The 538,468-nt window shown below is 40.3% G+C and overlaps 1 protein-coding gene across 7 annotated transcripts; it reads right to left on the bottom strand.

Moving 5' to 3' along the window:
• Positions 1-197,405: 197,405 nt before the first annotated feature.
• On the bottom strand, positions 197,406-467,892 carry BBX (BBX high mobility group box domain containing). Of its 7 annotated transcripts, none has more exons than XM_028110530.2 (18): positions 467,771-467,892; positions 464,508-464,580; positions 358,016-358,089; positions 297,128-297,298; positions 291,602-291,841; positions 280,367-280,562; positions 273,055-273,122; positions 260,377-260,457; positions 255,579-255,653; positions 247,378-247,458; positions 231,667-232,675; positions 230,532-230,670; positions 227,085-227,233; positions 215,369-215,458; positions 213,937-213,996; positions 206,683-206,880; positions 204,293-204,479; positions 197,406-199,891 (listed from the first exon to the last, which is right to left on the bottom strand). In XM_028110530.2, the coding sequence occupies exons 4-18, from the start codon at positions 297,287-297,289 to the stop codon at positions 199,804-199,806; spliced, it is 2,823 nt and encodes a 940-aa protein (XP_027966331.1). In that variant the 5' UTR covers positions 297,290-297,298; positions 358,016-358,089; positions 464,508-464,580; positions 467,771-467,892; the 3' UTR covers positions 197,406-199,803. The 7 variants fall into 7 exon arrangements, with proteins under 7 accessions (XP_027966331.1, XP_027966338.1, XP_087880529.1 ...); XM_028110537.2 differs by having other exon boundaries at positions 206,692-206,880; XM_088024403.1 differs by lacking the exon at positions 467,771-467,892 and adding an exon at positions 467,240-467,256.
• Positions 467,893-538,468: the final 70,576 nt, after the last annotated feature.

The raw sequence follows: 538,468 nt of genomic DNA, 5'->3' as shown, positions 1-538,468 counted from the left end.
CCAGGGCATTTCATTGCTAAATGTTCCCACATATGCCTATAAAAGACAAAGACCACGCTTTTTAAAAACAGTGATGAAGCATTATTATACCTCTCTAAAAATCATCAGATCCCCTTAAAATCGATACGAATATGTCCCTAATATGATCACATATCCATTGAGTATTTATATATCCCTGATTATCCTATAAGTAGGCTCTTTTGTACTCACTCTCCCTCTCTCCTTTTTATTTCTTCCTATTTCCCTTGCTGAGGATCCAAATCAAGTGCATAGTCTTCTTCCCTATTTTAATGTCCCAACAATGATAGGAGAATTGACTCGAAGAGCAATAACACTGCTGTGTGGCCAACTAACATTGCCTTACATTTTTCACCTCTTTTCTCATAAAGAACTGCCAGCCGGGGGTGGGGCGGGGGTGGATAAGAGGAAAAGAAAACCTACACGGTATCAATAAGTTTACCCTTGAGACTTAGTCACTTTCTTAGACGGTGTTTTCACAACACATTTTTTAGGCATTCTGCTTAGATTTTAAGATGTTTGGGCAAAAATCAAACTTCCCTCTGGCTTTTATTCAGCACCACCTTCCAACACACACACATACACAAATGCAGGAAGTGATTTCTATGACGGGGTTAATTTCCCATTTACTAGGAGCAGGGAGCTCTTTCTCCAGAATATGATCAACTTAGAGGTGTTAGTGTATGAGTTTAATAATATTTTTGGTAACTTAGAAAGGAGGAAATAACCCATGAGTCATGAAAAACCTGAAAAGATTATTCTGGTGTTTGTTTATCTTGAACTAAATTTGCAGGGAAATAAAATCACTCTGGCAGCTAAAACTGCAAACTCACATTCTTTTGTATGAATTAATTATACTTAACTGCTCTGTAATGTCCTGATTAATTATTTCCTGTTCCAGTCGGTTGATTGTGCATTTTTGATACAAAACCTGCATCATGATGAGAATCTTGGACCTATTTCTCATGTTGCTTGAGGCCCCCTGTAGAGCTGATTTGAAAAAGTAGCTGCAAAGGAAGCTCATGTCCTCACTGGCACCCGAGGAGGGCCAAGTCAGCACAGGCAGGGACAGCACAGGGTATTTTGGGCCCAGGGTACAGGACCCCCACTTACATACAGGCAGCAGGGAGATGGAGGATTTAATGCTGCACTATTTGTGAGAAGCATAACTGTCACCTTGCACAAACACTGAGTACCTACTTGTTTGTATTCATTCTCTGTTGTGTCCAGAGTGATGGAGCCATAGGGGAGGAACACTTTTCCCTTCTTCCTTTCTAGGTTCTTTGGTGGGTCTAATAATTAAATTGGCAAATTAACAGGAGGAAAAAAAAGTTAATTTCATATATATGGGAACCCCAAAGATATGAGGCTTTCAGACAGTCAGGCAATTGAGACTCATAGGCAATCTGAGCTAAGGAGAAGGGGTTAAGGTTTCGGGACTTTGAAGGGGAGAAAGACAATTCACAGAAAGCCGGGAAGAGCAAATGCTTGGTACACACATGTTTGCATGCCATGCAGGTGAGTCTTTCTGATATAAAAAGTTATTTCTGGGAATCGGGAATAGCTCCCTTCCTGGTACAGGCCCTCTACCTAAATTATTTTAAGCAGTCAAGGGACAGGGAAAGGAAGGAAGGAAGGAAGGAAGGAAGGAAGGAAGGAAGGAAGGAAGGAGGGAGGAAGGGAGGGGGGGGAGGGAAGGAAGGAAGGAAGGAAGGAAGGAGGAAAGAAAGAAGGGAAGGGAGGGAAGGAGAAAGAAAAAAACAACTCTTTCTGAGTCTATTAGGACTTGATTGCCTTCAGCTCAAAATCGTCTACATGCCAAAATGGTGTGTTTTGGCGTCCCATATTCTGCTCCATCTCAGGGCTGTAGAAAGCAGGGTGGATTGCCAAGTAGGTCCTGGAGACAGAAAAGGCTGAGTATTATCAGTTTCTTACTGCTGCTTCAACAAATGACCCCAACCCTAGTGGTGTCACACAACACAAGTTGATTATCTTATAGTTCTGTATGTCAGAAATCCTACTACCTCTTGATAGTATCAAGAGGTCAGCAGGGCTGTGTTTCTTTTAAAGACCCCATGGGGCAGTCTGTTTCCTTGCCTTTTCCAGCCTCTAGAGGCTGCCACCCACCTTGGCTGGCGTCTCCTCCCTCCATCTTCAAAGCCAGCAAAGCACCGTCTTCCACTTCTCTCTCTGACTTCTTGCTTCTGTCCATGCATCTCTCTCTCACCTCCCTGGCTTCCCATCTTCCCGCATAAGGACCCTTGTGATTACACTGGGTTCCGAAAACCCACAGCAAACCCACCCCACCCCCTGTCTCCAAATCATCAGTCATGTCAGTCCCTTGGCTGTGTAAGGTACATGGTCGCATAGACATCTTCGGGGGGCTATTATTCTGCCTTTCGCACTGAGTATCCAGAGTCTGAAGGAGCCCATGTAGGTCAGACCCGAGCTTGTCGTGGCAGATGGCACAGGCACCAACCAGCAAAAGGGTGGAGCAGAAGTCAGCAGGTATGAGTTCTTATCTTGGAGGGGTGACTTAGACTACACACCCAAGCCACCCTGCTTTTTACTTGATAAAAGGTTGATTTGCATTCAGCCTGCCCTAAAACCATAGAACTGTTAACTACAACAATCCAAGATACTAAATTATCTTGTAAATGTGAACAGAGGACAGCAGAAAGGTGACACCAAGAACCCAAACAATGGGAACGCCATAGAGGTACATTACTGAAATCAGCCAAAAAGTTGGTTTTTTTTTTTTTTCTTTTTTTGAAGCTATGCAGTAAATGGGTTAATCCCAAGCTCCAGTTAGCATTCACACATTTGAAGGAAGAGTATGAGGGTCAGGAAGGTCAATAAGCTTTGGAGCCGAAAGACACAAAGAGGTCAGGGTAGGCCGAGCCCCCACCTTGCCCCTCTACCCTGACAAACCCACTGAGCCTGTCCCCAACAAGAGATGGACACTTCAGACACAGGGCCCAAGGTCCCTTAAGTCCTCAAGTTGTGTAACTCACTGCTCTTTCCTCTGATCCCAAGCTCTCCATGAAACCCTGGGATAATTGGGCTTCCCAGGGAGCCCCCCATGCAGGGAGAGGATGAGCTGTCAATCTCTGGTCTGCTTGCCGGATCAACTCTGTTTCTCATAGAAAATTAACAAACTGGCATGCTGGCTTGTATATATTAATGCCTTGGGAGTGTAGCTAGCATGAATCAGCACCTCAAAGCTGTCAATCTCCAGTCTGCGTGACAGATAGACACTCTAATTTCTCATGGAAATGAGCAAACAGCTCTGCCAGTTTATATTTATTAATGCCTTGTGAGTTTAGTTAGCATGAGTCAGTATCTAAACTCAGATCAGCTCAGGGGTCCCTGCAAGAGTTAAGCTGTAGTAAATTCCCCAAGATTTTCCTCTAACCTAAAAAGTTCCACCCTACCACCTGCCCCCCACCCTCATCCCACTTCCCACCCCTCATCCTGGGCCATTTCCTTACCCATATCCAAGGGGTCCACTTACACAGAGGACAGTGTGAAAGGCTGCCCCTGGAGTTGTGCAGCCCTGCCCTGAATAATTCCCAAGGACCTTCTGAGGTTTCGCTTCAATGCTGCTCCATTAAAGCCTCTCAGAACCCCTCAGTGCTCTCCAGGCCCTCCTGGTTTACTTCAGAGGATCCTACAGTTCCCTTCTTGTACTCATCACACTCATTGAGCATCTGTCTTCCCCACCAGGAAGTGCACCAGGTTCCCCTTCCTCCTCCTAGATGCCCAGGGCCCAGCACAGCACCTGACACAGAGGAGGTGCTCAATAAGTAACTGTTGGCCAAATAAATAGATGCTGCCCTGACCTCCCTTCTTCTGCCTCCTTTCTGCCACCACAGAGTGGAAAATGGATGCTCACACACCAAAAGATTCAGGAGGAGATACTATAAATTAAGGGAAAGGTCACTTTCAAGATAAGACAGAGAATGCCTTTGTGGAGTTAACAGAAGGCTGTCTTCCCAGGAGCAATGGAGAGACAGCCGCTGAGGACAGACTGTGACAGGACAATGCCGCCGCCGTGACAGGGCCACAATGAGGCATCGCTAACAAACAGCCAGACATTTCTATTTGAATGTCCTGACATTACCACAACTAAGCATGTCCCAAAGCAAGCTCCGAGTCTTTCCAATCTGGACTCCCCAGTGTTCCTATTTCTGGGTGTTTCCTAGGATCATTACTATGGAATTGTTTAAGATTCCTGTCTATGTAAAGTTCGTACCAGTTACTAAACCAACAAAACTCATTTGGGTTTCTAATAGTACTGCAGCCTTAATTCCAAATCCACTGTGTCACACACCTGGGCAACTACAATAGTGTCTTGAGTCGGCTTCCGGTGTCTGGTCTCTCACATTTTCTCCACCTATCCTGTGCCTTAAATTAATAAAAGGAAAACAACAACAACAACGACGACGACACTTTTCTGACCTCAACTCCTCTCTTTTCTGAAGCTCCCAGGGGCTCTCGGACTCCACATTGGGAGAAGACTGGCCTCTGAGGCCCTGCCCGGGTGCCCCGTGCCCCCATCCTCGGGGCTCTGCCGTCTCACATCCGGAGCCCCCATCTGTCATTCTCAGGCCACAGCTGCTCCTCCTCTAGGGCGGGCACAGCCCATCCCTCTCCCTGTAGATGTCCATGCTTCTCCTGCCCCCACGCTTCCCTTCTGCCTGGGCTGTCCTCCCTTCGCTGCCCCCTGCTGTAAACCCCACCTATCACTGACAGCCCAGCTGAAGTCCCAAGGCCCTTATGGAAGTGTCCTCGATTATTTCAACCCACACTCGGAGACTCCCAGAGCAGAAGCACGTGTCGAGAGGACTTAGACCTCCGCTCAGGAAATTGAGGCTGGTGGAGGCCAACCTCGCTCCCTCTCTGAAGACGCCGCTTCTCTTTCCTATTCCTCACGGCACCTACTCATCAGCTGCCTGTGTTCTTACTGCTTCCCATCTCCCTTATGGGGAGGTTGGCTTCAGGAGGGCAAAGGAATCTATTAGGCTTTTCCTGTAGCAACCTCAGTGTCTCATTCTGTGGTGGGTTTAAAAGGCACTCAACAAATACTTGCACGGGAAGAAATTCAGAGAAAGTGGGTTGTGGTGGGTACGAGTGCAGCAGTCCCTGGTATCTGCAGGGGACATGTTCCAAGACCCCCAGTAGAAGCCTGAAACCACAGGTAGTGCAAATCCCACATACACTGTGTTTTTTCTTGTACATACACACCTATGATCTTATAGATTAAGCACAGCAAGAGATTAACAGCAATAACTAATAAAATAGAACAGTTATAACAATATACTGTAATCAAAGTTATGTGAACATGTGGCCTCTCTCTCTCAAAATACCTTATTGTACTATACTCATCGTTCTCGAGATGACGTGAGATGACAAGGTACCTACGTGATGAGATGAAGTGAGGTGAATGACACAGGCATTGTGATGTGATGTTAGGCTATTAGTGACCTCCTGATGATACGTCAGAAGGAGATCATCTGTCTCGGGACCATGGTACCAGGATAACTGAAACCACAAAGAGTGAAACTGTGGGAGGGTGGGGTGTGGGGGGAATACTCTATAAGGAAATTAAAGTAAAGGAGAAAGAATTCCATTATGGTTATTTCCAATCAGTGCCAGGTGACAAGATGGCCTAATTCTCAGTGACCCAGAGCACTTTTGAATGATTAGGTAGCCTAGTCTGACATACCTCTCCTATGGAGCTGATCCCTCAGTACCTGTGAAAGCTGACAGCTGGAGGCTATTTGCTGAACAGACTTCTCCCAAGCTGGGCAGTGTAGTAGGTTAAATAATAGCTCTCCCAAAAGGTATGTCCGCCTCCTAAATCCCATAATCTGGGGTTATGACCTGCTTTGGGAAAAGAGTCTTTGCATATGAAATTAAGTTAAAGACCTTGAGATGAGATCATCCTGGATTACCCAGGTAGGCCCTACATCCAATGACAAGTGTCCACTTAAGGGACAAAAGAGCAGAGGAGACAGAGAAGAGAAGGCCATGTGAAGACAGAAGCAGAGACTGGAGTGATGCAGTCACTGGCCAAGGAACACCTGGAGCCACCCAAAGCTGGAAGAGGCAAGGAAGGATTCTCCCCTAGAGTCTTTAGAAGGAGTCTGGCCCTGCTGCCATCTTGATTTCTGCCTTCTGGCCTCCAGTAGCCTGAGAAAATAAATAAATGTCTCTTGCTTTAAGCTAACTGGTCCTTGGGAATTTGTTTCAGCAGCCTTAGGACACAAATATAAGGGAACCTGGAAAGTGCACCTGTCTTTCCACCCTGTCCACAAAAACATTAGTGGAGTAGTCAAGCATAAAAAGGTCATTGTTACTTGAAATGATGAGTGTTGGGATAGTTTCCCCAGAGTGTGCAGTGCACTCAAAGGAGAAGCACTTGTCCAATCAGTACTGGAATGGGGGTGGGGCAAAAGGAAGGGGCAAAGGGAGACAAGGCAAAGGAAGATATTCACAGAAGGCTTCTGGAAGGAGGAGACCCTTAACCGAGCCTTGACGGATGCAGAGTTAGCTGGGTGAAGAAGCTGGAGGAGATGTCCCCCGGGTGACACAGTACAGTGATCACTGTCAGAGATCACTGTCAGATCACTGTACAGTAGAAGTGCAGAGGCTACACATCTAGGTCTTTGAGGGGTCAGGTCTCTGAGGGCTTTCTAGACCACATGAAGAAGGACAGGCTTTTCTCTTACAGGTGATTGTGAACTGGGGCAGTAGCAGGGCTTGTCTCAGTAGGCGTGTACATTCCTTAGTTGTCACAATGATTAGGGGGTTTCTCCTGGCACTTAGTAGCCTGCATCCAGGGACATTTAACATCCTACAGTGTCAGTGGACTGTCCAGCACAATGAAGAATTTCTTGTCCCTCCCAAACTTTCAAAAGAGTCACATTATCTTGAGAAAAACTGCTGGTATTAATACAAAACCACTGAAGGGGTTTGAACAGGGAAGTGACCTGACGGGGAAATGCAGACAGGTCGTGTGGTGCAATGGGAGGGTCAGATTCAGAAGGATGCGAGTGATGGCCTGAGAAAAATTAGGAGGCCACAGTCTGAGGACAGTGAAGGTGTGGTGAAGAAATGAAGACCCGAACCAGCAGCAGCAGGAGGGATGGCAGGAGGAGAAGGAAGGAGGGCACTGGGAGGCAAATTCAAGAGACATTTAGGTAAAAAATGCAGAATTTGTATTTGAATATGAGACTGAATCTCAGATTTCTAGTTCAGAGGTGTCATTAACAGATATTCAGAATAAAAAGAGAGTTACTGGATCACCATTCAATTTGGAACTCCTTGATATTGAGTTGCCTATGAGATAGTGAAGCAGAAATGCCCATTAGGCAATTGAAACTTAACATTCAAAGGATGATGTGAGCGTTGCAATCTCTGAGTATTTTCAAACAGACTAGCAGAAGGTGGTTTTCCTAAGTGGACAATTTGAAGCCTGGAAAATTACTAGTCTAACCCTAAATGGATTGGGTGCTTACAATTCCATGCCATTTCACAAGAATTTGATTCCCTTTTTATTTAAAAGACAAAACAAACTCTTGACCTTCGAATGAAGGGCTTTGTTTGAGCTCAGATTAGTTTACAAAGGAAGATAACCGCTCAGGTGCTCAGGGTTCATGCCTCATGTGTAACAAGGAACTAGACTGGTTTTATGAAAAAAACAGTTGGAGGAAACAAAGCATTAGAGTGGTTTAGACAACTAAGACTGGAGTAAATGTTGACTCGTGGCCTTTGAAAGAGGATTCTAGACTAAAGAAGGTGGTATTTCATTTTTCAAAAATTGTTCTTTGTTGTGCTACTTGGAGCACTTGAGATATTTCTATTAGCTTATGTTTGATTGTAAAAATAATTTCACTATTTTGCTTCAGTTTAGTGGGGGTAAAATTTCCAGTACTGTTCATTTTCTTTAGCTACTTGTAGTCCATGAGAGCAACCCAAAGTTCTAGGAGTTCCTTTCACCTCTCAATCTGGTAGCTTTATATAAAATCCATGAAGGCAGGGACCAAATCTGTCTGGTTGACCACTGAACCTCCAACAGCCAGCATACTACCATGCACATAGTAGGCACCCAGCAAATACCTGATTAAACAAACAAACACAAAAGCTTTCATTCCAGGGAGTGAGGGAGATGGGCCTTAAACCACTAACTACAGCAGTAATTCCTGAGTTGTTTGTTTGTTTTTTGTTTTTGTTTTTGTTTTTAGCATTTTACATATTTATTTATTTGAGAGAGAGCGGGGAAGGAGCAGAGGGAGAGGGACAAGCAGACTCCTCACTGAGCTCAGAGTCTGATGCAGGGCTTGATCTCATGACCCTAAGGTCATGACCTGAGCTGAAATCCAGAGTCCGATGCTTAACCGACTGAGCTACGCAGGTGCCCCCTGAATTGCTTTCTGATGAAGACCTCCAAGGGAAAAACAGGCAGCTCTGCAAAAGGACAATCAGTGCGATTGATCTTTTCTGAGGAGAAGAAGGTTGAAGAAGAGTCACTCGAACTGTACTCTAAAGGCTAAGACAGGAAGCCGGAGAAGCAGAGGAAGTGGACTTTGAAGTCCTAGGACTATGGACAACAGAGATGAGTGATGTAAATAGGAGACTAGGAAAGAGAGAGGTTGGGCCCTGCCAGCCTCAATTTCCTGAGCTATAAAGAGAGGCTGCACTCTGAGGTCTAAGTCCTTTCAACACTCAGTTCTGCTCTGTGAGCCTCCATATGTGAGTTGAAATAATCAAGAAAAGTTGCATAAAGGCCTTGGGACATCAGTTGGTCTGTGAAGATAGATCTCTTGGTGGAAATACTCTAAGCAAAATTACAGGATCAGAAAAGAGCATGGGCCTTCTAGACAGAGAAGGATATGACTTGCCTGTCTAAGAAGGAGAGGAGAAATTTAGAAATAAAAGAAGAGAAAGATTTATGGTAGAAAATATTAGGCCAAATTATTTACCAGGAATAGATGACCTCATATAATCTCACAGAACTCTCTGAGATTGGGACTGTACTCTTATTGTCCTAATTTTTCCATTGAGAACACTGAGGCACAGAGAAGCAGAAGAACATGCCCAAAGACACATGACAATCAATTCCTGGCAGGGCCAGGAATGTGATGTGGGCAATCTCACTCCCCACCAGGAGGGCAGAGACATAGGGTCACAAGTAACCAGTGAGGTTCATTTCTTATGACAGTCCTGTAAGGTCCCTCACAGCGTGATCTAGGTGTTTTGTTTTTTAAGATTCATTTATTTATTTGAGAGAGAGAGAGAGAGAGAACATGAATGGGGGAGGGACAGAGGGAGAGGGAGAGAATCCGAAGCAGACTCCCCACTGTGTGTGGAACCTGACGCAGGGCTTGATCCCATGACCCAGAGATCATGACCTGAGCTGAAATCAAGAGTTAGACACTTAGCCAATGAGCCACCCAGATGCCCTGATCTAGGTTTTTACTTTCTTTCCCTCCAATAATTTTATAAGCCCTGTGAGTGCAGGAAGACTCTATCATGGTCCCTATAATTCTTTATAGTTCTAGATCCTGGACAAGGACTCAACCCTACATTTTGATTGGAGAGGAATCTATTATATACTTGTGCCTGCCCTATGCAGGACTCGACTCCCTTCTGTCCATGTGTCACTGCCAGCCTTGACCTGAGTTAAGGTCAGCCTATGAGCTTAAGATTAATTAGTGATGGACCTAGATGGTATCTAGTAGATATTCAGAGAAAATCATCAGCCAATAGCAGTACAGAGGCCAAATGACCTACTGAAAGAACACAGCAAGCAGGAACTATAAAGCAGAAAAAAACAGAGTGAAGTCAATAAAGAGTTAAAGACGTTGAAATAGGAAGTAGTTGAATTCCCGTCATAGAAAATACTAGGATAGAGAAGGTGTGACTCCTAGCATGGCCAGGGTCACAGATGTGTGACCTGCACAGTTTCATAGCCCTGAGCTCAGAAAAGCCCCCAACTTGCTATTTTTGTCTTAAAATTCTTAATAACTTTTAAACAAGGGACTCTGAATTCTTATTTTGTGCTGGACCATGCAAGTTATGATAAGGAAGGTGATCGCAATGACAGCAATACCTACTATTCAGAAAAGGAAAAGCAACAGAGTGGGGGACTTGGGCAGACTTGAGATCTAGAGGTGCTAATCTTGTCCCTTCCAGGCGTCTCCATCCTCAATTCTCCAGGCCTACCAAGAACGGCCTGTGCAGGATTCTGTCCACTGCCTCCAGGGTAGTCTGCTTAGAACACAAGCCACTTCATTCTATTTAAAACCCTCCAATACTCCCAATTCCCTAAGGACAATGCCCCATGGGATCATGAACTTGACACTCCGATCCATCTATCCTCATCTCAGACACAAGGGCAGGCTTGGAGCAATTCCTTTGGAGCACTCTCTATAAGAGATAACAAAATATAACCAGGCACCAAATTGTTGCCGGAGAAATATCTCCTCTCAGAGATTACTGCATGTGTTTGAAAAGCTTAGGATACTTGGACAGGAGCTGATCAGGGGGATTGTGGGAATCCACCCCTCTGGGCTGGTGGGAAGAGGATGAGACCCCTGAGGGGTACACTGGAGGAATAACAGATGATGGCTAGAATGAGATCTGAGGTTGGTTGATAGGGACAATATGAAGTAGGAAGATCTAGCTACCATAAAACCTCTGTTTAGCTGAGTTGGATGTGATGTTTGGGGTCAGAGCTAAATTGTGACAGGGGAGCAATTGAGCACAGCCTCCTCTTCTGCCCTTTTTCCAGGCAGAGCTCAGCTTCTCATGTAAACAAATGTTGAGTAAATATTTAAAGAATGAAGTTTTAAAGGGTGCCAAGTATTAGACTGTAGGGCTAGACAACACATTTCAGTCCAGCGTTGCTCACCTTTTACTCTTCCTTCTCTCTCTGTCTGCCTGCCTCTCTTTGTCTTTCTCTATTTCCCACCCTTTTCTCAGCTCCTGGAAAATACTATATCAGGGATTTCACAGAGGCTCTTTTCTCTGCCTAGAAAGCAGTTTCCTTCCTTTGCATTTGTGCTCTGATCAGCCATGGGCATAGTGGCAGGATCAGGTAGACAGAGGCAGTTGTATGGATGGCAGGTACAACGCAAAATAGACTTCTCTTTAACTCCAAAAGGAAGACTTTAGGACTGCAAAGAAGTATTAAAAAAAAAAAAAAGATGGAATCTGGGTTTTTATTATGAGGCGTCTTGATGGACTGCAAGCCTCTCAATGATTAAGATTATGTCTCCTCATAATATCTCTGCCCTCTGGAGGGGAGCAAAATTTCCCATCCCAAAATGTGTCTCCTTGGCATGCAGATTATTTTTAAGAAACAGAAGACTCAGGAAGAATCTTTAACATTCCTCCTAACTGCCTAAAAGAATTTAGGTAGAAGAGCTGCTCTAGGAACGGAGATATTGCCATAGATACTGACATTATGGTATGAGCTAGGGGTGGTAGATGGGGAGGAACCTGGCAAGTCCTCTCTGTCTTTCGTTGGTTCTGAGTGGCCCAGCAAGCATTTGTTTCCCAAACATTTACTCTTTTTCATCTTCTTATGAATGGTCTTCCTTCTCTTTGAAGTTCTACACCCCTCCCCCCTTCTCCTTAGCTCTGGATGGCATATAAGCCTCAGTTGCCTGACTGCCTGTGGGCTTCATAGTCTTATGGACCCTGCACATATGTGAATAAATTTGATTTTCTCCTGTTAATTTGTCTCATGCCAACTTAATTCTTAGACCACTCAAAAGAACCTTGAAGGGTAGAGTGAAATCTTTCCTCCCCAACACTTCTCATTCACACCCACCCTGACCCTTCACGTAGTGCTAAAGAACACAGACTGAAGAATTAACTGCCCCTGTTGGAGTCCTGGCCTCACCAGTGAGTGTTTATGTGTCCCTGGACATGTACACACACACACACACACACACACACACACACACACACACATATTTATCTATAAAGTTGGGATAACAGTAGTACAGTATCAACTATAGAGCCAATAGGATTAAATGAGATAATTCATTACCTGACACCATAACTGCATAAAACATTTTAATTATTAGTGCAGTGGCTGACACTTTGTATTATTTTGAACACTCAACCCAATAAGTACTTAATAGATGTTCCTTGCATTGAATCGAATGCTAAATCCCCTGCTAAGCTCTTATCACTGCACCCATAACTCTCTCTAACATAACTCTTGTCAGAATCCTATCTGAAGTCAAGATAAGAATGAAAAGAATAGTCCAAATTTTCCATTCCTACACCCCATAAAATATTTTGAATTGCAAACAGAAACAGAATGTTTTCTGATGAAATACTCTTTATATTTTCTTGAAAGACTCTTTTAAAATATTCATCTACTATACTTAAAAAGAGGTCCAGTTTGCAAAGCAGGTGAAAGATATTATGAAGTTCTCTGCTGAGCAGTAGAGGAGTGTCAGATCATGGGAATTTATCATGTGCAGTTCATGAGGCCCCAGGGTCATGATGTTGCCATTTAAACATTAGCAAGAATAGCACTGAAAGCAAAGCTGACATGTAAGAATGAGTGGACCCCAGTGCTGCCTTTTGTTCTCTCAGAAAAATCATAGCATATTAACTGGAGCTACTCCTGATTCTTCCTCAGTGGCTGCCATATCAGTCTGAACCCATTCTCCTTTAGTCCTCTAGATGGCTTATTTGATTATAATGGAATGAATTTTAACAGGGCCCTTCCTTCCCTCCTTCCTTCCTTCCTTCCTTCCTTCCTTCCTTCCTTCCTTCCTTCCTTCCTTCCTTCCCTCCCTCCCTCCCTCCTTCCCTCCCTCCCTCCCTCCTTCCTTCCTTCCTTCCTTCCTTCCTTCCTTCCTTCCTTCCTTCCTTCCTTCCTTTTCCCTTTCCTTTATTAATTAACTCAAGAATATTTAAGGCCATCTACCATGGGCCAGGCAATAAATCATACTGATCTGATACTTAGCCTCACGAATCTTCCTGTCAAACATGGAAAGTAGACACTAAATGTTAGTAAATTAGAAGTTGCCATGAGAGTGAGAAGACAGTCTGGAAGATGAGTGAAAGCCTCCTGAAGAAATAACTTTCCTCTGAGATCTGAAAGATGACTAGTCCAGCTAGGAGACGCTGGCTAGGAAAAGAAATGTGTGGGAGTCAGCAAGGCAGTGAGAGAGGGCTATGGGAGCTCCTCAGAGGTCCCCATGGCCTATACCCACAGCTTTTCTAGGGACTCCCTCAGCCCTTCACTTCTACTGCACCTGTACTAGGGATGACTTTGCTTTCGTGATTTGTGGGGATGTTGTGCCCCACTGTGGACTTGATAATGGCCAGAGACCACTCCCAATTTGCACACATAGTAGTCCAGTCTCCGAAGAGCAGAGCAGTCTGCCCCAGACTCACAGTTCCAAGAGGCATAGCTGGAATTGAAATGCAGGGCTTTCTGTCTCTAAACCATGAGCTCATAGCACAATACTAAGGTAACCCCCAGTGGGCCTGTCTTAGGTAAATCTTCCCACCTGAAAATACCACCTTCATACCGATGCCTGAAATTCCACCACCAGAGAAAAGATAATACCTTAGAACAGAATGTGATCCTTTCCCCATGCTCATCTTTTAAAAACAAACACTGAGCAAACTTTGGAATGTTGAAAATGCCCACGATAAAGAAAAGGGGACCAGAATCTTCTTAAAGTTGTCCTTACTGTTTAAACCATGAATAACTTCCCTATCTTGAGTTCTTCTATACCTTCAACAAATACATCGTAAAAAATTAAAATTATTTTAAAGAGCAAATACTCCTTGGGAGGGGTACCCTATTAAGTCAGTAACATTTAAGAGTATATATGTTAATTGGGAAATTTTCACTGTAACAAGAGAAATGAGAGTATACAATTTATGGCTGCCCACCAAAGTTTGAAATGGAGAGGGAGAGAATAAAATGCTAAATATAAATATCATATTCTTTAGGACTTTACCTTGTACCACCTCTTCTAAGTTACTAGAAAACGTTCCGTATTCCTCAAGCCTAGCTCACATTTCCACCAGACATTCGTTCAAAATGTTCTGTGTGAAGTATCTTCTTAATTCTTATTTCACCTCCTCTAAGAAACGTTTGTAGATCTCCTTTGTCAGAAACAATTTGTGCCCCTCTTTCTGACCATACTGTCTGGTGATCTTTCTGTTATTAAGCCCTTATTGCATTAATATCTGTCCTAAAGTTAATTAGGCATTCATCTGTTTCCCCTTTGAAATTGTAAATTCTCAGGAATCCTAGCTCATCAGTTTACGTATCTCCCACAGGGCCCAACTTACTGCTGTGTACATAGTAGGGGCTTAATAAATGTTTAAAGACTTGAAATGAAAATATATTCTTCCTAGCTCAAGTAAATCTTTGGTAGGAATTTCTCCATAAACAGCCCTGTTGAAGAGTTTTTCAGCTTGAGCCATTTGCAGTATTGCTTTGGCCTTCATGAATTTTCTTTGATAGAAAAAAATAAGTAACCCAAATGCTCTTTCCTGTGGTAAGAGTCATAACTTCAAGAGACAGAGCTGTTCATAGGCAAACATTTTGAATTCTGTACTATGTTCAGAGCCAATTAGGAGCAATTGGATTTATGAATTTTTTATTTTCCTGATTGATTTTCTATTTAGTTTCTCCTGAATAATTACTTAAAAATCTTTCCATAACATTCACCCTTTTTGTTGATTTCTAGCCCTAGAGAACCAACCTTTCAGCAATTATACAAACCCTTCACACAGTTTTTTTTTTTTTTTTGGCTTCCACTTCTTTTAAAGTAGTTTATTGAAATCCTCTCCAGATAAAAACCTTGAAATCATTAAGCAGATCACTGTTCAGAACCACGTTAATTCTTCTATTTTTCACCTTAAAGGAGATGACTAGTGGACAGCTTGGAATAGCAATGAGGTATGGTATTTATAATACCTCTTCCATGATGAATAACTAATTTATCCAAAATCCTATTACTCGAACATTTCAATTATGGTTAGAATAAGGTCTCTGATTTGGATCCTCTTTCATTTAGAAATGGCCTCCTTCCCTGGGGACCTTCAGAGCTTCTGAGGCCAGCTGGTGATGAGGCCTGAATTTGAACACTGCAAAGTTAGGAATGTGAGCAAGAGCTCTTTAAAGCTCTTTCCCGGTTTAAAATGGCCTGTGAGGTCTGGGGCTTTGCCCACCTTCATTTTGTCCAGGGATTTCAGCACCTGTCCTAAGGATCTTCCCCCAGCCCTAAACACTGCCACAATTGTCCTGGATGGCTTCAGTATCTACAGAGAATTGGACTTTGTCAACCCCTAGAGCCATTCAACTACGAAGGGCTCATACTCTGGGAATCCCTTCTGACCACAGCCTCCCTTGGCCTGGCCTTGGCTCCCAGGAGTCCTCATCACAGCAGCCATTATTACTTTCTCACTCGTAGAGGAAGAGCTGTAGGGTCTTCGTGCTGGCCGGGCCCTTTGAGAGCATCCTGCTCAGGGATTTGAGCTTAGGAACTCTTTTCTCAAATGAAATCATACATGAATGCCCCATAAAAGAGAACACAGCTGCTCTGACCAAAGCATGCATATAGACCCCAACCACTCATTATGTCTTAGGTTGTGGTTTTATAGATCACACAGTGGAGGCTTAAACATGTGGGATCTTAAATAAATTTGGTCAGTGGTCTTGGACTTTTATTCCTATTGGTAAGGCAGAACCTTGGCCCCCAGCCAAATCCCCAGTCACCAGCATCTCTTTTTAATATTCTTGGGAGGCTTCAGAGAGTTTTTTGCTCATATGATCAAGACTGAAATTGTTCATCTCCCCAGTGGGTCCCTTGTGATGTCTCCAATTTGTTCCCCCCTCCTCCTGTCCTTGTTGACCTCCTGGGCTCCAGGCAGTGTGCCCCCAATTCCCACAGGCATTGCTACTGCCTATGCAGGCACTGCTCAGCTTCGGGGAGTACCAATGCTGGGGCCGTGGAGATGGGGACTGCTTGAGGTTGACTTCCTCCTTTATGCATTCCATTCTGTGAAAAGGGTACCTAAACAAGTTCATCTCTTAGAGAATAATTCATGAAAACAGCTTTTTGTATTTACTCACAGCCCTCTCTGTCCAATGACCTGAATACTGAGCCAGTAGAAGGCTGGGGTGAGGACACATCGGTATTACTGAGAACTAAGGCTTTGGTTCTGGGTCTGGCTTGTCAACTGGGTTCTGCCCTCTAAGATGAGTCACCATATTCAGGCTCTTCAGTTTCTCAGGCCAATCATTTCTCCCAGCAGTTTGCTTGCAGTGGTGGGTAAGGCATAGACATAAGCTGGGCCATCTTTTCTGGCCCCATCTCTGCACTCTTCTCTACTCACTCTTGCCCCTAAAACACACAGTACAAACAAAATTTGTAAGGAACTTAATTTAAATTTGATTGGTTTTCACCAAAATGAGAGATCAAGGTATTTTGAGAGAAATTTCTAAAAGTGAAAATTTATCATGGGTATGAATCCATGAGAACTGATCTGAACAATTAATTTTAAAATTTTGATCGAGCAAACCAATCATCATGCAGGATCTAAAGAGAGCACAAAGATTTACCTAAAGACCAGGAAATATGAGAGCTGAACACACACGCACACACACACACACACACACACACACATTTCCCTAAACCAGAAAGGAAAAGGAAAGACCTTTTCCATTCCCATTCTCTCCCCTTAGGTTGGCTTAAGACTGCTCCTTGTGAAATACACACACGCACACACACACACACACACACACACACATACTGGTCTCTGCCCCCAGTTCCTGACAAGGGCTCCTGAAACCCTTATAAATCCCTAAGTAAGAAGAGCCTGAGGAGCATCTCTTGTTCTAGTGAGGTGACTTCGGGTGGGCTCCTAGATGGGAGCTGGTCACCAGAAAGATCAAGGTGTGATCAGAAGCTTGGAATTTTCAGTCCTATCCCCCATTCTTCAGAAGGGGGAGAGGGCTGGAAATGGAGTTAATAACTGATCATGTCTATGTAATGAAGCCTCCATAAAATCCCAATAGTGTGAGGTTCAGAAAGCTTCCAAGTGGGTGAACACATCTATGTACCAGAAGGGTGATACACTCCAACTCCCCAGGGACAGAAGCTCTTGCACTCCAAAAACTCCCAGACCTCACCCTATGTGTCTCTTCATCTGGCTGTTCACCCATATCCTTTAGCATATCCTTTAATAAACTGGTAAACATACATAAGTGTTTCCTTGAGTTCTGTGAGCTGTTCTAGCAAAATGTTGAAACCAAAGGGGAGGAGGTCACGGGAATCTCTAGTTTGTAACCAAGTTGGACAGAAGTTGTGGTTAACCTAGGAACCCACTACTTGAGAGTGGCACATCAAGGGGGAGAGGGGACAGTCTTGTGGGACTGAGCCCTGAACCTGGGGCATCTGACACTATCTTCAGGTAGACAGTGTCAGAATTGAGTTAAACTGTAGGACACCCAGCTGGGGTCATAGAATCACGGGGGTGGCGTGGGGGAAACCCACACAACTGGTGCCAGAAGGGTTGTCAGTGTGGAAGTCCTGTCAGAGTAAGGCAGAAACACAGGAGGAGGATCGGAGGTTTTTTCCTACACGTTACTCATGGTGTGGTCCACAGACCAGCCACATCGGCATCATCAGGAGCTGGTCAGAATGCAGAATCTCAGAGCCCACTCCCGAACTGCTGAGCCCGAACCCGCACGTTAACGATGAGGGAGATCTGTACACACTTTAAAGTTGTAAAAGCACTTCTCTGGACAATACATCCACTTGCACATATAGAAACTCTGTCTCAGATCCCTTCAGGGTCCACATGTGGAGGAGGTGCAAGAGGAACAAAGTCCTGGGAACTTGGAAAGGAACAGGAGAAAAGGGGATGAAGAGGGAGGCTGGGAGTGTTTGAGGGAGAAACAAACTTCGTACTTCTCTCTTTTGCCAAAGATTGGCTCTGGGCACCAGCCTTTAGAGTTGCAGCCAAGAAAAACATCATCCAACTATCCAGTTTCAAATAGGAACTGCAGGTTTTCTCCAACTCCAGAGTGAGGCTGAGATCAGGGACCCTGGCCCAGCCAACTGGGACTCCAGCTTCCTGATTCCTGGCAGATCACAGCGCCGGAAGTACTGTTAAGAAACCAACAACAGGCTTGTGAAAGAATAAGACATAGTCACTGTTGTTTTCCTTTGAATGGAATCAGTGAATGCTCTGCCGCAAGATTTATTTCCAGCTTGACAACATTCAAGACATGTAGGTGGGGGAAGAAAAGCCTAACTTTAGTAGGTAAAGATGACATAGCCCGAGATTTTTTCTGTTTAAACCTCCTTATGCTAAGGCAGTTAGAGATCTGCAGAAGAGAAGCCGGTAAGTAACTGGCTTTGCAAAATAATGCTAACTCATTTGCAGAAGATGGGTAAAGATCAGTCCTAGAACGTTTGAAAACGAGTCATATCTCTGGGCTCTTCCATTCCTAGACATGCTGTCCTCATGATGAATTTCTCACTGGGAAAGCATAAGATAATGGCATTGCAGGAATGGGGGCAAACCTGGACAGGCGTGGTTCTGCTGCGCCTTCTCTGGCTCACACTCTGTCCAGCGAAGAGATCAGTCAGGGATGAAAGTCCGGCTGCACACACACCCTGCGTTCACACCCTTCTCTGGAGAAATACCACTACCCCATATCTTTTTCTTTTCCACTCAGAGAATCTGTCTTGGTGACCCAGGAAATCCAGAGCTTGCAGACAGATGCTGTGCTGCAGACACAGGGCCTCCACTTGGCCAAACAGATGCCTGTGACAATACAGAATTAGAAGTGGATTCAGAGCAATGTGTCTCACTCGCCACTCTCAGAGCTCTGGAGACAGGCTGCTATTAATCACTCCAGCCACATCTATCAGGCGGTTCTCATTTGGCCACGGCTTATAGTCACAGATGCACAGCGAGGGTCTCCTGTTAAATCAAATCCAACAGCTCTATGAAAAGGATGACACAGGTGAATGGGGGACAAAAGTGTACAGTCTTAGCCATGTGTCCACACGATTGAAAATGTGGGGAAAGGAAATGTCTGTGGACCACCGAATGCCAGATTTTTCATCTCTCTCTCTCTCTCTCTCTCTCTCTCTATATATATATATATATATACACACATATATATATATATGCAATATATATATATCACACAGTATTAAAGAAGTTAGTATAGAAACTCAGGTCTAGGAGAATGGCAGAAATAATCAGAATAGAGAGGAAGATGAGTAATAGGGAACTGAGTCAGAGGGCATAGAGAAGATGAAAAGAGAAAGAAGGAAAAAGAGAGGGAGAAAAAGAATAAGAGGGAAAGGCCAGGAGCAGAAAGCAAACTGCCTTCCTAACCAAAGTTCCTAGGCTGGACTCCTACTTACAGGCCACTTTGTCATTTATAGGTTGGTGAGCTGGTACTAGTCACACAACCACACTCTCTCTCTTTTTTTTCCCCCTTTAAATTTGTTATTGTTATGTTAATCACAATGCCTTACATCATTAGTTTTTGATGTAGTGTTCCACGCTTCATTGTTTGCGTATAACACCCAGTGCTCCATGCAGAACGTGCCCTCTTTAATACCCATCACCAGGCTAACCCATCCCCCACCCCCTCCCCTCTAGAACCCTCAGTTTGTTTCTCAGAGTCCATAGTCTCTCATGGTTCGTCTCCCCCTCCAATTTCCCCCCCTTCATTCTTCCCCTCCTGCTATCTTCTTTTTTTTTCTTAACATATACTGCATTATTTGTTTCAGAAGTACAGATCTGTGATTCAACAGTCTTGCACAATTCACAGCGCTCACCATAGCACATACCCTCCCCAATGTCTATCACCCAGCCACCCCATCCCTCCCACCCCCCACCACTCCAGCAACCCTCAGTTTATTTCCAGAGATTAAGAATTCCTCATATCAGTGAGGTCATATGATACATGTCTTTCTCTGATTCACTTATTTCACTCAGCATAACACCCTCTAGTTCTATACACATCGTTGCAAATGGCAAGATCCCGTTCCTTTTGATGGCTGCATAATATTCCAGTGTGTGTGTGTGTGTGTGTGTGTGTGTGTGTGTGTGTGTGTGTGTACCACATTTTCTTTATCCATTCATCTGTCGATGGACGTCTTGGCTCTTTCCACAGTTTGGCTATTGTAACCACACTCTCTTAATCTGTAAAGCAAGGGCAGCAATGTCCAGCTAACTGCTTCACTGGCTTGCTGTCAGGATCAAATAAGGATCTCTGTGCAAAGTCCTGCAAAATTAGAAGCGCTATAGGAACAAACAGAAGTTCTTCCAATGGTGTTCAAAGGCTGGACGAGAATCAGAAGACCAGGTCCCCAGTATAAAGTGAAGGACAACATCTACCAAATGGTGAACAGGGCAAGGAATCCCTGCTTCAGCTTAGGAGCCAACCTGTGAGAACCTGCAAGTGTTGAGTCAGTTGGCTTACCTCTCCCTCTGTGGGGTTGATTGCGGAGGGAGGGAGGGAGAGGTAAGCCACTGACTCCTGTCCTTTGCTCCAACCAGGTGGTAAGAGCAGAGAGCCAAGCCTGCCAGCTGTCTTTCCACTGAGATTTCAAAGAGTGCAGACCTTCCCCCCTCCCAAATCCTGTGTGGGAATTAGGAGGAATCACCTTCTTTCTTCCTGGGCCAGGAGCATATCACTGAGTTGTCTGATGTTTGTGTTTTATGTTTTTATTAATGACAGCCTGGGAAACCAGCTCCAAGTGAAAAATGTAGTGAATGTTGGGGGGCAGGGCAAGGCGTGGAGATCTGGGAGGAAGGAAATAGAAAGTTTGGATGTTAATCCCATGCAAGGGATTTTTGTGACACAGTTCAGAAATCGAGGCATACTGAAGAAATTTTTAGTGAAATAAAGTCCAGGAAAAAGAAATCAGAGAGGAATAAATTAGTTGGAAAAGACTCTCTTGTGTTTTTTTGTAGGGCAGAGTACCAGAAAGGGGGAAGCCTAATTTAAGCAGTTTCTTTGAAGTCAGAACCATGGAGGAATTTTTGACAATGAAGTTGATGGGAGTGTTGTTTGGCCTGAACTAGAAATAAGGCCTGACTGAGTCTACTACCTGCCCAACCAAAGAAGAACACAGAGCTGCAATTGTGAATATCCATCTATTTAGTGTGCGCACCAAGAGTTCAGATTTTTTGGTGGTGCTGGCTGAGAGGTACTGGGAAAGATGCTATGGAATGAAGGAGAAAAACCCGGGGTCAAAAGTGTGCTCCTGAGAGGAGGAAGCAGAAAACATACCTTTGCTTTTCCTTCCTCCCTTGGGAGGTTATAGGGTGCTGAATGGTATCCTCAAACATATGGTTACATCCCAATTCCTGGAACATGAGCATAGAACCTCATTTGGGGAAAGGGTCTTTGTGCACATGACTAAGTCAAGGATCTTGAGATGAGGAGATCATCATCCTGGATTGTCTGGGGGCGGTGGGGGGGACTTAAATGCAATCACTAGAGGGAGGCCAAGAGAGATTAAAGAGACGTGCAGAAGAGAAGTCAATGTGAAGGTCGTGGTAGAGATTGGAGTCACACAGCTTTAAGCAAAGGGAGGCCTGGAGCCACCAACCCTGGAGAAGGCAAGGAACAATTCTCCCCTAGAGCTTCTGGAGGGAGCTTGACCTTGCCACCACCTTGACTTCAGACTCCGGGCCTCCAATCCATTTGTATTGTTTTAAGTCACCAAGTTTGTGGTAAACTATGACAGTAGCCATTGGAAACTAGTACAGGTGGAATAGGAAAAAGTTACCCAGCAGCAGAAACAACTTTAAGTCTTTTGATATCCCTCTTTGGTCCAGGACAAGGTCCATTTGCCAGAATCAGGAGGCCGCGGTATTGACCAGAACGCACTCTGTGCAGATCCTGGTGGGCAGTTTCAGCGCCGAGGAGACCACACCACGCTTGCTCTCCACGGTAGTGCTCACTGACACAGGACCAATGGAGAGACGTGAAGGCCACATGCCCGCGTGTAAAGAATGGACACATAAAACAGGAGATGTACATCCAGCCTCTCATCAAATCCCCAGCAAGCCTGGGAGATGGAAATGGCAGCTCCAGTAGTTCACCGTGGGAGGAGGATTCAAACCCTCCCACCTGGGTTTGAATCCCAGCTCCCCCATTCGTTGGCTGTGTAACCTGCACCTGCCCCCGCCCGCCCCCACTCCAGTTTCTTCATCTGTAGAATGGAAGTGAGGAAAGCTACCTCACAGCCTTGTTGATGAGATGCTTAAGGCAGTTCACAAAGCCCTTGGCTCCCTGAAGGGGCTTGGCAAATGGCTGTTGCTATCACCACCCAAGATCTAAGGGCAGTAAGACCGGTCTGTCTGACCTGGGGAGACTTGATCCTTCTGGAGCCTGAGGCTACCTCATCATGCAGGGCTCAGCCTGTTCAAGTGAAGGTCCCACATCTGTGCCGGGCCTTGCCTGCTGTGCGCAGGACCTCCCTTTCTATGCTCCCCAAACCACAAGGGCTAGAAACCTGTGAACTATTTCTCAGACTTCCCTGTCAGCATGGTTCCAGTTTAGAAGCCACCCATGGGAGACACAGGCATGAGAGCAGGGATTCTTTTTTTGGCTCCAGCTTTCGTGGCAGCAGTCTGGTAGCAGTGGCAGAGGCGGCCCGGGCAGCGGAGGGATCCCACGGGGCAGCGGGGGTTGTAGGCAGTAGGGGTTGTAGGCAGTAGGGGTTGTAGGCAGTAGGGGTTGTAGGCAGTAGGGGTTGTAGGCAGTAGGAGTGCGAGGCCCGGGGCCGGGGCGGGGGGGGGGGGGGGGGGGGCGCTGTGGGGCTGTGGGGCTGGTGGCCTGACTGTAGTGCTGGGCCTCTGGGGAACATGACTCCTCCCATCCTCACTTTGGCTCCCTCCCTTCCAACAACTTGGCAACTTTACTCCCTGTATGAAATCCCTCTTTGCTCGAAATACCTACAATGACTTCCATTTCCCTGACTGAATCTGTCACCAGAACATCAGTCCTCTGCAGGGGCACAGGTGCCAAAGAATGGAGATGTTAGGGCCCCCAGAAGGCTTTCTCTACAGGAAATACCACCTAACATGTTCAGTTAGAGATAAGCCTTAAAATGAAAATATGCCAGGGAAAGCTATCCTTTTGGCTCAAATACGTTCAGGGGATCATTGATTGTATTAGAATCTGTCAGTAGAGAAAGTTTTGTAACTGAGGATGACGGAAAAGAGTGCAAACAGCACAAAGGCAGAGAGAGGAAGCTGGGTGAAAGGGAAAAGAGAGAAAATCCCTCAGAATGAGGAAAAAATACCACTAGGGAAAAGTATATGTTTGCCCAGGTAGTCCTGACTACCGCTTGACTTTTTTTTCATTTTTTAGATTGTGGCAAAATATACATAACACACAACGCACCATTTCAGCCATTTTCAAGTGCATAGTTCAGTGGCATTAAATACATTTACAGGGTTGTGACAGGCATCACTGTCATCCATCTCCAGAACTTGTACATCCTACCAAACTGGAACTCCATCCTGTACCATACAATGACTCTCCATTTCCCCCTCTCTCAGGCCCTGGCTGTCACTATTCTACTTTCTGTCTGTATGAATTTTACTACCCCAGGAATCACATACAAGTTGAATCATATAATATTTGCTGTTTCGTGTCTGGCTTTTGTCACTTAGCACAATGTCTTCCTTGTTAAGGCTGAATAATATTCCATTATATGTGTGAACCACATTCTGTTTATCTACACATTTGTCAATGGACACTTCCATCTTTGGTTATTTCAAATAATGCTGCTGTGAACACTGATGTACAAATGTCTCTTCAATCTGCTTCCAATTCTTTCGGGTAGAAAAATTCTACCTAAAAGTAGATTAGTTGGGTCACGTGGTTATTCTAGACTTAAATTTTTTTTGAAGAACTGTCACACTGTTTTCCATAGCACCTGCAACATTTTACATTCCCACCAGCAATGCACAAAATTTCCAACTTCTCTACATCCTTGCTAACATGTTATTGTCTATATTTTTTAAAAAAATAATAGCTATCCTATTGGATGTGAAGTGGTATCTTGTGCTTTTGATTTGCATTTCCCTAATGATTAGTGATGTTGAACATCTGTTCATGGGCTTATTAGCCATTTGTATATTTTCCTTAAAGAATGTAACTGGACTTTTTACAGGAATTAAAAGGAGAATAAAGGGACTTATGTCTGCAGAAAGAAAAGAAAGTGGACCCCTCTCCCCACATGAGCTTCAGAGACTATGAAAAACAATTTTTTAAAGAATGTGTGAGATCACATTCCTTACATATACTGAGTGCAAATGAATGCAGATGGAACTTTTCTGCCTAGTCAAATAAACTTAATCAGAAAGCAGATTCCAATATAAATTCAAACAAGTTGTAAAACAAAATGCATAAGAGCACGTCAAGTTCTATTGAAGGAAGCATAAAACCCTATAAAAATAAAATTCCCCTTTGTCATTCAAATTTCAATTTATATGTGTCTTGTCTTCAGACAATAGGAAGTTGCATTTTAGGCTCATGGACTAGGGAGGAAGGGCAAATATGAAGGGAACGGCAAATCGGTGAAAAGAATAAAAAGAATTGCTTACTGGTCTCTGTCTTTCACATCACACTTGATGCCCACACAAGTGATACTCAGAACTGTGCAGGATAGAATGTTCTCTGGGCACAGTGAGGAGGTGGATCACATACTCCTGTTTGCTAAGGACATTTGTCTGAATTGGGCGTGTGGGAGAGTGTCTGTCTACAAACCTAGACACAAAAGGGATCTTATTTGCTTTCATAATTCCTTTTCCCCTCCCTCTTCATATTTTTACGCTAAAGCGTGTGCAAGGTATTCAAGCATCTGGGTCATGATTCACCATTACTCTCTCTAGCTTTTGTTAAACTTTGTGCCATCCACAAAAGAATAGCAATGAAATTAATTAATGCCAAGTTTGTTGGGATCTATATTGATTGCATCAAGTTTCTATCTCAATGTTTTTGACCAAAAAAAAAAAAAAGGCACTGATGCTAACAGCTAATGGAGTGGCTGTTACTTAGCAGATGTTCGATATGTATGAATGAATGAACACTTGGAAATCTGAGCCCCCATCATTTCTTCCCTGAATTGTTATAATTGCTTCCTAATTGCTCTCCTTGCATACCACCTAGTTGCTGTCCACCAGATCATATAACTGGAAGTCATCTTTACCACTCCTAACTCAAGCCTCACTAGCCATCCACAGTCGGGGGCTGTTGTATTGCCTTCAAACTAAAAGTACAACATTTCTGTCCTCTCCAAACTCCCTGCCACAGTTGAGCAGTTGAGTTCCAGCTCCGATTAACTGTACCTGGATTTTTTAATAGCCCTCTTTCCAACAAACTCTCTTCATTTTAATACAGCCACTGACATTCCAACACAGTGATCTTCCTTTGACATCAGGAATAACATTTCTAGAAACATAGGTCACAGCAATTAGAAGTCCATGTAACAGAAACAATAGGCATGAATATATGAAAAATATATGAACAATGATGTTGCATCATAATTTGTAATATTAAGAATTGTAAACAGGGCGCCTAGGTGGCTCAGTCAGCTGAGCACCCGACTCTTGATTTCAGGTCAGGTCATGATCTCAGGGTCGTGAGTTTGAGCCCCGCATCAGGCTCCATGCTGGGGTGGAGCCTGTTTGGGATTCTCTCTCTCTCTCCCTAGCTCTCTCTCTGCCCCTCCCCCACTCAAGCACTCTCTCTCCCCCCTCCAAAAAAAGGAATTACAAACAAACCAAATATCAACCTATGTAAGAATTAAAGAAATTGTCTCTAAAATGGAGTACTATGACAAAGAAGTAGGTAGGCCTACATGAACTAGTATAGGAAGGTGTCCACAACAGTGTTATCTTCAAAAGAAAAGCTGCAGATGAAAGACAGTAGAATAGAGAGACATGGAGCATTTTGTACAATGTGTAAATATGTATTGTGTAGGAAAGACTTAACAAAGCAGGCCTGACTATAATCCTCTGAAAGTTCTGCTTATCAGGTTGGGTCTTGGCTGGCATCTGGAAACTTGGAATTCGGGAGGGGTCCTGCCATTCCCAACTCATAAAAGCGGCTTCCTATGCCTAAACTGCTTGTACAACCTACGTGGTTTATACTGAACTCCTGCTTTCCTTCTGGGAGTCAGAAATTGTGCTATGTATCAGTTAGAGGCTCCCCGTGTGACCAGCCCTATAAAAACCCGGGACACGGAGTCTCTAAAGAGCTTCCCCCACAGACAACATTTCACATGTGCCATCATAACTCCTCGCTGGTGGAATTAAGCGTGTCCTGTGTGGGAGAGACCCCGGGAAGCTTGTGCCTGGCTTCTCTCAGAGTTTGCCCTGTGCACCTTCCCCCTGTGTTGATCTTGCTCTAAATCTTTTCACTGTAAATAAGTCTTGTGAATATGATTATATGCTAAGTCCCGTGAGTCCTCCTGGTAAATCATAGAACTTGGGGGTGCTCTTGGGGACCCCCCACACAAATACATAGCTTTATTTATATATGTGTAGGAAAAAGTCTGGAATCACTGAGGATTCTTTATTTTTAGTAGGAGGTTGAAATTGTCATTTTACCTCTTACTATATATTTAATGTTATGGGAATACAACTGAGTTTTAATCACGTGTATGTGTGTCTTCTGTGATTGGCCATGTTGTAATGATTGCTTACATGTATGTCCCCACATCATGATGAGTCCTTTTGGGGCTGGGGTCTGGTCTCTGTTTTTGGAACGTCTCCTATGACTAGCAGTGGGCAAACCACACAGTAGGCGACAAAAATGAGATGATGCTAACTACATTTGAAAGAAAAGCAAACAGAAGGACATAGAGATGATTTAGAAATAAACTAAAAAGAGTATTTGCATGGAGAATCTCCTTTCAAGTTTCAGATTTTCAGTACCTTTGATTTCCCAGGTTACTTCAAGTCTCCCCAATTTTTACCCCTGTTTGGAAGAGATAAGGAAAAGCCAAAAATAAAGGGAAAAAAAGAGATATCATTAGATGAGAATAGAAAAATAACTACAATTTAAATTTCTTCACTCCAGAGGCAAGCAGCTAGCCCTTTCATTTAGCAGAGTTTATCCAAAAGAGGACAGTATGACTTCTTTCTCAAAAAAATCTCTTTTGGTAGCATGACTGCTATATCAGAGAAGGACATCAGATGTGCAGTAGTTAGGATATGAAACAAATGTGGAAACCTTTTACATTTTCCTCCTCTTGAATGTGCAGTTTTGTAAGAATGATTAAATACCTGAGTGACCGTGGGGTACCACTGTGTGAGGATAAGCTAACTCAATTGTTTATTCATTGCCTCGGGCTATCCTAATACACAACTGTTTTGTTTTGTTTTGTTTTGTTTCACCGGGTACATAAAAGTAAACTATCATAGATTCAAATTCTGGCGCCAATTTCTGAAGACTTGTCAGGGTGTAGATGTTGAGGAGATATAAATAATTAAGGAAACATACAGGAATATCCGACTACTGAGTAAAAAGTGGGTTGCGTCCAGGATCCTTTGTTTTGAGTTTTAAACTCTGTCTTTACTTGGAGCCTATAATTCAAGCTGGCGCTGAGTTAGTAATTTCTAAATTTTTTCTTGCTTAATCATAGACATACCATATATTACATAGACAGTGACAAGTTGAGATGGCACAGAAATGCATACTTCACATGTGTATGAATATTTTATCTCCATGTTACAGCCAACCTGTGAAGTCGTCCCACTTGAAAATTGAGTATATTCAAGCGGTCAGGCAGGCTCTGTCCAGGATCTAAGAATAATTTGAGGCACCCAAAACCATAATTTAAAAACCATTAAATTCCTCTCTGAGCTACTGCTACCATGGGCTTCCAGCCACAGCCTTGAATAGGTTTTTATCCTGGTGAAATATCAGAGCCTGTTTTACATGCTGAAGCTTTGTAAAAAGGTGAATCCATCTACTCTGGTTACAGAAAGTCAGAGTTCCCTTGACATTTTCATTACTAATAGCCATTTTTCAAACTAAATTCCCACTTCATTTGATTCTCAGTGGTCATAAATGGTTGTCAGAACTTGCCCAGGGTTCATCTAGATACTCTTTTAAGATATTCTTATTAGCAAGTTAGACAGATTTCTTCCATATGCCATAATATACAGCCCACATGTGCTCAGATGCAAAAGTGTGTGTGTGTGTGTGTGTGTGTGTGTGTGTGTGTGTGTGTGAAATCATGTCAGATCTCAATGACAGGTGGCTTCTTTTTTTAAAAAGGGGGTGAAGGAAAGTTGCCTGTGCAGATTTTGGCCAATTTCCCCCTGTATTTTATGTATAGGTTTAACTGATTAATGAGAAACAAAGGCTTAAAGTCAAATACCTGGATTTAGAACTTAATGCAATGCAAAGTCATTGAATTAATGATCTGAGTAAAGCTCAACAGGCAGTGAGTAACGCATATATTTTGGGGACTAGCATTCCGGGCAAAGGAAGTAAGAAGTGCAAAGACCATGTCGCCAGAGTGGAAGAAAATAGCAGACAAATTATACAGAAAGGTCCCAAGGGGCCAGATTTTATAAGACTGTGAAGCCGTTGTGAAGACTTAGGCTTTACTCCGCATGAGGTGGAAAGCCACTGGAAGGAGGGTTTTAAGCAAAGGAGTGACCTGATCTGATTTAACTTTAGCTGCATCACTTTGCTACATTGATTAGACCACAGAGCAGCACAGGTGGAAGATGAAAGATGTCAGGAGCTCCTACAAGAGATGTTGGCATCTTATTGCAGTATGGAAGCAGGAGAGGTAGCAGGATGGCTGGTAGAATGAAGGGTGGGAGAGAAGGAGAAGTTTTGGTCAAGAACAACTAGAAGAATGAATCTGGCATTACTAAGTCTTTTTCATCTAATTTATTTTCAGTGAGCTCTCTAGCTTTTCATTTTCCTAGAATTATAAAGACACAGCCTCAGTGACCAATGGGCTGGCAGTCCTAAAAAGGGCAATTCCAGGGGTGTGTCTAGGGCCTGGCCCAGAACCGCCAAGCTCCAATCAATCCGAACCTGGTCCTGTGGTGCACCCAAGACACCAAGGATTGGTGAGGGAGACAGGAGTCTCATTACTAGTAAGGAACTGAGGCATTTCCCAGGAGAGCAGTTTCCCCAAGAGAAAAGAGAGCATGAGAAACCAGACCAATGACAACACTTCAATAGGAGGGGAGGAGAACTTTCAGAATCAGCATGTGCAGTGTCTGACCCCCAGGTTCTTCCCCAGCCTGGACCGCCACTGACTTCTTCCTGGGCCCCAGAGAGAGAGAAAGATGTGAATAAAGCTCAGTGAGTTTCCACCAAATCTCTGTAGGGCTCCTGGCTTGGGCTCTATCCCACTGGGGCCTTCTTGTCAAAGTGCGACACTGGCCTATGCCTCCTTCTCCCCACCACCTCACAGGGCTACCTGGGGTCCACCAAGAAGAAGAAAAACAAGTGCAGGGCACCCCCTGGGAACTCCCAGAAACCCATGATGGTAACCACACTGTAGGCAGGGAGCCTACGTTTGGCGCTAGAAATAACACCAATGAAGCACAGTTGTAAGTCTTCAACTTCATGGTGATTTCTTGGGCTAGGAAAAGCCTGCCTGCCCCCCTCCACTCAACTTGGGAGAAGATGGGCAGCCTACCCCCAGCTGGGAGAGCCCCTGGCATGGCCAGGGTAGCTATCGCCAGAGGCTAAATTTTAGAACCAAAGGGATGGTGGAGATCCACACCCAGCGGGGGAGTCTTCAAAAGAGCAAACACAGACTAGGGTGTTTTTAACCTTTTTTGAAAGTGCAACTCTACTATAATTAAATTAATTTTTTTTTCCTCCTTGAGTAAGGATTAAGTTGCAAAGTGAGAGCAACAATGATGTTGGAATGAGATGAGGAGAATGTGGGCTCAGGGCACACTGAGTCTCTGCTCTGGTCCTAGCAGCCATGGGACACCCAAGCCTTAAGATTCATGACCTCAGTGATATGCATAAATATGGAGTGGGAGAGTTAGTAGACAGGACTCCTATGTCCCAAAACCTCCAAAATGCTTCCACCTGCTCCCAGGATCATAAAATGCTTCTCATGGAATATGCTATTTTCCCTTCTTCAGATAGATAAAGGAAGGTTTAAACTGCTTCTAGAAAACATTCATCTGGAAGCATAAATAACAAATGGCTCCTTACTGGATGTTGGAATGGTCCATGAAAGGAAGAGATGTAACCCTCTGGAGCAAATTGGGGTCAGCCAGTTCAAGTTCCAACTTCAATCCCCAACTTCCTTTTTTTTTTTTTTAAGATCTATTTATTTTGGTGAGGGGCGGGGAGGTGCAGAGAGGAGGGGGAGAGAGAGAATCTCAAGGAGACTCCCCACTGAGCGCAGAGCCCAACACAGGGCTCAATCTCACGACCCTGAGATCATGACCTGAGTGGAAATCAAGAGTCAGAGGCTTAACCGACTGAGCCACCCAGGAGCCCCTTCAATCCCCAACTTCTGAAGATCTTGGGCAAAATATTCAACCCAGCACAGGGGATCTCAGCCTTAACTGTACATTAAATTCACCTGGGGAAACTTTTAAAATCCCAATACCTGGGCATCATGCCAGACCAACCAAATCAGAATCTGTACGGGTGGGACCAAGGATCAGTATGTTTCTAAAGCTCTCCAGGTGATTTCAATGCATAGCCACTGACAAGAACTATTAGTCCTCAGGCTCCCCCACCAAGGCAACTAAAACAATCTCCACAGGGCCACATTTTACAAAAACTCCTGAGTGCTTACCATATGCAGTTAGGGATGATAAACATAGACTCTCATTAGTAATGAGGTTATCATGCTTAACTCATTAGGCTGTTGTCAGGATTATGCAAGATAACATATGTAATGCTCTAAGCGTAGTGCTTGATTCTTAATAAGCATTTAATAAATGATAGGTATTATTATCTTAATTATCATTATTGTTGCTATTATTATTAGATACCACACAGGGAGAAAAGAATGCAGGGAGGGAGACTGGAGGTCATAAATGCAAACTTAGAGACATTCTAGGTTGGCCAAATCTAACTCCATTGACTTTTGTGTTAGGCTGTGCATGGTCCGGTAGACCAGAACCATGATGTGGAGGCTTGTCTAGAAACATCGCAAAACTGAGAGCCAAGCCCTGATCTTTGACTATAGGCTCCACCCATCCTGCCACCTTGTGTGACTTTGTTCTAGAAGAGGTTAAGGAAGGGAGCACACGACCTGGGTCTGGTCTGGAACAGGAAAGGGATGTTCGAGAAGCCTAGCCAGACTGGCCACTCTTTGGCTTTGCAAACATACCTCCACACAACCCACTGGGTACAGCCGTGGAATTGAATTTGAGGAGACAGTTGATTGGTAAAAGGCTGAGACACCTGTGACTGCTGGCTCTGCCTAGTGCTGTAAGTGATCCCTAAGAGGGATTTGTAAGAGGACAAGAGAGCAGAGGTCAGTCACCTGGGAGATGCTGGGTTTACAGGGACCTCCTTCTTCCACCCAGGGATTCCACCCCCTCTCATTTCGACTCCCTGTCCCCCTAACCAGTGTGTGGGCTTTCTAAACGTCTCCTTGAAATCAGGCAGAGCGACCACCTACCCACTATTGTTTGCCTGGACGACCTCTGAACCCCACATACTTCATCCAAATATTGGGCCAGTAAAACATTCTTTGAAGTCAGCGACATGAATGACGGACTCCTTGGACAACCGCCTCAAATTCAGTGGAAGGAGGCCATTCAGCAGCCAGATTGCCCAAGAAACTCCCAGAGCGCCACCTCCTCTGAGGTGGGACTTTCTTCAACAGACCAGTGTTTCGATGTGGGAAGGGGTCTTCAAATGCCATTGGCTCAGTTGGAAGAAACTCTTTTTTTTTTAAAGATTTTATTTACAAGCAGGGGGAGCAGCAGAAGGAGAGGGAGAAGCAGGCTCCCCACGAGCAGGGAGCCCCATGCGGGTTTCAATCCCAGGACCCCGAGATCACGACCTGAGCCTGAGGTAGACTCTTAACCGCCTGAGCCACCCAGGCACCTCAGAAGAAACTCTTAAGGAAAGAATGGAATTGTCCTGCCCTGGCCCCCTGTAAATAAAACCTTTCTACAGCGAAGACACCAGCTTGTTCGCCGACTCAAATTGTGGCGAGGGGGCAAAAGCTGCTCACGATCTGAAAGGCCCAACGTAGGCCCCAGCCCCAGCCGCACGCTCGCAGGAGGTGCTCCGTTTAACGACTATTCACTAGGCGATTACTAGGAATTAATTCAGTAGAGAAGATAATCAATAGATGGCCCACTGAGAGCGGTCCATTAAGGTAGAACGGCTCATCTCTTCAGGTGTGATAAATAGTGCATTTAGAGTATTCAATACCTTAATAAAGGTTGTAATTAAATGAGGCCACTTGGCATCTTAATAACTGCATGCTTGCAAAGATTTAAACTTCAGACGGAGGCACACAGTAACATTCGTAATCCCTTGAATGGGTTTCCTTTCTAGAGGAGAGAAAATAATGTCTGACTCTTCTCCTGAGAAGCTGACAGGGCAGATCTGTCCCCAGATCTTTACAGAGTTAAAAGGAAGAGGTGACTTTGAGCGCCCGCCACTGCGTCTTTTGTTCTCAGTGTTTCCCCACGAGCTTAATTATTAGCATCGTCCTAGTGGGAAGAAGGCAGGCCAGAAGAGGCCTGGGGGACAGTGGTGCAGGGACTCTGTGGCCCCAGCAGGATGCAAATCCGCGGATATACAAATGACTTCACAGAAGTACAGTAAGGCTTCCCAGACCAAATCATCTCCATGTCTGTGGCTTATTATTAAAAGAGAAGCTCTTGCCACCGTTTGTCCTTTTGCCCTCCCTCATCCTTTCTAGAGTTTGCGTGCGAGTGTGAATGCGCACGCGCGCATGCATGCACCCACACGTGCATTTAAAATCCAATTTTTTCCTTTCCCTGTAGGTTCTGAACAAAAATTTTTCAATGCAAATTTCAGATATGTATTATAATCACAAGTCATCTGTTCAGCAGCTTGCAAAACAGATGCATTTTGTTCATTTCCATCCCATCCAGGAGATGTGTGTCAACTGCTGACCTCGTCAGACCTCCCCCAGGGTTGAGGATTATGAGTCTAAGAAGAGATTCAGTAAAAGGAAGAAAGAAAATGCTTTCATGTTCACACTTCTTTGTGTAAATGCACTCTGCCTTTGATCCTAACCTATGGACAGTGTTTATGGACGATCACATGCTAATCAGTCCCATCCTGGGAAGCATCTCGTCCTATGGACACACAGTGAAACTGTCAAAATGCAGCGAGCCCTGTCTCTGCCATCCCGCCCCTACCCAATCCCAGTGTGCCCCCAGTCGCTGCTACTCTACATTCTGAGTGTTATATTTAGCAATCTCTAGTAGAGATCACAGATTTTGAGAGTGAAACAAAATGCTTGTGGAGACCATAAGGGAGGCTTTTAAGCTTCAACTGTTATTAAGTTTAACTTGATGTTAGATGAAAATATCTTGCTTTGTGGGCTGGTGAGAGGGACATATATATTCGTACTGGCCCAGTTCTCCTCTGAGTCTTTGGGTGCAGTGCTGTCCCAAGCCACAGAGGGGAAAGGAGCCTTTACAGACCTTCTCTCAGCTTCCCCTCGGCCCTGGGTTGAGCCTGGAAGAAGAGATTTTAACCATGCCAATGGACTGATGACCCAACCACAGAGGTCAACAGAGCAAGTCTTCTGCACTTCACATAAAGATCAAATCCTGCACTTTTATGTAATATATAGTGACTGACCGGTGTCTGCAGGACATTTAGCTCTTTAGAGTTAAAAGAAAACAAAAGGATGCTTCTGGTGAGCTGCCTTTGTGCAAAGTGTTGAAAATTTACTCCTCTGGGCCATGCCTTGGTCTCACCATATTCCTCAAGGTGGACAAAACCCCATGCCTGGAAGGGCTCACTGGTGGTGTGGGGAGCTCGGGCAGGGCTGCGGAGCCCAGTTGTCCCCTGGACTGGGTGCCCTCGTGGGGCCTCTGACTCCCTGAGCTGCACTGGGATGGGACTGAATGTACCCAGCGCTGGGAAGAGAAAGGGTGAGCCCCGGGAGTCAGGGTTGGTTGGGCAGGCCTTAGCCAGAATGGAGAAGTGAGAGGCAGGCATCTAAATCCTGGGCCCACCCAGAATCTCTGCAGGAAGAGCCCACTCAAGAGCCTAGAGCTGCATGACAGATGTACCCCTCTGTCCATTCCAGACTGTGACCTCATGGCAAAGCAGGTTTTAGGGATTGAAGACTGCCGATTTTGCAGCCTCAGCTGTCAGAAGAGGTCTCATACGATGATCACAGTTGTCTGAAAGCTTCTCCTGCCTTTGAGGTCAGAGCAGCTCAGGAAGCTTGCCCAACCCCACCCTCATCAGCTTGCCCAATTCCTCACTGCCACTGTGGAAGACATCAGAATCCAAGTCCCTGGTGCCCTCACTCATTTGTTCAACAAATAATTACTAGGTGCTTAGAATGTACCAGGCCCTGCATTAGATGCTGGGGATACAGGGCTAAGTAAGAAAGATATTAACTCCTGGACGTTAATGTCTAGCAAGGGAGACCGGATCCTAAATAAATAATTACATAAGTAATAGATCATTTTAAGTGGGTAATTGGATCGAGTGCAATGCCATCATCTTCCAAGGGCTCAGCCAGGCACAGGACTGTTGACAAGCTTTCCAAAGGAACTCTGACTTAATTTAGAGAATTTCAAATGTACGTGTAGAGGCAGAAGGACTTGTAAGACCATCTGGTTTCCCTATGCCTAGTGCACAGATGAGTTCATTGGTATATAGAGTCAAGAGGAAACATGCCCAGGGTCACATGGCTTATTGAGCCCTCGAATTTGTTTGAGAACCAAACCACATGCAAGAGAATACAATGTATAGCCTAACATACACTTTATAATTATATTAGTAGATAGCAAGAACCAGAGGGTTGGAAAGTCCTGAGTCACATGCTTGTGTTTCTGATTCTGGAGTGCCATTTCTGCAAAACCATAAGAACCTTGAGCTCGGTTGGAGTCCTGGGAATTCCCTTCAAACAAAATGACGAAACTGCTCAGTAATGGCCTGACTCACAAGTTGCTGGGAAACTAATGTCTCCACCCAAGTCTTTGTTCCACTCCTCCATTAAGCCTGCATCTTCCTGGTAAAGTGGATTTCTTGGTGTCAGAGTGATAAAAGCATTCTTCCTTGCCCCACCTTTTTCTTGGAGACACATAACTCACCTTCAGGTGAAGTATACAGGTGTGTTTTATTTCCTCAAGCTAGACTTGAGCTAACTAGGAGGAAATTCCCAATGTGTATCCAGGTTACCTCCAAAACAAATACCTAGTGTACTTTTTGAGGACTCTGCCCCCATCCAAGAGGTCTGGTATTACCAGGCTGGCTGGGAAATCCCCCGGGGCTGCTTTGCTGGAGCTGACAGGAAATTTCATAACACTTCCTCCTTTGATGGTTTCCAGAGACCACTTACTAGGGCTGAGTACTTCTGTGAACCCATTATTTTCACAAGATGATTTAAACTGAGCTTTGGTAGGACTGTTTGAAGATACTTTTAATGTAGTGGTTAAAATTGGATGATGTTACAATCCCAGTGAAGCTTATACTGGCAGAGGAGTGATTTAAATATTTAAAGTATTTAAGTTGTTTAGGCTGTAAAAATTGTGCATTGAAATCGTGTGAATCTGGTGGATTTCCCCTGGCAGTCACCCTCTGTTTCGGTCTCAGAGATCACCTTTATGTCACAGTTTCACTCCAGCAATAGAGACCCTGATCCTGGGGCTGTTGGAACAAGAGTATCAAAGGGACACATTTCAGATTTCTGTCTCCTATTTCTCTGGAGCCCAGGTGAATGCTCAGGTATTTTGCTGCCACTAAGGGAACTCACCCAAGAAGCCAACCTCTTTTATTTCCTCTCCCGAGTCACCCATGGAATAGTTATTATCTAAGGGTAATGGCAGTAAAATTTTGCATAAGGGCAGCTTGCCCACTGGGCACCAATGTCGCCTAATAGCCGCACATAGCTAGAGTGAAGCAAACCTTGCAGCTAAGGTAGCAGATACAGACTCTAATTAGAAATGTAAAAGATTTTGAAATGGGCAAAATTACTGGGTGTCCTGTCTAGGGGTCATCCCCATCTGTCATTGTTCTTGAGCTATTTCACAGTCATCAGTTGTAGAAAACTAATGACAATGCAAGTGATTCTTATCCATAGAAATGCAAACAAATTGTGTCTACTTGAATGCAGTTGATTATTGCCCTGGTGGATACTCACTAGTTTTTCATGTACTTATTTCAGTATTCCTGATTGTTTATATATATGTCTGTTCTGGATTCACCTTTGAAACCAGTTGTAACATCTTTTTGACTTTCTCATGAATTAATGAGTTAAGTGAAATCTTTGACACGTGTTCGTTCTTTATTTGTATGTGTTATGATTTAAACTATCTAAAAATATTAGCCTTTAAGATAAAGGTAAGCTCAGACTCACGCAATATAGCTGTGGAAATGTTTCTTTTATATGGACTCTGATGATTATAAAGTAAAAAATTATAAGAAGTTCACTTCCACAAACTGCCTAAGACAATAGCAGAAAAGGACATTAAAATGACTGAAATACTAAAAGAGCTCTGTCAGTTTTAGGTTCCAACAGACAGAAAAGGCAAGCTCAAGTGGCCATTTCAGTGGGTCTAGAGGATGGTATCCACACTCTGGCTGGGGCTTCTGGTCATCCTTTCCCATGTCATGACCATACCCTCTGGAGTGTTTGCAAGTCCAAAAAAGGTACTCCAACATGAGGCAACTTTATGGACCACTTCCTATCACAGAATTATGTCCCCATTAAATGTTGCCTGCCCAAGAACTCATAGCTACTATAGGAGAGCAAAGTTGGCCACTCCCAAATTTGTCTCCTTGGCATTTGGATTATTTTAGGCTGAATATTTTTAAGAAATAGAAGGCTCAGAAAGAACCTTTGACCTTCCCCTAATTGCCTGAAAGAATTTACACGGAAGACCTGCTACAATATGGGAGCTAACACCATAGATAACTACAGTACAGTATGAACAAGGGGTAGTAGACAGGGAGGGTCCTAGCAACGTCTGTTTATTAAAATTACTGTGTCCCATTATTTCTGGATGGCCCAGCAAATATTTTTTTACCAAACATTTATTCTTTTTCAACTTCTTGTGAATTGTTCTCCTTCTCTTTGAAGTTCCAGGGCCTCCCCTCTTTTCTTTTCTTTTTTTTTTTAAGATTTATTTATTTATTTTAGAGAGGGAGAGAAAGTGGGGGGGAGAGAGCACACAAGCAAGCAGGAGGGGAAGGGAGAAGGAGAGAGAATCTCAAGCAGCAGACTCTGTGCTCAGAGCCTGACACAGGGCTCGATCTCACAACCCTGAGATCACGACCTGAGCTGAAACCAAGAGTCAGATGCTTAACTGACTGTGCCACCCAGGCATCCCCCTCCCCTCTTTTCTTTAGCTCTGGATAGCATATAAGCCTCAATTGCCTGACTGCCTGTGGCTTCATGTTCTTATGGAGCTCCCTGCCAGACACACAATTAAATTTGTTTTTCTCTTCTTAATCTACTTTCTGTCATCTTAATTATTCAACCAGTCAAAAGAACTAAGAGGGACAGGGGAAATTTTCACTTCCCCAACACTGCATAAAACCTGTCAGGCTACCCAGAGGAAGCACCTTCTTTGACAAAAATAAATAACCCAAGACCTATGTTGGAGACAACACAATGACCTGATCAGACATAGGTTCCTCTTTTTTCTCTGTCATCTCAGGTTCACTTTTGTTTACCAAAATGAAAAAAATAAGGAAAAGAAGAAGTGCAACAAGCACACAACCTAGGCTGTAAGCTATTGCATTTATTCTTGGTTTGTTCTCACCTGACTTTAGGAAAAATCTATTTACTATGGAGAAAATTTAAGGATTCTCACCTTCAGGTTTGATGTTAAAATCCAAGGAAGACATTATTTATTTCACAAAAGAGAAAGGAATACCAAACAGTAGGATCCCATTTTTATTTAAATATATAAATATATATTATATATTTATTATATATATTTGTACAATATATATTTAAATGTCTGCAAGAATATATGAAAAAATCAAATATCTCTGGTGAATTACAGGTAATTTTTATTTATTATTATTTATTAATTGATTGACTTTTTTGTTAACTCATTTTTTTTAAATTTCCTACAATAAACCTGAATTACATTTATAACATGAGGAAAAAAAATAAAAATAGATAAACTGAATTTAGTATGCAGGTCTTTTGATTAGCAAGAAAGAATATGCAAGCCTTATTTAGCAAGAAAGAGACTTATGTGGGTTACTTTCAGTAATGGACTTTTTTTTTTTTCCCAAAAGGAGAACACTCCATCAAGTTGTCTCATCAGCTGGACTCTCATCACTCTGGACCCGGAGTTTTGAAGACCAGGATATAGAGCATATCTCCCTGAGACTTACTTCAGTTAAACAGGAAAATCCTCAGGGAGCTGCAGCCCTCGGAAATGATTGATGTTATGACTCAGAATTTACCATAGATCTATGATTTTTGAACAGTAGGGAAATTCTTTTCAGGTTGTGTTCATCCTTAAAAGTTGCTCTCTGCTGACCAGTGAAGGAGGAGGTTTCAAAACCTTTCACATACTGCAAAGTTCAAAGAGAGTTGAAGCTCAGAGACAGAGAGATTGAGAATTTTTTGCAATTAATATAAAAATTTCTGGGATTAAGGAAATGACCAATTTGCAACAAATTGATATCTAAGTGAAAATACAAGAGGACTGGCAAAAGATAGAAAATAAGCATGGCAATCCCCAAGAAAGAAGAGGGACAGAGATATTTTACTGTTTCTTAGGAAGAAGGGATTGGATTTTAATATCACAATCACACCGTATACTTTATGTTGAACGTTCCATAACTGGGTCCCCAGCAAGAGCTTATATTCTAGAAAAGTTGAAACTTTCAGAATGCCTGGTGGACCCATGGGCAAACTTCAAGCTATCATTCATATGGGGGACCAAAGAGTTTCATGGCGTGGAAAATTGATTAAACATTCTGAGGAGGACCACTAGACTCTGGATCTAAAAATCCCTAAGCCAGAGAAAAACAAAGGTTACCTCTTAACACCCTTCTCCCATCTGGCCCAGGGTGTACAGGATGGGGCAAAATTCTCTACAAGCGAAACAGAAGAGTTGGGGGCAGAGCTCACTCAGGCATGAAATTTCAATGGTTGATGCCAGATTGGCTGCCAAGCCAGCCCTGGCTGGACCAGTTCCATAAGGGAGGGAAAGCTGTGAGACAAAGAGCCTTCCTAATTATAAGGAAACACATAAACAAAGAATCTAACAGCCCAAGACAGCACAGTTGTGAAAACTTAAAGAATGCTTTGGAGGAGGGATACCTGGCTGGCTCAGTCAGAAGAGCGTGCGGCTCTTGATCTCAGGGTGGTAAATTTGAGCCCCACGTTGGGTATAGAGATTACTTAAATAAATAAATAAATAAATAATTTTTTTAAAGAATACTTTGGAGGGAATATCTTCCCTTTCACTTCAGGCAGAGAAGTTTGCTATGGGAAAGAGTAAAGACGATGATGACACATTGCAGACCCAGAGAGAATTTGTAACAAAACAGGCAGTAGAGGATGTTGGGGCCCCAGGGCCTCTGCAGGGACTTCTGTAGCAGTGAAGTGAGGGCCTTTTTCCTCTGGCCTGTAGTATGGTGGGCAGTCACAGGGAGCATGTTATGGCTGTCGCTGTCACTTGTGTGGCATGCTATAGATCTGCCCTGGGATCAAAGAGGCAATTAGCGAGGGGTGAAGACCCTGGAGCTCTATCTGGGGACAAGCCAGGGAGTTACTCTTTTATTTCTCTTAGAAAGACTGAATTGTGGTGTGGTCTGGGCGAACACCTTTTCAGCTAGTGGCTTTGATTACTCTCAATTGATATATTCTGTTGACACTCAGAAATTATATAATAAAATAATTTCTTCATGTAGTATTGGACATCTTAGCTAGATGTATCCAACGGAACATTTCTGTGAGCTTTCTAGGGCCACATTCAAATGGGAGTGTCAGGAAGATAAATTAGAATCACCTTTAGGAAAGCAATTTAATAATAATACAACTCATGAGTTTTAAAGTATTTTTATTCTTTGCCCAGTAATTCCACTTTTTGAAACATCCTAAAGAAATAATGCTAAGTGCAAAGATAAAGGCACAAAGATGTTTATTATCATGTTACATATAAGAGTCAAAAACTTCTATCAGTCTAAATGTTTAAAAATTAGAGATTGGTGAATTATGAAAATGCACATTATGGATGCAACAGAACTATTAAAATGGTGGTGATAAAGAGGTTTTTTTTATCATTAGGTTATGTCTGTGATATAATTTTAAGAGGGAAAAGAAAGCTAGTGAGTTTTAACATACAATGTAAATTCTCAGCTACATAAATAATATGCATTATGTATAGGAATAAGAAATAGATGATTAAAAATTATCTCAGTGATAAGATTACATTTGATTTTTATTACTTTCCCTTTCTTTTTTTATACTTTATTTTTCAAGTTTCTACATAAGCAAATAATTTATAATCATATGTGTGTGTGTGCATGTGCAGATATACTTCTATGTACACATGCACACACGTATATTTGGTGCCTTGACAGGAAAGCAGTCCACCCTTGCAAAACGGCTGTCACAAGTTTTCCAGGCCTCACGTTCTTATTGCTTTCCCTTTTCTAGCTTGCATAAGAGTTGTAGATCTATTTTTTCTATTCCTTTTAGTCTCCCTCACCATGAAAAACCACATATCCACCACATACACAATGCACACAAACACAAACACACTGTTGGAGCGGAAACAATTTTATCGACCCTTCAAGGCTCTGTTGGCTGGTCTAAGAATTAAGTTGGCATGAGACAGATTAACAGGAGAAAACCAAATTTAATTACATATGTATAGGGTCCATAAGAATATGAGGCCCACAGGCAGTCAAGGCAATTGAGACTTATATGCCATCCAGAGCTAAGGAGAAGGGGGGCAGGGAGTTAGGACTTCAAAGGGAAGGAATCAGCTCACTGGAAGGTGAAAAAGAGTAAATGTTTGGTTAAAAAAGAAGAAGAAAAAGCAGTTTGCTGGGCAAACTGTACAGAATCAACGGGGCATGGGGAGGAATTTTAACAGACTTGTAAGGTTCCTCCTTGTCTCCCACTGCCGGTTCATATTACCCTGGAGTCACCTATGGTGATAGCTCCCTTCCTGGAATAGATCCTCCATGTAAATTCTTTTAGGCATTTAGGGGCAGATCATGGGGTCTTCCTGAGTCTTCTGTTCCTTAAAAATATTCAGCCTAAAATAATTCACATGTCAAAAAGACACATTTTGGGGGGGGCAGTTTTGCTCCCCTACAACACCCACATACATGACCAAAATCTTTGTGGACAGGGACCTGAGATTAAATAGTATCGAGTATATAAAATGCCTTCTCTAAATGCTTTCTCTCTCTCTCTTTCCCTTACTTTCTTCCTTCCTCCCTTTTTTTAAAAAACTTTTCTCCTGAGTATCATTTCTCTACTCAGCAGTGCCCAGAGAGAAGGAGTAAGACAGGCATGGGGGAAGGGACAAGGCAAGCAGATTTCCTTGGCAAGATTAGAGTGGTTTGTGTCAGCGAGCAATGAGCCAAAAAACTGCTGAGATGGGGTCCAGGGTGTGTTGGAGAAGAGCCTGGGAGGCAGATAGCTTGGATTCGATGAGACAGGCCATTTGGATCTCCAGTAGTTTCCCCAGCAGGGAACACCAACATTCCAGAGAAGACTGACTGTAAGGAAGGCCCAGGGCCAAGGTGCAGGGCCAGCCTGGGAGCCTGTCCTCACCTTCAGAGTGCCAGGAAACATGGGATTGGCACAGAGTTCTTCTTTTTCTGTGGGGTCGAATGGGCTATTTTCTCTCCCCTTTCCCAATATACTGGCTTCACACAAAACTATTCAGATTCAAATGCCTCTGGCTTCAGCCGTTATGTAAGTGAGGTAGGCCAAGTGTGATGAAACACAGAGCGATAGGAACTGTGGCCTACCGGGAAATGTTTGCTCCCTGAAGCGGCCCAGCACACTTTCATGCCAGCACTTTTGCTCAGCAGGTATGAGGCTAAGAGTTGCAGGTCTTCTCATTTTTCCAGGGAAGCTGAAATTCCAGAGAAGTTTAGAATTCTCAGTGTGTGTGTGTGTGTGTGTGTGTGTGTGTGTGTGTGTGTGTGTGTGTGTGTGAGAGAGAGAGAGAGAGAGAGAGAGAGAGAGAGAGATCTCAATTTTTTAAATGTTGGCTCAATTTTAAAAAAACAAAAACCAAAAATGTAACACAGTGTAGACCAAATATAACATGTTTGCTGACTGGATTTAATCTATGGGCCATTGGTTTGGGAATCTCTGAAATAAAACCATGTAAGTCTGTCTCCTTCCTTCCCTTATGACTGGTAAGAAATATTGTGTCTCTTGTAAAAAGACAAATATTTAGTTCCTATTGTGTGCACAGCATACCATGAGATACCATGAGAAATACTAAGCTGTTCTCTGCTTTCTAGGAGCTTAAAATATTGTTGAGGCAACAAGATATTCACTCAGGAAAGTCGGGTAATAGTGTTATGCAGAGTTATGATATCAAGGCCTATATTGGTAAGATAAGATATACCAAAGTCACTGGAAAAAGGAAGAATGGCTTTTAGATCTGTATCAAAACTTGCCTATAGTAAAACCAGTGGTGTGAAGGTATCTAGTGTATTATTCACTTTTATATTCCCAGAACTTGGCACTTAGTAAATGACATTCAACAAATATTTCTTGAATAAAAGGATAAAATTAATGAGTCATAGAAAGGAAAAAATCAGTCTTGTGAACTAAAAGAAATGGGAGAAAAGGGAAGCTAATATTTTTACCACTGATGACAATATCCAGTGGAAAGACACTGACTTTGGGGACCAGAGCATATGGTCACCACGGTTCCCATTCCTGTTGGGGAGAAGGGGTGTATAACCAGTCTCACTATAAGCCATGTTAAACAATTCACATGGCTATTTTTCTTCTTTGCTAAAGTGTCAGTCAACCTCCTAATGACCAATTAAGCTTCCTTGACATCTCGATGCAGGGAGCAAGAGATCTTGGCTAGAGGATCCACAGGGTCTGCTCTTGTGAATGACTGTGTTTCTCTGTAATAGGCATTCTGAGTTACAGAGGACTGAAGAGTTTGGTTAGCAGGACTGTCTTCCTGGGCCAGATGCCACTCTTTGGGATCCTGTCTTAGCAACTACAACTGACCTTCCTTGCTGGTGCCTGTAATTCATCATCCCTTTACTCCTAGAACTGGCATCAAGGAATAAGGGCCTAAATGAGCAAAACATACAGAACACACCGTTGTAGATCAAAGAAGAGAGCAAGCATTTCGTTTTGAGTCATGAAGGGAAGGCTCAGAATGGAAGGGGCTTCAGGAATGGGTCTTAAAAAAATGAATCTGTTTTTGGAAAGGTGAAGGGGAATGGGGAAAAGATAACATGGCAGGTGGAGATAAAACCAGCACGCTCTATCAGAACGTTTGTTTTGGAGGAGTATGAGAGAGAAAGTCGGTTGGGTCCACTCAAAAGCCAGGCCAAAGGGCTCCAAATTTATCCAACAGATTTACGGGGGTAGAAACTAAAGTTCTGAGAAAATGAACAATGGATGAAATTGGTGTTTTGTTTAGATCTTCCCCAACGCTTCCCATGAATGTGTGCTGATTGCAAATACCTGATGTTTGGTCTCCAGGAGGCAGGTGGACAATTCGAGTACACAATGGTCCTTGGTGTCCTGGAACAAGCTCAGACAAGACAAAGGCAACATGAGGAACACTACAGTGAACTCAGACCCCATTGTTATTTTTTTTAAGATTTTAAGGCTTTAAGGCTTTGGTCACAGGAAGTCTGATTTCAGAACCAGCCCTCTGAGTATTTCAGTCTTACTGGTTCTGTCTCAATACCTGGGGAAAGTTATTAATCTTGCAGTATTTGTGCACAGGTGTCTAGTTTTAGTTTTCTTTCCCTTCCCTAAGAAGACAGGAATGGGCAGAGGAGCCAATCAAGCCTCGAGGGGGCCTGGACCCGAGGCCAGCTCTATTCCACCCCTCTTTGCAACACTGGAAAACAAACAACTCCCCTCACAGCCTCAGGGAAATATGACATCTCTGCTCCATGTTGTACAGGAGGAGGGACTGAAGCATCAAAGCTATGGCTATAAATATCCACATTAATGAGGGAGGACTCCTAAATGAATCCATTTTATGGGTTTGTCATACATCAGGTTAATATGATTCTGACAAATAATTATATTCACAACTGGACAGGGATGGAGAACGGTGTTGTTCCTTTTGATTGTTACAGCAGAGCCTTCCGGCCAAGGAAAGGGTGATGACGCCAACACTGAAGTGCAGAGCGAAACTGTAAGGATTTGTGGCATTTAGACAAAGGAGCTCATGGCTCTGCACCCACCCTGGCTCAGGCAGGGGGATTATCATTGTCTGATTCCTTAATGAGCAGAGCAGCTCATCGATTACTGTACAGTTAGACAGGGTGTGGAGACAGGAGGACGGGGCGTGGGGCAGAATGGAATAATGATGTGGCTGTTCTTGTTTTTTCACATCGACTATAAGGGTTCTCATGGGGAAGGACATATACACTGGGTGAGCTCTGAAAACAGGGTTTTGGTTTGCATATGTCAAACTGTGATGGCAGCTTCTTGTTTGACTAGAAGGATGGTTGTTCTCCCTTGGGTTAATTACAGTGGGCTCTGAGGGGAAAGGTCTTCTTACTGAAGAAGGGGAAAAAGAGACCCTGGGTGGCTGTGACATTTGTCATCATCTAGTTGTGTTGCCCAGAAGTCCTGGCGCTGTGTTCTGGGCTGGAGGGCTGGGCCTCCCAGGAAGACTGACCCCAAGGGAGACATTCACATTCATGGGCCTTTGTTCAGCCACAGGGGGCTTCTTTCCACCACTCTGAGCTGTTTACTGCCTGAGGGCATCATCCCCAGGGTGGGGGGGGGTGTGCAGAGAGGCTGACGTTCAGCCCTGGCTCTGTTCACCCAGTCTTGCCACCTGGAGGAAGGGGGCATTTTCTAATCTGAATAAAGGTGCTGTATGGGTTCACAGTGGCCCTCAGCTCACCCAGCATGAGTCAAAGACCCACTGCCTAGGCAGTCAGGGCACCTAAGGGGACACCTTTACTTTACCTTTCTATTGCTCCAAAGCAACTACCATTTGCCCTCCAGATTCTCATTCCTTGTCAAGCTCAGCCTCCTCCCTGTGACATCAAAAAAGAGGAAAACCAAACTCATAGATACAGAGAACACATTGGTGTTTGCCAGAGATGGGGAGTAGAGAGGTGGGGGGAATGGGTGAATGGTCAAAAGGTATAAACTTGCAATTATAAGATAGACAAGTCCTGGGGATATAATGTATAGCATGGTGACTGTAGTTAATAATACTGTATCACTTTTCGGCCTTTGGGCTAAGATTAAATGTGTAGTTAACAATACTGTATCATTTATCTATCTATCTATTTATTTATTTATTTTTAAAAAGAGTATTTAGAGAGAGAGAGACAGAGTGTGCATGAGTGGGGGGAGGGGCGGAGGGAGAGGGAGAGACAGCATTTCAAGCAGACTCCTCACTGAGAGTAGAGCCTGACACAAGGCTCAGTCTCACGACCCTGAGATCATGACCGGACCCAAAATCAAAAGTTGTACGCATAACCCACTGAGCCATCCAGGGACTAACTATTGTACATTTAAAAGTTACTGTAGGAGTAGATCTTAAAAGTTCTCATCACAAAAAAAAAAAAGTTAGTGACTGCGTACGGTGATGGCTGTTAACCAAACTTCCTGTAGGTAGACATACATCAAATAACCATGCTGCACACTTAAAATTAATACCATGTTATATATAAATTATATGTCGATAAACATTTTACAAATTTTAAAAAGAGAGTGAGAAACGAGACATGCAGGCACGACCCTACTAAGAACAGAATTCCATGTGGCCCTGAGCTGATGTTGTTGGTACTGTTTGTTTTCACCAGTTAAGAACGTTTCCTCACTAGCTCCCTTTCCCGCTGCATCTCTCTCCTCCCCGGTAACTTGTCAGCCAGGAACTGGCAGTGAGATGTTTCTTCACATGTCCACACTACAGTCCTCTTCCCACAACGAGGTCAACCTGGACTCCGTACAGACTGAACCTTAGAGAAGCTGCTTTAGCAAGAAAACAACTTGGATGCTGTCTCTCACCCATCAATCAAAACTGACAGTGGAGTCTTCAGCGTGGTGTTTTTCTTCCTAACATCCTCTGAAGCCGTTCTGGGTCAAATGGTTTCGCTGACTTCTCATTAAGATAACTGTGATGACTTCTGCATGAATGCATGCCAGAATATTGTCATGAGGAAAAAGTCTCTGTTTTTCAGGACAGCTGCTCCTTCCTCCCTTCCAAAAATGTTGCCAGTAGCGTGGGATTCTCTCCAGGCCACTGAGCACTGGCCCAGGGACCCTCTGTCAGGTCCCCAGTCCCCGTGTGCTCCATCCTTCCTTCTGCCACCACCCAGCTGAGCAGGAGGCCTTTGGCTTGGGTGGAGCATCCCAGAAAACAGAGAAAGGCCCTCTGAAGGTCAGCCCTCGAACCTGGTTTTGGAGAACATGTCTTCTTCCTTTTTGTCTTTCCCAGGATCAAGAAAGGATAAGGCCATATATTTTTCTGAACAGCACACAGCATAAGAGAAAATCATTTTTTTTCCAGCTAAGCCTCCCGCTGGGCTCCCCGGCCAACTTTCTGCAGCTCATAAAATAAACACAATTCCCATTTATCCCCCCAGCTCCAACTCCATCATTACTTGGCTCCGGACAAATGGGCAGGTGGTGCTGCACAACAGGAATTGGATGAGCTCTTTTCTCCTTCCTGCACAGAAGAAGGAGGTTTAACACAAAATCTTTTCTATTAGTGAATGGCAGGGCAGATAACTGGGAACGTTCGTGTGAATTTCATCATGGAGAAAAGCATGGAGGCGATAATTAGAATAGTCTTGCTGTCTCTGAAAAGGCAAGGCTGCAACCTGCCACGTCGACCATCTCATGCAAGGTCCAGATTGGCTTCATTCGCGTTGGTGGTATAGTGGTGAGCATAGCTGCCTTCCAGATTGGCTTCATTAGATGGAGATGTGCAGACATGTGCTGGGGAGGTGGGGGGGGCAGGGAGCAAGGGGGTAACAATGTGGGGTGTGGAAGGCAGACCTCTCAACAGTGATACAAAGCTCTATTAGAAAGTATTACTGGGAGACCTGGGTGGCTCAGTTGGTTAAGCATCTGCCTTCAGCTCAGGTGATGGGATCGAGTGCCTCCTCGGGCTCCCTGCTCCACGGGGAGCCTGCTTCTCCTCCTCCCTTTGCAGCTCCCCTGCTTGTGCTGTTGTGCTTTTTCTCTCCCTGTGTCAAATAAAGAAATAAAATCTTATAAAAAAAAGAAAGTATTACCTACTTTGTTTCTTTTTAAATATTGAAACTTTCAGGGAACTTCTATGAAGGAGCCTCAGGACAGGAAAAACATATAAACAAATGTACATTTTCTGTAAAGTTAATAGAACTTTAGTGCCCTCACTTTCTCAGGCTTCCGTGAGCGCCGAGAGTTTCTGGGAGTTGTAGAATGTTCTAGGTGAGGAGGTGAGACCAGGTTATAATGAGAAAGTATTTCTGGATAAGCACATGCCAACTTCAAAGTGGCTGAAGCTGCCAGCCTTTATGTAGTAGAGAGGTGCCAATGAGGTGGCAGTGCCTGGGGAATGGTCACTTCTTTAACATCTGCTGGCCCCGAGGCATGGCCTGAGGCTGGAAGAGGAACCAGGGGATGCTGAGGGCTGCCTTGCAATCAATGTCAAATGTGAAGCTTCCTGGGGGAGTGTGAGTGTGCAGGGTTAGTGTCCATTGGGAAACCATGTCTCCTCCTCGGCAAGCTTCAGAACTTTCTGTCTGATATTAATGGCTGTTCTGGGGCCTTATCTAGCTGTGCACATGTAGTGTATCTGATCCAGTGAGTACCTATTAGATGACCTTAAATACTAAGAAGACAATCCATACCTGTAGGGGCACCACGAATAGCCCTGGACTTGGAATGCCAAAATCCAACCTGACCTTTCCTGAAGGTCCCTATTCCCACTATTTGCTGGGGGAAGGATGCAATGACCCAGGCCAGGATGATCCTTCTAAATAGGGTTGGATTTCCTTAGAGGAATCTACATATAAAACTGTTAAGTCAGAATTTGTGAAGGGTCTGAAATATTTCTCTTACTTGCAAGCTAACAAGTTAGACTGCCACCATTTTATTGATATGTACCACAATATATACTTTTATTTATATACGTATTTATATACACATATCTACACAAATATATATAAATTTAACAGATACACACAGACAGAGGGAGGTAATGAGATCTCTGGGTCAAAGACAAAGTCCATTTATTACCCTCAGCAAATGCAGCATGTTGGAAAAATATCCCCCAAGGGCTGTGCAGTGAGGGCCAACTGGTGCCCACACCTGCAGTGGGGTGCATTATTGGAGAAGACTCCCACAATTGGAAAACTATGATCTTGTATAGGACCGCTGGTGACCTGCATATCCTCGCCTCTGGAGAGAGAAAAACCTTAACTATAATCTGGAATTTAAGCTAATCTTCAGGTAGTGAAGGGGAGATATTATCTTTCCTACCTCGAGACATCTCCAGGGAGGGAGATGTCGCTAAGCTTTCGTATCCTGGAATGTCTCCTAATACAAACATTCTTAATTTGGCTGCAAATGTCTTTGCTCAGAGGACCCAGATAGTTCAGAAATATGAGATATTTGCGGAGAATTGTCTCTCAACAAAAACATGTAGGTAAGATAAAAACCCCCTCCCTCAATAAAAATCTCTTTAGGTATACATAGACTTTCAGGAACATTTTATATAATTATACCACCTCATATAGTGGTATTTTAGGGGGATAGAAATAGGGCAGTAAAGGGCAACCACATGTGGGAAACAACATTCTATTAGGGACATAGGAGCCCAGGTGTTCCAAGCTATGAGCATCAGTAACATGAACAGCAGTCAGGGGAATGACAATAAAGATGACATAAAGTGAGTGGGCATCAGCCCAGAGGCCAGCTCAATGGAAGATAAGAGATAAACTCCCTCTTTCTTATAGGACTCTCAAAGAATGGGACTCTTGAGGCATAGGGGTCTTACACTTAGAGTACAAGGGTACACATGTTTTCTGCAAGGTGTCACTGGCTGGCTGAGTTCTCCTTGGCCTACAGAGAGGCTGGCCCATCCCAACCAGAGGAAGCCTAGGCCCTGAAAGTCTTGGCTCTTCACTCCTCTTCTTTGGACCAAAATGCTTTTGACTTGTCTTCGCATGACTCTTTGGTGGATAATTCTCTCCCTAGGCTTCCCAAAAAGGAAGACAGAGGGTTTGTTTTTCTTGAAGGTGTGTAGGAACTCTGCCCCCAGAAGAAAGCCCTCATTGACAGTGCTGTTGAGCAACTCATCAGCACCCCATGGTCTCACTGTGGGCTGACTCTCTCCTGCCTGACTCTGGCAAGGGCCTCATATTTTCAAGTTGCAGTTTGGCTTTCCAGTTTCTACCCCATGGCACACCCACTTCTTCCCTGCCTCCCTCTACCCAAGCAAAAGATTGTTTAAATCTCTATTGCAGGTCAGGGAGAAAGTCATATCATGAGTTATGAGAATTAGGCTACTCTTAGTTTGAACCCTATGAAATTATTTTCCTGAAGGTCAAAAAACTGTTAAAGATTGGCAATGTCAAAAAAAAGATTGGCAATGTCATGATTCACTTACTGGTTCTTCCTGCCTAAGGCAGTGTAGGTACACCTCACATCAATTCCCCAAGTCCACTAGACTCATTTGATGCCCATGATTCCAAAAACTGCTCAGACATGGATGACTCTCAAGTGTGCATCTCCAATTCCAGCTCGTCTTCTGGCCCACTGGACATCCCCATTTGGATGTGACAAATGCGCCTCCAATCTAACATCTCCAGGGGCACCTGAGTGTCTCAGTCGGTTAAGCAACTGACTCTTGGTTTCAGCTCAGGTCCTGATCTCAGGGTCATGAGATGGAGCCCACGTTGGGCTCTGCGCTCAGCAGGGAGTCTGCTTCTCTCCTCTCTCTCTCTCTCTCTCTCTCTCTCTCTCTGCTCCTCCTCCCCACCCCCCGCTCACACACGTTCTCTCTCTCTCTCTTTCAAATAAATAAGTACATCTTTTTAAAAAAATATCTAACTTGTCCAAAATGAAATTACCTTCCTCTTCTCAGACCTGTTCATTCTATATTCCTTATGGCAAATGGCTCCACTGTCTGCCCAAAGTCACGAAGATCTACCCAGAGAACATGCTTGGCTGCTTTCTCCTTAGTCTCTACCTCCAGCCGGTAGACACATACATTACTATCTCCTTGATGGCAGTTAATCAACTTCCCCACTGCCCTCTTCTAAGCCTTCAGAATTTCTTATTTGCCCTCTAGCAACAACAACAACCTCTTCATTGTTTTCCCTGCCTCCAATTTTTTCCCACCTTCAGTGATGTGAAATCCTTCAATGAGATTTATCCCTTATGGCCCACAACACTTTGTATCTCATGGTTTTCAAAGGAGGATGGGATCTAGCAGTATCGTCCCTTTCCAGTTATTTGGGGTTTCTCACTGACCAGGATATTACTGACACTTAGCTGGCAAGGGCCAGGACTGCTAAATCATCCTGAATGGGAGAAGCAGTTTTAGCCGATGAGGTGTTGTCCCATCCCGATACCAACAGTTCTTGAGCTGAAATAACACGGATGGTCTGCTGGCCACTCCCTCAGTCTGATTTCTGCCTACTCAGACTCCTTAACTTTGTGCTGGAACCATCGCAAACGGGGCAGTTCTTGGAGGTGCCTATTATCTCATGCCTCTGTCTTTGCCTCCCCAACCCCAGCCTAGCCCCACTCACTAACTTCTTAATTTAGCAGCTCTGTCTTGCCTATTTACCCTTTAAGAACTCCTCTCAGATGTTAGAGGTCTGGGATTCCCTCCCCAGCCTGGGGCTGGAGCCTGGCCTCCAAAGCACCTTGCACTTCCCTCTCCGCTAGTGGGTTTCTCCCACTCCACGGTGAGGCCTGACGGGCAAGGCAAGCTGGTTTATTCCGAGCACGGAACTAACAGATTGTAGCTTCTCAAAGAATTTTTAAAACTATAGAATAGCTTCCATTTTTTGTCAAGATCTTTTAAATCCGAATATTAATACATCTGATTGGTAAAAATTCAAATAGTACAAGAAAGAGAGACCAGGAGGCATAGTCGATAAGGTTACCTGAGTTTGAATCCAGGCTTTACTGCTTAACACGTCAGGAGGTAATAACAGAGCACTACTGCACAGTGATGAATTGTAAGTGCTCTAGAGGCCTTAAGTACCAGCTCCATCCCCTGTTAGTTGTGTGACTTTGGGCATCTTGACATCTCTCGGCTTCAGTTTATACAAAGGTAAACTAAAAAAACTGAAATCTGCTCTATGTGTGTTTGGCTGATTAAATGAGATGATACATACCAAACACTTAGAACATTGCCTGGCACAGAGAAAATAATAAATGTTAACAATATTATTATAAACAATAGCAAGAGTATTATAAAAGGGTATATATTAAAGATTACAGCTTCCTTTACCCATGACAATCATTACTCATATTGTCCTATGTACTATTCCAGAAACGTTACACAGATACCCAGTGTTTACGAGTTTTCAAAAAGAATAGGAGCAAATTATGCATTTCTGATTTTTCCTCATTTACAAATATGCTAGAGACCTATGCCTAATAGCATGTGTAGATCTAACTCATTGTTTTAATGGCTTCATTATATAACAGTTCCATGATTTATTTACCAGTTTCATAATCTTTTGACCAGCTTCCCAAACTGTTGATAATTATTTCCACTTGTTTGCTTTTGCCGTGAAATTTTTTTGTTGAGTAAGCACATTTAGCAGAAATACTTGTCTTCCCCTTAACAGAAGGCAGTCTCAACTTTCTCTCCAAAACTGCAAGGCTTTTGGTCACCTGGCTTCCTCAGGTTCTCCTACATTGCCCTTTGTTGATGGACTAAAGATGCAAATGACCTGGGGTTATCTTGTCTCTCCCTTGACTCTCTCAAGCCCCATAGGCTTTATAGTCTTTGGGATCCACACAGCCTGAATTTTCATCAGTAAATATGTCAGGCAACTGATGACCACTGTTCAAAATGATTGAAGAAGACAATTCAGGTGATATAAACAAACTTTGTTTAACGCTTCATGAAGTGGACACTGTCCATTTGGAGAACTGCAAAATGGGGTAGAAGGCGGAAGTTTTTTTAGAATCAAGAAAAAGGAACAAGGAAGTAAATACAGAGCCCAGAGTTGGCTTGGTGTTTGGGGACTGGCTGACTGGATCTCACAAACACGTAAATGTTGCCTACGTTTTGGGTTGCTGATGTGGCACCCCAGGCAGAAGTTGCTCCTTCTTGGGCCAAGACATTTATTTCAACGCTATTGTTGAAAAACAATGTGGATCCTATAAACTCAGAGATGCTGCAGCTGGGCAGAAGCAGGGGGAACGTACTCCTTTATCTTTCCAGATGGGGAAAATGATTCACAACTGTCAGAAATCTGATAAAAATTTTGGAAGTACATGCAATCAGTTATATAAATGATAACTCACAGTTCTATTTGCTCTGTGACAACTAAAAAAATGGCTACATGTTCAACAATATGGAAAATAAATACACATGCCTGTAATACCTAAGCGATTGTCCCCACTCCCTCCCGCTCCTACAAATATTCTGCTCACCTTGTGCCTGTGGTTGGAATTGGAAGGTGAGGGGGCTGGAGGTAGGAAGGAAGGTCCAGATGGAAGAAGTGGGAAAATCTCAGTGAGAAATGCCCCCCTGTGTCCCAGTTTCACCCGGAGCAGCTTCTGCCTGGAGTTCTACCACAGAAAGTGTTCAGAAAGGAGGTCAAAGAGGAAAAACTCCTTTGTGAAGCTCTCCAGGGGTAGACGTTTCTGAAAAGCTGGTTGTGTTTCTTCCCCATCATGCAGGCCCACCATCATCCGCTTCCAAGCCACACAAAAACTGAGGCAATAAACCCGCTTCACCATAGTTTCTGGAATCCAGGCTTCTCTTCGGAGACAAACAGCTTAAAATAATGCAGTTCCCCTCTGAAAGATTTGTTCGTCTTGACCCCGTGCTTTACTGTCATTTGGAGAAGCAAAGGCAGGAGTCAAGACCATGTTCTTGGCATCTATCTTCTGAAGATACTGTGCCACGCAAGGGACCGAGGAGAGCAAGACAGAAACATCCTGCATTTGCCCCGAAGGAACAGCTCATCATTCTACTGTATTTTGTACAGAATCAGCCATTTTTCAATCAGATTGCTCCTGCTTTCATTTCTGCGCAGTTAAGTTGGCTAAACAGAAAGACTAGCCTATTCACCTGGAAATGCCAGATGTACTTTTTCTTAAATCCTGGAATGCCTGTCACCGAACAAGGCCAAGCTTCCATCTAGAAGGTTCTGCCCGGCGCCTATGCCAGGTGCTGCACCTGGGCTGCCGGGCCCCACCGCCTCTCTACTCTTCAGCAAGCCAGCGTGGAGCGGTGCGAAGAGCGTGGGGCTTAGAGACTGTTTCTAGCAACTTTCCTTACTGGCTCTGAGACTTCACTTCTCGTCGTCTGCATTAGCGTTAGCTATTATCATTAACATTTCTTAGTGACCAAATGTCACCAGCAGGAAGGCACTATTATCTCCTCACTGCTCCACACTGTGCGTCCACAGATGAGCTTCATCTTCATCACCTGGAAGTTTATTAGAAATGCAGAGTCTCAGGCCTCACCCCCGCATTCCCTGAATCAGATTCTGCACTTCCGCAAGATCCCCAGGACGTTCCCCGGCACGGTCAGGTTTTAGAGGCCCTGCAGTCTAGTTAGTCCATGCCTCCTGTCTCCCGGAAAGGGCCAGCCACCCCCTCTGCTTTATTCCGAAGAACAATCTCTCCTAACGTTGTCCTTGTGATGATCATGCTTCCTACAGCCCCAAACTAGACCTGTGGTCACATCAATATGGATTTTCTTGCTGGGTACAAGGGGACAGATTCCTTGACATTGAATTTTATCATCATCATATTTCATAACTATTTTGCTTTCTTCTTCCTGAAAAGGGTGGAGCATTATTTTTAAAAAGCCCACCTCTCTAGTCTAGTCATGGGTAAGTCTGTGTGGTGGCTTTTCATAAGCTTTTCTGTCAAAAGGTTTCTTTAAAGGGAAAAAAAAGATTTCCTACAGATACCCCAGAGGAACACGCTCCCTTCCTGCCTTGCTTCTGCGGGTCCGGCACTGCACTGATGGAGCTTGTCCACGTGACAGCCTGCTCCCCCCTTCAGTGACCCTCAGGGGCGCTGCCTATTAAAGGCTTGTTTCTTCCTGCTGCACGTGGAGGACATCAGGCCATTTGCAACGGCGGTTTTTGAACACGCCCCGCCATGTATACTTGCCAGAGAGCAGCAACTCTTCACCGGGACCGACTGAATCAGAGGCAGAGCAGCTGCTGCTCCCAAAGCCCGGGATCCCGGGTGGGGGGCCTCTGGTTATCCTCATGGCACCACGGGGATCCTGTTTAGAAACGACAGCCCCACCTGGGTTGTGAGCTATGGCACTAGATGTTAACGCAAAGAGACCACACGTTTATTTTGGTAATAATTTTTTATTTTCCAGTTTTCTATCCCCCAAAATGTCCAGCAGGAGTGGTCTTCATCACCCTTGGCATCCTTGCACAAGAGTTGTACAAGTATGTGGGCTGTGTGGGATTGCTCTGAGGCCACTGGAATCAAGGGAGCTGTGGGTTCTGGAGTTAGTGAGCTGCTTAGCTGGGATTGGGTAGTTTGCAACTAACAGAAACCCAACTCAAACCAGCTCAGGTGAGCTCAGCAACTGCGAAGAGTGCTGGGGGGTTCATAGGTAGAAGGCAGGGTTGCAGAACCAGGGTGTTAGTGACTCTACGTGACTTCAGTGCTTCCAGAATTTCTTCTTTGTTCCGCACGCATGCTGACTGCACGTAGCTCGTGCCTCATTTTTTCTCTACTATGTCCCTAGGGAGCCAGCCAACTAGTAGCCTGTTTTTGTACACCTTCAGCTCCACACGTGGCAAGCTAAAAATGGCTTTAAATTTTTTAAAGGCTTGTAAAACAGCAAACAAAGAATGCTATGAGACAGGACCCAGTGTGGACTGCGAAGCCGAAAATATTTATTAGGCGGCCCTTTACAGAAAATATTTCCTGACTCCTGGCAGGAAAGCGACCGGCTCTCACCCCCTCCACCAATTCCAGCAGAAATGTCCTGGGGAAATGTGCACATCCTTGAGGCAGGCAAGGTGGCAAGGGACGTCAGGGGACTCTGACTGACCAGGCTTGAGTCCTGTGACCCCTGGGTACTTGAAGGCAGGACAGGAGATCCCTCAAGAAAAAGCAGGCTGCAGTTCCCCAAAGAAAAGCAAAAAATTGGCCAAGCAAAACAACAGATACCCCATAGGAAACAGATGGCACTCTCAAAAGAGGGTTATTTCTGAAGGTGGGGACATTGGTGAGGGATGGAGAAGGCTGGGACTCGAAACAGGGTGAAACAGAGCCCTGAAGGGCTAGGGAAGGAACCAGCAACTAAATCTACGGGAGTGGCGACTGTGACATTGGTCACAGGGCTGAGGGAGCTGAGAGAACACAGCAATGGCCCACACTGGAGCCCGACCTGATGTGACAGGGAGGAAGTTCACACTGTCCTGCCTTCCAGGCTCCCGCCCATGCCTCCCATTGGCCAAATCCAACCAGAACAGGAGGCCATGTCCTAGCTCAGCCTCCCTGGCACAGAGCGTGGTGCAGAGGACTGGGTCCGAAGGAGCAAACGGAGAAAATGCAGACACAAAGTGCACACAGAGAGCAAGTTTGTACTCTGATTCCTCTCGGGGCTGGCCTCACGGGCTCACTACCTGTGCGGTCATAGAGGCCTGGGCGTGGAAGGACCCACGCTTGGTCCCATGCTCTGCTGTCACTGTCTTGAAATTCTTAATAATGTTTAAAGGAAGGACGTGCGGGTGGCTCAGTCGTTAAGTGTCTGCCTTCAGCTCAGGTCATGATCCCAGAGTCCTGGGATCGAGCCCCACATCGGGCTCCTTGCTCTGCGGGAGGCCTACTTCTCCCCCTCCCACTCCCCCTGCTTGTGTTCGCTCTCTCGCTGTCTCTCTCTCTCTCTCTCAAATAAATAAATAATTTTAAAAAAATAATGTTCAAACAAGGGGACCTGCACTTTCTTTTTTGCCCTTGGCTCCACCAATCTCATAGCCTTGACTCTATTCTTAGGACTGTGTGATTCAACCAGCCAGTCACTTTATCTCTTCTGACTTTCCAGTTTCCTGATCTATAAAATGATCTTAACAACATTTTCCTCTCAGGGTTGAAGAGCAAATGAGATTTGTATGTAAAGGGCCTGCTTGAGAGAGTGAGCCGTCAACAAAGACAATTTCTTTCCTTCCCTCAAAGTGCTCTTTCTCCCATTTTCCTGAGGGATGGACTTTGGCAGCTTTGGGCGGGCAAGTCAGGAAAGAGCATGCTCTAAAATGCAAGAAACAAGTCCGGATAACCCAGCTAAAAAGAACACCGGCCTTATTTTAGGCCATAAGCTGATCAGAAGGGAAGGAGTGACAGAGGAAGGGAGGGCTCATTGGTGGTTTTGGCTGCTAGTCATTCAGAGATAGTTAGGAAAAAAAAAACAAAACAAAACCTTAAAAATCCCCTAGTTCCCTTGCTAGATTTTGAGGAAACTGAAGGTCATAAATATCAAAAAACTTGCCCAAGGTCAGAGACATAGTGCATAGCAGAGCTGGACCCCAACCCAGGACATCTAGGGCCTGGTTCAGTGAGCTCTAGACTGACTCCTGTTAAATTAATTAAACAAGGACACCATTAGACTGTGAGGGTCTAACGCCATGGTGGCCTACATAGACAAACCAAAAACCCAAGCCTGTAAATGCCTCAAGGTCACAAAATCACAACACTAAGGACAACCAATCACAAACAGGCAACTAGGCTTTAAGCTACAACCAATCAATAATTTCCTGTTTTTTGCTTCTGCACATTTTCTAGATAAGTCTTTGCCCTGGCTCCTGATTGCAGAGAGCTCCTGACCACTTCAGGTCTGGCATTGCCCCATTCGAATAGAGAAGTGTTCGAATAAAATCATAAAACATTTAATATGCCTCGGTTTATTTTTTTATACAAGTTTTTTTTAAGATTTTTACTTATTTATTGGAGAGAGAGAGAGAAAGAGAGCGTGTGAGAGAGAGACCCACAAGCACAGGGGGAGTGGGAAAGGGAGAAGCAGACTCCCCGCTAAGCAGGGAGCCCGATGCGGGGTTCCATCCCAGGACCCTGGGATCATGACCTGAGCCAAAGGCAGCCACTTAACCAACTGAGCCCCTCAGGCGCCCTCAGTTTATCTTTTAGCACAACATACTCACACTCGCACCGGACAATGGACATGGTTTGACTTATAGAGAAGGCTTGGGAATTATTACCAAATTTGTTGTGATCCAAATAGTCCTTTACAATATGCCTTTTCTCCTTCCTCCACCCCTGAAATCTCCTCCCTCTTTCTTCCTCTGCACTTCCAATTTAAAGAAACTCAGGGATTGTGGTTTTTTTTCCTCCTTAGGGACACATAATAAATAGCATCATGGGTGCCACAGGCCTCCAGGTGAAGGGCCTCGGGACTGAGGAAGCCCACGGCAGGATGCCCTGAACACACCACAGCACTTAATGGAATCCAGATGAAAATTTCATTTTCTGCACATAATGACTGGGTTCTAAAATATTCAATGTTTTGTGAGTCTAATTAAGGTGAAATAATTCTGTGCTAACTTGAGTCATAAATTTTCTACCTGCTTCTATTCCTAAAGGCTTTTTGCAATTCTCGTGAGAGTATTCTTTTTTTTTTTTTTTTTTAAATACAGAATTGTCTTATATCCCACAGAAAGCTTTAATCTGGTGAGGACAGTTTGTTTCTCCTGGCAACATCGGAGATACTAGATGAACAGGGGTCAGCTGGGAAGTTTGAAGAGAAGCCTTGGTAACCTGTTAAACAAAACTGGGAATTCTCTGAAGAATGTTGAGCAAAGATACTACAGTTTGAAGTGAATAGGAAGGGTTTTGTTCGCAGGCTCTGCCTTGCTGTTGGATTCAAAGAGTGTTCAGCCCCAGAAAAGATCATCAATGTCTTACTTGGAAATTAAACACACACACAAAAGGCTTCTTTACTGCCCATGTTGAGTTTTGCTTAACTGCGGAAAAGTTCATCAAGCCTGAAAATATGTATCTTTGCCTTTGATCCAAAGCAAGTGCAACAGAGGAACAAAGATATACCTTCTGTCTTTGGGAGAATGAATTGTCAAGGATTTTGCTTCAGAAAGATCAACAAAAGACCCACATTTTCTGCAGAGTTAGATCTCCCAGTTTGGGCTATGGATTGCAAGTCGGGTCCTGTGTCTCCTTCGTGCTCGCCTTTATCCCTGGTCCATGTTTGTGACCTCAGGCAAGGCACTTAAGCTCTTTGTACCTTTATTCCGCCATTTGAAAATCAGGGATAATACTTGCCGCCTACTTAACCTCAAAGGGATATGTGAGGATTAGCCAGTTAAAGTTTGTCAAATGCTTGGAAATCAATGGAGGGAAAAATCTATATGCGTATAAAGTATCATTATCATTCCCCTCTGTCTACCTTTTCTCTCTCTCCCTTTTGCTATCCTAGGAGACTTAGTGAGCATTACTTTAGGTCTTATTTTTGGTTGCTATTGTACAAAATAACCATATCCTATTATTAAATGATTTGCTTGAAATAGGTCCTTTCTATACCATCGAGGGAAGGTTTCCAAACCAAAGCATCCTAGACTATCAAAAGGTCACACCTGGCAAGGTTTCCTTTGAGTTTATCTTTAGAATCCTGTAGAGAGGAAAAATTTTAAGGCAAAATAGTATAATTTGGAAAAAAATGTCAATTAGTGATTCAAAGCTAGTGAAGAATAAAAACAGTCAACCTAGAGCCCTTGTTAAAATCCTTAAAGAAATTCACCCTTTGACCAAAACAATAACAATACTTTATATATCACAAATATTGCCCCTCTGATTCTTAACAACCACCTGTAAGATGAGTATAACACAATTTGGTCATACTAGACTCGCTTAAGTGATTTTTCCCAAAGTAGTTAGCAATGAGTGGCAATGCTAGGACTAGACTCCAAATTTCTGGATCTTCCAGTTCCAAGGGCAGTAGATTGTCCCACTACACCTTGCTGTTATCCTTCGATTGTGGCTCAAACGATGTTAAAGTCCAAATATTGTTGCTCTAATATTCCAATATGTGTTTTGTTTTTTTTTTCCCCACACCGGCCAACAACTCCATTCTGACACCATCTCCCTGGAGATAGCATCAGATCTCACAACGTAAGCATTCAGTCCTACAAGTCTGCTCCCTCACTTGAGATGCCAGGGGCAAGTCCGCTTCTGACAATCTGCTATAGCTCGGAGGTTCCAAAGACCTCCTCCTTTGGTTTGATTAATATGCTAGAGCAGCTCACAGAAGTCAGAGAAACACTTTACTGACCACATTGCCAGTTCACAATAAAAGGACATACTAGCTCAGGAGCTGCCAGGTGGCAGACTTGTATAGGGAAAGGTAATGGGGAGGGGCAGAAAGCTTCTGTTCCCCTGCCAAGCACGCCACTCTCCCTGCATCTCCCCGTGTTTGCCAACCAGGAAGCTTTCTGATCCCGTCCTTTGGGGTTTTTATGGAGGCTTCAGTACATAGATATGATTGATTAAATCTTTGGCCTTTGGTGATTGAACTCAATCTCAGCCCCTCTCCCCCTCCCTGTAGCCGTAATCACCTCCAATTACGTGGTTGATTCCCCTGGAAACCAGCCCTCATCCTTTGGTTACTTAGGGGCTTTCTAAAAGTCACCTCATTAACAAAAGACACCTTTACTGATGTCATCACTTAGGAAATTCCAAGGGTTCTAGGAGTGCTGTGCCAGGAACAGTGGACAATAACCAAACATATATTTCTTATTATAAATTACAGTATCACAGGTATCTTTTCCTTCCACAGACCATTTGAACTTGTGCAACATATCTAATCTAATGAAGAACCTGCGGACAGGCTGGAATAGAATGCCCTTTCCCAAACCACTTCCTGTGTCCTGTGGGATCACATGATGCCAAAAGCTCACTCTCTCATTCTACCCATGCTGTTGCTCTGTCATGTCAGGTGTGGAGGAAGCAACCAGCCTATCAGGAATAAGTGGTAAGCCCTAATGCAGAGATGGAAAATAGTTATCATTGTTAAAAAATAAAATTCATCTAAGTAAATCTTAAAGATCTTATTAGCTTTATTCAACAAGTCACGAGTCAGGCAGCATCCAATATACCAGACAGAAAGGAGCTCCATGGAGATGTATAAAATGAAAGACTTTTAGAGGCAGAAAGGAGCAAGATCAAAGAAGTTATACTAGGCAAAAAAAAAAAAAAAAAAAAAAAGGATTGGTTATTGTAAAGTTACTTTCTTTAGAAGATGACAGGGGTCTATCAAGCATTTTACTTAACTAGTGCTCATCAGGCAATTGCTGATTGATTGATTTAAGATTCCATTTTTGGGAGAGCTGAAACTGTAATTAAGTCTTGGTTTGGACACTTGGAGCTTAGCATAAGCAACTCCATTTTGGGCCTGTTGTTTTGTTTTTAATATCATCTTGTGGGATAATGAATGTTGTCTTATGCTGACCAGATCCTTCTTTCAAAACCAAGGTCATCATTCCCCCAGATTCTGGGGAACTCTTGGCTAAGTTCCTCTCCAAGAACTTGCAGGAGTCCAAGAGGATTGCCCCTACCAAGGTCACCCTCTCTTCCTTGTGGCAAGATGTTTAAGTTGGCGGGGTGGTGGTGGGGGGCATGGTTTGTGAAGGTACAGTACCCCTGCCTCAGGGCAGGACAACGTCAAAGGACCGTCTGCTGTTCCAGAACTCCTCTTAAACTTGGTTGGGGCTTTTGTTGTAATTTCATGACAATTCAATTTCTTCCTAGTCCCAGCCCTTTTCCTCGCTCACCCCTTAATGGTTATTGTTCCTGAGAGCACTCTCTCAATAAACCTCTTGCACATAATTCTAAGAATTTCAGAATCTGTTTCCTAGGGAACTTGACCTGCCACAGATGGTACCAGAAGGGGCTCAAGAAAGCAGATTTCAGCCAGGTGGCAATGATGACTCCGTAACTGGTGGGAGATGAAGCATTAATAGCCCTTATCATATACTTTTATGATCATTAAAACTTTCATTAAAACTTTCACCAGTGGTGAATTGGGATGGGATACTGATGGAAGCCAATTGTACCAGCAAGTACAATATTTCTGGCATTTGAGAGTTTTGTGGTAAGTAGTAATTATAAGGACTTTGGAACTGGCCCCTATTGCTAGGGGCCATCCATGCGTTAGAGGATGTCAACGAAAGACTGAAGGCAACTAACCACCAATATAAGCAAAGTGTGAACTCTAGAGGGCCTCCTTGGCAACATTTAAAGAGACTCCCATCTTCAACAAGACAGCAGAAAAATCTGAGTATCAGGGCCAAGATTTAAGTATAAGAGTAGTGGAGTTCCATGGAGTTTGAAATTTCACCTTGGCACGTCTCCTACACTAAGCTCATGGCCCTGTTTGGGAGGGAGGGGTACCCTGAGATTCAGGATTAAGACTCTAAACCCTCAGATTCCACTGGACTATCTGGGCCTAGAAGAAAAGGGGAGGTATTCCTTTATATCAAAGCCTCAGTCTTCCTTCTTAGTTGAAGATGATGCAGAAGACTCTACCTTGCAAGGTAACATGCACCCCTCATAATCTACCCTGCCTCCTCTTATAATCACCAGAAGAACAGTTTAGGGTCAAGTCACAATCTTCCCATATGGGAAAGTTCTGGGATTACAAACTGAGGAACGGAATTATATACCTAAGGAGCTGAAGGATGTAGCCAACATTTACTGGCAAGGGACAGCAGAATGAATGGACTGGATTCTAGGGGGAGCTGGATTAAAGGGGATGGAATGTAAAGTTGGATGAAGACTAGTTTATCAATACTGGAGCACTTGCCCTTGATGCAGGATTTAAGAACCTAGTAAGAACCTCTAGAGACATGCCAACATTGCAGTGGCCAGTGATGAAGGAAGGGATGGGAAGGCTGAGGGAGAATGGGCATATTGGCATGGCTATATCATGCAATGTCAGAAAACCTGTTAGCTTATTGTTTTCTGTGAGAGACGTCAGAGGACCTTCCATTTACCAAAGAAAATGGGATTCTCTGGGGACACCAGCATTGTCATTACCTTTGTGGTGACTGACCTTTATAGACCAGGACTGATTTTGGAGGAGGCTATTGCAGAACTGGCTCTCCAATAGCAAAATGCTGACAGATTCCTGAAAAAAATAGAGTCCAGCTGGTAACACTTAACTATCAAAAGTAAAGTGAGCTTAATTATTGTAAAGAGTGGCAAGGTTGGGGCAAGGAGGCATGACTCATATAGTGCTATGGAGATTGTTAATGGAATACAGCATTTCCAGGGTCAAGACAGAATGATCAGGCAACAGTTATTTATCAATCTATACAACAAAAAGAAACAAAGGGTAACGGCTACTGCTCCAACAAAATGTCAAAATCCCTTCTAAGTTTCTGGATCTGATCTAGTTGTCAACCCAGAGCCCATCAAATGAAAGAAAGGCTGGGTCTCATGAAAATAAAAAGGACCCCGCAAGATCATGGCAAGTACTATTGTAATGATTCTCCCAGTCCTTCTCCAGAGGGATCTATCACCACCTGCCTAGGAACACTGTACTCGGGAAAGGCGAATGAATACTCAAACATTTCAAGAATTGTGAGTTGACATTAATACTCGGTTCACAGTAGGCCAGCTGAGCATCAGGTCCATAAACTCTTGGTCATTCCTCCAGTCCCTGAATATACAACTGGAATAAGGAGCTGACAGACATCTATATTGGTCCCTTAGTCTTTGCTATTTACCACACTCTCCCTGCTTAATTCACCAGTCTTGTACCTACAAAAACCTGATTGATCCTGCAGTAGTAAGACAGTGGACCACCACAATCAATCAAGTGGTAGCCCCAATTATGGCTGCTGTACCAAAAGTGGTATCTTTGCTGGAGCAGATTAGTATGGTTTCTAGTACATGGCATGTAGCCACTGATCCGCATATAAGATAAACAATAGTACCTACTTAAGGTCTTACCCCAGGGCTAAATTAACTCTCTCCCTCTCTCATAATATAGTGACCGGCCTGTTTGGGCATTTCAGAGAACCAGACATATGTCCTTTTTGTTGGTGACATCATGTTAATCAGGTCAAATAAACATGAAGTGGCAAGTATTTTGGAGGCCTTGGTAAGACACATGTGCTGCAGAAGGTGGGAGCTGTATCTAATGAAGATCCAGGGAGCTACCACATCAATGACATTTTCATTGGTCTAGTGACTTGGGTCGTGCCAAGACATCTTCTTCCAGGTAAAGAACAAAACATTGTATATTGGCCTTTCTACTGCTAAGGAGGGAGCACAAAGCCTGGTAGACCTTGTTAGGTTCTGGTTGTAGTGCATGTTTGGTAATAATGCTCTCGCCGAATATTTATTGCTCTGTTCAAAACATAGCGAAAAACAGTAATTATTTTATTCATAGTTTCTGTGAGGCAGGAATCCAGGAAGGTCTCAGCTGGGTGGATCTGGCTTGGGTCTCCCATGTATTGTAGTGAACAGTGGTTGGACTTAGAATAGTGGTTTGCGGGTGGCAGAGTAGGGGTAATGGAGGGGATAGTAAGAGGGAAGGGAGGGCTGGAATAGTTGGAACCTGGCGAACCTCTCTCTCCCTCTCTTCGTATAGTCTCAGCATATTTCCAGTCTCTCCATGAAGACTAGGTTGGGCTTCCTCACAGCATAGTGGTTGGCTCCAAAAGCATTCTCAGAAGGCCAAGTAGAGGGGCACCTGGGTGGCTCAGTCAGTTAAGTGTCCCGACTCGATTTCAGCTCAGGTCATGATCTCAGGTTCATGAGATCAAGCCGTGTCAGGCTCTGTGCTCAGCAGGGAGTCTGCTTGAGATTCTCCCTCTGCCCCCTCCCCCTGCTCGTGCTCACTCTCTCTCTCTCTCTCTCTCAAATAAATAAATAAATAAATAAATAAAATCTTTCAAAAAATGAAAAGAAGGCCAAGTAGAAGTTGCATAGTCTTTTCTAAGCTAGTCCAAAAATCATGCATTACTTCTGCTGCTCCCCATTGGTTGGAGCTGTCACAAACTCCCACCAGGATTCAGGGCAGGAGACATAGACACCACCTCTTGATGGGAGGAGTGTCAAAGGATTTGGGGATCATGTTTTTAAGATTCCATACTGTGATAAATTGAAATTAGCATCAATTTTAGAGAAGCCTGGGCATGTGTGTTGGCTGCGCTACTATCTACACGTGGATTATTTTTAATTGAAGTATAGCTGACACACAATGTTGTGTCCATTTCAGGTGTAGTAACTCTGGATGTTATGCTATGCTCACAAGGGTGGCTACCATCTGTCAGCATACAATGCTACTACAGTACTATTGCCTATATTCCCCATGCCAGATTTTTCTCTTTTCGCTTTAGTTACTTCAACAGCAACATGGAGGAAGCAATTCTTTTTTAGTCAAACTCCACTGGATGCAAGGAATAGAGACTCACTCGTGTTACCCAGGGTTGCCAGGAAAAACCAGACCAAGGGTAGAAATGGTGGCTGCCCCAGAAATGGAAATGGAGGTCACCGAGTCCCACTCTAGTCCTCTTGTATTTATCTGACCTGGCTACTCTTTTCTTTTCAGTTTTTCCCTCCTCCTCCCTGCTCACCTTCTGCTGTCTCTGTCCTTTCCTTATCACTTCTCACGATTCCTAGTTGTTGCTCTCTTAGGACTTGAGCTAGCGTCACAGTCTTCTCTCTACATCAAGACATTTCAACATTAGCTCTTGCCACTGTCTTACTTTTTAGGAATTTACCAGTTCAAATTCCTAGGAGTGTGATAACTTTCTGGTCTCATACTGGATTATCTGTTTGGGTCACTTTTCTTGTTTGCTTAGCAACCACTCTTGTATAAAGAGACACTCAGCCCTTAACAATTTTAGCCTGGAGGACAAGACGGTCAATCGTCAGTCATGGTTACATATTCATCAGCATAGTCCAGTACAGATGTTGACCTCCAAGGATTGTGGTGTGGCTCAATCAACATAAGAAAAGTAAAAGGTAGTGTAAAATGTACAGTTATTTAAGAAGATGTGATATTATGTTTTATTGTATTCATTTAAAGACTTTATTTTTTAAGTAATCTTTACACCCAACATGGGGTTCGAACTCACGAGTCGCACGTTCCAGCAACTGAGCCAGCCAGGCGCCCCTATTATGTTTTAAACATACATTCAAATGTATCCCCAGATTCATTAAGAATCAATACATCAAGTTAACATCCTCACTAATTTTCTAGCAGATATATTTACAGATTAATGTTTTGTTTCCATAAATGATGCTTGCAAGTGCTCTTCCCCAATACCAGCTACATGCTAGCTATGTCAGGATCTCTGAGTTGAAACAGCTTCTTTCAAGTTTCAAGAAATTAGGTATGCAAATGAATGCCATGCTAATATATAGATTTTAGCGTTATATCTTCTTGGGTTCTCTTTAAAAGGGGGGAAACAAATTATTCTTCGTTTGGTAATAAAGCATTGAAATGCATCTGCTTCTAACTTCATGTGGTGTCTGCTCAAATCTGTATTGGAAAATTACACTGTAAATGCTTTGTAGGCTTTTTTCCCACTCATTTTCAGTCTCACACAGTCTCTCACTTCTTAATCAATTCCTATTTTCTCAACACAGACTGCATTGCCACCAAGCTATCAAATTATATATATATATATATATATATATATATATATCTCAGAATGAAAAGAAAAAACTTAGCCAAACAAACAAGTGTGGAACCTTTTGTACCTGCACCATCACACTAAGGCATTCATCCCTCTGCCAGTGGCGGCTGAAATTCAGATAGGCACCCAATCCGCTGATTGCAATTCTTTAATTCAAGATTAAAAAGAAAAAAAAGTCTAAAATGAATTTCCTTTCCCTTGTCTTCAGGAAAGCCCGCAAATACCAAATCCAATTATGAGAGAGATTTAATTTCCCTTTTGGTATATGACACAGCACAACAATGATCTGTGGATGTTTAAAGAAAGTCATAAAGAAGAATTCTACTGGTTCACACCAGATAAAGTCCCCATGAAATGATGCCTCGGTTGGCGTCATCTGCTGACATTCATGCATGATTCAGCACCTCTAGACAACAATTTGAGGGAATCTGTTTTTCCAGTACAAGCCAGACTCTGTCTTTTTGCTAGAAATGGAAAGGATCAGAATTCCCAGCTTTTAAGGCTGGCTGCCTCCCGTGACACCCAGCACCCAGAAGCAATCCAGAGACTCTTCTGGGTGTTTCTCCGCACACTGCTCCGTAGCATCCCAGCGATGGGGCATCCAGGTGATTGACGGATTTCTCACTTGTCCTCTGGCTGCTTCTGCATCTGCCGAGACAGCCTCTGTGTTTATATGCGTGATTAGGCTGAGAATTCTTGGGTCAACCACCCACAGACTGTATCAAAAATGATCAGTCTTATTTGACTGTCTTAACATTTTGGCTATTTTAGTTGTTAAGGCAACCAGATCTGATGAAGTATTCACTCATCAATTTGATGTTCGACAATCATCTGCCATGGTTCTAAAGTTGGAGGGGCAAAAAAGAATAATAAAAATCAACTGTCAAAACAGTTAATCCAAAATAGTCAATCTGATCATGATTTTCTTCTTGACACCAGAGAGCATTGCTTCTCCTTTCCTTCCCCCCGCCCCCGCCCCACCTCCTCTTCTTCTCCTGAGATCTGTCCCTCCCACAAACAGTTTCTTTCCTCCAGTTATGTTGATGAACAGCAGAGAAGGGAGATATTTTAGGTTCACAAAGTCTTATATTTTCCTAAAACGCTTCTGTTTCTTTTGTTTTGATGTTTGATGATTTTTTTTTTTTTTCTGTTCAATAGTCCCGAAAGGACAGATATATTGAATGTATGGAGAATGTTTATCTTAGTGGAGAATTTAGGCAGGAATGTCCTTTGCTTTCCCTTTCAAGATGTATTTTCCTTTTCTGGGAGCACAGCTCCAAAGCCAGGGACAGGCAGCTGGCTTGCACAGTCCCTTCCTGTCCCTGAGCCTGCTCCAACCTTCTTGGAACAGGACAGCTCCAAGTCTGGCCCTGGTGTGGGATGTGGCTGGCTTTCCAAGTTGGGAAATGTGTTAGTAATTACTTTTTACTGCTGTCTTTATTTGAATTTCCAGACTTCTCCCCCCGCCTTCTCTCAGCCTGTTTTTCCCCACCCAGCTTTCCACCTCATTCTGACTGCTAATTTAACCCTGGCTGCCTTCCTCCAGAAACATTTGACCTTGCGCAAGAACTTGGCATGAGTTTCTCTCCTCCTACTTCCCCAGAAGGGAAGCGCTGGGCTAGGGTAATTAGCATCAGCAGGCAACTCTGCCCGACCACCAGCCTGCGTCCTCTGGGTCCCGCCCGGTTCAACAGTAGCCCCCTTTTTCTGGGCAAAAGGGCAGTGGCCAGTAGTTGCCAGTTGCCAGGAGACCTTGTTTAACATTTTGCTTCAAGATGGTGTTACCAGGGATGTGGACTTAGCCAATTACCTCCTTTAACGAGGTAACAACCTATAGGGGAAAAATGCAGAAGCATGGAAACCTCTGTAGGTCACACATCCCTTCTTTGGATTTGAAAGAATTCTATTGGTTTTTCTTATCAAGAAAGGTTATTCTGTTTCAACTGATAATCTAGAAAGGTTTATATGGAAACTAAGATGGTTTAACCTGCTTAACTTTACAATCACTAAAGAAATGCCCACTTACTCTTTCTGTTGGTAAGATGATTACATACACTTTTATCTCCCTATTAATTAAGTCCCTAAGGACAAATACCGGGTATAGTTTCATAAACGAAATACCAGCATATATGTACTTGAAAACAATACTACTTCGGTCCTTGAAAAAGGCCCACAATTCCACATTCACTCATTCAGTCCCACCTTCCCTTATTACACTGAATGAGCAAGGTTTTGTGGTATATGTTTGTGAATGTATACTACTGGACTTTATAGAACAGGACTATCTTTGTAAAATGACCCGGCTTATAGGGATTCATTATAGAGCTACAAATCAGTTGGGTGGAGATGGCGATAGAACTTATGGAGAGGGACATTGACAATACTCAAAGTAGCACATTCTATACAACCAGGCCTATGAAGTGCGAGAGAAATAGTACAAGATACATATATTTTGTACATATGTACAAAACACATGCAACAAAATTGCGGATAAGCCGTCCCATCCCTCTGTTTACTGGCCAGGGGGAGGTAGTAATTGTATGCACGGGTCCAAGGGGTGAGACCTCTGCGTATTAGGAGATGCACATCCAGAGATGGGATTTCTCCCTTTTGTTGCCACCTCTCAGATTAATGAGAACTGGCACTGTTTTCCAACAATGAGATTCTTCCTGCCCCCACTGAAGAGGACTAGTTCCTTAATTAAGCTTGGATTTTCAGTAACGAAGTACACTACATATGGCCAAAAAGAGGATGTGAAAGCAAAAGCATGTGGCTCTGGAGCTGAAGCCCTGGCTTGAGCTGTGGGCCTGCCAAGGTATTTTTAATAAGGTAAAATCTTGACTGTTATACAAATATACAGAGAACACACGGCAAAATTCATTTGCCCTATTAATGAGGGAGGCAGTAGGATTGTAAAATTGGTTCAAGAATTGGAAGGACTAAAACTGTATCTATAGATAGAAAGATAGATTGAAATGATCTTCAGAATTACATTTTATACTGGATATGGAAATCATTTGCACTTTCACGACAAAGATTCAGAAGTTAGGAGGGGCACCTGGCTGGCTCAGTCGGTAGAGCATGTGACCCTCGAGCTCAGGGTCGTTCAAGCCCCACATTGGGCGTAGAGCTTACTACAAAACAAACAAACAAACAAACAATTCACAAGTTCACCTGTAACTTCACAGAGGCAATAGCAAATAGCAAGTCAAACAAAGGTACAAACTCCTAGAAAACTAACACTCTGTGGGCTCCAATTAGATAAAGCTCCAGTATGATGTCAAAGGACACACAGGCATCTGTTTGCCTTATTTGCAGGACTGGGGTAATTTTTCCAAACAGGACTTAAGGTAAATTCTACCTCAGCTCTCTGAACTGCAATGTCTTTATTTGAAAATCAAGAATAAGAACACTTACCTTTCAGGATCGCTGCAAGTCTTGAATGAAATTATATATCTAAAGCACAGCCCACAATACCTCCATAAATGACAATTCCCTTTTCTCCATCTATTCCTTTTATTCCAAATTAATTGACGTTTTGCCAATCAGATCTCTTTCAATTGGCCCTTCCATATAATATTACCAAAATAATGATAACTGATGGTTATAATGATGACCCTGAAATTCTTTACAGCCTTCTGTGTCATTACAGTTAAAAGTATGTGTTTAGCATAGTATTAAAGCTAAGGGCAATTTATTATGTTCTACTTTTTAAAAAACTCTTTATCCGTGGACCTTGACTCAGTTAAAACAAAATATCCAGTTAACCAAAACCATATTTTCCAGATTATTGAGCATAAAGGAGAATTCTAACAAGTATTTTTACCTGGAACACCAATTTGAATCCAGAAGTGCCTGTCTTAAGTGGTAGATTTGAACAAACACCCTCTAAATTTTCTTCCAACTCAAAGATTTTATAATCAGTAGAAAAAGATACCTGAGAAAAAATAATATACACAAAGGAAGAAGCCCATGATTTTAGTTCTCAGAAAAAATACGATTGTATACTAAATATAATAACTGTGGGGATGGTACTTTTATTTCTTTAAAAACATGTCATTAGGGACAATTTCAAATATATAGAAAATAATAAAACACTCAGATACCCACCACCCAGATTTAACATATCTTACTGTTTGTCATGTCTCTTAGAGATTTTTTAAATAAAAAAAAAAAATAAGGTAACAGCTACATTCCTCTCTTCACCCTCCAATCTCTCCCTTTGCCCACCTCCCACCCCCCCAAAGATAATCTTATCCTGAAGTAGATCTATATCCTTATGGCAACACTGTACACCCATAACAGCGTACAGCATTATTTTGTGAGAGTTTAGACTTTACTCGAGTGGAATCATATGTTAAGTGTCATTTTTTGGCTTCTTTTTTTTTTTTCCACTCAACTTTGAGTTTTTAAACTTTATCTGTATAGATATATCGAGATCTACTTTACTTTGTATTCCAAAATGTAATTATCCTACAATTTGTTGAACTATTTCTTCACTGAATTATTATCTCCAATTTTTTGCTGGAATGACTTTGCAAAATCTATCTTGGTATATACAAAGAATTTCCTCGATTATAAGGAACGTACACTTTCTACCTTAATAGATATTGCCAAATTGCCCTCCAAAGGGATTCTACTGATTTCTATGTCTACTAGCATGAATATTTTCCTACAATTATGGACATTTGAATTGCCTTTTCAAAGAAGTGACTGGTCATAAGCTGTGCCCATTTTTCTATTGGATTGTTTCTTTTTTCATAATTGATTTGTAAGTGTGTACGTGTGTGTGTGTAAAATCCTTTGATGGTTATATGCATTAAAAATATTTTATTCTATTATAGATTTGTATTTTCACTTAGTTCATGTGATATATATTCTTTTAACTTGAATGTCATCAATTTCTCTCTCTTGAGGGGCAGCATAGAGCAGTGACTCTGGAGCCAGAATGCCCGGGATCACCTCCCACCTGTTCCATGTACCACACACTCAGGTTGAGGTAGTTAATAGGGTCTCCATGCCTCAGTCTTTTATGTAGATCATAAGGATAACTGCCTCATGGGGTTCTCACGAGGATCACATGACTTAGAATATACAATGGACACAGAATATTGTGTGGGACATCAAATAGCACAACAAATTTTGGCTTATTGTTATTATTTTACTGTGTGGTTTGTGTTTTGTGTCTCACTTAAGAAATATTTATATGCCCTGATAAAAAAATATTAAATTTTCTATTAAAAGTTTTAAAATGTTGCTTCTACATTGATCCATCTGAAATTTATTTTTAAATTTCAGTAAGAAGTAAGAAGGTAAGAAGGATAGTTTTTCCTCACACGAATAGTCCTTTTTTTAGCAGTTATTTATTGATAGCTCATCTCTACCTCATAATGCTACCTCTGTCATGAACACCTTAAATATCCATGGCCTGACTATGGGTTCTTGATTTGTTCTCACAGTCTGTTTGTCAATACTATGGTGCTTTAATTGCTGTAGTTTTATAGAACACCTGCAGATATGGTAGTATGGGTCTTTCCTCCTTATTCTTTTTCACAGTTGCCTTGACCAATCCTGGCCTTTTCTCTTCCATGTGAATTTTAGAATCAGGTTGCCAAGGTCTATGAAAAATCCCACTGCTTCCCTTTGATTTTGAGGAAATTTTAATTACAAAGCTGGAGGTCATCCTAAGAAAGCTCATTTGTATGATTAGTAGGTTAAGAAGAACGAGCCCCAGACTAAAATTTGAAGATTTGGGTTAGAATACCTAACTATATAAGATTCTTTGGGTAAGCCCATTTATAACTCAGGGCTTCAGTTTCCACCCCTGTAGAAGAGGCTGGCCCATGATCATACAATAGCATACCTAGAACAATACCACTCAGAAAGTAATTCCTAGAACAGCTGCCTCAGCATCGCCTGGGAGCTTTATTAGAATTGCAATTAGAATCAGAATCTCTGAGGATGGAGCCCAGGAATCTATGTTTAACAAGTGTCCCAGGTGATTTTTACATATTGTGTGATAGTTAATTTTGTGTCTCAACTTGGTTAGGCCATTGTCTCCAGATATCTGGTCAAGCAATATTTTAGATGTTTCTGTACACAAATTTTTTTAGGGAATATTTTAGATGAGATTAACATTTAAATATATAAACTTGGAGTAAAGCAGATGACCCTCTATAATGTGGGTGGGCCTTATCCAATCAGTTGAAGGCTTTAATAGAAAAAAGACTGGCTTTCCCTTAGGAAGAGAATTCTACCCGCAAATCATCTTTGGACTCAAACTGCAACTCTTCCATGGGTCTCAGATCTGCCAGCCCACCCTGCAGATTTTAGACTTGCCAAACCTCCATAATCACATGAGTCAATTTCTTAAAATAAATCTCTCTCAGATAGATAGATATAGATCTCTCTCTCTCTATATTATATGTTATTTATATCTCTTTCTCTATTGGTTCTGTTTCTCTGGAAAACCCAGACTAATACATGTGGTAAAAAGTCTGAGAAGCTCATCCTCCAGAGCACCTAACATAACTCCATTCTTTTATGTATGATTTGTCCAGATTCACCCGTTTGTGAAGAGCTATGTCTATAATGTAGGTCACAGGACATTCAGTTTGATGTGTATTCTGCTGTGCTGCGCTTGTTAAGGAAAACACCTTGTAAAAAAAATAAACTGTTTACAGTGAGTGGGTGAGTTAAGGAGAGCAGAAATTTTATTTTCACTGTGAATTAATTTGAGTTCCATTTAAGAAAGGAGCTCACTTGGTAATTCATTTATAAATTTCTATCTGCTTGACAGAAAAAGCAGCAGCAGGGAACTGAAATATTAGGGTTAAAGACCATTTAAAACTGAATCAGACATGAAAATAAACTATCTCCGAAATAAAAATCAAAGACAATATAAGCTGCTTCTAGCAAAATATTTTATTACCCTATACAATTGAAAACGTGCATGTGTAAAGTGGGGCCATAGACATAGTGTGGACAAAAGCTGTGTATGCTCATCACTTGGGCCTAGAAAGCATTCTGTGGGAGAAATTAACCACTCGGGCCCTGGGGGTGTGAGAGACCCATATCCCAATAAGGGGGAATGAGTAAACACAGCTCTAGACTTCATCCACTTCCTAGTGACATACCCTGACATGGGGAGAACCGCACAAAAAGATCTAGGGTTAGATCATAGGAAAAATTTCCATAGTGTAAGCACTTCGAGATAATGGAATGTACTCTGCATGACCCGAATCTAAATTCCTACCCAACAAGCCAGTGACCTTGGGATCCCTCCCGGGTCCAACACTTTATGTTTCTAAATGTAGGAACCTATCGCTCTCAGAGAGATTTTGCTGACTTGCACTCAATAATGGATCAGGCCTTAGCGAGTAATCAGTGGATTTAGAAAAGGGGAAACAAAAAAGAGCATCTTTCCGATCAGCAGATCTGTTTTCTCCCTATGTGAAGCACAAAATACACAAAACCATGACTACTTCTAACAACAGGGAGAGTTTACAGAAAGTGGAAACTAATCCTCTCATGTGGAATATCAGCTTGGACACACAGACATTTATAATCCTTTATCTCGACTGAGAAGTCTTTGGTGCTTTCAAGTGGCTCTGGGTTGTCTGAGGCTGACCTGGGGGCTTGTTAGAAATTGAGCATCTCCTCTGGCATCACTCTTGCTCGGGTGGGGAGCCCATACTGAGGCACTGGGGGAGGCTCCAGGAACATGACATGAATATTTATAAGAGAGAATGTATTAATAGAGCTTAAAGAACCCCTATCCCCAACCCTCCCAGAGACAACAGAAATGTCCAAGGGAGATATCAGACTAGAATTTTTTAAGCTACTGATATTTTAAAATCTATTATTTTTAAATGGCACCTCTCCTCTTGGCATCTGAACGAGGAATTTCAAATACACACTGCCCATTCCCTGCCTTTATCAGTTGTCTTCTTAGGGACCCTGTTGGGAAACTTTCTTTTGAGTGTTTCAGCCCTGATTCTCTAAAGAGAAGCCAGTATGTTTCAGAAATGCATATGCTGTCATTAAAATAGCTGTCCCTTCTCCCAGAGTACCTCCCATAAAAGCAGTCTAATTCTCTACCCAAAATGTAGTTCAGCCTTTATTCCACAAAGCCAATTTGTTTATGTTTCCAAGTTCAATCACAGTCTATTTGCAAGACCTATTTAGAATCAGAGTCACATCGCCAGAAATGATCATGCTCTAATTTCCTTATTAGAGAGATTCTTGTTGCATCTGGCAGCTTGATTTGAGTACTCCCAGGGTCTGGAGCGACATGTTCTTAACCTCCTTTCCCGACTTTGTTCTTCATTCCTTTTGTTCCCCCCCCACCGCCCCCAAAATACAAATATCAAGCCAGAGAGGAACAGTTCTTGACACTGTTGCTTAGATGGAGGAAATAAGAGACTGCCACCTTCTTACCTGTCAAGACATGAACAAGATTGAGCTACTCATAATATCTGCAGGAGAGGAAGGAAGGAAGTGTCCACAAAACACACTGTGACAAGAAAGAGGCTTTAGGATTCGGGGAAAAGGTTGATCATTTCAAAGGACTTGGAACGGTATTTTCTGGATAATTGAAGCAGAATTAAAGCTGAAAGCCTTTGCAGCATTTGAGAAACCCACTTTTTCTCACAAAATTTTCTTTATAAAATAGGTGAATCCATCTTCTTGACATAGCAAGATGCATCTTTTCGAGGTAATTTAACAGTTCTCTAACAATGCAGTGTCTTGAAGTGTCTCTGTGTCTGTATCAGTCAGTGAAATCTTACTCATCCTTTAAAGTCTGGTTCAAATGTTATTTTGTGAAGCTCTCCCCCATGTCTCACTGTTTTCTTAATGTAACCCAGTCATTTGTTATGTATAGTATTATAGATTTCACTAGTCTAAGCCGAGGATGCTATGGAAACTGCAAAGATGCTCCCATCTTGCTTGTAATGGTGGTTAAAATAATGTCATATCATAAGATGAGCCCTATACCAGATTATCAATTGCTCAGAGACCTTGCCTTCCAAGTCTCTCAAATTAAATGAGACTGAGAAGCAACACGGTCTACTAATAACTGTCAAATAAATATGTAAAACTTGTCACTCAGCACTAAGCTTACAGAGAATCAAGCAAACTAACATGTTCCAGATCTTTGAACTGGACAATTCGACCCCTCCTTGAGGTCATGTAATAATTTTTATGAATACCCATTCTCATACAAGCTCTTCACTCATGCTTCCAAATCTCTTTGGGATTCCTCCATCATTCACCCATCCTTTCTTTTTCTTTCATCTACTATTGAAATACTACATCCTCCATAAATTTTCTTTAAACACACTCTGCTCCATCAATAGATGAATGGATAAAGAAGATGTGAGGGATGTGTGTATGTGTGTGTGTGTGTGTGTGTGTGTGTGTAGTTCAGCTAAAAAAAGGATGCGATCTTACCATTTACAGCAATATGGACGAACCTAGAGGATATCATGTTAAGTGAAATAAGTAAGACAGAGAAAGACAAATACCCCATGATTTTACTTATCTGTGGAATATAAAAAACAAAGCAAACAAGCAAATAAAAAAACAGAACATACCTATAAATACAGACAAAATGAGTGGAGAAGAGTGGGAGATACAGGCTTCCAGTTACAAAATGAGTAAGTCATGGAAATAAAGGTGCAGCACAGGGAATATAGTCAATGATATTAGAGTAGTGTTGTGTGGTGGCAGATGGTAGCTATGTGCAGAGATGTTAAACCCTATGTTGTACACCTGAAACTAATGTGACATTGTGTGTCAACTACACTCAAAAAAAAAAAAAAATGCGCACTTGCTAATTGCCCACCCAATATTCATTCATTTTCCCCTTTTCTTCTTACCGACTGAATCTTGAATTTATTCAAGGTTTATGTGTCCAATTTAAAACAACTTTCCAGACTCCCAGCAATTAGGAATGGCCATATGATCCAGTTCTGGCTAAGATGATTAAAAAGAAATTCACAGGTACAACTCATAGGAACTTTTCAGAGGCCATTTCTTCTGGTGTGCTCTTAGCCACTTTACCTTGGTTTTCTTTTCTTCTTCTTCTTCTTCTTCTTCTTCTTCTTCTTCTTCTTCTTCTTCTTAAGATTTATTTATTTGAGAGAGAGTAGGGGGAGGGGCAGAGGGAGAGAGAGAATCCTCAAACAGACCCCTGCTCAGAGCCTGATGCAGGACTCGAACTCATGACCCCAGATCATGACCTGAGCCAAAACCAAGAGTCTGACTGAGCCACCCGGGTGTCCCTCTTTTCCCCTTCTTCTTGCCTAAGACCTAGACTTAGTGTCTAGAAATACAGCAGCCATGTACAATGTTAAGGTAGATGAAATAGTAAGAATAAAATAATCTGGACCCTTGATGACTTTGCTGGTTCATGCCTGTCTTGGACTGCCAATTCTGATCTTCCCTGGCATGAGACCAGTATAATCTTTTCCTGTATAAGCAACCTTTCGTTGGTCTTCGTTGCTTACAGCGGGGAGCAATCCTGACAAGTAATGCCCTTCTTAGCCAATGGAGAGGCCCAGAGTAAATCTGCCTGAGACTTTCCTTGTCCAAACACACAACTCCTACAGCTCATAGATCGGTCACCCCCCGACAACCTCCTCTTACAACAATGCTTAACAGGCATTTCAGAAAACCTGGCAACCTATATCAATGAAATTCCCAGAGATTATCGAGCCCTCTTATTTTTAGCCATTTTTTGGATTGCCAAATAAAATATTTTTGCTTGCTAAATCTAGCAACCCTACCATTTTTTGGGGAAAACTATCTAAAATGCTTTACATGCTTTCCAAATATCTTGAACATTTTGTAATTTTAATATTTGCTGCATGTTTCTGTGATTATAACATTCTGCGTTCTATACAATGTTCTTTATTAATGTTTACTCATGTGTTTCCTCTATATTAAATGGTTTCAATCTGCTAAGTTGATGTTTGTATGCACGCACATGCACGCGCGCGCGCGCGCACACACACGCACACACACACACACACACACACTTTTCCCTCTTGCCAGTTGGCACTGCTTTAACTCCAGAATGCCTGGCTATGGCGTCTTGACCCTGCCTATCCAATTTACTCTTCCACATCTGCTTTTAATGTGACTATGTTAGGATTTTGTCTAAAATAAAAATAAATCCTAATTATTTAAAGGACAAATTATCAATAAAAATGACCGACTTCGTGATATTCATTTTGACTACTTGGAGAAATGTTTCTGGCCTCCTGGTTCTTGATTGTGTTTGGTTGCAATACCTGTATATCCAAATGATCTCTTGATAAGAGAAGTGTTACTATGTAACATAGTCTCTTCAAATATTTGCCCATTCTCTGTGTGTGTAGATGCATGTACATCCCTGCATGTGCACGCTCACACACGCACATGCGCAAACACACACACCTTTAGTTGTTGTTTGTTAGCTTTTATGCCCTGGGAGTCTATCCATCTGAACACTGTGCTAGTGTTTAGGTTCCTAGATGACCTAGATGGCAGGGAATAATTTTATTGATTTCACTTGACACCCAGCATTACTCATCAGCTGGGCTTAATCAGTGCTCTCTGTTGGTGTTAATTCTCTATATATTCTCGCTCCTCAAGCAAGGATGGCAGCATAAGCATAGCCAAGGAGTTTGGTAGAAATGCAGAATCAAAAACCCCTCCCCAGATCTACCGAATCCAAATCTACATTTTTAACAAGATCCCCAGACGAGTCCTATGCACATAGAAGTTTGAGAAGCACTGATACAGAGCAATGGTTCTCAGACTTTTGTGCATCAGAATCACCTGGAGAGCTCACCGAAATACAGGGGTCTGGGCACTCCTTGCAGAAATTCAGATTCAGTAGTCTTGGGTGGAGTCTGAGAATTTGCATTTCTAACAAGACAGTGCTAATACTGCTTGCTGTTGGAGACCGAGGCCCAGTCTTTCTGAGAACCACTGCCCTAAAGGAAACTGAAGGGCAGAATTGTCAAAAATGCCATGACTTAATAACCAGAAAGCCTGCATTTTAGCTTTTCTTCTTCAAATAACAAGCTGTGTGACCTTGAGAAGGTCTTTTTGCTTCCTCTCTCGTTTTCTCATTGGTAAATAAGATAATTTGAGGATCAGCTCAAGCACAGCCCTTGTCTCCTTGGCATCTGTTTATATGTCTGGTGTCTCCCCTCTGCACTGTCAGCTCCTTGAAACCAGGAACCACATTTTAATTATTGTTTTATCCCCAGTGAGACCATAGAAGTCTCTTAGCTGAATGAGTGAATAAATGAGCAAATAAAGAAATGAATCCAAGATATGAGATACAAGTTGTGAAAGCATTTTAAAAATGAAAGGTATTATTATTGTTGTATATGGTACCTAGTTCTTTAAGATTGTTGATTTAACTACTATAGTTATAAAGACACTAATAATAATAATAATAAACAGCAACAACTAACATTCATATGGTGAAAATATTGCACTAGATGCAAAAACTAATAATTGAGGAAGAAGACTATCCAAGATATTGAACCCAGTAGGCATGGCAACCATAAGCTACCAGGAGGCATGATTTGATGTGTCTGGGGAGATGGGGATTGGAGCAATTAAACCAGACTCAAGGACAACCAAAATGCTAGCAAATTCATAGCCAACATCTATTTCAAGGGTGGTACTACTGCTTGGGTGAGTCAGAAGATTTCTTGGAAAAGTACACTGCAATGTCAAGCTTAGCAATTTAGCTTTCTTTGTGAGGGGGTTGCAGGGGTGAGCGGTAATGGGAGTGTCAAGATGAATTCATGTTTCCCTGCATCCCAGTTCCTTGTATGACCTCAAAACTTTAAGCCAGGCCTATGCCCCAACTCTCATTCCACAAGGCCTGGTAACTGCAAGGGACTCCACCTGGCTTAGAATCCTTCAGCTCCTAGTGGGCCAAGGACATGGGGTGTGATACTAGGAAAGGGAATTTCCAACTTCTTTGTTACCTTAGAAACTGGTAAGGTTTCCCTGTAGGCCACAGCCTTACTATGTCTGATTGCAACAAAAGCAAGAAGCAAATATTTCTGCCCATGCCAAGAGAATAATGCTCTTAGAAAGAAAGATTGGATCAACAGCTTTATATGTACGAAGAGCAGTTGAATGTGATCAGGGAGCAGAATATCATTTTATTAAGAGAGAGTAGATGCCTTTGTTACTTGAAAACTCAAATTTGTTTCCCCAAGAAGTTTTCATTTTCTTCTGCTGTGCACATCTGTCACCTACTTTCTTGCATTGATTTTTTTTTTAAAGAAAAAAATACAACGTACAACTGGTCTATGGTGCGATGGGGTTTAATGAATGTTTGGGAAGTATTTTGAGTTTCTTTGATGAAAGATGTTGGCTGCCACTTGTGGTCTTACTGCACAATTTTCCTGGTGGTTGTTAAGGTTTTAAAGTGAAATAAAAATTCAATTGGATCTGAAACACTGCTGATGGGTGAGTTTTTATTCAATAATTTACAGAAAATAGCACATTAGAATCACCTAAGCACAAGAGTGTATCTGTAACGTTGCTAAACTATAACCCAATATAGCAGCAGCAGATTTAAAAAAAAAAAAAAAGGTAACAAAGCCCTGAAAGAGGGTATTAGCTTTCTACCAAAGGATAATTTTAATGCCAGTGTGGGTTCCTGAAAGATACACCAATAAAATTGCCAGGAGTCAGCACCTGGTGTTTTAGGCAATTTCCATGGGAAAGTTGACGATGGCTACTCCCTGAAACTGCATTTGAGATCAGCAAGGAACAGAATGTTTAAACAGAGCCAAATGTGGGTATAGCAGACACAAACATCGAAGTATTTGTGTATGCAAATTAATTTAAACATTTGGTAGGCTTCACATTATTGTGAATGGCTTTTCTTTCTCTCTGATGACACAGAAATACCATACCCTCCAAGTCCTCACACTTCCCGGACCACTGCCTAGGCTTCCTGAGAGGATGCTGACTCTTATTCAAAGCACAGTCCTAACGAGCTTGGTTAGATGGTTGTTAAACCCACAGCATATTACAGGCCAGAAATTAGATAAGGGAGTGTGGTGACTCCAGAAAGAGCCCTGGTCTCCCCAAGGAGTGACGCAGACATGCTCGCCAGGAATTTCACTCAGCAGTCAATTCAGTCTCTGTGGTCACCATACACAGTATCTGCCCAGGTTGCTTAGGTGGCTAGGCGAGCCATCTGGCCCATCAGTCAGCGATTCGGGAACTCCTTGTCCTCTGCTCGTGTCCTGTGTGTGGCACTGTCCTATCGTTCCAGTGAAATTCCTATCTTTCTGGAGTTACATCCTGTCGATACACCTGCTGGGCAGGACATAGCCCACCACATTGTAGTGTAGGTGGTGCGTGGTCTGAATGCTCACGAGCCTTGAGAGCAATTGAGGAGCGGCCATCTTTCAAGGATCAATAGATCCTTGAAATAGGTTTGGTGCTGAGACTCTGGGTGTGTAGACTCTGGGTTCAAATCCTCATTTCCTAGCAGACTGCTCATTAAGTAACCCTGACCAGTTACTCATTCTGCCCGAGCCTCAGTTTCCTCATCTATAAAATGTCAATTGTAACGGGACCTAACTCAAAGGGTTGTTAAGGGGACAGCATGAGATCACATAGGAGACTCACCACTCAGCACATTTACAAAGATTGACACAGGAGGCACTTAGCGCTAGAAGAGGCCTTGACAGTTAATTTATCCTGATACCTCATTTTTAAAATGAGTTCCAGAAAGGTTAAGTGTAATGGCCAAATATTGGCAGAAATATTGGCAGGAAATGTGATGAAAGAAAAGAAAAACAATTGCATAACTGGTCTATGCCAGGAACATCATCTCTACTATTATTTTTGATCCCCAAAAAGTTCTCTGACATGTTGTTATCTCTTTTTTTTTTTTTTTGGAACAAAAAGCTCAGAGAGTTTCAGCAAGTGGTCAAAGGTCACACGGCTGGTACCTGCTGGACCTGAGAGGCAAAGCTGGGTTTGCCTGACCCCAAAGTCCACGTCCATTCCTCTTGACTGCTCTGTCTCAACATGGAAGGCAGGATTCCTATTTTTAGGCAACCTGGCTATAAAGTACTTAAAATTAATCAGAACATTCCTGAGCTATCACTGGGGGAGATTTCATTGTACCACAGAGGTACACAATGGGACAGGCACTTTTCAGCCGAAATCCCAATATTAAAATGTGTCTTCCTAGCAAAGGCAGAGAAATGGGGCTCTTTTCACATCCTTCCTTCATGCGGCAGAGAATGCTAATAGAAGAGAGGAGCACAAACAGGGCATGGAGAGCATCGTTGGGGCAGACAGCGCCGTAGAGACATGTAAACAATCCCAGAGAGAGGCATTTCTTGGCAATTAGAGGTGGGTATATTGCAGGAAGCATCAGAAGAGCCAATCTTGGTAGCAATGAACAGACAAAGGCTGTATTTAAAGGGAAAGCCGAGGAATTACGTGAGCAGAGCTGGAGAAAACTGCAGTGTAGTCACAGGGCCCCAACCAGAGCACAGTCTGCCTGTGGCAAAAATAGCAAGAATCAGCCGAATCTGAGAGCAGAGGAGTCCTGACCCAGTGGAGGGAGAGGCTTGCCCTGTAGTCCCAGAAGAAACTGGAACTCTGTGCTGGCTCACCATGGATCTTTTGCAGAGACCGCTGTCCTCTGTCACGTGGAACTCGAGGTCAGACCTCTGGGTTGGAATCCCAGCCTCACCATCTGCCAACTGTATGACCTTGAGCAAGTTACCTACCTCTCTGAGTAGCCCAGTTTCCGCATTTCTAACATGGCTTGAAAAACTGTGCCCGCCTCATAGGATTATGGGGAGGGTTAAATGAATATATCTGTGCCTGGACAGTGCTTGGAATAACTGCTGGCCCATATTGAAAGCTCAGTAAATCGTAGCCGTTATTATGACTTCAGGGGTTACTTGGAGGCTAAGATGAGCTAGGATTCATGCTGGCATACAGTAAATACCGGAAAAAGGGAGACTGTTACGCTTGCATGTATTTAACATTCACAGGCTTGCTAGACATAAAATGTTGATTCATAAAATCTCAGATTAACCCATTCAGGACAGTTGTAAGTAGATATCTGGTCCCAGTAGACTCGACACGACCTATGCCACCAAGATTCTAGTAACAGAGCAGGCAACTGGGAAAGGGCTACTTCCCAACCCCTTCCACCCACTGTGGAGAAGGCTGGTCCAAAAAAAGATTTCTGGGCATTGCCTACGATATGATCCACTAATATCAGATTATGATGCAGTTTCTTTTTCTGAAGACATCGGCAGCAAAAGGACACCAACCACAAAGCAGGATTCAGCATTCGCTTCTGAGAAATCATATGAATTAAAGGTCAGCATCGTATGTATATGGCACCATACCCTCTCCCATGAACCTTTTCCAAAATTCTCCCGAAGAGAGTAAGCACTGACGTGCTGCTTTATTGCAGAAAAGGGGGGCTGGGGGAGGGAACCCTTAATAATGCAAACAGAAGGCACTTTATTTCAAAGGATCATAGTTGATCCTAATGGGCAAAAGCTAAGAAAAGTGAGATTCATGAGAAGAAGCAGGAAAATATACTGGCCATCTTTGCACCAGTCAATTGAGATTCAGAACGAGGTTCACCCAAGGGCCACCCTCTGCCTGGTGATTTACATGGTACGCGTGAAGTAATAAAGCAGCCGTAGGGGAGAACTCACTAAAAAAACATTGCTTCCTCTGCTGCCTGACTGGCGTGGGGAGAGCGACTCGATGCCATCTGCAGAGAAAGCAGGAGAATGGGGTGTGTGTGTGGAGGCGGTCTGGGAGAAGCAGGTTGACACGTCTTCGCCTCTATCCAAGAGGTTTTGAAATTATCCGAAAACAAAAGAAGACCTGGACCCCTGAGGTCCATGATAAATAAAGCAATATGCAACTTAGTGACAAATACAACCCGCCGCCCAAGGAAAGTGTGTTGTTTGTGACCAGCACTTCAAACCTCCTGAATCATCTGCCCAAAGGCAAGGCATTTGTGATCCTAAATAACCCAGTCTTAAAATGTCCAGGGTGAAATTTATTTTTTTCTTAAAAGAAGCAACTTTGTATTCTCAGGCTGTGTTTACGTGCCTGTGCCATACCGGGACCAGATATGACGACATGACATGTCAATGCCATTGAACCAAATCAAATAAGAAGTCTCCTTGGTGAGATGGCGTGTTGGATTTCAGCTACACTCCCTTCTCAGGACCTTCGCCCGAGTGAGACAGTGGTGTGGCCGGCCAGCCAGCCAGCCAGCCAGTCAGGTGGTCTGCCATTCAGTCAGTCTATCTACGACACCTTCTAGAAGATTCTGCAGGGTGCAGTCTGGAGCCAGTGGAAACCTGATTTAAAGTGGCTACCAGATGACCAGCCTGGAGCCACTCTCTCCCAACACAGAGAACTTGAGGGCTGTGTGTTGTTAGTTTGACACGACCATCAGCCCCTTTGTTTCCTCTTGGCAGGAAAAGTATAAGTGAAATTTGTGCAAATCCCCCTTTTGACATAATGAAGCATGCCATAAACTGAAAATCTTAGGACCCAATTATAAAGGCCAAATTGCTATTTTACTCACTAAGATAAATAGCTATGGTCTCAGCCATTTGCCCTTGGTAATTTTCCTTATCTCGTGGATTCCTCACACTAAGTCCATGAGGAAAGTATTTGTTCTGGTCACGGATCTATCTGTTGGTTGCAGGCAACAGAAGCTCAATTCAGCTCAAAAAAAAAAACAAAAAAAAAAACAGGAAGAAAAGAGGGTTGGGGATTACTGTAAGGTTGAGGTACAGTCTCATCAGATCTAGGAAAAACTGAACAAATCAGGCTTTAGGACAGACCAGACAAAAATGAGGTAGTTCTGGCATCTGTCATTCTCTATTTCCATCCCTCCCTTGGGTCAGTGCCCACCCTGGTCTGAACATACTCCATTTGGAGTATGATCAGAGTACAAAAATGACCAATTATCAGGAACTACAGTGAGGGTCCTATTGCCAGAGAAAAGGATTCGAGCAAAGCATCACTCCCAAACAATTCAAGTAGACCATTACTATCTCCATCCAGCCCCTAAGGAAACTGAGGCCCAGGAAAGTGAGAAGGGCTTAGTCACACAGCCAGCAGGTGGCTCCAGGCTTCTGAGAGCATGGCTGTTGTCTGCAGATGGACCTACGCTGCAATCTTATAGCTCACTTGGTTGTGGGATCCTGGGCAGGTTTAACCTCTTGGTACTTCAACTTCTTCACCATCAAAATCGGCTCACGTCAAAGGTTGGTTTTTAGGATTATATGAGATGAGATCCTCTATTTCAGTCATCTATTTTTGTGCCTGGAAGATAGCAGCATGTGAAAGACAGCAACTGCTTTCCTGTGGAACCCTATCCTGGGCTGCGATACAGTTCACCGTGGACCGTTAGTGGTCTTTTGTCGTCCTTCCTCCAGTCTATGGGCTGCCACTCCCAAAGACTGCCACCAAGACTGCCAGGTCCTTTGACCAGGTCTCATTTCTCTTGAATCCCACCCTGGACTGGCTGAACGCATGGGCCATCTCTCCAAATTCCAGTTCACAAGTCACTCTCTTCCCTGCAAATCCATGAAGGACCATGCACCATCTTGGTATTTTATTGTGTCTTTCTCAGGGCTATCTGCTTCTTAAGGGCACCAACCTGGTTTTTTCCCCTCTTTTCCCTTCTGTCTCTCTTTCATGCAGCTCCACCTGGAGGTCAGTGGCTCGAGTTCGTCATGAAGACAAATTCATCACAGCAGAAAAATGCCCCGTCCATGCAGAGAGGGCTGTTCAACTTCAGAGGACTCCAGATGAAGGGAAGGAATCGTAAATTCTACTTCTTGGGTGTGTTATCATGGGATTTCTGTCTTCGGGGTGGGAGCACGGGCAGGGAGGGAGGATGACTCACAATAGTCATCCTACAAACTTCTCCCCATTACATGTGAAGTCTGGATCTCAACAATGGTGCTCAGAAATCTCCTAAAGGGGAACCCTCCTACACTGTTGGTGGGAATGCAAGCCGGTGCAGCCACTCTGGAAAACAGTATGGAGGTTCCTCAGAAAGTCGAAAATAGAGCTATGCTATGACTCAGCAATTGCACTACTGGGTATTTACCCCAAAGATACAAATGTAGTGATCCGAAGTGGCACCTGCACCCCAATGTTTATAGCAGCAATATCCGCAATAGCCAAACTATGGAAAGACCCTAGATGTCCATCGACAGATGAATGGATAAAGAAGATATGGTATATATATATATATATATATATATATATATATATATATACACACAATGGAATATTATGCAGCCATCAAAAAATGAAATCTTGCCATTTGCAATGATATGGATGGAACTAGAGGGTATTATGCTAAGTGAAATAAGTCAATCAGAGAAAAACAAGTATCATATGATCTCACTGATATGAGGAATTTGAGAAACAAGACAGAGGATCATAGGAGAAGGGAGGGAAAAATGAAACCAGATGAAACCAGAGAGGGAGACAAACCATAAGAGACTCTTAATCTCAGGAAACAAACTGAGGGTTGCTGGAGTGGTGGGGGGTGGGAGGGATGGGGTGGCTGGGTGATGAACATTAGGGAGGGTATGTGCTATGGTGAGTGCTGTGAATTGTGTAAGACTGATGAATCACAGACCTGTACCCCTGAAACAAATAATACATTATATGTTAATAAAAAAATTAAAAAAGAAAAGAAATCTCCTAGACAGGGTACTAACTTTGAGGAGAGATAACCCTCTCATAAGGATGCAGAGATAACAGAAACAGGAAAGAAAAGGCAACTCACATTTGACAAATACTGTCTTGTGTCTGCACTTTACACACAGTAATTTATTCCCCCAGCAACCCGGCAAGGTGGGGAATCTTATTCCAGTTTTCCAGATAAGGAAAACTGAAGTGAAGAACCTTAGGCAATGTGCTTAGTCAGGGAGGTGCTAGAACCCAGCAAGGGGGTGGCTGCAGAGAAGATAGCAGGTCAGTCTTGCTTTCAAAAACTGTTCATTTCCCTTTTTCATGTTTTAGGCAACCCCGCTTGACCACCATTAACTGGGAGAGAAGACTGGTTCCTAAGGGAACTGGCTGAGCAGAGCAGAAAGAAGGAATGGAGTTGTTTGGGAACAAAGCCCTAGTTGACCATCACTGAAAAAGAAAGATTTGCACCACTTAGTGTGGAACCATGGAAAGACCATTCTAATAAGTACAAAATGGTTCGCACATGGGCTTTTGGATCAGACTGAACCCTTGCTCTATCTTTATGATACGACCTTGAGCAGGTTACTTACCCTTGCTAAGTCTCAGTTTCCCATTTGTTAAAAAGAACAATAATAGTAGCACCCACCTCATACAACCACTGTAAAGATTAAATGCAACAGCTTACGTAGAGCATTCCTTGCTTAGGAAAACGCCTGGTATATAGCCAAGTACTCAAAAATGTTAACTATTATCAATAGTGGATAATCTTAAATAAATGGGGATTTCTTTGTCACGGAAATTGCTACAAGGATGATATATAAGATGTCCCTCCCTAATGAAGAGATGTGAGTCATTTACAAATAGGACACATTTGTATGTAGACAATAAAGTGATAATATCATTTAATGCAGTTTGTTCCTCTAAGAAGTTTGAACGTACTACTCCCCATTGATGCTGAACCCCACCCCCTTACTTGTTTACATCATTAAATTGCTCAGCAACCCCGCTTCTAGCCTTAACATAGAGATAAAACATCTCCTCAAGGATGGGATGGCAGTGCCTGGCTGGCTCAGTTGGAACAGCATCCAACTTTTGATCTCAGGGTCATGAGTTCAAGCCCCATGTTTGGTGTAGAGATCACTTAAACAAACTTCAAAAAAACATTTAAAAAAGGAATAGCACGAAGTGCCACACACCTTAAATATACTACTACCATATTAGAGATTAAACATAAAAATCACATGATTTTGACTTTCTGCAAATTCGGATGATTCTTCCTAGCCCGTGTCTGAGGTGAGAGCTGACCGACCACAGTAGCTTGGTGTGTTGGTGGAAGGGTGAGGAGCATCTTGGGAAGGGTTGAGTCTGAGCTCTTGTTTCCAGAGCCCTATCTCATCATTAATCCAGCACTTTCTCTTCCCTGCCTTTCAGACCTTGCTTAGCTCAACAATGAGAGAGGGAAGAAGGCGATAGTGATGCTCTGCCTACATAGAAAAAGACAGAAACGTTTACATTTTATGTTTTCAAAGGACGTGGACACAGTCCTTGTCTCAGTTACTCTGTGGGGCACAGAAATCCTGGGCCTACGACACACCTACAACACCCTGAAATTCCATCAGTATCAATATCCCCTATTCTCATCTTTTTGATATCAGCCCTTCCTATCAGTCAATTTTATGATTGACTACTGAGACCTCAGCTAGGTTTTCCAACATGAATTTTTGAGAGCTGATCACTTGGATTCTACAGCAAAGACTCCAAAATTGTTCTCCTTTTCAGGTAGAGTCCTTTCCATGGTATATTCTCCTTCTTTCTGTCTCTTTCTCTCCACCTTGTCCCCCTGAATACTGGACTTAGGATTAGAAGACCCAGCTCCAGACTTAGCTCGGATCTAGTTTCCAGCCTCATTTGTTTTGGGCCCTGACTAAATCACTTTACCATTCTGAGCGTCTATTTCTCTATATGCCCAATGAGGTAGCTGTACTAGGTAAATGCCAAAGTCCTTCCCAGCTTCAAAATTTCTAACCTTTCATCCATCTAAGAAGGACTTTCAACTTTGGAAAGAATGTAAAGGTCACAACAGGCTAACAGCCACACTGTAGCAAGAAGGAAAAAAATAGGTACATTGCAAACATCATTCAAGACACTGAAGGGTGATTGATGCAAAGAAATTAGATAAGCTAAAATTCCTAAGTGAGCTTATACTCACTTTCCCAAGGAGCATTTGCCCATTGTGGGTGCAGGCTGAAGACTGGATTTGGGCCAAGCAGGACCCTACTGGGGGAAAAGAGAAAACAGTAGAACTTTTGGTGAATGTGTGGGACTGGAGTAATGGCTTAGAAAACAGAAAAGTGCCAAATACAAGACTTATTCCCCTTGAGGTCTGGGATGGTGGGGAAGGCTTATGTGTACTGAACCAGAAAGAGAGAATAAATTTTTTTCTAGTCTAGTCCCAGTGCCTGGGAGACAAAGTCTCACTAGAAATAAAGGTTTGCAATGAATGCACAACAGTTCTTTCCTTTAAACCATTTGCCAGATTCTGAACCGATGTGAAATGGAAGTCTATAACATAGGCTCAAAACCTCTGAAGAGCAGAACCATTAAAGCTGAGGAGACAGGGACCTTCTAAGCTCCCCATTGAAAGCCCAAAGATGCCCTTTGCAAAAAAAAGAAGTGAATAGGCTTATTTACTAAAATTTACTAAAAGTGGCAACCCAATCTCACACCCAGCTTACTCCCTACCTGTCTGCCTACCAGAGGAAGAGAGGAGCCCTTAATGGTAGAGGATTTCATCTGAGCATTCTGGCATTTTTTTTGTTTTGTTTTTGGGTTCCCAATTTCTATAGCACAATTCAAAATTACTACATGAGAAGAGAATGGAAGATGTGATTGATAATCAAAAGGAAAAAATCAAGTAATAGAAGCAGAGCCAGAGATAATTTAAATGCAGTAATTAGCAGAAAAGTATTTTAAAACAATTAAGATTATTATATTTAAAAATAGAGGGGGAAATGAATGAAAAAATTAAGATTTTCAATGGAGAATTGAAATTGCTAAAAAAAAATCAAATAGGTATTCTAGAACTGAAAAAATACATTACCTAAGCTGAAGAATTAATTAAATAAGTTTAACAGCACGTAGAACACAGAATTTTTACTTCAAAGACCAGATTATTAAAAAAAAAAAAAAAGGGGGCGCCTGGGTGGCTCAGTCGTTAAGCGTCTGCCTTCGGCTCAGGTCATGGTCCCAGGGTCCTGGGATCGAGCCCCATATCAGGCTCCCTGCTCCGCGGGAAGCCTGCTTCTCCCTCTCCCACTCCCCCTGCTTGTCCTCCCTTTCTCACTGTGTCTCTCTCTGTCAAATAAATAAATAAAATCTTTAAAAAAAAAAAAAAACACCCAAACTGAAACACAAAAGGAGGGGAAAAGAGTGAAAAGAACAGAATAAAATATAAGAGACATGTGGTACACAGTAAAAAAAAAAAATGCAATATTATGTATAATTGAAGTCCCAGAAGGAGAGGAGAAGGGGACTAAAAAAAAGCAATTGTAGAGATAACCGAGAACTTTCCAAAACTGATCAAATATATCCACTCACAAATTCAAGAACAGGGGACACTAAGAATAATAAAAACAATGAAAACCACATTTAGGGACATCATATTCAAAGTGCTGAGAATTAAAGACAAAGAAGAAAATCTGAAAAGAATCAAAGAACAAAAAAGAGACACATACCCTTCAAAGTAACAAGAAGACTGATAGCTGACTTTTCAGTAGAAACTATGGAAGCCAGAAGATAATGCTTTAACATCATTAGACCTGAAAGGAAACTGCAACACCAAGTAAAATTATATCAAGTGAAAATGTACTTCAACAGGGCGCCTGGATGGCTCAGTTGGTTAAGCGACTGCCTTCAGCTCAGGTCATGATCCTGGAGTCCCGGGATCGAGTCCCGCATCGGGCTCCCTGCTGCTCAGCGGGGAGTCTGCTTCTCCCTCTGACCCTCCCCTCTCTCATGTGCTCTCTCTCTCTCTCATTCTCGCTCTCTCAAATAAATAAATAAATAAAATCTTAAAAAAAAAAAGAAAATGTACTTCAACAGTTAAGCCAAAATAAAGATATTTCCCAACAAACAAACATTGACAGAGTTTGTCTCTAAGATTTACTAAAGAAAAACTTTCAGGTGGAAGGAAAATAATCCTAGATGGAAATAGTAAACTTTGGAAAGGAATAAGGAGCTCTAAAAAGAATAAATATGTGTATAATTCTTTTTAAATATTGACTGTTTAAAACAAAAATAAGGCAAGATTTGTGAGAACACAATGTAGGAGTCAAATGTTAAGTAGCGTCACAAAGAATGGGAGGAGCTAAATGACGTTACTCTATTGTAAGTTTCTTGAATTACTTGTGAAGTGGCAAAAATGTTGGCTTACAATATATATTGAGAAGCTAGAAAGGCATGATAACTTTCCACGATAAAAGCTACAAGAAAATCCAGAATGGATAACAAAAAGATCCTAGAGGAGAAAAATGGAAAATAAATACTTCAAAAGCAGGTAGGAAAGGAGGCATAGAAGAACAAAGAATAAATGGGGAAAATAGAAAAAATAGCAAGTAGAATTAAATAAACTATTTCAGTAATTACAGAAATACATGGACTAAGCACTCCAATCAAAAAAGAAAGAATGGATTTTTTTAAACATAAGACTCCATTATAGGCTCTTTACAATAAAGAGATTTTGAAGTTTAATATATTTATCTGGGAGGAGTAAGTAAAGGGCTTTGGAGATGAAGTGCCCCAGGTTTGAGTTCTAGCATCTAGTTATAAACTAAACCTAGGCAAGTTCTCTGAGCCTCTGCTCCCTTATCTATAATAAGAGTAACAATACTTACTAGATGGGGGTTTCGAGAGAATAAATAAAATCAATGAGAAAAACCAGGACAGCAACTAGAAAACCCTCAATTAGTGATAGGTATTATTGTTCCTCTCATTACCACCACCCACGATCCCAGTCTCTCTTGAGCCAGCACTGTCAGTTACTAGCCCCATGACCTTGAGTAAGTACTTAAATTCCCTACACCTTGGTTTTCTCACCTATAGAATGGGTACCTCTCAGAACTGTGAAAATAAAATGAGGTCATCTGTTAAGACACTTAGCATATTGCCTGGAACATGAGTGCCCTCTACACAGCAGCTCGGGGGACTATTAAAACATGTATCAGATAATGTCAATCACTTGCTCAAAAGCTTTCAGTGTCTTCCCACTGCACATAGAGTAAAAGCCAAAAACTTTACAATCACCTATCATGTCCCTTAAGATCCCTTACCTCCCTGAGCTCATCGGTGAGCTAACCGCTTGCTTATTCCACTGACTTCGAGCAGACCCATCTCCTCACACTTCCTCAAACTAGTCAGTTATGCTGCTGTCCCGGGGTTATTATACTGATAGAGTCTTCCTCCTAGGGAGTTCTTCCCTCTGCAATCACCACCCCAGCCCTCAGATCAGCGTGGCTTTGCCCCTTTGCCCCCGGGTGGGTCTTGCTCAAATGCATTCTTCCGTGAAGATATATGGGACTACCCTATGTCAGACTGTACCTCCCTCTTTTACCCACCACACTTCCCTGTCTTACTGCCTTGGTTTACTCTTTCCCTTAGAAGAAATCACCACTTAATATTCTTTCCCATTCAAATTCTTTATTAGCTTGTTGTATGTTTTCTCCCATGCTAATATAAGCCCGTGAAGGCAGGGATTTTTGTCTTTGACCATTACTGTAACCCATAGCACCTAGACAACTATCTGGCACAGAGTAGGCACTTAAGGAAGACTTATTAAGTGAAAGAATTTAAAAATTAGTGACCATTTTTATTATTTACGTGTCTGATCATTTTCTCCTCTTCTTCCTTCTTTAGTAACCATCGGTAGTATTGAGCCAGGTCTTCACCGATGACATAGCTCAGCTTAGTCCTCACTTCCTCCAGGCAGTCTCCCTTGAATTTCCCATGTCAGTTCCTCCTGTTTTGCCTCTCCCAACGTTGATCTCTGTTGTGTGATTATTTGGTTTAAGTCTATCTTTTCCCCATTGGTAAAGACTTCATCGATTATTGCTTGCCTCTGTATTCCCAACACTTAGTACAGTGCTTGGCACATACAAAATACTCAACAAATAATGAATAAATAATGGAATGAATGAATGATCAGAATGAGCTCTTGATTTATTTTGCCTGCTGTAAAACCTATTTTGCATATTACTTGACCCCTCTGGCTGTGCTGTGTTTAGTGTTTGTTCATGATCAGTAAGCTTTGGCATGTTTAATGTGCCATTCCCTCACTGACACTGAACTGTGTAACTTAAGCTAAGCTGGGCTCTGGTCGGTATTCACAAACATTTCTCATTAGTTTGTATTCAGAGTAAAAGATGAAAGAGCAATAGGTTGCCAGTTAGCAAAAATTCATTTGCTATTGTGCAGATCTGTGAAAGCATCCAATTAATATTACACATGAATATTTCACAATAAGAAGGATCCTGGAAATTAGTCTAGTAATAAAAAGAACAAAGTGAAGATAGATGCATTCTTCTTTACTGGAATGGAGAGATTATGGCAACCATAGTGTAGGCTAGAGGGAGGAATGGTCATTTATTGGGAGCCTGTCACATGCCAGATTCCATTCAAGATACTTTGTATTTATGATCCCATCGGGTCCCAACTGTGAGTGTGGTGGAAATGAAAAAATGCCAGCGAATATGGACATGTATGTACGTATGTGTGCTTCTATGTGTCCATATTTATGGGTATTGAAATTAACAGGCTCTAGTCCTGTCTCTGCTTCACATTAGCTGCTCAAGCTGGAGCAGGTCAGTTCGTGCCCCTGGGCTTCAGTTCCCGCATTTGTAAAGTGCAGATCATAAGGCCTATCTCACAGAGCTAGTATTAAGATCAAATAAAATAATAGATGTGAACATTCTTTGAAATATTGAAAGCAAATGTGTGTGTGCGTGTGCACGTGTGTGGTGTTATAAGGATCAAAGCAACAATTTCTCTCTTTGGATATCAAAATATTTTTCCTGGTGAAAGCTACATGTGGGATGAAGCCATATTGTATCAGCTTATTACCCATTCACTTATTGCAATTCAATCTAATAAATATATTAAATACTTGCGACGTGCCAGACTCCACAAGGCCATGGAGAATAAAATGAACTAAACATGATCCTGCCTCAAGCAGTTCACACTCGAAAGGAGAAAGCATATAGATATAAAAATAACTAGAAGATTCAAGGTGGAATATGCATAATTCTATAGATATTAAGAAATCACACCCAGGAACTGATACAATAAATAGATATTGAATAAGAGCTGTGGGCCAGACACTGTTCTAGAACCCAACAAAAGAGTGGAGAAGCGAAATTTTTTTAAAAGCCTGTTTTCACGGGGCTTCCGTTCTCATGTGTGAAAAGGAAGAATAAGCTCATAACCCAAAGGATAAACAAACCAATCTCAGGTCACTACCGTGCTGCAAATAAAATAGGGTAGAGTGATCATGAGTTCTGGAAAAGCAGTGGTCAGCTAGGGGTTCTGTTGTCTGAGCTGAGGCGGAGGCAGCTTTGAGGAGAGCAGGCGCTGGGACTCTGTGGGCTGGGCGCTCAGAAGGAAGCCTCTGCATAAAAGCGTGCTCTGCCCAGACGGAGGGAAATAAGAGAGTAGAGGAGAGAGGAGCAAGGGTGGATCCTGGCCAGACCAGACTACAGACCAGACACCCCATTCTGGTCCTGGTGAAGAACTGGGGCTGTAAGTGAAGCACAATGCGGAGGCAAGGAAGCCTTTAGAAAGAGAAGGGATGGGATCTGGTTTACATTTTAAAGAGCAGTCTGGTTGCTCTGGGGAGGGGGGGGCGGAAAGACGGGATTTTTGCAATCCAGATAGAGGATACGGAATGGTGACTTGTAACTAAGCTAGAGGCCGGCTAGATGTAGGGAAAGGGACAGATGCATGATATCTTTTGGTGGCAAGCCAACAAGAATTTGAAGGGGAGGAAAAAGGTTGTTTCTAAATGAAGAACACTTTGGTGTCTATCTTTAGTTCAAAATCCTTTTATGTCAAACAATACATTAATTCTATAAATATACCTAATGTACATTTAAGCTACTATTAAAATTCTTTGGCTCTCTAAATATAGTACATGCTTATTAAAGAAATTATAAAAAAGAGAAAAGCAAAAATTAAGAAAAGTGATATAAATACATATATAATATAAAATTTGCTATATATATTTCTAAGACTGGAATGCCTACATTTTCCCCCAGAACTATGATTTGATCTTGTGTTTCTGAGGCAGTTGTGCAATATCAGATTGTGCCTTTTTTTCTGTAGCATCTTTTGAAAACTGAAAACCATTTAACAACTTCAACACAAATACTATGTGTGGACATTTCTTCATACATGGGAGATGACTTCCCCCCACTGGGGCAAATGGGCCTGAGAACGCCCAGTAGTCCTAGCACGTCGGGGGCTGGATGGTGCACACTTCCATCTCACCAAGGCCTTAACTATAACGCCATCAGACAGATTGCCGTAAATCCATCCCCATCCGTGCTCACACGGGGGTGGAGGGAGGTTGCCGCTATTTACAGCAACCATTGTCTGAGCTAGGACTGAGTAACGCAGTCCCTCGGGGAAAATAGGCTGGAAACCTTTGTCAAGGGGCAGTCAAGCCCTGTAAGGTTGTAAGGTGGAAGCGGCCCGCGTGCACCCTGCATCGACAGGAGAGCCCCCTGATGATTGTTTGCGTTTGGGGTCCCCTCTGTTTAAACACTTAAGGAGTCCATGGAGGTAAGGAATGGGCGGGAGCTAGTCCTTGGGGGGCAGGCCGGGGAAGGAGTCTTGTAGACAGCCGTGGGAGCACCGGGTCAGGAGGTACCCGGCCACTCCCCACGTCGTGCGGATCGCAGGCTGGGTGACGCCGCGGCCAGCCCGCGGGCCTGAAATGTGGCAGGCAGCCGCTCGCGGCAGCATCCTCTCCCCTGCAACGCGCAGTAATGGATCTGTGCATCCTAAAAGAGGAAGATAATTCCGGGTTTAGCTTATAAATAGCTGGTTGTACGCTCGCCCTGCGAAGCACTGATTGAGAGAGCCGAGCTGACTATTGATCTAATTTTAACTTACATTTTAGCATTCACCCTCTTCGCCTCCCCCCAGTTGTTCCGGGCGGTGGAGCTCGGGCCACGACTCTCATGCGGCCGCCAGGGGGCGGACCACTCGCGTCCCCGCCTCCCTGCCCGTCTGGCCTCTGTTTACGCAGACATACAATGCCGGCCTTTATTGGGTTTGAAAAATAGGAGTTTGATTTTCCTGCGCCGGGATGACCTCATCACTCATGAAAGTCAGAGGAAAACGGGGAATTGGATGACAGGCAGTCAGGAAAATAAAGGTTGCATTTCACCCCCTCCCACGTCACCACCTACACAGAGCACTGGGGCTGTACTTCTGTTTTAAAAAAACACTTTGCGGAAGTCGAGGAGTGGGGGAGGGAGGGGGGAGGAGAGGAATGTTAAATTCCTCTTGGTACCCGGGCACCGGGTGTTCTGCGCCTTCTGTTTACGAGGTTAATATCACCTATGCTCTGCCTCCAAGGGCTCTGTACTGAACTGTCACCAAATGCTGGGGCTCCAACACTCTCTAGGAAAGAGTGCCTTGACTTTCAAATATTATTAGTTATTCCTGGGCGCCTGGATGGGTCAGTCCTTAAGCGTCTGCCTTCGGCTCAGGTCATGATCCCAGGGTCCTGGGATGGAGCCCAGCTCAGTGGGAAGCCTGCTTGTTCCTCTCCCACTCCCCCTGCTTGTGTTCCTGCTCTTGCTATCTCTCTCTCTCTCTCTTTCTCTCTGTCAAATAAATAAATAAATAAATAAATAAATAAATAAATAAATGAAATCTTAAAAAAAATATTATTAGTTATTCCTAAACATGATTCTTCTTGCCGAGGTGTAAATAATGGTCATCACCAATTTTATACTGCTAGCTTGGAAATTTCAGACGTGCATATGGCTTCACATGAATAGTGTGGGAAAGTGAAATTGATCACATTTTTGTTACCACATTTTGGGACCACGAAGTATAGTAGGGTCAAGTATATGTGGAAACAGAAGACCAAATAAGATGCCCCCCACCCCCGCCAAAAAATTCCCCAGACCTAGGTCTTTCCTTCTGGGGTTGAGTGAAACATATTGATAGAAGCTAATGTTTATCAAGCACTTGCTATGTGTCAGGCATCCTACCAGCCATTTTACATGTGTTGCCTCATTATAAATCCTTAAGGCAACCTATCAGTCACGTTCATGTTCTATAGTTATCCCCATTCTATAATTAAAGAAATTGAGGGGAGATTACTGGCCCAACGCCAGGTAGCTAGCAAAGGGCAGCCTCGGTAGTGAGTGACCCCAGAGCCCTTGCTCTTGAGCACCATGCTATATGCCTTGAAGACATGTCTACCGTTGGCAAAGTCTTAAACTTTCTGCATCCCTAAGCAAAGAAGAGTATGTGTGAACACAGGATAGCGACTCTCAAATGAGGCCTGCCTGGGCCAAACCAAAAGACACTTCATTGGGGAAGCTCTTGAAAAAGTGAAAAATGAACAAAGACATTCTCATCTGAAGAATAGCTTATAAGCTGGAAATAACGTGGCCAGAAGGAGACTTTCCCTAAAGGGTCTTCCCTTGGCCAGTCATTCAACAAAGATTTGCCCCCTGTGGCCAGGCCATGATGGTGGGCACTGGGCTCCTAGAGGCAGAAAATAGACACGGTGAATCCCATCATGGAAACTCATAAAGAAGGAGATTGTAAGTAAGTGAACAACAATACACATAATTATGATATGTGATGATTGTAAAAGGGACATGACTGATTTGGATTTGGGGAGGGAGAGAAAGGCCGGCCTGTCTGAGGAAATGATGTTCAAGTGGAGAGCTACATGGTGAGTGGGAATTATCCAGGCAGGAGATGGGAACGAGCACATGACAGACAGACAGGGAAGGCTTTGGGGAGGAAATGTGATGAATGAGAGAGGAGTCTGCAGAGCTCAGAGAAGGTCTCGTAAACCCAAGCGAGGATTTCGAACATTATCTTAAATGCAATGGGAAGACCTCTTGATGAGTTTGAGGCATGAGAGTGAAGTGATTTGATTTCTGTTTTAGGAAGAATACTTTGGGATGGGGAGAATGGGTGGAGATGGGGCAAGGGGACAGGCGTGGGGACACCATCAGGAAGTTAGTGCAGTGGCTCAGGGGGAAGACGACAGCAGCTAGGACAAGACCTGCCATACTGAACATGGAGAGAAACGGATGAACTATTTGCAGGCTTGGTGACAGATGGATTCCTCAGGAGAACTGAGGAACAGGGAGGGGTTGGGGGCCTCTCTCGGTTTCCGGCCTGAGGCACCGGAGTGAATGAGGCATCCTTTACACAGCCAACAGACACGAAACGAGGAGTCAACTGGGGCAACAACTGGTCTGGGTCTCTCTTATTTGAAGAGCAAGGCCGCTGTCCATCCAGACGGCAAGGAGACTTCCAAAGGAAGCCTCGGGTGATTTGTCATTTCCTCGTGGAAATGACCTTTTTGTTGTTATCTCCACAGTCTAAAAGGTAAGTCTTAATACTGTTGTAAGTAAAATGGAATAAGAAAACAAGGAAACAGTGATATATATTTTTCTTTTGTTATAAAACCGGGAGTGTGTGAGCTCCAAAGAATTCTTTGGGATGGGTTGAAGAGCCAACCAGCAACAGCTCTTGGTTGCAGTAGAATTCGCAGGGTTACCCAGCAGCCCTACGGTTTCCAGGCCCACATATGAAGAGAATCATGGAGCATCAGAGTTGGAAATGATCGCACTACACCTGTTAGGAAACTAAAGATCCAGAGAGATGAAGTGACTTGTCCAAAATTACACAGCAAATCTGCAAGTGAACAGGGAAAAAAATAGATCTCGGTTCTTTCCTGTGCCACTCTTCCTCTCGAGGGTTAAGACTTTCTCTTAGACACACAAGCCTCTCATAAGGAGAGATTACTGGACTACTGTTACACTTTCATTCCAAATTCCGTGAGATGTGCACACCTCTAGAGTCTTCCTACCATTCTGCAATTCTTCAGATCAAGAACCCCAAATTCCCACCTCATAGTTTGGCATCTGGCCAGGCAGTGCTGTCCGAAATACCAGCTCCCGGCAACAGATCATTCTTTCCTGAAGGGCGGGGATGGATTATTTATTTCCTTTCGGGGCACCAGTAGGATGCACTCTTGCCTTTGTGGGAGGCTCCCAATTATAAAGGAGGAATGGGTCACCTGCTATGCCCAGACCCTCTACCTACAGAGATCTGCTAAGTTAATGAAGTAAACACTAGCTGCTCCTCTCTTTCCCCATTCTATTTTCTTGTCTTCTTTCTTTGGAAATTTTAGAATTGGACTGGAACTGAAAATTATTATGTTATGCTAAAGAGGCACTTCTGCTTTAGAGTCATGGAAGTGTCTGGTATTTTTCCTAATGTATGTGGAAATGTGAGATGCAATCAGTTGACCGACCAGTTTGACTTATCAAGAATACAAATATGTTTCAAGGTTGCTGTTACCAAAGCAAAGCAAGGAAGATGAAAATGGTTGAAATCCCTTTCTCTATCACACCATCTTGAAATGAAGTTTCTCACAGTTATGATTAGTAGGGGAATTGAATAATTATGAATCCTAAGTGTTAAGTATAAACAGTCCTAACTGCTGAGATTCACTAATTCCTTTTATTTTTTTTCTTCACTATATTTTTATTACGGTAGAATTCACATAACATAAAATTAACCATTTTAAGTATAAGTAAAGTAAAGGCACTGAGTTCAACTACCTCCTCTATCTATATTCCAAACATTTTCATCACCCCCAAAGAATACTGTTTCCACTGTACTCTTGAACGAGCAAAGCAAAGAGCCCTGAAGTCTCATCTGAGGGCTACGATTAAGTCACTCAAATTTGATCCTAGGCAAATCACCAATCATTTCTGGACCTCAGTTCCATCATTTAGAAAATAGGGAAGTTTGATTAAGATGACCAATTCCTTTTAATCTCTTCAAGTGGTAAATATTTATGTGTGTATACATCTTTTTCCCCCGGTTTTATTGAGATATGATTGATATGCAGCACTGTGTAAGTTTAAGGTGTACAGCATAATGATTTCAAGTGGTAACTATTATTGTTTTTATTTATACAATGTTCTTCTGAAATACTTATTTTATTTATTTATTTATTTATTTATTTTTAGAGAGGGAGAGAATGGGAGGGTGGGTGTCGCGGGGCAGAGGCAGAGGGAGAGAGAGAATCTCAAGCAGGCTCCATCCCTGGAGCCCAACGTGGGGCTCCATCTCATGACCTTGAGATCATGACCTGAGCTGAAACCAAGAGTCAGACACTCAACTAACTGAGCCACCCAGAATTTCCAGAATTACCACAGTCTCTTTCTATTACAAGGCCAGTAATATTTAATGTCAGTAATTTTCCTAAAGAAGAATACACTACACTCCAAACTCTGATTTGCAGAAAAGCATCTGATGGCATTTCTCAGCAGAGATTGACATTTATGCAAGAGAAAACAGCCATAATGGTTTTTCAAATAAACAACTAGGTGAAAACAATGGCATGAGGAGATGGTTATGAATCATTCCTGTAACGCAGAGTTTAATCAGAGGGCTATCCATAATTTAATCAAATCACTTAAATGCTAAAAGCTGCTTTAGTATTCAGTGATAGTTCCTTTAAACAATTCTTCCCACGTTGACTAAAGGAGGTTTAATTTTAGAATTTATACTTTTCTGGATTTTTTTATTATTTCTACAGTGCATATATGTGACTTTCATTAAGAGAAAAAAAAAGGAAAAGCATTAAAGAAAATTCATCCCGTATAACAAAGACTACCTCAAAACCAGAGGATTGTTGCATCATGGATGGATGCTCCTTTGATATTAATCTCCAACAAAAGTCATTTGAGGCAAGATGCCTGTAAGAACAGGGAGGGCCAGCCATGTAAACAATAGGAGGAGCTTGAGAGTTAGGAATGCTTTAATCAGGCTGCTCTTAAATAGGAAAAAAAGTTTTTTTCTTTGAAAATTAACAGTGATTTGGGATTTGTACACTAAGATATACACTGAAATGACACTTCTTTGAGTTATTTCTCCAGTAGGCGCTGGCCTTTTGCTGGCTCTGAACATAGGCATTAAACTGAGGGATGTCTATCAGGGAGGAGGCATCCAGTTTGTAACTATGGAATACAATGACTTTACTGTCCTAATTAGATGTATAGTCCATGGCCTTGACCTTGTTAGGAAACAGTGACTCTAACTGCACGCCAGCCAGCAAGAACATTGATAACCCAACTCTGTGAGAGCAGACCTTTCCCAACCAGACATAGGCCAGGGATGGCAGTTTCCTTCTGGAGGTTATAAGCAAATGAATTATTAAGAACAACTCTCTCAATAAACAAATAGAAGCCTTCTTTTTTTTTTTTTCTTTTCATGCCACTTATCTGGCCTTGCAAGCTGTTCATTGATGAGAAAACGTCTTGAACAATAAGGTTTTCGGGAGGTCCCATTCTTTTCACGGCCATCTTGATGGTCTCTGATGTGCTCAAGCATAAACATGGTACTTTCACCATCTCTGCCTGCTGTGCACACATGTCCTGTCTCTTTTTGGTAAGGAATTGAATATAGCACATATATGCACTGCTCAGCTTGATACTAATTAAGAAAGAAGACTGGTACTGAAAATGTTTAAAACCTTTTTTCTATTGTATTCAGACGAAAACACCTTTCCCACTCTTCAGCCATCTGACTTGCCACTTCCTTTTATGCCTTCCGTTTGGAGCTGTGGTTCCCCATGCTTTTCCTGTAGAAACCCACACAGGCATGGGCCACCCACTCTCCGGATCCAGAGTTAAGACAAGCTGCCTTCCTCCTCTCCTGCTTCTGTCCCTCCCTGAAAGCACGCTGGAATGGTTGGGAGTGAGGGAGCCCCACACGGGGCCTGAACTCACCACCCTGAGATCAAGACCTGAGCTGAGATTGAGAGTCAGACGCTTAACCGACTGAGCCACCCAGGCGCCCCTGTGACCTTTTCTTTTAGCCAGTCTGAATCATCACTGAGCCAGAATAGATGTACAGATAGATAGAAAAATAACTTTTAAAAATGGTTGATTTCTAACGGAAGTGTAAATTGGTATGAACTTTCTAAAGGGTGTTAACAGCCTTAAAATGTGAATATCCTATGTCCCAGCAATTCCTTAACTGTGAATTTATCTTGTGGAAATAATTAGAGATGTGTGAAAAGATACATGTGCAAGACTGTTCATCAAATTTATTTATAACACCAAAAAACTGGAAGAGCCTTCATGGCCAACAATAAGCTCCTAGTTAGGTAAAATATGTACATTTACATGAAGGAATGCTGCATCGACATTAGAAAGTCTGTTGTAGAAGACTATATATTGGCAGGGACAAATGTTCTGGACATACAGTCCAGTGAAAATAGCAGATTACAAAACAGTATATTATAAAAATACTATTCGTATATAAATATAACAATTGGACTGAGGTGTACCAATGCAAATATTTTTAAAATATTTGCCATGTTCTCAGAACTTCTTTGAATCTTCCCATCTACCCAGAGCATGCATCTTAATTTTTGCCTATCCTTGTTTAAACCTTATTAGTCTAGTCTGCTGATTTGTTTAATCTAATCTGGTTCCTAAAGTCTGAGGCCCTCTCGGTTGACTATTCTGTTAAAATTTAATATTATTAGCAGTCACTGTTCATAGTTCCAAGCTTCCTGTCTATGAACACTGTCCATCCTACCATCGACAACTCTGAGCATAGCAGGGAAGAAAGAGAAATCCTCTTTTTGTGCCTGCCTGAGAGTATCAGTAGTGGGTGGATGACCTGGTCTTGATCTGATGCCACTTTATTTTTGTCGCATCTGCTGCTCTGGAGTCTCCGTGTAAACTATCCGGGTGGTTTCCTGAGGACACATTTTGTTTCCCACTGATCTCCTCACAGATACCTCCTTTACCACAGAGGGGCGGCTGTGTCCCTTTGGCCCCCACCCAGGAGGCTCTACACCTCCTGTCTGCTAATGTGTGCTCCCATCCGGCACTGGGGTCTTCCTCTGTGCTTTCTGAGAGTTACAGAGAGCTGAGAGAGGTGTGCCCTCTTCCTCCTCTCTCCTCCAGGAACACTACAAAATCTCTTTGAGTCCTACTAGCATAGATTACCCCCTAGAGCCTCTGCCTTCCAAAATCACCTGAGGAGTAGGAACCCTCAATCTCGAAGCAGGACATAAGAAGCAGCTCCCTTGCCCCCTGAGGTGGTGGCTGGTGTAGTGGGGATGGGATGGGATGGTGTAAGGGCCATGGAGCAGGAAACGTTGACTTGTCATCCCTAAAGGGCTTCAGAAGACCATCCTCAGAATTCCTGCCAGGATTCCCTCTATTAAAATAAATTATTAAAGTATATGTAAATAAGACAGTTGCTTCATTATAAATATAGTTTGATGCATCCCTTCATGTGATCATCACACCCAAGATACAGAACATTTTCATCTGTCCCAAAAGTCTCCTCTTGCCCCTTCAAAGTGAATTCCTGCTCCCCATTTGGCAGCTGTTGATTTGCTTTTTATTCCTTGAGATTTGTTAGTATGTCATATAAGTGGTATAATGCAGCACATACTTTTTTGTGTCTGGCTAAGCCTAATGTGTCTGAGATTCACCTATGGTATCACTGTGGCTTGTTTCTTTTCTCTGGTGAATAGTATTCCGTTATATGAATATATCAAAACTTACTCATCCATTTACTTTATAGATATTTGGGTTATTTCCAGTTTTGAGTTATTACAAATAACGCTGCTGTAAACATCCATGTACAAATCTTTATGTGGATCTATACCCTAATTTCTCTTAGGAAAATACCTAGGAGTGAAGTGACTGGATCATATGACAGTGTACATATAATGGTAAACAACTGCCAAACTCTTTTCCAAAGTTGTTATGTAATTTTTCAATCCCACCAGAAGTGCGTAAAAATTCCAATTCCTCCATTGTTGCCAACACTTATTTTTGTCAGTCTTTATCATTTTAACCTCTTTAGAGAAAGTACAGTGGTTTCCCACTGTGGTTTTAATCGGCATTTGCTGAGAAATAGTGATGTTGGGGATCTTTTTTGTGCTTATTAGCCATGTGTATGTCTTCTTTGGCAAAGTATCTGTTCAAATCTATTGTTCATTCTTTAAAAATAAACATTTTATTTTGTAATAGTTTTTTTTATTTACAGAAATATTGCCATGATAGTACACAGAATTCCTCTATACCACACACCCAGTTTCCTCTACTGTTAACACCTTAGTTAGTATGGTGCATTTGTTACAACCAATACTGATATGTAATTATTAGCTAAAGTTCATGCCGTATTCCGATTTCCTTTCTTTTCCCCTAACGTCCCCCCCACCGCATCCTCTACGCCCCATCCAGGACACCATACTAAATGTAGTCATCATATCTCCTTAGGCTCATCTAGACTGTGTCTGTTTTTCAGACTTTCCTTGCTTTTGATGATCTTGACAGTTTGGTTGGCTCTTTTAAGGAATGTCTCTCAATTGGAGTTTGGAGTCTTTCACATGGTGAGACCTGAGTTGTGGGGTTTTTTTGGGAAAAGACCACAGAAGTAAAGCGCCATTCTCATCACATTATATCAAGGGCACGTGTTATCAACACGACTGATCACTCTTGGGTTAACCTTGATCACATGCTAAGGTTATGTTTGTCAGGCTCCTCCACTGTACAGTTACTCTTTTTTTTTTTCTTCTTCCCATAATGTATTCTTTGGGAGGAAGTCACTATGCACAGCTCACACTTAAAAGATGGGGGGAAAATACTTACCTCCCTGAGGTAAGACACCTGAATAAATAATTTAGAATACTTCTATATGAGAAATTTGCCTATCTGCTTATTTATTTACTTATTCAATCATTTACTTATACCAATATGGACTCATTAGTATTTACTTGAGAATTTGGATTATAACCTGATACTACATGATACATTTTGATGCTCAGATTGCTCCAGCTTTGGCCCCTGGGAATTCTTTCAGTTAGCTCCTGTGTCCATCTGACATTTCCCCATCATTGTCTTTTTTCAAGCACTTCCTTTCCAGAGCTGTAAGATGCTATCTAGGAGAAAAGATTTGACAAGTTAATCAATTTGTATTTTCTCCTACCCACGTGCTTGCAAGGTCCCAATCCCCCCCCACTCTGCAGCTGCCATGTCCTTCACACATGGCCCTCCCACAGACGCCATCTTTGTTTAGAGGACATAGGGCAGCATATGTGGAGGAATGGTGTGCATAAGGAAAGAAGCTGACCGAAACCGGGAGCCCTGTGATAGCACTCACTGTAAGATTGTTCGTGTTGAGGCACCAGTGTGTCCTATAAGAACTATATAAAGTGCATGGTATGCAGAGCTCCCTAAAGCGAAGTGTGAACAGTGGTTTACCAAGTGGAGGAATTAACACATGTAAGTCAATAGCACTCACTGTAAGATTGTTCGTGTTGAGGCACCAATGTGTCCTGTAAGAACTATATAAAGTGCGTGGTATGTAGAGCTCCCTAAAGCGAAGTGTGAACAGTGGTTTACCAAGTGGAGGAGTTAACACATGTAAGTCGATAGCACTCACTGTAAGATTGTTCGTGTTGAGGCACCAATGTGTCCTGTAAGAACTATATAAAGTGCGTGGTATGCAGAGCTCCCTAAAGCGAAGTGTGAACAGTGGTTTACCAAGTGGCGGAATTAACACATGTAAGTCAACCCAAACAAGTGACTGCCCATTCTGTTTTTAAAAACCTCTTGCAATTGGAGGGCCTCAGCCAACTCTTCTATTGTTTTGCTGATTTCCATTGTTTCGAGTCTGGTGGCTCTGTATCACCGGCCAGAGGACTATAGCCCACTGGCCGAACCCGGCTCACTGATTGTTTTTGTCAGTACAATTTTACTGGACACAGCCACTCGTTCATTTGGGCATGATTTATGGCTACTTTCACGCTCAAATGGCAGACTTGAGTACATGTAGTTGCAAAGGCTAAAGAAATATTTCTCTGGCTCTTTATAGAGAAAGTTTCCTGACCACTGCTCTATTTCATGACTAGCCGAAATTGTACACAACCACAGAGGGCCATTTTCCTGAGTTATAGCCTCCGGGGAGACAGAGAATTCCCCCATCAGAGCCATCTCTACAAATAAAGTTCACATGAGAAGTCTTAAATACCCACTTGTAAAATTAAATAACCCTGTTTATCTAATCCCTTTGACTTAACCTTCTCTCTCTTATCTGGAACCAAAATTTACAATTCTCACACATGCTTAATTGCTAAGCAGGCTCACAAGTTAGGAATACATTTGCAAAAGCCTAAAGAGTTGACCAAAAATTTTTTTAAAAAATTCAGAAGCAAGACAAACTTTCTCCTTCACCAAATGCCCTCACACATTGAGAGAAGTTAGAATGCACCTAGATGCCTCAGAGGGCTCAGATCATCTCCACTTTTCTGCTCCCCTAAATTCACAACATTGTGATGATCTGCAGAAATGCTTTGGGCGGTCTATATAGGCACTGGGTACAACAAGGGCTTCCAAAATAAAATGTAAATTGGGTTCTAATGAAGAACTAGCTATCACAAAATCATGAAGTGATCAGGGAACTTTTCTGTTGTTTTTGCTTGACCCGGGAGAGTTTTAATTTATTTATTTTTTGTCTATGTACATATTTATAAAAAAAGAAAGGGAGGAAAGGAGGGAGGGAGAGAGAGGGAGGGAGGGAAGGAGGAAAGAAAGAAAGAGAAAGAAGAAAGAAAGAAGAAAGAAAGAAAGAAAGAAAGAAAGAAAGAAAGAAAGAAAGAAAGAGAAAGAAAGAAAGAAAAAGAAAAAGAAAGAAAGAAAGAAAGAAAGAAAGAAAGAAAGAAAGAAAGAAAGAAAGAAAGAAAGAAAGAAAGAAAGAAAGAAAGAAAAGAGAGAAGGAAAGAAAGAAAGAAAAGAGAGAAAAGAAAGACTACTGAAAATGGCTACGAGCACTTTAAAGAAAGGGCTAAGCCTCCAGGTAGATATCCTAACTTGAGGACAAAGTGATTACCAGAGAATTCTGTTACCAGAAGCTAGCCGAAGGTGTGAAGGTGTGCTTGTCTTTGTGGACCCGTGGTGCCTTCTAGCGGAAAGTGAGTCTCGTCTGGCCTCGATTGCTGGTTCAGCCACCCATGTTTCTATGAACAGGAGCAAATTCTGTAGTCTCTCTGAGCCTAACCTATAAGATAGAGGTTGTGTCTGCCTTGCAGAGTTCCTGTAAGGATATAAAATGATAGGTGTACAATGTATGGCAATTGATAAATGACGGTTTTCATGACTATTATTCTTTCCAGGACATTGTACAGCTACAGACTTCAAGAGTCGGAGTGTCAGAGTGAAGAGAGATGAGACAGACCACAGGCATTCTGGAACAATCACTGTGATCCTCTTCTCCAAGAAGGCCTTTAATGTTTATCGCTTGCCTGGACCTGGAGAAGGTTAGAGAGAGCCCTGCCGCCATCCCCGTCCCTCTCCCCTTCCTTTTCTGCCTCTGCACAGAAAGCCAGTGACCTCTGTGACAAATTGTATACATCTCGGAGGAAATGCAGATCTTGTTGTAATGAAGGCTCAGACCACAGAGAATTCTCAGGCATGCGACACCCTGGCGGGGCCCTGCTGGAGGCAAAAAGTCCATTTTCCCTAGCTACAAAGAAACAGACAATTTAGGATGAAAGTCAGACCTTTACTTGGTTTCTCTTCTGATTTCCTTCCCAGCTGATGGACCTTTGGTTTAATCCTAGAAGTGCCCAAGGAGGTCCACGTCCTATTCATCTTCCTCTAGAAGGTCAGGAAGGAGCCCGAGGTCATGGATTCTAGGCTGTGCCAGAGGCCAGTCCAGGGAAGGAGGCAGCAAGGAAGATAAACCGCAGGGCTGACTCCCCAGCCAGGCTGGCATCAAGCAGGCGTGGAGGAGGTGATGCGAGAAGGGAGAGTGGGCATGGGGAGAGTACATTAGTTTCCTGGGGCTGCCATGACCAAGACCCACAAACCGGGTGGCTTCAAACAGCAGACATATATTGTCTCACAGTTCTGGAGGCTAGCAGTCTGAAATCAAGTTGTCAGCAGGACCACCCTCCCTCTGAAAACTGTAGAGGAGAATCCTTCCCCGAGGCTTCTATCTTCAGCTGTTTGTGGGCAATCCTTGGCGCTCCGCGGCTTGTAGACACATCACTTTGGCCTCCGCCTCCGCGTCCCACGGCGCTCTGCTCCAGGGTCTTCGTATCCCTCCACGCACATCTCTGCATATTTTCTCTTTGTAGAACAACCAGTCACAGCGGGCAGGGCTTACCCTATTCCATTATGACCTCCTCTTAACTGGGTTACATCTGCAAAGACACAATTCCCAAATAGTCAGAAGATCTGCAACCCCAGAATCTGCACCCTTGAGCCAGCCTGAGAGTGGCAGCCTTTGGTAAAAAAAAAACAATAAGAGCTTTGCTTTTTTACCAGCCACTTTCACTATATGGTGAATAGATTCCAGACTTTTTTTGGAGTTAAGATATGGATAAAGTGGGTGCCTGGGTGGCTCAGTTGGTTAAGCGACTGCCTTCGGCTCAGGTCATGATCCTGGAGTCCCGGGATCGAGTCCCGCATTGGGCTCCCTGCTCAGCAGGGAGTCTGCTTCTCCCTCTGACCCTCCCCCATCTCATGTGCTTTCTCTCTCATTCTCTCTGTCTCTCAAATAAATAAATAAAATATTTTTAAAAAAAAGATATGGATAAAGTAAAGGAAAAAGAGAAGGCTTGAGGGACTTGATGTAGGAAGAGAGGAAAGGGGATTAGAAGAGGATGTTGGGAATCTCAGGACGGAAAGCCTTCCCTCTACTCTGTTTGGCCAACAACTGGCCCCGGGACGCGAAGCCTTTATATGTGGAAGCCAAGAGAAACCTCATTCCACTGTGTAATTTGAAGTCACACTGCAGTGTTGCCTCTATCCCCACACCTGCCGGCAAGTTGGCGCGGTTGGTCCTGCAGGCCAGGCTCGGACCTTCCAGTCCTCCACGACTTGCAGGGCACAAACAGGTCCCCTGAGTCAGAACACCACTCCCCCGAGCTGATCCTGACGGACGCTTGCTCACTGATGTGGAAAGGTGATAGTGACTCCCCATGAGTAAGAGGGCCTGTCCTGCCCTACCGTTTACCAAGCAGGGTAAGCAGTAGAAGCTTGGGGCATCGGACTGGGGATAAGCCTTGTTTACGTAGCAGGGAGCGGGAGAGGGAGTGCTATAGCTCACATTCCCTGCACACCGTCGGCCCCAGAACTTTTATTGTAAATAACAGTTGGAAGGGGCAGCAGTTGAGGAAAGGGTGGTCAGTCCAACTCAGATACCTCACCTTTGTAATATCTGAAGATGCTCTCTCCCCCGGAACTCAATGAAAGCAGTCAAAAGGAAAACTAAGGGTTATGGAACCAGGCAGTGAAATGAAATTATCCATGCTCCACTAAATGCATAACAAGCTACAAATAACACCGAACTGAATCCTTGGTGTACCTCTGATGCTTCCTAGTAGAAAGGTCCTGGCCTTCCGTGTATTTGAAGGAGCCCCTTGGCCCCTCTTCTTCAGTCTTTTGTCAACATTGCTTAAGGATTTAGCTTCCTGGATGGCTACTGGCCCTTTTGTAGAGGAGAAATATATAGGGATCTATTCAAGACATGAGTCATTGGCCTTGTGCAAAGTAGAGACGGGAGGGTATCCCAGGAGGAGATAATGAAAGGACTAAATAGATTTTGCATTCCCAGGAGGAACAGCAACATTAAAGTTTTATGTAAATGGGCAAAGGACATGGGACAAGGAAGGAATACCATGACCACGCACAGGAGGGGCTAGGCTGGCATGTCGATGTCCGTGTCCCTCCGGGAAAGAAACTTCTAGGGAGGAGGGGAAGGAGTGCATAATCAGCCCTGTATTTCTATGCTTTGGGCTTAGGACACTGGGATATGGTTCTGTTTTCCACCGCTGATAAATTGATGTATGGATTATGAGTTGAACTTGAACAAGCAGAATTATAAAATTTTGGATTGGCTTTGCTTCCAAGCTGACGCATGGTGGTGGGATTTCTCCAATTGGAAGTGTGCTAACTAACATCACACGGCAGTGAAGCCCCAACGCAGGACCTCAGACTCCCTGGGTTTGAATGCTTGCCCTGCCACTGGCTAGCCACAGGACTCCAGTCAAATGTAAGGATCTTATCTGTTCCTTAGTCACAAAGGATTTCCCTATAAAAAGGGGATAAGAATAATACCTACCTCTAAGTGTTGTCAAATGGGATTAATTAATTAAACAGAATAGTGCCTGGAACTTAGTAAAGACTCAGTAAGTACCACTAATAAGAAAAAAGTAATTAGCAAAAAATTGCCTTCAGGGTCTGACTTGATTCTGGCTTTAGTTTGAGGTCTCATCCTACATTTTCTCCTGATCCTTTTCTAAATGCTATACTGGTCCATATTCTTCAATGTTCCATCACAACTCCTGCCAGATGAGTCAGGTCTCTATAAAAGGGATGAGTTAAATTTCAGAGAATGTGCTTGCATTTGTTCATAGTTCAGAATTTTCAAGTTTGGTTTGTGTGTTTTCAGCTGTGTTCCCCTGTACCCAGCTATTTCTGTCTCTTTGCGCTACTGCATAGATTTGGGCAAATTTTATGTGTTCAGGAGGAGGGTCTTTTCTCAAGTTCTTCAAGATGTCTGCTTATAGCTTCCTGGAAATACCTTTGCCTACTTTCCCTGCTTTGGTGGAATGGGTTTGTGGACTCTCCTAGCTTTTGGTGGGAGAGAAAAACTTCCAGGATGAATTCAACCAAAAAGCCCCCCACTACTTAGAGGTCACTTCCTCTCTGTGTACTTCTGGTCTTGTACTATTCTTTTCCTCTCTTCCCACTCTACCCCTCTGCTCTATCCATCTCTCAGCTCTTTCAATGTAACAAAAATGTCCACAGACAGCAGTGCCAAAAGTGTTACTGTTTAAAGAGTTGGTGTCCCCTTGTCTGTGCTTTAAATGCAGTGTGATTTGATGAGTGCATGAGGCTATGTCAAACATCGCTTCTTTTAGCTTCTCCCAAAGTCTGAATTTCCATGATTAAAACCCTTCCCCTGGTTTAAGGCATCTTCTCCCCAAGATGCCTGTAAAAATGCAAATGCATTCTTGGGAAAGGTAATTCACTGGCAACATCCCCATGGTTTGTCAGATTCCCACTTGATACAGTGTGGCAGCAGGGTCCCAAGGGCACCAAATCAGTCTATGAAGGAAGGAGAGGTATGATGCCGTAAGAAGAAAAATCCTTCCGCCAATCTCCATCCAGCCAAGGGAGTGGGCTGCAGAGGGGCTGGCCACAGACAGTCCTACAGGTCTGGGACTGTGGCAGTATTCTACCATCAGATGGGGAAATGGGCCAGACAGCGGCAAAGGGCAAATTGGAAAACACCAAAGATACACTCCATTTTTTGGCAGAAACCTCCATGAGGTTTAGTTTTCATTGTAATTTCTAAAAGGCATGCTTTATGTTTTAGGAACTTTCTAATTTTTTTACAACTTGGAAGAACATGTTTTCATTAAGTAACACTATGCCAAAGATGACATTACTCAGGTTGTTAAAGTTGATGTGCAGACATTTCCTTGAAATGGATATACTTTATTCCTTTCCTTTGCTTGCTTGTACAAGCCCTGAGCTGGGCACAGCCCTGGGACTCCAACAGTTCCTTTCTTGCTGGGGTTTGTAATTCGTTTCTTTTTCTGGTTCTTTCCTCCTTATTGGTACTCTCGCTGGCTCTTCTGCATAGAGCATGGTTGGTTCTCTGTATCCTTCCTAAGAAAACCATTTAACCCCAAATTGTATTATTGAGCATTGTGACTTCTACTTTGATTAGAATGAAGCCGATGACAAAGGAGCAAGTTTATGGGGCTGATGTGAAATTCACCTGGGACACAGAATAATTAAGCAAATATAACACAATCCCTTTTGAAATCCTCTTTAAGATTTTGCAGATCTCTGTTTTCAGGTAATTTGAGAGGTCCTTTCCCCTCTTTTTCTTTTCTTTTCTTTTAAAAAGAAGGCAGCAGGGGCAGAGTGGGAAACCCTGAACTTTGGACCTAGACAGACACAAATTCAAACCAGCTCTGCCTTTTGCTTGGAGTTAGTTAGCTGGACAAGTTTTATCAACTCTCTCAGCTGCACCCAGTCAGCATGAGTAGAAATTGCTATGTTTCAGAGTTGTAGGGATTAGAAGTAATTATGAAATTCTAAGGCTGTTTTGAGGAATAAATAAATTAACATATGTCAAATAATTAGCAAAGTGCCTAGAAAAAGCAAAAGCTTTATAAATGCCATGTATTCTTACTAGTATTATTAATAAAAATTATAAGATATAATTTGCCAAACATTGGAATATTAAGCCAAACAATGGAATATTATTCAGTGCTAAAAAGAAATAAGTTTATGGTGAAAAGACGTGAAAGAAACTTGAATGAAAATCACTAAGTGAAAGAAGCCAATAGGAAAAGGCTATATTCTGTATGATGCCAACTCCATGGCATGCTGGGAAAGGCAAAACTGTGGAAGCAGTGAAGAGACCAGGGGTTGCTAGAGGTTGAGGGTGGTGGGGACAGGGAGTGGCATGGGCAGAGGGATGAATGGGAAAAGCACAGAAGATTTTTAGGGCAGTGAAAATACTCCGAATGATACTGCAATGACCATGTTTGGAGAGGGAAGATCTTACTCTATCCTTTAAGATCATTTTAGCTGGCTTAAGAATTAAATTGACAGGAGACAGATTAATAGGAGAAAATAAAATTTAATTAAGTACCTACCGGGGCTCCTAAGAATATTGAGGCCCACAGTTTGTCAGGCAATTGAGGCTTATATGCCATTCAGGACTAAGGAGAAGGGGTGGGGTCTGGGACTTCAAGGGAAAGGAAGATAATTCGCAGAAAGATGGAAGAGTAAATGTTTGGTAAACACATGTTGGCTGGGCCAGACAAAGAAGATGGGACTCAGAGAGGAATTCCACTGCTAGTTACTGTTACACTGTAGGTATCTCTGGCTATAACTCCCTTCCTGAAGCAGCCCTTGTGTCTAAATTCTTTTAGGCAGTTAAGGGAAGGTCAAAGGTTCTTCCTGAGCCTTCTCTTTCTTAAAAATAGCCTAAAATCATCCACATGCCAAAGAGAAATATTTTGGCCAATTTTGCCAAATATTTAGCCAATTTTGCTCCTGTTAAAAAACAAAATCCAACTGAGTAAATTTGAAGATCGAATTGGCTTTACTAAGCCATGCATGAATCAGACAGCATCCCATCTAACAAGTACAGAAATGCTTCAAAGGGCTATAGAAAAAGGAAAGTTTTTACAGGCAGAACAAGGAAGTCATAAACAGAAAAAAAAAAAAGATTAATTCAGGGCAGGTCACCTTTCTCTGGGGACAAAAGGGTCTTATGAGGTGGATTACCTCATCTCTCTCCGAGGGATAGAGAGGACCCATGTGACCGATGTTGGGGCGGAAGAATTTCCCGTCCCTTCAAGATCCTTCTAATCAGACTAAGAATCAAATTGACACAAGATAGATTCACAGGGTAAAATCCAAAATTTAATTTTATACATATGAGGAATGCACATAGACATGGAAATTCCAAAGAGTCAGGCTATTTGGTAAAAACATGTTGGCTGAGCCACTCAGAAACAATGGGACACAGAGGACTTTGATGGAACAGACCGTGCCAGGTTCCTCCCCATCTACCACCCCTAGTTCATATCATAATGTCCGTATCTATGGTGATAGCTCTCTTCTTGGAGCAGCTCCTCTATCTAAATTCTTTTACGTAGTTGTGAGGGGAGGTAAAGAGCTTTTCCTGAATCTGCTGGGTTTTCATTGCTTTTTACCTCAAAACAATCTTCACGCCAAAGTGGCCCATCTTGGAGCAACCTGCCCTTGACCCCTACACAGATTACCTTATTGGTGTTGGCCAGAAAATTCCTCACTGATCAGTTAAGACTACATTTCTGGAGAGGTTAGATATTAAGCTCTGGTTTGGTCACTTCACCTAAGTGATGCCACCTTGGGGCTGGGCTTTTCTTTTTAACATTTCCCTACAATGGTTGCTTCCGAACAAGCTCACAAAACAATACCAAGAGTGAACCCTAAGACAAACTATGGACTCTGGGTGATGATGATGTATAATGTTAATGCAGGCTCATTAATTGTAACGAATGTACCTCTCAGATGGGGGGTGTCAATCATGGGGAGGCTGTGCATGTGTGGGGGCAGGAGGAATATGGGAGGTCTCTATACCTCCCTCTCAATCTTGCTGTGAACCTAAAATTGCTCTAAAAAAAATTAGTCTTAAAAAAGAATTAAGTCAGAAAAGAAACAGAGAAAAACAATTGAGCAGGGAGAAGTCAAGTTGTATCCTTTCCCACTTTGAGTGAAGGTCTTGACCTTCATAACTCTGGACAGTCAGCAGTGGAAGAAAGACGGGGGCTGCCCAAGGCAGGGAAGACACACCTTGGAGGAAAATGACAGGTAGCGAGGAGAAAGCACAGGCTTCCAGGCAGCTGCAGTGTAACAGCATCAGGGAATAGCTTGAAAGTGGGAGATGCTATTATCATAAAAGCATACAAACAGGAAGTGGTGAAGTATTCATTGTTTTAAAGTCACTTAGTAACATGTGCCTTCTTGTCTGATTATGGAAGTAATATATGTTCATGTTGAAAAATTAGAATTTACAGGAAAACACAAAGACTAAAATGAAAATCTGTAACAGAGAGAGGGCCATTCATCATTTAGAGTAAGTCCTTGAAGTTTAAGGACATATACATATATATTTTTTTAACTTTTTTTCTTCTACAAATTTGGGCTTACTTTACAAAAGTAGCAAACCTAACTTTTCACTTAGCTATATAATGTGAACATTGTCCCATGTCATTAAATATTCTTCTAGTATATCTTTTCTTTAAAGTATTATTAAAAATCTTAAACATAGTTAAAAATATATAGAGAGTTGAATAATGAATATCCAGGTACCCATCACCCAGATTCAACACCTAACAACTCATCACCAGTTTTCTCTCATCTACTTCTCCCACCCAACCCTTGGACTCTTCTGAAGCAAATTCCAGATACTTTGGAATTTTATCTATAAATATTTCTGAAAGTATGTATCCCTAGAAGGCATGGGATTTTTTAGAAATATAATTACAATAATATTATCACATCTAAAAATTTAGTAATAATTCCTTAATAATCATCAAATTGCATTCAGTGTTCACTTTTTCCTGATTGTCATATTATATTTTAACTGTTTGAATCAGGTTTGGGGTGTGTGAGAGATTAGGCACAAACCCTGAGTTTAATTTGAAGCATTGATGTGAATTCACAATATATTTTTATCTAAAACCATTAGATATTGGTAAATATTAGTGGATATCTAAATTTCTAAAAACTCTGTACACTGAAAAGGCCCAGAAACAATGACTGACCCAGAAGCAAAGAACACTTCGAACACCAAGATTATAGTCTCTGAATGCTACTTTCCACTAAAAGAAACTAGAGTTTCTTGGAGAAATTCCAGATTTCAGGCCCAGGGCAAAAAATAAATAAGATGAGCCTGAAACTTCATACATGAGAAAGCAAAGAAAGTGTGCAAAAACACTGGGGCCATGCCTGAAGGGTTTCCAGTAACTGGGACAGGCTCCCATCAACAACATGATCATTTAAAAAGGATAACATTCATAAGGATAACTTCACTACATTGAAATGCATCAAATATATGTAAATCCATGAGTTCAAAGTGATGCAGCTCCAACTGCAGAGTATTCATAGGTAACTGTGAAAGATGCTAGGAAACAAGCTTTATTTGGGTAATAAGCAATTTAAAAGAAAGTATCAAGTATTCATCTGGTCTTTCCCTCACAAGTTATATCCTAAGATAAATAGTTAATGAGGGAAAGTTTCTCACAAAGAAGCTCATAAAAGTAGAAAAATGGTAGAATTAGAATAGCACCATTTTGTAGCACTAATCATTTAATGACTCTAACATCGTCAAAGAATGAAGGAACTCAAACAAAACAAACTACATATAACATTTATTTGTATGTAATTATTCATTTCTTCTCCAAGCTTGCTGTGATTTCCTGGCATGCCACACTGACTTTGAACTTGGCCATGAGACTGCCTTTGATTAATGGAATGTGAGCAAACCTGACATATGCTATCTCCAAACAGAAGCAGACCCATCTGCATGGTTTGGCTCTGCCCTTCTCGAGCTTCTGTCCTTAACCATGGAAACAGTGAGCATCAGGTAGCAGCTGCTTCCTCACCCTGGATGCCAGAGTGAGAAGACATGACAGGAAAACCTGGACTTGCCCACAGCCTGGAGGAGAGAAGAGCTGATCTGCAAACCCAGGGAGCAAGAAATACTATTAATATTAATATTGATAGCATTAGTCATAGTAAGCCACTGAGATTTGGGAAGTTTGCTAGAGAAGTAGTTTTGCCAAAAATATCAAACCTGACTCAGAGCAAGTTTCCATACTCAGCAATGACAGGAAATACAGGGGACACAGCAACATGTTAAATGACATCATGGGGTTCACTCAACTACGTCCTGTGAGAAACCCTATGCGACAAAAACCCTATGAGTTTTTTTTTACCAAAAAAAAAAAAAAATGCAGAGAGTAAAAAAAGAGATGGAAGAGGAAATTACAGATGAAAGGGACTTAAAAGACATTCAGCCAATTGCACTGTATATTTTAATTTAATCAACAGCATTTGATAGACACCCCTAGATCCAAGAGTGGCCAAAGGGTGACTACTTGCAGGTGGAGGATGGAGGGTTATGGACAGAATTATATCGTAGGCTGGGTGTCCACACCCATGCCTCCCCCGCCCCTTGTGGTGGCACGGAGTTGAGTGTGCAGAGAAGGACGGTGAGCCAGAGACCTCATCTGTACACTTATTCCAGTCCTACCGTGTTGGGGGTTTGCCAGATCTAAAGAGATTTCAAGATGGTCTTCTACAGGCAGGGGGAATCAGGGGAGAGCTTCTGAGCATGCGCGGGCCATGATGCAGTTTAGGAAGGTAACTTCCGCAGCCCCGAGGAGGATGGATCGATGTGGGTGGGAAGGGATGCAAGCAGCTCGGCTCAGAGGCCCTCGCAGTAACATGAACTGTCGTCGGTGAGGAGGCCGCTGGGCTGGAGATGGAAACAGAAACACAGAGAAATCCAAACACCATTAAGCCGTATGGTGACAGAATCTCCACTTGCAAAAAAGTGCAGTTACCGCTCCCATATTTCCGGGTCATGAAATGATGTTGGCAGCTACAGTCAAGAATCAGCTTAGAAAAGTTGGACTCTGAGAAACAAACTGAGGGTTCTAGAGGGGAGGGGGGTGGGGGGATGGGTTAGCGTGGTGATGGCTATTAAGGAGGGCACGTTCTGCGTGGAGCACTGGGTGTTATACGCAAACAATGAATCATGGGACACTACATCAAAAACTAATGATGTAATGTATGGTGATTAACATAACATAATAAAATAAAATTTAAAAAAAACCACACACAGCGAATTACCATACACTGTTATGTCCTCTTTCTAGATAATTAAGGTGAAAATCATATATTTTCTTGAAATATTTTTTACAAAATTATTGGAAATTAAGACTTATTTCTCAAAAAAAAAAAAAAAAGGTTGGATTTCATACCTACATCTGGCTTTACAGGAGGAAAGTTGGCGCAGGAGTGGAAGAGAGGGTGGCGCCCTGACAGAGCGCTTTCACAGCTGGCTGTGCAGCCTGGTGAGGGAAAGCTAACCGTGAAATTACGGGGACCAAGACGAAGAACTTTTCAGCAAAGGAGATGGAGGCAGAAGGGGGTGTGGCAAAATTGAGGAAGGAAGCAGGGTAGTTATTCGTAGCTGTTCTTCTGTTATAACTCCGAAATATGTGTGCTTAAAGACTGAATAGAAAGTAATTGATTTGAAATAGAAAAGAATTAAAGCTTGGAAATATGGAAACATGAGAAATGACCCTGAATTAGATGTGTTTAAAATGGTTTTTAGGGCTTTCTTTGGTCCATATAAGTCACCTTAATGAAACATTTTAATAAAACATTGTGAAAAAAGTAGCCATTGGACTTTTTGGAGGAAAATAGTCCTACGGATTCAAGGCAGACTGTATGACTGAAAATTAGGAAAATTATTGCAGAGCTCCAAAAGGCAACTCTTACCTCAGTGTGGGAGCTGAATTCTGTCTGACAGAGGGTATTTAGAGCTCCCTACCTGTCCCAAGTCAGCTTTCCTAGATGCAGAGCCTGAGGTGACCAAAGGCAATTCTCTAGGGAAGTGAACAGCCAGCAGTAGTCGTCAGCCCACACTGCAGATCTGGGGGACAGATGTGCCAGCCCTGAGGGCAGATCTGAGTTGGGCATTGAAGGATTCTCTGTACCACCTAATTTCCTTCCAGCTAGAGACACAGCACAGAACAGCAAATGAGGTGCTTCCAGCAAGCTGGAAAACAGTGAAGCAGCTAGGACAGAGAAAAGAAGCCCTGGGATGGAGGTAGCATACGTGGACAAAGATGTCTCTCTCACCGAAGTTGTGAGATCTGGAGCAAGTGACTCAGCTCTTCCCCCCCCCCTTTCTAAAAGATTTTATTTATTTATTTGACAGAGAGAGAGCACAAGTAGGAGGAGTGGCAGGCAAGGGAGAGGGAGAAGCAGGCTCCCCACTGACCAAGGAGCCCGACGCCGGGCTCTATCCCAACACCCTGGGATCATGACCTGAACTGAAGGCAGACGCTTAATCGACAGCCACCCAGGCGCCCCATGACTCAGCCCCTTTATGCTTGTTTCTCAATTCATGAGATTGGAAAAATAAAAATGCCTGTTTTGAGTCCCATTAGAAAATAAATGTGATATACATAGAAGATATATTTAAATATGATATATTGGTGAATCATATATTCATTTTTTATATTAATAGAAAGAGGTCTGGGATGCTGTCCACCAAGGTTAACTATAAGTTATCCACGAGGGAGGGGTATTGTGGTAGTTACAGAGAGGAGTATACAGCATGGCAAAGAGCAGAGACTTTGGGGGCCAGGTCGTTTTTGGACACAGGGAAAGTTGCTTAGCCTCTCTGTGCCTCAGTTTCCTGTAGATTAGGATAAGTAAAAACTGACCTGAGAAGCTTGCTTTGAGCATTAGAAGAGCTAACATATGAAATCATTTATAGCAGTGCCTAGCCCATGGTAAAGACAATGTAAGTATTAGATGTTTTTATGGTTTTATCTTGCTTATTCCTGCTTTATAATTTTTCTACAATGACTACATATTGATTTTACAATGAGAAAAATGTATAAAACCTAAAAAAAAAAAAAAAGGTTCTTTGGAACATAGGAACTGCTAATAACTGGAAGGCATTTTAATTAATTTCCATTCTAAGTGGAAATAGAATAATGAAAACTGTTAAAGCAACACATCAAACAGAGAACGAGAGCCATAAGCTTCCCACTGCTCCGCTCCAAAAAGGAGGGTCTTAGGCCTGAGGTTTGTGTATTCGGCGCCACTACCTTTCTCCAGACAGCACAGCCGCGGGTGCCCGAGGTCCCGCGTCTGCTTTGTTCACAGCCAACTCGCGGTAGATGCCACGTGAATATTTCAGCCATCAGTGGTGGGGGTAACCTTGCTTTGTTATCCAAGCTGGGCAGGGCTTCTTCTTCTTTTTTTTTTTTTTTAAGAGTGGAAAGAGGTAACAGCTGCTACCTCATTCACCGTGGACAAATGAATACCAAATCGGTGAATCAGCTACAGCTCTGGACAGAGGCTGAGCCCCGTGGACAACGAAGCCCCCCTGAGACCAGACACCTCCGTGCCAGTTTCCGCAGGCATGGCCACGGGCAAGCTCAGCGCCCTCCCCCCCCCCCGGCCCCGCCCCGCCATCCTGGGTGGCTCCGGCATCAGGGGTGGGCTCAGGATTACCAATGGCTGCTTCAGCAAGAATATTCAGGAGACTGAGAAGGGCCAATACTGAAGAAATGTATTATCTGAATTGTTCAGTTCCCCGGGAAGTTTCCTCTTACTGCTTGGGAAGAATGAGGAAATGGCAGTGCACCACACACACACACACACACACACACACACACACACACACACACACACACACGTTGTAGGTCAAATTATCATCAAGGAGCCAGTAGGACACCTCTTAAAATGGGCTGCTGCAATCACGCTTTCAATCCAGTCCCTACACTTTGCAGGTAATTGCAAGCCAGGGGCAAGCCACAAATACCATTAAACACAGGCATTATCGGTCCTGATGCCCACAAGCGCCATTATAATAATGAACTACCAATATACTCAGATTCCTTGATCACACGGACTATACATTTCATAAGAACTTTTAAAGTCCACTAACGGAGGAATTCTCCACACTCTAAGATTTCTTTGGAGACTAGAGGAGTTCAGAGGGATAAATTTAATTGAGGTAAAACAAAAAAATGGTAATGGATTTATTCTAAATTTAGAGAGCAGGAAGATTTTTTCCTTTTCGGTTCAGCTCTTTTCCTCTTTCTTTCTGTTTCTTTCCAGTGAGTCTATTAGCCTGACTCCCTTAGACCTTATTGGCAAATGGAAATAAATTGTAGGCACCCACCCAAGCATTTTGAGGTAATTTAAAGCTGGAATGTGTACATATTGATCAAAATGGCATCCTGCCCTTGTTGATGAGGCCCCTGGCAGATGGACCTTGGAAAACTGAGCAAAAATATACCATAAACTGTAGAATAACTGAACATTTAAGTACATATCACAAATAAAACAATACAGTTTCTATCAGAGGAGATTACTCCTCATAGAGCCACCAGACTGCTCTAAGGTATTAGGCATGAAAATATGAGATGATAGGCAACTTGCTTTATTTCCATATTTTAACAAACTTCAACAAGACTTTGAGAGATCATTTAAAACAACATAGCCTGAGTTGGAGTGGGGACCCATTAAGGCAAATGTTTTGCTAAGAAATACAGATTTTGAGACAGAAATCAAGGTATAGGCAAACCATGCTTCTCTGAGTAAAGCATAAGTGGCAGAGTCTCCAGGAAAAAGTGCTACTTAACATATTTTATAAATGCTCAGGAAGAGGGAGTGCAGAAGAGAAAATTCCTTCAAGGATACAAAGACAAAGGTTTTTAGGTAGTTTAATAGTACATTAAAGTAAACAACTGGCTCTGTAGGGGACATAATGTGACATTTGATCTTCTGGTTGGGTAACTCAAGAGGAAAGGCCTTTAAGAAAAAAAGAGAACAAAAATTACTTATAAAATTATAGACTCTCACATGATCTGTCCAAATAATTAATATTTAGCATCTTTTATGTGCAGAGTACACGCACGCACGTTCTGGAAAGCGAGGAAGTTGCATTATAAAGTACCCCAAGGACGTGGGTCCATTTTGTTGCTAAAGTCAAAAAGGGAAATGAGCTTACTTGTCACTAGAATGAGAATTAGAAACAAAATGGAAAATATTGTTCAGCCTTTGCACAAAATCATGTTGTGTACACATCTGACAAACAGAGTCAACTTTGGACACGCGGAAATGTAGAGAAGCACCTGAGGGAGAATCTAGTGGGAGGAAGAGAGCATCTTCACCTGTGTGGATACACCTGCACCTTGAACACTCAGCTTGGAGAGACGGACATTCATTCAAAGAAATCCCGAGGCATATTAAAGAGTTCACGTGGACCTAATCTCTAGCCTTCCTTTCTTGTCAAATTTCTTAAATAATGTATATATTTCACATTTCCAATTTTGATTTCCCCCCCTCTATTTCATTCTTCAATCATTTCATCAAGTATCAGCACTCATTGCTCTGGAGAAATGACTCTTTCAACAGGAATCACCAATTTCCTAATTCCAAATCCAATAGAAAATTTTTTCTTCTCATTTACTTGATCTTTTCTCCCTTGGCCATTCCCTTCTTAAAATTCTCTCCTCCCACAGCTCCCAGGATGCCCCCCTTCCTGGCTTTCTTTCTGTCTCCTTGATTATTTCTTGTTTCACTAATTCCTCTCCTCTATTTGCCCCTTCAGTTAAGTTATCCTTGCCTCCAGGATATCCTCAAGCTGCATGGCTGCCCATGATCTGAACCATGCCAAGACGTCAGTGACAACCTTCTCTACTCATTTCCAAAATTCTTCGCTCTCCCCATCATCTCTACTCTGGGCTCTAGATCCATATTTTCAGTCCCCACTAGGACATCCCAGTTGTCTGTCCCTTACAAAGAAAGACAACATGCCTAAAGTCAAACTCAAGGTTCTCCCTGCACCCCTAACCTACTCTTCCTCGATCTCTGTCCCAGTGAATGGAACCACTGCCAGAGCCCTTACTGGCACACACTGGGACTTGGGTGAATTGCAAAAAGGCACCCTTCCCTAGACTGGTTCAGACCTACACTAGATTGGACCATGGTACTCAGGGAAGACTTTAACTCTCACTCCCCTTCTGTGGGATGTCTTTGTGGAGTGTGCACACTGCACCGCAGTATGCAGTCGGTAGTCCCCCCACCTCCTGATCACTCAGAGTTGTACTCGCAGAGTCATTATCTCTGTAAGTGCTCACGCATTGGAGTTCCGTTCATTTTATATCAGAAATATCTGTACTATATGAAAAAAAAAAGCTTTTGCCTAATAGACCAGTGTCTCCATTCATACAGTATATATTAACAAGGTTTAATGTCTTCCTCCTTTGTTGAAATAAATAAGCATCAGTAGAAGTTCTAATATTTTTGTCTTAGTCTGCCTTAATGCTGTAACAAAGTACCATAGGCTGGATGGCTTAAATAACAAATATTAATTTCTTATAGTTCTGGATCTGAGATCAGGGTATCAGTACGTTCAAGTTCTTGGGCTGGCCCCTCTTCTGGGTTGCTAACTGCTGATTTCCCATTGTGTCCTCACACGACAGACAGAGAGCAGAAGGAAGCTCTCTCACTACTCTCAGAGAGGCGCGAAGCCCATTCATCAGGGCTTCACCCTCATAAGCTCATCCTTCTTTCCTCCCAAAGACCCCACTTCCGAATATAATCACACTGTGGGTAGGGTTTCAACATACAGACTTTGGGGGGACACAAACATTCAGTCCACAACATTTTTCTTCCCTTGGTGCAGTAGATCATTCACCAGTATAGACTTATACCACTTTGAAGACTACTGATGATCGGGTTCAAACTCTATAGCATAATGTACGAGACCTTTAACAACTGACTGTAGAAAGCCTTCCCAGCCCCATGTTCCATTCCTCTATGGTTGCTCCACCTGGAGCACAGTATTTGGTGCGTGTTGGGTGGATCCACATGGCTTTCTGCCTCTGTACATTTGCCCATGCCATGGCTTTACCTGGAATCTCCTTACCCTTCCTTTCCCTAGTGCACTTTTCCCTGTCTTTCAAGGCTTCACGCAAAGATTACTTACTTTGTCAAATTTCCTTCATCCTTCTCCCACCCTCTCCCACCCCAACCTCCACCCAGGGAAAAGTTACTACTTCCCTCTACTGTGACCCCTAGTTCCTTCTACATGAAATATGTACAAAAAGCCTTTCATGTTAGTTGGTTAGTTTTTTTTTTTTTAATGACTTTCTCTTCCGCTACGTTTCACTCTCTCTGAAATAGATGTCTTACTCAGCCTTGTATACCATAGGCTTAGGATTGTTTGACGCATTATAGGTGCTTGTAAAGGTTGAATAGATGAACAAAATGAATGAATGAATATGCTTAATTAAAGTTCTCTTCAAATATACTGGGCTTTCCCAGGAAGCAGAACGTTTTCTTTCCCTGGTCCAGGCAGAGGCTGGTAGAAGGAATTCAAACATTGACTAGATGTGTAGTCTAGATATGCTTTAACATACCTGAGCAAAACGTGGGGGCCAACAAGCAGCTTCCAACTTCAAAATACATCATCCTCCCCCACCCCAGTAGCACACCTTCAGTGTTAGCAGAAAGTATTGAGGTCTTATACATCTGCTGCTTAATTTTGCCAGACACTAAATATACTAAAAGTACTTCTGTCTCCTAATTCTATTGTTCATTGCAGTGGTTTTGAAATATGTCCACAAATCCTTTGCTGCCCTCCCTCCCTTCAAGGACAGAGCCTAATTCTCCTCGTTCAAAATATGGGCTGGACTTTCTGACTCACTTCTAAGAAATAAAACCAGGTGTAGAGGATGGTATAAGGCTTCAGAATCCAGAATTTTAGATTACAAAAGGTACTGTGGTTTCTTCCTCATTTGCTTGCATTCTCTTGGATTATTTGCTATGGGGAGGTTAGCTGCTATGTCAGGACATTCCAGTTCCTTACAGAGATGTGTGTGAAACTTCAGAATCCTGCCAACAGCCATGTGATGAACCATCTTGGAAACAGATCCTCTGGCCCTAGTCAAGCCTTCAGATGACTGCAGCCCTAGAACATTTTGACTGAAACTTGATGAGAAACCCTGAATCAAAGCCAGACCCCAGAAACTCTGCGAGGTAATAAATGTTTGTTGCTTTAAGCTGATAAACTTTGGGGGTCATTTTTTACACAGCAAAATATAACAAATACATGCATCGAGATTTTTTATTTTGAACAACTCCCAGAATATTAGAAATAGGCTCTCATTCACTCGACAATCCTCTGGAAAAGAAACCATTAAGGGGGAAAAGAAAAGAATATTTTCCAAGGCAGAAAGTAAATTTATGGAACTCATTAACCCCTGAGGTATAATAATGTGAATGTATTCCTACATTCAAGAAGGGCTTAGCTCTATTTATGAATGAAATTCATTTATTCATTCACTCCTGAGTCACTTAAGAGCCCCTATTCTGTGTCAGTCACTGTGCCTGATGATGGTAGAATCCTACTTGGTTATTAAGGAAAATGATTTTTGCTCAGAGGAGGCATCTGTAGTCCTCTGAGTTTGAAGTAATGGCAGACATCCACGCCCTCCTTCAAACTCCACCAGAATGGCCCTCTCAGAGAGGAACTGGGATGTGAAGCACGGAACTCGGAGAGGATTAATTATGCCCTCCTAGTTAAGGTTTTTGAGTTGATCACTCACTGACTTCTAATGATAAACCCATCATTTTTATCTCTGCAGCATCAAGTAGAGTTCTTTTCATTTTCAGAGACAAAGTGTGCCCTCTCCACAGAGAGCGGCAGACATGAAAAGGAAAGGTGCATATGAAAGAAAATCAGTAGAATTGAAAACCTAGAGTCTCATCATGCTTTTCCCAGCCAGAAATTTTCAGACACTTTAACAGGAAACTTGTGGCACAGATGGAAAATGAATTTCGTCTAAGTTAAGCAAAGTAAACGAGAAAAAAAAAAAACCTCAAAGATCACAAAGCTGTGTAAGAGGTACTCGAAGGACCCTGATTATATAAATGCTTATAAGCTCTGGGTGTTTTCATACAGTGCTATTAAGAAACCTGTAATTAAGGTGTTGGAGGTTTTCTTAAACACACACACACTCACAGAAAAATCAATCCCTTCTTATAAAAAACAGTGGTAGGTGTGTGGAGCAGTTTCTTTGCCCCAGGAAGGAACTGTGCTTCACATGGAAATGCAACCCCCCCCCCCCCTCAAATCAAGTCAATGTAACCTATGGAAAAATGTAATTTGCTGTACCACCGAGAGCTCAAAGGCAGCAACACCTCCCTGGGAGCCCTCCATCTCTCCTACAAACTCCATTCAAAGATGTATGGGAAACCCTGTCACTGAGCTGAGGAAATGTGTTTTCTTATCCAGAGCTGTGGAGAGCATCTGTGTGATGCTCCTGTCACCATCTAACCGGGTAGGTGTGCAAGCCGCCTTCCTGCAGCTTCTCTGGGGTGAAGCCGCCGAGCCTCAGCTGGGCGAGGTTTCACGCAGGGCACAAATGCAACCTTGACGTTTTTTTAGCACAGCCAGGGCCAAACTGCCAGAGCTCTTTTCCCAGTGCTGAATCACAATTAAAGTGTGTGAATAATTTAGACCCGCTGTCATCAGAAAAAGCAGTTCAGACCATGGTAAACGTTAGTAACTCAGACTCAACCAAAAACATGTGATATGGGGAGACCTAAAATTCCATATAATTTCTTTAGGAAATGACTCTCAGAGTGTGGCCCCTGGGCCAGCAGCATCTGGAACTCAATACAAATGAAAATTCCCAGGCCCCACTCTAGACCTCCGGAAGCAAAACTCTGGAAATGGACCCAACGGTCTATAGTTTCACCAGCCTTCCAGGATTCTCGTGTATGTTGAAGTGTGAGAACCACTGCCTTAGAAGTATGAGTCATGATCCCATTCTGCAGCTATTTGCAGAATAATACAAATGGTAGAGGAGAACCTACTTGGTTGTTTCCTAAGGTTATAAAGGAATTCGATTTTCAGACTTTCAGGTGAAAACTTATGGCTTCTTGTCTTCCCTAACTAGCTTCAGGAGCTATGGTGAAAATCTAAGGGTACTTCTCCTGATTTGTTAGGCTGATAGCTCCTGTGATTTGTGAGGCCTGGGTCGGTTAATCTAGAACCTTCTAAAAGGCCTCACGAGTCTAGCTGATCACATTTCACATTGGAGTAATGCCTACCTAGAGGTGAGGGACAATCAGGCAGATCTGCTGCAGTGTTAAGATTGTGTCACTGTGTTTTGACTGTGAAAGTCACGATGGCCCACACACAGGAAAATTCTGTCCAGCAATGAACAGTCACTTCCAGGCATCACAGAACAGCACTGGTTTCAGGACACAGACAGGAAGAGAACTGTGATATCACAGCATCATGCCTTCCTGTCACTCAAATGTCACTTAGAAAATGTGGGCTTCCTTCAGAATTAAAAAGGAGGAGGACCCACCCCTTCCACTTATATAAAATAGCCTCTCAATTCAAGGCTTTCACAGCTATTAAGCTAATGTTAGTACACGGCTTCTTGACTTACAACTTCTAAGAACTAACTAACTGCATGTGTACGATTATTATAAGCAACAGGAAGCAAAAATGCCAGTGCACACAAAAACCACAAATCAAATATGTCATTGTTCTCCTTGACATGCTTACTCTGTTCCACAGAGGTCATTAGTCCCAGGAAACTGATCTGTAATTTCTTGAATCATAATGATCCAGTGACACAGCTCTGAATGTGAGATAGTTTATTCTCCCAATGTTTAGTAAAAGAGATTTCTACAATCACGTCTCTTCTATAATGGTAGTCAGAAATGACTAAAAACATGGTTCGGAGATCTTTTGAGGTGCCACATAACATAATACGTAACTATCATTCTGGTTTTTACAGGGTTATTTTTCTAAAAGAAGATTCCAGAATGTCTTGTAGTGGTAATTACTATGAACATATAGGAAGACTTGTTCCTCCCTAAAGGTAAGGAAGTGGTGGAGGACTCCATACCAGAAGAGAAGCTCCCAGGGACACTCCCCAACCCTGGTTCTACAAAAGATTCTCAGCCATATCAAAGAGATCATTATCTCACTATTCCTAGAACAGGCCTGGAAGAAAAAACAGTATTTAAAACTCCTGGCCTGATTTTCTCAACAACATTACGATTTCTATAAATGCTATCACCATGATGCCCCAAACTGCAGGCATCTCAGGAAATCCTCTATTTTAGCCCCCATGTCTACAGTGGTAGAAGTGCAGCAGTTTCCAAAAGCATCTCAATTTCTGTCCTGTTCTCATGCAGTGGGTAACATTATTATTTGATTAATGCAACAGTAATTCTCAGCACCCCTCCCAGCTTTATCCTGATCCACCTTCTACCATAGGGGCTGAAAAAGTAAAATGATTTGCTTTCCCAGATTCCCTTTCAGCCAGGAGTGAGTAAGCATGTGACCCAGATCCCGCTAATGAGCCCAAAAGAGGCTTTTGGAAAAGCTTGTGGGATAATACAAAAGCCTTTGGTTTTACCCATTCCTTCTTACATACAATACTGGTGTTGGAACATTATGCCCCAACTGTAGTGGCAATCATGTGACCTTGAGGATAAAAGCAATTTCGGTGAGAATAGTCAAGGAACAGATGGAAAAGAACCTGAGTCTCTAGAGATGTCACTGAGTCATGGGATTGCCCCTGGAACTACCTACTTTGAACTCACTGAGATGTAAAATAATCAAATGCCCTCACTGATTAAGATATCAAGTGGCTTAGCTATTATTGGCAACCCAAGTCATTGCTATTTCAAAAAATATGCCATGGATCAGAAATTGTGCTTTAATTTGGGGTTTAGAAAATAACAATGTACATGGCTCATCAATAAGTTATATCAAAATTTCACCTGGAAGAACTTCCATATGTGTTCCTTTCTCCCCATTCATGCTGTCACCTTACTTGGTATGGGGATCAAAACTTGTCATTGGGGACTGATGTTTATGTCCTCCCAACATTTATATGCTGAATCCCCAGCCCCAAATATGATAGCATTTGAAGCTGGGGCCTTTGGGAGGGAATCAGAGTTAGAGGAGCTAATGAGGGTGGGGCCTTGGTCCCATGGGATTAGTGCCCCTGTAAGAACAGACACCAGAGAGCTTGCTCTCTCTCTCCCCACCGTATGAAGACACAGCAAGATGGCAGACATCTATAAGCCAGAAAGAGACACTTCATCAGACATCAGCCATGCTGGCACCCTGATCTCTGACTTCCAGCTTCCAGAACTGTGAGAAAATAAATATTTATTGTTCAAGGCACCCCATCCATGAGAGTTTGTATGACAGCCTGACGAGAATCATACACATGCTTTGGCCTATGAATCTTTTTATAAGTAAGTTTAGTATTAATTTTTCTTTTGGAGATGTTACAGGCAACAAATTAAGAAAAAATGAAACAATATTTTTTATCAGTTTGTATATATCAGGAGGTTTAATTCTTACCTTCCTTATAGATAATAACAATTATTGTTGTTGACACTGTTGTTACAGATGAGGAAACCAAAATCTGAAAGGTTAAGTAATAAAATGTCCAAGGTCTCTCTGATAAGGGTCAGAGGTAGATCAGCTCTGTGATCTGTCTTATGGCAATGACTCTATTTTTTCCTCCTCATCTAATCAGAAAGGATGCTGTATTTTGTCAAATGCATCAGTTGAGAGGATCATATGGTTCTTGTCTTTTCTTTTATTAATGTGCCCTATCACTTTGATTGATTTGTGATGAATGTTGAACCACCCTTGCCTCCCAGGAATAAATCCCACCTGGTCATGGTGGATAATCCTTTTAATGTACTGTTGGATCCTACTGGCTAAGATCTTGGTCAGTATTTTGGCATCCATGTTCATCAGGGATATTGATCTGTAATTCTCCTTTTTGATGGGGTCTTTGTCTGGTTTTGGGATCAAGGTAATGTTGTCCTCATGAAATGAGTTTGGAAGTTTTCCTTCTATTTCTATTTTTTGAAACAGCTTCAGTAGAATAGATATTATTTCTTCTTTAAATGTTTGGTAGCATTCCCCTGGGAAGCCATCTGGTCCTGGACTCTTGTTTTTTGGGAGATTTTTGATTACTGCCGCAATTTCCTTGCTGGTTATTGGTCTATTCTGATTGTCTATTTCTTCCTGTTTCAGTCTTGGTAGTTTATAAGTTTCCAGGAATGCATCCATTTCTTCCAGATTGCTTAATTTGTTGGCATATAGTTGCTGGTAATAATTTCTAATAATTGTTTCTATTTTCCTCCTCATCTAAACCATCTTTCTCCCACATTCTTAGAGAACTTGGCTTGTTCCATTCATGAAACTCTTTAAATGGTCATTCAGTATCAGTATTTCTATATAAGAAAAGTCTGTACATAATCATTGGCAACATAATGAATACAGAGCCAAAAGGTTACTGCTTTACATTCCTCCTTCCTTTTCACAGCGGGAGACCTGGATGCCAAGGACTCTGAACCTGAGACCTTAGGTCTGAACACTGAGGAACCAACAGCTGAAGTGCCCGGTGCTTGATGAGGAACTTACACTCCTGTTATGAAAAGTATACGTTCAGAATCATTATTCTTAGTTAGGGTTTTTATAACAAAAACTATATTTAAGTAAAGATTGATGAAGATCTTTAATTAAAATTACAAAGTAACACGTTAGTGGGTGACTAAGGTTAAAAGTTGGGAATGAAATATTTTGCAAAATTGAGTCATTTTCTCACCATTTAAGATGATAGGGTATAAAATAATATGTCCTTGAATAAGACTGTGAGTAGAAATTTGCCATGTCAGAGATTCTGTAAAACTCTTGTTGCACTAAGGACATTTCACAGATATTAATTGTTGTTATCACTTATTAAAAACACCAGTGATGAGCTCATTAGATATAGTGTCCAATCTAAATCTTAGTAAAAAAAAAATAGCTAATGAAAAACAAGTTTTCAGGAAAATACCTCAAAATTATTATCTGCTAAGCTAATCTAGAAGGCTTAATGAATATTTAAATATATACTTATTAAGTATATTTATCATATAATAACAATTGCACTTAGAAAAGATAAAACTCAACATATCTTTTGTCTCATTTCTTTACAAACCATTGGTATCATTTTAGGTAGGCGAACCTAAGAAAGGAATTAAAAAAAAAAAAAAACATTTAACTCGAACACTCTGGTACTTTTTAAAAACCACCTTGCCCTTGTTCTGGCTGCCTAAAAATAAAAATGATTTAGAAGCAAGAAGGTTTGAAACAATCTTTAAGTCAAGTAGTATATAAAAGAAATTATAGGGGGTAACATGTTCTATGCTATGTGGGAACAAGTATATAAAAATGTCAAAATAATAGCAATAAAAAGACTATAAACTTCATCCTCATGTCCAGTCAGGAAATGAAAGATCTTTGTACAGCCTGTGCTTTGAAAAAGTTAAAGTGCCATATGAGTTAAAGACATTGCAGAGGCAGGTCATTACTCCTTCTCAGAAAGGATAAGGGGAGAAATGCAGACAACATAAAAGTGGTTGTTTTAGAACTTTCTTTCCTTTCCTTTATACATGGGCTTTCATGGGGAAAATAAAAGGCAGACAGGTTTTACGCTCATGTGTCTTTGGGTGTGGGCTAGCTCTGGACAAAAGGCCAGTGGACTCACACATCCTCCTTCATCATGTTTCTTGTACTTTTCTTTCTCTTTGCTGCTGTGCCCCCTCCCTCTGCATGATTCCAAGGTAGAGGGTCCCTCAGTGTAGTCCCCATCTCTACCTGCCCCCAGGAAGCACCCCTATGCCCTCATCTTCTCTTTCCCTGACCTTCCCTACCAGCATTCACCTGCCCTGAACTCCATTCTCAAGAGTCTTGCTAGGTAACTTGTCAACTGGATAAACAATACACACAAAAATGCTTCTCACTGATAAATGCCCGACCTGGAAGACATCTCCTTTTAATGCTTCATGCCATCAGGAAAATGGCATAGACATTTCTGGCAAAGCTGCCAAGAGAGGAAAACTCTGTGGGCCTTTGAAATTTTTCCTGTTAAACATTTTTACCCATATTCCTAAACTCTCTCTAACTCAAGCAAGACTACGTCTTCCTAGGCTTAGTCTCACTTCCTGATTCCAACAGGAAAGTCCATAAAACACTAGGTTTTATATTCGGAGATCTCCCTACCTTGAAGATGCCTTCATTTATACTTCATGTATATATACATACGTATACATATATATCATTTATACATAATTAATAGATATATATATTAACTACTAGTTTAATAAATTGAGCCTTTGGACTTGGTAGGAATTTTATCTATGTGATTGTATTTATTTTCTACTGCAGCACAACCAATTACCACAGAGTTACTTAAAGCAACAACCACTTACTAGCCCATAGTCCTGTAGGTCAGAAGTCGGGGCAGGCTCAGCTGAGCTCTCTGCTTAGATTGTCACAGAGCTAAAATCAAGGTGTCAGTCCCGCCTGGCTCTTTATTTGGAGCCTCTGGGGAAGAATCACTCCCAAACTCATTCAGATAGTTGGCAAAATTCAGTTTCTTCTGGTTATCAGACTGAGGTCTCTATGTCGTTGGTGGCTGTCACGTAGGGACACTCTCAACCGCTTAGCAGTCACTCTCAGGTCCTTGTGCTGAGGGTCCCTTCATCTTGACAGCACCTTCACATTCATTCCCCAGCTTCCAAGATCCCTGACTTCTTCTGCCAGCCGCCAGAGGAAACTCCCTCTCTTTATAGGGTTCGTGTGATTAGGTTGGCTCATTTGGATGACCTCCTTATCTTAAAGGTCAACTGATTAGCAACTGTAGTTACATGTTGCCATGGAAGATAACAGAACAACACGAGTATCATTGGGGGCAAAGTTCATGGGGACCATCTTGGAATTCTGCCAACCACAGTGATCTTCTAGAAATGTGCTTATAATGCTTTAACAGTCATCTTTGTTTTTGCCCTTTTTTATAGGTGATTTATATACATGTCTTAGCTGTCTCCAGCAGAAAGATAACTCCTTAGGGCAGAGAAGTTTTTTTTTTCTCAATAAATTACACTGGAAGAGAGATAGCTGAAACAAACAAAAAAGTAACCTATAAAGAGGGTGCTGAATTTGTTATGTCTAATCAGACAGCAAAGAGATAAGTTGCAATTTAGGTAGGGGATTTAGAATTTTGTCCATGGAAATTAAATTAAATAATAAGTTGAAAATGTGGGTGAGGATGGAACTTGAAAGACAAACAAGAGGCCATATATGATAGGTTGGGTATGAAACTACATTTTATCCCAGCTGAAAACTGCAAGCTTGAAGTCTGCCAGAGATAAAACCACTCAAGCCAGATTGTAAGAAGGGACTCAGAGGGCATGACCCTGAGGCTCAGCTAGCACCATCCTTGAAGTAATATCTGGATGCTGATCCCAGACCATATCCATTACCCTGACCCAGACCAGTAACCTCCGTCATGGGCCTAAGTTTTCAATATGCAAGCACAGCAGACTCTCTCTCTCCCCACACACCTTCTTTTTTTCCAGCTTTATTGACTTATAATTGAGAAATAAAACTATATATTTAAAGTATGCCACATGATGATTTGAAATATGTAGGGATGCCTGGGTGTCTCAGTCTGTTAAGCATCTGCCTGGGGTTCAGGTCATGATCCCATGGTCCTGGGATCAAGTCCCATGTTGGGCTCCTTGCTCAGTGGGGAGCCTGCTTCTCCCTCTGCCCCAGCTCCCACTGCTTGTGCTCACTCACTTGCTCTCTGATAAATAAATAAATAAAATCTTAAAAAAAAGAAATATGTCTACTTTGAGAAATGATTAGCACAATCAGGTTAATTAACACATCCATCACCTCATATAGTTACTTTTTGTGTATGTGAGAACTCTGAAGATCTATTCTTTAGTAAATTTTGAGTATGCAATTCAGTACTGTTGATTATAGTCAACATGCAGTACATTAATTCCCATAACTTATTCATCTTATAACTCAAAGCTCTACCCTTTGACCAACATATCTCCCCAATTCTCCCATCCTCCCAGCCCTTGGCAACCACCATTCTACTATCTGTTTCTATGTTTTTATGAGTTTGGCTTCTTTTTTTTTTAGATTCCACATAGAAGTGAGATCATATAGTATTTGTCTTTCTCTGTCACACACAGCAGGCTCCTGATGATAATCTACTCCCTCTAGCTAGATAACTGTGTATGCGAATCCAGGAGGCATAAATTCAAATAGAGTTGATCTTTTGGTGTAAGCTGTTTTGTAGTTATTGTGCTGTTTTATATATGCTTTATCTGTCGTAAGCTTTTCGAAATGGATAAGAGAAACTGTTTTATTAAATTAATAAACTACTTTATCAAATTTACACGAGTTTTATAAAGATTACAAATATCTTGCATGTTAGGTTTGTAATTTTGTCTTATTAGGTGTTTGAAATAGAGAATCAGTTTATCAAATTGGCAATGATAGTTTGAAATGTCTAAGAAAACCTAGCTAATGAAGTTTCTAAGTAGTGCTGATATTTGAGAGATTTAAGGCATCAAATTTATAAGTTAAGTTAGCATTCGTTAAATAACAAAGTGTTTAAAAGTGTAACACAGTATTAGATTTGCAAGTATAGTAACAAGATTTGTGAGTTAAAAGGAAAGGCTTATAGGGTGCCTGGGTGGCTCAGTCGTTAAGTGTCTGCCTTCGGCTCAGGTCATGATCCCAGGGTCCTGGGACCGAGTTCCACATCAGGCTCCCTGCTCGGCAGGAAGCCTGCTTCTCCCTCTCCTACTCCCTCCGCTTGTGTTCCTCTCTCTGTGTCAAATAAATAAATAAAATCTAAAAAAAAAAGAAAGGCTTATAAAACTAGGGAAAAATGTATACCTTTTATGAACTGAATAATTAACACAAACATAAGAAACTATAAATATTTTTGTACAAACACCTTTTGAGATAACTCAGTTACCATTATTAAACACTGAAGAGCAATAAAACCGTAATGAAGATCAATCGTAGTAGCTACTATCTATTATGCACCAACTGCATGTCAGTTCTGTGATATATGCTGAGTCTGTTCATTTATTTGTTTTTGAAGATGAGAGATAATATAAACAAAGTACCTTGCTCCTTAAGAGTGTGTTGAAGTGAGCTGAAAATGTTTTTAAATGTGAAAATATTACCTTACATACTAGTTGGAATTCCTTTGATCACAAGTAACAGAAAACTGAAGTCAAAGCATTTTAATAATAATAATAGTAAATAATAATAATAATAATAGCAACAAGAAGAAGAAAAAAGGGATTTAGTGGTTCAAGTAATTTAAGGAGTCCAAAGATAGAGGAAGTACACCACTCAGATCTCCCTTCCAAAAAGAATAAGCTGCCTACATGTGAGGAGTGCAGGTAACTGATAGCCACGGGCATGCAGGGTCCCCCACAGTCTTGAACTGGGACCATATTCTTTTCGGACAGCCCCAGGAATAAGCACAGCAGGGCAGTCAGGGCCTGGGCATTTCTGCCCAATGTGGGAAGCCTCCCGCAAGCAATCTTTATTCCAAAGCTCCCTGTTGTATTGACCCAGACTTTGTAAAATCTGCATCTGGGCATAGGCTCGCCTGCCCAATCCTGGCCCCCTCAACCCTGCTTTCATAGGCGTCAGACCCATATCAAAGGGCTAAAGACTTTTACTGCCCAATACAATTCCTCCACCTTTACCTTCACCTGGTATTACCCGGATAAGTCTTGGGCACTGGTAATCCTCTTGCGTCTACTTACCGGAGGACCTGAATGGTCCCGCTTTCTTTGTCTCTCTGCCCTGCCCTCCAGAGTAACAGATTAGCCCTAAGACTGCCGCTGTTCACGAGAGCATCATGGCCACAAGCATCACCTGTCGCTAACTGCTTCTTTGTCCACGAACTGTGGAAGAAGGGAGCATCTTTCTTTGTAACATTCAGGAGAGAGAGAATCATTTTCTTCTCCAGAGGCTACCCATCAAACATCTCCTTTCTGTCCCTTTGAAACCCTTTGAATCGTCATCTTATCCCAGCCACATGACTAGAGCCCATTCCTAGAGCTACTACGAGATCAATTCCAACCAATCTGCAAGGCTGGGGAGCTCTGGGTCCCATTGGAAAGGGGACAGAGAGAAAAAAATGCCAGAGAGACAACCACGACATTTTCCTGTGATGCTTATTTTAATGTTGTTTCTCCTAGGAAGAAGAAACAATTCATATTACCCAGACCAGTAAACTTTGGAAATTCACTCTTACTGTAGTCCACTGATTCATGCAGCTGACCTAATATGAGACCACAGTCAAGGCTGGCTGCACAAAATACTTACTTCTATGAACAACACCTATGCAGGATCCTTATTTTACAATTACTAGGGAAACGACCCTTTTGCACCATTAACAAACTCTATATTTTTTTTTCACTGATTTTGAGCCCCAGACCATTATTCAGTTTTTCTATTTTCTTCTGGAGTAAATAATATGTCTCTATTTACTTTATTCCTCAAAAATACTCTACTGGTTTCAGTTATTTGCAGCTGTTTTATGAAAAAACAGTCACGTACCAGTTAGGTTCTTAGTTCCAGATTAAAAGGGTAAGGATCCTTGAATACTACCTAACATTCCATCACAGAACTAGTCACATGAGGACACTGCTGTGACCAACAGTGGGCACAGACACTGGAGCATAAATGACGTACCACCCAGTAATAAAAAATGGAATGGATTCTGTAGAATTCTCTCTTCTTCGTGTCATTGGGTCCCCATTCAAACAGGGGCCAGTGTGTCTGATTAGCAGGGCTCTGGCTGCAAGGGAAGTGGTAGGTAGAGATTACATATCAGTTTCGGCTTCTAGAATGGGAAGTAAGCTCTGCCTCACAAGGTAGAAGATTCCAGATACTGGATTCTTCGCATTTGTTTGTGTCTCATATATGATCCTCAGAAGGATTTTATGAGAGTTTTCCTTAGTATCAACCTTCTACAAGAAAAGAATACACTGGTGTTCAAATGTCTTAGGCAAGCCAAGTGTCAGGCACAACTGTCAACAATCTTACTCAGTCTGGACTTCTTTGGGGAAGCTGGTTGCCATATTAATGATAACATCTGTATTTCCTTTTTGTTATGTTAGTAAGACAAAAATATATTGCCTTTATTAATGCTGAACCCATAGACTTTCACAGGGTCCTCGCCACCATTTCTATAAACATTCATCTCAGGAAGATTAAATTCAACTCGGCAAATGTTTATTCAGCTCATAATAAATGGAAGATCTTGTGCTAGGCACTGGGGAAGACGAATTTGTCTTAAATTGTCACTGTGGTGACTACTTAGTTGTTATTTTAATACCATCATCATAGAAGAATTGGGCATTAACTATTCATGATCTACTTTTATATTTCACTGTCAATTTCCCATTATTTCCAATTCTACAGAAGAGCTCCAAAATCTCCACAATACGTTTTTAGAGGTTAATCTTCACTACAATTTCTCTCTTGTTCATATTACGAATATTGTCTTGGAATCCAAGCAATACATATGCATTTGAATATAAGATGCAACTGTTAAAGATGTTAATTATTTATAAACCAAATTTATTACCATTATTCTGTTGACAAAAGAACATTAGAAATTCACAAATGTAAGTATGTGTTGCGGGGATATACTGTTTATGCTTGCTTTAGCACTAACGTGATACTTAGTAGGTGTTAACAGCAGAGGATCCTTATGAGAAAACATCGATCAGAGCTCTGTTTCAATGCTGGAGCCTGCTGCCATCCTGTACTATTTGAACTGGATAAAAAGGTAAAGATCATGACTCATCTTTAAATTGAGTTTTGAATTGAGTCTCATTGTCATTTTCATATATTTGTCACTTTGTGATTCATTCCAATTTCCCCCAAAACAATTCTAAGAATACTTTTCATGTTATACCCTCTCATCCTTTCATTGTTCCATCTGAAATCAAGTCTTTGTCACACTTCATCACAGGGGGGATGAGGTCATACTTTATACTTTAATTTCAAGAGTGGTTAGCTGTTAGCTGGAATAAGTTAGTAGTAGCGATAGAAGTAGTAGTTAAGACTTAGGTCTCTGAAGTCAAGCCTGGGTTTCTCCCCACTGGCCATGTAATTTTAGGTGATGATATAACCTCATAAGCCTTAGCGTTCATGTCTACAGAGGAGCTAACAATAACACTTCCCATGAATGACAGCCGGTGGGATGACATGACATACTCTATTTAAGACACATGTCATACCACCCAGTAATTCCAATCCTAGATATTTACTCAAGAGAAATATGCCACCTCAAAAACCTATACACGAATAGAGTTTTTTAAAGCAGATTTATTCATGATTATGATTGCCCAAACTGGAAATGACCCTAATGTCCATCACCCGCTCAATGGCTAAACAAAATATGGTATATCTCTACTATGGAATACTATTCAGCAATGAAAAGGAATGGACAGCTGAAATGACACGAGTGACTCTTAAAAGTATTACACTAAGTGAAAGAAGACAAGCTCAAAAGTTACAGGCTAATATGACTGCACAAATGTGCCATTCTGGGAATGGCAAAACTCAGTAGTGGTCACCAGACTCTAGAGGTGGGAATGGGAGTCTGACCACAAAAGGGCATAAGTGAGCTTTTTGTTTTTGTTGTTGTTGTTGTTGTTTCAAAGGTTTTATTTATTTGACAGAGAGAGATAGTGAGAGCAGGAACACAAGCACGGGGAGTGGGAAAGGGAGAAGCAGGCTTCCCGCTGAGCAGGGAGCCCAACGCAGGGCTCGATCCCAGGACCCTGGGATCCTGACCTGAGCCAAAGGCAGACGCGTAACGACTGAGCCACCCAGGTGTCCCAATAAGTGAGCTTTCTGAAGTGATGAAAATATTCTATATTTTGAGTGATTGGGTGGTGGTGGTACAATTGTATGCATTTGTCAGAATTCAAAGAACTGTATACTTAAAAGGGTGCATTTTACTCTGTGTAACTTGTGCCTCAATAACCTGATTTTTAATATCACTAATGAACGATTCAACATTGATTAAAATAGTTTTTAAACTTCTTGAACAATGTGCTTGGCACTAAGTAAGCCCTTAATGTTAGTTATTATTGTCATTACTATAATTACTATTACTGTGGTCATTATTAGTGTCTAAGTTGACAATGGTATGGGAAAACTAATAAATTAGGGACAGTTTTATTTATTGTAGAACATAGATTAAGATTTGGTGTATTTAAGAGTCCAGAATCTGGGTTGTTTCTATAGTACCAATATTTTATGTCAATAAAGCAGAAGGTCTTAGGTGCAATGTTGCCAAACAACAGTGATCATCACAAATAGGTTTTGTTGATTAGATATGAGCTGGATACTTAGAGTGTTCTGTGTAATGCCAACTTTGAGCGAGACCAGAGAGAAAAGCCTCTGAGGGTTTACCAGGTCCTTTTCCATGGGTAAGATTCACCCATCTAGGACCTCAATTTTTCTCAGTTCACTCAGAGTTGACAAGGTGATAGGAGACTGATTTACATTAACTAATCTCATAAGGCATTGATGTATAAAGGCGACATCACTCACCAACAGAATTATTACTGCCCCTTCTCTGGTCATCACAGTTTCTCCTTATGGGGAGATCTAGAGGGAAGCCCGATACAAATCAGCTTCCTATGGGGGCAGGGGGTCCACACAAGGGTGAGCAATTAGTCCTACAGGACATAGAATCCAGGGCATTGTAAAAGCCTCATCAACCATTTCTGTTGCCATAATTCACCAGAACCAATATCTTTGTTTATTGAACAGTGTGGAAAAAAAAAACAGTAAAATCTTGTCAGCAACTCTCTTTTCCACAGATTCCATGCTCCCTGCTTTTCAGTCTTCCTTCAGCTCTGGTGCATTACCTCTGACAGAAGCAAGCTTTCTTGGTTACCATCACAACCTGTTTCTTCCCCCTGAGATTTTTGCCTTTATTGACTTTGGTATCCCCAAGTCACCTCTGCCCCACATGGAGAGGTATTATCTAATGTTACTCTTGCAGGTGATCTCTTCCTTTCTTGAATTGCTTTGACTAGTTTCACAAAGAATGTTTTGGTTATCTATTGCCCCATAACAAACCATCCCAAAATTTAGTGGTGTAAAATAACAGCATCTTGTTATTAGTTAACCTGGTTTGGGAGGTTGACTAAGTTCAGTCAGGTGGTTTTCACTCAGGGTGTCTCCTGCACTTGTAGTCACATGATGGCTGATGCTAGAATATTCTGAATGCTCACTCCTCACATGTCAGACTGGGAAAATTCAGACAGCTGGAGTTTGGAACTTCTAGAGGCCCCTAGCATGTTTCTTTATGTTTCTGTGTCTCTTCATATGGTCTGTCCAGCACAACAGCTTCAGAGAAGCTGGACATTTCACGGGGCAGCTCAGGGTTCTGAAGGCTCATGTCATAAGTGAGAGAAAGCCAGGCAGAAGCCAGACCGCCATTTACTACCCTGACCCAGAGGTCACATAGGGTCACTTCTGCTGCACTCCGTTAGTCAAGACATTCACAAAGACGAGGACATAGACTCCGCCTCTTGGTGAAGATGTGGCAAGGTTCTGGAGGTGCTTGTGGGATTTGGAAATATGATCTCAGAGAGTTTTGGAAGATGCAATCTATCACAAAAGATAACCTTAATTTTTAGCTATCAGAGAGTTGAGGGTATTGTATTATATCAACCAAATGCCTATCTTCAGGAGCACTGAATGCTAGACGTAGGGCCCCCATTCTGCAGCTCCTCTCCACAGCCCTGGGAGGTGGGCAATGCAAGGGACAGAGACCGCCCGTGAATAGATGGGGATACCAAGATAGTTTAAAAATTGATAAATTTCTCCCAAAATATAATACGGAAATATTTTGGGATCTTTGACTCTAACCTAGATTGTTGAATGAAATCAGTGATTAAAAGAGAAGAATACACTACAAGTATTTCTATTAAACAACCACTTGAGTCAGAGGCATGTCTCACATATATGTCAGGAAGGAAATACGCTTGTTTCTGCATTGTTAGGGCCTTCTTTTTTTTTTTAAGAATTTATTTATTTATTTGAGAGAGAGAGAATGAGAGAGAGAGAGAGCACAAGAGGGGGGAGGGTCAGAGGGAGAAGCAGACTCCCTGCTGGGCAGGGAGCCTGATATGGGACTCGATCCTGGGACTCCAGGATTACAACCTGAGCCAAAGGCAGTTGTTCAACCAACAACAACCAGGTGTTGTTAGGGCCTTCTTAGCAAATGTCAGTGGGAACTGGCTAAAAGATAGTACACAGAAATTATATGTTATATGATAACTAGATAGCTAGTAAGAGACTTACTTCCCAGGATTATGTGGTTACATGTCGGCGGTGGAGGTGAGGCACAGGACCCAAAGCCTTGGAGACATTCCAGAGCTTGTAAATTCAGAGATGACTGTCTTCTCTCTCCCCTGTTGACATTTGTTTATATTTCAAAGGGTAGCAATTCAGGATCTTCTCCTTCTCTTCCCAAGGGAACTTTACTTTCATTAGGGAGATTAAATTTATTTCCCACCCATAGGCGGGAAAATATTATACAAGCTCCCAGATTCATATTTTTGGGGGGTTGGGAGGTTCCTCACCACAATACAGACCCTCATCTGTGTAGAATGATAGTCTGCTCTCATCACATCACTCCAACCTGAAAAACTGACAGAGGGGAACAGATGAGTAAGGAGTAATGATCTATCCCAGCCCAGGAAATCTCATGTCTGTATGAATATAGAAATTAAAAACCTATCAATGCAAAAACAGTACAAAATAATTAAATATATCTATTCAGGTACATTATTTCTTAATTCTCTTTATTAATATATTAGTTATATATATAGAGATACATATATATATATGTATGTATTTAGTGTTGCATTTGTTTTGACCACAGAAAGCGTTAGAATTCACTGGATTTTGTTGTTTTTTTTTTAAGATTTTATTTATTTATTCGTCAGAGAGAATCGGGGGGAGAGCCGATGTGGGACTCAATCCCAAGACCCTGGGATCATGACCTGACCCAAAGGCAGACGCTTAACCGACTGCGCCACCCAGGTGCCCCGAATTCACTGGGCTTTTTAAGTGATGTGTAGGGGAGGAAAAATTCCCCTCTACCTTCTTTGGGCCTAAAGATTGCATTTATATAAGACAGAGTAGCAGGAGAAGAGCACACAAATATTACTGAATTTTCTCATGTCCATGGTCGCCTTCACAAGAGGATGAAGTTTCAAAGAAGTGACCAGAGCAGGAAGCTGTTACACCTTCTAGACAAAGAAACAACAAAATGAATGTAAACAAAGAATTGGTGAGACAAAGGGGTTTGGCCCAGAAACAGTAATTGGCAAAGAAGTAACTAGGAAGATAAGGATTAGGTTTATTTGTACAGATTACTGGCCCCAAATTCCCTGTCTCTGTTGATAGGAATGTCTTCCTTCTTCCTCGTACAGGGAGGGCACCTTTCATATGGGAGGTTTATTTCAGTGTAGTATGTCCTGAACCCCATCATTCTGGAAGTCTTAATCCATGGGTCTATGACTAGGGGTCCCAAAGTCTTCTTGACTGGTCCTCCCATGAGGTAGAGAAGCCTTAATTCCCAGAGAAGACAGGTACAGACTCAACAGGGATCATAGGTACCTCTTCTGTGTCAATATAGCATGAGATTAAAAGTTTGATAGAGGCAGAAATTTTGCATTTGTCTCTTCCACAATGCCTTTTTTTAAAGATTTTATTTATTTATTTGGAAGCGAGAGAGAGAGAGAGAGCACAAGGGGGCAGGGCAGAGGGAGAGGGAGAAGAAGACTCCCCACTGAGCAGGGAGACTGATGTGTGGTTCAACCCCAAGACCCTGGGATCATGACCCCAGCTGAAGGCAGACACCCAATGGACTAAGCCACCCAGGTGGCCCCACAATGTGTTTTTAGTAATACTGGTTGAACTGAATGCCATTAATCCACAAAGATCCAACGTAAAGACAGTGAAACTTTCTGGCCTGTTCAGTTCAGTTGGCATCTTACCATTTATTTGTCCTAGAGACTGCAGCTCAGAAATGGAGGATTTTACAGTATTGATGTCAATGGGCAAAAGCCTATCACTTGCTCCCCACTCCCACCCCCCACTTTTTCAGGCCTACCTTTAGAGCATGGCAGAAATCCCAAAGATTGAAAATCTTTGCATGCAGCCACTACATTTTCTCTAATCGTTAAAACTAAGCCACTGAGATTGTGTCAATCTCACTTTTTCCAGGTTTTCATGCACAGTGTGGATGGGCGCTGCAGATGTGCGGTGGCCTGAGGCCGGACTGACCCAGAGTTGTTTCACGTCTGAGATAACTCAGCAGGGCAGCGGGCACAGCCGCTTCGCAAGTCCTGACACGGGGCCTCCACCTGATACACATCCCAGAGGAGAGAGACTGTCTGAGGAAGTGAAACTTGGCTGCACTGAGAAGGCCGATCATCTGCTGATTCTAAAGCTAACATGCAAGCTGCCCCCTAGCAAATGACGGACTTCCGGGCAGGGAAGCCTGATTAAGGAGCAATTCTCAGAACAGCGCTGATTCCCAAATCAATTACCACACCTCTCACGTACACTTAGTTTTTCTCCCTCTTAGCTCAGTTCTCACCTTCCGAGCTCCGGGGACGCTGCTGGGCCGAGGTCAGGGAACGCGGCCGCTGGGCTCGGAGCTGCATGCTCAGGCCACCGCCGAGGGGCAGGTGACACTGGTGAGCTTACAGAGCAAATGGGAACGGCGCTGTAATTGGTCTCCAGTATTTACCTTCACAGTTCCCTTTGATTAGGATATGTGCACAGCAAGAAGAGAGTCTGAAAGTCATCCCACAAAGGAAGATAGATACTATTCACATGTGTCTGAGAAGTTAAATATACTCGCAGAAGTATTTACACCCCCATATTCCCAGCCAAGGTAGTTGTTCCCAAGGACGGTAATCAGCAGTTACAATGTAAAGACGGGAAAGGAAACATCCACATTACAACTTTATTTCAATGACCTAAGGATTTTCTCAAAGGTAGCATTTATCTACATTCCCATTTAGCCCTCGTTGAAGTCGCTCATTAACAAATACAAAAAGAAAATGAAAAAGGAAGCAACAGAAGCCTTTTTATTTTTTTCAGGGCAGCTGGAGAGACTGTGTCTCCCTTAGGAGCCACACTTAGTGAGGAAACACTCTTAGCTCCTTTTCTCTTTTATTAATGTATTCAAACATATTTGTTGAACTCCCATCCACTGCTGCGGGAAATGAAAATTGGTACAACCACTTTGGAAAACTGTTTGATGAGTTCTATGAAAGGTGAAAAATATGCAAAACCTATGATGCATCATTTTTTTTCTTATGTTAAAAAACGAAATTCAACCAAGTAAATTTGAAGATCTAATTAGCTTTATTAAATAATTCATGAGTGGGGCAGCATCCCATCTCGCGAGTTTCGGGAGCTTTGCTGAGCTGCAGAAGAGGAAGTTTTTGAAGGCAGAGGGCCTTGGGGGGGTTGTTAGCAAGGAACGCATTTTTTTTTTGTTGTTTGTTTGTTTGTTTGGATATATATATGTATATACATATATACATATATATATATATATTTTTTTTTTTTACAAAGAATGCATTGTTTTTGGTGAAGTCACCCTCCCGAGGAGGGAAGGGGTGTCTCAGGGATTACCCCAGGAAATTTCAGTTTGGCTGGTTAGAGGGTACGTTCCTGAGGAGTTTGAAACTGTCGTTAGTTTAGGTACCAAATCTTGGTGACATGGGGCTTTAACATAAATGACTCCATTTGTGGCCTGTGGTTTTCTTTTTAACACTTAGAAATGCAAGTACATATGCAACAAAACACATGTGTAAGAATGTTCATAACAAATACATTCATAATAGTCCCAAATTGGAGACCAATATTCCCAAAAATGGTGGACTGGATAAATAATGACATATTTACACAATGGAATACTATCAAGCCAGGAGAACAAACCAACACAGACATACACACAAAAATTCTTGAATGAATCTTCCAAAAGTAATGTTTTAGTTAAGAAGCAATGCAAAAGAATTCAAACCTCATTATGCCATTTATATAAAGTTTATTTATAGGCAAAACTAATGTGTGGTGTTAGGAGTTAACAGAGCTGTCAACTTTGGGGGAAGGGCAACAATGGAGGAGCACACAGGGAGCATGTCTGGGGTCCTGGAAACGTATTATTCTTTGATCTGGGTACTAGTTCCATGGGTGTGTTTACTGTTCGCTATCAGAAAATTAGCTGAGCTGTCGATGTGTGATTCATGTCATTTTCTGCGTTGTGTAATCCTTAATAAAAAAGTTTACATAAAAAAAATTGTGTTGTGTGTCAGGTGTTGAGTACCAGAAAAGAATACTGTCCTAAGACAGTTTTCACCCTCTAGGAGCTCACAAGCTTGAGGGAGGAGACAGACATTCAAGGAGATGATGCTGAATGACAGGTAGCATAGGAATCCCCAGGGCAAGGGTCTTGAAGTGGATAAGAGCAGAGAAGTCAGGAGAGCTTCTGAAGGGAGGCGAAGGTCACCCGATGCCGAAAGATTACTCAGAACGAGCCCATCATTAAAGAAGGCAAGGTGGCTTCACAGAGGAAAGGGAAGCAGGCACAGGCCCCAGGATCCCAGTGAAAAGCAAGCATACAAAGGAGCCTATTTGGTCTCTTAAAAGAGGGGTAAAAAATCTTACAAGGTCTCTGACTCATTTCAGCTCATAGAGGAAGAAAATCCACCAGTTTCTACCTGAGAAATGAGACCACATACATTAACACAACTTACCAGGAAATTCTTTTGCCCAAGAAGCTAAGACAGTCACTGATCAGAAAATACGGTCTCGAGCACTGGTTATAGTCAGTTGGTCTGGAAAGGTGCAATGAAGTGAGAGGCACCAACAGGATGTTTGGCTTGCAGTAGCCACAAGAAAGAAGGACTGGGAACTTCCTGCTGTCAAAGGTTTAAAGGAGTGTTGATCCCTCAAGGGTTTAGTCAGTTTGAAAGGTTGACACTGTGAGCCTACAGTGGAGGAATAACTATTTTCCTTCTACCCTTCTAGCCTGAAACCCCCTATAATAAGAGACAAGTTAACAAGAGAAAAACAAATGTATTAATACGTATACCTCCTGTATACATGGGAGATACCAGAGAAAAGAGCAACGCTCCAAGATGGCCCATGCCACCACCTTGAATACCATCTTTAGCTAAAAGACCAAAAGAAAGATGTTGGGGGAAGGGAAGGCCAGTTATGAGAAGTTACTAGGCAAAGCACATAAACAAGGGTAAGATCGTTATGTAGATTTAAGCCTGTGCCTTCTCCACTGATAAGTTTCTGGTGATCTAGGTCATATACCTCTTCCTGGTACAGAGGGACATGCCCTTACAAAAGGAGGTTTCCTTTATAAGTATAAATTTTCCTACAAAAGGGTAACATCTACCTTGTTTTCAAAGCTTCTCTGTGTCTATTTCTCAGAATAATCCTTATACCAAAGAGGCATATTTTGGGGTGGCATATTTTGCTTCCTTTCAAGCCTATAAGGGATATAACACCATATCCAAAAGTTCTTCTCCTTTCCTTACTGTTAAAGTAACCGGTGAGGCTCAAAATGGAGGCACTCATGCTAAGTCCCTTGGGAGCAAACGAAAACTAAGTTCCTCTGTTAGGCTTTCCCAGAAAAGGAAGGCCTAGGTCAACCAATCAGGACTTGCCTGCTCAGGACAAGTTACCTGACCCAGTTCCAAGATTTCCCTTGGCTCTGTAGAAGAAAAGTAACCTTGCTTTAACCAAACATCAAATGCCCAGTATTACTTCCTTGTTCTTACTCGCTTTGGTTACAGATGTTTCTTGCCTTTTACAGCTTTGTAGAGCTTTTCTCTATCCGCTAGATTGGATGTTGCCCGATTCATGAATCACTGGATAAAAGCCTACTAGATCAGTAAGTTGGCTGTGGGAAATTTTCTTTTAGCATGACTAAGAAATTGCTTTTCTTCTTATCGCTAACTGTTCCCCCATGTTTACACAGAAATAGGAACCAAGGACTTGAGGTTTGCAGGATTTCTTTAAAGTCAACCAGCTCAAGCCTTTCTAAAAACAAAAGGCATTCTTCATTAGGAACATCTTGGGCACTTGCAGTAAATTGCTGTCTCTCTGCTTTTTTATTTATACTTGAATTAACCAATCTCTTGTATGGGTGACCCCGGCTTGTTCTCTAGAGCCACCACTTGCTGATTTGGTTTCAGAAGACTGTGGGATGAGCAGCTCATTGTGAGGGACCAAGAACCTCCTACCCACTGTGCTTGTTAACAGACTTCAACTCAAAGCCTAGAAATTGAGGTTTTAACATTCTTAGCTCAAGAAAAAGGAAGTATTTAAAAATAATTTAAAATAAAGTGCTCTATTAAAGTACTCACAGACTAGGCTCTGCACTCCAACATAATAAGGTTTCCTTCTTGCAAGCTATAGAGTCATGCCCCTCAACCTCTTCTTTCAGTGACTTAATTCAAGAAGCTAGAATATTTGACAAAATCCTTTAATTCTTCTCATGTGTCTCCTCCCACCATAAGCCTTAAGGCACTGAGGCAAATTAAGTCCCAGGGATCGATCGCCTGTGTATCTCATAGTTCTCCAAAATAGTTATGCAATATGTTCCTGGATCAGAGCCATATATTAAAAGGAACAAACTATAACACCAAGAAGGAGACAGGAGTTGCAAAATCCTTTCTCTAGAGGAGAGATCATAAACTGGAATCCTGGGATATGGCAGAGGGAGGGGTGAGAGATGCAAAAAGCAAATCTGAGTCAGGCACTAAAATCCAGCCCACTAATACTTAAGATGGAGCAAGCTCAAAAGAAATCCAGAAGTGAAAAGTTATGGTGCTCAAGAACAAAAGCATATCAGGATCACAAGCAGGAGAAGCTGAGAGATCTATTGAGCCCAGGAAAATTCATTGGAAATACTCTACCGTGGTTGTCTTCCTCCTGGGCCCGTGCCTTGACTGGTGCTGAGAGACTTCTCACATTCATCATGACATGGTCGTTAAAGGCAGAAGAGCATGCAGGGTCTGGTTGTTGTGATTGCCTGCCCAGGGCTTTTCCTGGTCAGTGAGGTCTTTGGTGTCATAGGGTCCCACCAGCCCAACAAATATTTAATTGGAAAAACTGGTTAGATGTTAGTTTCAGCAACATATAGACTGAATAAACTGAAATCCTCCATCTACCAAACACCTTCAAACACGAGATAAACATAAATAAACATCCTTATAATTTTTTTATCTGAGAATACCTAAAGTAAAGGAAATTCCCAGTGGCCAAAAACAAAGAGAAACAACTAGAAACCAGAGTAGTAAGTAGGTACATGAGTTGATGCTGTGGCCACTGTGGAGATGAAATGGCACCTATTTCTATTACCTAGGGCTTACATACGGAGGGGAGGAAAAGTAATTTTCCCTCTACACTTCTGAGTTCTTAGCTGAAACCCCCATAATAAAAGACAAATTAACAAGAGAAAAAATGTTTATTAACATGTATAGCTCATGTACACATAGGAGACACCCAGGGGGAAATGAGCAAGTCAAAAAGGTGGCTTTGATTTCAGGATTAATACTATCTTGATAGAAAAAAGTGAAGGGTCATAAGTTAAGGGAGAGTAAATGATCTTTAGGAAAGATGGATGGGCCCTTTGAAGAAGAGATGGGAGGTAGGATAGTTTGTGACAAAGTTTGCCTGGGTATGACATCAACCTTTCCTCTCCTGTGATGAGTCAGTCTTCCCTGGTTGATTGAACTCCTGAGAGTAGATCTGTGACAACTGAGCTCTTTTTGGAAGATCTGTCTTTAGGCAGATAAGGGGAGTTCAGAGAAACCCTCTCCTTGCATTTAGTATTTTTCAAGAGCCTGCAGGAGAAAGGGAAGGAATGAAGGAGCAAGGGAGGGAGGGAGCGGAGGGAGGGAGGGAGGAAGGAAGGAAGGAAGGAAGGAAGGAAGGAAGGAAGGAAGGAAGGAAGGAAGGAAGAAGGAAGGAAGGAAGTGGATTCTTTCTGTCTGAGTCACTCATTCCAATGCTATATATCTCCTGTTCAGAACAGAAGATTGTACCAGGTTCTCTTATTCACCTGGTGCCTATTTCCCAAATTTGTAGCCACTGAACTAGAAAGTGATAAGAAAAAGGCCCTGGAATACTGACCTTGTTAACTTAATCTTGGTCCTATGGTGATGGCAAACACCCAACTCAGATCACATGGCATCTAGCAGTAGTATGGATGTTTACACATATTGTAACAGTTAAGCAGAATAATTCCTGTGTTCCTATTGTGATAGTAATCACTCCGTGTGAACCTAACATGCTCAAGGCACAATAATAGGTTCAATTTCCCTATAAAAAATTACACATGTAAGGCAAAATACACTCTAACACTATTTTAGCAATCTCAACACTAACATTTATATATGGGCACTTACAGATGTACCAAAATAGATCATAGTAATGGAATGAAATGCACCTCTTCCTGATAACAGATATAAATCAGTAGAGCTAACTGGTGAAGTGAAATGGTTTGAGAGTCCCAGCAGTTATTCTTGCTGGGTGTCAAGATGGGAATGTTGATTTACATTAGGAATATGGGAAGAAAGAATAAAATAGTTTCCATAAACATTAATTCTCCGGGGCAAAACTTTATTCTCTGGCAGAAAAAAAAAAAAAAATGAGACATAACCCCCACTCATTTCTACTGAAAAAGAGATCAATGCAATTGAACTAAAAACTGGTTCTCAGCCCTGGCTGCAAGTTAAAATCCTCTGGGGAAATTTTTTTAAATGCCAGGGTCCCCAGCAAATTCATTAAATCAAAATATGTGGGGGTAAAATCTGGCATTGAGAGTCGAGAACTACAGGACTTAAGTGAACAGAAAATTTCAAATTACCTAATTTGGTGATTTTCAAAATAATTATTTTTAAATTGTTGGAGACTTCTCTTCAAACCCAATTAAAGCAAACTAATTAAGTACATAAATTTGGGCTGCGCTTGCTTAATCAAGGTTGGAAAGGCAGTGTTGGGGTTGAAGGGGGTGTCCCAACTTATGTCCGCTCACACATTCTATCCTTCTTCCTGTCCTCCAAGACCCTTAGGGGTTCTGGCCTCCCTGACGTTTAAAAAGTTCTCATCTGAAAGATTCAAATGTTTTCACATGAAAATTAGGAAGATGTTGCTTTTTAGTACCTAGAAATGGATTAATAGTCTTCTTAGATATCTATAAAGAAAAATACCACAGTGAGTGCCTATAAAAGATTATAAAATATCTTACAAAAAACATTGGTTTCAGTACAAAGCCAGTGGGATGGATGAGATGAATTCACATGGTTCTATTTTCACATCCCCATTTCTACCAATCAGCTTGTCTTCTTGCCAACTTTTCCAGTAGAGGAACACTGAGGCTACCATTGAAAAAGATTTTTTAAAAATATGAATATGGTAGCTTAAGCTGTTAATTACAGTTGCTGTGTAATGATTCATTTATGATAATTAATGTACTAATTCTTTGTACTTGTGCCCTCAAGCAATTCTGTGAAGGGCGCATTTTAAAATTCAACGAACACAAATAACAGGCAGTAACTGTCCAAGCGGTACCATTTAAGTGTTATTTCGTGAATTATAATATTTCAATTCCATTCATTTAAAAGGATTAGCTTCCAAGGTATGGTTGTATTCTGATCCTATTTCATATTAATTACTCTTGCAATACCAATAACATCTGAGTTTGTACAGCATCTTTCACAGGATCTTTCTTCATAGTGAAAGCAAGAGCGTGAGAAAGAGAGATAGGAAGCACTCTAGTTCTTTGCTTTTGTTTGTTTGTTTTTAAGAGAGGCAGAGTGGGGGGGAGGGGCAGAGGGAGAAGGAGAGGGAACCTTAAGCAGGCTCCACACCCAATGTGAGCCCAGCAAGGGGCTTGATCACACAACCCTGAGATCATGACCTGAGCCAATATTAAGAGTCAACGCTTAACCAACTGAGCAGCCCAGGTGCCCCGGACGTACTCGAGCTCAATTAAACTCAACAACTATTTATGGAATGCCCACTGTGTGCTGGACACTGAGACAGATACAAAGACATGTCCAGCATGGTCAGTGGTCCAAAGCAAGCTAATGGGCCCTATGATGTAACAGCTCTAATTTATCGAGCACCTACGATGGACCAGATTCACGTATCTTTCCCTTAATTTTCTTGATGATGGTGCAGGGTAGGAATTATCATTTCTATTTTACAGATGAGGAAAGATTAAGAACTTACCCATAGCCACCCCACTAGTATTTAGCAGAGCTGGAATTTGACCCCAGGGGTGAGTTGCTGGAAAATTCTGCCTTTCCCTAGTAGAATACATAATCAAGAGACTTCGGCAAAATTGCAAAGTAGGCAAAGTTTGCCTTTGGTTTCCCTTCCATCCCCATGTTGTATGATCACCTTTCTCCCCTGAAGTCTTTCCCCCCCGCTACTTGTTTCCCAGTACTTTCTTCGCTGTTCTCGAGATTCCAAGCACAATATAGAAACAATCCTTTTAGACATGCCCTCTCCACTAAGTCTCTTCTACTCTAAGCCAGCGTAGTCCAATAAAACATTCCATAATAACAGAAATGTTCTATATCTGCACTGTCCAATATGGTAACCACATGCGGCTACTTAGCACCTGAAATGTGGCTGGTGTGACTGGGAAACTGAGTTGTTGACTTTATTTTAATTAATTTAAGTTTGAATTTAAGTTTAAGTAGCCACACATAGCAAGTGTCTCTCACAGCTGACAACACAGCTCCAAACCTCCTCAGCTCCCTCTGTGTTTAAAACATTCCTTATCTGCGTTTGCCTTTTTTCAGAGGCTGTTCATCTAGGACACTGTGTTACTTACCACATCTAATACATTAATGGTGATTAATTTGTACATGCACTTCCCCAAAAATGGTTGCATTTGAAAAGAGGCCTTCTGGATATGAAAATGAGAATTTTCAGATGCGATGAAAAGACATGAAGGATATTTTGTTTTGTTTTGTTTTTTATCAAAAGGACCTTTAAGTTTCATTAATAGCCAGATATTAAGCCTACGTATTTCTGGTCACATTCAGCCTTTATGATAATCAAGCAATTTGTATCACATACCCTGTCACGGAACTCAGATGTTTTCATCTGTTTTTCCAAAGTACTTTGATTGATGTATATTTTGTTCTGTTTTCTGCTTCCTTTCCATACTGGAACCCAAAAAGTTAACAGCACCTGGAGTACCCAGTTTCGTGAAAAATACTGCTGCCAGGAGCCCAAAGGCAAAAGCCACAACCTGTCCCACCCCCATAGCAGGTGCCTGGGAGGTGCTCAAAAGGCTACAATAGGCTCTCCACCCCAGTTACTGCATTTTTCCCCAGAGTTACAAAATTGAAGGTTTTCAGAGTAGAAAATTGAGAAGGAGCCAAGTGTGTAGCTGAGACACAAAAGCAGACAATAAGGGCTGACCTTATCTAATCAAGGGACTCTGGGAAAAGAGGGAAAGGCATAGTGCTGGGGGAAGGTGGATCACAAATCAGAGCAGAAGCTAAAATCCACCAAATAGGACAAGCTCAAATCACACTTCAGGTGGAGGGGACTGGCTCAAAGGGGCTTAGAAAATAATATAAGTTCTGGAAGTTGATTCTGAGGGTCCTTTGCTTTCTGGAAGGTTTTTCCATGTGACACCCACATGGTCACCCAGCCTTACCTAATCTTGGAGCAAAATGACAGGAGGATGCTTGAGGATTTGCCTCATCCTAATACACCCCTTCCTCCATGTGTACAAATTTAGTGCCAATTTCTGAATAGGCCATGTGTTCTTGGCCTTTAACTTCGGGAAACTGACATGGTAGGTGTGGAACAATAGGAAATATATATATTGGTCTCTGCCCCTGATTGCTGCTCATCTTTGGTCTTTGACCCCAGTTCCTGACACAGAACTCCTAACTGCCTTGGAATTTTTTTTGTTCCAATGAGGTGACTCTTGGTGGGACCCTGGAGGGGGGTGGTCACCAGAAAGACCAAATCATGGTCGAAGCTTGAAACTTTCAGCCCCACCCCTATTCTCCCGAAAGGGGAGGAAGCTAGAGATTGAGTTAAGATTGATTATGCCTAGGTGATGAAGCCTCCACAAAAGTCCTGAAAGTATGGAGTTCTGAGAGCTTCTGGTTGCTGAATATATTCGCATGCTGGGAGGATGGTCCACCCCAACTCCACGGGGACAGAAGCTCTTGCACGTGAGATGCTTCCACCCCTCACCTTATGTATCTCTTTATCTGGCTGTTCAACTGTATCCTTTATTAGACTCTTTGTAATAAACAGGTAAATGTAAGGAAGTATTTTCCTGAGTTCTCCAAGGAGAAGATTGTGGGAAGCTCTATTTGTGGATTGTAGGACCCTCCATTTGTAGTCAGTTGGTCAGAAATACAGGTGATAGTCTGGGACTTGCTATTGGTGTCTGGAGCGGGTGCCGTCCTATGAGTCTGAGCTCTTCACCTATGGGGTCCACACTACCCGCAGGTAGATAGTGTCAGAACTGACTTGGATTATAGGGCACTCAGCTGGTGTCAGAGAATCACCCATTGTGGGGATAAACCCCACACATCTGCGATGTGAGAGGAAAGGAAGGTACAGGAGTATCTGCCAGACAGCAAGTCAAGCAAGGCTGGCACCCACAGAAAACAGCTGAGCAGATTCTTAAAACAAATACCTATGCTTTTTCACTGAAAAACAACCTAGGGAAAAACCACGCTTGGAGGTATCATCAGTGTTCATTCTCAGAAACGTTCCGATTCTCTGATTCACGACCCTCACGCCTTCACTCTGGGTTCCTCCCTGAAGAACCCCATGTCTCTTGATTCTTACTGAAAGTAGAGGACTGCCCTCCGAGGAGAGCATTAAGGGTTTGTGTTTCTATCCATCAGAGCCTCTCCCTCTGGGTGCACAGCATCACAGCTTTCCGTCCACAGGTGCGAGGGAGCATGCCTCCTAATTTAGGTAAGTCAAAGAAAATCTCCTTCAGGGGGTTTGCCACCATTCATTTTCTACCTCTGGAAGATGACTGTCATCAGGGTTCCGGTGGGCAGCCCGTGCTTTGCCTTCAGGACCAGGGGCGAGAGGACCGGACGTTCCTCGACTGAGGCTGTTTCTTGCGGGGGGCCGGGGCGGGGGGGGGGGGGGGGGAGGCGTCGGGCAGCCCTTGGAACCGATGACTCTGTCGCGCTCACCGCTCTAACCCTTCAGGTTCCTTCCTGCGTACATATGAAAGGGAGCTTATTCTCCCTGACAGAGCCTTTCTGATTTGACAGAAGGGTGTAAGGTATATTCACTCAAGTGAGAAAAAAAGGAAATTGAGGTCTGTTTGTATTTCCTGTAGGCCATAAGCTTCCTAAGTGGGGACTGTCACATTTTTACTCCTTAGTGGACTGTAACCATAGCATAATATTCTGCATCTAATTTGTCCTTTCATTAATTTGACTGGAGCCATGATAGTGACCACTGGCCTAATTCGAGGGAGTCGCCCTGGGCGTGTAGGCTTAAACATAAGTCTGGAGGGGGCAGCGCACTTTACAAAAGACAGGACTGCTCTGTTCGCTGCTCCGCTCTGTAGTTCCTGCTTTGCATTTCTCATTTCCTCCAGAAGTCAGGCCCAAGGAGGCCCCGCATGGAACCCATCGGCAAGGCGGGTGCCCACAACCAGAAGAAGACAGGGAGGGGGCAAACTTTCCATCATGCTCATTCATTGTTTCAGGATATGAGGGGGGGACCAGCTTTATCAATGGATCCCTTTTTTAAATTATGAAATAATTTGCACACACATATATGAATACGTATGTGTGTGTGTATGTGTGTATGTGTGTGTGTGTATTTTTACTCAAAAGACATTATTCTCAGAAAGGTCACAAGTGTTTAAGAACCCTCACCAAATTTATAATCTACTTAATGGTGAATCTTCAAACTAACATCCTCCACTTTTAACTAATTTTCCAAGCTCTTTCAAGGGCGCGCATGATAAGCTTCTGTCAACACCTGGGGGAGCGCTCCTGCTGTCTAGGCCCACCCCAACTGCAAGGCCCAAAGCAGCAGGAGATATAATTTTCACACCTCAGAGAGTTTATTTCCTGTTTTCAGAAGCCATCTCCTGCCCCCAGTTTTCTCGGAACAACTCATTATATAAAAAGGGACTTCAGGAACAAATGGTTAAGCAGGAAGATTAGTTGTCCTCATGTTTGCATGGTGTTATAGGCACCGCTTAATTTTTCTGGTACAAAGTACAACTAACATTTGAGTCTGTCTCACCATGGAGAAATAGAGATTACTGTTATTACTGAAAATAATTCATTGTGGTGTCTTTCCACAGCCCGGTTGCTTAATCCATCCAAGTTCATCTAAGGACCGCCCCCCCATGACAACCCCAGCCAACATGGCTTTCTTCCTGCCCTCGTGTTTTATTACATATAAGTGAAGTCTCATTTGCATGATGCTTGGTATATTTTTGCCAAGAGGAGAAAAAAAAAAGACAAACATGTTGAAGACAGAGACTGAATTATATACAGTATTTCTTTAGCCCACTCATCATCTAAAACAACGTTAGGTATGTAGGGGCCCTCCATAAATATTTGCTAAAAGGAAACTAGAAGCAAATGTTAAGTCAAACTTGAACCCATGAATCACTGTGGCTGTTGATCACCTTTTACAAAGAATTAAAATACTTTCATAACTAATGCCTTCAATCACTGAGACGCCATTTTTCTGATTTCTGCACCCGCCATTCACCCATCTATTTCTCAAAGAGGCTTTTCACCAAAAAGTCTGGGCTCAGAAGGAAATCATACAGTGTACTTCTAGATCAGTTTGGCGGTAGATTTTTTCAATGACAATGTCCAAATTTTTCCCATTTGGAAACAATGAGATACTTCTCCAGTTCACAAACCCACTTGTGACCATAAAAATAAAAAGAGTGACTGCTCACTGATCATTTTGGAAGAGACAACTGTCATTTTTCTGTATTATGTTTTGTGGCAGTTTCCTGGTCAACTCAATAGCCTTCCCCTGGTACCATCTTGTGCCTTCTGCACTGTGACCAAGAGGAAGTACCTTCCTAGGTTTACCTCATTGTTAAATCCAAACATACTGAGCTACATGACCCTCCTGAAGGGCGAGGACTAGGTCTCTTTCATCCTGTGTTTGAGGGTCCTATTATTTAACATGCTTTATCTCAGTTCTCGCCACAATCTAACAAGTAGTTGTGTTTACATCCCTTTTAGAGATGAGCTATCTCAGGAATGGGTAATTTAACCTCTTGACTCAAAGTTCTAAACATATGTATACATGAAGGTGAAAAATTTTCCCTCCCTTTCTCCCTATCTACTCAGTTCCTCTCTCCTAGACCCCGGGCCACTTGGTGTTGGTTTCTGTGTATCCCTCCAGAGTTCATTCATGCATAAAAAGTGAAGAGTGAATGAAGAGTTTTATCCCCCTTATTTATTAAAAAAAAAAAAAGTCAGGGCACCTGGGTGGCTCAGTTGGTTAAGTGTCCAGCTCTTGATTTCAGCTCAGGTCATGGTCTCAGAGTCATGAGATCAAGCCCTGCATTGGGCTCTGCACTGGGCGTGGAGCCTGCTTAAGATTCTCTCTCCTCTGCCCCTCCCTCCTCTCTAAAAAATAAAAACAAAAAATAAATAAATAATTAAAAATAATGAAGAAAAATGTCATTATGCTACCATGCATTTTGTGCCTTTATAGGAGGAATCTGAATCCAGTTCTATCAGACTTCAAAGCTCAAGATTTCTCCACACTGCAAGACCACTTTCATAAGGAGGGAGAGCTAGAAAAACATCTTGGATTCCTCTGCAGCTGGTCTTCTGGTCCCAGCTTTGCTAAGTCCTCAGGCTCTAGGATTGATGATGAGTGCTGAGAGGGTCCTGTAAAATTAGTTAAACTTTTAGCTTGTTGGTTTTAAGGTTTACATTAGGTAAAAGCAGGAGAAGAAAAAGAAAAGATCCATGATCCAGAACATTTTCTGACCATGAGATCTTCTGCAGCCTGCATTCCAGTTCAAAATGTTTCTTTATATGAGGAACAGCATGTTTTACTGGTGGTAGGATATCCAGGGTGAGAATTACAAGCCTGGCCCAGGCTGCCCCTGGGAGTTGGGCCTGTGGAATAGGAGAAAAAGGGATTCAATTCTTACCAAGCCCCTAGTAGACAAGGAGCCCAAAGGGGGCCGTTTGAAATGCAAATGGCTCGTATCTCTCTTTTTCTTCCAATCAGGTACTTTTTACCTTTACTTTCACAAGAAAAGTCCAAACTGCTCCTTATGGTAGCACCCAGAGCTCTTGTGAATGCCGCCCTTGATTTCTTTCGGGCTTCCTGCCTCGTGGCGACCGCACACAGCACAGCCCAAGCATCGTGTTAAAGTTGCCCTCGTGGCTGGCAATGTTCTGCTATCGCCTTTCCCATTTATTCTTCAAGACCCAGATCAGGCCTCAACTTCTCCAGAAAACCTTTTTGGACACCCCTATTCTGGATGTGTCGTCCATCCTGTGTGTGCCCACTGAAACTTTGCTAAGTATTTCAGCTGTTTCCCCTACCAGCCTGGGAGACCAATCCTAGCATTTAGTAGGTGGTTTTGTTAAGGTTGTAGAGTGTAATGGTTGCGAGCGAGCATGAGCCCTGCGATGAGAGTTCCTGGGGTAGTGTTTCATCTGTCACTCCTAGGTCGTGAGAGCTTGGGAGGAGTTACTTACCCCCTCTGTCCTTCATTTTATTCATTTGTAACATTAAATGAATAGAAGCAACCACATGGCTTGTTCTGATAATTAAATGATATGGTACAATTAAGTGCTTAGCACAGCATAGAAAGAAAGTCATTAGCTTGTTCATTTAGTTGCTTACATTTTTTGTCTTCCCCACCCCTCAACCCCACTGGCACGTAAGCTCTGGGAATGCAAGACGTTTGTCTGGTCTGTTCACTGCTGTATCCCCAGCACCTAGAACAACATCTAGGAGCCCAGGGCAACCTTGCAGACTATTTGTATGAATGGCTGTATCAGTGAATGACATGGGAGTTAGTCATAACATGTTCAAGCCACGGCAGTCCAGCCAGTGTCCTACAGAAGTGAAAGTACCAATCCTCCTAGCATGGTCTTTAAATATATTAGATACACAACAAATATTGGTGCTTTGTCCTTTCCATTGTCAGCCACAGCCTCTTGCATGAGAATGAGACCCTTTGGCAATATCCGCTCTGGACTTGGGTGACAGTGACAAATATGAGTACAAATATCAGCAATGGTGATCTCTCTTTCAGCTGTGCACATACACAGCCTTGCTGTAAACAGTGACAGTCATAACGACCCTTTCAAAACAACTCACGCAAAGCGACTTCCTAGTTATCACTCTCATCTCTGCAGATACTAGAATCCAAGTCTTTGTAGAGTTTATAACCAACCAGAAATTCATATTTTGTAGTCCCTGACATCATCATTTAACAAACAGGGACTTGACATTTTCAATATGAGAAATTTACTGTGACTCCTTTTTTTGTGTAGAAGAAATTTTTAAAACATCTCAAGTAAGGAGGACATTATGTACTAAAAATTGGCGGGGGGTGGTTTGAGGGCTTTTTTTTCTTTTATATAAATGGAGTTTAGGAGACATTGCTAAATTCATCAAAATTTGAATTTATTTTTGCTCAAGCTAGCCGTCAGTGCAATGTAGAGAGAACAGGGAAACCAGGCGTCATTACTACTCGTTGTGCTCCTATCTGGCTAGGTGACTTTGAACGTTCACTACATTTCTCACCACACAGGCAGGGGGTATTGAGCAGGTGATCTCCAAAATCTTCCCAGCCCTAGCCTTCTGGGTATTTCCAGCTGATGTTGCCCTAACAAATCTATAAGGGATAAACCAATCAGGGGATGACTTCCCGATTTGACTCCATGCAAAACACAGCAAAGGTTAATAAGAGGTGGTCTTTGCACTGAAAAACTGGAACACACTCCAATTTGATGATATTTAAGAATGATGGGGTTAGATGGGACAGATTTTGAAAGTAAAGCAAGTCCCTGTCCCATTGCTTTGACTTTCTTTTAAATACACAATTTAATTTGCTTTAAAAGATTGTAAAAAAAAAAATCATGCTAATGAAGACTTGAAATTTTTCATGGTTATCATAGGGAAGGGGAACAGTAGTGGTGGTGGAAAAAGATGGTAGTCGGATGGGTTGAAAGGATCTATGGGAGACACCTGGGTGGCTCAGTCAGTTAAGCGTCTGCCTTGGGCTCAGGTCATGGTCCCAGGGTCCTGGGGGGGAGTCAGGCATAAGACTCCCTGCTCAGTGGGGAGTCTGCGTCTCCTCCTGTCTACCCCTACTCCTGCTTGTACTCTCTTCCTGACAAATAAGTAAATATTTAAAAAAAAAAAAGAAAGGATTGATGGTCAGCTCTGTGACGCCGAATGCATTCCTTACTCTTGCTCACCCTGTTTCCCAGCATCTTCCTCAGTGATAAGAGCATAATGCCCTTCCTGACACCTCGTACATCTTGGAGGAAGATCACATTTTTAATAAGTTCAAAGAAATGCTTTGAAATGGTAAAATCTACAACCATGCATTTAATCATTCTAAAATCTACACAGCAGACTAAGGATGAATAACAACATGGGTGACATGAACCTTGTTCATAATTCAGATGTACTAAAACATAATTTATTTTCTACCACTAAATTTAATGTCTATTTCAAGCCTAGAAACCTCCTCTCAGTCACTCTTGTGCTTCCTTCCTACAGCGATGAATGTAAATTCTGGGGGTTCACAGAGAACCAAGGTGTGGGTTTGGGAAGGGTGGATGGCACCTGGTTTCAAGAGTCTCCACATGGATGTCTGCTAGGGCATCCCCTTGTCCTCTGTTGTTGACCCACACCAGTTGCCGGTGATATACCTTTCTCTCCGACTGGTACCTTTGGACTCCATGAGTCTCCCCACTATCTCTGCACGTATTTGGAGGTGTGGGAATTTTTCTGGGAGACTGCATAAAGACCCTCTTCCTTTCACTGTAGCCCCTCTCTGCGGTCTTCCTGTTCCTGGTCTCAATCCGCTATTCTCATCTGTCACCCAGTTCTAAGATTGTCTCTCAGGTTCCTAGTTATTAACAAGAAGGAAACATCTGTCTTCTCCTTTCTGGCCTCTTTACAGGGTTTGGGGAAACCCCTCCCAGTCCCCAGAGAAGACTCCTTCCCTTATCATCACTTATAATATTCTCCTTCTCAAAGATTTTGTGTTTCCTCAAAGTGCTCATCATCCCGCAAGGGCTTAGGTTTGCCCTGCTCACCCTCCCTCTCCTGCCTGCCCTCCACTGAGTCACATCCTCCTTTGAAATAATGAGCAGAACCGTCTGGGTACCTGAAGGGATGGAGAGAGCAGTGCAAGACACTGACAGAGCCGTGGGAATGTCAGTTAATAAGAAATATAAAACTTAAAATATTTTATAAAAGTTAATATCCCACTAGTGCTACCAACAATAATAATGGATGTGTAGAAATACATCTGGATTAGTTGGAGTTTGAGACAGTCCACAGAAAATGGAAGGAAGGAAGGGAAGGAGGCAGGGAGGGAGGGAGAGAGGAAGATTTCCAATAGTGAGGAGAGGAAAAAATAACACACGGTTTATAGCATGGCTACTCGTGAGCCTTATTAGATTCTCTGGGAGCAGCATCATTTTGTCACGTGACTTTCCTGCCTCTCTCCCCGTAATGAGCCCTACTCTGGGGCTGGTCAGTAGCAGGAAGGAAGGGCCTGCCCCGTGCCCTCCACCCTCCGGTGTCCAGGTCGATGCAGGCCAGTGCCCTGGGCTGATGAGCAAGTGTTCACCTCCTGCACTCCACCCCCGCCTCCCAGGTCCCCTCCAGTCCCACCACTCCTGCTAACCTGCCAGGCTGCATTTTAAATTACCGTCTTTGACAAATGTCCAGGTGGATCTATTGAATCAATGAATGTGATGAGCTGAACGCAAGGCAATGGCAATTCTGGGGCCTCCCTTGAGATAATTGGTGATACCATGGGGTGTTAGGAATCTCAGCCTGAAAATCGTTACTTTGAAGGGAGGGAGGACAACTGAACGATTTCTTCCATTAAAATGTATAAAATTTAAATAATGTCCCTTTTCTCCATGCCCATCAACCTTTTTTATGTACTGAAAAGTCTAAGTATTTATTAACTTCTATTTACAGAATTCATTATAGCTGCGTTCAGCCAGGGCACTCACATATTTTAACAACATATGGTGCTTTAGAAATAGCATCATATAAAAATAATTAGGAAATAATTGTGTTTTCATTTTCAAGAAACAAGGTACTACCAAGCTTAATAAAACAACCAAAAAGGGGCACCTGGGTGGCTCAGTCTGTTAAGCATCCGCCTTCAGCTGAGGTCATGATCCCAGGGTCCTGAGATCGAGACCTGAGTCAGGCTCTTAGCTCAGTGAGGAGACTGCTTCTCCTTCTCCCTCTGCAGTTTCCCCTGCTTGTGCACTCTCTCACTCTCTCTTTCTGTCCAATAAATAAATAAAATCTTTTAAAAAAATAACCAAAACTCTGGTTCTTGCATGAGGGCCCACGATCAATAGGTCTACGTTAGTTAGATCAGCAAGCTACAGCGGACATTATGTCACATGGAAAAACAAGAGTTGTTCACGTTAGGGGCATCACTAGCTAGACCACCTCAACTGGCCAGTGTTGTTGGAGGGGGCAGAGAAAGGTTCTTCAAAAGTCTGCTTCTAGCCATGTTCCAGCCACTTCTGTGAAGCCAGTCATGGAGATAAGTGAAATCCCCGTCCAGACTCTTGTGACTGGGAGGGTCAGCTTCTAAGGTGTCTCGAGGAGATGTCAGGGATTGGTGGAAGTGGGGGGAAGAGAAAGTGGCCAGACTTTCTAGAAGTTTCTCTCCCTCATTTTTGCCGTATAGATAGTTGGAAGTGATACTGTCTCTGTCTTATCTAGAGTGCTATGAAACACAGCCTCAGCCTCTTCCTCCCAACAGATTCTTAGAGAGATGTTCTGGAACTGCCCCTCCGTGTGTTTATTCATGGCCATTTCCCACAAAAACCTCAAGTGATGGAGAAGATGCTCTATCTCTCCTCCCCATCCCCTTCATCATTATGCTTTGTTACTCAGCTAACACAATTTTTGGAGATGTCTGAGAAAAAAGCCAACAAAGGACTCTAATTTGAGATTCTACCATGCAGAGAAAACTGTTTTTCCTAGGGAATGTGGGCTTCTACCAATTTATGCAATCATCTAGTTTTCAAAGGTCTTGAGGAAATCACATTTCATATACATTGAAATGCTTCAGATTTACTTCTACTGCTTTTGTATCAGCACTAACAGTCTTACCAGTCCCTTTTAATGTGACTTAAGAAAAAAAAAAAAAGATGAGATCTTTAAAACTGCTGAACCCCCCCCCCCGTGACTAGCCACAAACTTTGTACTATGGATGTTGTATTTTCCCTTTTATGCCTTCAAATAGACTGTTAGCCTCTGCCTTATCACCACTTTGCAACAGCAGTTAAAAGGCAGGGAGGGAGGATGACGCCAACCACGTGGAACGGTGTGGCTGACGCCCCGAGATCCCCCAGGGTAGTGGAAGGAGCCAGGGTGAACAGGTGGGGAGGCTGCTGGGGGCTCTCCCCTGCCCTTCCCCCTGCTTCCCCTTGTGCTGGCTATTTTGTGTTGCAGACCGGATGTGAAAATGTCCACATCTCTAAAATTAAATTATAGACCGTATGGGGCAATCGGCATACCTTTGTGTCCATTTTGCATCCTAGAACCTGAGAAACATCTGTAATGTTTATAGGGTTTTTGTTGTTGTTGTTAAATGACAATAAATGTATAGTGTATATACCGCGTTGTAACTTGCTTTTTTGGTTGTTGGCAAATGCCTCTTTATGTCCATAAATGAGTACAGACATCATAATGGTTGGTGACTGCAAAATATTTCATTGTATGGATCTGTAACGATGTATTGAAGCAGTCTTCAACTGGTGGACACTTGGGGTGGTCGCACGCTGGGCTATAGGCATGCGTCTCATTCCCAGGCTCAGGTCCCTTGGCCTGCCTCTGGGTTCAGTCACAACTACAACAGAGAGTGTCAGAAGATCTCAGACTTACCTGGTGCTGATTCCCTGGGGTCAAGTCAGCAAGGGAAATTTTCCCAACACTAAAGGAGCCTGAAGTAAAAGAGAGAGAGAGAGAGAGAGAGAGAGAGAGAGAGAGAGTGTTGTCACCCTGCCCCCAGGCAACGTTCAACCAAGGGAGACAGAATGGATGAATGAATGCTCCAGCCCCCTGCCCTTCTGAGTGATGCCCCTGAGGGCACAGCAGGGCTGAGTCCCGGTAGCCGGAGCCATCCACCGCCTTATATTTGTTTTCCCTTCTTCCCGAACTCTCTCCCTCTGGCTTCTCGGGATTAACTTGGAAATCAACTTCCTGTATCCGGGCAAGTCCCACTTTCAGACTCCGAACCCAAACAGGGACTGTGATAAACGGCGATGCACAGGATGTCCTTGAATGTACATCTCTGACATCGATCTAATTATTTCCTTAGGATAAATTCCTAGAACGTACACTGCTGACTCAAAGGGCATAGACTTTCTAAAACAAGCTCAAGCTAGGGCTCTGTTTAACAGAGTTCCTAACTGTAAGGGGATTGATTTTATTTTATTTGCCTGTGCCTGTTCCATCCCAGAGCTATCATGAAGCCAACTCTTCCATCAAGCAGCGAAGCACTGATTCTAACTTCCTATCGTCTTTTAAGCCACCCCCTCCAGAAGCTCTGGAAATTCCTGCCTTTTGCTGTCCTAAAGTCATGATGAATGGAATAACTGGAATGCACTCCCACTGTTTTCCAAGTAGACACCTCACTTTATTGCTTGGTAGTTATTAAGAATGAGTAGTAATTTTTCTGCTGAAAGACGACGTATGGGGAGAGGAAAAAATAAGAAAAACATTCACTCATCATTTAAGCCACAAGGAAATAAAACCAACCACCAGGTAAAATGTCTGTTTCTCAAACAACTCAATCTTGGTATCACTAGCGGCAGTGAATCTCTTAATTATAGGTAGTAAAGTCTCCGGATTTTACTTTTCACCCCGCATCGATGGGCAGGCGTGTGTGAGACGCGCTTACAGTCGTACAGAAGGAACGCCGTCCGCGGGTACCGTGGTGGGACAGCAGCGTGCTCTCGTTAGCGAGGGGACGGAGGAAAGACTGTCAGCGCCAAATCTGGATAAGCCACAGCCTTCCCACGAGGGGGACTGGTGAGCATATGTTTGCATGTATAATTTATATAAACACATATGTGATTATTTTTAAAAATAAGTGAACTATTCATAAATCATTTAAAGAGGCAATGTACCTTTCTGACATCCTTCGGGCAGGCTATTTTATGTATTTTTCCTTTTTCTGAACAAAGGAAAGCTTGATTTGACTTTTAAAGGCAAGTAGGACATCACATGGCAGAGTCTAACGTCTACTCCACTCATCCTTTCTTCCCCAACTGCATTTCAAAACCCCCCAGTTCTTCAGGAAGTCTATTTTTAAGTGGCATATAGAATCTTTCTCTTGGCAAACACTTGCAGGTTCTGCCCTCTTGGATGGCTTCCCTAAAAAGAAAAAGGGGTGAGGGGGAACCCTTCCTTGGCTGTGTTTGCCACCAACATCAATAACCGCAGCAAGGCATCCTGATGGCTATTTATTCTGTCATAATTACTACCACCAAACTTACATGATTACAGCGTTAGTAATTCTGTTGATTATAAATAGCACTAATGCTGTAATCCATCAGCAAAGACTGGCAGCGTTATGGAGACACGGTCCATACACACACGGAGAGTTGTACCTTTGAGGATTATAATTTAAACATTTCCCATTCCCCCATGGCCTCTCTTTCTAATCTGCCCGATAAAGGCTTCGTTGAAACACTACTACCTTTCTCCCTGCTCAGTGTCTCTGTGGTCTTCCTGAAAGTCCTTCATGCAGTCGAGGCTGTGTTTTGTGTTCCAAAGAGAATCCCTTGATAGTATATGGGCCTGGTAATGTCCTGGTTTCTTGAATTTGCTAAAAGCAGGGGCACTGGATTGTGAAAGCCCACTAGAGCCAATTCTATTTCTATTTTCACGGTGATCTAGCTTCCTTTTGGCAAAGAGTCCTATTGAGTGAATTCTTGTAGCGTTGGACCCTTCTCTGTTGTTTTGCTTCGTTCTTATTTTTTTAGGGAGGAGGGGAAAGGGTACAATTAGGCCCTTACTCAAGGCACCCACATACCATACAGGCAATCTGCATTTATTGAGTCAGTTTCTGTTTTCAAAATGTATGGCAAGGGGTCACCTGTGTGAAGAGAATTTCCCTGTAAAACAATGTGCCTCTGTCCTTCCCCAGAGCATGCTCCCTCTCTGTGGAATGACGCTTTCATTTAAAATGGTGTGTATTGAATAACTTTGACATATTTGCTGTTTTCAGCTGTCTGTCTGATTCTTGGGAGCACTTAAAAATAAAAAACATAAACCTTTATCAATTCAGAACTAGCTAAATGTTTAATGTGGTGGTAACATTTAGTAACAAAGGGAAGTGTGTTTTTGGCAATTCTCTGGCTCACAGCATGAATGTGTATGAGTCTGTCTGTATGTATAAAAACTTATTTGATTCATCCTAAGGTGGGTTTAAAAAGACCAAAAGTAAAACAAACAAACAAACAAAGACCAAAGGTATATAAATTGGCACCCTCATCATTGAGACTACAGTGTGATATTTTACAAATTCATTTTCTGCTCACATTCAGATGTGGTGGCCCCACATCTTGAAGTTTTCAAGGATAATCAAAATTTCAGATATTCTGTTCAGATGTTAGATCACTTACTCTGATTTGAGGGCACAGAACAGATATCACCTGAGGTAAGGACTGAAGAGTGGAGACTTGTAAAACATGATAAAAATACACAAAATGTAGGAAAGCCTTATCCCAACCTTCATTTCAAGCTACGTATTTGTTACATCAGGAAGAGTTTTGAAGCAAATAAATCTTTCGATTGGATCCTAAATTTACTGCAAGTTAAATTTATGTTCTGCTTTATCTTCGAACCACTCTGCCCTTATAGGTAGTAAAGTCTCCAGATTTTACTTTTCACCCCGCATCGATGTGCGTGGTGAAGCCTGTCAGTAACTAGCCATCTTGCATATTCCCAACTTAAAAGAGACAAAAAGTGGTGGATAATCGGTATTGTAATTTTATTTTAAAGGGACAAAGAAAAGTCAGCACTATGTGGAGCTTATTTGAAGCATGAATTAATCTTCAAAACAAATAAAATCAATCTTCCTCTTTGTCTTGATCCTGCCTCAAAAAGAATGTGGACCCTCCAAGGTTACTGCACATTTCCGAATAGCAACGGACTTCAATTCTTACAAATCTCAAGTAGGAAGGTTCTGATTGCACTTTCTGGTAATTTCTATAACTATGAAAAGACTTTTCCCGAGGCCCAGCAATTTGGGTGAAAAGTAGAACAGATCCAGTGGCTCAAATGGTGGCTTGGTTTTCATGGAGACCAGGTCATGGCAGTAAGTTGTCTTTCATTCCGTGTTCACTCCACTTGAAGATCTCATGACTTGAAAGAGGGATGAATTCAATGGATTCCAGTACTTCCAGAATGCCTATGTGTCCCTGGAGAGAAGTGGAAGACTATGGTCAAAAAGCCTTTGGTGAGAGTCACACATTACTGACTTCTTTTTATAATTTGAGGTCTTGCTCTATGCGGGGCTTATCTTCAAATCTGAATGACCATGAGGAGACTTTATTATAAATGTAAACACTCCAGAAGGCACAGCTTGCCCAGAAGGCAGGCAGGTCAGGCTGTTTTTCTTCACTGATTTGGTTCAATCCTCTGGTGGCTCAGATATAACTTAAGCGTGATTAAACTTTAGAACAAGCTGCCAGGAGGACTGTGAAATATTCATCCCTAAAATTAGGAGAGACAACCGCTTGGCTCAGATGGTTTACCCAGGCAAAGGTTTGGGCTGGATTAGTGATTTCTAAATGCTGGTCCCCAGGCCAGACCTTCATGCTAACACCATTCCTCAGCAAAATGAGAAAAATATAAGCGATGTATCATGTTTTTCCATAAGTCAGATTTATTCCATTTTAATTATAGATTATATCTGTAATATGATCTCCTTTGCTTTTAGCACCATATTGTTGCTAGTAGCTGGCAATTAATTTTCTCATGCCTTAGCTTAGAAAAATAAGAAGTAAGCAACCCTCTATCAATCCCAATTGTTTTTTAAGTTTTAATGGGCCTTGAAATTCAAAATTCTGGGAACCATTGGTCTAGATAATTTTCATTCAACAAATGTTCATTTATCTGCCTGTTCTTATGTCATTAAAAAAAACAACAACAACTTTGTCCCACAGGAGAATGAAAATAATAAATTCAACTAACATTCATTGCACACAACACCACGCTAAGTGCTTTGCTTTACATATACTATTTTATTTAATCCTTGCAACACCCCTCAGACAAAGACACGCAACTAAAAGCAGTGGGGGTGGGTTAGCACCAGGCCACCCCTGGCACAGGATTTCATAACTGATCTGCTTTTTCACCCTCCCTAGAAAACACACTATTAATGGTAGTTCCAGGGAGGTGGGATGATACCATGATACTTTAAGCTTTAAATGTATTGTTTTTTCATGAAACTGAAGCTTGAATGGTGGAGTGGATAGGTCATGACAATGAAAACAAAAAATAAGGCTGATGCTAGAAGCACCGGTGGGATTTTTGATGTATAGAACACATCCCATCAGTCCATTTTCAGGTAATCAGAGACCATTTGTCCAGACGGTCCAATCTTCCTATCCCGCCAATCCGCTCACACCCCCCTCTGCCTCACGTGGTGTTTGTCTGGGGCCCTGTGATTCACGAGCACCTCTGCATATGCGGAAGCTCTAACCACGGTGTGAATAGGCATCGGCATCTACTTAATGATGATGGCTAATCATAGAATAGGCATCGGTATCTACTTAATGATGATGGCTAAGCAAAGAAATAATACTTTGCTTTTGATTGGGCCACTTTAATCTTAATTCTGAATTCAAAATCAAGGGTAGGAACATGGGTCTCTGCCAAGGCCACTTGGAACTACAGTCCAATCCTTGAGTCACTGAGTCCTAAACTAGTAACTTAGGTCATCATTTCAATGCGGTTTTCACAGGTAGAGATTTAAGAGATTTGGTTTTTTTCTTTTTCTGCAGAAACAGGGCAGTGCTCAGGAAGTCACTTTGATTCGGGCACAACAGGGGAGTAAATCACCTTTACGTTCCCTGACTAAGTTGTCCCCTATGGGAGGCGGTGGGGCTCAAGGTCCCTAGAAGACAATCAGTTAGCTGTTGCCATGTGCTGAATTGTGAACACCCACCCCCCCAAATTCATATGTTGAAGCCCTAATCCCCAGTGTGAGGATGTTTGAAGATGGAGCCTTTGGGAGGTAATAAGGTTTAAATGAGGTCATGGGGGGCTGCCTCATGGTGGGATTAGTGCTTTGATAAGAAGAGAAGGAAACATCAGAACTCTCTCTTCACCGTGTGAGGACCCAGCGAGAAGGCGGCTGTCTGCAAGCCAGGAAGAGAGCCTTCACCAGAACCCAGCCATACTGGCACCTCCATCACAGACCTCCAGAACAGTGAGGAAACAAGTGTCTGTTGTTGAAGCCCCCAGCATCTGGTATTTTGTTGTGGTAGCGGAGCTAAGACCACTGGCCTTAGCACTGTGGGCAGATAACTCAGTTGTGGTGGAAGAGAATTGTAACCAGCACTTTTTTTTTTTTTTTAAGTCTGAAAGAGGAAAAGCAATCTGATGCCAAGATACATGGGTCTTTAGGGAGGCGAAGGGAGAAAGTTTGTGTGCATGGGGGCAGATGCCTGACACGATTAGGACCTGTGCAGAGAGCTGTGACTCTAGCAAGTCAAAAAAGGGAGAGTCATCTCTGGTTATCCCTGGCACTGAGAGCATCTAGTCCATCCTAGAAAGCAAAGGCCAGGCCAGTGATGGCTCAGCTACTGTGATAGGTCACCTGTGGGGCCAGCTCTCATTGGAGCCAATGGGCAGTAGCACAAAGCAATGGCAGTAATGGTGGCAGAGGCCTTCCGGAGTGCTCTACAATAACCGTGCTGAGTCGTCCTGTGTCCTGTGTAGCTTGCAGCCTGGGGCAAGTCAGTGAGGGGAACACTCAAAAGGAAGGGAACAGATCTGCTGACCATCTGGCATAGGGAGTCCTAAGCTGATATGTATTTTTTTAATTAGAGAAATAGAGAAAATATCCACCTATATTTGTACCATTAGTTGGAGCTCTTAAGATAAAAATAAAGGGGAAAAAAGGCTTCTTTTTGTAGGAAAATCATTAACTCTGCACTTTGGAAGGGCTCTGAGAGAGGTGGTATCACATGGTTCTCAGGAGCACGGGCCTGGCACCTCATCACCTGGGTTGGAACCCCATCCCACGAATTTACCAGCTGCATCACTGTAAGCAAATTGCCTTATCTCCATGTGTTTCATCTATTAAATGGATGAAATGATAATGTCTTCCCTCAGGAGTTATGGTGAGTATTAAAGCATAAAATATTTAGAACTGTACCTTGTACAAAATAAGTTCTTATTATTATCAGTTCCGAACTTAATATTTTATAGAACAGCTTCCCAAGACTCAGAAGTAAATTCCCCCGAGGTCACAAAGCACATTAGGATCATTAGTGTTTAATAGCATATGTTAGTTAGGGTGACCAACCAGCCCAGTTTTCCCAAACCTATCCCGATTTTAGCATTGAAAGTCCTGCATTCACGGCAAACTGGGATGATTAGTCACTCTTCAGTGAGGAGGATGAAATCACATGAAGTGGAATCAGCTGAAGGAGGTCATGACCATGGAAGAGATTTTCTTCTGGAAGGAGCAATGTTACTACTGAGGCTGTAACTCCAAATCCAGTGCCTGGTGCAAGACTCTGATAACCATTAAGAAAGAATCTGTTGAGTTGTATATGACTATGTAAGGCAGAGGTTGTCCAGTGATGTGTTAGTTTGGTGGTCAGGAATTTTCCAGACAGGCTTTCTATGCTCTGGGGAAATTCCAGCAGTGCAGATGTGGTCTGGTCTCATAAGCTGAAGGTCTGTCCTGATATTTACAGAATGGAGTTCTGAATAATAATCTAAAATTGCATTTGTAGAGCATTTATCTCAAAGGAGTTCAGTGTTCTTGGCAGTCATTATTTAATTAATCCTCAAACTGTCTCTATGCGACACAGAGCAGGCAGGTGTAATTATCTCTGTTTTGCAGATTACATGACTTGTAGTTATGCCTGGTTATAAGGTACATTGGAAAGAGATGTTCCACTCTGATAATAGATTTGATTTGGTTCCCATTCTTTCCAGTGAGCCTTAGGCTTGATGGGACTCTAGGGAACCCTAAATGAACACCATAAACAATGACTGTCCATCTCTCTTTGCATGTTACATGCTGTATTTGGGCAACCCATTAAACGGCCAACAGGCAGGAAGCTCAGCCATGACACAATCAGTAGGTCAAGCCTCCAGAAGTCAGTTAACCCTCCATCCACTCCCAGCGTGAAAAATTTTCATGCCATGTCTTTGTGCAAATGGTGAGACCTTTACTGATTGGTTAAATGATGGATTAGTAATTGGGAATTGCCGCACAACTCAGCCCACAGCCTCGCCTTGGAGCAGTCAGTCCAAACAGGAAAGAGATAAACGAGGAAATGAATTGATTTCCCCATCGGAAGCGGTGGGCTGACACACCTGGAGCTACGAATAACAAAAGGCCGAGAGTCCACGCACCCTGAACTGTTCAGGCACGTCCAGCTGCGCTCTGTGCAACAGTGCCAGACTGAGGTTGGTGACCTCCTACAGTTCACACACTGAAGCCTAACCCCAGTGCGATAGCATCAAGAGGTGGGGCCTTTGGGAGGTGATTGGGATGAGGGCCCATATGAAAGGCCCCAGAGAGCTTTCTTGCCCTTTCTGCCATGTGAGGTTATAATGAGAAAACCAGGAAGAGGACTGTCACCAGACACTGAATCGGCTTGCACCTTGATCTTGGACTTCAGCCTCCAGAGCTGTGAGAGAGAAATGCTTGCTGTTTAAGCCACCCACACAGTCTATGGTATTTCAGTTATAACGGCCCGAACTGACCAAGATGACCCAATGCATTTAATCCTCACCAATAAGGCAGGAGTTAATTTTTCAGTTAGGGAAACTGAGGCCAGAGAAGTTAAATGATTTCCTGAAGGTTACAAAACAAGTGTCAGAACTGGGATTTGAACCAAGCATGCTGCCTTCCGAGACTTTGGACTTAACCATTCTTCTAGAGGGAAAGCGAAGACCAAACATGAAGAGTAACCTCCTCCTTAGGAAGCAAAACTTGCATCCTGCCTAAATGATAAACCTGGTGGCTGCTCGACCTTTGACCCACCGTTACCTCCTCTAATTGGGGGTGTGACGGGCAGGGAGAAAGTCGTGACTATCTAACCTGAGACCAGGAGAAGTGACGATCATGGTCACAGCTTCGGATCTGCCAGCATGGAAGGCCTTTCTGGGCTTAACTACTTCCCCAAACACGTCATTCTGGCTAATCAGAAATCAATATGACTCTTCTATGCCCAACGCCTCCACATATATCAGGTTTGCCCGCAGGGGTGCAAGTTTATCTCTTATTGAGAACACGGCTGCAGCACTTCAAGTCTGTCCATCGCGCTCGTCACAGGGAGGAAGAGTGGGGGAAATCCAGAAATGAGGAAAGACTAGAGACACTCAGATCAGAAGGAGAAAGGCTGTTCCACTTCGGAATATTTTGCATTAGTTCCAAAGGGCTAAAGCTGTCACTGTGGGTCCAAGGCACACTCCAGAGTCAAGCGGCCCCTAAAAGCAATTGTGGCCATGGGTACAGCGCCTCATGAGCACAGAGCATTTGCAGACAATGAAAAGCACATTGACAAAAACTAGTTTTATGACGATCCTTAATCATTACAGGATGACATCATCAGCAGGTTCTCAAATCAAGCCCCATAGGCAAGTCCAATCAGTAGTTTCTTTTGTGAAACTTTGGAAGTTGTCATCAATTTCCTGGGGTGAGAACAATTCAGTGCAACTGGTTTCCATGTCTGTTTTACTTTTAGAACACAAGCATGTCACCTGCCAACTTGGACATCACTCTCAGGCAGCCAAAAATATTTGAGTGTCAGCAACCTTCAATCTTACTTAAGCTGCCTTGTTAAAAAAATTACTACGTTTCGGGGCACCTGGGTGGCTCAGTTGATTAGGCATCCGACTCTTGATTTCAGCTCAGGGCTTGATCTCAGGGTCGTAAGTACAAGCCCTGCACTGGGCTCCACACTGGGAATGGAGCCTACTTAAAGAAAATAATAATTATAATTATAAAGATAACCAAGTTTGAAAGACCATGAGAACAGAGCATTAAGCCAAGCTCAGGGCCCCGTTGGCCAATGAAGCTGGCCCCATCAGGGCCCTTTGGAGGGCCTGCCTTGCTTCCCTCTGGTAGGCTCAGCTCACCCATCAGGATGCCCTTCTGCTTCTACTGCAATCTGAGGCCCTCCCTGTTTGCCTCTATATGGCTGGGGCGTACTTAGTCCCTGGAACCCCCACACGGTGCCCCAACTGCCCTTCCCTACTTCCCCAGCCTCCAAGAACCTCAACTGGCAGCCAGGCCCACTCCCAGAACTTGCTCTGTGGGAGAGGCAGGTCCATTTCAGGTTCTTGGTGTTGTTAGCAGCAACAGGATTAGATCCGTGTACAAAACTGGCGTCGACATTTGGCCTTGCTTTCAGAAACTCTGGGCACATTCCTGTAAGCACCACTTAAGGAGGACTCTCCGAGAATTACCCACAATGGGAACAGGGCTTCAAGGAAAGAGCCAGCACCCATTCAAGAAGCGACGGCTGCTCCATTACCAAGATGGAGCTGTCACAAAGATGCCGGTACGGGAATACCTAGTGGGCTCTTTAAACCTCCTGCAAAGGCATGTCAGCGCTCAGGTTTAAATGCCGCGTTCATCTGTCTCTGCTCTGTGACTGCATGAAATGAAGGGGAAGGTATAACTGAATATGTGTTTGTTGAATCAGCTTCTGTGAAAAGAGAGATAACAAATGTGAGTCAGAAAGTGAAAGGAATAGGTCTTGCAAATAGAAAGCAGCATCATGCTTTTTTCCGGGGATGGAACAGGGAGCTGAGTCACATGGACAGGATGGAGCTGGGTAAGCTGCTTTCCTGCAGAGGAACGAGGGCGATAAGGACTCACGCCTGGAACTCATTATTGTATGTGTAGGAAGAAGGGAATTGATACCCTTTCTAGTTTGGTAATGAAGAGGATTAAGAATGTGCTTTCAGAACTCTGTGGGCTCTCTCTTATTTTCTGTGGCAATAGGAACGGATATAGATGAACCGGGTTCCATCTTCCTACCACATAAAAATGAGAAACAACAAAATTTCTTAATTTTATCAGATGATATGACTTAAGCATATTCAGATAATCTGAGATGGGGTCTATTATTTTGATATGATACATGAAAGCATGTAATCGATTTCTACTAAAAAGAAACTGTCACCCGAGGCATGGTGTTCACTCAAAAAACGGAGACAAGAGCCCATGGGAAAGTTCCAGCCTGACAGGGCCACACTGACTCCAGCACACTGAGGAAGATGCCGAGCGGGGAGTCAGCAGTGTGCCCTACCACCCTTACCCTGAGCGCTCCTCTGGGTCCTGTTTCATTTTGCTTTGTTTGCGTTTGGGTTTTTTGGGGTTTTTCTGTGGGCTTTTTTTGTTCTTTTGTTTTTGGGTTTTTGTTTTTTTTTGTATTTTGACCTACCTCTGGCTACATTGTCCTTGATCTTGAAACTCTCTCAAGTGTCCACTTTCATTCCTCTGACTCTAGACTCCTTTCTGGTGGATGGCAGTGTCCTGATTCACCCCAGGTTCTGCACTCACTCGGGCGGGGTCACCTGCAGCTTCCAGGTCCATCAGCTCTGGACTTGAATGTCCTTGGACAGCCTCACGGGATGGTGGGTTTCCGCCTGTACCTTGTCTCCCATCAGCTCTCCCTCACCTACCCGCCATCCCACCCCACCACTGGTCTCTGCCACACTTGTGGTTTTCCCTCCGCCTCCGGTTCAGCTTCTACCAAACACACAGAGATCATGGATAAATATTGAACAAAAGCAGGAAAATTATTTTCTACTTCTCCTCGGGATAGTTTTTCTAAAAAGTAATATTTTTTGTGAATCCTGGATCCTATGAGTGCTACATGTAGAAGTGCTTTGAACACTATAAAGTGCTGTCCAAACATTAGCTGTTATGTTCCATCTAAAGGAACCCTTCTGTAATGGCAAGTAGCTTTCACAAGGGACCTATTTACTTGCTCTAGGTTTTTGGTTTTCAATAACATTCTTAAAATTCAAACACCACTTTACTATTTGAAAGTTCCCTTTATCCCTATTTTTAATCATATTGATCTTAAAGAATTCCACTCAGAGTACATCCCTATTGTGTGAAATTACAAAGCAGTCACTCCAGAGTCCCAGTGAGCCCTCACAGGCAAAACTATATGCCAAATACACTGTTACAACTTTCAAAAAACCTCCCTAGGATAACTTCTACCAGATATCTCTGTTAGACACAAAGCCAGCCCTGATGTGGGGTTCCCAGGACATGTATGTGGAGAAATACACCCATGGGCCTTTAAAGATATCTACCCAATACTCTATTTCAGTGACATATCAACAAAAAGTAAACATTTTTTCTCAAATCGTTTTTGTGCATAGTGTCTTTACTGATCCAGTGTGATACATGATAACAATGTAAGATTTAATTCTAAATCAAGGTTTTATAAGCTCTTTAGTAATGGGCATTGACTTCAAATGAGCCTGTTTCATCTACAATGTTTTATAGCGCTTCCATGTTATAGGCAGTAACACATTTGTTTGTTTAGCTTCCCCATGTTTGTTCAACACTTTGTTAGCTTCTTACAAGGACCTCAGTAAAGTCTGGGTAGAACAAATTGAAAAATATCTGGGAACGCAATTTTATGAGCCTGTTGTTGTCTTTTTTAAGTACACCGTTTAAGAAGATACTCATAGCCCTGCAAATACTGTATGTGCTAACAACTAGAGCTGTTGTTGGTGTAATAGTTAAGTCCGTAAGAGCATTTTTTAAATCTTTTTAAAGTTTTTACTTATTTATTTATTTATTTTAGAGAGAACAAGAGAGATAGAGAGAGAGAGAGAGAGCTCAAGCCAGGGGAGGGGCAGAGTGGGAGGAAGAGGGAAAGAATCCTAAGCAGACTCCGTGCTGAGCGAGATGCCCAATGCGGGGCTCAATCTCACAACTCCGAGATCATGACCCGAGCCGAAGCCAAGAGTCAGACGCTCAAGTGAGAACCACCTAGGCACCCCCAGTAAGAGCATTTAGAATGAGGTCGCTCTAAACATTTGGCTGTTAGTGTTATGCTACCTTTGTGTTTAGCGTAAGATTTTCCACATCTATCCTTGATATGAACATTTAAAAATACGTGTTTCTAAGAAAGAAGTCTGCCAGATTTAATAATTCTCAACCTTAATCGCACATTAGAGTCCCCAGGGGAGCTTTCAAAACTGTAAGCGTCCAGGCCCTGTCAAAGACTAAATTCCATGCCTTTAGATCGTAGTTCTCAAAGTGCGGTCCCTGAACCAAGAACTTGAGCATCCCCTGGGCGCTTGTTAGGAATGCACATTCTCAGGCCTACCCCAGACCTACTGGATCAGAACCCTGGGGGTGAGACATCGGTGTTGAACAAGCTCTCCTGGTGACTCCAATGTTGACATTCAAGAACCATTGCTGCAGGTACAAACATTCATCTTTTTCAAAAGCTCCCCGAGATTAAAATAGGTAGGCAGGGTGGAGACTCACTGGGATAGTAGTGCTATATGACTTCAGAGGCATAAAAATAAAAAATAAAAAATAAACGAAGAAATTGCTTGAACAGAAAAACTCATAAGACTTCTATGTTTAGGGGAGCTGCCCCCTCCACCCCAAATGTACCTCTGTGGAGAAATCCAGCCAGTGTAGTTTGTTGAGGTCATGCTTAGTGATTGGAGTCGACATGGCCATTTCCCTGGAGGGGACATTACCCTTGGCTTCGGCACGCAGCTCCGCTCCTCCTGGCCTGGACGGCGGTGACGGTGATAGGACGACGGAGCAGGGATTCGGGACCCGACCGCCAGCTCAGATAGATTAAAGCCCTTCCTGGACAGAGAGTGTGTTAGACCAGATGGCTGAATTTGGGGTTTCAGGTACATGGTTTTTTACATGAACTTTTACCTAATACATTTCATTGAAATAAATATTTTAAGTGATTGTCTCAAAGGACATTTGGGTAAATACATAATTATGACAAACGAATAAGCTTTGTCACTTCATCACTTTGCCACTTCATCAAGCATTCAGATGGGATAAAATACATCATTTTCAATATTCCTTTCAAAACTCTCCTGAGGAGTGGCTCTTTAAGAGGCCGATAATAGGCATGTGGAAAAATATTGATTTGAGTCCATTTTATAGCTGACGTTGCCTACAATTAATTCTCCCTACTAAATTAAATTCTTGGTCATTAGATGCCTTAAAAAATAAAAGACGTATTTAATTTTCCCTCTGGTTCAGTTAAATATAGATATCCTCAAGGATGTGGATGGTTGAATAGTTAAACCTTTGGCAGGCACGTTAGGGTTAAATAACTTCATTGAAATCACTTCCTTCAGAAAGAAAGGAAGCCTCATATTTGCACCCGGTACAATATATTTTAAGAATTATTTAAAATAGATTTATCTCAGAAGAGAGTAAGAAAAAAAGGTATTAGATTCAAAGTCAGCTCACTGCGGTAAAAACTTCCTAAATTGAAACCTTCTCATTAGTCTTCAACCAGAAGGCCGCCTCCTGCCTTGTACTCTCCTTGCATGTTGATGAGACTTCATTTAGTGCCTTTTTTAATTCTACTTCGTGTCCGGAAAAGATATCCTCTGATACTTGAATCATTTCTGCTATGTCCCTCTCTAAACACCGCTAGGGGCATGAAACCCAGCCCTCCTGACACCAAGAGTGCTTCCTATTTTTGTTGTGAAGGTGAGAAAGGTTCTCAGACTGGCCCTCTCTCGGCCTCTCTATTCCCCACATCTGTCTTGCTTCTGGCCCGGGTCGCGTAGACCATGTCTAATCCCTCCACAAATATACTAACGCTTCACATATTTGGAAAATTGCTGCCAATGTGAAATTCTACTAAGACAAATGAGAAGTTTTCTGCTGGGACCTAAGGAAGGAACTGCATAAGTACATGACTGGAACAACAGGACTCAACAGCCCAGATACTTTAGCTCCAATATACAGAAGAGAAAGTTGAGGCTGAACACCACGAATGAGCCCAGAGCTCACAATGCCAGTCACTGGTGGGACCAAGGCTCGACCCAGATCATTTTACCCCAAGTTCTGCTCCTTTTCCACCTCTCCATGATGCCACCCTCAAGTCTGTTACTATCTTTTGGAACTTCTAATGTAATGGACAGGTTTGTTGTCTTTGCATACGGTGAACTGTTCACCTGTCTTCCCTTGCCTCTCCTATTAGGACGTGATTTTTTTTTAAAGATTTTTATTTATTTATTGAGAGAGAGAGAGAATGGTAGAGAGAGAGCATGAGAGGGAAGAAGGTCAGAGGGAGAAGCAGACTCCCCGCTGAGCAGGGAGCCCGATGCGGGACTCGATCCCGGGACTCCAGGATCGTGACCTGAGCCGAAGGCAGTCGCTTAACCAACTGAGCCACCCAGGCGCCCCCCCTTTTTTTTTAAAGATTTTTATTTATTTATTGAGAGTGGACGTGATTTTTTTTTTAATGACAGAGATCATATCTTTAATTTAGTCTAATATTTCCCATAGTATCACACACACTGAGATGCATAAAAAGTATTTCCTGATGTGAAATGAAAAGTCAAATATATTTTAACATTTGTCTATAGAAGCAACATTAGAAAAAAGAAGAAGTCGTCTCAATACAGCAATATAAATCTTTTTTTTTTAAAGTGTGGTATTGCATTCCATATAGTTGCTGGTGCCAAGGATATGTCTTAGTTATAAGCTTGGATCACGTGTGTTTCTTTTTCCTGAAGAGACGAATGCTTCAAGCATCATACTAACAAATGCCTAAATATTTTGCATTTTCCCACTCCCTTGATTAAACATGCACCTGATCAGTTTCTCTGCTTCGGATTTTTTTCCCTCTCTAGAGCTGTCTATAAACTCCTTCCATGCTACTCTTTCTACATAATAAAATGAGTCTCCTGGCCTCCAGAGTTAATTGCATACTCCTTGGCACGGTTTAGGGAGGCAGGATCTTGCTCATTTATCTCACTCGGCTCCCACACGGGACTTGGCGCCTTCTCCAGCCCCTCCAAGTTCTCCTGCCCAGTGCTTGCCACACTCTCCCTCCCAGCCTGCAAAACTATGGAATATTAGTAGTTCCTTATATGACAAGACTTAAAGATAAAGCGTGGTTCAACCAGGACTGTGATGACCTGAAAAACACATTTGTTTTGTTTTGTTTTGTTTACTGAAGGTTCTACTTATATTTGTTTTTATAATTCCCTCTTTTGAGTAGATTAGCTTTGTTTGTTTATTTTTGGTTCTCTTCTAACTATTAGAATATTTTCAAAAGACAATCTTCAAACAATAGACGAATCTGGTTCTTAATATGACTCGAAACCCTGAAAGGAACACATTTCAATTCCTGGTTATTCCTTACACAGGAGAGTATTGGCAAAGGAACTGTCATGGAGTCATTTCCGGATGAGCCTGTTGGCTAGGCACGATGCTTAATTCTATGTGTCAAGTTGACTAAGCAAAGGGATGCCCAGATAGCTGGTAACACATTATTTCTGGGTGTGTCTGTGAGGGTGTCTGTAGGAGAGTTCAGCATTTGTATCAGTAGACTGAGTGAAGAAGATCCTCAACACCAAAGCAATGAAGGCTCGAATAAAACCAAAAGGCAGAAGAAGGGCAAGTTTGTTCTCTTTGCTTGAGCTGGCATATCCATCTTGTCTTGCCCTCAGACATGGGTGCTCCTGGTTCTCAGGCCTTTGGACTCAGGCTGAATTATACCACCAGCTTTTCTGGTTCTCCAGCTTGCAGATGGCAGACTGGGACTTCTCGGCTTCCATAATCATATTAGCCAATTCCTGCAATAAACCTCTCTCTCTCTACATACATACACAGACACATCCTATTGGTTCTGTCTCTCTAGAGAACCCTGAAAATACACTACGAGAAGTCTACTGACCTGGCTCCTTATGCACATGGTGTTTTTTCCTTGAACCAAATGGTGATGTTAAGGAGAATAATGAAGAAAAGAATGATAGCTATTTTTTAAAAAAAAATTTATGTATTTATTGAGAGAGAGACAGTGTGAGCAGAAAGGGCAGAGGGAGAGAGAGAATCTCAAGCAGGCTCTATGTTGAGTGGGGAGCCTGACACAGGGCTCAATCTCACGACCCTGTGATCATGACCTGAGCAAAAACCAAGAGTCAAATGCTCAACCAACTGAGCCACCCAGACGCCCTGAATGATAGCTAATATTTACTGAGAGCTTACTATATGCCAGGCATCACTCTCAGCTCTTTGCTTGTATCATCTCACCTCCCTCCCTCTACGGTCCTATGACATGGGTGCAATCTGTATCAGAAGACTGAGGCTCAGAGAGGTTAAGTAGCTTATCCAGGGTCACAGAGCTGGGAAATGGTAGAACAGTACTTAGATCCACACAGTCTGGCCCAAAGCCCTGGCTTTTAACCACCACGAGACTTTGCTGCCTCAACCTCAAGGGTTTGTGAAAACCCACTTTGGATAGATCATACATGACTTTCCATTCGTATCAGTCTGTCGTCGAGACTGAAGGCTCTGGGCTGACTCTCCGTACTTACGTGCACAGAAGCAAAACCAGATTCTGCCGCGGTTCTCTCCCTGGCTATATATGGGAAGCATCCGTGGGCTCTGCCAGCCGATTTCTCAAAATAAAGATGGTGGATCCTGGAGATTCTGATTAAGGTGGTCTGCGCTAAAGTGCCAATGTCAGTAGTTTTTAAAAGCTAGGGATTTTAATGAGAACCAGTGTGGGTCCAGGAGGCTACCAGTCAATGCACGGACCAAGACTTCAACTTAATGGAGGAGGAGTCCCTAGCTGCACTCTCAGAGAGCAGACTGTACTCCAGAGGTGAGAGAGCCCCAGGACACCCCACCCCACCTCCACTCTCTAGCCTCCATTTCACAACCAGGCGTTAACTCCATTTTAGAGCCTGTGTTGCTGGCCAGAGGAACAAAGAGAAGCGTGCAGGAGCGGCATCGAGCTTTCAGTCAGTGTCCACGTCCCGGCTGCACCCTAAGCCCTGGCAAAGGCCCGGTAGGCAGGTGTAATCAGAGTGTCCCAGGGGATATTCAGAGCAGAGCCCTCAGCAAGCACAGCTTCTAAATTTGTCCTCGAGAATGATTAATCTGTTTAAGCAAATTCCTGGAGCATAATTAAGATGCTCTAATCAAGGAAGGAGATTGTTATGCAGCGACCTCGGGCACTGATTTGGTGGAAGGAACTCCTGACCAGAAGGCCTCGATAACCTAGTGGAAGTAGTGAAGGTGACGGGGTGGGCTTGGCCGGCCAGGTGGGAGAAGCAGGCGGCCTGGAGGCTGAGACTGTCGAAGGAGAGAAGTCTGGGAAGGCAGAGGGGTCGACGGACAGAATGCTGCTGAAGGTCAAGGGCAATGAGCTGTGAGGTCCCACCTCCAGATGTTGGGGTTCAGGTTATGAATGGCCTTGGGGACAGCAGCAGTGTCTGTGGAAGTGGATGCTCTTCCAGAAGGAACAGCCCAAGGGAGGTGAGAATTGGCTTCTTGGTCCCTGGGGGTTTCAGGGCTTGGTCCCTTGTGGGGTGTTAGAAAAAGGGCCCTGGGGTGGGGGGGTAGGGCTGCTTCTCCAGCTTGCATCTCTCTCCGTGGGGAGTGGAGTTAGATGATGAGGGCCCAGATCATGTCTCTAGGCCCTGATGAGTGACAGTGACGTTTCATCTCCCAAATAACCAACCCCCCGCCCCAGGTCCAGCACCACTATGGCATCTGCCTCATCCCCAGTCGGCCTGGGCACGGAGTTAGCACTGCCTCACACATATTCTCAAAGGGACACACCAACTCCCCACCGGCCCCAGGTCCCAAACTGCAGTGACAGGTGATTCTTCCCTCTCCTCTCCCCAGAATAGAGAAGGGAGTAACCTGGAGAGCACGGGCCCCGCCCGCAGGCCCGGGCATGGGTGGGGGAGGCGCAGGAGAGGAGGAAGGAAAGAAGCCTGGGGAGAGCAAAACAGGCAGGGTGGGGGAGCGAACCGCTGTCCGGTCATCTCATCACTGGCCCGGCTCTGCCCCTCACAGCGCCGGACCCCCGCCACCTTTCTTTCCCCCGTGCCGTCACTCTGCCCCTCTGCCCAGCACCGAGGATGTCTTGCTAGCCTCCTCCTTCCAACCAGCTGCCCCAGCTCAGGCCCAAGTCCCTGAGGAAAACGTCCAGCTCTCAGTCGGTGCTCTCCTTTCCTTTTTAACCCGTGTGAGGCCCATCAAATTAAGTGCTCTTGACATCAGGCTCTTAAAACAGAACCGGCTCAGAGGGCTACATGGTCCGAATAGAAAAGATGGTGAGGAGTTCCTCCCGGCCCCTTCCCTGGTCCCTCTCAGCCTCGGGCTGCCGCTGGTGTGGAGGGTCCCTGTGGGGCAAGCAAGGGGTCGGGGGAGTGAGGCGGGGGCACCCCCGGTACAGAGGATGGTATCAACACAGGCCCCTCGGCCTCTGCGAGCACCTGCTCAGTGGCTCAGCTCCCCACTGGGGGAATTACCTCCCCGCCACCCAAGACATTAGGACACAGCTTCTGAATTTAGAGGCCCGGCTAAGCAGAGGGAAATGCAGTGAAGTGTGTGAGGCCAGCGTCAACAGGCTAGAGATGAGTTTTTTAGGAATTCAAGGTAGATGCTCGCCAGGAAGGGCACAGGAGAGCTTCACTCCAGAGAAGAGGCACATCTTGCTCTGGAGGCAGAGGTGGATGGAGGTGGTGGCTGGAGGCTCCACACGGGACGAAGCTTGCCCTCCCAGGGTGAGATTAGCAGGAACAAGTATGGCGGCCAGCTCGGTAGATCTCTAAGATCCCAGGCCTCCCTGCCCTCCCCACGGCTGGAGTTCATCTCTCTTCCCCAGTGCAAGGGCCCCTTTGAGTAGCTGACACAGTCCTGATTCTTATTCAAATGTTTCCTGAGGTTTGTTGACTAATATCGAAGACAGATTCCAGCTCCCTAAAGAGTACAGCTATGGAACAATGTCAACAGCATTAATGCTTGACAAACACAAGATATGTTTAACTCAAATATTTAAATACAAACGCTTTGTTGTGGTGCCGAGTATAGATGAAAATGCTTTTATCTGCCCAGAGCTAGCGAGAGGTATCAACATTATTAAATAACCACGAACATTTTCCCCTGGAAAAATCCATCGGGTGCCCCCTGTGCTGACCCCAATTTTTTTCTAAATTAGGTGTGTGTTGACTCTGTATTTTTTCCCCCTCCAGGGGGACAGCTTGTCTCCCGAAGGATGCATCTCCCCGGGACTGACGGGCCCTGGTCACCAGACAGCCGCTGAGTGTGGAGAGGCAGGGCATATGTGTGGCCTGCCCAGCAGGTTCCGGCTCTGCCCTGCCCTTCAGGCTGACGGCCGAGCTCCTCTCAAGGTCAGAGCCCGGTGCACTCAGCTGAGCAAAACATATGGTCCCTCCTCAGGAGCCTTTGATCTTCTGGGCTGGAACTGACTGAAAAGTACCACGTTACAACACCCTTCCTCTTCAGGCCAGACACACCAAATGGGGACACCCAACTGAGACTTTCAGAGGCCTGGAACGTGAAAAAAAATGGGGTTTCTCCCCCAGCCTGTGTTTCAAAATAATATACTATGATGTAAAAATATGTCAAGACTCCTTTGATGCCATCGGTGAACCCGTGATATCCCATGCCAGGTACTTTCGTCTGCTGGTCTAGTCCACTTCCCACCTCTCTCCACCCTGCTCTGTGTCCTGGGAGGCTACAGGAACCGACTCGTCCCCCAGACTTTCTTCCTCTGGGCTCCAGATGGGTTTGGCTCATGGGGAACAGAGCAGGAGACTAGATGGAGGAAGGAGAGTGAAGGTTGCCTCTACACCTGACCGTGTCTCTCTCTCACCTGCCCTCCCCACTTGTCTTCAAGTCCAAGTTATCTTTCCAGGACCGGGACCCCTCAGGCCTGGGGGGCCCGGGGGGAGAAGGGTTACAGGGCTTACTGCTACCAGCCCAAGGACCCTTCTTCTGTGGTTTCCCTACACCTTGGTGAAGAGTCTCCTTACTAAACTCAAAGTTGCCCAACTCCACCGTGTCATCTAGTTCCTGCTGGGACTTAATGAATAGAATAGCAAGTGTCAAATTAGCATTTTACTAATTTTTTTTAAAATGTTACTTTTGGCTCCCCGAATTTGTTGATGCCTTAAGAATAGGCCAAGTTTTTTTTTTTTTTTAAGATTTTATTTATTTGAGAGAGCGAGAGCAAGAGAGCACAAGCAGGGGGAGACGCAGAGGGAGAAGGAGAGAGAAGCAGGCTCCCTGCTCAGCAGGGAGCCTGAGAGATGTTGACCTTGATCCCAGGACCCTGGGATCATGACCTGAGCTGAAGGCAGACGCTTAATGACTGAGCCACCCAGGCGCCTGAGAATAGACAGAACAGACGGAGCGGTTCAAGTGAGGGCCAGTGTGCAGTGCAAACAGGTCTCGAATCTCGCGGGCAAGAGCGTCTGCCCCTGCATCGTTGCAGCGCGGCAGACACACTCGAGTCTAGAAAGCCCGGGGCAGCCGGTGTAGAACAGGATGGGGATGTTAGAAGACAAAAGGGTCCACACTTTTCCCACAAAAATTCAAAAAGTGATTACGATCTCTAATTTAGTATTGCTGAAGATCCTAATTTTACGATGAAAGCCCAAATAAATAGAAGTAACTGGGATGTTAGCATTGCCAGCTGGACCTTTATAAAGAGCCCAAAATGTAGTAAAGAAGTAGGATTATCAGATTTTGTAACGGTTGTGCTCACTTGGAAATCCATCCGTGCCTTCTCTCTCTTCATGCCGCGGTCTTCCTGTTTCCTGCAGAAACAAAAGAGAGGCTATTTGTTCCCCTCTCTGCGGTGAAAGTCAGTTCGGCCTGCACTATGGCTTCTGAATGCACAGATCAGACACAGAGGTCAGATGGCTCGTCCCATTATAGGCTTCATAAGTCCCCTCCTCTGGGAAGCTTTCCTGGCTCCCTCCACGGTGCCCCTCAGGCATTAAAAAGATTATTTTACATTCTAATTCTCCGGTTTCTTGTCTGAGGAACCTCCCAACAGATTGTGATTTTTGTTGAGGCAGACATGAGGCCTTTGCTCCCGTCTCCCACACACAGCTCAAGCCCCCGTTTTCAGGAGGCTTAGTAAATATTTGCTGAGTGGATGGGTAAATAAATTCGGGAGAGAGTAAAGGTCTATCACCTCTCAAAACAGATTCATGCTTCTCAGATTTTTTTTTTCCAAGCTCTAATAAATGTTGTATTACTTCCAAACCTAATGTGAAATGGGTGTCAAAATTGTGGCCAAGTTTGTGAGTCATCTCTCCACATCTACAGGATGAAAGCAGGTTAAATCAAACAGGGCAAGATAACCACCCTCCCTCGGAGAGGCATCAGGACTTTCTGATGAGTATGCTTGTAAAAACATTCTTTTATATCTGGAACCAAGGTGGGGCACCTGGGTAAAATGGGGTAGCTGTCCTTCCACAGAGGAGAACTTATTTCTATTTTCATTTAGATGCAGTATTTCCCAGACTTTTTTGTATATGGGCCAATTCAGGAAAAGGAAGAGCTTATTAATGATTTATTTTTTCCATCCAAGTAGTAAGGAAAAAAAGAAACCCTCACTTTATTGAGTCCCAAAGGAAGAAAGTTGTAGGAAAAAGACCTTTTTTTCCCCCGTATAATTTACCTACTTCATTAGAGAGAAGAATGTCAATGAGAAAATCAACGTGGATTTTCAGCCACTAAACTGCTCCTCTTAGGCGATGTTTGTGAAGTAGATACATGGAGGAGACTTTCCAGTTTTTTGTTTAATTAATAGACTTTATTGTTTACACAGCTTTAAGTTTTGTAGAAAAACTGAGCGGGGACACCTGGGTGGCTCAGGTGGTTAAAGCATCTGCCTTTGGCTCAGGTCATGATCTCTGGGTCCTGGGATCGAGCCCCGTTTTGGGTTCCCTGCTCAGGAGGGAGTCTGCTTCTCCCTCTCCATCTGCCGCTCCCTCTGCTTGTGCTCTCTCTCTCAAATAAATAAATAAAACATTAAAAAAAAAAAAAAACTGAGCCGAAAGCAGAGAATACACACATAAACTGTCGCTCTCTCCGCCCTCCCCACACAGGTCCCTCGATCTTCACCTTTGGCGGCTGTGGGCCAGTACTGACAGCATTACTCACTAAAGTTCATCCTTTGCATAAAAGCTCACTTTTTGTGGTACACATTCAATAGGTTTTAACAAACGTATGATGTCACTTATCACCCATTACAGCATCATACAGAATGGTTTCACCATCTAAAAATGCCCCGTTTCATCTACTCACCCCTTTCCCAACCAAACTTTCACTGTCTCCATAGTTTTGCCGTTTCCAGAATGTCATTAGTTGAAATCATACAGTATGTAGCCTCTTCCAATAGACTTCTTTCCCTTAGCAATATGTATTTAAGCTTCCTCCATGTCTTTTTCAGGCTTGAGAATTCAGGTTTTTTGGGGTTTTTTGTTTGTTTATTTGTTTTTAGCACAGAATAATATATTTCATTGTATGGTTATACCACAGTTTGTTTATCCCTTGGCCTATTGAGGGGCATCTTGGTCGCTTCCAGTTTGAGGCGTTTATTTATTTCTATAAACATTCACATGCAGCTCTTTGTATGGACGTAAATTGTCCACTCATTTGGGTAAATACCTAGGGGGACAAGTGTTGGATTTTATGGTAAGCCTGTTTAGTTTCGTAAGGAACCGTCAAACTGTTCCAAAGTGGCGGTACCATTTTGTACTCCCGCCAGCGATGAGTGAGAGTTCCAGTTGCCCCACATCCTTGTCAGCATTTGGGATTGTTGGTATTTGGGATTTGGGCCATGCTAGTAGGAAGCTAGTGGTACCTCATGTTAATTTGCAAGTCCCTAATGATGTAGGATGGTAATCATCTTATCATATGCTTATTTGCCATCTGTCTATCTTCCTTTGTGAGGTGTCTGTTCAGATCTTTTGCCTTATTAATTGGGTTATTTTCTTCTTAAATTTTAAGTTTTTTGGTTTTTTTGTATAGTTTGGATACACATCCTTTATCAGATATGTATTTGCAAGTATTTTCTCCCAGTCTACGGCTTGTCTTTTACTCTCTTAAAGCATTCTAACTTTTTAACCATTACATTTGTAAATCACATTTTAAAGTTTACACAGTTTGTTCAAATGCAGTATCTCACTGCATCCACAAAATGCCCCCGGGCAGTAGATGTTGTAGTGCCCACATTAGAGATATGGAAATAAAGAGGTGAGGTGGTTTGATTCTGGTCGTACGGGGGCTCAGGGAGGAGTGGGGGAAAAGGTCTGCCCCATCAGTGGGGTTTCGGGTTGTCTGCTGTGTGTGGGCACTGTGCCCGCTGGGTGTTACAGAGCTGTGCAAAATGGCTCCCCCTCCTCTCAACTTGGCTCTGATGGGAATATCTGTTTTCTGTTTGTGCTGGCTGTGAAGATTTATATTAAAGAGGACCTGGTTTTCAGAGGCCCTGCATCTGGCAGTCCCCATCCCACATTCCTCACGTGGGGGGTCCTCCCCTACCAGTTCTCAGCCTTCATCTTGGGGGGCCTGTAGTCCACGTCCCCTTGGGGAGCAGCTACTTTGAGACAAGAGATTCCAAAATGTCCCGCCCGACCCCCGGAGTCCAAGGCGATTGTCCTAGAGACTCCCTCTCCTCTTTTGGCGAACAAGCAAACAGCTACAAACAATACTAGAACACAGAAGTGAAGCCCTCTGTCTTTGGGAACTGTCGGGCTGCACGTTGGCTCAGGGGTGCACACATGTGCTACGGTTGCTGACCCCCATCTTACTCTACAGTCTAACGTCCTGGGAGGATGGTACCACACCTCGAGACTCAAGGGCACAGTAGGCAGCCGCATAAACCCTCTCAGGGTACCGCTGGTGTCACAAAGGAATCATGCCGATTAACTCTGCATTGTGGATCATCCCGAGGACGTCATCCAATGCAGGGACCCACCTGCAAACTTCTACCCACCTGCAGGTCCAGGTCGGATTGGGGCCTCTGAGCATCTCATCTTTCCTGAGCCTAGAGATTTAAAGTCCCCTTTCTCCCAGTTCTTGCTGAATCGGTTTAAATAGAGACAACATTAACAATACAAAGAATTTAATGGAGTGGGTAATGGTATGGGTGATGTCAACAGGAATTTGGCAGTATCTGTGAGGACAATCTGAGAGGAATAATCAGGAGTTGACAACCCTTCTTTCAGAAAGCAAAATTGCCTGGTTCTAGTTATACCAGTTGTTAGTGGTTTCCCTGCCTGAAAAAAAAAAAAAAAGTCACAGTAACTTCAATGGAGTTGTTTACACAAGTGGAAAAATCTGACTCCTTGATAACATGTTTCAGTTGTAAACCCCCTTGATGACACTCAAGGGCCTTCCAGTAAGAGAGAAATTTCCCTGAAACTAAAGAGAAGTTATCTGGAAACAGGTGCCCTTCCTCCATAAGGTTATTTATGTTCATTGGGCTAATGGTTTTTGTCCAGTAATACATTTAAATTGCTTTTCATTTTACAGTCATGCTTCACTATCACATTTCAGAAAGTCACTTCCCTTCCTCTGTGCAGCCAGCAATTTCCTCAAGTAGGCGATGACAGCATTGTCCTTTCGAAGTCATTTGAAATAGACCCGATCTCATCCATCTCAGGAGAATATGCTCTGGCTGATCATCATAGCCAAGTGGAAAATGCAAATGAATGAACTCAGGCCGTCAGGTGGCTCTGTCCTCTCTCGGGTTCCCTGGAGGCCTCCTGGCAGGGCGATGGTTCGCCTATTGATCTGGGAAGGAGCCAGACATTCTGTCTCTGACAGTATGTGAGAAGTCGGTCCCCAACTCGGGTTTAGGAAGTGCAGGAAGGTTAGAGGAGATGATTTATAAACTGATGATTTAGACACTGAGTTCCACTTACCTGGTTTGGATGTCAAGGAAAAAATGGCCCCAGAGAAAGGTATACGACATTGTTGCGTGAAACTGGCAGCTCCTGGGCAATTGGGAAAACTTGTAATTTTAAAACTGGAAAATGTGGATTAGGCTGTGTCATGAATCTGAAGCACATATAATTCTATTTAAACATGTTGGGCATAAGTGCCTCAGAAGTGCCATAAAAATACTAGCTTTATTTTTTATTTTTTTATTTTTTTAAGATTTTATTTATTTATTTGAGAGAGAGAGAATGAGAGAGAGAGAGAGAGAGAGAGAGAGCACACGAGAGGGGGGAGGGCCAGAGGGAGAAGCAGACTCCCCACTGAGCAGGGAGCCCGATGCGGGACTCGATCCCGGGACTCCAGGATCATGACCTGAGCTGAAGGCAGCCGCCTAACCAACTGAGCCACCCAGTCGCCCCTAGCTTTATTTTTAAACACAGGTAAAGAGGGGAGGAGGAGAAGTCCCCGTTTGTTGCTTTTATTTTGTGTCCTGGGGCCACAAGAAGGTCTTGTTTACATGTGCTGGGGGGCAAGGGCAGGCCACCCCAAGTTGGGCCACTGTGCCATGAAGATTATTTTGAGTTAAAAAGCAATCAATAGGGCATCTGGGTGGCTCAGTCGGTTAAGCATTTGACTCTTGATTTCGGCTCAGGTCGTCATCTCAGGGTCACGAGATGGAGCTCGGCGGCGTGGGGCTCTGGGCTCAGCAGGGAGTCTGCTTGAGATTCTTTCCCTCCCTTTCCTTCTGCACCCCCCCCACACACATGCACGCGCTTTCTCTCTAAAAAATAAATAAATCTATTAAAAAAAGCAATCAAAACCCAGCAGATTTAGGAAAAGTTCCTTACCTCTCCCTCAAATGCCTAAAAAGAATTTAGAGGACCTGCTCCAGGAAGAGATCTATCACCGTAGGTAACCTCCGTTATCATATGAACTAGGTGTGGCCCCCGGGGAGGAATCTGACAAGGACTGCTCCATCCAAGTCCTCCAAAGTCCTATTGTTTCTGAGTGGCCCAGCAAACGTATTTACCATTTACTCTTTTTCATCTTCCCGTGAATTGCTCTCCTTTCCTACGAAGTCCCAAACGCCTCCCTGCTTCTCCTTAGATCAAGATGACAGCTCGACCGTGCTTTGCCTGTCTTTGGATATTTCCATCTCTGCATCTCTCCGTCCCCATAGGTACGCTATTAAATTTGATGTACTCCTGTTAATCTGTCTCATGTCAATTTCTCAGTCCGGACTAGAAAGGGGACAGGACGTTCTTGCTCCCCAGCACATGAAACGGATCACTCTTCTGCCTGATTTTCAAACTGAGAGCTATGCACGTGTATGGTAAGTTCTGAAGGTAAATGGCTCAAGCTAATAGGAGGTTAACGTTGACATTCAAAAGTTTTAACCTTAATATAAAATGGACTAGGAAGAAAAGGGACCAGGAAACATGAATCGTGTTGCTAATCTGCAGCAGGTTAGTCTCAGAAACCTCATCTCTTGTTTCGAGACTTGGAGGATTGTCCCAGCAGCCAGCACTCCTCAGCAGGGAAAGGAGATCCGTGGGGGGAGAACGGTTCCCTGCTCCAGGACTGGGGCGTCTTCCAGGGTCCTGCCCGCTGTGCCGTCTTGCCGCCTGGTTGGCTCTGCCTTGTCTTTGACTGCCAGCGAAAAGCCTGCTCTTCCCCAGGAAATAGTATTCATCAGCTAATTTATGACTCCGTTCCCTTGCACTACCAATTACTGATGCTGCTCTCTGCAGTAGGCTCAAACGCTGGGACAGATTCTATCTAAAATAGATCTTGGGCTGAGGAGCAGGTGGTGGTGGCGGCAGGCTAGAATGTCACCCAAAGGCAACTCGGAAGAGAAAAGTGCACACCCGGACCAGAAAACCATTTGTTTCTTAAAAGAAGGCATATGGAATATTGGATGTGTGGGTAGGAGTGAAAGAGGAACCCAAAAAAAGTAATTCACATGGATAAATGTTCATATATAAAAGATGTTGGTCTGATTCTAGTTTGAACGGTGTCCTAGGGAGGATGGTGGCATGCTTAAGAGTGGACCCTCTGCATCCCCCTTGGAATTTCGGGTGCCCTATCGGGTGGGCTTGTACGGGTGAAGACACTCATTGTTCCTGTGGCTTTAGCCAGGTCCTCAGCACAACTAGGTCCTTAAGAAATGTTGCTCCATAGTAACCCACTCATGGAAAGTCACATCTTTGGGAAGTGGGGAGAGGAAGACCAATGAAGCCCTTTGGCAACACAGATCTCATTGGCAGTCTTTGGGGGAGGGGGGCACAAGCAGATGCCTGATGAACTCCAAATTAAACTCTTGAAATTCCTAAAACTTTTCTGAATTCATGCATAAATTACAGTGCAGTTTGCAGCCCTAAGAGAGATCATCTTGCTTTTTAAAGCAGATACTTTCGGAATGGAAAGAATTCCTTTAACTATCAATCCCTAAAAAGGGGACGGGGGTTGATTTGGCCATACTGAGATGAATATTTAGTTTAAAAAGTAGCTCCACCGCCTTCAGTGAAGGACTCCCCAAGGGGAAGTAATCCTCCAGTCCTAGACAAGAATAGGTACTTCCTTCTAGTAAAGCCCTTAATTTTTATTTTAAGGTTTACTTATGTCTTTGAGAGAGACACAGAGAGAGCATGAGCAGGGGGACGGGGGTGGGGGCGACAGAGGGGGAGAGAGAAGCAGACTCCCCGCTGAGCAGAGAGCCTGTGCGGGGCTTGATCCCAGGACCCCGGGATGATGACCTGAGTCGAAGGAAGACGCTTAACCGACTGAGCCACCCAGGCACCCCGGGAAAGTCCTTTTTAATGACTGAGGATTAGCAAATAAAAGTCTCACATGCACACAGACCCCAACTGAAATAGTGGCAACACATCAAAAACTAGAATCTTTCACAACAGTTCTTTCTTGCTTCAGTCATTCACCTCAGTCATGAAATCCTTACAGATTATTCTCAGTGAAGAAGAAAGGGACACCTAATACAGCTTTTGTGTGTGAAGGGTGCAAAAGCAGGGAGGTGTGCCATTGCTGAAGAAAAATGCAACAATTGGAAAAATTTCACCTCAGCAATACGCAAGACCTGAGACTAAGATTGAGGAAAGGAGACAGCCAAGGGAGAAGGAAAAGAAAGAGAATCACACTCTCTGGCTATGAGAATTACCTCTAACTCTTAAGGCCAAATGCTGAAACCGTGCTGCTTGACCTTACCATTTCAAATATTCCTAGGCTGTGCCGAGGCTGAGCTGATGTGCTATATAATTGCTCAGGGGTCCCGGAGTCAACACAGCTGGGATGTTCCATGCCCCAGCACACACTTAAAAGAAATACACTGCATCATGGATCTTCCCCAAAGACTGTTTCTCATTCTTGTCATTCTCCACGATCTGTGGCCTTGTCTTAGCAGCAATTTTTGTGCCAAGATCTCTTCTATGAGAAAAGGCTTTAAGAAAATAAAAATTTTAAAGTAGAACAGTAACACATTCCCACTTTTTTCCCTTAAAGTCTTCGAAATGCAGATTATCAAGTTTCCCAGGAGTTTATATGTAGCTTCTTCCTGATTGCCTTTGATTTTCATGCCCAACCTCATCTGTATTGCATTTCAATTAAAAGAATGATGCAGGGGCGCCTGGGTGGCTCAGTCGTTAAGCGTCTGCCTTCGGCTCGGGTCATGGTCCCAGGGTCCTGGGATCGAGTCCCGCATCGGGCTCCCTGCTCTGCGGGAAGCCTGCTTCTCCCTCTCCCTCTGCCCCTGCTTGTGTTCCCTCTCTGTGTCTCTCTGTCAAATAAATAAATCTTAAAAAAAAAAAAAAATGATGCAGATCTCTAACCCCCACTAAGCTATCCACACCCCCGCTGAACATACACCGCGGGAGATGGTCTTGTTGGGACTTAGACCGTATCTAAGAGCAGCCATCCACTGCAGCTCTGCTGAACGATTAGATTGTTATAGGAGCAGGACAGAAACAATTTAACGGACACGAGGTGTGGGTAACAAAGAACTCTTCCGGAGTCAAAGCAAGTGAGCTGAAATAATTTTCATGGGCTTTGAACAGAGAAGTGGGACAGAACGCTGTTCTTAAGCAATTTTATTCTAACAAAACAGTTTTGATTTTGATGGATATACTAGTTTTAATGCAGGTGAGGCTAGCATCAGTGTGTTAAATGCCTCGTATTCTATTTACAAAACGGGCTTAGATTTTCAAGGACTTGTGCAGAATATTGCTTTTATTTCTAATATAGTTATATAAATACCTAAGCTAGGATATAGTATGGGAGAAGTGAAAATTTAAAATTCTAAAACACCATCTGAATTTCTCCAGTATTACCTCAAGGATTATATATCTTGGAGGAAAAATAATTATCAGTTGTATCAATACTGCCTTCCTATTAAGTATGTTTCAAATACAAGCTTCAAATTGGATGGCGAATTACCTATTTTTGCATCTACTGAGTGTATTTGTTTGTATATATCTTTTCAATACATTCCTGCTTGTTTCTCGAAGATATGAATTATAGCTATCTATTCGATTTGCCTTTCATAAGCACCACAGGTATGATGCCAAATAGAAAAGATCAGGAAAACGTAATCATTATACTTGAGCGCATCTCCTGGAAATCTTTTCATGCTGGCTTTAAAACCGTTTTGACTTTTAGACATCGAACTTGAAAGACCTATTTGTAAGAACTTTCCCTCGTCCCCTTTCATCCTCCATCATCCTCAAGTTTCAATCCTCACATCTTTCTGACTCTGCAATATACAACCCTGAGACAAAATGACCTTTTGTAAAATTCCCTGGGGTGAGGGATCGCCAAGTGGGGTGAGCCTTCGAGTAGGAGTTATCATTTTACCTCTTCCAGGAGGGATTTCACTTTATGCTTTAATTTCTGGCCTGTTGACCCAGGATTTCAGATTTTTTTAAATCTTGGGCCACCTGCCTTCCAGAGCTCATCTAAAAATTTACCTCTACTGTTCCCCTACAACCGACATTGCTCTTGGGAGTTTGGAGAGGAAAACATAAGTGGGAACAGGCTTGGAGGGAAAGTTCCTGAAAATTTTACATAAAATTATACAAGTTTTAGCCCCTGGGCCTTTTTAGACATTGTCTGGGAAAAAAAGGAAAGATCATAGGAAGCAAGACGAAAAATAAAGACATGCCAAGAAAAGGGTCTCTCTGAGGATCTCTTTAGGAAACTGCCGATCAAGAAAGGTAAATATAGAGATATCCAATGTGAACAGCATAACCTAATTCCAAATAATCTTCACTCCAGCACGACTCTTCTTGTGGCTCACAGATTCCTTTTGCTTTGGGCAGGAAACAAACATATTTTTGGAATCGTGAGGGGGCGATACAATAAAAAAAAAAAAAAATTGTGCATATCAAAATATTTGTTTTTAAAGGCTGTATCTGAAGTATTTATACACGAAATCACACTTCTGGGATATGCAGAGCTAGGGTTGGGAGATGAAATGCAGGAAAATGGATGAAATACAAATGACACTGGAATTGAGAAAACGTTGGTACTTGTTGGAGCTGGGCGACGGGCCCAGGGAGTTCAGTATGCTAATCTCCTACCTTTGCATATATTTGAAAATTTCCATCCTTTCAAAAGGTGAAAAGGTTTCTGAAAAATGACAATTAAAAATTTTATGTTTTCATTATGTACAGAATGGTGTCGGTGCTATTAGTTTTAGCTCCCTTATTGATAACCACTTTACTTTTCCTTTTAAGAGATTTTATGTTCTACCCCAAAGGATGGATGTACTGTAGAATCCCCGTGGACCCATCAAACCACACATCTGTATAACCTGTCATCTTTTGTCCTAGTAGAATTTACATTCCTTGGTATGGAGCTCCCCGTCCCCACCACAAGACATTTTATTCTCAGTAATTCAAAAAAAGTGTGCCGGAGCACTAGAACATGGAATTCACCAAGCAGACTAATTTTATGGACAAATCCTATAGTGCTACATATACAAGTGTGAGTTACCTGCGTGAATGTAACATGTTCTGAATTTTCTACACCACGTTATCTCCTGACAGAGCTTACTCCTAATGCATCAGGCCCTTACAAATTTGTTTGGAAGAGGGAGCTAGTTATGCTTACGGTCTCTTTTGAATATACTTAGATATACCAACCTTCGAGTTGAATAAAAATGAGAAAATCCACAATGAGTATTTAATGGACATTTCCCTTACAGGCGCTATGCCAACATTTTCATATGTATTTCCTTTTCATCCTAGCATAAGTGTGAGGAGGCATTATCACCACCATCATTTAGTAAGTGAGGTGGAGTTCAGGGAGGTTGAAAAACCCAGTAATAAATGGGTAGAACCAGACTCTGAAGCAAGTCTGTCTGAACGCAAAGCCTGTGATATTATTATACCCTGTATTTATACACTGCACGCCCGTGGGCATGTGCTATTCTGAAGGATTAAGAGAACATCCAAGGTTCTAAGGTTCAGGACATTGTATTCAGCAAAACTGAGGACTGAATTTATACTCTAGGTTATAGTCTTAATGCTATCACTTCAGTTTGATTACAGTTCGGGGGAAGTTGGTATGTTTTGCCAGGAGGCTTTCCTCCTAAGTAGCAGAAGGAAGCCTGTCTTCTTTCTCGTCAGGCTGATTTCTACTCCACCCATGCGGGGAAAGCAACTCGGGTGGCTCAAACATGGGATGTCTCAGGCAAACAGTTTGGGGGAGACCAGCATTTGACATTCGGACATAGCTGAAATATCTTTTGTTAAAGTATTTTCCCTACTATTTTTCGTAGATAGGGTCTCCTGGAGGCACCGACCCTCTGGCTAGGAGTTGAACGTCAAGAAATGTATGTGAATAATCTCTTTAAAATATTTCAAATTTTTATTAAATATTTTTATTCAGTTTTAAGATCACAGTTAAAGTACTTTAGCATGTTATACACATGACTTACATGTGCAATTTTTAGAGATATCAAATTAAGTATAAGATTTTGAAGAAAGAAATTATATAAATGTGTATATTGACTTTTACTACACATACATCTAAGAAAGCAATAATTCTGTTGTACCATTAAGTGGAAATCATTTATTACATGGCATGTTTACACCAACTCTAAAGAGAACCAAGCCAATTTCTGAAAGCAAAAAAATGAGCGATTCAGTCATGCTGAAACTGTCAACAGACTTCAGACCTGGTGGTCAAATGAAGCTATGGTTAATTTATGACATGTAAGTAAGCAATTCAAACCTATGAGAAAAGTTCATAATCTGGTACATGGAATCTCAGGTGGTTTTTATTTTATTTATTTATTTATTTATTTTTTTTGGACAAATTCCTGAGAGCAAGAGACTTGTTTAGTGCGAAGGAAATGAGAAGAACGTTGCTGAGCACGTGCTGAGCTCCAGGTCACAAACCTGCCCCACCCCCAGTTCTGCTGCTCTCAGAGCCGAGGCACTAACGTGAGGCGTCAGGGGACACGAGCCAGCCCCTGGGGGCTGCAAAGGGACAGCAGTGTTAGTTCGCAAAACCCGCGTGCCTCTGGGATTCAGGTTAGAGCCTGTGAGGTATGATTTGCGGTGCAGGTGGGAGGGTGTGGAGGCATCGAATTAGGTCCTTGTTACTCGGTAACCGGTTCTGGCCCAAGGTCCTGGGCGATCTTTGGAAGGAGTAGTAATTCTCACAATAACTAGTTCTGTGCACAAAAATCGATTTGAGGGCAGGATCAATTCTGACCATGGACTGCAACAAGGAAACAGTGGCCATAGAACTTAGTACAAGGTTTCTTCCTTTCAATTTATTAGCATAAGTCCTACCACCACAAAGAAGATTTGGCCAGGAAAGACACTCTTTTTTGGGTGTGAGGAAAATGTATACTTCTATTTTTTTAAGGAAAGCATAGCACAAACAGATGGAGGTGTATCAGGGGAGTCAAACAGATTTGTCTTGTTATTCACTATTTTGTCACTTCTTTCATCTGAGATGTAAAGAAAATAGTGTCCCCAGTGAACAGGACAAGGTGATTTAATATGGAGTATAATAAACTTAGCTATCATTTCCACACTAAAGCAAAGCAGTCCATCAAACCCTGAATACTTCACCAGACATATCTGGTAAGATAAACTGAACAACTGTTTCTTATTATAAGTACGATGTTAGTCAATCTAAATAAGATAATTAAAAAAAAAAATCCCAAAACTCAAATAAAAACAAAATCCAAATCTAGTTCTTTGGGAATGCTTGTATAAATAAAAGCAACAGCTTATTAACAATTAGTACACTCTGTGTAAGGTGCAAAACAAGGTCCTATGTGGGGAAAGCTAAAATTTAATTTCCACCTAGCAGTCACTCTGAATACTTTATAGGTCAGATGTAGTAACAACATTTGCTTCTACTGCCCATTTTCAGCAATACATTGTTCTCTCTGGAGAAGGCGGTCTGGGAAATCACAACACTGCAGTGGGAAACAGTGGCACTGAAGGAAGGAGCAAGGAAGGACAAACCCCGCAAACAGGACTTACTGAAAGGAACTTTTGAAGCCGAGGTAGCCTGTTAGGATTGGCCTCACGTGAGGGCTCGAGGGAGCAGTGCAATCAAAGGCGAGTCTCCTCAACAGCATCACGGACCCCTCGCCTCCCCCTTTACAAAGGGGCGGTTCCAGGCCTTGCTGGACATCCTTCCTTCTCCCCAGCGAGGCAGTGGTGCTTCCCCTCTGCTGTGTGGTCGCCGGCCGCCGGCCTCCAGAACGCTTGGAATTCATACAGTAGTTCAGCAGGCAGCACACGGTCCCACTGCTTCACATTAATGCCAAACGCCAAACTTGGAACAGAGTTATTGGATACCCTCCTTCCCTTCCCCTACCCCCACCCCGTACGAACAAAACATGTCATTCAGTTTCCGGCTTCTACTCCTGGTTCTGTATCAATTTATAATTTGCTTGAGATTTTACAGAGGTGCAAACTTTTCCATACGATGAGCCAAACACTGCAGAGTGCAAACAAGATTTTCTAGGACTTAGGCAGAGTAGCATCTGACTGGATAACAAAGTGACAGGGAATAAACCCATTGGAATATAAATAACCAGACCAGTTCAGATGCTCCTTTTTGTTCAGAGTGGTCCACCTTTTTTTTTTTTTTTTCCCTCCAGCAGTTTTAATGGCAGGAACTAGAATCAGTGATAATGTGGGAATGATTTCAGCATGGCTTTGAGCTGGCACTGGTACAGAGCTCATCTGACAGAACTCAATGGACACAGTTCTGGTATTTGTGGGGAAAAGACCGTCAGAATTACAACAGTATGACTTACCCTTATAAAAGGGCTTTGATGAATTACGTTGTGATCTAAAATCTGGGAACTAACCTAATTTGGGGATAAGAACCTGTATCGTCAATGTGGCTGGGGGACATTTTTCCTTTTCCTGATCTCATTACAGTTATTCAAACGAATAAAAACTTAAGAAGGATGTCTTACAGTATTTTTCTTCTTTCACTCAGCTTTGTAGAGCTGTAGCTTCAGTTACTATAATACACTCTACACACTTCAAAATTACATAGGAAAATACCCAGAATAACTAAATAAATAAAAGGCTAAAGAAAACTGGAACAGTACTGTGTCTCCATCTGAGACGAAATCATCCACTTCGGCATCACAGAGAAGGGCTAGGACAATTTTTTTCAAAAGATTTATATACAGGTTTGAATCCAGAAATTAAGGTTAAAAGCATAAATATCGATAACTTCAACTAGATTCAGAATGGTTTTTCAGAAAGATATGATACAACAATTTAGAATAAAACAAAGCAGAAAAGCATCATATTTTGGTTTGCTTGAGATATACATAAGGTGCAACAACTTTTTCTCGAGGATGCTTGTGGGACAAATGTTAGTGTCGATGGTGTTTGCTGGCAGATTAAAGTACACACCATAGCAATATGATTTTCCAAAATATAAAAGAATGAGAGAAATGAAATGAAAATGATAGATGGGGGGGCACTACAAGTTGGTCTGAAATATTTGTGCTAACAAATGTTGTTACCTGAAAATACCAACACCCCTCTCCAGCGGATTCAGGGCATGAGAAAAGCACTATTATTGAAATCAAGACTTCACTCAGAGAAACAACAAGGCGAGTGTCTAAAGGACTATAAAGCTTTGCAGGATTTCTGCTACTCTCAGTGCCTAACCGCTTAAAAATTAAGCATTTCTACAAAAAGGTTTTTTTTTTAAAGTATCTGAAAACAGTCATATCCAGTAGATTGCCCTCCCACCCCACCCCTGCCTAAGGGAAAAGCCACTGAGGTTTAGGAAAAGCAGATCAAGTAAGATATTAATCACATAGAAAAAAGTAATCTTTTGTTTTGCTTTTTTTAAAAAAGGTCCCATGAATATACAGCAATCTCTTAAGGAAATCTAGTGAAATGTAACTGGAGGACTGAAGGAGGGTGCTCTGGCAAAAATAGATCTATTCTAACGTGTTCTATAGAATAACAAGTTAGTACCATTGTCAAGGTGCATGTTCTGCACCAAACAATTTTTGTTGTTGGTTTCCTTTTCTTTTGGATTTTTAGCTAATTATAACTTCTAAATCACTGCTAGCAAGTGGTCCAAAAACTCCAACAGCCACCAACACTGGGACCCAGCAATTTTCAAACATTCACTTTGTGTTTTGAAGTTTAGAAAATCTTAATAAAACAGCATCATAGTAAAAATCTTATGCTAAAATCTGGGGTTGCTCACCTGATTTATTTCTATGTGAATAGGGTTAAGCTTTAACCTCTGACTAACCTAGCTTACTATTTCCTTCTTCCTCCATGCCCACAATGATTATGCATTTTTGAGGACACCGTTCCAATGCTCTGCTGCCCTCTTTACCTGCTTTGAAGAAAAGAAAAGAAAAAAAAACAAAAACAACAAACCAAATCCCTATATTCTTTTTCAATTCTGTTAGTATGTTGTACATATTTTCCAGCACCGAAACTGAAGTAATATCTACAACTATGAAAAGCTAAACCTAGTCATTACTAATAGAGTCATTTTTTTTTTTTTGTATGGCTATTAGGTCAAATTACGATTAGAAAAAAAAAATCATCGTTACAATTGAGTCCAGTATAAATAAGAAAGCTAGATAAAACCTTGTAAACTGTTACCATGTAGAGATCTAATTCAAAACTTCGAACTCGAACTAACGCTATCAAAATTCTGCCAGTTTGAAAACCAATAAAAATTATTGCTGGAATCCAATAATTAAAATTTGGTAGTTTGTGCTGCGATGCAAGAGTGGGGATACACTTTGTGCTATGGAACAAATACCCTGTAAAATCGGTAGCCTCCGACTAATTCTATCACTCTGCATGTGTTGCTAGGAAACAAGACACTGTGAATGTCAGGTGGTTAAGTCAATATGTCAAATGTTCTAATAAGCCAGGTAATCCGCTTGGCATTGGCACTGGCATGTGTACGGTTGGTTTTATGTTCAAAAGCAACAGAACACAAAAAGGAAACAAACTTGCAGGTGGCTCTATGACTAAGACTCCCACCCTGGTCAGGCATAGCTCCCTCATCATTTATTCCATACCTCCTTCACAACACACAACTCGAAATGGCTCTAAAACCCTGCAGCGGTCATCAGGCTGTGCATAGCGGCTGCTACCCGTCCAGTCTGTTGGGGATGGATGGAAAAGGTCTGTAGCTCCAAGTCCACATGAAGTGAGTGTCTTCAATGTGTTCAGAATAGTGAAGTAATACTAAGGTCACTTCTGAATAATATTTTTCTTTTTTTTTTTTTTTGTTTGTATGAACGATCCATTGGTCACTTAGACCCCTGTGTAAAAAATAAAAGAATCCTCAAGGCATGAAAACATCAGTAATCTGTAACCTGCAGGACTCTTCCCCTGTCTGGGAAAAATATTTGCCACAATGTACCCCAAGCAAATTCTTCTTGGTCACTCAAGGCTAAGAAAAAAATTCAGCTTGTAAGAATTCTAATTTTTTCTCTTTCTCTTTTTTTTTTTTGCCAGCAAACTACCACTCTGGTGGCAAATATATAAAAGTGCAGAATACATGGACCACGAGCTGAGCATACACCGCTAACAATGGTACATCCGCCTGCCCGTGCTGCTTGGGAGGCTCTGCAACAGGCTTTTTAATATTATTCTACAATATAAATGTAGGTATAACCTATTATATAAACCATCTTAGAACTTAAATCTCCATGTACAAAAAAGACTAAGAATATCTAATAATAACTAGTGCAGTGCGTCAGTTTTTGTTTTTGTTTTGTTTTGTTTTGTTTTGAAAGAATAACTAGGTAATATACGAAACTAGTTTCACACTCTCTGGTTGGTAAAAGAGATGCTGGATGAGCTACAGTAAAGGCAGCCTCTTACCAAGTTACCACCTATTACCGTCAAAAGCCTTCAATAGAAAGCAAAGCTCCAGGATCATTCCGTTTCTGCTCATTACCAGACAGATAACATCACCCTCAGAGGCTCTGGGTTCCAAGAGAACACACCGGCCCAGGAGGCTAACTTCCGCTTCAAGTGAATCTGGGCCGCGCAGGGCAATGAGCACTTGTTCGCAGTCTGTCTTTCCCACCACACGGACTCGCTAGCATCCCTCGGTAAAGACAAGGCTAGGGTAGTAGGTAAAGCACAATGTTTTACAACTAAAGGGCGCTTCACTGGTCAGCGCAGGAAATAAGTACAGGAGCCTGGGGCATTTCTTTCGGCTGTCCGTCATGCGTGAGCGGAGTTGACCTCTGACCTCTGCAAAACAAGAAGGACAAAAGAAGTCACCCACTGAGAATATGTTATCAGGAGGAGGAGACGATGACCGGTTAAGAGTTTTCCGGTATCATTTAATCCCTAAGGCTGACTTGTTACTTAACGCTCTTTCTTATATCGGTTCCCCTCACATGACTTAACAACATGCTCTGCCTCCAAACAACCACCTCCATTTCCCAGAGGTGGGACCTGAAGTGCCACCAGGTTTGGGGCGACTCCCCGAGAAGTGGGGAACTTTCAGTCAAGGGCCACGGTTCTAAGACAACATTCTTCCTCTTGATCCACTGATAGTAAAATAGGAACCATGCCTTTCCTTGAGCTGCCCAAGGGGAAAACTCTCCTGTATTAACTGATCCCCTCTAGGCTCATTTCCTAAGCTATATAATAATCAACCCAATTTAAAACGTAAGGCCAATTAAAGCAACGGCCCCTGAGACCAGAGGGCCTGTGACTCCAACACAGATGAAGGAAAAGACAAAAGAGAAGTCTCACAGGCACATGGTGAGCACGTGCTCAGGGGAAGGCGGCAAGGAGAGACTGGCTTTGGAGTGTGTGTAAATCGGGGCAGCATGGGCCAAATCAACACGGGAGAGGGGACTCCAGACACGACCAGCAAGTTCACAGAAATACCCATCATTTGGATTGGAACTACACCAGACTGAGCGGATTTCTCATTCAGGTTTTGGTAAGTGAGTAGGAAAAAATTTACTTCACCATTATAATAAGGAAACCCTTCACACTCTTGGTAATTTCTACAGAGCTTCTCCTTCTAAAAAGACAGGATAGGGCACCTCCCTGGCATTTCCCAGCAGGCCTCCCAAAGACCAGATGCCATCCACTGGAGGCTCTGGCCTACTGTGGTCTGTATAGCAGAAATCATTGGCCTCTGGTGGCTTGACCTTTTCAACACTGTATCTTCTCCAGATTACGTAGAACAAAAGGAGCTACTTAAAAATTCAGATTGTTTTTTTTTTAAAAATTTTATTTATTTATTTGAGAGAGAGAGAATGAGAGATAGAGAGCACGAGAGGGAAGAGGGTCAGAGGGAGAAGCAGACTCCCTGAGCAGGGAGCCCAATGTGGGACTCGATCCCGGGACTCTAGGATCATGACCCTGGGTGGCTCAGTCGTTAAGCATCTGCCTTCGGCTCAGGTCATGATCCCAGGGTCCTGGGATCGAGCCCCGCGTTGGGCTGCTTGCTCCACAGGAAGCCTGCTTCTCCCTCTCCCACTCCCTCTGCTTGTGTTCCTGCTTTCGCTCTCTCTCTGTCAAATAAATAAAATCTTTAAAAAAAAAAAAAAAAGAAAACCACAGACACATACACACAGATGCGCACGCACACAAACACACACAACCACAACCCAAGGATATACTGTCTACAAGAAACTTTAAAAAAAAAAAATCAAATTGTATCTTTTTCATCACCACAACCAAGTTTCTTTCTCTTGATGCACACACACACAAATAGAGTTGATAAATTACAACATCTGGGGACTTCAGAATCCAATAATCACTTAGCCTAAGATTTAGGACTTTAGAAAAACAAAACATGTGTTATAATCAAACCTCTGGATTAATCTGTTCATTCATGTGGGGATGCTGTAAGCACTAACTGTTCAATATGTTCAACTCTGTTCAAGAAAGATGAAATTAAAAGGCTATTTTTTTTTTTACCTTTAAGACTGAATCTGCAACAATATTACAACAGCTGAAAAGAATTTTAATAAGTATTGAAAAAGGAAACATTAAGAAGAAAAAAGAAAAGTGAAAGCCGGGAAAGTATAGTATACAAAAAAGAGCAACAGGGACAGAGAGAAATTGGGGTGGAAGCCAGCTGAGTCAAAGGAAAGAGCAAAGGAGGCGGGAGCCTGATGTGGCTCCAGCTGACTGATGGCATAGGCCCTGGTAGAAGTGGCAGCGAGATGCATCATGACGTCCTTGGACATGACAGATGCTTGCTCAAGCAGCAAGCTCGCTGGAGCAAAGGTAAAGACCCTGGAGTTCAAAGATCTTAGTGCAAAGCTGAACTCAGTTTGGCTGTGCATTCTTGGCAAGTTAATCGTCTGCAACATCGTTAAAAAGGAATCAAAAAGACCCACCCAGCAGGGCCGATTTTAGGACTAAATTTAATGAGCTTTCCCTCATGAAACCCCTAGTAAATAAACAGGCTCTCCACAAAGGTTTATTCCAGCTTCCTTTTTCCTGCATCTTGCAAAACTGCCTCTCTATGCTGGGTTTCTGAACTTAATGTTAAGATTTCTCATGACAAGAATGCAGTATATTTCTACCCCTAACTCTGTTGATCACCCTCTAAATTATGAACCTGGGTCATGCCTAAGCAGTCATTAATTCTTGTGCAACCCAGGTAAAATTACATGAAGCCTGTAAGTAGAGGGCAGTCTGGTAGCTCTAACAGGTAAGGGCTAAAATTACAACTAAGACTCTTCAGGGGGATCTGTTTTTCTAGAAATTAAGAACACTAACCACCTGTGTGACTGATAGTAAGATTCTAGTATGCAATCCTGTCCTTTCTAATGGGAGGTTTTCAAGACAAGAACCTTTGCCCACACCACTTTCTCTGTGCCTGCTGGTGAACTTAGGTGGGCATGCTTCAAGAACACATCATTTACTCATCTACCCATTCATTTGTTCATTCATCCACTGGTCTACCAAGAGCTAGGAAAGCCGGGGACAGGAGGATTAAAACCAGTGCCCTGCTTTCAAAATATACTGGGAAGAGACAGACGTATCAATGAATAATTACAACCCAGTGCGGCAGCTGGTCTGGGAGCGTATGCACAGGGACTTCAGGAGGAAGACCGAGACTAGAGACGGAAGGAGGGGCAGCAGTTTGCCCGGGAGGGGGGTGTACAAAGCCAAGAGCCTGCCTTAGCTAGGTGGCAGCAGGTGATGCCACGGGACGGCAGGGGAGTGAGGACGGGGTGGTGGAGAGGAGAGTGGCAAGCTTTGCAGCTGTCGAAAGCCGGCAGTCCCGGGACGTTGCTTAGCAGAGCCAGGGTGTGACCATAGTTGTGTTCAGAGGGGAATGCCGGCAGCAGAAAGGGGACTGTGTGATAGACTTTTCTGATCCCTGAATTATGATCCCTTCTGACTTCTTACATTGCCTCTTATTTCCAAAATTTATGGGGCACTTAGGAACATGCAGGCATACAGCTGGTCTTCTCGCATGCGCAGAAGTCTCTCCTCTGTACTAGACTGTAAAACCCCACAGGTGGAGAACTGTCTGTGTGTTCTCTCCTTCAGAGATGTGAACAGGTTTTAACGATGCCTGTCAGCATTCACTTGGTATTAGGCACTTGCAGTATACACAAGAAAAGGAATTTGACTTCTTGGAACTATCCAGAGGCGATTTGTGAGGAAGCTCTAGAACTGTAATATGACAGGTAAAGAGCAAGAAGCAAACAAAGCTTATGTCAGGGCCTCCTAAACATGGATGTGGAAAAGGGGAGTGAAGCCCAACGGGTGGGTATGGAAGTTGTGCTAGATCTAAAACTCCCGTACTGAAGACTGAAAGTCTGGCAAAGTAGCTCATCTGTGCATAAGCCACCTTGAATAAAAGTATGAAATACCCAAATTTACAAATGGCTTTTTTTGCCTTCCCAAAGGGTCCAGTAAATAGCAGAATACCCAATTATACACTTAGAACTTAATATACTTTCTGTGAGGCTTTCCTGAGTTCAAAAGGCCTTCAGATCTATGATCCCATGTGATCATTACAACTTTGTGATTCTTTGGGTATAACAGCTCACTGGAAGATGAGAAAACCGAGGCCGGGAGAAATACATGACTTTTTAGCAAACAGACAAAGACAAATCTAGGCCTCCTGCCCTCCAGGACTCAGATGACAAAAGGCTTCTTCCTGACCACCGTATTCTTCCAGGAGCATTGCCACCACCCCACCATCCTCAAGGGGCGTTTCCTGTGTGCCAGCGCTGGGGCATTAGCTCATTCCATGGAACCCCTCTATGAAATGAGTGCCACCTACACCCATTTCACAGAAGAAAAACTGGAGGGTAGAGAGGTGAGTGATCCATCTTGCTCAAGAACTTGCAGTTCGCAGATGATGGATGCAGTACTCAAACCCAGGTCTGAAGCCTGACCTCGAAGCTCACGCTTAATGATTAGATAATACTGCCAGAGAATAACAGATTCAAAATGTGGTACTTGGCTGAGTCGATTTTCCTATATTAACCCACACTGCTAATTAGGACGTGACTTGCTCTCGAACCAAGTCTCCTGAACCGCCACACATCGCGTCAGAAAGTAGGACTCGGCTTCCATGTGGCTCTCTCTATCCCTGCTCTGCACAAGGGGGTTAGGCTGACCGGGAGCCCCGACATCCTGGCGGCACACACCGCTCACCTGTGCACATTTTCCATGGCGGCCACTTCCGCCAGTGCGGCAAGACTGAAGAACGCAGACACAGCTGGCATCTCCGGAGTGCTGCTCCGCGTCTCCGCGGCCTCGGGGTTGTGGGAAGCTTCGTCATGGCAGCCCGTCTCGGTCACTTTTGGGAGACTCCTCTGCAGCTGCTCCTTTGGTTTGTCATCTGTGGCAAAAGGGAAATTCATCACGAAAGGATCACTGTGTTCTCTACAGAGAAGGGACACCGAGGAAACTCTGTCCCAGACAATGTGAAATGAGCTACTATTCTTTGTCCACTTGTCATCCACCGAATACGAAGGCTTTTACGGATTCTCTTCTCCCATGGTAATCTTTTATCAAGCTCAATTGCAACTATGGACAGTGTTCTGCCCTGAAACTAAGTGGAAGAGAAGCTGTGTTTTATCCAAGGTCAAAGAATAGGTCAGTCTCAGAGTTAAGAGGGAAAAATGGGCTTTGACCAAAATAAAACTGATGGGACTTCTGTGAGGGGGCCTGTGGATGCTCTAGAAGGCCCCTAAAAGCCCATCTGAGCAAACATTTCTGATGAAGCTGTAGGATGCCCTGCTATGGCAACTTGGACATTCGGTTTGCTGTGACACCAACATTTAAGGATGGCCTAAACTAATCCCAAAGAGATCAATCCCAGTGAGATCCCAAGTTGTTATTCCTGTTCTGAAGACCTACTGGAAGGAAGACAAAGGGCCCTCTGCTATTTATGAAGAGGTGCTAAAATGCTATGAAAATACTGTGTTGGAAATGAGTATACTTTCTTTATTACGTAGCCATTATAGAGGAGGAGGAATCTTTATCATGGCTTTTAAAACATTTTGAATATAGAAACCAATTGATAAGGCTGTAAATGTCATATATTAGAACATGAGAGTGCTATGTGCTTTTCTAAATGAAGGTAATATTTCTAGGATCTTTCACTCTTTCTATAAGTGAAAATGAGGCTATAACAGTGTATGAAATCAAAATCACAGAACAGAACTCAGAGTGAAAAGGGAAGGAGCAGAGGGGCCTGCTGGACTACGTATCAGGAAAACTAGATTCTAGTCCTCACCCTACTTCTACCTAGGAGGTCAGTGTATTCAAAAATGGAACCCTACCTCTTTGAGCTTTCTCTCTCATATAACAGGGTAAAATGGGGGTATTTAATATGCTTTATTGTTTTAACAATGTACACACGCTACACACAAAATGTGTGCAAAATTCACTAATTGTCTTCCTATTCTATCTCAGCAATGACTCTCTATTTTGCAATCAGATTAACCTAAATCAGGTATTTATAAATACTACACTCAAAACACACTGATTTAAATATTGTTTTTGTTTTATTAATTTATTTTTTCATTATGATAAGTGTACTCTTTAATACTCATCACCGATGTAACTCGTCCCCCCCCCCCCACACCTCCCCTCTGGGAACCATCAGTCCATTCTCTATAGTTAAGATTCTGTTTCTTGGTTTTTTTGTCTTTCTTTTTTTTTCCCCTTTGCTCTGGACACTTTTTTCTATTTATGTAAGTCATTATGGACTTGTGACCTTTTTATGGAAACTGGATTAGGGCAGGGGGAGGGACACTTCAAAGCTGTGGGACTGAGAAGCCGGGGGTGCCAGAGGGTAGAAAGGCAACAGTAGCTAAGACCACTAATGCTTAGTTGGTGTAGCACCCCAAGATCTGAGGAGGATACTCAGTGGCACTCCCTGACCCCGCTCCTTAACTTGGGCCCCTCGGGCAATTCTGCCACTATGGAAGCCACCAGGAACAGCAAACAGACCACAGGCCATGACTAAAAATGGAGAAATTCACTGTAAGTTAAGATTTGATTAAAGGTCAGCCCAGAGAACTCAAGAAATCCAAAAGCCTTCTCAGGCTCCCTCAGTGGCAATAATCAACTTATTAGAAAGTGCTGGATGCTTTCTAAGGTTCCTTAATCCACTGGTTTTAAATACTTGATAATATGGTTTGTAGTGACTTGAACAGTGAAGAAACACTGATTCATCTAGTATTTTTAAAAGTCTAGGATCTCCGGGAATTTACTTAATGAAGACTGCTTTTGTGCATGCTGAGAAAGAGATGGAGAAACACACAGTCCTAAAAATTACCTTTCCTTTCTAAGAATGCTCTTGGAAAAAAAGCTATGATTTTAACACGTATACATTTGGTACATTTGGGAGCCTGTGGAAAACTAGTTCTCAAAGAGATCCAGAGACAGAAAATGTTCCTGTGGCCAAACCCACAGAGCAGACCCATTTTTCAGTGAGGACCCACAGCTGGCTTATAGTCATTTGCTGTCCAATGTGGCCATGACAGTCACCGCCTTGCTCTGGTTCTCTCTCATCTAAAGCTTCTTCTTCTTACCCAAAGTACCTCCTGCTGGTGATACCCGGCCATCTGCTGTTCTGACAAGGTGGGTGATCTTGGTTTTCCTTGCTTTTCTCTTCTGGCTGCCCACCAAGGGTTCTTGTGTTGTTGTCGGCTCTGGAGTGTTGGGAATGGATAGGGCATTTTTAACCTTATGAGCAGGCTCTGTGGTGTTCTTGTCTTCTGAAAATATGGCTGAAATAGGACAGATCATATATAGTTACACACAAAAACATAAGACATCACATTGCTCTTAGAAAGAATTTCTCAATGCCTGACCCATCTGAGTGGAGAACAGAGATTTAGAGCTTTCAAAGCACTGATGGGAAAAAGAAATAAAATGCTGTCCATAATTTTAAACAAATATATTTATTTTTATTTTTTTCAAATATATTTATTTTAATCTGTTTTAATAAATTAGGTACAGAGAATTCAGATGCCCTCTCTCTCTTTTAACAGAACACAACCAAAAGGCCATCAGAGTAACATTTTCTAAGTGTTTGGATCTTGCAGGTTTGGTGGGGAAGATAGTGTATGCAAATCTGAGTGAGTTGTGCTCCAACAGACCGTAATTTCTACATGTGGCCAGGGTCCCTATCTGAGATCCTCTTGGCCACCTGGACTGGGAAGATGATTAAAGAAGTTTCTCTTCTTCTGAGGGCACTGAGATTAAATATGTGCTTCTAAACTTATAGTTATCACTGGAACACTTGCTTTCAATCACCAGGTTGGATTGATCAGAAAAGAAATTGTGAGGCCTGACTTTTACTCATACTGACTGCTCAGCAAAGACCTGGCCCACAATGGTGATGCCTGCACATAAGGAAACATTCTCCCATTTGTAGAATTCTAGGACCAGGTGAATGTGCTTAGTGAGATAATTTAATGAAGTACCACAGGCCAGCAAGGCTCCAGGAAAGGTGTCAGGTACCCTCATTCTAACTGAATACCAGTGAATCATTTAGCAGCACACACTTCTATCTGAGGAGTCACCGTGTTGAGAATGAGGAGCACACTTGCCACGCAAGACCTTGCTCCCAGTTCAAACAGGCTGGGGATGCTTCTATCTTTTCTTATACACTCATTTCCTTAGGAGTTCATTCTCCCACCCCCAATTTAAAAGTAAGATGAGTATATGTAGATATGAGTGTAGGAAGCATTTAAGAATATATACATGTAGTCAAATGTAGTAATCGGGACTTTTTTTACTTTTTTTTTTTTAAATTTCAGTGGCCTAAGGGCTTTTAAGCAGGGAAAAAAGGTATCTTTCCATTTTTAAACCATCCAATCTCTTAAGACAGGGGCAGAAATAGTTTCTGACAAAGTGGGGAGTGTGGCTCGGAAAATCAAGGTCTGACGTGGCCCACTCCCGCGGTGCACAGAGCCGGGAGAAAACTGAAGGTGCTGATCGGAAGGCAAAGCTGAAGGGAGACACTGGAAATACAACAATGCATATCGCACAGGAGGAAAAGAAAGCTAAAATAAGAGGAAGAGAACAGAGCGAGAATAACTCAGGGTGTGAAAAAATGCATATGCTGGTATAAATCCGAGTTTTTAATGAGGTTAGGTATATCCTTGGGAAAGCAGGGCTATGAATTCGTTAAGATCTTTGCCCTCAAGAGACTGATTCCAGGCTTCGCATTCCAAAACAAGCAGGAACCCATTTCAATTACATCAAAAAAAGGATGTAAAGCAGTAATCATACCATGATTTGTGGCTTGGCCCTACTCAATCTAGCATAATAGAGGGCTGTGTGGGACAGGCTTAAGATAATAGTTATTTAAAAGAAACTACTTGGCAACACTCCCAAGTATCTTTTCAAACAAGTAATCAAAAATTAGGAAAAAGGCTCCTTTTAAATTGTAGATCTGTACCCAGGAAACAGTCTTGGTGTATTTATACTTTGATATTTAGCTTAACATAGAGCAGTGCTGGTATGTATTTTAAGATTTTTTTTTTTTAGTTTAAACTTCAATAAAAGCTGCCAGTAAAATAAAAGATAATTTGGTTAAGAAACACTCCAAAGAAGTTTCATGACTCTGCATTAGCCTTGAAATTCAAAGCCTCATAGGTATGAAGAAGCCAGAATATGAGTTTACAATGAGCATAAATAACTTCCATTAGATATTCACAAGCTTCAAAATTTCTAGTTTCTTATCCAGATCCTTCAGTTGTCCCTTCTGAATATAGGGGGTGAATCTTAATCACTTCTCCAGTATGAACACAACACTATAGATGGCTCTTCCAGAAAAAGCACTAACCCATTCCCTCTTCTCCTTCCACTTCCTAGAAAAATCTAGAACTTATGGAAATAAGGGTACAGCAGGGTTCCAAAGACGAAGGATGAATTCCATCAGAAGAACTGCTTACAGAAAGAACGAACCCAGGAGGTCAAAGAAAAGGCCACGTGGGTTAGGAAAAGATGACCTGATTTCTACACAAAGACCATGGGGTAACACAAATGACAGTCACAGAGAGACCTAGATTCTGCTCTTGACTTTTTAATTTACTAACTGCAGGACCAAGGGTCTCTAGTTTCTTCATGTAAAGGTGGAGGCTGGACTAGATTGGCTCTAAAGGAGCCATGAGCCCCCACATAGCCCAAAATCAGGGTCCTAGCCAGCCTCCAGACAGTTCCAGAGTCTCAAGGCGAGGCAAGAATACTCCCTAACAGACAAGGACTGTTAGTTCTCTTGCCTTTGGGACGCCTTTGAATGGTTTCATTTCCTTTCAGTGGTTGCTCTGTTTCCTGTGTGTTCCAGATGAATTAGTAAAAACACAGGAAGAAGCCAAGCAGATGGCTACAAAAGGGAGGTAGAGTTAAGGCCTAAAAGCAGACTGGGACTAGGGAAGCCGAGAAACCAGCAGACAAGGAAGGCAGGCTGGCCACAACTGACACCAGCAATCCAGTCCCAGAGGCTGGTGTACTGGGGGACAGAAAAGGAACGAATCAGGTTTGCAGACCAAGTGAAAGAGGCAAAATGGGAGAATACATCGAAGATTCTCACAAATCACTGAAAAGGTCATGCCACCTCTCTGGATGTCATCTCCTCTAAACTTACTGCCAGATCAAGAAGGAATCATGGGGCCTACAGATTGTCCACATTTCAAAGAGGGATATAATGAGACCTTGCCAGAATTTGGAAGAGGAGGTAAGCCTGAGTCTGCCCCATGCTTTGACCCAGGAGCTATCCCCAGAACATCCTGTGCTGTCTGGAGGCCAAGATCAATGATAGCCTTCAGGGGCAGCACTCAGAGAGAACCCTATCCTAAGACAAAAGACCCGGGGAAGGCAGGGAAGGCTAAGGCAAAGAAGTGGCCATCTGGGATGCAACAGCAGATCTGAGTCCAGCAACGTTAGCAAAGCAAAGGAAGGCCTGGTGGTGAGAGACAGGAAATGGAAAACGCTCAGAGAGAAAAACAGTCTGAAGCTGAGCACCCAGACAGCAAGCCAGTTCCTTTTTTCCCCCCTCCCTCCCAAACTAATGGAAATGTGAGAAAAGAAGGGCTTTTGTCCTCTAAAAACAAATTAGTCATTTCTCTTTCGGCTTGTAATTGAACACACAAACCTACCCAAGCACTGCGAAACAAGTCCACAGGGTTAGTTTTTATACTCCACGATAATCGTATAACACACTTGGAGTATATCATCAGAGAGAGATAATGTGAGCTCACTCCTGGAGCAACATTAGGAATGTGGCAATAAGAGACTGTCTTGTTTTCCAAACCCTGCTCCCAAAATGTGGGGTGAATTTTTTGAGATAGCACTGTGGTTGTACCAAACCCCGGGAGGCCACTAGAGTGCTCCAGAGTCACGAATTCACATTCTGACTAGGGGAATCAAACCTGCACTGAAATTATTATAGCCAAATCTGGAATCTCATGGCCTTTGGTTGGTCTCTCTTGAGCTGAAAATGCAGTCAGATGCTGAATGGCACACAGGAAACAGAGTCAAATGAATGAGCCATATCTAAGACGCCAGGAGACCCTGCTGAAGTTACATAGCAGTTATTCTGAACTCGAGAAAAGAGATCAAGGTTAGTCTGAGTGTTGTGGATCACGTTAACTATAAACCAGATTTTTCTCCCCCATAATTAGATTTATATACTGCAAAGGAACTAATCTTCTGGAGATTCTCAGTCTCAGGTTTGGGTTGTTTTAGTTTTTTTCTCTTAAGATACCATTTATAATTGCAACATCTGAGCCAAATAAGGGCTCAGATATGCCTGAAAAATCAAAATTGTTAGCAGCCAACGTGTTTTAGTGGAAAAGAGTGCTGGTTTCTTCTCTTCCCACTTATGTTGGTCAGGTTTCCTTCCTTATCATGTATCTATCTGGGGGGGCTAATAAGCCCTCCTGAGTTCCCTGGGGCTCCTGCCAAGATTAGTTTTACATAAAATATTGTGAAAGCCCTCTGGAAACTATAAAGCAATATTAAGTATGTAATAATAACAATGATGATAATTAAATTAGAAACCTCCAACTTAAGCATGAGCATAGGACACCATAACCTGGTAGAAAGATAAATACAGTGGCAAGTACAAGTCATCTGGGTTTAACTGAAAATTTAACCTTTAATTCTAGGCTTATTGATAAGCAATCTTCTGTTATGATCTGCAGAAGTTTCAAGAAATGGTTTCGTGATTTTGAATTTTAAAAGCATGGGGGAAAATGCTTAAAACAGATTATAAGCTTAGCATTTAAACTGCAGATGTGATTACTAAGCACCTAAAGATTTCTGATATTTTTTGGGGAAAAAAATGAATTGCAAGCCAATTATACTCAGGATGGTATAAAAAAAAGCATAGTGAACTTGAAGTCATCTCCTTTAACCGAAGTCAGGAATAGCAAACTGAGTTGAACACCTCAGTGGAACCAATGTTTCTAGTATAGACATCAGCTACAAACAACTCCTGTCTAACCTTCGCCCAGGATGGCTAACACATGTTAACATTATCCTGATTATGGTTTCATCTCTTGTCCTTATGTATGGATACTCTCCAAGGTAAAGTTTAAACTAGCCATAGGTGAGAGAGGATGAAATAAAGCACCTAGATAATTCACCAAGTGCACAGTCACCACCTGAATGAGGAAATATAGGGGAAGGTATGAAAATCAATAGCCAAAAGGTCACTTTAAATTACTGGTAATTTCCGATGCGCAAACAGATTCCTTTTTTCCTGGCCACATAAAGTGAATATGCACTCTGCACCAAAAGACATGCAGTTTTCAGGGCATATTCTTCAAAGTTTGTAATGTATTCATATACATTAATAATAAATATAATTAATATCACCGATAATAACTCTATTCCCACTAAACCCTTGGCACTGCCTAGAAGACTTGAAATTGATTTACTTTTCTGCCCCCTAAAGGGCAGAATTAGGGCTGCAAAGTAAGGTTGCCTCCAGCACCACACCACCCACTCAGCAAATCATGGTAATAACAGCAAGTATGAGAGGGGAAATGACATTTGAGGTTGATATATTAGCCCCCCATCACTCACCCCACCCCTAAACACATATCACACACACACTTAGTACACATGTGGAGAGTGAACCTGGAGAGATTAAACACAACTTGTCCCACTGAAAACTGCTCCTTAGTGGCAGATCAGAGCCTGACACCCACGTCTCCTAATTCCAACCTTATTCATTCTTTCTAACTCACTGCACACACTATGATACCATGTTCTACATGACACGGAGTTTCTGTTTAAAAAACAAAACATTTAGAACAGTATCATTTCAAGTAAAGAGTAAGATGGTCTTAAGAGCCTCTTGGATTCCTCTGACTGTTCATCACTGCCTTGCATTTATGAAGTCTGTGCAGAATATATCTTTAAAATTCACAAGAGCTAATATATTGCATTTTGGATGTTAGCATTTAATGCTGAGAGCAGCACAGCAATTCATATTTGGCTTTGCCAGCTAAGGGCAGAAACAGTCCTCTGGAGAGGTTCTGCATGTGAAGTAACAGGCCAGAAAACAGATACACTGCTGGCATTTTTTGTAAGAGTGCAATGACATAAAAGCAGACATCTGGCTCATGTGAACAGTGCGTACCGAATAAAAACAATTTCATGTTTGCTATAAACTCAAGTTGGAATATTTTTTAAGAAATATCTTTAACACATGAGGATTTCTGATAAATGACTTAGGCCAAATATGCATTTTAAATTTTTTCTCCCTTTCAGGAAAGGGACGACAGTGTATTTGGGAGTCAAAAGACATGGTCTTCTTCATGAAGTCCCCCTTTCTAGTTGTAAGTAAATCAAAGGGACTGGACTCAGTGATCTTTAAGATTGCTTCTAGTTTTCAAATAAAGCAACTCCTAATGAAGGACTATAAAAATGCTGAGCTTGGGGCACCTGGGTGGCTCTGTCGGTTAAACGTCTGACTCTTGGTTTCGGCTCTGGTCATGATTTCCCAGTTATGGGATCAAGCCCCGCATGGGGCTCCAAGCTCAGTGCAAAGTCTGCTTCAGATTCTCTCTCCCTCTCCCTCTGCCTCTCCCAGCTCACATGCGCAGGCACATGCTCTCTCTCTAAAATAAATACATAATATCTTTAAAAAAAAAAAAAGTTGAGCTCCTTAAAAATAGCGACAATGAAAAAAAGGAATCAATGGTAAGAAGATGACAGCCCCTTCACAGTCACAGAAATGAGCACTCACTGGAGGGTTCAATATTTAACAGAAATTAGGTAGACATCACGACTAAATAGGGCTGTGGGAAATTTTGAAGTAAAATCTGCACCCAGGACCTGTAACATTACGCTAGTCAACATGGAACTTTTCCTTGGTTATCCGTAAGCCTCTGGAGCATTCCATCTGAACATATTTGGAGGTACTGGGAGCTGTGCTGGGATGAAGTTCAGGACAGGAACACTGCTGACATGCCCAAGCCCAGCCAACCAGGAAAGCCCCACACTGGCTCTACTCTGGCTCCCATAAGCATCTGCCTGCAACATGAATGCAACACTGAATATTTTTAGTTATAGAAAACTTTAATTTCTGGTTGATGTGGTTCAAAGGCTGTAAGTGCCCCTTTGACAAATTAAGCTATATATGACACACTGCATGACCCTCAGTAGGGTCAAAAAATCTGTCAGTTTTGATTTGAAAATTAAAAACAACCAAATTACGAGTCCTCAGGTATAGTGCTCTTGGGTGAGCCTATATAAATTATGCCTTTTTAAACCTTTCCAACACAGACTACCTGAAATGATACAGAGAATACTGTTGCGTTTACCTTCTGTAGGATGAATGGCATCCAAGAAGAGTTGCTTGTTTGACCATTTATCCCCACTTCCTAAAAAACAACAACAGAGAAAGAAAGTGAAACTCTACTCCTAGGACAGACACATAACCGTATAAAAAGAAGATAATACACAAAACAGTGTATATATGAAACTTTATCACACAAATGAAGCAGAGCTTTATTTTAGCTATTTAATTCTCAAAACGGCATTTGCCAACTAAAATAATCAGGTGATACAGGAAATGGATTGAAAATAAACAAATCTGCCTTCTGTGAAATACACTGTTGGATAATTTCTATGACTTTCATCAAGACAACTGACCATCAGTTAAAAAAGGAACGATAACTGACATTTTACCTAAAGAGTGAGGTTTCTCTACTGGAAGCAGAGAAAAAAATATTAACATACAAAACAAAACTAAGAGGCTAGAGCAGAGGTGAAAAATAAAACCCAAATGAAGTAAAAGGTCACATACAGGAATGAATAGGCACATATGTCTACACATGGAAGACAGGTGCATTTAAAGCCTCATTCCAGAAACATGAAAGGCTTCACATCTGGCCATGCAAGTGGGATGCGAATGGGCATCAGATGAGTAGGCTCACAGTGGTCATGACAGGAACATGCAGGGCGATGCTAAAGAAAGCCTAACTTCTGGGACACATGGCTGGACTGAACCAGACAGGGAGATTTATCTTTTATGTGGAATAAGAATAGGAGTCCTGAACTACGAGAAGAAGGAAATCTTCAGATGAGTCCTGAAGAGGTTCAAGGGCCCATCAAAATCATAACAATTAAGACAGATGCTCAGAGTGAAGAGATGGTGGAGGGCAATGCACGTCTAGTGCCCTCTGGGAATAAGTTATGTGACTGAAGGGGGTGGGAAGAGCCTGGCAAACAAAGTAACAGAGACTGGAAAAAAAGAGACAGGTTACGGCTTCGGAGTGGAATTCTCCCAGACAAGAGTCCTCAAGGGTCAGAGAAAGTACAGAAATGGGGGCACTTTCATATGAATAGGAAACTCCTGAGGTTTCAGGAGGTATGAAAATGTAGTCCTGGTTTGAAGGCTGCCCCACATGAGAGAAACGAGAATAGTCAAAGGAAATAAGTGGATAAGAGCTCAAGAAGACTAAGTTACAAAATGCACCAAATATGGATGAAAACAGCAATTTTAGGATTCATATGGAACTCTGAAAATAGAGACATTATGGGATTTGAGTAGGAATCCAAGTGAAGGAGATCTCTCTTTGCAATTAGCCGCGGAGTCTAGAGATAATGAATACGCCTGCATTAGGAGCCGATGACACTGAAGCAAGCTGAGAGGAGGAAAAGGCAAAGGCGGTGCACAGAAGCGTTACTCAAAGATGAATTCACAATGGAGGTGGCCAAGAAACCTTGATGGAGGATGGAAGGCACCAATACCTTTTTCCGGAACATTAGGCTTCTCCTTTTTGTGCTTATATTTGCTGACAATTTTGTGGAATAAGTTCTTTTTCTGAGACTGGAAAGGACCTACAGACAATATTAATATAAATATATTTTAAATTGACAATGTTTCATAAAACAATACCGTGTGTTCCTAAACAATTACACCCTCCTCCCCCTTGTGGTACAAGCAAACGGAGTCACAAGAAATGTCATCTTGCATATCTTCACTCCTCTAAATAGTACTCAGCGCCCTTCCTTAGGCTTACTTAAAACCCACCGAAAAATTTTCCTTAGGAATGTATTGGGCAGGAACCCCCATTCGGGCTGGGACTCCCTAAGCAGAAACTGCAGATTTAGTGACTAGAGACAGACCACAACCCGTAACTGAAGAGTAGCTGTAGGCATTAACAAAGAAGCGATTTTACTTTATTTTAGATTCCTCAGTATGGTGAAGGAAAAGATGGCAGGGGCATTTCTTCTCTTCTACGAAACTGGTTTTCGTAGTAAGAACAGCACTTTCAGGGCAATAATTGGCCTGAGAGCATCGGACAGCTTTCTAGCCTTTTCTGAGGTTATTCTGGGAAGAAAATGTGCTTTAAAAATAGAAAAACATTTGCCCCAAAAAATTGGGGTGGGAGGGGAGAGAAGTCTCAGATTGTAACTGTTTCCTCAGATAAAGAAAACAGAACTACGATTTGTCAATCACCTAATCAGAAATGCCGACAGCAGCACTGATCTCCCCAAAGCAGGTTTCTTTCTATATATACTTTGCTGATATATTCCTATGTGAAACAGATTCAAATCACTTTATGTAACTTGTTTGCTCATCTGTAAATGGGGATAAAGACAGTGCCTAACTTAGAGCTGACGTGAGGATTTAAAGAGTCAGAGACTCTATAAGCTGCCCCTGCTCCCACTACCCACCTGCCAGCATCTGCACCCACATGTACTGCCCCGCCCCGCCAAAGGCAAACTATTCCTACTCCTGCCTCCAGCACACGACTCACTGGCTTTTACGTTCACACATATCTGCAACTGTCACCAATTTTAGAACATTTCCATCACCTCAAAAGTAAATCCCATACCCTTTAGCTATCACCCTTCCCTATTTCTGCATTCCCTCTATCCCTCAGCCATCACTCATCTCCTTTCTGTCTCTATAGATCTGCCTATTCTGGAAATCTCACACAAATGAATCATGTAATACAGTCTTTTGTATCTGGATTCTTTGACTTGCTATGTTTGCAAGGCTCATCCATGTTGTAGTGTGTATCAGCAGTTCACTCCTTTTTAAAGGCTGAATAGTATTCCACTGCATGGATGTACCACATTATGTTTATTCACTCATGGGCTGATAGATATCTGGGGTGCTTCCACCTTTGGATTATGAATAATAATTAGAATTACTCATATATTAAGCTTTTTGTGTGCTCATATTTTTGGGACATATACCTAGCAGTGGAAATTGCTAGGTCGTATGGTAACTATGTTTATAAACCTTTGGAGGAACCGCCAGATTATTTAACATCCTTGTCAACACTTACTATTGTCTTTGAGTATGATCATCATAAGGATGCATTTCTCTCATTGTAGTTTTGATTTGCATTTTCCTGGTGACTAATGATGTCAAGTATCTTTTCATGGGCCCACTGGCCATTTGTATATCTTCTTTAGAGAAAGAGTTCTGATAATTTGTCCGTTTTTATTTTTTTATTATTTTTTTACATGGATGTCTGGAGCAACTTTATCTTTTTTATTATGTTATGTTAATCACCATATACTATGTCATTAGTTTTTGATGTAGTGTTCCACAATTCATTGTTTGCGTATAACACCCAGTGCTGCATTCAGTACATGCCCTCCTTAATACCCATCACCAGGCTAACCCATCCCCCCACCCCCCTCCCCTCTAGAACCCTCAGTTTGTTTCTCAGAGTCCATAGTCTCTCATGGTTCGTCTAATTTGTCCATTTTTAAACTGAGTTGTCTTTCTTTTTATTGAGCTGTAAGAGTTCTTTATATATTCTAGACAAAAGTCCTTTATCAGGTAGGTAGTTTGCAAATATTTTCTCCCATTCTGTGGATTGTCTTTTCACTTTATCAGTGTCCTATGAAGCACAAAAGTTTTAAATTTTTAACAGTCCAATTTATTTACTTTGTATTTTGGTGTCACAAAGGATCCATTGCCAAATCTGAGGTCACTTAGATTTGACCCCTATGTTTTCTCTGAAAAGTTTTATAGCTTTAGCTTTCACACTGAGGTCTTTGATTCATTTCAAGTTAATTTTTGTATATTGTCTGAGGTAAGTAAGAGTCCAAATTCATTCTTTTGTATGTGGTTATCCAGTTGTCCCAGCACAATTTTGAAAAGACTAATCTTTTTCCCATTGAATACTCTTACCTTCTTCATTGAAAAACCATTGGCCAATGATGTATAGGTCTATTTTCTGGGCCTTCAATTCTATTCCATTAACCTATATAACTATGTCAGTACCACGCTGTCTTGTCTACTAGTTTTTGTAACTAGTTTTAAAACTGAAAAAATTATTTTGGCAATTCTGAATCTCTAGCAATTCCACATTAATTTTAGAATCTCTTAGTATCTATAAAAGAAGCTAGAATTCTAATAGCGATTGGGTTGCATCTGTAGATCAATTTGAAGGAGTGTTCCCATCTTAACAATATTAAGTCTTCCAATCCATGAATATGGGATGTTTTTCCATTTATTTTGATTGTTTTTCTTTCAACAATACTTTGTAGCTTTCAATGTGTTGCACATCTTTTGTTAAATTTATTCCTATGTACTTTATTCTTTTTGATGTTACTATGAATGGAATTGTTTTCCTAACTTCAGTTTCAGATTGTTCATTGAAACTGTACAAAATTCAACTGATTTTTTTTTAAATTTGAATTCTAGTTAGTCGACATACTGTTCAATATTGGTTTCAGGAGTAGAGTTCAGTGGATCATTTACATATAACCCAGTGCTAATCAGAACAAGTGCCCTCCTTAATACCCATCATTCATCTATCTCATCCCCCCATCCCTCCATCCACCCTGTTTGTTCTCTATAGTTAAGAGTCCTCATGATTTGTTTCCATCTTTTTCCCCCCAGTCCTGAATGTTCATTCAGTTTCTTAAATTCCACATATGAGTGGAATCATGTTATTTGTCTTTCTCTGACTGACTTATTTCACATAGCATAATACACTCTAGCTCCCTTCACGTCATTGCAAATAGCAAGATTTCATTCTTTCTGATGGTTGAGTAGCATTCCAGTACACACACACACACACACACACACACACACACACACACACACACATCCCCGTTTCTTCTTTATCCATTCATCAGTTGATGGGCATCTCATAGTTTGGCTATTGTTGATAATGCCGCTATAAACATTGGGGTGCATGTATTCCTTTGAATGTGCATTTTTTTTTTTTTAATTCTTTGGGTAAATAGCTAGTAGTGCAATTGCTGGATCATAGGGTAGTTCTGTTTTTAGCTTTTTGAGGAACCACAATACTGTTCTTCAGAGTGGCTGCACCAGTTTGCACTCCCACCAACAGTGCAAGAGGGCTCCCCTTTCTCTGCATTACAACTGATTTTTGTATCCTTCAAACCTGTTGAACTCATTAATTTATTAGCTATAGTAGTTTTCTGGGGACTCCTTAGGTTTTCTATATAAAATATCACATCATCTATGAATAGAAATAGTTTTACTTCTTCCTTTCCACAATATACATATCTTTTGTTTCTTTTTCTTGCCTAATTGCCCTGGCTAGAACCTCAAGTACAATGCTGAACAGAAGTGCTGAGAGTGGACATCCTTATCTTGTTCCCTACCTTAGGGGGAAGCATTGTCTGTCACTATTAAATAGGAATGTTGTGGGATTTTTGTAGATGCTCTTTATCAGGTTAAGGAAGTTTCCTTCCACTCTGAGTTTGTTGACTATTCTCATAAAATATGTTGGATTTTGTCAAATGCTTTTTTTCTACATCTATTAAGATGATCACATGGGTTTTCTGTTGTTTTATTGATATAGTATACTACATTGATTTTTGGATGTTAAACCAACCTTGCATTCTGGGAGTAAGAGCCTGCTTGGTATATAATTGGTAATGGTATATAATTCTTATTATATGTCACTGGATTTGGTTTGCTACTATTTTGTTAAGGAATTTTATGTCCCTGTTTGTAAGAGGTATGATCTGTAGTTTTTCTTGTGGTATCTTTGTCTAGTTTTGACATTCGGGTCATAATTGGCCTCACAGAATGAATTAGGAAATATTCCCTCTTCTTCTAATTTTTGAATGAGTTTGTGTAAAACTGATATTAATTCTTCTTTAATGTTTGGTAGAATTTAGCAGTGAAGCCAGTGCCTGGGTTTTTTTTTTCCTTTGGTACTTTTGTGATTACTAAATTCAATCTCTTTAGTAGTTATTGTTCTATTCAGACTGTGTATTTCTTCTTATTATCAGTTTTGGTAGTTTGTGCTTTCTAGGAATTGTCCATTTCACACAGGTTATCTAATTTATTGATATGTAACTGTTCATAGTATTCCTATCTAATCTGTTCCATTTCTGTAAGGTCAGCAGTAATGTCCCCTATTAGATTTTTTAACAGCTTTAGTATTCTCCTTCTTAATTGATCAGTCTAGCTAAACATTTTTCTAATTTGTTGCTCTTTTCAAAGAACCAGCTTTTGGTTTCATTGACTCTTTAATGATTTTCTATTCTTTATTTAATTTTATTAATTTCCTCTTTAATCTTTATCATTTCCTTTCTTCTACTTCCTTTAGGTTTCATTTGCTCTTTTTCTTACAATGTTTCAAGATAAGTCAGATTATTGATTTGAGCTCCTTTTTCTTTCTTGACATATACATTTATAGCTATAAACTGTGCTCTAAGCACTGTCTTAGTTGTATCCCATAAATTTTGGTATGTTGTATTTTCATTTTTATTCATCTCAAAGTGTTTTCTGATTTCCTTATTAATTTCTTCTTTCTTTTTATTTTTCTCTTTGATTTATTGGTTATTGAGTATATGTGCTGCCAAAGTGTCTTATTGGCTATTTAGAGCATATTGCCTAATCTCCACATATTTGTGAGTTTCCCAAACATTTTCGTGTTGTTGATTTTTAATTTCATTCCACTGTAATCAGACAACATAACTGAAATTACTTCAATCCTTTTAAATGTATTGGTTTGTTTTATGGCCTAGTGTATAGTACATTCTAGAAACTGTTCCAATGTGCACTTGAGAAGAATGTATAGTCTACTATTGATGGGTGGAGAATTCTACCTATAGGCAAAGCTTGGAGATACTGCAGGTTTGGTTCCAGACCATCGCAATAAAGCAAACATCGTAATAAACTGAAACAAATGAATGTTTTGGTTTCCCAGTGCATATAAAAATTATGTTTACACTATACCATAGTCAATATATTAACTGTTCAATAGCATTAGGTCTACAAAAAAATGTATATACTTCAATGAAAAGAGACTTTATTGCTAAAAAGGCTAACCATGGGACACCTGGGTGGCTCAGTTGGTTAAGCATCTGACTCTTAATTTTGGCTCAGGCCATGATCTCAGGATCGAGCCCTGCACTGGGTTCCACACTCAGCATGGAAATCTGCTTAAGATTCTCACTCTCCCTCTGCCCCTCCCCTGCTCTCTCTCTCTCTCTAAATAATAAAAATAAAATCTTTAAAAAATGCTAACCATTAACTGAGTTGTAATCATTGTTCACAGATCACCAAAGTATGACACAGAGACACCAAGTGAGTAAATGTTGGAATGCCGATAGACTTGCTTGACACAGTACTGGCACAGACCTTCAATGTGTAAAACAACACTGTATCTGTTAAGTGCAATAAAATGAAGTATACATGTATGTCTGTTAGGTCTAGTTAATGCAGAGTGTTCAAGTGTTCTCTTTCCTTGTTGATCTTTTGCCCAGTTGTTCTATCACACCTATTCTTTTTTCCATAGCACTTCTCACCTTCTAACACATTATATGCTTTGCTTACTGTTTAGGCTGGTACCCCAGGCATAATGTAACCACCATGGCAGCAGGGTTCTTTGTTTTCATTCACAGATATATTCTACATTCTGGAATGGTGTTTAGCAGATGACTGGTTCTGAACAGTATTTGCTGCATGAACAAAGTTCTTAAACCACTGGTTGGCAAAAAGTAAGAGCTCAAGAAATGACATCTGTAGCTATTATTACCGATAACAGAAGGTTGTGTAAGTGTTTTTTGATGACTACACCAAGCCATCCTTTTAAATAACCAAAAGCAAATACTTCTGGATTAGCTGGTGGTGGTTTGAAATAGAAATAGAAAATGACTTGTTGACTTCTTTTCAGGGAGGGGGGAAGTGAGCAACAAGGGAAAGAAAATAAATTTAACAAATACAAAAAATACATAGTGTGTGTACGTACTCCATTAATATCACAGGTATTCTCTATCATCCATTTACAATCACTGCCTCCTATGTATTTTAGACAACCAGGGAAACTCAGGGCTGGAGCACCTGAATGAGACATAGGCAGTCACGGAAAAGAGAAGTGGAAGAACGCAGAAAAACAATTCTGAGACCTCTTAGGACCATAAGGATGGATGAGATGGGTTAGGAAAGAAGCAAAGGATACGTATTTTCAGACCCAAACACACTCAGCAAAATCTGAAAAGTACAATTTAAGGACAAAGCTAAAGATAGAGGTTGTCAATTTTAACATGAGAAAAGAACATCCAGAGTGATTTAGTACACAGAGGAGCTTCTGTAAACTTTTATTTTTAAACCTCCTTGCTCCTAGACATCCCCCAAACTATAGCTATAAAACAAAACTTCAGATAAAGAAGAAAGTGACAAACTAGAAGAAGTAATAGACCAGATATAATTGCAGTCACTGAGAAGCAGCAATTTCAGTCAAGAAATGAACAATTTGACTTCTGTTCACCACTACGATACATATGTGTGATATTTTGTCTAAAGGAAAATAAAGTCAAAATTTCTAATAAACAGCACATACAAGGAAATTCGCTACCATTTTTTCCTTAGTTAATTATATTAACTCAGAAACATACCTGGAGGGAAAAGCAGGTAGGAAGTGAAAAGCGGAAGAGTTTTAGAAGGAATGGTTCAGAAAGCAAAAAATGCAATGGAGGGCGCCTGGCGGGCTCAGTAGGTAGAGCACGCAACTCCTGGTCTTGGGGTCGTGAGTTCCAGCCCCATGTTGCGGGCAGAGATTACCTTAAAAAAAAAACTGCAAGTCTTTCACTAAACTACTAGGTCATGTTCTGATCCCATCTCTTTCTTAATCTCCCTACCAAATTTCTTAAAAGACTGTTTGAGTCACCTCCTAATTCCTTAAGACAAAAATCACATGTGGCTGGCATGGAAACTAGCTGAGGAGTGGCTCTACCTTTGGGGAGGATAGCCTGTATGGTGATGATATCTGTCTCCTTTGCACCTAACTTCACAGCTGGGGAGAAAATGGAAAACCCCAATCTGAGAGGGTAAGAGGGCTACCACAGAGACATTAACAATAACCTTTCCAAAACATTAATGTTATTCAGGATTTGCTAAAACATGGACATTTTGGGGGTAAGGAGCTATCGTGACACAGAAGCCACTTCAGTATTAGCCTGGGGTGATCATTTCTCAAGATCCGCAGGTAAGGTGAATTAAGTGAACCTCGTTCTATAGAACTGTTGCAGGGAACAATGGTTATGTGTGACGCGAACAGTGGTGGCAAAGGCCCAGGTTCTATGGTTTCATGTTTCTAAGCTATAAAAAGAGAAGTTTTATTCTAAAACTAGGCTGTCATTTTTGTAATAGATACATAAATAATAAATAACCAATGAAACAATAAGTTCCTTTGTGATAATTTACAGCAAAGTGCTCCCAGCTGCTGGACATGTGGATCTGCTGACTTGAAGTCTGAGTGAACCAGCCACAATCAAGTTCCTGTCCCTCGGATTCAGTGAGGGCCAGGAACTACCTCACTGGGCTGTACATGAATGTCTTGTTAAGGAATTCAGTATGACATCAGGTAGTATACCTTTTATATCTGCAAATGTGCTGTCACCATGTTCCTGAAAATATTTGGTGGCAATGAAGATGCTCAAACAGTTAACAGGGCAAAATACAGAGTTCTGCCTAAACCGGAAGCTGTAACTTCCTGATATGAAGGGCTAATCGGGCTGACTTTAGCTCTTGGTCCTCTAACACTGAAAGTATCCTCAGTTTGGCTGAATCCCAAATGGGATTCCGCCCTCAACCTTTAATTTTGTAAACCTGCTTCTTTTATTACCATTGCGATTTTTTAAAATCTCAAATCCTTAATCATTGGGAATTCCAATCTTAAAATATAAACATGGATTGGAAGAAAAATGCGGACCACCAGCATGTTTGATAACAGGTTAATGAGCAATGTGAGAAGACTGAAGAGATACAGAAGGAGAAGTGAAGTCAAGGGTCAAGCTGGGACATAATTTAAACACTCGAAGTTGAACTCAATTAACTTTTTTCTCCATGACCCTACTTTGTCTGAAAATTACTATTCTGTAGAGCACTCTGACTTCTGATACTTTTGTAAAAAGTGCTTCATACATTAACAATATACTTAAAATAATGTGTCAAAACCGACCTTTTAAGTTACAATTAGATTTAGACTTATATTTTAAAGCCTTCATTTGAATATATACAAGTAACTATGAGAGATAAACCAGAAAACACGCAGGTATGGGCTGCCTCGGCTGAACGGCACCAGAAGTTAGATGGATTTCAATTTACTAGGTAATCTGTTCTTAGAAGCAAAGGGAAATTCTTTCCCTAAGTCATCGAGCTCTGCCTCCTATAATGTAGCCTGAGCCCAGTCAGAGGAGGGGTGGCATGTAGTTATTTTCATCCACTTCTGTCGGAGAGTTTCTGACAAGCCCCATTATACAGACATGAGGGACAGGGCAGAGATAGTGGAGGGAACGCTAGACAAGAGGAAGAGACTCCTTGGAAACAGAGATATAAATAAGGAGGCCACTGGGACAGCAGAAGTGTAAACCCCAGCAGACACTATGTTGTTGAGATCTAGAACTATATACATGCATACATAACCATTTCCTCTAGACAGCATTAGAGAATAACTCTCTACATTTTATATAACCCGGAGCAGCTAAAAAAAGCCCATAGTATAAGGCAGGGGAAAATATAGTAATTGTTTAAGGATAAACACAGGAGAAACTATAGACAAAATACCAAATTGCTGGAGGAGAAATGAGGTTTCCTATGGACACACACTCTTTCATTAATAAACTAATGATCTTATACACAATTTTTGCTTTGAACAACTCATTATGCAAAGGTGTCAAGAGTCTAGAGTCTAAGAAAACAATCTTCTCTATCCTCTGAGGATCAGGCAATTACAGCACAGCTGGTATGATAATTTCATTAATAACTTGTAGGATAGTACACTGGTGCTGTTAATGCCAAATTACTATTAGTTACAAATACTATTTCTTTAGTTTGCTAAAAAGAGAATGTATTGTTTAGATTCTGCTTTATTTTAACTGCATTTTGCTCCATGAGTCAGAATGCAGAGCAAAATCTAGTCTTGAAAGACTCCTACCTACGTAATTACTGATAGGCTGTAAGGACCCAGTGGCTCAATGGCTTGAGAGGCATAACAGAAGAGTTAAGAGGACACTGTATGAGGTATAATCCAAAACTCCAAAAAGCTATTTCACATCAGAAGAAATACTGTTAATCTCAGCTGGGAGAGGAAAAATATATAACAGATAACTAAGACCCAAGAGAAGGTCTCATGAAAATAGATCCTAACTCAGGGTTTTATAGCTTTACAAAAATAAATCTATTGTTACATTCTCTGATAGATAATTTGGCCAACTTCAGGGCTTGAAAATGAATGTCTCAAACTACCGGGGGTGGAGGAAGAGAATACATCCTTAAGTATTAAGGATGTATTAAGTTCCATTTTACTGGCTTGTCAGGTATTTATCAGCAACTTTAAATCCAAGAATTATGCGAGCTCAAGGTAGCTGGGCATCTTTGGGCTCACGGACTACTTTGCCTATTCCTAGATGTCTCCAGGGCACAAAGACTGTCATTTCTTTTGGTAATCCATTATAGTACTCAGCTACCTACCTGTCAGCAAGGCTACTTTCTTTCTTTCCTACTTATCTTGGAAGATCTCGATACAACCCTATTTTATTTTCCCAGATGAGCAAACTTGGTGATGCAACATTTCTTTTTTAGTTCTTTATTCACTAGACTTGTTTTTATTGAACACAGAGGAAAACCGAGCTAATTCCGAAATCACTTTTACGTTCCTCTCTGCCTCTAATCAGGAAGGGGGAATTTTCTTCAGCTACACAGATCTATCTTGAGATACAGATCTCAAAGCGACCCTCCTCAGTTGTGTCAACTCCAGTGTGCAAAGGAGGTTTTGGTCTTAAGGGAGAAAAGTTTAAGTTTCTTTAAAGAAAACATAATTTTTCCTAGACTTTCGTATAGTCTCTCTAAATCCATAAAATTGTGTCTGCTCATTAATATTTATCTCCGATCATTATCTATGAATGCTAGAATTTAGCAAGATTTATGCAAAGATATGTATCATATTATATCTTTCCACCTATCCATCTATCTAAAATACACCAAAAAAGGGTCTGATTTGACATGGAACAGGTAACAGGCAGCCACTTTTGCAGAGTAATTAAAAAAAACTCTTCCATCAAATCCTGCAAGCAACAGAAACCCCGACACGCAAGTTCTTCATCTCTCCATTCACTGTCCTTACAGGAGACTAAGAGAATGAAGTCTTTCACATCTGTATGGAAAACTAGAGGTACATTTCCCCACCAATCTTGAGACCTAAGTAAAATCAGAATACAAGTTTCTCCATAAGAGCAGTGCCATCATTTTGGGGAGGACAATCATTTATTGTGCTTGAATGTCCTGAGCAGGCTCCGATGCTTAGAACCCAAGCCCCCACCTGACATATAATGGTGGTCTCACACTCTTCAAAACCCCCCTCTGAACTAGTGTTGCCCTTGATGAATGCTGATACCCACCCAAGTCATGCAGATAATTTTGAAAGCTTCCCTGATACCCACAGGGAAGAATCTGATATTCTTCAAAATGAACACGCTCAAATAGTATTTTTCTAAACTTAACAAAACCACTTTCAATGTATTGCTGGAGGATTATTTGCATTTGGCTTTATTTTCATTTGGTCCAGACTGCTGGTAAAGAATGGAGTACTCTGATTAGGCACTTAGAAGGATTTCACAGTCCCAGAGTCGAACCTGTCACAGATACAGCAAACAGAGGAATTAGGCTTGGCCAGCAGTTTCTGCTCAAGAAAAGCGCCACATCTCCAAGTCAGAACTCTGGAGAGCAGAAAGTCGAAGACCATGTGTAACACTTAGCTACACCTTTCAGGGCCAATGTGCAGGCTGAGATGGCAGAGAACAGAGGCTGAGGAGGATTAGGAGGGAAAGAAGGGAGCGAGAAGTGAGGCAGGAACCATACTAATAATTCTGGAAAGCAAGCTAAAATTCCATCTGGTTACTGCCTCACTGCCTCAGTCTAAATCCAATTACGTATCTAGAGGGAGTTGCAGAAGCACCAAAGAGCAGTGAGATACCGGCCTCTCGGCAGGAGGCATAACACACATCTAACCTTTGCTGGTTTTAGTCGGTTCTGAGGACATGTTTCCAGTCTTCTTCTTTTTCCTTGGGACAGGTATGCATTTCCGGTCAAATGTAACAGGACTATATTGAGGGAGGCTGTTGAATTTTTTTTCAAATTCTTCATCCAGCTTTGCTGAGCTAATAAGAGAAGGGGGATGGCTTCGATCAGCACATGACAAAAATATTTAAACAGAAAATGATACAAGATAGATTTTAAGATATTCCATTTGAAAACAGGGTCCCTGAGAATTAGGGCACTGTTCATAAACTCTGTGCAAGGACAAAAACATCTGTTCAGAAATGCTTGAGAAGATTTATCAGCACAGCTTTCTCAGTCAATTCCCATGAAAGGTTATCTTATTGCCTTAGAAAAGCAGAAACATTATTTAAAATATAAGAATATTTTTGAAGTTCTCTCCATTGGCACGGCCATTTTTCATTAAATTCAATACAATGCATATTCCATCCAGACAAGTTTCTCATTCTAAAGATTCGTATATATTATCTATATTGGCAAGCTTATTGGCAATAGGGTATAGATCGGTACTTCTTTTTAAGAAAATATTTATTGAGGGGCGCCTGGGTGGCTCAGTCGTTAAGCGTCTGCCTTCGGCTCAGGTCATGATCCCAGGATCCTGGGATCGAGCCCCACATCGGGCTCCTTGCTCAGTGGGAAGCCTGCTTCTCCCTCTCCCACTCCCCCTGCTTGTGTTCCCTCTCTCGCTCTGTCAAATAAATGAATAAATAAAATCTTTTTTTAAAAAAAGAAAGTATTTATTGACTAGTACTTGATTAAAACATATCCAACACACAAAGAAAACACAAACAAAAACTCTGAATATCAGAAAAATTCCGGAGAGTTGACCAGGATGACGATAAAGCACTCAATGACAGGGAAAGCCAGTTTTCAATGAACATGGTGGTGGAGAGACAGATGTGCTTTAACACAAACCACGGATGACTTCAGAGATGGCACCAGCAAAGCTGGGAAATCCTTGGGCTGCTTCTGACTGTCTCTAAGGCCCCCACCCAGTCATGGCAGCATGCCTGCTGGATCCTTGCTGAGACTTATTAACTAAGATGAAACCCAAACAGATGGGAGTAGCTACAGCAGAACGGCTGTGCGTCCTGGATGCAAAATGGAAGGCATTCTGGGAAGAGAGCAGCCTTGAGTTAACTTACAAGAAGCTAACGGCTCATGTGTTGAGCTGCTACGTAGGGGTTGTACTTGAGGTTTGTCCACCTAAAACTGTTCTGTTTGGAGGAATATATAAGAGTTGGGCAGCAGAGACAAGACGGTCTGAAGACCATCAGAACGGCCGATGGAAAACGGCCGTTACTCAGTTCTATCAGAGCAGGGAGGGTGGTAGCTGCGGGTGACGCTCCGGCATTAACAAAATCCTTCTTCATCCAGTTCAAAGACGTTTACACCAATGGAAAATCAGACAGTAACCAGATACTATCAGAAAGGGATCTATAATTTGTGAATTTCTCAGATAATGTGAAAAACCAAAGAAAATTAGGAAAATGTGAGCTAGAACTCATAAGATCCCTTGGGGTTTTTTTTTCCTTTTTTCACCTAGAATAATGATCTATGTTTTTCTTGAGGAGGGCTGTAAGATTAGAACTGCCAATACTCAGTGAATTTTTCTTGGTTACAAATAGCACATTTTCTGTGATAAAGGGGTTAACATGCTCATTTAGAAATCTCAGAGAAGACTGATAGGAACTGGCATTTCTCACTGCTCATCCACTATGTTGGCGTGTTCTAAACAAAGCAGACCCAGAAAGTCTAATTCTGACAGGCCTGTATGAAGTGGGGGTGGGGGAGGAAATAGCAAAGACCAGAGGTTTACTGTCGATTAGAGCCTACAGAAAAACCACACTCCCAGTTACATACATGTGCCTTCCTTAGAAATGATTGAAACAAAAACAACCCACACACCAATCTCTTTTCAGACACAGATTTTCAAAAGATTGTTTCACTTTTCTTGTTCCCAAAGAAGACTGGAGGAAACACTTCTCTCACAGTGTCAGCCCTTTCTAATGGAAGCATCAGAAACCTTTTGGCTGGAGAGTCTTAATGCCTGCTTTATTCCCCCAGGACTTCACAATGTCTACAGTGGGACCTGCTCCTCTCTGTGACTAGACCCACAGGGCACTGGTAGTTCCAGAAGATACAGAGCATCGGTCCTGAACTCAGTGGTCACATTTTTTTTTAGGAAATCCTGCATTTGAAAATACCATTTGACGATACTGAATATAAGAATTTTTATGTCATTGTTTAAGCATAGTGTAGGCAAAACTAATGTGAACTGCTCTGGACATTTAAAATATTAAAAAGGAAATACATAAAAGTTATAAAAAATATCACCTTAAAATAAATAATCCTGAGGAATTTCACAATATGAGAAATAATTTCCACTCTCCTACTACTTTGTGATGACCTAGAGCCTTAGAATTAACCAGATTTTAAAGCACTGTAACTTCCGAGGAAAAAAATATATTATTGCACTAATAGAAATGCAAATATTTATGAATAAACCAAATACAATACTCCCAGTGCATGGAATTTGCATACCTTTAAACACACATGAAAAAATATGGAAAATATAAAAATGTACTTATTTCTATTCAATGTATTCTTTTCAAATTGGGCTAATAAGAAATCTCGAAGGATTTTTAAAATGCTACTACTGAATATGCAGATGCTTCCCTCACCAGTATAAAGTATTGACTCTCCTAACAAAATGTTTTATATTAAGATTGGTATTAAGAATCTTTGGAATAACATTAAAAATGAAGTAATCCTTAACGATACTTACTCAAGATAACTTGATGTATGTTATTGCTTGATACTGCATTTCAACACATAATTAATTACTGAATATTCTCTGTAGCAGGAGAATAGTCAATCTAACATTTTTATCTTACAGCAATAGATCATGGTTTAAACAAAAAAGGTTAGAGGTAGAAACATAATTTTATTTACCTTACATTTTTGAGCTGTCGTCTTATTTTATAAACATATGTACATAACCTTTAGAAATATTAAATAAAATATGTACAGTAAGTAAGGGGGCAAAATGTAAACATGTTTATAGAATACCCATTGTAAACCTCAGATGGGAAAATGTGTCCTGGCAATATTAAAGGATTTATAATGTCACACCACTAATACATGGTGGGTCTCAATTCAAACTCAGGCTTACATCCAAAATCTACATACATTATACTAGACCTAAAATGTGAATGACAGTGTCACTCACACAACCACATTACCAGCAGGAACATGTGACACATTAGATTTCTATTCTTTTACTGTGCTCATGAAGACCGTAGTAAGTGCTGAATGAATACTCAAGAAGAAGCAGTTAGTGATTTCTGTTTACACTTGGGGTCTATGCAGTGTGCTGATGTGCTCACAGGCACTTACCCAAGGAGAGAATCTTCCTTTGGCTTTGTCTTCTTGAACTTCTTGCTCCCACTGGTCCCACTCTGGTTAAACGTCCAGCTTTCTTCATTCCAACACCCTTCATGGTCAGAGGAGTTTCCTTTTCCTGAGCTTCGTTTCCCTAAGGACATTTAAGAGAAAGAACGCAGTTGGTACACTGGGATGAGGTTGCCTCACAAGTGATTTGTTGACCCCCCAGGTATCATTTGCATGATGCTATTTATAACCGTTTCAATTTCAGAGTCCTCTAAGTGGTTCATGATGGACCACCTTTAATAATACAACATGCAAAACAGTGTATAGCCTCTGAGATCCGTTGTCTTGTCATAACACAACAGGTAGTGTGTGTACTGCGTGACTCCAGAGACAGACTAACTCCTACCAGCTTTTCCATTAGAGAATCAGACTAAGGTGTAGAAGCCCTTTGCTGGTGGGCATTATTAATTTTAATTTCCCTAGGACTTTATTGGAATGATATCCCTGGAGAACTATGTACTCCCAAAGATCTTCATTCAGGCCTTGTTAGACCCATTAGTCACACATCTCTGAGTTGGAATTAAGCTTGGCAAGAGGTAATTCCCATAGCCAGATGCTATATTTTAAAACAGATGAATTTATGAAAAACACTCTGTGAAATAAAGGTATACACATGGACTGGCTTAGTGTTTTAAAGAGCCCTTCAATTCAATTATAGTTTTGAGTACCTAATGGAGAGGGCTAGATAAGTTACTTGCTTTTGGAGCCTATAGGTCAACATTCTGCCAAATATATTTGCTTGATTCAGGGAATTCTTTCATCAGTTTTAAAAACCAGACTAAGAGCTCCAACCACACAGTGCTGATCCTTCAAAACAAGAAGCCAGGGCATATCAGTTAAAAAAAAAAAAAGATCTGAATTATTTTGAACACATATCCTGAGAACTACGCATAAAAAGAATACAAAGTCTCCTCAGTGGTGTAGGTAAAATGACAGATGTATATGATCTATAAGCCATAAAGAACTGTACAAATGTAAAATACTGTACTATACTGTTCTTTATGGTGGTTCTTCTCAATGAGTTTAAAGGAGAAAATTGCTAGGTTTCCATAGTCTTTTCATTTTTGCAGAAGTCACTTACCTCTGTCAACATTAGCTCGCAGAGAGGTGAGCATGCCTTCAGACACCAGGGTTTTATAAAGAGCACCTTTGCAAGACCTCTCAGATTTCCGGGAGCCACAAGTCTCTATTTTTCTGTGACAGTCACTTTCCTCAGGCTTGGCCTGTCCCGACAGGCTGGGTGGTAATGCCTCCTCCGTGGGGGTCAACGGTTCTGCTTTTATACCCTCTGGCACCTCACCAGAAATGTTCTTGCTGGCAGAAATACTAATGAAATCTGGAGGTCTTGACTCTTTGGTGGTGTCTGAGGATTTCTCCTTTGACATTTTCTTCTCTCTTGATTTCACTTTTTTCTTTGGTGGCTTGGCATCCAAAATGCTTCCCTTGCCACTTGAGGATGTGCGGACCTTCTTGCGAGGGCTTTCTCCAAGTTTCTCAATGCCCCAGTCTCCCTTTGCAACAGCTTCAATGGTGTAGATGACACTCTCGATGTCCGACTCTGAAGACTGCCTCTTTTTGCAAGTCTTCTTGGGTGTGGATTTATCATTTCCATGTCGATCCATTTTGCTTTTCTTCTTTTTCTTTTTTAGCTTCTCTGGTTTGTTTAATGCTGTGGGATCTTCAATGATCATAATTCCATGAGGATGGCACATGTGATCCTTTCTACTGGGAACATCGCTTATTATGATTTTGCTACTGGCAGAATAAGAAAAATCAGGGAAGTGACTACACTGTTGATCTTCCTCTAGTTCTTCCTTTTTAATTTCTTTGGGATCTTCCATTTTTATATCCATTATATCATCCATTTGCAGCTCCTCAAAATTTCTTAGCTCCTTAGAATCTCTGATATTTTCCTTAGCTGATTTTTCAAATTCTGCTTCTTTCTGTAACCTGGCTTCATCTGTTTTCTCCATTTTTATTTCTCTTTGTTCCTTTCCCTTCTCCAATTCTTTAATTCTTCCACCATCTGATTCTTTTGCCTTTATTAGCTTTGAGTCCTCCATTTTAACCCCCTCCGATGCCAGACACATCTAAACGGTTCAAACAAAAATGGGAGAATAGCAAAAAATAGCCTTATTATTCTATACTTGAAATTAGCTTAAACTTTGAAAGTCTATCCCTCTTAAAAAATAATCAAGACAAACTTGACAATGATCAGTCCACTTCTGCCAAACTAATGTAAATGACTCAAATTAATACAAGGCTTTAGGCATTATGATATATTCATTAAACTCTAGACAAAAATATACTCGAATTCTCATTTTCCAGCTTCATCAGAAACTTTTTCTGTGAAAACACGATTTGGGAGAATGAAGATGGGCTCCAGAGTTGGAAGACTGGAGTTTGAGTCTTAGTTTTGCTACATGCTTACTTTGTGGTCTAGAATGAGAATGAGACATTTCACCCCTCACTTCTCCGTTGTCTTTGTAAAATAAAAAGGATGGTAAGAATAGTTGTCTCAGAGGATTCTGTGAAGTCTAGAGGAGACAATATACTGATGGCAGTACTGACCAAATGATCCCCAGGATGTTCAGATGTTTGCCTTTTCTTTTTTCTTGGGGAAATGAGAAAAACAGCAACATTTTTTACCTATCCAGTTGAAATTAGAAATGAGAAGATGACTCATTAAATAACTACAGAAGGTTGTGGTTAATGAAAAAGACATTACAGTCCTCAGATGCTGACAGATAAGCTGAGGATCGCAAAAGTGCTTAAAACTAAGTGGTGGTGGTTGCTTTTTTGTTTTTTTTTAAAGACTCACTGGATGGCAGACTTGATCTGAACTTACTTGCCTGCAAATTCTGACCAGAACTAATGTGAAATTGCTTAACGTCTTAATTCATCACACATAATGGGACTATTCATATGCTTTTGCTATCAGAATCTTCATGCATTTGCATTATGCTCTGGGGGAATTAACTGCATAGTGTAAGATGCATATACCATTATCATTTTCCTAAAATCTGAAAAATTCTGAATACCAAAACACATCTGGCAGCAATTTGGTTATGTTTTTAAACTCCCCAAATTTCACACATAGGACCTTAAAGAAAACTCTTGCCATCTTCCTAAATCCAGCTCCTAGGTACTTCAAAACTTCAATCTAAAGCAATTTTCTGAAAGGGGAAAATGCAGCTTATTGTAAAATTTATTTTCAATACCTGGATTTTCATTCATAAACATTTCCTGCAGGGCTCCCAAGTGCCAAGCCCCACGCAGGACCCTAAAGATACAAAGATCACCCTCTGGGGTCAGAGTTAGTTTGTGGGGGACATGGTTAAATACACCAAGAAGGTTGGAATGATCAGTAAATATGGGACCTGTTATTGTTGCCTCCCTCAGGAAAATGGTAAAGAAAATTGAAATAAGCCAGCATGCTCAGTATATTTGCTCTTTCTGTGGCAAAATCAAGATGAAAAGATGAGAGGTGGAGATGGGGCACTGTGGTTCTTGCATGAACCTGGTAGCTGATGTGCCTCGACCTACACAATCCCTTCTGCCGCCAAAGTAGCATCTGCCATCATCAGTCTGAAGGAACTGAAAGACCAGCAGCAGATGCTCCACCATGTGAAACTCTGCTAGCCTATAATAAATGGGTTAATTTATGTAACCAAAAAAAAAGAATACAAAGATCAATAAGTTCCCCTCTCTGCCTCTGAGGATTCATCATGAGGCTGACGATGAAGATTATTAGGCCAAGGGCAGCACAGAAGTTCTGAGCCACTGTTCATTTTACCTATTTTGTATTAGCAACCTAGAGGTAAAAGAGTATTGGGTTTTCTGAGCCCCCAAATCAAGCACATGAGTAGGAAATTAATACTTTAAAAAAAAAATCACTAGTTTATCAAATGGCAAATTAATCAGAAATGTTAACATCCATATAACTCATTTTTGAAACAGATAAGGTGTTCAATTAAATATCAGATCCTCTTTTACCTCATTTTTCCCCTTAGTACTTTCAATGCATTTCAAATCTTTCTGTGAGAATTATAATTGGTAAGTCTGAGAAGAGAGTGGAGAAGGGGGAAGGGAGGCAGATCATGCAAGTTTTTTAAAAAATGAACAATGGCAAGAACACCCAGCCCTTCAGATCATTCACAGGGAAGATCTGAAATAGTATGGATTCATGACAGAGCTATCCTTTTTGGGAAATCGTGTAAGTTAACTTTTAGACCTCAGCAAATAATTATGAAAATGGAGAACTTCCCTTTAGTAAACCTTACCAGACATAAGATCAAAGCAAAAATGTTATGTTAATTCTGAAACACTGATACATTTAATCTTCGCTGCATGTTTTACTCTCATCGGAGAATTTGCTGTTTTTGCATCAATTCTGAAATAATTTTTATTTTCCTTTCTCAACTATCCTAGCCCTTCATGAATAACTATCCCACACGGAGACAGAGACTATGCCAGTTCTGGAAATAAGACCTGAAAGGCATCCTCAAGGTAAATTTAATCAGCCACCATCACTCTGGTGACCTTAAATAAGTCATTTCAGGAGCCATGTCCCATACGGGCACTGGTTTTTATGGTGGGATGCCAACAGTTTGTACTTGCATAGGTTCATCTTAGCAAACCTAATAATACTTAGCAAACTCCATTCTCTGCTTCAATGTATTTCAAAATGATTCTCCTCATCACGCCTGATAGGATTCCACAGCTAGGAATGAAATGAAACAAATGCAGACATTCACTCTGGGGACATATTCCAAGAAATAGCATAATATTTCTTGTGGAGGTAATTACACCAGGCACTAGTCATGCTTTACTTCCTTGTTTAGGGCTCTTAAAAGTTTCTTTCCCCCATACAAATAGAGTATGTTAATCCTAAATTATAAGAAAAACAATTACATTGCTGGAAGTAAAACTATAAAAATAAAACAAATAGCTCCGAGTCAAAAACTACAAATCATAAATCTCATGAACCAAAAACCAAAACAAACACAATCAGAGTCTCAGAGCCAGGTATCATTCTAGGTTACCTAATTTAACATCCTTCCCCATGCAGAAATTCATTTCACTACAAAATTTCCAAGACTTAATTATCCAACTTTTTGTACTAAGACAGTGACCATATTAGAGGGCAGTTCTCTCTGAAATCTTTAAAATTTTAAGGAAAACTATCATTCTGTCAGTACTAGTTGTTCTCTGAAGTCACATAAAGTAATCCACTCTCATGTGACAGACTTCCAAATCCTGGAAGACAGATGCTTTGTTCCCATAAGTCTCTTCTCCTGGCATAATGTCCCAGTTCCCTTAACTGCCCATCACACATAAAGGCCTCCTGACCTTTCAAAAGTTGGGACCCTCCCCTCTTATCTATATGCAGTACTGGGGTCCTGAAGCGAGAACTGCGCTTTACTGAAATAAGCTGGATTCAGGACCAAGTACCACAGTGCTTGCCCAAGGCCCCACTTTGACTTGAATCCACATGAGGAAACAAAGGCTGAGAAATGGGGCAACAGTACACTGTGACACAAAAGTGTAGACACAAAACTTTACATAAAAAGCTTCACAAGGGCTGGGGAACATGGATCTTTCTTAGAGTAAGTTCCTAGTCTTCCGTAAGCGTCTAGATGAGAAATGACAACTTGTCAGCTTATATAGGCTGTTTATCTTCTAATGGGGCCCAAAGATCAATCTCTTCCCGCCCATTTAAAAAAATAAGTCATGGCTCCTGGGTGGCAAGGTAGGTTAAGTGTTTGACTCTTGGTTTTGGCTCAGGTTGTGAGCTCAGGGTTCTGAGATGGAGCCCTGAGTCGGGCTCTGTGCTCAGCGGGGAATTTGCTTCTCTCTCTCCCTGTGAATGTACATGCACGCCCTCTCTGTAATAAATCTTGGGACGCCCGGGTGGCTCAGTTGGTTAAGCGGCTGCCTTCAGCTCAGGTCATGATTCCGGGGTCCTGGGATCAAGTCCTGCACTGGGCTCTCTGCTCAGGGGGGAGTCTGCTTCTCCCTCTGCCTGCCGCTCCCCATCTGTGCACACACTCTCTCTGACAAGTAAATAAAATCTTTAAAATAAAATTAGTAAGTCTTCAAAAAAAAAAAAGTCATACTTCTGGCTTGGTCAATGAAAAGCCTCGATATATTTACCCATATAATATGCTGGGAAGCTTGGTCTCTCCTCTTCTATAGTTTTTGTACATAGATGTGAGATTTTCCATTTTTCCTTATAAAGTTTATCCTTTCGAACTCTGAATTACATTACTTTCCATCTGTGTTATGGATACATTTGATAAAGCTGCTTTTTATGTCTTCATCCAAATCTCTGGTCATGTTGAATAGGAAATGGCCAAGGACAGACAGAGCCTTCTGGCTGACTTCGAGAGCCCTATCATCACGTTTATTTGAACATTAATGAACTTCAGCAATCAAAGAATGTTTTATAATCCAGTCTAAATTACCCCCATTTTGTTCACAAGGATATCGTAAGATTATGTGTCAAAAGTCTTGCTGAAATCGATACAGTATGCCAACAGCATGCTCAGCCTATTTTATAACCATACTAAATGGAAAATGAAAATGGCTTGTATACCAGTCAGGGTCTAATTAGGCAAACAGAAACAACTTAAAGCCTATGTAGCAGAGGGACTTTAATGCAGGGAATAGGTTGGCTACACAGGTCACAAAGAACAGGAGGCTGGTGAGGCAATCCAGGGGCTGGCAACAGCAGGAACAAATGGGGGAAGAAGGAACCACGGTGGGCCTAACTGGAGGGAGCTGAGCACAAGGAAGAGATGTTACCTTTGCTCCACCCCCAGCCCTCCTCACCCCTTCCCTGCACATCCTGGCCTCGCCCTCCCCTGCAGCCCTTATTTTCCCACCAGAGTCTCCCACTGGCTGAACCCAGCTGGAAATCAAGGGGACACGAGCACCCAGGAAAGGCAATCTGCAGCCACCAGGGATATGAACCACCGGAACAGACTCTGGAATAGCACATCTGAAAAGGACCTTTTTGGGGGAGACCTTAACTCCCGGTTTTATATTCTCCTCTAGGAGTTCAAACACCTTATTATCAGAAATAATTTTCAGAAGTCTCTAGGAATTAAGGGTCTGTATTTCTACATAAAACAACCTGGCAACAGCCATGGATGTAGTAACTCTTAGAAGATGCCATCACTCTGAGATATGAGCAAATTCTCTATCTTGAGAAGCTCTTTCAGAAGGCAGGGATCTTGGAGCCAGACTGTCTGGGACTGCAGACTGACTCTGGCCTCTGATTTGCTCATTTTCTATAAACCTTTCTGTGCCTTAGTTTCCCTATCTATAAAACATCTTAGGAACACTGTGAGGTTCAATGAGCTGCCCATGCGCAGCACTTGAAATAGTGCCTGGTACAGAGCAAGAAGAAACGTATTCTGACAACCATCCCTCTGCGGCCTTGCAGAATGGATATTAGCTACTGGCAGTAACAGTACTAGTCCTATGGGTATCATTAGTAGCTGCCATGGCCCTGGTACACTAAGTACTTTGTTCTAATTTTTTTCATTCCAGGGTTGAGTCATTCTATAATTGGGGGGAAAAACATATACAACAAAATCAGATGCGAGATCTTAAATCAGTTATCTTTCACGAAGCTACTCTTATTAAACATACAGTTAAGCTCAGTTCTACTACTGGGTACACACATCTACTTTCATTGACTTTTGAGTGCATTTATCAATTAACTTCAGTGAGACTTATGAAAGTGCATACAAACTACATTCTGTTCACATGTATGGACATGCATACAGATTAGCACACAGTGGACACAGAGGAACATAAATCAGTGTGAACTCAAGTGAATAAAACTGCATTGTGGGAAGCACAGAATTAATGTCTGTTATTAATTAGTCAAGTTGCCCTTAATGGAGGGTTGGTTGTTAATCAAGCCTTGAAACAGAATATGCCTTAGCAAATGACAATTTATTCTTCTATTATTATTTTAAATTGAACAATAACCTTCTTTAAAAGTGAGGATGTAAAATGTCTGCAGGACACCTTCTAGATGGAATTCCCACGGCTGTATTCAAAGAAGTCAGAATGTTAATGTTTTAAATCAAATGCCTGGCATAAATACTCGATATCTATTGTCTATTCCCTCAGGCACTATATATATTTTTTGCAACTATAACTCAGGGGGCACAAAATTGATCCTGTTCACCTTTGTATTCTCCTCCAAGGATCTCTCCTAGTACCTTTCAAAAAGAAGGCATTCCACAGATAACTGTGTCGAATTGAATGGTTCATTAGCTCAGAAGTAACTGAGGAATCTAAAATCCATTCTGATTCATACCAAAAAGAGTTACCTTACAAGTCTGTAAAAAAAAAAAAACAATGCTAATTAGGACCCGCATTCACACTGTCCTTACTTACGCTTCCCAAGAGCAACGGTGAAAAATAATCACCAAAATTTTAGTTTTACTTCGGATAACTGAAACCTTATTGAAGTTTCTCACTGTTCTGTATAGTTAGAATGGCCCGACACTGATGTGCTGGAAGAAAAGGCCAACTCATCCCCAAAAGAAAAATGAAAACCAGTATGCTGGAACTGAGATTCTACAGGACGCAGATACTGGGCAGATGTATAAAAAATTATCCTTTTCAAAATGATCACAAAGAAAACTTTCAGGAGGAATATCGAAGGGGTGAGATAAAATGTGCAATGGAGGGATTATTTTTTATGTGCCTGGGTTCAAGGAGATTGCCATTTTCGGTACAGCGAAGATCATGACACAGGCTCAGGGTTTGTTATTGGGGACTACAGAGACATAATAAATCTGTGCTGAGCAAGCTTTTATCTCTTTGAATCAAAGACATTCTAAAACGTATTCCTTTCTACAAATGTTAAGGTATCGATTCATTTCTTTAATGTGTTCTGCTATAAAAGACTTAGTGAAATGACCAGTGAAAAAATAATTCATCATGTGTACTACCTAAGAATAATACCACAGAAGTAGATGCCCTTTAACTGGTACAAAGAAATGGGTAAGTTGTTCCCAAAATGTACCCTACTATTTCACTCTTAATTATCTTTTGTCTTTCATTGTCTATTATAAAGGATCCAGCTAGATTAAAAACGAGGCAGTGTGAAAACAGACCCACTGACACTCATCAAGAAGTTTCAATTTCAAAATCTCTGCCTTTTAGTACAAAATAAATGTTTTGCAGCCAAGGTATGTTTACAGTCATTTTGTACTGGCTTATTATCTGCCAAAACAGTGTAGACATAACCCTAGGATGGCACTTAGCAGTGCTTTCCAAGATGTGCACTTCCCCCATAATTAAATAAAATCAGAATTTTTTTTCCATAAACATACACTGGCTGATGGTTGCAGAGAATAAAGAATAGCACTGATGCTAAGAAAATTCAATTTTCTTTATTATAAAAGATAACTGGTCACAGAACAGTGGTCTAAGCATCTCTCAACACTGAAATCTGAGCATTTTAAGTAGTTTTCTACTTGGTTTACAGAAACATGGCCAGGTGAAAAGGTGGCTTCAATGTGTCTCTTTACTGTTTCTTCAGAAATTTTACCATTTCTGAAGACTCCAGATGGGGTGGGGTGACCTTTGTTCCATAGACCATTTATTCAAGTCTCCCCTAGACGTGTTAAAGGAAGTCATTAGAAGAATTCCTGTGTTGTGGTTCTTCCAAAAATAAGTCATTGCATTTGGGAATGAGATGAAAAGTTTTAGGACAGAAGTTTCATAAAAATGACTCACAACTCTGCATAAAAAGCTACAGAAAGAAATACACCACTTTCAAAGAAAAGAGTCCCTCAAATATATTGTTAAGTATTTAGGATTCAGTCACATGACAGCGGTGTAGGAAGGGCCAGGTGAGAGCTGTTCACTGAGATTCTGGGCTTCAAGGGGTTCCAACAGGATGGAGGGCATACTACGCATCAACGGTATGTGAGGACACACAGAAAACTGTAAAGAAGTTACCTCAATCAAACACCACCTCTAATTGGTAGTGGTGAGGAATGCTACTGTGGTTGGAGGGATGGAATTTCCTAAATTTTTCAATGCGGTACATTTTAATCTCTACAATTCAGCTTTCCTTAAAATTAGCCAACATTTTTCTTAAGATTTAATTTTTACAGACACTAGAATATACTCACCTTTACCTATCTCTTTGGTTTTAATTAGAACTGGTTTTTGCAAGTTAGAATGTAAGAAAAACTAGGGAGTCAAGGCCTGAAGATGTCATCATCCTTTTTTAATAAGTAGGGTTCAAAACAACTTTTCCAATTCCCTTGGAACCATCAGATCTACAACCTTGAATTTTTATACTTGATGAGTAGATCTGGAGACATCCAGCACCCTTTCCCTCAACTTTACCCTAACACATTACCAGTTTCATAAACTGAGATAGAGCAAAGTAGAACACAGACCACAGACCAAATGCAGCAAGCCTGTGTGGCTGTTTTCTACCTTTCTTTCTTCTGTGCTCAGAGACCATGAGCCTCTGCTTTCCAAACCCGACCATTTACCTTGACAACCGCCACCGCCCTCTCTTGTTGACTCTTTCGGTAGTGGATTTCCTCAGCTGTCCCTACCCCTCAGCATCTTTCATCTCTTTCCTGCTAGTAGGGCTTTCCTCCTCACTCACAAACATCCAGGCTTCCTGAAGGAGGGCTCCGAGCATTCAGGCTCGGAGCTGGGGTCACCTCCGGCTCCCCTTTCGCTTTGCCTCTCACATCAAACAACCCAGTCATCGAATCCAACGAAATCCCCTGCAGCCTCCATGCTGTCTGTTTCTACCTCCTGTTCCCACTGCCAACCGGGCCCTCCCCAACCCTGGCTCTCGTCTTCTCACACGCAGGTGTCGCCAGAAGTTTTCCACTCCATTCTACACGGGAGTCTGCTGCCACGGGAGTCTGCTTTCCCACTGCACGCCCCTGCCCTCAATCTTCGCTTGCTCGTCACTATCTTCAAGCACAGGTTTTCCTGCTTCACACTAACCACTCTCCCGATTCCGACCGGTCGTCCCACTCCACCTTCCATAAGTCTCCCAGCACAGCCCTCGACTCCTGCCCGTCTGAGTTGTCGTCATCCACTTGCCTCACGTCTGCCTGCCTTTTTACCCCTTAATCCCTCTGCTGTATCTCTCCCATCTCTCCATTTAATTATGCAGCTCCCATTCTGCACTGTGTACAGGCGCTTAGGTACAAAAGAGGGAGGCGCACAGGGGACGCGGGGGCTGGCAGTGACTGCTGGCCTCAGACTCGGGGCTCAGTAGGGAAAGGAGAGGACAGTGAGGGTGGGTACCCACTACCGGCCCTGATCAATTGTTCTCATGGAGGAAGGCTGGACCAGTGTCTCCAGGTTCTCTTAGATTTTCATGAGAAGTCAGACAGACATATTTATTTGCGTCTCTATTTTTAAAATATTAAGGACTAATTCAAATGTAAACTATAACACAGGTCAACAAATTGTGGGCTGAAAAAAAAGTATCTCTGCAAGTTAAATGTGGCCCAAAGGCTGCTAGTTTCAACCCCTGTTCCTCAACAACTCCTTCATCAAGAACCAGCTCCACACTCTGTCTCTGTGCTGGGTCTCCACAACACTCCTGCTAATATTAATTCCTCCCTTTCTTGGCTTCACACATTCACTTTGTGTATCATTCATCACTCAAGTAGAGCTTTGTCATTTCATTTGCAATGTGAAACCATTTGCACACTTATTTCTCATCCCTCAACTTTTTATATCTTATCTCTCTGCAACTGGAGAATAAGTTCTTGGAGGACAGGAGTCGTACACCATAATTTCCTCACAGTATCTTCCAAAGTATATTCCCCACTAACAGGCACTTATTTAAGGGTGTAAGATGTATCTTGGCAGTTTCAAAAGTACAGACACTTTTTAAAAAGGAAATATCAGTTCCATTTCTTTGACAGCAGTCTTGAAAAATCTGTCATCTTATTCAGCCATACACATATGTGTAGGAGTGAGCTGTCTTCCACAGAGCCTTCTATAATACGCAAAGTCCTATAACAAGCAACTTGCAGAGTCTTTTACACTCATCTCCATCAAGGCTGCAGAACAGCCCGGTGTGGAAGAGCATGGGCTGCGGAGACAGACTGCCTGGGTTTCCCACTGAGGCTCTAATCTCCTGTCCACATGACTTTAGGCAAGTCACAAAACCTCTCTGCCCTTTTGTTCCCTAATCTGTCAAAGAGGAGTGATCATAGTACCTATCTCAGGGAATGCCTGTGAAAATTCAATGAGTACGTATAAAGTACTTAGAAAAGTGCCTACCACATAGCAGATAGTAAAATAAAGTCATCATTATCTTCGGTTAGATAATACAACTGAATTTCTGCTATTAAAATCTATAACCTATTTTAAAGAACACATAAAATGATTTCAGAAAAAGAGAAGTAAAACAAAGAGTGATTACTATTTTTAAGCATGTGTTCCAGTCTCTAGTGGTACTCTATAACACCAACCCTGCACCTGGAGGTAAAGTGTCCTAAACCACCGATCTTAAAAGAAGGTTCGCAGCTTATCCCATCGGAATAAACATTATTTGTACATCCGTATGCAGGTAACTTCAGCAGCCTCACTGTTATTGGCATGGAATAAGTCCTCAATTAATTATTGTTTGGTGGGATAAATGAATCAACTGTGCATCTTATTATACTAGACAATTTTGATACCAGAGACCTTCAAGTATAGAATTTTCTTCACTGAAATGCACAGGGTGAAGATGTCCCTGTGTGTCCTCCAACTCTACAGCAACTATAATATACAATGATCTCCAGGGGGATGCTTTGCTATTCTTTATATGACCTGACCTAATTAATTTCAAAATGAAAGGAAACACATTAGAGTACCTGCATCAATTAAGCAACCGATTAACGTAACAGTATGAATCTCATGGAGGTTCAAACATAAAGGGCTGTATTTTCTTCTCAATTCCCTGACCTCAGCAGCACTATGTCAACTCCCTTCCTAGCTGGAGTAGATTCCTGAAAAATACCTGGAACAGATCCCAGAATTTTCAGGTCACTTTCAGCTACTAAAAATCCACCCAGTTGAAAATGCCAATCAAATGCCTGAAAACAGGGCCTTCCCTGGGGCATCTCCTGGCTACAGGGTCTCAGGAAATAGAAGGGGTCCTTACAATGCCAACTCCGAGAGTGCAGGCCAATTCAAGTCTCTTTGTGTCTGCTGCCAACTTCCTCCAATTTTCTTTTTGCCTGTTCAAGTGGGTGTAGGGCACAGCAGTAACTACATGCCTAAAATGTTTGTCGCTTTTCACCACGAAGACATTTCTTGCAAGCAACAGCCCCTGTCGTTTTGGGAGGTCTCCTTATTCAGCCCTCCTCCCGTGTCAGCCCACAGGAAGGGACGTGGGGTAGGGGGAAAGGTGAGTTCCAGGGCTAGTTGCTGGCCCTTCCCTTCACAAGGCTATTTTTAATAGCTTCTGCTGTAGAGGACAGGAGAAGCAATGGTAGAGGCAAAGCTAACTGCCCGCGGTTATGTCTGTCTTCCTGCTAACTCTACATAAGACTGAAAGACCTTGTCAGGGGATGCCAAGGGCAGGGATGGTATACAAAACATTTAAGAGGCAAGGGTGCCAAATGATCAGAAGGGATGTGGTCCAGGGGCTGGAACAGGGTCTTGCAGGCCCCTTGCTGTGTCCTCCAGTTGCTGAAAGGATCAGGGGAGCCCGGGGACGCTGGGAAAGTTGCAGCAAGGGTACTCAGGGGGTTTGGGTCACAGTTTTTTTTAACTAACAATGGGAAGTATTTGGTATGTTAGTACCAGGACAGCTGTATTGGTGGAAACTGGCTGAACATCACTCCTGCTTGTGGGCGCTCATCAGCATCCTGAGCAGAGCTGTCTCTGTTGCGTATTTCCTGATGTGAGAGCCTGTTCCAGGCCTGCTCTCTGCCAATGTCTCCCCCCATGACGGTCCCATGGCTTCTTGCCTGATCACACTGAACTGCTCTCTCTTTGTCCACTTGACCCGTGGAGACTCATGCATCTCTACAATGCCAAGAAGGAGTACAGCAGCCTCTTCCAAGCCTCTCCCTGCAGCCAACTTCCTCCAGTTCTTTTCTCATCTGGTCAGACAGACGCAGGGAATGGCAATACGTCTCTGTTTAAAACATTTCTTGCTTCTCACCAAAGACTAAGAAGATACCTCTTGCAGACACCCCCAGGCCCCCGATCTTTAACAAAAGTTGTCTTAGAGCTGCCTTCACTTTGCCTGACACGGGGCAGGGATGAAGAGTGGAAAGCACTTCCTTCCTTTCCTCCTCAGGACAAGGAGAAAAGCCAAAATATTCTGGATGACTGGATAGTCTTTGATAGTCCCCCTCCCACTGATGGCTTGGGGGTTAGGATGGGCATGAAAGGAGAAACCCCTGGAGTGGCACATGGGACAGTAGCTGGATCAGACCATCTCTTCATAAATCCCAAGAGAAGGATCTGGCCCAAACTGAAGGCGGCTTCCTGGTGGATTTCCCTTTGATATGTGTGAATTTAAAGCTGTTCTTTCATATTTCAGACAATAGCACCAATTCTGGGCAACAGGAAAAATCCTCCTCCATATCCTGCTATACTTGTTTCAAGAGGCACCCGAAATAATTAAATATTATATCCAGTTCAAGAAAAATGAATATCAAATACACATGGAATAAAAAAAAAATTGAGGAAGCATATTTCTACTGGTGATTATTTGGAGACGCTGATTAATCCATTGTGCACATATTTATGTTTAATTAAAAACTGGGAAGGATTTAGAATGTTATTCTAAAACACAGTCTATTAGCATTATGGCATCATATTCATGTGGTGCAAATAATGTGAGATTTTCTTGGTAAATTATTTTTTGCGACCTTGTTTTATCAAAAGCATATATTTTTACTCAGATGTTATAAGAAACCAAGTCTGAGTATAAGCTGATTTGCTATAATTGGAATAGGCTTATTGCAGTCATTTTACCCCTTTAAAATTATGATACCAGCATTCAAACATCTGTTAAACCATAGCATCTGTTTCATATTTGGGATGCATCCCTACAAATTAGAAGAATGTTCTTTTTAATGAGCTCTGATTTAATAGGGAATCCTTTTTTTTTTTTTTAACTGTTATGCCAAAGAAAGAAAATGAGAAGACAAAATCATCTCTCTAGCGCCCTCCACAGCAAAGTACCTCAAAGGTCCATACATTTCTAGTAAAGAACTGTTCAACAAAGATATAATAATTTGAGAGTTAACTTGTTTTACAATTTAGTGTTGTTATGTATATATTATGAATATGTATGTAAGCATGCACGCATCTGTGCGTGCACACACACACAAAAACAGGGAAATGCAGAGAGGGCCATACATTCGTATTATTCAAGAAAAATAGTCACTTCTTCCGAATACGTTGTCTTGACAATCTATAGAGTCTTAAAAATACTAAATTCATGACCTCGTAGTCTCTCTGTTTACTAAGATTTGTTTGCTCCAACTCCAAAGGCGCACTTGTTGCCAGATCTTTACCATTTCGGTTCTATCTGAAGTAGTACTTGGCCACTGACTCACTCAGTTCTTATGATTCCCTGGGTTCTTTGGAAGTTTTCGAGTCATTTGTAGCCCTCTATTTGGGGCTGATTTTGTCTTACAAGAAGGATGTCAGTTTAATGTCAGACAACAAAGGGTTCATTTGTTCCACTGTTTAGATACTTTACTGTTTCAGGCCTTTGTATTTTTCTATTTCTAACGTGGACCTGGCTAGACTCGAAAAGCTTCATTTAAACGTATTTAAAACTCCTAGATTTTTATGATATACGCTACCATAAAATTTAGAAAATGATAGGTTGTCCCATTAAATTTAATAAACTACAAAGGCTTTATAAAAAGAACCATATCACTCACAAACAAAACAAAACACACCTCAGAAGGAACTCACTGGAAGGAAGCCAGAAAAATGAGAGAAAAGAAAAAGTTTAATATAAAAGATACTTGGTCACCCATCTTGGGCCTCCTAATTTGTCTCGCCAACAGAGAAAACTGCTATTATCTTGTGTCCAAGCGCTACAGACATTTCTTTCACAGAAGAAAGGCAGAACGGTGGCAGGGAGGCAGAGAAAACCACGGTCCCTGCCTACCCCAGCAACAGGTGCACTGGCACCTTTCTCGCCAACCCATCCCCACCAAGCGAGGGCTCTCTGCTCCTCTCAGATTCACGAAAAAACATCTCCTCCTGTGCCAAAGGAACAGCAATGTTTTATGCCCACGTCATAGCAAGTGTACAACTAATAGGTGTTACAAAACCAGATTTTAAAACATGTCATTGGAGTTCGTCACACACAAAAAAACAAAGCCCAAAACCAAAACACCCCCAAATTAAAACATCAACCACCTGGTTTAAAAGCAGTGTCTTCTAGGAATTTATGGATGTTTTAGGAGAATCTGAGGAGAAACATGACTCCGGCCATTCTTCTGGGTGAACTTATCTCACCAATGTGGAACAAAAACTGACCTTATTTTACAATACTACCTGTGAAAAAGGATTCTGCAAGTTCCCTGAGCCCCCTTTTCCCGTGCTTACTGACTTTTCGTAGCAAAACTCCTTCTTTTCCTAAATTAAAGGCTAACTGTCTCATGGTTGAAAATTAGATGCAACACCACACCTTCTGGTCACGGGTGAGATGGCACAGTTTAAAGAACGCTGTGATGATGACCTTTTTTGTGGTTTCCACCTGTGCAGATCTTATCTCTAAATATTGTTAGAAACTTGCCTCTGCCAGTTGAAAGAGTGCCGACTTCCCACAGCGCTTCACAGGCTCGGCACCACCCAACTGCGAAGTGTTCGAAGAAATCTATATTGAAAACAATTCACATAAAGAAGGTTAATTGTGTTATCAGAATCTTTGCTTCCTGTTCATACACACCCAGGAACTTTCTTTCATTTATGAGAACATCATTGTTCCCAAGTACCAAGTAACTTTAAATGTGTCGTACTTGGGATAATTTTTGGAACCAGTTTTAGTCAACAACCTCAAAAATAGTAACAAAAACCAGGTGTGGCTTGGATAGCTGTTTATGATAAGAGTATTATCTTGGAAACCGCAGGCTTTAAATTTAACTCTACAACCTTAAAACAAGATATGCATTTCCATTTCTATATAAACACCAACTCAACAACTGGCCAAACACAAAGGATTTAGAGTCATTTTGTATGTACCAAAGCAACAAGTTTTGTTTTGTTTCTTTTTAAGGAATATATTTGGGATCTCTAAAATATTTGACTTGTCAGTCAACAAATACTATTTTTGAGAATCCAATATAAATGAACTAGGTTAGGGCATTGTGACAGGAGCTGGGGAAGCTAAGAGTTTCATATAAAACACTTGGGCCTGGCTTTGAGAGAATGCTCTAAAGCATACACAAAGATTGACAATCAAGACCACATATCTAAGTAAGTTATGGAGTGAAGGCCTATGTTGAGGCACATGAACATATACAATATTACACTGCCTGCATGCTCTTCTGCAAACTTGACCAAACAACAGCTGGGCACTGGTAACAATGAACTGCACTGTCCTTTTTCATTTTTATATGAAAACTTCATTTTCAATTTCTAGCCTAACTCTGTAAGAAGCTGAGGACATACATTCTTTTTTTTTTTTTTAAAGATTTTATTTATTTATTAGACAGAGAAAGACACAGCGAGAGAGGGAACATAAGCAGGGGGAGTGGGAGAGAGAGAAGCAGGCTTCCCGCGGAGCAGGAGCTCAATGCAGGGCTCAATCCCAGGACCCTGGGATCATGACCTGAGCCGAAGGCAGACGCTTAATGACTGAACCACCAAGGCACCTCGAGGACATATATTCTTAGGGATCTTGACAAAGTATTCTTCTCCTGGAGAAGTTCTGTCATCATTAAAGGAGCTAGCTCCGGTGTAAGCTTTTCATATTCTTTGTGATTCTGAATTCTTTCCCAATTTAAGACAGAGGTATCTCTCAGTTTAGTTTAGGAGGCACTCCTGCCTGGTGTCTACATCCTTATAGGTGACCCCAACTTCCACGGGGAATTCTGTGGAGTTGTCAGCTCTGGGAGAGATTGGGAGCTTGTTGCTAAAGAGAATTTTCCCTTCATAGAGGCAAATGGTTAATAAGCCACCTGGACCATTTAGAAGAGTCTAGTTTATGGAATAAGAACTTTTTCTTCCTAGATACTGTCATTTTTAATAGTTCTTTTCTATTTAATCCCAACTACTTCTTCTTTAGAAAATTAACTAAATGGTAGGGGTGCCTAAGTGGCTCAGTCAGTTAAGCGTCTGACTTTGGCTCAGATGGTCATGATCCCGGTCCGGTCCTGGGATCAAGCCCAGGTCAGGCTCCGCTCAGCAGGGAGTCTGCTTCTCCTCTCCCTTTGCCCCTCCCCCAACTCCTGCTCTCTCTCGCTTGCTCTCTTTCTCTCTCTCAAGTAAATTAATAAAATCTTAAAAAAAAAAACTATGAGAAAATTAACTAAATGGGGCTCAATCTTTCTGAAGTCTGGAATATTTTCTTCTAAATTTTCTCTGATATATGCCACTTCTACTTTTTCTAGACAAGCTGAATTTAATTACTCACCTTATCACTAAACTAACAGAAACGAACACCACCTCTCAATGACCTGAGGGAATGAAGTACTGAACATAGATGTCAGTGCCTTGAACCAAGGTTGTTACAAACGAAAGAACATGACCTTTGGTCAGACAGACACGCCTTCATTACTTTTTGCTGTGTTGACTTAAGGAAATACTCAAGACTTTGAGTCTCCTCCACCTCATCTTCGAAACAGAAACAGTAATACCTGCCCCATATTACTGCTGTGAAGATTAGATTTTATGTTAATGAAGAGTCGGGCACAGTGCTGAGCTCATACTATGCTCTCAATAAATGGCCCAATTATTATTTGACAAGAATTTATCATCAGTAATATGAATAAACAAACTCTTTTAGTATAGTTCCAAAAATTAGTTACATACTGAAATTGGAATGGAATTAAAAACTGCAATGTTAGAGGATAATTTTGACATCTAATAATTTGTAGAATTTTAATCTGTCACACAGTCACATGTACTCAAGAATCGACAGAGGGGGACCACCCGGGTGGCTCAGTTGGTTAAGCGACTGCCTTCGGCTCAGGTCATGATCCTGGAGTCCCGGGATTGAGTCCCACATTGGGCTCCCTGCTCAGCGGGGAGTCTGCTTCTCCCTCTGACCCTCTTCCCTCTCGTGCTCTCTTTCTCTCTCTCTCAAAAAAAAAAAAAAAAAAAAAAAAAATCGACAGAGGACGAGCGTGGCATCGCTGCAGTAAGCCAGGATGGGGTGCACTTCTAGTTCTTCCACTGCTGTTGCCCGTGTTGCTGGAGGTTTACGCTCCTCGCTCACTAGCACACATCCTGTGCATGGCCCACCGTGGGGCTCAAGGAAGAACTTGGGACTGCATTATCTGCCACCTGAGTTCATGCACAGTTGACTAAGGTGACACTTGAGAATGGTTCTTTACCTTTCAAAAGGCACCACCACCCATGTCTCTAAGGACTGGTTTCCTCATCACCCAGGGGAGGACTTTTACCTACGTGTAGGTATAAGGAAGATTTCCAAAGGAGCTTGCGTGGGGTAGAGTCAACGTATTTTGGTAGCCCCAACATTTCCTGAATCAATCACCAATATAATTTTCATGGAATGACTGTGGTGAGATATGCTTTCTAAAAGTGTCTTTCGGTTTCTTAATTTTTTTTTGGTGTGGGGGGTGCTGGTGAAAAACTGGACATTTGTTAATGCTACGGCTGGCCCTTAATCCTGATTTCTCGGCACCATTGCAGGTGGCTGATCTTTCTTTTGAGAAACTCGACTCTGGGTTTCCACTGCTGGAAGACCCTTGTTTGTCTACTGCCCCCTTCCCCCCACTCCTTGTTGTTCTCCTTTCTCTGGTGATCCCTTCAGTGTTTTTCCTCAGGGTTTTGTCTTTTTATTTACACATTTTCTCTCAGTATCTGATCTATTCTTGTGGCTTCCTTAGAGCTTATACAATGCTGATTTGTTATACTACTGCTCGTTCCCACCATTTTTCTTTTTTTTCTATTTAAGAGACTTATACATCCTTTCAAGAAAGAACAATACCGTTAATACGTTTTTCAAGGTCTGGTCAGCTGATGGAGGGAAGTGCGTGTTATGTTACCCTTCTGGGTGGGGGACACTAGTGGGCCGTACTGGATAGTACATTCTTGGCTTTGCTTTTTATTTTCCTCAAACTGGACGGTACTTGCCAATCTCTTAACTCCACCAGAGTCTCTCCTTTGGCTAGTATGTACTGTTCCGGTAAACAAAGTGGGTGTAATAGTTCGTGAAGTACAGCAAGAGAGCTAAGAAAAATGATCACCTTGGATGTCAAACTGCTAATTTTATAGGTGCCTGAGGTAAGGGAGCCACACCAAGGAAACAGGGAGGAAAGATCAAAAGCAAATTAGGTAATAGTGGAAGTCTTTTGCAATTATGAGGGGTATCATAAAACACTGCAGCCTGGGAGGAAATGACTGATAATTACTGAATGAATAATAATAATAAAAAAAGAACAGTATGGGATGATTGGTCTTTCTTACCTTAAAAGAAATATTAATGCTTCTAATAAAACACGTAATACTTTCACACTGAGTAGCTGCAGTGTGAGTATATGGTTTTTGTCGGGTGTAATATTCTGTAACATATTGAACAGTCCATCATGAAAATGAATGCTTTAAATTTGCACCTATTGCTTATATCCAATTGTGGCAATGCCTTAAATTTGGTGAGGTTATGGTTGTATTTATATTGGCAAAGTAAGTACTTTCTAAGGGAAGTTTTAATGTCCAAACTTATTGGTCTAAATCATCCAGATTAGTTTTGTCTTCAAAGAAAATATGTAATATTTCAATGCAAAGATCTATTTTAGGTGTAAGAGTCAACCACACAACAGAAAGAATACGTGAACTGGTCATGGCTTTCAGACTTGTTAAATAATAGAAGACAAGAGACGCCTTCTGGCATTATATGTGGTCATTAGTCTTCACTAAATGAGATCTAAAATGTGATGGATGTGTCACTCTACCTGTAAACAACAAAAGATGCAGATAGGAAACTCATTCTGCCCAATATAATGGATCAGAGCCTGGAAACAGCAACAGCTCTTCAGATGGGCCGAACTGCATGTAGATGAATTATGAGTATCAGTAAGGATTGGAGACAGGCTGAAATGGGTGGTGGGGCAGGCTCTGCACTCTATATTTCTTTCTAGATCTTGTAAGGTAGATATATTTTTCTCCCTTTAAACATAAACTTTCCTGAAGAGTATATAAAGAAAATGTTCTTTATTCAGTTTCATGGTTCCAAGCTGGTTAACTTCAGTGAGTTTTGAAACTATCAGACTTGGTTAAGAAAGAAAAACATCCTTCTCAGCTGGCAGGCAGAGACCCAGGGCTCCGTATGAAAGAAAAAACAACTTCAACATAAAGAAATGCCCAGGGCTTACTGTTTCCTAAAAACGGTGTTTCTAGGACAACTGTTTTACACAATAAATGACCCTGTGTCAAGAGAAGATCTAGCTAACCTCTTCCTAGAGTTATGAATGTTTGTAAATCAAATTAGCAAGAATGGTCTCTAATAATTTTGCATGCCTGACCTTAAAATAATATTACAAAGCTAAACATTTTTAAAGAGTAAATTGTTTCCTAAATCATAGAAACACTCACTTTTCTGTAAGTGTACATAATAGGACTGAAATCCCTCTGAAAAGAGAGAGGGTACATGTGGGTTACCAAGTAGTGTTCTATTACATGTCCGTCCCCTTTTTCACTTCTCCCCTTCCCTATGAGGCCCCAGAGATACTAGGAAGTGCCTTAACAAGGACAAGCTAATAACTCACACTAACAATTATAAACTACAGAGCAGTGGTCTCAAATTGTGGTTTCCTGACAGGAAACTTGTTAGAAATGCAAATTCCGAGGCCCCACGCCAGATTCAATAAATCAGAAACCCTGGGAGTGAGGCCCAGCAATCTGAGTTTGAACAAGCCTTTGAGGGGACTCTGATGCATTTTAAAGTTTGAGAACCTCTGCTGTAGACTAATTAAAACAAGAATTTCAAGAGTCTTTCTGTTTTCTCAAAGCTGATGGGTGTTATATGAAATAATTATAAAAGCTTTAGGGATATGATTATAGGTAGTAATTACAGCCTATTCTATTTCTATTGCAATATATGTGCTCATGGCAGATTTTAGCAGATAATTTTATTAGTTCGTCTAGTTAGCTCTTGTTTGGCTTTGAATAAACCAACCCTAAATGAGGCTGACAATGTGGTCAGATCTTAAGATGGCAGAGACTGAAAATTAGGGTTCTTTTGGGCCAGCTGAGACAAGTGACTAGATAAGTTATATATCCTTAGAGAACCGTGTACTTCTCTTGTATAATCACATGTAATAGTTACATTTAGTAACTGCAGAGGCCACTTTTAGGCAAACAGGCTTGAGCGATGGACTGTACAAAAGGCCCACAGCGACCACCTGGATGAATACAGACCGGCCCATTGGTGGACCCTCCTCAAGATACCCAGAGGCCCTAACTGACCCATGGGCTACTTATCCTCACCTTCCCTCTTTAAAAGCAGCCCCCACTCCCTGCCTCTGCAGGCGGCCTGCCGCTCCCTTCCAGCATGTTCCATAAACTTCTATCTCCTTTGTTCTGCCTCAGGTGAATTTTTGTCACAAGCTGTGCCACTGGCTTTCACCAGACTGTTGTCCCACATTTGCGGGCCCCTATCACGAAAATAACCAAGTATGTAATAATTTCATTGGCTTAGGAATGAAAGGGCTCATATTATGAATCTATGCAAACTTATATCTAGGAGAAAAAATATACTGAGTTGACAGGGGGAATTACATTTGATTCCAGGGTAAAACATTTTATTTTGGTTTGCCCACCACACATGCCTTGCTCTGTTATGAGGTCTTGAAACAGCACTAATAATTTTCAGATTAACAATTTTTTAAAGCTCTCTCAAATCTTATGTATGTCTCATGATCAAAACCCAAAATCCCTCAGAAGACCAGTGCTACTTGAGCAGAGGAGTGAAATATCTCCCTGCATAAGTCTCAAGTGAGAAAAGGTTCTCTTCTTTCCTAGAAAAAAAAAAAAAACCCTTCTCATGCTTTAAGGAGTGAGCATACTGAGCAGCAAGGAAGCATTAATCTGTTTAAGAGAGGCTCAGATCTCATTCTCCAGAATCACAGGATAGCTGCTGGTACATCATCAAACTGGTCCTGCCCAGGGCTTCAGGAACTCCTCATAAATACGGTAATAGTATCACTTAAATAACAATCATGCTCTGAGTGGAGAGAACTGTTGGAAACACCAGCTGTGATATCCCATACTGACATTTTAAATGAAGTTGAATACGCTTGGTAGTTAATGCATATCAGGTGTGTCAAAGATGAGCCACTACCTTTCTAATATTCCTGCTACAGAGTGTAGAATTTAATCAAACAGAACATATGGCAAATACATTGTTTTGAGGAAAATATTTCTAAACAGTTGCATGGGGCTGGCTCAGGCATTAAGATTAAAACCAAATTCAGTCACCACACCAAAATTCTTTTTCAACTCTTAAAAAAAATTACTAGTATCAAATAAATGGATGCCACCAACTGGAGGAAAGCAAGGAAATATTAAAATGATTTCCTCAGGCTGGAAATAACAGTCTGCTTATCGTAATGACAGATTACAATAAATTCTTAATTTATTCAGATTCATCAGGCAAATTGTTCTTCATAAATAGTAGTATTATACGGCATTTTTGTTACCAGTTTTCTAGAATAGCCCTCAACAACTGAAGCAAATACTGTGGCAGAGAAGCCTAACAGCTATGCAGGCCATTGGTGGCATAACATAACAGTGGTTGACCCAAGTGTCCCAAGAAGAAGCAGTTACTTCTTTCTTTAATGTAAAAGCTGAAAGTCACTTTTCCTCATTTTCAAATTAGGATGCTGGGTTTTCTCCTGCCAAAAGGATATCATTTTACATTTCATTTATGCAGTACTTTTTATTCACATGAATCAAAATGATTCAATACATCAATATTAAACAGAACAATCTTGCTTGTCATTTTCTCTCAACCCTTCAAAAAACTGCTTAGTTTATGATATGTATTTTTGGTTGGAATTACTAAAAAAGGAAAAAGGGGAAAGACCTAGAGCAGACACCATTTGACTTTCATGACCTATATACACTTTATTATTTGTCATACAGTGGTCATTAGAAACGAGCAGCATAGGGTTGAGGCCAGGAATTCTGTGGCAAAATTAAGCATATCATATGTGCCTCTCCACACCAACCAAGTAAGCACTCTCTAGTGTGTGCTCTCTCTGGCTGACAAACCAAAGAAATCGGAGATCCTGCAAGAGCTGACCTGATCTAAGCCTGGGATTAAACACTAATAAAAATGCTGGCTAAAGCTACATCACATCAAAAGCTAAGTACTGATGATTTAACAGGTTGTATTCACCACTGCATCCACTGTGAGTTATTCATAAATCACAGCATCTAATTTCACTATTGGAAACATTTAATAAATTGGAATCCTACAGATGTGGACAGCAGTTTTTTCTAAGCTTTTAAAATAAATTAAAAACAAGGTAAAATGAAACAAATGAATTACTGGAAAGTGTCTATTCTAAATGAACTCCTTAATGAATGCTTATAAAATGAATACAAAATATGGAACTTTTCTGACTATGATTATAGCAAAGGCAGCAAAAAGCATTAAGTATTCCCTTATGTGCATTATGTTCGTAATGGCAAGAGGCATGCCTAAACTTCACGATGTTATTAAAACTCCGTTCTAATATTTCCTGAGCTCAGTAAGTTTCTCAGCCCAATAATCATTAAAAAAAAAAGAAAAAGAAAAAGAGGCAATACCTCTGCAAACTGAAACAAGGCTGATGCTTGACACTGTTTTGAAGGAGTATCAGGGCGGGACGAACTTGAAGATATCTGAAAGGAAACAAGTAATGTTTAATGCACAAGGACATTTTCCCATATCAGACTAATAGATTCTGCCATATATTTCCACTGTAGACACTGATAAAGATTAAGACATGAATCATCACCCTTAATGCCTTTTAGAATAACAGTATAAATGATAAAGGAAGACAAAGGCCATGTTTCTAAAAACAGGTGATTGGAAGAACAAAAGACCGAGTTTGGCTCATCTGCCATGTCTCTTGTAGGGTATCAGGTATGCTGCAGTCGTTGAGGAGACTTGAGATGAACTGCGTTATTTTAATATACTTTTTAAAAAAATATTATTATTAAAAGCTGGAAGCTGCAAGAAAAGCCAGTCGCTCTCTTCCCTACACCACTCCCCGCAAGCTGTTCTCTGCTTAGAGGCAGCTGGGAAGCAGTGCTGCTGGAGAAGCATATGGATGTGGCTCAGGGTATCTGGGACTGAATCTTAGCTGACTACTCACTAGCTACATGACCTTAGGCAGCTCAGCTGATCTTTCTGAGACTTATTTTTCCCAACTATAAATTGATGATAATGATGAAGAGAATAATCCCCTAAATTTTACAGGATTACAGTGAAAAGAAAAGCTACAAAATACACTGCTTGGGGGCGCCTGGGTGGCTCAGTCGTTAAGCGTCTGCCTTCAGCTCAGGTCATGATCCCAGGGTCCTGGGATGGAGCCCCGCATCGGGCTCCCTGCTCGGCGGGAGGCCTGCTTCTCCCTCTCCCACTCCCCCTGCTTGTGTTCCTGCTCTTGCTATCTCTCTCTCTCTGTCAAATAAACAAATAAAATCTTAAAAAAAAAAAAAAATACACTGCTTGGCATAGAGCGAGAACGCAATAAATTACTCACTGAACAGGAAGCGCATTTCTTTTTTAACACTAACCATGCATACATACACACACTCTCTGTCACTATCACTCTTCAGGCATCTGACCGTGGATAGAGGATTCTGCCATACCACAGCTGGTTCATTAGCCTCATTAAAAGTTTGCTCTGATGGCCCCATAGAAGTACTTTTCAAAGACCTTTTGAAAACAAGGTCAGTTATTAATTTTGGTTCCAAAGTGAACAAGACTTCTATACAGCTACAAAATAGGGTGAAAGTGAGTCACAAGAGCAAAAAGCCTGGGTATTATGAATTCAGCCCATTCCCAGTCCCAGAAAAGTATTTTCCTTCAAGTAACTGTGCTCACCAACTCCATCAAAGGGTACTTACTAAGCACAGATGCACCTTAATCATAACTCTTCAAACAGAGAAGTCATTTTTTTCATCTTAATTAAATTAAGCTGGTTAGAAAAACCATGGAGGCAGCCGGTGATACGGTATCAAAGTAATGTTTAGGGATGAGAAAGAATTAGTAGAGGGACTGATGGTATTATTGACTTTATTCACTGCTGAAGCCATTAAGAAAATTTTAATGCCACTATAATTAGACATGTAAGCGTCTTTAGAATAAATACCAGTAAAAAGAAAAAAGATCCAGATCCTATTTAACAAAGAGACCACTGTGAATGAATAAAATTTAACCAAGTATTTTAAGGCCATTTGAAGGTAAAATTATTCTCTTTTTGGTTAAACCATGAAACCTATCATTTCAAATAAGCACCACTGCAAGTGTGACAGATTGCAAATATGAATCCATGAGGATTTTCCTGAAGTCCTGGGTAGGTCTTACTTCAGATAGCATTTTTCATTCCTATGCACCCTCAATAAAAGTTGAAGAAAATAACGAGTTTATATAAGGGGAATTAATTGCCTAACCTATATTTCTTTGAGGATTAAGACAATGGATGAAACGAAGAGAACCACTACCATCAACAATCTAGATTTTTGAAAAGCATTTCACAAATTTCTAAACAAAAGGATTTACTTATAAATTAATCCTGGGATAGGGACCTCATCAAGATAAAAAGCTTTTGCACAGCAAAAGAAACAGTCCACAAAACCAAAAGACAACCGACAGAATGGGAGAAGATATTTGCAAATGACATATCAGATAAAGGGCTAGTATCCAAAATCTATAAAGAACTTCTTAAACTCAACACCCAAAGAACAAATGATCTAATCAAGAAATGGGTAGAAGACATGAACAGACATTTTTCCAAAGAAGACATCCAAATGGCTGACAGACATGTGAAAAAGTGCTCAACATCGCTCGGCATCAGGGAAATCCAAATCAAAACCTCAATGAGGTATCACCTCACACCAGTCAGAATGGCTAAAATTAACAAGTCAGTAAACGACAGATGTTGGTGGGGATGCAGAGAAAGGGGAACCCTCCTACACTGTTGGTGGGAATGCAAGCTGGTGCAGCCACTCTGGAAAACAGTATGGAGGTTCCTCAAAAACTTGAAAATAGAGCTACCATACGACCCAGCAATTGCATTACTGGGTATTTACCCCAAAGATACAAATGTAGGGATCCGAAGGGGTACATGCACCCAATGTTTATAGCAGCAATGTCCACAATAGCCAAACTGTGGAAAGAGCCAAGATGTCCACTGACAGATGAATGGATAAAGAAGATGTGGTAGATATACACAATGGAATATTATGCAGCCATCAAAAGGAATGAGATCTTGCCATTTGCAATGACGTGGATGGAACTGGAGGGTGTTATGCTGAGTGAAATAAGTCAATCAGAGAAAGACATGTATCATATGACCTCACTGATATGAGGAATTCTTTTTTTATTTTTTATTTTTTTAAAGATTTTATTTATTTTAGAGAGAGAGAGAATGAGAGAGAGAACATGAGAGGGGGGAGGGTCAGAGGGAGAAGCAGACTCCCCGCTGAGTGGGGAGCCTGATGTGGGGCTTGATCCTGGGATTCCAGGATCATGACCTGAGCTGAAGGCAGTCGCTTAACCAACTGAGCCACCCAGGCGCCCTGATAAGAGGAATTCTTAATCTCAAGAAACAAACTGAGGGTTGCTGGAGTGGTGGGGGGTGGGAGGGATGGGGTGGCTGGATGATGGACATTGGGGAGGGTATGTGCTATGGTGAGTGCTGTGAATTGTGCAAGACTGCTGAATCACAGATCTATACCTCTGAAACAAATAATACATTTTATGTTAAAAAAAAAAAGAAGAAGAAGATAGCAGGACGGGAAGAATGAAGGGGGGGAAATCGGAGGAGGAGATGAACCATGAGAGACGGTGGACTCTGAAAAACAAACTGAGGGTTTTAGAGGGGAGGGGTGGGGGGATGGGTTAGCCCGGTGATGGGTATTAAAGAGGGCACGTTCTGCGTGGAGCACTGGGTGTTATATGCAAACAATGAATCACAGAACACTACATCAAAAACTAATGATGTAATATATAGTGATTAACATAACATAATAATAAAAAAAAGTAAAAAAAAGAAATAATTAAGTAAAAAAATAATAAAATAAATTAATACTGGGATAAAGAGCGAGTCAATTACATGAATAGGGAGCTCCTGAAGAAATATCAGATTAGGGATAGGGACCCTTTATATAAAAGCAACGGAGTTAGGGATCTCTTTGCAATCTTAGGTGTCCTATAGAACCCACAAAAATACACATATGCCAATACACCCAAAATTTCACATGAAATTTTTGGGTTTTCATTAGATCTTTAGAGGTTCAGGGACCACTGGGTCAAGCATGTCTGCTTTCAAAGTTGGGACCAACATTATTTCACATCTCTATAACTACTGTTTAAAAACTGAGTGCAGAGTGAATCTTCTGTGACATTAAATTCTTAAGGAAACAATATACAAAACAATTGTAATTCACAGCATATCTCACACAGTCAGAAAGGAAAGTGACAGATAAGGAATATGTGAGCAAATATGTATTCTAACATTCTGGTGGTATCAGCAAGGCATTTATATATAATAAACAATGTCTGAAAAGGAATGGCCTCTGCCTTTGTGAATAGTAGTTTTGCCAATGAAATGTTGAGAACCACCAGGAAAGGGTACTGGAGAGGAAAATAATCTGAAACTAAAAATATGCTCTTTGTGCAAAATCTAACATAAGGGCAAATGTAAGGAAGGATGACAGTAAGAGAGAAGGTCTAGTAAAAGACAATTCAAGTGATCAAGTAAAGACCACGTGGGTTAAGGTTTAAGAAAATTAATGATGGCTCCATACTGAGTTCTGGGGTAAACGAAGATATCTTGGGAAGCAGTCTTAACCTTATGGACTTCATATTAAGAATAGATAATATGCTTTCCTACATCATCTCTGAAGCAATGTTAGAAACATATTGAGTCAAACAGGTCTGACACAAGACATAAGACTTTGAAAAATGCCAAATGCATGTTAACATTTCAATTAAGAGCAAAGTGTACTTAAAAAAAAAAAAAAGGAAGGCATAGCCAACAACCATGAGTTGATTCTACCTTCTGATTTAACACTGATAAATTAATAGCTAATAAATGACTAAGTTCTAACAATAATTCAATTGTATCCTTAATTTTACTATCCATAAACAAAAATTAGTGGTACAGTTTAAATGTAATAATATTTACTATGACTTAATAACAAGGTTCTATAGACATAAAGTTATTCCTTATTTAGGAGACTCTAGAGTTCCAAAATTTCTCAAAATTTGGTTCTCTTTTCTCATCTATGTTTAGTGAGCTAAGGAGAGTTCTTCATTGCTTTAAGTTACTGCCATCAGTTTAAATTTAAGCTCACATTACACGCTCATTAAGTATGAACTGTAATACATTACCTCAGCAAACTGAAACAATGGGGACTTCTGACGTAATTCAGGGGATTCCGAAACATCCTGCCTACAAGCGCCAGAGGATATCTGAAACAAAGAAAGATGGTATGAGGCATCATAGGGATGGTTTCTGGAAGACAACAGATGACAAATGCCACCTGAAATATTCCTATTTGAGGAGAGAATAGTTTTCATTCCCTCAACTGAGGCAACTTATGACAGAACAGCAGTTATAGTCTGCAAAGCTTTATACAAAGTGCCATCCAACAGTCAAATAATGCAATAAAAAGCAGGAGATGGACAAGACAATGCATTTTAGAAAAGTTAATATACATCGAAGAGAAATTTCTACAACAATGCCCATCTGATCTCTTGGCTTTCTGCCACCAATTCCAAAAAATATCTACTTCTTTCACGTTCTATGTTTCCCCAATGTTTTATATCACCTAACTACATGAAAACACAAATGGGATTTGATAATATAAACCACTGGGAAAATAAAACTAAAGTCAAATTCGTGTTTTCTAGGTGTTCATGTGTTTATACACAAACCCTAATCATAGAGAAGTTAGTATTTACCTAAGAATAATTTCTTTTATAATATATATTTTCTTTTGCACTATTCACTACATTGGGTAAACATTTAGTGCTCTACAATCTTCATTTGCGATCTTTATTACTAACAACAGTTATAGAAATGCCACTGGATTTTTAAAAAAATTTTGTTATTAATCAAGTACTCTTGTCAGGACACACATTTCCTTCTTTTATCTCATTGCTATTTCTGACCTATTTCTGCATTTGGGTGACATAATTATTTAGGAAGCCAAATGTAATTCAAAAGTCTTGAGAGTCACAGAATATTGAGAGAATGGTATCATTACTCCTCTGACCCTTTTTACAGATGAAGGAACTTAGGACCAGAAAAGTAAACAACACCTCCCCTCCCCAACATTCAATAATCCCCTTAATTTTACTTATCACCACAAAACATAAACATTTGTTTATTGTCCATCTTCTTCCTGGGGCTCTGTTTAACAAAGAATGCTCAACACTGCCCGCTCACAATGTCAACAAGCATTTTTTAAATAAACTAAAAAAAAGTTTGACATGTCTTCTAAATCCTAAATCAGTGTGTCCTCTCAGTTCTCCTTCCTAAATGACAAGGTTTGGAAGTCTTAGGGAAAAAGTTATCTTTTACCATAGAGGAAAAACAAGTTAAAAATCGTTTTAAATAAGCATGTTTCTGACAGGGACACCTGGGTGGCTCAGTCGGTTAAGCATCTGCCTTCGGCTCAGGTCATGATCCCAGGGTCCTGGGGTCAAGCCCTGCATCGGGCTCCTTGCTCAGCGGGGAGCCTGCCTCTCCCTCTGCCTGTCGCTCCCCTCTGCCTGGGCTCTCTCTCTGTCAAATAAATAAACAATATCTTAAAAAAAATTTTTTCTGACAATAAAAAAATCCAAGTTCACTGTTGCAAATCCGAAAAAAAAAAAACCAAAATACAGAAGAAAAATCATCTACAATGCTTTCTGCAAAAGCACCACTAATACTCATAAATATTCTCCCAGTTGTATATGATAACTTCAGCAAAAACGAGATATTGTAGTAAGTTAAAGAATGCTTTTTTTAAACAATACATAATTTTTCCTATGTTAGTAAACCTTTTCCAATGTAATTTTAAGAGTTTCATATGATTATGTTAGGTGGCTGAATCCTACAGAAACAGCTTTCACCCAGATTGTTCCTAAAAATGGAGTTTCTTACTGAACCTCTTCATTAGAGACTAAAGATGTGTTTCTCTAACATTGTCATAGGCCATTGGGCAGGAACCAGTGTTAGAAATTTTAATTGTCACCTTTGTATCTGAAAGAGTAATGGCCACCTTCTTCCAGTGATGAACTCCAGAGAAGGTGCAGAAGCTTTCATTCATTTGCCACCTGTGGTATGGCCGCCAAAGACTGGCTGTCACTTAACTATTTGACAAATTGTATGCCAAATGGCCCAATGGTGTTTTTATTTGCTTACCAAGAATTTGAAGCCCTAAGGAGACACAAAATGCCCTAAAAAGAAGGCCAATGCATTCTGAAATCACTAGTCACAAAGAATTCCTTCATTGAAAGGACTACTTGAACAAAATTTAGCTTTGTTTAAGAATGATGAAGAAAAATCAATACTATCTTGGTTTGTAAAGAAATCCTTTATGTGTAGCTCCTAGATACCTTGGTAAATAATCAAAATTTCATTTAAAATCAAGCCCAGGATTAAATTAAAATTATGAAGTGTTTTAAAATGTAATAATATAGGGCACCTGGGTGGCTCACTTGGTTAAGCGACTGCCTTCGGCTCAGGTCATGATCCTGGGGTCCTGGGATTGAGTCCCACTTCAGGCTCCCTGCTCAGCGAGGAGCCTGCTTCTCCCTCTGACCACCCCCCCCATGTACTCTCTCTCTCATTCTCGCTCTCTCAAATAAATCTTTAAAAAAATAAAATGTAATAATATAGGTTGCACATGTGACATAATCTACAAAAGATATTTGGAATCAAATATATTTGATTCCAGCTACACTGCATATGTAGCTACACTGCATAAAGTCTACATAACATATATTCTTACTTCAGATAGGTATTTCATGATACACGAGAAAGTTACCAGTTATGAGGAAATTAGTTACCCTATGACTTAAGAGTTCATATGAATTATAAGAAGAAAAGTCAACCTTCTCTTCAAGTGCTGTTTATAGATTATTTGGCCATAACTACACAAGTCACAAAATATTAAAGTTAAATGAGACCCTCTGCAAATCATTATAATGGATGGTCATAAATAAAACTTTCTGTTTGAATATATAATACAAATGTAAGTAGTTATATCAAGGCAACTGTAATCCTCCACACGTTGTATTAATTGGGCTATGAAAGCAAAGAAGTCTATATACGCATGTTTGTGCTCACCATGCACCTGATACATAGATGTACAATGAGTATCTGTTGACTGACTTGATTCTGTGTGTGTATGGATACACAGAATCTCAATGACCTGGCCAGGAATCAGACAACAAAGACGGACCAATGGTTAAAATAGCAGTAACAGAATCACTAAGGCTATGCATCTTACTCTAAGACGTCTGACAAAATCCAGTTACTCTTTACTCAATAAGTTTAAGGCATTAGTTACTCTTAACTTTAAAGCCCTGTGGACTTAGCATATATTTTCAGTGTACTGTAAGGGAAACAGCACAAAATTAGGAGCCAGGAGAACTGGGTTCCTACTAGCTATGTGGTTACGTGCCTCTCTGGTCCACAGCAGAATCAGAAGCCGCAAATGAGAAAGGGCCCTGAGTAGGGATAACAGGAAGAGGGCTGCAAAAGAAACAGTAACAGCAGCAAAAGCGGGGAGAACACAGAAAAACTGTGAAGAACACACACAAATGTTTTATAAAGCACAGTAGTCTATCTAAAAGAAATTAAAGTAGAGCAAAGAGTCTCAAAGTGTCTCCTGAAGGCTTCGGTTCACTGCAGTAATTAATATTCATAACTATGGTTCTAAGTTGTCAAGATAAGGATAATTATAAAATATAGCCTTTATTAAAAGGCAGAAATGCGTGTGATACATGCTAGGCATATTTCCATCAAAAATCTAAAAATGTAAATATGGCTCAATGATATGGAAAATGTATGTATGTAGAAATTCATTCTTGTGTGCTTGACAAAGAAGGCATCCGATGCAGAGGTGAACATTTGTGCATGTACTGATAAATATACACATTTGGTAAAGAAATCTGGGATTATATCCACATAAAAGTAAGGGAGTATTTTGCATACAAGGCTCCTATTTAAGTATTAGTCAGAGGGTCCCAGACCTTATTACCTTGCTATTTGTATTTAAAGTACTCCAAATTACTTATTACATGGGGCATGCTTTTTATGGATAAAGATCAATTCCTCAACCTCCATTCCTATGCTGGGCCAGCTTACTTTCTAAATAGAATATACCAGAGTCAAAGATATCACTTCATTAATTAAGAGGAAAGAAAATATACCAAATAAGCAGAGGTTAAATAAAGGGAGGAAAAAAACCCCAAAAGCTGTTCCTAGAGTCTCTGAAATAATCCATAAAGCCACTAGGTGTAGCTATCTGCCCAAGAAACAAACAGCTAAAGGGATTTTTTTTTTTTTAAATGCAAAGTTTTGTTAATGTCCCTTAAATCCAATCTTCCCTTTGATTTAGCTATAATTCTCAATAACCAAGAAAGAGGAATTATTAGCATAATTAAGAATTACAACAAAGTAGTATCTTTTTTCACAAGCACACCTGACATCGTGCAAACACAAGATACAGAAATGTGATCCAGCCTCCTGATACAAAACAAGATCACACCAGTTAGATGCACTAGAAGTGCTTTGGAAAGCTAGGTATTAGCACCAGCCTGTTCCTACTTCACAAGGCGCAAGACTACAGCCCCATACAGCTGGACTCTGATAAACACACGGTCAACAAAAAGGGTAAGTGCACTGGTTTTATCTGAACTACACATTTGATACTCAGCTCCTTCAACAAATATTCAATAAAAACCCACTATGCGCCAGCCACAAACACTGCTCACTGCTTTTAAGAAGCTTACATTCCACTTGTATGCATTATGTGCTGGGGAATAAAATAACTAAGGGACTGTGTCAAGTGGCTTGCAATCCAAGTCAGGGGACAGCTACACAGTTAGGATGTAAGTGCACGGTGGCAGAACACAACGGCAGGGGAAGGCCTCAGAACAGAGAGGCAGCCTTCACTCCTTCTGGGATAGGGAGACGTTGTTGAGACAGTAACATCTGAGATATACCTAGGAGAAGACACCAGAATTGTGGAAATGATGTGGCAGCAACAGGTGGAAAAGTATGGAAGCAGGAGCCCTGTGTGCTTGAGAAACGACTTTCTCAGTGCGGATGAGGGGTAGAAGCCCAGGAGTGTAGTGGGAGATGAATCAAACTGAGAGAAATTTGAATTCTCTGTTACAAAGTTTGAAAAATCAGGCTGAAGGCAATGGAGAGCCAGCCAAGGTTTTCACTCAGAGGAGCGGCATGATGAGAGATAGGTAGTTTGATAATTCTGTCAGTGGAGTGCAGGACGACCTTGGCTGGGAAGTGACTGGAGGCAGGAGACCAATTAGAAGGTTAATAAGATAAACCAGCTGAGATGTGGGGCCCCAATTAAATCAGAGATGGTACTGGCCAGGCCCCAGTAATTGCTTGGAAGGATGTCAGGGCTGAGGGAAAGGGTCTGGACAAGGCCAGGGTTTCTAAGGTCCATTAAAGACTTTCACTGAAAGGGTTTGGGGATGGGGCAGGGGGAGCGCAGGACAGTTGTCTTCCACGGGAGGAGAGAGTTTGGGAGTAGAGGATTCCCCAGAGTTCAAGCGTAAAGATCCCTCCTGATGCCGAGGGCCAGCGAACTGATTCTCACTCTCGTTCAGCCTGACCCAGTCGTTCCTACAACTGGCGGCTTTTGCCAAGTATCCTTCTATAACAGACTACCTGAGTGATCACTTAATTCGCATTCAATAGGAGATGTTAAATGAAGCTCTGAAATTGTGCTTAAACACAGCTGAATTAAATGAAAGCATATTACATCCAAGTTAGTCCTTCAAAATGTTTTTAAGGATTAAAATAAAGCCACCCTTAATTAAACCTAAATTAGGTTAGAGAGAACCTGAGTACGGAAGCACTGGCTAACGGACACCGGGACTGAGGCACAGCTGAGAAGAGTACTGGGCTACCCTGCGGGGAGCATAACCAAGTAACACCTCCTAGAATTGCACGCTCCCCAAAGCAAGAGTACACGGCACCGGGCTGAAAGGAGCAGGAAGTCCGGACCCCAGGGCTACCGGGGTAACTCCTGCTCGCCGTGAGTCAAGTTCTATCGTTCTAAGCTCTGCGGCAGAGTACTAGTATGGAAGTCCAGAAGGGACTCCGGGCCGCGTCTACAAGTAACTGCCGTAGCAGCTGGGACAAAGCACAGCCCCCTTCCGCCTCCTGCACTGGGCAATACAGAGACAGAACGCAACAGGGCATAAAACAGGCTCTCACCACAGCACGGCAGCAGCCAGCACCCTTCTCGTCTGTCCTCTCGTTCTCCAGCCTCCTCTTTCTTTCCCGCTTACGTGCGGCCCACCTCCCCCCGTCACCTCTCCCAACTATCTCTGGGAGACTGGGGAGCCCAGGCAAGGCCACCACTGTCTGAAGCAGCGTGGCCTGGGAACTCAGCAAGGACAGACGCCTGTCAGTCAGGCTGGGTAAAAGGACCGGATTCTCTTGAGCCCCACGCTGCTGACATGTGCACGAGGCTGGGCAGGACAACAGGTCCCGTGAAAACGGGCAGTCAACAGTGACTTCACCCAGAAAGGAAGAAAGCTCAAAAAGCCCATTTGCTATTTAATGTAAAATGTCAATATAGTATATTTCCTCATGAGATATGTTTAGAAGTTAAACTGTGAGAAAGGAATGAAAGCTTTGAAGGGACAGGGGTAAGAGTTGGGGGTGGAATTCAGTGCATTTAAGCACAGTGAAATAGACAAATTAGTAGCGTAAGAAAGGCACATATCAAACTGGCTCAAATGTACCAAGAGGTGAGAAAATAATTTTCCCTAGTTCACTGATGTCAGAAATTATAATAAAGACACGTAAAAACTTTTAATTTTATCGAAAACTGTATGTTTTTAACTTTAAACTCAGTGTTTAAAATATGGACATAATCTTTCATTCATTTAACAAATACACGGGATCCTCGAACAACACGAGGGTTGGGAGAGCCAACGGTAGCCAAGAATCCATCTGTGACTTTTGACTCCACAAAACCTTAATTACTAATAGTCTACTATTGCCCGGGAGCCTGACCGATAATGTAAATCCTGGCACTAGGACTTTCTCACACCTTGGAGAGGCTATGTAACCTCTTTAGCCTAGAGAGATTATCCCCCTTTATGAAATGGGGATAATAATAAATAATAATAATAAACCAACCTCAAAGGGCTTGTTGGAGGATGAAATGAGATAATCCATGGAAGTGCTTAGCAGAGTGCCTGGTCCAGAAAGCATTCACGAAACGGCCCTGTAAAGGTCCAGCACAGGACACCACGGGAGAGGGGAGAAGTAGCCGGAGTTGCAGTCAGGTGGGGACTGAACCACAAAGGCTCCTGGATACCACAGGGAGACTGAAGCTAGTTCTTGTGGGTTCAAACCCCAGTTCTGCACTTTGAGCTGCACAACTTTGAGCAGGTTATTTAGCCCTTCTCTGCTTCCACTTCCTCACTTAGTGGTTTAATATTTACTTTTTTTTTTTATTTACTTGTGAAGCAAGGACTCATAGGGTTGTTGGGGAGATCAAGAGCTACTCTTAGGTAATGCATTGCAGAACAGTACTGGGAATGAAGTTCATTAACTATTCTACAAGCAAGTGAGAAGCCTTGCAGTTTAACTCCTATTTTGTTCCTCATCTCAAGTTGCTTAAGGTCTTCTGGATGAATCAAGACTTGCACATTACATACAACGAAAAAAAATTTTTTAAAGACTTTTATTACAGAGTTTATAATAAAGAATACAACTACATATAATCAAGAGCTATAATGCATAATACTGACAGTAAAAGCAATGATCAGAAACAAGAGGAATCAAATTTGGCTCAAGCAATCAGGAAGAGCTCCCTGGAGGAGGTGAGAGATTGAAGTTATAAACATGAAACAAAATATAATATTTTCGAATTTTAATCATATAGAAATTTGGATATATGAACTATTTTACTTTTGAACAGGCAGATGGTGATCAACAAAATCAATGAAACCTCCTTTGAAGTCAGAAGTATCATGTGAAGAATTTGCTATGTATAAAACCCTATACCTTATTACATCATCAGCTCCATGAGGACCCAGACTTGTGCCTGGGTTTGTTCCCTGACAGGACTGGCATGTAGTAAGCATTAGATAAATGCTTACTTGCCATATGACTGAATGTGTGAAAGATGGCACACAGTTCCTACACTGTTCAATTCTTACATATGACCTGTCTAGTCCCTTAATATCGGAATTTACTATTCATTTGCTAACATCTTCTCCACTAACTTTCATGCTAACTCAGCTACTCTGCCAAAGTCATACTTCCTACACAGTAATTTCCACTAGGTATTAAAAAGTTGTCTCCTTCTTGAGCACCTAGTGAAAGAGAATGAATTACAACTGCAATTTCCTACCAGTTTTCGATGGACAAGGAGCTGTGTGTGTGCGCGTGTGTGCGTGCGCATGCGTGTGCTGCCAGTAACGCACACGATATCCTGTAGGACTGATGCCTGATAGATTTAAGCTTTCAAGTTATGTATGAAATGCCTAAAATAACATGGGGTAATAATACCAGGTACCTGCAAGAATGCTCTTCAGGAGAGTTGAAATTGCCTTACAGGTTTTAATTAATCTTCACAGATGTCTTGGGAGTTAGAGACAAGTGGGTATTATTGTTAACTCCATTTTACAGGATGGAAGGCAAAGAAAAAAGTGGCTTGACCACGACTTTACTGTCCTATCTGTTGGTTCCAACAAAAGACCCAGGCATTCTAAAATCACAGACCTAACATCTAACACACTTTCCACACATTTGAAAGTTTGCCTTTCATCACAACTAAATAGATATTCATATGCTGTCAAACCTTCTCATCAGCTATGATTACTCTGCCTAACTAATTACATTTTCTATTACTCCCCAAACCACCCCTCCTTCTGTTCTAGTCAGGACTTTCTGGCACTGACTCAGCCCTGATACTGAGTGTGGTCCTTTCCAATACTGACCAAAGCTGCTCTCTATTTATGTGTCAAGTAACAAGTCTCCTTCATAGCCTCTGAAATACAGCACTCCCTGCCTTTATTTCTTAAATTTTATTTAGCTTTGCATTTTTATTAAAGTAACAAATATAATAGGATAGACGATTTTTAGTCCTGGAGATCATTTCTCCAAACTCTAGATCAAATAATAATTATAAACTTTATTCATTGCCTTTTCATCTTTAGGTAGTAACTCCCTGATATGAAATGTAAGGGCTTACCTCTCTTTATGTAACTGCCTTCTCTTTCACTCTTCCCGGAGTCTGATGAGAATGTGATTGTCATGTAGAACAGATTGCCTCTCACCTCCACTGCAGCCCTCTGCAGGCCTATTTTCGGCTGATCCTTATCCTGTATTTTACTGATTAAACAACTTCCATTTGGCTTCTGATTTAAATATGTTTGCTAAAATTTCATATTCATTGGTAACATTCTTTCCGTTTCCCTCACTATTATGGGGTATTTCTTAGTGAGACTTCCGTGTTTACATTTCACCAAGTCTCAACAGAGACCAGCTTAGTGTGTAGCTGGGGGGGGCGGGGGGGCTCACTCCTTTATGTGTGTCCTGCTGATACATCTATTTTGCTTCCCCATCCATAAATGAATGACAAGCAGTTCAATGCATTTCAATGTACTCTGGATATAAAGGAAATACAGGGCTAACCATTTATGTGAAAAATAAAAGAACCAAACAGACTGTAAATACAAATGCCATCCCTTTTACTCATCAGAGAAAAAGTTAGCACAATTAAAAACTAAGCCTGCCTCCCTAACAGTAGCATGTACAAATGTACATTTAATAATGCTGCAAACTTATTATGGCAAAATCAGAGTTAATCAGAAGATTCAGGAAAAAGAAAACTCAAACATTTTCTTTGTCATTTTCCCACTGATAGCTCAAGAACTTATGATTTCTCCCTAAAGACTCTAAGAGCAAGTCAGGTAGATCCAGGAAATATTACAGGACAAAGAAGCTTTTAATCTGGAATTTTATTACTTTAGATATTAGAAGATATTCAGATAAATTATTTACTATTCTGAAAATTTATTATTTACAGCAAGCCTCTATGCCTTCTAGAATTATTTTTTTAAAACAACTATTACCTATATTAAAATTTCTACATTTAAAAATACAGACTTTTGAGGATTTTTTCCTATGTAGTTAGGTTTCAGGTTAATGAACAAAGGAAAATCTCCTCCCTTTAAGAATAGTATTTCAGAATAAGAATTCTGTCATGGCACTTAAAAAAGCCGTTATGATTAGACTTTCTCTGTGGCAGAATTTTTGTAAAATGTCACTTTATTTGACTGGTCCTACCTAATAGTATAAACAGATATCACAGTAATTGTTCCAAATGTCAGCAGTATGAAATTTCTGTAACTCTCTCTCCTTATCTCATTACCCTGATAATTTTCTTGGGAAAATGTAAGTACATATTTGCTATATTTGTCTTATGTTCGTCATCTGTCTATGTATCTAGGCCCCTAACATTCTACAACCATGTTTACGTATTTAGAATGAGACAAGATTTTGCAAAGAAAACAGATGCTAAATGAAGTCTACTGATGATATGTATATGAACTCTCAAAATCAACCATATTTAGACACAGGTTAATTCTGTACAACACTCACTGCTTTATTGTTTCAGTATCTCAAGATTAGTTACCTAAATATACCTCTGAGATGAGAAGTAGGAAGTAAGAAGAAAGGAGTGGTTCTTCAAGACCTAATTGCTGGCAACTTCTTCCCTAGCATAGATTCCCTTCTCTAAGTAATTTACCTTTATAAATTACCTTTATAAACTTCTTTAGCTTGAGAATTCTCAAAACAGTTCCCCTTCCTCAGAAATAAAAAGTTGACCACTGTTTAAATTACTCATGTCAAAAACCTGCTGTTCTTAAAGGGAGAACTTTTCCCTGAAAAGAGCCCAGGAGGCAAACTTTAAGCAAAAAGGGGGGAAAAAGGCAGTCCTTTCTTTGCCTATCTGTAAGTTCTATAGATGTTTATTTATTTACCTGTGTTCTAGGAAGTTAGAAAGAATGGTAACAGAAGTTGGGAAGAAAACACCATTATAATATAATCTGTTAGAAAAGATGTTGACTTTCACAATATAGAACATTCTTGGAAATCATGAGTCACACTGTGTTGAAAGGTCAAGTGTGCATTATTATTCCAACATCCACCTTTTGGAACATGCTTGCGATACTCTATACCTGAGAGTCAGTCTGATTGCTATTAAGTAGCCATGTGTTAGAAAGCGAAATGATTTCCGAGAATTCTATTGTATTAGGAAGTAAAAACATGCTGAATAATAAGTATGCAAATGTATAAAGTGACATGTTTATTTTTTTCAGCTTAAGATTAGTACAATGAAAATAACTACCAGCACACCGGTTTACACATTCTTTTGCTATCCTAAACTGAATGGAGTCAAAATAATTATGTTAAATTGAATATATGGTCAACTACTATGGATCCCAAATGTAAACTATACATAATAATGGCCTTTGTGAAGGGGGCGTGGGTGGCTCAGTCCTTAAGCCTCTGCCTTCAGCTCAGGTCATGATCCCAGGGTCCTGAGATCAAGTCCCAGATCCGGCTCCCTGCTCAGTAGGGAGCCTGCTCCTCCTTCCCCCCTCCCCCTGCTTGTGTTCCCTCTCTCCCTGGGTCTCTCTCTGTCAAAAAAATAAATAAAATCTTTAAAAATAAATAAATAAATAAAATGAAATGCTGCCAAGGGGCACCTGGCTGGTTCAGTCGGTGAAGCGTCTGCCTTAGGCTCAGGTCATGATCCCAGGCTCCTGGGATAGAGCCCTGCATCGGGCTCCCTGCTCTGCAGGAAGCCTGCATCTCCCTCTCCCACTCCCCCTGCTTGTGTTCCCTCTCTCGCTGTGTCTCTGTCAAGTAAATAAATAAAATCTTTTAAAAAAATAATGGCCTTTGTGCTATAAATATCTTACATGGTATCTTCTAAAATCACTATTTGAATAGGAGTCAACTGTACTCCATAGGCATACTCATAACTTTAAAAAAAAGTAAAATATATATATATATCTTCAGTAGAATTGAGCTGACTGCTATTTGACCATAAATAGCGACGCTGGTTGGGACTGAAAAGTCTCCATCTCAGGTACCTGAGTGTGGTAAAATAATATGACCTGCAGGTTAATTTGTCTGGCCTTTGTTAAATGAGATTGGAAAAGAGAGAAATTCCACAAATGCAAACTATGCATGGTTAACTGCTATGACCTGCCCATCAAAACCATACCTAAAATATTTTGTAAAAGCAGCCCAGTAACCACAAGGAAATAAGAGATCATAAAACCAAGGTCATGAGGGCCTGGGTCCTCTTAATTTTCCATTTTAAAGAATAAAACAATCTTGGAATGCCATGTTTCAAAAACAGCAGTTTGGATTTATTCAGGTACCAGAGAAACTGACAGCTAAACTCTCATCTTTTCACTAGCAAGTCTACAAGAGAACATCAGGGTATGTTATGAATAGAGGGAATGAATCATAGGACCCACGCTACAGACCCATGACACAATCGTGGCAAATGCTAATTATCTGTACATTCCATTTCTTTCTCTTAGGTTCACAGAACCTCAAAAAATCTGCTCCTAACTTCTTAATTTGCATCCTATTGGGTTTATTTATGCCACTTCTGTTATACTCAAGGCACAATACAAAGCACATATAGATCTCGACGAAAAAAGAAAAAAGATAAAGTCTGCTCATGAGCTATAAACAGTGAAACTACAGAACCAAGAACATGAAAAGAATATAAATGTCTGTGTTTTCAAGCCCCAGCGTGAGGACCAGCTTACCTCAGGTGTGCCAAGAGCATGTTCTCCAGCTAAAAGCAGCATGCTCAGGCCTCCCATTTGAGTAGGATCTAAAAGTCAAAAACAAATAAATCATCAATTTACAAGCATGAAGTACATATAATCCACACAGAGTCAAAAAGGAATACTTGTTAACAAAGACTCGAAATCCAACAGAACCATATATAACTTGTCATAGAAAACTTTCAAAACTCTTCATATAGCAATAATCCAGCATGTATGTAAGTACTCATACTTCTGTGAGCCTTTTAAATCCTCCTATTGTCCCACCATTTCAACATAACCCTTTCTTCAATACCACAGCTGTTTATAATATGAATTATCTCCTAATGTGATGTGTCTTGCCTTAATGAATGGCGAGTTTCAGTGGATTTGCTTATGCTTGATGTCTAAGAAGTTTGAGATTCTTATTCTCAAATTATTATTTCTACTATGTAAAACTAGGATTGATAAAAAGTACCAGGCTATATAAGAAACTAGAGAACAGACAGAAATTTTATAAATGAGTCTTCCAAAATCTAGAGGGCTTTGTTCAAAAATAATCTTTCTTGAAAACTTTCACAAACAAATTTAAATTAGACAATGATGTATTTTTGATATTTTAAATCTTAGGGGTATAGTCAGGTGCTTCCTCGAAATACTTTTTGGATTTAAAGTGAATCCTTTTTATATTACTGAAGGCCTTTGTTTTCATTCCTTCAATAATCAACAGAAACAAAAAGACAAAATAAAAACAGCAAAGCAGTAGATCTACAACCCAGGGTTATGACTAAACAAGTATTAAAGAAAATAAGAAACCTATATCCCTTAAGGTTGGGGACTCAGTGCTTGTCCTCATGCACACAGGTCCAATATATGCATTTTTAATTTTAGGAATCTCTCAATTGAAAGTGAGAATCAGGTATACTGCTGCCTGAAGACATGCAGGGGTTTTTCTCTTTTTTGTTTAAAGATAGGAACTTAAGTATATCTTTGGAAACGATTTGTCTTAACTCATGAAGCCACTCTGATCACATCTTATACACAGTCAAATTTTTTTTAAAAATTGAAAGAAGAATCTGGAAGTTATTAAAAAAGAAAGAATGAAGGGGTGCCTGGGTGGCTCAGTTGGTTAAGCAACTGCCTTTGGCTCAGGTCATGATCCCAGGGTCCTGGGATCGAGCCCTGCATCGGGCTCCCTGCTCAGCAGGAAGCCTGCTTCTCTCTCTCCCACTCCCCCTGCTTGTGTTCCTTCTCTGGCTGTCTCTGTCAATTAAATAAATAAATAAAATCTTGGAAGGAAGGAAGGAAGGAAAGGTTATTAGAGGGGAACACAGGTTACCCAATAATCAGGTGATCAAGAAATAGCTCCGTGTAAGAAAGTAGCCCCACAGGAAGAAGCCATATATGGAATACACAGGAACTGTGGTTGTTGTGATGAAGCAAGGCTCTTCGTTGTTGTCTTAAAAATTCCGTCTTTAATTAAATGTGAAGTTTAAGAACTACTGTGTTTGGTAAAATAGACATTTAAATCTATTTAAAATTAAAATGAGGAGGAAATGAATTTAGCAGAAAGTAAAATTTTAATTTGGTTCTCTGGGTAGCTAAATACTTTTGCAGCTGTCATTCTAGAGATCAGGAGGACTGGATGGTTGCCTTCTAATAGAAATAAAAATGTGTTAGTTCAAATTTTAAAGTAAAATAGGAACATGCTTACATGACCATCTATTTGTTATATACCAATGTGACTTTGCAAGAAGTTTGCTGTATAGATAGTAAAACAGTCCAAAAAGTTACCATCATCCTTTACATTAATTTATATTTACACAATGTTATCTAGAAACATCAAAAATATGCACATAGCATGCTTTGCTTTCTCTTTACCAAGAGAACCTGTACTAAATTCTGCACAGCTTTCTCTTCTTGGAAATCATACATTTAGCTGCTTTGGGATTATTCAAAATAGCAAAATGTCATCTGACCAGGACTACTGGAAAACAACAGATTCCATGTTGAGGAAAAGCTTACACTGTCCTCTCAAGGCCCTATGAGGATCCCCTAGATTCAAACAGCTAAGCACCATGTTTTAATTAAAGGCAAATCCATTTGCCTTCATTGAGCCGCAAGAGGCACAACTGGAAACTTCAGAACAATGTGATCCACTATACACTAGCTTAACAAAGACCTGAATGTGGATTACTGACATCTGTCACAGAGCCTCACATAATGACACAAACTCAAGAAGGTGTTTTCCTTCTTTATTTTACTTTAAAGAACATTGTTTTTGTAAAGCTGACCTGTATCTTGGTTGATGTCTAGGTCTCATATTTTTGATTTGTAGGTACAAAAGGCAGATTAATAAACTGTCAAATATGGTGCTAAAACCAAACATCTTTCATAGCTCTCAAAGCTTTCACAGCTTTATCCACAATTATGACTGGTTTGTGAAGAGCTATTGTATGAAAAACGCCTACTGATATTGATTCAGAACTGGGAGAAAAAGGCATGGAAGACAAATGGAACTCAAAGGAATTCGGTTGGCAGCCCATCATCCATATACTCTTTTATGGTCCTGATGATAAAATGTTTTATTATAAAACACTTCAACTGATACAATTTGGGAAGTCCAGAGAGCTCAGCAACACTGCTAGCAAGCAAGGTGAAACGAAAATTGTACAATGACAGCTAAACAAGGACAGAGCTCTGTTTTGATTCTTCTGGGATATGTAGGAGCACCATTCGGTGGGGGGGAGGGGGGGGCGGGCGGGGGCGCGCTTTACCCAGAATTCTACTACAGACACCTACACAGCAATCACCTGAAGACTGTGTTTCCTCAGAATGCTGACCGTTTCCTCAGAATGCTGCCATTATGTTAGACTGCATTTCTTAGCGTTTATATATGACAACACCACAGGCTTTGTTACATTATAAACTACACACTGAATTAACTGAGTTCTGTTTTTAACTTTTTTTGAGGATCCTCCATACTGTGTTCCCTTAGTGGCTGTACCAATGTACAAGCAACAGTGCACAAGGGCTCCCTTTTCTCCACATCCCCACCACTTGTTATTGCTTGTCTTTCTGATGATGTTCATTCTAATAGACGTGAGGCAGTATCTCATCGTGATTTTAATTTGCGTTTTCCTAATGACTAGTAATGTTGAGCATCTTTTCGTGTACCTGGTTGGTCTTTTGTACGTCTTTGGAGAAATGTCTATGCAGCGCCTCTGCCCGCTTTTTACTTGGGTGTTTTTTGGTTTTACCATTGAGTGATGGAGTTCCTTATAGATTTTGGATATTAACTTCTCAGAAATGTGGTTAGAACTATTTTTTAGCATTCTGTAGGCTGTCTTTTCACTTTGTTGATGCTTGTTTTTGCTATATAGAAGCTTTGTAATGTAGTCTCTAACTGGTTCACTTTTTATTTTGTTGCTTGTGCTTCAGGTGTCCTGTCCAAAAAAACCATTACCAAGACATATGTCAAGGAGCTTTACTCCTATGTTTTCTTCTAGGATTTTCATGGTCTCAGGTTTCACATTTAAGTCTTTCATCCACTTCATGTTAATTTTTTATGGTTTAAGATATGGGTCCAGTTTCATTTTTTTACATGTGAATATCCAATTACTGCAGCACCATTTATTGAAAAGATGATTTTTTTTCCATTTGGTATTCTTGGCTTCCTTATCAAATACTAGTTGACTGTGTATGTTTGGGATTATTTATGGGCTCTCGATTCTGTTCCATCAGTCTATCTATCTTTTTTATGCCAGTACCATATTGTCTTAATGACTATGGCTTATATATATAGCTTAAAATCAGAAAGTATGAGGCTACCTGCTTTGTTCTTTCTCAGGATTTCCTTGGCTATTCAGGGTCTTTTGTGGTTCCATATAAATTTAGGACTGTTTTTTCTACTTCTGTAAAAAACGCCATTGGAATCTTGATAGGGATTGCATTCAATCTATAGATGGCTTTTGGTAGTATTGTTTTGAACACAGGATACCTTTCCATTTATTTGTGTCTTCTTTAATTTCTTTCATCAGTGTCTTGTAGTTTTCAAAGATATTTTACCTCTTTAGTTAAATTTATTTCTAAGTATCTTTATTGTTTTGATGCTATTGTAAATGAGGTTGATTTAGTTCTTTTTCAGAAAATCTGTTGTTATTATATAGAAATGCTACAGATTTTTCTATGTTAATCTTGTATCCTGCAACTTTACTGAATTCATTGATTATATCCAATAATTTTTTGTTTAAGTCTGTAGAATTTTCCAAATATAATGTCATGTCATCTGCACACAGATAATGTTACTTCTTTTTCAGTTCTGATTTTTTCTTTTATTTCTTTTTCTTGCCTATTGCTCTAGCTAGGACTTACAGTATCATGCCTGAATAAGAGTGGTTAAGAGTGGACACCCTTGTCTTATTCCTGATATTAAGAGGAAAAGCTTTCAGCATTTCACCATTAGGTATGATGTTAGCTGTGGGCTTGTTATATATGGCCTTTATTATGTTGAGGTATGTTTCTTCTGTGCCTAATTTGTTAAGAGTGTTTATCATGAATGGATACTGGATTTTGTCAAATGCATTTTCTATATCTATTGAGAGGATCATGATTCTTTTTATTCAATTAATGTGATGTATCACATTGATTTATGTTGAACCATCCCTGAATCTCCAGGATAAATCCCACTTGATCATGGTGAATGATTCTTTTAATGTGCTGCTGAATTTAGTCTGCTAGTATTTTATTGAGAATTTTTGAATCTATATTCATCAGGGATATTGGCTTATAGTTTTCTTTTCTAGTAGTATCCCATTCTGGTTTTGATATCAGAATAATGCTGGCCTTGTAAAATGAGTTTGGGAGTGTTCCCTCTTCTCTGGTATTTCTGGAAGACTTTGAGAAGACCTAGTGTTAATTCTTCTTTAAATGTTTGGTAAAATTTACCAGTTAAGCCATCTGGTCCCGGGCTTTTCTTCTGATTACTTTCTGATTACTAATTCAATCTCCTTACTCATAATTGGTCTATTAAGATTTTCTATTTCTTACTGATCAGGTGTTGGTTAAGTCGCACATTTCTAAGAATTTCTCCTAGGTTGTCCAGTTTGTTTGCATACAGTTGTTCACAGTAGCCTCTTATGATTTTGGTATTTTTCTGGTATCAGTTGTAATATCTCTTTTTTCATTTATAATTTTGTTGATTTGGGTCCTTCATCTTTTCTCTGTGATTAATCTGGCTAAAGCTTTGTTGATTTTGTTTATCTTCTCAAAGAACCAACTCTTAGTTTGGTTATAACCTTTTCTCTTGTTTTTCTATTCTCTACTTCATTTATTTCTGATTGAATCTTTATTATTTCCCTTCTGCTAACTAGAGCTCTGTTCTTTTTCTAGTTCCTTAAGGCACAGAGTTAGGTTGTTTCTTTGGGATCTTTCTTGCCTCTAAATGTAGGCATTTGTTGCTATGAACTTCCCTCTTAGAACTGCTTTTGCTGTATCCCACAAATTCTGGTATATTATGTTTCCATTTTCTTTTCTCAAGAAACTTTTTATTTCCCCTTTAATTTCTTTTTGATCCATTGGTTATTCTATAGAGTGCTGTTTAGTTTTTATGTGTTTTTTAATTTTTCAGTTTTCCTCTTGTTTTTAATTTATGGTATCATGCCATTGTGGTCAGAAGATCATTAGTATGATTTTAGTCTTCTTGCTAAGACTTGTTTTGTGGCCTAAACATATGGTCTATCCTAGAAAATGTTTCATGTGTGATTCAAAACAACTTGTGAACATTGACGGATGAATGGATAAAGAAGACATAATTATATATATATATACACACAAACACACACAGTGAGATATTATTCAGCCATAAGAAATGAGGAAATCCTACCATCTGTGACAAAATGGATGTACCCCGAAGGCATTTTGCTAAGTGAAATAAGTCAGAGAAAGACAAATGCTATATGATCTTACTTATATGTGGAATCTTTAAAAAAAAAAAAGAAAAAGAAATTAAAAAAAAAAACAGAAGAAGAAATCAGTCTTGTGATTATCAGAGGCAGAGAGAGAGGGTGGAGGTAGGAAGAACTGGAGGAAAGGTGGTCACAAACTTCTACTTACAGGATAAATAAGTACCAGGGACGTACTGTACGACGTAATGCCTATAGCTGACACTGCTGTATAACAAGCAGGAAAGTTGTTAGGAGAGTTAATTCTAAGAGTTTTCACCGCAAGGAGAAAATTTTTTTCCTTTTTTTCCCCCTTTCTTTTCTTTTTATTATATCTATATGAGGAGACATGTTAGCTGAACCTGTTGTAATCATTTCACAATATATGTAAATCAAACCATCGGTCTTTATGTCTTAAACTTACACAACAATGCAGGTCAATTATTTCTCAATAAAACTGGATTAAAAAACAAAAAATTATCACAATATTGCTCAACCTCCTTTCCCAGGCTCTCCATACTCCAAATGGCTCAATGCTCTAGTTCTGAAGAAAATTTGTTTATAATAAATAATGAAATAGGAACCATTTAGCTCAACACCAACTTCACAGCTTCCACCCTGCCCAATCTCCCAAATTCATCCTGGAAAATTTCCCTCTTGATTACTGCACTGCAGTAGCCAGGAAGACAGAGCCATTTGCAGAATGAATAGAAGTACTTTCTTTCATGGTAATAAATGCTTTAGCATTCTTACCACCCAGAGAGTATTAAAGGTCCCATAACAAATGGGACCGTCTGCAAGTTTTAATTTGCCTGGCTCATACAGGAATGGGGGTGTGGGGGCAGGATGGGAACTCCTTCTAAGAAACAGCTGTCAGATCCATCTCAGATTTGTGACAGAACTGTTCATATTCTTGCCCAGAGGTTTCAAATCCCTCAGATGATCAACATAATTACGGCTTTTTAAGTACCCACAATAACTAAGATACTTACTGGGACAGCTTAATAGTGTACATGTATGGGTAAGCTACTTTGTGGCATCATAAAATTCCCTGAGCTCTTAATCTCCGGTCTGCCTTTCCATAATGTCAATGTCAGAAATTCACATATATATATACAATGACTCTACTACTTGGTCCACACTTCCTTTAATTATACATAGACATTCTATGTATGTTGTGTTCCAAAGCTTTCAGATATGCTATATCTTTGCATTGTTTCACACTGGTTATAAATTTTGCTTCTCTCTCTCTTCTCTCTATGTATATATTACATATATATATATATACATATATATAATTTATTAAAAATACTACCTAAATGTATTGCCTTGTCCTTAAAAACAGTAGCTGAAATAATGTCTAAACTCACCAGCCATTCCAAAGTTTAGCTGAGGCATTTCTTCAGTCTTTGCTTTCTTGGGGCTTGGCAAATCTCTTGAAGAGTCAGATGGGAAGGCCCATAGTTTCTTTCGTGGGTTGACAGTGGGTGTTGGGGATTTCACAGGCTTATTTGTGGTAGGACACCATTTGTAGCCAGGATTTGCTTTCATAAATGCATCTTTATACTATAAATAAATAACAGATAACAGATTTTAATTAATACAGAGACGGAAAAAGTTCTAATAGCCTTCATATCGCTCCCCCCACCACTAATGAATGAAAGAAAAAATACTTTCAATAACTTCTGTGGCTTTACTCATAGAAGAATGATAATCTCAGCTCAGGGCTTTAGAGATAGGACATGGATTTAACTACTAGAAAGTTCATTTGTGGAAGATGGGTCCAGAGGCAACACATTTGTATCTTTTGACCCATACCCTTTTTTAAGTATCCAAAAAGATGTCTTACTATGGCAGAGAGGGAGTTATTTGTAAGGGAAAAGCAAGGGCTTTGAAGACAGAAAGAGCAGAAATCAAACCCTAGCACCTCCACTTAGGGCTAGAGTGACCAAAAATAGAGAATATAACCTCTCTGGGCCTCACCCTTAGTTTCCATAAACCAAGAACAATACCACTAATACACAGGGTCACTGTAAACTGCGGTGCATCATTTGGCACCCAGTTTAAGGTGGGTATCAGGTGCACATTACAAACTGCGAGTCAATACCAGAGCCAGTAACCAGATTCTGCTCACTGCTTAGTTTGGTAAGTACGCCAAAAATCTGTGCTTTGATGTACTGGTAAGGCAAATGCAGGCAAACTTAAAGCAACATAACCAGTTTTGGGATAAATAAGCTAAGATCAGAGTGATGAGAAGGGGAATGAAATAGGGACAGACTGATGTATAACTCTTCCGTTGAGGACGCTGGACCGTGTGGAGGAAAGAGCACATGAATACCTCGGAGATGCTGTCGGTTCACTTCCAGACCACCGCAATAAAGTGAGTGTCACCAGGAAGCCAGTCAAATGGGTTTTTTGGTTTCCCAGTGCATATAAATGTTATGTTTACATTACACTACAGTCTATTAAGTGTGCAATAGCACCCTATCTTAAAAAACAATGAAATATCTTAATTATAAATTCCTTATTGCTAAATAATGCTAACCATCATTTGAGCTTTCAGCAAGCTGTAATCACTGAACACAGACCACCATAACAAATGTAATAATGAAAAAGTTGGAAATATTGCAAGAATTACCCAAAGGTGACAAGGGGCTATAAAGCGAGCAAATGCTGTTGGAAAAAAGGTGCCAATAGACTTGCCTGACACAGCATTGCTGTAAACCCTCAGTTCATAAAAAAACTAAGTATCTGGGAAGCATCAACATCCCAGGATTTTATAATGAACACATGCGACTGCAAATGTGAACACGTTGAGAGCTATGATGGGTGATGTTGCAGTTAATCCATCACAAACTTTATGTCTTTAAATTGGAGGTTTTGACCTTCACTGACAAAAGCCTCCTTTTCCCTTTATTTTTGTGACTTTCTCCTATAACTCTTTCTGTCAACTCTGTTGCTTCTTTCCCCTTTTGTGTAATAAAACTAAATGAAATATATTTATTGTTATGCATTATACATTGCCAAAAGTTGTATCATCTAATAAAAATGTATTTTCCATGTATTCAATTATTCCATATTGCTAACTGCTAGAAACTTCATTAAATCAATACAATTGTTTCAATCCCATAAGCTTGCCCTTTAAAATAATGCTCACTCCATGTGTAAACTAATTTAGTATACACTCCAAATAGCTTTTTATTTAACCCAACAGGAAAAAAGATTCTTTTGTCCTTGGCATAAGAAAGTATATATAATCCATATAAACTTTTCCATTTTTTCACTTTAAATCATATAAATAAAAACTGTACTGCAAATAATATAATGCAAGTGTTAATAATCAATGGTTTAGAATTATCCCCAAATTATCTTAACTCAACTTTTCCGAATAAGCTTTTTTTTTTTTTAAACCTAAAAGCTGTAACTCTGCATGTTGCTACATGGGTACATGTAGAAGGAAGGTAAGCATAGAATAATGAAAAAAATACAGTTCCACTTTTCTTACAAAAATAATTAAAATAAGGACACAAGGCCAGAGCCAAGCGAGAATTTACCATCACATAGCAGAATAAATTTGGAGGTGACATATGTGATATAAGAGACACCCTGCTCCAGTGCATTCACCTGCATGGGGGATTTACATATTAAGCTGAAGCAGACAAATAGCCTTGCCTCCCGTCTGAAGGTGCAGAGTGACAAATGGTAGGGTGAGGTGAAAATGGAAGGAGCAGACACATGCATCATTATTGTGTCCCAGGAAAAGGCACCTGGACTGGTGTGTCAGATAGAATAGTCATCTGGACAAAAGTCACCACTCTATAAAATGACAAAAGACTTTCAAACAGATTAATTAATACATTTGTTATGAGAAATAAAACAATTTTTTGTAGTTTTTAAAGAAGCAAGTCCGAGTTGTGAAAGATGCTGGACTAGATGACAGATACCAGTTAAGAAGGAATTAAAGTCTCCGCCTTCAAACTTGTTTACAATCCACAATTAGTCCCACAAACATTTTTTTTTTTAAACGCATGGTTCATAAGCCTTCCCCTAGTTCAGGCATGAAAAATAGTTTTGCAAAGGATCTGTGAAAGGGGAAAGCTCCTATGGGTTGAAGAACAGAAGGCGAGAGAAAGACCTGGAGGATGTAGGGTTTTATGGAAAATGATAACTGAGAATTCAGTAGGTCAGTACTCTGTATCTGTATCACAATATTAATCTCGCAGATCCTTAAACTTAATATAAACAAGCAGTAACAAGACAACATTTATTAGCTCAATCAGAAATATATTGAGCAAAAGCATTAAGAATGTGGGACAGAGAGAAAACAATAACACACAGCCGTAGTCCTTTAGGAATTTAAAGCTTCCATGGAAATGTCATAAATTCACGTAAAGACACACTTGAACACCAAGCAAAGGTGGAGGCAGAAAGAGCCTTGGGGTATGAGGATGTCTCTCTGTCCTTGGAACTGGACACCTCATCAATCACTTGCTCTGATTCAACTATAAGAAACAACAGAAAGGCTTAATCATTTGTTGTGATGAGGTTATTAGGAAAGGGATACAGAGAAGGCCGAGTAAGGGAGAAATGAAGACAGTATATAGTATGAAGCAAATAGCTGAGTGAAACTGTTAGCATTCTGGTCAACTATGTGGACAAAAATCCATCATTACAGGATTTAAAGGGCCAAAGAGATAGGCCCCATCCATCTGGATCTCCAGGGCAGGGCTCTTCACGCAGGGAAGGAGACAGGAGTCTGTTTTCATCCAGAAACATCAATCATGGGCTATTGGTCCAATCTCGTAGATACCTAACCTCTTGCTAAATTACTGATTTTCAAAAATCTCCCTTTAAAATTAAAATTCACCTGATGGTTTCCATTTTTTTCTTCAAAATTTCCAATTGCTTAGATAACCTAAGCTCATCTACTGTACAGACACAGTTTGTTCTTTATACAAGGTGCTCAGCACATGCTGGTCCCTTTTCCCTGATCCCAACCACCACAACACTCTATTAGCAATAATAGGAAACCACTGTTATTCAGTAATGGTTTAAATACACACCCTCTGTCACGGTATTTTGTCTACTTCATATATGACAATGACATTATTATATACCAAAAAACAAGACTCTATTTATCTTAATCTTTTAAAAATTGGGTCTCAACATTAAATATCTTTCTGGTATTTAATCATTTATAAGAATGAAAATTTGACCTTAAAAAGTACCTTAATGTTAATGAAAAGTATACTAACTGTTCTCCAATTACTTGTTTTTAATGGGGGAGTGAGGCATCTAAAATCCAGTAGTATTTCTATCTATTATTACAGTCTAGATTTTCTCAACATAGTGAGAAGAGAATGGCAACCCTGGTGAGGTCCAGGAGTAGGGAACGCTGGAAATGTCTATACAAATAAAGACTGCTGACTCTGGTGCAAATATGTGAAATAACACCATGATTGAAAAACAAACAAACAAACAAAACACAACCTGCCAGAACCACGGAGGAGAGATTATACAAAAAAAGTATCTGGTTTTTAAAAAACAGATAAAACACATTTTTTATATTGTAACTCTGCAGGGGTGTAAGTGACCCCGTGCATAATAACTTTTGAGACAGCTGTACCTCTTCACATGGGCAGAAATCATATTACACAAGGGTGGGAGACGAGAGGGAGATGCTTGACGAGTGTCACTATCTGTCCTTTCTTAGTTCTAGGAGCTTTAACTCTAAAACTGTTCATTTAGATAATAAAACTCGACAGCACTACCTGATCTGAATTACTTTTACTAGATATTTTTAATAGGAAGAAAATTAGACTGTGTTATGTGACAGAACATGAAATTCAGCTTATGGTTTTGACAGAACAAAAATATTTTAAGTTATACATGAACCTTCACGACTCTCATGCTAAAGCCACCCCAATAAAAATTACGTATTTCAAAAAGTGACTTGAATAAGTGACCAGGAGATTGTCTGGTTCCACTACAGGAATGTTATAAAAGAAAAACTAAGTTGGCTGTAGATAAGGTTACTTAAATTGGCTGTAAGGATTATCATGGCAACAATGGTTCATTTTCATATATAAATTTTTTAAGGACAATTTTACTCCCTAATTTAGTAAATCAGGAGAAAAGTCAGTTTTATTAGTTAGCACTAATAAAAAAAAAATCAAAATTTCAGCATTTCTTTTAAAATGTAATTTGTTACCTTGTGAAAAGTAGATAGGGATCTGGGAAAGAAAACATTATCTACATTTCTGAGAATGTATTAATAAATTCATACATTAATTTGATTTGTAAAATGTGTGTATTCTTTTAAAAAAATGTGTTCACTAAGGTTTAGTATTTTCCTTAAACATTTCATACTTTCTCCTTACAAAATAATCTACAGTATGAATTTGTAATTTTTCAAACAGAGCAAAAATTAATTTTTATCTACATCCCTTGAATGATCACCAACTCCAAAGTAATCAAGATTTACTACAATAACATCTTACAGGATATTGGAGTATTAGGTCCCTCAATCAATCTAAAAATTAGTATGTGAAACCAATACCAAAATGAGTTTTAAGAGACTCTGTTTAAATTCTCCATATATCACTCGCTGTGGGATCTAGTTTTCATCACTGGCTATGGCTTCCTTATAAAGTCCGTATAACTTTACTTGATTTGAACATTTAAATGTTAGTGTTTACTAACTGGACAGGTATTTTACTAACTGGACAGGTATTTCTGAAAGCAAGTAGTTAGCTCACTCAACTGAACATCTATCTTGTTAGAGGCTATCAATCACAATGGATAGTACCTGCCAAGTTAGGCAAATGATACAACTAATTTTATTGGTTCTGGGGTTTCAGTTTTGCATTTTAGTAGCCCTTCATTGTGTTAACAGGTCCTAATAAAAATAGTAAATAATCATTTGGTAGAGAAGTATCAAATACAAACTTCACTTTGCTTATCAGGAAAATGACAAAAACTACCATCAGCAGAGTGTTTTAAGCTTTACAGAATGCTTGTATGTACATTGCCTTATTTGCATCTTACTCAACCCTATGAGGGCAGGGAAGGCATCTTTGCTGACATTTTACAGAAGTGGGAACTCAGAAAGGCCTCTGAGAAGGGAGAAAGCCAAGTCCGAGAACTCAAGCTCTACTACTACTAACTTGCTTCCTTGGATAAGTCACTTTACCATTCTGGGCCTCAGTGTCTTCATCTTTAGCTGTTGAAAACAAAACAAAACAGAATAACAACAACAAAAGAAACCCTATCTCCTGGGATTATTATGAGGATTAAATGAGTTAAATATTTATAAAAGAACCCTGGGCAGAATAAAGCATTATTTTAAAATTATTATCATCTCAAAAATAAACACTTAAATATTTTTTTTAATGCAGTAAGAAAGGGGCACCTCGGTGGCTCAGTCAGTTAAGCATCTGACTCTTGATTTCACCCCAGATCATGATCTCAGGGTTGTGAAATTGAGCCCCAGGTCAGGCTCTGAGATCAGCAGGAGTCTGCTTGAGGAGTCTCTCTTACATTTCTCCCTCTGGCCCTCCCCGTGCTCATGCTTGCTCTCCCTCTCAAATAAATAAAATCTTTAAAACAAAATAAATGCAGTAAGAAAGTCCTGATATCTGGAACACAGGAACAGAAAAGGTCTCAAAAACAAGACCTCCCATGAAACATGGAGCCCAAGTCTTTGGTTTTATTGTCCACATCCCCTCAAAGTAGTGGGGCCCCTATTAAATCATACTCAGAAAATCCCATATAGAGTAAGTCATGTCATTAGATGTAGCCAAAAGTGGCTAACAGAGGACAGCAATGTCAACTAACAGCTGAGGGTGAACCCAAAAGACCAACTCACGGAAAAGCAAAGAAGAAATTCAAAAGAAGAGTTAAGAATCACTTAATATACATAGAAAAATGTGACCATAACTTAACTGTTCACAAAGGTCTTGCCGAATTACTAAATATAAAATAATTACTGTTTGGAAATAATGGTTTGAAATTTCTAAAAATATTGAAAGGCATTCTGAATTCTTTTTTTTTTTTTTTTAATAAGGCATGCAAGGTAGGGCAGATGATCTTTTTTTTTTTTTTAAGATTTTATTTATTTGACAGAGAGAGCACACGCAGAGGGAGAGAGAGGGACAAGCAGGCTCCCTGCTGAGCAAGGAGCCCGATGTGGGACTCGATCCCAGGACCCTGGGATCATGACCCGGGCTGAAGGCAGCCGCTTAACTGACTGAGCCACCCAGGCGTCCCAAGGCATTCTGAATTCTTGAAGTAAGGAAGTATATAAACAAAATTTTAAGTAAAGTTTCCAGGATAAATATGTAAAATGAAGTGTCTAAGGGAACAGCCAAGTTTCAAACTACCTGGAAATCACTTCTGTGTAACAGCCATTTCTCAAGGATGCTGGAAAAATGAGGGGCTACTCTAGTTTAGTGGTGTGCAAGATGCCACAGCAAGCTTGTAAGAACACGGACGCTGTTAAGCATCCCATGTGTGACAGTAAACAAAAATTCCCTACAGTTATAATATATGAGATGACAGTCTCTTCTTTGGAGAAGAATCCACTTCTAATAAAGCCAAAGCAAGAGAATAAATAGTTTAGTTTTAACTTTAAGAAATATGAAGGAAGGGGTGCCTGGGTGGCTCAGTTGGTTAAGCATCTGCCTTCGATCAGGTCATGATCGGGATCGAGCCCCGCATCGGGCTCCCTGCTTGGCAGAAAGCCTGCTCTCCCTCTCCCACTCCCCCTGCTTGTGTTCCTGCTCTCGCTGTCTCTCTCTTTGTCAAAAAAATAAATAAAATCTTTAAAAAAACCCTAAAATTAAAAAAAAAGGAATATGAAGGAAGAATTAATCACTAAAACTCCATGGAGTTTTGTGGTGGTGAGAATCTTTCCTAGGGTACTAATGACAATAGATACAAAAGGCTATTTTATAGTTTACCTTCAGGTTGCATTTTAGTGCATTTAATTCCATAGCTGTTTTATTGCCATACAACTGAATCTTCGAACTTATCAGCCTGGTCTCATGATTTTTGTCTTTACATCATCATTTCCTACTAGTGTCCTCCACATATCCTAGGCTTGGGGTAAAACAAACTTTCTTGTTCTGAAATTGTTCTTACTATCCCATATCTGCTCTTATCCCTGCCTTTCTGTCTGAATCCTATACCAAAGCCCAGGACAGATTCTATCAACTCCATAAAGCCTCTTCTGAAATAGCCTCAATGATACCCACCCCAGCACAAGCAGACTTCCCATTAGACCCCTGTGATTTTATTGTTACCATTTCTACCATAATTACTCAAACCTCTTATCTTGCAGGCATCTAAGTCGGCATCACATAGTAAAAGAATGCTAGGGTCAAACAGGCAACAATATCCCAGCTCCACAATGTGTGCCTGGTCAAGATACCAACTCCAAAGAGCCTTATTAGATCTTTGCTCTGAAGAATGGGGACAATCATTACTGAATTTATGTGTTTGTGCTTCTGTAAAACATCAAGCTTAGAATGAACCAATCAATCAATAAATGCATGCATTATGCCTATGCCTCTCATCCTACAAAAAAGAAGGTATTATAAAGTCATTCAAAATTGTTTTTGACTTTCCAGATCCTCTCCTCTTCTTGGCACCTACTCTACTCTTCCTGAAGTCTAGATAAGTGATCTTCTAAACTGGCTAAAATTAATTAATTCCAATCATTAGTTTAAATGACAAGTGGAGGGTTCCAGCAATATCCTAGGCAAAAATGCAGATTTGTATTCCTGTATTTGTAAGAGCGCAGACCTACAATGTTAAAGGGAAAAGTAAGGTTGCTCCTGCATCTCCCACCCAGCAGCTCTACAGTCAGAAGTCAGAGCCTGGGAACATTCACAACCCTGCACCATCACACGCATTGCTGAATTTAAGAATATGACCCATGTTATATCCTTAAGATGGTATTTTTTACATTACTTATAACCAGTTATTGCTCTAATGAGATTCATCAGACAGCATGAAACCCTCATTCAACCCTTTCAACAATGCAAATGAGTACTGGGCAATAATTCAAGAAACTGAAAACAAATCCCAGAATGGCTGTTTGCTCTCACCAGATGCACTAAAAGATAATCAGGAGCAAGAAAAGCATCAGAGAAAGTTTTAACAGGTTAAAAAAATAAACCCTCCCAAGTTGTATCACACAGTACTCACTTCTTTTAAGAAAATATCTCTTTTTAAGTATTCACATTCACACAAAAATTTTCCTGAAAGAATATGTATTGTTCCTATAGAGAACACAACTAAAATCTGGTGTTTGAAATCAAGATGTTACAAAAGTTTTTTTTTTGTTGTTGTTTTTTTTTTTTTTTTGGTATAATGACTGCCTGGGTGAGAGGACCCTGAGGAGCTGAGACCTTATTCATCATTAGCAACCACCACAGACTTGGTATGCTCAAGTCCCTCAAGTAAGCTTTTTGTTGCTAAAACTGACGTTGCAATGAAGACTGCACTATTAACCCAAAAAGCATTAGCACAATGGCTTGCACTTTAATGTAATTTTGAAACCATGCAGTAAATACATTGAAACAAGTCAGTATCACTTATGACTAGAAACCAATTATATAATGATTTTGAATGTGGCTGAACCTTCCACACTTGACTAGAAAATGAGATAGCATTTTCTAAGAGCAACTGTAAACAAGGCAGGTTGCAAGGTGGACGATCCCATCCGCCTCTGCGTGTAGCAGATTGCGGGAGGCCACCTTAACAGATTTCATTACGGGCGCCACAATGGCAAATACTGTGAGCCTAATTAAGTAATTAGTAAGAGATTTCCTGTATGAAAATAATACTTCCTCCTCTTAAAAGTGGCCACCTATCGGGTTTGTAAATTAGCAGTATTTAAGAAAAGGCAAACAATGTACTTGGGACAGGCTGCATGTTATCAAAAAATAGCAATCCAAAATCAAACTCAAGTGTTTAACTGTAGGAAGTTAATGTGGTTCCCTATGAGGTTTCAGATAATTATTTTATCATATAAGTGTAGGACTATAAAAAAAATAAAAGGTTATTTAATGGGAAAATGCTGTTAATTACTATTATATTAGTTGAAATTTATTGAAACATTTAAAATCATGTAGGTTACTGGAATTGATTTTAAATTTTCCTGATACCCAGGGCACCTGGGTTGCTCAGTCCCCTAAGCGTCTGCCTTTAGCTCTGGTCGTGATCTTGGGGTCCTGGGATGGACCCCCAGGTGGGGCTCCCTGCTCAGTGAGGAGTCTGCTTCTCTCTCTCCCTGTTCCCTTCCCCCATGCTTGTGCTCTCTCTGGCTCTCTCTCTCTCTCTCTCAAATAAATAGAATCTTTAAAAAAATAAAAAAATTCCAGATACCCTTACATAGGCAAAATCCTGTCTTTAATAATAGCCAACCCACAAAGTCTTATGTGATCATTAATTACATAACAACTATGCTAACTATATACTATGGATTCAAATATCCTTTAACACTGCATAAGAAATTTTTATGTTACATGTTAGCTTGTTAAACAACTCAATAAAACCACAGCAATTAAAAGAATTATTTTTCCACATACTGAGATGTCTAATAAAATGTGTCACTTGAAACTCTATATTTTTGTCCCCTGCTGGTTCTTCTTTTCGTAGAACTTAACCATATGTTTGGGTGGAAGGGGTTTTCATGAATCAAGATTCTTTGCAAGTTATGATGAGGAAGGAGTTACGATGCTGAAGGAATGATGTGAGAATTACTCCTTTCAAGTTTAACCACTACGATATTGCTTTGCTTTTCCTTCACTTGCTAATAAATCCGTTACACAATACATTTTAAAAGCATGTCAGAACTGATCCAAGTCCCTGCCTCTCTGAATAGCCTTCCTCCAGGAAGTGCTTCTGCCTATGTGGTGTTTACATGCATGCACATAACCCAACACGTCATGTTTCACTGCTATTCATTCCTTCGCTAGTTTTAAATATTCATGAGGCACTACCCACGCAACAGAAATAAATCAAAGCAGATCTCTTAATAACTGTATTTATTACAAAATCAAAAAATGTTAGAACGGAAAGGGATATGTTTTTGCCCAATTTCCTCATTCTAGTAACAAAAAAAAAAAAAGGCTGAAACCCAGTGATTGACTTAGATACTGTCACAAGGTTATTCAGCATTAGAACTAGATGAAGACTCTTTCCCACGACACAACTAGAGTAACCGAAGATTGTCGTCTTTATCATGGGCATTCTCTAATAGGAGAAGCTTGGTTCCTAGAAAAATTTTTTTAAAAAACCCCATTCATAATAAATAAATTACCCATTTATAAAAATCAACCCCCTACGTCAATCTGTGGAGTATACACAATGAAAAAACTTGGCAATTGACTGCTCTTGGCACCTCCACCAGCATTTGGAAGGTGGACTTGAATTCAGGAATAGGAACGAAGCTCTTCTGTTTTCACCTAACACTTGATTCAAAATTCACCTTTGTGCTGCTAGACCTTCAGCAGGGACTCCATATGTGAAGACTGGGGCGGGGGAGGTATGGGATTGATTGCTCACAGCCAACATAAAACCTTGTCATTGTAACCTACCTCCTTGGCCATGTCTGTATATTTCTGCTTTTCCTTTGGATCTAGAACAGCCCACCAATCAGCCAGTATCTTGGTAGCACCTCGGTTATCAAGCCTGGGGTGTTCCTGACGTACAAGGGAGCGATGACGTTTGCAAAATAGGAGAAATGCATTCATTGGTCTCCGGGCTCGCTGTTCTGGTGATTCATCATCAGTCTCACCAACATCTTGCTCTAGGCCATCGGCCCCAAGAAGTTGAACCTATTACCAACCAAAACAAAAGCCAGATCTTTAACACCTCCTGGACAATTCTGCTCTAACAGTTAGTTTTGGTTTTCAAATTGTATTTTTTCTTAGCTCCATTGAAATAACTTACAAATTAGAAAAAAATAATCATCAACCACTATTAGTGGTTGGTAACCAACTTACAATGTATTCTGCTTAGTTTCTATAGCAACCTGTGCATGTCTCTATTGCAGCATATATTATTATCGTGTTATGATGGCTTACATTTTTTCCCCTCACTAAATAGTGAGCTCTTTGAGGACGAAAGCTCTTTTACCTTTACAACCACAGCATCTAGCTTAATGTCTGGTATATATACTTAACTAACTGCTCAATAAATAAATAAACCCATTCTGTGATATATGGGTCTCAAGATTAACAACAACATTCACAAAAAAATACATGAATATTAGTTGTTTCTCGTCGTTGGAAAGTGCTTTTTCATAGTTAATAATATGAAAATGTTTAACATGAAAGTAGGTAATAAAAATTTAATACAGACTATTCAATGCTTTAGGCACATCACAAGTGGAGCCTCCTACTGTAAAAATCAAAAGAGACATTTAACATTATTTGAAGGAGGAACTACATAGTAAATTTTCAAGCTTGTAAATATCAACCTTTCCTGTTTCGTGAAGTGCTGTGATAACAGGAATAAATTCACCCACGCTTGAACCTTCAAAATCAATTCTGAATCCTCCTGTTTCCAAAGCATTTCATTCAATTCGAGGTCTTCAGGAACTTCTACAAAGCTCTAATCCTGCCCATTCCATCTGTGTAATTGTCATATCCACTGCCCAGAAGCCTTCTGCTTCTGATCTCTTACATTACTACCTGCACATGGCTGAGGATACCTCTGATCACAGAATCTCAGGATATTAGGATTGTTAAATATCTTCTAAGGCTAAAATATGATCCTATGCTATTTCTTGGAAACAGTGCAACCATGAACAGAAGTCCAGAAGGCTTACTAAAACTATCTCTTTAATTTCTTGTTTCATAGTTAAAATCAAGAAGGATGGAGGTAGTTGTTAGTCTGCATTATATAGCAGAGCCTTAGTTCTTCAACTTGAGTGGGTAGTGGAATCCCTGGAGGTCTTGTTAAAACAGAGATTGTTGGGTCCCATTGCCAGAGTTTCCAATCCCGCAGGTCTGGAGTGGGCCTTGAGAATTAATTTCTAACAAGTTCCCAGGTGATGCAGATACTGCTGATCTGAAGATCACACTCTGAGAACCACTACTGTAACGCAACCATGTTCTTTTACATCATGCATATTGGGCAACTGCTATAGATACTCGAGGACAAATCACTAACTCGATCAAATTTGGTATTTTTAAAAAGTCTCTTCAGTTTAAATTAAGTATTGCAGATGCATTTAATTAATCATCGATTATCTTCAAACAAAACGGTACAGTGGAACAGTCTTAAAGTCATAGCTATATGATTTGGAAATACATTAGGGATTATTATTGGGAGTGAAGGCTATAGATTTAGCTTCCTCATTCTGTATACAATTATTAACAATGATTTGCATTTTCAGGGAATAGTTATTTAGCATTCTGAATCTAAGAAGCTATAGAAAAATCAAGGCATAAAAAGTATATTCTGTAGGTTGAGGAAGTAATTATAGTTTCCCTTCAGAAAAGAGTAACTTTTGATTCTGTTACTAAATTATAAAACTCAAGCCAAGAGCTGGAAAAAAAGATAAATAAGAAAAGATACTGGACTGAGAAGCTTACTGTTTGGGGAGGGAAAAAGATATAAAAGTGAATGAATTAAAAAGCAGTATGATGACGATCACAAGGAACCAGTGTGATAATGAAGCACCAGTGGATGGATGAGAGCACACTGAAGTCTCCCTAGAAAATGTGTTGTCTGAGCTAAATTCTAAAAGATGAATCAGAATGCGTCAGGCAGTCAATGGGGAGATACAGAGAACTAAAAAGGATTAAGGCTCTATGACTACTAATTGATATCAGTTCAGTAGCACTGGTGTATCTAACATTAGAACAGGGACCCAGGACATGAGGTTGTAGAAGTAGGTATGGACGTACTTTATGAAGAACGTGCTTTGTCTTATTAAAAAAATGCATGCATTTAATGCTATGAGTAGTTTCAGACTGTAAAAAAAAAAAAAAAAATCTTGGTGGAACAATATAGGTTATCATATTTTACCACAGATTTATTTTGCCAAATATGGGCATCAAAAAAATGTTTTCAGGGTGTCTGGGAGGCTCAGTCAGTTAAGCATCTGACTTTGGCTCAGGTCATGATCCTGGGGTCCTGGGATCCACCCAAGCTCCCTGCTCAGTGAGGAATCAGCTTCTCCCTCTCTGCCCCTCACTCTGCTCGTGGTTGTTCTCTCAAATAAATAAAATCTTAAAAAAAAAAAAGTTTTCAATTACTATTTAATGTGAATATTATTTCACTAAATGAATTAACCAAAAAGTAAATAAACAAATGAATAAATAAAATTATATAAAAGTGAAAAACTATCCAGACTTAAACTTTTCTTTCACCAGGGGCCAAGTAATACCTTGTAACAAATCAACACTAGTACCAGACCAGGGTATGGAGACCACAGCTGGATGCAGTGGAGAGCCATGAGTGGTTTTAAGCATCGGAAAGACATTGCTAGATCTGTATTTTAAGATAACTCCTGTCAGCAATATAGAGCGTGAATTATAATAGCAAAACTATAAGCAATCCAAACTCAAGGAACCATTTAAATAAAGGACTGTTCCAGCTATCCAGGTAAGAAAGGAGATAGGACTGAATCAGGCCATAATGAGGAGAATAGAGAAGTGAGAACAGAGACAATATTTATTTACGAGGTAGAACCTAAAGAGTTGGTATGCAACTGGATTTAACAGTTAAAAAAGGAAGAGTGCTGGGACGCCTGGGTGGTGCAGTCAGTTGAGCGTCGGACTCTTGGTTTCAGCTCAGGTCGTGATCTCAGGGTCATGGGATCGAGCCCCGAGTTAGGTTCCCTGCTCAGGGTGGAGTCTGAGTAAAACTCTCTCTCCCTCCCTCTCTCAGCCCCTTCCCTCTACTCTAAAATAAATAAATAAATCTATATTAAAAAAAAAAAAAGTAAGAGTGTCTCTAGCTTCGGTGGCAAGACTCCTTCACACACAACAGAGAATGCTTTTTCTCAAAGGAGAGAAATTAGATCAGGTAGAGAGCAGAAAGATTAGTATCAGGTCGGCTAAATTTGAGGTGGTTCTCATCAGAGAAGTCTTGGTTGCGATAACGAACTGAGGTATGAACACAAAGGAGGCAAGACTAGGAAAGTGGATGAGATCACCAAGTGTGGACTGAGAAAGAAGGGAATCCAATCCCCTCATTCTTGCACTCTGTTAACTGTTTACTGGGCCGCTGATAGGGACCAGGCACTGTTCTAGGTGGTGCAGGTCGAGCCATGAGCCTATGAATTCCCTGCCCTCATGAAGCAGGAAAGCGGCATGGCCAGCCTTTCTTTTTGAAAGGATCCTTCTGGCTGCTCTGCTGAGAACAGACTGTGGAAGGGCAAGAGCAGAGCACACTGATCTGCACCAGAAATGGTGGTGGCCTGGATCAAGCAGCCAGTGGTGACCTTGCTGAGGAGGAGTCAAGCTGAGATCCCATGCGGTAGGCACAGCTGAGAATCTGCTGATCGATGGACGTGAGACTTGAGCAAAAGAAAACAAGTCATGGCTTCTGGTCTGACCAACCCGAAAGCCAGGGGTCCCCAGTTCCTGAGGTGAGGAAGATGCAGGACGATGGGCTTCAAAGATTCATTCTGAACACATTCAAACTGAGGTACTGATCTGAGATCTAAGTGGATATGTAAAGTAAATAGTCCAAATCGCGCGTGCAGCATTTAAGAAAAAGGTCCAGGATGGCAAGAGAAATTAAGAAGCCCAGGGAACACCAATACTTGAGGGCAGAACAATGGAGGGGCATCAACTGAAAGAAGGTAGGACGGTGCGGCTGGGAGAGAAACAGAAGTCCTGGGACCGACAGAGGTGTGCTGCAGGAGGAGTGAAGCAGGGGACCGCCCCAAGGACCATGGGACCAAGCAGCACCACTGGGTCAGAATCATCAAATCGGGATAAACCTGGCAGTTTCCTCAAACAGAATTAATAACACTGGTTTCTCTGGAAAAGGAAAGGAGGAGGAAAAGACGGGCAAGGAGTGAAGTAAGCATGCAGGTGAGTAGAGGAAGCTGAAGGAGTCACTTCTGGCGGCTTCTGTTTTCTCTGTAAAAGAGGAGAAAAAGCTCAGTGAGAGAGACTGTAAAGGGTATCCAGGTAAGATGTCTGAGAAACAGGAAAAACAGAAAACATGGTTTCGTGGAAGCTGACCCTAGCCTAGAACAAAAGACTGAATGGATGTCAAAGGCCTGAAGAATACTAAAGACATGTTTATAAAAGTTGCAGTGACACAAAATATGTACTCACTGATTCTTCTAATGACCACAGATCTATTCAAAACCTGCTCTGCGCCAGGCACCATTCTGGATTCCAACAAGAGGAGGACACGAGGGGCGAGACTTTGCTCTTCCTGAGCTTATATTCTAGTCTGGCAAGACAGACATACACAAGGTAAATGGTAAATGTCAGGAAGGAACTCCCTGGACACGGAATGCGTCGGGTGGGAGGGACACCTGCCATGAGGAGGTCCCATCTCTTGGGGAGGTAGTCCTCGACCTGAGAGCTGAATGGGGAGGAAAAGAGGAACCAGCTATGCCAAGACTGAGAGGAACGTGTGACTTTCTAAATAAGAGCTGGCTGCTCAAGCATGAGGCTAGAGAAGGGGACGCGGAGGGCTGAATGACCAAGGAGGCTTGGTGGGGGTGAAAACTGCCAGATGCCGTGAAGGTGGCAGAGACAAGGGCCTGAGTAGCTCTGAGGCTGTCTACGGAGGCAGGGCTAGACTGAAGTGGAGACAGAAGCCAGAGCCGCAAACGGGGTGAATGCCAGGTGAGCACAACAAATTTTATGAATACCCCCATCTCCACCGCATTGGAGTATTACCGTATTACCTGAAAATCATTAGTTAATTGACAGAAAGACTACCGAAGAAGGATCCGATTCTCTCAACTACTAGAAGTACAGATACTTCAGGAGTCATCAATCTCTGGAATAAAAAGGTAAACTAAATAGTTGAATAGGATTCAAGTTACACAGACTTTTAGACATGCATCCTTCTCACCATCCATGTTCACGGTCATTTCTGGAATGAATACTCAAAACTTCTATATTAAACAGAGGAATTACCTTATCAATATCCTCTTCTTCGTCTTCCTCTTCCTCCTCTTCTGAAAAGTCCAGCAGTTTCTTTGCTAGCAGTGGGTGCCACTGAAGACACTTTCGTTTTGGTCGTTTTCCAGCCCTTTCTCCTTCTGCTGAATGATCCTTATTTCTATTACTGCCTTTCATTACTGTGACCTGCGGTAAGGAAAAAAAAAAACGGAGAGAAACAGAGAAATCAAAGTAAATCTGATTAAAATTTGTTTATTTAGCTTCCTTAGCTTTAATTGGATTATAGTTCTAATGACTAAAGTATCTACCAGCTCAGGCATTTACTGGATTCAGTACGAATTCTAAGTACATAATCAAACATTCATTTTACTTGGCTAAATGGAGCTAATAAAATTTGCCTTTTATGAAATCTACTTCCTTCCACTCCATAACTTCAGAACTCAAAACCCAAATAGACCAGCAGGAGGATTACAAGTTACAGTCACCTGTTCGCATTTACTCAGGGTAGGGTTTCTTAAAGTCGTGCATCAGAAGAATTTGAAAAGACGGCGCCCAGAGACAAGGTGCTCCCAGAGGTGGCCCTCCATACATTCTCTGATGGCTCCTCTTTTATTACAACAATTTACGTGAATGTTGCATTCTACACTATGATAAATCTGAGCTTGGAGCATTATTAAGTAAAATGAATACTTTGTAAGAATCAAATGTTTTAGATTTAAAATAAACCACTTCACAAGATGACACACCACTTTTAAAAACTAGCGGTGTGCAGTCTCCAAGGACCCAGTGCATGAAGTCACTGTAGGTCACTTAGCGAGATAAGTGCCCTCTGTACCCATCTGTGACATAAGTCACAAATACTTTTGCACCTCTCCATTAAATGGGCACCAAAATCCAGTAACAAAGTTTTTCTCCTGAGGCTTTTGGCTGTTTCTCTTCCCCTGAAAGGTGGCTAGCTGAAATAGCTAAGAGGTAGCCAGCCTGTGGATGTGATAAAACCTTTCAGAAGCCCGTAATTCTAAGTTACTTTTCGATGACTTAAAAAAAAGAAAGCTTTTTCTCAATGATAAAAACAATACACATTTCTATTTTATAAAGGTGAAAATAGCACAAAATGAGGTTTGTATTCTCCATCACACCAGCCCGACAGCCCAGAGGTAAACTATACATGTCAGTTTCTCATATGCATTCTCTCAGCTTTTTCCTAGTTTTAATAGTTTTCATTCATTTTAAGTAACAATATACAAATCATTGTATATACATACTCATGCAAACATTCAAATGATGTTATCGATTTAAATGGCTCACGCTGACAGTTATAAACACAAACAAACACAGTTGCTGAAATCACAGAACAGTAGCCTTTTGGGTCATTGTAAATGTGCACTGGTCCAAATGCTTGCAAAGTGGTATCAATAAATTTGTTATGCCATGTTGCTAAAACCAGGATTTCATAAAGTTTCTAGATGCATCTAGTTCGGAAGCCTTTAAAACAATACGGCATAGGCAAATTTATCCTCTGTCCTTCACTGTTTATGGATTTTGGGTCATGCTTAGGTCCTCCTCATTTCAAAATTTTAAAAAAATCACTAACAACTCCTTCTAGAACTTGCATGACTTCACTACAAGAAGGAATTTTAATATTTGATCAATCTGTAATTCAGGAGATAAGGATTCTGATAAAGAAGATAAGGGTCTACTTTATCCTTTTTTTCCCAAATAACTAGCCAAATTCTGCCAACGCTCTTTATTAAATAATCCAGCTTTCTCCCACTCCTTTGAAATGCCACTTTTATCCTACACTAAATTACTATATGTGTATAAATCTATTTCTGAATTCTCTTCTGTTAATAATCATGCCCCTCCAAACCTGTTTGCCTATTATTTGACCAATTTTAAAATATCCTTAGGGACTATATCATTCTGTGCCTTTTTTTATATACAAATATACCAGTAAACATAGCCATTTAGAAATTTTAATTTGCATAGCTCATGCTCATTTAAGTTAATACATCTTGACTGTTCCCATTTTGTAATAACCATAGAATATTCCAAAATAAAAGTATATTGCAATATACTTAATCATTTCATTGATAAATATTCAGATTATTTGTGCTTCAGTAAAATCTTCCATTTTAATAAAAAAATATAAATCTTCATTTTGATAAAAATCCTCATCAATTTATTAAATGCTATGACTAATCAAAGGAAGGAGGGAGAGCAAATAAAAACATGTTCCCATGGTCTTTTTAGCAAGAAACCTCTGCTGAATATCTGAAATAATTATATGATTCGTGTGGCTGCCTCAAAAGCATAAAAAGTTACTGAAAACTCTATATGGAATTAGTTATCTGGTATGCTCTTAATAAAGGAACAAAGATTTCTTGTGAACTGATAGAATGAGTTAACAATTCTCATTCTATCTACAAATAAAACTCGGCACAGGCAACCCAATTTCCAAAAATACCAATGCTATACAGAGAGAAGAGGAAACGGTTATGTTCGTGGCTTATTAATCACTTCAGGATGAGCTGCATGAGTGGCAATTAAACCCATATGGGGGTCCCAATATTTTATGAGATAAAACATTTTTTATGGCCTTTTCTTTTCCACTTAAAAAAAGTCCCTTTGACATTTCTTATTAAGGCTGATTTAGTGCTTTGAACTCCTTTAATTTTTGGATGGGGAACTTTATCTTTCCTTCAGTTCTTGCCAGGTAGGTTATTCTTGGTTCTAGGTTTTTTCCTTTCAACCCTTTGAATCTATCATGCCACTCCCTTTCTGGCCTGCAAACTATTCTGCTAAAAATCAGCTGAGGGTCTTATAGGGTACCCTCCCATGTAACTAATTGCTTTTCTTTTGCTGCTTTTAAGATACTCTTTTATTTTTAATTCTTGACATTTTAATTATGATGTGTCTTGGTGTGGACCTCTTTGAATGCATCTGGTCTGGGGCTCTCTGTGATTCCTAGACCTAGGTATCTGTTTCCTTCTCCAGGTTGGTGAAGTTTTCAGCTATTATTTCTTCAAATAAGTTTTCTCTTTCTTTCTCTCTTCTCCTCTGGGACCCCTATAAGGGGAATGTTAGTATGCCTGATACTGTCCCAAAGGTCCCTTAAACCATCCTTATTTTTTTAAATTCTTTTTTCTTTTTGCTGTTCAGCTGAGGTGATTTCCACTAACCTGTCTTTCAGATCACTGATCCATTCTTCTGCATCATCTAATCTGCTATTGACTCCCTCCAGTGTATTTTTTAATTCAGTTATCGTATTCAGCTCTGACTGGTTCTTTTTTATATTTTCTTTCTCTTTGTTGAAGTTCTCACTGGGCTCACTCATTCTTCTCCCAAGTTTGGTGAACATCTTTATGACGATTATTTTGAACTATTATTTACCAGGCACACTGCTTATCTCTGTTTCATTTAGTTCTCTTTCTGAGGTTTTGTCTTTCATTTGGAGCATATACATTTGCCTGACTTTCTGTGTTTGTTTGTATGTACTGGTAGGTCAGCTAAGTCTCTTGGTCTTAAAGGAGTGGCCTCATATAGAAAGTTTCCCGTGGGGCCCAGAAGCGCAATACCCCCTGGTCACCAGGACCAAGTGTTCCAGGGGTGTCCCGAGTGGGCTGTGTATACCCTCCTGTAGTGGCTAGGTTGTGACAGCTGCACGTGCACTGGCAGAAGGGGCTGGCCCCCAGCCTGGCTGGCTGCAATGTCCTGACATGACTACTGTGGTAGCACTAGTGGGTGAGCCTGGACCCCAGTATAGCTGGCTGAGAAGCCTGGCCACAGCTGTGTCGGTAGGCAGGGCCAGCCCCTTGTGTGGCTGGCTGTGAGGCCTGGCCATGACTGCTGCGGTCATGCCGGTGGGTGGGACTGCCTGTCTCCCTTCATGGGGGGTTTGATCCATGCCAAGGCTGTACGCTGGGTGCAGCAGGGCAGGGGATAGGACACAGTCAGAGGTCTCTGCCAAGGCCTTTTGCTGAGTGCAATGAGGTAGATCCACTGGAGGGGTGGGCGGTGCTAGTCCTGGACAAGGTTTCTTGCTGGGACAGGAGCTGCCTGGGGGTGAGGGGAGAATGGGAGCCACTTTGCAGGGTTGCCAGTCCCAGCCAAGGCTTCTCAGCAGGGCAGGAGCTGTTTTGGAGGGATGCCTACTGGGGTGAGTCTGCAGAGGAATGCAGGGGGTTAGGGGGTGAATAGTGCTAGCAAGGTAAGATGGAGAATATCTTGGTTCCCACAAGTGACAGAGCAGCTAGGTAGAAGGAAAGAAAAATGGCACCCTCCAGTGCTTCCATTCCTGGAGAAATTTCCTCTGGATCCCCGCCACTCTGGCACACAACCCTAAAAGTAGTCAACAAATATCCTTCTGGGATGGCCCTGATACTTTCCAAACCGCTGCCTCTCTGCTGGGTCTTGGAGCAAGTGATTTTGTGAATGAGCTCTTTAACAGCAGAATCCCAGTTTTCTATAGCCCTCTCCTCACCTATTGTTAAGCCCCACTGACTTTCAAAGCCAGATGTTATGAAGGCTCGTCTTCCTGGGGCAGGTGCCCAGGGTGGGCAGCTGCCCAGGGTGAGGCTGGATCTCCTTGCCCCTCAGGGAGAACCTCTGTGTTGGTGGTATCCCTACTGTGTCCCTGCCCCGCCTCTCCTTCTCAGTTTGGACATTTCTTTTTTATCTGTAGTTGTGGAAGAGCTGCTAGTCTTCAGGTAAAGTCTTCAGAGAGAGATGTTCCATATACAGTTGTACTTTGGGTGTGTCATGGGTGGAGGTCAGCTCAGAAGCATTCTGCTCCATCCATGTGATCCTATCTTTATTTAGATAACGCGTTTTTTAAATAGCAAAAGAAATCAATGGGAAACTATAAGCAGCTATATCAACTGGAGAGGTCAAAGTGATTGCCAGTGCCTGGAGAAAAATGTATGTTTTAGTCTCAAGGATTTTGATCATGCTATTTAAGTATGTGTGAATGTGTTTAAGTATCTGTGCCTTTGTACATGTGTGTGTTTAAAATTTTAATATTCAAAGAGAAAACAGAATATCAAGAATAAAATTAATGAATGGTAATGTATGTGGCTTTGGGGTTCGGAATAATCACATTCACATGTGATTTCTTTCCAATGTAGCTGACATGCCATTACAGATACTCTATGTCTTTGCTGATAATCCCCAAATTAATTTCTCCTTCCCCAGAAATCCACTAGACTTTGTATTGCTAACAACACCACATTTTCCCTTGAATTACAATTATTTGGGTACATCCTACCTCCCTTACTAAGCCTTTTCTTTTTAATCCAAGACTATTTACCTTTATATGCTCAGAAGCATACTGGTTCACCAGAAGAACATCAAGATCAGTTAGTTGTGAGGGTTGTTACAAGCAACCACATGAAACCCCTGCGCTAAATAATGGTGATGTTTTTATACACTCAAATGGCTTCAAAATGAACCCCCATCTCTCTCATTCCCCTGAATTCAGATATTCTTTCCTGAGTGGGAAACAAAGGGGGTGCTGAAAACTACGTGTAACTGTGACACACGGGCCAAGGTGGCAATGTGGTGCGTGAGAACCATCAGGCCCCCTGAGCTGTGGAAGAAATAAGACCAACATCCCCAGCACTGTACCTAGAACAAAGTAAGAGTGAAAGAAATATTTTTAGCATAAATTAAAGATGAAAAAGTGCACAAGTGAATTGGACATATTTCGGACAGGAAAAGTATAACTGATGTATTGACTATGAAATACCTCAAACTATAAACTGATACTTTAATAATTTATAGTTATCTAATTACTTTTTAATTCCTTACAGGTCTGTTTTCAAACTGTTGAAAGAAAGCAAGAATCAGGGGAAACGATGCTCCTGATTATCACTCAGAAATAATGAGAAAACCAGAAAGAATGAAAGAAAAGATGAAGAAAATGAAGAAGTAAAGAAGGCAGAATTTTTGAGACTTAAGCCTATGACTTCTCTTATTTCAACAATAAGGAGGAGGGAAGACTGTTAATTTTTGATAGGCACAGAGGCCCACACTTGTGATTATTCTGCCACTAAAAGCCCCACATATTATAAAGTTTGGCTTCTTGTCCTTGACCAAGAGCAAATTAAGCTAACAATCTATATGAAATAAATGAAACTGGCAGACTTTATTCAAAAGGGGTCATCCATTCTGCACTGCAACTCCAGGAAAACTGAAATCAGGTTATTTACCTGTCAGTGGACTCTACTTGAAAGACTCAATATCATCAAATTATGCTGCTGAGATTGTCAAACAATAGAAGCTGAAGGTCCCTATCCAAGATACCGAACATTTATTTATCTTGTAACAACAACCCATGTGGGCCTTTCCTATGCCAGGATGAGTGACTCTAATTAGATAATCATTGTTCTGAACTAAATACAAGTCAACGTGGTGATAAACTGGAAAAAACTTCATTTAACTGTATTCTTTGAAAGTAAGCCCATTCATGAAGACTTTATTGAGGTCAAACTTCATGAGAAGTTTCAAGAAGAAATATCACAGAAGAAACAGTAAAAACCGAACACCACACTTAAAAGAAAATTAGGGAGCCTGGCAGGCCTCATTTAGAATCCCTCGTCCACCACTAACTACTCGTGGTAAAGTTATTAATCTTGATGATCTTTCCTCCTATGTTAAACAGTAACAGCTCTACGTTGAGAACACTGTATACATATAATACCCAGCATAGAATCTGGTGCCCAAAAAGTTCTCATTCCATGTTGATAAAGCCTCCCTTTTCCCACGAGCTTTTTAGAGGGAGTATGGGTTTTAACGGGCAGCATCTGTTGCTTAAACTCAGCCGAAGATGCTGTTCAAAAGAGAACACATGTCTCCCATTTAACCACAGTCCATGTGCTTCCCAGATGACAGAATCCCCAGACTCAGAAACTGAAAAAGAAAGATGGAAAGTTTCCTTTCCTTTGTCTGAGTGATATACAGTCAGAAACAGTTCCTTGGCACCGTCACAAATTTTGTGAATAAGATCCTCTTAGTCTTTCCATCACCTTGTCTTACAACGTTGGCAATCAGTACACTTCAGTCTTTAAAACACTGTGTGAATTTAAGGCTGCCACAGGGGTATTTTAAGCTGTTTCCTAAATGTCCAATAAAATCCCATCCAAATCATATTAACAGAACTTCAGACCCAGTGAGACAGGGGAAGGTAATAGAGGCCCATGAAATCTCACTGTTAGACACCACACATTTGAACCACAAGTAAGGCCTCTCCTGGGTCCCACTAAGACTGCCATACTGCACCACTTTCTCAAGTCTACAGAGAAGAGGAAAAACCACCCAAAGAAACCGTGACAAAGCGGTAGCTCGAGTTCCACACAAATTAGACTGACCTGCTTAAAATCTTCCTTCCAGGGAGTCCTGCTGCTTTCAAGGCACACCTTGCTTCTATCTTCCCACAGGGGTTCTGCTGACAGAGCAACTGGCAAATACCCCAGCTCTGAAGCCTAGCTCACCCTACCATTTTCCCATTTTCCGTAGAAGTTCTCATCCTCCAAGGGCCAGGTCACATACGCCTTCCTCTCTAAAGCTTTCTATAGAAACCTTAAATAAAAATTCATCACTTTGTGCTCTTTGATCCTTTTTGATCTTATTAGGTCAAGCACTATCAGTGCTTTACAATTAGTTTTATCTATGCGAACCTCTCCTCCCCTGGAAAAAAAAAAAAACCCCGCTGCAAATGTCTAGAGGGGAGATGCCATGGTTTCTTCCTTTTCTGTCCCAGGGGGTAGCCCTGAGTCTGGTACATGGCAGGGCTTGTCACTTCCTCACCTAACACTTAACCACAAATAACAACTTCCCAGAATGATGTGTTCCTATGGATAATTTTTAAAACAATACTAATACAGAGCTAATATTCATTAAATAGTATTTGCTATGTCCTTGATATTCATTATCTCATTTGATCCTCATAAGAACTCTCTGAGGCAGGTGCTACTATAAATCCCAGTTGAAGAAGCTGAGGGTTGAGTAACTTGCCTAGGGTCACATGGTGAGCAGCAGAAAAGCTCGCACTAGAACCGGGAGGAGTAACTCAAGAGTCCAAAGGCTTACGGAGAAAAGGGGGGTCTAAGGTAAAGCCTTTGGGCATGCCCGTTAGCTGTTTGTTCTATGGGCCATGGAAATACCAAAAGGGAGCACTGAGGGGCTGGAAAGTGAACACTGTCAGGGTTCACAGCAGAAAAGCAAGTGCACATCACGGATGACTCCAGGTGACAAATTAGATTAACTCTAAAATTCTTTGAAGATAAAAACCTTACATGTGCTAATCTTTATTATTTATTGTAATTCTAATGACAATTCTAAACTGTAGACAGATTAAATGAAAAACATCTCACTCAATAAAGTTAATACTCTCCCTTCTAGAAGCAATTCACTCTATTCATGCAAAGAGTGTCTTTAAATGCACTCTTTATTGAAAAGCAGTAGCTCTTCAGGTTGAAACTTTAACTCTGTCAAGATGTTATCTATATGTTCTTCATGAATACTAATAAGGCACCCACTATTCAAAGAAGGGCTTAGCTGTACTGGTAGTTCTGGTCCCTGTGCCCTTACCTCATGAAGGAATATGTATTTTAAGATCTCAAATACTTAGGCTCCCTGACATTTAATCTTAGGAGAGCTTAATATAACACGGTTCTCAAAATGCATGCTGCTCTAGGCTAGAGAGAGAGACAATAGCTATTTTGAAAGAGATAAAGTACCAAGACAAGGGGTGGCATAGGGAGAAAAAGCTATTTACGTATAGAATTCAGTAACAGGCTAGGACATGTTCCCTACCATGTACCTCAAAAAGCCCACCTCTCTGTTTTCTTATAATTTTATGTTGATGTTTACATTCTTAATCAGAAAGTCACCAAATTCCTATTTTTCAACAGGCCTAGCATAACAAATTCACCTTCTTTTAGTTTCTAAATTAACAAATTTTTTTTAATATGTACTTATTACATGGTTAGGACATAATTATCACATTGACAAAAACCTGAAGCACAAGAGGACAAGCTCATGGGAGTCTCTTCCTCATTTATTCTCAGTGCAGATGACCACGTATTTATCGATCCCCTGGTGAGCTATGCATTGTGAGCGTTACGTGTTACCTCCCATTCAGCTCACCACCCACCTCTGCCCCCACCAGCAGGTATCTGCCCTGTTTGCCACAGCTGCCCTGTCCGTGCTTCTGCCCTCCCCGGCCTGCACACTGTACCCTACATCCCCACTCTCACTTCTCTACAAGCCTCTCTGAACTCCCACACCTAAAAAGCTTCCTTTACTGGCTCCAGCTCATATCTCTTTCCCTCCTAAGCACCTTTTTCATCACCCACGTTTAATGGCTGTGCCATATTTTTTGACACTTGACTGTACAACAATTAACATTTTTCTGTACAACGTACACATAATGATTTCATGTGAATTCTTCCCACAAAGACCCTTGAAGGTAATGAACATGCCAGATGTTTTTTTCTGGCTCCGTCAGAGCAAACGTCCCCATGCTAGACAGGGAGTAGATGCTCAGAGAATACACGAAGAAGCAAACACAGAAACGATATTTCATGCTTCCTAATTATCCTTGTCTTTATGTTGTTTTGCTAAAAGGCAGGAGAGAGATAAGACTTGAAAAGGAAATAGGCAGAGAAGGAAAAATAAGAACCTAGGAAAGGTTGTTCAGAAGGGAAAGGGAAAGAACAGAAACAGGCAAATTGACAAGGAGATGTAATAAATGTAACGAAATCAAAGTCACCACCAAACAGCCGTCCATACTAGTCCGAAAACACATGTTCTAATAGCTTTATTCCCATTTCTGGCTGGTTGTCAATGACTCTCATGACTCTCTCAAAATAGCAGGTCTTAGTACCTTCAGCTCACCACTCTCTGCAATAAACCCCAACTCTGAACTCGTCCAACCATGTTTCTTCTCTAGGTCTGCCCCGGCGTGCTGGCTGCTCCCCGGGTCTGACGCTACCACACAGTTTCCAATCCCAGATTGATCTTCAGGCTCGTCAGCAATCCCTTCTCATTTGTCTTATCCAGTCTTACCCAACCCACAGTTCCCATTACGAATTCTCAGGTTCTCCTCAACCCCTACTGATGATGAGTGAAGATAAGAGTAATAATGAGATATATATGCATATGTAAAATGCTTCCATAAATATAATGCTTCTGTATATATTGCTTCCTTTGGGCCAGAAACTAAGACCTTCATATTTGTTAATTGTCTTAACTCACAACAAGCCTAAGAGGTAGGTACTATTATTATCTCCTCTTTACAGATGAGAAAACTGAAGCACATATAACATAGAGTTTGCTTCTTTTAGTTTACAAATTAACAAAGGTTTTTTATTCTACACATTTGTCACATGGGTAGGACATAGCTATCACACTGGCAAGACATTGAATCACAAGAGGACAAACTCATGGAGTCTCCCTGTTTACTGTTAATGCAGTTGAACACGTATTTACTGGTCACCCAATGAGCTAGGCATTGCGTTTGTAAATTATATGATGTGCAAGATCACACTGCTAGCACGTAACTGGTAGAGCCAGTACCTGAACTCAGGAGGTCTGGCTTCAGAGTCTTGTTCTTGACCACTATACAATATTGCCTTCTAAGAACAAAGTTTATTGAATGTTTGCTACATGCTAAACGCTTCACAGGAATTAACTTCTTTAATCCTTAATACAACTCTTAGAGAAAGGTACTCTAATGGTCACCTTTTATACATGAAGAAATTAAGAATGACAAAGCTTCAGCCACATGCTTGAGCCACTCTGCCAGTATGTGAAGGAGGAACCAGGATTCAAACCGGGACTTCTGCCCCCAGAGCTTTCCATCACTTCTCCATACTGTCCTCTCCACTACAACTCTAGCCATTCTAAGAAAATGATGTTGCCTACTGGTTGACAGGAGGGTCTTCTTCGTATGTGTGAATTCTCCCGAAGCTCCACACTTTCCCAATTGCCTACCAATTCCAAAATTTGTTTCTTTCTTCTCCTATCTTCTCTCCAAGGCAGAGGTTCAAGGTCAACTCCTTTCACTCTCATTATGTGCTTTTTAATCTCCCATCCTATTACCCTCGGCCACCAGTGTTTCAGTTTCTTTCTTTGATGAACTACCAATAAACTATTCCTTCTAGTTAATACCTTCTCCTTCAGTCTATACACAATCTCAAGGCTAAAGCCCTCTTTGAGTCCCCATGACCCCTTTAGCTAGTCCTCTTTTTTTTGTACCAACTGGCCTCCAGCCACCAAGCCAAGAAGACTGCCTAACCCCAAGCCATGCCACTAGCAGTCTAAGAACTGGCCTGCCTGTACTAACATTGTTCATGGGCTCTACTTTGCACTTTACTTCTGACTGGATTCCTAATCTTCTTGGTTACAAACCCCAACTCATTTCAACTGTGCCACAGGCTCTGGCTTCTCTACCTCACTCTTATTCACACTCACATCTTTGATTTTGAGCCTCTCAGAGAAAATACCTTGTCTGGGCCAGGCCTCTGCCTCCGCCATATACCCGAGAAGTATGCCAGAGCCCGGCACAGAGAACTGGACATTCCTTCTCCTTCACATAAATATCTAGAAAGTGTACACATATCTCTTTTTCTTTACCATAAATACAAATCTTTGCAATGGCTTCTTGCCCAGATATCTAACCACTCACCAAGTTCTGCCCCTTCTGCCTCATGTATGTGGTGCACTCCTCTCCATCCCCACCACACTGATTGAGCAGTCTTGGCCTTCTTGACCATAGCTATGCTGACTTCAATTATCAACATCACAAATGTCTGCTCAGGTTCTTTTCCTGCATGAATCTCTTTAAATAGTCCCTTAATGTCCTCAGGAAAAAGTCCAACCTTCTTCCTTCATGTAACACAGGAGACTCTTCCTGTCTTGGTCCCTGCTTGCTTTTATGGCTTGGGTTTGCCTGCTGTTACCACATTAAAAGCTCTGCCCACAGGGAGCCACATGCCATCACCTAGAATTTCCCATGGACTCTCACCTCTTAGCATATGCTCTACTGTCCCCTCACAGCAGGCCTCAATCCTGCTTCAGAGCTTAGCTTGGATCTCACCTCAGGCTTCTATTGGCCCTGTCTAGTCTGAGAGAGGTGCTCCCTAGGGGTCCCAACCGCACTCCATATACTTGATAAGCCACAAGGAAGTGGCCTGACTCTAACAGAGAATAAAGGCTGCATAACACTCATCATGGCATCTCAGGATCTGACACAGAGCCTGGCACGTTGTGAGCAAACACTTGTTCAATGAGCGAGCTCCGGGTCTATTCCCTGCAGCCTATTTCTATCACTCTGTCCCCTTTCCTCATGGCCACGGCTTCTTTTCTACTTCATCCTCACCGTGCCCTGTTCTTCTTCCTGTTCTGTGACCCTTAATCCCAGAAATTCCCAGCACCCACTCAACTAGCATACGCAAACTGCCAAACCACAACACCTGGCAGTTTTACCTGTTCAGAAATAGTCAAAACGATTCAGTGAATAATTGTGACCTCATGAGAGAAATAATTATCCATTCCCTGTTCTCCTGTATCCATCACTCAACACTGAGTATTTAATTTCCCATGCACCAGTTTACACACAGCCTTTTAGATTTTAAGAATGATCACATGTATTCTTAAAAAGTAAATGTATTATACTTCATTGAAAATGATCGAAGTTCAAGAAACTCATTTTTTGGTTTATATGACTTAGTTTTTATTTTAAAATAATAGAAGGTCTTGATGTCCTCCCCACCATCCTGATCTCTAATTATAACTTTAAGAAAAAAAAAAAAAAGACAAAACCCAGAACAGTAGTTCAGTTTAAAAAAAAAAACAACAATCTGTGATATCTCTACTTGAAATCTTTTTCCTAAGCTACTGTTCTTTACTCTAAAAATATGGTAAATAATTTAAGTTACAGTTAAATTTATTTTAATTAATAAGACAAAACCTGTTTTGATGGTTATTAAAACAAAAATCTTAATTTTTCCCAAAGCAAAAAAGAACTGATATATCTTATTCTAGTAGTCATAGTACTTACTAAAATAGCTTATCCTACCTTCTGCAATGCCTACCTGCTTTACACTCTGACATGCTAGAACTGAGTTAACTCATTATTTACTAGGTTACACATTACAAGGAGGTACGATGTCGCTTATCTTTAAATTCCCAAATACTCAGAATAGTGCCTTGAGTATAATATGTATTTAATAAACATTACTTAAAATGTGTGAATTTAATGATTTTATATCAAACTGCACATTTGCTAAGGAAATTAATTAGAATGCACGGGGAGCTTTGATACATTTATATTTTCTGCTTAGAGTTAAGAAGAAAACCATATGTTTCATACTTGCTTCACCACTTGGTGAAATTTCTTCTTAAATATATTCCGATTTTCTGACTTTATATATATATATATGATACAAAAATTCTTATTTGCTAATTCAAAGTCATAACAGTGCCTTGTTCAGAACATTTACCATTCCCCTTCTATTCCTCTCAGGTGGTATTTTCCTTTAAAGTGTTTGGGCTGAATGTGCTCTAACCTTGGTGACAAGTACTGAAAGCTTGTTTTTATTTTAAAAATGTATTAAATTTACAGCATTTGTTTTTAAAAGTTCTCCACATCATAAAATTAACAAACACACAAAAAGCTCCTATTTGTGTATCGTTTGCCTTTTTCCCTTTTTAAAAAACCACCAAAGTAAGAGACATTTTAGTATCCTCCTTCCTTCTGTTTTTTCTCTCATTCACAGTGTGAGAATGGGCATTACCCACAAGATACACATTTACTGAGTCATCTTCGAGTATTTTTTTTACAGTCTAATTTACATAAATCTCCCTCTGCTGGCCAAATTTTTATCTTCTAGCATCCTATTTAAATACAAAGGTAATGCTTTATAATATAAACAAAAGCTCCTCTATAAAGAATTAAGAACTACATAAGCCTGGAAAATTATTTAAAAATCTCTTCTATATCATTAAGCTAGATGTTAGCTGACTTTAGAGAGAAGTAATCATCCAAGTATTGACTTAAACCCAGGAATTTTTATATTTTATATTTAGTATCTTTTTTCCCCTAAGCAAGATTCTTAATTCTACTAAGACCATTTCTCATTAATTTAGTTCCTTTTTTTTTATTTTTTAATTTAAATTTGGGTTTTTTTTAAGATTTTATTTATTCATTTGAGACACAGAGATAGAGAGAGAGAGAGAGAGAGCGCCTGAGCAGGGAGAGAGGCAGAGGGAGAAGGAAAAGCAGGCTCCCCACTGAGCAGGGAGTGCGATGTGGAGCTCGATCCCAGGACCCTATATGCTTAACCATCTGAGCCACCCAGGCGCCCCTGTATTTGTTTTTTAAAGTAAACTCTACCTCCAACGTGGGGCTTGAACTCACCACCCCAAGATCAGTTACATGCTCTACGGACTGAGCAGCCAAGGGCTCTCTGTTTTTGTTTTAGAGATGGCAGTGATTTTACTGACACATCTAAGACATTCTGTTTTGATTTTTATAATAAAGCACTTCCTAACATGGAATTTGAGTACATTTCATTAATAAGTTCTACACATTTTCCAGTGAGAAAAATTGGTAGTTATTAAAACCTCTAAATGCTACCTCCCATTATGTAACACTTTATAACTCACAAAGCCTTTACTGCATACATTTATTTATTTAATATTATATAATCCTAAGAAGTGAGTATAATTATGCCCATTCTACAGCTGAGTGAGAGAAGCCTCAGAGGTATTTACATAATCTTCCCAGTGCCAGTAAGGGGTAAACCAAGGACAAGACTAAAAAGGCTCTGAACTTTAATCCCAAAATACAACTATTTTTTTTCCCCATCTAACCGTATCACTGATTTTAGATTTTAATCAATACCTTTATATGGAAGGAAAGGGAATTCCATTTACAAGTCTTTTTAGCATTCAATTAGCCTCTCAGTATTTACTTTAGCTCGAGAATTCCCAAATTTCCATTCATTTCAAAACAGTCCTTCATATGAATTTAGCCACACTAAATATACTGTGGGAGGGGGAGAATCAGGGAACAAGAAAGCAAGTGTATTTGTGACTCAGTGTACTCTTCTTCACTTTGCATTTTGTAAATACTGATGTTACGGCTCCTAAAGTACTCTCAGAAGTCTTTATGACTGAGAGCGCTTGAGTGCTGTGTCTTTCAAAACAAATATGCTTTATTGATGGAGAGCACATGCATCTCCATCAAATTATTCTGCAAGACAGGGTGGAACAAACAACATGATTTCTCAACTAACTTCAGCATTCTGAACTGAACACAATAGGCAGGTTATTATAGTTTCATGGGTATTATGCCATTTCCATAAGGAACACATGTAAAGGAAGGGCACTACAAATCTGCCATCTAATCCCAGAGCAGGACACAACTTGCCATGTTTGTTGTACAGATTTTTAAGCACAAGCAGTAATTCAGAACATATTTACAACAACAACAAAAAAGTCCTCTGGATTTTTAAAAATATGTAATAATATTCCATTCGAGAATAAAAGTTTGGGCAAGAATTTGAAAAAGAACCAACTGGAGTAAGTAAAATATGCTTTAACACTGATTTTAGAAAATAAATAAAACCTGTCACTGTCTGATGTGTATTAAAAATCACAATCTAACAGCAAATGTCAGACTCATTATTTATATCCCATTATAGCATTTCTCAAACTGGAAGGTAAGGCTCACCGAGGAGTCAAAAAAATTGTTTGCTGAGCTGTCCCAGCTGTCGGGATTTGACGACCACCGAATCAGTACTTGAGAGGCGGGCAAATTCCTCCTACAGCTCTTACAGAGCTGCTCTAGGGAGACCTACTGATCCCAAGTCAACCTTTTAAGGCCTATTAATGGACTACTATTAAGAGAGAGGACACTGATTATGAAAGATGAGTTGGGCCAATAAAGGACATATTGGTGAGATAAGATCTATATAATAACGAAACAATTTGGGAACTAGATAGCATTTAATAGAGTGCAACGGGGCACCTGGGTGGCTCAGTGGGTTAAGCGACTGCCTTCGGCTCAGGTCATGATCCTGGAGTCCCCGGATCGAGTCCCACATCGGGCTCCCTGCTCGGCGGGGAGTCTGCTTCTCCCTCTGACCCTCCCCCCTCTCATGCTCTCTCTCTCATTCTCTCTCTCAAATAAATAAATAAAATCTTTAAAAAAAAATAGAGTGCAACAAATGTGGTCCACCAAAACATTAGGGAATAAATACTATATAATAATAAGACAGTCTCAGCACCCAGATTCTTGGCAATTACAAAAGCCATTGGAGAATTCAGGCAATTCTCTTATTTCACTTTGCTGACCCCAATTTGTCCCACTGTTCACTTTAAACTAACAGCTCGACTTACCCCTGTCACTGAGGACACAGCCAGGGGTGAACTCCAGGTTCTGGGAGCTTCCTGTCACTGCACTTGGTCAGCTCCAACCTGACTTCTCTTACTCTGGGCATCAGCAAAAATGGCCCTTTGAAAGCTCCTGAAAAAAACTAGTCAGATCCTTGCTATGTTGTTATTTAAGACTAGGGTAGGGTCTCAACTGTCCAAGGGATGAGACAGATGGAAGGAAGTCAGGTGGCACTTATGAGAAAGTGATGTTATGGGAGAAGAGAACTGGAATTGGTGCTGGTATTGATAAAGAAACTGATCAAGGATGAGCTGAGAAAGGCGAGGTGTAAAATGTTCAAGCTTCTCAGACTGTTTTTTTTTTTTTTTTTTCCCTTGCTTGTAGAGTTTTCACATAGAGAGAGGCAGGGAACTATGAGACCAATAATAACAGATTGGTTGTCAGGATGCCCAGCATCTAGTCCTGGTTTTCACCTTGCAAAAAGAGAACCATCTCACACCAGGCCTGTTTAAGGACAAAATTAGCAACTGATGAAGTAGAAAAACTGTGGAAGGCCTTTAGCATCAGAAGGTTGGCCTAGATGACCTTGAAGACCCATTATGCTACCGTCTGCTCTGATTTTTACCTTGGTATATCCAGCTGGGACCAGCCTGTAGTGCAGAGCCCTCCTCCCCCCTCCCCTACATAGGTCTCCACTCCCCCTTCTCACCTCCTACCAGGAGGATAAAGACACGATCAATTAGCTTTCACAACCCTCACACAGCCTTTACCCTGGTGACAGTTTCTTACCAGTACGGTGTGTTTTTAAAAAGTTTTCAAGAGCTGTTTTATGTATTGTTCCCATATTATGTTTCTCACAGTTTATGCCAACTCCCTTCCACCATTCCTTAACACTGGATTCTGTACTTTAGAAACTGGATACAATTTGAATTTTGTATATCTTCACTATGTTCTTTTTAATTACTAATATTTTAAACACTTTCTATGCGCTTTCTTAGAATTCTGTACTAAGAAAAAAATAACTTTTCTAACATTGCAATAAGACTCTCCCAACATCTTTTTAGAAAGTGTTTGGGACAGCATTTTTTTTTTCCTTACAAGAAAAAGTCAATTTCTAACAGATTCAAATCAAGGCCACCAAGGCCTCTGGTCATTTCTCTACTTTATAAATAATTCAGTGTGTTTTTTATTATGGAGGAGTTGAGCTTTCAGAGAGTAGGAGATTCAGATCACTAACAGGTTGGTTAGGATCAAACCACCTTAGCCCTACTTTTCCATTTATTAGGAACCACACACGCCACATCTGGAGGAAAACTGCCTATGACACCAAAAAACTTGAGCACTACAATATGCAGCTTAGACAGGTAATAAATGTGGCCGAATCTAGGTCTTTAAATCCTGGCCGCTTTACATCAATCCAAACCATTCATGTGCCAAGAGGGGATCGAGCCGGAACACTGAAGAGCTCGTTCGTGATGGAAAGATGAATGGGGAACTGCAAGTGAGGACCTGAACAGCAGACAAAGGGCTCTGTCCTTGACAAATGAATGTGCTAAATTATTCACCGAGCCAAGTCCAGGCAACTACTGTCACTATTCTTTCAACACCTATCTTCTGGAACAGTTCGAAAAACTTTCGACCTCAAAATTACCACAGGTTTATAGTATTAGAAATCATCATCATAATATGTTATACTTAGGATTTACACAGTCAGAAAGGTTATTTAAAGAAACAATAATAAACACTTCCTTTTCAGAAAACTTTCAATTCAGTAAAGTACATTTTTAGTGTAAATAAGGAAAGACATGTAGTTTAAAAATGAAAATAGAATTTCCACACAGAACAAAGCACAGAGAATAGTGCTAAGTATGTTTTTTAGTTTTGATTTCTGGACCTAAGGCCATCTTCTGACTACAATAATTAGTTACTTCCCTTTTTTAAAAGATTTTATTTATTTGAGAGAGAGAGAGAAAGCACAAGCCAGGGGGAGGGGCAGAGGGAGAGGGAGAAGCAGAATCCTTGCTGAGCAGGGAGCCCGATGTGGCACTCGATCCCAGGACCCTGGGATCATGACCTGAGCCGAAGGCAGACGCTTAACGACTGAGCCACCCGACTGTAGGCGCCCCTACAATCATTAATTCATTTAATCCTCAAAATGACTCTGTGAAGTAGGAACCATAATTACCCACATTTTATAGGTAAGGGAACTGAGGCTTAGAGGAGAACTTGCCGGCAGTAACACACCTAGGAAACTAGTATGGGGGACACCAGGATTCAAATTCAAGTGTCCCAGCTGCCATACTACCCTGCTGTCCAAGGCTTCCTGTCTACACGTAGGTGGCTCTAGAAGCATGTGGGAAAACAGTGAACTCTGCGACTGCTGCAATACTTTTTTAAAAATGGGATTAAACTAAAAAGGTTCCTGTGAAGTCCTTTGAAGACACTCAGAGGTAAAATACATGATGATTACCTTTGTCAGCTTTAACCTGTGATTCTTTTTCAAGTGTCATGTACCATGCATTGCTCAAGTGACTCAGTAGGGTTTCACTTCTTTTTAATTAGCATTATGAGCCTGAACTACAATTAAATCATTGTGCTGGCAGTTTATAAGGGTCAACATATTATGTATTCTTGAGTTCATTTAATGACCTCTATGGAACAAGTAAATATTAACAAACGGGAATCCAGATACATATTTTGTTGGGTGTTTTTCCTACTCTGTGGCTGATTAGTATTTTGCAACTAAGATTTTCTTTATTTAGTATTCCCCAAATAATATCCTGGAGTCCATGTTATTCCAACTTTCAAAACTTCTGAAATTCGGGACGCCTGGGTGGCTCAGTCGGTTCAGCAGCTGCCTTCGGCCCGGGTCATGATCCCAGGGTCCTGGGATCGAGTCCCCACATCGGGCTCCTTGCTCAGTAGGGAGGCTGCTTCTCCCTCTCTCTCCCTCTGCTTGTGCTCTCTCTGTCAAATAAATAAAATCTTAAAAAAAAAAAAAATACTTCTGAAATTCATTTAAGAGGTATCACTGCTACCAAACAGCTCCATGGAACCCTAAATCCTAATTTCTCCTCTACTGCTTCAAATCCTCCGTATGGGGTGGGATATAAAGCAAAGTGTGTTGCGGGGGGAGAGGAATGTGCAACAGCTTTAACTACTTCCTTCATAAATGTAACAGGATCTGAGCCACTATCAGGAGCTAGCTTCTGGAATTCTGTAACTATAGTACCTGTTCGGGATGCTCTCTAAACATCCTGTAGTCAGAAACTACCGGCCTAGTACCAATCACCAAAAAGATGTTATTCTTCCGAATTCGTTAAAAAACGGGGGGAAAAGCATGACCAGTTATTTTTATATTAAAATTGGACTCTACTACTCCTATAACAGAGGGAAGCAAACCAGAAGGCTTCTCATGGTTATTTCTAGATATTGGATTCTATGAGATAGAAATTTGGGCTCACTAATGGAACTACACAATGTTAGAATGGAAGGGACCTTAGAAATCAGAGTCCAATCCCATCGAATTTAAAGATCTATAAAATTAAGTCCACAAGAGGCTAAGTTTAAAACTAAATGTTCTTACTCTCTGAGTTGGTATAAAGTTTGGGTCCCTTTTGAGCAAATAATTGTTTTGTTACTTGGGTTTTTTTGGTACTAAATTACAAACATGAGATTGCTTTGAAGTTGTATTATCAGTAAGACAAACGGATAAACTGCTGTTTTGAAAATTCAAAATTGCCATGTTTATTTACAATAAGATAACAGAATGAACTCTTGGTTCCTTTCTTCTCCACTTTCAGTCTCTAAAATGAACTGGATTAATATAGGAAAAACTTCTAAATGATGATTTTATTCTATTCTCCTAATGAGAGAAGTCACTGAAAAATGAAGAAGGCAAGAAATGATCTCTTTTGAGGACAATTTACAATTTTCCAGGTTCCCTGCTATTTTAAAGAATAAAGTATCTCAAGGAAAAAAATGCATACCAGTAAGAATATGTTGTGGCCACAAAATATAGGACAGCAAAATCCTGCATTGAGAGTTTTAACTGAAAATCAATAAAGATAAAAATCAGGAAAGTTGAATGAAGGATTCTGTGGTAACTGGAACTTTTGCCCAAACACAACATTAGTCAGAGTGCTCCAGGACACAGACAATTTCTGTATGGCATTACTTAGAGCAGATAGTAAGCCAACAGAGAAGTGGAAACCAGGGTCCATTACTCATGGCAGGATAACCTGCATTATCCTCTTCAGATGCAGCACGGGTGAGAGTTGATGAAGAAAAATGAAGGCTGAGGAAGAAAGGGAATGGTGTGTCTTTTACATGTAATATTCAGCAAACTCAGGTAAGTTTCAATCCTGCATGAGTTTTTCCCCATTTCCTTTCTTTCTTCAATTTCATTTAGAAAAATCACCTTGCTTATTAGACTGTTCAAGTATGACTTCTGCAACTAGCCTAACGTTGCCACAAAGTACCACCCTCAACATTCCTTACAGCAAGCACCAGATTAAATACCCTCTAGTTACGTGGATAAAGGCAGCTTTATGCTGATTCTAAGAACAAGAACCTGTTAAGCTGACATATCAGTGTCTTTTCTCTGTCAGATATGGTCTCCTAAGGGCTTCCTATTTCTTGAAACTTGCTCTCCATTCTGGAAGCCTCCTGTCGGTCTATAGAATGTCCTGGCTCTGAAGGCTTATGAATTCTTATTTTCCATTCCCCAGTTTCTCTATAGATTATACCGCTGACCTCCTCTACTTATCTGCCAGGAAGTTATCTGAAAGCCATTGGCAGTGACCCCACCACAAAATCAGAACCGCATTTTCACAAGAGCCAACTTTACTTCTTAAAATAGTTAATTCACTTGCCTGTGTTTTAAAACAACTCATAAAAAAGGATTGTCATTACTATAGAGCTACTTTTTTTTTCCCTTTGTCCACAGACAGAAAAAAAGATGAAAGGCAGGAAGTGGCCTAACTATCAACAAGCAGTTCTCCTTTGAAGACAGATAACAAAATTCTGCAGTTAAAAGTATATTTGTAATTGCAAAGTTACTCTTCTTGAACAAATTCCAAATACAATATCTGTCTTTGATCCTAGAAAAGCATTTTTCTCACTGTTCACAGAAGACACTAATAGTTCAGTTAGGCACCTCACTCCCAACCATGAGGGGAAAAAAAAAGTTCCTTAAAATGTAATCATGAATTAGTAGCTTTATCTGTCAGCCTAGAAGTAGCTGCTTATGCTCGGCCACTGCTGCTGCCATGAGGATATAAGAACTTTTCATAGTGACAGCGTCATCTGACCACCCAGCAGAGCCTCTCAATTCCACTTGTGTAATGGCGTGACGGTTCTGAAGAGTCATTTAGCAGCTCCTGCAACATGAACTATTCCATTCTCTCAGGAAAAATATACTACAACTGTAACAAAAATTTTTGAGGACTTAAAACCTAAAAAGAGTTTAAGTTTCATATTTTAAAATAGTATCTATTCTTGGCCTCTTACATTTTCTATTAGAACAAAAATCTAGGGGCGCCTGGGTGGCTCAGCTGTTAAGCGTCTGCCTTCAGCTCAGGTCATGGTCCCAGGGTCCTGGGATCGAGCCCCGCATAGGGATCCCTGCTCCGCGGGAAGCCTGCTTCTCCCTCTCCCACTCCCCCTGTTTGTGTTCCCTCTCTCGCTGTGTCTCTGTCAAAAAATAAATAAAATCTTGAAAAAATAAAGAAATAAATGATGAAACAAGCCTATTTTAAAACAATAAAAATATCCCTAGTATCTCTCCATGCTCCATTTTAAACAATTAGGGAAGATAAACACCACAGCATTGTATCATTTATTGAAAATTATTTTCCTTAACTTCAACAGCTATTGCTTATGGGTCTTTTAATAGACAAACAAAACAAAAACAACAACAACAACAAAAACCAAGAAGCATGGACACGGTAAAATTATGGGGGAAGCTGTTGTCTTCAATAACTAATGGTCTTAAAGCTCAGTAAGTAAAGAGAAACAGTAGCGTCTGAGCCCTAAGGAAGATTTATAATCCAAGGTGAAAAGCCCCCTTTACAACACTAGAATTTTTCCAAGCGATAAGGAAAAGAAAACCTTCCATGGAAAAGAAGTATGCTTTTAAAGTTAACATATGTATGTGTGTGCACACACATCCACATACACACACTCTCAGCTCAGAGCTGACAGAATGATAGGTATCAGAGAACTGGATCTGTACTTGGACAGTAAAGTATTCCATGCTCTCATTAAAAAAAAGGTTTTGTTTGAACACGTCCCCAAAAGCCAAATCTAACTTTTGAGACTCATCCATAAAGCCAACACTTAGTCCATTCTTGCCTGAGAGCCTGATAGCTCAGTTGCAAAAAGAACCATTACCCCCTAAGCATGTGAATATGCGGGGACTCCCAGCATCTGCAGTAAAGTCCTAGCAAGCAGAGTGAAAGAATGATAACCAAAAGTGTCACTCCCGTCAGCATCAGGCAAATGGAGGCATAAGTAAATCCTTGTAAATACTCTGAAGATTTTTCTCTCTAGCAAAATAGCTATTTTCTTTTCCCTGAAAAAGGAAACTTTGCCTCCCAACCTTATCAAATGGCAGTGATTTTACAGATATATAGGGAACATATAAAGAAGTATATACATTTATAAAATGTACAACTCCACAGGATATCAATTCTTGAATCCCACCATCTTTGTGAAATACATCTAAAACACTAAAATAGAAGGGAAACTCTAACAAGAAAGGATATAGGGAATTAGTAAAATTGAGTGAAAAAATTTTTCTTCAAATGCATTTATAGTAACATTTATACCCCATACTTCTAATTTAGAAGAATAACAAACTGTAAAACTGTATCCATGTCTAGAAAAAATACTGGAAGAATAAAGACCAAAATGTTCACAACGGTTATGGAGCTATATATGCATTGAGGGTTATATCTATATTTGCCCTCAAGCTTTTCAGTGTTTTTGACCTGTATAATTTTATAAGCAAAAGAGCCAATAAGTTATTTTAAAATCAAATATGTTAAGTGTAATTTAATAGAGAACAAAGTGGTAGGCTTCTGAGGCACCCAATCAATATGCTGCAGTGAAAAGTCATTTTCTCTTTCCCATCCTGTCTGTGACCATGTGACATCTTTTCACACTTGCTCAAAATTAACTGCTTCACTACATAATGACTGCAACTATAGCAAGTGGGCCTTCTTTTGTCTGTAATTCAATTACTGTGGAAGGTTTTATAGATTTGAGTATTAAGAAGTGAAGCAAATACTTGACTACATTACATTGAAATAAAGCAGACTCTCAACGTATCATATCCTAATTAAAAGTGAATTTACAAATTCCATTCTCTGTTTATACCAGTTATCCCAGCTCATTAGCCAATGTTCTGGGATGGTTCTGTCTCATTTCCAGGTAACTTCTGTGATTTTCATATTGTGATCAAAGGCCAAAAGTTGATTTGCTGGAGTGCATTCCATGGGTTCCATGGTATTTTATTCATATACCTACTATGACATTATCATTTTGCATTGAAATTTTTATGTTTGCAGGTTTGTCTTCCACATTTGATTGAAGCATATTTACTACAAAGAATGCATTCAATAAGTGACAAACGCATGAAAGACCTGTCCTAGAAAGAACTAAACTTGGAGACAAACATCTGAGAAATCACAGTGAATCATCTGTAATCTCTAAATAATGCAAAACAGAAAACCAGTAAATGTTCCTTCCTTAAGAAAAGCTACTAATGGGACGCCTGGGTGGCTCAGTCATTAAGTGTCTGCCTTCAGCTCAGGTCATGATCCCAGCGTCCTGGGATCAAGCCCCGCATATGGCTCCCTGCTCGGTGGGAAGCCTGCTTCTCCCTCTCCCACTCCCCCTGCTTGTGTTCCCTCTCATTGTGTCTCTGTCAAATAAATAAATAAATAAATCTTAAAAAAAAGAAAAGCTGCTAACGCCGTAAGTCTTTCCTTCTTTCAACCCCACTACTCCACCCCATCCCTGTTCCTAACATCTTCATGAATGTATTCAACATCTGCCTTTAAAAAAAAAAAATTAGTTTTATCTGTAGTACATTTATAAAACCTGATTTTTTCCTAACTACGAATTATCCTTTGGATTTCATTACACTGCACTGTTATAAAGAATGCTGAATGTATGTCATTTTTTTTGTTTTTTGATTACATTATCAGCAGCTGCTTTAGGTGTAGCTACGGGTGGAGCCTCTTCTGTGATCTAGACTGGCTTTTATAGCCAGCAGGCATTAGATTCTGGAAATTTCTATCTGTAGCCCCCCTGTTGCTAGTTTTACTCTGAGACTGGGAAATAAAATTTACCCTCAGTTAAGCAACTGAGTAAAACTATCCACAAGATGATTTGCCTTAATAAAACAGTAAGTGTAGAAGTCTCTAGAATTTCTACAGGATTGCAGTACCATCTACCTATTATTCTTATGTATGTGGTGTGCATCCTCAGAGTCCAAAAAGCAGACAGAAACTTCCTATTACTTATCTGGTTCTCTTTAACTTGCAGGAATATACTCTAAATCAGCATTTCTTAGTGAGGAAGTTTTTGAGACTCTGGGTGAGACAATTCTTTACTAGGCAAGACTGTTTCACTCACTGCTAAGTCAACATACATCTCAAGTTCCTACCCTTTCCTCTTGCCCCGACCCCCAATCCCAGGTGGTAGCATCCCCCAATCCGAGATAAATAATGTCTCACAAATTTCCATACACTCCCTGGGAGGTGGTATGACTCCCTAGCTGAGAATCAGTACTCTGAATAAACCCAATATAAAAAAACTCACATTTTAAAGATAATTTAAAATCCCTGAAAAACAAGCTTCACAGGGCTTTTCCTCCATGACTACATTAACCAACGCCACCATCACCCGACCCCATCCCTCCCATTCCCCAGAATATGAGAGGCCTCCCTACATTATATTCTTAAGTTATTTTCAATCAGCTTGAATACTTCCCATGTGCCCTCTGGTCAGTGATAGGCCTAATGTCATAAAACTTCTATGTCTGTTAACATTTCTATGTCTAGCTGTGCTGATTACCTATGTGCTAGCTACATTGGTGTACCTCGTGAAAACAGGTTTCTAAAACATTATTTATTTGCAATATCATCATGCTTCCACTACTCACTTTAAAAATTATTCCAGTAAGGGAGGAATCACTACAACAAAACACTCATAAAGATGCACACTACAAAACTGAGTATGAAGTAGTTTTGCAAATTTAGGGCCTTCTGGTCAGCCAAGCAGTGCAGGGCCGACGGGCATTTATAAAACATGACGTGCAAATCTAAACCTTCCACCAAGAGCAACAAAGAGCTAACCTGTTCAGTTAATGAAAGATTATCTGAAATTATAAATCTGTACATTTTTTTAATAAAGATTTTATTTATTTGACAGAGAGAGACATAGCGAGAGAGGGAACACAAGCAGGGGGAGTGGGAGAGGAAGAAGCAGGCTTCCTGCCGAGCAGGGAGCCCGATGGGGGGCTTGATCCCAGGACCCTGGGATCATGACCTGAGCCGAAGGTAGACGCTTAATGACTGAGCCACCCAGGCTCCCCAGGAAAGAGTAATTTTTTTTTTAAGATTTTATTTATTTATTTGACAGAGAGAGACACAGCAAGGGGGGGAACACAAGCAGGGGGAGTGGGAGAGGGAGAAGCAGGCCTCCCGCTGAGCACTCTGTGGCGCAATGGATAGCGCATTGGACTTCTAGACAGGAAAGAGTAATTTTTAATGGCCGACTCTTCATGGAGGAATTTTAAGCACACGACATCAAGATGAGAGGGGCTTTTACAGATTCCCCTCAGGACAGGTTCAGAGGAAAGAAAAAGCCTGGAATATACTAACAGCTCCTCATTTATGTTTGTTCATGTATTAATTTGTATAGTTTTTCATTTCATATAGACACAATCCAAAAGCAAGTAACCAAGCACGATCAGAGAAGTCTGTTGCTTTTGGTATATTGTCAGTGCTGCCGACTGTGTATCAGAGGCTTCTTAAAGAGGCTATGTTTTATTTATCTTTGTATGCCCAGTGCCATTATTGTGCCTGGCACATATTAGGTACTTAACAAATGTGCATTAAATACATGCATCTGCAGCTAAGAGCCATGCAGCTTTACTTTCACAGAAGCCTGCTCAGAATCAAACCCCAGAACACTCCTTGAGCTCAAATTCCAAGTAATATTACCATGCTCTATAAATTCCATACAAATTAAAAAATATGTACCTCTTGTGTCTTCCTTACAAAGTAAGACATGCGCTGTGTAGCAACGCCATAATCTCTATTATAAACTTTAAAACTTGCAGCAGTGCATTCAATAAGAAATTCTGATAACACTGATTTTAAAACAACCACATAAATCTATAGTCCTTTTTGTTTTTAACCTTAAAAAAAAAAATCCAGCTTTGAAAGAAATCCCAGACTAACCTGCTCAACTCTACTTTGTTTATATCTAGTGTTTCATGTGGTTTGGTATAAAGGTTAACAGTGTGGGCCCTCTTGTTTTTTCCTGGATTCATAAACCTGGATCAACAGATTATTAACTGTGTGCCCTGGGGCAAGTAACCTAGCTTTTCTGGGCCTTGACATCCTCATCTATTCAAAGGGGAGTAACATACCACACTGTGAGGATTATATGTATGTAAACTGCTTAGAGTACTGCCTTGCATACAGTAAGTGCGTATGTACCTTGAGGGTTTGCTATTTTTATCATCACAATAATTAATCACAGAATATAAACATTCAAATAAACTTGAAATAAACTACAATTAACAACTATTAATCATTAACCTCATATAGCCAAAAAGTAACAAATTCATCCAACATTATTCAGAACTTATTATAAACAGATGTTTTGCTAGGCTGATCTATGCCACTTTAATCCAGTGCTCTCGTTAGTAAATATTATAAGTAAAGGAATATCTCTGTATTTCAAAATTCTATGGGTAGAAAAAATGGGGAAAAACCTAAATATAAACAGTGGGAAAATGGTTTAAAAAGACACAATTTAGGGCACCTGGGTGGCTCAGTCGGTTAAGTGTCTGACTTCGGCTCAGGTCATGATCCCAGAGTCCCAGGATCAAGTCCCGCATCAGGCTCCCCACTCAGTGGAGAGTCTGCTTTTCCCTCTGACCACCCCCCCTCCCTGCTCATACTCTCTCTCTCTCTCAAATAAATAAATAAAATCTTAAAAGAAAAAAAAAGACAGTTTAGAGTGACTAAGAATTCTGTGTAAATACTTTTATTGACATGAAAAGATGTCTGAAATAAACTGTTAAGTGAAAAAAAGGGGACAGGTTGCGTGGGAAATAAAATAATTTCTTTTTTATAAAAATACATTATAAATATGTGCTAACATATGCATGGTCATAAAAAAGAAACCTGGAAGAATGAACACTAAATTATTCACATTAATTCTATATGACAAAATTATGGGTGGGTTTTTCTTCTTTTTGGTAACTTTATATTGTAACTTGAACTTAAAATACAAATCACTCAAAAACCAAAAAATAAGAAAATATTGGGGTATATTGTAAGCTTTCATAAACAATAAGTTTTCTATAACACTAACTGGAAAAACACAGATTAACCAAATCATTCACAAACTTGTATGCATTATAAAGAATAAGATTATCAGCATATAATAATTAACGAAAATGAACTCAAATGCTAAAAATGTTCCACAGGATCAAGCCTGTAATTCTTAGAACCTTAACTTTAAAGGAACTTTGGGACCATACCAAATATATGATCTATATCTATATCAATGCCCTATATAACTAGCAGAAAACACGTATTATTTTCTAATTGATGGCTCCAGAGGACCGGTTTTTTTTTTTTTCTATACTTGCCATATTAATTTTAAATGGTTAGGAAAGCAGGCTTCCCCAATGTTACTGATCCAAGTTCCCAAGGTCATGTGGTGTTTAAGAACATGTCAGGGATGTTGTGGAAATATTCTTTACAGTGAGAGATACAACAAAATGACTGATTAAAAACTTTTCACTTGAAGATTTTAAAGTCTATATGAGTCCAGATAGTCACCAACAACGAACCTTCAGAGAAAGATACACTTTCTTTCAATTATACTCTCTAGTCAAGAATGCTGTAGGGTTGATTCTAAACATAATTAGAAAGTGCCATCTAGTGGATGTTTTTATAATGTTTCTCTGCTTACAGTTAATGTTATGAAGTAGCTGTTAGAAAAGCTACTCCAGGTGGATAAAAGGCACTAACTTCTGGGTACTGTATACTTGTAAATTGCTAAAAGAATTGATCTTAAAGGGTTCTCATCACACACAAAAAAAATTTCTGTGTGGTGATGGATGTTGTAAGTGTGGGGGTCATTTCCCAATATTTACAAATAGCAAATCCTGAAACTAATGTCATTAGTCAATCATATATCAATAAAATTAGATTAATGGATAGTTACTCTGTCTGAGGAAATAATTATCTTTTACAGCATTCCCTTACCAATTTCTGATCTGAACTGGTGGGCATCAAACCATTTTTAGAAGACCACACATGTTTGGTGCTGGGAAAACTAGACAGCTACATGCAAAAGAATGAAACTAGGCCACTTTCTTATACCATACATGAAAATAAGCTCAAAATGGATTAAACACCTAAACCTAAGACCCAAAACCACAAAACTCCGGAAAGAAAATATAGGCAGTAAATTCTTGGACATCAGTCTTAGCAATATTTGGCTGACCCCTCAGGCAAGGAAAACAGAAGCAAAAATGAAGAACTGGGACTACATCAAACTAAAAAATACCTGCAAATAATATATCTGTTAAGTGGTGAGTAGCCAAAATATATAAAGAACTCATACAACATAAAAAATAAAATCAATCCAATTTAAAAATGGGCAGAGGACCTGAACAGACATTTCTCTAAAGAAGACATACAGGTGGCCAACAGACACATGAAAAGATGCTTGACATCACTATCATCAAGGAAATGCAAATCAAAATCACAATGAGGGGCGCCTGGGGGCTCAGTTGGTTAAGCGACTGCCTTCAGCTCAGGTCATGATCCTGGAGTCCTGGGATCGAGTCCCGCATCGGGCTCCCTGCTCAGCGGGGAGTCTGCTTCTCCCTCGGACCCTCTTCCCTCTCGTGCTCTCTATCTCTCATTCTCTCTCTCTCAAATAAATAAATAAAATCTTTAAAAAAAAACAAACAAAATCACAATGAGGTATCATCTCATACTGGTCAGAATGGCCAGTATCAAAAAGACAAGAAATAACAAGTGTTGGCGAGGATGCAAAGAAAAGGGAACCCTCATGCACTGTTGGTGGGAATGCAAATTGGTGCAGCCACCATGGCAAACACTATGGAGGTTCCTCAAAAATTAAAAATAGAAATACCATACAATCCAGCAATTCCACTTCTGGATATTTGCTCGAAGAAAACAAAAACACTAATTTGGAAAGATATGCATGTGTACCCCAATGTTTACTGCAGCATCATTTACAATAGCCAAGATATGGAAGCAACCCAAGTGTCCACTGATGATGAATGGATAAAGAAGATGTGTGTGTGTGTGTGTGTGTGTGTGTGTGTGTGTGTGTGTGTATACACACACAATGGAATATCACCCAGCCACAAAAAGGAAGGAAATCTCGCTATCTGTGACAACATGGATGGACCTAGAAGGTTTTATGCTAAGTGAAAGACAAATACTATATGACTTCACCTATAATGTGGCATCTAAAAAACAAAATGAACAAACAAACCAAATAGAAACAGATTCATAAATACAGAGAACAAACTGGTGGGTGTCAGAGAGGAGGTGAGCAAAATAGGTGAAGGGGATTAGGAGGTACAGACTTCCAGTTATAAAATAAATAAGTCATGGGAATGAAAAAGTACAACACAGGGAATATAGTCAAGAATATTGTAATAACTCTGTATAGTGACAGAGGGTAACTATCACGGTGAGCATTTCATACTATATATAAATGCTGAATTACTATGTTGTACAACTGAAACTAATTTATGTCAACCATACTTCATTTGAAATTTAAATTTTTTAATTTTTATTTAAAGATTTTATTTATTTGAGAGAAAAAGAGGGAGGAAGAGCACTAGCAGGGCAGAGGGGTAGAGGGTGACGGAGGGAGACAAGCGGGGAGTCTGACACGGGGCTCGAGCCAGGACCCTGAGAGCATTCATGACTGAGCCGAAGTTGGACGCTTAACCTACTGAGCCACCCAGGTGCCCCCATCTGAAATTTTCAAAACAAAACTACAGCTCTGACTGAGAACACTGATTTTAAATCTCAAGTTGAACCTCTGCCACCACCACAGAGAATAAGGAAGAGCTCAATTACATCCTAAGTGCTCCAGGACCTACAAGGACAGCCTACACTAGTTAGAAAGAAAATCCAATTTAACAAATGTGCTTTTATCAGCCACTTCATCTGATAATGAAAGGTAAGCATCATTATATTAGGACAGTAATTATTGCTACCACTGCTCTATGCTATATGAAAACAAATTCACTGGCCTAAATACTGATTTACTGGAAATCTATAGGTTTCCAGTAAAACCTTTAAAGCAGTACTGTGTCCCTGCATGGACAAGCTGCAAAGGCCCTCTTTACCATTAGGGGTGGCAGTAACACAAGTTATGACCAATTAAAATTAAATTAATGAGAAGAATTAATGTGGAATAAACACATAATCAAGGCAAAGTAGAAGGCTGAGTTATCCAATCAGATATTTATAGTTTTAATCTCTGATAATTCAGATAAAAGTGTAAGCCTAGACTTAGATGAAATCTACATCTACCTAAATTTTCCTAAATATAGACCCAATATTTTGCCTTCAAAAGCAGAGTCTGTTAAGTATTTTTAAAAGCTTCTAAGTATCCAGATTTTTTCAGATTCCCACACTGTAAAAAGAAATGATCAATTTATTTCTGGAGCACGCTACCCACTGATGAAATAAAAAGTTTGACTTTGAAGAGTTATCTGTAACCCATTATAATTGACTTTCTTAGGAAACTATGCATGTTTTACTGCTGTTCCTGGGTGTCATATTTAATTTATAGGATAATATCTGTTTAAGGAGCTACTCTCCTAAAATGAAATGCTTCACTTTGTAGAACTGACAGGGACTGGAAATCCAGTCTTTGTAGATCACTGCGTCCTCCAATTTATAGATGAGGAAGCCAAGCCCCATAGGGATCAAAGGTTAACTCAAGTTCCCCAAATGAGTTAGTAGCAGAGTTAAGATCCAGGTTTCTTGACGACAAAATTAGAACCATTTCCACCATACCACGCTGCTTTTTTTCTTCTTCTCTAAGCAGAAATGGCACATTTCCATTAAATTCTTCTTAGATACTACAGCTGCATTTTCAACATAAAAGATCTATGTGGGTAACTGCTGCCCACATGTGCGTGAAAGACAAATAAAGGTGTTAAAACTGTGAGTTTCTTCAGGATCATCAAAGAAAATCTGGTGGAATGGGGGCAAAGCAGCTTCTCTGGAGCACTTCGCATCAGTGATTTTGACAAGGGGACCAAGAGACCCCGGACAGGACCCAGTAGTTACTAAAGTGGAAACCATTACTGTGTATGGAAAGGTCAGGAGGAGTCATTTCTGCTTCCGACCAATACTGTCCTTAAGCTTGCATTAGCTGAGGAGACACAATTCCCTCAACAGGTGTTCAAAAAGTGACAACTAATAAGCAGAAGCTTACAGGTCGATCTTTAATATTTGAGAGGAAAAGCTCTGATTTCCCCTCAAAACTGCTCATCTCACAGAGTATAGACACATTCAGCTCTGAATCAGTTCCGATTTCCAGGGTCTGAAACTTCTATCTGAGCCTTCCTGTGAGATTTGGGGCAAGGACACTTCTACTTAAAAATTTAAGCTATGGCTAAAAATTTCCTTTTTGTTATTGTTTTGCTATTTATTTCTTCCTACTCGTGAGAACGTGTATCTGACATGGTAAAAACACTCATAAGAGAAAGTCTGAAAACTTGGATTCAAATACTAACTCGAAGCAGGAACATGCCTTGGCTAAATCCCCTAACCTCCGAGTCTCTGGTTCCCTCCATCTGGCCCTGGAGAGGCCCTTCTAGCTCTAAATTATTCTAAAGCTGTATTTCTTGAAACACTCCACAACAGATTTCAACACAGCAAAAGTTATCAGGCCCGCTCCTAACACGACTTCTCCAGCAAAGGCTTTACTAGAAGTCTGTGGGGCAGAGTGATAGGACCGAATCTAAAAGGCATTCTTTGTAGGTTATGAGTGAATTGCTTTTGAGCAAGTCTCTGTAGGCATCTTACTTTGGCTCCTCCTCTATACAAACTGCTGTGGGAGCCTAAGAAAAGCAGCTTTCAAACCTGCAAGTGTACAGATTTGGTACTGCTGCCACCAGGCTGCAACCGTGGCCAGGGGACGAGAGTGAGTCAAAGCACTTCTACGCATCGCACGCCTCAATGTCTTCCCTTTACTTGGCAGCTATACACTGGGATCAGTCATCCAGCTAAATGTCAAGAGTTCCAAAGTCATTACTGGTGCAAAGGTTTCCAGTCTGAAGCTTTCAAAATGATTTAACTTTAAAACTGTTACAAAGGAGATCTTTTAATTTTATTATTATAAGCTTGGAATACTTTGTGAAAAATTAAAAAGGGCAATGAAATAATGACTGAGGAATTACACAATGTATGTGTTTGAAAGAACATTCAGATACACCTTCTGGGATCAAAGGTATTACTGACAATTATTAAAAGAATCAAGTAGAATCAGCAGGCACAGTTTTTAATACTATTACTTACACAGTCTGAGAATTTTCAAAGATATTTACATAAGAATACCTTATTTTCAGGTTCCTTGAACACTCATTTCCAATTTTTAAGGCATTATAGATGATTTACTTGCAGGCTCTTTTCCCTTGAGAAATGTATCATCATGAGTATTATTAATGGTTTTGGTCAAATTACATCATTTAAGTTTGAATGCATTTTTTTTTTCCAAAAGAAAGAATGATTAACTTTACATTTTGTGGTCATACCACTCTATAAAAAGCAATTCATTTCTGTCCTCCAACATAAATGAATACTTGAAGACTCACTGAAGACGGCTCCTTTTTTATACAAAATGTTCTAGGAGTCTTTCAGATGAGAAGAAACTACCAATAAAAAAAAAAAAGGTACATGTTTAGAGGAAATGTATTTCTAACAAATACGTTCCTTGATTTTTAAATCGTTCTGCACGAAATATGTTATGCTAATTTCTGTAAGTTTACAGTAGACAAACATTATCTGGGATAAGAGATATTTCTAAGAAAAACAAATGAGTCTTACTAATAACCTATTCTTCTTATCAAGAGCGATCTGCAAAAAGGAAAATACAAAGAGACACATTTTAACCTCTATTGGTATTATTTTCATTCTCCAAAAGCCTGATAAATTTTTCACTTTTGGCTATACTTTGAATTTTGTGAGGAAACTATGCAACTCAGCTAAAAAGGAAATGAATAATATGATTCCTGTGGTTTGGAGGGGCACGGGGTGAGGGGAGTAAGTGGGTACTGAAGCAAAAATGTTGGGGTTTTAAAAAAAATGAAGAATAAAACTTTATTAAAAACAGATTTTAGGGGCGCCTGGGTGGCTCAGTAGGTTAAGAATCTCTGACTTCAGCTCAGATTGTGATCTCGGGGTCCTGGGATTGAGCCCCGTGTGGGGCTCCCCACTCGGCGGGGAGTCAGCTTGTTCCTCTCCCCCTCTCCCTGCTCATGCTCTCTCCCTCTCTCCCAAATGAATAAACTCTTGAAAAAACAAAAACAAAAAAAACAAAACAAAACAAAGAAACCCAGATTTTAAATGGCCATTTTATCAGTAATTGAGCTTCTAGACAGAGAATATGAAAACCCACTATCCTACCCCAAGAAAAACTCTTCGCTCTAATTAAACAAATCTGTTATAACGTCCCACACCAGGTTTTCCTACCATGCAATTCTTTGCACCATTTCTACTATATGGAATGTTTTCTCTATCAACTTTTCTCTTTTCTCCCTCATGAAAATTCCGCTAAAAACTTAAGTGAATGTGCCTCCTTCCCTCATTAAACTCATCTAACTTGATTTAGGAACACTCGTATTTATTTTGAACTCCCACTTTCTTCTTCATTCAAAATCACAGATTTATTGAGTTAGGACAAACTTTAAAGATTATCCAATTTAACTCTCTCATTGAAAGAGGAAACTGAAGTCCAAATTAGGAAATCTGCTCAAGGTCGCAGAACTTGTTCAAGATAAAAGAGCTGAAACCAGTACAAAGTCATACCTGTGTCAATTTCTCATTTTCATTCTTCATGAGAAAGTCTAAAAGGTAACATTTCTGAAGGCAACTGAAGTTTATTCATTTAACATTTTTAAAACACAAAGCAAATCACTGACACTCTCCACAAAATATAAAAATTTCATTTCATTAAAATTCACATCATTAAATTCATTTCACTAAAATGAACGACAGTCATTCAACATCCACAATAAAAATACTGAGCACTCACTGTCTTGACAGGGATCTTGAAAAAAAAGGCTAAACAATATATGAGAACCAAGCAGGCATACAGATGTACGAGAGAATTGGTCACAAGACTGTAATATTCTCTTGGAAAGGTTTAATTAACTCGCCACACCTTATTCCAACAGACTACGGTGCTTAATAAAAAGAATACCATAGCCTATCTTCCTCCTCTGCTCCAGCTGTCCTTTCATACCGTCCCAACATCAACCTCCAAATATTATGCTTAGGACATGAAAGCTTGAGAAATGGGTGACAGGACAGCACAACACAGATTCTAAACCACTGCAAACTGTCCATGAAGTTTCTACACCTGGACTACAAAACATTTCAACCTAGTTTCTTTCAATAAAATGCCACATTCACCTGTGCTTGAAAACTGCAGTCATATTATCTTAGATCCCCTTTAACTCAAAACAGCACTTTTTATCCTACGTCTATAAAGTAGCTAGGACCTTTCTACCAACAGGTCAAATTTTCACAGTACTTACTTTTCAAATTCTAACTTCAGAGTAAGAACAATCTCTCTCAAAAAACCTCTACTAAGAGTTACAGAAGAATATACAAAATATTGGGGAGGGTATGTGCTATGGTGAGCGCTGTGAATTGTGTAAGACTGATGAATCCCAGACCTGTACCCGTGAAACAAATAATATATATTAATTTAAAAAAGAATATATAAAATAACTATTATACTTATTTTATACTTGAGGAGCTAAGATGAGGAGATCCTTAAGGTCTCACACAAGGGACCCCAAGACATCTCCTCTCATTCTCAATTCAACATACCAGACAAGAGACAAAATTTCATCTGAAAGTCATCAAACAGGAGGTAGCATTTCCAACCCGCCAAGTTTTAATGAGTTTTATAAATGGTCATAATTTGGGGTTTAGGACTTTCCCCAACCATATTAATCTTCTGTACCTATCCAGGATCAATAGTCACAAGTAGAGACTTTGAAGATATATGATTTTTTTAAAGATATTATTTATTTGACGGGGGGCAGAGAGAGAAAGCACCCAAGCAGGGGGAGCAGCAGATGGAGAGGGAGAAGCAGCCTCCCCGCTGAGCACGGAGCCTGATGCGGGGACTCGATCCCAGGACCCTGGGATCAGGACCCGAGCCCAAGGCAGACGCTTAACCGACTGAACCACCCAGGTGTTCCTGAAGATACATGATTTTCAAAAAAAGGATCTCAGAAAACAGAATCATAAAGTGAACCTCAATACGTAAGTGCAATAAAATTTATTCTTTTAACACACTTTTCCATTGTGAATATTTAGTTAACGCCAGAGACTTATCAACACACTTTTCTCCCTAAATATTTACAGCAATAGTATCTCAATGAGACAATCAGTTTGCAGTCCAATAAGGATCTAAAAAAATGTGTGAATAGTTTTATATCACTGCACTCAATTTTACAGTTCCTAAAAGTCTTTTGGGACATCATTCTCAATATGCTTCTGGCTTTGTCCAATTCATTCTCTGGACTGATTTTCTTTGGGGAACTAAAAGCATCTGTCGCTTTTCGCCAAACACCACACACACATAAAATTACAATTTTTTCACCTTGTGAACAATATTGAGATGTATCCCTTATCAGGTCAATCTTGAGATGAAGATTTAATGTTCTCCTCTGAGGATCAAAGAAATAACTTAAAAGAAATAGTAGGCATATTATCATTTAAGCTCTCTTATTAGCAGTCCCGTCAGTATTGTGTAGACTCAAATGTCTCCGAATTTCAATGTAAGATTACACTAATTATAGATTTTAAGACTTCAAGTTACAGACAGAAGTTCTTACTACAGAAGCCAACATCGAATCTGAATGCTTATTTCTATTTCTTTACCCAAATCAAATAACTTTTGTTGGGCAACTGCAGATACTCAGCTGAGTCAATGAACATATTTCAGACAGCTGCTTATTTGTGAACCTAAAACTATTTTTGCTTTAAGAAATACAGGTTATACAAAGAGAAATAAAAATCAGGATCCAAAAAAAAAGTTCCCCCCACAAGAAAGGTCCTCACGTAGCACAGTTTGAGGATGAAAGAGCAATCTGAAATATATATGTAAATCTCATTCAACCAGAACACAACTAACAGATACTCCTCAACTAACCACATTTTGGGAGAAACTGTTGTTAGGATAAAGTGACAAATTATAAAAAGAAGCTAACATCAATTTAAAAAAAACTCTCCGGGGGTGCCTGGGTGGCTCAGTCAGTTATGTGTCTGCCTTTGGCTCAGGTCATGATCCCAGGGTCCTGGAATCAAGTCCCACATCAGGCTCTCTGCTCAGCAGGGAGCCTGCTTGTCTTCCTCTCCCTCTGCTGCTTCCCCTGCTTGTGCTCTCTCACTCTCTCTATTACATAAATAAATAAAATCTTTTAAAAAATAAATAAATAAAATAAAAATAATAAATAAAAACTCTCAGAAAGCCTTAGGCAGAAGGTAGAGAGGTTGTTGGTGAGCAATTCACCGGATGTCAGTATCCACACTTCTTCAGATCTCCAACGTCTTCCACATGGTATATGTATATATTTTTAAACTGTAAAATAGTTATTAATCATTACAGTGATGACACTAAGAACATCCTCTCATTAAAGAATAAACTTCACTCTACTGTTAACAAGAAATTCAGTGTACTAACATTTCTGCAATGATGTACAAATATTAAAAAGTTTCTAGCTAACTTTCAATGAACAGAAAAATTAACCAAAATTCTTCTTTTCTGAACATTCCAGTTTATCCTGTTATTTTTATTCTAGGAAAGTGGGACACTGATTTCTTTTCTTGTATACTAAAATTACTATTTGGTAGGAAATATAATCTCTTCCTATTCGTTCTTCATTGATATAAAATATATTAATGACCCAAATTTTGTCAACTGATGTTTTTCTCTAAATTATTAGAAAAGAGCATTTTCTTTTATGCTGTGATGAAGACATGGTTGTCTAATATATAATAACATCTGTATCAAATTCAAATTTAAGTGTACTGACAGACATACAATTATGTATATAATATGCAAGAATAGAGTTTTAATTTGGATCCATTTAATAATTCCAAATAAAGGATAAAAATCAAATAAGGGACAAAACGTTCATCTGTTTTTCATTTCCATGCTTCATGAGTCAGAGCTAGGAATATAAAGACCTGGACTTTGCAGTCAGATAGGCTTGGCAATGTATTTTTCCACTACTCGCTATCTAATTCAAGGGCCTTGTTCATTCATCTATAAAAGTAGGCTAGTACCTATTTTATAGAAAGGCAAGAACAGGCACAGATAATATGGAAAACCCCTTCAGAGTGCCTCACAAATCCTACAAATATGGTAAATATTTTACACATACTTAGTAAATATTTTATAAAACACATAAATGTATTTTCTTTCTTCTTCAAGCCCTTTGGTACCTCACCAAGAGATGATTACAGTAGCTTCTAAAACGATAATCTCCATTCCACACTAATCTCTATCAGATTTATTCAGAAGCATGCTTTGAGCATTTCACTCTCTGAATCCAAACTCGTCAATGGCACTTAACAGTTTACTCTCAGAATGTACTTCTTTAGGTTGGCATTAACCTCCCTGCCTCTCCTCATCCTCTCTCCCCAACACAGACACACACAGACACACACACACACACACAGACACACACACACAGACACACACACACACACACACACACACACAGTCTGGCTCCAAACTTCTTTGCCTTTCTCTATATCCCAGAAGATGCATTCAATGCCCAGCTCCCAGCAGTTGGGTACTTCTTTGCCTCTCACTGCTTGCCCAGAGACCCCTTATTTAAAATGCTCCTTCTCTCTTCCTCTCCATGCAGGTCAAATATGATCCTGGGTAGAATAATATCTCTCCTCCAAATTTCTTAATTCCCTACAGCATGAACCATAAACTTCCTTGTGACCCTCTTCTGTTAGTGTCTCAAATGATTTTATTAAATCCATGCCTCTTGGCCTCTTATTGTTTTAACTTCCACTACAGGCACTTCCACATCATCATCAATCATTAGTAGCCTGTTAATTATAGACCATGAGTCTTCAATATAAAGTCTCCTATAGAAAATCACAGATTTAAATCCTATAACTTGTCCACAGTTAATCCTCACCATAACTATAAAGTCTAACTGGAAAGGCAGGGGTGAGGGAGGGTGGGGATCCCTGTTGATCTTTAAATGCCCGGAAAAATGTAGAGGAATAAACAGGAGAACACAATTCCATCACGATTTCACTATCCTTACTAAGTACAGAGAGTAAAAGAGCCAGAATCTTTCAATGGAAACAGTCTTTGAGATCATTTCAATGCAAGTAACTTCCAGCAGATCACCAAAAATCTCTGGCACAGCTTTAAAGTTTGAAGCAAAAAGAAATGTACTCAAATCGATCCTTGAGTAAGCTTCAGTAAGAGCAGAAGAATGGCTGTCTTCATGAGCTTTAATCCCGAGAGAACAGCTGACTGAACGACTCCATTCAGAGAAAATCAGACCCACTCGTCCTTCCCGGCCTTGAGATCTAGCTCTCGGACTCAAGAGCTCCAGAGCGCCACCTTCCCGAGGTCCAGAGTGGTTCTTAGCAAAGGCAGGTTATTGATTGATGAACACACAATACAGGCAGCCGTTTAAAGGACAGCTTGAGACTCACAGAAAAGTAACACTGCCATCCAACCAGTGTTAAGGGTTAAGTAACAGCAAAGAACTATAAATGGGGGTGCCTGGGTGGCTCAGTCATTAAGCCTCTCCCTTCGGCTCAGGTCATGTTCCCAGGGTCCTGGGACCGAGTCCCGCATCGGGCTCCCTGCTCGGTGGGAAGCCTGCTTCTCCCTCTCCCACTCCCCCTGCTTGTGTTCCCTCTCTCGCTGTGTCTCTCTCTGTCAAATAAATAAAATCTTTAAAAAAAATACCTATAAATGGATGAAAACGGCAGCTGAGATTCCTCTAAGCTCAAAACAAACCTTCACCTAAGGGCAATGATGCCATCATTCAAAGGAGACACGGTGCTTGGCTAACACAGGGGAAAGGAGTGAAGTGTCCACTGGCTAAGCAAAAGAGAAACATACAGATTCTGAGTAAGCGTCGGTGGGAGAAAGAGACACAGAAGAAAACCATGTCTGTTATCTTTAACGACACTATGTTAGGTGAGCTTCCTTGAGGAGTCCCGATTCCACAAGGCACGAAGAAACAAAAAAAAGTGTGGGTGCTCTACTTTCTGCTCCACTGTTTTTATAAAAAAGACTCTGATTTATTTTTAAGATTTAATAAAACCTAGTTAGCCCTTTAGAAATATGGATTTTGCAGCTAAGATAATGAATGGTAATATACTGGGAAATCAACTTCAGGAAAACAGATAATGCTAATCACTACTTTTTCCTTAAAATGATAGACCCATCTGAACATTTCACTGTTTTTGTGAACCAGATATAAATTACCAGACAAAATGAGTATTGTCATTCCAGAAACACCTACATTTGAATGAAATTATTCAGAAGTATTTTAAGAAGATGCTTTGCAGTAATAGAGATAAATCTAGATTTTGTATAATCACACAATTAATTACATGAAGCCCAACTTTGAATTTACTTTTATATGTACTAACTTTGCTGTATAACAGATATAACACAACAGTAAAAATTAAATATGTAGTTCAAAGTTTATTCTTAATTTAGCATTTAAAAATGCCTCTTTCGAGTTAAGCGCATTCAATGCACAATCTGTTATAAATGCATTTCCTAGATTCTGAAAGAAAATTTTGCATCAAATGTTTAAATATACTCAAACTTTCTACTATACTTAAGGATAATCCAACTTATTAACACAATAGTGTATTTTTAACATTTGCTGCAACTTAGTCATTAGAGAATATAGTTTTCTTTCAAAAAACTTTAAAACAAGAATAATAAATGAGTACTGTAGGTTTTCTGAAGTACTTTCAAGCCTGTCTAAATTAAAAAAATACTAAGTGAATTAGTACTACAAAGGGACTTTTATAACTGATTAATTTAAAATATTAATGTGAATACTTAACAGGTCAAACCTCTTACATTAATCAAAGACACAATTTAAGACTGGTTCAAGTGAGTATTCTCCTGTCAGTAAAGTTTTCGTATCAGGTAATTTCTCCCATTTTCCCCTTATAAGCATAAAAGATATTTCCTTGCATTCCTGAGGAACAAAACATAATCTGTTCCTCTAGAGATAGGATGGTATTAACTGCTTCTTTTGAGAATAGAACATCTGGCATAATGTGTTTTTGTAGAGTTTTGTCAAGTAAGCAGTTAGGAGGGGTGAATTATCACAGATAGTCTGGCTTCTTGTTCTTCATGGCTGGACAGTCCAGTAAATCTTGAGTCTTTTATGTGCATGGAGGCTGGAGGTGGGTGGTTAACAACTGGGCTTTCAGTAATAATAATTTAACATTTAGAAGAAAATACAAAATTTTTTTTAAATTCCAGATCTTTGATTCAGAGTTAATGTTATTAAAAATAAATCCTTCTTTAAAGAAGTTTTCCTCCTTTTTCTTTTTTTTTTGGTTACAAAATTCTTAACTTATTCTCTTCTTAACCTAAAATTTGCCAGACTTACACAGGATTTTTCACAAAGCAGATTCATAACATTGTGACAAGATTACACTGTTTGGTGTTCCCAAATAGAAGTCAGTCAGAAAGAGCCGACTTAATCTTGGTTCATGGTCAAACACACAGGTCTATGGCCTGAACCCTCAGGAGTGACTGGGCAGTGTTTACAATTTATAGAAAGTTAAGACTGAGTTTGTGCCCCTGCTCCACGGAGTCTGCTCTCTGGTGCCTTTAGCCTTGGATCCACAGAGTTCAGAGGCAGACACAAAATGAAATCGAGGGGCACCTGGATGGCTCAGTCGGTTGGATGTCTGCCTTTGGCTCAGGTCATGATCCCAGGGTGCTGGGATCGAGCCCCATGTAAGGCTTCCCTGCTAAGTGGGGAGCCTGCTTCTCCCTCTGCCCCCTCCCCCACTCATGCTCTCTAATAAATAAATAAAATATTTTTTAAAAAATGAAATCTAGACAACACAGTTAGAGTCCCTGCAATAGCTCTGGGAAGACGGAGTGAACGGAGTTGAGAGTCCCTCGCAGAGAAACCAGAGGAGAAAGGAAGGGGCAACTTGTTTCTCTAGCACCAGATGAATACAGACCCACTGACTTCACGGAAAGACCCAACAGTAAAAATCAACACTGACTCAAAGACGGTAACTGGACTGGGAGAAAAGACATGGGGTTAAGTTGTACAGCAAATAACAAAGGGGAGGACAAAGTGCCCTGGACACAGCTGTGGGGCTGGAGGAGGAAGGGGAGGAGGAACAGGGGGGCAGAACTCAAGGTTTTTACACTAAACAATGCCCAGGCAGCCTGGTGAATGAAATTGGGAAGCCAAAGGTATTCAATACACTTTTACAAAGAACGATAAATGCCTTCTTTCTATAGAACAAATCAACCCTAAATAACAAAGAGAGGAAGAAGAGAAAGTTCGATGTATGCCCCCCACCTGCTGTAGTTATGGGAGACAATGACTGACAGGTTGCTGTGACACAGTCATGGGCCTCAAGCCCAGTGAGGTGGATGGATTCGGGCTTTGGCAGTGGCGCCTAGACATCCAGAGAGAAACTAATCTTCATTTCAACTGAAGACAGAATACAAAATGCTGGAGTCAAAAGGAATCTTACAGATCACTGGTCTACTACTCTCATTTTTCAAAAAAAAAAAAAAAAAAAAAAAAACAGACTGAAGCTCAAGAAGAAATAACTGCTTGTGGTTTAGAAAGCTACCCACGGGCAGAACTGTTTTCAGTATGTGTGATTTCTGCCCACTGCATTTGGGGAAATTACTATTGCTGAGCAAGGAAAGGGCATTTCAGTGCTTTTCAGACATTTACATCATTCCTTTCTTCATTCAATAAACATCTAATGAATAGCAAGTACTAGGCACTTGGCTAGATCCTGGTACACTCCTGGAAAGCCTCAGAAAATTAATGTGAGAGACGGTGGCAACAAGTCTGATGATAGGCAAAATACTAAGGTCAACCAACTAACATTATGGGCCACCAGGCAGAAAGTATCAGGTTGGAAGAACTGTGATATGGAGACCAGAATGGAGTAGAGAAGTGTAATCACATACAAAAGAATCACTGGCTGAGAAAACAGAAGTGGGTGAAGGTCAGAAAACGGGAGAGAGTGGCAAATACAAGCGGAGTCATTTACCCGAGCTTTGGGGAGCTTTGGGGACTTTCGCAACGCAAAGCAAAACACAGGTTAAGTCACTGCACCTTGCAAACAGCCCTCTGTGGGTCACTCTTTCTCTCTCTCAACTCGAATTAAGGAAAAAAGAAATCAGTAAAAGATGTGTACATTTCTCTGTCCCAACTGTCTTTAGAAGTCAGGAAGAGCTAACAATTTTCATTTAACATAAGAGAACATCACATTATTATAATGTGGTTTTCTTGGGAGGAAAAATTTAGCTAGCAAACACACCCAGCTATTTCAGGATGTCTGACTTCAGTGGGTTTGAGAAAAGGTACAAGTGACAATTGGAAAACTGTGACAAAGAAAAGCAGCTGCTGCAAAGGATAAAACTAATTTTAAAAAATAGCTCATCAAGGTTTATTGTTAAGATGGTGTTATTTGGCAACTTAAAAAATTCAACAAAAATCTAGGCATTTTAAAGAACTATAGGAAAACACTTACATCGGGCTAGAGGGAGTATAAAATGTAACAAGTTCTATGGAAATCCATTTGCCACTGTCGTGTAGAGTTCTGAGACTGGGCATATCCTGTGACCCAGCAGCTATACTCCTGAACATATATCCTAGAGAAATAATATGTACATCAAGGGGCATGAACAGGATTCCCAAGAATTTTCCCTTTCTGCTTTATCTCTAATAACACAAAATCTGTAAACAATCTAAAATGGCCATCAAAAGAAAGTGTACAAATAAACCGTAGTATTTTCAGACAATGAAATATAACTGTGATCATAAGTGAATAACAAGTATAAGCTCAAACATGTTGCTGCTAAGCTGAACAAATAGATGTTGCATGAGAAAACAGTATTCTATTACTTATATAAAATTTAAAAACAAGCAAAAATAATGTAGGGGATACATTTTTTCCACATAAATATGTGGAAAAAAAACTATTAAGAAAAACAAGGAAGTAATAAACTCAACATCTAGGATTGGGCGGGCGGCTGGGCGGGGAATGTTAAAGACAGGGCGGGGAATGTTAAAGACAGGCCAGGGAATGGGGCCCGGGACAGCTGTGTCTCCTAAGTCAGTAGTAGGTACTCAGGTGTTCATGTTAATGTTATTCTTTGTATATTGTCCCCACATTATAAATATTCCCTGCATATATAGCATTTTCTGAATACTATGGGGTTGCTTCTACAGTTAAAAAGATCTAAGAAATTACACTGTATTTTACCAACTACTTTAAAGACGCTTTTTGTCTGCAAGTAACAAGCAGTACCTATCATGCACTCAAGAATTTAAAAGATTATTTAATTCCTGTTAACAATTCTGAGCTCAGTATTTTCACCCTTAGCTTACATCTGAGGAAACTGAGATGCAGTGTTCTGTGGGCGACCCAACGTGACACAGCTGAAGTTCCCAACTCTGAAAACCAGTGCGTCCATAGGTAGGACTATCTAAAATATAAGGGCAAAAATAAAATTCTAACACAAAAACAACGAACTTGTTACACTGATTTACTATTTTAATTCATCTTCATGTTTATAATGCATCCCTAGATCATATTCTAATGGCATGTCCTCATTTCATGGCATAGGTACCTCTTTATTATTTCATAGTCACAATTTACCCTTCAACTCTATAAATTCTAAAACTGGCAACAGATACCACTTATGTTTATGAAAAGTCTCAACTTGGCTGAACTTCCTTTCATAACCAGAGTTTCCTTTCATAACTTGAATTTCTCTGAGACTGGGAGCTGAGGGAAAGTTCGCTGTTGGTAGGCTGAAACTTATCTTACTACCCTCCCATCAGGGATTCCCTCACAGGCCAGCCAAGAGGCTGGCCAAGCCCCACAGAAATAACTCACTTCCACCCTCTCTCTCCTCATCTTTCTTCCAGCCACATTTCAAAACCTAATTCTAAACTCATGCAGGAAACCTGATTCATACCACCTGGTTTTTCTCTACTCCTTTAACTCTGGGCCTCTGCAGCACACCCACAACACGACTCATCTATATAATTATTAGTCAGCTTTGTCTTTTGTTGTTGTTTTCATTTGCCTGTGTGTCTAGTCTACAAGAACTGAGAAGAGGTTACAAATTTCTTTCTTCTGACCTATGCCCTGACTCATTCTTCCTTGCCCAAAGCATCGCCAACTGTGCTCTGTTAACAGTAGTCACTTAGTAAATGCTGATGGACTTACTACAGGAGAACAATGCGCCTCTGGTATTTCTCAATATCCCAGGGAATCCTCCACATCTATAAACATGCTGGAGATGATACCAGGTACCGCTAGAGGCTTGGGGTCTTCCTGAGGGTGCCTGGGACAAGAAAAACACAGAGAGAGACCAAAGACAGTCAGGAGAAACACAGAGAGAGGAAACATAAACAGAGTAAAGTGGAAGAGGAGCGGAAGGGGAGTTCCAGAGAGATGAAGCAGCCAGAGACACTCAAGAGACAGGGGAGAGGCTGGCAACCTCACTTTGGATTGGAGACTGCATTTATTGTGTAATAGGTGCCCTCGTGTACTACATTTATGAGATAATAAATACCCATTTCAAAGTTATTTCTAAGGTTTTTCTAAGCTTATATCATCTACTAAAATTTGTCTTTACAGCCTCATCTTTGGAGATACACACACACAGACACAAACACAATCCTCAAAACAACCTGGTTGTAAATTAAAAAAAAGAAATTTTTCCCAATTCTCCAATTTATAAAATGGTTACTTCAGAGGGGTAATGTGACTTGTTCAAGGTCGTAAAGCAAAAACATGATAACCGGGGCTCTGAATCTTTGGATTCCCAAATCCAGTGCTTTTTCTGACATCTCATGTACTCTATTAGAAATGAATCCTATATAAATCATATAAATCCAAACTACACATTCAAAGTAAAATTTTCTATCTTTTGAGACACTGAACTACTCAGGTTACTCACTAGTTAACTACCTCAGAGCCTCCTTTATTTTAAAGATCAGAAAAAATAAGTCATAATGAAAATATACCAGAATGATAGAAAATTTCAAACAGAAATGAAATTAAGTGAATGTGACTTGACAGAATTTCAACATTTAAAAAAGAAGCTAGAGTTAGTTCACTGCTTTTACAATTTGGTAATTTCAAAGTCTTAATGATTCAACACATTTCAGCTGAAAGATTAAAAAAATGCTCCACACTTCAATGAATTCTTACATTTAAATACTAGTAAGCCTGTCTCAAACTTAATCTGTCATAATGTCTCACCTAAAGTGTATACTGCATGCAATCCAATTTCAGGGTTCTATAATAAGAAATGATTTAATGCCATCACTCTTTCTAAGCCTTGATGTTTTCTCTTGAGGGATACTTATACTCTTCTAAATAATCATGCCCTTTTGAAAGCAGTGTAATTGTTAGAAAATCTCCTTTGATACAAGGGTAATAATCATGTTATTGGATTTCACAGCAAGACAAGATAATAATAATACAAAGAAAGTTCTATTTAATTGTGCATTGGTATATTTTTTCCATGGTCAGCAATTTTTAAACCAGAAATTTTCAAATAAAATCTAAAGTATAGTATTGCTCTGCCCTCTAGTGACTGGCTAGGTTTTGCTAACTACATGCTTTTATTTATTTAAATTGCTTTTTGAGCAACACAGAATTTTTTTTAATACACATAATGGTTGTTTTTTCATCATTTGGATAGTGAACAAAGAGTACTAGTCAACTTTTCAGATACAGCTTGTGATGTGAACACAACGCAGGAAACAGATACGATTTATTTTCATAGGGATGGTACACCTAAGTACTGCAAAAATAAAATTAATATAATCTATTCCAGTCCTTATTCATATTTTTATGCAATTTATTTGGAAAGGTCAAAAACTTCCATTCATGTTAAAAACTTCACAAAGTTCATAGCTATAAATCCTAAATTGGCTAATTCCATTATTTTGGGGATTGAGATATCAAGGTGAGTGGTACTATATATACCACACACAGATGAATAGTTTTCTACTAATAGAGCAAAAATATGCTTAATACAAAACTATACTGAACATCATTTACCCTTAATTATTCAAGTGGCACTTTAGGATTTTCCTGAATCTCAGTGTTGTCATTAGGAAATTAACTGTGACTTTATATATGGAAAAATTAATCAAGGATCTAGGTAAGACTAGAGTTATTATACAGAGATGCACCTTCGTATTTCAATGAAGGAAGTTAGTTTCCCTCTTCAACTGCCATAAACTTCATGCAAAGAACTGATGCATTTCTAGAACAGCATTTCTACTCTAATCCCAAACATACTACTTCTGTGTCTACATACCTATGTAAAAAATAAACATTGTATCTGTACACATGAAATGTAAAAGGATACGCGAATACGTGAGCCTAATCCACGGACAGTATGGTGATGTGGTTAGGAGCGCAAACCCTGCAGCCAGACTACATGAGTTTGAATTCTTGTTCTGCAATTTATTGGCAGTGTCACCTTAGGCAGATCATTAACCTCTCTGGGCTTCAGTTTCCTCACCTATAAAATGTGAATAAAAGAGACACCTACCAATAGTAATGTTTAATATCTTGATAGGTATTTGGGGTTACACAGGTATATGCATTTATCAAAACTCAGAGAATGTACACTTAAGATTTGTGCATTTCGCTGAATGTGAATTTCAGATCAAAAAAGTTGTACATGGGGCGCCTGGGTGGCTCAGTCGGTTAAGCATCTGCCTTGGGCTCAGGTCAGGATCCTGGGGTCCTGGGCTCTCTGCTCAGCAGGGATTCTGCTTCTGCCCCTCCCTCTGCCCCGCCCTCTTGCTTGTGCTCTTTCTCTCGCTCTCAAATAATTTTTTTTAAAAAAGTTGTACCTAAATAGTGAACTGCAGTCAATAATAGGCATCCTGAAGTATTTAAGGGAGGGATAGTAATGTCTTTAATTTACTTGCAAAGGAGCCAAAATTAAACTGAATTGATGATGGCTAGGTTACAGATATGTCATAAAATAATGAAAATGTTAACTGTCAAATCTAGGTGGTGAGTGTATGAGTGTACAATGATGTTTGAAAGGTTCGTAACAAAACGGTGAGGGGCAATACATCCACCTCTCACAGAACTGATGTGAAGATTAAATATATATGTAACAGTATTAAATTCACAGAAAAGTACCTGACAACCAACAACGGCAACAGTATTAAATTCACAGAAAAGTACCTGACAACCAACAACGGCAAATGGCAACATGTTTAAGCAAATGAAAGTGATCTCTTCTTCCCTAGTTGGAGGAAAAAAGGAAGAAAATAATGAGGTGTTGAGCTCCCAAACCAGAGTGAGTAGTTGCCATCAAGAGTGTTAAAACTTACCTTTCAAATAATTCATAAAACTGCATGGGCCACGTAGAGAACATGGTCTTGAAAGTCAGAAAAAGCTGATTAGGATCCTGGCTCTGTTTTTAATAAGCCAAAAAGCTCAGACAATTTATTTAAATATTCTAAGCCTCAGTTCCTTCATGTATAAAATGGGAATAATGAGACCTACACATCTAAGAGTCACTGTGAAGATTAGAAAAAATACACTCTCTCACACAAACATACGTAACAGAGAGAAAAATGCAAATAATGACAACTGCAGTTTTCATCATTATAATCATTACTACTACTTGGGTTAATCTTGTATCCCCTTAAAACTATTTTCTGCAGATGGAAACAAAAGTCACCACGTATCGGATTCTACTCTAGAAATTTCATATGCAGGTAGCCCCCTACACCAAAGAGTTTTCGACAGGATCTTTATTAAACCAGTGGGCCTTAAAGAAAGCATCAGTGTACTCAGTGTAAAAGAAGAGCTGGCAATGACAGGGAATTCATTATTCATGCCTCTGTAATGTCAATTATAATATAAGTCCTATGGGAGAGGCATTTACAAAGTAGTTTGCTGATGATTTTAAAGAAAGTCATTTCAGTGCATTTGAGAAAATGATATTAGCACCTGGATTAAGTTATGATCTGAAACAGTCTGAGATAACATATTTAAAGAAAAGAATATTAAAACTGCATTTATAGACGATGAGTCCTATGCTCCCAGGGTGTGGATTTGTAAGTCATTATAGATTACTCCATGAAAACAGTGGCCTAACATACAGTTTCAGCTAAAAAGAAAATCAAGAACATTGCAATAAAACAGAGAATACTGCAAACACTATACAAAATGGCTTCTGCCTTGATCACTCTACAAAAAATGCTTTCTCCAAAGGAGCCCCGAATCACCTAACCCTAACACTGTTTGGGAGCATTTAGAGGTCTCTGTATTTTTCAACATTTTTATTGAAAATTCTTTCCCACCTTCTTGGGTACTGTACTCTATTGCATTTCCCCCCACAGATCTGATTGTTTTTCTTTCCTCTAGATTTCTCTTAACAAAGAATCTGTAGATGTATTCCAAAGTTCTGTCTTAGCCATATTTTCTACTTTCACCAATAGTCAAAGTTTCAGCTCTACCTCTCTCTCCTAAGCTCTATTTATCTTTAGCCTGAATCTCTCCCAAACCCTTAACAATCTGTAACTACATCCTATACATAATCACGTGGATATCCTCTATGCATTTCAAATCCAGTCCATCCTAAACTCTACCTCCCCCTTCCCAAAATGTTTCTAGTACTCTCTCTTTCTCTACTTCTGGTAGCAGTACTATCTGAACACCAGGCTTAAATTAAAAACCTATCTTTGACTTCCTTTTCAACACCCCCACTTCTTCCTTCCCTCTTAGGATCAATCCCTATACAGTCCCAGCACAAGGTCAGTCTGTTGCCAAATCCTACAGATTAGTAATTTAGTTCAAGTGACAGGACAGGATGTGTATTTTTTGAGACACACAGTGAAAGCTAAATTTACAATTACTAAATACACGCAGACACACATAGATAGGCCGAACAGTAGTAGGTATCAAGTGTTTGAGAAAATCTTCATTCAAGGAATCCTTAAAACTGAGTATCTATTAATTTTTGCCCTGCAAATTGGAAAAAAGACTTACTTGATTTTGTGAGTTGAATACCTCAATCTAAAATATTTTAAACTACATCCAGACAGGGCATAATCTTCATCATGTCTCTCACGGTGGTCTCATGGTGGTTCCATCCAGAAGAACTTCTTACCTAGGCTTTGCTAAAGTCCCATAAACCAATCTTTCCAATGCCTACCTCCTCTTTTCCCCTCCAATCCATCCTTCTTATATCACCTGCGCAAAATTTTCCATTCGCTCATTTGCCTTTAAGAAGGAAATAAGTAAACTCACCCTGATATTCAAGGCCCTCTTACATCTAGCTTTTCTAGGTTTCCCTTTTACCTTATATACATGCCATCCAACTGGCAAAAAGCAGTGTATTCACCTCCTCCAGACTTTTGAATTTTTTCCTCTGGGTAGTCTTCCTTGATATTCCTACCTGGGATTTAAAACCTTCCTCAATTCTTAATGAAGTTTGTCCCTCTTTCCTGCTTAGAGTTCCCCTTCTATTATCATATTGCAACTCTGACATTATCTAACATGTTTACTTGCACATAGTAGTTCCAGCAAGTATTTATTAAACAAACAGAGGAACAGAAAATATGTTACTTTATCTTTAAACAAAACATTTTTCCAGTAAAATTACTGAATGCAGTTCAGGTTCTAAAAAGAAATAAAAGAGAGCTGAAGAAAGAGTGCAAACACTCTTATAGGTGGGCCAGAAAGGTTGAGAATTTCAATATATACTAATAATTTTAAAAGTGTATAAGAAGTCTGTATGATCCATGGTTATTATGGTTAGAATGTACACATATTCAACTAGGAAAAGGCAAAATTGCTATAAAAAGACCACAAACACCTAACATATACATGCTAACTGACAGAGCAGCTTTTAGAAGGAATCAAGGTATTTTCATAGATGATTATCCTGCAAACAAGTTTAGATATATTAGAGATTTTTAAAATTAATAAATATATGTTAATTATAATATATTCAAAATTAATATACCTACTGATATTAGATAAAAGACCAAGTAGTATTAGTTCATGCTCATGTGCATAAAATTATCAGAAAATAAGTACTTTCACAGAGTTAGCATTTTCTGCAGTTGTAGAAAAATATTTTCTTCTCTTGGATCAATTAACTGTGAAATGCTAAGCCAGTGACCTAAAAATGAAGGGAAATTTTGCTTTTCTAATGTACGAATAAACTAGCAGTCAGCTCATGACTGAATTAACTATTCTACTAAAATTTTTAAAAATTTTTATGGCTATCAGGTTAAGATAATCAATTTATGAAAATGGCTGTCATACTTTAAAAGTCATTAAGAATTCATAATACATTTCCTTGTTTTGTTAAGATAATTACAGTCTTGGAAGAAAATTATGTAAATCATAAAAATTTACTGTTATGCTTACATAATTTATTTGTTTGGGGTAATAATTTTCTTAATACCAAGAGTATAAAGTAGTAATAATCCTAAAATAACTATATTTCACTGAATGATAGATGACTTATCTCTTAATGTTTTCTTAAGTTGGAGCATTGATTGGGCTTTAATAAAGTTGCAAAATTAATTGGGGAAATATAAAAATGAAACTATCACATATGACTGTGTAGAAAATATTTTAAAGTATCTAACAAAATAAAGAGCAAACGTTATACTTTCCTAATGATTTAAAGCAAGTCCATCCTGTACTCAATAAAGACTTCCAATATAATAAAGATGTGCACGTTGAAGCTGGACATTTCCCTTATTGTGAATGGAGACCAAAATATGCCTGAAATTCAATTTCAAGGAACAGTTAGGAAGCAAAAAAAAAGTCAAATTCCACTTGTGGCTTACTGTCCTTTTTGAGAACAAGCACATTTTCTTCACAGTGCCTGCCAAGTGCTGGATTGGCACTGCATCCTCCAGCACTTTTAATCCTCACTACAACTTTAACGATCAGTATTCACCCATCTCACAGAGGAATCTAGGTAACTTCCCCACATCACAATCACAGTAAAAGCTGAGTCAGATTTAGTCCTGAATCCATCTGACTCCACAGCCCACGTCTCTAAGAGCTCAAGCTACAGCTCAAACAAACAAAAGTGACACAGTTAAATCTGTCATACATAAGAAAACCTTTAAGTTTTTGCCTATCCATGTTAATCTTCAGTAAGCAACAGTGAGCAGTTATGCAGTTAACAATCTAGAGGCAAGAATAAGAATGTTTATAAGCACTATGAAGTAAAACTTCTAGATTACTTTTTCCCAGGCACATTATAAACTCTAATGTGTGAAATATTTTATTACAATAGAAATAATCGATAAAAAATTCTATGACCGTGATGATTAAAACTCATAAAGAGAGACAAAACTGGGACACCTCTCCCATCAACAAGATATATTAGAATAGCCTTATGAGAGATTTTTCTTATGTTCCCTAAAAACTGAAACCTCAGTGAATAATAAAGAACGGCAAAACCCATGACTTTAACAGAAACAACAAAACTCGCAAACCTGAAAACTATCATGCCTTTAAGTGTTCACATTCCCAAATGAATTGAAAGATGGGCCATCTGCTTCATCAAACAGGAGGACAAATTCCACTGCTATAGCACGAGCTCTGGTATTTCACAAGACCACTGTCTGCAGCTACTGACTTCAAACTTTACTGTTGTCTCTTTGATATTATAAAGTACCTAATATGAAGACCTGGTAACTCTAACAATGCTGAGAACACAGTAGGTATTCAAAACTATAGGAAGGGCACGGTTCAGAGTTTCATGTATGTGTTTGTCCAGGTGGTGCCGGGATGGATAGCAGACATACCCTACTCTGCACATGGACACGCCTCACATTTTGTAGGTCTCAGGGTCTCTAACCTGGTGGTTCTTCTTCATTGGAATTAGTGTGGCAGAACTGAGAATGTTTAGGACAGTGCTCATCAGATAAATGGTAGCTTTTTATAATTTAAGTCTTGTTCAGAAGCCAGTTCCTCCCCATGTGGCTGGCACTCTCAAGAAATTTGGGTTCTATAAGAGCCTAATGGTAATGTTCAGTGCCTTAAAACATCACCTGAAGTGGAATACTTCTTCCACGGAGAGACGCTTGGTAATAAATGGTCTTAACAGTAAATGTTAAGGAACATTGAAATAGTTACAGAATTCAACTGTTTTTTAAGAATAGTAATATAACCAAGGCAGAAGCAGAACAATTGCAAACTAAACTGAGCAAGTTGTTCAAGTCTAAATAAAACCAAAACACAATATTCTTATCCATCATCTTCATAGATTGATTCAAATACAGAAATGCCCTAAAAACACCACCCCCACCCCACAAGAATAAAACACCTAAACGTGGATTTCAGCCTACCTTTTTGGTACATATTAACTGAATCCAGACACCGTACAACATCTCTTTAAGCCCAGCTGAACCAATCTGCCTACCTTAAATCTCGGGACATTCACATGCACTCCACTCATAGGGCCACTGACTGACTGTTAGAGAAGTACTTGGCCAAGGTCTTAATAAACCCTTGCTGACTCAACGCACACTATAAATGAGTCAATAGGCACCCAGAAATTTTTTGCTACTCATTTTAAATTCTTCAGCCCTCTAACACTTATTGATTATAGGACTAACTACCGATTTAAAAGCACGGAGAGACTTTTATTTTTGAAGAATGGCTTCTCTCTCTCAATTCGGACTGGGAAAAATAATTACCCGCAGGTAGACCACGGGATGCTTATTAACGGCAAGTTCAATGGCATACAAGGTCAACGAAACATGAACTCTGGTAATACTAATTTACCAAATGTTTACTAAGCAACTTCCGTGTGCCAGACACTGTTTCTAGGTTTTGGGGATGCAGCCATGAACAAAACAGACTCTCTAGTATAAATTAAGTCCTTTAGCTTTTTGAAGAAACTACATGCATATATACTCATACATATTTACTATTTATACTTACACGTGTATGTACAGAATATCCAGTAAAGGCAGTATATATTTTACACTAAAATGCACAGAAATTCTGAGAGCTATCTTATGAGAAATTTGGCACCATTAGATCCATTTATTTTCCTGGAGAAATGCACTTCTCTATAATGGGAGATCAAAGGAAATACCAACGTCAGTATAAAAATACTTAATTTATCCCCCCCTTTCAGGGAGTATTAATGCATGGAGTGAAGTCATGCCTGAATTTATTTATACTGTCCTCAACTAGTAAACATCATAATCAGTAGACTGATTCGACTGTTCAGAAGAAATACAATGCTAAAATTTATTATACACAAAGTTTTGAGTCATTCTTGTAGACAGTTTTACAGTGAAACTGAAATCAAAAGTAGCTAAGAGTTAAAAATACCTTTCAACCAATTAAACTAACATCCACAAAATTAGATCGCTGCTAAATAGCTTATCCTTTAGTCTGTAAACACACAAGGTGAGGTGATAAATTTTACAAATCAATTTAAAATTATTTTTACATAAAAGTGTTTAAGGTCTCCAAAGTTTCTTTCTTTTTTATTGTATTTTCTGTTTCAGATAGGCATTGAATCATCAGAAACTGAAATTATTCAACGGACAAAATAGGTACACTTACACAAAATTCAAAGATAAAACTAAGAAAGTTAGGTTGAGCCTACATCAATATCCAACAAGTAAATGCACTATTTATTTACCTGTCACTAATCCCAAATATCCACCAACTGACATACCTACTAGAAAAGTATGCTACTGTAAAGTAGCAAGAAGTACTGTACAGATGGTCAGTGAGCTGTATTTAGACTATCACTTGAGAAATCCCAGCAACCATTACCTGACTTATAAGCTGCTCTCAGAGGAAAGAAGGGAAAGGCGGAGGAAGGAAAAAAGGGATAAAGATGGGAGTGAGGGAGGCAGGGCAATAACCAGGTACATCTAACAGATTTGGGAATCCTTGACTTCTGCTGGTATTATTTCAAATACACAATCTTTTCTTTTGGTTTACCAAAATCTTAAGTACAGTTGGCCTTTGAACAATACGGGCTTGAACTGCACATGCCCACATGAGATACACAGATTTTTTTGGACAAACACAGTATAGAACTGTAAATGTATTTTCTCTTCCTAATGATTTTCTTAATAACACTTTCCTTTCCCTAGCTTACTTTATTATGCAAATATAATATAGAATACATAGAACACACAAAATATATGTTAATCAACTTTGTTATAGGTAAAGCTTCTGGTCAACAGCGGGCTGTCAGTAATCAAGTTTTTGTGGAGTCAAAAGGTACACAGGGGCACCTGGGTGGCTCAGTTGGTTAAGCGGCTGCCTTCGGCTCGGGTCATGATCCCGGGGTCCTGGCATCGAGTCTCACATTGGGCTCCCTGCTTGGTGGAGAGTCTGCTTCTCCTTCTCCCTCTGCCTGCCGCTCTGCCTACTTCTGCTATCTCTCTGTCAAATAAATAAAATCTTTTAAAAAAGTTACACAAAGATATTCAACAGTGCAAAAGGGTTGCTCCTAACACTGGCATTGTTCAAGGGACAACTCCATATGCCATTTCCCTGTTTGAATTCACAACTGATTCATAAAGTAAAAGAAAATCACCTTAAAAAATATGAATTGGCTTGATTAGAGTAAACAGAAACAGATATAATCCAAAAGAGTAATTCAGTTATTCTTTGACCTAATTTTCAAATAAATTCTACTCCTAGAACCAACGAATACACATGGAAATCAATTTTTCAATGATGTAATTCCTCCATTATACAAATCACTGATTTTCAGTTCTCAGATTTGATTCTTTCACTGGTATGAAACTCATTTCCATGCACAGTGACTTCAAAGTGGAAGAAACATGAATTCAGTAATTTGAAATGCCTCCCAACTCAAAGATCCAATTATATTTTTAGAATTTTAGACTGTAATAAATGAGGTTTTCTTGTTTATAGATTCATAGAAAGTATTTTTTTTTTTAAACTTTCAGTTCATTCTTTGGTACAAAAAAACCAACTACTTCTGTTATGAACTGAATTAGTAGACCTCAAATTCGTATGTTGAAGTCCTACACGGCCATGTACTTGGGAGACAGGCCCTAAAAGTAGGTAAAGGTTAAGTAAGATCATGGGGTGGGACTTTTCTCCAATAGAACTGGCATCTTCTTAAGAATAGGAGAGACTCTAGAGCTCCCTCTCTCCACATACACACAGAGACAAGGCCATGTGAGTACACAGCAAGAAGGTGGCTGCCTACAAGCCAGGAAGGGAGACCTCACCAGAAACAGAATTTGCCTGCACCCTGATCATGGACTTTAGACCCTAGAACGGTGAGAAAATAAATACCTGTTGTTGGAGCCACCTAGTCCGTCGCACTTTGTCATGGCAGCCCAAGCAGACTATTATATAGTCTCTAAAACTGAAGAGCTTACATTTTTTAGGTAGTTTTATGCTACTGATAATCCAGCTGAATGAGTAACTGACAGTAACAAAGATGATCTGTTTATAAAGAGAAGAATTTGAAACAATTTGAATAATTTACTCCCCCAAATATTTTACGTTTTTCTAAATTAAACAAACGAAACTGTCACTTTAGAAATAGCACACAGCTTTGAATCTTAAGAGAGATGGACCATGTTGTGCCTGAATCTGAGAGTACGAGGGAACAGGGAACAAAGTCAACAGAGAAAGGCTTGACGGAGTCTGAATAAGTTAACCCTCATTGGAAAACAGTAACATAAAAATCCTGAGATAGAAATGCTGATTCTTTTGAAACCAAATAGCATTCGCTCTACATGGTAAAGAAAATTTCAGTGGCACAATCTCCAGTTCTTGTACTTTGCATCAAGACATTATCAAATTTGATTTCATACTGACCTCATTAATATTCAGAGTGAAGGGAATCTATCTACAATTTGGTTCTCACACTGTCCTTAACAATTCTATATTTTCAGTGGCAAGAAGTGAAGTATTAGATCATAGGGTGGCTAATATTTCTGCAGGATTCACCCGTTCTCTCGGTGTTAAGAATGAAGCCACTCTGTATTTTCCGTAGAACTGCAGAAGAATACATAGATTCTTATGCATTCAGCACAATATGTTAAAACCCCTGGAGGTGTGTGTCTGTGTTTATATATAAGTACAGAAACACATTTTACACATACATACACCGTCAGACATCTATGAAAGGTATTTTATGGTGTGTTCAAGATTCCTGACCTCTCCCCACAGCTTTCTTTTTTTAGTACCATTTCTCAAGTGCTTCCTACATGCCAGGTGCTGCATCGGGGACTCGACATATTTCATTTAATTCTCACAGTCCTATGAGATAAAGATCATTATCCCATACTGAAATGAGAAAACAAAGTTTCAGAGAGGTTAAATAATCACCTAAATTCTTTCAATTAAAAAGCGCCAGAAGTAGGATTTATGCCAAAGTTTCTCCGAATCCATAGATTCAGTCCCCCAATCTTAAGGAACTATAAATTATCAAACATAGCATCGTTTGCATACTCTTACATTTTTAAATCATCTTAATCCACATAGGTCTGGTAGCAGTATCTTATAATACCCGAGGGATTACTCAAACCAATATTGGCTGAGGAGTGCTGTGTGCCTCCTCATTTTCTAGAAGACTACGAAGACAATAATGCACAGCTCCTGTATAATGGTTATGATCTCAGTTGGAGCACCTTAGAAAACTCCTGGAATACAACTGTTACCCTTTCTACAGTGTCTGCATTCTTTCTCTCTAGGATGGTTCTTAAAACTGAACTTATGTAATGACATTTGGCTACTATTGCCTGGTAAAATTATTATATTGCCACTGGAAAGAGCAAAGAACCCATTTTCTCGTTCTTTTCCTACATCAAGTTAGATAATACTTGTCAAAATTCTGTAATGTATTGCACATAGATAGGAAATTATCCTAAGTGGCATTATTTCCCTTCTGTAACTCTGTATGCAAACTGTAGAGGATCCAGGCTACAGATATTTTCATTCATTTTAAAACTACTTATAACACAACGGGGCGCCTAGGTGGCTCAGTTGGTTAAGTGACCAACTCTTGATTTGGGCTCAGGTCATGATCTCATAGTCATGAGATCAAGCCCTGCACTGCACTCGGTGTGGGAACCTGCTTAAGATTCTCTCTCTCCCTCTGCCCCTCCCCACCTCAAACAACAACAACAATAAAAAGTACTTATAACATAATAACGTAAGTCTATTATATGTACTAGAACCCTTTACTCCATGATGGGAAAAGTTCTAACATTTGAAACATCAAGAAACTCTTGAATTGTATGAATTCCTCAGTCCTTAAAACTTGTCACGGATACGGCATCATAGCTCACTGAGTTCTATATAATAAAAATGAAAGGATTCATGGTCAAATAATTTTATATGTTAAAGAGATTCATTGGAAAGAATGAATGGACTTCTTGGAAGTTTAATACATTACATGCACTCTGTCTCTCCAGAAGAGCCATAGATGGGATTCAGATATTATAGTTATTATAGCTATATATTATAGCAGATATTATAGCCTCCCAATCAGACTTTCCTTACCCTATCCCCTCTTAAAAGGCCACTCCTACCCTATGACATAGTGGTTGGCCATGTGACATGCTTCAGCCAGTGAAATGAGAGGTAGTGACATGTGCTACTTCTGACCAACAATTTTAAGAGTCACATTTCTACCATCATTCCTTTTTTCCTTCAGCCTTATAAGAGTTATGCAACCCAGAGATGCTTCTTTAGCTTTGGTCGAGGAGCAAAGAGGACACTGAGCACAATGGCAGTAGATTTATTAAGATGAACAAGGGTGAGAAATTTTTGCTGCTAAAGCACTAAGATTTGGGGACTCTTTGGATAATGAAACATAACTTTGCCTAAGCTGAATGATACAACCGCATTTCCCAGATTTACTGGACCCTGGCATCCTTTTGCCATGTTAACATCTTCTAGGATTTGCTTCCTAAATTACTCCTGGTTTCACATGGCATCTTTTCTATTTCTTAGTTAATACTATTATTTATGATGATTGTAAATATGAGCTAGAAGTATATAGTGTCACCTTAAGCTTCTTAAATGTTATCAGCAATTTCAATTTGTGTCCATTTCTTATAGTCAACAAAAAATATTTTATTGAAATAATCTGATTAACATTCAGAAATCATAGATCAGATGGCTACTTAAGGAAAGACTGCCATACTAATGCTGATTAACAATTCAGTGTTCTGAACAGATCAGATAAAGTGTCCAGCTTTACTTTCTATAGATGTATTCATATTCAGCAAATTCAGAATACTGCCACAAACTTAATTTTCTTTAAACCTCACTACATTCAACTCCCTTTTGGGTTAACAATTGAGAACATATTTAAAATTTCAGTATCAATATTCAAACATTCTATAGTCTATTCTGCTGACCCAATAAAACCAAAATCAACTGTATGCTAACTGGCACTCTTAAACACAGAATTTGTATTTGAAAATTAATTGTGCCTTAAAGAACAGCATAGAAAGGAGGAAAAATGATAACTAAATCCCAATCTTCTCACTGCCATTAAGATTTTGTTGGTGTTTAAATATCCTAGTAAATACACATTCAAGATAAACTGTACATATTTTACAATATATGTATAATCTTAGACAATGACATTCAGAAGAATGGCTCAAAGGTCTTATATTTATACTCGCATGATAAAACCAACATTCAGTCATATACTTACTAAAACACGAAGGTAGCCACAGATATTCTAGACAGATTTGAAAAGCTAACAAATCAAAATACTTAAAAACAGGAAAGATTTAAGATTAACTTACAATTACTCAGAGATTAAGTTCATGTCCTGAAAACTGCAACTAAACAATATTTACTATATTTGTTCATTTTAATTTACATCAAATTCCTGTCTTTAAATCATCAGTTCACCACCAAGTGTTCAGACATCAGTAAAGCATCACACATTTTGTTTCCAGACTGAAACAACTCTGCTTGTAAGTAACTATTATTAAAATTAATCTGAAAATACTATTGCCATATCTTAAAACCATTAAAAACTTTTCTCCTGAAGAAACAGCTTTGAAAATAACTTAGAGGTACAAGAGGACAGAGTTATAGTATCTGTGAGTTTCAGAGTCTGATATAATTTGACACGTACATACTTTACAACCTCAACTTTTTCTTCACTGTGTGGTTTCCAAATTCAAAACACTTTCATAACACTGCTATACCTGCCTCTATTATTTTTAACAGATTAAAACAAACACTCCATAATGCTTTGATACTGGTTCATTTTTCAATCAAAGCCAAAGGCAGTACACGAACAACAATAGCTTACAGGGAATAGATCGATTTAGTATTTATTTAGGTATGTAACCTCAATTTATTCAAGTCAAACTTTTCACCAACAGCATATTACTGTGGAGAAACAAATCAGAGACTGTGAAATAGTTAATTTTTTTAAATTCATGGTTTTAAAGGAAAATTTAACTTACTTGATGATGGGAGATTAAAACGTCACTTTAAAAAAAGAATAATTCACAAACAAAACAAAACAAAAACAACCACACAAAATTATCACACTTCCCTGATCAATACGGAAGGTGAATGCATCGGATGGGAAAAAAGTTGAGACCAGCTCTGACAGCACATAGTTCTTGACTGCTTCACTGCTTCTAGGTAAGTAAGATGCACCTGCAGTGCTGCTCTTACCCGTCAAGTCAAGACTTTCCATTGTGATTTTAATGGAACATCAGAATTTCCAGCTTCTGTGATGCAGCAGGATTCTGTGAAAGACCCATAGCAAAGTGGTTAAATGGTGAGCCATGAAGGACTTTCAAACAAAGCTGACACTTTGTCCTTTCACAAAATTATACACCCCCCAATGAGTAATAGCCAAACAATCAAAATCGGGCAAATTACTAAAAATCCCTATGCTAACACTCTTTAGAGAAAGCGGCTTAAAGTGTTTTTTGTCAACTTTAACAAAAAGACAGTCACAAATTATTCAATGGGAATTCTGAGATTAAAGTTACAGATACAGAGATTTACAGGCAAGCACTCCTCAGGTTTTTAGCTAAAATCAAGTACAGAATTGCCAGCAAATCCTCTGGAAAAACAGGATGTTAAACTGACATCCTAACTAGATTCAAGTTATTTTAAATGACTGGCCCAAAACAACCAGACAACCTGTGGTTAGGAATATTAATATATTACCATTTATTTTTTAAATGTTTTAAAGATAATGAGTGAAGCAGTACAGTTTTTTTAAAAAGGTGAGGAGTAGGGGGAGACATCCACGGAGATAAAATGTTACCAAAAAAAAAAAAAAATACTTTCTAGATGAAAGTGATAAAGTAATATAAGAAAGAGGATCAAAATCAGCAAAAGGTTGTCCAAAAAAATTAAATGGAACATTTTACATTAATAATACTGCAAATATAGACATATACCTAAATTGCATCACTTTTAAGAATTAAGTTATTTCAGCTTCTATGTGAAATACAATGGTTTAGTTTCTAGGATGCTTCAATGGTAGTACACTAAATTCACACTCAACCAAGAGAGACAATTTTGTACCCCACTGCAGATTATATTTCTTTACAATCAGCAGGCTATAACATACTCTAGAAACTGGATATCACTTACTGGCTTACAGTTCTATCAATATTATTAGTCATCTTATAGCATAACTGAAGTTTTTAATCCCTAATCAGCCACTATGATACGGGAGAACTTACAATAAATATCAAAAATGTATAATGATTCCTCTGAGTAATCCTGTATAGACTTAGACGATTCAATTGTCACCCAGTGCTACTGAAGAAAACAATAGCTAGAAACAACGAATAAAATATTAAATGGTCTCATGTGGCTTCATACAAGATACTACTCATTCATCCATATTTTTTAAAACAAGAGCATGGATAGAAAAATAAATCCGGATCTTTGAAGCAAAATATAAAAGAAACATGAACACTTTCAAATTAAATGACTATGTTTTTAACTAAGGAAGCATACAATTCCAAAAACCAAATGGTGGTGTAAAAGTCTATTCTTAATTATCACAAAATAGGCAACTAACATTATTAAAAATACTGTTTTAAAAAATACACTACTTCATATATTTAATCACATAATTTTCTTCATATAAACCCATAAAAGCCAGTACAGAAAAAAAAAAACATTAAAATAAACAGTGTAAAGAAAAAAAGAAATGCTGTAAAATAAATGAGTAAAAATCATGAATAAGTAACCATAAAAAACTGTCAGGTAAATAAATTGGTATAAACGAAAAAAAATAATAATTTATATTTGCCAAAATTGGGAAAGGAGGGTCCATCATTAATTGACAGCATCAATTTAATTCTTATTCTGGTTTAAAAATTTGTTTACTTTTTAAAGAGTGAGCACATGTTATCTGAGAAATAAAATATGTTAATATATCCTATACACAGAATTTCTTTTAGGACCCCAAAAATAAATTCTCACTAATCTTTGGGTACCCTTCTCGATTAGTTTGTTTCTATAATCAGTATATCATATATATATGTGTGTGTGTGTGTGTGTGTGTATAAAATCAGTATATTTATAATCTATCAATCCATCAATCAAAAAATGGACCATAACTACACCTTATTTTGATTACAATTCAGTAATGTATCAACTGTGATACAACTATCTCTGGGTCAGTCAGGAGGGAGAGGAAGAAGGCTGACTATGCTGTGTATGCCATGGCCAAGAGGGGTTTTAAAACTCAGGGTAACAAAGAAATCTTGCTGGACTTAACTGACTAGGAGAGAGAAGCCAGAGGTCAAATTCAAGGCTGAAGATCCTGCCTGAGACAGACTCCCTTTGCGTTCTCTGAAAGCCAACCTTAGAGACTCCAGATTGTATCTGGCTCTTATAGATGCCCACAGAAGTAGCTTCAGAAAAGCACTTTCAGCATAAGCTGCTGTGCATTACCAATACTTGACAAGGTGTTGCGATTTGCTGGAACCCGGTGACTGTGTGATGGGTCAGAAGGGCGGGACTTGCTGGGCGAGCAGGGGGAAACGCCTCAGACTGGGCCTGTGTTCCCTGAGTCCCACTTTTGGCTTCCTCTCAACCCTCATTCTCGTCCTTAGGGCTCACTGCCTCTTTAAGGATCCTTCTCAAGACCTGTTTCCCACCCGTTACACTGTGTCCCCCAGAGGATGCATACCTAGCAGGACCGATCAGGCACAGCTCAGGATTCCCCTTGAGAAACTTCATGGCAGGTGGGAGAACTATCTATTAATATCTATTATTTACCTCTTACCACAAATTGGGCATCTGACTTGGCATGTGAAAAACCTATCTTAAAGATCGGGCCTAAGCAACCACTGAAAGATCCCAGAGCAACTGGTTTTCTGGCACAGCTTACACATTGCCCCTTGGGGTGCTATGTTTTGAAAAGCCTATTATACTAAAAAAGGTGAGGTGCCACTTCTTACAATGAGACAGACTCCCAATTAGTGTTAATGTACAGTATAACATTCAAAGGCACATCACGGTAAACTCCCCTTTTAGGCCAACACTGTGTGTTGTGTGTTCTGCACCCTGATGTTATTACTACCCGGTCAGTGCAGAAGGGACTCCAAGGCAACCATGTTGCCCACTTACATGGAAGAATATTTAATCCCCATGAATGACTGCTTTTCTGATGTTTTCATCAATTCTCTGGGTAATAGATTAAGCTTTAACTAACTCATTTTCATACATAACCTTAATTCAATCAAGCTCAATAAAAGTCATTCTGGACTGCAATTATTTGCTAAGGAACAATTACATTCAAATGAAAAAAAAATTGTTAGGCATGATACAATGCATGTTACAGATGCCTCTCCATTTATGGCACCAGAAACAACAAAAAAAATAGCCAAATGGCTAGAAAAGGAAAACAGATTTTTCCTCATCCTCCTGAAAAATAGAATACTCATGGTTTTATACCTGAACAAAACTAAATGGAGGACCCAAGAAAGCACATTTGAAAATTATTATTTTCAATGTTTGTGTTTTGAAAGAGACTGCATTTCTAATCTAAGAGTCAGCATGACCTCTGAAAGCCAAAACAAGTCCAGGTCACAAATAACCATCTTAATACCCACTCTTGTGCTAAATCTTTCACTGGTTTCCTCCATTTTCCCAGCAACATGTAGTCCAATCCCCATACTTTACAGTGCAGCTTTTCTTAAAAGATTTTTCTTGTCTTAAAACTACTTTTTTACATGAGTACAATTTTTATATTTTCCTCAACTCACTCTTTTATATACTGCATGCTACAAATAAAACTTAAATACAAACTCCAAGCTCTTACTTCTGTGGGATATAGCATATGTGTAGTCTAGCCTTCCGTGTCCTGTGTGAGCCTAAGGTCTCCCACCCACCCCACTACACTGTATATCCCTTTAGTCTCCTCAGTAGGGGCATCAGGCACATTATTCAATAATACAGTACTGAAAAGGCATACCAGCTGTTTTGCAATTTTGGCCAATGAATTCCCCACCTCAGATCACTGTGGCCCACACCACAGGCCAAAGGATGCTTTTCCTAGAAATAATAAACTGATAGTCTGACTTCCAGTTAAGTCACTTCCTGAAATAAACTTTTTCCTATGAACAAAGATAACTGCAGAGAGATATATACTTATACAGACACACACATACACACAGATGTGTACACATACACACACATATATATGCTTTTTAACAAGTGCTGTCTTTATTCATACATTATATTGCCAACACTTTTGTTAAAACGTTTATACTTGAAGCTTAAACCACAGCTATTTCACAGGCATTCTGGCCAGGCACCAATCTTTAACAGATATTACAAGTGTCAGCTACACTGAAAATAGAAATCTCTTAAAAGAAAATGCAAATCCAAAGTACCTCTTTGTCACCTTCCCACCCCCACCCTTGCACTTCCTCAGGACCCAGAGCCTTTCAGTTAAGACATCTTAAACACAGTAATAAAGGCAAAACAAGAGCTCGCTAGGTATCTAACAGTACACCAAAGTAATTTCTAAGTCATTACAGATTTGTCCATCTGTTTGGACTTCCCAGTAAGCTGTTAGAAAACACTAACAGGAAGAGACCAAAAATTCTAGCAATCATTGTTTAACATGGACGTCTTATAATAGCAAGATGAAAGACTTGGAAATCCTCTCCCTTTCAGCACTCAATACTGACCAATTATAAAATGATGCTTTAAAAACTACCACCCATGGGGTGGCTGGGTGATGGACATTGGGGAAGATATGTGCTACGGTGAGCGCTGTGAATTGTGTAAGACTGTTGAATCACAGATCTGTACTTCTGAAACAAATAACGCAACATATTTTAAGAAAAAAGAAAAAGAAGAAGATAGCAGGAGAGGAAGAATGAAGGGGAGTAAGTCAGAGGGGGAGACGAACCAGGAGAGATGATGGACTCTGAAAAACAAACTGAGGTTTCTGGAGGGGAGGAGGGTGGGGGGATGGGTTAGCCTGGTGATGGGTATTGAGGAGGGCACATTCTGCATGGAGCACTGGGTGTTATGAACAAACAATGAATCATGGAACAGTACACCAAAACAAATTATGTAATATATGGTGATTAACATAACAATAAAAAATTTAAAAAAAGTATAAAAAAGAAAAAAAAATAAAAACTACCACCCATCTATATGCCAACAGCACAGAGATGCAAATGACAGAACCTTTATACAGCTTAAGAAATTATTAATGACCACCATGTATTAACACTGCAAAAGGTAGTATAAGAGTTGCTGTTTTTTAGAAGCTGATGATCTAGTTGGGTGATCACACCCTCTGTCTCACACACACGCATACACACACATTAAATAATAAAAGAAATGTATGCTGAAATGGTAAGCCAAGAATTCAAAAAAGTTAGGATGCACATGGGAATCTTTAGGAAGAAGATGAGTAAAGCTGGAACCTGCAGCACCAGTGGAGAGGGGAGATGGAGGAGAGTGTTATGGGCACATGGGAAGAAGCATGCTAGACGGGACAGGAAGCAGATCTGGTTGACATGCTGGGTTCACATCAGAAAGTGGAACATGAAATGTGGGCAAATGAGAAAGTAACACAATTTGCTCATTTTTTTTCCTCCATAGTCTCAGAGAACAGAGTACAGTTGGCGGCGCGGTGTTCTGCAAAGCACAATGACCTCAGGGCCAAACCTTGCATCTACCATTTACTCCCTGTAATTGTGGGCCAATTCCTGGGACTCTCAGACTCTCCATTCCTCACCTACAAAATGGAGGTAACAATCCCTCCACCTCTAAATTTAGGCTGCCTTCAATTATTATACGATATAAATACTAAGGGCTTGACATATAGTACGTGCTCAATAAATGTTAGTAATCTCACTAGAGTTAAAACTAAATGATAGAAAGGCTATGAGTTACATTGTGAAAGCACTGAAATCTGCCTTGAATATTCTCAGCATTTGGATGCTAAGTGAATTGCTAGTTTTTCCAGTGGGGTTTCGCTGTAGATTTTGTTTTAATTTAGGTGGTTTTAACATATGTTTAACTCTGATAGTCTGAGAGCAGCCACTTTTTACTCCTGCCAATTTTGAGGTACATGAGCTGATTTGATAATATGGCTATTTTATTATAATGTTCATTTGCCATAAGATTGTTGTTTCAGGGACCATGGTGGAACCATGAATTTCTGCAGTTTCCTTAAGTAGAGGTGGAAAATGAGTAGGCATTAGTCCTGTCAGCTGGCTTGGCAGGGGAGCACTGAATGCCTCCTTTATACTCTTGTGAACAACATAAATGTGCCTTTGACCTTCTCAGGCAGGGGAAATTGCACATTTAAGGCAGAAGGAGTTTCACTTCCAGGAAGAATATAAAAACATGCTTGCCAGCAGCTACATCAGGAATACCAACAGGGAACCTCCAGGTACTTTGGGAAGATTCATTAGCTCTATCAAGCCACTGAGCACTGAGCTGGAAAATATAAGGTTAGGCCTTATTTCTCAGCCCCGTGGGATAACGTGCCTATGCTTTACGTGGGTTAGACGAAATAAGGCCTGGCCTACACACTTTAGGAATTAGTCTGAACCTTCAGGGAGGCGTTCTGTGAATAAAACCCACTAGACAAACCTCAAGACCACCTTGTCCTTTGACATAAGAAAGCGTTCCTTTCACCTGTTTTCACTTCAGCAGTAATTCACAATATATAGAAAATCACATTTACTTAAATAATTTAGTCCAAAGTCATTCGATTAAAAAAAGGAAGTTAGTCATTTGTAATTTACATTAACTTTAAATGGAAAATATCTTGTTCTGAGAGGTAAAGTCACTGGTCTTTCCCTTTTTTCTGAATTAATTAATTAATTAAACTGCACAACTTAAAGAAGGATAAAAATGTAACAAAATTATGTGATGTTATTAAAATGCACATTTCTGGGATGCCTGGGTGGCTCAGTCTGTTAAGCATCTGCCTTCGGCTCAGGTCACGATCCCAGGGTCCTGGGATCAAGTCCCACATTGGGCTCCTTGCTCAGAGGCAAGCCTGTTTCTCCCTCTACCTGCCAATCCCCCTGCTTGTGCACTCTCTCTTCTCTCTCTCTCTGACAAATAAATAAATAAAATCTAAAAAAAAATAAAGTGCACATTTCTACTGAAATTTACATTGTGCTATTTTTTTAAAAACACTGTACTATTTAAGAGTCCCTGTCCCTTTCAAGTGCCTTAATGTCTATCTAGTAAATAGCTTAGTTCACAGAAAGACGCTGGTCCAGATATGTTAATTGCAAGAATTGCAAGAATATTCCTGATATGAAGACACAAAGAATCTGCCCAAAACTGATCCACAGTAAGTGTCAATACACTCTATTTGAAGTTATTTATTGACAAAGCAGTTGTCCCTGGGACACATAATACTATACAGTGATTACTTTAAATCAGAGAGATCCAAAAAACTTTCCTTAGAGGGAAACTGTGAAGTTGAATTACAACATTTTCATAGCTGAAACCAAGACAAACCCAAAAAGGCATTCAGCTGGTTTGTGACCAATAAATACCCCAGGTCTTCACAGTGCTTTCCCCACTCCTCCACTCTGCTAACCCTGCAGGATGTGATGTCATTCCCCACTAGAGATTCCAGTAAGCCATGGAAACACAGGATGCTGGTGGCATATGAGAACCGCAGTCCACTCCATTCACCCCTTGGACCACAGCAAGCTAGAGTCAGAGCTAAGCTAGAACCCAGGGCTCCGGCTTACCATCAATAGAACAGCATGATGCTGCAGACCAAGTTACATTAGATCTTTATTCTCCCTGTGGTCCTCAGAGCAGCAACGTTTACCTGGAAAAGGATCATAAAATAGGGCCTAACTTTCCACTCTCAAGGTTAGAGGGTCAGAGAATGCTTCCCTCTGGAACACTTTCCCTTCCTAGTCTGAAGGCAGAGAACATTTTTTAGTTGTAGAAATCAGCATGCAAAATATCTCTTTGTGTTTCTAAATATCTTTATAAATACCTTGGAGTAAAAATGTTTAAGTCTGTTGACATGTGCGGAGGAAGGTAGTATACGGGAACTCTGTACTTCCCACTCAGTTCTGTGGCAAACCTAAAACTGCCCTAAAAAAATAGTTTATTAAGCTTTAAAAAATGTGAATGTCAATGTACTTCATTCTAACAATATTAAAATTAAATACTGACTACGGGGTGCCTGGGTGGCTCAATCAGTTAAGCATCCAACTCTTGATTTTGGCTCAGGTCATCATCTCAGGGTGCTGAGATGGAGCCCCGTCTCGAGCTCCATGCTCAGCAGGGAGTCTGCTTCTCTCCTTCTCCCTCTGCCCTTCTCTTCCGGTTCTCTCTTTTTCGCTCTCTCTCTCTCAAATAAAGTCTTTAAAAAAACTGAATATTGACTAAAAATGACAAGACAATGACAGTTGAAAATATATAAACAGTAATTCTCTTTTAAATATGCTCACTCCCACCAGAAACACCTAGTACCAATTAAAATTATGCCCTCCATTAAAACTAAGCACATGCCCTACAACAACGACCTCTGTACAGTACAATGCTCCACCGGTCACTAAGCCCCAATAAATGCCCCTGCATTAGTTGCTACTATTCCTATGGTAGTGAGTATTTAAAGTAATATAAAATATTTGGTTCAAATTATGCCAATTCAAAAAAAAAAAAATCGAAGAAAATATTCTCCAGATATTCCCACTGGTAGGCACAAAGAAATCCTTTGTCATGAACTCCAGTACAGCAACCCTTCAGAGCTCAGCGTTCTATAACCCCAAGGGCCACCAATGACATGCAATACAAGGTGAATAGTGAATGGCATATCCTGAAGCAGCCCTAGAGACTTCAGTAGTAGCCATGGTTCACAAAACTGCTAGTAAATATTTTGAAATTTTAACTCTTTTATAATTAACAAAATCAGATTTTTCAATTTTTCAAGCTAAAAAGGAAACTCATTGTCGAAGCCTTTTTAAATGAGAAAATAATCAGGCACAAAAGCGCATTTTTCTATACTGGCTTACATAGATTATAATAGACATGAATGTATTTGTCTACCCAGTACACATGTATCTCCCGTTTTCTGGTAAAAGCACTCTGATTTTTGGGAAAATAGTCCTCTATGCTCACAGACCAAGTACCTTGTGTGGGACTGATCTAATTCTACCCAAGTTTCAGGAATAGAAAGATCACCTAGGCCCACCCATCAGCTTATTCCACTTGGATGCTGTGGTTGGGTGAGAAATGGGTACGAAACCTGAATCGGGACACAATACACAAAATAACAGATGTATTACCCTCTTACTAGCGCTTGAGGTGAAAGGAGAAAAGAAAGAATGGTTTACATTTTTGTTGCAATAAGAGAAAAAGAACATAAAACTACTGGACCACCTCTCTCCTGAAAAGAAATAAAGGGAGCACGGATTTATTTTACGTTATTTCAAATCCTAATTTCAACAAATTAATTCCAATTTTTTGGCACATTATGACACTCAATAGATAGAGATGTTTAAATTTTCAGTCTGTACTCCTGCAACACAAATTTCTCTTTCAATTTAGATTTCCTATAAAGAAAGACTCAGGTTCTAACAAAAACACTGAAAAACTGGCTAATGTTAATCTGACATCTAAAACCAATTCTAAAGGCATTTCCAATGTCTTGAAATTTGTTATGTGTGCTTTATACTTAAGTACAGTGTGGCACACAATTCATTTTCCATGCCTGAAGTTATGTATTTTCTTAGACTTAGGAGGAGGGGGAAAACATAACATGGAACAGTTGGTAATACAGTGTTTTGCTTTGTGACAGTTACCATGCATAGTTCTGGGGGAAAAAAAAAACCAATTCTTGAAGAATTAAAATATGACACCAAAACTATGCTGAATAGAATTTTTTAAAGCGAATCTTCTTGGTAACTTGTTTTATTACTAGTCATAGTCAAGAAAGAACCAAAGAGTTGGGTATCATATAATATATTGGAAATTATTTTCTTCACAAAATCTCTCAGATCAGCTTATTTGACCCAGGTCTCTTTCATAAAAGTTGAACATAAATATGTTCACCTATGAACATATATACACAACCAAAAATCTCAACCTAAAAGTACTGAGTTCTATGGTTACTCAGATCCCAAAGAGTCTGCTATAATTTAAAAAGCAACAACACAAGTACTTGTTTCCCACTTCAGAGGTAAAATAGATACAAAGAAAGCAGTATCATGTAAATGTAAATTCAGACCTAGGATATACTTCTAAACATGAGCTATATCAAGAATGCTTTTATATTTTTCAGAAATGTAAAAAACCTGATTCAACAACACAGTGAAAACTCAACTTCAATTGAAAAACTCTACTTTGGGGATGAACAGTAGCAGGAAGAATAGTAATAATACACTGTGGATTCTGATCTGGCATGTAGTTCATAGTCTTCAATGAATCTAGTCAGCATCAAGAGTTCTGTATAATTAAGTTTGAGAAAACACCAAGATACAGTCTAAGATACAGACTTGAATAGATTTGGAATTTTATAGTTTATAGTAAAACCTGAAACAAAGTTCAACATTGCTAACAAGATAATTTTAATGAACTACTTAGGTCCCTTTTCTCCCATACTCCACTCCCATTCCCCTTCCTCCCTCCAAAGCAACCATTTTAATGTGCTTACGGAGTATTTTGAATGTGTGCTATTTTTACAGAGAACTGAGAATGGTACATTAGATAAACAGAGGTAGAGGAGAGGACAGACACTATTAAAAGGGAACTCTCTTTTGAAGTTCAAATATGAGAACTCAAATAACACTTCTACTTATATTCTGAGCCATATTTCTTTCTCAGAGCAAAACAGAGTTGAAGATTCAACTCCTTTGCCCGTCCCACCTTCACCACCACCCTGATCTGGGGTCACTTAACTCTCGGTAAAGAGGATGTTGGGAATTAGGGCAAAAAGAGAGATGGAAATGATAAGGCTAAGATAAATTTGACAATACCAACATACCATATGATACATATTTCAGGAAGACTACAAGGCAGCTGTAACCATCTAAATTTCACTGTAAGGTTCCAACAAACACCACAGTTTCTGTCCCATAAACGTTCAGCTACCTGGCAAAGAGTCTCAACAAACACAAAGAACTGTTTGCTTATGTGTGACATGAATGTTTAAAGTTAGGAAAAGAAAAGTACTATAGAATCGATCCTAAGCAAAATTAAAACTGAGGTCTGGTGTCTTCCAACTTTCTTCACAAATCTCCTCTCCCCCAAAGACTCTTCACCTTACCACAGGGACTGGCGAGTTTCACTCTACCATCCTCCGTATCAAAACCTGCTCTTACATGAATGACCAAGAATACTGACAATATTCACTGAGGAGTAAAATCTGCATGCTAAAAGACATTATTAAGTTTAAGTAAAAATATCTCTATATGCAGAGTAATGAAAGTAGGTAGGTAACATGAAAGCATGTCCACAGATTTATAAGTAGGCACTGCCATCTTTGTTTATTATGTCACTGAAAAATAACACCTGTAGTCTAAACTTAGTAGCATCAATTGCAACAAATAAAAGTCTGAAAGTACAGAATAGGGGATGCCTACCTTAACTGAAAAGCATGTAAAATGACATATTGCAATATAAGTCAGCAGTGTGAAGTACTCAAAAAGAAACTGGACTTAGAAGAACTACACCGTTCAGCAAGAAAGGATGAGTCCACTCTATCCACTGTTGTCTGTATCAGATGAGGACAGAAAGAACTCCAAGTGCCTCTGGACCAGATCATTGCCAGATTATGGACAGGGGCTGAGCACCCTGTTGGGGGCAGAATGGCTGAAGGAAATGAAAATGTTACTCTAGAAAAGAAGTGCTATTTTCATATCCTTTTGGGGTCTCATAAGGAAGAGGCATCGGATATAATTTTATAGGGTGGTTTCAGAGTTTAAAACTGTAATCAATTAACAAATGTTTCTAGGAGGCAGTTTGGGGTGTTCAGTATGAGGAAACACTTTCCGTCTCACTTCAGTGAGACAAGAATATTCCTCTTGAATATTTTTCCATCAATGGAGATGTTCAAGCAAAAACTTTAGTAGGAGTTAATTGCATGCGGATTCGCACAGGGCACTGAGGGCTGATCTCTATGCCTTAGTCTAAGATCCAAGCATACCAAGATTCTCTAGGTTTCTGAAATCAAAGCAAATGAGAGCTGGAAGCCATGAGGCTTGAAATCCATTATGCCCAGCCGTCATGGTGCCCAGCAAACAGAGCTCTATCCCCTTGCTCCAACTGCCGAATGTGCTAGTGCAATAATGTAACAAAGGAAAGTTTAGTTATTTGCACTGTAAATCACAATGAATGCTAGTAGTAGTCAAACTGTTTAAACAACTAAAAATTGATCATACGCTAGTTTCTAACTAAAACACTTTTCATATAAAGATTTAATATTAATACAATTCAATTATAACCTGCTAAGTTATATGCTTATATTGTTACAATGAGTTAAAACTGATTACTACAAGAAATTCAAAGTAAATGGAATTATTATCTATATTTATAGAACTGTTCTTTGGAACCCAAAACACTTCATGGATATTCAAATCTATAAACAATTATTATAGTAATTAGTAATAACAAGTTTTTTTTCCATTTTTATATATTAAGAAGACAGAGCCATACTCATCAACTTCACAAATAAGAAAAAAACATTTCCAGAGTAAAAATTATCAGATGGGTAAATCATTCAACCACAAGGCTTCTCTCTATGTGCATTTTTTAAATCATGACTTTATCACCATCCCAAAAGACCAGGCTACTAATTTAAGAGAGCAAAGAATTTGTCATATATTCATGTTTGACTAGGGATCTTATTTTCTAATTTGTATCTTACAGATTTAGGTCCACATTTTTATTTCATTACCTTAGGAAATCTCCTTTTCAGTGTATTTTTAGCTGAACTTATAGCGTGGAGAAGGCACTCTGGGATTGAAGATCATGAGGTTAATATTTTGGTAGGATTAACAAACCTTATAATTGACTTTCTGAGGGAGTCTGCCAGTGTTCCCTGCCAGAGGACATTCCCTTCCAGTTAAAATTCCACTGTACAGATAACTACTCTGGTACCTGCCCGGTGAGCTCTTTTTGTAACCGAACATTTTTATTGTGTGAACCCTTCTCTGAAGGTTATCCCAAACATCTAACATAAGAGCAAAACACAAACTCCCACAACCCTAACTTTTCAAATTTCATTTCCTAGGTAAAAACGAACTTTAAATAAATTACAGGTAGATATACCTAGGTACTTCCAAAAAGTGAAAAGGACTAATAAACAAGTAAAAACATTGGAAGCATTTCTAAGACTTCATGAAAGGTTCCAGCTAGGATCTGTAATAGGGACACGTTAGGCAGCTCTTTACTGCCAGTGCTAACAATGGAAGGCAACTAGATTAAGTAATCTGAATACCATTTTCAATTCAGTGTGGAACTGAGCAAAAGATCTCTTCCCATAGGTGAATTTTTCTTAAAATGATAGGATATATGCAAGCATAACTTGAAAAGGTTTTAAATACACAAAATTTTAAATAACTACTATTGATATTTATTATGATTAAAAGTAAATTTTAAAATTTATAGGTACAGGTCAGATAGGGAGCTACTGGTGAGGAGGAAAAGGGTAGCTTTGGTAGCTACGGAAAAACGAACTGGGACCGAAATGTCATCAGCTTGCTATGGATAATGAACAAATATCAAGCAGAAATGCAAACACTTGTAATATTTATATGCAAAAGACCCCTACTTTTAAAAAAGCCAATGTTGGGGCACCTGGGTGGCTCAGTCGTTAAGCGTCTGCCTTCAGCTCAGGTCATGATCCCGGGGTCCTGGGATCGAGCCCCGCATCGGGCTCCCTGCTCAGCGGGAAGCCTGCTTCTCCCTCTCCCACTCCCCCTGCTTGTCTCTCTCTCTCTCTCTCTCTATTAAATAAATAAATAAAATCTTTAAATAAATAAATAAATAAATAAATAAAGCCAATGTATTTAAAAACAAAATAGAATCCCCAAACTTGCCTTAAGTTAGCTTTTCCTTTCTAGTTTTTTTTTTTTTTTAAGCTAATGCTAAGCAAGGAGAAGCGTTTTAGCCCAAACATGGGAGAATAAGATTTATACTATCTATGAAACACAATGTTTGCTTAAAACCTAGATACCCTAAGCCAGGAAACTTATTTCAAACTAGTTTTTTCCCCCTAACACTTAACTTTCTCCCACTGCACAGAAATTCTGTGGTGACTATCTCATTCTTTCTTTTCATCTAAATATCTTCACTATTTTCATCCAAGTGGCTTACTATCAGCACTGCCTGCCTGGGGCACTTTGTGAGTTAGATGTGATTAGGAAACAGTCAGATGCTGCTGAGTGAAATGGGGGATGAGCCCAAAAAATGAGCCCAAGGCCTTAGAGGCCTGAGCAGTGACAAGGTGGTAATACCCTACTATCATGGAAAAGCTGAATGTCCAGGTGGTATGAGTGAGAAGGTAGCTAAACACTTTGTTCTAGTTGGCAGAGATCCAGTTTGTGCTCTTTTCTTTTACATGGAGTGTTACATGGAATAAACCAGAAAAAAAACAGTTGAGCAGACAGAATTTGTGAATCATCCAAATATACACAGGTCAAACCTATGGTCTAGATGAGAGAGGTCATCTGAGAGTAAGGAGAACAGGGGCTCCAGGACTGAAATCTCAGGGCACCCTCACAGCCTGATCTCTCAACAGTTCCTTCAGCTCAGCACTATGAGAAGAATAAGCAAAGAAGCCTGAGAGATCATTACCCTGACCCATGACTGCCACTGTGGAGTATTTTCAGGACTTGGTGTGACCTGTTGTCAGGACCTGCCAATCCTAAGTTTCCCACTGCCTATGCAACATGCTACAGCCTGCCTATAGTGTATTGTTCTACGACTTTTCCTTACATTTACAATCCCCCATTATTTCAAAAGATCGCCAAAACAAAACAAAACAAAACAAAAAACTGCATAGCAAAAAAAAAAAAATCTCCACACACCGAACCATATTTCACTCACGGAATTATGTTCCCTTGGCCAGATCATATCCACATATATATATATATATATATATATATATATATATATATATATATGGGGCTCTAACTCACAATCCAGAGATCAAGAGTTGCATGCTCTACCAACTGATCCAGCCAGACATCCCTCTCCTATTTTCTATTAGAACTGGTTTAAAAGTGAAAGATACACTGCTTTGGTAGGTGACAGAAATGACAAATTCATCAGGATGGGGCCAACCCTATCTGAAAATCCAACATCACTTTCCAGCCTCCTCACCCCAGAAATGTAAGTGGTTCAGTTCAAAATAATTTAGGCAATGTCAGCAACCAAAATAATACCAGGTTTGCTTATTTCTTCAGGGTTGGGGTGGTGGGGAGAGAGTACATTCAAATATAAAGTGTAGTTGTATTTACTCTAAGACATTTGTTTAATCAGAACTTGTTAGGGGCCTCAAAAAGTTTCCACAATGCAGCTTCCTTTTGAATCAATCACTTTCAACCCAGACAACAAAACACAATAACATAACTTTTAAAAATGCAGATGCACAGCCACTTCTGACCCTAAACCAGTTAAGTGAGAATATTCTGTAGTGTTGATGTCAGGCATCCATAATACTGAATGCTTCCCGGGTGATTCCAAGGTGCAGCCAGGTATGAGAACAACTATGGAGATATCTATATATCTCCATATATATATATATGGACTGAACGATGTGTCTATACACACACACACACACACACACTCACTTTAAAAAATATTTTAATTTTTTAAGTAATCTCTACACCCATTGTGGGGGTCCAATTCACAACACCCCAAGATCAAGATCCCATGCTCTACTGACTGAGCCAGCCAGGTACTCCTTTTTTTTTTTTTAATTTCTTAAATTTTTTTATTTTTTTAGGACTGAGTGATATAAATTAAGCATTAAAAACTGATAGCACTTGTGAGCTTAAGTGGTTAAAGCACCAGGCTAAAATGCTCACAGGTAACAATGAATCAGACCAGTTAGACTTACTCTCTTTTATACCACAACTGCACCTCTACCCTGACAGGCATCTTACCAGTTTATTCCATATATATGAATGGATCTGTGTGAAAAAGGAATTGGAAGAAAGTTTCTCACCACAAGCAATGAGCGCTGTTTTCAAATTCATGAGGCAGCAATGAGGAGATACTGTGGTGTGTGTCAGTCATGCTCTATCCCATGTCCTCTCCCATGTCTTTCAGCTTAAAACACATTTTGCAACATAGCTATTATTAAGGATGCATTCGGTGGCTACAAGAGTAGACAGGCAGAATTTCTCTACATGCCCGGTAGGGTACAATCAGATATATGCTATGATTACTATTTAAATAGATAAAATATATTAGACACTAAACGGTATGTTTGTAGAAAAAAAATGTAGCTCACGCCCAAAGTTAATAACATTGGTTATTGTCTTTAACATTCCAATGAGCAGTGTGAATGGGTGGTGGGCAGGATAGGTGGAGGTAGTAGGAGAGGGGTATTACCCTCTGTGAAACCGCCTCATTTGATAGTTTGACAATTTGTCACTTGGCAATTAATAAACTAATTCTGTTTTTTTTAAACATCATTCCATAATGACGCTCATTGTCATGTGCGTAATTAGTACTAACCTGGGGACTACTACCCTTCACGATTTTTTGGTATCTTTGTCCCTATATTAACAGTTGGTCCTTATATGTAGAAATTAGTAGGGATTTATATATTCGTAGATCCTGGACAGTTTTCAATTGAACAGGTATAAAAGTAGTCTGTTTTTGTTTCATTTTGGTTTTGGTTTGTTTCCTCCTCATTAGCAATTAATTTGTAATACAGCTTCCTTTGTGAAGAGGAGGTGCTAAGGGACAAGACTACTGACTAACTGGAAAATTTAACTACTCAGTTCATCCAAAACACACAGCCTCAGCTCTGCAAGTTCAGTACAAAGAGACCCACATCTTATCAGGGGAAAAACTGCTGAACTATTCTAGAAGTTGCAGGCTTCCCTGAGTGCAGATCAAACATTTAAAAAGTAAACACTTCACAATTATAAAGAAATCAAAACACTTCTTTCAAGTGGGAAAGATCAAGGAAGTAAAATTGCTGTTTTTGAGGAACACAGTGGTTTCCTATCTAGAAGTCTTCTATACAAAAAGATAACTTTCCTCAGGTACTGATACCTGTTATAAGTGTTTCTTATTTCTCAATTTTTTTAAGTTTCCATTTTACTTTAATCCTGGAAAACAAACCCTGATGCTTAGATTTCAGTGCAAAACAATGTAAACTACACATCTGGACCAAAGGAATGCCAATATTAAGTATAAAAAAAATCAGTGATGACAACTCTTTTATGCCACATCTACTTTTGTTTTGGGCTCAATTTCAAAATGCCTCCTAACGTTCTGTGAATTTTATTAATTATGTCATAGCGTTCACGGAGATAACTGTAGTTTGTTAACCTAAATGGAAATAATCTCAATGAATCCTAAAACAAGAAGTCTCCTCATTTAAAATAGTACATGTAGGAAAGAGATTAGAAAAGAAGTATTTAATCTGTCTCAACCTCTTTGTTTACTGAGGGGCTTTCAAATGACTAGTTTTGTTATTTTGACAGCAGAGTTGTAAGATATTTTATTTATATTTTATTTATGTAAGATTTTATTGTATTATGTAATATATTTTATTTTCATTCCAATGTAAGAAAAAGAAAGCAACACCAACACTTTATTTGTACATGCACACAATTATTCATAATCAACAACTATTTGATTTAACATCTTTGCTAAAAAATATGGAGCCCTATATATCTTTCTGTACTGTCTGAAATTGTTACAGTGAGCACCTACATCTTCAATATAATCTTTTAAAATATGGAGCCCTCCAGTGGCCAAATATTTATATATTACCATTTAAAGAACAACATCTGAGTCCTCTTCATGCTTCCTTTTTCACAACATTCTTGTTACATGTCATTTTTAAAATAATTTAATAAGGGTCCTCTTCAAAATAAGCCATACTTATATCATTATCAACAGTAAGATACAGTCTACTTGGAAAAGGAAAAAATATCTTGCATCTGCTTAACCTTGGAGAAAGTAGAAGTTAAATGATAATCACACACACAGAAAATGCATGTATCAGACTTGAAATACAATCATCTTCCTCAATGATCATGTGCTAGGTGGTAATTAAATGAGTTCACTGTGGGTCAAAATGGTTGCTTATAGCATTTATCAATATTCTGGCCTCACAGAGTAATTGCTACTATCACTTGATACTTAGTGAAAACCAACATAGCTTCTAAATAAGCGAACAATTACAAGAACAACCAAGACGTTCCTTATCAGTGTGCATCTCTTTTCCACAGAGACATGGACACCTTCCTCTGTATTGGGGAAACAACTAAAAACTGATTTCTACTGACCAACAGTGAAAAACACAGTAATCAAACAGGTATTGCATGGAGCACCTACAGGCATCCAAAAGCTTCCTTCGAATAATCTCATTTAAATGTTAAAGTATTCTTAGAAGATAGGGTGGTTGCCAGTCTCCATGATGGCCATCTCCTAGTAGCCCCCTGCCACACCGAATAGGGATGACGGGATGACCCGTGTGACCGTTAGGATATTGCAAAGATGAAAGAGAATTCTGAGGCTAGGTCATAAAAGACACTGTCAATACTGCCTTGAGCTCTCTTCACCAGCTTGCTCTAAAGGAATGCCAGCTGCAAGATCATGAGGACCTCAAGGAGTCATATGCAAGGTCTAAGTGGCGAGGCACCCCATGAAACACAATCTTGCCAGGCATGTGAGAGAACCACCCTGCCGTGATACTTCAGCCCTGGTCAAGGCTTCACATGAATACAGGAGAAGCCAACATTTTGACTGCAGGCAGAGTCCCACAGCAAAGCCACTCCCAAATTCCTGACCCATGGAAACTGTGAGATTGTTTTAAATTTCATGACTGTTTGTTAACATTTCAATAAGGTAACTAATACAGATTGATACTACTGTCTCCATTTTACAGAAAAGCCTGAGAATGTAGAGGACTTTATCCGTAGGAAAAGGTGTTATTTTTCTTTTTATTGAACTATTCTACCTCTCTGCATTATTATTTGGCCATTTCCCCCAAAATATTTAACCTATAATCATCCAGATTTTCCAATCACCTATAGAGAACATTTCTTCTGGCTTTGCTTGTTAGATTAACATCCCTAAACTTAAAAAAACAATTATTACTTCTTGACAAAAAGTAACAGTATTATCAATTATATATGTAACCTATTTCTCAGCTTGTATTCCAAATACCTAATATGACTGACACATAAGTGAAAAAAATCCCCTTAGCTTGTAACCTGTCTTTGTAGCTCAAGAAGGCTGCTAACATAGCAAATAAAATTTGATTTATCTGGATGCACAGTTGTACATAGTGGATAAAAAGCAGTTACTATATGCCAGGAGCTACTCTAAATGCTTTATGCTTTATGTTAATCATTTAATCCTCATAGCAACCTTATGAAGTAAGTTCTATTATCCCCATTTTACAGACATATAGAAGAAGGTTAAGGAAAGGTAAGGGAACTTTGTTGAGGTCACATATAAACAGGGGCAGAGCCAAAACTTAACCCCAGCAGTCTGGTTTCTGAGCTTACGCTCTTCACCAAGAGCCTATATGGCTCTCCTAATCTCTAATCTATTTATTTCATAAAGTTCTATGGGTAAGAGAAACACCATATGCTCTGGAATTAGAATATCTGAGTTCTAAAGCCCCTTATATCTGCATGATTTAACCTTTTAAATCTGTTCTTTTTAATCTGTGAGATGGGAATAATAAAGGCATTTTTATTTTTAAGAATATTAAGAGAAAAATTGAATAAAAAACACCCCATAGTCAGGTTTTTATTAAAGCCAATGAAGCTAAAGCCTTAGGGCCCTTCACTTTCACAGTCCCATCCAAAACACTGTGCCTAATTTTGTATTCATAACTTGTATTCCTTTCCTTAAAGAGGCCTTCCAAATTGTATGACCTTCAGACTCCACAAAACCTAGATCTACCTCTTCTCTTCCCATTAATTATTTCAAGCCCAATAGATAAGCAAGCCTAATGGATTCCAGTCTGGGTCAGCAGGAGTAAATATACTCCACCGTGTCGGTCTCACTAAATGTAGCTATAAAGCTTGGGACTGGATGTATGCTGCAGCTACTTAAGCAGCAAAGAAATAGGGGAGGAACAGTAAATTACAAAGTACCATTTTCTCCATTCTCTCAGGTGTTGGGCCCCAAGCATTTCTGTGATTGAACAGGGAGGCAGCAAACACAGAAGCCCATAGAAACAAAAACTCTGGGCAAGGGGAACTCTCATTTCTGACTGGAGGAACACTGGTCCCAAGAATGGGACCTGTTGCTTGTGTTCTCACTTTATCCTCCCACCACTTATTCCCAGACATGGGCACAATCATGGGCATTGCACAGGAAAGCTCAGTAACTAAAGCCCCAGCCTCCCAACCAGAGAACCAAAACAAAAGTGGGAGATGGCAGAGAGGAGTTCTTTAAAAGAACTCTTGGTCTCCCCCTAAACTACACATGCGTGGATCTGACCCTAAACAGCACACACAGACATTTAGAACTGAACTAACTACGGATAGAGCACTGTTCATTTCTCAGATTAGCCACCGGGTGGCAAATAAGGACAAATCCAAAGAACACTGAAAAGGCTTTGAAAACTCAACTGACATTCACAGAGGGCTGGCTGGAATTTTACTCCTGAACTTAACTGAATCAATTGCCTATTAAAATCAAAATATCAAGGTTTTCCATAGAATTTTTAAAAGACCTAGTGTCTCATAATAATCAAAATGTTTATGACAAAATCCAAAATTAGTCAGCATATGAACAAATAGGGAAAATCTCAACTGGCATAGAAAAAGACAGCAGACAACAACTTTGGAATGATGCAGATGTTAGAATTACCTGACGAAACTTTTAAAGAAGCTTTATAAAAATGCTCCAACAAGTAAAGGCAAACACTCTTGAAAAGGATGGAAAGACAGGACTTGGAGGGGGGATATAAAATGGTACAGCTGCTCTAGGAAACAGTTTGGACATTTCTTATATAAACATGCACTTATAATATAACCATGCAATCCCACTCCAATCAAAACTTATACTCACACACAGAGGTCTGTAAATGAATGTTTACAGTGGCTTTATTTGTAACTGCTATAAATTGGAAACAACCCAATGGGCAAATAAATAAACTGTAATACACACACATATATATAATGGGACACCACTCAGCAAAAAAACAAAACAGAACAATGGGCTACAATTTGTATAAATATCAGGAATTATAGAAAGTGAGAAAAGCCAGTCTCAAAAGGTTACACACCATATGATTCCATTTATACTAAATGTACCCAATGACAAAACTATAGTAATGAATAAAGGAATAGTGGTTGCCAGGGTTTGGGTTGGGAGGAGGATATGATTCCAAATAAACAGCATAAGGGAATTTTTTAAGGTGATGAAGCTTTCTAAATTTTAACACTGAACTGTATACAAAATCTATTCATGTTTTTAAATTCATGGGACTGTGCAAAAAGCCAATTTTACTTCCAGTTAATCTAAAAAGTAAAAAAAATTTAAAACCCAAAGTTTAAAAAAAAGAGAGAAAAAAATTGTTGGTGTATTTATGATTAAAAGCATTTATAAGAGATAAGTTTTATCAATTTACTGATTTGAAAGGGTATTTGGCCCATTGCACTAAAGGTGAGTGAAATCACCTAAACCACATCAGAACTGAAAATGACTTACAAAGGTGTAATCCTACCCAATATGCTTCCTGCTCTACTGCATATACAAAACCAAGACTAAAATAGCACATGGAAAGAAAATCAAAGAACACTGTGTCACTGTCAGTCATCAGGCAGCAACTCAGGTCTTCAAGCTGAACAATATCTAAATTACCAGAGAGAAGAATCGCTCTGTCTTTGGAAGACCCAATCCAATGTTAATAATTCTCCTTGAGGGGCGCCTGGGTGGCCCAGTCGATTAACTGTCTGCCTTCAGCTCAAGTCATGATCCCAAGGTCCTGGGATCGAGCCCCACATCGGGCTCTCTGCTCAGCGGGGAGCTGGCTTCTCCCTCTCCCTCTGCCTGCCGCTCCCCTTGCTTGTGCTCTCTCTCTCACTGTCAAATAAATAAATAAAATCTTTAAAAATAATAATAATAATAATTCTCCTTGAAATTCTAGGGTATGTTCTCTATAAAATCATCTATAACATCATCTATGGAGTGTTTATTTTTTGCCACGATGAAAAGCAAGTGAAGGAATTCCACTTCCAGATGGTACATACATACTTGTCCCTAATGCTCTCACTAAGAACAACTAAAAGCACAGGACACTATATATAAAACAATTGTAAAACTCTGAAAAATAGAATAAAGGCAAACCAGGCAGGGACTTACCATCCAAGGAACAATGCTGTGGTGAACTCCCTGGATTTTCTTTTTGCCCCACATATCCTAGACTTGGAACTAAAGAAGCCATCAACCTAGAAATGCCAATAGGACACAGACAAAAGTCCCAACAAAAGTCAGCTCTCTCTAGCCAAAGCATCAGAAAATGGGCAGCCTGGGAAGACAGAAAATTTTTAGACAATAGCTGCCCTCCACCTGCCAAAAAATGACCCAAGAAACTGGCCTCACACACCAGCAATGCCAGCTAAGGCTGAGTGAAAAACCTGAACTTCCACCCTCACCAGGCTGTAAAGATGAACCACACCCCCCACAATAAAGTGGGATCAGAGGAGGACAAGTAGGGAGAGTTAGTAGACACTGTGCAGACACAGAACTTCCATCCCCCACCTAGCAGTGAAAATGTTTCCCTTTCTCCCCCGACGTGGGTGGTATCAGAGAAGAGCTAGTGGAATATCAGGATTTGACCACTGTAACAAGGCTACTCCACCACTCCAGCTCTTGGTTATTGGTGGAGGCCACGTGTAAAGCAGTAATGAGACACTCCTGTCCCTTCAAGCTAGGGTGGTAATGGCATGGGCCTTTGGTGGGGGAGAGACATGACACAACTCCCATCTCTGCCTGAAATACCAAGGAGCCCCTTCCTCCCTCGGGTGTCAGTGGAGGCCAAGTGGGCAACAACCTAGACTTCTGTTCCCATCTGCCAGCAATAAAATGGTCCCATCCCTTCCCCTGCTACAGCACTGTCAGAGGAAGTCAGCTAAAACAGGTTAATAAGATCCATAGTTTCACAACACAATGCCAAAAATATCCAGGTTTCAATCAAAAGTAACTTCTCATATCAAAACCAGGAATATCTCAACTTGAATGAAAAAAGACAATCAATAGATGGTAAATAAAAGAGAAAAGGTTAGAATTATCTGACAAAGATTTTAAAGCACCCTTATAAAAACGCTTCAATGAACAGCTGCAAACATGCCTGAAACAAATGAAAACAAAATATCTCAGCAAAGAAACAGAAGATATAAAAGAGAACCAAGTGGAAATTTTGGCACTGAAAAACCAAATAACCAAAATTAAAAACTTAATGAATGAGCTCAACAGCAGACAGAGGGGGAAAAGGAAGGAATAAATGAACTAGAAGAGAAAACTGAACAGAAATCATCCAATTTGAACAAAAGAAAGAAATTTTCTGAAAAAATTAAACAGAGCTCAGGGATCTACAGAATAATAACCAAAGATCTGGGCGCCTGGGTGGCTCAGTCGGTTAAGCGACTGCCTTCGGCTCAGGTCATGATCCTGGAGTCCCGGGATCGAGTCCCGCATCGGGCTCCCTGCTCAGCAGGGAGTCTGCTTCTCCCTCTGACCCTCTTCCCTCTCGTGCTATCTCTCATTCTCTCTCTCTCAAATAAAAAATAAAATCTTTAAAAATAATAATAATAATAATAATAATAACCAAAGATCTAAATATGTCATTGCAATTCAACAAAAAAGGGTAGGGCAATTCAACAAAAAAGTACTCAAATAATGGCTAAAAACTTTCCAAATTTGGCAAAAGATATGTACCAAGCAAGACAGGTCATGGTCAAACTTCTGAAAAGCAATTATCTCCTCCTCACCTCCATCCCAAATCCTGAACACAGCAAGAGAGAAAAGAGACCTTACCTACATGAGGAAAAGCAATTGAAATCACAGCAGATTTCTCATCAGAAACCATGAGAGCAGAAGACAGTGGCACATTTCTCAAGTGCTGAAAGAAAAGAACCATCAACCCAAAATCCTATACCCAGTGAAAATCTTTCAGGAAGGAAAAGGAAATAGAATACATTATCACATGAAGAAAAACTCGAATTTTCAACAGCTATCTAAAAAAATTAGTAGCTAAAGAAGCTCAATAAACAAAAAGGAAAAAAACAAGAACCTTGGAAAATCAGAAAGAAAAAACATGATAAAGATATGGTAAATACAAAAGGCTTTCCTTCACCTCAAGTTATCTATACTATGTTTGATGGTTGAAACAAATATAACAGTGTCTGATGTTTTTAAATGTATGTAAATGTGTGTAAAGTATTTAAGACAATTGTATTGTAGATGGAGGAAGTAAAGGGACATAAAAGGGAGGTAAATGCACTAAATAAAAGGACAAATTGGCAGTGGATTAAAAAACATGATCTAACTATATGCTGTCAATAAGAAACCCACTTCAAAAATAAGGTAGTTTGAAAGTAAAAAAAAAAAAAAAAGAAAGAAAATGGTGGGTGCCTGGGTGGTTTAGTTGGTTGAGGGTCAGACTCTTGATTTCAGCTCAAGTCATGATCTCAGGATCATTGAGATTGAGTCCAGAGTCAGGCTCTGCACTCAGTGTGGAGTCTGCTTGTCTCTCTCCCTCTGCTCCGACCCCTGCTCATGCACACCCTCTCTCTCTCAAATAAATAAATAAGTAAAATCTTTTAAAAAATGAAAATGGCATATCATACAAACAGTAATCAAAATAAAGCAAGAGTTCTGAGCAAAGAAAATTACCAGACACAGAGAGAGACATTACATCATGATTAAGGGGCCATACCACCAAGAAGATACAGAAACCCCAATGTGTATTTACTAATAACATCTGTAAAATATGTAAAGTAAAAACTTACAGATGAAATGAGACATAGATAAACCCACAATGAGAGTGAAAGACATTAACAATCCTCTCAGCAACTGATGAAATGATTAGAGAAAAAAATCAGAAAGGATATACAAGAACTCAACAACATCACCAACAGGATCCAACCAACATTTACAGAACATGTGATCCAACAACAGAAGAATACACATTCTTTTTCAAGAGTCCATGGGATAATACATACCAAGAAAGCCTATATGGTAGGCTATAAAACAAGTTCATCAACAAATTTTTTAAAAATTGAAATCTTAAAGAATGTGTTCTCTGATCACAGTGGAGTCAAATTTAAAATCATTAACAGAAAGATAGGAAAAATCCCTAACACTTAAAAACTAAACAATATATTTATAAATAATCCATGGATCAAAAGTCTCAAGGGAATTTATTTTTTTTTTACATTGAACTGAGTAAAAATGAAAATACAGCTTATCAAAATTTGGGGGACATAGCAGAAGTAGTACTTAGAGGGGAATCTGTAGCACTAAATCCTTTCTTTTTGAAAAAGGAAATCTCACAAATCAACAATTTAAACTCTCAGCTAGTGAATAGAAAAAAAAAGGCACAATAAACCCATATAAGCAGAAATTAAATCGATGAAATTGAAAACAGAAAAATGATTTTGGTATTACTCTGACACCAAAACCAGACAAAGATAGTACCAAAATAGAAAGCTACACACCAATATCTCTCACTAGTACAAGTGCAAGAAATGTCTAATAAAATTGGCGAAAGGATTCAGCAATGTAAAGAATTTTACAACATAACCAGGGATTTATTTCAGGAATGCAAGGATGGTTTAATATTCAAAAATTAATGAATGCAATCCACCATATTAACAGGTAACAGAAGAAAAATTATATGATCATATCCACTGATTCAGAAAAAGTAACAAAATTCAACATCTATTCATGATAAAAAGTTTCAGTAAGAGGAATTGAGGGGATTTCTTCACCTTGATAAAGAGCATCTAAAAACAACTTACAGCTTAAATAGTACCAGTGAAGTATTGAATGCCTTTTTCCTAACATCAAGAACAAAGCAGGATGTCCACTCTCATTTACTGTTATTAGTACTGCAATAGTTCTGGACGGGAACTGAACATTCTAGTTCTGGAAGTTTTATCAATGGCAGTAAGTCAAGGAAGAAAAATAAAAGGCAAATAGATCTGAAAAGAGGAAATAAAACTATTCCTATTTGCAGATGCCACGACTGTCTATGTAGAAAATCCAAAGGAATCCACAAAACAACTTCTAAAATGACTAAGTTTATAAGGTCAAAAGATACAGGTTAAACATGCAAAAATCAATTATATCTTTATATATAAATAACAAACATGTGGACATCAAAATTTGTATACACTAGAAACAAATGTGTAGACACCAAAATTAAGAATACAGTACCACGGGCATGCCTGCATGGCTCAGTCAGTAAGCATCTGACTTTTGAATTCAGCTCAGGTCATGGTCTCAGGGTTGTGAGATCGAGCCCTACATCGGTCTCCATGCTGGGTGTGGAGCCTGCTTAAGATTCTCTTCTTTCCCTCCCTGCCCTTCCCCCCCAAAAGAATGCAGTATCACTTACAATCTTTTTTGAATGAAATAATTTGTAAAACTAATAAAACATGTCCAACACATGTATGCTGACTAAATGTAGATGAAAAAATTCAAAGATGTAAATAAATAAGGAAACTTACCGTGTTCAAGAACTAGAACACTAAACATAATAAAGATGTCAATTCTCCTCAAACTGATGCATAGATTTCACACAATTTCTAAAAATTCCCAGCAAAATTTTTGTAGGTATAATAGATATAAACAAGTTTATTCTCAATTTTATATAAAAAGGCAAAGGAACTAGAACAGCTAAAATAATTCTGAAAAAGAATGAAGTATAAGGAATCAATCTACCTGATTTCAAGATTTACTACAGCTACAGCAGTTAATCAAGAATGTAGGATATTGGTGGAGAAAATGAAAGAGAAAGCAAATCCAGAAATAAATCTATATATACAGGCCATCTTATTTTGACCAAGACACAAAAGCAACTCCTTGAGGGTTGAACATCCACAAAGAAAAAGGACTTCAACATAAGACACATCTTACAAAAATTAACTCACAACGAATGATGGACTTAAACGTAAAACACAAAACTATAAAACTTTTAGAAAAAACTTTAGAAAAAAGATACGAGAAGTTAGAAAAAAGATAAGAGAAAATCTTTAGAATCTAGGGCCAGAAAAGAGTTCATGGCTTGGAGCTGATAGCAAAAACACAATCCATAAAAGACAAAATTGATAAAATGAACTCTACCAAAATTCAAAACTTTTGCTCTGCCAAAGACCCTATGAAGATAAAAAAAATAAGCTACAGATTGAGAGAAAATACATGCCAACCACGTAACTGACAAAAAACTAGCATCTAGAATATATAAAGAACTCTCAAAACACAATCCAATTAGAAAATGGGAAAATACATGAAAAGTCATTTTACCAAAGAATATATACATAAATGGCAAGTAAATGCACAAAAAGGTATTCAATATTAGTCATCAAAGAAATGCAAATTCAAAGTATGTGAGATTATCACTATACATCTATTGAAACAGCTTTAAAAAAAGTGACAACACCAAATGCTGGTGAAGTTACAGAGTAACCATATCATTCATATGTTGCTGATAGGGATGAAAATAATGACATTCTGGGAAAACATTTGGCTGTTTCTTTTAAAAACTAAACACACAATGCATCATATAGCCTGGCAATTGCATTCCTGGGCATTTATCCAAGAGGAACAAAAACTTATTCATACAAAAACATGTACAAGAATGTTCACAGCAGCTTTATTCATAATACCCCCAAACTGGAAACAACCCAGATATCTTTCAACAGGTGAGTGGTCAAATAAGCTGTAATATTCTCCACACCGCAGAATATTATTTGGTAATAAAAAAAGAAGTAATGATACAACTTGCATGAATCTCTGGAGAATTTTGTTGAGTGTAAAAAAAAAGAATCTCAAGACTACATATTATATGACTTTATTTCTGTCACATTCTTAAAATGACAAAATTAGAGACATGGAAAACAGATTTGTGATTGCAACAGTTATAAAGGGGGTGGGACTATAAAAACAGCAACATGAGGGATCCTTGAGATGAAAAAAATGTTCTGCGTATGGCCGTACATGTCAATACTCTGATTATGATATTTACCACAGTTTTCAAGATCACTTGGGGAACACAGGGAAGGGGTATTATTTCTGATAACTGCATAGAAATTCACAATTATCTCAAAATAAAAAGTCTGGCTAACAAATTAAGCAATGCTGATAAAATGATAACAACAATAACAGCAACAACCAAAGAGCAGGTGCATAATATGTGCTTCCCCTGCCTGTTCTCACTCCTTGGGTAGATTGTCACCTCTGCAGTGCCTTGGGTTAGGGTTACCAAGTCAGGTTATATTCTCACTCCATACACTGACCTCATTCATTCTGGAGGCTTCAATTACCATATGCCAATGACTGCCAAATTTGTATCTCAAGCCAATTCCTCTCTTCTGAAGTCCAGACGCATTTTACAGATAAATGAATATCTCATCTAGGTATTCTACAGGCACTTCAATTTCAACATGTGTACATTTAAACACATCATCTTTTCCCTAACCCCCCAAATCTGCTTCTCTCAGGCCTTCCCTGTTTTGGGAGTTGTCATTGTATTGTCCAAGGCACCCGGATGCTAACACTGAGTGGTTTCCTCTGTCTCACGTACACAACCAGCCAATCAAAAACACCATTAATTCAGGTTTCTAAATACATGGTCAATCGGTCCAATTCTTCCCCATCCCACTGCCACCACCTGGCTTAAGCTACCACTATAATAATCTCTTGAATGATTTCTACATCCCCATTTGTGTGTTCCTTAAAAGCGTCCCTCCTGAAGCAACCAGACTGATCTTTACAAAATGCAAATTCAAACACCTTACTCTCTAGCTCAAAATTTCCCAAGTTACCCACTGTGCTTGCCATAGTTTCATCAAAGTACACAAAATTCCACATATTCTGATTTCCACCTGCATAATACCACCCTTTCACCTCTTTACGAAACTCTAGCCATATTAGATTCTTCTAATTTCTCCTAGGCATCCTGCTCATCCTCACTTCAGAGCTTCTGCACTTCCTCCTACCACTCCTAGCCCAATCCACCTAATATCTACTCATAAGCTCTTATAGCACTTTCTCCAAGATGGGTTTTGCTGAGCTCTCAGATGAGGGAACGTCCTTGTTAAACAATGAAAGGGACACCTACACAACTTCAAATAAATCTCACTGAGTGTCTTAATAAAAATAGTCAAATAATTCTAAGATTCATATGAAGATAATACCTAAAAGTATAAATCAATACATTTCAAGACAGAAGTCCTACATATTTGGTTTGGTGATTTAGGTTAATTTGGGCCTACTTGATAAGACACTTGACATTCATTTTCTTTGGAACTTTTTTTTTCCTTTACAGCTTTTTAAATATAAGTATAATAATAATTCTCCTAGTAAGAGGCTTTGTCATTCACAAACTAGGACTGCGACCTTGAATTTGCAGCCTCTAGAACTGTGAGAAAAGAATGTTCGCTGCTTATAAGCCATGCAGTCTGTGATTTTTGTCATAGCAGCCTTAACTGACTAAGACAGAAAACTGCTACCAAGAGTGTGGTTCTGCCACAACAAATACCTACAAATGCTAAGTAGCTCTGGAACTGGGTAACGGGCAGAGGCTGTAAGAGTTCTTAAGTGCATGCTAGAGAAAGCCTACCTTACTGGGAACAGACCATTAAAAGCAACTCTGGTGAGGGCTCAGAAGGAGACCAGAAGAGACAGAGAGCGACCTTCAGATGTCCTAGAGAAGACCTAAGTGGTCTTGAACAGAATATTTATGGAAATCGGGACAGTCAAGGCCATTCTGATGAGGTCTTAGATGGAAATCGGGTACGTGTTATTGGAAACTGGAGGAAAGGCCATCCTTGCTATAAATTAGTAAAGGATGCAGCTGAATTATGCTCATGTCCCAGTATTTTATGGAAAACAGAACTGTGAGCAATGAAATTGGACATTTGGCTAAACATTTTCTAAGCAAAGTGTTGAAGGTGCAGCTTGGATTCTCTTGAATGCTTAAAGTGCAAGTAGAAAGAAATGACTTGACAGAATCTGTAATCAAAAGGGAAGCATAAGTTTAAAATTTGGAAAAGTCTCAGTTTAACCGTATTACAAAAAAATGAGCAAGCATATTTTGAAGACCATGGAGGCTGGGGCCAAGAGACCTTCTGATAAGGAGATCAGGATGGGTGTGAACCAAGGATTTTATCAGCCATCCCCGAGAGGGAAAATAGCAATTTGAACTAAAGAAGAAGACAGGAATGAATGAAGATTGGTTGTCAGACTTCTTAGCATTTACAGGAGGGGACCTTAGAGCTATACTGCTTCAAATGTGCAACATTTTTCAAGACAAGGAAAGAACTCTAAAGGCAATTCAGAGATTATCAGGGTTTCTTCCTTGGTTTCAAAAGGGGGAGTATATCACCTGGGTTTCAACAAGCCAGAGGACCCCCACCCAAAGCGGGGTACCTGGACTCACCCCTCACAGAGCCCGGGGAAGTAGCTAACTCCATTTAGATTTCAAAGGTAGAGCCACCTGGAGCAAGGATGGACGCAGAGGACATAGTAAGGACAAGTCTTCCACAGAGAACCCTACCAGGGCAAAGCTCAGCAGAGATGTGGGGGGTGGGGCTGCAGGCACCCCACAACCGCATAGAGACACAGGCATACCACTCCAGCCTGGGAGAGATGCTGTGTAGGCTGTGTCCAGCAAAGTCTTGGGGGCAGGGATACTCTAGTGTGTCTGGAAGGTGGGACCCCTGCCCCAGTGGGCCTGGCAGGCAGAGCATCAAATTAAGATTATTCTCGAGTCTTGATTTGATGTTGTTTGTCCTGTTGGGTTTTGACTTGCCTGGGACCTATCACCCCTTTCTTTCCTATTTCTCTGTGTTGGAATGGGAGTGTTTAACTCTTTGCCTGTACGACCATTACATTCTGGAAGCACATAACCTGTTTGAATTCACAGGTTCACAACTGGAGAGGAATTTGTCTCAGGATGAATCTTTGCTTGAATCTCACCGATATCTGACATAGATGATATTTAGATGAGACTTTGGGAATTGATGCTAGAACTAATAAGACTTTGGAGGCTACTGGAATGGTGTGAGTACATTTTGCATTTGAGGGCATGAATTTTAAGGGGGCCAGGAGCAGAATGCTAAGGTCTGAATGTGTGTGTCCCCTCAAAATTCATGCAGAAATCCTAATGTCCCATGTGATGATATCAGAAGGTGGGACCTTTGGGGGATTGCTTAGGCCACAAAGGTGGAGCCCTCATGATTGTGATTAGTGTTCTTTAGAAGAGAGTTTCCCTGGCCCTGGTCCTGTGAAGAATGCAAGAAGCCTGCAGAGGGCTCTCACCTAGGCATGCTAGCACCCTGATCTGACACTTCCAGCCTCCAGAGCTAAGACAAATACACTTTTATAAGCAAAATCTGATGAGTGCACCCAGTCTTAGTAATTATAAAAATAATAACAAAGAAAAAAAACACATAGGAAAATGACTGTTGGGATATGTTGCACAAAAAGTAATTTGAGGGGCGCCTGGGTGGCTCAGTCAGTTGAGCATCCAACTCTTGGTTTCGGCTCAGGTCAAAGTCTCGATTTCTGTGCTCAGTGCAGTCTGCTTGAGATTCTATCTCTCCCTCTCCCTGCTCTCTAAAATAAATGAATAAATAAAATCTTTTTCTAATAAAAAAAAGGTAATTTTTTTTGAGGCGGGGTGCCTGGCTGGCTCAGTCCGTACAGCATGCAACTCTTGATCCCAGGGTCATGAGTTCAAACCCCACAGTGGGTGTAGAGATTACTTTAAAAAAAAAGCTTTTTTTTTTTTAAGTAATTTGTCTGAAGCTTTGGAAGACACGTCTATAAGTACTCTGTGAATAGTAATTTAGAGAGGTTAGGGTTTTACATCTTTACCTTTTAAAATTCTACAATAAAAAGTAATTATAGGGGCACCTGGGTGGCTCAGTCAGTTAAGCATCTGACTTCAGCTCAGGTCATGATCCCAGGGTCCTGGAACAGAGCCATGTGTGGGGCTCCCCACTCAGCAGGGAGTCTGCTTATCCCTCTGCCTCCTCCTCCCCCGTCCCTGCTCCTGCTCTTTTTCTCTCTCAAATAAATAAATAAATCTTTAAAAAAGAAGTAATTGTAACAAATCTGTATTTCCAATCTCATTTTTTCCTGATATCCCATCTTTGATTTCAAATTAAATATGGATACTTTGTACTGAGTAATACTCAAGAATTAACTGATTCCACTAGTAATCATACCTTCATCTACTTGTCATACTAGTTTTCAGCTGTATGCTTCTGTATGGCCCATATGTACATGGTTCATCTTTCTGTGTACATTTAATCTTCATTTCCTGTTAAAACCATCTGGTTAAAAGCATCATTATGAAGCATAAAAATATTGAAGGTTCCCTAAGAATGGATTGCAGGATATGAGATAAGAAGAACAGCCAAGCAAAAGATACAACCACTATTAAATGAAGTAATGTAAAATATGCTTGCAGAACAGAAAACAGACACTTGGGACTGCTGTGAAAAAGAAGCAAGGATGCTCTAAAAGTGCAGCTTCACAGAGTATTAACTGTTCTTATTTTGTTGGCCTCAAGTTATTAATAAAACCATGGGTTTCTAAACTGTGAAGGAGGACATACAATCAAACCTATATTAACCAAAGGGCTGAAGGAGTAGCCTAGTCTGACTGACTAAATTTACTTATAAAGCCTTTTTGTTTCAACTACTGCTATTGAAACCCTTTCTAAAATGTATTAAAGTACACTTTCTTGCTTTATTAAGTACAGTATAGCAAACATAATTAAATCACTGGTGACGGCAGGTCCTACCATACACTAGGGTCAGCCTTGTTGTAAGCATCAGTTTTCACTGGACCCTAATGACCATGTGGACATTAGGGCTAAATGTATACAGACTGGCCCTAGGCTATTCATTCTTTGGAAAGCCCTCTTTTTTTTTTCCACCAACTAAATTGTTTAGAATCAATTTTTTAAAGGGGAGGAAAGGAGCTCATTTTCCTGTAAGTCAAAGCAGGAAAAATAAACCTGGTTATCTGAGCTATTACTATATCACTAGAGCTCTTCTAAAGTAATAGATATTCTTGAAAAATCTGTTCCATTTCAACACTTTTAAGGAAATGAGTGCCTACGGGCAAAGCTGGGGAAAAAGAAAGGTAAATCCAATTCCTATGTGGAGAAGAAAACAACACTGAAGAAAGCCATGCAGTACCCAGATATTTACTAAGTGTGTCTTATGTACTAGGTATGCTTGTGTATCACATATACTGCTAAGCACCACGGCTACAGAAGACTTTTCTGCCTGTGCCTCAGTTTCCTTATCTGCAAAATTCAAAGACTAGCCATATATATGTCTCCATTAATATACAAAGCTTCCCATGCTGTGATTCATCATGAGCAAAGGGATATTACTCTAGCATCAACTGTGTGTGTGTGTGTGTGTGTGTGTGTGTGTGTGTGTGTGTGTTGTTGGGGGACAGGAGGTTAGGAGGAATAACTTTCCAAGAGGAGGGAGAATGCACAAACTCTTAGGAATACTATTCTCTGCAGTTAATTTAGGAATGCCAGCTAGTCACTTTACTTCTCTTTTTATTGCTTTTGGACAGAATACTAAATGAATAACAAATCAAGAGTTGATTGAGTTATATGTTAAGGGATTAAATATTAAACACCCCAAAAAGAGACAGTGAAGCACCCACAGAGGCTTGAATTCCTTTCGGTTTCCTTTCAAGTCTTATCCTAAATGACAAATGGCATCAGCATTTGTGGTCTGATCCACAGACACTGGATTCAGCACGAGCAGAGCAGAGTTGGATTTGAGTTCTAAAGTCTTAACTGTAGCAAACTGTATGATCTTAGACAAGTCACCTACTCATCTGCAAAATATTTTCTTCTAGTTCTAGTTCTCACTAAACAAGAATGCCATGACAGATTCAACACATTTCCTCTGAAAATAAAGACATCGCTCAAATAGTTCAGAAGAGTGCCATGCATATAATATATTTTGATTTTGGAAAGGCATTTGACCAAGTATTGAATGCAAACATTAAAACAGACTGCATATTCAAATGGGTTCTTAACTTTGAAGAGCAAGCACTGAGTAATGAATCAGAAGGAATGCTAGAAAGACGGATTGAATTAACAAGATTAAATTTAACTGTGGATCCAAATGAATGGTCTAGATCACTCCTGAAAATGGCTGCTATACGCACAGAATAAACTTCTGGCGTTCAGTTTGAATACATCACTCTCCGTTGTGTGGAAAAACTGATTCAGTGGGTTTTCCTCTTATGTTTCACAAGTATAAATGTAAACCCTGGCAATACAGTGAAGAAAAAAACAAACAAACAAACAAACAAAAAAAAAAACCACCCTACAAGGATGGAGTAAGAGAGACCTGACTTAAGTTCATGTGAAAAAGAACTGAGAGCTCGAGCTGACTCCGAGCTCAAAAGCTAACGTAATGTTCGCCACGGATCGCAGAATTGCAGTGTCCAGCACAAGGGAGTCCCAGCCTAGCTTCCCTGCATTCTCTGCATCCTGTGCTGGGCACCACACGTCTAGAGCAATGGGCTCGGGCCCGAGAGCACCCTACGTTAAGGGTGAACCTGACAAACGAGAGCAATTCCATGACAGAAAGTGACCAGAAAGGGAAAGGACGGGGAAAACAAGTCCTGAAGGCTGGAGGAATGAAGACTAGATAGTCTGGAAAAGAGAAGTCTTGGGGGAGAGATGAGTATCTGATGAGCAGCTAGTGACAAAGTGCAGACCTAAGAGGACACATACCAAAGTAGAACTGAACCCAAAACAGATTGGGCTGCTTCAGCACAGGGGACATTCAGGTAGTGACTGTTGTCACCTCTGGCTGCACCTCAGAAACACCTGGGAAAGGTTTTAAATCTATCAAAGCCCAGGCCACACCCACAACCAATTAAATTAGCATCTCTGGGGGAGGGCGGGCAACGTTAGGTATTAAAAGCTCTCCAGGGGTTTCTAATGTGCAGCTACACTTGACAATGACCAAGGTTAATACAATCAGGGTGGCCACGTGTGTGGCGGGGGACAGAGGGGATTCCTTCTCAGAAGCCTTTTATTTCCCAGATCTTTTCTGTTCTGGAAACTCTTATACTTTTAACTTGTTTACAATATCCTCTATGATCATGAAGATTAGTGCTCTTGGCAAATATCTGAGAAGAAATCAAGTTTAAATGGCACAGTCTCTTAAAGGGAAGAATTCGGGTTGAGTTATAATAGCTAGCCTATTCTATTCAGGAGTATGGGCTTTCAACAATTTAAGCACTACTATCTTTGTAGAAAAGGACAACAGTACTGGCATCTTCATATAAAAATTTAACTCCAAAGTCTTGTAAAATAAATTTAAAGCACGGTAACATTCAAGACTTCTCACGTTTTTTCCATGATGAAATAATTCTTAAAATCAAGCATAAGCTCCTCTGTAGTTTGAATGGTCTCTGCCACTAGTAGCTTAGCCAATGTATGTGATAAAATGTTTTATTTTCCTACTTTAAATATTTTCCAAAACTTTTTAATAACAGAATAGCCTGGATTTTTCATAACAAATACATAGTTCTCCACATTTCCTTCAGTGTTGGTTATATTCGTAATCCTATTCTTCTGACCACTAAATAGAAATGTTCATACATATTTTACTAATCTCCTTTGAAAAGATACAGCCATATGTGTTCCAAAACCTCTGGCCACAATATAGGTCAGGCATCCACTGTAGTGGGTGGGGTTATGCTTCTAAATTTTAGTGACCCCTCCACATTTCTCCACTTAAACATAACACACCCTCTAAACTTTAAAACTTTCACTTTGGGTTATGGTGAATCATCAACCATTTCCTTTTACTTTTGTTATCTGCCAATGCAAACAGCTCCTAATGAATCTGAAGCTTCTTCTAGGCTACTGGAAGTCTCTCTCGTTAATCTTTGTCATGTGGTTCATAAATAATGAGAGCGGTATTAAAGATCATCATCTTGTTTACAGACAAGCACCACCAAAAGAGCCTGGAAGAATGCTGGGGGTTTGACTGGACGTATGCAGCCTGAACGAGCATTTCAGGAGTCCTGATGTGGGGACGGACGAAGCAAATTATTTAACATTTTACCAAAAGCTGCTAACTGTACCGCGTCTCAAGGAACGACTGCCCTTTCCATATCAAAACACTAGCAAATAACGGCCTTACAGACATCTGAGCAACTGCTGGGTGGACAGTTTGCACCACGGCCAACAGTCACCTTTCCGTTTTTCAAGCACATACCTCTCACAGAAATGTTTTCAGTGCGGCAGTCTACAGAGCTGGTTATAACACCGACACGATGTAACAACAAAATTCATGATGATTTTGCTTTTTCAGTCTGCCCCTTTCTTTTTTATATATAAATATATACTCTTCCCTCCCTCTCCGTCCCCCAAAGAAAACCAAACCAACAATACTTCCACAAAACCTGACTCAGAGTTATGAATATAATGCTTTCCGTGAAAGCAGACCAGCTTTATAGGAGAACAGCTTTCATGAGAAGCAGGAAGCTGATCTGAGCAGCAGAGAGAGAGCAGGGATGGGGCGGAGCAGAAAGGAACTGAGCTGGGGGAGAGCGAAGCACAGACAGTCGGGCTGCTTCCAGTTACTTATTGACAGTTTCATCTGAGAGCACAGATTTATGAACAGGGTGAGCATCCGTCCCGCCGTACCTTTTCTTTCTTTTACGAATCTCTGTCAAGCTGGCAAACTATTACACAGGGGAAAGTGAGGCCTTACAGCCTCGCCAGAGCCCAGTTGCAGGGAAATGATGTAAGCTTCCCACCTCCCACCAGCCCCCGCTCTGCCAATCCACCTCTACTCTGACCTGTTAACATCCCCCTCCCTCCCCCAGTGCCACTGCCAGGGGGCCGCTGGGCCCCAGGCTTGCGTTGCCGCGTCCTACTGTGCAGCAGAAAGTATTTGCCAGAGGATAAGGAGTATTTTTGTTTTCAGAAAAGTCTTCAATGAAAAAGCAAATGCCTCCCTATTTAAAAAATAATGCTGAGTTGACAAAAAGCTAGTCAGTTCCCAGGAGAAATAATATTAAACGGGACTGAGGTGAGAAATGCAATTTAGCAAAAGGCACAGAAGGTGTGATGTAGCAAAGGGTGTAATAATGGGAGTTAGGAGACAGGTTTCGCTATGCTAATACCACCTCTGTGACCTTGGACAATTGGCTTCTTCTCCCTGGTTTCATTTTCTGTAAAAGGAAAGAGTTAATATAAATTATATCTGAGGTCTCTTGTACCGTTGTAATTTTATGAACTGATACCCAAAAGAAATAAGCCAGCAGCAAAAAAGCAATCTAACATGGACAACTCTGTTGTTTACTCAGAATTGCAAGTAATTCCTTCTATGGAACTATTTAAGATATGCTTTGCCAAAGTAACTAGTAAATATGAACAGGACCAGCAAAAGATTTGTAGGGAAAAAAGTTACAGGCATTTCAAATGTGAATCTTGATCTAGAGAATTTATAGAGTATTAGGATTATGGAGATTCATGCTCAGGACAGGACAATTTATAATACCATGCATGGAAGCAATTAATACCTATGACATGACCCTAAACAGCATAAATGATTTACCTTGATCAGCAGTGTTCTAAGTTTAAAGGATACGCGCGCGCGCGCGCGCGCACACACACACACACACACACACACACACACACACGCGAGAAAAGAATTTGTTTTAAATATGAACCCACAATATACTGGTTACTAACACAACAGTCTTCAAATTCAGGTGGGCAAACTCCCGGAAGTACATGAAAGTTGCCAAAGGGTATGAAGAATATGCAGGCACAAAGATGGTAAATCAATTTCCAGATCAACGTTTCTGAGCACGTTTTCCTAGAACTGATGTGCTAAGAATGTCCTAGAGAGTAGGTTCCCCTTTCCCACCTTCCCTTTCTCAATCCCCCTACTCCGGCTCTACAAAAATCAAGGCACATAGCTCATCCATCACAAATCTCATGCTGAGGTAGGAAAAACCTCTGGGCAGGACACGGGGGATACTGAAAAATACTGGTGGTGAAAAAGTATATGGCCCTAGTCACTCCTTTGACAACTCAGGTGGCTTTGCCAATTCTTTGCTTGGAATAAACTTGGAGCAGGACCTAATTTGGTTGTCAGCTGAGAAATCATTAAACATAATTTTAGGGAGCCTGGTGGCTCAGTCGTTAAGCGTCTGCCTTCGGCTCAGGTCATGGTCCCAGGGTCCTGGGATCGAGCCCCACATCGGGCTCCCTGCTTGGCAGGAAGCCTGCTTCTCCCTCTCCCACTCCCCCTGCTTGTGTTCCCTCTCTCGCTGTGTCTCTCTCTGTCAAATAAATAAATAAATGAAATATTAAAAAAAAAAAATTTTAAATGATGGGTCTGAGATTTTTTAAAAAGAACCTGTAAGTTCAAAGAATTAAGTGACTTGCTACATTCATGCTCTCATCTTCTTCAACTTATTTATGTAAACAAAATTTCACAGTACATACATTAATAAAGTAATGAAAAACATACTAAACTCTCTCTGAAATGAAAAATCTCACCCACTGATACATGAATAGAAAGAAAAGCACCAATAACGCATTTAGAGATAAATTTCCAATAAGACTGTATTTTTCTATTATTATTTATCAAAATTTGTAATTCACACGTTATTTTGATCAACTGTGTACTAGAAACCACCGTAATGATAACTTTTTAAAAAAAAAATCACTTAGAGGCTTATCATAACAGTAAGAAGTATGATAACGAGGTCAAAAATAGATTTTTAAGCATAATAATACATAAGGATAAAAATTTAGTGAGGAAAAAATTTAGTGAGAAAAGTGTAGTAACAAAGACCTCAAGGAGAAAAATTAACACTCTAAAATTTCAGACTATTAAAGAGTAGTTTGTAAATAGATAGTGGTAGTTTTATATAGCTATGGAGTTTGATACAAAGAAACATGTTTAAGAAGGATAGAACAATTTTATTAAGAAACTTCAATATTGGGATGCCTGGGTGGCGTAACTGGTTAAGTGTCCCACTCTTGGTTTTGGCTCAGGTCCTGATCTCAGGGTCATTAAGATCCAGGCCCACATTGGGCTCGTGCTCAGTGGGGAGTCTGCTTAAGACTCTCTCTCCCTCTCCCACTCCACCCTACACCCCTCACTCTCTATCAAAATATATAAATCTTTTTTTTTAAGATTTTATTTATTAGACAGAGAGAGACACAGTGAGAGAGGGAACACAAGCAGGGGGAGGGGGAGAGGGAGAAGCAGGCTCTCCGCTGAGCAGGGAGCCCGATGTGGGGCTCGATCCCAGGACCCTGGGATCATGACCTGAGCCGAAGGCAGACGCTTAACGACTAAGCCACCCAGGCTCCCCTAAAATAAATAAATCTTAAAAAATTTTCAATACTTACAATAACAACTATTTTAGCATTAGCAAATGATTTAAACTTATGACAAAAAATTTAAATGTCAATGAAGAAATACATGAAGAAATCCAGTTTTCAAAATTCTTACTGGAGCAAATGTTTAAAGACCATTACACTGGTCACCCTTCTTTCATTCCAAAGCACCTGTCAAGGTGCTACAGAGTTAAGAAGTTAAGTTAACACTACAGAGTTAAAGAAGAAGAGGAGGAGAAGGAGGAGAGGAGGGAAAATCTAGAACCTCAGGAAATGAGGCATTTTGAGCAACTAGGCTTCCCAGTTACCCACGGTTCTTCTTTTAGTACCACAACAGTTTTGTCTCCTAATTTTCAACTACTATAAATGAAAATCTTCTCAAAATGGGGAACTCATTCTTATCTTCTTAGACCACACCAAACTTTCACCTTTTATTAGTGTTTCTCACACAATTTTCATTAACCCTGCTGAGTGTTCATACAATGCCCCGAGACCTATGATGCTGCTTCCGTGTGGCTCCCTGGATTCCTGCCAGCAAACTGGGGGCTGTGGGTTCAATTCCTGACCCACGGATCACAAACCGGCAGCCTGTAAGCTGAGGTATTGAAACTCCCTGAGCTCCAACTTTCTTCCCTCTAAAAAGAGGTTACTCTCATCTTCCTAAACTACCTCACAAAATTGAGACAAGTTCACAGACATGAACATGCTTTACTTAAAGAAAAGGGATGTTTTTCCCTTTTGGTCAGGCTCCTCCTATCACTTCTCACCACTAAGTGTCTCTGTGAAGCTCCCCTTTCCATCCTAATTGCTAGGAGGTGTGGAAATCAGCAAAAAGCTAACTAGATCTGTTTAATTCTGATAAAAACTATTGAAGCCAAGAAGGTATGTCTTTAATAAAATACCTCAAGTTTGTGATTTTATTTTGAGAGGTCAGTTAGGTTCTGGATCATTAACATGGCTGGATGTCTGAATAATGCACATGGAGATTTAACTCTATTGTATATGCTCCAAAACCTCAGTCCGCACTGGTGTAACATCAGTGTCACTGAAGGGTGAGACCTAATATTCTTAGTTGTGACCCCCATTCATTTTGGTATCAAACCCATCCCACTCCCAATTACCAACACACAGGTGCATGTTACTTTTACTAATTATCTACTCACTAAATGTTTTTGCTTGTTATGGTACTTGGTCCAAAGCTTCAGTCTCCAAGGTACTACTCCATCTAGTGCCCTAGAACTTTAGGTTCATCTCCAGAAGCGCAAAGTAAACTTCTCACTTTCAAAAGCAGCCAACAAAATTCAAATAACATCAAAGGGAAGATAAGGTTTCAAAAAGTTAACTGATACTACCTGTTCTATTTAAAAGGTCCATATGGTAGGCTAGGCACCTTATTCCATGAATTATTATGTTCTTACTATTATTATAGTCTCACTTGACCCTGAATCTGAGCCTCAAAATATTTAAGTGACTTGCTCAAGGTCACAAAAGCAGGCAAGAAAGCCAGAACTAGAACTCAATCCTGCAGATGGATGGTCCAGCAAAGTTCCCTCGGACATGTACACACCCCACTGAAAGTGCTGGTATAATCAACAGAAGGTGTAGTGAGAAGCTGTGGCAGGATCCCCACCCTATCCTGTGATTCTCACGGGGCATAAGGTTTGGGGGGGGGGGGCAGGCTTTCTGGAATCATGCAGATCTGAGCTTGAATCCAGACCATGTTATTTAACTTTTCCAAGACTCAATTTCCTCATCTGTAAAAGATAATCACAGGACCTATAAGGTTGGTGTGGGCATTAAAAGAGATAGTGTCCTGGGGTGCCTGGTGCTCAGTTGGTCAAGCGGCCGGCAGACTCTTGATTTCAGTTTAGGTCATGATCTCAGGATCCTGGGATCAAGTCCCCTGTTGGGCTCCCTGCTTAGTGGGGAGTCTGCTTCAGGATTCTCTCTCTCCCTCTGCCCCTCCCCACCCCCTGTCTCTCTCTCTCTCTCTCTGAAATAAATAAATCTTTAAAATAAATAAATAAGATAGTGTCCTTAGCACTGCACCAGTTATAACCTTGCATTTACTAAATAATAACTAACATTTTTGAGCTCCTATGGTTTGACATGTCTTGATTCATCTAATTCTCCCCAATAATCTTATGGCATTATAGATACTATGTTTTATCGATGAGGAAAGACTGTCCAAGAGAGCCTACGGTTCCAGAGCCAAGAAGTCAAAGCAGTGGCACTGAGGCTAAGCAGCCTGACTCCAGAGCTCACACTCAGAACTACTGTGCCCTGCCTCTCAGAGAACAATTATAATGAGGGCATGATGCCTTCATTCTCACCATCCCCATCTTCAACTCCATCATCAGCCTTCTCTGTAGTTAGCCTGGAGGGCCACCCTGGCAAGGAGACAATGAGCTGGGAATTTGACTGAGAATGACGGGAGTAAGGGCTGCAGGGAAGAAGCCAAAAAGGAAGACAGTCCCTGGAAGAGAATAATGTGCAGAATGGAGAAACTACATGGACGCCTGAAATTGGGAACATGAAAAACTATGGGCTACTAGATTGGGGCACTTAGCCTAAGAAAAACAAACTTACATTTATAAAATGTTATCAGGTGCCTAAAGGAATACTAAGAAGAAAAATGGCAAAAACAGTGGCCTGTGATAGAATCTGGGGTCTACTCCCGATCTATTTAATAACTGTTATCTGACCCTAGGGGAAAACGTGATGATTTTAAACAATTCTCACTGATGACCTGATACAGGCACAATGAAAAGCATTTACCTCTGAAAGTATCCGAGCCCAGCAAAATGTCCCTTTCAACTACTAAACTGCAACTCTATTCCTTTGGCAAATCCTAAATGATATGCTCATGCAATGTTACCTCTGAGTTCCTTTGGGTAACTGTTTTGGTCTTTGAATCCACATTATTCTCCTCTATGGCTACTGTCTAAATCCAAAGTCTGTTTTTTGTTTTGTTTTGTTTTTTCACTTAAAAGAACTGGAAAAAAATTAGTCCGTTTCCTTTATCCTATTTTGAGAATACATATCACTGGTAGAGTCCTGATGGCTCTCATTTTGAACACAGACCTGGTTTCCCCATTACCCTGTAAGATCCCACAGAAGAGAATCCTTGTTTTTGTTCATCTTTACATCCCCATCCCCCAGCACCTAGTACATTATGTTGTACCCGATAAATATTAAAAGATTGGTTGGAAGTTTTCAAGCCTGTTTTCCAACTCCTTCAAGGTTTCTTTTGCCACTGAACTCCAGGAACCCCTCTGTTTAGATAGTGATCATCTTACATCACCAAAATGGATTAGGATTTAGTGGATTTATGATGACTTCTCTGGTAATTGGTAGGGAAAATAAGAAGGGAACACCCTTGAGTTTATGTTTCAGGATCCATTTTGCTGAACCTATGCCCAGCATTCAGTTTTCAGACAAAAGATAGGCCTCAGGGTCATAATCACTTAAAATTTATTGACCAGCTGAAGGGGCTTTGTTAATCCCATAATATCCAGCACAAGGTCAGTGTCAGATAAACACTTTTATATTGGTTGATTAATTGACCGCTGCTATTAGAACTGCCACAGGCCAAATGCAGACTATACTTGAAGTACCACTGACCAACAAGCACATTAAAAGATTTAACAAAACACCAGTTAGTCTCTAAGATAAGTAGCTGTACAGAAATGTAAAATTATAATATAGTCAGACAATTAAAAAAATCCCCCAAATACCATACTTCTACTTTTTTCCATATAAAGAAGGTCTTTGAAAAATGTAAGGTTAAAAGAACACAAAAAAGAAAACAAAACATTCTCCCATTAACTAAATGGTACAATCTAACAGAAACTGTTGGCCCTTAAGGTATGTGATGAGGGAGAGAAATTCAGGATCAATGATCATCCAGTATTCCTGAAATTTGCCAAATCTGATTACTATTTTGATAAATCTAAACATACCTATTTGAAGACCTTACCTGAAGGCTCCCGAAAATTGCAACACATGCCCCTTTTATTAATAAAACCTGAGCTCATGTGCACTGGTAAACACAGCAAAATAATAAGGAAATAAACTTTAAAACTTCAGGTTGTTGCATAGATCTATTTTGAAATGTTTCAAATTTCCCTAAGATTTCCTAGCATTATTAGACACCAAGAGACATTAAGATTGAGCATTCTGTTCAATGCTAAGGCTGCTATTACACTGAAAACTGGTTTAAGATGTTTTTAAAAATCAGCAATCTCATAAAGAACACCTGGTTATCTTAGTATTTTTTTAAACCCAAAACATCTTAAGAAAAAAAACATAAGGAATTATAAATAGATTACATTTTGCAAGCTGATAGGCTTACAAATTTTCCTCAAATATCAAAGTCATACTAAACTGGGAGACTATTAACTTATTAATTTCTTGATGGGATTAATCTCTTCAATATAAAGCCACAGTCATAGCCACCTACAAGTTATACATATAATGCAAAAAAAAAAATTGAAGTACCACAATGATTATAAAGGTTAAAACAGCATAAATTATCTAGCAAGTTACAGTTTCTCCTCACCACATACAAATATTTTCCTTTTACTTTTGTGAAAGACATTTCAATTACCTACAGTCAAGTACTCTGTCTCAAGGAAAGATTTCTATTAGTATTAAGACCTTTTAAAATAAATAGAGTAGGGTGCCTGGGTGGCTCAGTTGTTAAGCGTCTGCCTTCGGCTCAGATCATGATCCCAGAGTCCTGGGATTGAGTCCCGCATCGGGCTCCCTGCTCGGCAGGAAGCCTGCTTCTCCCTCTCCCACTCTCCCTGCTTGTGTTCCTGCTCTCACTATCTCTCTCTCTGTCAAATAAATAAGATCTTTAAAAAATATACAATAAAATAAAATAGAGTATTATCAAGTATAAAATTTCAGTACTCCTTTTTTAACTGCGTACCATTACTGAGAGTTGTAACATTTGTTAATTTTTATAGTTCCTTACAAATAAATAAATCATATTTTGGTAGAAATATGTTCTATCAAATCAGATTACATATCACTTACCTGTGTGTTCCTTTTAATCTGACAACTTTCCCCCTAAAAAAGGTTTATTTCTCCTATACTCTAACACCTCTCTAGCTCTAAGAGGTTCCCTATTTGAAAGTCATCATCTGTCAATGCAGTAAGTCACAATTCAGTAAGTCACTTCTAAGGGGCACAGATGGCTCTATAATACACTAACAATTTTTACTGATGAAAATTTAGCAAACATATTTTACAATATATTTTCACTTCAGAGAAAACTACTGAGATAAATATTATTTCCATTTCATGGAAACAGACCCTAAGATCCAGAGAGGTCAAGCATCTCATCTACGTAACGAGCTGAAAAGTCAAGCCTTGAACTAGGTTTTCTTATTTGAAATCAGGTTCTTTTAGCATATACTGGAGAGTTTAGAAATGTATTTGTTCATCAATACAGTATAAAATTTATGGGAGGGGGCACCTGGGTGGCTCAGGTCATGATCCCAGGGTCCTGGGATGGAGCCCGGAGTCAGGCTCCCTGCTCAGCGGGGAGTCTGCTTTTCCCTCTCCCTCTCTCCATGTTCATGCTCTCTCTCTCTCTCTCTCTCTCTCTCTCTCAAATAAATAAAATCTTTAAAAAAAATTGTTTTTAATTTAAAATTTATGGGAGAGGAGGAATTCTACATGCTTCTAAAAGGCCTCCTCCCCCTCCTACTCACCTTGAGCACCTGATTGTTTCTGCATCTTAAACCAAATCTTTTTAAGCCTTTTATTGGACTTGCAGAGTTCCCTGAATTCTCTAACCATTGTTCTGATCCCTTTTACTCTTTCACTATTTTTCTAACTTTCTTCACTGTCCTATGAAAAATGAAGACCATCAAGAGGCTCAATGGAAAATTATCTAAGTTCACTTTTTTCTTTAGATGGGTGCTGTAGTTAAAAAAAAAAAGGCTTCTTTTAGAATATGCAAACACCAGAGAAGAAGGAATGTATACCTTAAAAGTTAACGATATGATTCTATCCTTAATCTATAATTCTGTCCTTAAGACTATGGGAAAAAAAAAAAATCTCTCCAGAAAGGCATTAACCTTTAGGAAATTGGTCAATTCCCAAGAGTGGATAATGCCTGGAAACTGGAGGCATTATGGGTTGTGTTAAGGAGGCAAGGTCATGAAAGGTCAGGAACGAAGTTTCCGGTAATACTAGGACAGGCAAAGCTGTGACTTCTGTTTGGGACCACACACAAGCTGTGTTGTTACTGAGAAGTGGAAACCCTCATCTCATACTATCTTCCAAACCCAAGTCCTGGTCACAGGCCCAATGGAGGAGCTTTTGATGATGGAGTAAATAACAAGTAAACAAGGTCTCAGAAGTGAGAGGGAGAAACAAGCAGCCCTATATGAAGAGAGGGAGTCACCTGTGTAGGCAGGAGGTGCTCTGGATGGAGCTTACACTTTAAAGTCACTTAAAGAAATAAAAGAGAAACTGGTAAAATAAGAGGGGTGAACATTTAGAAAACCGAAGTAAAACAGATACATATATATAAACATTGTACAAATAATTTTCTGCTTAACCATATTACAAAGCATATAACTAATTACCTGATTTATAAATCTTCATGCTTAAATGTGGTACAACACACTGGTCCCACAGAACGGTTACTTATGAAAATACATTCAAGTGTTTACAAAGGTCCACTTCAAGGAAATACTTCATATTTGAAACGGTAAAACTCTAGATTGCACTCTGTATCTATAAACTCTATATGATATGTGAAGCTATACAGTCCTGGGAAAATGATGGAAAGCACCAAAACAAAGGCATGAAAGAACGAATCAAAATTCACGGAACATGATGCAAAATCTCTAGCCAAACTGTGGAAATCACCCTTTTAAAACAAATTTTGTTTTGTAAATATATCTGAGTGCCTTTTCTGTGATTATGAAGGCCAAGACACTCAAAACAGGCATAGAGCAATACTGAAGTATTTCTGTACTTGAGCAATCGTCAGATTCGACTGCCTTCCTAGATATCTTCCCAGAGAAAATGAAGAGCACAATTGCACTTCTAAAACTTTGAACTGCTATGGGGCACTGTTCAAAACCCAACTCCACACGGGCTTTCCTACTTCCTCTGGCAGAACTTCCTGAAACAGTTCCAAGAATCATTTGATCGCTTAAACCAGTGCTGATGAGTTGGAAGCAGCTGGAGTACATGAATCAGTGATCACTTCTCTGTTGTATTTTTGTTTTCAGATAAATATCTGGAGAACCAAGTAACTTGATAAAGAAGGCTCTCTGGAAGCAAGGGAAAGGTCACTGAATTAGGAGGCGGAAAACCTGGAGAATTCCAGGTTCTGTTCAGTTCAGTTCTGAATTAGAATTAAACAGCTTCAAATGTTCTTTATTTTCTTCTATCTAATAGCTTTGTTTTATCGGTTCTTTTTATAAGCTTTTGGAGGGTAAGAAGCCAAGTGCATCTCTTTATCTTCTGAGAGTACAACAAGATAATTTGTCAAATAGTAGATGTTCAAAGATATATACTCATTGAGTATAATAAGCTCAAATAAAATGTTTTCCTCACGAAATTTTAAAAATAAGAGAAAGAGGTTAAAATGACGTCTAAAGGTTCTAAGTGGATATGTCAAAAAGGCCAAATGGAAGTTTCGTGGGGCAGGGAAAATGGGTGTAACACACTATCACTAACTCAGACAACACAGATGTCCTTTGTAAACATCATTCATTTCTTACCTAATATAGGAGCTTTTAACTTCTCACATTCATGAATGCTCACGAGTAGCCTATATACGTGATTTTTAAATTAAAATAAATATCACCTATAATCACACTATGGACATGTTTGACATCCAGTATTTTTTTTTGTAACCCCAAAGCCTGGCACATAAATAGGTACTCTGCCTTTAGATCATTCTATATGTTCGATTCTTACCCCATTCTTTTTTACTCACATATGTTAGTTCTAGGAAAAACAACGTAAGCATTTCCTCATGTTATGAAAAATACTGATGAACAGGGGAGGGGCGCCTGGGTGGCTCAGTTGTTAAGTGTCTGCCTTTGGCTCGGGTCATGATCCCAGGGTCCTGGGTTCGAGCCCCGCATCGGGCTCCCTTGCTCTGCGGGAAGCCTGCTTCTCCCTCTCCCACTCCCCTCGCTTATGTTCCCTCTCTTGCTGTCTGTCAAATAAATAAATAAAATCTTTAAAAATACATATATTGATGAACAACAAAAAAATACTGATGAGCATATTCTTAATGGCTGAATTATTTTTTTTTTACTGGAATAGGGAAACTCAGGCACAGAGAAATTAAGCATCTTGAACAAAGTTACCCAGTTTACAGGTGGTAAACTAGGATTTTTAACCTGAAATGTGTGATTCCATGCTAGTAACCAAACTGCTTCTTTAGTGCACATGCCGTCCACCTCTCATTCTACCAGATTAGCTCCTGGCTTCTCTCCAACGTGAAATGGCTGCTCAATCCAGGCTGGATTCCTTACTAAACCTACTGTCTACCCTTCTGTCCCCTACCACCATGGCTCCAGGCCCCAAACCTTACTTTGTGACCATGTTGTTCATACAGCTCCCTCTGGCCGTCAGTCACTTGCTCCTTTCTTCACCTATTCAAAATCTGACCATCTTTTAGGATCTGGTTCATATCCCTGCCCCTCCATAAAGTCTTATTAAACAATCAAAACATTCATTCATTCATTCAATTTATTCAATAGTTGCTTAATACCTACTGTATACCAGGAACTGCTTTGAGCAATGGGAAAAAAGAACAAAATAGATAAGGCTCCTACTCTCCTTGGAAGAAAAGAAGGTAAGCAAAAAGATAATAATAATTTGGCAGTGAGATATATTATTAAAACAAGGTGTTTTCTGTACTATTTCTGGTTGGCTTTCTGCCAACTTGCTGTAAAACTATGAATTACTAAAGGCAAGGATTCTGTTTTGTGTCTAAAACCAGGCATATAATAGGTACTTCAGTGATGAGTAAATTAATATGTGTATAAATGAAGAGGACAGAAGAATGGATGAAATGATAAATGGACAGAAGGATGAATGAACAGGGCGCCTGGGCAGCTCAGATGGTTAAGCCTCCGCCTTCGGCTCAGGTCATGATCCCAGGGTCCTGGGATGGAGCCTCACATCGGGCTCCCTGCTTGGAGGGGCGACTGCTGCTCCCTCTCCCTCTGCTGCTCCCCCTGCTTGTGCTCTCTTCTCTCTCTCTCTCTCTCTCTCTCTCTCTCTCTCTCTCGAAGAAATAAAATTTAAAAAAAAAAGGATGAATGAATAAATGAATGAAAAACTGCCTCAAACTGGTTCTGAGATAGAACCATTTTCTCTCCAAGTTTTGCTTTCCCCAACTAAGTTGTTCCCCCTACTAGTCTGAGGCTCAACAGCCTACAGCCTGCAAATCTGTGTTGGTGTGGCCTGCCCAGTGAAGATGAAAATGAATCTGAGTGACTTCAGAGCAGGCATCTGCAGTTAAGGCATGATCCCCACTATCTCCTATCCACTTACCCAATGCCCAGTTCCCACAGTCATGCTCTCTGCCTGGCTCCAGCAAGCATCTGCCTCCATATAATTTCTCCTTTAGGACAAGGTCTCAACACTTAATAACTAACAGCAGGCAGCAACCTGAAAAACTTTGTAACATATTCTTTACTACTTCTTTAGGAATTCTGACAATAGCAATTTCTAGTCCAGATTATCTAAAATACAAGAAGAGCCAAATCATTCCAATTTGTGTGACTAAATTTCCAAAAGCTTACCAAAACTAAGTTCATTTATCTGTAAAAAAAAAAAAAAAAAAAAGAAAAAAAGAAAAAAAAGGTTAAAATTTTCAAAACATTCAGAGGAAGTGGTGGAATATATTTTTAAATAAAGCAAGATAAAATGGCAAAGCCCTCAACAGTGTGAAATCACCTGCTTATATCACTGGACACAATAATCACAAGCCATAATCAAGGACACCGTTTCTCAAACTTACTTAGCCTTGACAACAAAAAGAAATCCACAGACAACACTGTGAACTGCAGTCTAAGGAATATGGTCTTAATAGCTAAAAAATTCACTGTAGGTGCACATTTAATTGTCAACAGTATCATAAACAGAAATGCAAACTTTGAGATAAAAATCCAATAGTAATTTCAGTTATAAGTTAACTAATCAGACCACCTAGAAAATACACTATTTCTTTCACATTTATCATCTAAGTAAAACATAAAAAAAATTTTAATGCTCATTAAGAACTAGCTAACACCTGAGGCTATGTCTACTACTTGGCTCAAGTTTAAGAAACCAGATCTAAAAAAAAACACAATGAAGAGTTATCTCTCAAGAAATGAATTCATGGGGGCGCCTGGGTGGCTCAGTCGATAAGCATCTGCCTTCGGCTCAGGTCATGATCCCAGGGTCCTGGGATCGAGCCCCACATCGGGCTCCCTGCTCGGCCGGAAGCCTGCTTCTCCCTCTCCCACCCCCCCCCTTGTGTTCCCTCTCTCACTGTGTCTCTCTCTGTCAAATAAATAAATAAAATCTTAAAAAAAAAAAAAAGAATTCATGTGTATTTATGGGCAGATATATATGTACAACAGACTGAATATTTTAAATCAAAGTTCATTCCTGATTAATATTCAAATGCTAATGACTCTTAAAACTTAAAAATTTTACATTTCTCTGCCTATAACCTAAATTCTCTGATGGACAAATAATTAATAATATATAAATAAGCTCTTTAAAATAGATTACTGATATTTAAGAGAACCATGTGGATGAATCATCTTGGCCAAATAATTACCCTCTATTTATTTATTATTAACATTTCTGATTCTACATTCTACATTCCTTAAAAAGAGAACATTTGTTTAACATTAAAGGTATAAGAAAGAGCATCAGAAAATATACCTGCAATTTGATCTTTTATTGCTCTTTCACGAAAATGTCCAAAACTTTTAAGTAAAGTGTGAATCTGACCAATAAGAGTAATTATAGATTGAAATCTGAAGGTTCTGGAACTGCTTAGTTTAGGGGTTACTGACCTCCTCTTTGCAGTAAATACAGTATAACCAAGCATCTTGTTCTCTCGTATCCTCCTACTGTGCTTTAATAACATAATTAAAATAAATTCACTTTTTAGTTTTCCAGAACTGCTCATATATATATATATATATATATATATATATATATATATATATAAAATATAGGTTTCTTATTGTGGAAATATTATTATTTCAAGTGGCTCATGCCAATTTAGCATCATTAAAATTTATAAATTTTGATAAAACATTTTCTAATGAAAACAAAGACCCACAGAAAAATAAACAGTCATATTTTTGTAGTACTGAGTTAACTAAAAGAACCATAAATGGAAAGAAAGGCTTCTTATAAACATCAGAATTATCAAAAATATAGTAATTTAAAGACTTTTTAATTGTATTTGCTGTCACATATGCAGTATGGGTCTTTTGAGAAGCTATTTTTTTCCACTTTGAAATACAGATATTTCCTTTTTATCTTAGCATAATCAGCTCCCAATTCCATCTCCAGGTACTATGCTGACTCTCTTTTCCTCCTTTCCAAGTGAAACTTTTCGAAAAATTTGCCAACAGCCAACTATCACCTTTTTCTCCCTTCTTACCTGCCCCTAATCCACTGCTGTATGGCAGCTCTCACACCCTCCATTTTTCAAAAATGACTTCCTGTAAGACAACCAATGGCCTATGGACTGTTAAAAGCAGCAGTGGGTTCACATCCATACCTTACTGTTTCCTCCACTTGGGATTACTGACTTGACATTCTCTTGGTTTCCCTCCTGCCTCCTGGCCTGTCCTCACTCAGCTCCTGTAGGAGTTCATGCCACTCCATCTGCCCACTTACAGGCCTTGTTGCTATACTCTCTCCCGCATTTTTGTTTCCTAAAAGCCTACTAATTCAGATTTCAATTGAAACATCACTTCCTCAAAGAAGCCGGCCCTGCTCCTAAAGATTTGGTCAGCTCCTCACTTAGAGTATTTCTTTTACTACCCAACCCATTCTTCTGCTTTTAAGCATTTATGAAACTTTGAATTAAAATAATGCATAAGTAATTATTTGACATCAACTGTCTTCAGTAGAATGTAAGGTTAAGGGGCTGTGCTCTCTGGTATCCACCACGTAGCATTCTATACATGAACATTTGAAGGAGGAAATGAAGAAACGGGAGAAAGGAAGGCAGGGAGGAAGGGAAAAATGTGTTTTGATAATTGACTGACAAATTGAGAACTATTAACTTTGATTCTATAAGGTATGTAAAACTAAAGAAAAAAATAGTAATCACTTCAATAATTTGATTCAGATATTAAAAACAAACTGCAAAATTAGCTGAAGTTCAGAATTAATTATATTTGAGATACTATATGTAAGTTAAAAGTACAATTCATCCCAAAAATTGAAATGACTAGCATGTTTGTAAAAAACAAAAAAGACTTAAAAAAAAAAAAAAAGATAGTTCCAGAAATCAAAACTCAAAGACTGTTTTGCAGAACCATTAATCTACTCAGGCTCAGCAGAAATCAGGTTATAATGAAGAAAAGCATTAACATATTACTATTATTTTTAAAACATGAATTAACATTTTAAAACTATTCTCAGTGACTCAGTTTGCTCTTAAAAGTAATAAATAAAGCATTAATTACTCCAAAAATCTAGTATCCTGCACTGTTGGTGCAAATCATTCATTTATGCTGTTTCCTTATTCATAAAATAAGCAGTTGAGTTGCTGTTAGGTATCTGTGAGGTTCATGCCTCAGAGTTACACCAAGAAACCTAGCAGAGTAACTAACATCCAAGTCAATCAGAGACTCTACTTCTGAGATTATTCAAAATACAAAAGATCATAGGCTTAAGAAAGCAGAGAAAGTCCTCTGAACAACGAAGATTTGTTTTATTAATACCCAACAAGTTCCATACTTAAAGGCAGGCCTTTCAACTTCACCACATGTTGATTTTTATTTTGATCATTGTTGCGATATGGTTCATTATCTTAGCAGAATCATATAACTGGGCTGCTAACAGTCTCGAGAAGAGTCAAAAAGGAAACAGGATAAAAATGGGGGAATAGGGAAAAAAAAAAGATTAAAAGCACAGATCATTCTCTAAAGAACAGCAACACAGAGCATTTATAGTGTGGTAAAGAGCACTACATATCTCCATAACACATACCTACACCATTCCATTAATCCTAACAGCAATAACAGTGATTTTGAAATACCAAAGAAAGTAAAATTATGTTTATTAAATTCTGTTTAGCAAGGCAGGGAAATTATCATCGTCAAAAGTTTATAACATTTAAACTTAAACTTTCAAAGAGTTAAAAACTATTAAAAACAAAAGATTCTAGCACTTAAACTTGCAATCATTACATTTTAACTGGCATTACAGTGCCAGTGACAGAACATTAGCACATTACCTTATTATTTACATGCCAATGGCTTTAAAGTAGAAAATACTAGTAAGACGGTAATACTTATAGTAATAATACTAGTAAGACATTAGTAAGTAAAGAACCATTCACTCACGATTAAAAACAAAAAACAGAGAAAGTCCTCTCCTTTGTTGAAATTCATGTCTGGAAGCTGTCCTAAAATTAGTATTAATTGTCTGGCATTTGGGTGGCTGTGGGTTTTTAAAGATGGCTACTTAACTGACAGGCTAAAACAACTTTTCAATCACAAAGACATAACTTCAATTATTTTATTAAAAAATCAATACTTTAATAAAAAACAACTTAATTTTATAAACATTGTCTGGACACCTGGATGAAACTAAATACAATGTGACTTAGAAACAGAAGAGATGGGTAAAGGTGGTCCAAAGATACAAACTTCCCAGGGGACAGAAAAATATTGTGTAAAAAAGTTCCTAGGAGCACCTGGGTGGCTCAGTCGTTAAACGTCTGCCTTCGGCTGGGGTCATGATCCCAGTGTCCTGGAATCGAGCCCCGCAGGGTACTCCCTGCTCAGCAGACAGCCTGCTTCTCCTCTCCCTCTCTTGCTCCCCCTGCTTGTATGCATGCTTGCTTGCTCACTCACTCTCTCTCTTCACTCTCTGATAAATAAATTCTTAAAAAAAAAAAAGATTTCTATATAGGGGCACCTGGGTAGCTCAGTCTGTTAAGCGTCTGCCTTTGGCTCAGGTCGTGATCCCAGGGTCTTGGGATGGAGCCCCACATCGGGCTCCCTGCTCAGTGGGGAGCCTGCTTCTCCCTCTACCTCTCTCCCAGCTTGTGTTCTCTCTCTTTCTCTCAAATAAATAATCTTAAAAAAAAAAAAAAGGTTTCTATATATGCCATATGTGTACTGAAAATTCTTTAGGTAAAAACTGCACAAATTTTTGCCAAATGTTTCCAAAAGCATACAACAATTTTGCAAAACACTTGCTACCTATAGAAAGTACTTTTTATTTTTTTTTTTAGATTTTATTTATTTATTTGACAGAGCGAGAGAGGGAACACAAGCAGGGGGAGTGGGAGAGGGAGAAGCAGGCTCCCCACCAAGCAGGGAGCCCAGTGCGTAACTCGATCCCAGGACCCTGGGATCATGACCTGAGCCAAAGGCAGACGCTTAACGACTGAGCCATCCAGGTACCCCAGAAAGTACTTTAAAAATACTTTTACCAGGTTAACATGAATATTTTATTAAAGAAAAAGTTTGCCAAAATATCTGATGTCCTAACAATCTAAGAAGTGATTGCTTCTTCCTAAATCTTTGAAATAAAGACTTTTTTTTTAAGTTAGAGATCCTTTAAAAAAAAAAAGTATTTTGGCCCATATACATACATATCGCCCTAAAATAAACATGTGCCCTTACAGATGTAGTAACACTGTATACAAATTGATATACTCTAAATTCTACTTTAAAATGTGTAATAGTGGTAATAATGATACAGCAGAATTCTTTTTAAAAAAATCAGACAACTACTCTTAGAAAACATGGTACAGGATTAAGCATTAGATTTAATAAACTCTATAAATTCTGTCGTACTGCTGATAAACTTCATTCCTTATGTATAACTCAAGTAAATTATTATCTTAAATTTCTGTTTGCAAACAGCTAACTCAAGGATATTAAATACCAAGGATGTATGCAATGTTATAAAAACTGAACAACAGCTCATGCCCATAGCAGAGGAATCCAATTAGCAAACTACTAATTATAATTTGGCATATAATTCCATTCTTAAAGCTACTTTTTAAAAAATCTCTGCTTAATTCCACAATTATTATCTGTCTAGTATGTACAAAGCACTGTTAGGCCCTGCAAGACCAAAGAATGAAGAAAATAAGGTCCTTTCACTGCATACTTGCTAGGAGCAAAGCACAAATAAAGGATCACAGAAGGGAAATCCCCAAATTTTGTAATCTTGAATGAGACTGACCTATATCACCAAAAAAGACTGAGCAGAAATGGAGAAAAGGCTATTCCTTTCCTAGGATGCAGGGAAAATGTCTTAGATTTCTCTTTTATCCACCCTACACTTCAGAACTTAAGTGTGATTACTCTATAAAAGCTCAGTAAATTAAAGTATGATTAAAGATATTTTAATATAGGGCGCCTGGGTGGCTCAGTTGGTTAGGCGACTGCCTTCGGCTCAGGTCATGATCCTGGAGTCCTGGGATCGAGTCCCACATCGGGCTTCCTGCTCAGCAGGGAGTCTGCTTCTCCCTCTGACCCTCTTCCCTCTCATGCTTGCTCTCATTCTCTCTCTCTCTCAAATAAATAAAATCTTTAAATAAATAAATAAAGATATTTTAATACAAAACTAGTAGCTTCCATGAAAAATTAAAAGCTTGGATTAAATTTGCTCCTAGTTAAATATAGATTATTCTTTAAGCAAAATTCATTCATGAATTCACTTATGAATAACAATTAAAAAGGTCAGCCTCAGATCAGATATCAGGTAGACTTTAGGTCTTCCATATTTTAAACATTTATTTGCATTATTACAGAAGATTAAATCATGAAATTTAGTCTTATTAAAAATATTGACTGTTTAGTATTTTAAAACCATGGGATATTTTTTCTTGATAGCATACATGTACCACTCATATTTTTGGTAAACACTTAACTATTCGGAATTCAACTAAAGTTTAGTGTAACTGACATCAAAAGATAATGTTCCTTTACTATAATGAATCCCTTGTGGAAATCTTACATTTGACTCTTCAGCAAAATAAAACAAATTGTTAATGTGTATTAATCACATGAATGTGCTAGTATAACAATTTTGAACATTCAACGAAATAGCAAGGATGACAATACTGAAGGAGAGGAGTGAGAATAACAATGGGAAAAATTAACAACAAAAAACCTTTGGATGTGAGACATCTTTTTTTTTTAAGATTTTATTTTATCTATTTGTCAGAGAGAGAGCACAAGCAGGGGGAGCAGCAGAGGGAGAGGGAGAAGCAGACTCCCTGTTGAACACGGAGCCCAATGTGGAACTTGATCCCAGGACACTAGGATCAGGACCTGAGCTGAAGGCAGATGCTTAACTGACTGAACCACCCAGGCGTCCCAGATGTGAGACATCTTCTGCTAAAATACTAGCACAACAGAAGCAATGTCTCTTAAAAATCAGATAAAAAGGCAATATAATCTCCTGGTAAACTAAACTCCTTATTTTTTCATTTTTAAAAAAGAATGATGCATCAGTAGTCTATTTTTATTACATTAACCTTTCATAATTTCCTATATCTGAACTTGAACTCTATAAATGATACCACGCAGTTAAAATGAACTAGACTCAATTAATTGCCTATATAATGCCATAAGTAACTCAAATTTTACCTAAAAGATGATCGGCTTTTTAAAATCTGCTGCACTGATTGAAAATGGCCTTCTCAAATATAATGCAGAGTTACATAGGGGGAAATTCACTGCCATAAAGATATAATTATATAAGTAATAAAAATACCCTAGAACTTGCCAACTCATGTTCTTAAAACCAGATTTAAAAATTAATTCTAAAGAAAATGATAGTAAAACTTAAAAGATACTCAACCCACCATAGGTACTTCTTAAGGTCCCCGGAGGATATGGAGAATTCAAGTACAGATTGAAGACAGGGCTACAAAGAAGATACGGCTCAACATCTGACTAAAACCTGGCTGCAGAACTGGGGAAGAACAAACTATATAAACCGTGAGGACTAAACTTCTTTAACTTCTTCTCTCTGGTCATAAAAGAGGCACCCTCAACATAGGTTAAGTGTCTATGAAGAAAGAAGCATAAAGAAATCTGTTGAGATGGGAGGGACTGCAGCGTATCTATCAACATTTGTTTGAAAAGACCTGCCAGGCTTTCAGGAGTTACACTTAAATAATGTGACCCTTCCAGACAGGACAATAAGGAGACAGATTAGACCCTTCAAGGGATGATTCATCTTCTGACACATGGCAAGAGGGGGATCCAATATAAAGCTCGGATTCTGCATGTTTGCTTAAACGTCTGGACAGCTCTTGGTGTGGCCCTGTAATGAAACCAGTGAGCAGAAGGCACCTACAGTCCCAAGGTGTTACTCAGGAAGGCTTCAGACTGAGCCATAAAACTAACAACTCTTCCAGGCCGACCCTCAAACAAGAACACCTGCCTTCGCCTCTTGTCGGAGCACAGGACAATTCCCAGTGCAAGATGGGCTTTCAAGCCTTTACAAGCCCTGTCACCTGACTCACATTTTTTTGAAGAAAACTCTTAAACATAAGCAGTAGAATGAAACAATGAGAAGCCGATTTTAAAAGCAAAGTAGCTTGGGCGCCTGGGTGGCTCAGATGGTTAAGCATCTGCCTTTGGCTCAGGTCATGATCCCAGGGTCCTGGAATCGAGTCCCGCATTGGGCTGAGCCTGCTTCTCCCTCTGCTTCTCTCTCTCACTCGCTCTCTCTCCCTCCCTCTCTCTCTCCGTCTCTCATGAATAAATAAATAAAATCTTTAAAAAAAAATTAAAAAAAAAAAGCAAAGTAGCTGACCTCCACAACTCTAGGGGGAACACAATGCGAGAAAGTGAGAAAAGACACAGGCAACTCTTCACCAGTCTGTGTAATCCTTCCCTGGTTTCTCATTGCTCCATAAACTCGGTGACTCCCCGTGTGCTCGAGGGCTGGAATAGAAAATGAGATGGTCCTTCAAGCCCCACAGAGTTACTGTAACAGTTACAAAATCTTTGAGGGACCAATATTTAAACAACTGCCTTTCCTATTACCTTGAAAGTCTCAAGATTAATCCACCCCTAGGGGTGCCTGGGTGGCTCAGTCGGTTAAGCGTCTTGCCTTCGGCTCAGGTCATGATCCCAGGGTCCTGGGATCGGGCCCCGCATCGGGCTCCCTGCTCAGAGGGAAGCCTGCTTCTCCCTCTGCCTGCTGCTCCCCCTGCTTGTGCTCACACTCTCTTTCTCTGACAAATAAATAAAAATCTTTAAAAAAGAAAAAAAAATTAACCCACCCCGATCAGGTAGCTACCTCCTGCAAACGCCTTCTTCCACTCTTCCCAGTGGACCTCCCTCCTGCATTTCAGGGGACAGGGAAAATGTCACCAGTTGGGGACCAGCCCACACTTTCCATGGCCCAGGAAGCAGGAGGGCTTCTTCTCCCATCTGCTCCCCATGAAACTGTGGGGCTGGCCTCACCGGGGGGAGGAAGCACCTCCCAGTGAGCTAAGTGTGCTGTGTTTCTCCCTCCTTCCTGCAGATGGAGGCCAGCAGGGAAAGAGCCTGCTCTAAGGCCAAGAGCCCCTCTGCTCTCTAAGCAGACAGACAGGAAAACGAAAACACGGGAAGCCCCATGCTTCTGGAAAAGGAGAAAGGAGTTAAACACGCAGGTGCTACTGTTTTCAACATATTATAAAATCCTAACCTGGCCACTAGTACCAGATATTTTTTGTACACACAAAACCTGATGAGAAACAGGGTTCCAATAACTTTACCCATTGACAAATGAAGTTTAAACTCCACCCTATCTTCCAGAATCAAGTCTGTGTCCCCACCGGCTAGAAGGCAGTGTGGTAAAATGTCCTCTCCTGAATGAATTTATATTCAAGTTGCTTTCTCGCTGGAGCTCCTCTGTCTGTTGCCTGGAAACAGGAAACCCTTCCCACCTACATGCTTCCTGACTACCCCCCCTCGCCCCCCGCGGTCGGTCTCCCTCTTACAGTGCGATGAATGTACCTGGCCACACTTCCACATACTATATGTCTTAAAGAAGAGCTGGTTCTTTTAAACAGAAATTTTGCCCTTTGACTGCTTAGGGAGAACATTCACTAGCCAAACAAATTAGTCCCGAAAACTTGAATTACTTGGGCAGCAGAACACCACCCTCTTTTGCCCCATCCCTGCAAAATGTACTTTAATTCAAAGCATTTAAAAATGGTGACTGTTAATCACAAATTTACTAAAACAAATGTGTCCAATAAATAGAAGTTATCCTGAGTTTTTCAAGCTACTGCTTTGCCTCACTGATATTTCCCTGAAAACCCGACTTTCTTGGGGTAAGGGAGAACACCACCTCTTTAATAGCCCTCATATTTGAATCACCATAGTCACCTCGGTACCCCCTAACTTCAACACCCCACATCACCAGTTGCTAAGCCCTTACGAGGTCTGGTTATTTACCCTTCACTCACTTAACCTTTCCTGTCCGCTCCTGTTGCTACCACTGAATTTTAGGTACCAATTAATTTTCATTTAAGATTATTGCCGCAACAAGAGCTACTGCTGTTATTATCAATTACTTAGAGAATACCATGTGCCAAGAGGCAGAGAAGCCATTCACTATTCCTTTCGATAGTCAATGGGACAGGTACTTAAGTTATTATCCTGTTTTAAAGATGAGGAAATGGAGACTTGGGAGTTTAAGTAACTTGAGTGGTCATACACTTAAAGGAAGCCTCAAATTCCTCTCCTTGCAAGACAGAAGCAGAATATCTTTATCTTCCAATCCTTCCTTCTATTCCTGATTTTTTCTCTTTGGAAATGCTTTGATAAATTTAAAACCACAAATGTGCATTTACTTCCTTGCTAGGTGAATCACATTCTGCTTCACACTCACCAACATTACCACACACTGGTCCACCCCCTCCCTCTAGAGAGGAACAGGTGTTTCAGAGATCCTTTTTAGTATTTTAATTAATAGGAGGTATGGTAACAAATTTTATGTGCCTTTTAGAGATGCAGTAAAAAAATAAATTTCTTCTTGTGATTTAATGTTTATAAAGAGCTTTGGGAGAAAAAAAAGTCCTAAGAAAAGTTTTGGTCAGTCCCTTGTAGCCAAAGACACAAGACCCTAATACTAAAACAAAACTCACAAGGTAAAAATTAACTGACCAGAAAGATCAATCCTTTGAATGTTGACTTGTACCTAAAGAATATTGAATGTCAGAAAGTAAATCTCCATCACAAATTTATTCAGCTTATAATTTTGTGCTGTTATATTCTACAGAATGATGAACAAGGTCCTATAGAACTATGAACATTTTCTTGTTCATAGTTCTATATATCCTCTTAAATTTTGGTCTTCGTATGCATGAAATACATAAACAAGCTTAACTATACCATAGATCAAACAAAAAAAGACCTCTAATGCAAAACTGAAAACTAGAAAATTGATCCAAAGTTAGTAAGTTGGTGAGGTCAAGAAATTGAAGTTATATGTTATTGAGAATTTCCAGATAACGTATTCTCTGGTACAAAATATAGGTAGGGTTTTGATTTTTAAACATACTGAAAAAATCACTTATGTCTGTGCCAACAAAATAGTAAAACAGCCATTTAATTCTACCCAGAGGTAGTGTCGTGATTTACCAGCCACCCCAGGGTCAGCATGCCCCTCATACTGCTTGAGCCCCAGTTTCCCCCCCACCTGCAAAGGTTAACAATAGCAACCATGACTCTATCAACAGATTGTTCTGCAAATCAAACAAGAACATGCACGGGATATAAAAATATAAAGTTTGTTCTTCCCAGCTGTCCATTCCTTGGTTCTTACCACATTTTAAAGAGTCAAACATACAAGAAAGACTTGGATTTCTGGCATATATGTCTACATTTAGAAAACTTATGTTTTCATTTTTATTAGAACTGTGAAGATGTTATGTTACTCAAGGACTACATGCCTATTAAAATTGTTTAAATTAGACATAATCACCCACTGAAATCAGGCCAGTGACCAGTACTGTATCAGCAATTATCAAAGATATGATTTTTACTTAGGAAATTTTCAGTGCTGGCAATTATATTTATCTTAAAACCAAAAACCTAAAAGAAATGGATGGATGATGTGGCATGTAACGAAACGTAATGAACATAATCCTGTACATCACTTCTTTAGACCGTAGATATCCGTTCCCATCAGATGGTCAGTGTGAGCAACAGTGGTGGCAATTTTGCCAGAACTGAAATATTTGTGAGCTGATAAGTTTTTGTTTTGGGTTTTTTTTCCCCCCTAAATGAAAAGCTATGCCATTCACTGTGAAATTTAGACCAAAAACATCTTATTCACCAGAAAAGTGATATTATCACACAAATCCTAATCAAACTGTCTGTGAATACTGACAACAGAATGAGAGAATGTCAAATACACCTGAAGTGACATTATTAAATGTGTTCTAAATTTAGTATGGCTTATGGGCACCTGGGTGGCTCAGTCGTTGGGTGTCTGCCTTCGGCTCAGGTCATGTTCCCAGGGTCCTGGGATCAAGCCCCGCATCAGGCTCCCTGCTCTGTGGGAAGCCTGCTTCTCCCTCTCGCACTCCCCCTGCTGTGTTCCCTCTCTCGCTGTGTCTCTGTCAAATAAATAAATAAAATCTTTAAAAAAATAAAAAAATACACCTGAAGTGACATTATTAAATGTGTTCTAAATTTAGTATGGCTTATAATGTGATACACAACTAAATAGTCTATGCCTTCATAAAGTGGTGAGGGAGGGGAGAGGAAAAGGGAAAGACAACTGAGGGTTTTACTATTTTTAATTAAAATTATATGATTAGACAACTAAAGAGGAGAGAAAATTCTTTACAAGAAACTTTGTCATCAAGTTCACTGAGACAAAAATGCTTTGAGGCCTAGATCATCCAGGTAATGGTATTGGTTTTGCCACTAGACTTTAGAAGAGTAGAAACAGTGCATGTTTAATTGCCAGCTTCATTTGTAGGTTTGCGTAACTCTTTGGTTCTATTACACGTTTCCATTTATCTTTCTTTATTTTTAAATCTGAGAACAATTCTAACAGTCAGTGGTTAGCTAGTGTTAAAACCTAGCTGGACATTTGGGCAACAGTAACTATGACAGCACCTCATAGCCTAGAAAGTCCACTTGAATTGGCTTACACTGCCCTCTACAGCCTTGAGTCATCCTTCTGAAAAATAAATCTGTATTTTTGTAATGTGGAAAGACAACACCAAAGGGTCAAGAGATCTTTGGCATTTGGCTTTATCTCTGAATCAAATTAATAGTGGTGACTGGAAAGCTGGATTTTTAAATATTGTTATATACCTTTTTACCCATTTTCATTCATTAAACTCCTAATGAGGAACTTCCTTTATTTCATCTCAACAAATAATTATCATATATGACACTGTGCTAGGTGTTAGGAGTACCAAAATATATATGACATGATCCTTTATCCTTCATAATTTCCAAAGAGCAGCCTAAATTTTAATAGATAATAAAAAATATGTACTTGAAATTGTATTTCTTAAATAGCAATCTAAAGCTTCTATATTGCAAAAGAGAGTGACATAACCTATACCCATATATAATTTAACACAATGTTATCTTGAAGTAAGAGAATGCTGGATTTGAATCTGTAGTTCTCTGTTAGTTGTGTGATCATGGAGTTTACTTTATCTTTCTAGATCTCAATTTTCTCATTTATAAAATGGGGATGTTTATAATTCTTACCACTAGTTTTGGGGAAGAGTAAGTAATAAAATCCTTGAAGCCATATTGCCTTATCATAGTGAGTGTTCAATAAAAAATAGTTATGAAATTATTTTTATTGCCCTTGCTTACATTCCAAACCAAAAATGGGAGACACATGGTGCGAAAAAATGTTAGTGTACTTAAGACAACGAGAGTTTTTTTTTTAAAGATTTAATTTATTTATTTGAAAGACAGAGACTGAGCGAGAGTGAAAGAGAGAGCATGAGCAGGGGAAGGGGAAGCAGCAGACTCCCCTGCTGAGCAGGGAGCCTGATGCAGGACTCGATCCCAGGATGCTGGATCATGACCTGAGTTGAAGGCAGTCACTTAACCAACTGAGCCACCCACACACACCAACAAGAGGATTTTAAAAAGAACTGTCCTGAAAAACCAAAACTGTGTATTTCCTCTAAAATCTACTGAAAATAGTCAACAAAGCTATAACTATGTCTAATCTATAGTTTCATTTTCAAAGCCTACATATTTTCATAAACATTTTATTATTTGTACCTCAGGAAATTTAGAGTTTAGACAAATACACCAGATAATTTTACTAAATCTTGGAGAATACTTTTTATCTCTACTAAACATAACTTGATTCTTTATGTTGTTATTTAGATTTAATCTATGTACATATTGAAGGATCCTAATTGTAAAACACTGAAAAATGGGGCGCCTGGGTGGCTCAGTCAGTTAAGTGTCTGCCTTCGGCTCAGGTCATGGTCCCAGGGTCTTGGGATTGAGCCCCACATCGGGTTCCCTGCTCAGCGGGGAGTCTGCTTCTCCCTCTCCCCCTTGCTTGTGCCCCCCCCTCACGTAAATAAATCAATCTTTTTTTTAAAAAAGGCACCAACTTCCAGTATAAGATAAATTAGTGATGGGGATCTGATATGTAAAACGATGACTATGTTAACCTGCTGAATGGTCTATATGAAAGCTGCTAAGAGCATAAATCCTAAAAGTTCTCATCACAAGGAAAAAATACATGTTTTTGTATCTATATGAGGTGATGGATGGTAACTACACATATTGTGGTAATCACTTCATATTATATGTAAGTCAAGCCACTATGCTGTACAACTTACAATGTTGTATGTCAGTTATGTCTCAATAAAAACCCAAAGAATCAAAAGAAGTAACCACAAAACAGGAAAGACATGTATGCTATTCAAACCAGCAGAGCAAATAAAGCATAAAACAGAGAAAATTGATCATTCCAACAAAAGTCTGAAAAGTAGAAATGAAGAGAGGATAATTAAAAAAAAAATCAGAGATATGTTCAGGCTAAATTAAAAAATAAAAAGTAAAATCTAGTTATGTTCATATTCATAAAAAGCATACCTAAAACAAAATGACACACAGATGTTTTAAAATTCAGGGATGTGAAACTGTGCAGCAGGCAAATGGAAAGACAAAGTACATATAGCAACAGTAACAACAGACAAAGAAGAAATCAAGGAAAAAATCATTAAAAGGGATAAAGAAATATTTATTTTGTCCAAAAGACTATTCCAAGAGTGAATAATAGTCACTGATCCTTATACATTTAACAATATAGCTGGGAAATATATAACAAAAAAAATTCAGATAACAGAAAATGAGAAATCACAGTCACATTTGGGAGACTTTAAAATACCTCTCAGAAAATAACAAGTAAATTAAAAGCAAAATAAGTAATGCCATGAAGAATACAAATAACACATTCACATTAACCTAACAGATATATTATTTTTTTTTTTAAGATTTTATTTATTTGACAGAGAGAGAGACACAGTGATAGAGGGAACACAAGCAGGGGGAGTGGGAGGGAGAGAAGCAGGCTTCCTGCTGAGCAGGGAGCCCGATGTGGGGCTCGATCCCAGGACCCTGGGATCATGACCTGAGCTGAAGGCAGACAGTTAACGACTGAGCCACCCAGGTGCCCCTACCAGATACAATATTAACCTAACAGACATAAATATGTAGCACTCTGGACCCTACTTATGAAGAAATCAATTCTTTTCAAAGACACGTGAAATATTCAGAATAATGATCATATTAACAAATTCCGAAATATTGCTATCCTGTAAGTCATCCACTAATGAATGAGAATAGGAAACCAGTGAGAAATCAATGATAAAATGACAGCCCCCAAAATCTTTAACTGGAAATTTTAAACCATATTTCTAAGAGATATAATGGTAAAAGAATAAATCAAAGTGCGATTTTTAAATATTTCAAACTGACAATAACCATGCTATATAAGAAAACCTGTGAAGTGTCATCAAAACGGTACTCCTAGGAAACAGTGCAACACATGGCATTTTAGAGAATAAAAGTTTGAAAACAGATGAATTATTCGAAAAGCACTAGAAAAAAGAACAAGGAAAAAAAGACCAAAAAAGACAATTAATTAGGATGAAAAATTAATAAACACATGAGAAAAACTAGAGACAGAAGATTAAAGCTTTAGAAGACTTAAGAACTTTATACCACAAACTTTAAAGTCTACATGAAATGAATAGCTTCCTAACATAATATAAACTATCAAAACTTACCAAAGAACAAGCAGAAAACCAACAATGCAATAACCAAAGTAAATATCTATATCTCTATATATATCTCTATATATAGATATATATAGAGAGAGAGATATATACAGTTCCCAACAACCTACATCCTCAAAAATGGACCTAGCCTGGGACAGTTTTATAGGAGTTCTAATAAACATTCAGAATAAATAACTCTCACCTGAAGCAAACTATTTCCTAGCATAGAAAGATATAAGAAACCATGTAAGCTAAGGATCTAAGTGAGCCTTATGGTAGAACCAGGTAAAAATAGCAAAGAAAAGAAAAACTGTCTAATCACACTTCAACATGGATGTAGAATTCTTATGTAAAATTTAAAAATATATTAAAACCAAGTATAAAAAGAGTGACATCAAGTAGAGTTTATCTCAGAAATAGAAGGATGATCACCATCAGAAAATTTATCAGTGCAACTCACATTAATAGTGTAAAAGAAAAAAATGACATGATCAGGTCAACAAACTATTTTACCACGCATTCAACCTGATAAAGGAGGATCTAGGAGAAGCACACAGAAAGTATCATTCATAGTAGTGAAATAAATACTGGATGCATTAAAATATGTAAAAAAAAAAATATACAAAGAAGGGATGTACACTATTACTAGGAGTAATCAACATTATACCAGAAGTACTAGCCAATGCATTAATCAAAAGTAAAAATAGAAATAAAGAAAAACAGAAAAAGTAAAAGATTGAACACTGGATGCAGACATCATTAGTAACCTAGGATTTGATTTTCTGTAAGAGCATCAACTGACAAATTAGTGAAACTCGTAAGAGGGATATTATAAAGGTTTTATAAGTCAATCTACTATTTTCAAAGAAATGTAAAAATACGTCAATAGAACACAGTATGTAAGTTAAAAAATCAACCCCAAAACATTGGCACATCATAAAAGCATTTCAAATTACTTAGAGAAAGCACCTGCTACACACAGGGCTGGACTGTATCTGACTGCCCCTTTGTGGAGGGGGTGAAGGATGGGAGGGCTGGACTGTATCTGACTGCCCCTTTGTGGAGGGGGTGAAGGACGGGAGGGCTGGACTGTATCTGACTGCCCCTTTGTGGAGGGGGTGAAGGACGGGAGGGCTGGACTGTATCTGACTGCCCCTTTGTGGAGGGGGTGAAGGACGGGAGGGCTGGACTGTATCTGACTGCCCCTTTGTGGAGGGGGTGAAGGATGGGAGGAGTATAAAGATTCACAACATTAACAGTAAATTGTAAACAGATTTTTAAAAAGGCTTAAACATGAGAATCAAAGAGATATATGTATAAGAGAATATACAAAGGAGTACATGTATCAATGATACTGGGGGTAGGAGAGACCTTCTTGAACAAAGTACAGAGGGAAAGGCTGATAAAGTTGGCTACTAAAAAAATGTCAACATCCCCATGAGAAATGCCACTGTAAACAAAGTCAAAAAAATAAACTATGAGAAATATTTGCCATATATATTAATATATTTAGACAAAAAAAATATATTTATTTGGCTACATATGTAAAGTTCATTCAAAAACAAAGTATATATAAGCTGGTAATTTCAGGGAAAGAAAAAAGGAGTTAATAGATGAAAGTATGCTCAATTTCATGGAAAATTATTATGGAAAATACAAAGTAAAACAAGGTAACATTTTCACATATCAGACTTGAAAAATTTTAAAGTTTAACAATACCAAGTTTTGTAAAGGTATAGGAAACAGTGACTATACTTTGCTTTCCTCTATGAAAATATACACATAGGTGACTGCACTGAAGGATTCTAAAGAATACATACCTAACTGATCAAATAGCTAGCCTGGGGGACTTGGTGGGGTAAGTGGAAAAACATTAACATTGGGAATAAAAGTCAAAAGGAAGTTCATATCTGTTCTTCATTCAGCATTCATTCACAAACATTTATTGAGCGGTCGAGACATGCCAGACCCTATTCTAAGCACTGGATGCAGACAGCAAACAAAACGGTCAAAGGCCCTGTTTTCATGAAGCTTCCTTTCTACAGGGAAAGGGAAGACAAACTCTAAACATTAAAAGACTCAGTCAGTTAGTGTCCGATTTTGGCTCAGCTCATGATCTCAGGGTTGTGAGATTGAGCCCCAGGTCCAGCTCTGTGCTGGGCATGGAGCCTGGTTAAGATTTTCTCTCCCTCTGCCCCTCCCCCCCAAAACACACACACACACACACACACACACACACACACCGCAGATGTTGGTTTGTCTCACACACACACACACCCCAGATGTTGGTTTGTCACACACGCGCACACACACACCCCAGATGTTGGTTTGTCTACTTCCTAAATATTTGCAAAATACCGCATAAAAATTTCCCCATATTTTGGAAGGGAAAAAAAAAAAGCCTCTGACTGCTATAGTCTTGTGGTTCATTTGGTAAAAAAAGATAACCTCAAATACTGGTACTTTTTATGCTATATTTGTTTAATTAAAATTTGAAATATAAAAACACAGATTTACAAGTCTGGTTAAACAAGAAGCAGTTTCCAAAATTTAAAAAGCTCCCTCACTTTCTAATTTATCATTAATAGTTCTTAAAAACACACTCAAATATATTTTACATATTAATTTGTTAAAAATTCTATTCCATTCAGCTAACCTACAAGAATAAAGGAATTATATAAACTGTGATATTAAAAAACTATTTTTAATTAACTACTTACATAGGACAACTACCAACATGTTTAAAAAAAAACAGCCCATTAAATACTCTGTATTTGTCTAAAGCAATGACAGATTCTGAAGAACTATTTTTCTTTTAAGACACTCATTGTCTACATCTGCCTACTATAAAACACATGTTCAAGGCATGAACATTTGAGTAAAGCGAAACTTCCCTTAAAACAAGTGTGTTTATTTGAACACACAATTTCAGAACCAAATCAACAAGTGTTTTACGGGTTCACGCTCATAAGGGATCACATGTGTGTTTATTTGAATGTAATCTCACTGAAATAAACACAGCTGCGTTTATTTCAACGTGTGAGAATCCAGATCTACACGTGTTTGTACAAGAATGAATCATGAAAACATGGCTTAGTGCATGGAAATGTGACGAGGAAACAGCACACAGCACAATCACTTTCTTCAAACACATTGCTGAAAATTAAATCTATAGCTAAAAGGTATTTCAGGAAAAGAACAATTTAATCTATCCCACTATGCACTTGAGAATAACAACTTACACCATCAAGTACTAAAGTGTTTCCCTTCATATTTCATTTGAAAAAAATTTTAAAAATGCAAAGAATGATAAATAACAACTATGCATGAACCTATCACCAAAATTTAACCTTCTACAGTATATACTTGACCTTTTTTTAAAAAAATAAACCAAACAATGTAAATAAAATTGATATCCTCCATTTTTCTCTCCCTAGTCCCATTCATCTTCATCCCTTCCTCCTCAGAAACGGACACTGTCATGAATTTGAGCTAAACAATGTATAGCATTATTTGGGTGGTTTTTCTATTTATTTATTTGAGAGATACAGTCCAGCAAAGGGAGCAGCAGAGGGAGAGGGAGAAGCAGGCTCCCCGCTGAGTAGGGAGCCCAATGTGGGGCTTGATTCCAGGACTCTGGGATCATGACCTGAGCCGAAGGCAGACGCTTAACTGACTGAGCCACCCAGGTGCCCGGTGGGTGTTTTCTAAAACATATATTGGAGATACAAAGAAAAATTATTCTGCAATTTGCTTTTTTTGTCTGTCAACACTGTTTTTGAGATTGAGCCATACAAATTCACTTCAATCATTTTTATTGGTTCACAATTATCCCATCATGTGAATGCACCATAATGTATGTGTTTCACTGACGCTGTTTCCAGTTTTCTGTATTATAAAACAATTCTGCCATGAATGTCCTTAAACATGTGCCTTTGCGCAGATGCTTGAGAGTTTCTCTAAAGTATAAGTAGATGTAAAATTGCTACATTTCTCAACTTTTGCTAGATATTAACAAACTGCTCCTTTAAGGAGTTATGTCAAATTGTACTGTGATTTGGAATGGGTTCTACATAACCAGGACAATCTGTCCCAAGCATAGCATTCAAGGAATCCATTTCTGAAATGGCAAAACTTCATTTATTCTACACCTTGCAACACCTAAGATACAGACTGTACAGACTTTCATGTTCTCGTTTGATCCACTTAGGTTAGTTAGCACAGTGGTTCCAACCAGAGGGGATTTCAATTGTCATGACTAGGGGAACGGTACTGGCCAGGGATGTCTCAATTTCCCCAGTATTATCTTTTGAAGACAAGAATATCCACCTCGTTTGTTCTGGCAAAAATTCACATTCATTCCGTGGCCAAATATAAATTCCAGAAACTTCTGGCCTACAAAATCATTCTCTAAATAATAATAAGCAGTGGCCCCAAGTGGAAGTGTGTTCTGACGTCACAAACAGTTGGACTCAGAAAAAGGAGAATGAGCTAACTGCAAAAATGCCATTCCAAGCCCCATTAATCAGAGTACTTATACTTACAACACCTCTTTCTGAAGTAAATGACTATACATATCTAAACTGAAACAACTGGAAATACAACTAAATCTGAGTCTCATGGCTTATCAGGAAGAAATCTCTCACTTCCTAGTTGACTTTACTTAGTATCTTGGCTAACATTTTTGCCTTTTCTTTTATTTACAAATTTAAGCCCATAGCAAGAGCAAGCAAGAAAGATTTTCAAGCCAAACTATTTAATTGCTTCTTTAGGAAAAAACAAAAAAAGAGGAGATAAAGAGTCAAGATACTCCCTAGGAAGAGCTGAAACGACGTTTGCTTTTGCCTGGAAAGTCTTTTTTTTTCCCATTTTTTCCATTATATTCCCTACCCCGAGTTAGAAAGCAATAGGGGTTTGACTTTCTCTCGATTTAATATGCAAAATGTTAACTTCATTATTCATTTGGAGGCTATGTGAGTCAATGGATGAAAAAACTGAAGAAGAAGTTAAAAGTCCAAGAATTTTAATCCTAAATGACACTGACCCTCTCTTATCATCGCCATCCTTGGCAATTTTATTATCAGACCTTGTGGCTTTCAATAATTGCCATGACAATTAAGTCTTGTAAATCTGGATATCCACCCCAGCGTTTTAGTTCAGCAGTCCAGCTGCTTGCCCGACATCTCCACATGGGCTGCCCCCAAATTCACACTCCTGAGCCTGTGCTCGCAAACCTGAACCGTCCATTCTCCGCACCTCAGGCACCCTCCACTGCAGAAGCCCCATCCCTGTGTGAAAGGACTAGTCTTCTCTCAGACAGGGAGCTTCTTCAATGGCTTGCTCTACTTTGTTCCCTCAACTCCTGTTCTGCTTCTTCTGTAGTATCCTTTCTGTTTCTCTTCCGGTTTGACTGCCACAGCCAAGAGCAGGTCCTAGTTTATCAAAGACATTGATTGCTTCCAGACTTGTCTCCCTTCTGTTTATCCCATTTCTCCTGCTAAAATTCATTCTACACATCTGTTGTCATATTAATCGTCCTAAAGGACAGTTCTGACTACATTGCTTCCCAGATTAAAAATCTTCACTTGGGCGCCTGGGTGGCTCAGTTGGTTAAGCGACTGCCTTTGGCTCAGGTCATGATCCTGGAGTCCTGGGATTGAGTCCCACATCGGCCTCCCTGCTCAGCAGGGAGTCTGCTTCGCCCTCTGACCCTCTTCCCTCTCATGCTATCTCCCATTCTCTCTCTCTCAAATAAATAAATAAAATCTTTAAAAAAAAAAGTAAAATAAAATAAAAAAATAAAAATCTTCACTTGCCTGGCATCTAAGGATATCCGCAACCTGGCCTCAAACCAATGCTGAACGACTTTTCTCTTCCAGAAGTCTTTAATAAGCCAAACTGCAGCCAAACAGAGTAACTAGCTTTCTAGAAGAAACGCACACTCGCATACTACTGTGCCTTTTCTCAGGCTATTCCTTCCACATAAGAAGCCTCTCACATACGTTTTTCCATGTCCAGATCTCATCTTACCTCAAGGCAAAATCAAATGGTACTTCTTTTACGGGGGGCTTCTGTTTTCCTCAACAGAACCAAAGGCCTCCTCTAAATCGTCTCTTGAGCCTTTATCTTCGTGTTGTTATTGGTAGTACTGTTTCAACCACAGGAGACAGTAGAGCTAATGGTTAGGGAGGCAGACTCTGGAGCCAGACTGCCTGAGTTCAAATCCCATCACTCGCTGTGGGACTTTGAGCTAGTTACAGAACCCCCCTGTGCCTCAGTGTAGTAGACACTGGGATGCCCCACCCAGATTCGCCTTAAGCTGGCATACCCAGCTGCTGGGGGTGTTGGACGCTAATGACTCACAGCTATACAAGGGCTATCTTTTCCAGAGACTCTGGGAGACTATATGTTTCCCTCACTATCTGTTCCCCAGAGTAGTCCCCCACAGCCAATGACTGACTGATCAAAATACCAAAGTGACTCTCTTCTCAACGGCAACTCTACAGTGCCATTCAGGTTCCAGAACTCCTCAAAGGATCCCCCTGAGGCTACATTTTTAGCAAAACATAAACCTTTACCTGGCCTCTTCCTCTACCTAAGGTGGTTCTCAAATTTTAGAATCGGTCGGAATCACCTAGAAGACTAGTAAAACCACAGGTTTCTGCCCAACTCCCTTGAGATCCTGATCCAAGGTTCCTAAATGAGATCTGAGAATATGTATTTCTAACAGGTATGCTGACATTGCTAGTCCAGGGACCACTGCCCTCTGCATCCTGCTTCCCTTCCTTGTTCCGGTTCCTCCTGAGGCCTCCCCTCAATAAATCACTTACACAAGACTCTGCTTCTCGGGCTCTGCTTCTAGGAAAACTGTCCTAAGACACATAGCTTCTTAATGTGTAAAATGGGTATATTATTACTAATCAAATGATTGTGGAGATAATATCAGATAATACATGCAAGAGGCTTAGGATAGTACCTAGCCCATAAAAAGCTCTTGATAAATACTAGTTACCATCACCAGTTCCCCTAGTATTACTAAACATTCCTTAAGCATTGGGTCTATCCCTATGTATTGCTATTACATAGTAGCAATACTTACAATTGAAATCAATCTGGTGGGTTTGATGTATTTTGCATTGCACTAGATATAATAACTAAAATGTGGTCTCTACTGAAACGGAGCTTTAACATCTCCTCTCCGAAAGACACTGAGTAAAAACAGAGGTAAAAGCATTCAGTTATAGTTGCAGGCAAGGTTCAAGAAAGAATTCAAAAATGGGAATAAAATGCAGGGAGTAGGTCATCAGTCGAATTCCCGGAGGGTGACTACTGCAAAAGAAAGTGTCAGCTGTTATCCTAAAAGGATGTTAAAGGAACAAAATGGGAGATCACATAATGTGAATAAGACTTACTATAAAACAGAGTACCAGCAAAACAATGCATGTGAAGGAATCTTTGATTTCCTGACCATAGATCTATTGCTTGACTTGATAAACTGTTTATAATTAGAGCAGTAGGAATTTTTGGTGTTTAGGTGAACAACAGGCATTAATCAACTTCTCTAGCTAATGGTAGACTTTAGCTTAAAAAAGTCCACTAAAGGGGCGCCTGGGTGGCTCAGTTGGTTAAACCGCTGCCTTCAGCTCAGGTCATGATTCCAGAGTCCTGGGATCGAGCCCCACATCGGGCTCCCTGCTCATGCAGGAAGCCTGCTTCTCCCCTCTGCCTGCCGTTCCCCCTGCATGTGCTATCTCTCTCTCTCTCTCTCTCGCTATCTCTCTCTGTGTCAAATAAATAAACAAAATCTTAAAAAAAAAAAAGTCCACTAAAATGTACAGCCATTTTGCACAGCTGTCTTGATGAAGCCCACACTTCTTAAAATGAAATAACCATGCCATGTCTACTGCCACCATTGCTGGGGGACTATAGAGAGTGGTGTAACAAGTAGAAGCCACAAAAAAAAAGGTAAATATTCTTAGGGCATTGATTTTCTTGATGGAAAATAATTTCAAGCAGTACTTCTATGTTAAAACACATGGGTATATTCTTAATATGTATGGGGATTGTATCAGTGTATGCTTTTGTCAATATTTATCAAACTCTATACTTAAGATCCTTGCATTTTATCCTATCAACTTTTCCTCAAAAAAGGTATATATTTTAGAATACAACATAATATTCAAGCTGGATTTTTATGATAAAGCATTCTAGAAACTTCAAATCTGAGCTTTTGGCAGCACAATTTGGCCTATCACCCTGAACTTCATATGAACATAAGTTATTTTCTTCTGCTATTTAGTACATTAGTAGCAAACTTTGGGAAACAGAATACTAAGAAAACCAAAGATCCCTCTGATTCTGGCTTCCAGATTTATTTGAGAGAGAGCTCCAGAATCTAGTCAAAGATGCTTGGTTCCTTAAAGTTTTCCAACATCTTCACTTGTAGCTTTATACAAACTGAACCTTTTCTGGAAATCTAAATGGGTGATATAGTGGGATTACCATTAAGACTTGTCTGTGCCTGAAAACATATTTCCTGAAGCAATTTCTTCAAAAGAAATAGCAGAAAATCACCACAATCACAGTAGCTCCAGTGGGACAGGCCTACTGGTTTTGTTCATCAAAGTTATAACTGCAGAAAGTTACCAGATACCTGTAAAGCTGTTTAACACCCAGCATTTACATGTAATACTTTCCTACAGAGAGAAGGGCTCTGAAAGTTTGCTCAGCAGAATGGTCTGGCTCAAGGCCCAAATCTAAAACAACATCTAATCCAAAAAAGTAAAATATATACACACACCTCAAACCTTTCAATCTAATATAAGCCATTTTATATATAATAAGAAGCATATAAACCTGTTCAGTAAACATCTATTGAGTCAAAGTTTAAATGGCAGTAGATTCTATTAGCCAATAATTTTTTAAACTGGCAAGCAAAATCCCAGGATCTCAAAGGAACTTGGCAGGATAGCAATCAAGAGTGATAGAACATCAGGGCATGTGAACAGCAGAGCCCTGCAGGCCCCGAGCCACCCAGGCCAGTACTCAGTCGGAGAGGAGAGACAAGGGCTTGTTGTGGCATGACATGACTTTCTCCCCTGACATCAACCCCACAAGATTATGGATGAACTCCAAAACCTATTTGCTATAATGCCCCATTATTTTTCTATCATAAACGTATTTAAATTATAGTTTGTATTTTCTATTTTTATCTTCTCTGGGACAACAGTGTTAAAACATTTCTGTGCTAATATTTATGACAGTCATGCGTGTGGGGGTTGGTTATTTTTCCAGAAATTTTGGTGAACTGTAAGAAATTACTACTCGTTCAAATTCACGAGAATTTGGGAGAACAATTCTTTGTTGGCTTTCTCCATGATTTCACAGGCTTCAAACAGGGATGTTTTCAGCATCTGAAAAGAGAGCCTCCTTCAACAACAGCTCTCTATCCCAGCAGTGTCCCAGAAGTCCTTCCTTGGGGCTTAACTCACATCTTTCTAACCTAGAGATGCATATTATTTCCAGAAGATGAGGATCGTATTTGTAAATGTGAGTGGGACAATATTTTTGGTTCAGTTTCTGCTTTTTGAGGAATATTTTTGTGCTGAACTTCTATGATCACAGCAATCAATGTCTTCTTGAAAAAGTTAAGCATTCTCCAAGCATTTTCCAGTGTCCATGTGGATTATTTTGACCTTTGTACATAGCCTTTCCTTTGCTAAAGTGCCCTTGGCAATCTATAAATTCCTTTGTGAGCGGGACACATCTAAAACCTTAAAAGAAATACTCCAACTGTACTATACTGTTTGGCCAAATCACCCTGTTTTCAACTCCTCCTACTCAAAACTTTTAGTCTATATGCAAGTAGAAAGAGGGACAGGGGATGGGAAATTGAGCAACCAAACCTCAAACAGGCTTTGGTCTAGCATAAATAAGTACTCTGAAAAAAAGTAGAAACAAAGGTATTTTTTAAAAGAATGGATTTCCATGTTAAGATAAAGCCATTCTCAGTCATTTATATGGATTTCTTGCTAAAAATATTCTTCATGTGGTAGAGAGCCTTACACAATATGGAAAAGGCAAAAAATGATGTTATAATCATTGCTGTGGATAAAAAGGCCTCAAGATAGCCCCATCAGTAGACTCAATATTATTTCTGGATTTCCTTCCCATAGATTCACTTCCATACCATCTTTTTTTATGACTCAAGATTTTAGAGAGAAAAAGATTACTGTCATCAAGTTTAAGGTATTTACAAACCATAACATATAACCACACATCTACAGTCCCTCGAGTAACTGCTTGTCTGGAGCATGGGGGAAAAAAAAAAATCACAAACAAATCTAAAATACTACCATCTTCCTGAAATAACAGTCTACCATTGTTAGAAATCTAGAAAATAAGTGTTCCAGAATTAAAGATATAATAAAATAATTAGGAAAATTAAGTAACAAAAACATATATATTGAGTAAGTAACCATGTCTTTTGCTTAAAAATAACATTGTGCCAAAAAAGAGAAATGGTATCAGTCTATCTGCAACAAAATCTCTTTGGGTACCAGGTCAGTTAAGAGAGACCCACTTTAAACACAGAAAATGTGAGAGAAAAAGATCAATTTATTTTCCACAAATAAAAGCCACAAAAGGGTTTAAAAATTAAGAATGAATAATATTTCAAATCTGTCATCAGTAGTCCCTCACCGCTGTCTGTTTTGTTCCTTGATCTTCAGGTTCTTTCCTTCAGAAAAGCAAAAGCCCTGTGCATAGCCAGCCCTCCTGGGTCTGGATCCCATAGCCCCAAATTTCATCCACTTTACTCCCAAGTGTACCTCTTTGGTACACCACTAGCATCTGCCCAGATCAGAGTCATCTGCAGGACTTGTGAACAATGCAAATTCTTTGATGCTACTCAGAAGACTCCGACTGTTCAGAAGTCGACCAGGGAGGCATTATTTGGGGCAGTAATGAAGCCTCATTTATTTACCTCTTCGCTTACCCTTTCACTTTAGTGTATGAGGAGTATCTTTCAGCAGCTGTCTTGGGTTCTCCTGCCAGCAACTGTTTTCTGATCTTCATCTCAGCCTATAAAAGGCACCTCTCTTGTTGAAGCCCCAAGTCTCTCCTTCCTTAGGCTGCCCTCACAGGCAAAAAGCTCATCCACTCAATCTGTCCTTTAGCACATGCATTTAAAAAGCACAGGCCTAGGGGCGCCTGGGTGGCTCATTCGGTTGAGCATCAACTCTGGTTTCGGCTGGGGTCATGATCCCAGGATCTTGGGATGGAGCCCGCCCCCCCTCCACCTCCAGGGTCAGGCTCTGCGCTAGGAGTGAGTCTGCTGGAGACTCTCTCTCTCCCTCTGCCCCTCCCCAGCCTCCCACCACTCTCTCTCCCTCTCTCTAAATAAGTAAATAAATAAAATCTTAAAAAAAAAAAAAGCACAGACCTAGACATTAATTGTAAATACCTGGGGCAGATTGGACTTAGACTCTATAGAGTCCGAAAGACTAGAATTCACATCCTGAAGCAAAGAAACAGTTAGTTGAGTGGATAAGATATTTAACTACCTGGAGTCTTAGGTTCTTTACAGGTAAAGGGAAATAATATCTATCTTACAGTATTCCTATAAATATTAAATGAAATGATTTAAAATAACTATCACATTGTCTAGTATATACTGCTCAATAAAACAGTAGCAATTATTATAAATATAGAAGAAGTTATAAAAATGGTTAATCTATCGGTATAATACAATGAGAATTTTCATCATTCATTTTAATAGGATGTCTAAATACCAACTAAGTCAAACTTTTCACTACTGAGCAGTCCTTTCAAACTCAGCAAATTTAGCAGATCCTTACCGATCTGAGGTTACTCTGCCACTCACAATAAAATTTTTAAAATAGTTTTTTTCCTTATGAAGTCAAATGAAATACAGGGAATTTAAAGGGTGAGTAAATTAAGTCTTTGCCACCTCAGCAAAAATGACCAAAAATGGCTTTGATCTATAAATCCCTAAATAATTTGACCTGCGACGTCCTTAGAGATTGCACATCTCCCTGCCTTTCGTCATAGTTGTTCAGACTAGCTGAAATGTCCCTGTTCTTCAGACCTGAACAAGAGAAACATGAAGAAACTCAGATGAGAATTCATCATCTTACTGCAAGATAAAGAACCTTTCGCTGGGGGAGGGGAAGTTGGAGTCAGTCCTATTATCTTTTAATTTTTTCAAGCACTTTTACTGATTTGACATTCCTTTAAAACATAACCTTAGTTTTAACAATGATTTAGAGGATGATCACTCAGTTTCATACTTTCCCATCCGTAATATTGGAGTAATACCTACTTGTACTAAGTCCTTACTGCCTATTTTCTCTATTACTAGGGAAGCTGGCCCTGCAGGTACCTATTTTTGTTTACTTTATATTCCTGGAGCTTAATACCATGCCGGCCAGGCAAAAGGCAGGACCTCAATAAATGTCTGTCGAATGAATGTAAAGGTTTCCATTTAAGAGTTTACTTCTGAATGAAGCAAGAGTTGTTTTAACTCCTTCTCTAACAGCAGAGGATCAGACCAAGTCCAAGAGTAATCCCTTAACACACTAATATCTCTCACAGCTGAAAAAAACACAGCAATTATTTATTGGGGGCATCTTCCCATGCCTTACACTCTACTCGGAAAAGGACAATGTTCTCCAACAAAGGTAACCATGGGCCTTTCAGCCTCCTATGTGAAAAAAGATACAAGTCAAGAAAACTTATGAAGAATACTAAATAATCTGAACTACAATTTGTCAATGTTTGTGGGAAGAGTCTTCCCCTGTGGCTCTCAGAGGTCAGAGTCACAAGCAGTTACCCTGGGAAGGACCTCCCTAATCATTCCAGGCCAGTCCCTATTTTAGAGATGGGAAAACTGAGGCCTGTTGAAATAAAATGTCTGGCACAGGTTCCATATTTAGGTGGTGCAAAAGTGAGGGGTGGAATCAGGTTTATCAATTTTCAGGACTTACATCCTAACACACAGGTATATTAATAAGGTCTGTGATGCTAAAAGGAAAGAAATCATACATATTACATTTTTATATTGTCTCTTTTCAGTCTTCTACATTTGTGCTAGATGGGAAGGCAAAAGCTGATACGACTTTCCTGAAGAATGCTTTCCTAAATGTATTGTACTAAATAAAACTTAAATACCATTATTATTCTAAATGTTTCTTTAAATGAAAAAAGAAAGAAAAAAAGCGAAACCTCCCCAAAATACTTTCTTGGAACCTACTTTATAAAACTGATGATCATAAAGAATTTTCACATAAAAATCAACAGTATTATCACTGGGCTACGTTACTGATTCAAGACGCATCACCAAAAAAGTAACTGATACGTGGTTATTTCTGTATTTCCTCTCTCCTTTCCTGATGTGTGTGTGTGTGTGTGTGTGTGTGTGTATTTATAACACAAAATATACAAAGGGCCCCAAAGAACTATAAAAATATATTTACAGCACATAAAAACTGAACTCTGCTGTAAATTACCTAAGCGTTGACATAATAACTTTACTGAACATTTTTTGCTTTCACTGCATTTAGAAGGGCTCTTGCAACCATGACTTAGATAGTGCTAAACTCTTAGAAAAGTTGTTCCAGTTAATCTGATTTGATGCTTTCATTTTCTCAAAAGGAGTTCCTATAGCAAAAGGAGGCATTCACAATCATTCTACTGAGCTACAGCTCAAGTACTTCAGTGTGCTGTCAATTCAGCCTGTAAAATATCACTTGGCTCCATTTGTGCCTCTTCAATCCCTGTGGTCACTCTAGATGAGCTCCTAATTACTTCCAGCCTCTGATGCTCTAAGAGTCTCCTCACCTGATGCTCCTACCACCCATCCAACCCCGGCTCCAATTTTACCTATGCAAGCCAAGGAGCCTGCTTCGATGGTCCTGCACTACCTGGCCTGGCAACTACGAGCCCTTAGGATCTGACTTGTTATACTTTTTTTTTTCTCAAGTAGGCTCCACACCCAGCACGGAGCCCAACGCAGGGCTTGAACTCACGACCCTGAGATCAAGACCTGAGCTGAGATCAAGAGTCAGACGCTTAATGACTGAACCACCCAGGTGCTCCTGACTCATTATACTTTGAAGCAGTATTTCCTCTGCAGTCAACCTTTCCTAAAGGCCCCCGGGCTTCCCAGTTCCTGACATGCTCTTATTCTTGGTGTTCCCTTCACCAGGACTGTCCTGACAAATATCTGACAGCCCATTCTGTACCACCTACTATAAATACAAAACCAAGTGAGGTCATCTCCCCATGCTCAGGGGGCATGCCCACGTCTCATCCAATTTTCGAGGCCCATTTCAAGTTTCCACAAAGACTTCCCTAATAATGGAGTCAGATGTTACCACTCTCTCATCTGACCTCCTTTTAGCATACTGCCTCTACCTCTCCCGAGGGACTGATCACTTGATCCAGGAGTCAACACACAGGTGTTGAGCATCCACTATATCCAGGCATGTACTAGCTTCTTCCCCTTGTGTTATCTCATTAATGTCTCCGAAGGAGGTTATTTCTCTACTTCTTCTCCCTTCTAATTGTATATATTTCTTGTGAGTAGGGATATCACCTTATCTACCCTTATCCTCTTGGTAACATCCATAGTGCCTAGAACATAGTAGATGCTCAATAAATATATGTTGAAAGAATAGATCTGTAAAAGAATGTGGGGTGAGGGAGAAGGGATTATTTATTCTCAGAAGAGATTTTTTTTAGTATTTTATTTACTTATTCGATAGGGAGAGACAGAGCGAGAGAGGGAACACAAGCAGGGGGAGTGGGAGAGGGAGAAGCAGGCTTCCCGCTGAGCAGGGAGCCCGATGCGGGGCTCGATCCCAGGACCCCGGGATCATGGCCTGAGCCGAAGGCAGACGCTTAACCATCTGAGCCACCCAGGCGCCCCAAAACTTGCATTTCAAAAACTCTTATGAGGGGCGCCTGGGTGGCTCAGTCCCTAAGCGTCTGCCTTCGGCTCAGGTCATGATCCCGGGGTCCTGGGATCGAGCCCCGCATCGGGCTCCCTGCTCAGCGGGAAGCCTGCTTCTCCCTCTCCCACTCCCCCTGCTTGTGTTCCCTCTCTCGCTCTGTCTCTCCCTATCGAATAAGTAAATAAAATACTAAAAAAAAAAAAAAAGAAATGAATTAGATCATATTAGCTCAACACTACTCCTCCCTGTTTTGACTCTCCCTAGATTAATTTAAAATTTAAATGTAGCCCTCCATTAAGTATTAAGTACATGTATTTTTTAAATAAGGCAATTAAGGATGGCACACTTGCTTAAGACACTCATCTTCTCAGTCTGGAAGACTACTATCAGGGAATTTCAAAGAAAAATCTTATAAGAAGTGTGAGTGAGTACTTGAGCTGCAAGGCCTGCACACAGTTTGCCCCTAACTCTGCCAACTATAGAGAAAGCCATCCAGAGTACCAGGCATCCTCTTCCAAGCCTAACAGCAGATTCCCCAAAAGCCTGCCACCAGGTACAGACTTCTGTACCACCTTTCATGCTGAAAAGGCACGTCTCCAAGAGTGTCAGAGGCCCTTTAAAACCAGTGCACAAGACGACCCCCAGGTGTTGGAAGAGAACAGGGCATTCCTCAGGTCAGCACCACACTCTCCACGTCTGTATCAGCCCCTCCAGGACTAGTACAATTCCTGATAGGGCATGACCCCTCCCTCATCACAAACCACCCTGCTTAAAACTACAACACCCACTCTGTCTCCCCTTCCTCTGCCTTATTTTTCCTGCTACCTGTTACCACTGAATATACAGCTTACTTATTTTACTTACTTTTTTCCCCCCACTAGAAGGTACCCTCCCAACCAGGCAGTGTCTTTTAAGCATCTTACTATCAGTAGTATCGTCCCACAGACTAGAACAGAGCTTAGCCCATAGAAGGAGCTCAATAAATATTTCTTTAAAAAATGCTACAATTCTGGGAGCCTGGGTGGCTCAGTTGGTTAAGCGACTGCTTTCGGCCCAGGTCATGATCCTGGAGTCCCGGGATCGAGTCCCACATCAGGCTCCCTGCTCGGCGGGGAGTCTGCTTCTCCCTCTGACCCTCTTCCCTCTCGTGCTATCTCTCATTCTCTTTCTCTCAAATAAATAAATAAAATCTTTAAAAAAAAATGCTACAATTCTTTTATTATCTTTAAATGTACACTATTGCCTATTATCAGGATTTCCCTGAGAAAACCACTTGTTTTCTGAACCTGGCTTTTTTTTTTCATATATAAATAAGCATAAATATAACATTATATGTTAGGCTTACAGAGAGAAATGAGGGGCACTTGGGTGGCTCAGTCGGTTAAGAGTCTGCCTTCAGCTCAGGTCGTGATCCTGGGGTCCTGGGATGGAGCCCCGCATCGGGCTCCCTGCTCAGCAGAGAGCCTGCTTCTCCCTCTCCCTCTCCCTCTGCCTGCAGCTCCCCCTGCTTGTGCGCGCACTCTCTCTCTCTCTCTCTCTCTCTGTCAAATAAATAAATAATCTTTAAAAAAAATTCTACAAAGAGAAATGAACACAGACATAAACACAGATACACTGAATACATCTAACAGAAGCAGAAGTGTCTTTTTTACAACGGAGTATCAATTTATAGCTGCTAAGTCTACCTGCAAAGCACCTGATTGCTTTACATAGGCTGTATCTTCTGATTTTCAAAATGACTTTAAAAAGTAACCATTATTTTTCTTGTTTATAGATGAGGAAACCACAGTTCCAAGAAGTTAACAGCCAGGCCCAAAGTCACATAGCTAAGAGCTGGCACAGATGACACTCAAATGGGGCTTGTCTGACACAGTAATACTTTTACACCAGGCTGCCTCTCAGGTAGATATTAAAAGACCAACTTCAGGGGCGCCTGGGTGACTCAGTTATTAAGCGTCTGCCTTCGGCTCGGGTCATGATCCCAGGGTCCTGGGATAGAGCGGGCTCCCTCTCCCACTCCCCCTGCTTGTGTTCCCTCTCTCGTTCTGTCTCTCTCTGTCCAAAAAAAAAAAAAAAAAAGACCAACTTAATTAGGTTTCTAAGAGTGGGGCTAGGCCTAGAACTCAGCTTTAAATCACAAAAAAGAGAGCCCAGCAAATGAGAAAAAAAAAAAACCTGTTTCAGAAATCAGAAATTAAGAGTCCAGGTGTAAGATTCCCTGCATCAGTGAGGACATTTGAAAGGAAACAGGCTTTGGACTTAGATGCTGGTGCCTTGTGTATGTTCCTAGCTAAGTTACTCACCCTCTTAGAGCCTCAGTTCCAAAATCTGTGAGAGAAAAGAAAGGAAAAAAAGAAGCAGGGGGAGGCTAGATGAATTATTATTTACCAACAAGATTTGTTGTCATCTTTAACTAAAGTGAGATATTTGAAAGTGCGCAGAAGAGTACCTGACATACAACAGATAGTAAATACACGTTATATTTAATGTCATATTTTACTCATTCCTTGAAGGGTAGAACAAATATAAAACAAACAAACAAAAAAAACAACTGGGAGAGGTTTCATGAGAACCTGGGAAAAATCTGATGAGATCTTAAAATTCTATGTCAGAAGAGCCCACGAAACACTAAATTCTGTCTTATATTTCATTCATCCATTAAGTAACTCCCGAATACCTCTTTACTTGATAGGTACTGAAGTAGGTACTATCAAGGTATGTGAGGCACAATCAGAACCATACGAATTTAAGACAAAATTCAATCATTTCATTCACTGAACAGGTATCTAGTCAATGATTCCCAATACCATTAATTTACTAAAGATGTTTTAGAACCATTGGTAAATTCTTTCAAACTTTTCTTAAAGTTCTGCAAGAAAACTAGAATTTATGCCATCATCCTAACTATAGCTAAGATTTAAAGGTATAAATCTTAACAAAAAATTTGAATGTTTGAGTTTTACTTCATTTTGTCAGAACAAATACTTTTCAGATTCCATCTCATAATATAAAAGTTTGTTTAGATAACTGTTACTTAAATAACATTTATACATTTTTAAAGCAAGGAAAGAAGTACTGATTAATCTCTCAAACTATCTTGAACATTATGAAGTTTACCTAAAATACTCATTACCCACAAGTGCAATAAATGAACCAGCAGAGCAATTACATTAATAGACCAACACAGAAACTGGTCAGGTAAGACGTTACTCAGCAAATCAATATCATTACTTTTCCTTCTGAAAATATAGCAAGAGTTGGGGGGATATAAAGGAACCATACATTACTTTCAGTTTCTATAACCGTACCACATTTGTAATGACATATAGTTTTGCACGTATCCTGAATGAAAGGCCAAGGAGGACAACCAGAGTTTGCAAATATCGTGATAAAAATCTATCTAATTTATACCTTTTATTTTATTTTATTTATTTGACAGAGAGAGCGCACAAACAGGGGGAGCGACAGGCAGAGGGAGAGAGAGAAGCAGACTCCCCAATGACAGGACCCTGGGATTATGATCTGAGTGAAAGGCAGATGCTTTAACCGACTGAGCCACCCAGGCGCCCCTAATTTATACATTTTAAACTAATAAGGCATATTTAACAAAAAAAATATTCCTTGCATTAACATTATGATTACTTTGGATTTTTATGAAGGTAAAATATGGTTTTTTGTCACTTAATTCCTAAAGTTCCAATCCTTTCATAACCTAAAAAGTTTAAAAAAAACAATCCAAGAGAGGATGTGAGTTTCTTGCAAAAATTATCAGTCTCATTTGAGATAAAATGATTTGTCACTAAAGCTACTTGGTAATGCTGTATTTAATGTGGCCCATATCATGAAATCTAAGAAATCTGGGTTTTATTTAGTTAATAAAGTAAGCAAATAACCAATGTTCTGATGAAGAGCTTTAAAAGTCATTAAATTATTCACACTAACATTTCCTAAAATTATGACAATAGTATAATTAAAATTTAAAAACTGTTAATTTATCGGCGGGAATGACTAGAGAACAAGTGTCATCTCAGCAAAGTCTAAAGAATTGAAGAATCAAAATACGGACAGTCAGTGGCTCCCAGGTCTTAAATAGAACTGATTTTCAGAGGGCACAGAAAAGGGTGCCGATTCAAACAAACTTATTACTGAATCAATCTGCCAGGAATCCAGCAGGAAAGCTCTGGACAGGTGAGGTACTACAGTGTGGGAAACCCGGTCACTGCCCAGCAAGACCCAAATAAAAGTAAAAGGTTAAGGATTACCTTGAGGTTTCAAATGAAATATTCCTACTAGAAATAATTAACACCTTTAAGCCACTATAAATAAGCACTCTCCTTCTTACAAACCAGCGACACTTTACTGCCCTTTCTCCCAAACTGTGAGGATTGGTAAGAGAGCACCATTTCAAAATCTTAGTTTGGCCTCCAGTATTTTAGTCTTGTCACTGAGCTGAATGAAAAGCCCAGCACAACCATGGTTTTAACTACTTAATGCGTCATCACTACCTACTGGGCAAGACTCAAACTCAACCAGGAAGCACCCAACTACAAGTAAGGTAATGGATTTCCTGCTGAATATCTCTCACCAACTGCCACTCCTTAAATAAGATGAGAAAGATAATTATTGCTCCTGTTAAGACAATAATTCCACAGACCAGCACAAAGATAGTGAATGCATTATTATCTTTCCAAACGTGTAAGAGACTAAACCTCCACAATCCCTAGTCACCCAAACCACCACCCTTAAGTAGACAAGCTGCATTCTGAAACCTTCTTCCAACTAAACATAAGGTACTAATCTGCTATCACCATTCTCAAAAAAAAAAAAAAATTAAAAGCTTTCATTTCCATTTAGCTGCCACTTAAGATTTATAAAAGGTTCATTTTTCCTTTCGTTATCAACTAAAGTCCTCACAGAGCATACTTTCTTCATCACAGGTTGCCAATTTTTGGTACGTTAAAAATCCCATCAAGTTGCACTTCCATGATGTGACAATTAACTTTTAATGATGGATAAAAGAGGTGGATGCATAAAATCATTCTGCATTCTATTACTGCACCTATCTAATAAAGGAAATCTCCTTTATAAAGGTCAGAAAATTTTCTTCTCTTTAATCAGAACTCTAAAAGACAAACTTTGAAAATACATTAAATTGGATGGGCCAAGGAATGTGTAATACAGAGCCTTCTGTCAGTGCACTGCAGAAGTAAAGAAATGTCTCCATTACCTAATCTTTTAATTTCATTTCCATTATGTTTATGATTTTTTAAATCATGGTTTCATAAATAACTAGCATTTTATACTCAAGAACTGTATTTACAGATTTCTAGATTTGATGTGATGTCTTAACATCTGATGTCTGAAGACATGATCTCCTCGGATATAACTGCCTGCCGGGTCTCTGTGTACAGCTGGGCAGGTTGTGCTCTACACAACCCTAGGGGGCGCCACTTATATTGGAGAGCACAGATCTATGTATTTATTAGGACAATTCCCTGCCAGAAGGCAGTAAAGTGTCTTGTCCTAAGAAAATCAATGTATTGTGACAATTTTCCAACATTGGGAACTAGAGTATCTCAAGAAAAGGGTGTCTTTAACTTTCTAACACAAAGAAGTAAAAGAGGCTAGCAGCTTCTGGGACTACCTGACTCTTAGTCTCTGGAAGGTCAGGGTGAGAGGATGACCACTCCCCAAGGTGAACTCCCAGGAGCAGAGCTCTGGTAAGGCCCACCAGGCTTCCCCCACTTAACTGCAGCGCAAAGGCTCATTTCTCCCAAAAGAAACGTAAAAATACCAACCTTGAAAAGATCATCTAGGGTCCTAACTCACTAACGTTTAGTCCACATACGTTTGAGTGAATTCAGTCAGTTATAGGGTATGTGGCCACTATGTTTAACTATAGCAGTTTCTTAACAAGGCCACCATGAGGCGTCCCAGGACACAAATCAGCTCAACCACTCACAACTAAATCTGTTAGGGTTTTACAAACTTCTTTCTCCTAACCAACATCTATGAGCAGTTTATACTCTCGTGGATAGAACAAAATCGAACAGCCCTAGAATAACTTCAAAGTTCCTTTTGCTTAAGATGAGGATGAGCTGCGATTAAAGCTGCTTCTTCCTAAAACCACACTGTAATAAACTTATGGCATTTGATAAACCCGCATGCCATTTAACAATGTGTTATTGTTTTGCAAATTCTTCCTCTGTTTTCAGGACACAGGGAGCTAAGCCACAGCCATGCTGCAGTTTACTATCTGTTAGCTAACAAAATTATGTTATACTACTAAATAAATTAGAAATCAACTAGCAAGATAAAATTATTTCAAAGTTAATATGTATAATGCATTGCATATAGCTTTATGCTAACCATAAATAACATTTTAGTTCTTTGACCTTTTTTACCAGGTATAAACAACAACAAAGAAAAGCCACATATTCCTGCTGTGAATGTGGTGCCATCAATTGATTAAACATATTTTCTACCTCATTTTGGTGCTAAACAGATTTCTACATAGCAAAACACCAAACCAGAGGTCTTACGTTTTGGTTCCAGCTCTGCCACTCAGATGGCCTGGGTCCTAGTCTTTTATCTGCACCTTGCTTCCTCTGAATTTAAAATGATGGATCAGACTAGTCTAAGACCATTTTACCATATCCCTTTTGGAGCTCAAATTCTATTATTCCCTTTGGATGTAAGTTACCTGAATTTCAAAACTATTTTCTCTTCTAAGTGGTGGCACAAGGTTTATTTAAAAAAAAATTACAGGTATTTCATCTTTTAGAATACCATTTAATAATACCAACTTTTTAAGCTGTAGATATTTACCACGTGTTTAGAATGACTCAAGGAACAGTTTCTAACAAGCAACTCTCTTTATGGCAATCTATGTGACAATGTAGGAACACAAATAGAGAAAAGGTACTTTTATCTGAGGCAGAACCTCAGCACTACAATTCCACAGGAGTCAGGACAGCTACAGAGCGCTAGCCAGTGGCACAGACTTCCTGCGCTCAGTGCAAGAGGCAGTGGGGCAGTGGACGGGAGTGAGCAGGAGCGTGGCCTCCTTAGAAGCAGCTGGAATGGAATGTCAGCTCCACCACGTACCGGAAGAATGACCTTGGGCACTGGGCACGCTGCCTTGCCTCTCGGACTCAATTCCCTCATCTAAAATGGAGATGATAATTCTTTCCTCATAGGCTGTTTCAAGGTAGAGAAGAACCACTGCGTTCAGCGGCTTAACAACAGAGGGTGGGGAGGGATTCCACCTAATTATCCTCATGACTTTTATTTTCATACTCCATTTTAAATGAAAAGCCAAACTAAAGAGAAGAAAGTTCATAGCTTCTAACCCCTTCCCCTTTTTATATGCCGAATTCAATAAACACATGCTCTGGCTTTTCTTCAAAATTCTTTTTTTTTTAAATATTTTATTTATTTATTTGACAGAGAGAGAGAGAGAGACAGAGAGAGAGGGAACACAAGCAGGGGGGGTGGGAGAGGGAGAAGCAGGCTTCCCACGGAGTAAGGAGCCCAATGCAGGACTTGATCCCAGAACCCTGGGATCATGACCTGAGCCGAAGGCAGACGCCTAACAACTGAGCCAACCAGGCGCCCCAAAATGCAACTCCTTAACAAACTTCTTCTTTAACCATTAATACTACACCGAGTGCCAAATTTAGTATAAATATTCAGATACAAATTATAAAAATTAAATGGAAGTCAAGGGAACCTATAGAAATAAATATTCTAAATAAACTGCTTTTGTGTCAGACTTTAAATCTTTTATTTTTTTTAATTTATTTTTCTATTTTTATTTATTTTTTTAGACCTTAAATATTTTAAATAAAAATGTTCTGGAACTCCAAGGCAATCATCTTTTATCATTCTCCCATAGTAAAATAATTAGTAGGCCTCTTTACTCTTGGGGAACTTTGAGATAAGACCTAACAAATAAAACTTCCCTACTATGTAAATATTAATTGAATAATTGATCCTGTAGTAATTTTTGAATAGAAAGATCTCTTTTATAGTTGGCAGCGGTGCTATATTGAATTCTCTAACTGGCCTGTGAGACATTCCTTTTCTAGAGTGCCAAATTTAAATGCCTTTTAAAGTTTTCAAGAAAAAACCCTCAGCACTTACCTTCACTTCTTTGAAAACACCAGTTGATAATCAAATCAGAATATGAATGTGTTCCAGAAACGGGTGTAGCTCAGATAATCTAGATATCAATTCATATTTTCCAATTAATTTTCATTATCATTTCAGAAATATGTCTCGCAGGAAAAAAAAATGGCCCCGATACATAATCCAAATCTCACTTAAGAATCCTAATATACACTTCAAAGCAAATTCTTTGTCAGTGTGTGGTCCCTATGCATTTAATTTTCCATCGTAAGCTATTAAAAAAGTTATGTCAAATGGACAGTCATTCCACGTGAACTGAGAACATTTGTTTAAACACACAGATTTAAGTACACCAGAAATTTAAGGCCCATTTCACTAATTAAACAACCATATTGCCTATACCACTGCTGTTCCATTTATTTACAGTAATTTATCAGGTTGAAAATACATAAAAGAAAAAAAACAAATCTTAGTTCAAAGAAAATAAATTCTGCTCTGCACATTGGGCAGGTCTCTGGAGCAGTCAGAATACTGGGTTCTGTTCTCAGGGGAGCCACTGCAAACTGAGTGTCCTGGGTCAAGCCACTTGACCCAGGCTGTTTCCTCATCTGCAAAATGGGAATAAGGATACCCTCCTACCCACCTCACAGCATAGTTACAAAGAGCAAGTAAGATGTCAGTGAAATCATAGTGTAAACTCTAGCCTGCAATAACAAATGCAAGACATATTTGACGGTTACTGTGTCTTTAAGGGTAACAGCCTTGCAATAAAGAACGATGTGATGACTTAATGAGGAAAAGGATGAGAGCAAAATATTTTTAACTCTTGAAGCCTTTACTTGGAGACCCAGCTACAAATGCAGGAGAGCTGTCTGAAGAAACTTTTATTCAGCTCTAGGAAGCTGGGGCAACTAAGCTGTTTTTGTAAGGGCAAAGGGGAACTTCCAATGTTTACTGCAAGACATCAGAAATGGAAATTAGAGCATAGTAATTTATTAATTGAGCAGATGTAAAACTGCTTTAAGTAAACATGTCCCAAAGGAGATTAATCTCTAGAAGGACCAGAGATACCTGCCTTGACCGGTGTGGCAGAGCCAAAGCCAAAGAAGGATGCCTTCACCGGGGCAGCTTCTAAAGGAAAGAGTTAATTCCACAGCTTCTTCTCAAGGAGGAAATGTTTGCTCTCCCCCCTCAGACAATGCTAAATGAAATGCATGACAGGTTTATGACCACAAAACTGGAATTGTACCACCTTTTAAAGAGAAAGTCTAAATAATAAAATTCCAAAAAGAAGAGAGAAAACGTGGGGCGCCTGGGTGACTCAAGTCGGTTAAGCATCAGCCTTCGGCTCAGGTCATGATCCCAGGGTCCTGGGATGGAGTCCCCCATTGGGCTCCTTGCTCAGCGGGGAGCTTGCTTCTCCCTCTGCCTGCCACTCCCCCTGCTTGTGCTCTTTCTCTTGCTCTCTCTCTCTCAAATGAATAAATAAAATCTTAAAAAAAAAAAGAAGAGAGAAAACGCAAACTACCTTGTTTTATTTATTTGTACGTGAATTCAGTACTAACTAGAATAGTATATATTGGGGTGATCCATGACATATCCCAGCTTCAGCGATGGGGGAAGAAAGAATACGATGATAGCATATGAGAAATAATTTGATCATAAACTCCATTTTCTTCATTGGGAATATATCAATAACATGTTAAAAATGCCCTTTAACTAAACAACTAAATGTAATTTGGTAGTTGTGTTCACTAGAGCACACCTCTGTGAAGCAACACTGCCAAGGCTTAAAAACATATCTGTGAATGGGGTAATCCCACAATCGCTGGCTTTGCTACAATCAGGACAGGATTCATTTACAGGCCTCTGATCTTGATGCTGACCCATTCCTGTCTGCGTGGAGCCTTCCATACCCAACACACAGATGGTATAAAACAGAGCAATTCAATAAAGATTCATCACTTAACCATACTGTGACCTAGGTGTCATGGGTACAAATATGAGTAAAATCCGGATTTTAATGTTAATGAAGGTCATAGTTTTTGCTTTAAGATCTGAGGTCACCAAGGCCATTCCTCAGAGTTGTTCTTATTGAACACTGCGACCCCTCATGGGCTGTATCGTTCTGCCCACCTATAGCTTAGTCCATCTCCATGCTCTGTCATGCTTTAAGGGACTCCTCCTGGAACTTAACCTTTTCATGCCAACGGATCTACAGCCTTTGCCAGATCCCTCATGCTGAGCCACACACTGTCCACACCTGTACTCAGTCAACTAATATTTATTTAGTCCCTACCATGAGGCAAGCACTTTTACAGGCACAGGAGATACAACAATGAATAGAAATTGTCTCTATTTTTACCAGATCCCTCATGCTGAGCTAGACTGTCCTCCTGCCTACCAACCAGCCTCATTCTGCCTACTCACTCAACAGTATTTATTGAGCTCTACCACAGTCTAGGATCTGAGGATTACAGAAGTGAGCAAAATCAAGAAGACCTTGATCTCACAGAACATAACCTAAATTTGGAGTGACACTGCCCAATTTTAACCCAGAGTCTCCAAAGTGGGGTTCTTGAACTCCAAAAGATGAGCAAGACAAAGTCCACTGGAGTAAGAAAATATCAGAATTTTTCTTTATGTTCAGTTTGTCTTGTTTATTTCTAAACTATTTATATTTTTAAATAAATAATATATGAATAGCCCAGTAGATATATAATTTATAGATAAATGTACACAGATCAAGAATACATGCTCAAATTCTTTTACTGAGGGGAGTAACATTTTAAAGGTTCACAGGCCACTGGCTTGCCTGGCAACACATTTGGAATGAACTGTTTGGCCCAGGTGGGATTTGCCTGGGCTGTCCATTAGATTCATTTTCTCTCTGGTAGATTCAAATAAGGATTTTGCAAGGATGTCTAAATGTTAAGCTAAACAACCAAAGTCCGGGTCCTTCCCAATTTCCCCTCCCCGATCATCCTCTATTGCCCTCTCCTTCCCCATGCCTGTCACCATGCATAGTGTAACAGCCTTACCTGCCATTCCACATTGGGCATACGTATGCCATTACAATACTAGAAACAACCTGAGGCCAGAGCCCTTATCTTTTTATTCTGAAAACCCCAGAACTCCAACCTATTATGGGTACTCAACACATGTTGCATAAAGTAATGGCAATTCAATATATGGAACCCAGAATTGCCCAACAGGTAAGGTAGAGAACGATTATTTGCTTTACCGAAGACTGCTTTTCTTCATAAAATGATCATTACTGTACTCCTTTAAGCAACCCCATGTTTATTTCACAATCATTGGTTACTTAACAGAGGGACCTGGGAATAGTAAAACTTGTTCTATCCGTAAAATCAACAGCCACTGCTAATTGAAGATCAATTAGAAATACACACGATGCATTCTGAGATTACAATTTATCAATTAAAATATATAGTTTTGAAAAACTGATTAAGTCAATACTTTTCAAGGAAAACATCTTTAACAAAGTTCCAGTTATCCACATTCTTAAGACCTATATATTAGACTTTAAGGCCATCTGGTTGTATTTGAAATAGATGTCAGGAATGACATTTACGGTCACATTTTAAAAATTTAAATAAAAAGAAATTCGCTTCCTAACAACTGATTCATGATCACAATTTCTAATGCAGTAAACTCATCACCGTATGTGAGATGAGGTCCTCGCACATGCCACTATGTCCCCACCTGTGATCCCATTCCTTAAGACGTTTCAAGCTATAAGAAACTTCTGTATGGATTTGCAAGATTCATGCAGAGACTATACGTGAAAAATTATTAAAATAAAACAAAACCCTGGGTTGACAACGCATCTGAACATGTTCTCCGGGACTACAGCTGACCCCTGAACACAAGTTTGACCTGCACAGGTCCACTTATACATGGATTTTTTACAGTACAAGACTGTAAATGTATTTTCTCTTCCATATGATTTTCTTAACACTTTCTTTTCTCTAGCTTACTTTATTTTAAGAATATGGTATATAATACATATAACAAAACCTATTAATTGACCGTTTATGTTATTTGGTCAACAGTAAACTATTAGTAGGTTAAGTTTCAGGGGACTAAAAAGTTATACTTGGATTTTTGTCTGCACAGGCATCAGTGCCACTAACCCCCATGTGGTTCAAGTGTCAACTATATATGGCACCAAATGAGATGAGAACGCAAATCCATGTAACACAACTTACAAAGAAGACTTCCGTGATGCCAAACAGGCCAAAGATAGAAAGAAAGACCCACAAGTTACTATTCTGTGTGTCTCTGTTCCTCTTTGCTGCTTTAATGTAAACATTAGGGTTATTGTCAATGTTGTGAGTCTATGAAGAAATATTTTCTCAGATCAGCTCCTTCTTACGATTAGGCTTATGAATGCATTTTGTTTGTTATTAAAGCAGCCAGGTGTGGCATCTGGAACACTTTGCAGAATATTTCAGAAACAAAGTTTTAATCTAAACTGGGCTGATACCCTGAAATGACCAGTCAAAAGAGAGCCACAAATAAAAGTGGATGAAAATGCATACGATTCTGGGTGTAATAAACACAAGAGTCATGATTAAGAAGTGACACTGAAGGTCTGATCAGGTCAAAGGGGACTCCAAAGACCAGACCCAGATCACTAAGCATAAAAGGGGAACCCCAAAAAGCGAAACTAAGGGTACCATCCAAGCCATGGCTTACTAAACCATGAGAGAAATTGCAGTTGTAAACACAGGTTGAGAACACACTGGAAAACCAGAAAACTGCTTGACAGAAAAACTGGGCATCATTTTTAATCTATAATCTCTCATGGATAGAAAAGCACATTTTTATCTCTTTAGAGTCTCATTTTGTGTTTAATGCCTGGGCTAGAGATCTTATTAACATACTCCTATACTAGTATGTTACTAGTATAAACTATAGTAGTTTACAGTATTTTTATTGCCATGTGTTTGGACTCCTAGTTTGGATGTCTAGTTCAAACTTACTCCATTTAAGGTGCTTTTAACATGATTTGGTATATCTGGAATCCTCAACCATTTCCTTTTACTTCAAAAGTGTTGTCATCACAGCCTGTGATGTTAATAGCAATAAATAAAAAAGGAAAAATAGAAGTCCAAAAACACTCAACTGAAACTTAACTTTCTAATATAAATTGAAAGCTTTAACAAAAAAAGAAAAAAAGTCTTCTACATGAAAAACTAATGATGTAATGTATGGTGATTAACATAACAATAAAAAAATTTTTTTAAAGTCTTGGCCCTTTAAAAACAGACCAAAAGACAAAATGATGCACTAATATTTAAATAAAAGCCAAATAAAGCTTAGAAGCCTGATTTTTAAAACCCACTCTAGTGCTTGGACCAAATTAGTTTCACAAGCTCAAAGACAATTACGACAAAACCTGTAACAGCAAGAAACTCCCCCTGTATTTCAACGTCCAGCTCCTATGTTGGAATTTGCCAGTTTTTCAGGGTATTTACTCCAGTACTACTGTATGTTATGGTGTTAGAATGATTAGCATAGAATAACTTATATGATATTTACATCTACTGGGCTTTTCCAGCCAATAGACTACATCTGCTTTAAGGACCAGGGCTATTCCACATTCATCTTTATATCCTCAAAGTTTAAGTCAACATCAACATACCATGGGCACTGGATCCATGAACACTGAATTAAACTGATACTCGGTGTGGCTACCTGAATCTCACCAACACTTAAGCAAATTATTTAATATGTAAAATGTTCTTTGAATATGACCTAAGAAAGCAAGTAGAAAGAAAGATGTCAAATGCCATAAAACCAACCTACTTGAATGAAAACAGTATAGAAGTAGCTGATGGGGGAAGGGGGGGTGAAAAACAAGAAATGGAAGCCCAACACCTTTGATAAAATATTTCCACCTAAACAATTCAAGAGCACATTCTTAATAAAATTATCATCCACAAAAATTACCTTGACAAAATAAATAACCATCCTCTTCACATGTTTCGTGGATCAGGGAAAAAGAAAAGCAATTAAAAAACAACAAAGAATGACAAACTTTGTATCTTCTATAGGTGAATTAGGCTCTGATTTTGCTGAATTTGCAAAGCTAAAAGAATTTAATTTCAGATAAATAGGGTTCTTAGTACAAAAAAAGTAACAAGTTACTCTGTATTTCCTAAATGATTTGCTACTAGTATACAAATGTGTAATTTATAAAATCTCTTCTTTAATCACAGTAGAAATAAGTTTTTTAGGTAAAAATACATCAAAACTACCCATGAGCCACTTCAAAAAAATGATAACTTTTGACTAATCCTATATCTAATTCATGTTTGATCATCAGATACTCTGAAATGAAGTCCATGAATCTGCTTAATTTTTCTACTCATAGTGAACTTATTTTCAAAGCAATTGTCAGAAAACTATTTTATAACACTATCCGTGTTATATTGGTAAATTCCTTTAGTAAAATATATTCACCAATTAAGTATTAAAAAGTACTGGAGTGTCACACCAGTCAGGATGGCTATTATCCAAAAGACATGAAATAACAAGTACTGGTGAGGATGCGGAGAAAAAGGAACCCTCATACGCTGTTGGTGGGAATGTAAATTGGTGCAACCACTGTGGAAAACAGTATGAAGGTTCCTAAAAAAAATTAAAAATAGAAGTGCCATATGACCCAGTAATTCCACTATTGGGTATTTACCTAAAGAAAATGAAAACAGTAATTCAAAAAGATATACGCACCCCTAAGTTTACCGCAGCATTATTTACAATAGCCAAGATATGGAAGCAACCCAAGTGTCCGTTGTTAGATGAAGGGATAAAGATGTCACACACACCCCCACTCCCCTTGCTGCCACCGCCACTGAATATTGGCCATGAAAATGAATTTGCAGCAACATGGCTGGACCTAAAAGGCATTATTCTAAGTGAAGTAAGTCAGATAAAGAGAAATACCATATGATTTTACTTACATGTGGAATTTAAAAAACAAAACAAACAAACAAATGAAAAACCAGACTCTTTAAATACAGAGAACCTGGTGGTTGCCAGATGGGAGGGGAATGGGAAAACGGGCTAAATAGGTAGAGGAGATTAACAGGTAAAAACTTCCAGTTATAAGTTAGTCACCAAGATGAAAAGTACAGCATAGGAAATATAGTCAATAATACTGTAATAACATTGTACAGTGACATATGGTGACTACACTTATTTTGATGAGCACTGAGTAATGCATAGAAATTGTCAAATCACTATGTTGTACATCTGAAACTAATACATCATATGTCAACTATACTTCAAAAACAAAAAAAAATATGTAAGGTATCTATAGATATATACTGTCTATAAATTTGCTTAAAAAAAAAAAGTACCAGAGTAAAAACGTCATAGAATATTCAGCCTGAAAAACTCAACTCCTGGGGGCGCCTGGGTGAAAGGTCAGTTAAGTGTCTGCCTTCCGCCAGGTCAGGATTCCGGGGTCCTGGGATGAAACCCCCACTGGGCTCCCTGCTCAGCAGGGAGTCTGCTTCTACCTCTGCCCCTCCACCTGCTCTTGCTCTCTCTCTCACACTCTCAATAAAATCTTTAAAAAAGAAAAAAGAAAAAAAGAAAAACTCAACAAATGATTTCTACTGATGTACCAGAGCAATTAGTAAACAGTAAAAACAATAACTGTTATTAGACATTTCTATAGCAGATACACCACCTAGAAAGAAAGTTCACTAAATGTCAATTTATAAACTAAGTTTGGGGCTGGTTTAGTCTTTGACTGTAACCCCGCTGATGAGAATCAACAACAGGGCCCAGTTCAGAGACTTTCTCGTCTACCTCCCTTAAGAATGATAGAGAGTAGTGTTCCAACCCTATCACTTCAAAATGAAAATTTCTCTTTTGGGAGAAAGAAAAATTGGGAGGAATTCTTGACTGAAAGCTGCCCCACACTCCTCAGTTCTAACCTCTTGGAATGTGGCCCTAAAGGCAGGTAAATACAGGAAAAGCTCAGGAGACTGGGGCACTGCAGACAGGCCTCCTGAGCCTGGCACAGTCTCTTGCTACTTGTCTCTTACTTAACTTGACACTTAGTTTCTTCATCACTAAAATAGAGTTACCTTTCATCAAAAAGTTGTGAAAAAGAAAGTAGTAAAAATCAAACTTATGCTTCCTAAGGATGCCCTCAGTCCAAATTATCTTTTCCCCTTCCTCCCAAAGTAAAATAGTATGTGGGAAACTCTTCTAAAACCTGCTTTCAACTTTCCCTTAAATATAAATGAACCTGTGTAGTCATCCTGTCACCCTAAAACACAAAACTGACTGGAGAACTTTACTTTGCCTCACATAGCCTTGTTAAAGGCTCCTCATAATCCCTCCCTGACACTTACATGTAGGGAACTGTGTAAGTCTTAAACTTGTATATTAACAACTTTATTATATGCCTAATGATAAATTACTAAAATAACTCAAAACTATAAAAGAAATCTTTAAAATCAAATAATGGTAAAAAAGAGAAAATTCCATACTCATTCTCAAATATTTATAGGCTGTATCACAGATCACAAATGAGTGAATACAATAAAAGGCTGAGATTAAAAAAAAAAAATAGACAGACAAATAGACCTCAGGGAGGACAGAAAAAAGGAGAGGAGAGTCCGCTATCTTGAAAGCTAAGCAGGGTTGGGCCTGGTTAGTACTTGAATGGGAGAAAGGAAGAGAAGGAAGGGGAGAGAAGAAAGAAAGAGCAGGAAAGAGAAGAAGGGAGAGGGGACCAGAAAGAAAAAAATATGTAACTTCAGTAACTCAAAAGATAATCAGAATTTGACAGCTGGACGTAGAGAATTAATTTCTCATTTTGTTCCATGCTCTCCCACATTCCCTTTGCAGTCAATGAGAACTCTACACTTGGCTGAGTTTTGAGAGGTGCACCAAAAGCTGAAAAACAACTCAGCATTTTTGTAAGATTAAGAATCAGCATTGTAAATAAGACTCCCTCTGAATTACTCAATCTGTGGCTTTCCTACACCAAAGGATATAGTTGTATCAGTAAGTAATTAAAGAAGAAAAACTTTCTTTAGCCATTAACCATTTCAGTCTATACCAAATGAAGACTGATTTAAGTCTTACCATAACAATAGATCAGATACAGCTATTAAGTTTATTCCTAGTGTGTCATATGTACTCTTCCTCACATCACACTTTATGTTTTTCTATAGTGGTTTTATAGGAAATTAAATGTATGGCTCCTGGCTGGCTTCAGTTGGTAGAGCATGTGACTCTTGATCTTGGGGTTGTGAGTTCAAACCCCATGTTGGGCATAAAGATTACTTTAAAAAAAAATCATTTCATTATCATTGAAAATAAAGGTATCTAGAACCTCTATGAAACAATACAACCCAAAAACATTCTCACCTTAGAGTAAACTAAATTTGCAGAAAACACTTTCTATTTTTACTTTTCTGATAGAAAGAAATGTGTAAGCAGCAATAAAGGAAATGTAACCCCTTCACAAAACTCTAAGAGTAAACCATAATGAAAGTAGCCAAAATTTTGTTCACCATTATATGAGAAACGTCCAACCTGGTAGAAATTTCAAGTACAGATTTCAATGTGTGTGTTTGTTTAATAAACTAACCACAGGGGCGCCTGGGTGGCTCAGTCAGTTAAGCACCTGCCTTTGGCTCAGGTCATGATCTCAGGGTCCTGGGAAGGCTTCCTGCTCAGTGGGGAGTCTGCTCCTCCCTCTCCCTCTGCCCCACTCGTGCTCGCTCTCTCACTCTCTCTCTCAAATAAATAAATCTTAAAAAAAAAAAAAAAACTAACAACTGCAGCAAAAACAAAAAAGGAATCACAATGTCAAAATGGTATAGGAGGTTCAAGTAACAGGGATGGGGTGGGGTGTGCTGTATGTGTGTTTAATCTTTCCTTACCTAGGAGCCTTTCACTGCCCCACTCAGGAGGTACAAATGTTAGCTACCATTTTGCTTACCTGACTTTATTAACCTCTGATGCTTTCCACCTTCATAACTGAAGCTACGGGGTTTCAAAAGACAGTTTGACTGAGTTAATATGTAACATTAAGATATCTTGTTAGGATATCTTATGTGATTCACCAGCTTGCAATGAACTCAACATATTCAGATAATCAGTGATCAAAATCAGCAAAAGGATACTCACTGAGTTAAATGGGTAGGAATACCAGACAATTTCACTGTGTGGACTAAGAAAGTTAATACAACAGGATCACAGTCCCTTATCTGAAACCCTTAGGTCCAGGTATGCTTCAGATTTTTGTGAGTCTTAAAGGTCAGAAGGAGCATACAGCATATATTACGTAACATTCCTAACTAGATCTAGGATAGCACCTCATAGCCAAATATATTACTATCTCTACAGCAAAATATGTGAATATTCTTTCTAAGTGGGCTTTAAAACTACTTTAAACAAGCCCATGACAGTCAGGTTCTGCCACCAAATGAGCTTTGATGTCAGACTTTTGGAGGGAAAAAAAAAAACTTAGTTTTTCTGAGATTTTTTTAGATGAAGGGTTGAGAATGTATATCCAATACCATTATACATCAAAGTATAAAGACATTTTCAAAATATATAGAGCTTATTAATTTATTAGAGATGAAAAAGTAAGGTAAATTAAAATTTAGCAAAGTAATAAAAAGATTTGTTCCTGGCAAAGAGAACCTTAAAAATTAGGAAACAAGGGGCGCCCAAGTGGCTAAGTCTGTTAAGCGTCTGCCTTCGGCTCAGGTCATGATATCAGGGTCCTGGGAGAGCCCCAGATTCAGCCCCAGGTCTGGCTCCCTGCTCAGCAGGAAGTCTGCCTCTCCCCCTCCCTCTGTCCCTCCCAACACCCACTCCCAGCTCCTACACATTCGATTGCATGTGCACAGGCTCGCTCTCTCTAATAAATAAATAAAATCTTTTAAAAAATTAGGAAACACAAGTTACCTAATTTTAATTTATTCAAATAAATTAAATAAATGTTGTGACTACTTAAAAATAAATGTCTGTTAGGGGCGCCTGGGTGGCTCAGTCGTTAAGCATCTGCCTTGGCTCAGGTCATGATCCCAGGGTTCTGGGATCAAGCCCCGCATCAGGCTCCCTGCTCAGCGGGAAACCTCCTTCTCCCTCTTCCACTCCCCCTGCTTGTGTTCCCTCTCTCGCTGTGTCTCTCTGTCAAATAAATAAATAAAATCTTTAAAAAAAATAAAAAATAAAAAAATAAATGTCTGTTAGAGGCAATGAGTATTTGAGTGAGACAGGAATGTCTGAGAACACTGATACTTATAGTCTTTTGTACTTCCTTTGCATTTGACCACATGTTGCATTTTCCCTAGCTTTTGGTTTTTGCATTGTTTGAGATTTCAGGGATTTGCCGTATTTCCCATTCATCTTCTCCTCAGTTTGCCCCTCTTTTTTATTTAAGTGGCTATCCTGCGCAATGTAATTTGTTACGCACTCCAGATGTAACGCTTCTCAATCTTCATGCCTTGACACAATGGTAAGTTTTAATTGGTTGTGAGGAATGCCCAAGTAATTAGTTATGAACAAAATACCACAGTTTATAAAGAATTTTACATGTTTGTATATAGGTGTATTCAAAATTTTCATAACGACAGCATCACTCTCACTTACATTCTGATTTATTTTCTTGATAGGGAAAGAAGTGGCTTTATCACACTGTGAACTACCTATAAACCCACCACATAATTTATCTATGTCTATAAACAGGGAAATTATAACGCCCTGTGTGTAAACATCAGTCGCATGTGTCTTAGCAGAATAAAGTTTGAGAACGGATGCTCTAAGACATTCCAAGATGGATCTAAGTCACCGGAAAGAACGCCCAATGCCAACAACTAACCACTCTGAAATATGAAAAGACCTATTCTCCTGACCCGTGCTCTCTTTTTAGAGAAGTACGGAAATCATTCCCCAAATCTGAAGGGGCACCATACTTAACTATGACATGCCTCAGTTATTTGTCACTTTTATCCTTTTATCTCTTACCCTGGTTATTCTTACTATTTCCTTTGTCAGTAATGAAGTGCTTACCTAACATCTCACACCCAGGTAAAAATGCACCAGTGTTTCATGATACCAGCGTTGAGAGTTCTACTCGGCACCAGAACAACATGGAACTGTACAAGTCTCCTTACACATGGATATTTGCAGTACTCTACTGAAATGTATTTTCTCTTCCTTATGATTTTCCCAATAACATTTTCTTTTCTCTAGCTCACTTTATTGTAATACAGTTTATAATACATTTAACACACAAAATATGTGACTGTTTACGTTATCAGTAAGGCTTCCAGTCAACAGTAGGTTATTAGTAGTTAAGTTCTTGGGGAGTCAGAAGTTGTATGCAGATTTTTGCCTGCATGGGGGGGAGGAGTTGGCACCCCAACCCCTGTGTTGTTCAAACGTCAAATGCACTTTAGAGAAAACAAAAATTAAAGGGCACAGAGTGGCAGAGCATGCAACTCTAGATCTTGGGATCATGAGTGCAAGCCCCACCATGGGGGTAGAGTTTCCTTAAAAAAAAAAAAAAAAAAAAAAGTTTAAAAAAATTAAAGCTTCGAAAAACTTCAGACTTAGTGGGACTTGGGATGAGGTGAGACAGAACTAGAAGAACACATATATGGAGTGATGACTGTGGATAAGGGTCTATGCCACTGTCTTGTGTAATTCTCATTCTGTTGCATGGTAAATATGAATACGCCTTTTTGCACATAATGAAGGAAGTTTATTTTGAAGTGACATGCTTCAAGTCCCTCAGTCAGTAAGCAAGAGGGGCAACGGTAGTGGAGTCCAGGGATCTCTGACTTCCAAGCCTCTGTTCCTCGTACTACACCTGCTACTCTCAACAGAGGGTGACAAGGGCTCTTGTCATACTGAGGTATTGCCAACATGCTGACGGAAATACAGCCACTGAATATTGAGGCTGGAAGAGACCTTGTCTAAGAACTTGAATCCCACATTCAGTGCAGGATTCCTATTCACTCTTTAGCCATCTGTCTCCTACACCAGTTTCTCAAAGTGTGTCAGAGTACCTTGCACCTGCTTCAGAACCACTAAAGCACTATTTAAATCGCAGATTCCCAGGGCGCCTGGGTGGCTCAGTTGGTTAAGCGACTGCTTTCGGCTCAGGTCATGATCCTGGAGTCCCAGGATCGAGTCCCGCATCGGGCTCCCTGCTCGGCAGGGAGTCTGCTTCTCCCTCTGACCCTCTTCCCTCTCGTGCTCTCTATCTCTCACTCTCTCTCTCTCTCAAATAAATAAAATCTTAAAAAAAAAAAAAAATCGCAGATTCCCAGGCCCCACCTCAGTCACACTGAATCAGCTTATCTGGATATGGGACCTGGGACCACTTTTTTTTTTTTTTAAGATTTTATTTTTAAGTAATCTCTACGCCCAACGTGGGGCTCAAACCTACAACCCTGAGATCAAGAGTCGCATGCTTCACCGACTGCACCAGCCAGGCGCCCCTGGGAGCCTCCATTTCTAACAAGTCCTCCAGGTTGGTGTTTTTCAAACTCTAAGTCCTAAGACCAATGTAACGAATAACACTGTGTTTTTTTAATAAAATAGTTTGGAACACATTAGATTTATAAAGATCAGATACGAATAGAAAATACCAGAGGGTACTACTCCTAGTACTGTTTCAGCAAAACTTTTGCTTAGTTTTTATATGTGGATCGGGATATAAAAGGCATTTCTCTTACCATACATCTTAGTCAAAAACATTTAATACAGGGGCTTTAAACAATTTTTGTCCTCATTCTTATCTCTTTTGAAATAAGTTACTGATACTTTATGTAATTATTCCCTTTACAAAAAACCCAACATTCAATGTCCATTTTCAGATCTCAGTTATTCTATCCCAGGAACTTCCGTTTTATCCCCTGATCTCTTCACCTGAGCGCCATGTTTAACTATTGGTTTAATTACTCAATCAATATTTTACAGTATTTATTTTCCTAAGATTTCAGAAAATCCAACTCATTCTTTTTTTCACTTTGTACTTTATATAACTGCCTCATGAGCTATAGTTATTTCACTAGATCCTTGAGTTGACTCACGTATCTTAACTTATTAAGTTTATATTTTTGTAGGTGTGTCAACGCTTCATGGTCTATATTCAATCCTTTAAGTCTTTCATTCCCGGGGCACCTGGGTGGCTCAGTCGTTAAGCATCTGCCTTCGGCTCAGGTCATGATCCCGGGGTCCTGGGATCGAGTCCCGCATCGGGCTCCCCGATCCATGGGAGGCCTGCTTCTCCCTCTCCCACTCCCCCTGCTTGTGTTCCCTCTCTCACTGTGCCTCTGTCAAATAATAAAATCTTTAAAAAAAAAAAGGCTTTCATTCCCTTAGTCTTTCATCTCCTCTGTATTTATATATACTTTTAGATGGAATTCACTATTGGCTTGCCCGCTTTTGCATTTCCACTGTGTAACTGGTACTTATTCCAGTTCTCATCTCATCCTTTTCTTTGAAAGAAAAAAAAATGAAAACAATCCCCATTAATACATGGGGATTATCTGCATGTATCTTTACAGTCTTAAAGTGATGTCTTGGCATTTTAAGAAACTGTAATTGCCTTTTAAGGGATAATATGAACATATATGAATGTTGAGAGAAGATATACTCAAAAAGTGCTTTCCTCAGGTATAACTTATATAGAAATCTCTATAATTCGACACAGTCTGTGATGACTGCCCTTGAGGTAGTACAAACCCACTGACTGAATTACAGTCACAGAATCTTCTAGCTGGAAGACCCTCATTCAATCTTTAGACTTAGTCCTTACTACCTTCAGAGCAGTGTTTCTCAAAGTATAGCCTGAGGACCAACTGTATCCAATTTACCTAGGGCATGTAATAAAAACCAAGCAGTGAAATTACAATGTTTTTATAATTCGGGTATGTTTTCATTTCATAGTGAGAGGAAGGAAGTTGACTAAAAATATAAAGAAGATATCACTCAGACCTATTTTAAAAGGTGCCCTCAGTGGTGAAATGTTAAAAAAATGAGGTGGACTTCAAACTACAAGTTCAAGAAAAGTGTCTCTTTCTTAAGTTAAGCACTGCTTAAGATTAAGTCCTAAAATCCAGGTATCCCACACTGGTGGTGATGCAATTTGCCACAATTAATTGCCTAAATTTAGTAAACTTAGAACCTTTAAATATCACAATTTTAAACATTTCTGTACTTTTATAAGACACTAATAATTTCAAGGATTTCCTCTAATACAGCATAAACAGCCAGGCCATTTTCAAAAAGTTTTTTTCAGTAGGGTTGATCTGTGAAGTCTTTATTACTTCTATGAAAGATTTCTAATGTAAAAGTAGTTGATATTCCTGGTTAAGATACAGGTAAAATGTGGCCCTTCTCCCTGCTCAGCGGGAAGCCTGCTTCTCCCTCTCCCACTCCCCCTGCTTGTGTTCCTTCTTTCGCTGTGTCTCTCTGTCAAATAAATAAATACAATCTTTAAAAAAAAAAAAGTGGCCCTTGCTTTATCCATGCTCTGTGAAATGTAGGAAAACATAAACTTTTAATATGGCTGATGATGATTAATTAGAAATTATGTTTGTCATTTTACTGAGAAATATGACATTATACTTTAGTTTGCTGAGTCAGTTTTTCATGAATTATGCCACATTATGAGACTGTTCCTTCTTTTTAACTACATACAAAAAGCCTTATCAACTACATAGTCACTTACAGCATAAGCAAGCCATAATTATGTGTTCATCCTAGCTTCCACTCAAAGCTGTGTTCTCAATTCAATGTCTAAACAAATCTCTGTTTCAATGGATTAAGTATAAAGATCAGATCTATAAGGTCAGAGGTGGCATACACTTTTGAAGTTGTAGAGCAGAGCTATATGCATGTTTAAGGCAGAGCTATCTCACAAACTCCTAAACCCAGAACTTTTTTTTTTTAGATACAAAGATCAAGATGAATTAAAAAAAAAGGAAGGTGTCAAAATTACAAATTTTTGTAAATATCAAAGTCTCTAGCAGAAGATTCTTTCTAAACTGGCCACAGTAGCTCCACAAGTTGTAGCACTAAGTAAGAAACAACATATATTAACCTCCTCTTTTCAAGAGCTAGCATTAAATGTGAAATGCAAATTAAGACTTCAGTTTCAGAACTTAATAGAGATATGCAGAATAATAAAATGGGAAGTTTGGAAACTCTTGGCAATATAGAAGCAAAACCTCTATCTAAATTCTTATTTTGATAATTAAGCTTCAAATCAAGTAAATATGTTTTGGATGCAAATAACTGGCAATTCATTGTCAGGGTGACTTCTTTTAGATCACTACTACAAGTTTTACACTACAAAAACTACTCTGACTTCAAAGACCGAGACTGTTCTTGAAAATATTGTTTTAATGAACCAGTTGTTTGATATCTCAAAGAAATGCAAGAGCTCATCAGATCGCTTTAATTCTGGAAATTACTGATTCCCATTTTAAACTGTGAATTGGTCAAATATACTTCCATGGGGAAAGAACTAACATTAAAAGTTTGCTCTAGTGAACAAAATAATGTGCCTCACATGTATAAATGTGGTGTTCTTTAGTAAATCAGGAATGCATTTTGAATACTCTTGCCATATGTTCAAAAATGAGAAACTTCTCTTGCAAACAACCTTAAAAAAAATCAAAAACACTGAAATCCACATATTTCGGTGTGCACTAAATTCATCTTACAGATCATCTCATTCTGACCAGTCCAATCAGACTGTTATGTATGTAACATATTAAGAGGTTCTCTTAACTATCTAAAATAATGTGATATTTACTTTCCATTAAAAGATGCTGGACACAGAACTTATAATCACCTAAGGTTCTCAGCAATGTCAAAGTATGTTTTGCTACTATATGGAAACTACCAGAAAAACCTGGTCCTCAGTTCCTCTCAATACTAAGACAAGCTTTTAGTAACATATATAATAACCCAGCAAGTCAGGCAACAGAACAGATAAGATTTCTTTCCTTTTTGTTTTATGGAAAACAGAGTTCAAGTCTATTTCTTTTTTTTTTTTTTTTAAGATGTCACCTATTTATCTGAAAGAGAGAGAGAGAGAGCGCGAGCGCTAGAGCAGGAACACAAGCAGGGGGAGTGGGAGAGGGAGAAGTAGGTTTCCCGCAGAGCAAGGAGCCCAGTGAAGGGCTGGATCCCAGGACGCTGGGATCATGACCTGAGCCAAAGGCAGATGCTTAACAACTGAGCCACCCAGGCACCCCTCGTCTATTTTCATTCACAAAATACAAACTCCATCTTCACTATGATAATATTCTCGAATACCACAACTGATAAACACATTTAGTACAAATAGTTTTCTTAACTTATCAACAACTTGGAATATCTGAGGTGTTCCTTACAATGGAAGGGGGCAAACTGCAAGCTGGTTTTCTGTAACTGGGGCTCACGCTGCTACTTTCAAAAGTTCTATCAACTCTCACCTAGACCGTTACTTCTCAAAAACTAACTTTTCAGGCACTTGCTGTCCCACACATTATTTCACCAATTTTTCCATTTGGGAGCATACATGTGAAAAAAGCACTTAAGGGATTTGAGAGTCGCTGTTTATTACAAATATCGGCTGTCAAAATATACCTAATTTCTCCAAATATGTAAATTTTGAAGGAAATTATGATTAATTTGGAAATAGTTATTTGCCTTTTATATCAAGCTGGTCCACTTCCACCACTGTCCATTCCACCCTTCCCCACCACAAAAATAATTGTCACAAACAGCCCAAGTTACCCAAGACAGAGCACCTAGGAAAGAGTAAGCAAATGTCAGTCACTATAATTAGAGAGGCATTCTGCACGATGCTTCCTTGGGTTTTTAATAATTCTCTCCACTCGTAGGCTACAATCTTTCTACAATATTATCTAGTATTAAATTTCATAGGCCTTCAACTCTGTAAAATTTCACTATCAATTAAAATGACTATTTCAAAGTAAGCTTTCAAATAACACTTGGCAGATAAATGTGAAATAAACATTTAAACTACCTTAAAATAACAGCAATTGAGTTCTAAATACTAAGAATCATAAATTGACTTCTACTGTGGGAAACTCAGTAAGACAAGATTTCTGGGGTGTTGCAACCCCAGTAAGGCATCTTCTTCTGTGAACAGTTACCGACCCTTAGGCCATACTAATAGCCATCCAGCTTCCCTGTAGGAAGAGTTTGCATACTTACCCAGGAAGGCAAATGGAAAGTACACAGGGAGGAAGATGGAACTGCGGCAAAGCCTTTGTCATATGATAGTGACCTATAAAGTATCAAATAAACGTACATCATCAGTATGGTAGAGCTTTACAATAGAGCCCCAACTCCTGCAACACCTATGAAGGAAGGTCCCCAAAACCCAGGAGTCCAGCTCCCCAACAACCCTCCCCTCTCACTACTTCCCACCCCCACGCGCAAACCTGTGAAGCAATAAAAGCAAAGAAGCTCCCTGTATTCAGAGAGCAGAGGCTGAGGGTAGCCCAGCTGGCATTCCAGGGTGTCTTCAGCACCCTCACTCCCTACTCCCCGTATGTACAAAGCTGAAAGTTGATCCTTTTCTGCAAACCCCAAACCCACACCGCGATCATTCATCAACTTGCACCAAGTGATCGCCGCCCCCAGGACAAATATACCAGTAACCAAATCATAGCAATCGATAGGCAGCCCGAGCCTCCACGGTGCCCAGGAGCCGGCCGGAGGTGGCACGGCGACGGCAGCGGGTCCAGGTAGCGCAGCCCTCAGCCCTGCAGACCTGGGGCGGCCACAGCCGTCGCCCAAACGCCCGGCCCCAGTCACAATCCCCAGATTGGAGATCGGAACCGAGCCGGGAAACACATTCGCCAGAGCCCCCGGCGGCAAGTGCAGGGCCACCAGGTCTCCGAGGTCGGGGTGGGGGGAGCTAGGAAACCGAGAGAGAGGAAGGGAGCGAGGGATCCCACCCCGCCTTTGTTGCTGGTCACCATCAAGTTTGCATCTTAGTACAAAATGTCGATCTTAAAGGCTGACAAGACAGAGGCAGAGGCACAGGGAGAAAGAGAAAGGGAATAGAGTCCATCTTGCTTTGGAGAAGAGGGGGGAGAGAAAAATGAAGTACAAATCCCACACTCCGGGCGTAAAAGTCGGCTAAACACCTTTCCATAACGGAGGAGCAACGAGTGGGGTGTCCCCGTCCCCGTGCCCGCTCGAACTGGCGGCGGTCTGGGCAGAAAACGCCTCCCTCTCCTCCTCTTCCTCCTCCTTCCCCTCCTCCTCCTCCCTCTCCTCCTCCTCCTCCCGCGGGCCCCGGCGAAGATCCCGCCGCCACCGCCGCTGCCTCCGCTGCCCCCCGGGGAGGCACCGCCGCCCGGCCGGGCGCTGCCATTCCGAGCCTGGACCGCGCGGCGCGGCGCGCGTGGGGCCCGGCGCGGGGTGGCCGCGCGGGGACGTCCGCGCTGGGGACCCCTGCGCCCCCTCGCCGCGGGCTAGCTACAAAAGTCGCGCGAGCAGAGGTGGCGGCGGCGCGCAGGAGAGGGGGCGCGCGTGGGGCCCCCACGCCGCGAGTGGGCAACCCCAGGGGATGGCGAAGAAAGCCCCTCCCCGCGTGGGTAAAGTACCCCAGTCTCCGGCAGCCCGGCGTCGGCGGCCTGGAGACCAGAACTGGACGTGTCATTAGCAGGACAGGCAATGGTTTCAAAGCCCCAGGCCAATGACCATTAGCAGTGGCAGAGCTCGCTCCGTCCCCATCCCCCACAACCTCCACCCACCTTCCCCTTCGTACCGCCCCCACCTCCACCCCACCTCGCGAAAACTTTTCAACAAGATCCACCTGGACTAATTTGTCCTCAGACAGTTAAAATATTGACTAGACCCTACACACCGGGAGGGAAGGGGAATGCACGCTTTATTTTCCTTTCTACAGAAAGGAAAGCAAAAAATAGCTTCTCTCTCCGTCTCTCCCTCTCCTCCCCCCCCTCTGTCGTACATGTTGTGTCTTAGCTTTTTGCATCGTTTCGTTTTACCTTCCTCATTTAGCAGAAATGATCGCGGATATTTCACACATAAACGTGTTCCAGATTCTTGGATTTAGGGTCCTTGTGAATTACAGGACTCGGGTTTGGTCTCAGTTATGTTAAGTTTCATACAATACCAAGAAATTAAAAAAATAATAAAAAATTTCTGAGGGTGAGCGAGCGAGACGAGGTGGAGGAGGAAAAGAAACCTCGAGTCTGATTTCTGTAATTTACTAGCGACCCGGATCGCAGCAAATAACAGTGTAACACGAGTGTGGCTTAAGAGGGCTGGGGAGCTCTTTTTAGAGGCATCGACCCCATCCCCGGATAAAGGATCTGCAAGTTTTCTGTCATCGCGACCATGCAATGCCATAACTTACCTTCAGAAATAAGACTTTAAACAGCCAAGGCCTTCCTCCTCCCCTCCACCACCACCCCCAGCCTCGCTCTCTCCACCTTAAACTTATTGACACAACATAATCCCACATTCAAGCAAAATCCTGACACAGCCTCCCTCCTCCTCTTCCCCCTCCTCTCTTCCCTCCCGTTCTCTCGTTCTCTCCTCTCTCCCTCTCTCTCCCCCACCCCCCCCCACCGCTTTCCCTCCCTCTTCTCTCTCCCCTTCTCCCTCGCCCTCTTCCCCCTCTCCCCCTATTCTTCCTCCCGGCTACTCTGGCACTAAAACAGCACTTTCTCTACTCGCCGCGCATTTGGTTAGGGGTGGGGGGTGAGAGGGCACCGATTTGCGGGGCCGGAACACCCAAATCCCAACTCTCCAGATGAACGAGCAACTGGGCTGCTGTTCCCGGTCACCGACGCACACGAAACGTTCAATAAATCCACCGAGGGCTGGCTCCTCGTACCTTCCTCCCCTGCCCCAGCTCCCCAGGCCCCACCTCCCCGGCAGCCGAGACCAGGCTGGGATCCACGTACTTTCGCCGAGATGAAGTTTGGGGCTCCCCGGGCGGCCACGAGCCGCCCGCCGGCGTTGAGGGCTGGCTCTGTTGTTGTTTTCCTCGGGCTGCTCCTGCCCGCGCCCCGGCTCCCGTTGCCCCTCTCGGGCGGCGCTGCCTGTGTGCCGAGAGGTGCTGGTTGCAAACGCAGCCTGGCACCGGCTGGCCTACTACTCCCCAGCCCGGCCCCCAGCCTCCCGCCCGCAGGGCACTGCCTCCGCGCCCCCCGCCCCCCGCCGGCGCGGCCGCCGCGACCCTCGCCCCCGACCTCTCGCGACCCAAAGTTTTGGCGGAGGGGGAAAGTGCCCGGGGAGCGGAGCGGCCAGCCGCGGCTCCGGACGCGCGGGGTTCCCTCCGTCTTCCTCAAGTCCACCCTACCGGCTGCCGCCGCCGCCGCCGCTGCTCCTGCCGCGGAGTCCTTGGGGCTGCAGCCCGGCGGCTCGCAAGTGAGTAGGAAAACAGAAAGTGCGGGGAGAGCGCCCGGGAAGGGCTGGGGATGGGGGGCGCTTACCTCGCGGGCTCGCCGGGCGTGAGGGCGTGTGTGTGGCTCGCCCTCAGCGGCCAGTCAGGGTTCCTCTATGGGAAAGTGGAGAGGAGCTCGCGGAGCCGCTCTACCTCCGCTTCACTGTACACTGCTCCACATACAGTACATGCAACCCGGAGAGACTGAAAACACTCATTTTATATAAGGCAGCCTGCCATTGGCCCGCGGCCTGACAGACAGGCCGCGCGGCCAAACAGAAGGCCCGTTACACCCAAACACACGCACACATACACACATTTTACAGAGACACACAAAGATCATCACATTTTCTATTTTCTAATGTTCGGGACCTGTAGACAGTAGGAGAGGACAGGTAGAGAGGCCCAGCAGAGTGGGGTAAGGGGGAAAAACCCTGTCTGCACCAAGTTGCCAGGCTTGAAACTGGTGTCCTTTTGACTTGGGAGGGTTATAGTAATAAACTACAACTCCACTGGATATGGAAGTGAGGGTTTTTTTTTTTTTTAATCTCTGCCGTGTGGTGCCCCATGGAAGAGGCGTGCATTGTGTTATGATTTTACAGCCTGACCTGGCAAACAAGTGACCAAGAAGGGCTTTTACCAGCTTGGATTTCTTCTGTCAATGGGTTAGCTATCACATAGGCCAAAATAGTGCAAGATAAGTTTATTAGGGCTATAATGCATTGAGGTTGTTAACGCCTCGTTCGTAGGTAAATTCAGAAAAATCAATACAACAATACACAGAAACAAAGATAAACATTTTGCTGAAATAACCTATCTACTTTTAGCTGGTCAGAGGACCTCAAATCACCTGCGTGGGCATGCAAATGATGCTGTAAGGTAGAATAAGTCGTGGGAGATTGGCTATTGACGCTTTCCCTTAAAAATAGACCTTTTGAGCCAATATATATATGATTTATATTTTGCATATTATGCACGGTATTTACATATTTCACAACATATGTGAACATCACATGTGGGTGACTTTTGGAGATGGTGATCGCGAAGGCTGTTCTTTCTGATTTTTTTTTTCTATGATGCATCTTTGGCAGATCATATTTGGCAGTCCTATATAAACAAGTCAACAGACTGCTGGGGAAAAAAACCAAAGCTAGAAGTTAAGAGGAATAAATTCTAGACCCCATGCTTAAACTAGCTGAACAATCTTGAGCAACTAACTTATCCTCCCTAATGCTCAGAGTTGGTTTGGGGTTATTTTTTCTTTTTGTTTTTAAGATTAAAATAAGAAACTTCCCCTAGTTTTCCTTCATTAAATGTTTATTGAGCATCTACTATGTGCCAGACATTATCATAGACCCTAGATGTTTTCTTAAGGTTCCGTCTGAATTTAAGAGTCTGTGAATTATTCTTAAACACAAACATTTTGAAGATTAAATAAACACTATGAGTTTTATGGCCTAGATGCAACTTAGAGGAAAACTGAAGAGAATTTATTTCAAATCCCTTTTTATTTCCTTGATGCCATCTTAAGGTTTTTCTCTCACATCCATAAAGTTATCAAGTGTGTGTATATGTGTGTGTCTAACAGTGGCAAAGAAAAACAGATACAGAGAAAACCCAAGCTTATGAAGTTTAGAAGACAAATAGTGGTATTTAGAAATGTGATATTTCATTTATTTTTTAAAGGAAAATAACTTTTCAAAAAGAAAAAGTATATAAAATCACAGCATTTTAAACTGACAATATTAAAAGTTATATTAATGACACTCTGCATTTATTTGAAAGATGGAACAAAGTGTTCTTTATCCACATTACATTGCAGTGAGGTAGGTGCTAAGTATTATTATCTCTATTTTACCCATCAGAGAAATGAGACAGGGACAAATTATATAACCACCTCGATATTACATAGAATTGCAGTGAAGAAGGAACCTAAACCTAGGACTCTTAATACCCAACATGGGTTTTGAGTAACCTGACAGTACTTCCTTCCAAATGACAAACTTCAGGGATAAGAGGCAAATGGAGGAAAGATCAGAAAAACTTTCTCAGGATTTCACTGTGCTCTTTTCTGAAGAGGAAAAAAAAAATCAACACAATTTGCTATACTTAATTGCTGATTTAAGTGTTGTGATTATTTGCTGGTATATTTATGTTATGAAAAATGTGAAAGACCAGCCTACCCCTAACCCCCAACCCCAGCCATAGGAGAACATCCTTTATTTCTTTATGGTCACAAAGTTTTTGTTGTTGTTGTTTGTTTTTGTTTTTGCTGAATTATGCTTAGCTTAGCAGAATTATTTAGAGATACAATTTTCAAACTTTTAGATCACACATTGCTATCAGTAAAATGTTCAAGCACATACACTCTCTCTATATATGTTTATATGTATGTACATATATATGTATATTTATGTTTGTGGGATTTTAAAAATTATTTATTTTAGAGAATGAGAGAGTGTGCGCGGGATGTGGGAGAGAAGGGGGATAGGGAGAGAGAATCTTAAGCAGACTCCCTGCAGGGCACAGAGCCCAGCATGGGGCTCAATCCCAGGACCCTGAGATCATGACCTGAGCCAAAACCAAGAGCTGGAGGCTTACCGGATTGCACCACCGAGGCACCCCTATGTATGTGTTTTTAAAGTGCACCACTATGGGGATATAATATTTATTATTACAAAGTATATCCTCACAAGAACAAAATGAAAAAGCATGAAGTAAAAATAAAGTAAGAGTTTTAATATTTTCTCCCCACACTCCTGTGATACAGTCTTAGCACATGCCCCAAGGGGTTGCATTCAAGTTTGGAGACCTCTGATAGGGCAAGGTGCTGACCAGGACTGATGCAAGAGAGCATAAAGAAGTGCACAGAAATGTCTCACTGCAACACATTACTGTTACTGGAAAACTGGTAAGTCCACAGAGCCTTTATATTGGGAGAATGACACATTTTTTTAAATGCATTTTATATATTGGTGATGTATTAGGCATCATGTGGTAGTAGAAGCCATCATTCAATATTCTTTTGCAGATCCTTTATTGAGAGGGACCTACGTGCTAGACCCTTGTGCATGCCAGATTCTGGAAAAGGAAAATTGCCTGCTCCTAGGAGAGGTGATAGAATGGAATGCCAGTCTCCTGTATGATAGATAAGGCCTCAACACAAAGGAAAAGAGACTTAGAACTAAATGTAATGTAGTATTTTACATTTAGGAACTACTTTTTAGATTTTTATCATCTCATTTTAGAATAAATATCAAGAAATTTTAAATGGCAGTGATGCTCAAAACTTAAAAATATGATTAAAAAATCATAGCTTTCATAGAATTTATTTTACTTCCATAATATAGGGTTATGAAAATAAAAACAACTGTTTGCTCTCTGGGTAAAATGGCATTTAAAAGGGTCTATGAAAAAACTTTAAAAAATAAAGGGTCTGCGTTTTTCCTTTCCTGTTTTCACAATTGATGATCAAAGTTCACAAGCTAAGCACATTCTTCCTTCTCATGGCCTTATTAACTTGTCCACTTTCTTAATTTTATTTTATATGAAAAAAAAATTTTATTTTATATGAGTCCTTTATTACAAAATAATTTTGGGACAGTAAATTTAAATATGTGTGTAAGCATATGAGTTTCTATTTTATTTAAATGTCTATAAATAACATTTATTTTCTTATCTGTATACTACTTCTTTATACAATTCTAATTCAAATCCTGATTTCACCACTTCCTAGCTGTGTAGCCTGGAAAAGTTCCTTAATCACTCTAAGACTCAGTTTTCTTTTTAGTAAAATAGGGATAATATGACTAACCATAAATGAAATAATCTGTATAGAATACTGAAGCCTGGAAACTACTAAACATTCAATAAATATTAATTTTACTTATCTTTCACACATACAAGCCAATGACAGCTGCTTTGCAGAAAGTTTTCTAAAACTTAACCAGCATATCAGATGGAGTTCATGAAACTTGTTGCAACTCACTCACCCAGGGTCTGTGATTTCCCTTTACCACATTCTACCAACTCCAACATCTCTGCACATAAAAGGGATGTCAGACAGATCCCAGGTTAAAGCAAACATCCCCTCGAGTGGCCATTATTAAGCACCTAAAAAGGCAAACTTGTAATAAATCCTTCTTTGAAACAAGCCTTGTTTTGCCCATGGAAACTCTAGATAGTTACAGTGATGAGGGTCGGCCTTACATAACAATTTTTGCCTTGTATTATGACCTTGCTGAGCTTCCCTTTTTTTCCTCTATAAGAAAAAAAAAAAATAGAGCAAATCATACCTCTCTCCTCAAGGCCAAATCCAAGGGACTAAAAATTGGAACTTGGACAGTCAAACCACTTTTTAGCACCAATGCAAACATCCATAATTCTGAAGATAACCAGCTTCTGCTAGATCCTAGCAGAGTTGGAAATAAGAAAGAAAGATTAGGGGTGCCTGGGTGGCTCGTTGGTTGGGCCTCTGACTCTTGGTTTCGGCTCAGGTCATGATCTCCAGGGCGCTGGGATTGAGCCCCATGAACCCCACGTTGGGCTCCAAGCTCCACCTGGAGTCTGCTTGAGATTCTTTTCCCCCGCTTCTCCCTGCCCCTCTGCTCCTCTCCACTCCCCCCCCAACCCCGTGCTCTCTCTCTCTCTCTCTCTCTCTCTAAAGCAAATAAGTAAAATCTTAAAAAAAAAAAAAGAAAGAAAAATTATCCAGCTTTCCTAGAGTGATTTTTGGCAAAGCATCTTGGAATTCCCCGCTCTTGTGATCTTCTATAGCATTTTATCTATATTACTCTTCAGGCATTCAAATCCCTTGCCTTGTATTACATTATTTGTGTGTAGAGAAAAGAAACATCTAAAGAAATAATATCTCCTTCATTTTATTTTCCAACAGTGGCTAACATAAGAACTTGTACATTGCCTAACATGTAACAGAAACTCAAGGAGGATTTGCAAAACAGAACAAAAGAAAGGAAAAACAAACAAACTGAAAGTCTATAAATTCTAAGAAGGATTGGAGAGAATATAGAGATGAGAGAGGTACCAGGAAATGTTGGGTATCTCAGGTATATGGTGAACAGAACTTACATTATAGTCATCATAGGTTATACCTGCATGTTATTTTAATTTTCTAAAGCACATCTGAGATAGCCTAGCATACCCATATTATCCACATGAGCTAGGTGAAACAAACAAAAGGACCTTTTTTTTAAAGATGAAAAAACTGAAGCAGGGAAAGGCTAAATGATTCCGTCAGAGTTATACAACTAATAGCAGAGCTGGACTTAGCTGTACTATGGTCCTAGACAGCTAGTTCTGCAAGTTTTCTGCCTTGGGAGAGAGAAGGAGGGGGAGTCACCAAGGAGTCACTTAAGGATCATACCATAAAAATAGGTCTCTAAGTGGACGATGATTTTACACTAATGGCTTTGACAATAAAACCAGTGAGCACTAACGTTAGCATTAGACGGTCTTTCTGGCCACCATCTCAGTAGAAGCTTCAACAACATCCCCAACAAGGATTGTCTACTATGCTACATCCAGCTCCTGGGAACTCCTTTCTTCCCCAGACAATCTATTTCATCTTCTAACAGTTTTGACCACTACACAGTTCTTCCCGATAGTCAACATAATTTCTCTCCTCTTAAGTATTACCCATTGTTCTTTTTCTTATTCCCTTGTTACCACACAGAACAATCTAATCCCTCTTCCATGTAACGCTTGAAATATGTGAAGAAAGCTATCAAGATGGCCTTCTGCCTTGAGTTGTGCCTTTTTCAGACAAATGGTCTTAGTTCCTTAAAACATTTTTCCTACGTCACTATTTCCAATCCATGGTCTCCTCTCAAACCCTGCCTATTGTCTTTGTTGGTGTGTTCCTTCAAGTGGGATATCTAGAGCCGGTGGGGGCTAAGGCAGTGTGCAGTACAGCATGACCAAGGCTCCCTTATCCTTGATACAAAATTTCTATTACTGCAGCCTAAGATGGAACTTGCTTTTTTGGCAGTCACACCACTCTGCTGACTGATATTGTGCTTATTCGCCAAAAAAAGGCTTTTTTGAAATGTGGGCTGTTAAGCCATGTCTCCTCCATTCTGTGTTATATAATTTATTTTGGGGAAACTGAGGCATAAGCCTTTATAACCCTGGTATTATGTAGTGGTTAAGAGCTGAGGTTCTGGAGTTATAACACCATGGGTTAATAGCTTCGCTCCGGCACTTACTAACTTTGTGAATTTGAACAAATTGCATAATCCCTTTATGCTGCAGTTCCTCATGTATAAAGGGGACTGTAATATGTACCTCATGAAGTTATTGTAGGGATTAATTAAAATAATATATGTAAAATACTTAAAATGGCACTCGTCATATGATAAGCACTCAATAAATGGTAGAATAATTTTTCTTTAGCTGATGAGATTCAGCCCAGAATTACATTTTGCTAACTCTTTTTTGTATGCTGATTATTTCATTCAACATGCTTGCTATTGATCTCACCATCTTTGGTTCATTCACAAATGTGATGCCTTCTTTACATTTTCCCAAGTCATTTTTAAAAGCATCTTTTGAGGCAGAACCCAGAGCACATAACTCCCAGTAGGTTAACATGGATCATTTATCAGCACTCCCATGGCCACAGTTGTTGAAGCCACCTAATTTCACCTAAATTTTTTAAAATTTTAAACCTAAGGGAAGTTATAAAGAATAATATGGTGATCATGTAGATACTTTCTTACTTAACATATTATTAATTTCCTCAGATTTCTTTATAGGAAATAAAACATTTTATGTACAATTGAAGCCCCTTCCCCTGGTCCAGTTCCTCTCCAATTCTCCCCACAGGTGACCATTATTTTGTAATTTTAATCTCATCCTACCCATATGTTTTGCGGCCCACTCATGAAAATACCTGATATGACTTTAATCCCAGGAAAAGCTTTATGAAATTTTCATTCACTAATGTTATCAGAGAAGAACTCTTTGGTGAGTAGAGTATACTAACCAGTTAATTAAATGAAAACAGGAAATTTGGGAAGGATATGGGATGGCTCTTAGAAATTTAAAAAAAAAAAAAAAAAAGCTAGGGAACTAGATCTCAGAAAGCTCAGGACACTCCCAATTCTAGGAGATCAGTTTCGGGGAGAATATCTTTGTTCTCTTTATAGTGAATTTGCTCAGCCTCTATCCTTTCTTTATGCCACTGAGGAGACTAGAATGGAAGAGTCCAGTCGCCTTTACCCAAGTTTTAGGTTGACTGTTTGGCCAGTTATAAGAGGCCACTTTGCTTGACCCTCCCAACAAGACTGCAGGCTTACCTGGGGTGGGGAGCTCGGGCCAGTGGTGGAGGTTTCAGGGAGTTGAGGTAAGACAGAAATATTTAGGCGAGGCAATGTATTGGTAACATTCTTGTACTTGGTAGATTCACAGGTGTTGGTTTTATAACTCACATAGATGTTACATTATTTTTTTGCATGTAGCGAATATATTTTGAAAATAAAAGTAAACTTTAAGAAAACAGTAGAAAAAAAAAGTTGCATACAAAGGTTTTTAGTTTCGCAAAGTAAAATTGTGGTACTACTCAGAGAAGGCAAATAGATACTGGGCTGAAGAAAACAGACTGTAACATCTCCAACAGCCGCAGTGCAACTGAGCTATCAGTTTATTAACCCTGTTACAAAAGAAAACTAGATTTAGGCTAGTCTCAGTGACCCTATGCTGGCTTTCCTTTTTCTAAGCATGAACACATTTCTTCCTTCACTTGCGTATCTCAGTCAGATTTCATTTCATTTCAAGAATCATAAAGCCACTGAGATAAGCTTAAGGAAAAAGGGAAATTAACTGTGCAAGTATTGGGGTCTCTCGCAGAACTCAAGGAGAGTAAGAATAACCAGGCATGGAAACAAAAGATATCGCCTTCATTACTATCACTCATCAGGTGAGGGGCAAGGATTCACCTATTTTGGAGGGCTGCTCTTTTGGTGCTTGTGGACAGAAATAGTTTTCTCAAGTAAACACTGGAATGGGAGGATAAAGGGGGTATTCGACTCCATAGCACCTTCTAGAGTCTTATGTAGGCTTGACGTCTCATTTACTACCTATAATTTGCAGAATCCACCTTTTCCCTCCCAATCCTAAGAAATTTAACAGCAATTATTCAGAATGTTTATGGCCCGGCTTTTATACCCACATATGTTCAGAAGTAAATTATTTCTTAATATATTTATTTGTTCTATTCCTTGATTCATTCCAGAAAGGATGTCCTTTGGCCTTCAACAGTCCAAATTTAACTGCACGTTTTCCCCAGACTCTCTGGTATTATTCAAATAGATCTTGGATATCTCAGCTCATCTAGAGTGCCTACGTGGTCTCTTAAATTTTTTTTAACTTATCTTTTGCTTTCTATCACATTCTACAGCAATCTAGTCCAACTAGCTGAAGAGAAGGAGGATTTATTAGAATCCCTACACAGGTAAGGTTACAACAAGGAACGACCAGAGAAAGGGATAATTTAAGCCCCCGGTGAAGTGGAGTTTTCAGGGCTTGGAGGTAGGCGTTAGGCCAGGGCCATTGTCTGGAGGTACAGTTGCCATGCGGGAACTGCAGGCAGAGAGAATGCTTTCTCCTGGGGTGCAGTGGGATAGACAGGAGACGTGTACAATTGAGAAGTTAACTAAAACAATGATGTTTTGGGGTAAAGGAGATAAAAATGAAGGGAAGGGGAGGGTTGTGTCAAATGATGGTTTTTGTATGAATTCACCTCTAGGCTCACCTTCACCATCTGTGGGCGACTGAAAAAAAAAAATAGATTGAGGTTGGCCTCCCAGAAAGGACGGCTTTAAAAAGAACAAGAGGAGGCATTAAATACATTGCCTGAAATTAGGCTGAAGTCCCTTTACTGTGGAAGAATTGAGTCCAGGTCTTAGGAGTACTTACCTATTTGGAAAGGGGCGGTTTCCTGTTCTGTCATTTGACGCTTTCTCTTGCAGTACCGTCTTCTTCCTCGTTTAAAAACAAACTTTCTAATCCGTTGAACTGCTGAAGTTCTCTTTCCAAATTCCAGATGGGCTGTTATAAGTTTGTTAAAGTACTGACCTTTGGGCACCTGGGTGGCTCAGTTGGTTAAGCATCTGCCTTGGGCTCGGGTCATGATCCTGGGGGCCTGGGCTCTGGGAGAGAGCCTCTCATGTCGGGCTCCCTGCTCAGTGGGGAGCCTGCTTCTCTCTCTCTCTCCCTCTGCTCCTCTCTGCCCTGCTCGCGCTCTCTCTCTCTCTCTCAAATAAATAAATGTAATCTTAAAAAAATAATAATAAATAAAGTACTGACCTTTGGCCAGTGCCATTCAAGAGGAGAAGAACTAAAATGAGTAACTTTGCTTGTCACCATAAAGAAGGAGGGAGGGAGGGAAGAAAGGAAAGAAGGAAAGAAATGGGAAGGGAAGGGAAAGAAGAAAGACTCAATTCTAAGAGAAGTTATGCTGGGATGACTTCAGATGCCACCAACCCTTGGCTCTGACTTTACATTCAGATGTGACCTGAGTCAGGGTTGGAGAAGGGGAGGACATAAATACCAAGAAAACCTTTCCCTAAGGAGATAATTCTGGATTAGAGTAATAAAGCCACTTTAACAACACTTGGGTCCCTAACATCAGTCAGAGTGGTAAGGGTCTCTCTGCCCTCTAAGTGCCCAACCACTGTAGACATCACCAAGGCGTGGCTGCAGCAAGAACAAGGCCTCCTTCGGGCATCCTGACTTAGACAATGTGTGTCCTCCCTATCAAACCTTAATTGCTGAGCAGAGTCCCAGAGTTCCTTCTCTCCAGAGTTCAGAGGAGAAAACCAGGCAGAGAAGAGTCTTCACTTTTTCATCCTCCACCACTCCATCAAGGCTTCCCTTCCTAAGTTGGGGGCTGTATCTGCTCTCCCAGCCTTCACAAACTGGAGTGGTCTCTAGCACTCCCCGAGAAGGAGAGCTACCATTTGGAAAGCTATCTCAAAATGATGAATGGAGAAGAGTTGGTCCAAGGTCTTGGTGGTCATCTGAGAAATCATGGCTTTTCAATCCTGCGTGAAGTAAAGAAGAAAGAGGCATTCAGTCAAGCTCAACTATTATCCTGGTGAGGCTGGAAAAAAGAACGAAGCTCTAGGAGCCACTGGTTTCAGGGAGCCAATCATTCATTCATTCAACAACATTTATGAAGTGACTTCTCTGTGCCAGGTACTGTGGTTATTGCAAGAGACACCAAACAGATGTGGTTCCTGTGCTAATGGAGCTTGTGGTCTAGCAGTGGAGACAGATGTGATATACAACATAAAATAAAAATGTTCCTCAGATTCAGGAATAGAGGCAGAACAAGCTAGCTTGCAATGCTGGAAGAATCTAAACATGGAGGAGCAATTGCAGGACCAGAGGCTGCCCAAGGTTTAGCTGTTTTAAAGAGTAAAGAGGTTTTCTTTAGTCAGGTAAGGAAAAAGCCTTGCTTATGAGATCTTTAAGATTCTTAAAATGGCTTTATATTCTAAGTAAAATGCCAGATGTGGGACATGTCTTTTTTATGAATTTTTGTAGTCAGTATTATTCTTTTTAAACTCTAGGGTTGGTGTGTGATAGTGAGTGGTTGGGAGAGGTAATTGTGTTTGCTTCAGAAATTTCAGTAAAAGACTAAAGGTATTAGGAATACTCAGGAAAAAAAAAGTTTAGTATTAGTAATTATAAGAAGATATGTGGGGCACCTGGGTGGCTCAGTTGGTTAAGTGACTGCCTTCAGCTCAGGTCATGATCCTGGAGTCCCGGGATCAGGTCCCGCATCGGGCTCCCTGCTCAGCGGGGAGTCTGCTTCTCCCTCTGACCCTCCCCCCTCTCATGTGCTCTCTCTCTCTCTCTCTCTCTCTCTCTCTCATTCTCTCTCTCAAATAAATAAATAAAATCTAAAAAAAAAAGAAGCTATGTCAGGAAATACTACACACAGGAGATTTCAGGTGGCAGCTACAATGAACAAAAAGAAAGTTTATGTGCTGGCAACAAGAACAACTATTTCCATAGTTAAATCATGTTCAGTAAGAATGACAAACACTGGATATTGATGTAGATTTTAGTTTTTATTTATATTTTAGAGAGGCATAATTACATTTTGATTTTATGTCATTTCTTATGGAATAGACCTGTTACTCTACTGGGATTGTGTATCCTCAGTAAGCTTTGCAATTTGTATTGATATTTGCTTTATCTGTGCATGTTCATAGGGTGTGTGTGAACTAAGGCTCCCAGTGGAGGCAGAATTGCTCAGAGCTTAAGAGCTGGTGCTTCTGGAGTCAGAAAGATCTGAATTCAAACACTAGCTCTATTTACTAGTTGCATGACCTTGGACAAACTTCTTAAACCTTCCAAGCCTGAAGCCTCAGTTTCCTAAACTGTAAGGTGGGGATTAGCATGGTTCCTACCTCTAAGGTTTGTTGTGGGAATTAAACAAGATGCTATGTGTAAAAATGGTCCCAGACAATAAATAGCTCTTATTTTAAGTAAGGCTTGTTAGATAATGTTTTGTGCCCAGTGGTATGGAACCCTGGAAAATAAATTGAAATTTTATTTTCCAGGGATGATCATTGAAATCCTTGAGAAATTTGGGTGGGCTATTCTTTGAAGATTGCTAAAATTTCATATGGTGGCACAATAATTGCAATAGATGGAAAGAACTAAATATTTCCTTCTTTTCTTTCTTTTTTTTTTTTTACAAAAGGTAGTGGTGGGGCGCCTGGGTGGCTCAGTTGGTTAAACCACTGCCTTCAGCTCAGGTCATGATCCCCGGGTCCTGGGATCGAGCCCCACATCAGCTGCCTACTCGTGCAGGAAGCCTGCTTCTCCCTCTGCCTGCCGCTCCCCCTGCTTGTGCTCTCTCCCTCTCTCTCTCTCTCTCTCTCTCTCTCTGTGTGTGTCAAATAAATAAATAAAATCTTTAAAAAAAAACAAAAACAAAATGTAGTGGTGTTCATAATTATTTAGGTAACACGGGAGAATTTCAGAGTATTTATGCATTCCTGACTTGAATTGTTGAGGTTTCTTAATATGTATCAGTAGAGAACAAGAGCTCATTTTTAGCTCTAAGTCACCACTGCACCCTTAGCACTCGGCAGTCTGATGATAGCCTTTTTCAAAATGCGGTTCATCAGAATCGCTCATGTGACTTGTTTAAAATTCAGATTCCTGGCCCTGACCTGTGAAGAAGTCTCTGAATTTGAAATAAATATACCAACCCAGGTGTTGTATCAACACCTAAGCTTAAGAAGGACTAGACCACACACATATGAGCTATACCCTGATGCTCCTTCTGTCAGGTTGTGCTTATTATTTAAATGGTTACTTGGGTGAGACATTTTTGTGGGACACACCCTAACATCCTCACAGGACATAAAACCTTTTGTTCTCTATGTCTTAACAACCATTCCAAACCATTTGATTAATAATGATTTACTTTCTCTCGTGGTCGCAGAAATAATTTTCTTTCCCTGCTTGTGGTGGTAACAGCTAAACCATTACCTTATCTTTGTTACTGTGGTAGGGCCTGGGGTGGGGCAAATGTGAATAGATGTATGACTGGGGTCCACAGAGAACCCCTGGTTTATACAAGCTTCTCCATGGTTGAACTCGCTAAATCTGGCCTTTCTTTCCCCAGTCCTTCAAGTCTCATATATTCCTTATATTCTCATGATATCCCCAACCGACCTATCCCTGAGCCTTCTGTCCTGATCACTACTCCAGATCCATTTTGATTACATCAGGCCAGATACCTGTGATTGCTATCTCACTCTGCTTCTAGAAGAAATTCGTTCGTCGCAAAGACGGTAAAAATTATATTTTCATGTTCCAGTTTGTAAATAGAAAAGGAAATACTGAGGGGCGCCTGGGTGGCTCAGTCGTTGGGTGTCTGCCTTCGGCTCGGGTCATGATCCCAGGGTCCTGGGATCGAGCCCCGCATCAGGCTCCCTGCTCGGCGGGGGGCCTGCTTCTCCCTCTCCCACTCCCCCTGCTTGTGTTCCCTCTCTCGCTGTGTCTCTCTGTGTCAGATAAATGAATAAAATCTTAAAAAAAAAAGAAAAGAAAAGGAAATGCATGTAAAAGTGTCAAAGTGAGTTACAGGGTAGGGAAAAGAAGGAAAAGATACCTATGAAGCCAGGGGAGAAATCCCCACCTTTATATTGCCTGACCTACATAGTTACAAAGAGACGCATGAGCCATGGAGGCAAATCTGATGCCTGCTGTCCCCAGTATGCTGAACCTGGGAGTACTGAGCTTGCTGCGCCGTTTTCTACTGCCCAGACATGACAAATTTTGATATTTGAAGTTCTATGATTTCAGTGATTGATTGGTTGGTGAAGCAATGGTAATTTACTTTTGATTGGAAATATTTTTAGGCGGTCCTCTTAGCTTTATTGCAAATAGACATTCTTTTTTTTTTTAAGATTTTATTTTTAAATAATGTCTACACCCAGTGTGGGACTTGGACTTACAACCCTGAGATCAAGATTCCCATGCTCTACTGAATGAGCCAGGCAGGTGCCCCTGAAGTAGACATTCTTTATGTGGTGTATTTGGAGATTGCAACTCAGAAAAGCAAAATCTCTTCAACTTGAATCAGTACAAGACCTGTCCATTTAGCCACTTTAATAAAATCAGGGCCATGTGCTGAGATGGTCCCACCCACACTCCCGTTCACACGAATGGAATTACACCGTCTGCACAAAGCAGTGGTTACACATATGGGCTTTGGAGTCAGATGTGGGCTTTTGAGCCCCTGCCCCCCCTCACCAGATGTGTGAACCCAGACAAGTTCTCTAGCTTCAGGCTCATCAGCTGGAAGGTAGGACGATAGGAGCTGTGGTGAAAAGCGTAGGACGATGGATAGAGAGCTCTCGGTGTTATGCCGGGCGTCCAGTAGTTCTCACTCAGTGTTCTTTCCTCTTCTCATGATTCTGTTGTTCCCGTCTTTGCTGTGCATCTTGTCCAAGCCTTTTGTACATGTAACCATGTGTTACGTCAAGATGTGCCTAACTCCCTATTCTTCATTTTCTCGATTTCATTTATTCAACAAATATTTTCTGAGTGTGCGCTATGTGCAAGGCATTATTCTAGGTGCTATTTAAATCAGAACAAAACAGATAAAAATCCTTGCCATCGTGGAGCTTACATTCTAATCGAGGGGAGCAATACAATAGACATTAAGCAAAGTAAGGCAACAGGATGTGTGTTATGGGAAAAGAGAGAATGGAAATGGAGACTGCGTGTGGGGGTAGAGGTGTTCCGATTTGAAACGAGATGATCAGGCCTCACTCTATTGTTTTAACACAGAGGGAGTGGGAAATGCCTTTCTTCAAAGTCGTACAGAGCTCACTATCCTTGGGAAACTTTAGGCAAAAGTGGGAGGCTGGAATGCCTAAAGGAAGCGGAGCCTCATTCTTGAATTTTTCAAATGCAGCAGAAAAGCAGCAGAAGGGACTCAGTGATGCTTGCCCATTAGGTGGCAAGAGCTGTTTTTACGTGTTTTCTTTTTGACCTGAGTCACCTGTTGTGTCTAAGATCATAGAATCTTCATCCTTTGCTCCCTTTAGTTTCATGTCTCAGGACCTTGGGGATGGGAAATAATATCCATAAAAGATGAGAAATTAGGGCTTCTTGTGCTATATCTCTGTGTTTTATATAACAGAAATCCTTTGCCACTCAGGGAAACGTGACTTAATTTTAAACCCATGATTGGATTTAACTTTAGACAATTTCTATGAAAACAAAGCAGATAATTTTTCCTGAAGCCTGATAAAGTAGGAAGAGCCCTGCAGTGGGATTCGGAATCCAGGGTCTGCCCCAGCCCTGCCACTAACCATCATCCCACAGTTCTATGTCCAAGACTTTCTCATGTGTGCATTGCGGGTGAGAGGAAGAGGTATCCCTTCTACCTCTCTAATTCCATGAGTCTTTGAAAAGCTCCAAGAAAATTTCTCTCCTAGAGACTAAAGCAGGTATAATGTGTGGGCCTCTAATCTCTTGACATCTGCTTTATTGAAAACTACAATTAAAGTGATTTGTCCATTTTTGGATGGGAACAAAAATGGAGTGGTAATCTTCCTCATATTATTTGTGCCTCTTTACCTTTCATGGTATAAATGAAGGGGAGAATGCTCTCTTACTACATAGTGCTCATCAGCATTTTTTTTAAGAGATCCTACATTTATTTGATTTATTTATTTTTTTAAGTAACCTCTACTCCCAGTGTGGGGCTTGGACTCACGACACGGAGACCAAGAGTTGCATGCTGTACCTACTAAGCCAGCCAGGCTCCCCTGCTCATCAGCATTTTGCCATATACACAGAATTTTAGGGCCTTACCATCAGATGTTATCTAATGAACACTTAAAATATTTCAGTATTTATAAACCTAAAGAGACCTACAAGTGACAAAGGCCGGTCCTCAAGGTCTCCAAGCCTTTATTTTTACTTTACTATTATTTTTATATCAGAGTTAATTATATTAGTAATATATTATAGCCTCCTTTTCACATGGAAAGAAATTGAAATCCACACAAAAGTCTACTAAAAATAATCAAAGTCACTCCACTCTGTAAACCCAGACCTTTCCTTAATCTTCTAAACTAGGGATTGGCAAATCACTGCCTACAGGCCAAATCTGCTTTCCCTTCCCCTCTTTCCCCCACAACCTGTTTTTATATGGTTTTTACATTTTTAATGGTTGAGAAAAATCAAAAGAGTAATATTTTGTGACCTGTGAAAATTATATAAAATTCCCAGCTCAATGTTCATAGATAAAAGTTGAGTGGAACACAACCACTCCCATTCTTTATATATTATCTGATTGTATATATGCCCACTTTCTCTCAAGAATAGCTGAGTTGAGTAATTGTGACAGAAATCATATGGCCCATAAAGCCTGAAATATTTACTGTCTGTCCCTTTGCAGAAAAAGTTGCCCATCCCTGGTCCAGACCATATGGGTGTCTTTGTTAGGGGTCTAAGGAAAACATATGTAGACTCATGGCATTTCAGTTCTGCCTTATTTTACATATACTTGCACATGGTACCAAGAAAACTACACATGTCTTCTCTTTTCGCTGCGTTTCCTCCTTTATGGGTTGGTTACTTGTTGTTGCTTGTTATTCATGGAAATTCCCATTTGTTCATTCATTCACTCCACAAGTCCTTATGGTGCACCTGCCTGGGAACCAGTGACTAACAAAAAGTAGCTTGATTAGTTAACTTTTAGAGACAAGTAGTAGGCAAATATAATCATTATTATACAATAGTGAGAAGTGCCACCCTAAGGTTAGGCCTGGGGCAAAAAGCAAAAGTGTTTGACTCAACTGAGGGGGCTGGTGAAGGCTTCCTAGGAAGACACTTGAACTGAGGACTAGAAGAGGACAAGGTTTGGTGGGGGGGACATACATTTCATATTAGACAGAGCAATACAGTAGTAACCCCCTTATCTGCAGCATTGCTTTCTGTGGTTTCAGTTACCCTCAGTCAACCGTGGTCCAGATGTTTCATCAGAAGGTCAGTAGTAGGCTAACGCTACGTCATGATGCCTGTCAGTCACCTCACTTCATCTCATCACGTAGGAATTTCATCATTCCATGTCATCAAAAGAAAAAGCGTGAGTATAGTATAATAAGATATTTTGAGAGAAATAGACCACATTCATATAAACTTTTACTAATATATTGTTATAATTGTTCTATTTTATTATTGTTGTTGATCTCTTACTGTGCCTAATCTCCACATTAACTTTATCATAGGTGTGTATGTGTAGGAACTGGGACGATTGGTACTATCCACTGGGGGTCTTGGAACATATGCCCTGTGGATAAGTGGGGGGACTACTGTATTTTCCAAGACCTATATTAGTCTGGGTTCAGAGCAGGAAAGAGAAAGCAAGGTAGTCATGTTAAGAAGGAGAGGACTTAGGATCCCTAGATAATTAGGACAAAATCATGGAAGGGCCAGAAAAATTGGCTGGAGGCTGGACCCCCAGGAATGGTTCCGAAAAGACTCCAGTACCATCCCACTGAGACCAGGGCTGGAAGTAGTAAGTACAAGAGCACATTGCCATCCGCTGATGGGGAGCAGGAAGGCAGACTGATGCTGCTGCCGCTGGAACTCTGCTAGAGAAAAGAATCTACAGAATTGCTAGCCCGAAAAGAATCTACAAAATTGCTAGCCTGTCGTAACACAATCAGGAGAGCAGGAACATGGCCTCAGCTCTGTTTTAAATTTCTAAATCTCACAGGAGTACATGGATTTTGTGCATTTAGAAGTCTCGCCACAGGGGCACCTGGGCAACTCAGTGGGTTAAGCGGCCGACTCTTCATTTCGGCTCAGGTCATGATCTCAGGCTCCTGAGATCAAGCCCCATTGGGCTCTGTGCTGAGTGGGGAGCCTGCTTGAGATTCTCTTGCTCTCTCTCTCTCTCCCTTTGCCCCTCCCCCGCTCGTTCTCTCAATAAATAAATAAATAAATAAATAAATAAATACTTTTTAACAAGAACTCTTGCTGCAAGCAAAGTTAAGGGACACTTGGGTGGCTCAGTCCGTACAGCATGTGACTCTTGATCTTGGGGTCATGAGTTTGAGCCCCATGTTGCGTGTAGAGATTACCTAAAAATATATGAATAAAAATATTTTATTTTTTTAAAAGATTGTATTTATTCATTTGAGACAGAGAGATACAGAGAGAGAGAGTATTAGCAGAGGGAGAGGCAGAAACAGGGTCCCTGCTGAGCCAGGAGCCCAATGCAGGGCTCGATTCCAGGACCCTGGGATCATGACCTGAGCTGAAGGCAGATGTTTAACCATCTGAGCAACCCAGGCACCCCAATAAAAATGTTTTTAAAAAAGAAGTCGAGAAAAGTAGCCTCAGCTTTCTAGTCTCTGCAGCACAGGAAGGCACCCTAGAAGTAAGGTGGAATAGAGGGTAAGCAAGCCAAGCCCCACAGTCCACCACATTTATAGAGTCAATGTCACTGCCCACTCAAGGAATGGCAAATAGCAATCATCAACTGTGGATCCCTATTTAACTTCAAAATCTTGAGCCCTTGATGCACATAACAGTTGTGATAATTTAACATCCTGTGATTGAGAAATATCTTACAAATAGTTACATTTAAATAAAATTTTATTAATCGCAATAGCAAATACATTTGGAAGATGATGGTGATAACAATAGCTGACCTGTATTGTGCACATTTTGTATATTGACTTATTTCATTGTAATGCATACGTATTCAAGCTATATCATTTGTTCAATCAACAGATAATGTCCTGGACCACTTGTGTGTTCCAGAACTCTTACATAATGTCTGCAAACCTAGGTATTTTAGATTCACACTTGGGAACCATTGAGCTATGATATTTAGGGTGTGTGATGAGGGAGAAGCAAGCAAAAAGGCTCTGAAAGAAGGCTCATTTCTTTAGATATTAATCAGGAGGCGATGGGGACTTACTGAATTTTTAGCAAAGGAATGGCAGTCAGATTTTCATGTCAGACCCCTCTGGCAAGGACTAGAAGATGAACTGAAGGAATGGGAGACTCGGGGCAAGTAGGAAACATAGGGGGCTATTTTAGTGATCCAGCTGGGAGAATCAGGGGTCTGATACACAGGGCATAGGTAGTGGGGAGAAAAAGAAATGGTTATTTAGGGGGAAAATTTATTACTTATTGATTAATTTGGTGTGATATGGGTTATTAGGAAGACATAAGAAAAAGGCCATGCTTGAATAACCATGTAAATATGCAATACAAGACAAAAATGAACCATTCCAAGTTCTCAAGATGTACCTATATTTAAAATAAAATCAGGGGCGCCTGGGTGGCTCAGTCATTAAGCGTCTGCCTTCGGCTCAGGTCATGATCCCAGCGTCCTGGCATCGGGCTCCCGGCTTGGTGGGGAGTCTGCTTCTCCCTCTCCCTCTCCCTCTGCTCGTGTGCTCTCTCTCTCTCCTTCTCTGTCAAATAAATAAATAAATAATAAAATAATATACAATCAGTGGAGTGATATGAATACAGCTCTAAATTACTCAGGGTAGGCTAACTGCCATAAAAGAATAACCCCCAAATCTCAGTGACTTAAGTGTGTAAAAATATATTTCTCATTCACATCACAGTCCAATGAAGGTAGATAGATGTGCATGTGATGGTGAGGAGGAAGAAAGTCTCTGCTCTGTGTGATTTTTCCAGGACCCAGGCCTTTCCCTTTCATTGACTCCACCATCTTCTAGGCCCACTGGATTCTCTACATTCATCTGGACAAAGGAAGATAGAGAGCTGAATTGCAAATAGGAACCTGTAAGAGCCAGGCTTGGAAGAAATGGAAATCGTGTATGCACACATTCCATTGGTTAGAACTCAGTAATGTAGCCACACCTAACTGAGCTGTTCATGAGAAATATAAACTAGCTGTGTGCCAGAACAAAGAAAATGTGAGTTTCGGGAGCATCTCGCCAGTCTCTGTCGTACGCATATGTTAGGTTATAAGGCAGAACTTGCAGAATTTGGAAATATGATTGCAGTGAATGACAAAGTGATTTGAGTTTAATTAGACAATGTCTAAACGTGATTGATGTAACAGAGAAATCTGTGAATCATTTGATTCTATTGCTGAAGAAATTCTGTGTTCATATAGTTCAGAAAGAGGTGACCCAAAGATAAAGGAACTATCACTATCTCTTGCACTGTGGGGTGGGGGAACTCTAGTTATTCATTAACTATTTATTAACTGCCATTTGTCAAGCACTGTTCTAGGCACTGGAATAGAAACAACTTAACCTGCCTGCCAGATGGGTAAATCCCTACAGAGTGGAGATGAATCTACCAGATCCTCATGGCTTGAAGGTTCAGGCTTTTATAATATTCCATTGAGTTCGCTTTGCTCTGATTCTCTTCTAAACAAGTGCCTTCTAATTCTCTCTTGACTGTCTTTGGACTCAAGAAGATGCTGATCAGCCAACAGAGTCTTCTAATCCCTGTGATTCCTGCAGTTTCCTGTTCCTCCTTTCCCTCCTCCTCCGCCACCTCCTCGAATTACCTTCATTACCATCGTCATGCTCATCATAAGAACCACCATGCACTGGGCACTGGGCATTGTGCTAGGTACTTTATGTGTTGCTATTAATCCTCATGATATTGCATTTTATGGGTGCAGGTACTGAGTCTCAGAGAAATTCAGCAGCTTGCCCTCACACTTAGTAGTGGTGAGCCTAGATCAGAACCCAGTTCTGCTGACTTCATAACTTAAGTTCTTAACTACCGTTATAAAGGAGTAAATCTGGGTTTGTAGGTCGGTTTTATTTTTATTACATTTTTTATATTTCTTAAATATGAATTACTTATTTGAATTGATCAAATCTGAGTATGTTGACAGAATCAAGTTTCTGGTTTCAGAATACTCAGGACCCAATACTGATCTGGGAAAATTTATCAAATGTTGTTGACCCCATAAGTTCTTGCCAGAGCTGTCAGGTTGCCTGCATGACATCCCTGTTTCTTTTTCTTTTTTTTTTTTTTTAAGATTTTATTTATTTTTTTGACAGAGAAAGACACAGAGAGAGAAGGAATACAAGCAGGGGGAGTGGGAGAGGGAGAAGCAGCCCCCCCCCAGAGCAGGGAGCCCGATGCGGGGCTTGATCCCAGGACCCTGGGATCATGACCTGAGCCAAAGGCAGCTGCTTAACTGAGCCACCCAGGCGCCCCAACATCCCTGTTTCTGAACTTGAACTTCAACATTGGTGACCTGGTAATATGACAAAGTAATCTGTTTACCAGAGAGAACTGTTAACATATTTATATAATGTGAAAAACCACTCTCATAAATAAAGCCCGACCTAAGGTACAAAATTTAGTTAGGTTACCAGATAAAAATGATCTGTTGATTCCTTTAACAAAAACCATACTGTGTAGTTGCAGTTATTGCATAAAGGTGGAATCAGAAAAATATATTTTTGAATTAAAATGTATTGATGGGAATAAATCAAAGTAAATGTGTTTTCTTCTAATGGCAGTTTTATTTTCTCAGAGTGGGAATTTAAAATTGCTCAAATTGCTTCTAAGTTAGTGAGTAGGAAAAGTGCTCGGATGGTGATAAGATGTGTAACACATGTTGAGCCAGCGTGCCGAGGATGATAAGGAAGGGAAGAAGCGTTCGCATGTGTCACAGTAGACCGTTCACACGCATGCCACTCCACACTGATGCATCTAGCTCGTGCACAGCAAGTGAAAGCATCTACTGCATTGTCCTCTTTCATGCTCTTTGCATACCTTTAGGTAGGACTACCCTTTGCTCAGTGTGCCATTTCTTTTGCTTCATGGTATTTCTGACCTTTCACGTCTGATGCTGTCCCCTCTGCTGGTTCTTTACTTCTGAATGACTTCATTGTCATGTTGTAGAAGTAATAAAAATGTAGGTCAAAGTGTGTCTTTCAGAAATCACCGTAGGAACCCTCAGAGACAAATGAGGGAATAATGTGCTTTTCTTAGACAACATATAATAATGATGACAGTGCTTGCCACTGTTCGCAGGAGAAGGGCCGTGGCAAATGTGTGACTTAGGTGGCCGTGGTGTTCTTCTGGTGAGCTATGCAGACTTGAAAGCCCACCATTCTCAAGTGAGTCACACAAAAGCCGAGCCTTGTAAGTAAACGTGTGATGATTATCCAACTCAACTTCTCTATCCAGAGAGTAAATAATGACAAGGCTGCCTGCCAGGATTTGGTAACTCATCAATCTACAAGTGCCGTCACGTGGAGACTGCAAGTCTTATTCTGAGAAAGTGGAGAATTTGTGCCCAGGAGTGAGGATACATGATTCTCATTCAGGTTCACCTGATGCTGTGATTCTGGGGAATTCATCTAACCTGCAGGTTCAGGTTTTTAATCTGTAAAATGACAAGGATGGACTAGATCTACAAGATCCCTTTCAGGTTTAAAACAGAGAAGTACTACTCCATTGTGGAAGAAATAAAGCCTTCCTTTAAAAAACTGATTAGTAACATCATACATGAAGTGATAGTTACAAAATAATTGCAGTCTATACAATTGCCATACTGGTGTAGTGATTATGAATGTTCTTAGTAAAAATGATTACATTTCTTTTTATCCCATAGATCAGTTTAAACCTGAGCCTACATCATTGGCCTCTAGGCTGGTGAAAGATTCAGTCTGTGATTGTGGGAACTCCCTATCGCTGAAAGGTTTTGTGCAAAATTGCCAGATTCTCTTGAATTTTCTCACAAAGCTTCTGGGAAATGGTTCTGATTACCCTAGGGTCAACCCTAGTTTCCACTGGAATCTGTGCCGATCCATGAGAACCTTTTGCCTCAGGAATTCTGATGTTTCGCTGACACTGCTAGGGGTGAGGCACATTCCAGTGAGCCTGGTTATGTAGGTGCCTGGCACCTGGTCCTGTCAGGTATCCCAATTCAGGGCCACCTACTCCAGAATTCTGTTCCCTGTCTACCCTTGACGTCTCCAAGGGTTGGGAACAGCCCTCCTTTTTCCCTCTTGCCACTTTCAAATGGTCTTTCCTTCCTCCCTTCCTTCTCTTAGAAACCTTGCAGAAACTCTTCCCTGAATTTGGATTTTTATCCAAGTTGGAAAGAGAATTTGCTTCATGTAGCTTCTACCTCTGAAGAAAAGACATACAAAATCCTAGGCTAACCTCTGGGATTGAGGGCTGAAGAAAATGCACAGGCCAAAAGACAAATTAATATTTCAGTAAATCATCCTGCTATACTATCAAGTAATTAAAAATGTAATCACGTACAGGAAGAGATGGATTCATATTTATTTTTTATTGTAATGTTTTTGAAATAACAGCTTTATTGAGATGTAATTTATGTACCATACAGTTAACCTATTTAATGTGCATGTATTTATTTTTAATAGTGAGTTTGAGTAAAGGCAAGTTTAATTAGAGAGGATAGCTGGAAAAATTTATGGATCTTTTAAAGGGAACTTCTGAATACCTTCAAAGGTTTAAGAGGTTAATGGTGCTGGCATTTTTGTGTGTAAAATTTCAAGATTTCATTTTATAGGATGTTATGGGATATATAATAACATTAAAAGTTTTTCTACTATAGTGTTAATGGACAAGGCCAGGCTCTAAAACTGTAAATATAATATGACCACACCTGTGAGGAAATAGGCATAGACAAAAAGAAAGGAAAAATGGAGAATTTTGGATGGTCAGGCTTAGGGTACATATTTATTTTCCATTTTTATAGAATATTGCATACTTCAATTAGTATGTATACTTCTGGAATGAGAAAGAAACAGGGGCTTTGGTGTATGGAGTTTTTATACATATTTCTATGTGTTTCTATAGTATCATCAACTTAGATCAGATTAGCGGTTGTCTGTGGAGAGTGTTCACAGGAGGAGAAAGACAAGTGACTAAGTGTGAGACAAGGAAGAAGGCAGACAACCAATCATCCTTATGCCAGGGCCATTTGTAAATCAGTCACTTGTAAGTCTGAAAACACTCAGCTTTGAAATAATTGAGGAGTATGCAAGACAGGTTGAGGTAAAGTCTATACCATACAAATTTTTTTTTAATTAAAGATTTCATTTATTTATTTGAGAAAGAGGGAGGGAGAGAGAGAGAAAGAGAGAGTATGAGTGGGGGAAGGGCAGAGGGACAAGCAGACTCCCTGTTGAGCAGGGAGCCCAGTGAGGGGCTCAACCCCAGGACCCTGAGATGATGATCTGAGCCAAAGTCAGATGCTTAACCAACTGAGCCACCTAGGCGCCCCTATACCATACAAATTGTAAGAGAAATGAAGTTTTATGTCTTCCAATATAATGAGTAGATCATATTGACACTAATAAGTAAGATGAGGTGAATGATGAAAAAATATAACTCTTGATAGACCCACATTTTACATTTAGATTACAAATGCTTTTTTAATATATATACTTTGAAATAATTCCTGGCTCCTAAATAGAACAAAAGTTCTTTATTTTTATTTTTATTTTTTGTTTTACAGATGCCTTATAAGCAAGGTTACAAAAACTCAAAGGGACAAAGTATGTTACCTATTTTACTCAGTAGTAATAGCTTATTTTATCAGAACCATCACTAAGTTAAATTATCATAGCCTGGATTTTCTGTACATAAAGACTCTTAAAATAACCCCTATTAACTTTATCAGAATTTCTAGTAATGTAAAATTACTTGAAATGGAGGGAATATGTTTTGGTGTCAAAGCCCGGACAAGCATTTGAAAAGATGCCTGAACTCTAGAACCCCAGCATCATGTTATTGCAAATTCTATATTGCAAATAGAATATAGACCAGATCGTGGAGGCATGGTGCCCTAGAATATATAACTGCTGCCTTCAGCACAGCCAGACTTTAGAAAACTCTAGATCCTGATGTGCTGCGAAATTTCTGGCATGAGTAATTCTGTCAGTTCTTTCCAGGCTCAGTTGGAGTGCAGCCTCCCTAAGGAGGCCTCCCCGAACACTGCAGCCTACAGTGACCTTGCCCTCATTTGAATGCATCACCCCTATTAAGTGTTTCTGTAGGTTGACAGCTGTAACAGTCATCCCTGGGACCCTGGTCACGTCCCTTTGACCCACCTCTGATTTCAGCTGCAGCTCTGGTGGAAGAGTGTGTGTAAGCTCAGTCTCCCCTCACTCAGTGGGCATTCTACCTCTTACACCTCAGGCACTTGGGGACTTTCTCCAACACAAGGGAATGGGTGCTGTGGACAAGCCCACTCTGCAAGCCGGGGGGAGTTATTGTTCCTGGGGAAAACCCTCCATCTGTGGGGTGTGAGAACCAGCACATAAATACTTTCACCTGCTGTTCTTAGGAGGCCATTTCTAATCTATATGTTTCTTAGAGGTCCTTGCAGAACTGAGCCCCCATTGTCTACAATAATGACCTTTAAATGGTGCTATTATATTGGCTTTTCCTATTTTTCTCATGTACTTTCCATACTTTCTTACTCCTGCTTCTTGGGACCAAGTCCAAAATAGACTGCCTGACCCAAGTTCTTTTTTTTTTTTAAGATTTATTTTTTTTATTTTTTTTATTCATGAGAGATTGAGGGAGAGAGAGAGAGAGAAGCAGAGGGAGAAGCAGGCTCCCAAGGAGCAGGGAGCCCGATGCAGGACTCGATCCCAGGACCCTGGGATCATGACCTGAGCCGAAGGCAGATGCTTAACCATCTGAGCCACCGAGGCGCCCTGCCTAACCCAAGTTCTTGCTTCTGGTTCTACTTTTGGAGAAGCCCAAAGTAAGGCCACAGTCATGCACTACTTCCCATTGCCCTTGTTTTAATTAAATGAACCTTTTAAAATCTTATTGATGTAAGTCTTGCTTCCACAACTAGATTATAGTCTTCTGAGGATAGCAAGGATTTTTTACCTGCATACGGTAGGTTTCTATTGGTAAATATTTGTTAAATAACAAGATCAAGACAGTATATGGAGATGCTATCAGTAGCTTTGAGAACTTCTAGTCACGCAGTGTCCAGATTCTTGTAAAAAACACTGGGTGTTAATGGACATTTGACATTCTTGATATCTACCTAGCATCTGAACCCCTTTCTCATAAAATGGACAGCCCTCACATTAGGCACTGGAAATACCAGCAACTCACTTTCCAAGCCTGCCTTGCAGCTCTGTCATTAGGTCCACTGATCAGATTCACCCTCACTGGTGTCTGAGTCAAAGTCAGGACGTGAAGAAGCAGGACCTATTCAGAATCCATCCTGGGATGGGCAGTGGCAATGACAGTCACATCGGGATGCTGGTTCTGCAGCGTGTTTTGGGGCACTGTGCCTGGCAGGATAGCCTCTAGTTCTGGTTCCCCAGGCCTTTTGGAGATTCCATGAGCTGTTACATATTTTTTAAGTTAAGGTCTTTTTTTTTTTCCTGGATAAATTAGCCAGAATAGCAGTTTGTTGTTTTCAGCAAGACTTTGATTGATCCATTCCATATTTCCAAGGAAACTTGAGGATAATAATTTTCGGTTGCTGGTGGGAAATGTATAGCAAACACCAATGGTTGGGTTGGGCGACCCAAAATCTCCTGGGGAATTCTAATACATTCCATGAAACTCTGTGTCATACCTAAATAGAACGCCCTAGAGACTTCCTTTGTTCTTATACAACCTAACCTGAAGACTCTGGATGTCTGAGATGCTGGTTGAGAGTGAAAAAAATGCAAGAGGGTCATCAGTTGTGGCAAACAAGCAAAGTAGAATGTACTGGAAGACAGAAGAATGGGGTAGGGAGAAGCACTTTGTAAAGCTATCATTTATTTTCTTCAGCTCTGCTGTAATTGCTGTCAGATATTTCACAAACATAAGATGTGTGTGTGTGCACACACACGTGCACACACACACACACACACTTCCTCAGTAAAGACAGTATTTCAAATTCTAAAGACGAATGACTATTAACATACCTACCACCTATAAGCTAGGAGAATTCACTTTGGCAAACAGGATTCACTCACATATGGAGAAGAATGATCTCTTTGATGAAAATCATAAATAATAAAAGACCTGTAAAGCCTAGGCCATTATGGACACTATATACTTTATCATGTAATCATAAAACAAATAAAGCAAAACCATAGTTATTACTGTCTTAGCTTCTTTAAAGAACATAGATCAGTTCTTCCAAATCTCTATCCCTACAAAATGCCTGGAATTGTCTACAGATTTTGCAAATATATTAAGGTTAACTTTCAGATTATCAAATAATGAGTATGTTATTATACTTTTAGAAAAAAGTCATGTTCTGCTTCAAATGATACACGAAAACTGAAATAATATAAACTAGGACTAGATAGGAAAGGGTAAAATAGAGGTGACACTCTCATATCAGGTTGGGGAAGAATCCTTTTAACATAAAATCAATGCAAGAAACACTAGGAGAAGGATTGATTACATATTCAGTACATAATCAGGATACTGGACTGTAAAAACTAAAATATCGCAAACCTATCATAACTAAAATTAAAAAATGCCGTCAAAATATATAAAAAACTGATTAATAGCTATAAAGAACTTTTAAAAACTAAAAGTAAAAATATGCTGACTTCAGTTTAAAAAAAAAAACAAGGTGCAGAGCGCCTGGCTGGCTCAGTCAGTGGAGCATAGGACTCTCGATCTCGGGGTCCTGGGTTTAAGCCCCACATTGGGCATAGAGCTTACTTAGAACAAACCAACCAACCAACCAACCAAGGTGTATATAGATAGTTAACATCAAAAGGAATGAATATGAAAACATGTATAACCATACTAAAAATAAAAGAAATACAAATGTAAGTAAGTAGTATTTTCAACAACTAAACTGGCATTTTTTTCAGACCATTTTGTTGCTGAGTATGTGTTGAAATGTTATTCTCATGTTGGAGTGCAAATTAGTACATAATTTTTGAAAGGAAATTTGGCAATAGTTTAAAAAAAATCATGGAAATATTTGTATGCTTTGATCCAGTATATCCTCTCACTAGTTTATTTTAAGGAAACATTGAGAGATGTGCATAAACATTTGTATACTTAATTCAAATTTAGTACTATTTTAATTGCAAAATATTAAAACAGTTAAATGTCCAAATAACTTGATAAATTATTGATGGTTTATTCGTATGATATATTACTCAGCCAATAAATACATGTTTTTAAAAGATTAATGACCTAGGAGACTGCTCACAATGTTACACTGAATGGAAAAAACAATAAAAAAACTATACATGTAGTATCTTCTCAATTTTAGTTTTTAAAATGTTTATAGAAAAAGTACTAGAGATAACTACATGAAAATATTAACAGTTTTATCTCTGATTAGTAGGAAAATTTTAAAGTAATTCTTCAATTATTTTTTCCACATAAAATAACACAGTTAATAGCACGATCTACCTTCAATTGTGCTAAGGAGGTAGGAACAAATATTCATTGGGTCCATTTTAAGAACTTCTGAATTCAATAGAGTAAGTGCTAATGATTCTAGTTAGAAGAAGGAGAAATGGAAGATTAGAGAGATTAAATGATTTCCCAGTATTCAGTTAGTTCCACAAGCCCCCCCCTTTTTTTGAGCATATAAGTAATTACTGTGAGTTGGATTAAGCATTTAGGCATTAGGAATGAAAGACTAAAAACTATTCCCAAGAGTATGTATTCTTATAGTAGGTGACATTACATAAAAAGTTGATATTTTCACTTAATAAGTGCTGGCAGAGGTATGCAGTGGGAACTACAGAGAAAATATTAGTTTGAATCACTTGGAATGGCCAGTACTATTTTTGATCTATAAAAATGGCATTTTCATATGATTCATTCTAATACAACTGAACGAGAATGGTGATGGTAGCTGAGCTGAAACTCGATGAGGAGGGAAATTAAAAAACACACACATATAAAGGTGTGTTTATCCATTAAGGTTGAATCAGGGGACCAAAACCATACAGTGAATTGAACAAGGAAAATTTAATATAAAGAAACTGGGTATCTGATTAAGGAGGAACTAACTAGTAAGAAGTAAGGAGAACTCTAAAGAATATAGAAATAAATAGCAAATGTAATGGGGCACCTGGGTGGCCCAGTGGGTTAAGTGTCTAACTCTTGATTTCGGCTTAGGTCATGATCTCAGGGTCGTGGGATTGAGCCCCATATCATGCTCTGCACTCAGCAGGGAGTCTGTTTCTCCCTCTTCCTCTGCTCCTCCTCCTCCTCTCTCTCTCTCCCTCCCTCTCAAATAAATAAATAAAAATCTTTTAAAAAAAAAGAAATAGCAAATGTAAGGATCAGTCACTACCCAACCTTGGCACTGAGATGGAATACCCAAGGAAGAATTCCTTCCCTCCACCCCGGGTCTGAGATCCAGAAAAGGTTACTCCCATGGCTTGCTGAATGGCAGAGAAGTTGCTGTGGTGGAAGTCCTAGAAATACACCCTTGGGGTACCAGGGGAAAGCTGATCACAATGAGGTATCTCCCTGAAGGCTCTCTGCTAGGAAGCAGCCCAAAGGGGTGCAGGGGAAGGTCACCAGCTGCTTCTTGCTGCTGACTGCTCTGCACCGGAGAAGCTGCCTGAGCTTCAGGAGCCTGCTGTTGGCAAACCTGCACATGCTGTGGGAAGTGGGAAGCCATGTTCATGACAGGAGTCAGGCACTGGGGAAGTTGTGAGTGCTGTAGGAGCCAGGTGCTGGGGAAGCTGCCCATGATGCAGAAGTCTCCGGAAGAAGCATACCAGGAACAGAAAGAAAATCCCTTTATCCTGCAATGTCTCTCCATCTCCATCTATTGATGAAGTTTAGCATGATGTCAGCTGGCAAATATAAACTATTTAAAAGGCCCACCTGCATTTTTTTAAAGATTTATTTATTTGAGAGAGAGAGCGAGTGGGAGGAAGGGCAGAGAGAAAGGGGAAAAGAATCCTCAAGCAGACTCCCTGCTGAGCACAGAGCCTGACACAGGGCTCAGTCTCACCACCTTGAGATCATGACCTGAGCTGAAAGAAAGAGTTGGAGGCTTAACCAGCTGAGCCACCCAGGCACCCCAAGGCCCACCTGCATTTTTGCATAGCAGGCAATGAAGAATGAATTTGGAACTGAGGTGTTAAGTTGGTAACTGGCACAGTGTAGAAAGAAAGTCCTCTACCTAACAGAACAGCATGAGAGAAGACACATAAAGAGGACTTAGATATCCTGCAGGACAGTGGACTAGATACCCAGACTGACGCTCCCACTATAAAACAAACAAATTAAAACCCGTAAATATGCTAGATTTAAAAATAAGAAACTTGTGTTTAAATACAACAGTGAGATGGCAAGTAATGGAATATATAGATACCAAAATGAAGTGAAAATATGAACACTGAAAATGTCTTTTACCTTGGTGGCAATTGCTGAATCTTTTGAACTTGAACTTTGAACCAACTTCTTTGGTTGTTGAGTACAAGGGACAAAAGATTATTCCAAAGTCCTCTCAAAATGGGGAATCTAATTTTGACATTTACATTTCCCTAGGATGCAGAGTACTCAGTGTAAAATTAAACTAGACACTGGTGGAGAATCTGTACACTTATTCAATGTGACAGTGAAATAAACCCATCCTGGTCCCCATTTCCTAAGGGGACTGCAAGGAAAATTGCAGTGTTCAAACTTTGGCACAGATTAAAGGACGAAAACTGTCTCCTCAGAATTCATAACCACAACCCAACAACCCCAAGGGATTACAGCCTGAATTCATACCACCCACATGGTCTGAAAAAATTCAAGGTGAATATTAAGGGTAAAGTGATGCCCAGTTAATGTTACGAGTGTTCCTCTAGGGTTTGGAAAAAGTAAACACAAATCCTCACAGAAGGAAGGTACTTTCAATCCAGGCATCAAAGAAGTTCTACAGATAAATCTCAAGAATTCCTAGGTCACCATCAAAAATCACAAAATACACCAGGAAACATAGCCACAATAAGCAAGAACCAGCAGAATCAATAAATCCCCAAAGCTTTTACTATTTGAATTAGCAACACAATCGGTATGTTTCTGTTTAAAGAAATAAAAGACTAAAGAATGACCAACATAATTTGAAAATGAACGACATAGAAACTCTAGAAATGAAAAGTGTAATACTTGGAAAAAACGCAATACGTTGTTTTGAAGGCAGATTAGATACTGCTGAAGTCAGAATTAGTGAACTGGAAGATAGTACTGAAAATTATGCAGAATATAGTATGGAGATCTAAAGAGGCAGAAAATATGAAGAGACATTGAGGCATAAATGATAGAGTGTCAAGATTTCACATACATCAAATTGGAATTCCAGAAAGAGATGAGAGGTAGAGTGAGGCAGGGACAATATTAAAAGAGTTAATGGTAGAGAACTTTCCAAAACTAATGGAAACTGTGTATTCAAATATTCAAAATGCACTTCAATTCCCAAATAGGAAAGCTTTTAAAATAACAGCAACAGAACACCCAGCCACCTTGTAGATAAATGTAGACCACCAGTGGCAAGGAAACTCTTAAAAGAAAAAACAGATTACCAAGAGAAGATCGTTAAAATGAGAACAACCATGGAAGGCAAAAGAAAAAATAATTTTAATGTGAGAAAATAACTCTCGCCCTGGAATTGCATGCCTATCAAAAATATATTTCAGGGGTACCTTGCTGGCTCAGTTGGTAGACCATGTGACTCTTGATCTCTGGATTGTAAATTTGAGCCCTGCTTTGGATATAGAGATTACTTAAAATCTTAAAAATAAAAATGAATAAGTAGATAAATAAATGTTTAAAAATATATTTCAAAACAAGGGCAAAATGAAGACATTTCAGACAAAAAAAAAAACAAAAACAAAAAAACCCTGAGTTTGCAATCACCAATCCCTAACCTACAGAAATTCTAAAACATGTGCTTTAGATGGTAGAAAGTGATTCTAAATTGTTGGTCTGCGAGTCAAGAGATGATAAAGCAAAATATAAAAATATGGGTAAATCTAAGCAAACAGTGTCAAAAAATAATTTTGAGGGGCTAGAAAAAGACATGCTTAACATACACAGCTAGAAATTGTAAGGGATTGTCTGAGTTAAAGTATTCTAGAGACCTTGTATTGTTCAGGAGGATGATACAAATACAGCTTAGTTTTAGATTTTGTAAGTAAAATATTATGGTCAAATTTCTATGGTAAATGAAAAAGTAATGGAAATAGAGTGGGTTCATCTGTATTTTCAGATTTTTCTTCTACAGTTACTTATTACTTTAGTTAATAAAATATAATCTAACCAACTATGGTTGGGATTAATTGACTTCTATAAATAACTTCAGATGTATAAAGGGCTTTGTGAATGGTTTGATCTGGGCTTCATCTCTATATTTTCTTTTTATGTTTCTCTCACTGGCCTTCTTCAACAAAATGGCTGTGGCAATTCTAAAGAATAACAGGTATGACTCAGATTCCAGAAGGAGAGAAGACTTCTCTTTGCTCAGCTAACACACAGAAGTTAGCTTTATACATCTGACCTATTTATAGAAGTCAGCTAATCCCAATCATAATTTGTTGGATTATATTTTATTAACTAAAGTAATCAATAACTATAGAAGAAAAATCTGAAAATATAGATGAGCCACTGTATTAGATTTCACTCTGATTGGACCCATATATAAACCAAACATGTGGCCAGTGTGGTGTCATGCATAGACTCTTAGCCCCCTCTGTGCATCTGACTGTGTCCAAGCACATTAAGCCAAAACAAAATAAGACCTCAGTTTTGAGGATTCATATCCCTTTATCAGTTTACCCTATGCATGCTTATTGAAGCTTTATGTTCGTTTGAAATCTCAGCTTTTAAACTTTTAAAATAATTTGAACATTAAACCAGACTTACATTTCTGGGATAAATCATACTTTGCCATGATTAATATTGTGTTATATATGTGGGTGCATTCAACTTCCTAATATATTTTTTAAAAATTTTATTTTTTTAAAGATTTATTTACTTATTTGAGAGAGCATGGAGGTGGGGGTGCAGCAGGAAAGGGAACCTGACATGGGGCTTGATCCCAGGACCTTGAGATCATGACCTGAGCTGGAGGCAGACACTTAACCAACTGAGCCACCCAGGTGCCCCAGAGAAAGAGAATCTTAAGCAGTCTCCGAGCTGAGTGAGGATCCCAACGTGGGGCTCAATCTCAGGATCCTGAGATCAATCTGAGCCGAAATTAAGAATCGGATGCTTAACTGTCTGAACCAACCAGGCGCCCCTGCAGAGTTTTTTTATACCATTATCCCATCTTATTTATCCAGTCTTATTTATTGCCTCTTTCCCCAATATATGACAGCCATCCTAGACACAGTCATTTTACTAATTTTACCTTATCTCACCATACTTTGTCGTGTTGTGCCTGAATTTTTCTTTTTTCCTTTAAGGCCAAATTCAAAGTTCATGTCACGTGAATTTTTTCCTTGTCTCACTCCCAGATTCACAGAGACTTTTTCTTTTTCCCTGAGGCATTTATTCCTATCGCTAGCCTATTATAACATGTGCTACCATTAATCAGCACATAGATGATTAAGTGGCTGCTCTCTAACAAATGGAAGCTCTTTGAGGGCAGTGACTGTCTTATTCCTTTTTGTACCTCAAACTTCCAGCACAATGCTTTGACTAGTATAGACATCCAGTAAATTTTAGGTGAGGCAAAGACACATGATAATTCATAGTCCAAAATCACAGTTTCACTCATATAATAAACTAGAATTTTATAGAGGAGGACACTGTAATTTGGTCTGTGAATACACCACCAATCTGGATCAACTAATTTACAAATGGGAATCTTCTTTTCACAAGGGGGAACAATCCCAAGTCTAAGTTCAGCTGGGAAAAGATTATCATTTTCACGAACAAAAGAAACTACACTCATCAAAACAATTATAAAATGTTTGGAGGTTATACTTAGCTGCTGGATGAACAGTACTATACTGTTAATTTTGTAGGTCAACATTATGACCTCAGATCTGAGTTTGCAAATGGATTAATACTGTATTATAAATGTAATCTTAAGAATGGGTTGGGAGGGGCGCCTGGATGGCTCAGTCGTTAAGCATCTGCCTTCGGCTCAGGTCATGATCCCAGGGTTCTGGGATCGAGGCCTGCATTGGGGCTCCCTGTGCAGCGGGAAGCCTGCTTCTCCCTCTCCCACTCCCCCGCTTGTGTTCCCTCGCTTGCTGTGTCTCTCTCTGTCAAATAAATAAATAAAATCTTTAAAAAAACAAAAAGAATGGGTTGGGAAATTGCTACAAGGTGTACTGGGACAGAGACATGGTAATAGCATTGAGGTCTACCAATAGACTAGACATTCTGCTGTTTAATAGTCCTATAAAATTGTGGTGCTTACCGGAATTCCTATTTTCTAAGTATAAATATTATAAGAAATACACAGAAGGCAAGCAAATGTGTAGGTCAGATTAAGAAGCAAAAAAATGTGACATTTACAAGCATATCGAAGTAATGCAAATCATCATCTCAGTGACTTCATTTAATTACATAAGTTGTTTAAGAACATATACTAGGTTCAATATTTTAAGGAACGACATTTATCATCTGTTTCCATTAGTTCTAAATATAATTTTTCTGCAAATAACAAAGCTTTTTCTCTTTAACATAGTACATTATTTTTTTAAGATTTATTCATTTATTTGAGAGAGAGAGAGAGAGTGGGGGCAGGGGAGCAGAGGAGAGGGAGCCAGAGAATCTCAAGAAGACTCCCCACTGAGCACAGAGCCCAGTGCAGGGCTCAATTTCATGACCCGGACATCATGACCTGAGCCAAAATCAAGAGTTGGATACTTAACCAACTGAGCCACCCAGGCCCCCTTTTTAACATAGTACATTATTATAAATCACACTATAGCGTGGTTTTCAGCCTTTTATCCAGACAAGCAAAACTAAAGTACCTGATAAACTCCAGTGAGTAATAGTGGTTCATTACAGTGTTATAGTGCAATCTGAAGGATAGCCATCTACCCCTATCACATTGTGAATCATTTTAACAGGGCATGTTAGTGATGACAATCAGTTATTCTCTTCCATACAGTCTTCTTGGAGAATTTGACCCTCAATAACATGGGAAGAAACAGATCTTTACATCACATATTCCCCCAGCAATAGTGTGTTAGATGCTTAACAAGGAATATGACACAGAGACTGTGTTAATGGCCACAAAAGCTAAATGTATAAGGTCATATAGCATCTGAGGCCACCACTTAGGAACACTCATTGTGGGCCGTGTATGTTTGATAAACAGGCAAGGAGCATTGAAATGAGAGATCATGTGGTTTTGGAAAGATGGAGAGTTGGAGAAGTAAGTGGCCATGGGCTCTGATAGGGTTCTAGTTCTTAGTGCATTCCAGCTGTGAGATTCTGTGATCCTTCCTGTCCTTGGATTCTATAATTTCCTCGGATTCAGTCTTCACTTACACTTTCTCCAGTGTGCTGCTATTTCTTATAATCAAATGATCCTTGAACCTCAGAACAGAGATTTAAAAAATAAATTAGTAAATTTCCATATGTTTTAATGTTTTAATATCTGCTTAAGATTAATCTGACAAATATAAACACAGTTTATCTATTAAAATACTCTCAACAAGATTGCCAAATATTTTCAGCGTGTATATTCTTTTGTTTAAAGATTTTGTTCATTTATTTGAGAGAGAGAGAGTGAGAGAGAGAGAGCACAAGAGGGAAGATCAGAGGCAGAAGCAGACACCCCGCTGAGCAGGGAGCCCAACATGGAGCTCGATCCCCGGAATCTGGGATTATGACAAGAGCCGAAGGCAGACACTTAACCGACTGAGCCATCCAGGCACCCCAGCATGTATATTCTTTTTTGAGGTTTAGGAAATAAGGAGTTGGAGTTCATAGTATTCCTTATCTCAGATCACCTTTCAGAAATGAGTGAGCTGTGTTCCAATAAAACAGGCAGTGGGCCCGATTTGACCTTTGGTCATAATTTGCTGACCCTTGGACTAAACAATTATAAAACCCTGGACCTAACCACCTTCGAGTTTGGGTGTTAGTTTTTCCAGTGATTCCTTGAAATCTTAGAAATTCATTCAATGTTTTTCAGACTCATGTTTTTTAGTTTATAAAATGAGGTTGTGATAATAATTCTAATTGGCCTCATAGAATTTAATGAGGAATACTTAATTAATCAGATTAAATGAAATTAACTACAGACAAGTAGTAAATACAGTGCCTGGCTCAATTTATTTGACAAATATTGTCTGTATCATACTTTGTTATAAGCATTGGAGAGATACCAGGGTGGAAAAACACAAAAGTAGTAATAAGTGCTATTGTTATTTACGGGAGGTGAATGGAACACTGGAGAGAAGTCCATAAACTCTATATACATTTCACTGACCAATCTATTAAATAGGAAGCTTTTAAAAATTTAAAACACTGATAAATTAACTGCCAAGAGCCATAAATAGCCCTATAACAAGAGGGGGAGAATAAATCACACTGTAATTGCTAAATGTAATTTAGCATCATGTTATATTTAAAAGATGTGTTCAATATGTTAGGAAAATATGCTATTTTGCTTCTTTATTAACAACAACAAAAAACTACTATTTCAACCTGTCAGTTTGGATTCACTCAGTCCTAAATGAAGACTCTTACCACCTGTTTGTTATAAAGAGTCTAAGTGGCTTTAGTTAAGTTTCTAAGGAGTCTTGACTGGTGAGACTAAAGAAATAAAATGATCTGGAAGCCACAGGCTTCCCTCCTGTGTTTCTTCCAGAAAAAGGTCAAAGGTCGAATGACAGAGAGAGGCTTATATCATTGTTCTCTAAACCCAGTCTGAAGCTGTCTTCCAGATTGCAGAGAAAATTATTGCAGATAAGATAAAGGCTTTATCCCATATGCTGTGGAACAGCAAGCCTCCTGAGTCCAAAAAATCCTTACCTTGTGTGTTCCAGAATTAATGGGGTTCTTGAAACATTAGTGTGTTTCTTTGGCACCTTTATAAGAGTTCAAGCCTCTCTGTGAATCATGGTGTTCCTTTAGTCTTTGCAGCATCCCGGGGGGACAAAACGGGAGGTGGGGAAGAAAGAGAGGATGAATATTTCCCTTTCTCAAAAGAGGAAAATTCAGTCACACGATGTTCTTTCTGATGGGAACCATAAACCACTCAGTCCTGGTGGTGAATCTTTAGTTAGGCTGCTGGCTGCCCTAAACCAGCCACCTGAGCCGCTTGCCTGGCAGTCGTTGGGAAATGCTCTGCAAGGCTTCACTGCTTGCTTCTTTCTCTTCCGTTTGGAAACACAAGTTGCTCTCACAAGAGGTGTCTGGTAAGCTAGACTCTAGGCTAATGTACCTAATCAGCAGCAGCTTAATCACCTGGCAGGATCATTTAAAATGCAGATTCCTAGGCCCCCCAAACCCACTGAATTAGAAGCTGGCGGGGGGGGCGGGGGGCGGATAATGCGGGGTGGAGAGGAGAGTTTAGAAAGGGGGATGTGGAAGTGTCCAAGAATCTGTATTTTTTTCTAGATTCCCCCAGTTGGTTGTTAAGCAAGGTAAAGGCTGCTTTCCAGAGACAGGTTTCTAACTAATCCTTCCCCACAACACTGCTCAGTTCTTGTCATTGTAAGGGTCACTGTGTCTAAAGTTGCTGCTGTGTCCTGAATTTCTGGAGAAACTTTCATGGGGGGCACCTGGGTGTCTCAGTCATTAGGCGTCTGCCTTCGGCTCAGGTCATGATCCCAGAGTCCCGGGATCCAGCCCCGCATCGGGCTCCCTGCTCCACGGAAAGCCTGCTTTTCTCTCTCCGGCTCCCCCTGCTTGTGTTCCCTCTCTCGCAGTGTCTCTCTCTGTCAAATAAAGAAATAAAATCTTAAAAATAAATAAATAAATAGGGGCGCCTGGGTGGCTCAGTTGGTTAAGCCACTGCCTTCGGCTCAGGTCGTGATCCTGGAGTCCCGGGATCGAGTCCCACATCGGGCTCCCTGCTCGGCGGGGAGTCTGCTTCTCCCTCTGACCTTCCCCCCACTCATGTGCTTTCTCTCTCTCATTCTTTCTCTCAAATAAATAAATAAAAAATCTTTAAAATAAATAAATAAATAAATAAATAAAAGAAACTTTCATAGGCCAAAATCTTTTGACAGTGATGGATCTGGTCTATGGCTTGTCCTTAAATTAAGACAGATCAAGCTGGACAGGATTAAGCAGGTAAGACTAGGCTACAGGAGTTCTATAGCAGGGATCTTAAAATGGGATCCACAGGTCCCCCCACCAAGGGAAAACATTTGCATATTTATTTTCACCGAAAGTTAGCATGTCTTTCTACTATGAATTTAGCAACAAAGTGCATTAGAGTTAGCAATACCTGTGACTCTTTGTCACCAAGAGAAATCAGCTAGTCCTGTATCACATTTTAGTTGTTATGGATATCTTGAAATATTATTTACACTCCTCATGACTTCATATTACAGTTGTTTTTAGACTCATCATTAGACTTTTTTTTTTAAGGTTTTATTTAGTTATTTGAGAGAGAGAGAGCACAGTAGCGGGGGCGGGTAGAGGGGCAGGGGGGAGAGGGGCAGAGGGAAAGGGAGAAGCAGACTGCCCGCTGAGCAGGGAGCCTGACGTGGGACTCCATCCCAGGACCCCGAAATCATGACCTAACCCGAAGGCAGATGCTTAAATGACTGAGCCACCCAGGCGCCCCACTAGATCTTTTTTTTTTAATGTTAATAAGGAAACACAGATATTACCCTATCACACATTTTTTAAAAATATTTTTATAAATGTAATGTAATTCAATATAGTTGGTTGCCTTTGTAATCGCATAACTTTATTTCACACATTAGAAATGGTATTCTGAGAAGTGGTCTATAGGCCTTTCTCAGAATAATTTTCTAAACATATGTGATTTCACATATAATTGCCAAAGGAGTCCATGAAATTTACAAAAAGTTAAGAACCCTTGATCTAAAGGACTCTGAAACCATCAAGGGGCTTTGAAACAATGAGCAATGAATATTTTGAGATTTGCATTGGTTTAAATCTGTTAATCATCCCTGGAGATTTCCCAAGTAAGATTTTCCAATTCCCATAATATACTGGAGATTTCCCTTAGCCTCTCAGGCTAAGGACAAAGCCTTCTTCATCCGTTAGCATGTAACCAGTGTCACGGTAACTAACCCAGTCAGCCAATGGAATCTAATCCCTTGTGGTCCTGACTGATGCTCTTGACCTAGGTGCCATGTAACCCAGCTGTGGTCTGGTTGGCATTCTTTGGTTCAACAAGTGCTCTTTGGCTTCTTCTATGTATGAAGCACTCTGTTCCTTGTGGGAGGAAATAGAGAACTAGGAGGGCATGTTTCCTACCCTCTAGCCCAGTGATTCTCAAACTCTGGGATCTGAGGCCATATGATTAGGAGTTAAGTACATGAGCATGAATGCCTGGGTTCAGATCTTTTCTCTGTCCCTTACTAGCTGAGTGACTTTGGATAAATTGCTCTCTGTGCCTCTATTTCTTCATCTGTAAAGTGAAATGATGCATGGGTGCCCTCAGGAGAGAACTTGGTATATGGTAAGCACATAATGAATGTTACTTGTTATTCAATATATAGAATTCTGGGCCACAGCCCAAACTCCTGAATTAGAATCTCTGGGGGCTTGGCCACATGCAGTTGATCAAGGTCCACAGGTGATTTTAATATACTTTAGAGCAGTGTTTCCCAATAGTTTTCATTATTGCTCCTCTAAGCAGCCATTTTAGGCATTTTCCCCTAATTACCCTCTCCTTATGAAATTTTAGTACCATAGGTATATATACTATATATCTGTTTATATACTTTGGCCCTTTGAAGGATAAGAAACTATTGTTATACCTAAGATTTTGGTACCACCACCCCACAAACCAATTTTAGCCCTCCCTATTGAGAGCACATGCTTTAAAACAGTGGGTTCTCAGTCTTGGCTACACATTAGAATGAAATAAGGAATCTTTTAAAAAAATACCCATGCCAGGGGCACATCCCCAGACTAGTTAAATTAGAACCTCTGGGAGTGGGACACAAATAAGACTATCTTTTTAAAGATCCCGAGATGATTCCAATATGCAGTCAAAGCCGAAACCCACTGCTTTAGAGTTTGAGATCCTCTTATAGGAGATTAAAATCTGGTTGGCAAACAGGACTATAAGCATGAACATAAACAATGAAGAAATGAAGGGAACAGTGAGTGCCATAAAAGTTCAGAAAAAGGAGAAACCAATCAGGTGTTCTGATTAGAAGCTTTGTGAGCTAGATTCTCTCTGAGCAGATCTGGAATAGAGAATAGAAGAGAAATTTCAAATGTGGAAATAACATGGCCAAAGGTATAAAAAGGGCATAGGTTGTAGTGGATTGAATGGTGGCACCCCAAAATATACGTCCACCCAGAACCTGTGAATGTGACCTTATTTGAATAAAGGGTCCTTGCAGGCATAATTGAATTGAGGGTCTCGAGATGAGATCATCCTGGATTAGGGTGGACCTAATGACAAGTGGCCTTAGAAGGAAAGGGAATGAAAGATCACATGGAGAAGTCCATTTAAAGGCAGAGGCAGAGATTGGACTGATGTGTATACAATCCAAGGAATACCAAGGATTGCCAGCAATACCAGAAGCTGGAAGAAGCAGTGAAGGATTCTCTGTTGGACTCTTAGGAGGGAACATGGCCCTGCTGATAATTCAATTTCAAACTTCTGGACTCCAGAACTATAGAACACATTTCTGTTATTGTAAACCACCTAGTTTGTAGCAATTTGTTATGGCAGTCCTAGGAAACTAATATAGGGGACAATGAGGAAACCAATCTGATAGAGGAAAGGGATTGTAATAAGACTGAAAAATAAAATTGGAAATAGAGGGTGGGTCAAAACAGGAAAGCCATCATTTGCACAGTGTACGGCCTGTGATGAAAACAGTTAGAGGTCTGGGGATTGAAAGTGCAACCTGATAAAACCAATGTTATTGGAGAGCTAATCTAGCAATTAATGCTGCTTAACCTACAGGGAGTAAATAGAGTTAGGGAAACCACCTACAATTATAACTAAATTAAGTAAGAAAGTAAGGGAAATCTGGATTGGTAGGATGGCTTCAGGAAGAAAAATAAGGGGCGTCTCGGTGGCTCAGTCAGTTGAGCATCTGTCTCTTGATTCCAGCTCAGGTCATGGTTTAGGGTCAAGGGATGGAGCCCCAAGTTGGGATCTATGCTGGGTGGGAGTATGCTTGAGGATTCTCTCCGTCTGCCCCTCCCCTACTCGTTTTCTCTCTCTGAAATAAATAAATAAATCTTAAAAAAAGAAAGAAAGAAAAATAAAGGAATGGGTTCATGCTGTAAAAATCATAAAAACAAGGAAGGTCTTGACACCTGACCTTTATGACCTTGAAAAAGAAGAATGTTTCCATAATGACTTTAAGATTTGAGCTTAAGTAAATGATGTGTATTCCATCTAGAATCAAATGATACATTGGCCTTAACTAATTTATTTTTAAATGTAGGGTTTTTTTTTTAATTTAACAACTTTTTTGAGGTATATTTTGCATACAAAATTCACCTATTTGAAGTATACAGCTCAATGCTTTTTAGTAACTATGAAGTGGTCAACCATCAATATAACTCAGTTTTAGAATATTTTCATCCCCCTAATAAAATCCCTCATGCCCATTTACAGTTAACCCCAGCTCAGACGCCCAGCTCCAGGCAACCACTGGCCTACTTTTTTTTCCTATAAATTTGCCCTTTTTTGGAAATGTTATACAGATGGAATCATACAATATGTGGTCTCTTGTATCTGGCTTGTCTTCACATGTTTTTGAAGTTCATCCATCACATAGTTCCTTTGTATTGAATAGTATTTCATTGTATAGGTAGATCACATTTTAAGTATCCATTCACCAGTTGATGGACATTGGGGTTGTTTCCAGTATTTCTTGGTATGAATATTCTAGTTCAAGTCTTTCTGTGGACTTGCTTTCATTTCTCTTGAGTAGAAGTAGATATCGAGTAGAATTGTTGGGTTGTTTGGGAATTTTATGTTCAACTCCTTAAGAAACTGCCAAATTGTTTTCCGACTGACCCACCCAGGTGCCCCTCTTTTGTAAAATTTATTCCTAACTATTCCTAAATATTCCTAAGTGTTTTTCCTTATGATGCTGTTTTGGATAGAATTATATTCTCAATTTTATTACTGAGTTGTTAATTTCCTGTATATACTAAATTATAGCACTTGTTGCTTAATACCTTTTAAATTACTGAATTGACATGTGAATGAGAAGAGGAAAATTTTAGCCAAAGGAGAGAGAAGGAGGTAAGCTTAAAGATAGATTTATACATGGGTGCCTGGGTGGCGCAGTTGGTTGAGCTTCGGGTTCTTGGTTCCAGCTCAGGTCCTGTCAGGGTTGTGAGATTGAGCCACACATCAGGCTCCATGCTCAGTGCAGAGTCTGCTTGGGATTCTCTCTCCCTCTCCCTCTGCCTGTTCCTGCCCACACTCTCTCTCTCTACAATAAATAATAAATCTTTTTTTAAAAAGATAGATTTAGGGGCACCTGGGTGACTCAGTCAGTTAAGCATCTGCCTTCAGCTCAGGTCATGATCTCAGGGTCCTGGGATCTAGCCCACATCGAATTTCCTGCTCAGTTGGGAGTCTGCTTCTCCCTTTCCCCCTCACTGCCCCGCCCCCGCCACTTGGGTGCTTTCTCTCTCTCTCAAATAAATAAATAAAATATATTTTTTTAAAAAGGTAGATTTATATTGCATAAGCTTGGTATTTCAGTTTAACATCTGTGAGGGTCCATGACATGTGTAGTTTGTGATAGAGTTTGTAATGTCTACCTCATGGAGTGTTTGTAAGGTTGAAATAGAATAGCATATGTAAAGTTCCTGGCACAAATATAAACTTCAAATGCTCTAGGGCTGGTATTCGGAAAGGAAGCATTTGCTCAGGAGTAATTTGGTTTAGTGCTTACTGTTTTCTTGTCAATCTTGGGAATCATGGGTTTGTCAGGACTATCCCTCATACTTATTGAGGCTCTCCTGACTACTTTTTCTTAGTTGGATCTTTCTCCTGCTGTTACTCTCAGTTTTCTTTTCCATTTTCTCTACTTAAGTCAATATGAATGATGATTATTAGTATTTGAGTTCATTTCAGACAAAAACTTCTAGAAAGTAAATTGATGCATTTTTATCTTGAGTTTTTTATTGCCTGTGGAACAGCATTGATATTTTTCATCTTCTACTCCTTTTGAAGGAGAGGGAAACTTTATTCATTCACTTGTTCATTTATTCATTCATTCATCATTTCCCATTTATTGAGTGCCTACTATCTGCTAGGCTCTGTGCTAGTTAGGAGGTGATTCCACAGAAACAAATGGACAGAATAAGTCTTTTGCCATTTTCTAGGTAGAAAAGAAGGAACACAGCTAGTAACCTCAGAAAATATTGCTCAGATCAGGATAAATAAGGGCCATGTGAATGTCTGCTACTTCATTAGGTTTCCTCTCTGGCTTAGGGATTCTTTGAAAAAGTTATCACCATTTGGCTTATGTATCTACTCAAAGGCACCTTTGAGTGATACACAAAGTTATAAAATCAACTAACATTGTTTTTTTCCATCTCTCTTCTTTAAACTTAAGGATGCTAGCCTAAGATCTCCCCCTAAATAACTGTGTGACCTTGGGCAAGTCATTTCATCTCCCTGCACTGACACATCAGGTGAAGTGATTTTTGAGGATGTTTCTAACTCTAGATTCTATTTCCCGGCTCTGGCTGAGTTTTTGGACTACGAGTCTGTGGGTGGTAGAGAAGGGAGGGAGGGATGTGACGAAGAAGAGAGGAATCTCTTTCAGGTGGCTTCCTGTTTTCAGGATATGGGATATCCAAGTACATAAGTGAAGAACAAATGACTTTAACTTGTTGGTGAGTATGGGACAAAGAACAGGGCATGTATAGCTCTCTACCCCTTTCATTCTCTTTTACTTTTGAGAATAAATTGCTGGGAACATCAATTCTAGTCAGCTTTTCCATGCCTTAGGTTTGTTCCACAAGGTAGGTTCCCACCTGGGGAGGCCTTTGGTTGTCCACTTTTATATACGACTTGATGGATAAATCTTTCTAATTCAGGGGTTCAGCCTTAGGATGCCCTAAGTTGTTGTTGTTCTTCATCTAAGCTACATCTTCTAACTTGACCTCTATCAGTGATGATGGTTATGATGGTGGTGATGATGATCATGATCATGATAATAATAAAGGTAATATGTTGTTCTCCATTGGCCTGATATCTTTTGATTCAAAACTTAAGTGAAGAAGACAGTAGTGTTATTTATTGGACCTCCACAAACTTTAACACATGTCTTCATCACTAATTGTCTACTGGGCTTTAGTAAGGAAAACAGCAGAAAGACGGCCTAAAGTTGCTCTAGAAATATTCTGCAGAGTCTTTGGAGGTGCAGATCACCAGTTACACAGCCTTTGGAATAGGAAGTCAAGTGGCCAATTTAGAATATTTGAAGAGGTTGGCAAATATAAACTGGGTGACTGCTTTATTTTTTACTTTAAAATTAGTAGCTCCTTTGGATGCCTGGGTGGCTCAGTTGGTTAAGTGTCTACCTTCCACTCAGGTCATGATCCCAGGGTCCTGGGATGAGTCCTTCATTGGACTCCTTGCTCAGCGGGGAGCCTGCTTCTCCCCCTGCCTGCTGCTGCCCCTGTTTGTGTTCTCACTCTCTCTGACAAATAAATAAATAAAATTGTAAAAAATAATAAAATAAAATTAGTAGCTCCCTTTCTGGAACACAATTAGAATATTTCTAGAATCAGTCACTGCTGTCAGGATGTGGTGGTTCAAGTACTTTCAGCCATTACCCAAAGATCTGAACAATGCATTCAGAGTTTATCCTCAGTTTACACTTGTAAATCCTATATTCTGATTCATAGAAAAAAAATAGATCTGGTAAGAGAAGGAAATTTTTATATTTAATGGCTCCATAACTTTTTACTTTCATATTTAAAACAAAAATTGGAAAGGGAAATTTTATATCCTAAGTAGTGTGTATCCTGAAATGATTGTTCCAGATAATCTTTACAAAGCATCACTAATTCTGAGTATGTGGGAGCTGTCAACTTGGAGTTGTCTTACTTTATCCTCTTCCTGGTAAGTTCTTTTGGATGAATCCAAAATATGTATCTCTGGCTCTAGCTCTTTCTTGAGGCTCTGGATGCATCTTTCTGTCTGCTAGACCTCTCCAGATTAACAGCCTACTGTGAATTCAACAGATCCAAATTCCAACCACAAAACCTCCTCTTCCTGCTATAATGTATTACCTCGCTTAAAGACATCAATCCCATGAGTCACCAGGCTTCATTTGTGAGATACTCCTCGGCTCCTCCATCTTCCTCTCTGGGACCCAGCCCTGGGAGCTTCTCTCAGGGTGCCTTCTGCCTACTCCCTTTCTCTGTTCTTGCTGTCAGTCTCCTCGTGTCGTCGATGATTATGTCTCACCCTGGCTATAACAGTAGCCTCCTGTCCACCTCCTCCATGCTGTTCTGAACATTATGACCAAGTTTCTGGAGCAATCTTGCAAATATAAGAATTTAATCATATCTCTCTAGAAGTCAAACATTCAGTCTCCTGGAGACATGCAGAAGAGAGTTGAAACTTGCTAGACAAGACATTTAAAGAGGCCTTCTTATTTTGATTATTGTTTGTCTTTTTTAGCTACATTTCCCTTTATCTCTCCTTCCTTGTAAACGCCAAACTCAGTTTACCCAGAGCTGTTTATCTTTAGTAGCTGTTACATCTCCGTGCCTTTAGTCTTATAGTCTGCCTTTAAACCACCGGTGTTGCCATTCCTCCGTCACCACCCCCCTGTTGTGTGGCCTTACTAAAACACCCCTTCTCTCATAATCATATCTAGAGTCATATTTTCTCCTTGGAGAGCCCCTACTATTAGCACCCTGGCCTTTAACCCGGGGAACATCATTTCCATGCATACCAAGCAAGTGGGCTTCCATCTATAAGCCGCTGCCTGAGGACCTCCCTCTTGTTCCTAGAACCGGGGCAGGCCATGAGAGCTGGTGTGTTTTATTCCCAAGAGTAGCTCTCAACCAATGAATGAAACAAGCTGGAGGATAAAAACCCAGATGTCCTTGCACCTCACTTAGGATAACTGAGGCATCTTCCGTACTGTGTCCAGAATTCCCCAGCTGGACTGAGCCCAGTTGCTCACAGCAGGAATCTGCTGAGTAATGACTTTTTATTATTGCTACCTTTCTTCCTTGCCTAACTTCCCTGCTCCCCTGCTGGTGCTTTCTGTCACTTCCCAAATAGACCATTTGCACACACAGTCTTCTCTCAGGGTCTGCTTTTGGTGGGACCCAGCAATAACACACTGTGTTTATGCTCTCATGGAAGGCTTCTTGTGGTATTTACCTTGGGCAATATTCATTTGGAAACCTTGAAAATTAGGAACAGCATCTTCCTTGTATGTTCCTTTCAACATCTAGTATCACCTCTTACTTGAATGAGGTGCTCAACAATGAAAGGTTGAGTGGAAGTATTTCAGTAAAGAGGAAAATATCCATTACAGAGCTAAAGTTAAAATTTCCAAGTACTTAAGAGTAACTCTGTTACAGAGCAATGACCACACATGCCTTAGGAGCTTTGCTCTAGCAAACGAACAAATTATCTGTCAACTTTATTCCATACTTTTCAAGTTACCTGGCATTGAGAATCGTATTTCCTTGTGCCTGTCCTATTTCACCCTCTGGCCTCTAAGCTCGCTGAAGACAGGCCTTTGATTTATGTTTCTTTATAGTACTGGCCCTACCTAGCCTGATGTCTTACACACAGTATGTACTCAGCTCCAAAAAAAATTTTTTAAGTTTTTTTTTTCCTAGTAATCTCTATACCCAGTGTGGAGCTCAAATTCAGGACCCTGAGATCAAGAGTCACATGCTCTCCTTGACTAAGCCAGCCAGATGCTCCCTCCAAAAATATTTTTCAATAAAGCTATGTGTTATAAAGCACCTAAGAGTGTTTTAAAATGGTTTATTTTTTAATAGAATTTATTTTTCAATAATCATCTTTATACTAGTCATTTTTATGCCCACTATAGAAAAGTAAACCAGCAGAGTTATATCACATTGCTTAAACAAATCTTTAAGTCGAAAGCCTCCAGATTAATGGGGTTTAACTGTACTTATGAAATTACATGAACAATTATTGAAATGAGAGTCTTGTAGAAAGAGTGTGTGATACAAATGAACGGTCTCTGAAGATCCTAATTTCATAGGCTTCATCCTTCAGCTTCTTTTTTAGCCGTAAGCTCTCATGCAGCATTTGTTCACATTTAGCCCTCTCTCCACTCCAAAGAGGCAGCCTACAGATCTTGTAACTTTTCCTGCAGCCAGAAAATCTAATTCACCATAACAGACACAGCTGTGTGTGTTCCCTAGGCTGCTGTAGACACATCCCTTTAAAAGTTAGCTTAACTTAACACAAAACAATAGGGGGAAAAAATCCGTGTTGTATGGCCCGGACCCAGTCATGTCTTTCTTATAAAGCCACTCTTTCTGTGTTTGGTATCTCAGCTTTCTTTAATTGTAGGCAAGTCCTGAGAGGTCATGATTTCACTCGGGCCTTGTCCCTTAGGAAAGAGCATTAGAGGTTCCTCTGCCAGTGGCATTTGTAGTCAAGAAGGGACAAATTAGGGGGTCAGTCAGTACTCACTTCACGTCCCTGGATGATCCACAAATCTGCATGATTTTACAGAAAGAGATAAAAGGCAGACACATGTGAATGAATATATTGTGCATGTGGCTATGTGCAGAAGGTTTGTGGATATAGTGGTAGTTCAGAAGCAGTTACTCTGTGAGAAGGAATGCAGAGATGATGCAGATGTATATAAAGAAAAAAACATTCTGCATGAAACTGTACGCACAGGATTACCCTTCCGGCATTCTTTTTTAATGGAAAATAAATTTTGGATTAAATAAATTTGAACTCCAAAAGAGTTACAAATTATTGTTAAAGAACAATAGAACACGTAGTTCATCAGGGAGTTGCAGTTGCTTTGAATGACCATCTCTTTTGAAAAACGAGTGGGGCACCAGGTTGAAGAGATTTGCCAACAGGAAGGGATCTACGATCCAGGTATATTACATTGTTACACTTAGGACGGGCTACCTCATCTGATTCCTGATGCAAAATGGAAATGCAGAGCTCTTTGTTCAAAACTTATTAAGAATTTCCAGACAGTGGCAGCAGATCCTTAAGCCAAGTTGTGGGAGAAGAACCCATGTGTCTGCACAGGTCCCATGCCCATGAGGCTGGTCCTGTTTACTCTCCATTTATTGAGATCCTTCTCCACAGCCCTTTATTCACAGTGGTTCTTGACCAAATAAAGTATTCCTGGACACACATTTGAAATCTGAAGTACACCTGAACCTAGACTAGAGCTGTGTAAGCATGATTCTGTAATTTCTACCTCTCCACACCATAGTGAGAACCATCAGAGATTTGTTGGGTAGGGCTGGTTCTTACTAGAAACTCAATAATTAATCCTCGAAGGATATTCTCTCCTTTCTTCCCACTTGATCGTCACCTGTTAAAGCCAAGGCCCTAGTATGGGAATCCTGAGGTTTTGGGCAGTATCTGCTCCCACAGTGCTTGGGAATAATGGCAAAGGCATCCATGTTGTTATTTCGCTATGCTCTTTTCCAAAAATCCCTCCCTGATCTCCCTTGCTGGAACTGAATCCTTGCACCTCTTTCTTTTTTTTTAGGGCCACCCACCAGGCAGGTCTGAGCAGTCTCTTTTAGACCTTCCCCTCCTCCCCACTTCACTCCCTGAAGTGGGGTAGAGGGATGAGAATAGCTTCATGAGTTAGAGAACTTGGTCTTCTTTACTCCTCCTGCCCCAAACTCCACTCCTCTCCTTATCTTGGAGGCGCAGTTGTATCCTTGAGTTTATCCTTGACTTGTGTTGCTTCACTTTCCCTGGGAATAGAGTGAGGGAATTGAACAACTTATGTTTTCTCTTGAAATTAGAATGAAGATGTATTGGGTACATGATCTACCTCTGCTGTACATTCAGTTTTGAGTTCCTGAGCCAAGTGGGTTTCATGTATCTACTAAGCCACAGATAATTTGAGAACAGCATGTATTAGTAATCCTGAAAAATTCCAAGAATAGTTCTATAGGAGTGTCTCCAAATTTGATTAGAAATCTTTGCTCACTGTCATCATATTTCTTTTTTTTTTAATTTTATTTATTTATTTGACAGAGACACAGCAAGAGCAGGAACACAAGCAGGGGGAGGGGGAGAGGGAGAAGCAGGCTTCCCACGGAGCAGGGAGCCCGATGTTGGACTTGATCCCAGGACCCTGAGATCATGACCTGAGCCGAAGGCAGACGCTTAATGACTAAGCCACCCAGGTACCCCTGTCATCATATTTCTTCCAAGTCTTAAAAACACATGAGCTGTGTGAATTAATTTTATTATAATTTCTAATCTGCTGTCACTATAGATTAGTCAGCATTTTCTGATTCTTTTTTTTTTTTTGATCAATCTTCTTTGACTCACCATAAGTATCCTGAGATTCCTTGTGCTGCATGTGGTTTTCAATTTTTTTCATTGCTGAGTAGTATTCTGTTGTGCCGATACACCATATTCTGTTTATTCATTTACCATCAAATGTTTTTTCTCTTATTTGTGTGTGGGTTATTATAAGGATTGCTATTGTTATTATTACTATTATGAATTCCATATGGTGTGTCTGGTAGAACTTCCAGCCTACAAGAAACCCTCAATAAATTTAACTACTACTACTGATTTTACTAATAGGACGACAGCACCTAACAAGTGTTCATTCTCTTTCTTTTCTTGCCCTTTTTAACATTTTCACTTTTTTCACTCTCCTTGTTCCTGGCGTTGTCAGGATTACCTGACCAAGGCAGAGCAGAGGAAGGCAGTTGTTCCTTAAGTGGGGTACCAGGACCTGCGGCAGGAGTAGCAATCCCAAAACTTGTCAGACGTGCAGATTCTCCAACCTCACCCTAGACCAACTGAATCAGAAACTCCGGGGGATGGGGCCACAATCTGTGTTTTAATGAGCCTGCCCTGAGATTCCGCTGATGCTAAAGAACTCGAGCAGTAGGGAAATCACCAGGCTTGGGCAGGAGTTAATGCAAGCTCAGTTCACATCAACTTCCCTGTTAGCAAAAGCACACTGTTGACTAATTGAGCTTAATATCAACTAAAACCCCTAAGTCTTTTTCACACATGTTGCTACTAATCCCCATATTCCCTATCTAGTACTTGTACAGGATTCTTTTTGGACTGAAGTATAAATCTTTACATTTATCCCTATTAAACTTAATCTTGTTAGATTCGGCCCGTCGCTCCAGTCATGTTTGGGGAAATCTTAGTTCAGCTGGAATGAGCCCTGACAAAAAAGGAGGGCCTAGAGACGGAGGAGGGATGCTGAAAGGACAGTGTCCTTTTATAGATGGGCCGAGTCCTGGCGGTCTATGGTGGGCATCTAATTACACAGTTGAGACCCATGGGGGTGGGGGGTGTGCTGGTAATTTGATTTCAGTTAAATTCAACTATCATTTACTGGGCATCTACCAAGTTCCTGGCTGTGAAAAAGTACAGGAGAGGTCCTAAATAGTCCCCTCTTTAGTGGCAGATATAAGTAGAGATGAAGGGGTTTTTGTTTCTTTTTTCAGGTTTGTTTCTTTGTTTTGTTTTTAGACTTGTGAAGCCCAATATACCAACACGTGCAAGTCTCTCAAGAGAAATATTTTTCAAGTGCCAGATCCTTTGCTCTATTGTTTATTTACACTTTCAAGTTTAATTTTCAAGCCAATTCAATGATATAGGAGTGATTACCCATTTACAGTTGAGGAAACTGAGAATCAGAAGTTAATGCATTTCCTCAAGGTCACACAGGTAGTTAGCAGTAGAACTAGAGGAAATCCTAGACCTTCGTTGGTTTAAAGAATGTGCCACATACAGGCTTTCTCCCTGAGATCAAGGAAATTAACTCTTTAAATATTGTAACTACCAGCGGCTTAACCATAAACTATTGATAGCTTGGGCTAATTTATGCATGAGTTTACATTCCGAAAAACTTTCAAATATCAATAGATCGCCCAATCCTATGTACACAAAGAAGTGCATCAAACTGTGCTCACAGAACTAAGTTTAAAAATAAACTTTGATTTAGGGGGCCCCTGGCTGGCTCAGTCAGTAGAGCATGAAACTCTTGATCTTGGTGTCATGAGTTCAAGCCCCACGTTGGGCGTAGTGCTTACTTAAAAGAATAAATAAATAAAAATAAAAGTAATCATGTTTGAGGTTTTTATTTGCCGATTTTTGCAATTTTTTAAATTTTTTTTAAAGATTTTATTTATTTATTCGTCAGAGAGAGATGGAGCAGGCAGAGGGAGAAGCAGGCTCCCTGCTGAGCAAGGAGCTGGATACCAGACTCGATCCCAGGATCCCAGGACCCCAGGATCACGACCCGAGCCGAAGGCAGATGCTTAACCGACTGAGCCACCCAGGCGTCCCTGTTTGCCTTTTAAATTGCTAGCCACATATTTTAATCAATATCTATCACAGTATTAATATTGTAAATGCAAGTTGTTACCTCCAGCAAGCAAATCTTTGGAAAGGATATAATTACCTCCTCTAGGGCGCCTGGGTGGCTCAGATAGTTAAGCATCTGCCTTCGGCTTGGGTCATGATCTCAGAGTCCTGGGATCGAGTCCCGCATCAGGCTCCCTGCTCCTTGGGAACCTGCTTCTCCCTCTGCCTCTCTCTCTCTCATGAATAAATAAATAAAATCTTTAAAAAAAAAATTACCTCCTCTAGAGGGCAAAACTAGCCAATTCTACTCTTTAGCAGGTAATATCTACTATATTTTACTATGAGATAAATTGTTCATTTGAGGGGCTCATGGGTGGCTCAGACGGTTGACTTCAGCTCAGGTCATGATCTCAGGGTTGTGAGATTGAGCCCTGCGTCGGGCTCCACTCTGAGCTTGGAGCCTATTCAAGATTCTCTCTCTCCCTCTGCCCCCCTCCCCTGCTCAAAAAAAAATGTTCATTTTAATAGATTGTACTGTAACGGAAAGTGTACCAGGCTTGGAGTCCTAAGTTTAAAATTTGGTTCCACTTGCTAGTTACATCACCCTGGCCAAACAGTTTAACTCATATAAACCTCAGTTTTGAGATCTCTAAAATGGGGGTGATAAATGTTCATGGAGTTGTGAGAATCACCAGAGATAATAGCTGTGAAAGAAGGTCTGTAGTCTGGTAAATGTTTTACAAATATAAGATGTTATCATTGTTTTGATACCTATTTTACAAGTTTACAAGTCAAGAAGAGAACATGTGAAATATTTCTGCCACCTACACATCTAGCTAATTGATAGAACAGCATTCAGAGTTGTTGAGTTTCTCTGAAAATGCTTTCATTCTTCAGAGCTTCTCCTTAACAGTTGCGCTTCCAGTAGAATTATATAACAATGGGGGGGGTAGAACTGATAGTAAAATACTAAAGTTGGTTTGTTAACTTGCATTTCAAAGGCAAATTCTCTTTAACCAGCAAGAACATTGTCAGTACTCCTACCATCTTCATTATAAAAGGACACTCACTAGGCGCCTGTCTGCCTGAAGGCAGGAGCTGTGGTTATACAAAGTGAGTTAAGCTGATAACAATTCTAGTTCTTTAGGGCTTTATAATGTAATACGGACAGATTTTGTATGAATAGGGGAAAATAAAGACATGCACTTAAATGACTACATTTGAATCCCTCTTCTGTCCCTTAGAGTGGAGCAACCGTAGGCAATCTCTTAAGCTTTAATTTCCTCAACTTTATTTTTTATTTATTTATTTTTTTTAGTGATAACAATTTCCCTACCTGATAGAGATTTGGGAATGAAATGCTACTTTATGGGTGAAGTCCTGAATACAGTATCAGTACTTCATGCACAGCCTATATTAGCTGTGTTAAGATAAACTGAGGCATATTTTAAGCTTATCTGAGCAAAAATAGATTCAAATCTGGCAGAGGCAAACCAGAAGTGATAAGGAGCACTCTGTAGACAGATACTCAGGGACAGACTTTTATAGGGAAAAGATGGACAAAGTAAGGAAATTATTGATTGGCTATAGTTTAAAGACTACTTGGCTGTAATTGGTTGTCCTTAGATTTCAATTTTGTAACCTTGAGGCATTTCTGGGGTTTAGATTTTGGTTTTCTTATGTAGGTTGTCTAGGCATTACAGGCAGTCTGATGTCTTGCTTGTTTAGTTAATTTAACAGGTATTTTTTGAGTTAAGTACTGTATACTCCAATATCAAACTCCATGACCTTTCACCTCTACCTTTTGGTTTCATACCTTGCAAATAATGAGCTTTCTCTGGTCATGATGAGTAATATGTGTAACCTGGAAATCATTGTCAGAGTAGGAACCTTGGACTTTGGAAGTCATTTAAACCAGTGACCTTATTTTGCAAATTAGGGAACTGAGGCCCCAAAAGGTTAAGTATCCTACACAAGCTATAGGGCCAGTTAGTGACAAAAATGAACTAAAATCTGGATGCCCTACTCAAAGTATATCACTCCCCTCCTCCACACTGTCCCTCCAGACCCCCTGGTCACCTTAATCCCCTCTTAACACTTGCCCTGCCTTATAGGACCATGTTGAGCAGCCCTGCTGCCAATTGAGGCCATCCAGCTTTAGTTAAGTCTTCATGGTTAATCTTGTTATTCATTTCCTCTTTCTTTCTTAGTTAGCATGTAAATTTCTCAATTTATTTAATAGGGAAAAAGGAAAAAAAAAAAAACCCAACTCTGTCTTTATTTTTCCACATAAAGCCTTTCTTGTGCCAATGAATGAGACCAATGAAAGCTTCCCTGGTTGGAGTAGAGGTAGGATTGTGAGCCCGTAGGCCTATAGGCTCAGTTCTGACCCTTCTCTCCCATCCCTTCTAAAGCGGCTCCTGAAGGAGTTCCACTTGAACTCTTAGGGCATCTCTTAGCAACATAATTTAAAAGTGACTACCTAGCACAAGCACTTAACACTGGTTATTCCCGAGGACTCTCAAATGTCAGGAGACACTTAACAGGCCACTTCCATATAAAAAAATACAGAAATATCAAACAAGGTTGTGCAAATTATGATATATTTTAAAAATATATGATATATATTTTATATATATACTTAACAGTTTAACACTTTAAACTTGGATATGGAATTGATGACAGTGTGTGTGAGACCTCATTTTGACATAACATCAGAAGTTTAACTATGAGACACTTCACTCCCACCCCAAATTTCTATTGCTCCTGACTTTTTTTTTTTTTTTTCAAGTAATCGCTATGCCCAACGTGGGGCTCATACTCATGACCCGAAGATCAAGAGCCGCATGCTCTACCGACTGAGCCAGCTAGGCACCCTGTCCCCCGACTTTTCTTAACCCGATGTGGTCCTCAGTCCCCCATTTCCACCCCTACTCACCCACTCAACCATCATTTAATGAATGCCCACTATGTGTTAAGTCCCATGCTAGGTACTGAGGCCACAAAGATGAAAATGACTTAATCTTTGCCCTTCAGGCAAATGGCAGACTAATAAGGGAAATAGCCCCAAAGGTGGCTCCCACGGAACTGTGCCTTCTGGTATTCACACCTTTGAGTAGCCCTTGGCCCGTGACTTGTGTTAATAATAGCAGTAGAAGTGACACAGTATGGGATTAGCACTTAAGAGGACCTGTAGCTCCTGATTCCTTCCTTTGGAATGCTCTTCTTTGGGAGTCATGAACTGGTGTGTAAGAAGTTGGGTTGCCTTGGTGAAGAGACCAGGTGGAAAGACCACATGGAGAGAACTCATAGAAATTAAAAGCCCAGTTTTCTCAGCATCCCAGCTTGAGCCTAGTCTTCCACCATATCAGCCAGTGCATCAGACATATGGGTGAATGGTCTTGGAACTTCAGCTTAGTTGAGCCCTGCAGGTGACTGTAACCCCAGCTGACGTCACATGGAACAGAAGAACTGTACAGCTGATCCTAGTCAACCCACAGAATTTATAGAGATAACAAATTAGTTGTTGTTTAAACTATTATGTTTAAGAGTGGATGTTTGCATAGCAATAGAAAACTGAAACAGATGGGTAAAAAAAATATGATGCTTCTGGTAAGTACTATCAATAATCTATCTACAAACTGAAGTGGTAGCATTGAGGAAGCACTGATCAACTATACAGTATTTGCCTACAAACTAGGGTCTACAAGGATTCACAGAGAAAATGGCATTATGAGCTGGATCTTGAGCAATGAGTAGAGTTTTGTCAGAGAAAGTAGCTTGTATAAACATTAAGAAGCCTAAAAGAGTATATTTAATGGAGAATAGTCTGTAGTTCAGTGTGGGTTGAGAGATGAGGCACCACAAAGGTATATTAGAGCCAATGTATAAAGGCCTTTTATGTCAGGCTAATATTTATTGTGTAGGTGATGGAGAGTCAATAATGGCTCTTAGGCACTGCCATGAAATAGGCAGTTACCACATCTGTTATCTCTGCCCTGCTCTCCTTGGCCATCTAACACCAGTGATCACTTCCTTCTTCCCCTTTCTCTTCCTCTTGGGTGGCCCTACCCAGATTCTCCTCCTGCATCTCTAATAGACACTTTCTTTTTGGCTTCATTATCTCCACAGTGGTATTTCCCAAGTTTCTGTCCTTGGTTCTCATCTCATCCTTCCCAATATTCTCTTTTGGCTGCAACTGAGATATCTTGGCAGAAGATTTCAGATCTCTGTCTCTAGACTGGCCTTTCTTTCTGAATGTCACATTATCTCAGATGAGTCTAAGAACCCAATGCAATCCTCTTCCTCTCTCCACTTTCTCCCCGAGGAATTTCAGTGCCTTCTCTTCATTTCCCCGTTTCTGTCATTTTTGTCTATTACCCAGGCTTACAACCTCAGAATTACATCTTCAGTTCCCAGCTTTCTCACATACTTAATCTATCAGTCAAGTTCAAATTTTCCTCCTTTACACTGTCTTTCATATTTTTCTGTCCCATTGTTCTCTTCTTTATAATTTTCTTGAAATCTGGTGTTGAGCTTGTTAATTTCCTGTTGAATTATTTTTTTCAAGACCATTGCCTTTGTAGATGAAAGACTAGTCCTTCCACATTCTGGTCCATATCTATCTTATTTGTCTTATTTGTCTTTTTCTTTCTTTCTTTCTTTCTTTCTTTCTTTCTTTCTTTCTTTCTTTCTTTCTTTCTTTCTCTTTCTTTCTTTCTTTCTTTCTTTCTTTCTTTCTTTCTTTCTTTCTTTCTTTCTTTCTTTCTTTCTTTTTCTTTCTTTCTTTCTTTCTCTTTCTTCTTTCCTCCCTCCCTCCCTTTTTTCTCTCTCTCTCTCTCTTTCTTTCTTTCTTTCAGTAAGCTCTACACCCAACGTGGGCCTCAAAATCATGACTCTGAGATCAAGTCACATGAGCCACTGAGCCAGCCAGGTACTTCTATCTTATTTTTCAATCCTCTATCTTCTAAACTCATTGCTTTATAATATAGCTACTAAACAGTCTTGATGTCAAGTTGAATGTGGAACCCCATCCCTATGTTGTATGTTCTATATATAACACCCCCTTTTAATCTTACCAAATTCGGAATTAAGTTTAGCAAATGAGATTATTGGTAGGAAAGAGAAGAGGAAAAAGAAGGTGACATTTTTGTTTTCCTTAGAGGATTAGAGGAAGCTAACTGAGGGAAAGAAGATAGATGTTTCAACTCTGAGAATCAAATGTTTCCCATAGGTTGGCTAGAAAGAATCACTTGGGAAGCCTACTAAAATCACAAATACCCAGGCTTTAACACCTAAGGCAGTGAGTCTCCAACTTGGCTACATGTTGGAATCACCTGGGAGCTTAAGAAACATACTAATGCCTGTCTTATACCACCAATGTCTGATGTCATTGGTCTTGACTATAGCCTGGGCATCAGAATTTTCTCAAAGCTCGCCAGGTGATTATATTATGCAGCCAAGGTTGAGAACACTGCCCTAGGGCTTCTGTTTGACTATATCTAAGATGGGGACACTGAATAAAGCCCCCCTCATGTGATTCTGGGAGCCACTGCCATAAATTGAAGCATCTGTTTCTCTGAATATTTCTGGAAAAGGATTCAATAAGTGCATAATGCAGCCACAGGATGGAACGTTAGGTCACCAGCAGGTTGTTCTTGTACGTAGGGTAGTTGACCGACTTCTGAATTGAGGCGAGTGGATATGCCCAGCTCATCCTCACACTCTCCCCTCACCAGATTATCCCTCACTCTTTGTCAGTTCTCTCTTCCCAGAAACCGAACTGACATAGTTTTCTTACCTCTTCTGCCCTAGCCAAACTGGCCTGTTGGGTGTTCTCTATGATTTTTCACTTTCATATCCTTTTCCTTATCCTGTTCCTTACCTACTTACATCAAAACCTTATCCAGTCTTAACTCAGCATAAATCACACCACTTTAGTGAAAACTTCTCTTACATCTCACTAGAATTGATCTGAAAATCTGAATGCCCATCCAGTATATAACATTATCATTGTATGTGTCACTTTAACTTGCATGTACTTATTTATGCATTGATTATGAGTGCCTAATGAGTAATGCCTCTGTTCAAAACATAATAGACATATACCTGTGATTAACATATGTAGTCATTTTTTAATTTTATTTTTTTAATTTATTTTTATTTTATTTTTATTTTTTTTTAAAGATTTTATTTATTTATTTGAGAGAGAGAGAATGAGAGATAGAAAGCAGGAGAGGGAAGAGGGTCAGAGGGAGAAGCAGACTCCCTGCTGAGCAGGGAGCCCGATGTGGGACTCGATCCCGGGACTCCAGGATCACGACCTGAGCCCAAGGCAGTCGCTTAACCAACTGAGCCACCCAGGCACCCTATAGTCATTTTTTTAAACACTGAGGACAATGGCATTTCAATATCCAAATATTACATTAAAAAACAGTTATGTTACTAACCTGTACAAGCAACTAAGTTTTAGCTAGCTATTGTGTTAGTTTGCTAGGGCCATAACAACATACCACGGACTGGTGGCGAAAAAACAGGAATTTATTTTCTCGCAGTTCTAGAGCCTAGAAGTCTGGGATCAGGGTGTCCATAGGATTGCTTTCTTCTGAGGCCTCTCTTCTTGACTTGTAGATGGCTTTCTTCTTCCTGTGTCTTCACAGGGTCTTCCCGCCTGTGTGTGTCAGCCTCCAAATTTCCTCTTATGAGGACACCAGTCAGATTGGATTAGGGACTGCCTAATGATGACCTCATGTTACTTAATTACCTCTTTAAAGACCCCATGTCCAAATAGAGTTGCATTTGGGGGTTAGGACTTCAACATATGAATTTTGGGGTGATAGAATTCATTCCACAACAACTATCTTGCTACATCATTGACATGCCTTATATGTCAGGACTGTATGTAAATTTTAGGACACTGAAAAGAAATAAGAACAGAGATGGGATGCCTAAGTGGCTCAGTCGGTTAAGTGGCTGCCTTCACTCAGGTCATGATCCCAGCGTCCTGGGATCGAGTCCTGCATTGGGCTCCTTGCTATGCAAGGAGCCTGCTTTCTCCCTCTGCCTGTGACTCCCCCTGCTTGCGCTTGCTCTCTGTCTCTCCCTCTCTCTCTGACAAATAAATAAATAAACTCTTAAAAAAAAAAGGAAAAGAAATAAGAACAGAGATACCTAATTAGGGCTACACATGTGTTTTATGGTCATGCTCATAATTTTGCTTTGAAGGACAATTCTATGAATAAGGCTGTAGGTGAAAGAGGATAAGCAATTATGAACTTCCTACTTTTAATTAATTTTACTGATAGTACTTCTAAAGTTTTTGACTCATAATTGCCCACATCAGAGTTTACTTTTCACGCAATAGAAATACCTGAAGTTAAAATGACAGAGCCTAAAAAGCTTTAAGATATATTTGAAAGGGGCTAGGATTTGGAGATGACTTTAGGTAAATCACTACTTTTCAGAGCCTTTGTCTCATCATCTGTGAAAAGGGATGTCAACTGCTTCGTCACTGAAGGTGGGATGAGAAAATGAATGTTAAAATCCTTTGCAAATTGTAAGGCACCATTCAAATATTATTCATTATTATTGTGACAAGCCAGGGAGAAATTTAGAGAGAAACCTCTAGAACTGTATCGTCCCCCCCAAATAAGCAGTTAATAGAGGTTCAGAGGAACTGAGAGTAAAATGCTCCAGATAAAATCTAGATGTCTTCTTTTGCTTTACTAAAATCTTCCCATCTCATGTGTATATGTTTATTCTGAATGAGTTACATAGAAGAATCTTTATCACTAACAATTCCTGCAATTACTAGAAATTAACTCAATGTTGAGGAAATGCTTTATTGCATATGCTTATAAGATGCATAGCATTTAGGGGCCGTCTTCAAAGCATTCAAGGTAAAAAGTCAGAATCTACCTACTATGTGTGACAGCATAGATGAACCTAGACATTGTGCTGAGCGAGATAAGCCAGTCCCAGGTCGAATACTTTGTGATTCCACTTGTAGGATATATCTTAAATAGTCCAACTTATAGACACAGAGAGTAGAATGGCAGTTGCCAACCACTGAGGGAGGGGAAATGGGGAGTTGCTGTTCAGTGAATATAAAGTTTCAGTCATACAAGATGAATACATTCAAGACATTTGCTGTACAACATTGCGATTATAGTCAACAATACTTTATTGTGCATTTAAAAATGTGTTAAGCGGGTAGATATCACGCTATCTGCTTTTAGCACACACATACACATACACACATTTCAGAACCAAAGCTAAAGTGGGAAAACCAGGCCTTTTCCCAAGGCACTGATATTGAAAGGGCCCCTTTATATTTAAATAATACTTTTAAAAGATATGCAAATTTTTAAACCATACCTACTGGGCCTCTCCTGAATCTCTAGTCAAGGTAGCAAATTAGTCTTGGGCCCTGGGCCAGCACCCTTAGCCGCAAGCTGAGATGATGGAGCAGGAGACCAAAGATCAAGATTGGGAATCCTATAGTGCCTTCAAGATACCTTCCCTCTGCCCCCCCTTTCTCTTTTCTTCCCCACACTACTGATTTGAGGATACTATTGTACTCCTTGTACTTGGGTCAAATTTGCTACTTAGGGCTGTGAAAGGCATATAAAAGGGTCAATAGCTATGAAACCAATAGCTGTCTGATCATAACTCCTCAATTGTTCAATGTGTATCCAAATTACTGTTTTTGTTTTTGTTGTTTTTTTTTAAAGATTTTATTTATTTGATAGAGAGAGATGAGAGATAGAGAGCACAAGAGGGAAGAGGGTCAGAGGGAGAAGCAGACTCCCCGCCAAGCAGGGGGCCCGATGCGGGACTCGATCCCGGGACTCCAAGATCATGACCTGAGCTGAAGGCAGTCGCTTAACCAACTGAGCCACCCAGGCGCCCCTCCAAATTACTGTTAAAGGCAATCAATGTAGTAAGAATTTTTAGTACCCAGTGGGTCTGTAACATAGTAAATAAACACCTTATATATTTTCAATCCTTTCTTCTGGTCTTATTTACCAGTCACCAACAACTCACTATCTTCTTCACCTTTGTCTCTTGTTCATAACTGTATATTGGGTACCAACTATAACACCTGCCACAGGGTAACTATCTCAATGGAAATGATAATAAGTAGGGTTGGTAAGGTCCATATGGCTCAAGTGAATCATGTTAAAAACAAAGCAGGACCCACTGGAAATTATCTCTAAGTTTGCTGCTCCACTTCTTACAGTCACCAAACTTGTCAATGGTTCCAGAGCCACAGAGAATGGAAGAAGTATCTAAGCAGCACCTGAAAGGTGGGAAAGTAATGTTGTATAGCCCCTTTTGGTCTTGCATAATTCATTCCTTTTTTTTTTTTTTAAGGGTTGAAAGGCAAATGTAAAGAGCCAGAAATTCAACCCAGGAAACTAGGCCAGACCATAGCTCCTCCATGTTCCAGGCTAGCTAGCTGAGAGGTGAGGCAAAATGACCCAGAGTCTGAGAAAGTGACTTCTTTAACTATTGTCAAGGCTCATTAAGTTGCAGCTAGCTTCGAAAATAGCTGGGATCTTCTTTAGGATTGAGGACCAGTGTTGTGGCCTTGCTTTTCCAAGAGAATATGGAAATGAAGAGCCCTTCTGACAGAGAAGAGTTTGTCGCAGTGGTGATGGCAGCCAGAGAGACAATCCTCATGACCTCTGTTGAGCAGAGAAAACAGCTGGACAGCTGATATTTTCATCAACTATGTCTTTGCCCAGCTGCACAGATGGGCACTTAAATTATATAATAAATCACCAGCATTCCAATGTACCCATCAAACCCATCAGTTATAGTGCTTAGAACGTTTAAAATTACAAGATCCTTGAGTATTTTAGTCACAATTGGGCCAGTTTGTTTTTAAATACGATATTGTGCCTATTATAAAGGAAAAGAATCTATTGGACAAGGAGAGAGAACACTTGCATTAAACTCTGTATGATATACCGATTCTTTCTCTTTGCTGAAGATGTTGCTTGGCTTCTTAGGGAACAAGCTTGCTCATCCATGAATGAGATTTGTTGCTATCTAGCCCCAGTGTCTTATCTAGTGTAAAACCGAAACTGAACTTTGTGAAATGAAGTAGTAGTATTTTTATTTCTTACCGATTATAAAGAGTTTAACTTTATCAGTATTCAAGTGGTCTTTTATCATTCATGATGACTCAATAGCAACGTGTCTACAAATTAGTCAAGCCCTTCCCCTGACTCATGCCATGTATTATGGCAAAGTAAAATTTTCCCTCTCTCCTGAAAAAAAAAAAAAGGCCTATTTTTCTTATGAAAAAGGTTAGACATTTGGAAACTTTTAAGAAAAAGATCTTGCTAATAATATAAATGGTTATTAATGTTTTTAAAGTGAAATTAAAACCTTGTCACTAAGATACAACTAAGATCCTAGAAACCAAAAAGCTCTCTATTTGGTGGAACATGAGCACTGATATTATAAGGATTTTACAGGGACTGTTCCAGAAATGCAGGCTCAGAGGTGCATGTATGTACCCAGGTGCAGAGAGGCTGGTCTATAGTCTATGCAGGTTTGGAACCAGTTTGACATGAATATATCTAGAGAGCTTATTGTCACCGAGAGTGACTCTAATGCTTTTGAAGCTTTCTCCACCCACCCTCTCCTCTCCTTTCTTCTGGCCAATTTCCCAAGAATATCAGAGACAAACTTAGTACAGAGGATGGGGTGTAGGAAGGGCCATTCCTGCTCCTAGTGTTAGGTATAAAGAGATCTGGACTGACTGATTAGCTCAGGATTGCCACTGTGTTGTTGCGAAGACTGTGCCCAAAGTCTAACAGTTGCCTGTCTACTCTGTGTGATGTCCTTGCTGGTCTGGATGCCTGTCAGCCTCACAATGGGGGTCTAAACTTGGGCTTTGAACTTATGGCTCTTTAAGTTTGCACTTAGGTATTCTGCCATTGTTCATCACAACAAAATGTTCTATGTGTCACTATGTCATTATAGCTAGCCTTAGTCACACACTGTGGAGACCACCCCACATATATAGCCTGGGACACCACCCTCGACTTGTCCTTTCCTCAAGGTTATTTCAGGGGCTTCCTTGACAGTTTCAGTTCCTGAGCCTTGGGCAGGACCACCCTGTCCACCCTTCCAAGTCTACTTAACCGAATTTCAAGGAGCAGAGTTCAGCACGTTGGGTCCAGAAGGTCTGGTTTCCTTTTGCAAAAATAGTCCATCACCTTCCAAGGACAAGTGCTCTTTATGAAGTAATGAGGCAGATGTCATTAAAACATTTTTTTGAAAGTTATTATTACGCCCTCCTTTTAAAACCATAGCTACTTAGTTATTTACATAACTAAGAATTTCCTTTCAAATAAGTCTTTCCTAAACTAGAGGGTTTTTGCAGGTAATTTGTAGTCTACACATGTAGACATAAGAGTGAGTGATATAATTCTTACATACCTCTTCTTCCCCATCAAGGGGCACCTCAATTATGCTCAGTCCATCATAATAGATATCTTCTTTTTTAATTTTATTTATTTATTTGAGAGAGAGAATGAGATAGAGAGAGAGCATGAGAGGGGAGAGGGTCAGAGGGAGAAGCAGACTCCCTGCTGAGCAGGGAGCCCGATGCGGGACTCGATCCCGGGACTCCAGGATCATGACCTGAGCCGAAGGCAGTCGCTTAACCAACTGAGCCACCCAGGCACCCCATCATAATAGATATCTTGAATATACACATATCATCCCAGTAAATGGCACAACCTTCACCACATTGCTTAAGCTAAAGACGCTTGATTTTCTTACTTCAATATCTAATTCCAAACCCTATTGGCCAAATAGGATATACCAGCAAAATATATCTAAATACAGCAGAAAATATCTCAGTATCATAAAAATATAACACTGAGGGGTGCCTGGGTGGCTCAGTTGGTTGAGCAGCTGACTCTTAATTTTGGCTCAAATCATGGTATCAGGGTCCTGGGATCAGGCCTGCGCCAGGCTCCACACTCAACGGGGGCATCTGCTTCAGGATTCTCTCTCTCCCTCTGCCCCTGTCCCCACTTACTCTCTCTCTCTAAAATAGATAAATAAATCTTTAAAAAAATATACATACCACCAAAACATACCTCAAATTTCTTCATCTCAGTAGCCAACCCCTAGTACAAACTATATCATCTCTCACTTGGACAACATGAATGCCTTCCTTATTGCCCAGCTGCTGCCATTCTTTTTTTTTTTTTTAAGATTTTATTTATTTATTTGACAGAGAGAGACACAGCGAGAGAGGGGACACAAGCAGAGGGAGTGGGAGAGGGCAGAAGCAGGCTTGCCTGCAGAGCAGGGAGCCCGATGCGGGGCTCGATCCCGGGACTCTGGGATCATGACCTGAGCCGAAGGCAGACGCTTAACGACTGAGCCACCCAGGCGCTCCCCAGCTGCCACCATTCTTGCCATGCTCTATTGGATTTCCTCACCCCAGCAAGACAGAAAGACATACACCTGATCATGTCACTCCCCAAATTAAATTCCAACAAAGGCTTCTCCTAGTTTTTAGTTCTCAAAAACTAAAGTCCTTTCCCAATCCTGGGCCTTTGCACTTGTTCCCTAGTCCTGGCATGCTTCTCTTCAGTTCTTCACACAAGGGGCTCATTCTCATCCTTTTAACCACAGATTTCATCTTGCTGTCTCCAAGAGGTCTTCCCTGACCTCATGGCTTATGTTGCCACCTGAAGTTACTCTCTGATCATCCTTGTTATTTCCTTCATGGAATTGTCATTTTAGTGTGGTTTTGAGAAGGAAGAAGGTAAATGTTGTTCAAGCTGCAATATTTATCTGGCTATTGTGGTCAGACTTTTTTTTTGGAATGAAAGTTATCACTGTGTTCTGTGTACTTTCAAAACTTCATAATATTAAATCATAAGCATTTCTTAGATTATTAAATGTTCGTGTAGAATATGATTTTTAATACTCCATCATATTGTTGTATCATAATTTGGGTAACCAAACTCTATTATTAGAAATTTAGGTTGCTCCTAGTCTTTTACATAAGAGTTGGAGAAGATCAAGGTGATTATTAAAGCTCTCAAAAAAAGAGAGATGGGCTTTTTGGAAATTAAGATTCGAGTATGAAAGGAGAAATGATGGATCAGTTAAAGGGTAAACAAAAACATATTCACAAAATCAGAGAGAACTAGAATTTGGGTTATCCTCAAAGCTCAGAAGAACTAAATTTAGGACAAATAAAGGAAATACAATGCTAAACAGTATGGAGTTCATTGCACTGAGGTTTCTCACTTAAGCAACATGGTGGATAGTAACAGAAGAGCAGATTTGGTGGTGAAAACAATTGGTTGGGTTTTGGAGATGTTTAATTCGAGATATTTGTGGAATATCCAAGGGGAGCTATCTAGTAAGCAGTTGAATTTAATGGGGTGTAGCTTAGGAGGAAGTTCTTGTTTAGAGTTAAAGATTGGGAAGACATAAGCATATAATGCATGGTAATTGAGACCAGTGGAACCGGATGCAAAAATCCAGGGAGAGTACGTCAAATCCTGGGAGAAGACAAAGAGGGCCCAGGACAAAATGGTGAACATCAACATTTGCAGAATGGATAGAGGAAGGTGGGCATTTAAAGAAGGTGGAAACCAAGAGGCCAGAGAGCTAGGAGCAAAGGCAGGAGAGAACGCGTTGTGAGATCCTCCAGTGTTGATTAAACTAACCGTGCTTGACTGGTTATATGACTAGTGGCTTTTCCTCTTCTTCACTCTGTTTTTATCTCCCCAAACTGTGCTCACACAGAGGGCAACTTTGATAGAAGACAGAGCATGTTCTTCTTCAATAGAAGATATACATGTTGTATTCCCCAGGTAGAATACCCATTAAGTTCTTCAAGCTCATTGAAAGAGTAGGTGGAGATCTCAAAGTGTGTGATTGGAAGCATTCAAGGAAAGCTGTTTGTGTATCCTAAAACAGTTCTCCAGCTGACCTGTAGCAATGCCTGACATAGTGTGTACTTGGTAAACCCTTGTGAGTAAATGGATCCATGAATATTTAATGACTGAGTATCCTGTTAAAATGCAGATATTCTAAGCGGGATGACAAATAAATTGTCAATCCCTATTTAACAAGTTGGTAGGCTGGGGATTTATTATCAAAATTCTTTCCATTGTGGTCAGTCCCTGTGCAGTTGACTCACAGGGCCAGTTATTGTGGTAGGTTTATACGCCTCGAGTGGAGGCTTACCTGGGAAGGGTGTATTGGAGCACATGAGTTCTGTTTTACAACTATCTGCACAAACCATCTGTTTTCATTTCCTAGGCTGCTGTAAGAAATTACCACAAACCAGGTGGCTTAGAGTAACAGAAATTTATTGTTTCACAGTTCTGGAAGCTAGGTACCCGAAGTTAAGGTGTCAGTAGGACCATGTGCTCACTGAAAGCTCTAGGGCATCCTTCCTTGCCTCTTCCTAGCTTCTGGTGGCTTCCAGGAACCCTCGGCCTTCTGTGTCTTATCGATATAGCACTCCAGGCTTTTTTTTTTTTTTTAAGATTTTATTTATTTATTTGACAGAGAGAGACACAGCGAGAGAGGGAACACAAGCAGAGGGAGTGTGAGAGGGAGGGGCAGGCTTCCCGCGGAGCAGGGAGCCCGATGCGGGGCTCCATCCCAGGACCCTGGGATCATGACCTGAGCGGAAGGCAGACGCTTAACGGCTGAGCCACCCAGGCGCCCCAGCACTCCAGTCTTTACCCTCATCTTCACATGGCCTTCTCTCCTCTGTGTCTGTGTCTCTGTGTGCCTCTGTTTTCTCTTTTTATCAGGACACCCGTCATTGGATTAGGGCACACCCTAATCCAGTATGACCTCATTTAAACTTAACTAATTATATCTGCAAATACCCTATTTTCAAATAAGGTTGCATTCTGAGGTCTAGGTAGACAGGAATGTCTGAGGAACACTATTCAACCAGCACACTATCTAATAAGGTTGGACACTCAGCTAACCTCTAGAGGAAATCTGGTTGTGGAGACAACTAATCATAATATGATAGAGGACACTGACATGGGTGTGTGTGTGGGGGGGGGGTGGGTGTGTGTTTCCACTGCGTAGCATAAAGGCACTTGGTGCCTATTGAATATGAGAAGTAACCTAGGATTACCATGCAGTAGAAAAGAAAGAGTGACAAGGACATTATTTAACTTTAAAAAATATTGTGAGTACATATTATGGGCCAGGCTTTGGGCTGGGCACTGGAAGGAGAGGGGTAAGTGGAAGAGGCATTATTCATGTCCTTAGGGAACATACATGGTCTAGTAGGACAAGATGAGCGATGAAGACATATAGAATAAATACATCTGAAATGTATTTTATTCTTTAACTATTTTATTTATTTATTTATTTATTTATTTGAGAGAGAGAGTGAACGAGAGAGAGAGAGAACACAAGCGGGGAGGAGCAGAGGGAGAGGAAGCAGCAGATTCCCTGCTGAGCAGGGAGCTGGACAAGGGACTCCATCCCAGGACCCCAGGATCATGACCTGAGCTGAAGGCAGACACTTAACCAACTGAGCCACCCAGGTGTCCCACATCTGAAATTTAAAAACAGAAAGTGTTATGAGATTTATATAGTGCTTTGTGATAGAGACTGAGAAGGATCTTTTCAGATAGGATGGTCAGGAAGAAACATTTATGCTGTAACCGGAAGGTTTAGGGGGATTCGGTAATGGAAAGAGACGAGAACAGGTGTTTCACTTCCCTCCGTGGTTTTTCAGGGCTTTCTCCGAGCAGAGACCCTGAAACTCAGCAATCCAGAGGAGAGCCTTCATATCCTCTGCTCTATCTTAATGCTGAACTGTACCTCCAGATACAGGCCTTGATATTTTCTCCTCACATTTTCCCTATGCCCCTCCTCATGCTTCCCCTATGCACATGTGCAAATACACACTCACTTTTTGTCTGAATCATTTGAGAGTTATATATATTTTGACACTTTAGCCTGATAAATTTTAGCATGTATCACCTAAGAAAAATGACATTTCCCTACGTAACCACAGTATAATTCTTATAATTGGACAATTGAACATTAATACAATACTATTATCTAATATATAGTCTGTAGCCGAAATTCCTCAAATTGTCTCAGTAATGTCCTTTATAGCTATTTTCTTTTTTTCTGATCCAAAATCCAATGAGGAATCATGGATTTTGTTTAACCAACATGTGTTTTTAGTCAGCAACAACATCCATAACAATTCCTTAAACTTTTTTGTCTTTCAGGACATTGACTTTTTTTAAGAAGCCAAGCCATTGCTTCTTCGTAGAATGTCCCATAGAGTCCCAAACATATACTAGATTTGTAGCATAGTTTTTGGTATTTGGTCTAAATGCTTGCTTGGAAATTTACAACTAAGTGAAATGGCTGTTGGACTCCCTAGTATTCCAAACTAGTTCTGTGGGTATGAAAGATATTTTTTTAAGGTTTTATTTATTTATTTATTTGACACAGAGAAAGAGAGACAGAGAGAGAGAGAGAGAGAGCACAAGCAGGGGGAGAGGCAGAGGGAGGGAGAGACGTAGACTCCCCCGAGTGGGGGGCCCCATATGGGGCTGGATCCGAGGACCCTGGGATCATGACCTGAGCCTAAGGCCGATGCTTAACCAACTGAGCCACCCAGGTGCCCCTGAAAGATACTTTGTTAAGTGGGACTTGGAATTATATTATAAAGAAGTAAAAATAGGTTTCTTTGCCACAGGACTTTTCAAGAACCTTTGTGCAGGGGCGCCTGGGTGGCTCAGTCGGTAAGTGTCTGCCTTCGGCTCAGGTCATGATCCCAGGGTCCTGGGATCGAGCCCCGCATCGGGCTCCCTGCTCTGCGGGAAGCCTGCCTCTCCCTCTCCCACTCCCCCTGCTTGTGTTCCTTCTCTCACTGTGTCTCTCTCTGTCAAATAAATAAATAAAAATCTTAAAAAGTAATTAAAAAAAGAACCTTTGTGCACTAATAGACATGATGAATCTTTAAGAGGGTTTTAGAGGGTTTTCCAAACTTAAGTAATCCTAGAAGACTTTGTTAGAGGTCTGTATTAGTTATTTGTTGCTGAATAACAAATTACCCAAAACATGGACTTGAAGCCACAAGCATTTATTATCTTATACAGTTCTGGAAATCAGGAATCAGGAAGTGGCTTAGCTATGTGGTTCCAGGTCAGAGTCTCTCCTCAGGTTGTAGCGAAGAGGTTGGCTGGGACTGCAGTCATGTGAAGGCTTGAGCAGGCCTGAAAGATCTACTTTCTCGATGGCTTACTCACATGGCTGTTGGTGGGAGGCCTTAGTTCTCTCTCTTTCCCCCCTCTCATCCCCCGCCCCCAGACCTTAGTTCTTAACCACCTTTGGCCTCTCCTAGGCGGCTCAAAAGCCCTCAAGACATGGCAGCTGGCTGCATCCAGAGTGAATGATTTATGAGAGCGAGCGGAGAAAGGCATAATGTCTTCTATGACCTTGTCTTAGAAATCACACACCGTCACACCTTCCAGTGACTTACCAAATACACCCCACACTTAGATAGATTTGGAGCGCCTGGGTGGCTCAGATGGTTAAAAGCGGCTGCCTTCGGCTCAGGTCATGATCTCAGGGTGCTGGGATCGAGCCCCACGTCTGGCTCCTGGCTCAATGGGGAGCCTGCTTCTTCCTCTCCCTCTGCCTATCCCCCTGCTCATGCTCTCTCTCTCTCTGTATCTCTGTGTCTCGAATGAATAAATAAAATCTAAAAAAAAAAAAAGTTAGATGGATTAGGTTCCACCCTTTTTTTTTTTAGGCTCCAATTTTTCAAAAAGATTTATTTAGTTAGTTATTTAGTTATTTAGTTATTTGAGAGAGAGTGAGCACAAGTGGAGGGGAGGCCACCCAGGAGCCCTTTAAGCTCCAATTTTTGAAGAAAGCAATGTCAAAGAATTTGTGGGCATATTTTCAAATCACTACAAGGACCATGTTGGCAGTCTAGAATTCTTCATAACACACTTTAGACATCAGTAATTATAACGTCGAAAGAACTCGGAGTGAGAAATTATAAGAGGTGGGCCTGAGGTCTGCCTCATTTATTGATTGTGCCAACTTGGGCTTATCTCTTAACTTTTTGAGCTTGATTTTTTTACATAAGTAAAATGAAAATGATAATACTGTCTATTTTCACAATATCTTAGGGTTGTGAAGATAAAATGAACCAATGTACATAAAAATGCTTAAATAATTATAATGTACTACTACTCAGATGTTCACTGTTACTAAAATCATTGGCCAGCATATGATCTGTCAAATCACGAAACGCTAGCTGTCTGACTTTTCATATTCAAAAAGCTCCTCTTCCTATCTTCCAGGAGAATGTCACATGCATGGATGTGCTTAAAAATGCTTTTGATGAGCCTTATAACAACTGCTGAGAAATTTTAACCTGACATTCATCTTCTTATGCAATTGCTTCTTTGCTAGACATACACAGCTTTGTCTATATGGTCTACTGAGTTACCTGCCACATAAATTGTTGTTGCTTTTAAAGACCTTTCTGTATTTTCACAATTGCCCTGAACCATGAGGAGGCTCTTTTTTCTCTTATGTATTATAAGCTGGCTCCAAAGTGGTTCCTAAAGAGCAGTTCAGAAAATGTTTGAAGCGGTGTCAACCTCATCAAAATAAGTAGTCTCCCATGGTGACCACATGACAGGACAAAGCAGGTTTGGATGCATGAGTCTTGATGGGATATGCTTGTCCAAGATTAGGCTCCTTTAAAGTCATATCTCATTACCAAACCAACCAGACTAGACATAAAGAAAATGCTGCTGCCGGCCAACTATAGTTTTCAAATCCAAAGAGCTTAGAATACTTATAGGCATAATCTTGTTAATCTTCATAATACTGTGAGGTAAGTCAAAGCATCATCACTCTTAGAGGAAAGGGTGGCCAAACTCGGGTTTATTTTGAGTCTCCGTATTTTTCTAATACCTTGTTCTGTGCAATTATTATTTGAAAATTGAATATAGTTTAACCCTAGTGCATTTTAAAAAAAGGAAAGAAGGAAAGAAGAAAAAGAACATAGTATATTATGGTTGAATTAGGACCGGGGTTCTTAACCTAGAAAGAGCTACGGGTCAATACATTAATTAAGGCATCAGGTTTACACCCCGTTGTCAAGTGTAATTGTTTATTGCCTAACTTAATCCTTCCTAATTTATTATAGTCATTAGTGTCTGCTAGCTAGCAAGGGAGAATGTGCTTGAAGTTTGTAAGGGTGTGTGGCCCAACAGTTTTCTGTCTCTGAGCTGGGGCCTGCCTCCTTGATCTTCGCACCTCCCACTTAACCCAGCGTCTGGCCTTACTTAAGAAATGATTCGCCTTTGCTGTAGAATTATAAACATTCATAGGCCCTTCTCTTTGGCACCTTGGCTCTCAAAGCTGTAAAATGAGAGGGCAGGATTAGATGATCTTGAAATGATTGTGTATATCAAAATTCTCAATTAATGGTTATCTGCTTTGATACAAAGGTGAAGGCAACAATGACAGAAATAAATACCCCAAATTACAGCATTCAAGACAATCAGTTACTTGCGT

Source organism: Eumetopias jubatus, unplaced genomic scaffold (assembly GCF_037043125.1).
Source record: "Eumetopias jubatus isolate StellerSeaLion01/CBP00866 unplaced genomic scaffold, mEumJub1_p1.0 scaffold_1, whole genome shotgun sequence".
Classification (NCBI taxonomy): domain Eukaryota; kingdom Metazoa; phylum Chordata; class Mammalia; order Carnivora; family Otariidae; genus Eumetopias; species Eumetopias jubatus.
Note: the sequence above shows the minus strand (reverse complement) of the source record. Positions and strands in the feature narration are given on the sequence as shown.

Bases quoted from the DNA above. Each gene is read 5' to 3' on its own strand.
- BBX (XM_028110530.2), bottom strand. From the start codon at position 297,289: ATGAAAGGCAGTAATAGAAATAAGGATCATTCAGCAGAAGGAGAAAGG. The intron at 273,123-280,366 runs GTGAGTTTAGAC...TTTGACTTTTAG, and splicing joins GCTAAACTTTGGAATGGCTG to ATCCTACTCAAATGGGAGGC. The intron at 230,671-231,666 runs GTAAGTGACTTC...AAATGTCCTTAG, and splicing joins GCGAGCTAATGTTGACAGAG to GGAAACGAAGCTCAGGAAAA.